Here is a 524716-nt window from a genome sequence, read left to right on the forward strand (position 1 = left end):
GAAGTAAATCAGTAATCTATTTCACAGCGTTGTCATAAGAGAAAATGAAGAATGTGTGAAACATACACAGAGACTCATAAAGGTCAGTTCTCTTCGTCCCACATACCCCCGGCCTGTGTGGAGAGTTTAAAAATTCTCCTAAAGGCACAGCGCACCACAGGGCTTTGGGGAAGCTTGGAAGTCTAACGCGTAAAAGTCAGACTCCAGAGCCAAAAAGACCTGTGAAAACTTGGCTTCTGCTCTGATTAGCTGCATAACTTCAAGTGAAGTACTACATTTCTCCAGACCTCTGTTTTCTCATATGTAAATGAGGGGAATAACATATATCTTGTGGGAGTTTGGTCCAGATGAGGTAAAATGTACGTGTATCAGACCCAGCCCAGAGGAAGCCATCTATCAAATGAAGCCCCGGTTGTCTCTCAGAGCCTGGCGGGATGGAGCGAAGGGCCGGCTCTACCCCGTGTCCTGCCCTCCTGAAAGGGACGTTCTGGTGAGCTCTGAATCATCATTATTCTCTAGTTCTCTTGAGGGAATTCCCCAATTTCTGATCTTTGGGACCCCATCCTGGACGCAAAAGCCAGCTTTTTTTCCAGAAGCAAATGCTGGCACTAGGGATTTATAATGGAAAATTTGATGTTGTCATTTATTCATAGGATCACTGGGCATGAGGCCATAAATGTGATTTAGAGGCAAGGTCTGGCTGAGATCCTCGCAGGTAATATAATTCATCATCATGGTCAGGTGGCAATGGCTCCACAGAAGTGTTCCCTTTTCTCTCAGAACCCGGAAGTCAACATCAGCTCTTCAGTGAATTCTAAGCTTCCACAGTTAGGCAGGAGGACAGCTGAAGGTTCATGCATTCTACTCTGATCTGTGTGAGCTCCAGAAGGTTACTTACCCCTCAGAGCTTCAAATCCTCTGTCTGTAGACTTCCTGCCTCCTGGTGACAATGCTCATGGAGTGGTGACCAGGTGTGTAGCATGTAGTAGGCATTAGAGGAGCAGAAGCAGTGAAAGCTGGGAGGAGCAGGTGCTGGAAGAGGAGCCATTGATGTGACTTCAGGACTAATTCCTACGAAAACCAGAGAAGAGGAGACATTCGGTCCTCGGTTCTCAGCACTTCACTACACTGCCTCCCACCCTCACCCCAGCTCAGCCTCTCAGGGCCGGCGGGCTCTCCTCCCTCCTCTCCTCACACACTCTTGTCAGAACACAGAGGCATTTCAGGGGTGGGCTTCCCATGAGTAGCACAACCGCTCTGAGAAGAATTTCAAGATGACCTTAGGGATGAGGGAGGTTCCTTCACTGTCAGCCGTGTGGTGGAGCTTCCTCATGGTGGGAAGCTCTTCATTCATTCAGTCAGTCAGTCACTCACCAAACACACGCTGAGTGTTCCCTGTGTGCTCACAGGAACCTCACACACGGCCCAGTAGGACAGACAGGTGAATGGACGTCTGCAGTATCCTTCTCTCCCTGGGGCTGAGCAAGAGTCTCCAAGTCGTACAGATCTGAATGCAAATCATGCCTCTGCCCACTAGAACTCTTGAACGCTCTCTGAGCATGTTTTCTCATCTGCTAAATGGGACAATGTTAAGATCCATCTCTCAGAGTTGCTGTGAGATTTCTGTACATGCTGGTTTATTCCACAACCCCGCCCCACCTCCACCATCCACCCACATGCACAACTCTGGAGCCCTCTAAGCCAGCCAGCCCACTGTGAACCACATGGCCAGCACCCCACAAGGACATATGCTGCCCAGTACTGCCACCTTAGTCATGGCCCGCTTCCTCCTCTGCCAGTCTCATGCTCTGCCTTCCTGCCTCTTCTCCAGAAGGCCTCAGCCTGTGCCCCTTAGCCAGTCTCCTGGCTGCAGCCTGACGATGCCCCTCCCACCTGGTGTGTGACTAGCCCCACCCTTCTTCCTCTGCTGGGACTCTCAGGTGCTCCTGGCATGTATCTGCTCCCAGCAGCTCTGAGCTCCCCCCCACAGGTCTTGGGGGCCTGTGTTCTGCCAGGTCCACTATAGCCCTCTGGAAAGAGAAACCAGAAACCAAGAGTTAAGGTCTTGTCTCTGAGGTCTTCCCATTCTGGACTGAGCCTTGAGCATGGACCCAGCTCCCCCAAGCATATAGAGAACCAGAGAAGGGAGCAGGGTATTCTGTGTGCCTCACAGAGTAGTCAGCAACCAGGATTCAGTAATTTCAGGGGCACAGAAAAGCTTGCATACCCCGAATTTCCTCCCTTACTTGCTCACTGATGCCTGAAATTACTTCACCAGAAAACAACGTGCTTTATTCCACAATTAGAAGCAAGCCTTTAAACGTAGATTTCTCTGGTCGAGAAAACGCAATGATTGCACTTATAGTGAAGTATAAATCAATGATTCTCAAAGGAATGGAGGAGTATATCACAGTCTCCCAGGGCAGAGGATTTAGGACACATGCAATTCTTAAAAAGTACATTCAATAGCATAATCTAGTTCAGACCTTCAGGAGGGTGGTTTGGTAGCATGTATTACAATATTAAATATGAATACCCTTTGACCCAGCAATTCCTCTTCTGAGTCTCTCCCTAGAGAAACCATTGTGTATGTGCAGAAAGATGTATGTACCGGAATGTTCTCTGGATCATAGTTTGTAACAATAAAAAAAATAAGAATCAATTTACATGCCCATCTGTAGAGACCTGGCTTAATACCCTGTGGTGTTTTTGTACTATGGAAAACAATGTAGCAGTTAAAGGAAAATGAGGTAAAGCCACCCATACTGACATGGAAAGACCATCAAGACATTTTATAAGTGAAAACAAGCAAGCTTCAAGACAATGCACAAAGAATAGTGGCATTCATGTAGAAAGAAAGCAAACCTACTCATTTCTACAGATAATTGTGCCAGTATGTAAATGCATAAGGAAAAATCTGGAAAGATACACGTCAGAGATAGGCATGGTTACCACCTCAAGGGTCTTGGAATTGGAGGTGGTATTTAAGAGGGACTTTAGCTTTGTCCTAATTTTATTTACAATGATAATGCATTCATGAAATACTTGCATAATTAAAGATATTTTTAGTAGTATTACATAACCTTATGTTTGGAATAAAATGTTTATAATCATAATACAAACTACAATATTAAAGTTACACAAAAATCTCTTTAGGCATGGGTAATAGGCTAAAAGAAATTTTACAAACACTGAAATGATAGCAATGTAACAGGAATATTGTGAAAATTATTAATTTTTTTTCTTTTGCCTTCCTGACTATGTAATCTTTGTTCTAGTCAGTCAGAGTCCTTCATTCATTCAGGACTCATATTTATTACAGAGAGAATGCAAAGGAAAAGAATGAGGAGATTAATAGTCCATTCCTGGCAGGCAAAATCTGATTGTGCAGCAAGGGAATACACTTGAAAGACAGCATTTGTCAGAGAGTGGAGAGTTTCCAATCCTTTCTCTCCGACTTAGTAGATCAAGCGCAAAGCCTAGAAGGTCCATCACGTGGAGTCCCCCAACAGTCCCCCACAGACAAGAGAAAACAGTCCTCGGCCACGACAGCCAGGTCACGGAGGTCGCTGCTGTGTGGGAGAAGGAGCGGAATCAAATTGCACCCCCTCCCGGCCTGGGAGATTGAAAGAAGCAGAGAGGGAGGGAGGACCCGAGCAAAGCTGAGGAGAGTTCTTCCCCAACTTCTCCTTCCAGGCGGGCTGCTCGGCCAGCAAAGGCAGCCCTGAGCACGTAAGGGGCTCTGTGCGACTCCGCACGTGGAGCTCTGAAAGGAAAGCCTGGCATGAGCTGCCCTGTAAGAGCCGGAGGCCTCGGGAGCCAAAGAACACCTTGCCCAGGACACCAACCTTTCCTAGTCTTCACGATGTAAGTCCCTCCAGCTCACCCCACTCATGGCCATCCGAGAGAGGAGCCAGGAAGGAAGAAGAAAACCAGAGAAACCTGAGATGTGGGCAATTGTATTCAAGGAGAATGAGCAAAGAGACAAATAATAGCAAGTGTTGCGAGGACGTGGAGAAATGGGAGCCCTCACGCACCGCGGTGGGATTGGAAAATGGTGCAGATGCTGTGCAAAATAGTTTGGCAGTTTCTCAAATACCAAACACAGAGTTACCATATGACATAATTCTAATCCCAGCTATATAACCAAGAGAAGTGAAAACATAGGTCTACAGAAAAACTTGTACAAGAATATTTATAGCAGCATTATTCATAATAGACAAAAAACAGAAATGTCCATCAAGTAGATGAATAAATAAAATGTGATTTATCCACACAATGGACTATTATTTGGCCATAAAAGGAAATGTAGTACTGATACATACTATAACATGGACGAACCTTGACAACATTATGCTGAGTGAAAGAAGCCAGTCACAAAAAGCTACATAATATATGATTCCGTTTTCATGGAAAGTCAGAATAGGCAAATCCATAGAGATGGAAAGTAGATTTGTGGTTACCTAGGACTGAGGGGACTGGGCAGAAACGAGGAGTGACTGCTAATGGGCACACTGTGTCTTTTGGAGGTAATGAAAATGTTCTAGAATTGATTGTGGTGATGGTTGCACAACTCTTAAATGTACTAAAAGCCATTGAATTGTACACTTAATGGGTGCATTATGTCTCAGAAAAGTAGTTGAAAATAGAAAAAGAAGTATAGGAAAAGGAGAATGAAGAAGCAGATTGTGTAGAGTCTGTTTTTGGAGCAAATTAGCTAAGGCAAACCATAAAAGACATATGAGAGACTGTGGGCATTCGTGGCTTCTACCCTTACAGTTTCACTATTCACAGGTCCGTGACATAGTAGCATTTGTCATTTTCCTGAGTCACAGATTGGAACATCGCATCCTCAAGGCTGCCTTGAGGGAGGAAGTTGCTAAGCTTGTGAACACAGCAGAGCACCAACGTCTGCTCCTCTAAAATGCTCTTCTACCTTCACTGTAACATACACAATAATTTTTATGAGTGATGAACACTTGGTTTCTTTGTGGAAAATGATACCCAAAAGAAAGCCAACTCCAAGTGCTGGCAAAGGAAATGAAGAGAAGGTGAAAAGGTCTAATCAAAAGCATATGCTTTAGGGGCCAGCCTGGTAGCGTAGTGGTTAAGTTCGGTGCACTCCACTTCAGTGGCCTGGGGTTCGCAGGTTTGGATCCTAGGCGTGGACCTACACCACTCATCAGCCATGGTGTGGCAGCATTCCACATACAAAATAGAGGAAGATCGGCACAGATGTTAGCTCAGGGCTAATATTCCTCACCACAAAAAAAAAAAAAAGTGTATGCTTTAACAGTGGTTCTTCCTTTAAGGAACAGTTTCCAAAATGACAAGGATTTGCTTTGATAGAAATAGATAAATCGAGAGAAGCAGAAACTGAGAGGCCAGGACACAGAGACATAACAAAATGAAAACGAAACAAGAAAATCATGTTCCCTGGGTCCTCCTCAAGGCCAGGCACTGTTCCTGGCACCATTCTAGGCGTGGCAGGACCCGAGGAAATCCAGGTCACCCTGCCGTCCAGGCATATGCAACCTAAGCTGTAACATAGACCCAAATATTTGAAAATGGAAACAGGAATTCGAGAGAGAATTTGGACTTCAGAAGAGCCATAGAAGAGATGCCACAGGGCAGGATATGATTAATTGCCAAATGAATCCTGCGGCTGGCTCGAGCCAGAGGAGTTCAGAGGCAGGAGAGGTTACTGCAGGGCAAGCGGAAGTCTGCACAGATAGGAGAGGCCATTTGAGCAAGACAAATGCAAGAGGCTTTAGGAAGACTGGCCTGGAAACATTTTGCCCTTTGATACTTTTTAACTGAACTTCTCTTTCCGGTTGCAGGTTCAGTTCCTTCTTGTAAACCACAGGATCTATTTTGCAGCCTGGACTCCCTAGTCCTCTGTGAGCTGGTCACCTCTTGAAGGGAGGGTGCCTGGTGGAAGGAGAGGCACTTGTATTAATTCCAGCACATGTCCCCATCAGAGTTTACTGCTGCCTCCCCACGATCATCCATCACCCTCCTGCTGAGATGCCCGGGCTAACATCCCTTTGACTTCCTGCTGTTCTCCCCGAAGTTCCCAGTGACTTGAGTCAGAACAACTGACGATACCATCAGTCTCTATGAGATCAGTAAAACCTAGCATCATTGCATGATTCCTGCTGGAAAATGCAATGAGAATTGCACAGCGGCCTTGAGAAGGCAGCACTGCTATTTGAGTCGTTAGCTGAATGGCCAGCATCACTGATCCTGGAGGAAGGCCACTTCTGTGACAAGGAGCCTCTGGCTTGCTTTGAGGCAGCCTGTTGGGGAAACCTGCAGAGAAGCAAAAGGAAAGGAATTTTACCTATGTGCCAAGTATTTGCTAGGCTCTTTATCTTCACAATAAGCCTGCAAGGTAGATAAAATTATCTTCATTCTGCTGTTAGAAAGAGATTTAGAGTAATACAATGGTTTGCACTAATTCACAAGGTGAATTTGTGTTGAGTTGGGTTATGATTCCGGGCCTGTCTGATCCCCAGAACTCTGCTCTTTCCTTTTTATTATACTGCCTTGCATCAAGCCACAGCCCATTGGACCTCATCTTCTGACTGTGCAGAAGAAATCAATAAAAATGGTCAATATTGCAACACCAGTGATTTTGTTCTGGGCCAAATGCTGTGCCAGGAACTCCACTTGCATTATTGTTAAACTTCAAAAAAGAAATCTGTTGGGGAGTGATTATTATTCCCATTTTATTGCCATGGAAACTGAGGTTGTGTTCGTGAGGCTGGGCGAGGCTTTGTTGCAGTAACATAACTCCAAAACCTCACTAGCTTAACAAAGTCAATGTTTACTCCTCAGCCATGCTAATGTCCAACATGGGTCACTGGAGGCTTTGCTCCACCCACTCACTCAAGGACCCAGGTTGATGGGGGCTTCAACTTCTTGTTGATTCACCATCTTGAATACTGGCTTCCTCATCATCAGGGCAGCAAGAGTCAGGCATAGTGAATTCACACCTATTCTTCTATGCTTTAGCACAGAAGAACTCACTCCCACCAAAATGCAAGGAAGTAGGCTGGGACACGTGCTCTTGGATATTTGGTGAGCAATAAATGCCACTGCTACAAATCCCAATTAGGTTACGAATGTTGTACTAAACCACAGAGCTGAGACTTGAAACTGGTCTACGTCTCTCCAAGTTTCATGACTTGCTGTGGGATCCAGAATCGTAACTCTTCCAAATCCATCAGAGTTGCTATGTGGAATCAGTCCTGTGATCCATCCAATTTAGGATTTAGCATCTGGAAGGAACACTTTGGGTTACAGAAAACTGTAACTGTCCTTACTGACTTTAATCACAGACTTTTGGAATGTCCCAGAGACCTCCTGATTTCTCCCAACTCTCCAGCATGACGCTCTCTCCTTTGCAGATCTATCCCAACCCCTGCGGAACTGCACTTATTTCTGGCGTGTGTTGCCTCTGCAGGCAAAAGGTTTTATGCTGCTTGTCTCTTCCTTTGTATGTTTATATATCACTACCTTCTACAAAGATTTGCTGCAGCATAACAAAAACTTCATAGAAAATAAGTTTAAAAAAATATGTGAGGGACCGGCCCCGTGGCTTAGCGGTTAAGTGCGTGCGCTCCGCTACTGGCGGCCCGGTTCGGATCCCGGGCGCGCACTGACGCACCGCTTCTCTGGCCATGCTGAGGCCGCGTCCCACATACAGCAACTAGAAGGATGTGCAACTATGACGTACAACTGTCTACTGGGGCTTTGGGGAGAAAAAGGGGAAAAAAAAGGAGGAGGATTGGCAATAGATGTTAGCTCAGGGCCGGTCTTCCTCAGCAAAAAGAGGAGGATTAGCATGGATGTTAGCTCAGGGCTGATCTCCCTCACAAAAAAAAAAAAAAAAAAGTGAGAAAATCAGGGTTGAGAAAAAATAAAGAGGAATAAGATAACGACAACGATCTTATACAAAGTGCATGCTGTTGGGTTCTAGCACTTGCTTGGGACAAGTCAAACATGTTTTCTGATCTTCCAGGCAGCCAACGAAAGGGTGAAACAAATACTACATAATCCATAAATACCAATAGGATAAAAATTCAGCCAAATATTTGAGGGAAGCTCAGCTACTCCTGGCACTCACACCTGATAGAAATCTTCCCATTGGTCCACCAAAGAGGACACAGCATGGGGTGGGGGGGGACTCTAAAGGTAATTCCAGAAAATAAGTGGCATAGCAGGAGCTCTGCATGAAAAGGGCTTGGGAACAAAAGAACATGGATTGACTGGAGTTAGAAAACCTCCTCTGAGGGCAGGAAGGATTCCCTTCCACCAGAAGAGGGAGGCATTAGGCAAAAAGAGATCAGAGAAGAAAGACGAAAACAATGGAAACCTCAAGCAAATGTAAGTAATTTCACCTCCTTTTGATGGAATGGGGTTGACTCTAGCTGCATAAGAGACTCAATTTGGAATTGAGAGGCAAAACAAGATGGCAGCCAGGGACTTCCTTGCAGAGTCCAAAAGGGCAGAAATAAAGTTGTCCCATGGAGGACTGAGCAGAAGTATCAAGAAAGTTTGGAGCCAAAATCTAAAATCCTCCCACATCAGATACTTTAGCTAGCTGACAGACACCCATCAGATGAAGAACATATCTGCTTTAGGGAAAGGAGGCTTGCAAGTTTCCTTTACCAGCCACCAAATACATGTTGCCTGTTCTTAATGAAACATATTAATAAAATTCTGTGGGGTGTGCTGGTCCTAAATCTGATGTCCTCAGGAATATTAGGGAAGAATATGTCAAAGAAAACATAATTGGAGGGTCAAGCAAGTTACATACATTATTTTTAATCCTCTTCACAACCCCACATGGTAGGTATTATTACTTTCCAGTGACTACTTCTCAAATGACTGCACTGAAGTGAGGAACATAGAATAGCTTGCCTAGTATCACACAGCTTATAAGTAGGGAATGGAGAAGTCCACCTTATCACTAGCTACTGCCATTGCCTCGGCCTTTTCATAATATAATACTGCCTCTTGACACCCAGGTAAATGGAAGAAATGAAATTGAAATAAAAAATGCATTGAAATCCCAAGTAAAGATAGAAAAGTGAACATACGCTTTCATTTCGCTCCCTCTGAAACCCCTAAAACAATAATAAATGAGTTTTTGAAGAATAAACCTGCGAAGTCAAAGAGAACAGAAGATGAAATTACTAGATCAAAATTTTGGAAACTGCGGGGCTGGCCCAGTGGTATAGTGGTTAAGTTCGTGCACTCTGCTTCAGAGGCCCAGAGTTCACAGGTTCAGATCCCAAGGCAGACCTACACCACTCGTCAAGCTATGCTGTGGCAGCAACCCACATACAAAACAGAGGAAGATTGGCACAGATGTTAGCTCAAGGCCAATCTTTCTCACCAAAAAAAAAAAAAGAAAAATTGGAAACTAGAAAACAGATGGATGAGAGGAAACTGATTTAGAAGTTCAAGAACACTGAATCCTTAGCTGGCAGTAGGGAGAGCCAAGAAGCACCCAATTACTCTGGATAACCCCTAAAAGATTCAGGAATTGGAGATGTCTCAGACCTCTGGAAGTGGGGGTAAATGTGGGACTAAAAACAGAATTAATAAAAAGTCTATATAAAAGCAAACACCCAGATCCCCTTCCAGACTCCACCACACAGCAGGGACTGCTCCCCGTCACTGAGCAGAAACCGGGACGCTTATTCTCTGGAGAGGACAAAACAGAGTCTCTGGACCAGAGACATCAAGCGTAGTCCAGGCTGGGGAAACTATTTTTAAAAGTGGTTCAAGCGCACATTTGCAAATAGAAGGTTGAGGCTCACAGAGAGCTGTCATCTCTGTGCAAACACTCTAAGCCAGAGACTGGAAAGGTCTTCTCTGGGAGAATTCCCAAAGATGCTGACATTGGAGTTTCCCCAGTGGAATAGTCCAGCCAGATTAGCCTATGTTGAGTACCCCTCACATCATCCAAACTGCCTCTCAGTCTTAGAGCCCCACTACTGATGTATGAACAATGAAGGATTACCAGACATCCAAGGAAAGCATCCAACATGAACGCCAGACACCAAAACAGAGAAAAGTAAATTGGAATAAACAAAGACCATGCAAGAGAAGATAATATCAAAACAAACTGTCATTAATATCCTCAGACAAATAAGATATTGTATCTATGAAATAAGAAAAGAGTTGCTTTTTTTTAAGTTATCATTCAGAAAACAAAAAGAGCTCTTGGAAACTAAAAATATGAAAACAGATATGAGATACTCAATAGAAGGTCTGGAATACAAAGTTAAAGAAATATCTCAAATTAGAGTAAAAAGATAGAGAGTGAGAGATGTAAAAAGTTAGGATGTTAAAATGACCACATGTCAAAGATTTATTTAACTCATGAGTTAATGAGGAAAATGACTAAGATGTTACAAATGGTTCGAGGGAGAAATCAAAGAGCAGACACATAAACAGACAACCAGGAATATTGAAATGAATGTGTTAGTAGATGCAGAGCTGGCTTCTTGGGGAAAGGGGGGACTCAGTTTGCATCTGCACCAGATAAAATTTGTTTGCCTCTCTATGGAAATGATCATTTGCTTTACTATCAGTTTTCCGATAATAACTTGCAGAGTTGTAAAATAGCTCAAAGACAATGAAGGTGGAGGCCCTTTCTAGAATCAGATAACCCAGAAGAGTGCACTAAGTAGAACACTCAATAATCTTTTTTCCTGACAGAGAGAAAAGATAAGAAAATTAGAAGACCATTCCAGGACGTCCAACATTCAAATTATAGAAATTCCAGAAAGAGAGAACTAAGAAAACAGCAGGGAGAAAATCATCAAAGAAATAATTCAAGAAAATGTCCCAGAACTAAAGGATTAAAAGGGTCCATTTTTCATACACTTATCAAAACTCATGAAACTGTTCCCTTAAAACATTTGCATTTGTCCTATGCAAATTAAACTTCAATAAAGTTGATGTTTTTTAAAAAGAAGCCTCAACTCTTACTTGTCATAGTGGATGAAATAAGACCCACACAAAGACATTCACCATGAAATTTTAAATCTCTGGATACAAAGAAAAGATTCTACAAGCTTTCATAGAATAAAAATCTCATATAAAAAAAAGATTTTAAAAAGTCAAATGGTTTCAAACTTTTCAAAAGGTAGAAGATAATAAAGGAATGCCTTCAAAATTATGAAAGTAAACTATTCCAACTTAAAATTCCATACTAAACTAAATTTTTATAAATATGTTCAAAATACCCCCCAAAAAAACTGTACCTCCCTGTATCATTTCTCGGGAGGCTGATGGAGGCTGTGTTCCACCAAATTAAGATGGTACACAGAGAGAAAAGGTTTGGGACATAGCACAGGAAAGAGGTGGGTGGAATCCCTTGGATGATGGTGCAGAGAGACTTCACAATGATGCTGTGCACCAGGTGCCAAGGGCAACCAGTGCACACCACACGGGAATGGGTGAGCAGTCCCCAAGAGATAGTCCTTCCCGAAAATAAAACTAAGATGGCTGATGCATCGGAACATATCGGGAAGAAATCGGCAAAGAGTTTTGAGGTTGAATGAAGGATAAACAGAAAACTAGGCAAACAAACCAAAAACCAGACCATTCCTAACACCAAGAGAAAACAAAAGCAACACAGGAAGATAAATGTAGTCTTAGTGTACTGCTTGATCTTTACATTTTCATAATCCTGGAAATACCGAATAAGGATGTAACCAAAGTTCTAATATAACATATTGGAAAGATGGAGGACACAAGTGTGTATGTGTTTATGTGGTGGGGTGAAAGAATCGAACTGCTATCTTCCACGAAGGAGAGTCAATAGATACTTTGAAAATTTTTTAAATCAAGAAGCAGCAATAGAAGCATGTTATTTGATGATATGGAGGTAATATAAAAAGAATTGGCTAAAAAGATCAAAAGTGCTCACATACGCAGAGGATAAAATGGAGGGCTCAGGGTCACAGGAGAGTGCTGTTTCTCTTGTGGATCTATTTGTTTCTTCAAGTTTACGTGCAGGTACAACTTGATCAACATAATTTTTTTAAGAAGAAGAAAGCATTGACAAAGCTGTTATTGTACGTTTCCACACCCAGGGAAAGTAGGATTTCCTTTTGCTGATTCCAAACATCCATCTACCGAGTTTCCAGGGGCACTCAATCTTAATATTCCAAAGTACCTTCAAGTCATAACTGGCCAAAAGCTGTCATCTCCTGAGCAGAGGCAAAGTAACCCATTCTCTGAATTTTTGCCTTTTATAACACAAGACGCAAGCCCCTTTGGGTAGGAAGAGGCCTGATGTGCCACTCAAAACATCAATATTTTATTTTTCATTCATCAATCATTCACCATCTGCCAGCAAACAGCACCTTCCTGGGGGTGTCTCCTGGTCTCCAACCAGCACCAAGACCATCAATATTTTATGGTTGGGAGATGAAGTTGCTACACAGGCACATTATCCCTGCCCAGGCAGCACACAGAGAAAGCTCTTCCCACCTCCAGGCAACCCTGGGAGCACATGGCAGGCAATACCCTCACCCGGCTCCAGCTCTCTCTGTGAGCTCCAGGATCTGAACATCGAGAGGCAACAGCGAGGATGCACTTGCAGAAAGAAATGGGGACAGCCTTTCAAGTCTGCCTCTTTCCCTCCAGCACTTTCCCTCCCCTGCTTATGGTACCCTTCAACCAGAACATCATCCCCTCCCTGACTTCAGGGCCCAGCCAGGGTGTAAATTGAAGTATTGCTTGATGTGACCTAAAATCTCATTCATCAAAAACCATTTACTGAAGAAAACAACATGCCAGGCACCCGGAGAGGAGCTGGGAACACAAGTATACACCAGATGTTGGTGCACATGCCTGTCTGCATGGCAATAACAGCAACATCTCTCATTTTCTGACCACTTGTTGTGTATCAGCCACTGCCCTGAGCATTTTATATATGCCAGCTTTAATTCTGACATCAAGTTAAAAGGTAATTAAATTGTATTTCAAGATAGTCACTCTAAGATACTTCAGTAAAGACTTTACTTATTTTTTCCTTATCAAGTGTATTGAGAAACAATTTACATGCAATAAACTGCATCCATTTAAAAAGTACAATTTTATGAGGTTTTTTTTTAATTAAAAAATACTTAATTGCTGGGGCCGGCCCCGTGGCTTGGCGGTTAAGTGCGCGCGCTCCGCTACTGGTGGCCCAGGTTCGGATCCTGGGCTCGCACCGACACACCGCTTCTCTGGCCATGCTGAGGTCACATCCCACATACAGCAACTAGAAGAATGTGCAACTATGACATACAACTACCTACTGGGGCTTTGGGGAAAAAAGAAAAAAAAAAAAAAGGAGGAGGATTGGCAATAGATGTTAGCTCAGACCCAGTCTTCCCCAGCAAAAAGAGGAGGATTAGCACGGTTGTTAGCTCAGGGCTGATCTTCCTTACAAAATAAAAAATAAAAAAAACTTAATTGCTAAAAAATGCTAACCATCATCTGAGCCTTCAGTGAGCTGTAATCTTTTTGCTGGTGGAGGGTCTTGCCTCAATATTGATGGCTGCTGACTGATTAGGGTGCTGGTTGCTGAAGACTGGGAAGGCTATGGAAATTTCTTAAAATGAGACAACAATGTAGTTCTATGAGTTTTGACAGTTGTATACACCCCTGAAACCACCACCACAATCAAGATATAGGACATTTCCATCACCTCCAAAAGATTCCTCATGCTCTTTTGTAGTCCACCCCCCCACACCTCCGTCCCCAGACAACCACTGATCTACTTTTTGTTATTAAAAATTAGCTTGTATTTTATATAAAAGGAAACATACAGAATGAACTCTTTTGTGTCTGGCTTCTTTCACTCAGTGTAATGACTTTGAGATCCATCCATGTTGTTGCATGTATTGGTAGTTCATTCTTATTTACTGTTGAGTGGTTTTCCACTGTATGGAGGGACCATGTATTGTACACCCACTCAACTGTTGATGGGCATTTGGACTGTTGCCAGTTCTTAGCTATGAGGAATAAGCTGTTGTGAACATTCATGTCCAAGTCTTTGTGTGGACATGTTTTCACTTCTCTCTGGTAAATATCTAGAAGTAGAATGGATGGGTCGTATGGTAGATATATACATGCTTTCCTTTTTAGTATTTTTTGATTATCGGACATATGATTCTTTTGAGTGACACACCAGTAACAGGCAGGTCCCAAAATGCCCAGTTTTATGTGCATTACATGACTAACAAGAAACTATGAATCATCAAAAATATAACTATGTGTCTCTGAATGTCATTAGTTGTTATAATAATGTTTATTTGCATCATCAGGGAATAAGTGACTCTATTTAAGTAAATTTTCTAAAAGCTAAAACTTACCATTTCAATCCTCTACCTTTAAATTCTTTTAAATGTTACCTCTTTCTGATAATATCAGAAATTTATTAGCATTCCTAATCCTCTAGAAATTATTTTGGAAGTTTTACAGCCTTATTGAAGTGTGTCCTGTCTCACCGTCCTGTGTCAACTGACGGCTCAGGAGCATCCTCCTGGCTGCCCAGTGCTGTCCATTTGGCCTGCCCAGGCTGCTGGCTAGTGGGAAGCTGTGTGCCCCTACACAAAGCTGCTGGGCTGGCCGTGCAGATCCATGTGCTTCTTAGAGATGTCCTACTCTGTCCTGCTCCAGACTCTCAGTTCTCTCATCTATCAATACACCTATCTAGTCTGTGCGCACGCGCGCACACACACACTCACAGAGGGGCATGTCTGCTAAGCTCTTCCTAAATCTCCAAGTGGGCTAAGAAAGCAAAGGTCTGAGGTGTGGAGCTCGGTCAAAAGAAATATCTGCACTTAGGCACCAAGGTATTTTTCAAAGGAGATTCGCAGCAGTGGTGTTTATATAACAAAGGAGGAAAAAAAGAAACAACCAAAATGGTTATGAATAGGGAAGTGGACTCGTGTGATCAATACTAAATCAGGAGTTTTGATTGAGCTATCAAGGGACAATTGATATTACATAACCAGGAAAGATTTCTGGAGGAATCGTCAAAGTAGTTATCTGAACACAACCACAGGACCCTTAGACCCCTTCCCAAACACTGAGGGTGTATAACAGGGCTGGAAGAAGGATTTTGTGAGGAGGACTTTTGGAGCAGGCCATTGAGGTCCCCGAGACTGACCCTACCCCGAGAAGGGAGTACCACCTCGTTACCCAGAGGGAAGGGGAAAGAGATGGCTCCAGAGAGAACACTCAGAGAGCTTGATGTGTGTCCCAAGAGTTTGCGAAGCACATTCTGAATCCTGCCCAAGAAATTGAGAGGGCAAAAGAAGGGGGCGAGCAGCTCAGGAGCTGGCTTAGGGAAGGTGGCCGGTGCTCCCAGAATGGGCCAGGCAAGGAAGGTACAAGGGTTTCATGTGGACCAGATACAGGCCATTCAAGAGACAAAGCCAGCCTGGAGGATCACATGAAAGGGCAGTGGGTCTCCCGCAATCCAGGTGGAAGGGACCACTGGCAACTGGGAACTGGGGGGGGCACAGCAGCCAGAGGAACCCAACACCCTGCTCCTGTCAGAGGAGCTGCGGCTGGAGGAACCCAGGTGAGCGAGTTCAGAGCCATCTCGAGACGGCACCAGTCAGTGTCGAAGATCATGCCCCTTCCCCTCCTCCCTCCCGTGTTTACCCCTGGATGAGAGGAGCAAGAAAGGAAGAAAGTGGCCACTCCCCCCAAACGCCCTTTTCCAAAGGCTGGTGGCCCCACTACACCCCTGCCATAGCCCAGAAGAGGCGGGAGACAGAGAGGATTAAAGAGTTAATATGTCAGACCACACATTCTCATTTCTGAATCAAGACTGTGTTTTGTGGCTTAAAGTGACCTACGAATTATGAGACTAGTCATGGGACCACCTGAGTATTTATCTTAGCCGTGGAGAGAAACTCACCACTGAGAACGTTTTAAGAGACAATGGAAAATAAAATGAAATTGCATTCCAATTACATTCCTCTAGTTGTGCTTGTTCAACACACTGGTTACATAAATTATCAACACCCATACTAGGGACTACTAAGCAGTGCTTAAAAAGATTGAGTACTAACATGGAAGATCTCCAAGACATATTATTATGTGGGGGGGAAAGCTAGTTGCAAAACGATACTTACAGCATAATTATGTTTATGTTAAAAAAAACTATACAAGTGCATGTGTGCACGTGTCCGTGTGTGTATATATGTGTGAGATCGAACAGGATTCTCTGTTCCCTCCATCCACTTTGCTCAATCCCATCTTCCCTCCAAATGGAAAAACGGTCTTTTAGTTCAACAACACACCAAAGTCATGTATGAAAGGCGATCAGTAGGGCAGGGGAGATTTGCCTGGCACGTAGGTGCTTTTCTCTGAAAGATGAGGATGTAACCCCCCATGCCATCCAAGGACGGAGGCAGTAATGGGTCTCCCAGCCCTGGTCATAGAGTTGGTAGCAGATGGAGCATCCTGATCGAGGAGGAGGAAATGAAGGAGAGCAGATGAAGGGACTTAGGGCATTCCTCCTAGCTGGCTGGGCTGAAAGACATCCCAACAGGAACAGCAAAGAATTTTTGCATCATCCTCTGGATTTGGATGTTAGGGATCAGCTAGCAGCAATAATGTGGTTCTTCAGGTAATAGCCTACCCTGCACCCTCCAGGCACTGGGGATAAAAATGTGACCTTCAGATGGGAGTATTTTGGCAGGATGCACTGTCCCCTGCTAACAGTGTTGGCAGTAGATTGGGGGCTGGAGGGGGCAGACAGGCCTAGGGAAGAATATGGAGGGACACTTTCCCTCTTCATTCTATGTTTGTGTTGTTTTAAGACTACAGCAAATATGTGAGCATATGTTGCTTGTGTAGATTTTATTGTACGGTAAATTTGAATCAATAAATTGGAGCCTGCAGAGTCCTTCCACGCCTCTCCTCTGGCTTTTAGGGGCTGAGTTTTACTGGCCATTCCAGTCGAGCAAGGCTTAAATTTGCAGGTATCTCTGAGTTCACAGTTGGGTCCCTTTAGGCAGACAGAGTCTGAGAGAAATCTGACTTGGCAGTAACTGGGGCGTTGCTGTGCGGTGCATTCACACCAGGGAGCATCTGTGCTGGAGGTGCCTGCAGAGAAGAAGCGGGAAGCAGAGGAGATGCCACCATCCCCACTTTGAATTGGGCACTCTCAGCACCCCTGGGCCCCACTTTCAGAATCAGACAGCATTAAAGACTCCAGGGAGGTCAAATCTCTTCCTCCCTCTGGAAAGAGACTTGCCCCTGGGATAGCTGCCCTGTCTTCCCCCAGCACTTTCACAATCAATAAGCAAATGCTGCTAAAATAGAAAGACCTTCCCTGGTGAGGGCACCATTCAGCCGTCCTGATTAATGAGGGCTCGATACATCTGGCTGCTGAATTAATTCCACAGCACTGAGAGCCAGCACTGAGTGGCAGGCCATTCAATATCTTTGATTAAATTCCATTCAAAAAGTCCTATATCTCAGAGGAACAATTGAGACTGCTCTAAATTATATTAATCTTAGAAAATCATGTATTTAGTAAAGAGTAGAATTTAAAAACCATTCAAGTCATGAGAGATCATTAGAATGAGACAGCCACTTTGGAAAACAGTCTGACAGTTCCACTGCAGTTTAAACATACAGTTACCATATGACCTGGAAATTCCACTCCTAGGTTACACACACAAAGGAAATTAAAACATATATGTGTGAATAAAAACTTGTAACCAAATGTTGATAGCAGCATTATTCATATTAGCCAAAAAGTGGAAACAACCCAAATGCCTAATAAATAATGAATGGATAAACAAAATGTGGTACATCCACACAATGGAATATTATTCAGCCGTAAAAACAGATAATGTATGATGCATGCTACAACATGGATGAACCTCGAAAACATTATGCCAAGTGAAAGAAGCCAGATGCAAAAGGCCACATATCATATGATTTCATTTATATGAAATGTCCAGAATAGGCAAATTCATAGACACACACACAAAGTGGTTGCCAGGAGATGGAGAGAGGGGAGGATTGGGGGGTGATGGCTGAAGGGTGAGGAGTTTCTTTTTAGGTGGGGAGATGCAAAAGAAGGTGTGGCATTGCTAGTTCTCAGGGTGGTTGGGGAATTTTCCAGACAAGGTGGCATTTGAGCAGAAGACTGAAGGGAGGAGCCCACACAGGCGTCTAAGGAAAGAGAAACGCAGCCGAGGGAACAGCAAGTGCTGCTCCTCAAGGGGGAGTGTGTTTCTCTGTTGCCTTCTTATTCCTCATTTTGGAGGGAAGATACTGAGGCTAAGAGAGACTACGTAATATGCCTGATCAATATGCAAATCTGACACACGCACTCAGTTACCAACTGGGGATGGTTTGGTTCCCCAAACCAAACCGAATGTCCGTCTTTGCTTCTCTCTCTCCCTTCCTTCAGTCGGTTTCCATTCCTCCAAGAAGTGTTTGCTCATCAACCCTGATAAGGAAGGAAGCAGCTTTCCCAGAGGACATCTGTGTGGAGGGCAATGAGGGAGGGGGTCTGCTGCCAGCTCTATTTCAGGGCGTCTGACCCCAAAGGCACAAAAGAAAGGCCCTGATGTAAAACGAGGCATGTGTGAGCTCCTGCTCGCTGACCCCAGGGCCCCACTGCCCACCTTGATTGGGGGCTCAGTACACGAGTGTACAGACTATGTTAGGAATCCCAGCACAAGCAAAACCAACAGATGACTAAACTGTTTAAAGAGTCTTTGTTTCACAAATCGATTCACAGCAATATGCTATTTAGCAAAATTTTCCATTACAATTCATTTTACTACAAATAAATCAATTTATATGCAACTTTTCCAGGAACATATCCTGAAACATATGAAGACCCTGAGTGTCCCAGGCCACGGGAACTTTCATTCCCAACCACATGTGTCAAAAAGAGGCGGCCTGTCTGCTTTTGAGTCTAGAGCTGAGCTCCAATCCCGCCCCAACATCTTCCAGCTCTGAGACTTCTGGGCTCCACCTTCCTCCTCTGTGAAATGAGGACTAATTCCCACTCCACAGCGCCCTCCTGAAGGCGCACATAAACAGCTAACGCTTGGAGAGGGCTCCCCTTCATCGAGGGGCAGCCATGCACAAGGCCCTGCTCAAAGCACTTGGCCTCCATTAATTCACATGGTCCCTCTCACAGCCCTACAAGCAAGCTCTGGGGATAGCCCCACTTTACAGACGAGGGGCCCTCTGACTCCTCCCCAGCCCTGTCAGCAGAGTCTGGATTAAGGGGCCTGGAGGAAAGGAGAGGAGGCAGATGGGAGCGAGGGAGTTACGAGCCAAGGAGTGACAGCAGAGCAAGGTCTTTTCAAAGCCCAAGCACTCCTTTTACCTTAAAAGTTTATGTGGGAAGAAAAGGAAAATCTATACAGACAGAAAGTAGATGAGTGGTTGCCTGGGGCTGAGAACAAGGATTAAATGTAAACAGGCACAAGGGATCTTATTGCAAGGAATGGAAAAATTCTAAAACTGGATCATGGTAATGGTTGCACAACTCAGTAAATTTACTAAAACTTATTGAATTGTATACTTAAAATGAGTGAATTTTATGGCATGTAAATTATAAAGCAAAAGTTTGCATGGGATGAAAAACAAAACGAGGGGAAGGGGGATGGCAGTTTTGAAACATGGCTGAAAATTCTTTAGACGCTTCTCCATTGAGAGATGAGGTCTATGGCCCTCCCCCTTGAATCTGGGCAGGTTTGTGACTGCGTCGACCAGTAGAGAATAGTGGAAGTGACACCAGGTGACTTCCACCTTGTTCTCTGCGACATCCCCCGGGGCTGCCGTGCTGTGAGGAGGTCCACAAGAAGGTGCTTCAGGCAACAATTCCAGCTGAGCCGGCAGCATTCAAGTCATCTCCGCCCGGGCTCGAAGTGAAGAAGCCTCCAGATGATTCCAGACCCCAGTCATTCAAGTCTTCCCAGCTGAGGTTTAAGAGATCATGGAGCAGAGACAAGCTGTCCGTGCAGGGCCCCCTTTGACTGCCTGACCTGCACTGTGTAGGCTCTTGTTTGTGGCTTACGGCTGCTAACAGGGTAGTTAACAGCAGGGCTGCAGAGGAGGCTGACCGGAGCCTGTGCAGCCAGGTCAGGATGTCGAATCCATCACGGACAGCCTAATGCAGAACTCTGCTCAGCAGCTGGCACAGCAGGCAGCCCACACCTCTTATCAGAAGTGGTTCCTTGTATACCTGCCACCCAACAACTTGTGAGCCCTCGCCGACATTAGCCATTCCCTGTGAGTCAGTGAGCATCCCCACTTCTTTCCCTACCTCAGTCTCCTTTGGCTGCAACCAGAATGAAACAGTCAACCACACAATAAAGGACCTCTTGGTCGTCACTTCCTAGCAACTGCTCTTATATACCAGGGGCTGGACAGACAGACGAATAAGTGATGATCCTCGCCTTCGAAGAGCTCACAGTCTAGTGGTAAGGACATACAGATCATCTTCGTAATTATTTACCTAATTTGTATCATTATTTTAATCTCCATCTTTCCCACTGGACTGTAAATTCCTTAAGGAACTGAGTCTCTTCTGCTTACTTAGCCCCAGGAGGCACTTGACAAATATTTACTGAGTGGTTGAGTTGAACTGCCATGTGACAATCTCTTCAACAGAGGTGCAAACGAGATCCAGAGGAAACTACGGACTAGAAGCAACCTAGGCCAATGGGAAGGTGCTCAGAGGAGAAACTAAACACCTGGAATGGGTGGAAGCTGTAGGGCTCCCTCCTGGGACCATGCGTCACTCACCTGCTCTAAGCTCCCTCTCACTGACCGGCTGCAAGCTCCCTGGGCTCCACTTCATCCTCCTCCGGGCTTTGTGACCTAGAGAAATAGACCAGACCCACCTGGACAGGGGTAGTACTAAAACTACTTGGTGCTTGCTTACACCAAGTTCAGGGAACAGAGCTACAAAACCATGAATTTATCTCCTATTTATGTTTTTAATTATAGCAAAACCACACATTTCTTACAACTGCGTAAAGAGATTTTTTTTTCTCATTCTAAAATTCCAACTGGTTCAACCTTCATGGGGACCCTCTCTGTCTAGCCCCCCAGATCTGGTGGACAAACTCAAATTTCTGAGTCTATAACCCCCAATCCTTTCCCCCTAACCAGCCACAATGTCCTGAAAGCAAAGCAGCTTCATGCTCGCAGTCTGAACTCAGATCATAGGCTTTTGGTTCTCCTCCTCCTCTTGATCATTTTCGTTTTTGTGCTGAATTTTATAGACCTTGTTGATATCAGAAATGAGGACTGCAGCTTCAGGCGAGTGCAGGAGAGAGACACACATTCCTAGTCCTGTAAGCACACACTCAGCTAAGGATGCTCCTGGGTAGCAGAGGGGAGAGGGGCCCCACATTTGAAACAGGGTGTGGAGTCAATGCTAACCAGGTCCTGTGGACCCAGTGGCAAAGATAAGAACACGCCACTCCGCCGGGCTGCACACCTCGTCTTTGGTCTTCCGGTTGGTATATCTTCCCCCTCTAATTAGACCACTGGAGACTTAGCCAATGGAAGCGAGATTTGTTCCGGCCTCCTCTCCCTCCCCAGCCGCGCCTCCAGGACTCTCGTTTGCCTTCTTAATCCCTGATCAGTCTCCCCTCCGGGCTCAGGCTGAGAAAGTATGAGCCAGGAGATACTTCCTTCCGAGGAGCAGCCCCTACTCCTGGCTCCAGAGGGAAAAGTCTTTCTTTCCTATTTTGCTGAAGTTTTTCTTTTTCCTAAATTTTTTAAAAATTTCTCTCCTAAGAGAATTTTTAAATGGAAAATTTGGTAAGTTCCGGAAAAGTTCAAGGAGCTTATGAATTCTATAATCATATATTAGACTTTCTTTTTCTTTTCTTCCGTCTCTTTGGTTTACAAATTGAGTCATTTGATGGCTTTGTTCTTCCCAGTAAACGTGTCCCTCTTCACCGCGACTGGCCTGCCCCACTCAGACCGGAAGCAGGAGATACCCCCTGGGGCTTCGGGACACACCTGGATCCACCAGACCAGCTGGCTTACCGGAACTCTCTGGGCCTCAGTTTCTTCACTGGAAGTGATGTCGATTTCAGAGGGTTTTGAGTGGATTAAACAAGATGACAAGTGCCATCCCGCTACCTAATAAATGCTCAGTGGAAGTTATCTCCTCCCCACCTCCATCCCCCACCATTTTTACAGGGCTCTAAAGCTAGAATCCATGGAAGACTGCTACTATGAAGCCAAAGCCACAAAACAGAGGTAAAAGCATTAAAGGTGCAGAATATCTGTTTGAGCTGGTGGTTATCATCTCAGGTCCCCCCCAAAACTGTTTCTGCTCCTCCTATAACCTCTGTGTCAATGTACGTGATAGACCCCATTCCCCATCCTCCACCCACCCACACCCCACACCCCACCTGGCTGCTGAGGTCGTGATCCCCAGCACAGGTCACTCTGAAGACCCCAGGCTGCCATCCTGTCAGAGGTGCTGGAGGGGAGGAAGGATGGAGGGTAAGAGGTGTGCGTGCTTCAGGTTCCAGGGAGAGGGCACCTGGCAGCGGTGAGCCTTGAAGAGAGCATCAGGGCGATTGTGGAGTTTGGGTGAGCTGGGAACATGCTCACGTATTCCCAGTTTGAGTTTTAACACGACAGTGGAAACTTGAGAGTACTAGCCAAGAAGGGGGACCAGGTGCACACGGATGCCTCAAGAAGGGGAGGATCCTTCCGGACAAGTGTTCATCTCAGAGGCACTCTCCCTGGAAATAATTTCAAAGTTCAGCTTTTTAAAAAAGTGAACATAGGAGCTTAATAATACATAATTTACGAAGGACAATTTTGCAGTATGCAGCAAAATCCTTTAAAATATGTATACACTTTGACTTGGTAATTTCACTTCCAAGAATTTATCCTAAAGATATAGGGATACCAGATGCAATGTGAGGACCTTGTTTGACTTTCGCTTCAAAGAGACTAACTAAAACGACATTTGTGAGAAAATAAAGAAAGTTTGAATTCTAGCTGGATATTTGATAATATTCAGAAATCATTATTAATTTTTTATTAACTAAAGTCCATACTTTATTCAGATTGCCTTAAGTTTTTTTTAATTTTTTATTATTTTTATTTTATTGTGGTAAGATACCCATAACATAAAATTTGCCATCTTAACCATTTCTAAGTATACAGTTCAGGGGCATTACGTACATTTACATTGTTGTGCATCCATCACTACCATCTATCCCAGAGTTCTTTTCATTCTGAAAAACAAACTCTGTACCCATTAAACACTAACTTCCCATTCCCCGTCCCCCTGACCCCTGGCAACCACCATTCTACTTTCTGTCTTTATGAACCTGACTAGTCTAGGTACCTCATATGAGTGGAATCACACAGTACTTGTGTTTTGTAACTGGCTTATTTCACTTAGCATAATGTCCTCAAGGTTCATCCATCCTGTGGCATGTATCAGAATTTCCTTTCTCTTTAATGCTGGACAATATTCTATTTAGGGTTCCTGGACCCAATTCCAATGTGTGGGAGCGGGGTTTCCCCCACACCAACAACAAGAAATGCTCTGGATACCAGCTGTGTATCGAATTGATATCGGCTCAAGACAAGGTTGACATGAGGGAAGCCATTGTAGAAGAGAAACCCTATTGTAACTTTGAATGACCTCTGACAAACTCACCCAGCTGGCTATGCACCCTCCAGGAGATCTAACTGCTCTGTAGATTTTACGACCCCTGCTTGTGCATGTACCTCCCAGCTGCAATAAGATGATAACTTTGTTCTTTTGAGTTCCTTAGGAATGTGATGACCCCTGAACAGAGAGTCTATGCTGATAGCCATCATCAATGAAAACTGAAAGATCTGCTGTGGCACTCCCAGTCTGTAACACCAGAAGATCAACATTCCTAACCCCCTCCCCTATAACCCACTGGCCTATATAACTGCTGTAAGATTTTGTGCCCCTTAAGATGGTTTTTTTCAGACATTAGTCTGCCATCTTCCCTATTGCTAGCAAACTTTAATAAAAAGTCCTTTCTTTCCTACCACTTTGCCTCTTGACTATTGGCATGTCTTGCGGCGGGCAGATGAACCCCCTTTTGGGTGGTAACACTACAATTCAACTCAATTCTGACACTATCTACCTGGAGATAGCATGAGATTCCACAGGTTAAGGGCTCATTCCTCCAATACTGTCCTCTCCCCCAACTTCAGACGCCAATTGCAAGCCCCGGTTATCGCTTGTGCTTCCAACCAATGGGCTATAGATTGATCCAACAACCCCCTCCTTGGATTTCAGATGCCAGTCACAAGTCTAGGTTGTTACCTGTACTTCTGACCAACTAGCTATAAATCAGGGGTTCCCACAACCCCCTCCCCCTTTGGATTTGATTAATTAGCTGGCAACTCACAGAACTCAGAGAAACATTTTACTTACTGAATTACCAGTTTATTATAAAAGAGTATAATTCAGAAACAGCCAGATGGGAGAGATGCATAGGGTGTGGGAGATCAAGATTTGGCCACCCTGAAATATATCTCTTTACCTTGATTGTTTTCTCTGAAGGACATTTGACCTCCCCCACTAACTGCCTAAAGCATTTGACATGGTGGCTCCTTCCTGGAACAGATCTATCATGATGGCTGTAAAGATAACATAGGGTAAATGTTACAATAGAAAAGGCACCAACAAGCCCCTCTTATCAAAAGTTCTGTCTCTCTGGCCACATTCTCTGGATGACCCTGCGAAGAGTTGCCAGACAATCATTTACATTTATAAGGGAAATCTCCATTTATAAAGATATCTCCCTCTCTGTTTTGAGAAGAGAGGGGGATGAGCTCATTTCTAGTGACTTATCAATGTAAAAGGTGAAGCCTTGGGGCTGCATAATAAACCTTACTCTTGTTTACTGTGCTTTAGTGGTAATCTCCTGTAACTGACTCCCCCCACCCCCAAAATCCTCCTTTGTCATTGGCTGAACATGATATTTAAGACGAGAATTTCTGCTATTGTGTTAAAAAACACAGTGTCCCTGCTTTCTCCCATGTATACATGTTATTAAACTTGGTATTATTTTCTCCTGCTGAGGGAGATTCTCCCTCTTCCCCTGACAAGGGCAAGGTATGGGGAAAGGGTGCGGAGCTTCCATGCACTCTCCAGGCACCCCACTCTCCCAGCACTTCCACATGTTCACCAATCTGAACCCAGTCTTTTTGGGTTTTTACAGAGACTTCATTACACAGGCATGACTGATAAATCATTAGCCATTGGTGATTGGTTCAACCTCCAGCTCCTCTCCCCTCCCTGGAGGTCAGGGCTGGAACTGAGAGTTCCAACCCTCTAATCACATGTTGGTTCCTTTGGCAACCAGCATCCATCCTCAGGCCAGGGTCCAAAGTCACTTCATTAACATAACAGAAGACACCTTTATCACTGTCATTACTTAAGAAATTTCAAGGGTTTTAGGAGCTGTGTGTCAGAAACGGGGATGATGACCAAATATATATTTCTTATTATAAATCACAATATCACATATTCCATTATAAGTATAAACCACATTATTTTTATCCATTCAACAGACTCTTGAGTTGTTTCCACCTCTTGGCAATTGTGAATAATGCTACTATGAACACGGGTGTGCAAATATCTCTTTAAGATCCTGCTTTCAATTCTTTTGAGTAAAATTATTAATTTTTATAGATTGATAATGGAATGGTGGTCATGTTACTAAAACAAGAGACAGCCCTAATCTTTTAGAGATATGTTCTGAAGTATTTATGGAAGAAATGATATGAGAGTTTAGATTTGCATTAAATCCACGAGGGGTGGGAGGGGATACAGATGAAACTCTGATAATTATTGAGGCTGGTGGTGGATAAGTGGGAGTTCCCCACCCTACTCTCTACTTTTGTGTTTGCTTTAAATTTTTCATTAAAAAACATATTTAAAAACAGATACGGTAATGGGTACAAAGATGCATATTCATAGCAAAATAAAACACAAACTAAATGTACAATAAAAGAGGTTTTTTAAATAAGTTATGATAACATTTATATGACAGAATACACAAAGCTGCCTTTTAAAAAACATTTTATTGAAGTATATGTTACTTACAGAGATAGATACTTATAAATATTATAAAATATTAAAAAGCAAGCCTCTAAAAGTTATGTGCAGTTTCTACTTTTGTTTTAAAACAAACGTATCTATAGAGGAGGCTGTAGCCAAAGTGCTCTCACAGATGACCTTGGGAGTGGGATAAGGGTAGTCTTTCCCTTTGTCTACTGGAATTTCCTAATTTTCCTTTAATGAGCATGAATCACTTGTTTAGTGAAAAACAGTTGAAAAGAAGGCATTACACCTGCATTCATGGCCACCTTGACCATTTCATCAGCTTCTCTTCCTCTCTGTGTGTGTGTCTGTGTGTGTGCGTGTGTGTGTGTGTGTGTGTGTGTGTGGTGTCTATGTTAAGGTTCCCTAATGACTACCATCTACTAAATATCAGGAAATCAATAGATGGTGTTTGGGGTGATGACTACATTCCTAACCTAAAGGATTATTCATTTATTCATAAATAATTTCATTAGGCCCTGTTAACAAATCAAAGCCACTCTCCTGAGGCTGACAGGTCAATCACTGTCTCAGTTAAGACTCCTTGGTTAGTCACATAGCCAACCTCAGAAGGACTCAAGTCCGCAGTTCTGACAGTGTGGTCCACTTTCAGAAACATTCTTTGCCTTCTCACTCTCATTCTCTCATGAGCGTACCCTGGAGTTTTCCGAGGCTACGTGAATGTGAGATTGAAACGGATTGAATATAGAAGCAGAGAGAAAAATCCAGCTATCATCCAGAAAGCCTGACATTCAAGAGATTTGTTGTTGTTGTTATTTTTCGATGAATTCATAAATTTTTTAAACATATCACGTTTAAATTCTAAATTCTAAATCCATAAGTGTAATCCACAGAAACAAAATCTCTTTGGGGTCCTCAACAATTTTTTAAAGTATAAAGGAGTCTTGAGACCAAAACTTTTTGAGAGCCACTGTCTTAAACATAAACACAATACAACAGAAATTCTTTTTTATTACTATTATTATTTTATTGAGGCCATATTGGCTTATAACATTGTGTAAATTTCAGGTGTACATTATTTGTGTGTGTGTGTGAGGATGGTAAGCCCTGAGCTAACATTCATGCCAATCCTCCTCTTTTTGCTGAGGAAGACCGGCCCTGGGCTAACATCTGTGCCCGTCTTCCTCTACTTTATATGGGACGCCGCCACAGCGTGGCCTGACAAGCGGTGCGTTGGTGCACGCCTGGGATCCGAACCTGAGCCGCCAGCAGCAGAGCGCACACACTTAACGGCTACGCCACGGGGCCGGCTCCCCTAGGTATTTTATTCTTTTTGTTGCAATTGTAAATGGGATTATATTCTTGATTTCTCTTTCTGCTTATAGAAATGCAACTGATTTTTATATGTTGATTTTGTACCCGGCAACCTCACTGTATTTGTTAATTATATCTAATGGTTTTCTGGTGGATTCTTTAGGGTTTTCTGTATATAGAATCATGCCATCTGCAAACAATGACAGTTTTACTTCTTCCTTTACAATTTGGATGCCTTTTATTTCCTTTTCTTGCCTAATTGCTCTGGCTAAAAAGTCCAGTACTATGTGGAATAAGAGAGGCGAGAGTGGGCATCCTTGTCTTGTTCCTGTTCTCAGAGGGATAGATTTCAGTTTTTCACCATTGAGTATAATGTTGGCTGTGGGTTTGCCATATATGGCCTTTATTATGTTGAGGTACTTTCCTTCTATATTCATTTTATTGAGAGTTTTTATCATAAATGGATGTTGGATCTTGTCAAATGCTTTCTCTGTGTCTACTGAGATGATCATGTGATTTTTATTCTTCATTTGGTTAATGTGGTGTATCACATTGATTGATTTCCAGATGTTGAACCATTCCTGGAATAAATCGCATTTGATTGTGGTGTATGATCCTTTTAACGTATTGTTATACTTGATTTGATAACATTTCGTTGAGGATTTTTGCATCTATGTTCATCAGTTGATATTGGCCTATGATTTTCCTGTTTTGTGTTGTCCTTGTCTGGTTTTGGAATCAGGGTAAAATGTTGGCCTCGTAAAATGAGTTAGGAAGCACCCCATCTTCTTCAATTTTTCAGAAGAGTTTGAGAAGGATAGGTATTAAATCTTCTTTCAGTGTTTGCTAGAATTCACCAGAGAGGCCGTCTGGTCCTGGAATTTTTGATTACTACAGCAGAAATTCTTAATAAGGACACAAAGTTATGCCCCAAGACACAAAGGCAGCCGGCCCCTATGGGCTGAGAACCTGGACCACAGAACTGAGAGGAGCTCAGGACCCAGACAGCCTGGTCTTGGTGTCTCCCTTTCTGGGGTCAGGGTCCTCTGGTCTCTATTTCTCTTTGAAGTCAGCCTCTCCTCCCTCCCTGCAGCCTCTCAATCCCTATTCCTCTTTTCTGTACATGATAGAAATGGCTGCCCAGGGGCCCTCCATGTCCTCTCACTCAGTTACCACAGAAACTGCCCTATTGGCCCACCTTGTCTTTGGCCCTGTGGGTGGAAGAAAGCACTTCTCAGGGAAAAAGTTCCTGTAAGCCACAGACACCCTGAGAGCTGCATATTTCAATCGTTCCACTCACTAGGTCCCATGGGGACTTTTGCTCCAGCCTCCCCTCTACCCCTCCAGTCTCTGCCAGCCTTAGACACCCCACACGGTGCTGACAGATAAGCCATCCAAGAGCTCAGGTCAGTCACATCAGTCCCTTCATCAAACACTTGAATGGTCCCCTCTCGATACCAAAATCCTAATAGTCAAGGCTCACCACAATCTGACCCCAAGAGACCACCCTAATATCAAGCCCCTTGTCCCTCTTCCCAGACCCCACATTCCAGCCACAGAGAATGGGTCTCTGCCATTTCCAGCACACCTGCTTTTTCTTCCTTCCTCCCTTGCTGCATTGCCCACCCATCACAAATGCCTTCCCTCCCTTTCTGTGTGACTAAGTCCTTCTCTCTCCCAAACCACTGCTTGAGTGCCACATCCTCCAGGAAGTATTTTCCTCCTTCTTCCCCACTCACCATCAATAGCCTCGCCCCTTCTTATCCCTTCCTGGGACACTTAGCTCTGCCTTATTGCCCTTATTAGGGCACAGCTTCCTTGAGGTCCTGTGGTATAATAAAAAATGATAAATAAATGACAAGCAATAGGATATATTGGAGTATGTGAGGAAGCCATTTGGTATAGAATTAATTTGGCCTGAACTTGTTTTTCCAAAAGGGCCTGACAAGGCTGTTGAGCATGCATTGTATATCTGCCTTAAGTATTTACTGTTACCGCACTGGGTCCGTTTTTGCCCGCTGCCTAGAAAGCCAATCACCGAGACAATGAGATTGCAGAGAGAGAGGGTTTAATCACAAGGCAGCCAAGTGAGGAAAACGGGAGAACACATCTCAAATCTGCCTCCCCGAAAATAGAGACTCAGGGGTATTTATGGGGAAGGGTGCAAGGTGGTCTGAAATGATCGAAGGTGAGGAGAGATGAGGTAATTGATGATCTGTGCAAGCGTAGTCAGGCTTCATGTTTCTTCGTAGTACACATCTTCACAGAATGGCAGCATTAGCATGCCCTGAAGGTGGAGTTCCAACCTCTTGCCATCAAAATGGCCCAGTTGATAGGTTGGTGGTCTCAATCCGCCCTGAAGTGGACAAGAGGTTCAGTTCCTGAAAGAAATAGCTCAAACACCCATTACCATGGTAACCCAGGCTCCAGGGAGATGTCATCTATAGGAATCTAGTGGGAGTCAGATAGCGTATTGCCCAAACAGCACAGTTAACAATGAGTAAGTTTACCACGCAGATTTAAGTCCTCGCCTTCCATTCTGCTAAGTTTCTAGGTAAGGCCATCCCCCCCTTCTTCTTGGTGCAGGGAAGAAGATACCTTTACAAATGGAGATTGTCTTTACAAATGTAAATGTCTCTCATAAAGGGTAACTAGAACTAAGAATGGGCTTAGCACAACCCACTCCGGTACCCGGAGATATCTATAGCAATGGCCTTTTCTGGGGGCAGGCCTCCCATCCCAAACTCCTTTGGTCAGTTGTGGGGGGGGGGGGGACGTCAAAATGTCATTCAGGCAGAGACTTTTTTTTTTTTGGTGAGGAGATCAGCCCTGTGCTAACATCTGCCAATCCTCCTCTTTTTTTTTTTTTTTTTTTTGCTGAGGAAGACTGGCCCTGGGCTAACATCTGTGCCCATCTTCCTCCACTTCATATGGGACGCTGCCACAGCATGGCTTGCCAAGCAGCGCGTTGGTGCGCACCTGGGATCTGAACCAGCGAACCCCAGGTTGCCGCAGCAGAGCGTGCGCACTTAAACGCTTGTGCCACCAGACCGGCCCCAGAGACATATTTTGAATTCGTGAATTCTAATCTGCCATAGTTACTAGATGTTTAATCATCAATGGCTGTTTGCCAGTTTCATTACTAAGTCCCAAAGACAAGAACAATGCCCTTAAAGATAAGGATGTAACTTCCCCCACATCAGCATTTCCTTAAGGATAAGCATCTCTCCCTAAACTAAGGATTGATTGCTAACCTGCTGCGCTCACCTTGTGACCATCCAGCTTGAGACCACTGACCTGCTGTGTTCACTGAATTACTGTGCTGGCAAAGCAATCTCGTGACTATTGTAAAAAGGACATTCCAATCATATGTGTTGCATGCTCTTTGACAGTATATAACCACTCTGTACACCCCCACTTCTTTGGAGTGCTCCATTCCTTTGTGAAAGGACTCTCCCAGGCTGTGTGGTCCTTGGATCTGGCTCATAATAAACTCACCCCAATTTATAGATTGGTTATGGATTATTTGCGTCGACAAAAATAAATATGTGGTTTTGGTCCCCAGTGTCTGGCACAGAGCTCCTAAAACCTTTAGAACTTACTGTCTTTTGTATGCTAATGAGATGGATCAAGGCAGGAGGGGGCCTAGATAGCTTCAGGCTGGAGGTTGGTGGCTAGAAAAACCAGCCAGTGACTAAGTTAGAACTTCCAGCCCCACCCCCACCTCTGGGGAGGAGAGAAGAGCCAGAGGTTGAATCAATCACCAACGGCCAATGATTTAATCAGCCATGCCTGCATAATGAGACTTCCCTAAAGACCCCTGAACAATGTGGTTCAGGAGCTTCCAGATTGGTGAACACATCGAGGCGCTGGGAAGGTGGCACATCCGAGAGGGACGGAAGCTCCACACATGCCCTGCATACCTTGCCATAAGCATCTCTTCCATTTGGTTGTTCCTGAGTTGTTGTTCCTTTACAATAAACCAGTAAATGTAAGTAAAGTGTTCTCCTGAGTTCTGTGCATCATTCTAGCAAATTATTGAACCTGAGGAGGGAGCTGTGGGAACTCCCACAGTTATAGCCAGTCACAAGTATGTGTGGCCCCTGGGTCTTGCAACCAGCATCTGAAATGGGGACAGTCTTTTGGGACTGAGCCTTTCCCTGTGGGGTCTGCACTAACTCTGGAAGTTAGTGTCAGAACGGAATTGAATTAAATGCCCCGTTGGTGTTGGAGAATTGCAGAAGTGGTGTGGGGAAAAAAGCATACATCTGGTGTCAGAAGTGGTGCCACGCCCCTCTGTATGCCCCAGGAACTACCCAGGGCCTGGCTCACAGTGATGGAAGCGATGTGGGGTGGAGGAGGGAGCGGCATGCCCCGGTGCTAGGAGCCAGGCACAGACTCAGCCTGGCCCGACACTGCCGGGTGCTGCAACATCAGGCCAGGCTCATCATCTCCCTGTGCCTCACCTTTACAATGAAGCATCGAGGCACATAATCCCAGAGGCCCCTTCATATCTAAAATGGGTTAGTTCCAGCCTATGATTTATGAAGAGTTGGAGCCCAGGTCATTGTTAATAATACTCCTTTCCAGGATTGTATTTGGTGAGTTGAGTGTCTACGCAAACTGACCTAAGGGAGAGAAAAAGGCTCTCGATTCATTTTTTGCAAAAATCAATTTTTGAAAAGAAATTAGTAACAGTTTTTAAAACCACACAAACTTTTTAAAGAACTGAATTCAGCTAGGGGAATTTTTTTCTCCTAAATAGGCAGAGACTCAGTCATTAAATCTCTATTGGGTTTTCTTTTTCCAGGGCAAGTTCCTCTCATTTGCTGCCCATATATTTTCAGCCTTCAAATTTGGGTATTAATTTGTCAGTCCTCCCCACTGTGGTTCCCAAGGCTTCTCAGTCCAGAATCACGTGTGGCTTTAACGAAGGCACTGTTGGGCTCTCTCTCGGATCATTAATAAAGCAGTGCAGGGAAGCAAGGTCCCGTGGCTGCCCCAGCACGACGGATGACTGCTGATCTTCACCATTGTGGCTGCTTCTCTAAGTTTCTAAACCACACGATCATACTCCCACCAGAACCAATGGAAACCATCATTTCTCAGGCTGCTTCGAGGAGAGGCTCTCCTTCCCAGCTGCATCTGTTTTCTCCGCATCTCTGCTCACCGGATCTTCCATCATTCATCTCCACTTTCCCCACAACACCCCTCCGTCCTCACTAACTTCTAATGATGTATTGCAGCCGCTAACTGGCTGGTTTGGAGAAATCCGTATGCCATCTTGTACTGACGCCCATTTTATCCTCCTTTCTTCATCTGTCGGTAAAATCCGCACCCAGGAGCCCCGCTGGCGCTCTGGGTCTCCCAGCCTTTCAGAGAGTGACTTGTTTGGCAGCATGGACCAGAGACAGCAGCTCCTAGTCCCTGCAGTGGGAGCGACACGACTGAGTGTGAGGCTGGGCAAGATGACAATGGTGGCAGATGAGCTTACACCAATCATGTTTGAATGCCACAAGCTATGGGAGAGGCTACCAGAGGACAGCAGGCTGGGGGTGTTCAGAGAGGGGGACTTCTCAGGTCTGCCCAGGTTCCCTACAGGAGATGTGCTCAGGTAGTGGCCAAGGCATTCAACTGCCCAAAGGGAGCTCCTGCCCGACTGCCAGAAGCCCAAGGTTGGAGGGAGGCTTAACAAGCCTCTTACCCAACAATGTCATCCTGAAACTCCAGCACACCTACCTTAGGTGGTCGCAAAGCCGCCAACAGCAGGCACGTCCCCTGCACCTAACACCCAGGTTGCAGGGGCCATCCTCTACTCACCACCTGCTCCACCTGTGGCACAGATTATAAGAAAATGACTAGGTATCATACACACATGCCCAGGCATATTGCGACTTGGGTTTGCACAATCTGTAACCTCCTAAATTTCAGGGCATAGGGAAGTCTGAGCACAATAGGCCTCCTCATGGCCAACGTCCCAGAGGAAAGGAGAGGGGATATCCCCATGTTCAAGGACCGGGCCTCCAACAACCCCAGGTGCACACATGTAAACACATACATACACAGGAATCACTTGCGTGCTCACACACACACACACACACACGCACACTAGAGGCAGGTCAGGTGCCCGCCTCTGCACTCTCATAGCATTAATCATCCTGTTCACTTGTCTGACATCCCTCCTCACTCCCACCATCCTCACCCCAGCTGCTATCAGCCCCTGGAGGGCAACGACATGTAATGTTCCCCCCGGCTCCCAGCCCTACACACTGCCCAGCTGCAGACAGGAGTCCCAACGATGCTGTGGTGAACTAAGGCTTGGGGGTCACTGTACGTCTTCGCCCTCCCCGCTCTCAGCGCCCTGAACATTTTCTCCCTGCGGAAGCAGGTCTCCTGTATCCCAACTGGGCTTCCTCCCGGCAGCACAAAGCTGGGTGCGCATCCTCCCATGGATCCAGCTGCGTGGGGGCAGCGTCCTGAAGGGGAAGTGCAGGCTTCAGAACAGACAGAGCTGGTTCAATCCTTAGATGAGTTGCTGATCAGCTTTCTTCTCTGTAAAATGGGGATAGTATTATGACTGCCTGTCTTCCAGGTTCTTAGGAGGAGGTGAGAACACAGCTGAACACCAGCCCAGTGTCAGGCATGTGGTGAATCCTCAATGAGCAGCATTTATAGTTGTCACTTTAATTCCCTTCTGGAATACGCAGCCTGTAGTGTCCTACTCAATTACCCAGCGCACAGTATACAATCCCATCCTCACTCCTCTGACCAGTTACTTGAGGGACAAATTGGACCTTTTCGGATGCTCTGGAGGTACATGAAGCTTACGGGTGCCAGACTCATCAAATAAAAACACAGGATACTCAGTTACATTTGAATTTCAGATAAATGGCAAATGAGTGTTTAATATAAGTATATCCCAAATAGTGCATGAGACATACTTATACTAAAAAAGGACTCATTGACTATCTGAGATTCACAGGTAGTTGGGCATCCTGTAATTTTATCTGGCAACCCTAGTGAAGCTCTCACTTGATGGGATCTGATCACTGTCAGGCCAATCATACCTTATTTTGATAGCTCTGACCTCTTCTCCATGAAGAGAGCATTTGGAAGCAACAGTAAGAGGTCTCCCAGCTCTGTGTAACTGGCTTGGGGAGGACTCTCAGTGCATGAGGGTAGAAACTAGAAGCTTTCATTTTCTCAGCACCTGCCACCCGCTGGGCTCACTCACAACCTCACCCTTGTCCCTGTGGGGGAGCAGCTCCCATGATGACATCACAGTTGGATTCCATAATTTTGTGGTCATTTTCAGTTAATTAAAGCAATCTCATTCTGGCTTTTAAGGCTCAGTCCTACTCATTTTAGAACCTCAGTCTCATTTTCAATTCAAAGCACTCCCCACCCCTCCAGCATGGGTCAAGTTCTTGGGCCTTGGAGCTGGGAGGACAGGGGCAGGGTGAAGGTGCTGACCTCACCCTCCCTTCCCAAAGTTTGTCCCTCCGGGGTTGTGTTACCCCAGCCCCTGGCCCTACAAGACGTTAACCACAACCCTGCTCAGAACAAGCCTAACATGTTATCTTTAGCTTACAGGAAACCACAAAGAGAGGAAGGAGAAGATGGCTCAGACATAGGTCAAATCCAGTTAAAACCAGTTGAAGGCAACACAGCAGTCCGACTTGACCTGACAAAGACCCGACAGCTCATTATATGCTCATTGTAATACACTACCATATTATAGAACACACCCACAGACGCCATGACAGTTTACAACTGCCATGGCAATGGCAGGATATAACCAAATAAGAAAAGAGGTGGCACCCTTGCTCCCCAGAAAAGCCTGCCCATTTCTCCAAATAACTATGAATATTCCTCCTTTTCATTCCTAGACCCCATATAATAGCTACTTAATCACCCCAGGAGTGGAGAAGTTGATTTGTGAACTTTGTTCCCACTTCTCCATTCTTTGGCCATTCAATAAAGCTTGTGCTGTTGAATGCTCAGCTTCCGTCTTGTTTCAAAGTTGGAACACCGAACAGAGGAAGAACCCCAGGAAGAAGGGCAAGAGACCCTTCCTCAGGTCTCTCCCCCGTCTGGGAGAGAGTTCAATTGGTAACAGTTGGGCTGGGAGAAAGAGGAAAGACAGATGCCCCTGCATGACCATCTTGGGAAGCTGCTGTCCTCTCCTGGGCTTGGCCTAAGGCCACTCCAGTTGGGAGGCATGGAGCCCCTTGTGAGATGTGCCCATCTTCCAACTGAACCCCAACTATGGCCTCCCTCCACATTCCTCTGATGACAAAGCCCCCGGCTGGTGCTGCATAGGTCCTGCCAGCCAAGTCCGTTCCATCTGCTCTCTGTGGGCCTGCAGGCTCCAGCTCCTGTATCTCCCTGGTACTCAAAGGGGGTGGTCGTTGCCCCCTGCCCACCAGCTCCCCACCCCAAGCTCCTATCTCAATAGTCCAGCAGCGTCAGACACTATCATGAGACATCGACTTCCCAGAAGTCGACTCTGAGATGAGGATTTGTGAGCAGGTGAATTAAGAAACGCTCCTGGAGGGAACCTGTTAGGGAGCGGGGGAAGCCAGACAGGTAAAGGGAGCAGCCAAGAAAGGGGCTAATTTCATCCTGTGGAAGCTCTAGGGCCAGCAAATTACAGCTTGGGAAGCCAAGGCCAGCCCACCACCTGTATTATGTGGCCCATGAGCTAAGAATGGTTTTTGGATTTTTAAATGTAAAATGTAAAAATCTTTAGTCTCAGTCAATTTTGTCTCTTAACCTGCAAAGCCTAAAATAGTTGCTGTCTGGCCCTTTACAGAAGTTTGCCCATTCCTGGGTGATGTGCAGTCGTTGGTTGGATCCTGGTTTGACAGACAGTATGTAAAATAAATTTGGGGAATAATTGGGAAATTTTTACTATGAACTGGTGTTAGGTGATATTAGAAAATTTGTGAGCAGTGTATGCTTAATCATTTAGGGTTGAAATATTGTAATGATTATTTACTTTAAATACTTAAAAAAAGCAGACAAGGCAAATATGATAGAAATAATAATGATGGCTAAATCTAAGTGGATGGATGGATTTCATTATACCATTCTCATTACTATATGTTTGATATTTTTATAATTAAAAATTACGAAATTAATACACATCTTCCTCTTTTTCACCATCCATTTCTAATCCATCATCTAAGTCCTGTCTAATTTACTCTCTAAATTGCTCTCAAATTTGTCCCTCTCCTTCACCCCAACTGCCATAGTTTCAGCCCAGGCCATCATCACAGACCACATAGCAGTGCAGAGCCATTTTGCAGGCGAATAAAACAACAAATAGCCCTATATGTGATTCCTTCTTTCAGCAAATAGTCGTTAGGTCCCTGTGACATGCCAGGCCCTGTGCTAGGCACCGGGGATCCCAGTCCTCAGAAATCCCCCAGTGATCACCACTTGCCACAACCACGGGTGCTCATGACCATGTCCCTGCATCATCGAGAAAGGGTTTCGTAATGCCCGGAAGACCCTGTGTAGAAAGAAGGAGCTTCTGTCTCCCACTCCTGAAAGATTTCCATGAAATTATTTTTCATTTCTTCTTTAACTTTGTTTACTGAACGTGATACACTCTCACTGCCCTGAGAGGTTGCTCTCAGAGTTCTGCCAGGGCTGAGCCCTCAAGCTTCCCTCTCCCACCGTGTCATCCCCCACCCCAGCGTAGCTCATAGTTCTACGCAGTGGTGTGCTGGTAAAGTGTTACAAACCAGCTCTCTAGAAAGGTGAGAAAAAGCCCCAGTTTGTACGTTTGCCAATTTCCATGGTGTAAATACTCCCATTTATGCCAATGTACCAATGTGTGGTCTCCGAACACAAAACTGGGGAGAGAGGCACAGTGGCCCATTACAGTCTTTCTACTACGTGGTTACAACACATGGAAATAGCCTCAAGAGCACAGACAACAGCAAAATGTAGTAAAATAACTAGAAAGTGATGAGTTCTGAGTATTTATTACCTTTTAAAAATACAGTTTGCATAACTGAAATTTATATAATTTAATTTTTAATACTGGCTGAATTTAACAACTGGCTTGCAAAAATTCCTGCAAAAGTAACAATGGGCTCTCACAAGCTGGTACGAGCCTTCTCCAGCACCCCACTGCTCCAACCAAGGGTCATCATGGGCTCAGACTGAACAGTTTGGAATGGAATTGACCTGATCCGAGCTTGTTTGAACTAAGTTATTCAAATTCAGCACCTCAGCCTCCCCATCTGAGCCAGCCTGAAGAGTAGCGAGAGCCTGGGCCACTTACCTGAGCCACCTGGGCAAGTTCCCTGACCTCTCCTTGGTCCCTCAGGGCTGTGTAAGGAACAGCTAGAGCAACACCTAGGAGGTACGCAGATACCAGCACTTCTGCTATAATGTGCTCCTAAAATATCTTAGGTCCTGCAAAATTGCACACTAAAATTTTTTCTAAAACAGGGTTTATGAGAAAAACAGGATTCAGGGCAGACAGACCACTCAAAACCTAGGAGTAGTTGTAATCAGAGCGCTAATAAAAACAATAACAGCCTAATAAAAATACCCACAGAGTTAAATTCCCAGCCTGTGTGCATGCCCGGCATCGGCAGTATCGATCCCTCGCACCCGTAAGCCTTGGGCTTGAGCTGCCTCCTTTGAGAAAGGGGTCCTTGCGAGCATTTGCATCCAGTCAAGACCAGTTGTGTCAGAATTAAAAATCTGATCCAGGGTGTAGCCCACTTTGTCCACCATTTTTTAACACAATGAGAAACGTCTTTCCAGTCTCATCGCAGCTGCACTCACAGCTTCCAGAACAGCTTAATGTTGTGGAAAGTGTAGGTTCTTGAAGCCACCAAACCAGCCATTACTTGCACTAAACGAAGTCCTTGTGCAGGATTTTCAGCTTTTTTCCTAAGGTCTTCTCGTATTGCTGAGACTTTCTCTTTCATTGTGAGAAAGCTTGCCCCATCCCACCTCCACACGGCTTCAACCCTTAACATACTGAGAAAGAACGAATAAGAGCCCACACATTTCACCAACATCGTTCCCCTATCTACCAAGCTCATGGGAATTAATTCCTATCAAGAAACAGGTGTTGAAGTAGAGCTGGCTTCAGCTGTGGCTTAGAAATAGTTAATCAGGATGAAAATCGTTTCCCTTCTCCTCAAAAGCCCCACAACTCCTACAGAGCCCTCGAGGGGAGGAGGGCTGGGGCTTCAGGAATTATGGAATTGAAGACATAGCCTTCTTTACTTAGCAAGATTCATCCCTCATTAAGCAAACCTATATTTAGGATTGCACATTCCTTCAGGGTAAACACTCTCTGCACCTGCTTGGCATAAAGAAAGAGAAATGAGTCATTCATTTCCAAGAAGGGGCCACTCCGCACCATTTACCATTTCAGACACACACACAACCTTTCAAAGCTACAGCTCTTCATGTGACCAAGAAGAGTCATAAAACCAAAACAAAAAGACCCAAACTTCAAATCCTGTTAAAAATCTTCGATGCTCTCCATAGATTTTTCCATTTGTTGACCATTTCTATTTTGTAAAACGCTCTCTCTTCATTATCAATTCAATTAAACAAATGTTTGTTGAGTAATTATTGTGTTGGGTCCTGTGCTAGAAGCTGAAAACCCAGGAAAAAGATTCTGTTTAGAAAGACTCAGATTTGTATAATCCAATTTAGGAAGATTTTCATTAGTGTTGGTTTTTTTTTTTTAACTTTGGCTACTGAATGTGGTGAGCTTCCTGGGCTGTTCTCCCAAGGACTTGGACCTGAGGTTCCCTCTCCTCACAGAGAATAGGGGAGACAAACACAGAAATGAATTACACTGCAGCTTAAGAGCAGCAACACTCAAAATACATGCAGGTAGAGAAGCAGTACAGAGAAAGGAGTAATTAACTCTCATGGTCAGGGTTCTGAGAGGTCAGGGATGCCTTCCTAGAGAAGGTGATACTTTAGATAGGTTTTGAAGGATGCATAGGAGTTTGCCAGTTGAACTGAGATTGACAGGCCATTATAAGAAAAGGGGATAGCAAGCACGGACGAGGCATCCCAAGCGCTCTAGAGAGCAGGGCTTCTCAACCTCAGCACTATTGACATTTTGGACTGGATAATTCTGTGTCACGGGGGGCTGTCCTGTGCACTGCAGGATATCTAGCAGCTTCCCTCACCTCTACCACTAGATGCCAAAAGAACTGGCCCCCAGATTGTAACAAACACAAATGTCTCCAGACATTGCCAAATGTCCCCTGGAGACAAAATCATCCCAATTTGAGAATCACCGCTTCAGACATTATTCCTGCTATGACACTGGGATACAAACTGGGGCAGGTGGATGCTGTGGGAAAGCAGAACTGATACCCTCTTCTCCTGGGCCCACAACACCCATGACTTTCCCAGCAGCTCACAGCCGGGTGAGGTTCAGTGCCCACTGCTCTGGGTGTATTTAATGGGTCAGGGAAATTGACTAAGTCGTAAGTATCAAGGGCGGGCACAGAGGCCCAGACAGGGCAAGGTACTGGGACTCCAGGGCCGCAGCTTCCTCTCTGCCCCCAGCCGTCGACATCAATCACTCAAGGAACTGCAAATGGCCCCATTTCAGAAAGACAGTTGTTTCGGGGAGCTGCCAGGAAATTCTAGAGTTGGGGCCAGAACTGAGGTGAGAGGTGCAGGTCAAGCATCCCCAGCAGCTTTTTGCTCTCTGAGTAACATGGTACCTGTGCTGGGCAGTGGCACAGCCTTCAGAAAGAGCACAGTAAGGAGAGACAGCTTCGTTATTTCAGCAGCTCATCTCCGTCTCTTGTGGGGTAACTAAGGGTCCGTTCGTGTTCCCTATCAGGGCACAGCTCTCTGCTGGGTGTTAGGAAGTAAGTGTGGCTCTAGAAAAGAAGTGAGTGGCCCTGTGCTGGCAGCAGGGAGAGGGGACAGAGGCCTCAAGATGAGCCAACTCCTGCCCTTGGGACTGAATCCTGAACCAAGCTTCCAGAGCCACAGGATTCCGGGTCCACACACCCCGAGTGACCCACTCAACTCCTTGGCCGAGTCTCCAAGGCCCTGTGCCTCCCTAGCCTTGTCTCTCACCTCAATCCTTCACACCCAAAGGTCCCCCAACTACAAAGGCCTCTTACAGATCCCAGGATGAACCACACCGCCACACCTTTGCCCACACTGTTCCCTCCACTCGAATGCCCTTCCCACTTGCATCTCTACCTGTCTGGCAGACAGCGCAGAGCTCAAAGACTCCGTCCAGAGAACCAGCTCCTCTCAGCCCCTCCCCCAGGTAGAACTGTCCCTTCCCACCACTCCCTGCAAGGTCCCTGTCAGCCTGCCATGCTTCTCCTTGTTTGCCGCCCTTCTCCTGTGGGGCCCATGAACCTTCTGAGGGCCATGGCCAGGTCCTCCTCCTTCTGACTGCAGAAGCAGGCCCAGTGCAGGGAAAAGAACAGGTGCTCACATGTTTGGTGAGTGGATGAACTCACTCCACACCCCTCACTGCACCTGCCCGACTCCAGGGGAAAACAGGAGGGGCCTGGCCCCACCTCATCTGGAGCTGGGCCTAAGTCTGTGTGTGTGTGTGCGTGTGTGCGTGTGTGTGTGTGTGTGCGTGTGTGTGTGTGTGCGTGTGTGTGTGTGGCCTCTCCCAACTTCTGCTGCATCCAGAATTCCTATTCCCTCTGGTTGTAGCCAGTGTAAGTGATTCTTTCTACCTGAGGCGTGAATGGCTAACAGCCTGCACGTTCTTGCCCCAGATAACAGAGGCATCCTCCTGGGACCTCAAGCACCTTCTCCCAGAGGAGGTGCCAGAGGTGTATGTGAAATGTGAGGTTCTCTGGACTGAAATCAAGGGACACTGGTTGCAACTTATTCTTTCCTCCCTGCTACAGGGGCTGAACAGGCTGCTTCCTGCAGCAGGCAGGACCTGGACATATGCTAATAGGCTTGGGAAGAAAAGTGCAGGTGTTTTTTCTGGGAACTTGGAGTGTTGGGGGCCTAAGTCGGCAACTGTCAAATGAATGTCGAACGCTCTTTCTAGGAGCCTATGGAAGATCAAGCAAAGATGATGCTAAAGGCTTCCAGATCCAAGAAAACATGAGACCTTCCCTTGAGAGACTGGTGAAGGGCAGGACATCTTTGAAGGATTTTCCGCGAGAAGTAGGTTCAGGTGAGGAACAATCTGCAGACACAGTGGTTTGTCTATTTTTTTTTAATAATTGACCCTGTCTCTCTACCCCCATTACAAGGAAATATGAATGAGAAGTACAGAGCTCCCGGGCGGGGCTGACATCCCTGGGAGGAGATGATGGAGATAAAGCAAAAGGTCCCATAGCAATAACCCCAGGACCTGGTGTCAGGGCACGTGTGATGAAGGTTCTGGCAGGGATTTCAAGGTGGTGCCAGGACTAGGGGACTTCAATTGTGAATTCCATTGGCTCATATTTCCAGGAGGTCAGGGACCCCACCTGTCTTATTTACCACTAGCATAGCACCTGGCACAGAGTAGGGGCTCCTTACACCTATTAGTTAAATTCATTCATAAATGCTAGGTGAGTATCCACCTATTTAATCTATAAATAAAGCCATTTCCGGCTGTGGGCAATAGGCAGGGAGAAGGATGGACGCTGTGAGCAGCTTGGAGGTGCTGGGACAACTTAAAATGAGAAGTCCCATGGAAGGGAGTCCCATGGCATGGTCCCATTCATACGGAAGGCTATTCCAGGCTTAGTGGCTTCAGACTTGGACGGATGTGAAAGTGTTGGTTAAGGATGCCTGCCTAATGCCCAGCCCCTCAAAGCCAGAACCAAGGACAAAATTCTGATGGGCAAAGAACAGGAAAAAATATTCCAAATTGAGAACAAGGGGCCCATCTCTATGTTTATACTATGACTACTTGAAAGCCAGAACACCTTTTCTGAAATTTTGATCATAGAACTGATCAAAGAACACTACCTTCTAGCATGAAACACTAAAAAATGCTGGATAAATACAATAAGCACTCTTTTCAATAGTGACAGAGCCTCTACAGAAACAATAGAACTCCCCAGAGGCCAAAAAGGAAATGCTGTGGCTGTGACAACATGGTCAGCAGGAGGGGGCAAGGGAGGGATTGTGAGCTCTCAAAACCTGGAGGGATTGGGGTCTGGTGTCTGTATGGAGTAGAGACACGAAAAAGACAAAACGTACCACCTAGAAAAAAATTTCTCACCAACTCAGGTTGACGATAAAGAAATCTTAGCTTAATCCACTTTTCCAACCACTAAAAAGAAAGGATCATCATGTAACGTGATAGAGGTGCTAATTATTGCTACAATGGCAATCATATTATACAATATATACAATATATATTATACAATTATACAATATATAAATGTATCAAATTAACATGTCATACACCCTAAATTTGCACAGTGTTATATGTCAAATATATTTCAATAAAAAAATTTTTAAAGAAATCTTAGCTTAAACTTAAGATGGACAAAAAAATAAATAAATAGATAAATAGATTAATTAAGTAAAATATCTTCCTGGGAATTAATAATCACAAACTCACCTTTGCATAGATTTGGGGCTCAAATTTATACAACCCAAGTTGTCCTGAGAGCCCGAAGATAAAAAAGTAACACAAAATTTGTTTCTGAGCTAATGATGCCCTGGGGGACTTGGCAGACACAAATGCTCTGGAGTTGGATGTATTATTGGAAGATGTAAATTAAAAACAAGTCTATTCTCTGCAAGTGGATTCATAGATTCAATGCAGTCATAATCAAAACTGTAGCAGGTGTTTTTGTGAAAATTGATAAGCTGATTCTAAAATGCATGTGGAAATGCAAAGAGTCAAAAATAACTAAAACACTTTTGAAAAAGAAGAGCAAAGCCGGAGGTCTTACACTATAGAGATGAAGACCTTTTATAAAGCCATAGCATTTAAGACAGTGCTGCATCAATACAAGTATAGACAAATAGACCAATGGGGGAGAATAGAAAGTCCCAAAACAGCCCTCTACAAATACAGTCACCCAATTTATGGCAGAGGAGGCAGACCAGTGCAGAAATGAATCTGACCCCTACCTCACACCACACCAAAAAAAGCAGTTCCAGATGGATTGCAGATCTCAGGTATGAAAGGTGAAACAACATGTCTAGGAAACATTACAAGAGAATACCTTCATGACTCTGAAGTAGCAAAGATCTTACAAGCAGGACACCAAAAGCACTAACAACCATAATGAGGAAAATTAATAAATTGGACTATGTTAAATTAAGAATTTCTGTTCAGAAGAGAACAGCTAAGCCACAAAGTAGGAGAAGATATTTGTAATATAATTATCCCTCAAAGTATTCATATCTAGAATATGTAAAGAACGCCTACAAATTAACAAGGACAGACAACCCAATAGAAAAATGGACAAGAGATTTGAACAACTACTTCACAAAAGAGGATATTCAAATGCCAGTAAACATATGAAAAACTGCTGAACTCATAGTGAACTCACTACCCAAGTGTTGGTAGAACAAGGAGCAGAAGGAAATCTCACATACTGCTGGTGGGAGTGTGAATTGCTACAGCCACTTTGGAAAGCTGGCAGTGTCTACTAAAGCTGAACATACAGATACCCTACAATGCACAATGCCACTCCTAGTGTACCCCTGCAGAAGCGTCTCATGTGTGCCACACGATACGTACATTAGTACTGCTTGTAACAGCAAAAACCAAGAAGCAATCAAATCATCGTAGAGTGGACAAATACAGTGTGATCTAGTCACACAGTGAACGCTATACAGCATGAAAATGAGAACTGTTTCTACATGCAATGGCATGGACGACCCTCCCAACAAAATGCCAAGTGAAAAGTGCCAGGCACTGAAGAGGACACACAATATAAGTCTGTGTGCCTGAAGTTCAAAAACAAGCAAAACGAATCTCTGTTGTTAGAAGCCAGAATCTTGTTTACTTCGGGGAGGCAGTGACTAGACAAGGGTATGAGGCAGATTCTGGGGAGATGATAATGTTGTATTTCTTGATTCATGTGGTGATCACACACGGATCAAGAGTTTATTTTTTGAAGATTCATTAAGCTACATACTTATAATATGTGTACTTTTTGGCATGATGTTATGCTTCAATAAAAAGTTTGCTTCAGAAAACTGTTTAAATCTTTTTGGCGAGATATGCCTTTGACCCAGTCCACACAGAATCTCCATAAACAAACATGGCAAATAAACAAAGTCTAGTGAAGATATTTGAGACTCCAAAGTTCCAAAGCACACAACGAAATTATTCACCACGTGTAAGCATTGAAAAATGCCAAAGAAACCCAGAAAAAGCAGGCTTCTGCTTCCAAGCACCTGGGATAACAGAACTATCCGATGGAGACCATGAAACGCGAGGTCAGTGGCTCTTCAAGTGTGCTCTCCAGACCGGCAGAGGAGCATCACCTGAGAACGTGGTCAGAGGTGCACATTCTCAGGCTCCACCAACCTACAGAATCAGAACCTCTGGGTGGTTTTGACAGGACTTCCAGGTGATTCCAACACACTAAAGTTTGACAACCACTACTTTTAAATCAATAAAGCTCAATTTTTGTGGAAGTATTTTTCCTTAGATTAAAAAAAAGAAAAACTTTCTCTGATTATCAAGGAATTAATATGATTGTAGTGATTTTAAAAAGTATAAAAATGTGTGATAAGGAAAATAATTATCATCCATTTTCCTACCACTCAGAAATTACCAGAAATATTTTTGAAGGTGTGTTTTTGAAAAGTGGTTATATCTTCCATCTGCCTCACCCAATCTAGCAGTGGATTATCTAGCATTTTATCCTGTTCTCTTGCTTTATGAGTGAGTCTGTCTCCCAAATAAGCCTGGAAGCTTCTAGACAGCAAGGGCTGAGTCAGCACTAAGAGAGCACTAAGTCAGCACCCAGGCTGGGGGGTCTACTGGACCGAGCTATAGTCCAACCCTCTCATTTTAAAGATGAGAGAGCAGAAGCCCCCAGAGCTGCGTGATTCACCCAGTAGATGCAGAATGACATCCAGAACCCAGATGGCCAGGGCTCTTTCCAACACATGTTCCATGTGGGGGATGCCCAGCCAATACTGCCCCTTACACAGTGTCCTGGGTGCCTGCTGAGGTCACTGGCTCTGCTCTTCTCCTGCCCCCTGGGACGTCCCAACACATCACCAGGGGGTAATGCCACCCACCAACTGGGTGATGTTCCCACCTCCATCAAGACTCAGCCCTCCTGAAAGACACCAAACCAGTGGCGTCGAGCCACACTGTTCTTTATGGTGCTTTCCAGAGTTTAAGGACAGCCGCCTGTTTCTCTCACATGAGTGTTTTCCCACTGATGGTGAAAACCGAGTGGGTAACAGAGAGCAGCCTGCAGTTATTTCATTTCATTTACAATTATGTGAAATTCAATGCTACAAGACACTAGGACAAAAAAAAAATAATAATTTTCCTTGTTTGGAAGTTGATGAATCTCTGGTTGTATAAATAAGTATTTTAACTGCTCTGGGCTTCAGTGAAAGAAAGCTATTGTTTTCCGAACGGAGCAAGCATGGAACTTACAGATGCAGCCAATGCCAGCCTGGGAGGCAGAGGCAGCCTGTCTGAGAGTGGGTGTGCATTGGCCATCAGTAAAACCATGGGTACCAGATCCTGGGAGGCTGCTTAGTGGAATTATTCAGGAAGTGTCATTGTGCATCCACTCTCTTCCTAATGGAGAGCTCATTTTTCAGCTTGGATCCCCATCAGGGATTTACTCTTCAAGCCAACTAGAAAAGAATATAACTCTTCCCAGCAACACACCGTGTTGAACATTGATCACACCCAGGAATAGAGGCGGCAGACAGAGACGCAGGGCCATAGAGCGATGTAAGAAAGTAGAAACCATTTCTAGGTTAACAGGGCAAGCCTGTCACCACCTCTGCAAACCCTCCCCTGAGCACCCACAGCCAACTGCAGCTCTCCCTCTCCTGGGATCCCCCTGGCCTGCAGGTAAATCCATCATGGCCGTTAGCTGGTTATATGGGGACAGTTGGCTTGAATATGTCCCACACTGACTGTGAGTGTCCCCATCTCTCAATCCCAGGGACCTGGCACTGCGGGAGAGAGCATGGAGTCAAAGGGACTGGGCTGAGTCCCAGCCCCATCACTCACATTCTGCAACAACTGGCAAGTTACTTCACCTTGCTGAGCCTCGGCTCCTCAGCGACAGAATGGGAATCACGCTAGTACTGCCTCGCAGGTGAAGCAAGTTAAACAAAACTGTATTTTATTATTTTTTCCCTCTTTTTTCTTTTTTCTCCCCAAAGCCCCAGTACATAGTTGTGTATCAGAGTTGTAGAGTTGTAGCTCTTCTGTGTGAGACGCCACCTCAGCATGCCTTGATGAGCGGTAAGTAGGTCCACGCCCAGGATCCGAACCAACAAACCCCAGGCCACCAAAGCCGAACGCGTGAACTTAACTGCTACGCCACTGGGCTGGCCACTAAACAAAATTGTATTTTAAAAGCATGTAGCACAATGCCTGGTCCATAGCAAGCACATAAATGCTAACAATTATTAACAGGAGTTATTAGGGGTTCAGTAAATGTTTGTTATTGCTGCTGTTGCTGCCACTACTGACTGAATAGGAGCAATTTAGAGAGCATATCTGGAAGAGCAAACTTCGCAGGAATCAATGAAGATCGCACTTAAAGAAATATTCAAGCAGCCCCAGCACCATCCCAAACAGGGACTTGGTGCAAATTAGAAAAAGGTCCCCACAAGACACTTTAAGGCCATCTGCCGAAAGACTGTTACAGTGACTCCCAGATCCTGGATCTGCAGGGCAGCCCCCGGAGGTGGCAGAGGGAAGCATAGTCTGCACATGGGAGGTGGCCCTTGGAGGGAGTTCACGGTCACGAAGCAGAGGTCAGGGCCTCAGGGAGTGGCGCTCTGGCTGGGCTGCCCACGCGGACGAGAAGCACCAGGCCCTCGGGAGCGCGTCGCTGAGCTGGGACCACGTCGCTGAGCTGGGACCACGGAGAGAGGGAGCAGTCAAGATGGCCTCTTAGCCCTGCCTAAGGATCAGTCCCCCTCTCTGTAGATTTTGTATTGTTCTATTTGGGTTATGGAATTCTGAGGGAGTAAGAAAAAAAGGTAACACAGGGGTCAGCCTGTGTATTGAGAATTTTCTTACCAAATACTTAATACATTTCTCTCCTTAGGAAAATAGAAGCAGGAAATTTCTGGTTCTGGAAAAATGGTGAAATAAGCTAACATAAAATTCTTCCACCATAAAGACACAGAAATTCTAGATAAAATAATGCTAAAAATATTTTTTTAATAAAGTCTTCTTTAATTTTTCCCATAAGTCAGATAAAATAGTAGTTAGAAACTCCACTCCCAAATGGCACTTGGGAGGAATTACAATGACGAGAGATAAGTAAGAACCCCAGGGGAACAGGATCAGGCAAGCTACGCCCTGATCTACCCAACTCTGTGTGAAAACATCTACCATGTGAGCAGATGTGGGTGGTGGGTGCCCGTTTCCTTTCTGTCCACTACACCCACGTAACAAGGCCTCTTTTTCTTTTTTTGGTGGCAAGATGTAAACAGAGCTCCATTTGGGTGAGCGAGAAAAAATGGATCTAAATAGATCATCTGCCAATTTCCCGGGCTGGTCCAGCAGTCATTCTGCAAACTGCCCACCACCCCTCCCCAATGCCATGTGCCTTTACTTTAATGAGCACTATTTCTGCCAAAACCAAAATAGACAGCCACACGAAGTGGAGTTTAAAGGCCTTCTGACCAAAAATATCTCTACCACTAGCCAATGGCAGTCTGAAATTTTACTAACAAAGATTCCCTTGTTTCAGGTTAAGCATTTAAAAGGCAAATGGCGAATGGGGGTGGGCGGTCTTTAGGAGCAGGAGGAGGAGGGAGGTCACAGGAGGGCGCTGAAGGCCAATTCTGCAGGCTTTGCCTCTTAGCCGAGGCCTGCAGTGCAGACACACCTTGGAAACCCTGGAGACTGAGAGCCAGGGAAAGGTGTGTGAAGTCAAGGCCCAGAGTCAATCAGCAAAGAGAAAATTAAGAGGATCAATAAAAGTGTTTAATGAAACATAAACAGGTCCAAGGAGGGCTTAAATAAATTCATGGTCAATCCATAGCATGTGGTTAAGCGGCATCCCTGACTCTTGGAGGTTGATGTTGTGGAAAACAACCACACCCTCCTCGCAGGCACCCCAGGAGCTCTGTCAAAGGCGGAATTCCGGCCTAGAAACTCTAGACTGACCTACAGGGACGGGAAGGGGGGCATTCTCTTGTTAATTTGTAATTGTGGGTCCAAAATGGGGGATGAGAGGCTGTCCCAAAAATATTGCAAGGCCAGCAACACTCGTCGTGGCTGGAGGAAACTGAGGACATGGATATGGGAGGAGCAGAGCCAGAAGGCCTGTCCTCACACACCAGTGATCAGACGGGACAGCCGTGCGGCACCTCACCCGTCCCAGGCAGTCCCACTGCTCCCAGCTCAGCTGCGCCCCCCACTCCCGATGAGGATGCAGGAGCATGTGGTCACCACCGAGCCACGACCCACGAGTGCCAACTCAGGCCCTCCCTCTCCCCTCACACCATTTGTCCTCTGGTGCAGGCACCCACGCTGGTGCCCAGGTTGGTATGAGGAAGGGGTGCCCCACAAGCAGGTCCACGCTGGGGAGGAGGGTATAGCCCCTCTGCTTTCACGCCTCCTCCAACTACCAAACACCTGCGTTACCCCATCCCCAGCATCTCCAGGACTCCCAGACTCTGCTCAGAGGGCAGAAACCAGGCCCCCCTCTGACTGCTTGCCTGCCTGCCTCTGACTCTCCAGCCGGGCCCCACTCTTGCCCCAGGTGGAAGGAAAAGGCTGTCCACGTCCCCCTGCCCGGCTAAAGGTCTTCTTCTAGCAAATAATCCACCCTCCCAATGGCAGCAAGCCTCAGGACCAACCGGTGCTAGATGGAAAAAGCCTTCTCTCTTCACCTAGGAGGAAACCCTAGGACCTGAGGGCACAGCGATGGGCTCTAAACATGGAGCCACAGAAAAGAAACGACTGAAGACAAGCCCATTCCATTCTCCCACACTGAACCATGGGAAAGGACACCTGCGCTTCTCCAGAGGCCTCCGGCTTCCAAGAAAGTGAGAGCTGAGTCTGCCCAGACAGAATTCTCGGAGGTTGGCTGCATAAATCTGGGGACTGGGTGAAGTTCCCACCTCCTAACACTGGAGGTTCATTCTGCCCCCTGATCTCAGTCAACACCACCCAACCCCCCCAGGGAGCTTGGCCAGGTGGGCAGGCAGAACATCCCTGGCCTGAGGGAACAGCCCTGGAGGGTCTTTCATCATAAGGCAGGAAGGAGGAAGGAGGGCAGGTGTTCCTTCTTAAAGGTAGTGGGATCCAGCTTCAATCTCCTGTTCCCCAGAATTGATGTCCCCATCGCCCCAGGCTGACCAGATCAGGAGGCAGCCTGATCCCTCTCCACACCCGCTCCACTGGGCCTTGGCTTCCACGCTAACATCGCTTTCTGGCCAACTCTGGAGACCTGGCCATTCCTCCCAACATGCTCTCTCTGGCCCAGGTCACCACATTTGTGGCCTGATTTGTCTCTCTTCTTTGAGAAGAAATCCAGAACTTAAAATATTCCAAGCCTAAGAAGGGCCTTTCAATAACTTTGTCCCCTACTTCTCTCCCTCCCGCTGACTCCCCAGTATCTGCCTCTGCACCCTTTTCCCTCCCAGGCCCCAGCTCTGGCCTCACAACGACTAGGCTCTCCAATTGTAGTCCAGGGTTGTAAGCAGCCTCAGGGACACATAAACAGCTTTTTAGGGGGGGCCGGCCCCGTGGAGTAAAGGTGAAGTGCGCGCACTCCACTGCTGGTGGCTCGGGCCCAGATCCCGGGCGCACACCGACACACCACTTGTCAGGCCATGCTGTGGCAGCGTCCCACATAAAGTGGAGGAAGATGGGCACAGATGTTAGCTCAGGACCAGTCTTCCTCAGCAAAAAGAGGAGGATTGGCATGGATGTTAGCTCAGGGCTGATCTTCCTCACACACTCACAAACATACTAAATAAATTAATTTAAAAGAAAAAAACAGCTTTTTAGGGATTCCTGACAGGAATCAAATAAAGTGCCCTATATTGAGCAGGCTCCACCCAGCTGTGCACAAATCTGAAGCTTTCTGCTCATACTAGGTGGTTAGTCATCTCGCTCTCTGAGTCCCCATCCCCCCAATAATAAAGACGGGTTGGCTGTGGGAAGACAGAAAAGGGAAGAGAATTTGGTCTTGCCTAATAAACGTTCTTTGGCCCTTCTGATAACTTCTCAGCCACCTCTGGTTGCAGCAGTGCAGTTTCAGGTAACTCTGATCACAGACAGATATGCTCATGCTCCGTGAGAATCGGCCCAAAGCCCCGTCTCAGAGCCAGGGCAGAGGGCCGCAGGGGGCCAAAGCACGGCCTGCCCTCTTTCTCCTTCCAAGAGGAGCCAGGCTGAGGGAAGCTGTCCGAGCACCAGGGGGCCCTCCTCTTTCTCAGCACTGTTTGCTTCTCCCCCTCCTTTCAGTTACACAGCCTAACGGGCTGCCGTCCCCTTACAGCGGCTCTGATCCAGGGTGCCCTGGCCAGCCGTGGGCTCCTGTTGTGGAAGATGCACGCTGCAGGGAGGGCTCCCTCTGTCCCAGCTCCCAGGCTGCCACTCTCCCTCCCCTTGGCCCTGCTGGAAGGTGCACTCCTCCACTCCCTCTGGAGCAAGGGCTTCTCTCTCTCAGGGCAGCCCCCTGGCTCCTCTCTTAGCTAACCTCCAGATACTTTATGGTGGGAGCACGGAAACGTTCCAAGTCCCTTCATGGCCCTCCCAGAACCAAGAGACGCCAGTGGAAGGCTGCCCTGCTGCCCTCCTTGGGAGGGCGAGCCACATTGCAGGCCTCCAGGCCCCACTTCCCAGGGCACCTCTGCTTGGCATCAGTCATTAGAAACAGACATCCAGCCCATGACCCCGAGTCACCCTCAGACCTCACCGGCAATTCTCTTGAGGCCTCTCTCCCGACTGGGGCAGAGTGCTCCCCCTCCACACATACACACACACACTGATCTGGCTGGAAATGGGGGCGGGGGAGGCAAACAGCCCTCCCCCACAGGGAAAGGAGGAGAAACGGATGGTTGCGGCCCCTCTAACTCTTCTGCTCAGAAGACAGGCCCTTCTTCCCCGCTGTAGTCCTCAAAGGCAAGGGCGAAGAGTGCAACCGGAAGATACTGTCCAAGAGCCCATGGGAACACTGCTGCTCTGCAAGCTGGAGGGCGGCCGGCACTGAGCGCAGCAGCAGTTCCAACACAGACGTGAGGACCCCAGGCCTCTCTCTCACAGTGACCGTGAGGACCCCGGGCCTGCCTCCCTCTCTCCCATGGTGACCGTGAGAACCCGGGGCCTCTCTCTCACAGTGACCGGGGCTCGGTGCCATGGGGCTGTGTCAAGGAAGGAAAATGGAAACTGAGATTTGGGGTCTTCATTAGATGTTGTTCCCAAGGCAGCACATTCCTGGATAAAGCGACCAAAATTCTTTGCCCCAAGAGGAGCTGCTGGGATGCAGGTGGCCAGGCACAGTGGCATCAGGAAGGGCGAGGCCGGCCCACCAGGAGGCGGCAGGGAGCCCTGCACACACGGGCTGGGGCAGGAGGGCAGCCGGCGCTGAACCACCACAGAGGCTGAAGGCCAACCGGCCACCTTCTTCCATGGCCCCCTCCTCGTGCCCTGGTCTCCTGGACTCACTGACAGAAACACCACTTACAAAGCCTCCAGGAACTTCACACCTCCTGTGGAACTGCAGGAAAGGAGCGAGTTGACTAGAACCTGCGGTCCTCACCTGCTGGGGGTCTCTGAGCCTCGGTTCCACCGTCTGTAAGATGGAGACAACAGGAGGGGACGGTCGTAGGGACAGAGGCTATCTCTCCTCAGTTAGAGAGAGGCGATCAGAAGGAAGGCCGCGGGGTCATCCACAAAACAGGACTCTCGTGGAAAGGCCGGGGACTACGCGTGGGGCAGGGCAGCCCTGTGACTGCGCAGGTCTGGGGACCGGCTGCCTCTCCACCCTCCTCCCCAGGCGCCCCTCCCGCTGGGGGTGGGGCCGGCCCCGGGGGCGTGGCCTGGGGGAGCGCGGCTGGATCCCGGTGTGTGCTGGCGGTGCTGTGCTGTAGCACGTAACGTGGGGAGTGTCTCTAATCTCCGCCTGCTTCTCGGGCTTCTATTCTCCTCGTTTCTCTCCACCAGCTGGCCTAGTCTGGGTTTCTGTTCCCTCCCTACTTCACCGTCCATCTGATCCTCACGTCCACCACAGCACTCGTTGAGGTCATGATCTCTCCCACAGACACCAGCAACCTCTCCCCCCATTTCTTTTCAAGTCCAAGCTGAGAGAATGAATCCGATTTGTCTAGCTCAGCCTCTCGTGATAGGCTGCAATCACCAGTCCATCACCGCCTTAGCGAACAGGGTTGTGGGCGGAGGTGTCCCCAGACAGGGGCGAAGGCCGAAGGGCGGTGACCAACACTTCCAGCCCTCCTGCAGGATTGTTCTTAGGTGTAAACGAGGTGGGAAAGTGGGGCTCCTAGCTCCCAGCCTGGTTCATGGCAGCGGCTCCCTTCCGCCTCACTGCCACCTCTTTCAGCAGTGGGACAGCCTTACAGTGGTCCCCGCCCTCGCTGAACAGTGGCCTCAACGCCCCCACCACTTCCCACTTGGGCCTCCTCACAGGCCACCGCTCAGCAGCACTTGCGAGCCTAAGCAGAGGCAGTTAGCGGCAGAGCTGGCAGTGTGCTGGCAGCCGCATCCTCTTTCACTCGGGAAGGATGGGTGGAGGCTTTCAGAGAAGAAAAGAGGTGAACAGAAGGAGGATGCGGCTGCCTGAGGTTGACAGCTTTGCGACTTGCCCAGCTCTGACCCCTGAAAGCCAAGCCGCCTCCAACAGGCAGAGAGCAAAGGGAGGTCTAATTGTTTCCATCTGCTATTCCCCATCGTTCCCCAAAATCTCTCTCGTGCTGGAGAATGCTTGCGAGCAATCCTGAATGTTTGCCCTTTCTCCCTGACCATGGCCAGGTGGCCAAGGGAGAAGGTCAAATGACCGAGCAGAGAGGACAGAGGCAGAAGGATATGATGGGGCAGGGAGTGGAGGCAGTACCTTAAGAAAAACTTAAGAGCACGGTTTTCTCTGGACCTTGGACCTATGGGTTTGAGCATAAACAACAGGATACCACCTCACTCATAATGAGAGCATATTGCTTGGAGCTTCTACAGCTGAATCCGGGCTTCTGATCAGGCCCACATACCGTGTGGAAGGCTCCAGCAAGTTACATAACCACGGAGCCTCTGTGCTCATCTGTAAAATGGGGATGACAGTAGAACCTAGCTCAGAGTTGACGCAAGCTCTAAATGAAGAGACATATGCACAAAACTTAGCAGAGAAACGGGCATTTACTAAATGGTCAATAAGTGACGGCCATTATCCACTTCATGGGAGGGAGACAAAGAGCTCCATCATTTCCCTGTCTCTTGACGAATCTGCGCAATGTCTGCACCACCCCACAGCATTCCAGGAACAGGGCTGGCCAGCTGGAGAAGCTGTGTGTGAGGCTGGCCTGTTTTCTCATCCTTGCGGTTAATATTCCAGGCATCTGCAAAAAGTAAGAAAAGACTTGCTTTATAGGACAGCGCTGCCCTTTTTTGCCCTTCCTTTGCCCCAAGGAAATTTCTGGTCTTTGAAAGCCAGGCTTTGTGCCCTTCTCCTATTCATTTCCTTAGTGCTGCACCCAGTTCTGGACAGCAGGCTCATCAAACATCTAAAGATTTCCATTTTCTTTATTGCTTTGCCTCTTCCTTCTCTGTTTTTCGTATTCCTCTTCTCTTTTCATCTAGCTGAAGTGAAAACTTGAGTCTTATTAACACTGCTGGCCTTCACCTTCTCCACAGAGCACCTGGGTGTCAGAATATCATAACTTGGGTGTCACTCAAACCTCCTCCCTGCATCAGGTGTCACTCACACAGCGCCAAGCAGAATCAGAAGCAGCCCAGACCTGAGCCACAGTCATGAGGGTAGACGTGCAGCAGTGGTGTGAGAGTTGGGGGACCAGCCTGACAGAGGGGGAGGAGGCAACCTGCCAGTGCCACCACCTTTGTCTAGACCCAGATCTCTCCATTGGCATCCCCGTCCTTGGGGGATGGAAGTGTTCTTTCTCTTCTTGGCAAATACACTATTCCCTGGGAGAGAAGGAGAGCAGTCTACTGTGGGCAGCATTTTCAGAACAGTGTCTGTGCCCTCCGCCACTTCTTTTTGGCCAGAAGGCGTCTCCCACCACCCTCACCACTTAGATGTGTGTAAAGGCAGCCCTCTGGCTACTGGTCTGGAGAGGACCCATCTGGATGCAGCCCCAGCCTCACCCATATGCTAAGGAGGAAGCTCTGCTCCATGCCCGGCAGTCACGGTCTTTCCAACCTCTGCAAGGCCACGTAGACCTCACTCAGGAGAGGGAAGGGAGGAAAATAAAGAAGGGAAGCGAAGAGAGGACTAAGAGATGTTCCTGGCAGCTGGCATCAACAATCTACGGGAGGTGGTGTCCGTGCAGTTCTCCACAAGCCCTGGTGGTCAGGCAGACATAGAGGAGGCTCACCCCAGCCTCCATTCACAGGTACAGAGCCCCCTTGCTGTTCCCCCCCACCCCCAGCCTCCACTCACAGGTACAGAGCCCCCTTGCTGTTTGGCTTATTCAACAGACACTTATGAGGTGCGAATACTGTGACAGTCAACACGGTGCTGTCCCACCACTGTCACCTTTGTGGCCGGCAGTGGACGTCATTACACTGGAGGACTCCCCAGCTCCGACTGTCGTCAGCAATTACCCTGGAGTGGCCAGACAGGTCCAGAGCACAGACATGGCTGGGTGGCTGAAGGCCCTTCGAGAAGATGAGAGAGGAGCCCCAGGCCTGAGTGTGAGGGTGGCCAACAGCTGGGCGAATGGGGATGCAGGATCAGAAGACAAAGGCCATGTTCCTGGGGAGACCCACAGAAGGAGTGGGGAGGCCCTGACCAAAGATGCCTGCAGGGCTGGAGACTTTGCCAAGCCTTGGTTAGGAGATCCAAAATGAAAATATATGCCACCACGACCGACCCCTACACCCAAGATGCCGGAATAAGAACGTTATGGGCTGATCTGGGGGCAGCGAAAGCCAGCAGCCCTGATGCCAGCGTCGAACGATACAGCCGGCCAGCTCTTTGACACACGAGCACAATCATTTCATTCCTTCGCTCAGTATTATTTGTTTGTTGGCTTGCTTTCGTTCCATTTCCTTTTGCAATTTTGGCTTCCTCATTAACATCATGTTCTACTAAGGATTACGTGCTTCAGAAGCTTAGGAAAAGGCCGGGAAGCTCGAGCAGGATCTGGGTTTTGAGGCTGGTCTGAAAGCCCCATAGCCTTTGCACCGGGTAGAATCATTTGTGTCTAGTGCCATCTTTTGGCCGTTTCTGAGAACTGCAACTGACAGAGCTAAAGGAATGGGCAACTTGCTTTTAATGCTGAAAAAGCCTTTTGCTTTACTTCTAGTTTAGGGAAAAGGCCATCTAACTCGGCAAAAACTCTGAGCTGGAGCTCATTTCTGAGTGAAATGATGTTTTAAAATTTTCAAGACCTTACAGTAACAGTTACTATGCCAGGAGTCAGGGCCAGGGCCTGGTGTTCTAAGAAACTCTGGAAACTCGATTCAGCAAGTAGCTCAATCCTCGTTTTAGCCAGTACCTGGATAAAATCAGTCTTATGTGTGAAAATAGCTCTCTGGTTCTCACCCATAAGAAGAGTTCAACGGTCCACCTCTCCAGGCCAACATCCTCCACAGCCCCTCACTCTCCTGGCCTTTTGCACACAGAGCAAAAATTGCATCTCCTCAAGGCGGTGCACTCCTCGTGGGTCTGATCCTGCTGTGGCTGCAGGCATGTGTAGGTGCCGGTGTTGTCTCTGGGCTTTTAGTGCCCAGATGGGGTTTCTCCTGCAAAGGTACCCCTCCCACAGGAACCATGAACTCAGACGGCCAGACCCAACAATGCCACTTCTAGGAATATATCCTCCAGAGAAATAAACAAGTGTGAAATGCTATTTGAATAAAGTTATTCATAGTAGTGTGTTTAACAGCAAAATATTGGCGATAATCTAAATGCCTCTCAATAAGAGAATATAAAACGAATTCTGGTACAATACAATGGAATACAAGGTAGCCATAAAAAAAAAAAGGAATGATGTGGAAAGATCACCAAGATATATTGTTATATGTAAAAGGTGCACGTAGTGTGCCAGCACACACACATAACGTGTGTGTATGTGTATATATAAAATGTATCCAATCGAATATTTCTAGAACAGTACAAGAAACCAATAATATTGGAAACTTTGGGGAGGGGAACTGAGTGACTGTGGATAGGAATGAGAGGAAGACTTATGTATCTTTTAATTTAAAACCAATTTATTTGAAATAAGTGTATTTACTTTTTCAAAAGTATATAAAGACAAAATGGCCTCTGTCACATTGGGCTGGCCAGGAGCTGGAAGGGAAGCATTCCATGGTGGACCATAAGCAGAAAATGAATGATACATTTTGTAGATAGATTAGCAAATTTCGTTCGTTTCTCTGTATTTTCTCCTTTTGTTATTCCAGGGCTTTTAGTAAAGTACTGTTTGAACATTCCAGACTTGTGTCAGCCATGCTGCAGGATTTACTAGCAATACCAAAAATGCTAAGATGTGAGTCCTGCCTTCAAGGAGTTCCCAGTTTCCTGAGGTCAAGAAATACTTAGAATACCTTGCAATTAATAAATTTGAGTTATCTATTGCTATGCAATAAACTACCACAAAATTTAGTGGCTTAAAACAATAATGTATCATTATCTTCTTATAGTCCACGCGTTAACTGGGATCAGCTGGTGGCTGCAGTCTGAAGGTGGCTGGAATTGGAGTCATCTGAAGGCTGAACGGGGTTGGACACTGAGGATGACTTCTTCTCTCACACCTCTGGCTCCACAGCTGGGTGCTGGCCCAGCACCTCTCTCCATGTAGCCCCTCCACATGGCTAGTTAGGCTTCCTCACAGTACGGCTGTCCTAGATGGTAAACGGCTTCTCCCAGAAGCTGCAAGGGTTCTTACGACATAACCTCAGAAGTTACGCAGAGTCTCTTCTGCTGCAGCGGTCAAAAGCAAGTCACAGGACCAGCCCAGCGTCAAGGGGAGAGGACTACAGGCGTGAATCCTGGGAAGCATGGTTCATTAGGGGCCGTCTTTGGAGAACGGCCACCACAGGCTGAGATATAGACAAGTGCAGGGTGCAGCAGGAGCCCAGAACTCGACCCTGACTGACTGACTGTCCCAGAGCTTATTCCAAACAGGAGCCTTTTCAGGCTTCTGGAAAAAAGGTGGGGTTTTTTTAGAGAGTTATTATTCAAGATTTCAAATTGAAAACCTAGAAAAATGAAGAAACCAGTCAGAAAGATTGTAAACCTTGTTTCTCATTTACTGTATTAGAAAGACACCTGGCCAAAAAAAAAACGCATCTTGGAAATAATTTTATCCAGCTCAAAACTGAGGAGCTTCTGGAATGTTAAGATGGAATCAAAGAAGCCCCCTGGGTGGCATGTGGGGGGACTTCTGGGTATCAAGGCAACCCCCTCTTCTCTCCAGAAAGCACAGATACACACACACATCTGGAAAAAGAATGGCTTTCTCAACCTGTTCCCTATCCCGATCGCCCTGGAACAAGACCACTATCCCTGCTGGGTTCGTGCTCTGTCCAGAAATGGACCCAAATAATCAACAAAGAAATCATAAGCAATCTTTAAAATACTAGTGAGATTCATCCTTAGTCTTCATTCAGATATATGTGATATAAAGAGGATAGAATATAAATAGAATAACATCTTATAGAAAAATAACATCTTTTGAACAAGATTTAGTGATATGAGGAGGTGATCATAATATGTTATTAACTGAAAAAAGAAAAGACACAAAACTATCCACAGTATTTATAAACACAGGGGAAAAAAGATGAGTAGAAAATACACTGAAAATATTAACAGTGATTCTCTTTAGTGGTACTATTATGGGAGACTTTGATTCTTTATACATTTCTATATTTCATACAATGAACAGACAGTCCTTTTATAGTCAGAAAAAAATCCATATATGCATATAGTGTGTACTTTGGTCTCTTCTCTCAAAATCCTCTTTCCCGATTCCCTTATTAGAATTTCCCTGTTGACTCCAGTTTGAACTGACAGCTTGACCAGGGGCTGCTGGGACAAGTGGGATGTCCTGAAGGCCTCCCTGGGCTGACAAGAGTCTCCTATTTGGATTCTGGCTGGTTCTTGATATTGGTATCAAGGGGCTAGTTAGAAATTTGAGCTACTTGTGAACATGTGTGTGGGGCTGGGGTGAAGGGTTAGCATGGTGAAGGGAGTTGTTAAGATGGTAGTTTGAACAAAAGACATTCGACTGCTAAGAATAGAGCTAAGGGAAGAGCAGAAGAGAACAGCAGATACATCCTCTAGCAGACTTTCCAGGTCTATCCACTCTACACTCTCTGTCAAAGCTCGTACACTGCCAACCTCCTGCGCTTCACAATGGGCATCCGTTATTGTCATCCTCAGTATCATCATCATCATCATCATCACCACACCTAGAATATTATGTACTATCTCATTTAAGCCCCCTAACAGCCTGTTGTGCAGGGATTATTAGCTCCATTTTAGAGATGAGAAAACTGAGGATCATGGAAGTAAAGAGCCTTGCCTTAGGTCAAATAGCATAGTAGTCAAAGGCACAGTCTCTGGAGCCAGAGTGACAGGTGTTTGATTCCCAGCTTTGCCACTTTCGGGCTGTGTGACCTAAGCCTCAGTCTCTTCGTATGTAAGACAGAAATGATAGTAGTACCTACCTATATTAGATTCCTACTGTTGCTAACAAATTACTGCAAATTTACCCGCTTAAAGCAACACACGTTTTTTTCTTTTGTGGTCCCGAAGGTCAGAAGTCTAACAGGAGTCCTGTGGGCTGAGATCAAGGCACCTGCAGGGCTGGTTCCTTCTGCAGGCTCTATGCCTTGCCTCTTTGACCTACTAGAGATTTCTCCTGGCCCCTGCCTCAGTCCTCAAAGCCAGCAGCAAAGCATCTTGTCTTCTCCCTAACCTCCTGCCACCCTCTTATAAAGGACCCTTGGGGTTATACAGAGCCCACCCAGATAATCCAGGATAATCTCCCTTTAATTTAACTACACCTGCAAAGTCTCTTTTGCCATGTAAAGTAACATATTCACAGGTCCCAGAGTACATGGACATCTTTAGGAGGCCATTATTCAGCCAAAGATGGTTGGTACAAGCATCATTGAGTTACTCTACAGGGAGTGCTGGAGAACACTGTCTGGCACAAAAAGTACCATATAAATGTTCACTTTTGTTATTAATAAAAGTCACACACACACTAAGTAGTCTAGCTAAGATTTGATCCCATGCGAAAGAGAAGCCCAGAATGTCATAGGAATCATAAAATAACAAAGAGTGCGAGGGGGGAATCTCAGATTGGGTAAAGTCTTGCCTGGTTCTGCAGCAGACCCAGCAGCGTCTGTCTGGACTCCGTAGTCAGGAAGTGCTCAGCATTGGCCAAGTCAGTTGGTTTTGACCTCAACCAAGAAGATAACACAGTCACAGACGGACCTGGGCTCCTCAGCTTTCATCAGGGTCCAGGTGTTTCCTCGAGGCAGAAGGGAAGTTGAGCTGTAAACAGAAACAGAATCACAAGTCCTGTCCTCAAGCTTTACCAGTGAGTTGGGGAGGTTCTCCCATGTTCTGAAAGGGCAAATAGGCTCTCATTAATTTCACTCCACACTTAGCATTTTTGATGGTTTTGACATTCTAAAAAAAAAGGAGTTGGTGCTTGAAAATATCTACTATTTGGGAGGCGGCCTAGTGAAATGGAAGGAGAGAAGAACTGGGTCGGAAGCCAGCAGGCTGGACTCCCATCCGTGCTCTGAGCCTACACCTTCCACAACCGAGGGTGGCCCTTCCCGTCTCCGGGCCTCAGTTTCCTTAGCAGTAAAATGAGGGGGCTGAGGTCCCCCCAGGTGCTGACATTAGATCACCCATTGATCCATTTCTTGTGAAATGCCTTCCCCTTTCCCCTGCTCCTCCTCTTTCTGCACCAGAACATTAACTGTTTCCTCTTCTTTTTCCCTTCCCCAAGGGAGGCTCTTTACTTTGAAAACACTCATTATTTCTAATTTGCACAATGAGTTTGGCTGGTTTGAACAGATAGTGGAAGAAGCATGGATTCAAGTTCCGGCTCTGTCATTTACTAGCTCTGTGATCTTGAGCAACTACTTAACCTCTCTGTTTCCCCAACTTTAAAATACAGATAATTCCTGCTCAGAGGAATGTTGTGAGGCTTACATAAGATACAGGCAAAGAACTTAGATTAGTGCCTCTCACAGAGCAAGTGCTTAATAAACACTGACATTAACCATTATTATTATTATTATTATATAATGTTATTATTATTCCTTTTCTTTGGTGGATCTCCTAGATCCTATTTTTTAGTGATTTTCTAAAGGCATTTTGAAAAAACCATTTCAGAAGAGAAACTCTCCCATCCTAATGCCTCTCTTCAAAGAAGGAAGGAAGGAAAGAAAAAAAGAAGAGAAGGATAAGAAGGAGGAAGAGAGAGAGGAAGAAAATTCAAATATTGCCACCAAATAGCCCAAGATCAAAGGGATTTAATGACAAGGAAAGAAAAACACCATTAAAAGCTATAAATTCTGGCTTTCAAGAAATTATATCCATTTGAAAAGGAGCATTGAACTTGTGCCTTCTTAGAAGAAAAATAAACAGATTTCTGGAGAGTTAGGAGATAATTTTACAGGAAAATTGAGTTTGTTAAATGTCAGAAAAAGTGATTAAAATATTTGACTTCATCCTGCAAATATGTCAGCAACTGGCCTGGAAGATTTTCACTCAATTTGCTGACAGTGAATTTGGCTACAATGGAAATGGGCAGAAAAAGCCCAGCCAATCAAGCAGGAGATGATGTCACCCATCTCACAGTGACCTGTCTCAGGTCCCCACTGCACACGTGCTCCGTGTCTCCTTCTCTCTCCCCCTCTCTCTCTCCCCCTCTCTCTCTCCCCCTCTCACTCCCCCTCTCTCTCCCTCCCCCCCCTTCCCACACACACAGGGCCTCTCATATGGCACCTTTCTTCCTCACAGAGAGAACAATTCTGATCAAATCCACACTGAAAATGTTTTCTCTCCAGAAGTATTTGCATTTTATGGATTTTTGTTTAATTTTAAAGCTAATATAAGTTTATTACAAACAGTTTGATAATATGAGACTAAAAAGAATAATTTTATTTTAATCACCTGCCTTCTCCAACCCAATCTCATGAGCAAAGAGGACTGAAGTAAGTATTTCAGGACTAGGAAGATACTTCTTTAGCACTGCAAAGAATATCTATTTCAACCCAATTGTTCAGTGAAAATCTAAAGCAGCATTTCCTGAAGTGTGCACCTAGACCACCGAAGCATGAGAGGCTCTACCAAAAAAGGGAAGGGGGATAAGGGGGTCCTTGCCTGCTGCACCCACTTCCCGGAGATGCATAGCGAGCACTGATATGGCTAAGACTCAGAAGCAGTGCCGTGAAAAAAAAAAAAAAGAAGAAAGAAAAAAATCACTTTTTTAATTAACCGAGCATTACCCAAAACATCCTGGAAATCCAGAATCCCATGGAACACACTTTAGGAAACACTACATTCTAGATAAAATTAGAAGCAAAACAAGACAATTATTATATAACCTTTTTCTAGACACATGAAATGGTAGCAAGAATTGGAACTTTTAGAATGGCAGAGAGGAATCACATTGTTGGCAGATGTTTTGTTTATCTAAAAATTACAAAAGAATAAGCTCTAAAACTATTAGAATTAGTAAGAATTCAGCAAAGTCACTAGGATAAAAGCTAAATATTCAAAATAAAGGATTTTCCGTAGCTCAGCAGTAACTAATTAGAAAAGCTAAGATATTTAATCACAATAATAATTTATAAAAATTATCTAGACATATTTTTAATGAAAAAAGTTAATATTTCCATTAGGAAGATGATACTGCATTTTATAAGTAATGATCAAGAAGGGAATGCTTAAACAAAGGAATCAATTATGGAGTGAATTTAAGGCAGGAGTAAAAGAAATTTTGGAACAAGTTGGCCTTTCACTTGAAAAATGTTATGCCTCTTCCTCTGGCCTCCATGGTTTCTTATGAGAAATTCTCTGTCATTTGAATCATTTTTTCTTTACAGATAATGACTCATCTCTTCAGATGCTTTCAAGATTTTTTCTTTGTCTTTAGTTTTTGATTATGATGTGTCTTGGCATAGATTTCTTTGGGTTATTCTATTTGGGATACACTCAGCTTCTGAAATGTGTAGGTTTATGTCTTTTGCCAAATTTGGGAAGTTTTCAACCATTATTTCTCCAAATTTTTTTGGCCCACACTTTCTTCTTTCCTTCTAGGACTCCAATGATACAAATGTTAGGTCTTTTGTTACTGTGCCACAGGTTCCTGAGGCTCTTTTTATTTCTTTTCAGTCTGTTTTCTCTCTGTTTTTAGATCAGGCATTTTCTGTTGTTCTATCTTCAAGCTCACTGATTCTTTCCTCTGTTGCATTCATTCTGCTATTTAGCACATACAATGAGTTTTTATTTCAGTTATTGCATTTTTCAGTTCTAAAATTTCCATTGATTCTTCTTTACAACTTCTATTTCCTTGTTAAGACTTTTTTTTTCTTTTTTTTTTTTTTTTTTGGTGAGGAAGATTAGCCCTGAGCCAACATCTGTTGCCAATCCTCCTCTTTTTGCTGAGGAAGTTTGGCCCTGGGCTAACATCCGTGCCCATCTTCCTCTACTTTATACGTGGGACACCTGCCACAACATGGCTTGATAAGCAGTGTGTAGGTCCACGCCCAGGATCCGAACCTGGGAACCCCGGGCCACCAAAGCAGAATGCACAAACTTAACCATCATGCCACTGGGCCGGCCCCAAGACTTTCTATTTTTTTATTTGTTTCAAACATGTTTGTAATTGCTTGTTGAAGCATGTTAATGGTGGCTGCTTTAGAATCTAAATTCTGTATCATCTCTGTGTTGGTGTCTGTTGATCATCTTTTCTTGTTCAAATTGAAATTTTCCTGGTTCTTGTAATGAAGAGTGATTCTAATTGTATCCTGGACATTTTGGGTATTATTCAACGAGATTCTGGATCCTACTTAATCTTCCTTTTTTGTGAACAGTCATCTTGTTTAGGTGTAGAATGCAGGTCCAAGTGGAGTGGAAGTTCCCTGCTGGCCTCACTGACCCCATCCTAGCAAAAGTAGAGCACAGACTCACACCACCTCATTGCCACCAGGCGGGGGTGGAAGCTCGCTGCCTCCAGGTAGGGCCAGCAGTCCAGCTCCTCACTTAGCCCCACCAACACCACAGTGTGGGTGTGGGGGATATCAGGGGGCAGTTTTTCCCTTTGTGTTTGGCTGGAATGTGTTGGGTACGTTTTCTCAGTCCTTTGGATAGAGTGAGCAGACTTTCCATGGGGCTTTTTCTGTTCACGCCTGTTGATGGTTCCAGGTTGCTGGCTTCTCCAGCTCCCCATCTGGGGTACGTGAGAGGCAAAATGAAAGCCCAAGGAACCCACTGCTGAGTCATTCCTCAAGTCCCAAAGTCCCTAATCAGTCTGCCTAGCCAGACTAGGGAGAAAGACACTCATCCAACAGACAGTAAAGCATCTCAGTACCGTGAGAGAGGGAAGCAAGTGCCTTGTAGGAGAGAGTGGGGGCCTCTCCATACACCGACACAGAAACAAATTCAGACACTGACATGTCCCAGGTTCCCTCCAAGACTTCTCTAAGAGGGACTATGGAGTCTCAAAATGGAAGTCAGTCAGGCTTTCCTGGGGCAAGTACAGACTCTTTGCTGACGTTTTTATTTTTTTCTTTTTTTTAACAGCTTATTGAAATGCAGTTCACGTGCCACACAATTTGCCCATTTAAAGCATAAAATCCAACAATTGATTTGAGAATATTCTCATTACCCCACAAAGAAACCTCATACCCCTTAGTTGTCCCCCTCAACCATCTCTCCCATGCCCCTCACCCCCAGGAAACCACTAACCTACTTTCTGTCTCTGTAAATTTGCCCATTTTGGACATTTTGTATAAATGGAATCACACAATATGTGGCCTTTTATGACTGACTTCTTTCCCTTAGCATAATATTTTCAAGATTCATCCATGTTGTAGCATGAATCAGTACTTCATTCCTTTATATGGCTGAAAAATATTCCACAGTATGTTTATACTACATTTCACTTATTCATTCATCAGTTGTTGGATGGATATCTAACTCTATGTTTAACGATTTAAGAAACTGTTGGACTGTTTTACAAAATGGCTACACTATTTTGAATTCCCATGAGCAATGTATGAGGGTTCCAATTTCTCCACATCCTTGCCACTTGTTGTTACCTGTCTTTTTTATTATATCCATCCTAGTGGGTGTGAAGTGGTATCTCATTGTGGTTTGATTTGTATTTCCCTAATGGCTAATGATGTTGAGCATCTTTTCATATGCTTATTGGCCATTTGCCTATCTCCTTTGAAAGAACATCATTCAGATCTTTTGCCCATTTTTAATTGGGCTATTTGTCTTTTTATTATTGAGTTGTAAGAGTTCTTTATATATTCTAGATACTAAACCCTCATCAGATATATGATTTGCAAATATTTTCTCCCATTCTGTGGGTTGCCTTTTCACTTTCTTGATGTTGTCCTTTGAAGCATAAAAGTTTTTCATTTTGATGGTATCCAGTTTATTTATTTTTTCTTTTGTTGCTTGTGCTTTTGTGTCATATCTAAGAAACCACTCACCGCCTAACCCAAGGTCATGAAGGGTTACTCTTGTGTTTACTCCTATGTTTTATTCTAAGAGTTTTATAGTTTTAGCTCTTACACTTAGATCTTTGATCCATTTTGAGTTAAATTTTGTATATGGTGTGAGGCAGGGCTCTAGCTTCATTCTTTTGCTTGTGGCTGTCCTGATGTCTTAGCATCATTTGCTGAAAACACTATTCTTTCCCCATTTAATTATCTTTGCGCCCTTGTTGAAAATCAATTAACAATTTGCCCACATTTTCAAAGCAATTTTTTTTCCTAGTTTGATCAAAAAGCCCAAACCAGGAAGAGAAAGGCTTCCTAGAGAAGAAGATGCTTGAGTTGTGACTTAAAAGATGAACAACAGATAAGTGAAGCGACATCAAGGAGAACTCACGTGGACCAAAATCCGGGAGGATCAAAGGAGTGAAGATTTGAGCTGAGATCAAGGGCTGTGTTTTAAAATATGAAGCAGCAGAAGGTCTGTAGCACACAATTCACCACCAGTTTGAAGGCAGCAGAAAAGTAATCCTCACAGAGTGTAGAAAAAAAGAAAAACAAAGAAGGAAAATGACAGAGGCTATAGCCATTTTAGATCTCCTGAGGATACCAGATGGAAGCAAATCATCAGTTTTACCATAATCTTCCCTCCTCTTCCCTTCACCTATCTTTCCAGCAATAAGTCCCTTGATCATTGCTAATCAGAGCTGCCCAGTGAGGAGTAAATAGCTCCACCTTCCAGACTGGGAACTGCCTTAGTCACCTCAACTACAAAAGAGTTCTACCAAGCCCACCTCCAGTAAAAATTAGCAGGTAGACTCCCCACAGGGTCCTTCATATTTCAAGAAGTCCCCCTGGGGCTTCCAGGTTAGATCTAATGGCTTGGTCACTTGTCACTCATGCAAATACCTTCTGAGAGGTGCAGAGCATGCTCACAGGATTAGCCTGTATACTGACCAAGCAGCCTGTGGCCAGATTCAGCATAACACCACTGTCCAAGAAATATCCATTTAACTCCAAAAACCTCTTAAAAATGAATTAAAAAATAAATTTCCTTGTGAGGTACCTCAGGGATTTTACAGAGCACACACAGCAGACCTTCATTACAGCCCCGTCAGGCATGGCACCCTCTCTCACAGGCCTCTCGCCAACACGCTGCTCTGCCCTCCACAGACCTATAACCCTTCATGCAATTTCACCTTCCTCCTGAAGTCCACGATTCCAACATGTGACCCACCCTGCCCCTGGGCAGTGGAGTGCATGTCCCATTCTGACTGCTCTTCTCACTGTGGGCAGCACCCCAGGAATTCTACTGAATAAAATCCTCCATTTCATTACATGGACAAATCTAACCCTTGTCCTTAAAAACTCAAGAGATCAACTGGAACTTGTCATGACTTTTCCAGCCACAGAAAAGCAAGCTATGAGAGCTGAAACTGTCCCTGAAGTCCCTTTTCCAAACGTGGAAATGTTCCCACCAAGAACCTTATCCCTCAATAAAATAAGCATGTACTAAGGGGCCCAAAAGGGCCTTCACCCCAAATATCCCCAGCATCAGGCTGAAATGTATGCCCCTGGAGTCACTAATGGTTAGACACAAAGGCAGGAGCTTTGATTAATGAAAGGCCATTAAAATGCATGGGCCATGGAAAATGATCGTGTAACGTAATAGGTGAACGAAAGCCAAACTTGTAACAGTGCCTGGTACATAGCAAGCACACATACAATTTACTTTCTGTAGTTTGACTTCAACTATCTGACCTACTTGTGCAGAAACAACACTACGTGGATTCTGGAGAAGGATAGTGGTGATGGTTGCACAACAATGTGAATATATTTAATGCCACTGAACTGTACATTTAAAAATGGTTAAAATTGTCAATTTTATGTTATATATATTTATCACAATTTTTTAAAACTACATGGAAAGATTATGTATAATTTTTTTTATTTTCTTTCTACTTTTCTATATTTTCTATAGAAACTATATATATATAGTCTCTACCTATATCTATATATGTACACACATATATTCTATATACAATATATAAATATATATGGCATATATGTATATATAAATTATATACATGTACTCTAATAAGCATATATTACTTTTATGGACAGCAGCATAGTATATTCAATATACTATTTTGGAATGGCATGCTCTTCAGAATTAGACAGACCTGCATTTGAACACTTGTTTCATCATCTGTTATTTTGTAGCTTTGGTTTGTAAATCTCATTTTCCTCATCTATAAAACTGGCACAATACCCACCTTGCAGATTTCTTGTGAAGGTAAACAGTAACAAATGAAAGCACCTAACAGAGCATCTAGCTCAGAGCTGAAGTTCAGCAAATGTTATTTTTTATAATGGAGAAAATAAACTTTATTTAAATTGATGAATAAACAAATGTATGGTAAACATAGATATGTTACCTGGCAATGGCTCCCATAGTCGTGTCCTATTCCTTAATTTACTTAGTGTCTGTTTATTGAGTGCTAACTATATGCCAGGCACCATGCTTGCCACATGATGGCTGGATGAATGTTTTGACACTCCTGGATGCTGAGAAGAGAACATTCAAGGCCAGGAAGATTCAGATGAGCAGGCACATTGCAACCACAAGCTCTGGGGAGGGAGAGAGAGATGTAAAAGCATCGGACCAGGGAGATGGGACACCTGAGCTGGCACCTGAGATCCTGGAGCCATCCTCAGGTGGATACCGAATTAGAACCTCATCACAGTGGGTCTTCCAGACCTTTCCTTACTGCCTCTGTAGGTGACCCTTTCCCACTGAACTAGCCAGACTCAGTCATGGTGTATTAGTGAGGGCTGCATTTAGCTGAAAGCCACCGTATTTGTCTGCTAGGGCCATAACAAATACCACAGACTGGGGGGCTTAAAGGGCAGAAATTTATTTTCTCACAGTTCTGGAGGCTGGAAGTCCAAGATCAAGGTGTTATCAGGTTTGGTTTCTTCTGAGGCCTCTCTCCTCGGCTTATAGATGGCCGCCTTCTCACTGTGTCCTCACAAGGTCTTTCCTGTGTGCATACGTCCCTCATGTCTCTTTGTGTGTCCAAATTTCCTCTTCTTACAAGGACACCACTCACATTGGATTGGGGCCCACTCAATACGACCTCATTTAACCTTCATTACCTCTTTAAAGGTCTTATCTCCAAATACAGTCATGTGCTGCATAACGACATTTCAGTCAACAATGGATGGACCACATGTATGATGGTGGTCCCATAAGATTACTATCGTATGGCCTAGGTGTGTAGTAGACTATACCATCCAGGTTTGTGTAAGTACACTCTATGACGTTCGCACAATGACAAAATTGCCTAACAATGCATTTCTCAGAACGTATCCCTGTTGTTAAGCCACATATGGCTGTACAGTCACATTGTGAGAGACTGGGGGTTAGAATTTCAATGTATGAATTTGGAGGGGACACAATTCAGCCATAACAGCACAAAAAACCTAGCTTAAAATAGTAAGTTGTTTCATGTAACAAGAAGTCTAGAATAGTTGTTCAGGACTAGAGCTCAAAGATGTGATCAAAGACTCTGTTCCTTCTATTTTCCTGGCCTCCAGCCCTAATTTGGTTTTCAACCTCAAAGTCACAAGATGGCTGCTGCACTTTCAATCCAAGCAGGAAGAAGTGGACAGCAAAGGGCCAAAGGTTATGCTAGTTAGAGCGTGTCCCTTTTCAAAGTTTTCCCAGAAGCCCACCTGGTGACTTCCACTCCCACCTTGTTGGCCAGAATGACGTCACACGGCCACCCCTAGCTGCAAGGGAGTCTTGGAAGTGAGCATATTTCACTGGGTTCATGACTTCCCTGATAAGATCAGGTTTCTATTACTAAAGGAGAAAAGGAGACGGCTGCTGTCAGCACTAGCAGTGCCTCCCACAAATAAGGTGGGGAAGATGTTATTGCTCTAACAGTGGGCACTGGAAGTCCTCGAGGAAGAGTGCCAGGTTGCTGGGAAAACATTGTGATAACTATTTTAGGAAGAAGCCAACCCCACGCTCTGGGTGTTAGCTAACATGCAGCCATTAGAGGAAGGGGGAAGCTACTCTTCACAAACAGGAGGTAGTACTTGGAGCTTCCAGAGGTAGTGAGAGGGAGGCCATGCAACCAGAAACAGACTTTGGGGAGTGAGAGAGAAAGAGAAGGAAGGTTAGTGAGATTGGATGATCAGGGGGCAAAGATGGGCAATTGAAAATTAAAAAAGGAAAAGCCTGGTGGTGGAAGGGCCAAGATGGGACTTTGGGAGAACAAAACACCCAGAGAGTAAGCAGTTGCTGTGAGGGTGCAGGGTAAACCCCTCCTCTCTCTCACAGACCTTCTGCAAGTCCACGTTGCTCTTTAACATTTTATTGCAAGGGGGTGGGAAGGCACTCTGAAGAGGCATTGAGTTTCAAGTCAGAATCAGTGATGGTTTCAGAGAGATTGCTCACAGTCAAACCCAGGAGCTCAAAGTGAGAGAGTGTGAAGCCCTGGGAACCCCAGATATGAGGCGCACATGTTGGGCTTTCATCAACCTGGGGCTGATGAAGGGCTGAGCCAAGTGGTCTGAGGGGCCGGCCATCACCCGGGCTTCATAAGGGAAGGACAGTGGCTGGAAAAGACATGCTTTCTTTCTGAGACATCCCTTCCACGGGCACCTGATGTGGGTAAGAGGAAGCCACTCTATATGGAGAGGTGGCCCCAAATCTGCCCTCTCCAGGCCACCTCTGTTTCTTTCCCAGGGGACAGTCTTCCAAGGATCTGCTCTCAGCGAACTGCCCTGGTAGGAAACGATTCCACCACTCCTCCCCCGGCTACACACTACCCTTCTCCCTCCCTGGCTCTGTATTTTATGTGGTATTTACCACCGTCTGGCACACTATACATTTTCTGTATTTATCTGTGTATTATTTATCTCCCTCACTAGAACAGAAGCTCTGTGAAGGCAGGGTTTGTGTTTGTTTTCTTCATGACCACATTCCAAGCTCTTGGCACATGGAGATGCTCAGTAAACATGTCACGTGATCAGTGACAGTAATTTCCAATACAGTATTAGCTGAAAACTGATACAGTATATACACTCTGTCCCTAAGGTATCTGCCTTTTAATACAGGAATCCAGGAGTTTGGAGTAACTTGACGACTCAAATCAATGGGGCTTTCAATGATAGAATCTCGGAAAAATTGACAGACTCATGTAGGAGATATTCCCCTCCAGTCACCCCATGGAATCAGTTATCTGTTCCCTAGAGGTAGACCCCATGGGAGACACGTGTGGGAGCTGGCAGAGCTGGGAGAGGGGGAATCGGGACCTGGGCCCAGCCTCTTCTCCTTCCAGGGCTCACTAGCCCCAGCCATAGCCCTGAGTCCACAGCCAGTGAACCTCTGCACTGTGAGTGGCTGAGACATCATTCTGGGGGAGTTTATGGTGTTATTAATATGGAAATATGCAATGGCGCTGCGGCAAGCAGCTCGCCCCTGTATTAATAACAATTATTCACAGCCCAGGAGTCAAAGGCTTTTCTGCTTGGGTGCTTATTAAAGCTGGCCCCATAAAGAATAGGAGAAAGGCAATAAATCAGCCCTGGATCCAATCATCTTGTGTCCCTGGGCGTAGGGGTCTGTACCACCAGGAAGAGGGGTGGCAACCAGAGAATCTAACCTCGGATCCTGCTCGCGGAGCAGTGCACTGGACAGACTACCCCCACAATTGTCACCTCTGTGCCACCCTGGTCCCCCACCCTGCTCCTGAAGAAAGAGGTCTAGGGGACCGGCCCGGTGGCGCAAGCGGTTAAGTGAGCGCGCTCTGCTGCGGCGGCCCGGGGTTCGCCAGTTCGGATCCCGGGCGCGCACTGACGCACCGCTTGTTGAACCATGCTGTGGCGGAGTCCCATATAAAGTGGAGGAAGATGGGCACCCATGTTAGCCCAGGGCCAGTCTTCCTCAGCAAAAAGAGGATTGGCAGATGTTAGCTCAGCGCTGGTCCTCCTCACAAAAAAAAAAAAAAAGAAGAAGGAGGTCTAGGACTAGGCCCCGTCATCTTCAGATACTCTCAGCAATCAAGGGGTGAGGAAAGACAGAGGGAAAGCCACCTCAGAAACCCTGACTCCCCCAAGTTCTGCCCTCCCCACAGTCCCGGAGAGATCTCCAACTGAGACACTCCTGTGTTATTGGAGGGAAGGCTGAATACTGATTCAGTATTCACTTCTTGTGGAAGAATGGGGGACCATTTCCTTGACTTGTCTCAGAGCTGAGGAAATGAATAACATCCATGTGGGATGCATAGTTGACAAAAATGTGTCGTGTTGATGTGTACGATTCTCATCACACCTCAAACTCCACATACGTCATCTCAACTCTTTGTGTTGTGATAATATGTTTATTATTATTTTTACTACTATTATTAAAGAAGATTCCTCTAATAGTCAGAAACTTCAAGTAAGATTACTTAGAGAATTAATCCAAACATGCCTAAACATTTCCAAATGATAGTTGACCATGACTTTCAGTTGTCTATGGCTACATAACAAACTACCCCAAAACCTAGTGCCTTATTTCTCATGATTCTGTGGGTTGCCTGGGCTTGGCTTCTTGACACAGCAACTGGATCTTAAGATGAGCCACACAGAAGCTGAAAGGCCTCTGAAGGTCTAGGCCAAGGAGTCACACTGTGTCACTCCTACCACAGTCCATTGGTCAAAATACAAGGCCAGCCCAGATTCAAGGGCAGACTTCCCCTCTTGATGGGAAGGTGGCATGTGCACACAGGGACAGATCGTTGGCACCATCTTGGCTGTCCATCTGCCACAGCTTCATTCCCTTCAACAAAGTATACTCACTTTCTCCCTGGGTGACTGTGTGCTCACCATCTAGCCTACATGGGCCTTGACTTTCTTGCTAGTAAAATGGGGATGCCGGTGTCTTGTCTGACCACAGGGAGCTGGATAGGATAGCCTTTTATTCCCTCCCAAAGCTGAGTCTGTGGCTTCCACTATCTCACAAATGCTTTCCATTAAAAATGCTTATAATTTATTCCTTGAACTTCAGAACATAAAAAAGGTGAAAACCTATCTTCCTTCTACCACCAGGCCTTAAATTTTAAACTACTTTTGTGATCTTTTACTTCCACAGTGAGGTCAGAACCAACAGACTTAGCTGAATTTGTTCCTCAGATTTCTCTTGGCCTGTATTTTTCTATCATAAAGGAAAGAAGAAAATTTGGATCAAGAGTCAAATATAAAGATCCTTTCTCAGTATTTCTGTGGGAAAGCATGAGATTGACAAGTGAGAGGGAAAATTACATCAGACCTGAGGAAAAGAGATATCAACACAGGATTGTTGAACAAAACAGACACGAGTTTGGGAGATGGTAGGGGAACAAGTGACCCTCCCAAACAATAATAAGAAGGTCATTCCTTGAAAAATGTCCTGTACTGGCCCAAGTGTACAATAAAAAAATCATATTTTTCAAAGAAAGGAAAAATTTTAAGGTATCATAAACACAGATTCTTTTATACAAAATTCCAAATATTGTTGAATAAATTTATTCATGTAGCCAACCAAAAACTCCCTGAAAATTTCACAATTTACTCACATAAATCACTAGTTTCATGCTCTTCTGCATCATCACTTGAATTTGTTTTTTTTTTTAATTTTCCTTTATCTTCACACAAAATGTCATCAAAGCAGCAAATAAATTTGATTTGTAAATACAACGTGTCTCACACCCATAACCCCGGCAGCCTGCACCCCAGCATCTCGACCTGCTGCTCTGAATACATTTCTAGAACGATACCGGGAAGAGCTCATTAGCACAGGATTCCGTGCAGACAGCAGAAGAATGAGTTATGAATACTGAACTCTCACCCCAAAACGGGAGCTACATGAATCTGAGCACCAGTGTACACAAACTGAATATATAGTAGGATCCTGATATTAATTTTCAGTTCTTCCACCTAAGGAACCAGTAAAAACCCTAAACTGGACCATCCCATCTTGTTCTTTTTCCACATCTTCTACACGAGGATGTAGCTTCCTTTAAATCAGGGCCCGTAGTGTTATTTACAGGAAATCTCTGCCAAAGTTGTAATCCAAGAAGTCACCTTACATACCAAGTACTTTATGCAATTGTAATAATGTTAAGAGTTGCTTCCTCCAACACAGCCTGCTATCCCTTTTCACATTTCCCTGGAAATGGCTTCCCACTCTCTTCTGTAGCTTCATAATCACTGTATTCTGCTCACACTCAATAGGAGAGAGAGGGAGAGTCTTAAGTTTTGTCTTTCTTGCTGACTAGTCAAAGGTGGCTTCCACATCAGGGTCTGAGGTGAAGATGCCTCTCCCTCTTGCACTGTCTCTCTCACTGTCTCTTAACCACCTTCGCCCCTGCAGCTGCCATGACACTTCTGTGTGACAGCCGCACCTTCTCCTTGAGTGAAGCTGATCAGGCCCTCACAGAACGCATTGACAGCTGTTGTCACCGGCTACACAAGCACTGAAAGTTCTAACCACAGCCTTATCTTAAAGCCAGCAGAGACCCCAAAGATCACCAGTTCCATCCCTCTCTATGTCAAGATGAGGAAACTGAGATCTGGAAAAGAGAAGTAATTTATTCATGTTTGCACAGATGGAAAAGACTAGAACTTGAGTCTCCTAACTCCTTAACAACTCACATAGGACCTACTATGGATTCCAGACTCGCCAAAGAGACTTGGCAGCGAGTAGGGACCTCCCAACTCTACTGCTCCCCTCTCAGACCCAACTTTCCGTCTTTCCCTGCCTTCTGAGTACCGCTTTGCATCCCTTCCCTGGGCACGGCTCGGGGGCATCTGGTGGAAGTGTCCACAGGCAGCACCAGCTTCACGGGAGTGTGACCTGTGCGGTCACTCAGGGTCCCCAGCTCAGAAGTGTCTAGTTTAAAGTTCTGCTACCACCATCTTTAAATTCTTAGCAGTTTCTGGACAACAGGCCCTACATTTTCATTTTGCACTGGGCCCTGGAAATTACATAGTTGGCTCCGTTCACAGTACATACCAATGAAATAGTCACCTCTGACTAGCTAGCAAGAGACACAAAACTGAAAACTCTCCCTTGCAACTTGAGTGTGGGCAGAACACAGAACGATTACAAAGCTGCAGTGACCTCGCCTGCATTTCTTTCCCAAGGAGGATGAGCAAGGAGATCAATAAAAATCATTGTTAAGCATCTCCCCTCCTTGTGCTGTGGGCTCAGGGAAACAATCTTTGCCCCTGATCCCCAGCTACCCATCAGTGAATATACAGCAAGTGCAACCTTGGGCTAATTAACTAACTTCTCTGAGCCCCTGTTCTTTCTTCTCTCCAATTATAAAAACAATAAATGCTCATTACAGAAAACTGAAAATGCAGAAAAATAGAAGGAAGATCCCCTATAACCTCATTATCTAAGTACACCACTGTTAACACTGTCGAGTTTTCTTGCCAGCCCTCTTTCTATGCCATAGTTTCACTCCTTCACATACGTAAGGAAAGCCCACCTTCTTCCCACTCCCCTCCAGAAAGAATATTGGTCATCTTTGGGAGCTTCTGCTGCCGGCGGCCTAGACAGGCAATTGAAGGAGCAGAGGAGCGGTAGCTGACTGCAGGGATGGTGAAAGAAGGTGGGCACTGCCCGTCTGCCGTGGCTCTCAGGGGGCTTGCCATCTCTGCATAGAGATGGGGCTTGGAAGAAGAACCCAGACAAGTAACCCAGCCCCAGCAGGTGACAGAGACCTTCTCTTCACCCCAACAGCACCCTGCTCTACCAGCTCCCACCGCAACAAAGACAACCGGGTAGTGGCAAGAAGACAGGGAAGGAGAAATCTTCAGTTTTGGAAGAGAGATGATCAGGAATTCAGTAGACATGGGCTGGCAGGTCATTTGTTCAAACCAGAGCCCTCCTAGATTAACAGAAAAGATGGCAGTTCCTAAGACTAGCCTCCCTCCGTGGCTAGAGGCAGGGACTTACACGGAGATGCTGGTGGGAGCAGAGTGGGGAGAAGAGAGGAAGGGGCTGCTGGTGTCCACCATCACAACTGACCCTGCAGGCTGATGACATCTGGACATACCTGATGCATAAAGGGTTATAACAGAGTATATATCATTGCATATCCTGTTTTTCATTCAACATTATATCATAAGTGATTTTCCATCTTATTATTAAATCTCATAGACATCATAATTTTCCATTATATGAATGTACCACAATCTATTTGGCACTGCAATGAACATTTTTTGTAATTAAAGATTTTTCAATATTTAGGATTATTTCCTTAGGCTATAATCCCAGGAAAAGAACAATTAGATGAAAAGTATTGCACATTTTTTTATTTTCTGTAAGGAAGATCAGCTCTGAGCTAACATCCATGCCAATCCTCCTCTTTTTTTTTTTTTTCTTGCTGAGGAAGACTGGCCCTGAGCTAACATTGGCTGATCTTCCTCCACTTTACGTGGGACGCCGCCACAGCATGGCCTGACAAGTGGTGTGCTGGTGCATGCCCAGGATCCAAACCCGGGCCACCAGCAGTGGAGCACGCACACTTAACCACTACGCCACAGGGCCAGCCCCAACTATTGCACATTTTTAAGGCACTCAATATACTGCTTTCCAAATTACACCAGTCTACAGTCCACAGCATTAGATGCGAGCCCTGAGCAAGGGGGGAATACATATAAGATGTTGACCTCTCTTGGCTGTGCAGCACCCAAATTTACTTCACACCCAGCCTGTCGGCTCAGGTGAAGCTGGCTATCATTTTTGTTGCTCACCTCCCTTTGGTTCTTGCCCGTTTTCCAAGCCTGGTTCTCTGGCTTCTCAGTCAGTTCTGTGTGTTATTCAATGGCCTTCCAAGAAATGCCCTTTTTGCTCAGGTTAGCCAGAGTCTGCTCCCGATGCTTCCAGGCAAGAACCCTGACTGAACACGCCGCGAGCAAACCTGTGCTTGTCCTTCCCCACTGCCCCTCAGAGACAAGGCAGACCTGCTCAGGGAGGCGAATGTGCACGGGGAGGTGGGAGGAGGTCATGGAGACCACTGGACATGTCCCACCACCACCCCAACCACCCCCAGCGGGAACCGAGGGTGATCTCTGCTGGGCTGGGGCCACGCGTTGGCTTTGCTGAGCAGGACCTTAAGCACGGGCGAAGGGCTGAAGCGACCCCGTCAACGGGAGGATTTGGGCAGCTGGGGAAGCAGGGGGAAGAGAGAGAGTGAAGAGACGTGGCTGAAGAGAGAGCTCAGCAGAGGCCGGGCAGGAGAAAGAGACGCTGGACTGGGAAACTGACTGTACCTGCTGTCGGAGTGTGATGGAACCCCTGTCCCCTCAAAGTCCCCTGAAACTTCTCTCTGAAGCTTCTATCCCAGTGTCCTATCTGTGATTCACATCTTAAAAGTGAGTCTCACTCTGTATACGCAGAGAAGTGTTGTTCCCACTGTCCTCGTCCCACTCCTCTGCCTCTCAGCCCTGGCCTTGCAGCCGCCATGCTCCCAAAAAGCAAAGTCCTCTCTTCAAGCGGGACACTGGTCTGCCCCTCAGAGGCCACACTCTCCCTTCACAAAGGCCCAGAGTGGCTGTGGAATTGCTTTGGGGCCAGAGCACACGGGAAGTGGGGGCCAGGGCACCGTGTCCCTGTAACAAAGGGGGTGACAGGAGGCACCCGCTCCTGCTGGCCTGCACTTTCTCTCTGGCGGCCCGCACAAGTGCTGCCTGTCCCCCTGTAGGGTTAGCCAGCGCAGCGTTTTAATTTGAATCAGATGCCAATATTTAAACTTTAGCAGCTGCTCTCAAAAATCAGGAGACCTGGCAGTTCCGGACCCACACGCCCACATGGCGACAGCCTTCTAGAGACACAGCCTGTGTGCTGCAGCTGCTCCAGACCCTCTACCCCCTGGGGGACTGGGGCCACCCCGACCTGCTCCCTCGGCCCCCTGACCTGCCTGCTGTGGGGAGGGTCAGGGTTAAATGGGACGCAGGCCCCGGGGAGATGATATACAAGGTCAGCATCTTTCTGTACTTACACTTGGTGCCATCCATTTTTTTCACCTACCTATCATCACAGAAGCAATTAGTAATGAAGGAACAGCAACCAAAAAGCAATCAGCATTATCCAACGGGAAATTTACCCATGGCCAGAGGCTGAAATACTGTTTCACTGAACCTTGGTCAGTACATCTTCTTACCTAACAGTAACAAAGAGAGGTTCCCATAGCAACTGGAGCTCGGGGCTCGGGGGCTTAATTCGGCTGGTGCTGACCATTCTGTGCTTAGAAAGCAGGAAAAAGAGAAAGGCAATGAGCAAATGTTGGCTACGCAGGTGAAAATGTTGGTTTTCTCGAGAGCTCCCTTCTGTAGCTTTGTGTTCGGCAGAGTGGACAGCTGCTTCTGACTGTGACCCCTGGACACGGCGGGGGGGTGGGGGGGTGCTAGTAAAGGCTCGCTAACCCAAAAACATGATCCCCTTCTTTTCCTCCACTGTGTGTGGGAACAGCCCTCCCTGTGCTGTTCTGAGGAGCTCTCCATGCCCACACACTATTCATTCACTCAATAAGCACTCACTGAGCACCTACTATGTGAACAAAACAGACACGGTCCCTTGTGGAGGCTAACCACAGACAGACAAGCCCGTGACCTAGGACGGCGGCTCTGAGGGAAAATGCAGGTGGCTGTGAAAGAACAGGGGTGAGCCCAATTTACAGTGGAAGGGCTAGTTCTCCGTGAGGGGGGGCGGTGACCTTGAGCCTGGAGCGTGACCAGGAGGAAGCTGGGCAATGAGCGTTCCAAGCAGAAGAACAAGTGTGAAGGCTCCGAGGTGTGTAAACATGGCACATTGTCGGAACTGAATAGCCTTTGTGATACACAGGGGACAAGGAGGACCATGGCCCGAGCTGAAGCTAGAGAGGGAGGCGGGGCCAGTTTGCATGTGGCTTTAGAGCCTGGGCAATAATTGATCCTAAGGGCAAGGGAGATGCATTACAGGATTTCACACAGAGCTGCTGTATGGAGAAGAGATTAAAAAAGATCATGACAGGTTGAGTTAAGTAGTGGCAGGCAAGGTGAAGAAAAGGGAATGATTGAGATCATTTTTTACGTAGAATTGACAAGCATCTGTGACAGGGGTAGGAGCCCAGAGAAAAGAGTACTCAAGTCTGACTCATAGTAATTAATTTTTTTAAAGTGTAAAAAGATCTTAAATATATAAAAAGATGCTCAACTAAGCTCACAATAAAGGAAATGTAAATTAAAACAACAGGGAGATATCATTTGTCACTTACCAAATAAACAAGTCTATAGACTTACCAAAACACACTGATGATAAAGCTATGGAGAAACAGAAACTCTTACACTGCTGATTGGAATGCACAATGGTACAATCCCTGTGGAGGAGGATTTGGCAATATCTAGCAAAATTACATGTGCATTTACCCTTTGCACCAGATTTCCTACTTCTATCCCAAAGCAACACCAACAAAAATGAAAAAAAGTGGGGGAGAGGAGCTGGCCCACTGGCATAGTGGTTAAGTCTGTGCACTCTGCTTCAGCGGCCAGGGTTCATGGGTTCAAATCCAGGGCACAGACCTACACACCACTTATCAAGCCATGCTGTGGCAGCAACCCACATACAAAATAGAGGAAGAGGAGCATAGATGTTAGCTCAAGGACAATCTTCCTCAAGCAAAAAGAGGAAGATTGGCAACAGATGTTAGCTCAGGGCCAATCTTCCTCATCAAAAAAAAAAAAGATATTTGCACCAAGTTATTCATCATAGCACTGTCTGTAACAGCAAAAGACTGAAAAACCCAAATATCCATCAACAGGAAATTGGTTGGATCAACTATGAGACATACAGTGGAATACTATGCAGCTGTAAAAAGGAATAAGGCCCATGTCTAATACCGATATGGAGTAATTTTAAGGATGTTGTTAAGAAAAAAACAGCAAAGTACAAAAGAGGTGAATAGTATGCTATATTTTATGTAAGAATAGGAGGGAAATTTATTTATTTATATTTGCTTATACTTTCAAAAATAAACACAGAAGTTGGGGCTGGCCTGGTGGTGTAATGATTAAATTCATGCATTCCACTTCAGCGGCCCGGGGTTCGCAGGTTCAGATCTAGGTAAGGATCTACACACTGCCAATCAAGCCATGCTGTGGCAGCTTCCCACATACAAAAAAAATAGAGGAAGATGGGCACAGATGCTAGCTCAGGGCAAATCTTCCTCAGCAAAAAAAGGAAGACTGGCAACAAATGTTAGCTCAGGACCAATCTTACTCACCAAAAAAAAAAAAGAAGAAGAAGAAGAAACATGGAAGCACAAGAAACCAAAGAAAATATAGATAAACTGGACATCATCAAAATGAAAATCTTTTGTGCTTCAAAGACAACATCGAGAACATGAAAAGACAGCCCACAAAGTGAGAGAAAATATTTATAAATCGTATATCTAATAAGGGACTTGTATCAGAATATATAAAGAACTCTTACAACTCAACAATAAAAAGACAAATAACCCAATTTTAAAATGGGCAAAGAACTTAAATAGACATTTTTCCAAGAAGAGATACAAATAGCCAATAAGCACATGAAAAGATGCTCAGCATCATCAGTCATCAAGGAAATGCAAATAAAAACCACAGTGAGATACCACTTTACACTCCTAGGATGGCTATCATTAAAAAGTTAGATAATAACAAGTGTTGGCAAGGATGTGGAGAAATAAGAACTCTCACACATTGGTGGTGGGATTGTAAAATGGCACAGCCACTTAGAAAACAGTCTGACAGTTCCTCAAAAAGTTAAACACAGAGTTACCATTTGACCCAGGAATTCCACTCCTAGGTATATCCCAAAGAGTCATAAAAACATATGCCCACACAAAAGCTTGTATACAAAGGATCATAGCAGCATTATTCATAATAGCCAAAAGGTAGAAACAGCCCAAATGTCCATCAACTGATGAATGGAAAATCATAATGTGGTATATCCATACACTGGAATATTATTCAACCATAAAAAGGAATAAGTACTGATACAAGTTACAGCATGGATGAAACATGAAAACATTACACTAATTGAAAGTAGCCACAAAGAACCACTATACGATCCCATTTCTGTGAAATGTCCAGAATGGGAAAATATATAGAGAGACCAAAAATAATAGATTAAGAGTTGCTTAGGGCTGGGAGAAAATGCGAGTTTGGAGGATGAGGGCTAAGAGGTTTCTTTTTTGTGTGTGTGTGAGGAAGATCAGCCCTGAGCTAACATCCATGCCAATCCTCCTCTTTTTTTTTTTTTTTTTGCTGAGGAAGTCTGGCCCTGGGCTAACATCTGTGCCCATCTTCCTCCACTTTATACGGGACGCCGCCACAGCATGGCCTGACAAGCAGTGCATCGGTGCACACTCGGGATCCAAACCCGGGCCGCCAGCAGCAGAGCGCATGCATTTAACCACTACGCCATGGGCCCGGCCCCAGAGGTTTCTTTTTGAAGTGATGAAAATGCTCTAAAATTGATTGTGGTGATGGTTGCAAAACTCTGTGAATAAACTAAAATCCACTGTATTATAAACTTTAAATGAGTGATTTGTATGGTAGGGGAATTATATCTCAATAAAGCTGTACAAAAAAATTAAAAGACTCATGGAAAGATAAGCCAAAACCAATGAAAAAATGATGACCTGTAGAACCAAACTCCCTGAGTTCACAGCCATTAGTGTCTCAGTCGTTTTTTCACAGTACCACTGGCCCAAAAGAAACACCTAACAGTTCTATTTATTAAATAGATAGATCCAAACAGCTAGACAGTTGTAGTTCTCAGTGTCTGACAGATTTCCCTCAAAAATTTAAAATATCCCAAGGCACCCCTGTGAGTTCACTGTGAGATGCCCTGGGGTGCCCTGGCACACAGTTTGGGAATGGGGAAAACAGCGCGGAGGAGATGGGGATAAAATTTGGACCTCTCTGAATGTACCTTGTATAAAATTAAAAGCAAAAACAAAGCCATCCTTAAATATCAAAATCAAGCTGAAACTAATGAGCCTTACAATACATCAAGTTTACAGTATAACAAGAGAAAAATTTTTCTAATGACTGTGAAACACAGCATTTTAATTGTATACCCATAGTCAATATATCCCATAGAGGAAAAAGACCCGTAAAGAAATCTTAAACCACATTCAGTAGACTTAATGACATCATTGGAATCAATATTTTGAAACTATTACAGGGAAAGAGATATGAATATAGTCATAAATAGTAGGATAAGACATCAAAATTATGGTATCATCAGGCACAAAAATGTTTAGGGTAAGGAAAGAGATACAAGCATAAAATTCAAAAAGTTAAAACTCTATAATCTAAAAATTGAATTGGAAATATCAGAATAAAGTCATGAATTATTTTTCCATTTTAAAAAGTATATATGTCCTAGCAGTGTCCACTAAAAAACCTTAGCAGCAATGATAACTCAGGAGCAAATAGCAACTCCTCGTGCCCATACTGTGGTGTCTAAATACCATTTCTCCCTAAAGGGAACTTGGAGACATGGCTGCTCCAAGTCTGCAGCAGAAAATGAACAATGAGAATGGAACATCTTATGCCTGAAAGTAAGAAAGCTATCAAACACTCCTCGGTCATGTCAAAATGTTACAGATATTATTCCACTTAGGTTAAGTTCACAAACAGGCAAAACTCACCCACTGTGAAAGAAGTCAGAATAGTAGCTAATTTTGGGGTAGAGAGAGTATTGACTGGGAATGGACAAGCAGTTTCTGGGGTTAAGGGATCAAGCTTCTGATATCTTGATCTGGAGGTGACTACACAGGCTTATACATTATCTTTTTAACAATTTTTTTAATTTTGTTTTTCCCCAAAGCCCCAGTAGATAGTTGTACGTCATAGTTGCACATCCTTCTAGTTGCTGCATGTGGGACGCGGCCTCAGCATGGCCCGACAAGCGGTGCATCAGTGCGCGCCTGGAATCCAAACCCAGGCCGCCAATAGCGGAGCGCACGCACTTAACCGCTAAGCCACAGGGCTGGCCCAACCATTTTTTTGTTGTCATAAAAAACATAAAATTTACCATTTTAACCATTTCTAAGTACACAGTTCAGCAGCGTTAAGTATATTCATATTGTTGTGGTTGCCAGGGGCCAGGGTTGGGGAGGAGACTGACAGCAAAGGGACACAGAGGAACTTTCAGGGTTGGTAGAAATGTTCTACATCTTGAAGTGGTGGTGGTCACATGATTATATTCAAAACAACAAAATGTACACTTAAAATTGGTGAATTTTATTTTGTTTAAATTATATCTCAATAAGGCTGATTTTTTTTAAGAACAAGGAGAAAAAGTGGGGAGTGCTCTAACTGGTGAATTTTGGGGGTTGCTAGAGCACCAATTCGCTATTCTGAAAACTGATAATTAAAGGGAAAGAATCAAGCAGCTCTCTGCCTTTCCTGTACAGGCTACATTTCAGGTACGACCCCTACTTGGTCCTTTTAGATTCTACTAAACATCAGACTTGAGCCAACCCTGGGCCACGCCAGGAATCAGTCTCTGGGAGGCCACCAGCAGGAACACAGCTGGCCAGCAGGGGGGCACCGGGCACTCCTCCTCCATGGACGCATCCTCGCAGAAATCCATGCAGCAGCCCTCGGTCCATCCCAGGAGGTCCTCTCCCCAGGCGACAGCTCAGTGAAGGGAAGGAGACCCTCGCAGGGCGGGTGCAGGAGCTGTGCTGGTATAGAAGCCTCGTGCCCCACAGGAACCAGTATCTCTGTGACAAGTCCATTGGCAAGCGTTTCTAGGGTCCCTACAAGAGTCCGTGCACTGAGGGCAGCTGTGGGCGACTGCACTTCCCAAAGAGGGATGTAACAGTACTCTTGTCCCACATGTTATTTTAGAAGCTTGCCACGTCAAGGGGTGAAGTCTAATTCTCCTCCCCTTGAGTCCAGGCAGGTTGCGACCCATTGGTAACCAATAGAACACGGCAGCAGCGCCGCTGTGGGACCTCCGGGCCTAGGTCAGAAAACACAGTGACATTTCCACCTTGTTTCCTGAACATCACACAGAGGCCGGAGCTTCCGGGTGAGCCGTCCGACGGCACCTGAGCTGGGACAAGCTCCGTTTGCCTTTCCCCCCTTCCTCTCTCCTGGGGTCCGGAATGCAGACATCACGGCTGAAGCAGCCATGCTGCACCCTGAGTCAGCGACCAGGTGCTGAGGATAGTGAAGCTGACAAACAAGATCTCTAGGCTCCTGACAGCTGTTTGGAAACGGCCAGCCCTGGACTGCTTACCTCTGGGCTTGACGTGTGCGGGAGAAAGGCTCCAGGTGTGTGTGAGCCACTTACTTGCAGCTTCTGTTGTATGCAGCTAAGCTAGTCCTTTCTGGTATAGATGGTATTCCACACCAGAGGAGAGAAGCACTCTGTGGGAACTGTACGAAGATTTCATTAGACAGGGTCCATGGCCCACTACACTCTTATGGGACTCCAAAGACAATCCCCAAGTAGAGCCCAAGAACCCAGGCAGGCACGAACATCATAAATGTCCTTTCTCATGGGACGAAGAGGTTATGACCACAGCTCTTAAACAAGGCATGCCAAGGTGGCTGGCCCCTTCCTGGAAGAGAGACTGTTCATCTGAACTGAGGGAAAGTGAAATTATCTGTCAGGGTCCGCGTAGAAAACAGATGGCGCATTCAACTGGATAATGCAGAACGAGTTTAATAAAAGAACTATCCACCAAGGTGTGAGCAGCTTGTAGGGAAACCACACGTGGTAGCACAGAACACAGACCACATTAGCCATCCTTAGAAAGAGCAGCTGCTGGGACTTGGAGAAAGGGGCTTGTATGGAAAGGGCTGCCAGCAGAGCTGTGACGTTTGAGGACTGCAGCCAAGCCAGGGCAACACAGCAGCAAGGCTCCAAGGGAACAGGCCCTCTCCTCACCTTCCCTCCCTCTGATCTGCTCATGCTCCCTACTGATTGAGCACGACCAAAAGCCAGAGGGCCGGCCAGAGCACCCATCAAGGAAGGACAGTGGAGAGAGACTAGGGGAAGACCCAAAGGGCAGATAAGACACCAGCACTGTGAGCAACACGTGCAGCTCCCCAGTTGAAGCTCCTTTGTTTAAGACTTGCTCACTTGCCCTGTGTTTATTTCCACAGATGTGTGTCCAGGAAACTCTCGTTATATTCCAAATAATAGAGGAAGAAAAGTATCTTTACATTTCCCCACAGCCCACAATCAATAATTGAAGAGTCCCACTTTCAAGCTAATAATATTTCCATATGATTTGGGCATTGCAATTGACAGAGGAAAAAGACAAGTAAAAGCTTCAACCACATTTAACCCTGAAATTTCCATTGCATTGTGATCAAAACAATTTTAGTATAAACGAGTTCAGAGAGGAAAAGCATCGCCTATTTGGGTAGGTTTAGAACATCCATCCGTGACCCCTCTGAGTGAACCTGCCCCGCTCTCCACACCTCCATGGCTGGAAAGGCCTGGCATGGACACCCGGTCCAACGCCAGCCATTCTGCCAGCTGGCCAGCAACCAACCAGATTCTCTCCCTCACTCACAATATAATTAACTCTGCCTCACACCATATACAAGAAATTAATTCTAGACGGTTTGAAGACCTACACGTGAAAAGCAAAATAAAGCTTCTAGAAGAAAACACAGGTGAATTGCTTCACGACCTGTGTAGGCAAATACATTTTAAACAGGGCACAAAATGCATTAACCATAAAAGGAAAGACTGATAAATTTGATTACATTAAAATTAAGGATTTATTTTCATTAAGTCACCATTAATAGAGTGTAAAGACAAGTCACAGATTATAAAAAAAGATATTTGTGACACATGTTTCTCTCAAAGGACTTATATTGAAAATATACAAAGAACTTTTACCAATTACTAAGAAAAATACAATCCAATTTTAAAAAGGACAAAAGGCTGGTACAATTTCACAAAAGAAAGGATATCAAAACAGCCAATAAATGAATGTAAAGGTGCTCAACATTACTACACATCAGGTAAATGGAAATAAAAACGCCAATGAGATACCACGACCCGCCCACCAGGATGGCTTAAAATAAAAGGCTGCCCACGCTGCGAGATGGTGAGGATGTGGAGCTCCTGGGACTCTAATATGCTGCCAGAGACAGAGTAAAACTGTACAACCCCTTCACAGAACGATATGGCAGCACCCACTCAAGCTAAACTGGCCCTTATCCTACGACCCAGAAATTCCACTCCTAGGTCTAGATCCCCCCCCAAAAAACATACAAGAATGTCTACAGTAGCTTTGTTCATAGTAACCAAGAGCTGGAAATTCAAATGCCCACCAAAAGGAGAATGGATTAAAAAATTGCAGCATATTCATGCTGTGAATAAGTACACAACAAAAAGAAAAAAAGAGAATTTCTGCCTCACACAACACCATGGCTGAATCCTACAGACATACTGAGTGAACGAAGCCAGACACAAAAGAACACATATTGTTTGATCCCATCCATATACATGAAGTTCAACAAAATAAATCTATGGGATGGAAATCAGAGCAGTGGTTCCGGAGAGGGTATGGACTGGAAAGGGACAAGAGAGAGCTCCCTGGAGAGCTGGAAGTGTTCAATATCTTGATCTGAGCATCATCACATATAAAAATTCACCTGTATACTCTGCTACACATATGTTAAATCTTAAATTTTTCAAAATAATTTAACTAGGAGAGAGTGCGTGAATCTGAAAACACATGGCAGGCCCAGGTCATAGGGGAGAAGAAAAGAGAGGAGGGCTAGGAAGCCAGCCCCAGAACAGAAAAGGGGGCATGAGGGGTCCCGAACCCTCAGGAGAGAGATGAGAGGAGACTCTAGCTTAGCCTCTGAGGGTCAAGGGTCATTACTAAGTCCCCAGCCCCAGCTCCCACAAGTCCTGACTTCATTCCATGAAATCTCAGCATTCTGACAATAACTCCCATCATTATTTGAAGTCACTGGAGTGGAACCAAAGCTTGTTATTTGCTATCCAGTCAGTAAGCTGTTTCTGAATGTAAAACCCACAGTTGGGGAAAGTCTGGGCAAGCAGATGATAGGAGTGCAAATTGGCGTGACCTTTCTGGAAGACAGTTTTGCAATATAAAGCAAAAGCCTTAAAAATGAACACACTCTAAGAATCCTAGGACAATATTTGGATATTCCCGGAGATTTGTTTAAAAAGCAAAATGGAAAAAGAAAATAACCAAAATATTCAACAATAGCATTAAACTATGGAACATTCATCCATTCTATGATTTTTTTTTTTTGTGAGGAAGATCGGCCCGGAGCTAACATGCGCTGCCAATCTTCCTCTTCTTGCTGAGGAGGATTAGCCCTAAGCTAATATCTGGGTCCATCTTCCTCTATTTTGTGTATAGGATGCCACCACAGCATGGCTTGATAAGCAGTGCATAGGTCCTCACCTCGGATCCGAACCTGCCAACCCTGGGCCACCGAAGCAGAGCACGCAAACTCAACCACTACTCCACTAGGCCGGCCCCCATTCTATGATTTTATTTTAAAACTATGTTGTAGGACATCATTAAAGCATTTTTTTTTTTTTTTTTTTTGGTGAGGAAACTCAGCCCTGAGCTAACATCCGATGCCAATCCTCCTCTTTTTAGCTGAGGAAGATTGGCCCTGAGCTAACATCCGTGCCCATCTGCCTCTACTTTATATGGGACGCCGCCACAGCATGGCTTGACAAGCGGTGCGTCGTTGCTCGCCCAGGATCCGAAGGTGTGAACCCTGGGCCGCTGAAGCGGAGAGCGCGCACTTAACCACTGTGCCACAGGGCTGGCCCCTAGAGCATTATTTATAATATGAAAAACTCGAGACACTTTAATGTCTGTGAAAGGAGTAATGATTAAATTACATAGCCACACTATGAACTATCATGCAATTTGTTTTTAAAAAAAGGAAAAAATGTGGCAAATCCATATGTTCCGACATGTTAACTGACAATGATAAAATGCTGATTGAAAAAAGGACGTTGCAAATAAATGTATAATATGAACAGATTTTGTTAAATTTTATAAATATAATGCTTACATATTTACATTTACATTTTAAATGTTATTAAAGTATACATATTTTCTAATTTTCACAATCATGAATTATTTGTATTTTTATAATGAGCGTTACTACTGATGTAATTTTTTTAACTAATGAAAAATTTTAAATAATAAAGTTGATAGAAAAGAAATGTAATGAAACCAAGATTCACAATATATCTCTAAATTAAAAGAAGCAATTTACAAAAAAGAATGTAAAGTATGATCCTATTTTTTGTAAAATTTAGACCCACACAAATATTAATAGTGGATATTTTTAATGTTGGTATTAAGGAAAAGATAAACAATCAAATGGTGAAAAGATACATTGGTAAAAGTCGGCAAATCTTTTTTTATTTATTTTTGTGTGTGTGTGAGGAAGATCATCCCTGAGCTAACATCTGTTGCCAATCCTCCTGTTTTTGCTGAGGAAGATTGGCCCTGGGCTGACATCCACGACCACTATGCCACCAGGCCAGCCTCATAAAGTAGGCAAATCTTTTAAACTGAAAATAAGCTATGCTAGTGACAATGTGGAGAGACACCATTTTCACATACAGTGGGCAGTAGTATAAACTGGGACAACTTTTCTGGAAAACAACTTGAAATTATGTATCCAGAGTCTTAAAATTACTCATACTCAGTCCAAAAATATGAGTTTTAGAAATCTCTCCTCAGGAAATAACCTCAGAGATGCAATCAAAGATTGTACATCAAGATGTTCATAACACTATTATTTGTAATAATGAAAAACTGGAAACTTTGTACAGAGTACCAATATGACTCTTTATAGAGACATAGAAAAAAATTGGAATATAAACCAAAATTTTAACAGTGGTTTCCTCTAGGTGGTAGAGATAAGATTTTTATTTTATTTTTTACTGGTTCCTATGTTTTTTTAATTTACTAATAACCTTCTACAGCTTTTTAAAGCTGTGCAAAGGATTTTTCTAAAAACAATAGACGGGGGCCGACCAGGTGGCGCAAGCGGTTAAGTGCGCACGCTCCGCTGCGGTGGCCCGGGGTTCACCGGTTCGGAACCCCAGGCGCGCACCGACGCGCCGCTTGGCAAGCCATGCTGTGGCGGCGTCCCATATAAAGTAGAGGAATATGGGCATGGATGTTAGCCCAGTGCCAGTCTTCCTCAGCAAAAAGAGGAGGATTGGCAGATGTTAGCTCAGGGCTGATCTTCCTCACAAAAAAAATAAATAAAATAAATTGTAAAAAATAAAAATAAAAACAATAAACATAAGCCAATAATCATTGTTTGATTGTTGGATGATTCCACTTAGATGAGGCACCGAGAGTAGCCAAATTCATCAAGACAGAAAGCAGAATGGTGGTTTCGAGGGGCTAGGGGGAGGGGAGAATGGGGAGTTGGTGTTTAATTAATACAGAGTTTCAGTTGGGGAGATGGAAAAGTTCTGGAGATGGATGGTGGTGATGGTTGCACAACAATGTGAATGTACTTAACGCCACAGAACTGTACACTTAAAAATGGTTAAAATGATTATGTATATTTAACCACAATGAAAAAAAGTACAAGTAATGTACAGCACAGGGAATATAGTCAACAATATTGTAATAACTTTGCATGATGACAGATGGTAACTAGTCTTATCAGGGCGATCATTTTGTAATGTCAATAAATATTGAGTCACTATGTTGTACACTTGAAACTAATACAATACTGTATGTCAACTATACTTCAATAAAAAAATTAATTAAAAAAAAAAAAGTGCAGTCCATAAGCTTTTGTACAGCTTATGCAAGCTGTTCCGTACCTTTCCAGTAAATTCCTTTTTTTTTTATGGTTTATAATTCTTGCAACTAATGGCTCTAACTAATCATAAAGAGTTACTAAATGCCCAATCTGCAGGATATACCCAGGAAGGCCACTCCAATGTGTCAAAGATGTCAATAATCTTTGAACTACAGAATTCAGTGAATTTTTCCCATCAGTTCCCCAACTAATGGGAGCAAAGACAGCTCCAAGCTGTCCAATACATATAAGCAGGATATGCATATATACAAAAGCTGTTCAACATACAGAAGCTGCTCAATACATATAAGCAGAGAGCTGAACTTCGAGACTCACCCCAATTCTTCTCTTTAAGTCTCTCCCCAACACATACACACATGACCACCTTCCCAACTCCGCCAGTGCAGCACCATGGTTCTGATCTGAATTGCATGTCCTAACCTGAATCTGCTACTCATCTTTTCTGAGGGTACAGGGTCCTTCAGCTCCTCCCTAGGGTCTCCTCTGCATCCCCTTCTCCTCCATCTTCCTACAGAGGCAACAGCCCACTATAACCGCAGGATAATATAAGAGGCTGAGAGGAAGTGGAGAGGCAAGAAATCAGGGTCCCAATAAGCCAGACTGGTGTTATACTCTGTTCTCTGTGTTACAGAAAGGCTTTTGAAATTTGAGGGGTTAGCATGTTGTTTTATCTCTTCTCCAAATACTAGAGAAGTCCACAAAGGGTAATGCTTTTTCCCTTCACTGAGATAAAATTTATGTACTTCATCCATTCTTTCGATCTAAAAATACCTATTGAGCCTCTTTTACATGCCAGGCACTAGTGCAAGAGGCTGGCATTCAGTGATAAGCAAGACACAAGCCAGCCCACGAAGAACTCAGACCTAGCAGGGAATGCAGACAAGTCCACGTGCAAGTGCAACACGATGGTAATTCAACGTCATTCAAGCTGTGATGCAGTGAAGTTTGGGGTGCCACGGTGCTGGGCGAAGGGCCTGCAGCTGAGCATGCGCTAGTTCCTTCAGCATGAAGCACTTGGCTGGTGACTGAGCTCATCATCTGCTGAGCCCCTCATCTCAAGACGGCCTTCTGCACTGCTTTCATTGCTGATATGCAGGAATTTTCATTATACATCTGAAATCACTATTTTCATTTATTCTTTACCACATTTCAAGAGTAAAATTCTTTGCTTTAGCACATAAATTCTCAACCTTAGCACTACAGACATTTAGGACTCTATAATTCTTTGTTGTAGGGACTGTCCTGTGCATTGTGGGATGTTTAGCAGCATCCCTGGCTTCTAGCCCCTGAACGCCAGCAGCACTCCCTACCCCCGCTCGTGACGACTAAAAATGTTTCCAGACATTGCCCAGCATCCCCTCAGGGACAAAATTGCTCCAGTTGAAAATCGCTGCTCTTTTGTTACTCACACATTTGAGGGGTCCTGAAGGCCTCTGAATGTTTCCCCTTTGAGTGTCGATGTGTGCTTCTCTGGAGTGGTCAGCAGAGCCTTTGGTGATTTCCAGCCTGCTGCGGCCATGCTCCAAGAAGCACAGTGAGCAGTGTTAGGGATATGCAAGGAGGACTGGGCTAGGAGCACTATTTTCAAAAGCCTCAGACACCAGCCTAAGGAGTGTACACTCAACCCCTTAAGACATAGGCATCCATTGAGTGGTTTAGAGCAGGCAAGTGATCAGAGTCAGACTTCACGACAATATCGTGGCAGCAAAGTACTGGGCAGTTTAGAGGAATGATGGTTCGGAAAACAGGAGACTAATGGGCTCCTGGAACAGGGCTGGCAACAAGTGATGGCATTCTGACCTAGGAAAGTGGTGGGTAGACTGCAAGTAGAAGAAACGCACGAGAGACATTGAGGAGATAGGCTGAAGAGTGGAGACACAAGGGAGAAAGAAGAGTCACAGCTGGCTCCCCGGTGTTCAGCCTCTTGGCTGAGAGGCAGTGGGAGGTCTGGGAAGGGCTCAGGGATAGTCAGGCTGGGCTGGGTCTGAACCACAGACCGGCAGGATGACAGCCATGTAATCCTAGCACAGTGCCTGGCATTTGGTGCTTCTCCCCACCGTGCCACTGACAGAGACAGAAATCACAATGAACAATTTGGGAAGCGAAATGGCAAAATCAGTTTTGTTTTTTATTGATAATAATTCACATACTCTAAAATTCATCCTTTTAAAGTACACAGTCCACTGTTTTTTAGTATATTCACATGGTCATACCATCACACTATCTAACTCCAGAACATTTTCATCACCTCAAGAAGAAACTCCATTGCCTATTAGCAGTCACTCCCCATTCTCCCCTCCCCCACCCCATGGCAACCACTCACCTACTTTCTGTCACTACAGATTTCCCTGTTCTGGTCTTTCTTACAAATGGAATCATATAGTATGTGGTCTTTTGTGACTGGCTTCTTTCACTTAGTATGTTTTCAAAGTTTGTCCATACTGTAGCATGTATCTGTACTTCATTCCTTTTTATTGCCAAATAATATTCCACTGTACGGATATAACACATTTTGTAATCTATTCATTAGTTGATGGATATTTGTTTCCACTCTTTAGCTATTATGAATGATGCTGCTATGAACATTTGCATGCAAGTCATTGTATAGGAATGTTTTCAACTCGCATGTATATACCTACGAGTGGAATTGCTAGGTTTTATGGTAACTCTTTTTTTTTTTTTAAACTCCTTTTTTGTGTGTGTGTGTGTGAGGAGGACTAACCCTGAGCTAACATTCGATGCCAATCCTCCCCTTTTTTTTTCTTGAGGAAGATTGGTCCTGAGCTAACATCCGTTCCCATCTTCCTCTACTTTATATGGGACGCCGCCACAGCATGGCTTGACAAGTGGTGCGTCAGTGTGTGCCCGGGATCCAAACCTGCAAAACCCCGGCCGCAGAAGCCAAGCGTGCGCACTTAACCGCTTGCGTCACCGGGCCGACCCCTATGTTTAGCTTTCTGAGGACCTGCTAGACTGTTTTCCAAAGCAGCGCAAGATCAGTTTTGAACCCATGAGGCTGAGGCGTCAGAGTGGTGATCAGAATTCAAGACCAGAGGAGGAGCTGACCAGCTTGCGACTGGATGATGGCAGAAAGAAGACAGGCAACGGAAGAAAAGTGAAACCCTGGGAAAACCCCCCCTTTCATTTGTCTGTGCCTCAACCTCCAGAGGGGTCACAGAGAATGTGTCACAAGACAGCTTGGAAAGGCAGATGACGGGATGAATGTAAAAATGCTTTGACAAAGCAGAAAGTGACAAAAAATTTTCTCTAATTTCATAAGAATATCCAATTGCAGCATGTTCGTTTCAGTAACGCCAGCTTTGTACAAAGAGGGCAACGTAAAACACACTGCTCAAGAACAGAGGAAGCTTGACTGCAGAACCTGGCACCTCCACAGAGCTCGCTGAGAACTGGAGACCCACGTATCCCTCTGCACCTTTGTGGAAGGAGCTCAGGAAAGAGAGTGGATATTCACACAGCAGTCAGCTAACGATAATACTTCTCAGAAAAAGTTAATAGTAGAATCCACAATTATCTCAACATAAAGTTTTTAAACAGCCAGTAGTATATTTAGGATAAACCACAACGCAAAAATTATACACGCATCTTTAAGATTTTTTGTAATTTCCCAATTTTCTATGATGATTATATTTCTTTTATAATTATGAAAGTAACACAAGCAAAAGAGGAAAATATATAAAATGCATCCTAAAGCAATGGTATGCACATTTACATATTCCTCAAAGTGTCTCCATACCCCTATCATACCTTTGACCGAACACCAGGCAGTATCATCTATTCCCTTCTTCCAATGTGTATAAAATATATGAGGATTAAAGGAAAAGTTCTAGAGTCAGCTCTAAAAATGCTTGTGCAAGCCTATTTCCTTTTCTTTGCTTTTCCTCAGTGAAGGTATTTCGGAAATATTCTCCTCCCCAGACTGTTTTCAGTTTAAGCAAACGTTAGAGGGGCCAGCCCCGTAGCATAGCGGTTGAGTGCGCGCACGCTCAGCTGCTGGCGGCCCGGGGTTCGGATCCCGGGCGTGCACCGACGCACCGCTTGTCAGGCCATGGTGTGACCGCATCCCACATGAAGTGGAGCAAGATGGGCACAGATGTTAGCCCAGGGCCAGTCTTCCTCAGCAAAAAGAGGAGGATTTGCATGGATGTTAGCTCAAGGTTCATCTTCCTCACCAAAAAAAAAAAAAAGCGAGCGTTAGAGCTGCTTGATGACCCAAGGCATGCCCCAGCCAATAACCCAGGTGTGGCCAGTTCTACTAAACAAGATGAGGCCACATCCTTGTCCTTAAGGGCTGGGGTTGCAGGTAAGGGGTGGCAAGGCCACACCACCTCCCGGGTAGGTCTCCTGTTGTTTCCTAGTAACGCCCACCCCCAAGACTCGTCCCAGGAAGACTGATGACCAAACTCTACTAGGCACAGCTGAAGAAGAGAACCTGGGTCCATCCCTGACCCTTTGTTCATCCTCTTGGGGACCTGAAAGTTAACTTCTGGAGGCAAAGAAAAGAAGTCAAAGTTTATCGATTTTAGTCTTTTTTAACACTGATTATGGGTCTTCATCTTAGTTGTGTCAGTTCTGGGTCTAATTAAACAGCTTCTTATTAAAGTAGAAGGGCCCAATACACTGACTCTGTCCCAAAACAAGCCCTTAATGATTAAAACAATCTTACAGTCTTCCCCCAGAAAGCAAAAACAAACACCCTGCCCTTTGTATTTTCCAACTGTCAAAAATACTCTGGCTTCACTTCAACTGTCAGGGTGAGCAAAAGGTTCATCAAGAGAAGTCTGACAACAGGGACATGGCAGAGGAAGCTGAAGGGGAGTCTTTTCTGACTTCTGAACCGGCAGGGCCAGCTGGTACATCCAGAGAGCGAGGCCAGCATGCTGTCCCTGAAACACGGCTCAAATGGATGAACGCAGAACTCTAGCCATTGCAGATGGCTGTGGGTAAATGTTAATTAATATTAAATGACACCAGATGATCATAAGTAACTGATTTAAGGGACAGGGTAAATAAGAAAAAGAATGACAGAAAGTAACTAACAAGCCCAACTCTCTTGTCTGGGGATTCTACATATTTTCATAGGTTTATCTTCCTTCAGCCAAAACCTTAAAAGTCTTTATAGTAAGTAAAGCATTTCTACAGCGACAGGAAGAAGCCATGCACACACATCCCATTTCCATGGGTCCCACTGCGACAGACCTGAACTGGAGAGGACACAGGCCTTCGGCTCCTTCCTCATCTTCTCCTCACTGTCTTCCTCCGTGGGCTCCCTTGATTGGTTAATTACTAGCACTGACGTCTCCACTTCTCTCCCATACATCTCCCTCCCTCCAAGAGCTCCTCCACAGGCACAGATCCAAATATCTGCTCTACCCAACCTATCTAAAGGACTCTCATCTCGTCTTAGGGTCCTAAATTCTAGTCCAAAAAGTACAGCCACCTGTGCCACATCTCACCTTCACAATAAACTCAACGCTTGCAAAACTGACCCTCTCGTCTTCCCCAGAAACTAACTCTAACTTTCCCATGTTACTCCTTCAGAAGCTCAGGCACCTCTGACTCCTCTCACTCTTCTTCCCTTGTCTTAGTCCATTCAGGTTAACAAAAAGACTGGGTGGCTTAAACAACAGAAATTTATTTATCACAGATCCAAGACCAGGGCGTTGACAGATTCAGTGTCTGGTGAGGGCCCACTTCCTGGCTCACAGCCAGCCATCTTCTGACTGTGTCCTCACACGGTGGAGGGGCGAGAGAGCTCTCTGGGGTCTCTTTTATAAGGGCACTAATCCCATTCATGAGGGCTCCACCCACATGATCTAATCACCTCCCACAGGCCCTACCTCCAAATACCGTCCAATTGGGGATTAGGCTTCAACATGTAAATTGTCAGGGGGACATAAACATTCAGTCCACAGCATCCCTCTGCCCTCAACTCCAATCAGTCAGCAAGTTTTCTCAATCCTTTCTTTGCAGTTTACTTCATTGGTACCACGACAGAGCCAGGATTCAAAACTACAGCTGTCTGACTCCAAAGCTGCTCCCTCCCCTCTTCAAAAAACACCTACAGTCCTCCACTGCCTATTATTCAAAGTCCAAACTCCCTAACCTCTCTATTCAGGCTTTTCTAAATCTAACAATATGACCTTACCAGATCGTCCCCCCCCATTCAAATGGACGACATCTCTATCCCCATCAAATGTCTGATACATTTCTGCTTCGGTTTCAACTATTCTGCCCAGCCAAAATGACCTTCTCCAAGTTCCATGCTTATCTAAATCCCACCTCTTTCACGAACCAGTTCAGATTATACCTCCTAAATTCCTATAGCAATCCTTCACAAGTTATCTAGCAATTAAGTACTGTTATTATGACATCTTGTCTATTATTGTCTTGAATTTTAACTCATAGTAGGGAATCCTCACAGACTGCTGATGGGAAAACAGGTTGGCAGTTTCTTAAAAAGGTAAACAAAGTTACCATTTTTTTAAAAATTACCATTTTTAAAATTACCACAGACTCCTAGGTATCTATCCAAAAGAAATGGAAACATCCATTCACACACAGACTTGCATGAGAATGTTCATAGCAGCATTATTCATAGCAGCTGAAAAGTAGAAACTTAAATCTTCATCATTTGATGAATAGTTAAAACATGGAATATCCATACAATGGATTACCACTCAGGAATAAAAAGGAACAAACTAATATGGATGAACCTTAATAACATTATGCTAAAAGACACAAGAAACCATATACTGTATGATTCCATTTATATAAAATATCCAGAAAGGGCAAATTATATTATAGAGATGGAAATAAGATTAGTGGTTGCCCGGAGCTGGGAGTGGAAACTGGGATCTTTTGGGAGATGAAAATGTTCTAAAACTGATGTATGATTGGTACACCACTTGGTAAATAAAGCCACTGAATTTTACACTGGCCATGAGTCAATTTTACATGTAAAATGTACTTCAATAAAGATACTAAAATTTTTAATTGTAGTAGGTGCTCAAATATTAGTTGAATATTTAACCTCTTACCTGTTTATAACTTTTCTCACCACCCTCTCCTCTGCAACTAGACCCTAAACATCTTGAGGGCACAGACCAAGTCTCCCACTTATTTTTAAAGCTTATTTTTAATACAAATTGCACCTAACCCAAAGGTATACATACACTGTGTTCATAACTATTTCTGGATGATACCATCAAGAGCATCAAGGAAGAAATGGTGTACGTGGATGCAGAACAGAATAAATGTATACGAATCACAGCTCCTCCCTAGTCACGAACCCGGCAAGTTAACTGCCCTCTCTAAGCCTTTTCCCAAGTCTAAAATGGGGAAAACAGTGGTAGCAACCTCATAGGGCTGTGATGAGGATGAAATGAGATGGTCTGGATACAATGTTTAGCCCAGTGCTTGGGACATGTAAGAGCTCATTGAGTGTTGGCTTAAAACACGCATACACAAACCCAACCACAAACACACATGCACCAGAGAAATCTCTTTCAAACAGGAAACAACCTTCCACAACAGAGGGGACAACTACAGATCAATCCGCCGTCTTCTTGTCATCCACCAGGCAAGAGTGGCCCTGGGATATCTATTCTCCCTCCCAAGCCCAATGAAGTTTGTGTGCGACCAGAAATACTACTAATCATTTAACAAAGGAACTAAACACTGCCCACAACATTCAGTGTTGTCTGTCTGACTCTCCATCTTCTGACTCTAATCCTACAAGGTGGGATTTCACTTCCTGGCCCCCTTGGTGTTTAGCAGGGCCACATGTCCACTTCTAACCAACAAAAGAAAGTAATGTCACTTCCACACCAGAGCACGTGTTTGTGCAAGACCCTCCACAGTTCTTTCCCTCTCCCAGAGCGATGAGCAACGGTCCAGTTGGTGTTGCTCTGTCAAGCTAGATGAGGACAACATGGAACAGATCCCCCAGCTAACCCGCAATGGACAGGGAGTGTGAGTGATAAATAAACCTTGTTCTATGCCTCTGATTTTGGGGGGTTGTTACCACGGCATAACCTAGCCTCACCTGAGTCACGAGGCTCTCAGACTGTAAAATTATTTATTTTAAATCTCTCATCCAAAAAAACCTTCTGAAGACTCATTATTTCCCTGGCTTCTGTGACAACCCCTCTCCCTGTGCCGTCAACCTAACCATTTCTCCACTTCCTCGTCCAGGACTCTACTTCCTCCACCTAACTCACTAAACCCTGCTGTTAACCAGGGTTTCGTCCCCAGCCCATTACTCTTCTCATTCTACATGCCCTCCAGGTAGATCGTACACACTCTCCTGATTTATCTACCACGTATAGGCTTAAGCTACCCAAAGCTAGCCCCAGGCTGGCTCCCAGCTTCCCTCATGCCCAAAGTCCTGCTGGACATCTCCACCCAGCTGCTCCACAGGCATGATAAACCCAACACATCCAAAAGCAAATACACCACGTGCCCAGGGGACCCCAGACATGCATTTCCACCTACAACCCCCACCTCTGTTGACAGCACTAAATCTACTTAGTCATCCACACCAGAAACCTGACAGTTAAGCTAGACTCCTCCCTCTCCCTCACCCCATCCTCATCCAACCAACCAGTCTGGTCAATTTCACCTCCCTTAAATGTCTGTTATTGTTGTTTGGGGAAAGGAGAGATTGTTTATTTTTATTTGTTTAATGCTTATTCAGTGAATACTAAGAAAAACAGGGTCGGGGAAAGTCTTATTTTGGTGTCAGGCATGATAGTTTAGTCCAGACCAAGAAACAAGCAAACTATAATTTCTGAGTACACAATTATGAAACTATGCCAGTAGCAACCTGCATATTCATCACATCTCTTTACTTGTTTAAGTCAAGGTCTCAAAATACTACCAAAGAACCTTCCTTCTTTATTAAATTCTCTTAAGCATTACTCATATTATTGTTCAAGTTTAAGACAGGATAAATCTTATGACGTATTTATGAAGTTTTCTTCTTCTTGTAAATAAATCTACAAAGAGAGCATCCATTAATTCATCACTACTTTCTTTAACCTGCTTGATTTTCTAAAATTGAAAAGTAATTCTGGTGTACTAAAACCAGAGCCAAGGTTTCTCAACATCTCCAGTTAAAATACTTGTAATCTCTCAATCAAGGTAGATCACACAAATGTTACCTGCACTTTACAGTACAGAACTCTGAGTGGTTGATGTCCTTTGATTATTTAAACTATTATACAGGACTACGCGCTTATCACCCTGGCAGCACACACTAAGTTACAAAAAGGCAAAAACAAAAACAAAACAAAACTTTTTTATTGCTTTACAATAAGCCAGCAACAAACACAACTGAATAATTATAAACATGACACTTCTCAATTCTCAAATGGTGTTTAAGACCAGAATGTGTTTCTCCACTTAAAATGCATTTGTTAAAACTGAAATCCACAACTTCCGCCAAGAACTTGAATATTCTCAAGCAGAATCAATACAAAGAAAACTATTATCAAACTTACTGCATATGTCAGATCATGTAATTAAAAGCCTTTTATGCTCAATCCAGGCAGTGTTATTTGTACACATTTTAGACGACCATCCTAGGCACTTGAAAGACCCTAACATCTTTTTTCTTTCTACGAACTCTTCTGCAGAAAGAGCTGTTAAGAAAATTGTTCTAAAAGCCAACAATGCACAGCAATTTATGCCTCATTTCTACTTCTTTCCTCATGATGGAAAATTTGGTCAGTCCTTAACTTGGCCGGCTAACAGCTCTGATGGCAATGCCAAATATCCTACTGTACCAACAGGAAGCCCAAACTGGTATTAGGCTTGAGAGGGTGATACTTCTAAATACTTCATATCATTCTGGAAACACGAGCACCCTCCTTTCAGTGAGCTCCAAAAAACTGTGGATTAAGTCACCATTGTAATAATTTCAATTCAACAGCAAAAGTTACATGGCAAGTATTCTTAATACTACCTGAAAACATGGAGGGGGAGGAGGGTGCCAACAAGATTTAAGTGACTAGCCCAAAACTGTAAGTCTAAAACCTGACTGTTGGAATAGCCATCAACAATCTGAAACTGCTTACTCTAAAAAGCCTGATTTTTTCAAAGAAGCTGATTTTTTCTTTTTAATCCAAAGTTTTCTCTTTCTTCCAGACCAAGTACAACATTGTCCTCTCAGAACACACCAGTCAGGGTCTTGCTAATTAACTTGACTGGGTGGCTTTATATTCCCAGACCAAACAGTCTAGCTGGCTGCTAGGAAAAACGTTTCATAGCTTAGAAATATATCATATGCAGTGTTAGTTGAAAATGTGTGTGAAAACAATTTTTAATTGCTACAATAGCAGAATGTTAAGGCAACATCAGAAAACAGAGGTGTTTAAAACACTAAGCCCTACTCCCCACCTGGTAAAGAGAGCCAAACGATAAGATGTTACTCAGTCCCTTATACAAAAACTCCTCAAAATAATCTGTGGAACTTGACTTTGCAATTTAATCTTTTATATTTTGATGGCAGTGAGAGAGAAATCTGCGGCTATAACTCCCTTGCAAAAAATCTCAACACCTGATTTACTCAAAAGGCTTAAAATAAGGAAGGAAAATATAAAATAAATTGTCCTTTGCTTGGCAACCACCCTTTTCAATTATCTATTTTTATACGTATCCAGGTTATACCCGGGTATGGATGGTTAATTTGGATATAGAAAACATCAAGGTTCACTTCTGGAAGAACCACAAACAAGACAATCAACTTCGCAGTCAACAGCATCAAGGTAAGCATGAAAAGGACTTGACACCAAGAGACTGACATTTACGCTTTCTGACAGAACTAAAATACACTGAATTACAGAGCAAATTCACTGAAATAACAAAGAAAAATCTGTCCTTGTAAAGGCTAGTCTTTTATTCCCCCAAAAAAGTGTTTCAATTCTGACACTTACACCACACAACCGGTTAAGAAAATAAAACGCGTGGTGTTGAGCAACGGGGGCACTCTAACTACCGTGAGAGGCAGCGCTCACCCTCACCAGCAACCGCTGAGGCCAACAGGGCCAGCGCAGGGAGAGCCTCCTATTTCTCTACACAAGCTGCTGCCGTCTCCTTATTGAAGCCCCGGATGGAGAGATCATAGACCACCTCCTCTACTTTCTTCACATCATACTTCAAGCCATCATAGCGCTTCCTCAAGGAGTCATTTTTCAGGTTGAGAAGGCGGAAACCGGAATCCAGCTCATTGATGAAGGTCGAGATGTGAAGGGGCCGGGAGTAGTCTCCCGCAGTCACACTGTTGACCGACAGCCTTGACTACCCAGGGAAAGAGAAACAGGGGCACGCATTACAACATGGCTCCTCCTTAGAACGTCCCCTAAATCACAACTAGAAGATCCTCAGGCACAAAACTTTCCCGTACTGTCCTTGATAATTACATTTTTGACTACTGCATAATATTACTTACAACTTACCTAATAACTTAAGAAATCATTGCCCTTTTGTTGGAGTCTCTATAGTCTACAATTTTTCATAAATATGAATAAGGCAATAGTGAACACCTTTATAACAGCTTTTCTCTTCCTTAGAATTATTTTTATAGGACAGTATCTCAGGGAAGAGACTAAGGGGATAAAAGCAAGAATAATTCATACAGTTATATAGTTAAATTGCTCTCTAAAACAATAATATGAATTAACAGTTACCAGGAATATACGTCTTGCCACTACTTTGAAAGAGGTATTATCATCCTTTAAAAAGTCACAAATTTACTCTGCACAGCTACCTCCTCATCTGAATTGTATTTCTCTGATGGCTAGCAAAACCCAACACATACAGTGCATAGTCAATGACTGCCTGGTAATCAATAGACGGCTTAGAAAAGAATTAGACTTTCTGAATTTCTGTACCCATTTAAAAAAACTACAGCAAAGTGGGAAGATCAAAAACCAAATGGCAAATTACTAAGCTTCTTACCAGTTCACTAGCAAGAATTAGAACTCCTGAGAGATAATCTTCTACATCCAGATGAAATCCTTTCTCTCGATCTGGCTCAACTAAAAATATATCAAAGTAAAGAGAGGTCATAAGGTGAATACAATTTAAGCCTAAGAATACTAAAAATATATACACACATACATACACACACATATATATAATTTCTTTCCAAGTAAGTGAAAAAAGGATGAATCTTTTAAAACTGTCTTTTTAATGTGTTCATACCCTTGGCAACTAGACCCCACTGTGGATTTTTTGAGCTCTTCAAGTAAAATTCAATTTTCTCTTCCATTCTTCTCTCAAAAAGTAATACCATCAAGAATGGTATCTAGCTATGTCAAAGAATATCTTTGTTTTTAAAAAATGCAGGCCTGAAGCACTTAACGAAGTAATGATATCTGCAACTGATTTTCAAACGGTTTGCACATGCATACACATCCACACACACAAAGTGAGGAGACTATGCAGTTGAGGCAAAATGTTAACAAGTGGTGAATCTAAGTCGGGTGTAAACAGGTGCTCACTGTACTATTCTTTCAACTTCTCTTTAGGCTTGAAATTTTTCAAAACCAAATTTTACAACACCCAAGTACAAAGAACAAGCCACTACATATTTTCAGTTTTTGTGTTTCCAACTAACTGGTTTTCCATTTAGTTCTTATTTAATAAACGGAAAGTACAAGCAATAGCCCCTCCCCCAAAAAATTAAGCTACCATGCCTGATTCTGCACAACACTAACAAAGACACTTACTGCCAAGAATTTCTGTAACCGCTTCTCGAGTCACTAGCGTTTCTGATTCCAAGTACACAACAAACGCTGCCAAGAAGACCAAGCGCTGCAACACAAACCTCCAGTGCTCGTGAAACCTGCACGAGTATAAGCACATTCAGGTGGAGGGACTGGGGCCTTAAAAAAGACAGGTTTACTACAATCACGTTCAAACATTTTAGAAATGGACTCCTTTCCAAATAAAATCTTATGTGAAACCCCAACATACAAAACATGTAAGAGCAATACGACATTTAGATTTAGTATAAATTTTACAAGTTCAAATTTATAACAATTACCTATTATAAGTCTAACCAATGAGAAGCATGATCCAATTTTGATGAATACAAATATTTACAATTGAAGATTACGGATGACAAGAGCAACTGTACTTCAGAAGTTTAATCAATAAAAACAATGATACTGCTGATTAAAAATAAAAACTGGCAACTGAAGACCGATGTAGAACTGCAACTGTCCATCAGCCTCAACACCTACCTTAACGCCTACGTTTTGATCTGAGTGTAGAGTGTCAGGAAAATCCCAATTCACACATATAAGAAATAACTACCATTTGCAATCACTAAACAGATGGACTTAAAAACCTCAGGAAACTGCAGTAGTTTAACTGAACTAGGAGCCTGAAAAAGGAATAGGAAATTTTAAAACCCCTAAATACTTATGTTATGCCTCTTGATTTTCATATGTAGCAAAATATTCAAAAAATTTTTCAACACAATGTGGATCAAACAAAACCTTCTGAGGACCAAATCAGCCAGAGGGCAGCCTGTATGTGACCTCCAAACTATACGGTCTCTAAAAACCCTGCCAATTCTATTGTCCTATGTCTCTATGCTTCATTTACTACCTTACAGCAGGGGTCAGCAAACTTTTCCTATGACGGTCCAGACAGTAAATATTTTAGGCTTTGTGGGTCACTTTCAGTCTGCCACATGTTCTCATTTCAGTGTTTTTTTTTTTTTTAAACAACCCTTTAGAATATAAAAGCAATTCTTAGCTTCCAGAGGCAGTGGGCTACAAGTAGTTTACTGACCCCTGCCTTAAAGAATCTTGTGAGGTTATACTATCCACTCTCCACATACACGTCCTAACTATTTATTTCCCACATACGTGTCTTAAAAGAACAACTTTTTCAGTAAGAAAACAAACCTAAGTAGAAACTGTAGGTTCTTATTTACCATATTTCATCAATATTCAGATGTAGTTTTGCCCAGTTTCATATCTGTGAAATCAGGATGCATTTTACAATCTACATGTTTCACAATTATGACTGACAACAATTTTTCTTCCCTAGTGGTACATAAAATAATGGTGTTACCCTAAAATTAATGGTGTTGTAGATTCAATGAGATATGGCACAAAATATTAGCTAAATATGCTACCTGGCAGTGAAATTCAAGCTTTGAGGTAAAACTCAACTCCCTAGATATACTGTTACCTAATCCCATAACCTTAATAGCATAAACATGGCTCGTCCAATTCTGCAAATAATCTGAATATACTAAAAAGATATTCTCGGGCCAGCCCCATGGCTTAGCGGTTAAGTGCGCGCGCTCCACTACTGGCGGCCCTGGTTCGGATCCCGGGTGCGCACCGACGCACCACTTCTCCAGCCATGCTGAGGCTGCGTCCCACATACAGCAACAAGAAGGATGTGCAACTATGACATACAACTATCTACTGGGGCTTTGGGGAAACAGAAAAAAGGAGGAGGATTGGCAATAGATGTTAGCTCAGAGCCAGTCTTCCTCAGCAAAAAGAGGAGGATTAGCATGGATGTTAGCTCAGGGCTGATCTTCCTCACACACACAAAAAAAGACCTTCATACAACTGATATTTCCTTAACTACTTTTTCATTGCAAAAATTATACACGTTCCTTAAGAAAATTTTGAAAGTAAAAGGAAGGAAAAAAATAAAATCACCAGTTTCGTCACCATTAAAATACCACCACTATTAACAGTTTGATTCTTTTTTTTTTTTTTGTGAGGAAGATCAGCCCTGAGCTAACATCCATGCCAATCCTCCTCTTTTTGCTGAGAAGACTGGCTCTGGGCTAACATCTGTGCCTATCTTCCTCCACTTTTTTTACATGGGACGCCACCACAGCATGGCCTGACAAGCAGTGCATCGATGCACGCCCAGGACCCAAACCCGGGCCGCCAGCAGCGAAGCGCGAGCACTTAACCGCTAAGCCACAGGGCCGGCCCCTGATTCTTTTTCTTTCTGCTGTTTCTTCTACAGAGGAATTTTTACCTAGTTCTAAGCAATCATTCAGTACACATAATTTTTCTCCTATTTTTTTTTTTTACTTAACATTATAAAATAATGCCACTTTTCTTACAAACCTGTAATACTGTTCAGCAGGGAACTTGGTCTTCAAAGATGTTAGATGTGTTTTTACTGTACCAAAATGTTCTCGAGCTTTCAAACACCTCTTTGGAACTGATCACAAAAAGATAAACATAATAATGAAACACTTACCAAATTTTAAATACAGTTCTTGCTTAATAATCTAGACAGCCTACTTACAAATAAATCAACTTTTTTTTTTAATTTCATGACCCAATGTAGGGTATGCATCTCTACTTTTCAACCTGGCTCTCAAAATTTTATCTCTGGTTTCCCTATTGATGAACCAAATAACAAAAAATAAGCAAAAACTTGCTGCAAGGGATTATGTTAGGAAACATGTCTGTATGCTGTCATAAATAACCTCATCCTTCAGGGGCTGTGCACCAGGTGCTATTCCTAGTCAGTCCTCAGAGGATGCCTAAAATTGGACTGCTTCTAGCTCCCATATTTGGTCAAAAAGAAGCTTTACCAATTATTTTCAATCAGTCTGACCAACTCTATATCATTGAGAGAAATGTCTTGCCTCTGACAACTGTAAATTACATGATCATAGTATTCTCTATCTCAAAATATACTCAGCTCTTTTAGTTGTGCTGGCTACATCTTACAACAGAGGTTTCATGTCTAAACTGATCATATTTGATCTCCACTTAAAGGGCTGACTGTAAACACACTGAGAACATTTTACACTGGCCATTTCATATCTACAAATGCATATTAAACCATATTCAAAGACTGAAAGGTTAGATTTAAAAAAAAAAAAGCCAAATAAAAGCTGTTAAATACACAAAAAAGCTGTGAAACTACTACAATTATCATCAGTAGAACTCCATCACAATAGAAAATATTCCTATTTAAACCACACTATGTGAAAGTGGAAAATCAACCAAAACACAGAATTCTGTAAACCTATAAAATGACCAACTCAATTCTAGAAACTTTTATGCACCATAAAGCATGAGGGACATTTTTTCATAATAAAATGATACAGACATAAAATATCATCTGGATGGAAATTAACTCTTTAAATAACATTGATACATTGGATAAAAACCTTCAAAATCAAAATGAAGAACTTACTGTCCTGAAACCCAACACCCTGATGAACCCCTTGCAGTAGAGTTAAAATCTCTCGAGCTGTTTGTTCCAAACTCTGTACAACTTTTCGGATTTCCTAAAGAATTAAAAATCAAAATATCAGATAAATTCATTACTATCACAGTCTCAAACCAAATATACTAAATACCATATTCGATCCGTATCACTTTCACATACATTCAAAACACTAACAACCTTTTACAAGGACTGAACTGGTACAGAAAACATCCAGGTTTGAATCCTGACTTTTCCACTTACTTCCTCTGTGAGACAGGAAGTCACTAAAAAGCCTCAAGAGGCCCTAAAAGGATAATCGCCACCCACCCACCCCAAATATCCCACTGGAACACTATAAACATTAAAGGAGATGAGGTATCTGAATGTAATTTATAAGGTGAAGAATGAAATGCCATATAAGGGTTGAGTATTTTTCTTTCATTCATTTTACAAATAATCACTGAGCACATGTATGTGTTAGGCACTGGGTAAATACTGAGAAACCAAGCAGACAGACAACTCCAAGACCCCTTCCTTCTTGCAGTTAAGAGTATAATGTGGGAGACAAATGTTTAAAAAGTAAGAAACGCACAGATTTTTTTAAATTGTAATGCACTACTAAAAAACATGACAGGAAAAAAAGACTATTTAGACTGTGACGTCAAGGACACGAATGTAAGATAACCTAAAAAAGAGTGGAAAGAAGCAAATTTCAGAAAATGCAAACAGTACGTACTAAACTGTTGAGGCAGGAAAGTATTTGAGGAACTAGAGGAATGAAAGGGAGGTAAACTGAACATTATACACAACGAAAGACGGCGAAAATGACAAGGATAGGTGGAAAGGAGGGACATCGGGCCACAGTAAAATCTAGATTTTTATCGTATGTAGAAGCAGCAGCCATAAGAGAGATTTAAAAAGAAGTCACACGTGCTTTTAAAACACCAACAAGGAACACGTGAAACGCGCGTTCTCTGAGTCCTGAGTGCCAACTGAGCCTTCAACCCAGTGTCTAAAAGGGACGAAAACTGAGACTCAAAAGGGGTAGGTGATGCCGAGGAGCCGAGAGCCTAACACAGGAAATCAGGACAGGACAGCAGAATCGGGATTGGCGGAAGGGACGTTCCCTAAGCTCCCACAAGAGGTGTTATCAACCGACCCCCAGAGGCTTCCCCACCGCTCGAGACTGAGCGACGGAGGAGGGCCGGGCGATGTGGCCCAGCTACGCAAGGAAAGGGAGAGGGGATGGAAGAGAGGGGGCTCGCCTCTCGGATGTCCTGCTCGGCAGCCAAAAAGCCCTGCAGCTCCACGAAGATCTCGCTCACAGACATGGCGCCGGCTTCACAACAGTGAGCCAGTGCGGCGACGGCGGCCAGCGAAGTGCGTTCCGGAGACAACCACCGCAATTACTCACAACGCCCGCGAGCACCGCTGCCGCCGCGTCCACCGGGCCCTATGCTACAGTAGTCGCTGGGGTCCTCCAAGGCCCGCGGCGCGCAGGAGGCCGGGCTGTCCGCTGCGCTGCCTGAGGCGCCGCCCGCCGCGTCTGAAGCCGGGGCGCGGGCCCGGGGGGCAGGGCAGGGGAAGTGGGCGGGGCTTCCGTCTGGGGCTCTTCGGACAGGCATCGCAAGAAACAGCCCGCGAAGAGGGTCCTCGGAGCACGTGGGCCTGAGGAAAGCGGGGGTGGGCTTGGTGCGGGTGGGAGCAAGCGCGGTTAAAAGCTTATACGAGGTGTTTGTTTTCTGCGACAGCAGATGGGGCGAAAAGTGCTTGAGTACAAATGAGTATATACAAAAAGCCGGGTGCAGAAAAATGTGGCGAGATCGCAATTTTCGTGTGAAAACGGAAAAAAAAAAATGCCTTCGTATTTGCAAAAAATACACGGGAAAATAAAAGTATGTGCGACTGTGTAAATAGGGGATGGATTGGGAGGGAAATTTTTCTCTATGTACTTTTTTTTATTTTAACGTCTTCTCTGTATGATTGTGTTACCTATCTTTAAATTATATGAATCTTTTAAGTGTGTGCGGTTGGAAATTTCTCTTACACTCAACTAACACTTCCTTCTCCCAATTCCCGTTTATTGAGGCAAGCGCTGTAACGATTTATTTGTCCTTGCCGACTTATTCCATACATCTACCCTACAAGTACAAATGTGTATGTGTGTGTAGGATGCAGTTTTCAAATGAATTCAAGTGATTACTTATATCAACTAAGTGATAATTTGTTTGCTTTGTGCTTGTGTATTCTAAAATTTTACATGAAGGATCATATTTTACTTTCATTATACTTTTGTGAAGTTGATACTATAAGTGAAGTAACTATGGTAACAGATTAATTGATTTGCCTAAAGTAATATGCAGCTAGTAAGTGGTGAAGCTGGGATCCAAAAGCTTTGTCCTAATCACTATGCTGTTATCATCTATCTAGCACAATAATATTCGCAAGGGACTTGAAATACCCTGTGTAACTTGACCCCCTCCAACCCCATGATGTGGCAGGCTAGAAAAGCTCTGTTTTAGCAAGTTGCTCAAACAACAAACACAAGATTTGGTTTGTTTGTGTACCTCTGGCATCAGGTACTATTTTGTAGCCTAAAATTTTAGACAGTAGAATCTCATAATTCACACAAAAGGATGAAAATAGCAATAGGAGCTCATTTTTATTGACTTAGTATCTGCCAAACATGTTCTTAGCACCACTTTTTGTGTATTTACTGACTTCATACAAACCCAAATTCATTTTTCAAATCCTGCAACGTGTCTCTCTATGCCAACTGAAAACAAAGATTGTGACTTTTAAAATTCTAGCAGAAATAGGAGTCTGCCAAATCACTTTTTTCTGAAAATCTAAGGTGGTCTTTAAGCATCTCCTAAGAGTATCTTTTCTCATTTGTCAAGTTAGAATTATTAATACCTCTCTCTAAAAGTTAGGAGGATTATCAATAATGTGTGCAAAAGACTACTTTCTGTCCTCCTGAATTTGACTAGTCTAGGCCCTTCATGTAAGTGGAATCAAACAATATCTGTGTTTTTGTCACTGGATTATTTCACTTAGCGTAATGACCTCAGGGTTCAGCCATTTTGTAGCACGTGACAGGATTTCCTTTTTTAAAGCTGAATAATATTCCATTTTATGTATATACCACATTTTGTTTGCCTGTTCATCCATCAGTGGACATTTGGGTTGTTTCCACCTTTTGGCTTTTGTGAATAATGCTTCTATAAACATGGGTGTACAAATATCTGCTCAAGTCACTGCTTTCAAATCTTTTGGGTATACAATCTGAAGTGGATATATGATAATATTATGTTCAATTTTTTGAGGAACCTCCATACTGTTTTATTAGCTCTTTTTTAACAGCTATTTTCATTCTATTTATCCCATAAGAATTTTAACCTAGCATAAAAATATTTATTGTTTAAAATCTTTTGATTATCCATCATAATCCCCTACAAAAATTAATACAAATTAAAATGTTTTTCATATTATTGTAAGGTTCTAGATGTTAAAATTACTTCGAGATTGTCATTCAACAGTAATATGTGGTTGATCAAAACAACAAATATAAATTTTATAAATATTGAACGAGAAAAGTGAAGTTTTAATGGAAGTAATCTCTAAATGACATGGACGGTGAGATGGATGGGGCTATGTTCTTTTTCCAATTAGTCATGTACTTGTGGATGAGTGTTCTATTTTTTTGATTGATAGATAGATAGATAGATGAGAAATTTCATTCACAGTAGTTGCCCCTGGAGGAGCCTTCCCCCCTTACTTTTTTTTTTTTTTTTAAGGCCAGATGAATCTTCTTGTATCTGGCTTTTTGTTGGTGTTTTGTCTTTTTTGTTTTTTGTGTTTTTTTTTTTTTGAGGAAGATTGGCGCTGAGCTAACATCTGTTGCCAGTCTTCCTCTTTTTTTTCTTTTTTCTTCCCAAAGCCCCCAGTACGTAGTTGTAGAGCGTAGTTGTAGGTCCTTATAGTTCTTCTATGTGGGACGCCACCTTAGCATGGCTTGATGAGCCTTGAGTAGGTCAGCACCGAGGAACCGAATCAGCAAACCCCAGGCCACTAAAGCGTAACGTGTGAAGTTAACTGCTGCGCCACTGGGCCATACCCCCACCGCCACCATCACCAATTACCCTTTAGGCAGTGTGGAGCCTAGCAAACTCACAGTGGAGAGGCCTAGCCAACATCCGCACTGCATCAATTACCAGTGGTGCCTCAGCCTCCTACTGGGCATCAGCCAGACTTCAGCACTGCCTTCATCATGTCCATTAGAGCAGCCACAACCCAGTTCCAACTTCCCCCACCCAACTCAGAGGCTCTGGCTTCCCCAACAGCTGCCCAGAGGGACTGGGTACATAATCTAAGAGTATGTGAAGTTAATGCTCCATGGGGCACTTTGACTAGTGAAAGGCAGAATGTGGTTAGGAGCCCATAGATAAATTCCTAGCCCTGCCTCTTCCTAAAAGACTGTTCTAAGAAACAGGAGCTCCTAACAGTCTCTCTAGAAATGCAGAAATGCCCCATGTAACTGAGCAACCAATCAGGTTACTTATGAGACTGTGGCCAGTGTAATAATGCACCATCTTGTATTTGCTTTCTGTCCTTTGCTACCTTATTTTTCTTGGTCCCTCACTCTCAATGACCTGGAATTCACTCGCCCACCCACCCACCCAAATAAAATGTTAGCACCTAATCTTTGTTTTAGACTTTGTCTTCTTGATAATTCAGACTAAGATATTCATAAAGGTAAGTAGAAGAGAATGGAAGGAGTTCTCTTGTACCAATTTCACTCAGTATCTTAAACTCCTTGTTGGATATTGTCCAAAAATAAAGGTGATTTATCTCCAAAATTGTTTTTAATGATTATTGGTGGACATTTCAAATAAGCTTTCCATCAATGCTTTTGAAAGCGAAGAATTAGATACCAACTTACCAAAACAACTTACAAGAAGTTGTGTTATCAGCCATTAGGTTATCCACTTTCTCAACACCTATACCAATATTTCAAATTGTTCCTTTGTCTGGTGACCTAAAAGTTTAAGCACGCAAGGGCAATGCACCAAGCAGTGCATAATAGTAAGATTTGAAGGTGTGAGAAATTTTACTTTTTTTTGTAAATTGGAAGAAAGAAAGTCTACAGCTCAGGCAAATCTGGGAGAAAATGGGACTTGTTTCATATGTGCCAAAGTCATTGGCTAAGCGGCTGTTCCTTCCCATCCCCCTCAGCCTCTTCTTGGGTGTCTGCTAGCTTCATGATGGTCATACCTTGAATCCCCAAACTAGTCTTATCCTTGTTAGTGCTGGCCTCACTGGGTGGATGACATGGGAAAGTTCCACACTTTCCTTTATGATATAATCCCTTAATTGCATTTAACTACACCAGCATGAGGCTTTATGTAACAGCTTTTGGATACTGAGAATCCATGGACAACCAGAGAAATTGCAAAACAGAAGAAAAAACTTAAAATTGCACTGTTCCCACAATCCCAAAAAAAAGCAAAAAAAAAAAAAAACAGGCAAACTATCTGTTAATCTGTAACATCTGTTTGCTTTAAACCTGCCTATGTCATTATATTTGAAGTGAGTTTCTTGCAGAGAGTATATAGTTGGGTCATGTTTTTAAGTCACTCATCAATCTCTTATCTTTTAATTGCTATATTTAGACCATTTGCATTTAATGTAATTGTTGATATGTTAGTGTTTAAGTCTCCATTTCTTTTTCTCTTTCTGTTTGTCCTCTACTTTTCATTTCTCTGTCTTATTTTTCCTACCTTCCTATGAATATTTTCTATAAATCCACTTTATTTATAGTGTTTTTAAATGTATCTCATTGCATAGCCTTTTTAGGCTGCTAAGTATTTTCTACTTTTGCTCTAAGTATTGCATTATATATACATAACTTATTGCTGTCTACTGGTGTCATCATTTTACCAATTCAGGTGAGGTATAGAAATCTTACTTCCCTATCTCTCTCTACCCTCCCTCATTTATAATATAATTGTTAAATATTTCCTCTACATACAGTTATAACCACATCAGACAGTGTTATAATTTTGCTTCAACAATCAAACAAAATTTAGAAAACTCAAGAGAAGGAAAGTCTATTGAATTTACCCTTATTTTGTATACTATCTTCTTTCTTCCTTCCTGATGTTCCTAGTTTCCTTCCTTTATCCTTTCTTTTCTGTTTAGAGAATTTTATCACATTTCTTTTAGGGTTGATCTGCTGGCAACAAATTCTCATAGTTTTCTTTCATCTGAAATGTCTTGATTCCCCATTTATTCCTGAAGTGTGTTTTCACTGGACATAGGATTCTGGGTTGACAGTTCTTTTCTTTCAGGCTTTGAAAAGTGTTGTGGCACTGCTTTCATGGTTTCTGATGTGAAGTCTTCCGTCATTCTAATTGTTTTTCCCTACAGGGAAGGTATCTTTTTTTCTCTGGCTGCTTTCAAGATTTTTTTCTTTGTCTCTAATTTTCAGGAGCTTAATTATAACGTGTCTTGTTGTGGATTTCTTTGAGTTTATTCTGTTTTGAGATTTTTTTCACCTTCTTAAATCTTCAGGTTTATGTCTCTTACCAAATTTTAGGAGTTTTTTGACATTATTCATTTAAGTACTTCTTCAGCCCTGCCTTCTTGCTCCTCTCCTTCTGGGACTTCGATGACAATAGTGTTAGATCTTTTTGTTATATTCTCACAGGTTCCTGAAGCTCTCTTCTTTTTTCTAGTCTGTTTTCTCTCTATTGTTCAGATTTGTAATTTTTATTTTTATATCTTCCAGTTCAATGATCCTTACCTCTGTTTTCTCCATTCTGCCCAACTACTCAGCTTTTTATTGTGGATATTGTGTTTTCAATTCTAAAATTTCCATTTGGTTCCTTTTATATTTTCCATTTTGTTGCTAAAACTTTCTGTTTCTTTGCTGAGACTTACTATTTCTTTTATTCATTTCAAGTGTATTCATAATTACTCATTGAAGAATTTTTATCCTAGCTGCTTCCAGTCTTTTTCAGATACTTCTAACATCTCTATCATCTTGGCATTGACTTCTATTGATTATCTTTTTCATTCAGTTGACATCTTCCTGGTACTTGGTATGACAAGTGATATTCTATTAAAACCTGAACATTTTTATATTATGTCATGAGACTCTGGATCTTATATAAACCTTCTGTTTGAACTGGCTTCTTCTAAATCTTCCCCAGGAGTGGAAGGGGGATACTGCCTTGTTACTGCCAGATGGGGGTGGAAGACTAGGTTCCCCACTTGGCCTCCATTGACACCCAAGAGTAGAGGCTCCTCATTTTTGCTGGATGGGAGTGGAAGTCCAGTCTCCCCACAGGGTCTCCACTGACACCACCATTACCAGTAACTGACACTTATTATCAGCTGACAAGGATGAGTGTCCTGGTTCCTTACTTGACCTTCTCTGACGTCATCATGGCAACAGTGTGCCTCGTTAAGCCTCCTGAGGGTAGAAGTCCAAGCTCCCCACTCAGACTCTGCTGGGATAGGCGGGGGTGGGGCCACAGTTTGTTCTGTGGTGTTTGGCTGGAGCAGAGCCATTATTGTTTAAACGTGTTCTGTCTTGCTGAGCTGCCCCTTTCTTGGTCCTTTATCTAGAGAGAACAGGATTTTGTTGGGACTGTTTTTTTGTCCACACCTGTTGGCATTTCTGGGTTGCCAGCTTCTTCAGCTAAAAGTCTGAGATAAAATAATGGTAATAAATAAAAGTCAGAGATATATTAGGTACAAAGAAAATAGACAGAAGTCACCACTGTGTCATTTTTCGAGGTGCAAAGTCCCTAGCTGGTCTGCCTCCTTCTCTCCACTTCACAGAGTCTTTTTATGTTTGTTTTATATATAATATCACAGTTTTTAGTTGCACTTAGTGGGAGGTATAGGGGAAAGTACATTCGCTCCATCTTTCCAGAAGCAGAAGTCTCCCTGGAGGCTTTTTGATAGAAAGTAACAAATGTCAAGAATTCTGAAAACCAGGTTCTGCTCCAAGCAGGGCCATAGTAGACATTTAACCAAGACAATGATGAAATTGAAGGGAATTGACAGACACTCAGCCCTCCATTCAGAAGTCACTGAACATGCAAAGTGGCAATGAAGAAAGAGTTCCTGACTTTTCAGGAGTTCAACTTGCCCTCTACTGAGGTCATTGGCTGTGTTTAATTCACAGCCCTGCTGAATGAAAGAAGGCCCTGGCATTCACCCTGCTCAAGGAATCAGTGCCTAGAAGATTTGATAATACAATTTGGGGCACTGCTATTCAGAATGAGAATCTTCAGGGATGTTAGATAGTAGATGGAGCTCTGCTTACAGTGGCAAGGGTGTTGGGCCACCTGAGCTCCTGCACAATTGTGGGACTGGTCCCTGGACCATGGGGTGCCTGGCCTTTTCCAACACAACAAATGGCTCAATCTCATTGACAGAGAGTCTGTGGATCGGCTAGGGTTTGGCTGATCTTGATTGAGCTGGGCTGGGCAGCAGTTCTACTCTTGGCATCAGCTGAACTGGACTGAGTTGAGCTGGACAACTTTGCTGTTCTCAGCAGGGCTTGCTTGTGTGACCCGGGGTCGGCTAGGTCTGGCTGTGTCCCACTTCTCTCCCTTCCTTCTCCTGGGAACAGCAGGAAAACCCAACAGTGGATTCTCTTGGCAGTTGCAGAGGCACAGGCAAACCACTAGAGAACAATTACCTAATTTGCTGTATGGAGACTAAGTTGGAGGAGCAAGAGTGGGTGGGGAGAGATCAGTTAGTGAGTTATTGCTGTACTTTCAGAGAGAAATGGTGGTGGCTTCAACTAGGGTGGTGACAGTGGATGAGTCTGGGTGCTCCCTGAGACATGTGCCTGACCAGCCTTTGAACCAGTGGAGGCCAGGGATGGAGGGGTACAAATTAGGGAAAGGCACACTCTCTGGGCAGCCCAGTCCCTCGAGCACCAGGCCTGGTGGTGGAGCAGAGCACTGGCTGCATTTCAGCCTCCTCATCCCCTGGGCCAGCAGCTTTGTGCAGGGCACAGGTGGTGCAGGCCTCCTTGTATCTGTCCTGGCACTCGGGTCAGAGCCCCCAGAGACCAGCACTCAGGAAGTGTTTGAATGCAGTGGCAAGACCCACAGAGTGTTCAGGGAACAGGATGATAGTAAAAGTCTCCAAACTGAGAAAGCCCCCCTTGCATAAGAAAAGTCAGTTAGAAAGGGAGAGACAGCAGCTCCAGCAAGGCCTTCCTGAACTTCATCCAGAAAAGGAAATATATTTTCACCAAATATCCAAGTCAGAGCAAATTTCCCATGAAAAGATAGAGATATCTGCTTTCCAAAACAGATAAGAAGATCAGCTATATGTATAAAGATCTGGACACTTGCGAAAGACAACACAAAATTCCTCCAGAAAAATTGGGGTGAATCACTGGCTATTATCAAAGCCACCTTATTTCCCTGAGGGAAAAGCTCATGATAACATTTTGAGAGCTGTGTTGACTGAGAGAAACCTCAATATTGCATATATCAGACAAAAAAATATTGACAAAGAATATAAATATTTCAAAAAATATCCTTGTGTCCCAGATGTTCCAAATGAGACATTTGGCAGGGACCCAAGGAGAGGCCCCAGAGAATCCCCTGGATGACCAGGTTCCTGAGGAAGGAGCATCCACCGAGTCTGATGGCACCAGGATCTAGGGCCCAGTGCCCCATGTGGACCAGATGCCACCAATCTGAGGTCAGAACTACAGGAGCAGGGTCCCTCCATCAGGCCACCCCCATCCTGGCACAGCAGGACCTCCACAAGAGCGAGACAGAGCAGATCCTGGTGCTCCTCACACTGGCCAACTCGAGAGACCTCTTGGTTCACCCTTCCCACCTGAATGGCCACTCGCCCAGGCTGGGGTCCTCCACGTCGTCCTCCCGTCAGAGGTCAGATGTTACGGAGAGTCCCGGGGGCAGTTCTTGAGAAGAGGACCCTCCGTCGTCTCCACTCCCTGCCATTCTAGAAAGTGAGAAAGAACCTCCCCAGAAGTCCTCTCCATCGAGGGTCTTTGCTGGCCCATCACATCCTGCCCCGGCAACAAGCACTAGATTTGGTCTTCTGTCCACACAATCCGAAAACAGAAGTGAGCCACCTCCGGTTTGATCTTCCCTTGTAGTGAGTCCACTTCTGAAGATCCAGAACCACAGCAAGGCGATTTTTCTTCTCTACTAAAGTAATTCTGATTTTTTTCTCTTTTAGTTTTGTTGCTATTAGTTAAATGACTATACCATGGCTCAAATGGAAATGTGATAAAATTCTAATTCACAGGATAATGTTTTATAACCATAGATTGTTTATATGTGAATCCTACAAGTTCATTGCTTCCATTTTATTTTATTTGTAAGTAGTGTAATTACAGTATTTTTGAAGTTGTTAACAATTTCACAATAATCCAGAAACACTGCAATCATTTTTTGTCTCCTAAAATAATTTTTTTCTCATTTGGTTTTATTGCTTTTGTTTAAGTGATTATACAACAGCTCAAATAGAAATGTCATAGGATTATAACTCTTAGGATTGTGTTTTATAAATTTACATTGTAGAAATGTTCATCTCATTAGTAAATTGTTTCCATCTTATTTATACTAGTGAAAGCATAGTATTCTTACTGCTACTTAGCAAGTCTCTTCCATTGATCCAGAAACAGCATTTTTGGGTTTCTCTTCTAGAGTAACTTTGCATTTCTCTCTTAGTTTCACTGCTCTAGTTAAGCAATTATATACTTGCTCAAACGGAAGCTCAGAAAAATTGTAATACCCAAGACTATGTTTTATAAATTCAGTTTATTTAGAAGTACATTTCCAGGGGCCAGCCCCGTGGCTTAGTGGTTAAGTGTGCGCGCTCCGCTGCTGGTGGCCCGGGGTTCGGATCCCGGGCACGCACCAATGCACCGCTTCTCTGGCCATGCTGAGGCCGCGTCCCACATACAGCAACTAGAAGGATGTGCAGCTATGACACACAACTATCTACTGGGGCTTTGGGGGGGGCGGAAATAAATAAAAATAAAACTTTAAAAAAAAAAAAAAAAGAAGTGCATTTACATTGTCATTGTTTCTGTTACCAGACACAAACACAGGTTCTTTACCCACCACAGGAGAGGGAACAAATAAAAACTGCAATGCCAGGCTTATGGCAAGGAAAGAGTTTTTACTTCTGGTGACATCAGCCAGGAGACGAGTGAGCCCTCAAATTCATCTCGTCTCCCTGAAAGATGGGAGGCAAGGGGCTTTAAGGGTTGGGAGGAATGTGGCTGCTCTAGGGAGGCGGAGCATGTGGCTTGCTGGTTGGTACCTTCCCACCAGCCTGTGTTTGGCCGTGTGAGGTTGCTTACAGGGAGGAGGAGGGTGAGATAAGGGAATCCACAGGTGGGTGTCCTTGGTTGTCTGCCTCTGTGGGGGATGGTGGATTCTGGCACCAGGAAGCCAAGGAGTTGGGGTCTGAGAAGCTTCAGCTTCTTGATAGTCTCTGGACATCAGTTTCCTCATAATAAAACTTCGAAGGACTCATCACTAGCCAAAATGTTAGCATGAGGCCACCTGGGCTCAAACGATGTGTAACTTCTATTTGCCTTGTGAAGTTCAGGGATACAAAGCTTTAAAAAACCTACACTTACATAAGAATGTAACTTAGAGCAGCAGGGAAAGGGGAAGAGTGCTTTTGGTTTTAACCCCATATATGCTGGGTTTAATGCAGGGGAACTGATATCAGTTCCGGCATCATTTCCTTTCCTTCCATTTCCAGACAGTGTGAGGGCTGGATTCAGTCGTCGCCATTTACCAACTCCCATAACACGAACAGTGGTAAAGGAGTCCTACATGAGCAGTCTTGCCACTGGGGACACGTGAAACTCAAAGTCCATTTCTATAGACCACAGGCTGAATCACTGTAGTGATAAGACCAATATGTTTACAAAATATATATTTTTAAAGCCCTCGATCACTCTCATTGTGCTTAGGTGAAATCCAAACCCCTTCTGGTCCTGCCAGACCAGACCACAAGGTCCTGCCTGGGCCCCTCCGCCTCGCCCACCACCTGTGCTCTCGGTGCTCCTGTCCAGGCACACTGAGCTCCTCCCCGCTCTGCCACACAGGTCCCTCAGCCCCAAATGCTTTTCCCTACTCTGTGTCTAACTCTTACTCAACCCCAGGTCTTAAATGTCTTGTCCTTGGAGAAACGCTCACTGACCTCTCCCTCAAAATCATTCCTCCTGTTCCTCTTTTGCATCCTACCTTTCAACTTGCCATTAATGGCACTTATTTCAACATGCAAGCATGTAACTTTTCATGTGATTATTTGTTGACTGTGCACATCCATCTACAGCTCCATTGTGTTCATTTCCTGTATCCAGTGCTTTTTGGGCAGAGGGTTGGAAGAGCTTAAGGCATTTGCAGGGACAATCTTCCTTGTGCGGTGTATTAGTCAGGTTACACCCTGACGATGATGCTCAGCAAACAACCTCCCCATCTCAGTGCTTACAGTGAACATTGATCTCCCTCTCACCGGTCTGGCTCTGCTGGGTTTGGCTGGACTCCAGTCTAAGGTCTGCTCCTTTCTCTCACCTTTGTTTCTCATTCAAGGGCCCAGGTGGAGGGAGCAGTGGCTGCCTGGGAATGTTCTTCTCGTGGTGGATGGCACATGAGAATGAGGAGAACAAAGGCTTCTTCTTAACACCTCCATCCAAAAGTGGCACAGTCTCATATCTTCCCACATTCCTCTGGTCAAAGCAAATCATATGGCTGACAGTCAGCGGGTGGGGAGCTCAGCTCCACCGACAGGAAAGCACAGCAAAGGGAAGAAAGAAGAATAAATGGTGGACAAATAATGTGACGAAAACAGTGGACTGTCCCACTCAGCGCAGGATGTTCGGTATACAGCCGGGTGCTGAATGTCAGTAGCACCTCCCAGTCAGTGTGGAAACCCCTAATGCCCCCAGCCTTTCCAAATGCTGCTAAGGGGGCAGAATCACCCCTCCCCCACCCCACTGAGAACCTTTCTCAATACCTGGCAGCCACTCAATAGATATGTGGTAAATGAATCAACTTTGCCAAGTTGCCCTCCAGTACAGTTGTAACAGTTTACACGCTGTTTTAATGTGTAAACGTCTTTTAAGCACTAACAATCTGATCAGGGAGTAAGGGAACCTCATTTAACTTTTCAATTTATATTTGAAAGATTTTTCTTATGTATATTGAAATTCCTTTTGGGAATTCTCTATGTTTTTTATACATCTTTCTATTAAAGTTTTCATCTTTCTCTTATCCATTTCTAATAAACTTTGTCACTTAAAAATTAACATTTTCTCACTTTTTTACAATTTTTAAAATAATTTTTGAAATGCAGACATTGTTAATGTGATTTTATTTGTCAAAAGGACATGCCATGTTTATTAACCCAGTTAGTCCCTTATCATAGGCTATTTTGGTTGGTTCCAATTCTTTCTATTATAAATAACATTGTGATGAAATTCTTTGTAAGCCCTTATCAGGATGTAAGATCATTTCTTTTGATAGGTCCTATTTTTAAAGTTCTTGACATATTTTGCCAAATCACTATGCAGACAGGTTGAACTAATTTCTACTCTCCTGCCCACCAGGGCCTGAAGGAGCCAACTTGACTGCACTCTCCCCAATGTGAATGTTAACACTGCAGACATTCTGGGCTAATTTAAGGGTGAAATTATACCTCATTTAATAGCATGGAAGACTATGTAATGAGTGGTGCACTTCTGCAAGGTTCCTTGGAGGGCAAGAGCGGGTGGAAACAGAATACTGCTTGGGAGTTGTATCCTGCAGTCTGAGAACAGGAGAAGGGGGTTAGGGAGTCAGAGGAAAGAGGGAGATAGGCCTCGGGCTGTGCCTCATTTGTACCCATGGGGTTTTAATTTATAGAGGTGACTGAGTGACAACCAGAGAGGCCAGTGCCATTGAAAGAAGAACTTATTACTTACATTTCTCAAGAGGACAGGGCATGCCATGCCATGCAGGGCCACAGGGGGGAAGCACCAGGTCTGGTCAGGAGGCAGAAGCAGGAGTGAAGGACAGCCTAAGTCAGAGCCTTTATTGGGTTTCTGAGGGAAAGGCAAGGCAGGGTAGGGTCATAGCTTAGGATTGGCCAGTTTGAGTAATTCTGGTGGGCTCTAGGCTGGGAATATTGGCTGGTGTGCGAGTCAGATAAGGAGGGGGCATATGAAAGGGGTGCTCCAGGGTGATCCCTTTGATGTCTCTCAGAATTGGCTAGCCCTGGGAGGGACAGTCTCTCCCCAGCCAGCAAGCTTTTTAAGGTGTCAAAACATCAAAAATACAGAGAATAAAAAACATGATTAATACAGGCTAGGAAGAGGGCACCACGATGCTACTGCAGGCCCCACGGGACCCAGGATGCCAGGACCCAACCCTGTACTGAAGGGCAGGAAAGGATCCAGGGGTGGAGGAAGTGGTTTGTGAGTCAGCACAGGGGTCTTCAGAGGGAATCGGGACCTCTGGGCACCCCTCATTCTCCACTCTCCCCAGCCCCCCTCCCCAGGGCTCCACCCAGCTTCACTCAGGTCACACTTGGGGTCTGGACTTGGGGCTGTGCATGATGTTAACCTGGCACAGAGCAGGATGTAGGCAAAGGTGACAGTCATTCACAAGGACAAAGGAAGAAAATCTTTCTCGTGGCTTCAGGACACACGGCCCTGAATGGTCTGCAGACTGAATTTTAGTTTGTCAGGTGACATTTTATTGAGGCTGCACTGAGTTTCTCCCCACTTCTTCCCCTGGAATTGCCCGTTTCAGGCCCATCTCCAAAATCTGAGCAAGGGGCAGCTGGGCAGGGCCGAGCAGGCTGACTCTGATGGCTGGGCCCACTATCCAGGGTGGCACGTTGGATGACCACACAGGGACCAGGCAGAGAGGAAAACACGGGAGGGGGAAGGTGGGCCGGGCCCACGTGTGTCCCTTCTCCTGCCAGCCCTCAGCCCCACCCCACAGAGCCCTCCCTCCTAAGGCCCAGCCCCCTGGACACAGCACACCCTGCCTCACCCTGCTGCTTGCCCAGCTCTGCTGCCCGCCCCACCTCATATCCCAGCCACCAGCCCTCACCATGCTGGGCCCCCAGCAGGTGTTCCAGCCCATAGGCGGTGATGGTGGCATCACAGGAAAGACACGTGACCATTCCATCCCAGCAGAGGGGTGGCATAGGAGGTCAGTGGGGGAAAAGGAAGGGAAAGTCCTGCAGTAAGCACATTTAATAGTCCACTCAGGGGTGTGTGGCAGTGCCTGGAGCCATTCTGGTTGTTACAATGACTGGGGTGCCACTGGCATTGAGTGCCAGGGGACAGGGTACCAGGGTGGTATGTATGGGACAGTCCAGCTCAGTGAAGAACAGTCCCTCCCAAGGTGTCAGTAGCCTCCCCACCTCCATGCAAAAAGAGAAAGGGGGGGGGGAGGGAGGGAAGAAGAGAAGGAAGGGAGGGAAGAAGGAAGAAGGAGGAAGAGAAAAGATAAGGAAGGACAAACACACACAGCCCCAGCCTGTCACCTGGCATGAAGAAGGCAAGCTGCCAGTCTGAGCATTAGTAGTGTTGCTGCTGCCACTAAGGAGTGAAGACTCCCCCAGGGAGACCTTAACAACCGTCCCAGCCAAACCCTTCTTCACGGATGAGGAGACTGAGGCCCTCCTGGAGAGAGGGCCATCTCCCCCAGGCACATCCCAGGGCGGTAACGGGTTTCTGGGCTCTCTGACCAGGATACCACATCAACTCCTGTGATCACCTACCTAGGTCCCAGAGTGACCCTTGGGCCCTGGGTGGCAGAATGAGATGTTACCCAGCAGGGCCACAGCGAACGTCAGTGGAAATCACTGTTAACTGAGAGTGACTGGCCAAGGCTCAAAGGGGAAATGAAAGCAGGTCCGGTCTGGGCTGCGGTGAGGATTCGGGGCCTGAGACTCCGTCCCCAGTTAAGGGCTGACTTCTATGGTCTGGTGAAGGGCCAAGGAGAGGGTGGCCCGGCATCCTTCTGGGAACATCCAGGAGCTCCTCTGGCACCTGGCCTTCATGGGTAGCTCCCAACAGCCAAGACAGGCCCAGGACCAGTGTCTGCCTCAGAAAACCCCTTCAGGCGGCACCCACCATGGTGCTGTATTCATTTCCTAGGGCTGCCATTACAAATCACCAAAACTGGGGGGCTTAAAACAACAGAAACTTATTCTCACAGTTCTGGAGACTAGAAATCCAAACCCAAGATGTTGGCAGGACGATTTTCTCTCCAAAGGCTCTAGGGAAGAATCCTTCTCTACCTCTTCCCAGCTTCCAATGGTTGTCAGCAATCCTTGGCGTTTCTTAGCTTGCAACTGCCTCTCTCCCATCTCTGCCTTCATCATCACTGTGGTGTTCTCCGTGTGTGTGTGTCTGTGTGTGTGTGTGTGTATCCAAATTTCCTTGTTTTTATAAGGACACTAGTTATTGGATTAGGGCCCACCCTACTCCAGCATGACCTCGCCTTAACTTGATTACATCTGCAAAGACCCTATTTCCATCACATATACCGGGATTAAGACTTGAACATCTCTTTTGGGGGAACACAATTCAACCCAGCACAGTGATCAATTGCCCGAATCCCTCCTACTACTACTCCAAGTTTGGTCCACGGAGCATCAGCCTCACCGGGGAGCTTGTTAGAAACACAGAACCTGGGGCCCCACCCCAGAGCTAGGAATCAGAACTGGCCATGTAACAAGACCCCCAGGAAATCTACATGCTCATTGTTTTGTTTTCTTTTGTTTTGCTGAGGAAGATTCACCCTGAGCTAACATCTGTTGCCAATCTTCCTCTTTTTGTATGTGAGCCAACACCACAGCAAGGCCCTTGACAGACGAGTGGTGTAGGTCTGCGCCTGGGAACCAAACCTGGGCTGCCGAAGCACAGCACACAAAACTTAACCTCTAGGCCACTGCGGCTGGCCTCTCATTCAGTTTTGAGAAACCTTGGGTCACCACCCACCTGGGGGATGTAACGGGAGGCCAGGAATTCATGGAGGTGGTTGCAAAAACTGGAAAGAGGATCTCCCAGAAGAGAACTGTCACTTTGCTGTCTTCCCTTCTCTGCTCCTCCCTACCTCTCTCTTCCCCTTAGAAGCTATGAGATATGTCAAGTTTCATCCTTGGGAAAGAGGGGAGTGTTCACACACACACACTCAAGGGAGGGGCCTTTAGGGAACCAACAGCTTGTTCTGTGTCCTCTGGAATTTGGGGGATACAGGCACCCATAAGTGACTCATAAATCAAACATCTAACTTTGACCAGCCAGGAGGCCCACCCTACAGCAATGCAAAGAGGAAAAAGCATCTCCTACAACAGAGAGGACAAAAGATGTGGCCCTTACTAAAGGATCAGGATGGGGTCAGCTTAGAAAGGCCCTTCCAATAGGAGCACCTGGACACACAGCTGACCTAAGCAGGCAGGTGGTACCACAGGCAGGCAGGCTAAGCCATGAGCAGCCAGGCGAGGGAACACCTCAAAAGTATGCCTGGAAAGAGTGAGTCAGCAACCAAGGATGCGCCCCACCTGAAGCTCCCCAACCACATGGCACCTGCCAGTCAAGGAGCCCCTTCCTGCCGCTTCCTTGCGCTCTCCCCATCTCAATCATGGAGAAGCCAAAAAAGAAACTGGGGTGCAGGGGACAAGGTGAAGCCAGAGAGACAATGTCAACTGTGACTCCTTGAGAGATTTCTCACCTGAGACAGGTCCGAGTGTGGGGAGAGGAGACACTTGCTGTCAGATTTTGAACACCCTGAAAACATTTCTATACACTGATATCTGAGGAGCTCTCCCCAAGATTTCGTCCAGGGGGGAGAAGGAACAAGTCCATGAAAAGAAGCAGTCCTGAGAAAGAATAAAATTGCTCTCTGCTTGCACTCTCCTGAAAATCCAGCTTGTTCATGAAAACGCCATTGTAAGAGAGTATTTAATAGGAGGAGGTGACCTCGGCAACAGGGTCGCAGAGGGCTTCCCTGACAGGTGACAGTTGAGCTGAGCTGGGGTGTGACTGGGGTGAGGGACGCAAAGGCAGGCAAGTGGCTCCCAGAGGAAGCACGCTGGCCCTCACTGTACAATCGCTCCCACGCCACTCTACCCTACAGTTACCATCCACTCTTCCCACAGGTACCCCTGGGCACCAGCCAAACTCAGCCCTCATTGGTTCCAGAACACCTGCCACCACCATCCCCCAGAGCAGCTCTGCTTTGACTATTGCTCTAGCCTCGTCCCCACCCCACCCCACGCCACCCCCGCTTCCTCTGCTATCCACCTTCCACCCTTACTAGAGTAGTAGTTGAAAGGTACAGCCACAGCCTTGCTTAAAACCCTCACACCCCCTGCATTTACAATAAAACCCAAGCTTTAAACCTTGACACAGAGCCCTGGAGCTCCAGCCTGCCCCCTTGCCCCTCTCCCTCACACGCTGAGCTCCAACCACAGTGGCCGACTCCTTCTTTCCAGCCGTAAGGACACTGTACACGCTGTCCCTCTTGCCTGCACGGTGGGCTTCCAGGTCTGCACAGGCTGCTCCTTCCAGCCTTCAGGTCTCAGTTCAAATGCCACCTCCTCCAGGAGGCCCTCATTGGTCACCAGTGTGCTTCCCCCCTCCACGGGGCTCTTATGTCTCCCATTACACCAATCCCACCCTCAAACGTCCTTTATCCACCCACTCCCCATCCCCCCCCACCCACCCAATCTGTATGTTACCTAAGGGCAGCAGCAGCAGGACACACAGTAGGCTCAGAAACGAGCGAGTGAAAAAAGGAAATAAAAAAGAATTAAAGAATGGTTAGCAAGACCTCAAAAGCACGGATATTGTTTGGGATTTATTTTTAAACCCCCTTTGAAATTGGCTGGCCGCAAAGCAAGCGTGAACAAACTACCGTCTGCCATTTTAGGCAGGCGGTCAGCGCGAGAGCGAGGCCAAAGGGCACCCGGCCCGCAGGGGGCGCCCGAACTCGCCCAGCCCCGCCCCCGCGCCCCGCGCGTCGCCGCGCACGTCCCGCCTCACTTCCGCTTCGGAGGAACTCAGGGCTCGGCATTTCCGGACGCGCCGCGTGGAGCTGGTCGTCTTGGGGACTTGCAGCATGGCGGTCTTTGCGGGCCCCGCCAAGACTCTCCTGTCCCTGAACCCACAGGAGGACGCCAAGTTTCAGAAGGAGGTGGCGCAGGTTCGCCGGCGCGCCACCCAGGTGAGCGGCCGCCACGGCCGGGCTGCGAGGGGAGGCGGCGGGCCGGGTCTGGGCCGCGGGGACGCGCGGGCCCGGTGCCGCGCCCTGCTGCCCCCGGGATGGCCTCGGGTGAGCGCCGACCTCGCGAGTTTGTAGGCCGAGCCCCCGAGACGGAGTGTGCGCTGACTGGGAAATGGGGGTGGGCTGTGGCCGCGGAGGTCTTAGAGTCCTCCCGTGGACTAAGGGTGAGGTGTGGGGGGACGAGAGGAGCAGGAGCCAGCTGGGACGGGCCCTCTCGGTCCACGGATTAGAGCTCCCACGCGTCCGCCTGGCCCCCGAATTCAGAGAGTTCATATGTCTGGTTGGTAGTTTGGAGACAGTATTTGCCAAGTTCCGTTTGCTGATTAGGGCCCCTGACGTCAAGTTATAGTTGTCTTGATTTTTAGCAGGAAATACACGTTTGAAAACTTAAAAGTTGTAATAGAAGGCAAGGACATGATGACAGACGCTGAAAAGTTCGTTGGCGTTGTGAAGGGTTACGGAAGTTTCGAAATTGTTTGGTTAGGTGGGTGCGAGTCAACAGCGATCCGCATACAGAGGTGAAGGGTACTTTTATGTGGAGTTCTCCGGCCTGAAGATTTAAAATAGTGTGTTCAAAGACTTGTTGATTCAACGTATAGTTATCGAGCATGAACATTGTGCGGCGTGCTGGGACACAGGCTGAGAAGACAATCCGCTGTGATGATTGTCCTCGTGGGGAGATGGACATTAAACAGCTAACTCTTTAGTTACTGTTCTGCTAAGTGGAAATAGTGGCTAGGCTCTTGGTCTCCTCTTGAGAGTTAGGGAGGTTTGCAAGTTTTGTTGCAATGTGATTTTTTTTAATTGAAAAAGTAATTATCTGTTTTTTATGTTTTCAGCGACAGGAGAAAAAAAAACTCACTCCTGGAGTAATCTATGTGGGCCACCTACCTCCAGCGCTTTACGAAACCCAGATCCGAGCATATTTCTCGCAGTTTGGCACTGTTACAAGACTTAGACTGTCCAGAAGTAAAAGGGTAAGATTTTTGTGTTGAATTTAGATTGTCTGTTTGTTTCTTTAAAAGGATGTCATCCTTGATAGTTGAGAGCATGTCCACATATTATTGTTTATCAGACTTTGCTCCAGAAAAGGGAGGTGGATGAGGTTTAGAACCTGAAACAACCACAAAAGCAAAATCAGTATTATTGTAAATGTTTACTTTATTTAAAAAAAAACGTGGGGGCTGGCCCCATGGCCTAGTGGTTAAGTTCAGCATGCTCTGCTTCAGTGGCTTGGGTTTTCGGGTTTGGATCGCAGGCACGGACCTACACCATTTGTCAGCCATGCAGTGGCCGCGACCCACATACAACATAGAGGAAGATTGGCACAGATGTGAGCTCAGGGCCAATCTTCCTCGAGAAAAAAAAGTGATTGCCCCAAATCCTCAAATTAAATTGACAATCCTAGTAAATAAATCATATTTATTTTATGGCTACTGAGCCAGGTGTACATGAACTTCAGTTTGAGGAGCGGTTCATACATCATCTTGTATTACCCTTTGGTGTAGGCACCCCGTAATAGCAAAAGTTTGTATAGTGAATAGTTAAGGATGAGGACACTGGAGCCAGACTACCTAGGTTTGAGGCCTGACTCTACAGGTTACTAGTTGTACGACCTTGGACAAATTATGTAACCTCTGCATGCATCGGTTTTCTGATTTGTAAAATATGAGTAAAAGAGCACCAACCTCCTAGGAGTATCTAGTGAAAGATTAAACACGGGGTAATGAATGTAAGGTTCTTAGAGCAATGCCTGATAACACACAGTAAACACTGTATAAATGTTATTGTTATATTATCTCTATCTCCTGATAAAAAATGGTTTATGTGGTTTGTATCAGTAAAGGAGGAGTGGCCCACTTTATTTTCTTCCTGCACACATAAACTTTAATTGGTTGTAACCATAGACCTCTCATTGTTGGAATCTCTGGGGGTTTTTTGTTTTTTTGTTTTTGTGAGGAAGATCAGCCCTAAGCTAACATCCGTGCCTATTTTCCTCCACTTTATGTGGGACGCCACCACAGCATGGCCTGACAAGCGGTGCGGAGGTGCACACCCGGCATCCAAACCTGGGCCGCCAGCAGCAGAGCGCGCATTTAACCTCTACGCCACGGGGCCGGCCCCTCTCTGGGGGTTTTTTGATACAGTTTTTCCGCATTTTCCTGCCTGAGTTATAACAAATCAAAGTTAAATTTTATATTTGATTTGGCATGTGAGGGGATAGGGTATGTGTCCATCATCTGCTAGTTGTTATAAAACCACAGGTATTAAATGTTGTCAAAGCAACACGTCAGCATTAAAGGGAATTTTAAATTTAAAGTGCCCTAGTATTTCTTCCATCCTAACGAAAATAACATATTTTCTTTGTATTCCTTCCCTTTTATTCCATTTGCTTATTTGTAGTGGTTTCTTATTAGGTGGGTGAGATATTTCAAACCTCCTGAAGTCTGCTAGAGAGTGATTTAGTGACTGTTCAGGTATCTGCCGTTCACCTTTATCAGATGTCAGCTTCATCTCAAACTTGCTCCAGATCTTTGTTCTTTAAGAAATGGATTATAGGTGAACTTGAGGTCCCTTTGTACCCTTCCCCAGTCCTCTGCACCTTCTCCCCATGCCCAGGGAATTAGTATTCATGAATTCAGTGTTTTTCATTGCTGTGTGTGTTTTTCAATTTTTACTACATACTCATGTATCAATATACATTGTACATTATTGTTTTAAATCTATATTAGTTATATATTTTATTCTGAAACTTAATTTTTTCATTCAACTGTCTGCTCTGAGCTTTATTGATACAGCTCTAGCACATTCATTGTCATTGCTGTGTCCTTTGCTTGAACATACTAAAGTTCATTTATCTGTCTTCTATTGAACATGAGGGTTTTGTGTTTTTTTTTTTTACAGTTTTTCACTGTTATACGTGAAGCCACTAAGAACATTCTTTGTGCAGGTGTAGGCAAGTTTCTCTAGAATAATATTTTTCAGACTTTTGACCCACAAGAAGAAGTAAGGTACACCACAAGCCAGCACACATATACGTGTATGTAAACATAAGTGAAATAAAAGTCATACGAGATAATACTTAACCTTTCTATTCGGTTTTTTAGAAATACCTTTCTGACCTACTAAATTGATTTTGTTTTCCTCTAAAAGGTCAGACTCTCAGTTTGAAAGATACTGCTCTACAGCTTATCCTCAGAATCACTGAGTATAAAATGGTCATGGTTTTTTTATCTGCCTTATTAGTGAGGTTAGTATCATTAGGTGTTTATTGGCCGTTGGAGTTCTCTCTTCTGTGAATTGCCTATTCATGTCTTTTGCCGTTTCTTATTATTGTCTTTTTCAAAAACTCTTTTCCTGCCTTTTGTGGGACGTTATTTTATAAATGTTTTCCCATATTGCAGTGTAGTCATTGTTCCCCCGCCTCAGCTTTGTATTTTGAAAATGTTCAATGTTGAAGTCTACAGAGAGATAGAAAGAATAGTATAATGAACATCCCTACCCCTCGCCTGGATTCACGCATTATCGACATCCTGACAAGTAGCTTCATCTTTCTCCATATCTATAAAAACATACACACTTTTTGAGCCTTTTGAAGAAAGTTGCAGTCATAATACTTTCTAAATGCTTCATCATAAATCTACCCAGAATAAGGACATTCTCTTCATAACCACAATGTAATAATCTATACAGTGTACTGTCCACCTTTACATATCCCTAATAGTTCCAGAAAAGTCTTTAGCTATTTTTTTCCCTCCCTATTCTGGAATCTGGTCGAAGTTTGTGCATTTATTTGGTTGTTAGAGCTCTTCAGCTTATCTGGGAACAGTTTCCTTGTCTGCTTGTTTTGTTTTCCTTGACATTGGCTTTTTTGGAGAGTTTGGTCCAGTTGTCTTGTAGAAAGCCTGTTCCTTGAGGAGATGCACTAAAATTTTACCATTTGCACCAGTGTTACATAGGAAAGCTGCTACCTTTCTGTTCACCCCAATTTTGACTATTTGGTGTTTCCAGCATCTTTCTGAAATTACTAGATGAAGGTTTTTTTGAGTTTTTGTTATAGTTTTTGTGCTCATGGTATGTGGTTTTAAATTACTTTTCAAAAGGTTTTTATCCGTTTACAGTGTGGTGAGTTAAGTTGGATTTCACAGTGTCTCTCTCTTCCTCTCCACCATCTTTCCCCTCTCTGTCAAGAGTTGGGATTGTAAAAGGATTTTCAAACATTTAAATTTTTATCGAAATCCTCCTGTTGCAGATAACTAATCTGAGACTCAGAGATGTGGACGTGTCCAAGTTGCTGGTTAGCGGCACACTGGTGCTAGAAATGAGCCTCCTGACTCCCACTCTCTTAAGCTGTGCACCTTTTAAGTGGTTTCTTTTTTCCAGAATCACGTCACTAGTTTTGATTCATATCCAAAAATATGTTGTTTAGTACAAGATTGTAAAATATTTCTAGTTATTGTCACTAATAATTGGACCTCCAGGGGAGGAAAAATTCTTTTTTCCATTACCCTCCTAGGTTCTCTGGCTGGGACCCTGTAAATTGGACTGATGAAAGACAGATTAACAAGAGTAAAACAAACAGAAGTATGCTTACACGTGGGAGCACTCGGGATGCATAGCTCCAAGGGTTGGGAATAACTCAAAGGGTTAGTGAGATGGGGCCGGCCCCGTGGCGTAGCGGTTAAGTGCGCGTGCTCTGCTGCTGGCGGCCCGGGTTTGGATCCCGGGCGCGCACCGATGCACCACTTGTCAGGCCATGCTGTGGCGGTGTCCCACATAAAGTGGAGGAGGATCGGCACAGGTGTTAGCTCCGGGCTGAGCTTCCTCAAAAAAAAAAAAATAAAGGGTTGGTGAGAACCTGGGCCCGTGTAACATCTTAGCAAAGGAACGGTACATTTTTAGAGAAGTGACAAGACACAGGAAAAGGGCTTTGAGTTTCTAGGGCTGCAAATTGTGGGAAGGCAAATATATGGGAAACCAATGATAGATAAAGTCTAGTGAGTTAAAGTTTGTCTTTCTGGTAGAGAGAAGAGGGAAGACACGTCAGTAAATTTATGTGCTGCTTTTAGGCAGGTAGGGGGAGGGCACAGAGCTTTTCTTATATCTGCTTCTCAAGTGCCTTCAGCTCAAAATAATCCTTATGTCAAAGTGGCAGATAAGCATGGCATGTTCTACCACCCTACAGTAACATTTATTTTTTGTTTTGTTTTTGTGTGTGTGTGTGTGACAAAGATCAGCCCTGAGCTAACATCCATGCCAATCCTCCTCTTTTTGCTGAGGAAGACCAGCCCTGAGCTAACATCTATTGCCAGTCCTCCTCCTTTTTATCCCTTTTTCTCCCCAAAGCCCCAGTAGATAGTTGTATGTCATAGCTGCACATCCTTCTAGTTGCTGTATGTGGAACGCGGCCTCAGCATGGCCAGACAAGCGGTGTGTTGGTGCGCGCCCGGGATCCGAACCTGGGCCGCCAGTAGCGGAGCGTGCGCACTTAACTGCTAAGCCACTGGGCCAGCCCCGACAGTAACATTTACTGAGTACCCGACAGATGTCGTGTGACCACCTATGGATTATTTCATATCTTCATAGCAACCCTATGAGAGTGGTTATTTTATCCCCGCTTTATAGAATGAAAAACTGAAGCCTTAACGTTGCTTACCCAAGTAAGTGTCAGAGCCGGGAGCCAAACCTGGGCAATTGGACTCCAGAACCCATACTCTTGTTACTAAGATAGGTGCAGGACCCTGGGATGCGCATTTCAGAGAACATTGGCCTCTTCCTTTGGCCCCCAGCTGTGAGGATGACCAGTCACTAGTAAACATGAAAATGAATGCAGTATTTTTTTTTTTAATAATTTTATTTATTTATTTGTTTTTCCCCCCAAAGCCCTAGTAGATAGTTGTATGTCATAGCTGCACATCCTTCTAGTTGCTGTATGTGGGGTGCGGCCTCAGCATGGCCAGGGAAGCGGTGCGTCAGTGCATGCCCGGCATCCAAACCCAGGCTGCCAGCAGCAGAGCGCGCGCACTTAACCACTAAGCCACCGGGCCGGCCCTGAATGCAGTATTTTAATGATTAGCTTGGAAACCCTGAGGAGTTAGTTTCTTTTCAGTTGTTAAATGTAAAATGGGAATTATATTACCTGCATTCTTTGTGAAGCATAATACTATCTTTTGGATGTTATTAATACATAAATATTATGCCTACCAGTGGGATCAATAACTTGAGGAAAGGACTGTGGGAACCTACCAAATTTCCTCTATATGATGGGGTGTTGCTATTGAATAAATTCCAAATGTAGTAATGTATTTAGCACATGTAATCAAAATCCCAGGAATACCTCAAAATCAGTGGCATGTTCACATTATTTTGCATCTTTTCTTTTCCCGTAACAGTCCCCACACTTTGTGAGTTGCAGTTGGAATTAAGGGTGTCATGATGTTTCGACAGTGAGGCTAATGTACATTATTTAAATTAATGGCATTTTAGAAGTTTAATGATGTGTTAGAATATAATTGTTCTACTTTTGTGGTGGATTTTACATTGCAGACTGGAAACAGCAAAGGCTATGCCTTCCTGGAGTTTGAGTCTGAAGATGTTGCCAAAATAGTTGCTGAAACAATGAACAACTACCTTTTTGGTGAAAGACTCTTGAAGTGTAAGTGCTCGTCTTACCTATAGGATTGCATAGGTGTCTGCTGCTGGTGGGTGGCTGTGGTGTGAAGGGCAGGTTACTTAGCTACCTGCATGTCCCATTTCATCTCTGGGATGATTCTCTTAAGGAATGGTGCAGGATTTAAGTGCATTTTCCAGACAGAGTCTCATTGGAATTTTAAAATCTTCTAGAGTGAGAGCTGTTTTTATGCTGAGATGGAATTGAGACAAGTTACTTTAGGAGTACATAGAGAGAGCAGCTAACCCATCCCTAATGGGATGTGGAAGGCTTCCCTGAGGAAGTATCACTTAAGTTGAAACCTGAAGATTAAATAGGAGTGAGCCAAGTAGAGAGGATAGGAGTAAAGATTGAGACCATTCCTGGCTGAGAGGACAGCAAATGCAAAACCAGAGGTGACTAACAGTATTTGCCTGTGAGAGAATGTGAGACTAGCAAGAGATGAGGGAGAAGAAATAGAAGGGATGAGAGGAGGTCAGGTTATTGAAGGTTTTACAAATCTGGAAGTTTAGAGTGTATCCCGAGGGCAGTGAGAAACCGTTAATGCTGCTCGCTAGGATAACATTAAAGATAAAAGATGACATTTCAAAGTTAAGTGACGATGGCTGCAGCTCTTCCACAAGCAAAGCCATGAGGAGTGGAGGAGTGACAACACTAAGTGAGAAATTCATCCTGCAGAAAGTAGAGCCGCCAGTGTTGCATTCCCAGAACATCCCTGTCTGGAGCTCAGTGCCCTCCGGAGGCAGAGTTCAGTTTCTGGCCTCCCTGTGCTCATGGTGGAGTATGGCCATCCCAGGTGCCAGGTCGCATGCATCTGTTCAAGCAGCTGACGAAGCCATCTGAGTCGCATCTCTCTGCTCTGTTCCTCTTGCTGTGAGAGAGGATCCCAGTAGCCTCGTTGAGGTCATGTGTTCATTCACGCATTAAAAACATGGCTCTTGGGGCCGGCCCCATGGCTTAGCGGTTAAGTGCGTGCGCTCCGCTGCTGGCGGCCCGGGTTCGGATCCCGGGTGCGCACCGACGCACCGCTTCTTCAGCCTTGCTGAGGCCGCGTCCCACATGCAACAGCTAGAAGAATGTGCAACTATGACATGCAGCTGTCTACTGGGGCTTTGGGGGAAAAAAAAAATGAAAAGCAAAGGATTGGCAATAGATGTTAGCTCAGATCCGGTCTTCCTCAAAAAAACAAAAACAAAACATGGCTCTTGCCAGGAGAAAATGGACTGAGTAGGTGATCTAAAGGTCTCAGGGGACTACATGTGTGAGATCTTTGCTGTGCTGTATCTGACTTTTGAAAGATAACCCAAGAGGTTCTGAACTCTGAGTGAGATTGGCTGCATGATTTTTTTTTTTTTGAGTGGAAGTAGTTTATTTTGGAGGTGATCGCAGGAAAAAATAGGGAATGGAGAAGTGAGACAGAGAGGGAAAGGAGGACAATAAAGGGTGTCTCAGCAGGCAAGTTACTGCATAGGCACCTAGGCTTCATCCTGCTGGGTAACACTGGGGGACAGAATTCCACCTGACAGGCAAGGGAACTGGGGTGTTGATCTACTGACTCCCCATCCATCACTGTTTGAGGGTTGATTCCAGGGGTTCTGGCTTGCCTTGCTTATGGGCCTAATGTGCTTCCATAGCCATTAGGCCCATAGAGCCCTTAAGCAGAGAGATGCAGATAAGAAGTAAGCTGCCTTAGTCCTGGAGAGATGCCCAGAGGATATGAGCTGGAAAGTGATGGCTTCTGCTCCAGCAGGTCACACGGTCTGAGTGGGATCCTGTTAGCTTCAGGAACCTGAGACTTGATGGCGCCAAGACCCTCCTTTGTACAGCTCTCGTTCTCTTAGTATCCCCAGTGCCTGGAATAGTTCTTGGCACACAGCAGGTGTTTAATCAACAGTTGCTGGCTGTCTGACTTTTCTTTGGGTACCTGCTTTCTTCTTTTAGGCTTCCCCGTGTAAATGGGAGACATGTTATCTTCATTATGATGTGGGGAGTGACACTGGGGAAATGCTAAATTAACATTAAAATCCTCTCCCTGCCACTTGTTTGAAAACATTTTTTTCAATATAGGTCATATTATACCGCCTGAAAAAGTACATGCAGAACTTTTTAGAGAGTGGCATGCTCCATTTAAAAATCCGTCATATCCAGCAGTGAAACGATATAATCAGAATCGGACACTTCTTCAAAAGCTACGGATGGAGGAGCGATTTAAAAAGAAAGAAAAATTACTCAGGAAGAGATTAGCTAAAAAAGGAATTGATTATAATTTTCCTTCATTGGTAAGTATTCCTTCATGAAATGTTTGTGTTTTTTCTTGGGGGTGGGCTTCATACCTCACTAGTTGTAACATGTTTATGATTTTATATATATATATATATGTATAAAGTATTAGCCCAGTGCTTATCCCATACCAGGTTTTGACTAAATTTGTGAAACATTGTATTGTGGGTTCTTTCTAAAAGTTTGTCCGAGCAGATCCTATTATACAGAAGAGGAAACTCCTGAAAGGGATTACCTGATTTGCAAAATTTTTGTGATGTTTTTAAATTACTGAAGTTAAACCACTATTTAACCAATTACTGTTAAAGATGTCATTACCAGAACTAAATGATGATTGGTTTATTATATGCAATCGGTAAATATCAAGACCATCCTTTTTATGTCATTCTAGTTAAAATTTTGTTTCCTGTTCTTTTAAATTGGAAATATTTGTAAAGCGTATATCAGAATTAACCAGTAAGCATCAATTCTGTGAATTAAATGAGCGGGGGTTGAAATGTAGCAAGCCTACTTACATGAAAATGAGTTAGCACAAATCTTCATCCAGTTCTTATTCCCTTGCTTGTTGAAGGAGACCTTGCTGCATCTCTCTCCCTCTTTCAGGGGAAGGAGAGCTGTATGTTTTCACCTAAAAAACAAGAATGCAGCTCATTAGGGTGTGGCTACTATAGGTGAAGATCTTATTTCTTTTCTTGACTGGGTCTTGAGATTGTTTGGGGTCTTCTATAGACCCTATCAGATTATTTCCAAAAAGCTAATCAGTTAATAAGAGATGGCATCTGTTCCCAGGTTTATTTGGTCTTTTAACCTTATCCAGAAACTAGAAGACTGAGTTACCCTCCTTTGGCCCAGTTCCTGGTTGTTAATTCTTTGCCCAAATCCTGAACACAGTCTTTAACAATATGTGTTAAAAGAGCATTATGTCTCAATCCTTGGGCCCTGGTAGAGTGGGGACAGGGAAGCTTGAAAACAGACATGTGAAAACTCCTTTTCCTGTAGCCTGTGTGTGACTTTGCAGGAGAGCAGGACTGCTTCATTCACAACCCTGAACTCAGCCAGGACAGGCCTCCTGCAAGGCCTGCCTTTTCAAAGTCTTCCTGAATTTCACGTTCCTGACTCGAGATACTACATGGCCAGCCCCGGGTTTCGGCCTCCACTTGTCTCCCCAGTTTCTGCCCATTCCTCAGGCCCCTCTTCTAGTTTTGACCTTTACTTAAGATCATTCACTGTATTTGTGCATTTTGCTTATTAAATCAAATTAAATTTACTGATAACATATATAAGAATCTAATGGTAAATTAAATGTAAATATGTGAGACTGCCAGTTTATAACTTTATGTTTCCTTAAGATTTTACATAAAAAAGAAAAAAATGCTCCAAACAGTGATCTTCGGAAATCTGCAAAGAGACAGGTAAAATTTTTTTTATTTATCATGTTATATGTCAGATATTAGAGAGAGATAAATGGGAAAATATGTTCAAGACTACTATAGCTGATAAGTATGCAAATTAATGAAGTCTTTTAAAATTTATTGAGGAAAATTTTGTTCTTTTTATGTAAGAAGAAGAAAAAAGAGGTTGTGATTACTCCTAACACTCCTGAGAAGACAGTGGATAGCCAGGTAAAACTATCTTCAATATTCTGGGAATTGGGTATTGTAATTTGAAAGAGGAAAAGCAGTTTCTGCTACTGTCACTTTGTTAAACTTCAGATTTAATCTTGTGACCTTTTGGTAAGTCCTTACTGGTGATTAAGCAGATATAGTGAGCTTAGCAAAGGTTACCATTGTGAGTTTATTGCACTTTTCACCTTTTCAGCAAAGAGGCTGACTTCATAGGGAGAAATGAGGCCACTATTTTCGTAAATGTAAGGTTTTTGATTTTCTAACTAATACCCTATAATGGAGCATATTATATTCCAATTGTGAATTTCCATACCAAGTTTGATACAGATATGCACCTTAAGTTCTTTATCAGGTGCAGTTGTATCACCAAAAGATGGAAAACAGGCCTAAAGTCACACGTTGTAGCTTGTAAAAATAGAAGGTAGGTGCTCGGGAGGGGGAATAAAGTCATTCATTCCAAATATCTTCCTGCATTTGTGTTTTGTGATCTTTTATTTGTTGAATCCAGGGCCCCACTCCAGTTTGTACACCAACGTTTTTGGAGAAACGAAAATCTGAAGTGGCTGCAATGAAGGATAATGATAAAGATGATGAAATAGTTTTCAAACAGCCCATATCCGGTGTAAAAGAAGAAACACAAGAGACTAAAACACCTGCCCGTTCAAGGAGAAAAAGACGAAGAAAAAGCAATCAGTGATTCTGAATGTATTGTGTACAGTATTTCTTCTGAAAAATGTGACTGTGTTGTGAGGGCTGATTCCTCATATTTAACTAGACAAGAATGGAATGCATTGACAAGATTTTCAGAGGAAAAACTGTCAGTTCAAGTCAGTAAGGAAAGCAGTCATTTAGGCTCGCCTGCCCTTGCTGAAATACAGGGAGTCATACCAGCTTGTGTAGCCAGGGTCCCACTGCCTCCTTGTCCTGGTCTCCTCTAGTTTTCTTTGCAGACTTTATAGCTGTCTGTAGTTACTCTGCCTGGATAGAAGGGTCACCGTTAGCTATAGGTTTATGTACTAAACTGTGGCCTTTTTTGTTACCATCAAATAAATAAAATCTTGCTTGACTGTCTAAATGGTTCTTTTTAGACAGAGCACATTTAACCTATAAAGGTACTTTAGGCTTTAACGTTAGATGGTTGAAACTGGGAGTTCAATTATATGGAGAGTGAGAAGGCAGTTGAAGTATTAATACAGATTCATTTATGTGTATGTGATCATTTTTACTAACATTAAACTAGTTTTTGGTGGGCTAGGATGGATTAGTAGCTAGCATTTTGTATCAATATCATCTGATGTGGAGTTACATTTCAAGATTCAAACAGTTACCAGCAGATAAACTTTTTTTATACTTTGTATGTAAGTGGGACTAGGGTGTCTTGAAGTAAAATAGATTTTCACCTTCTCAGCTGTTTTTAAGTTTCTGATGCCCTTGAAATGTATTTATATTCACCAACCCAGATTCATTAGAAACACCCATTGTCACCAGACAATTTTCATCTAATATTTAAATCTTTAGTATGATAAGATACTGAGCTATGTGTTCCCATACAAAATGCAAAACAGTTGGTTTTAAGTATATGCAAAGAGGAGATTTTTACCTCTAGTACCTGACACATGGAATATGTTCAATACGTATTTGTTGAATAAACTGCCTCCCTTTTTTTTGTTGTTGTTGCTGACAGAGATTCAGCCTGAGCTAACATCTGTGCCAGTCTTGCTCTGTTTTGTGTGTGGGTCACCACCCCAGCATGCCAGGAGTGGTATAGGTCGGCGCCTGGATACCAAACCCAGGCTCCCAAAGTGGAGCGCACCAAACTTAACTATACTAGGCCACTGGGGCTGGCCCTTGCCTCCCTTTTTGAACCATCTCTGAACTTTATGGATCTGGGCATCCCTCTGGTTTCCCCTTCTGGGAAAGCATCAGATAAGCTTATTTAGGCAGCCCATCATGTTTTCTTTCTCCAAAAGGCATGTGCACTAAAACACATACGTGTATATGTAGCAAGAGCTAATTTCCATTCCCAACTTGCCGCCCACCCACCCACTGCACTTAGGCATGGGACCATTCGTCGTCACTTAATGTGAAAGGAGTATTTTAATGTACCCTGGAACTGGGAGGAGGTGATTCCATCTTTGGCATATCATGGCCATGGATATTTTTTATAAGAAAAAGCCTTGAAGTTACATGGTTACAGATAATATTTTCCTGTGGACTGGATTAGGATCTTCAGAAGAAAATTCGTCAAGGTGGTATGGGTTTGATTTTCAGATTTTGTAGGGAGAAAATCAGGCTGGAATCGAGTAGAAGCCCCCTCAGCTGATAAATGTGAAATGTTTGCGGTAATACGGAGCAAATAAGTTGTAAAAGGGTACAATGAAAATTGTATGAACAGTATGACCACGACTACATAAAAATGTGTTTTTTTAAATGGGAAGATAAACAGCAAAGTACTAGAGTGGAAGCATAAGTATGTGTTGCTATTATGTATAATTAGAACAAAAAGCTGTAAAGGAAAAAAGGAATCCACAGACTGTTCAGTTGGAGCCAGACATTTCACAGGCTGCATATTTGCTATAAGACGAGGTGGCAAATGAATAAACAATTGGACACAATGCGAAGTGAGGTTTTCTTCTATTGCTAGCATTATTTGGAATACAGTGGCTGGAAATTGTAACCCTGGCTGATTGATGGTATGAGATTTGGGAAATTAGGATAGGCTGTGCTGACAGGGATTCCAGAGTCTCCCTGTGATACAGCCAAGGCTGTTTCTTGTTCAAAGACTGACGCAAGTTAGGCAACCGAAGGCAGCTATCCTTCAGACAGGGACTATGACACCGATTGGTGCTATCCTTAGCCCAAGAGTATTACATATATAAATCATCTGCACTTCCTGTAGGCAGAAATGATCATGTGGCCCGAACCTAGCTACACCATGGGTCATCCTGTGGACCACAGGGTAGGCAGCTGTCTTGCAGTCCAAGTCCAACCTGCTGCCGGTTTTGTTTTACATACGTAAGTGGTTGAAAAAATCACAAAGTATACTTCATGGCACATGAAAAGTAAATGCAAATTTCAGCGTCCATAAACAAAGGTTTATTGGGACACAGCCACATTTATTTGCATATTGCCTGTGGCTGCTTTTGTGCTACAAGAGGTTGGTTGTGATAGAGACCATATGTGGTCCTCTCATTGCTGAGTTTTGCTGCTGGGTGAACGACAGATGGCAGTGATGCAGTTCTGGCCTGACATGCTTTGCCACACGTATCGTGGTACCATGAACTTTATGTATTTTTATTACCATTGCATACTTGTCATGTCAAAAGAAGAGAAAAGTGGACTTGGAATGTCGGGCTGAAGCTCACAGTGGAGTGTGTATTGCATAGTCAAATTAGATGGGAGATCATTGTGTCTGTTTTGCAGCGACCTTCCACCTGTGCTAAAAGAACACAATGTATATGATATTACCAGACTAAGCACTCGTCACAGTATTCCCAACAGCCAGCAGAGTTAGGCTATTTTAAATGGAATATTTTAGCACATGATTTCTTGACCCCAAAAAATGAGAATGAGGCTATAACTAAGGTCTCCAAGTGGCTTATTTGTTAGCAAAGTAAGGAAAGCCCTTTACCAATGACAAGGTAATTGTGTTGGATTGCAGCAGCTGAAGAAATGTGTCCAGATAAAGGAAACTTTTTAAGACTTACTAGCCCTTCAGTGAGAACAGTTGCTTGAAGACTTCAGTATTGATATTGCAACATCAAGTCAATTTAAAAACAAGGCAAATTATTTTGAATTTTTTTCAAGAAGTCAAAGCCAAGTTTGAAGTGCTAAAGTGACCAGCTCATTCCAGTTTGCCCAGAACCTTTCTGGTTTTAACACCGGAAGTCCCACATTCCGGGAATCTCCTCAGTCCCAGGCTAATCGGGATGGCTTGTCACCCTAGAAATGACTGAAGAATTAGCCTCTATCAATAGTCTGTGTGGAGTAACTATAAGCAAAAATATTTTTAAAGTTGACAAAAAATTCAGTACAACTTGCAGTGGAATCTCCCAAGATGTGCCGCAATTGATGGTAAAAATATGTGTGGAACAGCAAAAGGCCTAGTTGAACAAATTTACACTTTGAAAATGTAAGGTGTTTAAAGTCTATTTATTCACCAGCAGGTACTTATCAGAAAAGGTGAATCTATCGTGTTACTGAACCAAAAGTGTCACTGGGGTACTTCATTTGTTCCCATGGACTGAGTCGTCATCAGTTCCGTGAATTTTTGAGAGAAATAGAAACTAAATATCCTGACCTGCCCTACCACATCACAGTTTGATGCCTTAGCAGTGGTAAAGTTTTGAGACTTTCTGAGTTCAGGGCCAAGACTGCAAATTTCTGAATGAGAAGAACCTCCCTCAACCATTATTGAACACTGAATGGCTTTGGAAATTAGCTTCTGCTGCAGACTTGATGTTTCTTAACGAATTTAAGCCAGTGAATTCAACTTAGAGTAACAAGTTAAAGCACCACTTATATTTGAGACTTTTATGTTGCTAAAGTCATTCTGATGACAACTAACGCTTGAATACAAGAAATGTCACCAACCCTGCCTTATATACTTGCTCTGCTGTCAAAAGTTAAGAAGTGAGATCCCCATAACCACACAAATTCACAGCACATATATTTTCCAACCTCAAACTACAGTTCCAGCAGTGTTTTTCAGACCTCAATACAAGTGCAAAGGAAATTTCCATACTTCAAAATCCATTTAACTCTGAGATTGCAAAGCTTCCAACTCTCTTTCAACTGAAGGTGATTAACTGCAATGTCATGAATAACATGCTAAAAGGCAAATACCAAGACAAGAAGCTAATAGAACTCTACAAATGCCTTCCCAGTGAGGAATAGACTCAATTAAAATCATATGTTTGGGGATTGATATCAGTACTTGAGAATACCAATCTGTGTGAAAAGGCGTTTCAAAAGATGAAATACATAAAATCTTATTACACATCAACATTAAAAATGAACATTTGCAAGTGACTTTTTTTTGTGTGTGTGTGAGGAAGATCAGCCCTGAGCTAACATCCATGCTGATCCTCCTCTTTTTGCTGAGGAAGACCGGCTCTGAGCTAACATCTATTGCCAATCCTCCTCCTCCTTCCCCGCCCCCCCCCAAAGCCCCAGTGGATAGTTGTACGTCATAGTTGAACGTTCTTCTAGTTGCTGCATGTGGGACGTGGCCTCAGCATGGCTGGAGAAGCGGTGCCTCGGTGCGCACCCCGGGCCGCCAGTAGCTGAGCGCGCGTACTTAACCGCTAAGCCACGGGGCCGGCCCTGCAAGTGGCTTTGATGATAAGAAACACTAAATTCACACCTACAGAATTAACTCAAAATGTATCATAGACCTAAATGTAAAACAAAAAACTTTTAGAAGAAAACATAGGAGAAAAATCCTCACGACCTGGTGTTAGGCCAAGAGTTCTAGACGTGACACCAAAAGCATGACCCATAAAAGAAAAAGTTGATAAATTGTGCTTAATCAAAACGTAGAACCTACTCTTAGGTTAAGACATTCTTAAGAGAATGAAAAGACAAGGAAGGCACAGGCTGGGTGAAAGTACTTGCAAAGAACTTTTGATCCAGAATAGACCTCCCTAAACAATCAGCCCAAATCGTCGCAGGGACCCCAGCTTCTGCCTTCTGACCAAAATGGAAAGTAATAGCGACTGTTTTCAACACTCGTGTTCCCATTAAGGAGTCAGGTGTGATTTAAGGTATGTGATGATAACGTTTGTTAAATATGTGCATGTGTTAGATATTGTTTTTAACCCTATGAAGTAGATATTAACTATTCCTATCTAAAAGATGAGGAAGAGGCCGGCCCTGTGGCATAGTGGTTAGTGTGCGCGCTCTGCTGCTGGCGGCCAGGGTTCCCATCCCGGGCGCGCACCCTTGCACTGCTTGTCAGGCCATGCTGTGACGGAGTCCCATATAAAGTGGAGGAAGATGGGCACGGATGTTAGGCCAGGGCCAGTCTTCCTCAGCAAAAAGAGGAAGATTGGCAGATGTTAGTTCAGGGCCAATCTTCCTCACAAAAAATAAATAAATTAAAAAAATAAAAGATGAGGAACCTGAAGCCCAGAGAGCTTAAATAACCTGGGCAGATAGTATGTGGTGAGCCAATTAAGCTGACTCACGCCCTTCAAGTTTCCTTCCAACAGGAAGAGTGTGAGTGCTGGACTGTCATTGGCAATGGAAAAAAGGGAAGATGCAAATCCTTGCACTGACAAGACCTAGAGACTTTTTGAATTGGAGGCAGAAATGGGGCACTGGGCAGACATGGGAGAAGGAGGCAAGTAAGAGTTACATTCTTACGTGCTCAGCTTTAAAATGCTGTAGTCCTCCCTTATCCCCAGGGGGTATGTAGTTCTGAGACCCCCAGCGGATGCCTGAAACCACGGATAGTACCAAACCCCAAACCCGACAACTGAAAGCAACATGACACTAGGTGGCAATAGATCCCAGGCACTTAAAAATTACAATCGACTCATTTCACTTAGACGTTGGCAAAAATGCGAAATTATTAAAGATTTATACCCTAATGATAACATTTTTTTAAAAAAAGACCTCCCTGAAAAGCATCATTTTGCACACATAGAGCACCAATTTCTAGACAACTGGAGGGGAGGACCTGCCACCGGGAAATGACTCGAGCAGTGGAGTGCTTAATAACGTCCTCTGGGTAACTGGCTATTGTTGAAAATATCTTTGGCAAAGGATTTCAGATCACCAACAATACAACGTCCCGATGACATGAACCAGGAACGTCTTTAGCTTATGGAATTGCATGTAGTTATGAATAAATATAACTTAGGTGAATTGTGCAATAATTACGAGTTAATAGTTTTATAGTGTGGTGTTCCCCGGTGTATATTAGAATTCGGTGGCTCTATTTAAAAAGAAAATGTCATACACGAGAACTTTGCTTTCCTACCATAATCCCTCTAAACCCAATCTTTAGCCCTGGTGTTCAGAGTATTTTCTATTTTCCATTCTCTGTGCTCATTTAGGTTTTATTTTTCGTTCATGAGGCCTCAATTATAAGCGTGAAGTAAATAAACACTGGACTTAGAATTTGGGACATTTTTCTACTTCAATTAGTAAATCTCAACATCTGAAATTGTTTTTCAAGTTATATCTAGGTGATATATTTCTGCCCTTTTTCCTCTCAAAAACAAACAGAAAGAAACATAACTGCTTGGGAAGTTAGGGCTTAACTAGGGTCAGGAGTTAATGTCCCATTGGTCCAATTAGAGAATGTTTCACATACTCATCTACAAATTTCTCCTGTTCCAGTAACCAATCTGCTTTGTAGTTAAATTGCTTACCAAGTATCTCGGTGCCTGCTCTGCTTCTATTTGTGCTAACAGAAAGAAGGAAATGAAATTGCAGTGGTATTCTAGAAGTTACTTTTCTGTGCTGATAAGTGGCCAAATTTAGAATCTCTCCCGTTATAAACAAATGCTGTCAACTCTACGATGCCCAGGAAAAGAAATTCAGACATTTAATACTTGCCAAACATAGTTTCCGTAGCAAATGTGCCGTGAGTAACACTGTTGTCCTCTGGCAGCTTCATTCACAGGTTCTTCTGTGATTTGAGTGTTCCACAGGGAAGTGCTGCAAACTTAGTTTGGGGAAAAGCAGGACTTCTGCAAGAGGAACCAAGGAGAGGATCCTAATTATCCATCCAAAAGAGAAACTATTTCGATGTGTTTTGGCAGTAAACACTGGCGATTTTTTTCTTCTGAAGGAATGTGTCAATTTTTCTTCTATTTCTGCTTTAACACTTAGCTAGATGATAAACGTGGCTTTTTTCTAATTAGCTTTTTTAAAAAAATCACTGTCAATGCAAGCCTGGTATAATAAAAAATGCAAACAAGTGGTTTAGTAAATGCAAATTGTATGACTGTTTCCTACCTTGCAAATTTGTACTGTTTGTACTGCCAGTTATCTGATTTGATGTTAATGTAGAACCAACCATATAAGGGCATAAGTTACTCATTTTCATAATTTATAATATTCTGGTGTCTTTTTCCTTTTTTTTTTAAATTTAATGTATTACATGAATAAGTAATAGATGCAAAAGTAAAAAATCCAGATGCTTCCAAAAGGTATGGAGTGAAAAACCAGTCTCTGTCCACTCGTTGCTCACTCTGACAGCCATGTCACTCAGCTAGAAGTGCACTCCCACCTCAGGGCCCTGCGGCCACTGTTTTCCCAGCTTCTCAGTCAGGAGAGGGGGCAAGGAGGCTGCCGCCTCAGAAAGCACACTCGCTGCACCATCACTGAAATAAAGACGCCCTGTTAGTTTCCCCTTTGTTATCTGTTTACTCATTTTACTGTCTGTGTCCCCACCCCATGCACACACATTTCTAAGGGCAGGAGCTTTGTCTTGTTCATAGTTATATCCCAGTGATTGAGACGATGCCCAATGATTAATCCATTCACAACATATTTGTAGGTGCCTGCCATGGGTCAGGCACCAGTGATTAGCAGAGAACAAAACCAGCAAAAGTCCCTGTCTTCATGCAGTTCACATTCTAGTATAGTGAGATAAGCAACTATCAAAGAAGGAAAAGAAATATTCAGCATGGCAGAAAGTGGTAAGTGCCGTGAAGAAAAATAAAACAAGGAAAGGGGATAGGGACTTCTAGGGGTGGAAGTGGGGCTGCCATTTTAAGTGGTGGTCAGGAAGGCCTCACTTGGAAGGTGACATTTGGGCAGAGATCCCTTAAGGAGGGGTGAGCCATGCAGAGATCTTGGAGGAAAAGCTTTCCAGGCAGAGAGAACAGCAAGTGCAAAGGCCCAGAGGTAGCAGCAGTCCTGGTTATTCCAGAAAAGGCAAGGAGATCAATGTAGCTGGAGCAGAGGTGGGAAGGAGAGAAGTGGTAGGAGACGAGGTCTTCAGCAAAGAGGGAAAGTCAAGAGATGCCAGGTGGGGCAGGACCACGAGGCCATTGTAAACTGTTGGCTTTGACTGTGAGATGGGGAGCACTGGTGGATTTACATTTTGAAAGGCTCACTGCTGCACTGAGAATAGGCTGTAAAGACACACAGGAAGAAGCTGATGCCATTGCAGTAATCCAGTGGGCGTTCACGGTGGATTGGACCAGCAACAAAGGAGGTGAGAAGTGCTCACACTTGGGGTGTATTTTGAAGGTGGCTGACAAGATTTGCTGAGGATTTTGTTACGGATGTGACAGGAAAAAAGAGCAGTCAAGTTTGACACCAAGAATTTTGACCTGAGCAACTGGAAAAACAGAGCTACGTTAACAGACATGAGGAAGAGAGTGGGAAGATGTCTGAAGGAAAGGTGGAGATCAGGGGTTACATTTTAGAAGTGGTAAGTTTGAGGTTCCCATTAGACATCTAGGTGGAGATTGAGTATGCAGCTGGGGATACAAGACTGAAGTTCAGCAGAGAGTTCTGAGCTGGAGACATACATTCAGGTTACAGCCGTGAGACTAAATGAGATCACAAAGGAGCGAGGGCCCTGGCGCGTTCTATGTGTGGAGTCAGGGCAATGAGCAGGAACCCGCAGCAGAAGGACAAATAGGTGGGAGCAAGGCCAGGGTGGAGGGGTCCTGGAAGTCAAGCAAAGAGAGTGTTATCAAGGGGAGAGAGTGATAACTGAGTCCCAAGCTGCTGGAAAGTTCACGTAAGATGCAGTGAGATGACGCCAAGGGTGGACCATCGAACTTAGCACTATGGCAGTGACCTTGCAAAAGGATATCTAAGCTTGTTTCTAGCCCTGAAATTCTAAATTATCCTTTTAGTTTATACAAGTTATCATATTTTGAATAAAACAATTAAATAAAGAAGGAAGAGTCAAATCAGGCTGACACAGCCCGTCATCAGAGGTAACTGATGCCTCCCGTATTGTGTAGAGTGAGGGCCGGGAGCACGAGCCCTCCAGCTGTTCTCCAGGCTCATGCTTCCTTCGGACATTAACTCTGCTTAGAGATTCTGGCTTTAAAATTGGAGTCGGGCTTCAAGCCCAGTTTAGCCTAGCTCCAACATCTTTCCCCTCATAACATTTTTATTTCTTTTTAGAGCAAGATGTTTTCAGCACTGAAACTTCTGGAAGTTACCAATCAGTTTCTTCATCTTTTGCTCTGCGTCAGAAAAATTTGACAGTGTCCTATGGGATGTTCTTTTTTTCCCTACAAATATTTTGGTGCTGCTGGTTGATCTGAAAAGCATCATTCTACTAATCAATAATTATATATTTGAGACATTTGAGGACGGGTTAAGACGGAGGATCCCATTGGAGGGGTTAAGACAAGAAGGACACAGGCTCATAGGAGATTGTAGTTTTGTTGTTGATTTCTAGGGAGCCTGTCTCAAACTTCTCCGGTGATGCTTAGCGTCCAAACTTGTGTAACGTAGTGATGGCTCCTATGTGAGTCCTTGGTGTGTCCTTAACCATGCATCCTTGGTCTGTCCTTGGCTCTTAGTTTTCTTGGTCTCCCTTGGTGAGTTCTGTCCGTATGCCGTGAATTTTACCACAGACATCCTTTGATGGTGTATCAAAGTTTAATGGGCAGAGTGTTTTCTTGCTGGTACGTGATGGTGGTAAAATGGTACATAAAATAATGGAGTGTCTTACAATCCACAGGTGTCTCAGATTCAATGAACTGTGATACCAGCCACCTGCAAACTGTCCATGCCGGGCACCTGCACTGCTGTAGGTGTCCCTTCCGTGTGCCCACGGCTCTCTGCTTATCTCTATCTGTTCTCTTAGCTCCCAGCACACCATTTTTTCCAATCAATGTTAGCTACTTATTATTTTCTTATTTCCTCTACTTATACAATGGAAATATTTCTCAGTAACTCATCTTCCATTTTTGGAAATGGTACTCTGTAAACCAAAGGCATTGCCTTTTATTTCTTTTCTCATTTGATGAATTTTTCCTCTCCCAAGAAATGAAATCGACATACATTACACGCAGCCCGGGCCCCTGTGGTGGTGGAGGCAAGAGGCCTGGGGAGGCAGGCAGGGATCTGGGCCCTCTTCTAGCCATGCAGGAACTCGCTGGCTTGCCATGGCCCAGCCACCTCCCCGCTCTGAGCCTGAGTGTTTGCATCAGGGAAAGAAGGCACTGAATGAGCCAGTCTCTGAGGTCTTTCTTGCCCTAACTTCCGGAGTTCTTCATTTGAGTCCACGACAAATCCTCACTGGAGAAGAGTTCTGTTTCAACCCCAGCCTGCCCTGGTGAGACCACACTGACCCGAGCACTCCGCCTCCTCTCTGGTGCAGACTGAATCCCACCTCCCATGACCACACCCCTCTGGCACCCAGGTCTCCCCAGTCACAGTCAGCATCTAACATGCAGAGAGCTGTTGAGAGCTACAAATACTGGGAACATGGAAAAGTGAGCACGAGCTGTGAGGAGCCAAGGGACACCTGGCGTAGTGACTATTTACCTGTCTGTCTCCCTAGGACTGGGTCCCGTTCACCTCTGTGCCCACCCTCACCCCCTCTTCCACACTCAGCGATCAACAGCACAGAGTATGTACCCTGGAAATGCCAAGCGAGTGAAGAGGTCATATGTGGGTGACCAACGACAGTGTAAGCAAGGGAAATGCCCCATTAGCTAATTGGGAAGGAGTAAAGCAAAGGAGGAAATTCTCTGATGCCGCTGAGAGGTTAGGGAAGACGTAAGGTTCAGAACACTGAGGCCAACATGCTGGGAAATTATTAAACAGAAAAGGACTGTGGCAGATATATGTGGTTTTTGCTTGCCCAGCCTCCTTTCCTTGTGCATCAGCCCCCGTGTCCCACAATCAGGTCACCACCTCTCCCCGCTAAGAGCCCGTGTGATTTGAATGGCGTCACTCCAGCCAGAGGTCTTGCAGATGGCCACAAGACCCATGCCGTGGGCACAAGCATGGTGCAGAATTTGAGCGTCCTCCTAGGACCCTTGCTAAAACAACTGGGAATTCGCCCTCTTTCCGCAGGGCTCTGAACTCCCAGCATACAGTCCTGCAGCTGCGGGTGGCCCTTGAGCACCCCAGGGAGCTCCAGCCTGAGAATAAAGCCAACCCAAAGGAAAGCTGAACAGAGAGCCAGAAGGAAAGAGATTCCTGACACACCTGTTTGAAGCCCTTGCGCCAGCCAGGCCCAACTTCCCCTGGACTTGTCAGGAAGGTGTGCCAATAATTTCCTTTTTTCCCCCTTAAACCAGTTTGAATCAGGTTTCTGTCACAGACAACTAAAAATGTGCCAATACAAGTGACAGGTTTTTAAAACTGGCCGACTTGAAACAACTGCAGGCTTAAAAGAGTGAATTCTTATCATAACAAACAGCACAGGGAATTAGACCATCGGAGATGAGCCCGAGGGCAGTGCTGGGGAGAAGCACGCGTCCAAAGCCATCCCGTCCCGTCCTGCCAGGCTCACGTGGCCACAGTGCAGGGGCTGCAGGGCCTGAGGAACATTCCCCTCCTCCCAGTGAACTCGGGAAATAGAAACCTCACTCTGCGTGTCCTCCCATTAGCTGGTGCTGCTGCCTTCAAACAGCGCTTCCAAGTCTCGGCAAGCTGACAGCAAGGGGTCTCAGAAGCCCATGGGGGGTGGGTGACACCTGTTCTGCTGGTAAAATGCAAGGAAGCCCATACATACTCCGGCCACCCTCAGTGTGGCCAATGGGGGAGGCACTCCCCCCCCCCCCCGTTTACATTGTAAACATGTCTTGCATAATTTAGCCTCTCTTTTTCTGGTTAAACATTACCCACAGCTGCCTGCTAGATGGAAAAAATGCCCAACAAATCACCGAGCAGGTATGTGTCAGTGAAGAATTTCCCACTAACCAGCAGGGATGTTGACCCTTCATTTTAACAGCCTGATGGGGGGAGGCCATAAAAGTCACTTGTGCAGAGGGTGTGGAGTTGCCATTAATTGTTCCCCCCAGATGCTACATGTGTCAGGAAGCGAGGGCTTTCTCTGATGTTATAACCACCTCACATTCATTCGGTGGGCAGATCCTTTAAGGAGGCAACATGGGCCCAATGGCAAAGTTTTTATTTGTTTTTCCTTCCAAAAGCCGTGTTTTCAGAGAAGATTAGAAATTTGTTCTGCTTTCCAGTGCACTGAAGCCTCCCCAGTGTTCCTCAGAAACAAAACAGACTTTCATGTCACTTTCTCTCTTTTTTTTTTTTTTGTGAGGAAGATCAGCCCTGAGCTAACATCTGCCAATCCTCCTCTTTTTGCTGAGGAAGACTGGCCCTGGGCTAACATCCATGCCCATCTTCCTCCAGTTTGTATGGGACGCTGCCACAGCAATGGCCTGACAAGCGGTGCATCAGTGCGCGCCTGGGATCCGAACCTGGGCTGCCAGCAGCAGAGCTGGAGTGCTTAACCACTACGCCGCGGGGCCGGCCCCCACGTCACTTTCTTTAGGCACTTGTTGCTGGGGAGGTTGATTTACTTAAACTACATACCAGGTCCGGAGAGAAGCTTTCAACATACTTATCGCATATATGGACCCATAAAACATATATGTGTGAATATGAGTCTTATTTTATTATTTTTTTAATGCAAAAGTATCATACAGACAACCAAACTTAGGCTTAGACCAGCTAAGCAACCAGTTTCAGGTCACAGAGCTTGTATGTAGGCAAGAGAGCAGTCCCTGAGTCTGTGGGACCGCAACCTGAGGTTCTGTCCACTTTCTGCCACCTCCAACCACATACATGAAGGAATGGCAACATCTAAGGAAGGAAGAAAGCTGTAAATTGATTTTCCCCTTCTTGGTATTCTAAAAGCACTTACCGCCTTTGTCCCCATTTAAAAAAATCAGCTTTTTTGAGATGTAATTTACATACAATAAAATTTTATTTATTTTATCTTTAAAATTTTAAGTGGACGGTTGAATGAGTTTTGACAAATGCATACACTTGTGCAACCAGCACCACAATCAAGATACAGAATATTTCCATCACTCTCAAAAGTTCCCTCGTTCCCCTTTGCCGTCAATCTCCTTCCCCCACCCCTGGCTCCAGGCAACCTCTGACCTCCTTTCTGACCCCATAGTCTGCCTGTGCTATAATGTCATGTGAATGGACTCACACAGCATGTACTCATTTTTTCTGTTTCTTTTACAGAACATAACGCATTCAAGATCGTCCATGTACCAGTGGTTTGTCCTTATCATTACTGGGTAGTGACCTGCTGGGGGAAGGAAGCACAGTTTGTCCATTCACTAGCTGAAGGGCATTTGGATTGTTTTCAGTTTTGTACTAGCATTAATAAAGCTGCTGTAAACATCCATATACAAAGCTTTGAATGAACACATGCTTTCATTTCTCTTGGGTAAACACTTAGGACTGGGATCTCTGGGTTATATGATAAATATATTTTAATTTTATAAGAATCTGCCAGACTGTTTCCAAAGCGGTTTTACCTTTCCATCAGCAATGTATGAGAGTCCTAGTTGTTCCACATCCTTACCTACTTGGTATAGTCAGTTTTTTTTAATTTTGGCCATTCTAATGGGTGTTTAGAGCTATCTCATTGTAGTTTTCATTTCTGCCCCTCGTTTTCATGGAGAACCACAGGCTGGAGGGACAGAGCTCAGGCCTCTGCACTCCTGGTCTCATCTGAAGGCCACAGCTGGGGGAGGCAAATCCCCTGGACCCAAGTCAAAACACGTGGAGAAAAGCTTACCTTTGGACAAACCCCAGGCCTGGATTTGTTTCCAAGCTTAGTTTACTAGGGAAACCCATTACCCACCTGTATTATCATCAAGAAGACTAATCTAAACATGTGGCTGCCCTGGTTTTGAAAGGAGAGGGGTGACTTAGCTCTACCCACTGGGTCACAGTGTTGACCTCAACCTCCCAGAACTCCCTGGGCATAGAACAGATATATCAGGGGTTGGCCCAATGGCATAGCAGTTAAGTTCACACATTCTGCTTCGGTGGCCCGGGGTTCACCAGTTCAGATCCTGGGCGTGGACCTACTTACTGATCATCAAGCCATGCTGAGGCGGCATCCCACATAGAGGAGATACAGCTCTACAACTATGATACACAACTATGTACTGGGGCTTTGGGGAGAAAAAAAATTAAAAAAAAAAAAAGAAAAGAACATATATCAACAGTGCATCAGGCACTATTCCAAGCCGCAGTGACCTGGTCCTGGCCCTCACAGAGCTTACTGCCCAGTGGAGGAGACAGATACTAAACAAGCAGCTATAAAAGTAACATGTGTTATGAAGGCAAGTACAGTAACCCGTGGGCACATAACAAGTGGACTTAACCCAATCCCGAGGAGCAGAAATCTGCTCAAGCATCCGAGGAGAGGAAAGAAAGAAAGTGTGCAGCGCTCTGAGGAGGAATAGCAGGATGAGTCTGATGACACAAGTGAAGTCCAACCTGGCCAGAGCCTAATAGAGAACACACAGGCCAGGCTCGCTGCAGCAGGGTGGGGCCTCAGCTTGTGTATTTTTGCCAAGGTCCCCGCGCTGTCCTGAGGCCCACCAATGTTTGAGAACCATGGCCTTACAAGAATAACACACTGGACCCTCGCCCATACCACCCCCAGCACAGCCCCTCACTGGATGGAACTCGACTCCTAACAGATCTCCTTGAATTGTCTTCACATTGTGCAGTCCTCTACCACTTCTTCAATCTTTTTGCAGACTATGGGTTTTTTTTTTCATTATTATATGCTTTTATTTTTAAAATCAGCTTTATTCAGGTATAATTTACACACAGCACAATTTACCAATTTTAAATTAAAAATTCAATGTTTCGACAAATGCATACAGTTATAAAACCACCATCACCTGAAAAAGTTCTCTCCTGCCCCTTTGCAGTCAATTCCTTTCCCCCACTCCCAGCCCTGAGCAGCCACTAATCAGCTTTTCCTTTTTGGTGAGGAAGAGCGGCCCTGAGCTAACATCTGTGCCAGTCTCCCTCTATTTTCTATGTGGGATGCTGCCACAGCATGGCTTGATGAGCGGTGCATAGGTCTGTGCCCGGGATCAGAACCTGCGAACCCCAGGCCACCGAAGCGGAGCACACAAACGCAATCACTACACCAATGGGTAGCCCCACTAATCAGCTTTTTGAAACAATAGTTTTGCCTTTTCTATAATTTCATATAAATGGAATTATACAGTATCTACTCTTCTGTATCTAGCTTCTTTCGTTTGTATAATGCTTTTGAGATTCATCTATTTTGACGTGTGTATCAGTAGTTCATTCTTTTTAATTGCTAATTGATTTTCCATTGTATGGATTACTACAATTTGTTCACCAGTTGATGGACATTTGAGTGGTTTCCGCTGTGTGTCTACTATGGATAAAACTTCTGTGAGAAACGGGTACAGGTCTGTGTGTTTTCATTTGTCTTCACTAAATCCCTGAAAGTGGGCTTCCTGGGCCACAGGGTAAGTGTATGCTTAACTGGATAAGAAACTGCCAAACTCTTTTTCCAAAGTGGCCATTTTGCATTTCCACCCAAAATGTAGGAGCATTCCAGTCCTTCCACATCCACGTCAACACTTGGTATGTCAGCCTTTCTCATGGTAGCCGTTTCAGATTGTGTTTTCGTAAAATCACTTTTCCTGCAGGAAAGAAAATGGTTGAAAGGGACAAATGACCAGTTAGGCGGTTTTTATAGTAGTCTGAGTGGGAGACAGTGAGTTCGACACCTCTGGTCTACTTTCACATCAGCAGACACGGGGGCTGCCCGAGAGGGATAGTGAAGAAGAGTTTACCTTTGAACGTGCCAAGCGCACTGAGTGCACAGGGGAAACGTGGACTTGAGCGGGGCTGGACGGCGATCGAGTCGCAGAGCTGGAAGAATAGACCTGCTCGACCCTGCTTTGGGGACTGGGGACCCCAGCAGTGCAGCGGGACGGGACAAGGCAAAGAGCGAGTTCTTGTCTCCTTGGCTGGGGTGATGAAGTAAGTCCTCACAGGAAGGGAGTAAGAAGTAGTGGTTAGTTGTCTTTTGAAATAATTCCCTGATACAACAGCACTCAATTAATTCAATATTAATCTACAAAGCGGCTGATCTTGGCAGGCACTGTGTCTCCCCTGGGGGCACAGACCCTCCCCTCAAGTTGTTCACAGATTAGTAGGTAAGTGAAAGGAACTGACTATGATTTCTAACATTATTTCTGCAGGAAACTGTTTCCCTGATGCTCTCTCAGGTCTCTTCCTGAGTGGGCCTGCATGCGAAAGGGCAGCCATACAGCCAACATGGCCGCCACTCTGTTGGACAAGGTGATGTTCAAGGCACTAACTTCGCAAGGATTAATTAACATAGTTTCTATCTTCCAGGATTCCAGCAGGACGTGCTGCTAAGGCCTCAGGCCCTGAGGGTCCCATCCTCAGCTCTGTTTCCCAGAAGTGACACGAGCCCTGTTTTCACCCCCATTTCAGTCGGCTCTGAAAGGACACCGTGGAGACTGAGTGGTTATAAAAGTATGTCAATCAACCGCACAGCTCCCCGCTCGCCAGATTTGTCAAGAGGCCAATCAGCTCTCGGCGTTCTTGTGGAGAAAAATGCTCCTTTATCAGGAGAACAGAAAGTGGAGCTTTGGCTGAAACCACTTTGCCTTCAACAGCAACTTTTTAATCCCTTTGTCTGGTGCATGAAATCAGTTCCCGGAATACAGGGGTTATTAATAACTGTGGGACCTTTTCCCGGTCTCCAGATCAATTGGCAGAAGCCTCTGGTTACTTCCTTCTGGATGCTTCTATTATTTAGAGCTGGGAAGAGGCCTCCTCCTTGAAACCCGTATGGTTTTCCCTGGCTTGGGAATTGCACAGCGCCTCCCAGCCCCTAACCCACTGAACTGAATCCGCGAGGAGGTCTTGCCCCTCTGCGCCTTCCCCAGCCGGCTCAGCGCTCCGCTGGCGTCTTTGCTTCCGCCGAGATGCTCCTGCTGTCCCCAGTGGAGTGCAGCGCGTACCTCTCCTCTCGCTGGCTCCTCACTGCCAAGTGCAGTCCCGAGAGTTGACAGGGATCCGTGGAGCCGGCCTGATTTAGAATGAGGTCACTTTGAGCTGGCTTCTCTTCTTGTGCCTGGTGGAGGCCCCAGAGTCAGCTGCTGGGCTGGTGCTAAGCAAGGCCGAGATCTTAATTTGGGGTCCTTGGGGTGGACACTTCTCCAGGAGGATGTCTGATGACAGCAGCTCACATGGCAGCAGAGTGTCATAAATGCACTTGCCCTCAGCTCTCCTCTTCCTCTTTCGCCCTTCCTGGGGTCCTAGCCATGCCCAATAGCTTTACCAGGATCTCATCTCAGGAAGCTCTGCTGCTCCTCTGCCTCTCAAGCTCCAAGTTCCACACCGCCCACCTGCCTGCTGGCCATATCGCCAGAGGTGGCGCACTGGCATCCTAAACCCAGCAGAGCATGGTGAGATGGACAGGCCTGGGTTACCTCCTGCCCCCAAGCCAGTTAGCTCACCTGCGAAGACGCTCAAACAAGAACACCTGCCTTGTGAGGATCAGTGTTGGTGAGAGCAAAGCACCTCCCACATGCAGTGCAGAGTAGGCACACACTAAGTGACCACTCAGAGCTGACCTCATCCTCCCCACAAACCTGCTCAGCCTCCTCTTCTTCCTGTCTCGGTTAATGGCATCATTGCTGTCTTAGTCACTCAGACTGATGACAAAGCAGTATTCTTGTACCTCTTTCAATAGTCTATTTTTTTCTATTGTGGTAAAATATATATAACATAAAATTTACCATTTTGCAGGGTGGCCTGGTGGCACAAGCGGTTAAGTGCGCGCACTCCGCTGCGGCAGCCTGGGGTTCGCCGGTTCAGATCCCGGGCGCGCACCGACGCGCTGCTTGGCAAGCCATGCTGTGGCTGGCCTCCCATATAAAGTGGAGGAAGATGGGCACGGATGTTGGCCCAGGGCCAGTCTTCCTCAGCAAAAAAAACAGGAGGATTGGCAGATGTTAGCACACGGCTGATCTCCTCACAAAAAAAAAAAAAAAAAATTTACCATTTTAACCATTTTTAAGTGTACATTTAAGTACATTCACATCGTTGTGCAACCATCACCACCATCCATCCCCAGAACTTCTCCATCTTCCCTTTAAACATTAACTCCCCATTCCCCCTCCCCCCAGCCCCTGGCAACACCCTTCTACTTTCTGTCTCCGTGAATTTGACTACTTTAAGTACCTCGTCTAAGTTGAATCATATGATATTTGTCTTTTCGGGTCTGGCTTATTTCATTTAGCATACTGTCCTCAAGTTTCACCTATGTTGTAGCATATGTCAGAATTTCCTTCATTTTTAAGGCTGAATAATAGTCCATTGTATGTATTTACTACATTTTAAAAAGCCACTTGTTGGTCTATTTTTTTAAAGAGGATTTTTGGAGAGGAAATTAATGCACAGAGTTTTGAAACCCACACATTACAGAAGAGTGTACAGTGAAACCTTGTCTCCTCCCAGCCTGAGGGCAGGGCGTCCCCTCAGTCCCAGCCCTCTGATTTTCCCTCAGCAAAGACCTTACAATTCACCTTCATTTCTGCACCCACTGCCCAGCCCTGGTTTCTGCCCCAACATCTTCAAGTTCTCACTGGTTTCTCCGACCCCGACTCTGCCCTCTGGAAGCCTCGTCCTCACGGGCACATGGCCTTCAAGCTTGCCCACAAGGTGGTCCCAGCTGTCCATTACTGTGCATGTCCCCTGACACCAGGGCTGCTTCCTTTCCAAAATGCCTGGAGAGACCTTCTTTCTCACAAGAGTCAGCACAAATGCCCCCTTCCTTGGAAAGTTCTCTGAACTCCTCCCACCATCCCTACCTGAATCTCTCTCCCTCCTTTGTGCTCCTACAACAGTGACCCTATTCTGACTCCACTCTGTAGCCACTTGGTTACTCTCCAATCTCTCCCAAGATAAGTAAACTCCTGGAAGGAAGAAAAGGAAGCTCATTTATCTTCGAGTGTCCCTAGGGCTAGCCCATGCCCTGCATGGAGGAAGCGCCATCAGTGCTTGTGGAATGGAGAGGAAAGTGCTTGGATGACTTCTTCACACAGGCCTGGGTGCAGAGACAGGTCTGTAGAGCCTCCGTTCCCTCAGAGTACCGGGCATAATAGTTTTTCCTCACAGGCTTGCTGAGAGGACTCCGCCAGTGTAAGTTAAATATAGTTGGTGTTTAATAAATGTGGGTCCTTCTAAATGGGAGCAGGACCGGCTGTTAGGTGCCAGGGATCTGTGACACTCACCCACCAGGACAAATGGACCCTGGTGCAGTGCTGTGCCCCCTTTCCACACAACTGGAGGAAGGGAAGCGGGTGGCTTTGGATGAGGGTGGCCATGCCTGCAGCAGGGAAGGGGGAGGAGGAGTGAGTGCCTCAGTGGTGTCTCCAGTCCCCGGTACTGCCCGGGGGACTTCCACAGGTGCAAAAGGCCCTGTGGAACTGGGTTTAGGGACAAGGTCACATGCTGAGGTCTGCACAGAAGCTGCAGTCCACCAAGCTCCACCCCTGCTTCCTCCCTCCTCACTCTTTCCCCGCCATCACCTCCAGCTCTTCCCGGGGCTGCATTGCCAGAGGATGGGGTGCAAGTGCACTTAGCTCCCGGACCCCAATGCCATAATGCTGGGTTCACTGTGGCCTCGCCTCTACATGGAAAAGTTCTTCTGGTGCTCTCTCACTTGACAGGGCACCAGAGAAGCCTCAGTTCAAAAAGGAAAGCTGCTCCTTTACCCATTTATCCATTTGTTAACAATATTTATAAAACACCTACCGAGTGTCAAGCACTATGGGGTATAACCTGCTTTTATACAGACTTACAACCACTCCCGGCATCAGTCCCAGCCAATCCCCCCGCAGTCTGTCGCCTCCTATTCCTGAGTCCGGCTGCTCTCACTCCCCCGACTGCCAGGCCCCCACCAGGTTCAGGCTTCAGCCCTCTCTGTGTAATGCTAGGTGTCTCTCCTCTCGTGCTTTTTGGCTTCCTACATTATGTGGACATCTCTGATCTATTGTCATCTTCTTTTCCCCTTTCTTTGTCTTTTGGATTTATGCCTGTTTTAATCCTTTCATTAACTTTTAGTGATACTTCCAGTAGGAAGTAAAGATAAATTCAGGTGTTCCAGCTGCCACATTTAACTAGAATTTCCTTCCAATTTAATTTTCACTTGAAATATTTTTACAGTGATTTATGGAGTTTGGATATAGTCAATTATAAAATAGTATTTGTTTACTTCAGAAATTTGGAAAAATATAAAAGTACGAAGGATATAAAGATCACTCATAATCCCAGGAATCCAGAAAAAAACACTCAACATTTTGCTGTATGTATATATATGCTTTAAAGGAAAAATAGTAGCCTCTTTTCTGCTTTCTTGAATTTGATGCTAACACTTGGAAGCTGCTGGCTCCATTGCAGGCTTTTATTGATGGGAGGCACTTGCCAAGCCTTGCTTGGACACACCAAATATTCCTTGTTCTGCTGATTTGGTCCTCTCATCTTCCACCGTCCTGCCTCACCCAGCCCCCATTTCCCTCCCTCCACCCTGCCATAGAGATGTTCATCATCAAGTCATTTGCAAGTCAAGTCGAAACCACGGTTCTCACCTGCAGTGCTCTAAGGAGGGTGATAATGGACATGGAGGGCCCCTCAGTGGCCCTGGCCCTGGCCGGTGTCTGACCCTGATGGGGGATTTCTGAGATCCTTTGGGGGGGTGGGGGTGGTTGTCCTGTCAATCAGGAGCTGTTCAATCCACCAAATGAAAATGACCCACCGCCTGAGTTAACACATTAAAGTTCTGGATTCAGAACTTGGACCAAATGGAGAAAATGTTCACACCAAAGATAAAGGAAATGCAAATTAGAAGAACAATGATGAGATCAGCCCAGTGGCAGAGCGGTTAAGGGCGTGAGCTCCTCTTCAGCTGCCTGGGGTTCGGATCCGGGGTGGAGACAGAGGCACTGCTTGTCAAGCCATGCTGTGGTGGCATCCCATATAAAGTAGAGGAAGATGGGCACGGATGTTAGCCCAGGGCCAATCTCCCTCAGCAAAAAAGAGGAGGATTGGCATCGGTTGTTAGCTCAGGGCCAGTCCTCCTCACAAAAAAAAAAAAAGAAAAACAATGAGATGCATCCTCCCATCCTCGCTCAATAAATTGTAGATATTTTCAAAAAGAGAATCACCAGTGAGATAGGGGCTCATATATTGCTGGTGGGCATACACTGGCAAAATGCTTTTGTTTTAAAGGAATTGTTTTTAATGTTTTTATTCATTTATTTTTTTTAATGCTCTTTTTTTTTCTTCTCCCCAAAGCCCCAGTACATAGTTGTATATTCTAGTTGTAAGACCTTTTAGTTCTTCTATGTGAGCCGCCACCACAGCATGGCTACTGACAGATAAGTGGTGTGGTTCTGCACCTGGGAACTGAACCCAGGATGCCCCCAGCCACAGAAGCAGAGCGCACCAAACTTTAACCACTAAGTCATCAGGGCTGGCTCAGCAAAATGCTTTTGGAAAGCAACTTTTCAATAGCATTCAGAACCTTAAAATGTCATATCTTTTGATCTAGTAATTTTAGTTCTGGGGCTCCAGCCTAAGGAAACAATTCTAAATGTAATAGAAGCTTTCTTCACCAAAATATCAATTGCATCATTATTAGTAATGTCAAAAACAGTAACAATCTAAATGCCCAACAATAGGAGAATAGTTCCATGTATTGTATTTGTGTAAAGTTTATTACAATATGACCAAATGATTGTTACTGAAATAAGTGAAAACAGCTAAACCCAATATTTAATATACAGTTTGATGATGGCTGTCAAGGCAAAAGTAATGTATATACCAAGAAAGGAAGAAAATATACCAACATTTAAATACTAGTCATCTTTGGATGAAGGGACAGAGAAGATTTTATTTTTGTCTCTACTTTTTAGTATTTTACAAATTGTCTATTAACTAGTATTATTTTTTTTTATTTTTTGTGAGGAAGATCATCCCTGAGCTAACATCCATGCCAATCCTCCTCTTTTTGCTGAGGAAGACTGGCCCTGGGCTAACATCTGTGCCCATCTTCCTCCACTTTATATGGGACGCCACCACAGCATGGCCTGACAAGCAGTGCGTCGGCGCGTGCCAGGGATTGAACCCGGGCTGCCAGCAGCGCAGCGCGTGCACTTAACTACTACACCATGGGACCAGCCCCAGTATTACTTTTATAATTAGAAATACAACAATAAATGTACTTTTTAAAGAAAAAAATAAGCCAGTTGTACTTTACATTAGTCAGTGCTACTGTATGTTCAGATCACAGATGTCTTTTTTTTTTAATTTTATTTATTTATTTTTCCCCCAAAGCCCCAGTAGATAGTTGTTTGTCATAGCTGCACATCCTTCTAGTTGCTGTATGTGGGACACGGCTCAGCATGGCTGGAGAAGCGGTGCGTCAGTGCGCGCCCGGGTCCGAACCTGGGCTGCCAGTAGCGGAGCGCGTGCACTTAACCGCTAAGCCAGGGGGCCGGCCCAACAAATCTCTTTTAGAAAAAGAATTAACCTGAGCTCATCTTGCACCATCCTTCATTACTTTACTGATGAGGGAACTGAATTTATTTTTATTTATTTATTTATTCATTTCTGAGAAAGATTCACTCTGAGCTACATCTGATGCCAATCTTCCTCTCTCTCTCTTTTTTTTCCCTCCTCAAAGCCCCAGTACATAGTTGTATATTCTAGGTGTAAGTCCTTCTAGTTCTTCTATGTGAGCCGCCACCAAAGCATGGCTACTGACAGATGAGTGGTGTGGTTCTGCACCCGGGGAACTGGGCCCTGGGCCGCCAAAGTGGAGTGTGCCGAACTTTAACCACTAGGCCGTCAGGGCTGGCTTGAGGAAACCGAATTTGAAGAGGGCAATTCTCCCTAATCCTGCCTCCTGGCCTGTCTGTCCTCCACCCCACACTGCCCCAGAGAATGAGTGAGGCACATGGGGCACCTACCTGTCACTTAATAACATCTCAGTGAGTCAAAAAGACTGAGATGAAGGTGGCTGGTTCTGGGGAGTGATGGGCATTCCACATTCTCGAGGATGGGGGAGCTGGAGTTGGGAAGATGCTGGGCATCATCTGACTAGGAGGCCCTCTGGGCTTGTCCCTGACTCCTTCCCGGGCACAGCTCAGGCCACATGGTCTGTGGTAACTGCCTGTGCTTGGCCCTCTTTCCCCACTCCAGCCTTCCTTCCACTGCTCTGTCCCATCTCAGGGCACTTGCGTTAACTGGACTGCCTACTTGGAAAACTGTCCCTTCAGTCCATAGAGCCCTCACCCAGTGGACTCCTGCTCAGCCTTCCAGCGTCCCTTCCTCTGGGAAGTCTTCCCTGACCCCCAGACTAGGGTAGGCTCTCTTGGTTCTTTTCCCCCACAGAGGAATCACCACTGTAATTAAATAACCATCTACCTATTGGGTGTTAATGTCTGTCTCCTCCTCCAGACCACAGGGATTATTTACCCAATATCTCTGGCAACAAACTGATGGCAGATAGTGAGTGCTCAAAGCGTATTAGATGAATAGATGAAGAAAGTTATTGATTCTGTCAGCTCTACCAGGGGCAGGGGCTGTGGGCTCCGTTTTCTGTCTGCTCCCTGGGACTGCTAGAAGCCATCTGCCATGGCACTGGAGGAAGCAGGTGTGGCATCACTCGCTTATTTATGCTTGCATTCGTTCAACAAATATTTATTGAGAGCCTGCGATGTGCCAAGCACTAGCCTAGGCATTTGGGATTCATATAGGCCATGAACATAACATCAAAATCCCTGCCCCCATGAGATTATATCCTATACTGAGGGAGACAGACACTGAGCGAACAAACAGGAGGCTATGCCGGAAGCTGGTCATGGGGCCAGAAGGGATTTGGGTAGGAGTGGAGGGAGGGTGCAATTTTAAATAGACTGGTTGGGAAAGGCCTTCATGAGAAGATGACAGTGAAGCAAAGACCTGCATGAGGTAAGAGAGCAAGCTATGTGGCAATCTGAGGGGAGAGCATGCCAGATAAAATACAGAACACCTGAGCAATTTTGAATTTGAGATGAATGTTGAGTACTTTTTTAGTGTAAGTGTGTCCCAAATATTGCATGGGACACATACTAAAAAATTATTCCTTGACTATCTGAAATTCAAATATTTGTATTGAATTCTTTCAGTTTTTACAATAAGAATGTATTACTATTGTAATTTGAAAAGCATCAAATAAAATTCTTTTTTTTTTTTTTTACTTTATTGAGGTAACATTGGTTTATAACATTACATAAATTTCAGGTGTACATCATTGTATTTCGATTTCTGTGTAGATTACATGTTCACCACCCAAAGACTAATTACCATCCATCACCATATGCATGTGCCTAGTCATCCCTTTTGCCCTCTTGCTTCCCTAAAATTCTAAGATAAATAAACGGGAAGCATTCTTTAAGGGATCTTTAAGCCAAATATAAAGGTAAAGCTAAGAAACTACCCCCAACCAAACACCCTCTGAAGTAACCTCTCCTCTGAGGTAACATTACTAACTTCCTGGATACAGCCCTCTTCCTCCTCCTTTTTTGCATATATACACATCTGTATGAGTTTCCACGGGCTGTTGTCAAAAAGTTCCACAGACTAGGTGGCTGAAACAACAGAAATTTATTCTCTCACAGGTTTAGAGGCTGGAAGTCCAAGATCAAGGTGCCACCAGGGCCATATGCTCTCTCTGAAGGCTGTAGGGGAGGATCCTTCCTTGCCTCTTCCAGCTTCTGGTAGCCCCAAGCATTTCTTGGCTTGTGGCAGCATAACTTGTATTTATTTCTAACTCCATCTTCATGTTATGTTCTTCCTGTGTATCTGTGTCCAAATTTCCCTCTTCTTAAAAGGACACTAGTCATTGGATTAGGGCCCACCCTAATCATCATCTTAACTTGATTACATCTGAACAAACCCTATTTCCAAATAACATCACATTCACAGGTACTAGGGATTAGGACTTCAACATATCTTTTTGGGAAACACAACTCAGCCCATAACACTTAGCTTCAGGGACTCCAAACCATTCTGGATTGTTGGAGGTCTTTTTGTAACTTAAGAATTGTTTTATGACATATATGTAGTAAAGTACACAACTACTAAGTGTACAGTTCAATGACTTCTTACATATGTATATACGTATGAAACCATTCCCCAGATCAAGTTACAGAACATTCCCAGCACCTCAGAAAGCCATGTTGTGTTCCATCCTAGTCCTTAACTGCAGTGTTTGGGAATCCCCAAGACCACCCTCACTTCTGACACCAATTGCAAGTTTGAGGGACCCTAAGACAACCCTCAGTTTCCATAACTCACTAGAAAGACTCATAGAACTCACTGAAAGTTGTTATACTCATGGTTACAGTTTATTACAGCAAAATGATATGGAGTACAACCAGCCAGAGGAAGAGGCACATGGGGTAGAGCCCAGGAGAGTTCCATGAATGGAGCTTCCAGTTGTCCTCTCCTCATGGAACTGTGGACAGCGCTAACTCCTCTCAGCAACAATGTGTGACAATATGCACCAAGTATTGCCAACCAGGGAGGCTCACCTGATCCATGGTGTCCAGAGAGTTTTTAATAGTGGCATATTCATATAGATGTGGTTGATCACCTGCATGGCTGACGTTAGCCTACGGTCTCTCTGAAGGTCAATCTGATATTGCATAGCTCAAAGCCCCCACCATAAATCACACTGTTAGACTATCCTTTGTGGTGTAGTCCAGCCCCCAGGTAAACAAAGATACTTCTACTAGGCAGGAAATTCCAAGAGTTTAGCGATCACCTTCCAGGAACTAAGGGCAAAGGCTGAACCTCTCTTTGGGTAAGGTTAGTTCTTTACTACACATTAACCTTCCCAAGGGAAACAACTATTCTGACCTTTATCTCCATAGACTAGTTTTTGAACTTCTTCTAAATGGAATCATGCAATAATCATTCTTTTGTGTCTGGCTTCTTTTGCTCAACATGATGTCTATGAGATTTGTCCTCTTTAGTCCTGTGAATATTGTATTACATGAATATACCATGAATTTCTCATCCTGATAAACATTCTATTATTTATAAATATTTGGACTGTTTCAGTTTGGAGTTATTTTGAATAAAGGTGCTATGAACATACTCATACATGTCATGTGGTAGATATAAATACCCTAATCTGGGGCTTCCAGCCTCCAGAACCATGAGAAAATAAATATCTGTTGTTTAAGCCACCTGGTCTATAGTATTTTGTTATGGTAGCCTGAGCTAAGATGAATAACATTTGTACATTATCTTCCAAATTTATATCTCAAGCGCAGACTTCTCACTTGAACTCAGACCCATAAATTCAACTGCCTACTTGATATCTTCACTTGGATAACTGACAGACATCTCAAACTCAATGTTTAAACCTAAGCAGATGATTTCTCACCAAATTGGTCCTCCCCTCATTTCCTTTCTCAGCTAATGCTTAATCCTCTTCTTCCAGTTGCTCTGGCAAAATATCAGAAGTTACCCTTGACTCCTCTCTTTCGCCAATATCCAATTTATCGGCAAAGACTAATGGCTCTACCTTCAAAATATATTTTAAAAATGTACCAGTTCTCACTCTGACCATTGCCACAACAATCACCTCTCATCTGGGTCCTGGCAACTACCCCCAGATCTGTCCCTACCCCTCCTACAGTCTATTCTCAACACAGAAAACAGATTGGTCCTGTAAAAATCTAAGTCAGGTCATAACACCTTTTGGTTCAAAACCCTCCAATGGCTTTCCATCTCATTCATGGTAAAAGGCAAGGACCTTACTATGGTTTGTAAGGCCCCAGGTCTATCTCTCTGACCCCATCATCTGCTATTTTTTTCTCTCATTTACTCCACTCCAGCCACGCTATCCCTGTGGCTATGTCTCCTTCCTCATTCCTGTTCTTATATATTTTTACGTGTGCTCTTCTTTTTCCTAATTGGGCTTATAAGAAGTTAATATATTTTATTGGTCTTTTCAGAATACTATTTGGACTTATTGACTGCTGCTTTTCCCTTCTCCTCCTCCTCCTTCTTCTTTGGTTTGTTTTTCCCTCTCTTAGTCTCAATATTTATTAATTCTTTCCTCCTTACTTCTTTTGATTGATTTTGTTGTCCTTTTTTTAGTTTCTTAATAGGATAATTAAATTATTTTACATAGGATCTTTCTTCTTTGTTGTCTTTTTTAGCAATGAAATAACTTTAACATACATTTTTCTCTGCTCTGCTTTTGATGCATCCTACAGGTTTTGTTATGAAGTATTCTCCTTTTTTATTACTTACAAGACAATTTGTAATCTCAGAGTTGATACTTTGTAGAGGAGGGAAAAAACTCTTCCTCTACACTCTTAGATTCACTACCTGGGGCCAGTAAATCAAACTGACAAAAGACAGATTAACAGGAGGAAAAAAACTAATTATGTACCTATGCACAGGAATTCACAAAGAAATGTGATTCAAGGAGGCGGTTAAAATATGGGACTTATATTCCACCTTAACAAGGAGTGATAAAGTGTGGAAAAGAGGCTAGACAAAGGAAAAGGGGTTTGGAGCTTCTGGAGATGAGTAAGTTATGAGAAGGAGACTAGAGAATGCATGGCAAATAAGGGCTGTTTAGTAAGGTTTGTTATATAGATAAGAATCATCTCAGATGCTGAGTTGCCTCCTGTCTCCAGGGTAGTTCTCTTTCTGCTGCAGGAGAGGGAGATACATTTACAAATGGAAATTTATGTTACCTTTACAAAGAGAAATTTATATCTTGCTTTTAGACAGAAAAGTGGAGAGCAGAGAGCTATTTGCCTTCAACTCAAAGCAATCCTTATGCCACATGGCATCTGATCCCCTTCATCTTCTTTGATATTATAATTATTGGGGAGTGTATTTCTTAATTTCCAAATAGTTAAAATTCTGTTTACTTTTTTTATTTTTACTATGTTAGATTATGATCAGAAAAATAAGGTTGACACTTTTTTGAATTTGTTCATTATTATTTTATTTTTTTTGACAAAGACATGATGAATTTTTGTAAATGTTCCATGGACATAAAAATTTTTCTATCTGAGGGACGTTTCTCTACATGTCTGTTGAATTATACATTAATTATTATTTACTTTCCTACATGGTTAATTAATTTTTATCTATTACGAATATTTTTAATAGTGTTTTCTTTATGTATTCAGCTCCTAAGTTGTTATTGCATATTATTTCTATTACATCATCCTCATTAATTGTGTCTTTTATCATTACATAATATCCCTCTATTCAGGTTGATGCTTTTGCCTTAATTTTTACTACTTTTGCTTTTTTAGTTTGCTTGTAATTGCTTGGTATCTTTGTCCCTTTAATTTTAATCTTTATGTATCACTTCCTTTTACCTGCATTTCTTATTATCAGCATATATGTGGGCTTGGGTTTTAACCCAATTTAACACTCTATCTTTCTTTGGGAGAATTCAGTCTTCCTTTTTTTCACCCAGATTTGATTAAATTGCTATTATTTCTTTTTTTTCCCCTTTTTACTTGGTGAGTTCTAGTATACTTTTTAAAGTTCTACTGCTTGTTAGTATCCACATTTCTCTCTGCTACCATATAAAAAACAAATAACTATTTTCACCTTTGAAATTTACCTTCCTCTACAGCTTTATTCTATCCCAAAGGAACTTGTTTAAATCAATATTTTTTCAAACAGTGAGTTCCAACCCTCTAATAGGTTGTAAAATTAATTTAGTGGGTTGTGATCACTTTGTTTTTCTTTCTTTTTTTTTGGTGGGGTGGGGGAAGATCAGCCCTGAGTTAACAATCATGCCAATCCTCCTCTTTTTGCTGAGGAAGACTGGCCCTGGGCTAACATCTGTGCCTACCTTCCTCCACTTTATATGGGGTGCTGCCACAGCATGGCCTGACAAGCGAAGCGTCAGTGTGCACCCGAGATCTGAACCCTGGGCCACCAGCAGCAGAGCACATGCACTTAACCACTATGCCACGGGGCCGGCCACCAGTGATCACTTTTAAAAGAAAAAAATAATTATAATAGTAGAAATCAGAGAACATAAAATATAGTAAGAAGTCTTGTTTCAAAAAACTGTGCCTTTGGGGCTGGGCTGGTGGCATAGCGGTTAAGTGCACATGCTCCGCTTTGGCAGCCCAGGGTTCACAGGTCTGGATCCCAGGTGTGCACCAACGCACTCCTTATTAAACCATGCTGTGAGGACGTCCCATATAAAGTGGAGGAAGATGGGTGCAGATGTTAGCTCATGGCCAATCTTCCTCAGCAAAAAGAGGAGGATTGGTAACAGATGTTAGCTCAGAGCTAATCTTCCTCAGCAAAAAGAGGAGGATTGGCATTGGATGTTAGCTCAGGGCTGATCTTCTTCACACACACACACACACACACACACACACACACAAAACAACTGTGCCTTTGACTACAGGCATACTTCGGAGATATTGCAAGTTTGGCTCTGGACCACTGTAATAAAGCACATATTGCAATAAAGTGAGTCATACAAATTTTTTGGTTTCCCAGTACACATAAAAGTTCTATTTACACTATACTGCAGACTATTAAGTGTGCAATAACATTATACCTGAAAAAACATTGTATATACCCTACTTAAAAAATACTTCATTGCTAAAAAATGCTTACCATTGTTGGGGAAGAGAGAGAATCCCCTTCCACCCTTTCCCTTAAGGTTCTTAAGGCTGGCCAAATAATTAAAAGATAGGTTAGCAGGAGAAAATAACACCAAGTTAATAACATGTATACATGGGAGAAACCAGGGAAACTGAGTTTCTCAACAAAATGGTGGAGGTTCTTATCTTAAATACTATCTTCAGCTAAAGACAAAGGAGGATGTTGGGGGTGGGAGGAGTCAGTTATGGGAGACTGCCAGAAAAGCACAGTAAACAAGAGTAAAGCTGTTATGCAGATTTAAGGCCTCACTTTCCACATCGATAAGTTTCTGGAGATGAGGTCATCTCCCCTCTTCCCAGTACAGAGAGGGAGATACATTTACAAATGGAGATTTCCCTTATAAATGCAAATGTTTGTCTGACAGGGCCACCTAGAGAATCTGGCCTGGGAGAGAAAGAATTTTTGATAAGATGGGCTTGTTGGTGCCTTTCCTATTGTAGCATCTATTTTACATTATATTACAGCCATCATATGGTAGTGGCTCCTTCCTGAAACACGCCTTCTATGTTAAATTTTTTAGACAGTTTAGGGGAGGTCAAATGTCTGTCAGAGAAAATAATCAAGGTAAAGAGACATATTTAAAGGTGGTCAATTTTGATCTCCCACACCATCATCTGAGCCTTCAGCAAATCATAATCTTTTTGCTGGTGGAGGGTCTTGTAAAAATTGCAATACCCACAAAGCACAACAAATTGAAACACAATAAAACAAGATATGCCTGTATATGTGTGGGTGTGTGTGCATGCACTTGTGTACTGGGTCATGATATAAAATGCATTTCTTAATATGAGTCTGTTGGGGAGGAAAGATTTCTCCTCTACCTTTGTACATTCTTCTGGCTGATCTAAGAATTAAATGAGATTAACAGGAGAAAATCACATTTAATTACATATGTTGGGGGCTCCATAAGACTATGAGGTCCAATTCAGGCACTTGAGGTTTATATGCTATTCTGAGCTCAAGAGAAGGGGTTAGGGGTCTGGGACTTCAAAAGGGAGGAAGACAATTCACAGGAAGGTAGGAAAAGCAAACATTTGGTAAAGAAATGTTTGCCATGTATGCAGAGACAATGAGACATCTAGAGAACTTTGGTCTCCAGGCCCTGCTGAGCTCCCCTCACCACACCTGGCCCATATTCTTTGTATTTATCTCTGGTGATGGTTCTCGTCCCAAAACACACCCTCTACCTAAATTCTTTTAGGCAGTTAATGGGGAGGTAAAAGAAAAACTTCCTCATGCCAAAGGGACACATTTTGCAGTGGCAAATTTTGCTCCCCTACAAGTCCCTACTCATGCTCATCAAGCCATGCTGTGGCAGTGTCCCATATATAAAGGAGAGGAAGATGGGCACAGATGTGAGCTCATCAACAATATTCCTCAAGCAAAAGGAGGAGGATTGGCAACAGATGTTAGCTCAGGGCCAATCTTCCTCACCAAAAAAAAAAAGTTTGAAGTCCACCAGTTTAAATGTATTTCTGTTACTTGTAAGGTGAGGAAGGACCAAGTGCTGCAGCCTAGTCTGTTCAGTGAAAATTATGAGCATGAAATTTTCTCTTTTAAAGCTCATTTTCACTTTAAAAATCAGAGAGCTGAACCTTGAGAGAAATTTAGAACAGTGATTCTCAAATTTAAGTGTGCATTAGAATCACCTGGAGAGCTTGTTAAATCACAGATTCCTGGGCCCCACCCTGAGATTCCAATTAGCAGTTCTGGCTTGAGGCCCATGAATTTGCATTTCTAAGAAGTTCCCAAGTGATGTTGATGCTGCTGGTCCTGAAATCACACTTTGAGAAGTGCTTATTTAGAGGAAGGGAAGGTAAGCTTTGATGGAGGGCATTAACGAAAGGTAAGGAGATAAGATTGGCACTGAGAGAGGACCTGCCTACAAAGTAGAGGCCTCTAGGCAGCCTGGGACCCAAGCCAGGCCACCAGGGGCCTAGTGGATTTTCACAACAGGGAAAGGAAATAAAATATAAATAACCACTGGGCCAACTGCTCAACAACAGTAGCCGTCGGCCTGTCAACAGCCAGTCCATAGGCCACTTGGGCAGGAGACAAATATGTAAATAGATGAATGCTACCAGCCATTGGTTTGAAGCCAGATGGAGGGGAATTTGTCAGCAAGATTTTCCTCTCTGTGATATCTTGCCCCACCCTCAAAATGCCCTAAGGATATTAAGATAGAAGCATTTCAGTGAGGGGAAAGGGGCCTCATAAAGGAAATAGGAAGACAGTGGAAGGGATGTCCCACAGATTAAGAAGAGATAACTGTGTATGTATGTGTGTGTAGGAGTGGGGTGTTGAGGCCGAGGGGCTCCTGAGAAGCAGGGCTGGATCCTGGGGAGTGGCTAAGCTTTGAGGAAAACGGCTGCTTGATTCTGGGCGCCCCCCTCCTCAGAGTCAGAGGGCACAGAAGCAGCACAGCCTCTGGGCTCGAAAGGAACCTTGCGTAAGGAGACCGGGCTGATTCCTAGTAATTTGTGTGAACTGATGGACAGGAGGAGAAGGGGCCTCTCACATGGGTAAAAGGAAAGTTGACACTTGCACCAGCACTTGCCTAGGAGATAACAAAACTGAACGTTGTGTTTCACCGATGTCGGTACTACTCAGTGAAAGCTGATACAGGATGGTGAACTTCGCGGGACCCCTGTATGCCAGACCCATGAAGGACCTCACCAATGTCAAATTAAAACACAGAAACCTCATTAAATTGGAGTAAGAAGGCCAAGAGGGGGAGCTCTCACGCCCTACATGGATAGTAGAGCCCTACAGGAAGAAGAAAGACTTCCTCTTCTTGACTCAGCCAATGAAAAGCCACTACACCTCTGAACTCCTTGTTTTCAACAGCCTTTCTGACTTCCTCTTCCCCTCTATAAAAGAATTCTCCCTTGCCGCTGTGGGACTTGCAAGTGGCTTGCCATGGTTGCAGACCCCAAATTGCAATTCTTTGCTGATCTTAGCCACCTGTGAGCAAACTTGTGGGCTTACTTGGTCTTGTGCAGACTGCTAGTTTTCAGACCTTACCTAGCATAACCATCTTTCTAGCCCTTAACACCTCCCAACATACACACACACACACACACACACACACACACACATTTTTTTCTCAGGGGACTACTCAGTGAGTTTCTTCACTGGTGGGTATTCTCTCATCTGGCAAGGTAACAGACTCAGCTTTGTAACCCCTCCACCTCTGCTGGTTTTCATTTTCTTTTTTGGTAGTCTGGAGGTCCCACCAAAATTGCCCTGACAAACCGCACTCACTGGGGCTAGTGCTGCTGGACTCTGAATCAAAAAGTGCCCTTTTGTGCTCAGGTTTGGTCTTATGGCATCCCATCCTGTGGATGATTCTCCCAGTGCTCACTGAGCTGTGACCACTCTGCTACCCTAGGTTCATTTTTTTTTAACTGAGGGTGTCCTAGTTACCATATCTTGTGACTTTTTTATAACTGCCGGCAGGCCTCTGTGAGACTATTTTAACTCTCAATTTTGTCAACTGAGCTTGCAGTCTTGGTGGTTTTTCAGGGGAGAAGTAACAATCATTGTCTTTTCCTGAGCTTGCTTTAAGTCTGCCTTTCGGCTGTAGAAGGAATCCCTTCTGTGGGTTCTGCGTTAAAATGGGGACTGCCATGCTTGGAACTCTTGACACCCCTCCCTCAAGGGGAGTACATCAATCCTATGATGGCAGCCTTTTGGGTGGGTCATACAATCTGTCATTATGTGTGTACCCTAGGATCATCAAGGCCAGGTAGACAGCTCTAACACTTAGTAGGAGAAATTTCATGAATCAGATTACAAGGTTTCTTAAATTCTATAGGAACTCTTGTGCTAATTGGTTTATAGAAACTTATGAGCCCTTAATTTTTTGTGTGTGTGTGTGAGGAAGATCAGCCCTGAGCTAACATCCATGCTAATCCTCTTCTTTTTGCTGAGGGAGACTGGCCCTGGGCTAACATCTTGTGCCCATCTTCCTCCACATTATATGGGATGCTGCCACAGCATGGCTTGACAAGCAGTGCCTCAATGCGCGCCTGGGATCCGAACCCAGGCCGCCAGCAGCAGAGCGCGCACGCTTAACCGCTACACCACAGGGCAGGCCCTCCTTAAATTAATTAAAAAAAAAAAAAACCTCAAGAATTTCCAAAAGAAAAAAATTAATTTCCAATGTTTTAAATGTTTTGGGTCTTTTAAGAAAACCATTCCTATTGAGACTGCAGCTCAAAAGGGAAACAAAGGTTTGGGTTAATAACCTTGGTTCTTATGTTACAAATAGAAGTTTATTACATTAGAATTCAGTGCTTTCAACAGTTGAAAGCATTAATAGTTAACAAGTGTAAAAAGAGGAAAAGTTCAAACAATATTTCTTTTATTTTTTTTTTTTTTTTTGGTGAGGAAGATTAGCCCTGAGCTAACATCTGTGCCACTCTTCCTCTATTTTGAATGTGGACGTCACCACAGCATGGCTGGGTGAGCGGTGTATAGGTCTGCACCCGGGATCAGAACCCACGAACCTGGCCGGCCCCGTGGCTTGGCGGTTAATTACGCGCGCTCCGCCGCTGGTGGCCTGCGTTCGGATCCCAGGTGCACACCAACGCACGGCTTCTCAGGCCATGCTGAGGCCATGTCCCACATACAGCAACTAGAAGGATGTGCAGCTATGACATACAACTATCTACTGGGGCTTTGGGGGAAAAATAAATAAATAAATAAAATTATGAAAAAAAAAAAAGAACCCACGAACCCTGGGACGCCGAAGCAGAGCATGTGAATTTAACCACTGTGGCACTGGGCCAGCCCTCAAACAATATTTCTAATCAAAGTTAATCTTTGGGAAATAGACTACTTTTATAAAATGTCCTCCTGATTTTATTGCAGTATAAAAACAATGTTAGCATAACATTCTAGTTTATGCAGGATTTAGTTTATTTTCTCATAGAAAGGATAATCTGAACTCTATATATTTCCTATACTGGTTTTATTTGTTTTAAGCTAACATTGTTTTCATAAATTTTTGAAAATGTAAAAAGATAAACATTTGTAGTCGAGCAAATTGAATTATATAATCGAAATATTCATGAAAAGAATAGTTTCCTGGGACTTCAGACATGCTGCAAATTATGTGAGTCTCCAGAAGTACTCTAATCAAAGTATGTAAATTCTAAAAATGTAATTTTTTCTGAAAATTTTAATTTCAATAGTGATTGCAGATTCTTTAAGGATGCTTAAATTTCTAAAATATCTTATTGACTTTGATATTTGCAAGTAATGACTAATTTTTATTAGAAAAAAATTTATAAGAAAATCAGAATTCCTAAAACAGAGAGAAAATATCACTGAATTATCAAGCTGTAGTTTTTTAATCCAATAGTTTTTACTTATATGCTTGCTTATACACAAACATATTTGTTCTTTAGAAAACTTAAATGAAAATGGCAAAATAGTGTATTAGATACATTGTTTTATAATGTTAATTACTTAAGATTTAAATTTATTGCTTAAAATATAATTGCTATTGAACATTGTATATTATATATGTATGTTTAAATGCATACAGTGGTATAATAATATCAATAATTTAAAAAACTTAGCTATGATAATGGAGAGAACTGATAGCTAAGGAAAAATGATGACCTTGGACTGTATAGTCTGCTCTCCACAGGAGGAAATAAGAAATTATTCTTGACCTGCTATACACTCTGAGAAGGTAAGAGCTTTATATTGCCTCACCTAGTGTAAACTTTCAACTCTCAAATGTCTACTGCTTTGCTTTTATGTCACATTTTATCATGCTCCTAGGTTGTTTCAAGAAGCAACATGGAATCTTCACTTCAGGAATAACTAATAAACTTAATGATTATTATTTTAACTTCTATTTATTTTAAATATTTTATTGTTGGGTGGGCCCCGTGGCCTAGTGGTTATTAAGTTCAGTGCACTCTGCTTCGGCAGCCCAGGTTCAGTTCCCAGGTGTGGACCTGCACCACTTGTCAGCAGCCATGCTGTGGCAGTGACCCACATACAAAATAGAGGAAGATTGGCACAGATGTTAGCTCAGGGTGAATCTTCCTCAGAAAAAAAAAAGTAAATATTTTATCATCACTCTGATTAATGACACAGCCAAGACAACAACTATTCCTTGTTTTTGTGACCAGTGTATTCCGATGACTCTTTTTAATATTGCTCTTTCCCAAATTTGGAGTCATGAAACTGTTAAGATGTCATTTTTGTTCGTTTGTTTGTTTTTGGTGAGGAAGATTGGCCCTGAGCTATGGTCTGTTGCCAACCTTTTCCTCTTTTTGCTGAGGAAGATTGGGCCTGAGCTAACATCCATGTGCATCCTCCTCTATTTTGTATGTGGGATGCTACCACAGCATGGCTTGATGAGCACTGAGTAGGTCCGTGCCTGGGATCCGAACCTGTGAACCCCGGGTCACCAAAGCAGAGTGCACAAACTCAACTACTATGATACTGGGCCAGCCCCCATTATCTTTTATAGCTAAAATATCTTTGATGGGGGGCCGGGCCTGTGGCATAGTGGTTAAGTTTGTGCGTTCTGCTTTGGCAGCCTAGGGTTCACTGGTTCAGATCCCAGGCACAGATCTACTCACCACTCATCAAACCATGTTGAGGCAGCATCCCACATAGAAGAACTAGAAGGACCTACAACTAGGATATACAACTATGTACTGGGGCTTTGGTGAGAAAAAAGAAAAAGAGGAAGACTGGCAACAGACACCAGGGCCAATCTTCCTCAAAAAAAAAAAAAATTAACCAGAGCCATTTAGTCATATCAACCACAGGTTGGTTTCTATTTTTCCCACTTACATTTGCCTAAAGATCCTTTCTACAAGCTACAAATCAGAGATGGGGTTTCCTGGAAGAAATATCATAAGGTCTCAAAGGACATACCAGGTAATCTTGATTATGGATAGTACAGGGAATGAAATTATAAGTTCAGCCTTGGCCCCTTAAACAACATCAGCACAGACATATGCTTGTCAGCTTGTATCAAATAGCTGATTCAGGACTCCCAGCACATTCCTCCTCTAGAGCAGAGGACTTTATGGAAGTAGACAGCTTAACCCAAGCTCTTTGGATCAAGTTCAGTCCCTATAAATAGGGCTACTGGTTTACATTTTATTTTAACTACTTGAAATCACAAAACATATTTCATTTTTAAATGACCTTTCTAATTCTGTGATAAACTTTATATGGATACCTACATTTGTTGGATTCAGTAAAGCTATAGGAACCTTAGGATATTTAACTAACTCAATTTGTCACCCCTTCCCTGGGATACCAGGAGGTCCCTTCTATTGAGGTTTTCTGCTAAAAATCCGACCAGCTCCAATTATGATAAGGTTCGTCCATGAAAATTAAATTTTGCTTCTGATGGGCTCACAACTAATAACCTCATTGGTAAAAATTACACCATCCATGATAATAGTCTTCTGTGTAGCTGTATAGAATATCACTGATGGTACCACAGCACAGGAAAGAACTATTCACACTCTTTCTCTCCACTAATCAATCAAGGAAAATATCTGTACACTTTTGTGTTGTAATATAAGACATAATGGCTCTCAGAGTATACTTGAGAAGTATACTTATACAATTTACCAAAATTACAGGTTACACCCTTCATGGCTTTGTGTATTTATGCGACAGTACTATCACTACAAAAATTAGGCCTTGGAGAGAGGAAGGGGTATGTCATCTGGGAAAGGTTCATACGCCATTAAGGAGTTTTACTACCTCTACACTGAAGGCAACTCAATGACTAGTTCTTATATCTATGTGCCTGAGATACTGATTTCCATTAACTTTGTGTGTGTGTTTCTTCCTTTGGCTTAGGATCTCTCATTTAGAATGCTGTATTTGAAACTGTCCCTAACAATGGCAATGACAGCAAGTGAAGCTGTGTGAAATGTTTCTACTATACAGTTTCAACAAGAAAACCTCATCTTGCTTGCTGCAATGGTGCTGGAAACAGACTTACCTTAGTTAATGCTGACAAAATAAGGTGGCATTTGAGCAGTGGCTAACACCTCCTTTTGCATTTGAGTAGATGCTTCACGGTAAGATAGTGGTTCCTTCATAAAAGTCAAGAATGAGTCAAGTGGTTGTCCCAGGTGGGAAAAACCAAACAATAGGAAGTTTACAGCTGACTGCCAAATAGGAGGCTGGTTAAGGGACATTCTGCAACATTGGTCATGTTCTACTTATAGCTGTTGTCAAGTGTATTTTTATCATGGTCTTAAATGATGGTGCACTGCCACTATTCTGTTCATTCACACATTAGAAGATTCTACAATAAGAGACCATAGTGACTTAAATAAATACAAAGAAATTGTGTGAGACTGTCATGTGAATCAAAGATAGTGGTATAGACCTGAAATCTGATAAATTACCTATGCTCTCTGTGGTCATCTCGACACTTTGGGATAAGGGAGGACTAAGAGGAGGAACTGTAAAAGAAAAATTTCCATGTACAGCAGCATTTGCCCAGGGATATAAAAACTGAATGTCGTATTTCATCACATGGTACCAATCAGTACCAAGCTGATAAAGGACCATGAACTTTGAGTGACCCCAACACACCAGACTCTTGCAAGACCTAACTGACCAACAGAAGGTAGGACTTGCTTCAGCCACCTATATACAGGTCTGTAGGCTCATTCGATTCTCGCCAGAGTGCTGGCATCCAATGCTTAGCATAACCACTTTTTCAGTCCTTAAAAAAACCCATTATTTTTCCTCAGGGAACTACTCAGTGAGTTTCTTCGCTGGTGTGTGTTCCCTTGTCCAGCAAGTTAATACTCTCAGCTTTGTATTCACTCTGCCTTTGGTGGTCTTTATTCTATTCATTGAAAAATACTTTGACTCTGTGTTAGACTACAGGACTTTTTTTTGTGAGGAAGATCAGCCCTGAGCTAACATCCGATGCCAATCATCCTCTTTTTTGATGAGGAAGATTGGCCATGGGCTAACATCTGTGCCCATCTTCCTCCACTTTATATGGGATGCCGCCACAGCATGGCCTGACAAGTGGAGCGTCGGTTCGCACCCGGGATCCAAACTTTCGAACCCTGGGCCACCACAGTGGAGCACGCGCACTTAACTGCTATGCCACCGGGCTGGCCCCTGAGACTACAGGACTTGTGCTCTGTGGATGAAGTGAGGAGTGCCAATAACAACTGAGGTTGAATTTCCCATTTGCCAAAGGGATAGGGGCTTGGAATCTAAAAAAAGTTTCTTGTACCTTATATACCCTATGTATTGAGTTTGTGGATTGAGATTTGATGTTTAAACACTGTGCAATATTGAAGGCTATAAAATGAAAAATAAAACCTTTCTCTTCATCCTCAACTCTTGGCAAACTTCCTAGTGAGAAATATAAGTTTCTCACGTATGGCCTTATGTGTGACCTTATGTTTTTCTTAGATGGGTTCATAGTATTCAAATATTCTAAACATTGCTTTTTTATTTAATAGTATAGCTAGAAGATCTTTCCATAGAAGCATATCCCACCAGCTTTTATCTTTATAGCTGTATAGTATTCCATTGTATAGATATAGAATAATTTAATTAACCCATCCTCAAATTTGTGGACATTCAGATTGTTTCCCTTTTTTTTTTTAACTATAAGAAACAAAGCTACTTTTCAAAAACTGAGATGAGCAAAAACTCAATAGAAAAATAGGTAAATAGAGCACAGAATAAGAAAGGCAAATGGTCTTAAACATACAAAAAGATTTTCAACCTCACTCAACCTTCATTACAGAGAAATGTAGGGTCTAGCCCCGTGGCTTAGCGGTTAAGTGTGCCCGCTCCGCTACCGCTGGCCAGGGTTGGGATCCTGGGCGCCCACCGACACACCACTTGTCCGGCCATGCTGAGGCGGCATCCCACATACAGCAACTAGAAGGATGTGCAGCTATGACATACAGCTATCTACTGGGGCTTTGGGGAGAAAAAGGAGGAGGATTGGCAATAGATGTTAGGTGAGGGCCCGTCTTCCTCAGCAAAAAGAGGAGGATTGGCATGGATGTTAGCTCAAGGCTGATCTTCCTCACACACAAAAAAAAGGAAACGTAAACGAGAGCTACAATAAGATACCGATACCACTTTTCACCCATCAGATTGACAAAAATCCAAATGCTTGACAATGCACTTTGTTAATGAGTCTGTGAAGAAACAGGCACTAGACATTGTTAGTGGGGGTATAAAATGGTGTGACCACTCGGAGTGAATTTGGCTAACAAAATTACATATGCATCTACACTTTGATTTAGCAATACCACTTCTAGGAATTTACCCTGAAGACTTACCTCCACAAATACATAACAACTTATGCACAGGGTTATCCATGGCATGATTTTTAATAGAAAATATCAGTTCAAATGCCCAGTAATAGGGAACTGATTGAATGAAATATGGTACATCCATCCAGTTGCAATCGTTTGTTCATTCTGTTGGTTTTTCTATGTTGATAATATTGTTTTTCACAAAATGACAGCTTATCTCTTTATTTCCAATCCCTATATTGCTTATTTCATTTTCTTATAGCATTGTCCAGTATCTCTAGTATAATTTTTAAGGGTAGTCATTGGTAGTAGACACTTCTTTATTTTTCATTAATCTTAAAGGGAATGCGTCTAAAGTTTCTCCATTGAATTATTATATTTTTTAATTCACTATTGGACTTAGCTAATATTTTATATTGGATATTCAGATATATGTTCACATATGACATCAGCCTAATTGATTTTTTCTTTAATAATGTCCTTGGTGGACCGCCCAGTGGCATAGTGGTTAAGTTTGCGTGCTCTGCTTCAGCAGCCTGGGGTTCATGGGTTTGGATCCCAGGCATGGACCTACACACTGCTCATCAAGCCATGCTGTGGCGGCATCCCACATACAAATTATAGGAAGATTGGCACAGATGTTAGCTCAGGGACAATTTTCCTCAAGCAAAAAGAGGAAGATTGACAACAGATGCTAGCCCAGGGCCAATCTTCTTCACCAAAATAATGATAATAATAATAATAATGTCCTTATCCAGTTTTTGGATTTAGAGTTACACTAGACTCATAAAATCAACTTGGCAGTCTTTGCTCATTTTCTATTTTCTAAAACAAACATTATGTAACGAGGTATCTGTCCTTTGAAGATTTGGGGGCCGGCCCTGTGGCTTAGCGGTTAAGTGCATGCGCTCTGCTGCTGGTGGCCCGGGATCAGATCCCGGGCGCGCACCGACGCACTGCTTGTCCGGCCACGCTGAGGCCGCGTCTCACATACAGCAACTAGAAGGATGTGCAGCTATGACATACAACTATCTACTGGGGCTTTGCTGGAAAAATAAATAAATAAATAAAATTATAAAAAAAAAGAAAATTTGGTATAACTCACCTGTAAAACTGTCTGGGCTTGTGCTTTTTTTGGGAGAAGTGTTTAATTGCAATTTCATTTTCTTTAATGCTTATTGGTCTAATTTTCTCTTTCTTCTTTCGTCAACATTAGAATTCTATACTTTTCCAGAAATTTATCCATTTTTTGGTGAGTTTTAAAATATTGGTATATATTTATTATAAAGTTATTTTACAATTTAAATCTCATTTTTATCTTCAGTTATTTCTCCTTTTCCATTTTGTTTGTCTATTTGCTTCTTCTTTTTTTTTGCTTTGTCCTTTCTTTCTTTTTTTTCTTTTTATCTTGTCAGAGTCTATCTTATTCTTTTCGAAGAACCAATTTTGGTTTTATTCATTTTCTCTGTCATTTTTGTTCTTAATTTCATTACTTTCTACACATTTCTATGTGATAGAGGGTAGACAAGGGACTTGTCTTTCTGCATTATTTGAGTCTTAAAACTACTTTCATATAATTTTACAAAAATACAATGAATTATAAAAAGAAAAAACTGATAGGGGAAACAATTGTAACAGCTTCAATGGAACACTAAAAAAATTTGAATCAATGAAATAAGAATTAGTGATGTTTTACCGCCTAACACAGTTATATTTTCTTCTTCTTGTATAATTTATACAAGCAGAGTAATAGAATTTTGAATCAATTAGCATAATATATTAACAAGTGTTTAGATCATAGGAAAAGGAAGATAACAGATGATTACTTGTTGGTAAAGGACTGGAGAATTAAAGATGGGGCTCTAGAAGAGTTTTATAGTTGTTGAAGCTTACTATTTTTGTTTCCTTTTTAAAGTTTTCATTATGAAAATTTTTAAGCACACAGAATAGTAAAATGAGCACTCATAAAACTACTACTTAGATTTAACAATTGTTAACATTTGGGCATATTTGCTTCATTTTGTTGTTGTTGTTACTGAAGTATTTTAAAGAAATTACAGGTATAATTTCTTACTTTTAAATAGTGTAGCAAGCATCTCCAAAAAAATAAATATATTTTCCCACATAACCATAATACTATTGTTCCACTTAAAAAATTTAACAGGAATTTTTTAAGATATTGCTCAATCCATATTCAGACTACTGTAATATTCTCCAAATAGCTTCTACAGTTGTTTTTTAAATCAAGATCTGATCAAGGATATGTATTACATTTAATTGTTAGGAGTGTTAAGTCTCTATCAATCTAAAACAGTGTCTCGACCTCTCAATTTTCCCCATGACGATGACTTGTGGAAGAGGTCAGAATAGTTGTCTTATGGAACGCCTGAACTTCTAGATTCACCTGGTTGTTTCCTTTTGATATCATTTATCTTGTTCCTCTCTCCCCTACGTATCCCCAAAATTGTAAGTTAGATCTAAGTCTTGATTGGTCTGACTTTAAACATATTTTTCCAAGAATCATTTCATAGGTGATGCTGTTTACTATATATTGCATCACATGGGGAGGTACACAATGTGTGGTTGTTGCCCCTACTAGCAATGCCAAGAGGGATCCGTGTGTTAGAGTGGCAACAGCGTCTATGGAACAATTATGTTTATGATGGGATAATAGTTAGACATCATGCAAATACAAAATTCTCCATCAGACTTTCAACTAACGGTTTTGGTTATCTGCTGATAATTGTCTGAATTAACTATTTCATAAGGGTTGATGAAACTCAAACTTCTTAGTCCTGTCATTTGTCCTACATTTATTTATTTATTTAAAAAAATTTTCTATTTATTTAATTTTTTTATGAGGAAGATCAGCCCTGAGCTAACATCCATGCCAATCCTCCTCTTTTGCTGAGGAAGACTGGCCCTAGGCTAACATCTGTGCCCCTCTTCCTCCACTTTATGTGGGACACCGCCACAGCATGGCCTGACAAGAGGTGCATCCGTGCGCGCCCGGGATGTGAACCCCGGGCCGCCAGCAGCAGAGCACGCGCACTTAACCTTTCTACCACGGGGCTGCCCCCATTTTATTATTATTTTTTTTATGAGGAGGAGCAGCCCTGAGCTAACATCTGTCGCCAATCCTCCTCTTTTTGGGGAGAAAGATTGGCCCTGGGCTAACATCTGTGCCCCATCTTCCTCCACTTTATGTGGGACGCCCCACAGCATGGCTTCACAAGCTGTACGTCTGCGTGCGCCCTCACCTGGGATCCAAACTGGGGCCACCGCAGTGGAGCACGAGCACTTAATCGCTCCGCCACCAGGCCGGCCCCTGTCCTACATTTATTAGCTGGTATTCTTCTCTAAAGAAGAGCTTTCCCTCATCACTTGGGAATGTTTGGTTACTCTGAAGTACATTTCTTACTGGAAAGGTAGGATAAACGCTTAATTCTTTCCATGTAATTAACAATTTCCTAATAATGGGTTGGTGGAAATCATCCCAACCTTGGCTGGTCGAGCCCCCTTCAGCATGCTCCTTGTCCTTTGACACAACTCTGCCTTTGAAAACTTCTTTGCTTTTTTTTAAAACAAGTTTCCCCAGGCCTGCCTTGTAGTACATTTCCAGCTCCAAAGTTGGAATCAGCCATTTCTCCAAGAGTCCCTGGTTCCGTTTTGTAAGGACTGATATTGAGAGGTCAGCATCTAGGTGCAGTTCATTGTTTTGACCCTCATTCTTGTGGTGCACTCATTCCATCTTCTCCAAACAAAAACAACAATAATACCTTTTGTTTGTTTAGAGTTGCCTACACAAGGTATTCTACATATATTAATGTAACCTGTTTATTGAGAAGTTTCAATTTAGTAAAACATAAACGTGAAGTGATTTTATTTCTTGTACCATCCCCACCTTCAACTGTGCTCTGAAAGCCTTCCTTTCCCATGCTTAAATGACATTTGAGGCGCATATCACATTTTCATCACTTTTAGTCAGTAGAACAATCCAGTTTAGTGTAACTCTTTATTTTTCACACCTAATTCAAAGCAATCCCCCTCCCTCTTCATAGAGTGGGCGACACGGACCTTGTGTGCAGCATGTCTGCTAATTGACTCCCTCCCACTTGTCCCACTTCTGGGTTCTAGCTCCTTGGATACTGGAGAATGAAAACAGATGGTGAAAAATGCAAATGTCTTTTGCTTTTTTTGAGGTGATTCATTTCTTTATTGAGATATAATTCACATACCATAAAACTCTCCATTTAAAAGTGTACAATTCAGCATTTTTTAGTATATTCATAAGGCTGTGCAACCATCACCACTATCTAATTCCAGAACATTTTCATCACCCCAAAAAGAAACCCAGTACCCATTAGCAGTCTCTCCTCAATGCCTCCTCACCCCCCAACCTTCCCTTCACCCCAGCCTTAGGCAACCACTAATCTACTTTCTGTCTCTTTGGATTTGCCTATTCTGGACATTACGTACAAGTGTACAATACATATGATACATGGCTTTTTATTTCTGCCTACTTTCACTTAGCGTCTTTTCAAGGTTTATTATCCATGGCAGAATAATTCCATTATTCCAATATATAATTATTGGATTCCAATATATAATTATTCCAATATATAATATATTATTCCAATATATAATAGTCCATGATAGATCACATTTTGTTTGTCCATTCATTAGCTGATGGACGTTTGGATTGTTTCCACCTCTTGGCTATCATGAATAATACTGCTGTGAACCTTACTGTACAAGGTTTTGTGTAGATGTATGCCTTAAAGCCTCCTGGACATATACCTTAGAGTGGAATTGCGGGATCACAAACTAATTCTGTGTTTACTTTTTTGACAAACTGCCAAACTGTTTTCCAAAACAGCTCCACCATTTTACATACCCAGGAACAATGTATGAGTGTTCCAATTTCTCCATATCCTCACCAACACTCGGTATTGTCTGTTGGCTTTTTTGCTTTTTAAATTATAGCCATTCTGGTGGGTGTGTGTGGTGTCTCAACGTAGTTTTGATTTCCCTAATGACTCATGATGTCGAGCATCTTTTCATGGGCTCATTGGCCATCTGTATATTTTCTTTGGAGAAATGTCTCTTCATATCCTTTGCCTATTTTTAAATTGGGTTACTTGTCTTTTCATTATTGAGTTGTAAGAATTCTTTACATATTCTGGATACTAGACCCTTATCAGATATATGATTTGCAAAAAAAATTATCTCTCATTCCTTAGATTGGCTTTTTTTCTTTCTTAATAGTGTCCTATGAAGCACAATAGTTTTAAATTTTGATGTAATTCAATTTATCTTTTTTTTTCTTTTGTTGCCTGTTTTAAGACAAGGACATGAAGATTTATTCCCATGTCTACTTTGTAGACTTTTATTTAGGTTTTATTTTAGATTTTACTTTATTTAGATTTTTATTTGGGTATTTGATCTATTTTGAGTCCTTTTTTTTTACTTTTAAAACGACTTTATGTTTTTAGAGCAGTTTTAGGTTCATATCAATTTTTTATGTATGGTGTGAAGTAGGGATACAACTTCATTCTTTTATATGTAGCTATCCAACTGCCCCACCCCATTTGTTCAAAAGACTAGTTCCTCGTTGAATTGTCTTGTCACCTTGTCAAAAATCAATTGAGCATAGATGTATGCGTTTATTTTTTGAGTCTCAATTCTATTCCATTGGTCTATATGTCTATCTTTAGGCCAGTACTACGGTGTTTTGATTACTGTAGCTTTGTAGTAAGTTTTGAAATCAGGAAGTGTGAGTCCTCCAACTTTGTTCTTTTTTTCCAAGATGGTTTTGGCTTTTCTTGGTCCTTTGCATTTCCATAAGAATTTTAGGATCGGTTTTTCAATTTCTACAAAGAGGACAGCTGAAATTTTGATAGGCTTGCACTGAATCTGTGGATCAATTTGGAGATTATCTTAACAATATTACGTCTTCTGGTCCATTTATTTAGGTCTTCCTTAATTTCTTTCAACAATGTTCAGCATACAAGTCTTCTACTTCTTTTGTTAAATCTATTTCTAAGTATTTCAGTCTTTTTGATGCTATTAACAGTGGAATTGTTTCCTTAACTTCGTTTTCAGAGCAAATGTCTTTTTACTTCACTGGGAGCAACTGTAATCCTCTGCTGGTTGCTGTTGTTTTACTTAGTAACAGTGACTGACCACAGAGGCTTTCTGTGGGCAGGCATTCAAGGCCTGGCTCTCTCATGGCACACATGTGTGAGCTCTTTGAAGGGCCCTGCAGGTCTCCAAAGAGCAGTGTTCCCTGCTACAGGATACTGATCTCCAGTTCCAGGATTTGAACTTTGCCACTGAGCTATTGCCCTAATGGCACATCCCATAGCCTCTTTCTGGGTTTTCCTCCCTGTGGTATGCATCTTTTTAGGGGGATTCAAGAGAGGTAGCTGAAATACATCTAGGTCCCATTGTGCTCACTTGATAGGTAAGTGCTTACTTTCCAGATATTATAGTTTACTATAAAGGTATAGTAATTAAGGTGGTGCATTAAGGCATAGGGATGGAAGAAAATAACCTGACAGAACCAATAGAGAATACAGAATATATGTCAAAAGTGAATAACCCACCTTTGGGAAAAGGATGGTATTTTCAACAAAAGGTTTCAAAACAATTGGTTGTCAATTTGGAAAAAAATAAAATTAGTTTCCTACCTCACACTTCACACAAAAGTAAATTCGAGGTGTATAAAAGACCTAAAGGTTGTGAAAGCTAGAGGGAAATATAGAAGAATATCTTTTTGACTTTGGAGTAGGGAAAGATTTTTTTTTTCTTGTGAGGAAGATCAGCCCTGAGCTAACATCTGATGCCAATGCTCCTCTTTTTTTGCCAAGGAACATTGGCCCTGGACTAACATCTGTGCCCATCTCCCTCTATTTTATATGGGATGCCGCCATAGCATAGCTTGATAAACAGTGTGTCAGTGCATGCCTGGGATCCAAACCTGCGAACGCCCTGGCTGCCGAAGCAGAGTGTGCACACTTAACCGCTGCGCCACCAGGCCAGCCCGAGATATCTTTTAAAAGAAGAAAGAATAAGCATAAATCAAAAAAGAAAAGATTGATAAATCTGATCATGAAAAGACACCATTATAAAAGTGAAAAATCAAACTCCAGACTGGGAGAAGATAATGGCTGTATATAACTAATGAAGGATTTACATCCTGACTAAAGAAAACTTTCTAAAAATCAATAATAAAAAGACAAGCAGCCCATCTGAAAAGTGGCCCAGGCAGAAAAGGAGATTCAAATTGCCAGTGAACACATGGAAAGATACTCAGCCCCACGAGGTCAGGGATATGCAAATTGATACCATAAGGAAATACCATTTTACACTCTTAAGATTAGTAAAAAATTAAAAACTCTGAAAATACACAATGCTAGTGTTGGACACTCACCTTCTGCTGGTTATTATATATATATGTTTTTGCTGAGGAAGATTCACCCTGAGATAACATCTATTGCCAATCTTCCTCTTTTTGTTTTTGCATGTGAGCCACCGCCACAGCACGGCCACTGACAGATGAGTGGTTGTAGGTCCGTGCCCGGGAACTGAACCCGGGCCGCCGGAGTGGAGCAGGCCAAACTTAACCACTAGGCCATCAAGGCTGGCCCTGCTGGTTATTTTTGAGATCTTTTTGTCAAGTTACAGATGTGCATACATGAAGACTTCGTAAATGTCACTAAAGAAACTCTTGTACACATGCATCAGCAGAGGGTATTATAAAAATAGCAAAGTTAAAAAAAAACAGCAAATAAAACAAAACAAAAACCCTGGAAACTCACTAGATGTCCACTAATAGGAGATTAGATAATGTTAAAACATTCATAGAGTGGAATACCATAGAGTAGTTAAAATAAATTCATTGGAGACATCCTATTTATCTATAGGATAAATCTCAAAAACGTAGTATTGAGCAAAAAAAACCCCCCAAAAAAACCCAGAGCAAGTTGCAGAAAGATATATACAATTTGATAGCATTTACACAAAACTTAAAATATGAAAACAATACTAAACATCACTAATGGATAGATTTACTGTAGGAAAAACACAACAGGTATGGAAATATAAGCACCAAATTCAGGAGGGAGGGAGGGAAATGGGGTCAGGTGGGGCTACACGAGGAGTTCATCATAGTTTCTATTCTTTTTTGTAATGCCTGAAATACTCCACTGAAAGCAAGCGAACAAAAACAAAATAACTCCTAGTGTTATGAGATAGCTCCAAATTCAATTTTCTGTAAATTCCTTTATTCAGTTCTGATTTCAGCCTACCAACCTTCCAAAAAAAGGTTGTCTGCTCTCAGCCTGGTGACGCAATCAGTTTTTAACTTGAACCTCATGACTAAGACTCTCCTTTGTCTTGGAGAAGCCAAATACTTGCTTCTAGTTAGCAAGTCCACACAGGAATTTCTTCCCACTTTATAACCAGTGTTTTTTTTTCAAAATATTCCAACCTGTTTGCCTAATTTTCAGAGAAAGGGGCATTCATGAGCTGGATACAGCATACCTTTTGGAATATGTGTTCAGAGTGTGGGTTGTCAAATTTACTTGTCAGCCAGCTTTAAGACTACTGAAATGGAGTCAGGATTATCCAGTTCTAGTTCTGAATCTGTCACTAACCAGGAGTGCAAGACCTTGCGTGAATCCCTTAACTGTTCTTTTTTTTTTTTTTCTTTTGTGAGGAAGATCAGCCCTGAGCTAAGATCCACGCTAATCCTCTTTTTGCTGAGGAAGACTGGCTCTGAGCTAACATCTATCACCAATCTTCCTCCTTTTTTCCCCCCCCCAAAGCCCCAGTAGATAGTTGTATGTCATAGTTGCACATCCTTCTAGTTGCTGTATGTGGGACGCAGCCTCACCATGGCTGGAGAAGCGGTGCGTCGGTGCGCGCCCGGGATCCGAACCTGGGCGGCCAGTAGCGGAGCGTGCGCACTTAACCGCTAAGCCACGGGGCCAGCCTCCTTAACTGTTCTGGCCTTCAGTTTTCTCACAGTCAAATAAGGGTCGTGGATTGTGATCTCTAAGGTAACTTCGTGATCTAACTTTCCATGATTCTAAGGCAGAATTTAAGGCTCTGTCAAAAAATTCCTTGGCTCTGAAATTTCTCCCTTCTATCATTTCCATCAAGCTGGTTGGATAAATACTGGTGATCTCAAATCTCTGGACAACTTTTAGGGATGCCATATTTTTCATATGCCCAAGTTGAAAGTACAAAGAGTCAAATTTACCCCACCTGCCATTAGGCAAATGTCCTGGCTGCTCATCTGGGTACGGACTAGCATTGTCTTTGTAACTTACACCAGCAGTTGTCTGGTAAATCTCTTGAAGAGGCTTGGTAGCCTCTTTGTAGCAAAATTTTCCTGCTTTCCCCTGCTTGGCACTAAGAGGAATCTATTTTCTGAGGCATCATACAATTACTTTTTGTTTATTGAGATATTGTATTATAAATGGACAAACAGGGCCCATTAATAAGAAAGGCATGATCCTGCCTTTTGAATTTATATAAATGTAAAATATTAAGTTCAGTGGGAGAAAGAACTGTCAGCTTCTAGTCAAACCTGTTAGTTTCATGAGTTGGCAACTACCAGTTGCAGTCAGGAATTGCAGGTTGAAAGCAACTAAGGTCAGTTTAATTCACGTGGTGTCTGAATTCAAAAGAAAGGAGATGGGCAAGTGGAGTTTAAACATTACACAGCTAATAGCAGGGAGTGTGCCTAATCCCAGATGACTCAAAATGCCAGCGCAGTGTGGTAAATGATATAGAGAAATGCAGTGGGGATGAGAGAAGACAGTGCTAGGGAAGTTACATAGCTAAATCATGCACGAGCAAAGGCAAATTTTGGGAACTGATAAAATCAAAATACATTTGAGGACTTTAGTTTAGTGACTGTGAATGGACTAATATTGTGTATGCTATGATTTATTTAGAAATTAGATGAAGCAATAAGAAAAACTAGAAAACATGGCATAAATATAAGTAGATTATCTGAAAAGAAGAAAAAGGACTTGAGTTACTGCAAACAGCAGAAGGCAAGAGAATTTCATCCAGGAATAGGAAACTAAATAAATAGGACTAGGTAGGAAATATGGCAAATACAAATCTTATAAACAGTTTAAAAATTTGCTGATTTCTTAATGCATCATTTGACTTTTTAAACTGTAAGCTGGCAGACTGATAGATTCCACCTCCTTTTCAAGTATTACATGATATAATTAATGCGGCAAAAACAAAAATAGAAGAAACACAATTCTGGAATTTTAGTCAAAGATTCCCACGTATGACAATCAGGCAGTACTCTGCGATTTACAATAGATAGTGGGAATCATTTTATCCTTACTGTAAGTGAACAAATACAGGCAGAAATCTGTTATTTTTACTAAAGTAGACATAGGAAGGCAGTTTCATTTGTACATTTGGATCTAGCTAATGAACTCTTTTCTCAGTTTGCTGTATGACCATGAAATGTGTGTGTGTGTATGTCATGGCCTACATGTCAAAATATGCCCATTTTTGGAAATATTATCTGTAAAACTCTAAATGAACGTTAAAATGGAAACACTTAGAATTTCTCAAAATTATCAGAATAAATAAACCCTGTACAAATAGGAACTAGTCTAAATCATTATTCTCGTTCTGAGAATTTGTCATAATGGTGAGTTTCAATGTTTTGTTTATTTGGTTTAGCTCAAGAACATTCCCTTCATTCCTCTTCAGTTTTCTTTGACCTACCCACACCTGCTAAGTGCCCCTTTTAATATTCCATCACTGTAATAACTGTATAGTCTAGTAATTTCTGTTTTCCCTACTAAACTGATTTCCTTGGGAATAAAAATTGTATCTTTTCAGCTATGCATACCCAAGGGCAGGTCAAGTTCTGGCAAAGGAGAGGCTATTAGATAATGTAGAAAATGAAAGCAAATTGCCCTCTCACTTGGTTTTGAATGTCTCTAAATGGTTCTTTGTGTTTGGTTGGGTTAATTGTGCCACTGGCACAAGAGTCCATTTGTGACTTGGCATGGACCAATGTTGCTTGAGAGACCTCACTGACGGCAGTTCAAAAGGAAATCCCCAAACTAAAACTCAGTGTGAGGTTACCCTGACATTTGCCCTTTGTCCTCAGTAGATATAACAAATGGTCTTCAAAAACCCTGAACAGGGGGGCCAGCCCTGTGGCATAGTGGTTAAGTTCGGTGTGCTCCGCTTCAGTGGCCTGGGTTCGCGAGTTCAGATCCCAGGTGCGGACATATACCACTCGTCAGCCATGCTGTGGCAGCAACCCACATACAAAATAGAGGAAGATTGGCACAGATGTTAGCTCAGGGCGAATCTTCCTCAAAAAAAAAAAAAAAAAGCCTGAACAGATCCAGGTTATGACACATCGGGCAACAGGTAATGTTTAAAGGGCTATTCCATCACTTGATTTGCATCAGAGCTGGCCACAGAACCACCTGGATTTGTCACGCTTCTCACGGTAAGAACACTGACTTTCATACTTCTTTGTTACTGAGAAGTGGGTTTTTGTAATATCAATTTCACTAGTTGTGACAACACCGGAAACTAGAACTATCCTCTCCATTAAAGATGAAGTGACCTTGGTACTTGTGACTAGACTAAGTGACTCATCTGGGTCACACAGTGACCTGACAGCTATGAGAGCACCTCTGACCCTACCAGTTCTCCAGTAACTGCCATTATGGTGTTTAAAGAGGGGCACACCAGCAGCATAACACCTTGCCAGGTGAGGAGACCCAGGAGAGGTAAGACAGACATCTGTATTGTCTCCTTCTGTGGGTGATACTTACCAGGTAAGTCAAGTAATGAGAGTAATTGTACTCCAGGGAGTTGTTACAAACATGACTTAGCAAACTAGTTTCTAATCTCCTGTTTTCATCATGTACAAAAGACACACCCTGCCTTTGCCCACAATTTTCTGTAACACACACCACTCCTCCAGCAAAGAGACTACCTATTGCCCAAGTAGTGTAAATCCAGATTCCATATGGGCTATGACACAGATGTTGATAGTATGTATTGCTGCTGTTCTTCCTGAATTTTAATTTCTGTAGGCATAACATATTCTCTTTTTCACTGAGATTATTGAAGAAGATTAAGTAAGGCTATCTAATTAGATGTAAGCACCTATTACTAAAGTATTTAGGCTAACCTAGACTGGAAGATAATGCCTAACTGAATCACAGGAAGAGAAAGAAATCTTCATACACAGAATTTAGTGACTTCTGTTTGTTAGGGCACGCTGTCAAAAATATGCTATCAAATTCTTTAAGAATGACTTTTTATTACAAAAATATGTTTGCAGAATAAAATGAAGAATACAAATGTAAGTTTAAAAAATGACCAATAATTTTACCACCCAGAGATAATCACTGGCTAATATTTTGATGTATTTGCTTCCAGAAAGTCTTCTATGCCCAAACTGCACTTTCTATGTGAACTGATACCTAGGGCAGGCATCTATCAATCAGTTGCTGAGTAAAATATAATCAGATGTAGATAACAACAGGTATGGCTGAAGATTTTAATAAAAATATCATCCTCAAAACTGTGGGAAAAATCAAGAAAACCCATAAAATCATAGTTTGTAGGCCTTTAGAGACCACCAGTGCTATCTTTTACTCTGTGGATAGGACCCTGAGAGAGAATGTGACCAGCTGAGAGCAGGTACAGCCAGAACTAGAATCTCGGAATGGAGGCTTTTGGCATAATCTCTCTGCTCTCACAATGCTTTTAACTGACTTTGTTATATACATGATTGGATGTAATGATTGATAAACATTAGCTCTGAAATGAACACACTTGGTATGAGACAGGAAGAATAATATGTCAGTAAATCCTTTCTAACCCACCTAAATCATATTTGGTAAAGATTAAGTCCACTACTTAAGTGTTTAGTCAGAGAATGTTAGAATAGCAAGAAACCTTAGAGGTCCTATATAGTTTATGCCCCCCATTCTATAGATAAGAAAACTGAGGCCCAAAGAGGAAATGTGATTTGCTAAGGATGCTCAGGTAGTTTGTGGCAGAGTCAGGAGTAGGTCCCATCTCCTGACTGCAAGGTTCTAAAAATAGTGTAGAATGTAGAGCTCATGATTATCCAAGAGAAATTCCCAAAGATCTCACATACTATAGATCAATGGGTATTCACTTGCTCTACTTTACTTATTCTGCCTTTAAATGGACTATTCCAGTTCTAATAATGAACCTAGGAAATGGTCATCAATGACTGTCAAGTTCACAAAAAGAGACAATTGGAAATTATGTGCCTCCTGATGGATGTATGAAATAGTTTTGCCAAAAAATTGAAACCCGAATCAGAATAAAGCATATGGCACTATCAAGTATCTAGTGGCTAGAAGAACATGTTAGAGACTCCCAGGAATACAAACAGAAAAATCTAGAACGTGGGAAACCTACAGGACAAATGACTCAGTTTCTTCAATAAATAAATATCAAGGAAAAATGAGATTGAGGAGGCAAATATACATATTAATAGAGACCTAAGAGACAAATAAATCAAATGCAATGTATCGGCATTGTCTGGATCCTGATTTGAACAAACTATAAAAAAAAATTATGAGAGAGGTACATTAACAGCAACCTTACAGAAATAAAAAGCATCCTAAGGGAACAGTATGAACAGTTGAATGCCAACAAATTAGATAACTTATACAAAATAGAGAAACTCCTAGAAAGGCACAAAACACTGAAACTGACTCAAGAAGAAATATAAAATCTGAATAGTATTATAACAAGGGATCAAATTATTAATAAAAGAACAAAACAAAATAAGACAAAACTACCCACAAAGAAAAGCCAAGGCCCAGATGGCTTCACTGGTGAATTCCATGAAACATTTAAAAATGAATAAATGCCAATACTTCACAAACTCTTCCAAAAAAAAATAGAAGAGGAGGGAATACTTCCCAATTCATTCTGTGTGGCCAGCATTATCCTGTTACCAAAAACAAAGATATCACAAGAAAATTAGAGACTAATATCCCTTATGAATATAGATAAAAAAGTCTTCCATAACATAATAGCAAATCAAAATTCAGCAACACATAAAAAGAATTATAACAACATGACTGAGTGGGATTCATTCCAGGAATGTAAAGTTTGTTTGATATTGGAAAATCAATCAATGTAATACACTACATTGATAGAATAAAGGACAAAAAACCACATGACCATCAAAATAGACACAGAAAATGGATTTGACAAACTCCAAAACTCTTTAATGATAATGATAAAATACTCAACAAACTAGGAATAAAAAGAACACCTTCAATCTGATAAAGGCCATATATAAAAAGCCCACAGCTAACATCATATTTAATGGTGAAAGACTGAATGCTTTCCCCTAAGATCAGGAACAAGACAAGGATGTCTACTCTTACAACTTCTATTCAACATTGTACTGGAGGTTCTAGCTGGAAAAATTAGGCAAGAAAATGAAATAAAAAGGATCCAGATTGGAAAGGAAGAAGCAAAAAGAATCTTTATTTGCAGATGACATGATTTTGTATACAGAAACTGCTAAGGAATCCACTAAAATACTAATAAATGAGTTCAGTAAGGTCGCAAGATACCAGATCAATATGCAAAAATTAATTGTATTTCTATACACTTGCAATGAACAATTTGAAAATGAAATCAAGAAAACAATTCCATTTACAATAGCATCAAAAAGAAAATATATTGGGACAGATTTAACAAATAAAGTACAGAACTTATACTATGAACTACAAAACATCATTGAAAGTAATTAAAAATGATCTAAATGAATGGAAAGACATTCCATGTTCATGAGTCAGAAGACTTAATACTGTTAAGATTTCAATACTTTCCAAATTGATCTACAGATTCAATGTAATTCATATTAAAATTATAACTGCCTTTTTTGCAGAAATGGACAAACTGATTGGAAAAGACATGTGGAAATTCAAGGAACCCTAAATAGCCAAAATAATTAGAAAAAGAAAACAAAGTTGAAGGACTCACATTTTCTGATTTCAAAAACTTACTACAAAGCTACAGTAACCAAAACTGTGTTACTAGCATAATAATGCATATACCTATCAATGGGATAGAATTTAGAGTCCAGAAATAAACCCAAACATTTATAGTCAATTGGTTTTGGACAAGGGTGTCAAGACAATTCAATGGAGAAAGAATAGGCTTTTCAAAAAATGGTGATGGGACAACTGGAGAGCTACATGCAACAGAATGAAGTTGGACCCTTACCTTGTACCATATATAAAAATCGACTCAAAATGGATCAAAGACCTAAATATAAGAGTCAAAAGTATAAGACTCTAAGCAGGAAACACAGGATTACACAGTAGTTTCATAGAAAAATACCAAAAACACAGTGACAAAAGAATAAAATAGATAAATTGGACATTAAAATTAAAAACTTTTGTGCTTTGAAGGGCATCATCAAGAAAGCGAAACGACAACCCACTGAATAGGAGAAAATATTTGCAAATCATATATCTGATAAGAGACTTAAATCCAGAATATATAAAGAACTTCTACAACTTAATAACAAAAGACTACACAATTAAAAAATGAGCAAAGGATCTGAATAGACATTTCTTTGATGAGATATACAAGATGGCCAATAAGCACATGAAAAGATGCTTGACATCATTAATCATTAGGGAAATGCAAATCAAAACCACAGTGAAATACCACTACTCATCCAATAGATAGGTATAATAAATAAGACAGATAATAAGTGTTGGTGAGGATGTGGAAGAAACTGGAACCCTCATACTCTGCTGGTGGGACTATAAAATGGCACCTTCACTATGGAAAACAGTCTGGCCATTCCCGAAAAGGTTAAGCATACATTTATCATATGATCCAGCAATTCCACTCCTAAGTGTACGTACAAGAAAAATAAAAAAGCATATGTCCACACAAAATGTTGGTAATAGAATGTTGATAGCAGCATTATTCACAATAGTCAAAAAATGCTTTGGAACAACCCAATGTCCATTAACTAATGAATGGATGAACAAAATGTGATATACACACACATAATGGAATTTATTTGACAATAAAAAGGCATGAAGTACTGTAACATGCTACAATATAGGTGAACCTTGAAAACATGATAAGTGAAAGAAGCCAGTCATATATTGTATGATTCCATTGTTATGAAATGTCCTGAATAGGAAAATCCATAGACACACAAAAAATAAATTAGTGATTGCCTAGGGCTGGTGGGTTTGAGGGATATGGGTAGTGACTACTAATGGATATAAAGTTTCTTACTAGGGGATGAAAATGTTCTAAAATGGATTATGGTGATGATTGCACAACTCTTTGAATGGACTGTCAATGCAAAATAACCAATAACTATCCCACAGATAAGAGAGATAAGGTGAGCCAGGATGAGGATTATAACCCTGGAAGGTAGTTTCCACAAAGGGAGAAAGCATTCCGGAGAAGCGTGGTTTTCAGTACAGTCTTAGACCTTTTCAGAAGAAAGAACATACATTATATTGCCTTCCCTCATATCAGCATTTCTTGAGGGATAAGCATCTCTTCCCAGAAGCTAAGGATTAATCACTAACTTGCTATGTTCACCTTGTGACCACTGACCTGCTGTGCCAGCAAAGCATCTCATGACTGTTGTAAAAGAGATATTCCTGTCACGTGTGATGTATGCTCTTTGTTCCAAGACAGTATATAACCACTCTGTATACCCACCTTCTTCGGAGTGCTTCCTTCTCTAAGGAAGTCCCCCCACCCCCAGGCTATAGTCCTCAAAGCTGGCTCATATAATAAACTCACCCCAATTTTGATTTATAGATTGATTATGGATTATTTGTGTTGACAAGAGGTACAATGTATGTTTGATAGACCATAAATGAGGCTTCCTTAGTTCAAGCTGAATCCATTTTGAAGCAGAATAGCAACTGTAGGGGAGGAAGACTATCCTCTACCCACTCTGGGTCCTTTCTGGCTGGGCTACAAATTAAATCAACATGAGACAGAATAACAGGAGAAAATCAAACCAAGTTTTATAACATGTATACTTGGGAGAGACCCAGGAAAAACAGGGTAACTCGCCAAAATGGTGGAGGTTCTCATCTTAAATACTATCTTCAGGTAAAGACAAAGGAGGATGTTGGGGGTGGGGGTTTGGGATTTCAGAGGGAAGGAATGCAATTCACACAGAAATGGAAAAGCAAATGTTTGAGAACGTGGCCCGAGAGACAGAATTTTGATAAGATGAGCTTGTTGTTGCCTTTCTTATCACATCTATTTTACATTATACTGTAGTTATCTCATGGTATTAGCTCCTTCCTGGAACAGGCCTTCTATCTTAAATTCTTTTAGGCAATTTGGGGGAAGGCCAAATGTTTTTCCTGAGTCTTCTGAGCCTTTATTGTCTTCAGCTTGAAATAATCCCCATACTAGAGTGGCACATTTTGGGGTGGCCTGCCCTGAATCCCATCACTATCAAATATACCCCAATACGTGAAAATCTTGTCAGTACTAAAGACTACTGAATTGTATAGTTTAAATGGGTGAATTGTATGGTATATGAATTATATCTCAATAAATCTGGCAGCAAAAAAATTTATGAGACAGGGAAATTTGAAGATTGACAGGGTAGATGATACTAGGAATTATTAATTTCTTAAGTGTGATAGTGGTATGGCAGGTATATTGAAGCTGGGTACCTGAGAGTTACTGTAAATATTCAATGAGAACATATTTGTTCCCAACACAGACATAGATGAAAAGAAGTTAATTTTGTTAATTTGCTGTTTTCTTGTTTAACCTGAGGGGTAACTCAAGGGTCACAAGGATTTATGAGCTTTTATGCAGAAGAAAACAATGCCTTTAAGGAGGTTCCGATCACCAGATAACCAGCCCCCAGCTACAATTGCCACAAGGAAGTCTGATTGCCCAAGGGCTTATCTGGAGTGAAAGAAACACAGATTACCCCTTTGCTTCTCTGAAACTCCACCTCCCAAGCCCTTTAGATCTATAACATCTCCTGCTTTCTTCTTTTGTTAAGGCAGATTTGAGAAAACCTATTCTCCTGCCTTCTCATTTTGGCCAATTTGAACAAATCATTCTCCATCCCCAAGCACCAATGTCTCAGTGATTGGCTTATTACACATTGGGCACATCAACTTGAGATTAAGGTTTGGTATCAGTATTTAATAAAAAGAATCTTATCTTTTAGAAATACTACAATAGTTATAGATGAAATAATTAAAAAATTATTCTCGACCCTATCTACCCCTTGAAGTATCACCCCACTTTTCTTCCCCCTTACCCTTACAACCAAATTCTTCCTCCAAATTATCTATTCTTCCTCTCTGATTCTGTTCTTACCATTCTCTTTTGAACCCATTCCAATCAGGCTTTCATCTCCACCATTATAGTCCATTAGCAATCGACTTGGTTGCTCTTCCTGGCTTCTTCTTGTTTCAGTGGTTGCTCTTTCTGTCTCCTTTGCTGGTTTCATTACCATCTCAATCTCTAATGCTACACTGCTCCAGGGCTCAGTCCTTAGATAACTCTTTCAAATTTGTCTGCACTTACTATCTAGATGATCTCATGGCTTTAAATACTAGCCACATGCTGATGGCTACCAAATTTACACATCCAGTCTGGACTCTTCTTCTTATATAACTTATAGATATAACTTACAGAAATACATTAGACTCATATTGCAGAAATATGTTAGACTCTTGATATTTCCATCCGGTAATTTAATAGGCATTTCAAACTTAACATCTCCAAAATTTAATTTATTATCTCTTCCCAGTCCCAATCTGCTCCTCCCAGTCTCATTTCAGTAAAGGGTACCTCCATTCTTCAAAATGCTCAGGCCGAAAATCTTGAAGTCTTCTTAACTCTCCTTTTTCTCACACCCTATATCAATTAATCATCAAATCCTGTGTGCCTTCCTGTCTGAATCTATCCTGATACCTCAGCCCTCCACTACTTGCACTCTTCTCAAGCCACCATTGTTTCACTCGGGAGTACTGCAATGGCTTCCTAAGTCGTCTCCCTCTTGCTCCCCTACAATCTATTCTCGAAACTCCCTACTCCTCTACAATCTGTTCTCAAAACTCCTGACTCCCCTGCAATCTACTCTCAAAACAGAAGCTAAAGTGATTCTTTAAAAATGGAAGTGGGGCCGGTCCGGTGGTGTAGCTGTTAAGTGCGCGCGTTCTGCTTTGGCGCCCGGTGTTCGCAGGTTCTGATCCCAGGCATGCACCGACGTGCTGCTCATCAAGACATGCTGTGGTGGCATCCCATATAAAGTAGAGGAAGATGGGCACGGATGTTAGGCCAGGGCCAATCTTCCTCAGCAAAAAGAGGAGGATTGGCAACAGATGTTAGCTCAGGGCTAATCTTCCTCACATACACACACAAAAATAATAACAAAAAAATAAATGAAAATGGAAGTAAAATCATGTTACTTCTCTGCTCACAACCTTCCAATGGCTTCCCATTTCACGCACTAAAAGCCAAAATCCTTACAGTGCCCTTTAAGTCTCTCCACAATTTGGCATCGTGTTACCTGTGACCTGATTTCCTACTTTTTCCCTTCCATACTCTGCTTCTGCCACTCTGGCCTCCTTTCTGTTCTTAGAATGTGGTAGGCATCCTTCTGCCTCAGAATCTTTGCACTTGCCATTCTTTCTACCTGGAACATCCTTCTCCTGGATAAAGGACATTTCTTGCTCCCCCACCTCCTTCGGATCTTTGCTCCAAGTTTGCTTCTCAGTGGGCCCCCCCCTTGTCCTATTTAAACAGAAATCTCTTTCCCTATCCTTAGCACGATTTCCCCCTCTTCTTCATTTTTTCCCACAATACTTATCCTACCTGACATATATATTTTATCTATTACTTTATTTTCTATCTCCTCTCTCCACGAACAGGGATTTTTTTTCCTGCTTTTCTAAGTGGCATATAGTTGGTACAGAGCATTTTGAGTGTGTGAATGCTGCTTATAATGCACTTATACTCTCTGCCTCATTGTTCAACTGGCTTCCTGGGAGTTTGGGAATGTATCCCTGAGGAAGATGAGACTGACTGAACAGAAACATTGTGCACTCACTCAGACTATAGTATCTATCTTTGTAAGGGAGCCCAAAGCACAGAGCAGGAATTCTGGAGTTCAGGTTTCAGTTACAGCCTTGGTACCAACCAGCCATGTGACATTGGCAAATCTTTTCCTTTCTGGCCCTCAATTTCCTCATCTGCCAAAAGGAGATCATTGCTTTAAACGATGTCACAAGATTTTCAAGAACGTAAAATAAAAGATGGAAGTATTGAGTAGGGAATGATGTATCTTATTAATGTCCCTGTTATGTACAAAGATATACTTACCTTGCATTCTACATTTTTTAAAGGCAACGAACAGACCTGGATTCAATCCCCAGGGTTCTCTTAGGCACCTTGGAAAACGCGGTTTTGCTGTGTTAAGCCCTTACACATACCAGCAATTTGACAGTGGAAGCTCTTGACGTCAGCCCATTCTTTCTCCTGTGAACGCTCTTATGTGTAAATTTTTTTTTCAATATCCTTGTCCAAACCAGTGAATAGTCTGTGCCCATGGGTGCCCAGCTCCCATGGGAGTTGTTTCCTAATCACTTCTGTGTATGTGTGCTTGGTGAGCTTCCCCTCAGCCTATCTGTAACCCAGAACCTTGCTTTTCTCACTGGTAAAATGTGGTGAATAACAATTGGGTCATGTTTATTTTGATGGATTCAATGACATATCAATAATTTATATAAAGCAGTAGTACAATGTCTGGCATATCTTAACAACTCCATAAATGTTTCATATAAAGGGAGGATGTATTGAGCTTCTACTCACAGGGTCACTTTCTAAACAGTTCTTTCACCATATTACTAACCCTAGTTGAGAATCTGAAACAGTATGGATTTCTTTTTTTTTTTTTTTAAGATTTTATTTATTTATTTTTTCCCCCCAAAGCCCCAGTAGATAGTTGTATGTCATAGCTGCACATCCTTCTAGTTGCTGTATGTGGGACGTGGCCTCAGCATGGCCGGAGACGCGGTGCGTTGGTGCGCGCCCGGGATCCGAACCAGGCCGCCAGCAGCAGAGCGCACGCACTTAACCGCTAAGGCACCGGCCGGGCCTGGATTTCTCTACTTGGTTTCAAAATCCCGGATCCTATTGAAAGCAGTCTCAAAGAGATATTTGTACACCTACGTTCATAGCAGTATTATTCACAATAGCCAAAAGGTATAAGTTACCCAAGTGTCCATAGTGGTAAATACATACAATGGAGTATTATTAAGCCTTCAAAAGGAAGGAAGTTCTGATCCATGCTACAACACAGAATAACCTTGAAGACATTATGCTAAATGAAATGTCAGTCACAAAAAGTCAAATACTGTATAATTCCACTTATATAAGGCACTTGAGTAGTCAAATTCATAGACAAGAAGTAGAACGGTGCTTGCCAGGAGCTGGGAAAAGGGAGTAACCAGAAGCCGTTTAATGGGTATAGAATTCTAGTTTTGTAAGATGAAAAGAGCTCTGGAAACGGCTGCACAGCAACGTAAATGTACTTAACTCTACTGAATTGTACACTTAAAAGTGGTTAAGATGGTAAATTTTGTTATGTGTATTTTACCACTATTAAAGTTAAAAAAAATTCCCATCCTATTTATCAAACCTTACTCTCCACTCTTCCCGTCTTCTTTTTCCCCCCATTTCAGTTAGCTGTCTTCATTGTACTTCCGGTAGTAACATCCACTCCCTTTTGAGCCTTTGCCCCATGGTGTTTCTCCCTTTTGAGCCTTTGCCCCATGGTGTTTCTCCCTTTTGAGCCTTTGCCCCAAGGTGTTTCTTCTCTGGAATGCTCTTTCGTCATTACTACCCATTTTTAAAAAGTTGCTTGTGCTTTCGCCCCAAAGATAGGTTACTTTTTCTAGATCCAACCCGGAGTCACATCCTCCATGTCATCCCTACTCCTTCAGACCACAGTCCTCTCCCTTTTCTGCACTACACAGAGGGGCTACACACGGCTTTATTCTTAATGCTTCAGCTTAGTCTCTCCACCTACACCATCTAAGCCCGCGTATCAGGGGCATTATCTTACAGCTCTCCTCCCGCATCCCTCTCCCAACACATACACCCGCCACCAGCACGGAGCTCGGCCTACAACAGTTCCCAGTGACAACTCGATGCACTGGACGTCGAGATGGAGGGAAGTCAACTCACACTCTAACAGTGACCTCCAGGAAGCAGTGTATAATCTCACACAAAAGCATTCAACATCAAATTACCGGCGAGCGCAGAGGCTTGACGCGGCAAAACTGTGCGTCCTTCAGATCCTTAAAGGCAGCCCTATAACTTGCACAGTTTTCCATCCTCCGAAACACTTTCCCAGATATCATCCGAAAGCGAGAGGGAGGACAGAAGCAGCGTTATTTGTGGAGACGCTCAAGAAAGAAACGGATTCTGGCTGGCCGTCTCAAGAATCTCCGAGGCCCAGGTGAGGGCCGCTCTGCTTCAAAAAGCGCAAAAAACCGTTAGAAGTTGTGCTTCCGGCTGAAGCGCCCGCGCCTACTCGAGAAAGGAAAGGAGAACGGACGGAAGCGGTACGGCAAGTCGCAGGGCACAATTTCCTTCAGTCAAGTCGCTCGATAGGGGCGCGACGCACGTCACCCAGAAGTGAAAGGCCGTTGTTTCCCTAAGGTATTAGAACCACCCCCCGACCGGAGGAACTTCCGGCCGGACGACTTTTACCCAGGCTTTCCTGGATCCTCCTTAGCTCTCTTCACCACACTCCATGCTTTTTGGTGCCCTATAGTCGTGGCGGCTTAGATCCGATCGTTCTTGCCTAGCCTGAGTTTTGCCGCAACTCCCCAGAAGGCACAGCTACACCCTGGCCTCCCTTCCCTGAAAGAACCTTTACTCTACGGGTCCCCATCAGGGTCATCTGACATTCTCAGAGGAGGCAAAGGCTCCTGGGATTTGCAGCTCCTGAAGCCCAGAGCAGCCAGGCTGGCGCCTGCGCAGGGCGTTACCATAGAGAGGCAGTCGCCTCTCTGGTCTCGGTTTACATTCTCTATGGTTCAGCTGGGTCGGTGGCGGTAAGGGGAGACAGGGAGACTGCACTGCGCAGGCGCTCTCGACATCTATTTTTTTTTTTTTTTTTTCTTTTTAATCTCCGCACCAAGCGCTTAACCTCATTGGGGTGGAGGAGAAGGCGGCGGCTGTCTGGTCGCAGCGGCAAGAGTAGCGAAAATATGGCTGTAAGTACCCGGTTAGGGCGAGGAGATTTAGACCCCAGCCCTCCCAGGCCCCTGCCCCCTCCCTCGCGGTGGCGGGCGCCGAGTTTGGGTGGGGGCGATGTCCAGCGCTGTCATCGGCTCTCGGGTGCACTTTGGGGGGGAGGGGGCGGCCCTTTGGTGGGAGCCGGACGAGGAGCGGGATGGGAGGGTTGTTTATCCAACCGGTAGGTCGCTGATCCCAGGCTGCTTTGCAGGGGGGAGGGCGGCTGTGAGGTCAGCCTGGCTTTGTGTCCCCTTCTCTTTTCCTCTCCCGGACCCCACCCCGGGCCCCCTCCCTGACCCGAATGTCCCGGCCGGGGAGGAGAAGCCAGTGAACCCCGAGTCGCGTTTGAAATGATCCCGGGATTGCAAGGGGAGGGGGGCGAGGGAGAGAAACCCACAACAACTAATCATGGAAGAGTGATGGGTGTGGAGAAAGATCCAGAGGGAAGGGGTGCCGGGGAGGCGGGCGGCCGGGCTCCCAGCCCGGCCAGACAAAAGCTGAGCGAGCGGCGCCGAGCCCAGCAGCCGGCCGGGCGGGATGCGGAGGGTCCCCTTGGTCCCTGGGGCCCGCAGAGAGCCGCTTTCGGAAGCTGGGAAAGCGGACAAGTGCTGAGTTAAGCCTTGTGCAGCCTCCTCAACTTGCCTTTGTTGTTCTTTGGTATTGGCAGAGACGCTCTGACGAAGATGAGTGTGTGATCTTGCACGTTAGCTTGGTTGGGTACAATGGAGCTAATCGAATTTTGCTTTCCATTTTCTGAGCCGCTCGGATGAGTATGGGGTTTTCCAGAGTCTAACTTATTACATAATGTTTTTAAAATAGTTGTGTTTATTTCTAAAATTAAAAAAAAAATAGGTGGAGCCTTAAAGCGTGTCTTGTTGCACCTGGGTGAGTTTCTCTGTCGTGGGGTTCGTTCATTAAATACTGACCGTTTGTAGAACCTGTGAGCTCTTTGAACATGATACTTTAATTTGTAGATGTGGCAGTAAGAGCTTCAGATTCTCTAGTCCTTTGGGAGGCAGTGATGCAGAAGAGGCAGAAGCGAGAAATAGTTGCATGCTGCCATGTGCCTTGCACCCTGTTCGGGTGCCACACTCCGGTATAAATTCTGGCTTTAGAAATTGTCGCTTTTATTATTTTTATTGTTATTATTTGTGACATTTACTGAGCTCTTGGTATGAGGGATCCTGGACAGTGGGCTCTTTTTGCTCATCAGGAGAGTGGGAGAAGAGTAACATTGATGCAGAGACCATATAGATAAGAAAAATAACACCACAGTGTCCCAGAGTTACTGAATATTATTTATCTCCTCCATTTGCTAAGAAAGATTTAAATTTTGGTGAGCCATTTGCTTACTCGTTTTTGTCAAATTGTGTAGTTGTACCTTTTTTAGCAATTGTTAGTCGAGTCTCAGTTTCTATAGTTCATAGTTTATCATTAACGTGTAGCACTATTTTAGATTTTTCAAAGTTTTAATTTTTAACAAGGAGTTTTCAGCCATAGCCTTATATTCTCCCAACTGAGGTTAACCAAAGTCAGAAATCCTTTGAAGAGACTGTTGATGGCGGAGGTGTCAAATGTTGTTATCTCCACGTTACAATGTAAGTGATAAATAGGGAAAAGGCCTTTGCTAACCTTACACCTTAAATTAGTGTTAGAACTGAGAACCCAGATCTCCTGATGTGTCAGGATTTTGGCCACAGACTCAACTTTATGTAAAAGAGGTAAGCATTTTTTATACTAATCGGAACAAAAAATCTGAAGCTTGGTGCAGTATGCTTCAGTAACTGCTGCGATATAATCTTGTAAGTGTAGCTCAGATGATGGGATCTTGCTTTTTATAGAGCAAGATTTCAGATCCTTAAAATAGTTTGACAGGGATGTTCAGAAATGATTGACCGGAAGAACATTAAGTTTATCGTTCACATATGTTATATTTTGTGTATTGGTTTTGGATGTAGATTTTTTGCTTCAATCTTTTGTTAATTCTATTTTCTTGGGTGGCTCAGTCACACGATTTATAAGTTGGATGAGAAAGTTTCTTGGGCCTGAAACTTAAATTTCTTTTTGGGACTCCATTTATTCTTAACAATCTTCTACTTATAAAGTTGTAGTTTTTAGATTATAACGTAATACTTTTTATTTTGTAGTACTGTTGGTAAATATTATAACCATTTAAAGGATTAGAAATATTAGACTAAGAGCTGAGTTATTAAAACTGTCAATTTTGATAACTGCAAGTCTGGTTGTCAAATAGTGGAAAAAGTAGACAGTAGCAAAAAATAGCAAATGTTTGAACACAGAATCATCTAAAAGATTTCCTAGAAAATAAAAGGATCTATTAGTTTAAAAAAAAAAAACCTGAGCAAAGAAGAAATCATTGATGATAGAGTTTTTGGTTTGTAAAATGTAATTTAAGAAAGTAAACTAACCTTTCTTTACCCACAGCAAGCAGGGCAACATCCATAAAGTTGTGTGTGTTTGACTAAGTGACCTCTAAAGGCCTTTTCTTTTTAGTACCAGAATTTACGAATTGTGTCTAGCTGAGTCTTCGTCACCTCAGGGCTTTCCTGCCTCCTTTGTGCTTAGAGCCTTACTGAATTGTGCACAAATGGTGGTATTTCTTCCATAACACCTTTGTTGACTTCCCTCTTGTTTCCTGCCCGGAAGTCTCCTCACTCCTTGCTGATTCCTTCCTCCTTGGAAGATTCACTCCTCTGTATTTACTCTTCTCTGGATCCTTGAGGGCACTGGGAGTTTATAGAACACTTTGTGGTATCCTCTGTGCTTACTCCTGGTACTTGTGTAACTAGTCGCTGTAGAATGTATCAAAGATTAAACGAATGTATCATAACTTAGAATAATAGAATTTGAGCCTTGGAAGAGCTCTTCTAGGCGCCATAGTCCAACATCCTACCTTTTGTCTACTGTATTCTGGTCATCAGTCTCAAACTGCAGACGTGCTTCTCTGTTACTGGATAGGTCTTGGTTGCTAGAAAGGTATTTTAGACTGCCCCAAAATCTACCCCACCCCTTTTACCTGTTGATCTTAGTTATACCCCCTGAAGCAACATGAATCTGTTTTTTCCTCCACATAATAGCCTTTCATTTCCTAGGACAGTCATCAGACCTTCTCTAGATTTATCGATTAATTAACTTATTAAACCCTTTCTTTAGTTGGGAACTGGTTATCCGGAGGGTACAGTTGAAAAGACATACATGGTCCCTGCACTTCAAGGGCTCACAGTCCAATAGGGGAGACAGACAGAATGTTACAAATTGATGAGGATTATGCGGGAAGTACGTAAACAGCCCTAGATCTTTTGTCGCCTTATGTTTGGTGTGATTTCACCATGCATTCTTTAGGCAGCTCAGTTTTCTTAGTGTCCTTTAAATGCAATATCTTAAATAAAACAGAATTTGATATGACCTGACCAGAGTATACAGCTGTTGTCTTAGTTTAGGAAACTGTATCAAGGATTTTCAAACTTCGTTGTACATTCTGGCTCTGCCACTTACTAGTCCTGTGACTTTGGCCCATGGGCCAGTTAAATCATCTCTTTGTATTTTAATAATTTCATCTATAAAACAAGGGTAAAGAGAGGAGAGTGTTTAAATAGTAGTACCTACTTATAGCGTTGTTGTAGGGATTAAATGAGATAATATTTGTAAAGTGCTGAGAATAGTTGACTCACATGTAGTAAGTAAGTGGATATACATGGTATTCTGACCATGTATTCATGGTAGGAGTTAATATTAATAACAATGTAGTAGTAGTAGCAGTGATCAAGTCACCAGAATCACTTGGGGACCTTGTTAAAGTACAAATGGCCTGGCCTTATTTGTTCCCATTTAGCCAGAGATTTTTGTCAGTTAAGTCTACGTGGGGCCTGGGCAGCCACAGTTTTACCAATCCTCAGACAATTCTTAAAAACCTCAAAGTTTGAGAACCTTGCACTCTGTATTAATTTTGTCAGTGATTGTATTTGCTTTTACAAATTAAAAAAATTGCCAAGTAATAGATGAATAGACTTTCCTAAAAGATTTGAGCAATGCAGATGAAGAGGGAGGCATGGATGGCTCTGAGATCCAGGCCCCTTGGGAGGCATACACACTTAACATCAGTTTGGAACATATCCTTCCAAACACTGTTACCCTTTTTTGTAGTTACATATATATGAATGTCTTCATAATGATAGTAGCCAGATTTAAGGGGAAAAACCCTTGATTTTCAAAGCACTTTTACATTCGTAATCTTATTTGCTCCCTTCAAAGTCCTGTGAGGTAGGTGGGGGCGATATCCTCATTATCCTGTCAATTTACAGGTGAGAAACCAAGACCTGCAGGTTAAAGCCTGGTGTGTGAGAGAACCAGGGTGAGAGCTGGGCTTTCTGTTTCTCAGCCTAGTGTTCTTTTCATGTCAGCTGTCTCTTAGCTGCATAGTTTTGTTGGCTTGTATTAAAGTTGTGGTTCATGGAATCTTCTGATCTTTCTGCCTTGTGAATAGCTGCCAAACCAGATTTCTTCCTGGCTTTTAGTGTGTTTATACTTGCTTTTTAAAAAACGTAAATTCAAAGTTTAATGGTTCCATATATCTGTTAAGATTTATTTTGTTGTGAAAAAAATCTAGAACTGGCCTTGTGGCCACCTGTTAGTATGGCACATTTGGGTGAGTTTATCTTCACTCGGGATAGCTGAGGCCGATGAATCCACTTTCCACCTGTCTCTGTAACTATTGTCCAGTTAACTTTCCAAGCAGAATGAGTTAAATTTATTTATAGTCATATTACAAAAATATAGCAATAATACAGAAAGTTGAGAGACCAGAGGAGGAAAACCCACATCAAACCATCCTAACATAAGCTATTATTTATTAATGTATCATCCTTTGAAGCTGTCCATAGATTGATGCTTTTTAGTAATTTTTAAGTCTTGCATGTTTTATGCATAGTTTCCATGTAATGACATAGTAGGCATCTTTTTTTTTTTTTTTTTTTGCTGAAGAAGATAGGCCCTGGGCTAACGTCTGTGCCCATCTTCCTCCATTTTGTATGTGGGATGTTGCCACAGCATGGCTTGATGAGCGGTGTTTAGGTCCGCGCCCCTGCGAACCTGTGAACCCGGGGCTGCTGAAGCGGAGTGTGCAAACTTAACCACTACAGCACTGGGCTGCCCCTGCATCATTTTAATTTTTAATAAATTTGTCATATTTGAGTTGATATGACAAGTTTTGGTGAACCAAAATCCTTGACATACAAGTATCTGTTTTTTTGATATTACATGTATTACGAGTGACTGTCTTTTGAAATATAGTTTGCTCCTTTTGTGTTCTGAGGATAAATTCAAAGAAGTGAGATTATTGGGTGACTTGATACATATTGCCTGATTGCTGACCAAAAAGTTGTACCAGTTAATAATTTTCTCAGCCATCTAAGGATGTACCAGTTTCACAAAAATTTTACCAACTTCTAGTAATATAATTTAAGTATTTTTTTGTTACTGTGAGAGGTGTAGAATGGTAGATTATTTTTCATTTCTTATTTTGTATTTATTTTAAAAAAGAATAAGCAATAACGATGGACTTTTATATGAACCAACTATAAGCAGTTTCTGTTGGATATTTACATGCAGATAATCTCTCTTCCTTCCTTAGTTTCCACTCCTGTCCTGCATTGCCAAAGCTGCTGCATTTCTGGATAGGTATGGAGGAAAACGCAGCCTTTGCTTTCTGGGGCAGATTGGTCTATTTGTCAACATCAGAATGTAACCTTATAATATTTTTGTGGCCTACCTTCAAGTGTTTCTTTAAACGGTTGTGCTCAAGGGCTCTGCCTGAAATATTTAGTAATCACAATGTCTGGTGGTGGGGGCTAGGCATCTGCTTTTTTAACAAGTGATTGTGAGGCCACTAAAGTTTGAGAACTGCCTCGAGACTACCTTCTAGCTAATTTTCTACTAGTTTCTTCATGGAGTGTGTCTTTCCTGTGGGTAGAGGCAGACTCTGTTATGAATGGTTGCTCAGACATGCTAACAGAGGCCTGTTGTATAGAAGGAATGAATTGTGTAGCCGTGCACTTCCTAATGTAGAGTAGCTGGGTTCATTCTAGGAACAATAAGCCAGTCTTTCTAAGAGTAGTTGAACTGCATAAAAACAGCTCCTTCTGTCTAGTTTTCTCGTGGTGCTGGTGGCTGTGTTTTATTTAAGTTCTGATAAGTCATGGAGTTCTCCAGACCCAAGTCATGTCCTGCTCAGTCTTTGCTTGGCCGAAGGGTGGCAAATAGACCTATCATCAAAATAGCATAGCCATCTTAGATTGAACACTCAACATTTGCCAGGTCCCAGGCTGACTGCTATAGGTATACTTTTGCCACTTCTTATGGGAACATTTAAAGGCAGGTGCTTTTTTCGTTTTATAAAGAGAGGAAGCTGAGGCTTGAAGAAGTTGAATTAATTTGTCCATGGTCACGCAGCTGCAGAGTAGCAGAGTTTGGCTCTCAGATTCTTCAGCTTCCTTTCCATTTATCTCTGGTTCAGTACAGCTTATTCCTCCTTTTTTCTTTTTTTTTTTTTTGTGAGAAAGATCAGCCCTGAGCTAACATCCATGCCAATCCTCCTCTTTTTGCTGAGGAAGACTGGCCCTGAGCTAACATCCGTCCCCATCTTCCTTCACTTTATATGGGACGCTGCCATAGCATGGCTTGACAGGCGGTGCATCGGTGCACGCCCGGGATCTGAACCCGGGCTGCCAGCAGCGGAGCGTGTGCACTTAACCACTACGGCACGGGGCCAGCCCCTTATTCCTCCTTCATGAAAGGTCAGTGGGCTACCTTGGGACAAAGTCTGCTCCCAGCATCCGGCGGCATCTGGAGATGCCTCTCCACTAGCCAGGAAGGATGTAGAGATGCAAGCTGCCCCTAGGGTTTCCATGAGAGTTAGAGCACGTGACCTACAGTCCTTTTTAGATTTGAGTCCCTCATTTGAAATCTACTCTTGGACAATCCAGGTCACGAAGAACTGATATAAACTTTTTTTTCTTTTTAATTTAATTTTTTATTGCAAAATTTATATAACATAAAATATGCCATTTTAACCATTTTTAAGTATACAATTCAGTGGCATTAATTACATTCACATTGTTGTGCAGCCATCACCACAATATGCTGCCAAATCTTTTCCATCACCCCAAACAGAAACTCTGTAACTGGGGCTGGCCCCGTGGCTTCGCGGTTAAGTGCACGCGCTCCGCTACTGGCGGCTCGGGTTTGGATCCCAGGTGTGCACCGATGCACCGCTTCTCCGGTCATGCTGAGGCCGCATCCCACATACAGCAACTAGAAAGATGTGCAGCTATGACACAGAACTATCTACTGGGGCTTTGGGGAAAAATAAAAAAGGAGGAGGATTGGCAATAGATGTTAGCTCAGAGCCGGTCTTCCTCAGCAAAAAGAGGAGGATGGGTATGGATGTTAGCTCAGGGCTGATCTTCCTCACCAAAAAAAAAAAAAAAAAAAAGAAACTCTGTAACCATTAATCCCCATTCCTCCCTCTCCCTCAGCCCCTGGTAACTTCCACTCTCTGTCTCTATAAATTTGCCTCTTCTAGATATTTCATGTAAGTGGAATCATACTTTGTCCTTTTGTGACTGGTTAATTTCACTTAGCATAGTGTTTTTAAGGTTCATTCATTTTGTAGCATGTATCAGAATGTTATTCCTTTTTAATTGCAGAATAATGTTCTATTGTATAGATATACTTAATTTGGTTTATCCATTCGTCTATTGATGGAACTTGGATTATTTTCACTTTTTGACTGTTGTGACTAATGCTGTGATGCACATTGGTTTACAGATTTCTGTTTCAGTCTCTGTTCAATCCTTTTGAGTATATACCTAGCAGCAGAATTACTGGGTCTTGTGGTAATTCTATGTTTAGCTTTTTGAGCAACTGCCAGACTTTTCCACAGTGGCTGTACCATTTTACACTCCCAACAGCAGCATATGAGGGTTTCAGTTTCTCCATATGCTTGCCAACACTTGTTATTTTCTGTATGTTTGCTTGTTTTTTAATTATAGCCATCCTTGTACGTGTGAAGTAGTATCTCATTGTGGTTTTGATTTGCTTTTCCCTAATAACTAAGGTGTTGAGCATCTTTTCATGTGCTTATTGGCCATTTGTATATCTTCTTTGGAGAAATATCTATTCAAGTCCTTTGCCCATTTTTAAATTGGGTTGTGTGTCTTTTTGTTGTTGAGTTTTAGGAGTTCTTATATATTCTGGTTATTAAACTCTTATCAGATATATGATTTGCAAATATTTTCTCTCTTTCATTCTGTAGGTTGTCTTCACTTTCTTGATAATGTCCTTTGATGCATGAAAGTTTTTAATTTTGGTGAAGTCCAGTTAATCTGTTTTTTCTTTTGCTGCTCATGCTTTTGGTGTCATGTCTGAGAATCCATTGCCAAATCCAAGGTCATGAAGATTTATTCCTATGTTTTTGTCTTAGAGTTTTATAGTTTTAGCTCTTACATTTAGGTTGTTGACCCATTTTGAGTTAATTTTTGTATCTGGTGTGAGGTAGGGATCCAACTTCATTGTTTTGTATATGGATACCCAGTTGTTTCAGCACCATTTGTTAAAGACTGATATAAGCTGTTTAATTACATCACTTAATGACGGGAATACATTCTGAGAAATGTGTTGGTAGGTGATTTTATCATTGTGCAAACATCATAGAGTGTACTTACAATAACCTAGATGGTCTAGCCTACTACACACTTAGGCTATATGGTACTAATCTTATGGGACCACCGTCGGATATGCGATCCGTGGTTGACTGAAACGTCGTTATGTGGTGCTTGACTTTACTTGTTTTCTGTATCACTCACTGGCATTTATATTTTACTTTGGGTTTTTGCTTCATCGCTTTCTCTTCTCAACCTCTACACTCTCCCACTCTGCCCACCTTTCTTCCCTTAAAACAGAATACATGGATGTTTTGCGTGTGTTACAGCTTTGCTGCTTGACATGTATAAGATATACTTAATAAATGTGAGTTCCTTTCTTTTAATTTTGTGTAGTTATTTTTAAGTGTCTTATGTTCCAAAATAGGTTACTTATAAGGACCTTCAGGGTAGGGTGTATATTATATTTCTTTGTTTCCCAGTTTCTGACCCTCTTTTGTCCCCCCACTCTAGTGCCCAGTCTGGTACCATGCAAATGATGTGCTTAACTTTTCTTTTTCTTTTTTTTTTGCTGGGGAAGATTGGCCCCTGGCTAACATCAGTGCCCGTCTTCCTCTACTTTATATGTGGGATGCCTGCCACAGCATGGCCTGATAAACAGTGCATAGGTCGGTGCCCAGGATCTGAACCTGTGAACCCTGGACTGCTGGAGCGGAGTGCACGAACTTAACCACTATGCCACTGGGCTGGCCCCGATGTGCTTAGCTTTTATTAACTGTATTGTGAAGCTAAACATAGATCTTTGGGTAATTGCAGAAAATTATCCTTAAAAGATAATGATCAGTATATTATGAAGTTTTTCAAGATTTTTAAAAAATTTTATTGAGGTCATATTGGTTTATAACATTGTGTGATTTCAGGTATACGTTATTATATATCAGTTTCTGTATAGACTGCATCGTGCTGACCACCAATAGTCTAGTTTTTACCTGTGACCGTACACATGTGCCCCTTTCGCCCACCCCCCACAACCCCCTTCCTCTCTGGTAACTACTAATCTGTTCTCTTTGTCCATGTGTTTGTTTATCTTCCACATATGAGTGAAATCACACAGTGTTTGTCTTTCTCTGGCTTATTTCGCCTAATATAATACCCTCAGGGTTCATCCATGTTGTTGCATTTTAAGTCATTTTCCCAAATGTGGAGATTGTTAGTAGTATCTAGGTCTTTTTAATGCCTTAGGAATTTTTTTTGTATGTGACGAGATATGTGGATAAACCTCAGTTAGGTTGCATAATATGGGGTTCATTTCATGGATGACTGAAAAATTTTTAACTTATTTAAGATTATGATGAGTTTTAATTTTGGAATTTTACTCATTTTAGGTGTGATTTTGTATATTTAGACCCTGCTTTTTCACTTTTGACAAATGCTCTTAGTTTTGAAAATTATTTTGAGTTTGTGCCATGAGTTTGTGTTACTTTCTTTTTTTCCCCCCCAAAGCCGCAGTAGATAACTGTATGTCATAGCTGTACATCCTTCTAACAAAAAAATTAAATTTCATTAGAAAATTCTTTTTTTGCCTTAGAAATCCCACAAGTTAACTAGCGAAGAAGTGTCTGATCTTTCTCTCTAGGTGCATGTTATCAGATTTTCCTCCATGACATTCTTTAGTGTTTAGTAGGGCCTAATGTTACTTGTGCTAAGTGATCAGACTGCCCTTGGGAGTCCATTTTGTAATCTACCGTCCAGATGTCAGTGAAGGGAAGGCTTAGCTTGAAGATTGGCCTTTGGTGTTTTGTTTTCCAGTAAGTTTTGACTCCTAAGTAGGTATTTCTTAGTATCTTGTTATATAAACATTTTTATCCTCTGAGATACTGGCTGTTCATCCGGTGCTTATTTTAGCAGATCCTTACTATTAACAGTGAAAACAAAGAAAGGAATTATTTTATTCTTTTATTTTCTAGTTCTAAGCAACATAACATCAGAGAGGCCAGAGCAAATCCAGTATTTCACATGCTTTCAAGGTAATTGTCAACCAACAAACTGATTCCACAAGAGCTTGCACTCCCTTAGTAGGAATAATGGTTTATGCCGGGGAGAGTAAGAAGGAGAGATGCTATTTTCTTTCCCTGCCCTGGCCTTACTTATGGAGAAGTTGGGCCTGGTATGTATCTGAATCTGTAACTAAATCTTTGTGTGTGTACTTCGTCTAAAAAATTTGATTCAAGAAGCATTTTTATCATTTAATATATCACCCTCCAGGCATGGGATCCCATTCTGAGGAGGGTGGCCCTTTAAAAAGAAGTGCTCTCAATGCCACATTGCTCTCTGTGGTGCTGATTTGGGCTGATGGGTGTGGTATTTTAGCCTATTGCTGATTGAGTTTACCTGTTGGTAGTGATTGGCATGCCAAGTAGATTGCCTATGGCCTGTGATTGCATTTTTCAAGTGAACATGATGGAAGAAGCTTTCCATTCTCTCATTCATTTCAGAACTTGGAGTAGATTTCTGAAATTGCCAAAGCAGCATTTGTTTGGACAAAGTAATATTTAGCTGAGTTGTATAGTAATGATTTATGGAATCATGAAAGAATGACTAAGCACTGGAAGATTAGGAACATCTCCTAATCATTTTATTGCTAGACCTCCTTTGAGGTGGGATGGCGTGACTGGAGGGGATGCAGAAAGGGTGTATATAGGTGTTAATGAGAAGTAGACCAAAAACACAGAGAGCCTTTAATGAAAACCACTGCCATTAAAATAAGAGAGTTATTCTGGGGTACATCCTGGGCAATTAGTAGAGATTGCACAAACTATATACCTTGATCAGAATCTTCATTCAACAGACTTTACTATTGTGTCCAAGGACAGAGAGAGAGGCTCTCAGCCCTGTTTCCAAAGAGCTCCATCCCTGAGAAGGAAGGCAGACAAATAAGGAGATGGTTATGATTCCTGTGTTAAGTGTGCTGCTGTGGGAAGACTCAAGAGGAAAGGGCTCCTAATCTGGGGGTGGGGGGAAATGTGTCTCCTTCCTATTTTTTCTTTTTTTTGGTGAGGAAGATCAGCCCTGAGCTAACATCTGGTGCCAATCCTCCTCTTTTTGCTGAGGAAGATTGGCTCTGGGCTAACATCCGTGCCCATCTTCCTCTACTTCATATGTAGGGTGCCTGCCACAGCATGGCTTGGTAAGCAGTGTGTAGGTCTGTGCCCGGAATCCAAACCTGCCAACCCTGGGCCGCCGAAGCGGAACACACAAACTTAACCACTACGCCACTGGGCTGGCCCCTTCTTCCTATTTTGATATGAAGGATGTAAGGCCCTGAACCAGGTACACATGCCCCTGGTTGTGTACTCTGGGGCCTGTTTGTTGCCTTCCATTTATGAGAGCTCTGTTGGCTGGAGACCTGGCTTGTGACCACAGGACAAGGAGCCTGACTTGGCCATATTAACACCATGGTCTAATTTTGTGAAGTGGCTACAGGCGAGAGCCAAGAAAAGCACGCTTGCTGAGAGAAGGCTGTTTGAAACTCTAGGTCTTGATAAATTCAAGGCTTTTTTGTTTTCAAATCTTTACTTGAGTCATCAACTGATCAGTGATTCAATTTGGAATTTTGGGGGCGGGGGTTAGACATTGTGCTTTTGGGAAACTGGTTGCTATTGAGATTGCTTCTGGATAGTGATGGCATTATTAAAATTATATAATTTCTTTTTTTTGTGAGGAAGATCAGCCCTGAGCTAACATCCATGCCAGTGCCCTCTTTTTGCTGAGGAAGACTGGCCCTGGGCTAACATGTGTGCCCATCTTCCTCCACTTTATATGGGACGCCAGCACAGCATGGCCTGACAAGTGGTGCGTTGTTGCGTGCCTGGGATCCGAACCCGGGCCGCCAGTAGCGGAGCGTGCTAACTTAACCACTACGCCATGGGGCCAGCCCCTAAAATTATGTAATTTTTTAGATACAAACTTATTACATGCATTATTGGCTGTAAAAATTTTTCTAAAGGTACGTAGGGAATATTCTTTCTTTTTTTTTGAATGTTCTGTTGTTTTATTATTTGTTATACCTTACACATACTTGATAAATATTATATCTATTCTATTTTAAACAGCTTTTTTGAGGTGGAATTGACATATAATAAACTGTACATATTGGGGCCCGCCCCGTGGCGTAGCGGTTGAGCGGGCGCCCTCCGCTGCTGGCGGCCGGTTAGTATCCCAGAGGCGCACTGACGCACCACTTGTCAGGCCATGCTGTGGCAGCATCCCATATAAAGTGGAGGAAGATGGGCACGGATGTTAGCCCAGGGCCAGTCTTCCTCAGCAAAAAGAGGATTGGGCGTGGATGTTAGCTCAGGGCTGATCTTCCTCACCAAAAAAAACAAAAAACAAACAAACAAAAAAACTACATATTTAAAGTGCACAGTTTGATAAGTTTTGACATATGTACGTACCCATGAAACCATCACTTCAGTCAAGATAATGGACATGTCCATCATCCCCACAAGTTTCCTCTTTCTGCTTTGTGATCCGTCCCTCCTGGGCTCCCCATCCCAAGGCGACCACTTCTCTGTGTTCTGTCACTAGAGAGTGGTTTGCATCTCTGAGAACTTTATGGAAATGGAATCATTTGTACTTTTTTGTCTAGCTTCTTCCACTCAGCTAAATGATTTTGAGAGTCATCCACATTGTTGCATGTATTCATTGATTTTATTGCTGAGTACGTAGGGGATATTCTTATGTCCCTTTTTATTATGAGCAAGTTTAAATTTGTTGTAGTCATATATGAAGATTCCTTTCATCTTGTTTAAATTCTCTGGAAAGGAGAAATAGAACTGCTACTTAAATGCATTAAATTTTTTTATTATAAAATATTAATTTTTTGAACAGGTAATACACATGATCTAAAATTTAAGTTTTCCTCTTATCGTATCTGCCATCCACCCAGTCCCTTTCCTGGGGACATCAATGTTATTAATTATATATGTGAAAAAAATGCGTATATAACACACATACACACTTTTCCCACCCTTTTTTGTACAGATGGTAGCCTATTACAGACTACCCTGCATCTTGCTTTTTTTTTTTTTTAACTTAATGGAAATCATTCTATGTCAGTACATTAAAGGCTTCCTCATTGTTTTTTTAAATGAAGAGTGTGGCTGAATAGTATGCCATTGTGTGGCATACCATGATTTACCTAGCCCTCTATTGAGGAACAGTTAGTTTTTCTAGTCTTTTGTGTTTATAAACTATGCCACAAAGAATACTCCTACAATAATTTATTTTGCACATGTATGAATAAATAAATTCCTGTAAGTCAACATTTTGGGTTGAAAGTTTTGTGCCTTTAAAATTTTTGCCGAGTTATCCACCTTACAGGTTTTAACAAAACCCAACCTGCAATATGAGAATCCTGTAGTTAATACACTTAAAAGTGTAATTTTGTAAAAGCATATGACCCTGTCTTGTCATGTGTCATTTTTGAATTAAAACATGGTTATAATTCAGTGATCAAAAATGAATCGAACACTTATCTTCTCATTACATGTTTGTTTTTCTGTTTTTGACTTTGCAAGAATTCTATGACTGGACACGTTTCAGAAATAAGCTTTGTTTCCTTGTAGGTGTTACTAATCCTGCTTTCTAGAGATCAATACTTGAAATGGACAATTTGCTGAATAACTGGATCTTTTTATATTTTTCGATTCTTTGTGTAGTAACTGATGATGCTTTTCAAATAACTTTCAGGTATTTATTGGATACAGTATGGTTTGACTAGAAAGAATATTAACATACTTTTAATGTTTTAAAATTTATATTCTCTTTGAATAGGTAATATGTACAGGGTTGAAGAGTTTAAAAGATACACAAAGATAGAGAGTGAAATGTAAGACTTTTTCCATCCTTTTCTCCATTCTTCTGCATCGCATTCCCAGAGACATCCACTGTTTCTTGCTTCTCAAATGATCTTCGAGATGTTCTGTGCATATATGAGCCTGTATGTGTATGTATAGGTTGCGGCGTCGTTCTGTTTTTTTTAACAGGTATTATTTCTTGTTATATAAATAGTACATTTTCATTGTAGAAAATACAGTGTTAACATTATGGTATATTTCCTTCCCATACTTTTTCTGTGCATGAAGAATTTTCTGTGCATGAAGACTACTTTTTATTTTATAAACAAAAATGATGTCATAAACATGAACATGCTGTTTTCTAGTTTGCTTTTTTTACTAAACTGATTGTGGAGATCTTTCCAGGCCAATAAGAACATATTTTTAGTATCATTCTCAGTGACTGCATGGTATGCTGTTGTTTGGATGTACTGTAATTTCTTTTCCAATTCCCTATTCTTGAACATATAGGATTATTTTCATTAAAAAAAACTTGCATGAACAGCTGCAATGAACAACTTTATATATACATTTTAGCATACTCGACCAATGATTTCCTTAGATAAATTCTTAGATTTGGACTTGTTGGATCAAAAGATGTAGTTAAATGTTATTGATAGATGTTTCCAAATTGTCTTAAATAGCTATGAATTTTATTCTCATCAGCAGCGTATTAAAATGTGTGTTTGATTATATTCAATTACATTTTTAAGTGATCTTTTTGTTTAAATGTAGGACTAGAGTGAGGGTTAGGTTTTTTGGTATTTTAAAGAAAACCATGTTTTGTTGACTAAGCATAAGTCAGTGTTGAAAAAATACTGAGGCAGTCACCACTCAGTTTGGAAACTGTGAGCATCTGTATGTACAGTTCAATATAAAAGAACATAGTTAAGGCACAGATCTTTTTTGTGCTTTTGGAATTTTTTTCCTGACTCCATAAAGTATGAATATAAAAATGTTGTTTTTAGTAATAGCAATGCTCTGTTATAATTGATCTGAGAAATATAGCAAATTTTCCCTAGCTGTTATGTGTAAGCCTAGCAAAGTACAGATTTAAAGTCTATATGTTTGAAAAGTGGTTGAATGGGGGTGGGTAGGAAGCAGTATATGAAATTGTCTTTTCAACAGTCTTTGTCATTGCTCAGCTGATGTTCCCAATTATTTTGCTCTGCCAGGTCACTTATATTGCATTGAAAGGATTTGAAGCTAAACCTAGTAAGATCTGATTTGTCAATGAATAAATGAATCTCCAAAGCCCTTATTTCAGTTCTCTGTCTTCAGCAGGCACAGGACTCCTTATTATTGAAAGCTCTGTGAGCGTGTAGGTTTTCCCAGTCCATCAGACTCTGTGTCTTCAGTGTGAATCTTGCTGGAGCAAGGAGTGGAAGCAGGGGAGATGATTTGGGGAGTGAGAGACAGGAAGGGAAGCATGTGTTGTCGTGCTAGTGCACACCTATGACAGAGCTTTGCCTGGTGGTGCCCTACATTTCACTGTTGTAGTCTCTCCTTTTTCCCTGTTTACTAAGGAGTCATCAGAAAAGTAGAGTCTTACAGGAAAGCGCCTTGATCTACTGCATTGGAATAGATTGTTCACTTGTCTCTCTCGCTCAAGTGAACCTGGAGCTCGTTGAAGGCAATGCCTGGCAGATTGGCTGCACTTGATGTATTCAGTGAACCCAGGAAGCTAGGACCAAGAGCCTATTCACATCTTGTGTATCTTTTCACTTTTTTTTTTCATTTTGGAATAATTATAGATTTACACGAAGTTGCAAAAATAGTACAGAGTTTCTGTCTAACTAGTGTTCCACCAATGGTTTCACATGTTTGGCTTCTATTCCTTTCCTGCTGCACTGCCTCTTCTTTCCTCTGCATTACCCTTTTTTCTCTCTCTCTTTTTTCCTATTCTTTTTTTTTTTTTTTTTTTTGTGAGGAGATCAGCCCTGAGCTAACATCCGCCAATCCTCCTCTTTTTTTGCTGAGGAAGACGGCCGTGGGCTAACATCTGTGCCTATCTTCCTCCACTTTATATGGGACGCCGCCACAGCATGGCTTACCAAGCAGTGCGTCGGTGCGCGCCCGGGATCCGAACCAGCGAACCCCGGGCCGCCGCAGCGGAGCGCGCGCACTTAACCGCTTGCGCCACCGGGCCGTCCCCCTTTTTTCCTATTCTTGATCATGCCTTTGGCTTGCCATCAGCATCTGTTGGAGATACTGAACCCTCTGAACTAAGATTGCTGATTACTCTTCTAGGGTTACTTGTGGGAATGCATATCGTTCTTCCTCTTCCCTTGTTCTTCATGGAGCTTTTGCTTAGTATGTGGTGCCAGGTCCTAGTTGCTCACTCTTCAGGCTCTTCTGCTCTTATTTTGGGATTATTAAGCATGGTGGATAGGTCCTTCCTTTGTGGGTCATTTTCCTAAATTATGTATATGTCTGAAGTACTCAGAGCCCTGTGTGTATTCTTGGTGAGAAGCAGAGGCTGTGACTTGGTGGAAATAGCCCTGCATTTGGAGTTAGAGGCCCAGGATCAAATCCTGATTCTGTTTCATACTTGCTGTGTGACCCTGGAAGTCACTTTGCTTCTGAATCCGTTTCCTCTTCTGTAAAATAGCCATGATAGTAACAATCATAACAGAGGTTTTGTGGGGAGAGGGGGATAAATGAAAACCAAATTTTAAACCACTACTGCATAGCTTCACTTTTTTGTATAGCTTGACTTCTTCCTTCAGTCACAGAGAAAAACGCTCCCTGCTTTTATATCCCAAGCCTTCTTATACCTTCTGTCTTCACATTAAATAACCAGTACTTAATAGGGTTTTCTTTTTTCAACTGGATGTAACCCAGCTCCCTTGGGAAATTTGGGATGGTCATGTCAGCTGTCATGCTATCAAATGACATATCAAATGCTCCTCTCTTCTTACACCCAGGTCTGGGGATTTCATGTTTCAGAAACCTCTTAGAAGATCTCTCCTGTGAGCATAGATGATCTTTTCTGCTTACGTTTTAAGCAGGTTTCACTCTTAGAAACTAAATCTTAATATGGGGCTAGAAACAGATTTTTATTTTTAAAGGGGAGACCTGATTTTTATATATATATATGGAATAAGTAGTCAGTATAAAAAAGTGGGAGATAACATTAAAAATTTAAGATTTAGATAATTGACAAATTTTTTTTTTTGTTTTTTTTTTGTGAGAAGTATCAGCCCTGAGCTAACATCCATGACAGTCCTCCTCTTTTTGCTGAGGAAGACTGGTCCTGGGCTAACATCTGTGCCTATCTTCCTCCACTTTATATGGGACGCCGCACCAGTATGGCCTGACAAGTGGTGCCTTGATGTGTGCCCGGGATCCGAACCTGCAGACCCTGGGCTGCCAGCAGCAGAATGTGCGCACTTAACTGCTACGCCTTGGGGCCAGCCCTGACAAATTTTTTCTTAAACGTGGTCTAGATGCAGACAAACTCTTTAAATCATTAAGGGACAGACATCTGTAGACACCGTAGCACCCAATAACAGTAGAATACACATTGTTCGCAAGTGCATGTGGAACATTCTTCAGGATAGATTATATGTTATGCCATAAAAGAAGACTCAATAAATTTGAAAGGATGGAAATCATACAAGATATGTTCTCTGACCACAAAGCAATGAAATTAGATATCAATAACAGAGAGAAATTTGGGAAATTCACAAATATGTGGAAATTAAACAGCACACTCCTAGGTCACCAGTGAGTAAAAGAGGAAATCACAAGGAAAATTAGAAAATATTCTGAGATGATTGAAGACAAAAATACAATATGCCACGGTGGTGGTGGTTGCACAACAGTGTGAATGTACTTAATACCACTGAACTGAACAATTAAAAGTGTTTAAAATAGTAAATCCTATGTGTCTTTTACCACAGTTAAAAAAAAAAATCTGCCCCTCATTAGTCATTCAACAATAAATGTTTATTGGGCACCTCCTATGCTCCATGCAAAAAACAAACAACATGAAACAACATACTATAACTTAGGGGCGTTAGTGAGAGCAGTGCTCCGTGGGAATTTCATGGCTATTCTATCTATACCTATACTATCCACACGATGGAATATTATTCGACCATTAAAAGGAATGCAATCCTGATACATGCAACAACATGGGTAAACCTTGAAAATAATATGCTGAGTGAAAGAAGCCAGACACGAAAGGCCACATATTTTATCACTCCATTTATATGAAATGTCCAGAAAAGGCAAATCCTTTCAGTCACAAAGTAGATTATTGGGTTTCATGGGTTTAGTGGAGGGGATTGGGGAGTGACTGCTAAAGGATATGGGGTTTCATTTGGTGTGTGTGTGGAATAATTTTCAGACATCCTTTTAATAACTCTACCCTCTCACCCCAGGGGTGGGGGTCAGCAGTGTTTACAGGTTGGGAACCAGTGCTGTGGCCTTTCCAAATTGCTTGTTTTCCTCTGAACAGGCCAGACTCTTTGTGCTTGTCCATATGTGTTTGCACATTCCTTTTACCTGGAATGTTTTTTGCATTCTTTCTGCCCCCCATTACTCCCACTCCCCAAGAAGAAATTGAACTCAATTAATGACTGCCCATGACTGTCTTTTGATTTTCGACTCAAGCAGGCTTCGTTCATTCCACAAATATTTCTCCAGTACCTTGTTGTTAACGGTCGTGGTTATAGGCATTAGGTGAACAAAATAAACAGGTCCCCACCTTCAAAGCACTGACAGTCCTGTTGGGAAAGTCAGACAGCAAATAGGGAAACAAACATACACTAGAATTACAACTTGTGATAGGTGCTTTGAAGGAAGAGAGCAGGATGCAGTGACAAGGGACCTGCTTAGAGTGGTCTTTGAAGGGCTCCCTGAGGGGGTGACATTTAAGCTGAAGTTGACGGCCAGGCCAGTGTAGGTGTAAGGAGAGTGTTTCAGGCAGAAGGGATGCAAGAGCGAAGGCCCTGAGGTGGTAGAGTTGAGAACTGTGAGGAGGCCAGAGTGTGACTGGAGGTCAGAGATGTTTGGACTGGAGACAAATTTGGGAGTCATCAGTTTATAGGCAGTTTGTAAATTCATGGGAGTGGCTGCTAATCATTTGGGGGTGAGCAAAGTGAGAAGACAGGAGGCACTGGACTGAGCCTGTCACCAGAGCTCTGGAAAGGGAGGAGAGATTGTTAAAGAAACTTGGTAGGTGCAGCCAGAGAAGTAGCAGGAAGACGCGATCATTTGTTTTCCCGGAAATGTGAAGTTTCTCTGAAGGAAGGAGTGGTTAGCTTTGGAAAGCTGCGGAGAGGTGGAGTTAGTGAAGCACAGAAAAGTATTCCTTGGATTTGCCAGCATGGGAGTTATTGGTGATCCTGATGAGAGCAGCTCCAGCTGAGCGGTGGTGGTGGGGTGGGGGAGGCCCGATCAGAGGGGCTGCAGGGACAGCAGGAAGTGCCTCAGTGTAGCTGGCTGGTGTAGACAGCTGTTAAAGAGACTTTGCTGTTAATGGTGTCATTAATGAAAGGCATGTGAGCTCCAGAGAAGGCCTTTTAAAGTTGAGTGATTTAGAGGAAGTTTATAAGCTTCTGGGAATGAGCCAGTAGAGGAGGAGAGCTTGCTGATGCTGGAGAGCAGACAACTGAAAAGTTCGAGGTCGGAGGAGGCAAAAATGAGAGTGTTTTCCTCGTTATTATAGGAGGGAGAAAGATGCAGCTCATTGTCATGATTTGGTGGTGGAAGATCTAAGTTGTCTGATATTGCCGACTTATCAACCAAGTAGGAAGTGAGAATATCAGGAGAGAGCTGCAGGAGAGGGGAGATGGGTGCCTGAGGAGAAGGTGGGAAAGTCATTTTGGAGAGAAGGGCAAGCAAACTTACAGGAGAACATGAGTTGGAATGCTGGGTGGTGTTGAAGGCCTTTTGAAGTTTGAGATTATCAATTTATTTATTTATTTTTTTGTGAGGAAGATCGGCCCTGAGCTAACATCTGCCAGTCCTCCTCTTTTTTGGCTGAGGAAGACTGGCCCTGGGCTAACATCCATGCCCATCTTCCTGTACTTTATATGGGATGCCGCCACAGCATGACTTGACAAGCGGTGTGTCGGTGTGCGCCTGGGATCCGAACCGGCGAACCCCGGGCTGCCAAAGTGGAGCGTGCGCACTTAACCGCTTGCGCCACCAGGCTGGCCCCTGAGATTATCAATTTAAAATGAAACTGGCAGGGCTGGCCCCATGGCTTAGCGGTTAAGTGTGCCCGCTCTGCTACTGGCGGCCCGGGTTCAGAACCCCGGGTGCGCACCAACACACCGCTTGTCCGGCCATGCTGAGGCTGCGTCCCACATACAGCAGCTAGAAGGATGTGCAACTATGACATGCAACTATCTCCTGGGGCTTTGGGAGAAAAAGGGAAAAAAAAGGAGGAGGATTGGCAATAGATGTTAGCTCAGGGCCGGTCTTCCTCAGCAAAAAAAAAAAAAAAAAGAGGATTGGTATGGATGTTAGCTCAGGGCTGATCTTCCTCACAAAAAAAAAAAGAAACTGGTTGGAGATGTGTGTCTGTCTTCTCTCCAGCATGACTGACTGACTGCTGCAGGCACAAGAAGGCAGCTGATTAAGAGTGTCGAGTTCATGCAAGGTTCCAGTTTACTGGGCACTGTTACAGAGACAGAGGAAGTTGAGGGTAGTTACAAACTATTAACATCTCCATGGAATTTAATCCAGACTAAAAGGAAAGTGAAATTGGCGAGGAGTTTATGGAATTGAGGAGGTTGGGACAATGTCCTTAAACAAAAGAGCTAGAAGGATGGGCAGTTGTGATTGGAAAGTGGGATAGCAGGACACTCAGGGAACTGAGAGAGAGACAGGGAGAGATTGCTGACGCCTGAGAGGGGACAACTGAAAGGGTCAAGATCTGAGGAGGCGGAAGGGAGAGGGTGTTGTCAGCCAGGTGGATGTTGAACACACTCAGGAAATTGAGAAGAGATAGGGAAAGAGACAGGGAGGCTGGAGGCTGCGTCTGCAGTGAATGAGGAGTGACCTGCGGGCTGATGGAGGAAAGCAGGGGCTGGGAGAGGGGGTGCTGTATCTGTGTAGTGTGAGTTGCAATAACACATCCTTGAAATTCCCAGTTGAATTCCCTCAGTTAGCGTTTTATCTTCCTTTCTCTGCCACCTATAACACCTTCTACAACCCTCCAGTCTAGGACTTGTGCCCCTGCACTGTTGCAGATGTTCCCATTTCTGTCTCTTCCTTCTTCCAGGCACAGCCTCCTTGAGGGCCTTGACCAAGTCGTACATTCTGTGATTTCCGGTAGTTAGCATAGTACCACACTTGTCACCTCATCGGCACCGAGTAGGTGTTTGTTCATGAAGTGAATGCATGGGTTTCACAGTGAGTGGGGCTGTGGGAGGGAGGAGAAGGAGAAGGAAAGAACAGAAGTGACAGGTAGAGTAAGAACAGAGACATATATGGTATCATAATTATAAAAATTGTTATAATGCAGAAAAGATTGTCTTATTGATAGAAACACACCACTTTTGACTTAGTGTGAATCAATTCTGCTAATTTCTGGCTTCCAAAGTGGGCTTTTAAAGTGTTATGCCTGCCTTCTGCATATTTTCAAGGGAGATTTTTGATGTGGTTATTGATTAACTGGTGCTGGTAATTTAAATTGTACTTCTTGATACTATGATATGGAGTGTTATTTTCTTAAAGCTTTCTGAGTACTCCTTCTGATTTGATTTCATGTTCTTAATCCTCTACTTCTTATATCCCACATGCTATAGCTATTAACATTTTCATATTTCAGTTATTCAGTGCCCGTGCTTTGGACCATCACTGAGGCAGTAGTATAGTGTTGTAGTATACTGGAAAGGATGCAGACCTTGGGGCCAGGTAGATCTAGTTTTCAATTACTCCCTGACAGTTATTAGCTTAAAAGCCCTGGGCAGGTTTTTTTTTTTTTCTTTAACCTAACCTTTCTGAGCTTCATTTCCTTGTCTTCAAAATGGGAATAATAATGCCTACGTATCTCACGGGTATCTGACTGTCTCAGTCTTACCACACTACTTCCCTCAACCATTCACAAGTTCCTGCCTCCCTCACTTGCTTGTTTATTCTCCCTATTAAGTGCCATAACTAATGGGTACACATCCTATCCACATTTTAAGACAAAGCTCAAACTGAATCTTGTTTATGTAGTTTTGACTTGGTCATTCCAGGCCTTCTTGATCCATCCATTCTCTGAATTACCACAGTACATATTCATACCCCTGATTTGGCAGGTGGAGCATTCCACCTGTGAAATCTACTAATTGTGCATCCTCTGTTTGTGTTGAATTCTTATATTGATGAGCTTTTTGTGAGTATGTATATCTTGTTCTCTCCAAGTGAGTTAGCATTTTCGAGTCAAGTTATAGACTATCGTTATTTCTTTTGTATCTTCTGTAGTAAGGTGTGATATATGGTAAGTTGATGAGTAAACAGAAGTAATTGAGATTAGATTGATAATGGATAAACAGAATACAAATGTATTCACCCCGTCCATTTATTCATTCTACAAATATCCGTTGAATACATATGTGTTAGGTTGAAAAATATGGCTACAATATTTTCCAGCTCCTCCTATTAATTGGTAGAATCCATTTCCTCACCCTTTTTTTTTTCCCCTGAGGAAGATTCGCCCTGAGCTAACATCTGTGCCAATCCTCCTCTATGTTTTGTATGTGGGACACCTCCACAGCGTGGTTGGTGAGTGTGGTAGGTCCATGCCTGGGATTGAACCCGAGAACCCCGGGCCGCTGAAGTGGAGCGTGTGGAGCTTTAATCACGCGGGCACGGGGCCGGGCCCCATTTCCTCACACTTTTAATCTGGGCTGGCCTTGTGACTTGCTTTGACCAATAGAAAGTGGCAGAAGTGGTTTGCAAGTTCTGGATCCTAGGCTTTGAGAGGCCTGGCAGCTTCCCTCTTTGCCATCTTGGAATGCTCCATTATATAGTGGAATGCTCCACTGTATAATGAACTGCAGGCTATTTTATTGAATGTTTAGAGGTCATGTGTGGCAAGAGGTCCAGCCAACAATTAGCATTAATGCCTCAGACATGTGAGTGATGTCATTCTGGACTCTTCAGCCCACGTCAGGCTGGCAGATGACAACCATTGCATTAATGATCCCTGGTGAGATTAGCAGAAGAACCTCCTGGCTGAGCCCAGCCAGCCCCCAGACTTAGGAGAAATATTAACTCGTTGTTTTAAGCAACTAAGTAAAAATGGTCCTACTTGTAACTTCTCTTATGGAGAAGTCTACGGTGGACTAAGAAGCTGCAGAGCTTATGATTGGTTCTGTTTTCCCCCTGGCCTCCATTGGTAAAACTTCTGTATAATGGTGTACCTAAGTGCCACAGAGTAGTCATGATACGTAAGGGGATAGAGAGAGATGATGTTTTTGAAAAATGCCCTGTCCCAGCCCTTTCCATCCTTAATCTTACTTAATGTGTTTGAAGCCAATATGCTCCCCAGTGCCACTCAGGAAGTGTTGTCTTGAGAATGCCTTAGAGGTTGGAATTCTCAACTTTATTGTTCTTTTAATTACATCAGACTGTCGTACTGTGTGTGTCTTCATTCTTGTTGAAGCTTGTATTTTTTAACTTCTTCCTGTTGGCCTGCAGCAGAGTTGGGCTGTTGTCCTGGGAAAGGTTGTTTTGTTAATTTCTACTTTGCAGGGTGCTGTTTTAAAGGAGAGTGACTATCTTGACCTTTTATTGCTTTGCCCCTATAGACCAAAATGATGTGGCAGGAAGAGGTTGAGATGCTTGGAACCTCACTACTGTAGTGGGGACAGAGAACGGTGATGTTGGGGAGTGGAAAGGCCTGTTGCATTTGGGGTTGGGTTTGAGAGGAGTTGGGGCATTTTCCAGAAATACCTGAAGTGTGTCCTTTTTCCCAGGGACTGATATAATAGCATTTAGTGAGTCCAGAGCTTTCATAGTGAGATTTTGTAAAGCAGAAAACTTAGCCTGATAAATTGAGAAAAGAAAAGGTGCTTGGCTATTCTAACCTCACCTCCGTTTTCTTCTATATCATTTTTACATTTCTCTTATTATTATTTTGGAAAATGTGTGAAGGTTGAACTTTTTTTTAAGCTTAGCAATAGTGTTACATTCTGAGTAATTTCTGATGTCACCACTGCTATGAGGTAATCCTCTGTTGACGCCTCTCTTGAATGGTGATTATAGAACTGAGGAAGGGGGTTGTGAGTAGGTGCTGCACTGGTCCATAAGCTCGCTGTGGCTGGGTGCTGAGTCCCTTTTATTCTTGTGTCCCAGTGCCTTCCAATAATGCCTTACATATAACAGGCCTGGTTTGTATTTAGCTCAGCCATAGGCCCCCTCTGTGTCCACAGGTTCCAGGGTAACTTCAGACCTCAGTTTCCTTGTCACCTTCTTCCTAGTAGAGAGCCTGGGCAGGATGTGGGGGGAAGGAAGAGATTTTTACTCCTCGTCTTCCAGGTCCTCCAAATCCTCCTCCTCCTGTTTGTTTATTTTGTGAATTTTCTGCATTTTAAAAAATATAAAGTCTTTATCTAATTCTGTTGCTATATGAACTTTTGCCTGTATTTTTATTAGTTTGCTTTTTATTTCTCTTTTTATGATTTAATTGTAAATGCTTAGAAAACTCTTCCCGGGAGTATAAGGAGAAGAACACGTATACTTACTTGTTTGGGTAGTTAAAAATATCTCTGAAAAGATGCACAGGAAACTAGTGACATTATTTGCTTTTAGGCAGGGACCCTGGGTGGCTGGGGGGCAGAAGTGGGAAGGAGGCCTTGTGCTTTTGTACCTTGTGAATTTGGAACTATGTGGTTGATATTCCCTGAATACCTATGAAAGCAGAGATGGGGAAAGTGCTCAGAAGCATGGGGAACAGGTACAAAAAAAATCCAGTTTAGTAAGAATAAATGTAAGGGGATCATCAGTTACTTTTTTTTTTAAATTAAAGAAAAAAAGAGAAGAGAGAGGACCCAGTCCGCTTTATGCCTAGGGGCTTTGAGTGTCTTTCATCCTGTGGGTTTCATACATAGGAGTTTGTGACCTACTTTGCAGTGTGCTAAGCCTTTGTTGCATAATTACCTTCAAGAAGTACATACTTATTTGTTAGAAATCTTCTACAATTCCAATTGAAGGGGAAGTTTTTATATAATATGGATTTTGAAAATCACAGTAGACAGTCTTGAATGAATGGGATTATTCCTCTCCCAGGAATGAAGACTTTGCTCTCTTGCCTGTTGCTTCCTAGCTAAGCATGAAATCTGACCTCCTTTCCTTGAGTCAGAACAGAACTAGGCCAGACTGGTAATAACAAGGCTTTGAAGGTGGGGAAAGAAAACTCACTGGCCACGTAACCTTGGGAAATTACCCTTACTCTACCTCAGTTTCTTCGTCTGTAAAATAGGGATGTTAATAACTACTTTATAGTATTGGTTGGAGAGTTAGTGATGGTATATATAAATCCTATAGCATAGAACCTGATACCTTGGGTAGATGCTTAAAAATGGTATTATCATCATCATTATTGGTTAGTGTCTATTGATTTTAGGCCCCTCGAAGGAGTAAAGGATATGAGATTCTTTCCATTGAGAATGAAAGAGATGTTTATAGGAAGGAGTGTATCAGTTATCTGTTGGTGTGTAACAAACTACTATAAGCTTAGTGGCTTAAAACAAGAATGAAATATTATTTCTATAATTCTGTGGTTTGGCTGGGTGGTTTTTCTGCTTGTCTTCTTAGACCTATTTGTTTCTGCAGTCAGATGATGACTGGAGTGGCTAAATGATCCCAAATGGCCTCACTCACGTCTGGCAGCTGCTTACTGATGGTTGTGTTGGTTCTCCTCCACATGGCCTCTCGTGTTCCAGGAGGCTGGAGCAGCTTCCTGACAGCATGACGGTCCCAGGGCCCCATTCTAAGAGGGCAGGCTCCAGTGCTTGCTGTCACATCTCACTCGCTTTTGCAGTTGTTGATTTCCCACTGGCCAAAGCAAGTCACGGGGCCAAGCCCAGAGTCGCTCTGGGAGCGAACTTAAACTCCACCTTGGTGGGGGAAGAGTAGCAAAGAATTTATGGTCATATTTTATCCACCGCAAGCCCGAACTTGTTTGATCTGCTTCTTGGGCTAATATTGGCCCAGAAAGAAAAGGTTCTGTTGGTTCTCCAGTTTTCCTATATCACTTATACCTTTTTTGTTCCAACATAGGAGCTAATTAAGGAGCTAGAGATACTTTGTTTGGGCTAAAAATTAGAATGAAGGGTAATAGCTGCTTTTATGTATTTGATCTTTCTTGTGTGAAGGAGGGACTGTTTCAGAGTGTGGAAATGACTGGAAGCAGATATCTCCTCCATTTAAGGAAGGATTGCCATATGAGAGAGTTGTCTTGAATGCCATCCTGCCCCCAACCCCCTGCGTTATTAGAAGATGGGTAATGCTGTGCCAGGGGCTTTGAAGGGGGGTTTTCCTCATTGAATGACTCTAGACTCTACTTACATGATTCCTGTTGGTATCAAAAGTCTCTGATTCTAGAACTCAAGAAAGAACGTTGTTCTTTTTATGTTGAGAATAGGGATGCAGTAGGATGATGTTACAAAGCATTACTGTGCTCAGCCTGGAAGAGTTACCTGCATGGAATTTTAATTTTATTTAATTTAGCAGTACATATTTACCTGCTGAACCCCTGAAAGCTGGGATTTACTGTTGTGTGAAGAACATTTCTATTTAGTACAGTGTCAGGGAGGTGCTGCATCTTGAAGACAGGTTTTCTGTGGGTCTTCTTAGGTTAGAATGAAAGGAAATGAGAGAAGAAGTTGAAGTAAGAAATAAATGTGTACGATTGGTCCAGCAGATTAACTGGTCAGCTTGTTCAATTTGTCTAGTGAAAACGATTTTGGTATTTTCCCTATGTCATCTGTTTTGCCCCACCCCAAACATGATTTTGAGATCGCCTGATTTTATAACAAACACCAGCCCCAAATGGCGCTATTGTCAGCTGAGAATACTGTGTCAATAACTGATGAGAATGTGAGCCTGTTTCTTTTTCTCCCTCTGTCACTCTTCCTTGTTGGAGGAAGGAGGAGGCAGGGACTACTGCTCACCCGGTTGTAAAGCTGCTGAGCAAGAAGTTCAGTGTAGGTGCTGCCTTTGACTTTGGTTAATGTTGCCAGGCTGGCCACTTTGGTCAGTGGTGTTTCTAAGGAGCCTGCCCTATTTCCAGCACTTGGTTTTTTAGAAAACTGAGGGTGAGGCAATAAGCTACTGTGTAGCTTATTGTACCTGCGGTGATTCAGACACAGAGTGGTGGTAGAGTTTTAGTGGGAAGCAAAATTTAAGCTACAAATAAATAGGCTAGCTAAAGCAAAAGATTGCTTTCCTGACTGGTTCATTTACAATCTGGAAAATTGTGAAAAATATCAACCCACCAACCATAGAGCTCATTGGCTCTTTGTTTTGGGCTTCGATGTTCTTCCTGATAAAAATAATAATTGTTATTCTGATATGGTTGCCAAGCGTTCATGGTTCTCAGCCACTTGTGATTATAAATGATTCTACAGTGTGAACTGCTTTGTTTTATGTTTAATGTTTCATAATATTTGGGTGTTATGTTATCTGTGCTGATTGTCATTCTCTTCTCTTACTTTTCAGAATGGACTGCTGAATTATGAAGTATTTCAGACCCAATAGTAGAACATCACTCTGCCACTCACTCCTTTATCTCCAACTAGTTATTTAAATTGGACTTTTAATATCCTACCAGCTGCTCTTCAGACACACATGGTGCATTGTTGCCATTCCCCGGATTGCATCTTTGAAACACAGGCTCTTAGTAACCTTCAGCAAACAAAGAGGCAACCTCCCAGATACGTTTACCGGGAGGGTGTCACCCTGACTGCCCCCTAGCTTTTGCTGCATCTGTATTTGAATTCCATCATGGAGCCGCGCATGGAGTCCTGCCTGGCACAGGTGTTGCAGAAGGATGTGGGGAAACGACTGCAGGTTGGCCAAGAACTTATAGACTATTTTTCAGACAAACAGAAGTCTGCTGACCTTGAGCATGACCAGACTATGTTAGATAAACTTGTGGATGGACTCGCTACCTCTTGGGTGAACTCTAGCAATTACAAGGTAAGCCGTGCTATAGAAGGCACTCTTATAGGTGGCCGGACTGCCTTGGTGGATCAAAATTGGTCTTTAGAAAAAAGTCCTTTGTAAGCAATCAGCATGATTCCTTGGTTTCCAGTAAGACACTCAGTCAGGTTGTGGCTTTTGGACATTTCATTCTAGAGCAAGTAGAGTTTTCTTTGATTTTTGTTGGCGATCAGAAAATCCTTATCTGTTAGCACTTTGAGAGAAGGCTAAGTGAACAGATCAAGAGAGGCTTTTATGTTGGAAAGTTTACAAGCATTTGCAGCCTTAAAGTTAAAGTGAATATTGTGTCTTGCAGTGAATGGGTCATGAGACCTTGGTGAGTGGCCCTTCATGAATCACATATGTCTTCACTAACTTTCTCTGGGGGACGGAAATGGTAATAGGATGGTGGAGCATTTTACCTTCAGGTCACTGTTTTGAAGTTGGACCAGGGACCTGGCCAGAAATAGTATGGGTTGCCAAGGACTCTTCTATGACCTGTGAGTAGGGACCTGGAGGGTATCCTTCAGGTTCTAAAGATCAAGGCTCTTCATGTGCTCTTAGTGGGTGGGAGGGGGCAGCAGGCTCCCATGACCCAAATGAATTGTGACGGTTGACCATATTACCATTCAAGGACTGAGTTTTCATGAATAAAAACTGGACAGGACTTGAAGTGCTGCAGAGGTGTAGTTCTGTCTCCTTGCCTGCCACTCCCCATACTGTCTTTTAGGTTGCCAAGAAGTGGCTCCTTTGGATCAAGGTTGACCTGGAAGGAAGAGTGGGAACTTTGTCTGACTGCTAATAGGTGCGATAGACATTGTGAAAGGGGCCTACAGAAACAGAATCTTTTGTGTTTTTTTACTGACCCAGTCTTCTGAGATTGATTTGGACTTGGAAACTGGTGTTTATAGGATTCCTTTGTTGGCTCTAGTACAGACTCTGTTTTCCAAATACATTAAACCTTGGTCTTGTCTAAGAATCAGCTGGCTTTATACTTGTTAATGATGTTACCTAAGACCCTAATATTTCACTTACAGCTAGGTATAAAACTTATCCTGTCTTTGGAAGCTGAGCTTAAAATTTTATTACATTCATCTATTTATTCACTTAGCTGAAGTTAACAAGTGCTTCTTATGTGCTCAGCCTTGGTGCTGGATGGTGGGAATGTCACAGAAATGAGAGGTGATAGAGTCTGGTCGATACATTTTTGAAGGCTGTGAAGTCACCTTGTCTGTATTTGAATCATGGCTCTGCCACTCTTTCTATGTGCATATTAGGATGCTTCTGGCTGAAATGGACTCACTTGACTTAAAAGTTACTATAAGGAGACTGAGTAATTTCCTTTAAGAATTTAAGAAGTCTGCAGTAGTTAAGGCAATGTCTAGGGAAGAAGAGTGTCTGCTGTGTCTTTTACTTGAGAGGACACTTTTCTCAGAAGCATGCCGGCAGACTTTGTTACATCACATTGGCCAGAATGGCTTTGCGTGCCCACCCCAGCATCACTGGAAAATTGACGAGTGTCCATGATTGCTTTCGACTGTCATGCTTAACCTCCTGGCCTTAAGAAGGGGTCCAGCCTCCACTGAATGAAGCATCTGGCCGTGTGAAGGAGGGGGAAATACTTGAACAAGGTCAGACTCCTGTTAGGAAGGAGGAGGTTAGGGATGGCACTGGGGTAACACGGATATTAAATGAGTAACCTACAGAGTCTGCTACACTGCTTGAGCTTTTTTAACCTCTCCAAGCTTTAGTTTCCTCATCTGTCATGTTGGGATAATTGAGTTATTATAAGCACTAAATGAGAGACTGTGTATAAAGTTATCACACACCTGCCACATAATAAACATTCAGACATTAGCAGTCGCTGTCAAGACTTGTTTCTTATCTTCAAGGAGCTCATGGTCTGGGGCTGGGCAGTGACAAATAAGCAAATGGTTACAATACAATATAGTGTGTACAATAGTAGAGAGACACAGAATTTGGTGGGAAGACAGAAGAAGAAAGTAACACTGCCTGGAGAAATCCAGAGTTTTGAAGATTGGGAAGTTTTTTCAGAATAGCATTTGCAGGGTCACAAAGGAGTGAAAGATTAAGACGACCCTTTGTGAAGTAATTTCTAAGAAAGACCGCTTGGTGCAAAGAAAAGTCAGGAAGACGAGGTTTGCTCCTCACTTGCAAGTAATCATAGACAAGTCACTTTACCTGTCCGTGCAATGCAGGTGTTTGGCTAGCTAATCTCTCAGGAGGCCTCAAGCTCTAATATCTGACATGACCTCATACAGATAGCTTTGCAGTCAGGGCCCTGACTTGTGGTGCTAATCGTACACCGTGCTGAGCACCCCCTCCACACTTGTTTATAAGCTCTCTGAGTGTGGTGACAATGTGCCTTGTGCACACCTGGAGCCCAGAGCCTGGACCATAGTAGGTGCTCAACAAGTACTGGTCATGTGAGTGAACTCAGGAGCTTAGAGAGACTGCTTAGCAAGTATTCCCAGTGGCTTTACCAAAATATGGAAACTTTTCTTTTAGGGATCTCTAACCTTTTTTTTTTTTCTTAATCATAGATCAAGATTTCTCATTCAGAGCCTGAGGTACGTTTTAGGTTTGATTTGACATGTTTTGTATATTATGGATTGAAGAGATTTGCTTCATATGAAACAAAATTTTGAAGCTTGGCTTCTTGAAATAGTTTTTTTTTTAAATTAAGGACTAACAAGAGGAGAAAACGGAAGTAATTTTGGCCTTGCAAAACAATAGTACTTGGGTGGTGGTGTTCCTTTTCTTAACAGGGAAAGTAGATGAATGCCAGCCCAGTGTCTTATTTAAAAAAAAATAGTTGGGTGGAGCTTGAATTTTTTTACATTTGAGGTTTAACATGGTGGACAAGTTTATTTGGTATTAATTACAGTTTAGTAGCTACCATTTATTGCTTACTTACTATGTGTTAGTGATTTTATCTGTCTTATCTTATTTAGTCTTCATAACACCCCTACAAGATAGATAGTGGCATCCTAATTTTATACCTGAGGTAACTGAAATTACTCAGAATTATGAGGTAATTTCTACTAGTGATTATGGAACTGGGATTTAAATATAGGTCTCTTTGATTTCCTAGCCAGTGCTCCTTTTTCTTTTCATAAGAACAGGGGTCAGCAAACTTTCTTAAAGGCCTCATAATATATACATTAGGCTTGGTGGGCTGTATGGTCTTCTTGCCAATATTCAACTAGTTTGGGCCGTTATAGTGCAAAAGCAGCCACAGACAACACGTAAATGAACAGGATGACTGTGTTCCAATAAGACTTAATTTACAGAGACAGGTGGAGGACCAGTTTGGCCCATGGACTGTGGTTGCCAGTCCCTGAACCAGAACACTGAGCACCTGCTGTGTGTACATACTTTTTGTTCAGTGGTGGGAACCATTCGTGATTCATCTGGGAGAAGAGTAAGGCTTGTAATTTGTGTATAATTTGGGAATGGGGGGAGCATTCATTTAGGTTGAAGAGAGCACAGTTTGTTTGGAGCATTTTGTGTGATATTTCTGGAAAACTTGCCGTTTTTAGCTCTCTCACTGAGACTCATATTAGGGTCAATATGTATTCTGTTAGCACCACTGATATCTGCTGTGACCTAGCTTTGGACCTTCTTGGGTAATAGAAGTCATTTTGGGGATTGAGTATTCGCTTATTTAAATAATGCCCTCACGCATCCGGAACACCACAGGGCTACACCGTGGGGGTGCTGTTCAACCCGGAAGGACTTAGTAGGTTTTCTGTATTGTCACAGTGCCCATGGGAGACACGGAAGGAGATGGGAGACTCTTCTTGTTTATGAGGCTTCTTTTCTAGATTACTCAGACATTTAAAAATAAAAATAAGAAACAAACAATCTGAATATGGCTGCCCTCATTGATCTGGTCTCCCCTTCATGTCACCCTTGATTAAAACTTGAAGAAAGAGAAATATGGTGGAGTAGATTCCTGCATATACCTCCAGCCACTTTTGTTTTTTTCCCTCCTCTCTTCTTCAGGTGAGAAGGGATGAAAGGTAAGCGTGATCTGACCTGGAGAGGCTGCCTGGAGGGAATTGAGGGAGACCTGTGCTGTGCAGCTTTCCCAGTTCATCTCGACAGCTTTTATTTGGCCAGACAATGCAGTACCATGCAGCCTCACGTATCCTCGAAGTGCAGGCGCTTGCCCTTCTAGTGGGCTCGGTGGAAAAAAACCATCCTAGGGGGACCAGGTGCTTTTTGTGACTAGAGTCCCATAGTCCTTTCTTCCCACTTCCAAAATCCCAAAAGCTCTGAAAACCTACTGTTTTTCATTTGTTATTTGACCTGAAGTGAACTGACGTGAGACTACTTACAGTCTTTATTTACTTGCTTAGGGCATGGTTTGCTGCAAAAGTATTAATATGTTTGATTGTGGTTGCTGCCCCAGATTCTGTTCTAGGGGGTATAGATATTTTTATATGTATATAAAACTGTGCACTATTTTACCTTTCTAAAACCTTAAAAATTCTGTATTCTAGAACACATCTGGCCTCCAGAGTTTTGGATAAGTGATTGTGGACCTGTGTTTAATATTGTAGAAAAATAATGATAGCCCATGGTTATGGGACATATACTGTGTACCAGAAATTGTGCTAAATATGTGTTCATTTTTAGCTTATAATTACCATATGAGGTAGATACTGTTATCCTCATTTTATAGATGAGGAGACTTATGCTCAAATAAATCAAGTAACTTGTTCAAGGCGACAGAGCTAGTAATTAAGGTTTCTGGGATTTGAACCCAGGTGTTTCTGCAACAACGGAAGTTAATTAAGCACTTATGGTGTGCCAGATACTGCACTGGGGGCTGAGTGTCCAATGGGGAAAAGACAGGCCTGGTCCCTGCCCTAACAGTGCATGGCCAGTGCCTGGCCAGTCTAGCTCTGTCTGCATCTACTGTGTGTGGATTTCATCCCTGTGCACTGCTGTCTCAAGGCCCATGCCATACTGCCTTCTATGTGAAATCTGTAGGTTCCCTGTTAACCTATTAACACCCAGGGCTTCCTTTGTCCCTGCCCTAACAGTCTTTATGGCCTGTGGTGGGGGCAGGTAAGGCAGATGAGGGTGCAATGCCCAATGTAGGATAGAAAATAACTGACTCTCAAATTGCATCATGGGAGTGTCTGTAAATGCTGTAGTGTGAAGAACAAAAGTGTCAGGTGTGCTTAGTAGGAGAGCTCTTGATGGAGAGGTAGAGTTAAGTAGGGCCATGAAGAATCAGAAGGAATGAGTTGCAAAGGGTTCAGAGAAGCCTCTATTCCTTTCTTGTTCCTTCCTTCCTTGCCAGCACTGTCTCTGTAGAGGCTGTAGAAGATTTAGTCTCTCCTTAAGCTTCTTTTCAAAGCACAGTGTTACCCTGCCCTGGATCAAGTGCTGTTTTGGGCGTGAGGGGAAGGTGTTGACAGATAGGGGAGGTTCCTCTCATTTCCCTTGCTTATCGCCAAAACCTTGGCTTTCATTAAGGTTTTTATTTTCCCTCTTGTGTCCTTGAGAGGAGAGCCAGAAAAGATTATTGGATTCAGATTAAGTGACTTCTGTTTCTTTTTCTGGCCGTCTGCTCGGTGCTGCCATCAAGTGATAAATCCTTTCGGAGGCTGTTCATTCCCAGGTTTTCCCTGCAGTGTTCTGTTGGTTGCAAGAGGTGAATTTCTCTGGGTATAGTTTAAAAAGATAGGCAGCTCTGTTTTAAGTAGAAAAGCTACAGTGAGCAGTACTAATAAGCAAAAGCAAAAAAACCTCAGGAAAAGTTATTTCAAGAAAATTTATGTGGATTGTCGCATAAAAATGGTGTCCTCTATGTAATTAATGGCATTTCTTCTGAAATACATGTTTATGTATATGCAGGGGCAGCAAAATATATTGGAAATAATTCAGATTTGAATATGAACAATCTGGGTTCCTGTCCTGGCTCTGCTACTTAGATTTTTGAGCAGGTAACTCTCCTCATTTGTAAAGTGGGTCTGATGGTATCTACTACATAGCGTTATTATGAGGATTCAGTGAGCCAATGGACATAAGGTGCCAGTAGTGCTTAGTATATAGCGTGTGGTCAGTAAAAGGAAGATGATGAAGATGTTATGTAGTTATTGGGCCAAATGATAACAAGATCTGTAGAAAGTTAACTTTTATGTGGGACTGAGGTTGCATGCCTTCTTGTGGTTCTTGTCAGCCTATGCCCTGGAACAGAGGCCTCGGGTCTTTTGTAATAAGATAAGAATCCTTGAGCTGTGCACTGTTGATAATAAAGAGCAGAGCAGCAGCTGGCTGAGAGTTCTAAGGGTGAGTTTAAAACCTGCTGGTAAAAGCCAATCCATTGATTGAGGACCCCTGTTTTAGGAGGATTTCACTTATTCTTTTTATTTTTAACACTTAAACTTCACCTTGTTTCAGAAAGCTAAAATTTAAATAAGGATACATATAATAGAAGAATTCATAAATTGAGTGTCAAAGAAAAAAGAAAAAGAAACAGCAGGGGTGAGAACATGGAGCCAACAGTGAGGCTGATGAGTACACGAAGGCTAATGTTTACTAATAGCTATCATTTATTAAGCGCTCGTGTGCCAGAAACTGTTGAGTGCTTTGCATTCAGTGCTTCGTTTCATCATGACGTAGGTACTCTGTGATAAGCCCTGGGATTATTTCCATTCCCCAGTGGGGAAACCGCCTAAGAGAAGTAAGAACTTGCCCAAGGCTGCATAACTGGAAAGTGTAAAAAGGCAGGATTTTAACCTGCAGAGTCTGACTTTAGAGCCCACATCTGAATCCATATGTAATACTACTTTCTTTATAATATTGCAACAATAGTAATAGTTTATCAAAGCATAAAGAAAAGAGTGTAAGGATATACCTCACAGTTAATGTTGATTGCTTTAGGAGACTGGGTCCTGAGTGAGAGATAAGCACCTGATTTTGTACTTTAATAAAAAACCAAAAATATTTAAGATCAATGTATTTAAAACAGTTCTTTGACTGATCCTAGTAGAATCATGACCATATATACTTTTTAAACTCTTTATTTTGGAAAATATTTAGATCAACAACAAAGTTTCAAAAAACAGTGCGAAGAATTTTCATGTTTCACCCAGACCCCTGTGTTAATACTTCACCACGTTTGCTTTATCCTTCTTGCTATGTGCGTATTATTTTCAGGTGTGAACTGTTTGAGAGTTTGTTGTAGAGACGTTGCTCCATTGCTCCTAAATACTTGTGTGTATTTCCTAATAAAAAGGACATTTACCTGTGTAATCTTTGTACGGTTATCTGAACCAGTATTAGGATTGATAGAGTACTAATACGATCTAATCTATGCATCTTATTCATGTTGTCCTACTAATGTCCTTTATAGCAAAAGAAAAAATTTTCTGGTCCATCATCCAATCCAGGATCACAGGTTGCATTTAGTTCTCATCTGTGTAGTCTCCTTCAGTCTGGAGCATTTCATCACCAGTCTTTACTTGTCTTTCTTGACTTAATACTTTTGGAGCATAGAGGCCATTTATTTTCTATAGTCTTTCAATTTGAGCTTGTTTGATGTCTCATGATTAGATTAAGATTGTGCATTTGGGTGGAATACACGGAAGTGATGTTGTGTCCTCAGTGCACGGTATCAGGAGGCACATAGGTATCTGTTTGTCCTACCTGGTGAAAGAGGTGTTTGCAGGTTGCTTTAGAAGTTGCTATTTTTTTTAGGGCCGGCCCCGTGGCTTAGCGGTTATGTGTGCGCACTCCGCTACTGGTGGCCCGGGTTCGGATCCCGGGCGCACACCGACGCACCATTTCTCCAGCCATACTGAGGCCGCGTCCCACATACAGCAACTAGAAGGATGTGCAACTATGACACACAACTATCTACTGGGGCTTTGGGGAAAAAAAAAAAACAAGAAGGAGGAGGATTCGCAATAGATGTTAGCTCAGAGCCGGTCTTCCTCAGCAAAAAGAGGAGGATTAGCATGGATGTTAGCTCAGGGCTGATCTTGCTTACAAAAAAAAAAAAAAGTTGCTATTTTTTCCTTTAATAATGAATAGTTATCTTGTGGGGAGATTCTTTGAGACTCTGTAAAATCTCTTGTTCTCATCAAACTTTCACCTACTCGTTTTAGCATCCATTGATGATTTTTGCCTAAAATAATTATTACTGTGTTGGCTGCCAAAGGGTATGTTCTGATTCCATAATTTCTTGTTATTAGTTGGCTCCATATATTTTTGAAATGTATATTTTATGTCTATTTGTATAGCAAGAGTTAAGTGTATATTTTGATAGTTATCCCAAAAGGAACTACTGTGAAGAAAGAAAAAAATGTTTAAAATTAGTCTTATTTAGGTACATTTATATTTATAAAGAATTTAAGGCAACCTAATACTTTGTGAACTTATTATAAAATAATGTGGTGCAGTTTGGTTCAGGCTCTGCCTTCCTAGCAGCCAAAGTAGAAATGGAGAGATGGTCAGCTATAAGTTTTTATGACTATCGTGAAAGGAATATAGAAAGGCAAATAATAGCAAAATGTCTTCCTAGATTTAGCAGGATATTAAAGGACACTTTGCAGGAGGGGAAGAAAGCAGAGCGTGGAACATGGATGAAACGGAAGACAGCACTGAGTGAGGTGCAGGTTATTCAGCTGCACTGTTCCTGTAGACAGAATTCACCAGCTTGAGCTTTGGACTAAGGGGGAGATTGTCCGACGGCATCTGGGGTGAAAAGAAAACCAAGAGCTGGTAGACCCCACTGAGTTATCTTTTAGCAGATTAAGTAGAGGTCTATGACAAGGACCACAGCAAAGAATCCAGAGAAATTGGATAAAAATGGCTTGAAATATAGAATGAGAGGTCAGTCAGCCTGCAGGAATTTATCTGGCTACAGCTGCTTTTTACATGGGATTTGGGTAGGGGCAAAGGTGGCTGTCGACTGTGGACCAAATGGATGGCGTTATAGATGGGGAGGAAGTGCTTTGTGCCGGGTTTGGTCACTGGTAGGAATCTGTGTTTAATTATCCTTCAAGACTTTGTGGAAGAGGTGGGCTGTAGGTCCTTTGGATGAGGGAAGAGAGATGGCTCAGCGGGCTCCACAAAAGAGCATGTTGCAGACGTCATTAATAGAGGTGATATTCTGAGATAAGCAGGCTGGTAGTACACCAGTGAGGCTGAGCAAGATTCCCAGGTAGAGGAGCCAGGATGGGTTGTAGGACCCTGGAACTGACTCATGGGGCAGTGGAGCTATTGAAGGACCCCTGGGAGAGCGCAGTACTGGAGCACCAGGTGCTAAAGATTGCCTGAGCAGTTAGGGATCTGATAAAGGTGGTGTGGGCTAGGACCAAGGGGAGGTGGGGGAGAAGCAGATTGGAGTAATGCATTAGGGACAAGGATGGAGTGGGTGTTTTTGGTATTAGTTTGGATGTATGATGAAGGACTGGGATGAATTTGAGAAGTCTTCAAGATTTCAGGCTTTAGGATACAATTTATTGGCTGTGGATAGCCATGTAAAAAAGATGGTCAGGTTCTTTTCCTGCATGATGCATTTTTTTTTTTTTTTAATTTGGAGAAGACATTTTAAGAAAAAATACCAAATAATTTTGAGGATCATGTAGAAGAATAATCATGGAGAAATGTTTGTCTTTGACTCCTTACCTTGGCTGAGAGTCCTAAGCCTTATGTACTTTGTGATTTCTATACATTTCTTGGGAGCAGTCTTTTTCAAACACATTTCTCGGCTATCTAATTGAGGTATTCTTGCAAATGCTGATTCAAAAAAAAATTTTGTTTTTATTACAGTAAAAGTGATATGTGCCTGTTGTACAAACAAGAACAAACAAAACTTCTGACAATAAAGTTAGAATGAAAAAATTGAAAATCACTCATAGTCTTTTGCCATGACAACTATTTTATTGTTTATATCCGTTGAAAAAAGATGGAAAGAATATTTATGTAAGATCGATCATACTATGCATGCTGTTTTGTCAGCTTTTTTGTTTAGGTTCAATGTATGTCATGGTCATTTTTCCAAATCAATAAATTAGATCACTTACGAGTTAGTGTAATTTTAATGTATTATTCTCTTCTGTGGGTGGTTACCCATCATTTCCTTATCCACACCTGGTTGCTAACATCTATGCGGTTTCTCATTTTTTGTCCTGAGCATCACTGCACTGACGTCTATGTATGTTTGTGCCCTTTTGTGTGTCTCAGTGCTGACAGTTCAGAGAGGTTGATTGAATTGCTGGGTCGCAGTTGGCCGATTACCCACCTGTCAGTGGTGCATGAGTGCCTCTATATATACCACTCCTGCGTGTTATCATTTCTCTTGATATTTTTCCTTTTGAATGGGCAAAAGATATCTCTGTGTTGCTAGAAGCAGTGTTGCAAAGTCTTTCTTCTACTTCTAACCTTTGAGATAAGAGTAAATCTTACGAGGATATAAAGTAAATAATTTTATTTTTGTTACTCTCATTTCCCCCTTGAATGATTGATGAAATCTCTTCTGTCTGGGGTGTATTAAATGTTAGCAGAGTAGGAGATGTCAGTAGGAGGAGGAAGTCTTGATACTTCAACAAAGCCCACTTTGAAATGGATTAAAGAAATTGAGTCTCTATCTGTTGTTACTTAATCCCATTAGCTTACTTTTTTTCTGCACAGAATGAGAATAGTATTGATTTATCTGGAGAGTCGTGAAGAAAAAAACCCATCATAGTCTACTTCTTTGGAATGTTCTTTTCCTTTTTCCAAGTGCTTTCACACCTACTGTAACCTAAATGTCAGCTCGTCTTAACTGGGCTAAGATAGAAGATGCTAAATAACACTAAGTAGATAGTAATTTTGGTTTTGTTGGGCAGTGAGGGATAGGTGTGTGATCTTATTTGATTCTTCATGTGATTCTAGCTAACCTGAACAATGTTTTTAAACAAACAGCTTTGTAAAGAAAATGATTGTTAGTAACCTTTCTGATCAAGGTCAGAAAGTCAGATGGGTTTTGTACTGAACAATAACTCAGTTCAAACCAGTTTAAGCTGAAAAAGAGCAATAATGGGGCAGATCGCTGGCCAGGGTGGTGGTGGTGATTACTGTAGAGATGACACTGGGGACTTGGATTGGGGTCGGCTCTGCTTCTGTCCGACCAGTGGCTTCGTCCTCCGACATAGGCTTCTCTTCAGTGTTGCGCTCTTGTGCACTGTGGTCCCGGCTTACATCTTGCAGCCCCATCACAAGAGGAAAGGGTCTCTCTTTTCCCAGCTTGGAGTAAAACAACCACAAACCCCCAAACAAATCCTCAAACCCTTGACCCACTCCTTGTAGCCAGGGAGATGTGGCAGTGCCAGAAAATGGTGGCCCCCACTCAGAAAACCTCATGTCAAGGGATGGAATAAGGAGGATGGGTCCTCTAAAAGAGGGTTTGGCTGGGGGCAGGTGGCCCAGGTGTGACCCCCGGGGCATTATGGACTTCACTGGAACTTGGTAGTTTAGATTGCTTGAGAGGCTACAGGGCTCCGGTGGGAAGACTGCGACGTTGGGGTCAGAGGCCCGGGTTTGTGTCACAGCGCGCCGTCTTCTTTGTGTGGGTTTAGGCACACCGTTGAGCCTCCGCTTCCTGTGGTCAGGAGTGAGCAACCTGAGGCGTGCCCATATGTTCCACAGTGCTTGGCATAGTGCTGTCTCTGTGTGGACCTCATTTCACTTCTTTTCTCTTCTGATGACCCTCTATCATTTGGGCTTTTAGCTCTGTCGTCAAGCGAGAGCTTTTTCATCTTTCCCAACCCCGTTAAACTGAAAACTAATCCTTAGTGATTATTATGCTAGTTTTTGGAATCCTAGTACCAAAATGCAAGTATTTTTATGGGTATAATGCCATTCTTTCTGTATTTTAAAAATCTGAAGTCTGAATCACTTACGTATGATGTACATAGAGAGTGATATGCTGCTTTAACATTTCAAATGTGCACTCACCTCTTGGCTGTCCTGTTAAAACCACTTCTGAGGCGCTGGCCCGGTGGCACAAGTGGTTAAGTGGGCGCGCCCGCTGCAGCGGCCGGGGGTTCGCCAGTTCGGATCCTGGGTGCGCACTGATGCACTGCTTGGCAAGCCATGCTGTGGCAGCGTCCCATATAAAGTGGAGGAAGATGGGCACGGATGTTAGCCCAGGGCCAGTCTTCCTCAGCAAAAAAGAGGAGGATTGGCAGATGTTAGCAGAGGGCTGACCTCCTCACAAAAAAAAAAAAACAACAACAAAAAAACCCACTTCTGGGTATCTTGTAACTAAAGAAATGGAAATGAAAACTGGTGAAGTTGAGTGTCTTACATTTATTCATCACTTAGATTTTTCTGAGAGCCAGTTTGGACCCTTTACTTCTGTTAGAGCTCCCAAATGGAGTAGTTTTAAAATTAGGAGGGAAGGGGAGATGTTGAGGACAATTAGGAGGAGGGTATGGTGGGGGGTTAGGGAATGGAAAGCTCCAGGCCTGATTTCCAGCCCTCCTGGATCTGGCTTGCTTCCCTGTTCACAGGGGCTGGATTCCCTGCTCTCCTCTTACCCTTCAGGTCCAGACCTGTTCTCTTAGGGCCAGGCCTTCCCTCCCCTAGGATAGCCTACCTCAGCCAGAAGCAGCCTTCTCGCCCAGTCGTGCTGCTTTGAGAGAAGTGTGTTCAGAGCAGGTGGACGAGAGCCGCTCTCTTCACAGTATGTTTTGCTTGGGGGCTAACTATGTGTTACCGAGCCAGCCCCGAGGGGCCACACGTGGTGACTGTGTTTGGGACCCTGTAGCTTCAGCGTGCAGCCCTTCATGTAAAATGAGTGAGGAGGATGTAGACTCAGGGCCCCAAAGCGCAGGTGGATGTGGCGCCCTGGAAACACGCAGACACACGGAGGACAGCTGACAACAATAGGTGGACTTCTTGTTAATGCTTATTAAGCATGGATTAGTTCAAGAAAACCTTATGTATATGTATCATTTATCATTTAGGGAGTTATATGCTGTTTTAACATTTATGCTTTAACTCTCTATGTACATCAATACATAAATGATTCAGACTTCACATTTTTAAAATACAGAAAGAATGGCTTTACATCCATAAAAACATTAGCATGTCAGTACTAGAATTCCAAGGAAAAATCTGGTATGACATGTGCCAACTATTAGTAGGGTGTTTTTATTTTTTATTTTTATCTTTTTAAAGACTTTTCTGGAAAGTAGATATTTTGTTTTATTTTTGTTTCATTTATTTATTTATTTTATTTATTTTTTTGGTGAGGAAGATTGTCTCTGAGCTAACATCTGTGTCCATCCTCCTCCATTTTATATGTGGGATGCCGCCATAACATGGTTTGATGAGCGATGTGTCGGTCTGTGCCCGGGATTTGAATCTGTGAACCCCAGGCCACCGAAGTGGAATGCGCGAACTTAACTACTACACCACCACGCCGGCCCCAGTAGAGTGTTTTTAAGGGAGAGGGAAACATTACAGGGAATGTTTAATTACTACTTTATTAAGTTTTTTATTGTTGGAAATTTTTTTATAATATAACTGGCATTTAAAAAATTTCTTTCTTTTGTAAAAATACTATAGTGCCCTCAGAAGTGTTAGTTCTCTACACAGGTCAGCTTTATTCGTATTAGATGTGCGTTTGTTTGCTTTCTGCCCAGGACTGTTATTGTTAATAAGGAGCAAGTAGAGGGATCAGGTTGGAGGTGGCAAAAGAGGAAGCCATCTAGAAGAACTTACTCTTTTTTCTATGCTCTGAAGAGACACTGTGACTGAAGGATTTATTTTTATGGACTGAGATCTTGATCCCTTTCTTTAGAGAAATTGATCTTTTTCTTTTGCCACCTCCAAAACTAGGTACATCCTGTTTAGGGCAGGGGATGCACTTCTGGAAATGGGAACACTGACAAAGGAGAGCTAATGTGCGTAGCCTCTGTGGAGCCGTGTTCTAGAATCTTTCTTTGGCAATTGCTTTCACATCCACTGAAATCATGGCCTACCTCTGGCTATTCCAGCTGTTATTTTTGGTAACTTGCTGGCAAATGCTCCCGTGCTGCAGAGATCGTTAGGAGGCCCTTGGTAATACTGGCGCTTCCACTCGTCAGTTCCTAGTGGACATTCTTCTTCCTCTCTTTTCTTCAAAGATGGCTCCAGCTCTGTAAAATTGATAGTTGAGGAAAGGGAAAAGTTAAGAGCCTGGAATCTGGGGCCAGACCACTTGGGGTAGAATCCGTGCTCCATCCCTTACTCCTCCTCTCACTAGCTGTGTGATGCTGGGTAAGTTATTTAACCTGTCTAGGCCTCAGTTTTTCATCTATAAAATGGGAACGATATTGATCTCATAGGGTTGTCATGAGGGTAAAAGAGTTCATGCATAGACAGTGCTTGATACATGGTAAGTGCTGCAGACTTGTCAGCTTTATATTTATTTTATAGCATCTAATGTGATATTCATTTTGTTAAAAAACAAAATTCAGCTGTGTAAATTTGAAGATCTAATTGGCTTTATTCAACGATTCGTGAATCAGGAAGCATTCCATCTATCAAGCAGAAAGGAACTCCAAGGAGCTTTACAAAATGGAAGGTTTTTATAGGCAGAAGGGGGAATGGGACAAGGAAGATAAAAGAGTGCATTATTTCAGGCAAGGTCACCTTCCCTTAGGGGAAGGGAGGCGGTCTTAACAGGCAGATTATCTCACTAGTGCTAATTAGAATATTTCAGACTGATTGGCTTATAATTGCAGTCTTGGGAGAGGCTGAAACTGCCGGTAAGGTTAGATGTTAAGTCTTGGTTTGCCAGTGTGGGACCTAGCTCAAGTGACTCCATTTTGGGCCTGCTGCTTCTTTTGAACAGTTTCCTTGTGATTGGTACAGCACCATTGCTGCCTGTCTTTGGTTACCTATTATGGATTTAAATTATTCCAGAACAGCCAAACAGTGGCAGAAAGAGAGGCCACAGAGAAATAAATGGTCCAGTTGCAGAGTAGCCTCATTTCAGGAGACTGTAGTTGAGGGAGCATTGGCTGTGTGTCTTTGCAGGGTAGTGGGTGAAAGTTTACTGTCCCAGGTCTCTCACTGCATTGTAATGTGTACCAAAATGGATTGTAGGGTATGTACCCTACCTTTTCTTTCTTCAAAAAAACCCACAAAACTATTTTGGAAAGAAATAAGCGGTCGTGTCTGAGTGGGGCATATCAGAATCACCTGGGAAGCAATTAACCTCTTCCCTCTGATAAAAACCACAAGTTAGGGTGTATCTGAGCCTCGGGTGGTTGGTTCTGAACCAGGCCGTTGTGAGGCAGAGGCTTCAAGTCACTGTGCACACAATTTGACTAGCTGTGTGAGTGAGCCGTGGAACTGTAAAAGGTTTTCAGCAATCGAAGAAACTGCACTCACATGAGTATAAAACTGATCCTAATGAAGAACAAGAGAATTCATAGGAGCACGAATAGGAAAGGGCTTGGATGGGGAGATACTAGCCAGCACTTGGTGGGCACACTGTGAAAGAGGAAAATGATTTTGCATGAGTGAAGTCAAAAGTGAATTAGAAGTGTTTACTTTGCATATTTTGCCAAAATGAATAAATGGTGATGGAGATTGTGGAAGAGGAACTGTCTGAACGTCGTCAAGGTAGTCACCAGATATTTGATCTCCTGCTATGTGTCAGAAATAGTAGTATGTTTTTCTGTGTATTATTCTTAAATCTTACCCCACTTCCCGGTGGTTAGTTAGCCTTGAAACTCCTCAAGGTTAAGTAATATCCTCTAGGGCACAGAGTCAGCAGTTTGACTGGAATTTGAACGGAAGTCTGTAGAATGTCAAGGCCTTTAGGTCCCTCATTCAGCCTCTGGCTGGTAGGTATAACATTGCTTTGTAATCACGTTTTTTTTTGGGGGGGGTGGGGGAAAGAGTGGCCCTGTGCTAACATCTGTTGCCAGTCTTCCTCTTTTCCTTTTTTCACCCAAAGCCCTAGTACATTGTTGTATATCATAGTTGTAGAGTTATAGCTCTTCTATGTGGGACGCTGCCTCAGCACGGCTTGATGAGTGGTGAGTAGGTCTGCGCCCAGGATCCGAACTGGCGAACCCCGGGCTGCCGAAGCAGAACATGTGAACTTAACCGCTATGCCACCAGGCCAGCCCCTGTAATCACCTTTTTTAGGGAGTGTAGTAAGAAAAATAAAAGAAGTCTTTTCTGCAGGGGTAATAGTAGTGGGTAGTGAATTTAAATTTTCAGTGGAAGGAATAAAAAAAAAGTTCAGCAGATGCTTGGAAGGACAACAGTTTCTTATTACTCTGACTGGGAGCTGGCTTGGTATCCACAGGTGAATAAGAAAAACACGATGTACGGATTTTAAGTGGACTAGCATTCTCTTCTGACAGCCAGAAGAACAGTGTTGATTACCTTAGAGCCATGTTTAGGAAGAAAACATTTATTTATTTCTTACTAAGAATAACAGGGCCTTTTGGGAGGAAGAGAAACGATTCTAGGTACTATTTAATAGTACCTGAGATCAGAAGGAAATAACTTGATATAGTGGAGCAGCAGATAAGGTAAAATAAATAAGCAATCTTATTTATTTATTTATTTTTTGTGAGGAGGACCAGCCCTGAGCTAACATCCAATGCCAGTCCTCCTCTTTTTTTGCTGAGGAAGACTGGTCCTGGGCTAACATCCATGCCCATCTTCCTCTACTTTATATGGGACGCCGCCACAGCATGGCTTAACAAGCGGTGCGTCGGTGCGCACCGGGATCCGAACCGGTGAACCCCGGGCCGCCGCAGCGGAACGTGCGCACTTAACCGCTTGCGCCACCGGGCTGGCCCCTTATTTATTTATTTTTTTTGTGAGGAAGATCAGCCCTGAGCTAACATCTGCCAATCCTCCTCTTTTTGCTGAGGAGGACTGGCCCTGGGCTAACATCTGTGCCCATCTTCCTCCGCTTTATATGGGACGCCACCACAGCATGGCTTGACAAGACAAGCGGTGCGTCGGTGCGCGTCCAGGATCTGAGCCCTGGGCTGCTGCAGCGGAGTGCACGCACTTAACCGCTAAGCCACCAGGCCAGCCCCAGCAATCTTATTTTTTAAAATGAAGGATATGCCAGGATCAAATCCGTGTTCTTTTTTGGCTGATTTTGTTTTAATATTTCATTTGGACTCTGAAAGTTTTTGGTAGAGAAATTTGTTTTATGCTAATTTTAAAAATTAATATGCTCCTGGACAAATATAAAGAATTGGAAATCTGTCCTAGTCTTTTCTTGGCTGGGTAGGTAATTGAAAATGGGCCCTGGAAGTCTTTGGTTCTGCTTTGCATCCCGCTCTGCTCTCTTGGAAGGTTGGCTGCCTGCACCATTGGGCTTGGAGCTGCAGCTGCCTTCCTTCTGAAGTGGATCCTTTGCTCTGTGGTCACCTTTGTGAGATGCTGGTCTGCCTGAGAAGACAGTCTAAAGTAAAAGTTCAAGGTCAGCTATATAAGATAGCTGTTACCAAAGTGACACACAGGCAAACCAAATGAATCTTCCCTCCTCACATTCATGGTCAGGGGAGGGATCTGATTGCAAATTTAGGATAGGAGAGAATGCTCTTTGACTGATTGAGGGCATGGCCTTTCATTTCTAAGTGTTTTAAAGAATTTATGGCCCATTGTTTGTTCATTCCAAAAACCTAACGATATGGGTGATATTTTTTCTCAGACAGGAATGCGGCTTTTGGCAGTGATTCAGCATCACAATTGCTTGAAAATAACCAAGTCCTTTGGAACCTAAATGTGTGACCTTTGTGCATGTGATGTGTGTCCATGAAAGAAATGTGTGCATGATGATTAAAAAATTGCCTGAAATTAAGAAACAGTGGCTTTCAAATTGGGAAAGTCTCAAATGCCCAGTATTAGGAGAACATAAGATATATGTGTATAAGTATTTCCATATGTTTATCCAGAATATGGTGTATTCTGTAGCTTGTGTAGTTTTATAAAGTTATCAGTGACATGAGGAAATGCTCATGGAATAATGTGAAATGAAAAAGGCAGGTGCAAAATTTATATACAGCAAGATTTCAACTAAATATAAATGTTTGAAGAATGATCTGGAAAGAGATATGTGAAAATGTTAATGGTATTAATCTATATGATGAAATTATAGATGATAGATTTTCTTTCTATGTTTCTGTATTTTCTTTCTTCTTCTTCTTCTTTTTTTTTTTTGTGAGAAAGATTAGCCCTGAGCTAACATCTGCTGCCAATCCTCCTCTTTTTTGCTGAGGAAGACTGGGCCTGGGCTAACATACGTGCCCATCTTCCTCTACTTTATGTGGGACACCACCACAGCATGGCTTGACAAGTGGTGTGTCAGTGTGCGCCCATGATCCGAACCTGGGAATCCCGGGCCACCGAAGCAGTGCGCCTGCACTTAAACGCTATGCCACTTGGCTGGCCCCTCCTGTATTTTCTGAAATGTCCACAGTAGGCATATATTGCTTTCATAAACAGAAATTTAAAAATTTCCTTCTGCTTTTGAGGAGATATTGGTCAGGATATGATAGGGATGATGTGTTATTATATTGCCCGATATATGAAGAAATAAACAGAAGTTGGATTTGTTGCAAAAAGCAGTGCCTTTGGTAGGTGCACAGTTGCATATCTGACGTTAAGGAGGATCACTGGTAACTTACAATGATTCCATAATTTTTCTCTTGGAATTATGGTAACCATAAAGTAACTTTTCATATTTAAAATATGAGTGATACCCAATCAGTATTGCAGTTAGGATCAAGAATCCACTAAGCATATTCAACTGCTTCAGCCCCACTTTTTCCCCATAAATTTTCATCTAGTTGCTCTAAAAAGATAAAAAAAAAATCTGTACAGAATCTGTTACTGCATATAGTACATGAACTGTTTTGATAAGTTTTGCCAGCTAAATGAGCATAAACATTGGTATGAATTTAGCTTTTCTTAATGACTCAAATTACTACTTTTTTTCGCTTTTTTTCCCATTTAGTTTATCTTTTTGCGGTGATTGCTAGATTTTTGTTTTGTTTTGTTTTTGCCTCAGAATTTTGAGATAGAAGATTGTGAAATATGCCATGGCCAAATGTTTAGAGTTGATTAGCAGTGCAGTCAAAGTAAGCCAAATCTGGCTGTTTGATTTGGTTTCTGCTTTATTGTAGAAGGAGGATTGATTCAAGAGGAAAATGCTTATTTATCTTCGCCAATGCATAATGGTACTTTGGAGTTGAAGCATGTTCTTTATATATTTCAAGCCTTGTAGAATGGAGATCTTTTGACTTATAAAGGAATGTATTGCATCTTCCTATCCCTTTCGCTAATAAAATAGCCTTATTAAGAATTACAATTGCATTAGTGATTGTCAGGGATTGGGGGGGATGGGGAATGACTGCTAATGGGTAACAGGATTCTTTTTGGGATGACGAAGATATTCTGAAATTAGATAGTGGTGATGGCTGCACAACCTTGTGCATATACTGAAAATTACTGAGTTATACACTTTAAAGGGATGAATTTTATGGTATGCAAATGATATCTCAGTTGTTAAAAAAAGAGCAGGAAGAGGAGAAGGGATTCCATATGTGAAGGAATCCCATCCATGTCCCACCAACCGCTTTAGTCCTCTTAATAGTAAGTTACAGAGAAGCCTAGTCCTGGGAGAATGCTGAATTTTCACAGGCACTTGACATGAGAGTAAAAAAACCCATATGATTAAGTGATCAGTCACATCTAAAATGAAAAGACAACCTAAGGACATGGATAATACTGTACTTACAAAAGATCTGTTTCAGAAGGAATGTTATAGAGATGTACTAATGAAGACTGAATTCTGTTTTAAACTTTAGAGTGAAACAAGCATGAATTAGGTGTCAACAAATAACTATATGAAGGAAGAGAAGGGAAGTGTGTGGGTTTTGGACTCACAAGAGTGAGGGTTTTTTGTTTGCTTTTGTTAAGAAGGAATTGCTTTCTTATGGTTTTCAAATGTAAAAAAAAAAAATGAAGAACGCTAACATGTTTTGAACGTCTGATTATGTGCCAGATCTTGTGATAATTGCTTTCTGTATTTTATGCCATTTAATCACCGTAAGAACCATATTTTCAAATTCATTTTAAATTTGAGAAACTAAAAGTAAAATATTCACCTCCCTCTAAAAATTATAATTGTGTGAGGGAATACCCTTATAAGAAGTTCCCAAAGAACACTGAGGAAAATAACTTGCCTGATATATTACCACCCAGAGATGCCCCCACCTTGGTGAACATCCTTCCAGGCATTTCCCTGTGCGTATATCATATTAGAATTACACTGTACATGCTGTTCTGTTGCCTGTTTATTTGTTTGTTGTTTTGTTTTATTCAATGTAAAAAGTTAATAGAATATTTGTTAAATACGGTTATTTCTATGGTGTCATGATATTCCTTTTTTTGTGTGTTATGATTTACCTAATTAGTCTCCTGTTGATCGAGATTTAGTTGTTTGCAAATTTTCGCCATTTAAACAACATTGTGATGCTTATCCATGCATAAGGGTTGTATCTTTTTTTCCAACCTTTTGTCATGGATTTTTTCAAATATACATAAAAGCGAAGAGAATAAAACAATGAATCCCTACATACCCATCATTCTGCTTCAACTATTAGCATTCTATCATTCTTGTTTTGCTGACCTCTCGCCACCTTTTCCCCACGGGACTATGTTTTTTTTTTTTGGTGAGGAAGATTGTCCCTGAGCTAACATCTGTGCCAGTCTTCCTCTATTTTGTATGTGGGACACCACCACAGCATGGCTTGATGAGCGGTGTGTAGGTCTGTGCCTGGGATCCAAACCTGTGAACCAAGGGCCGCTGAAGTGGAGCATGGGAATTTAACCACTACACCAGCACCCCCCCCCCCCAGTATTTTAAAATACGTTCCACATGTCATATCATTTTACCTGTAAGTATTTCAATATGTATCTCCAATAAATAAGGACTTAAAAACATACCCACATACCATTATCACACCCAACAAAATTACCAAAAATTCCTTAATACCATCTAATAACTAAGTTCAGTTATCCTCAGTTTGATACTGGCTGAATACAGGGTTGACATAAGGGAAGCCATATTGTAGAGGGGAAACCATATTGTGACTTGGCATGACCTCTGACTAACTCTAGATATTATGGCCCCTCCCAGCTGCTGTAAGTTGATAACTTTGTTCTTTTGAGTTCCTTAGGAGTGTGATGTGATGACCCCTGGGCAGAGCGTCTATGCTGATAGCCATCATCAATGACAACTGAAAGATCAGGGTGTAGGGAGTTGCTCTAGTCTCTGATGCATATCAATTAAAACAAAAGACTGCCAGGAACTAACCCCCCCCCCCCCACCAGAGGCCTCCCCAACTCGGAGACCAGCCCTCTCTATAACTGGCCTGTATGTAGTCTTTGTTCTGTAAGATGGTTCTTTGAGATGTTAGTCGGCCATCTTCCCCCTTGCTAGCAAGCTGTAATAAACTGCCCTTTCTTTTCTACCATCTTGCCTCTTGACGATTGGCTTTTGTTTCACGGTGAGCAGATCGTGCCCTTTGTGGGCTAACAAGTTGTTTCAAAAACATCTTTTTACAGTTGATTCGTTTGAATCTGGATCCAAATGATGTCAGTGTTACCTTTAAGTTTTTGTTAAAATTGATGAGTGTCTTCCCCACTCACTTTTTTTCATATTTGTTGAAGAAACTGTATCATTTGTCCTGTAGAATCCCACTCATTCTAAATTTAATTGGTTGCATTTTTTGTGTCGTTATGTCATCCAGCATGTTCTTCTGTTTCCAGAAAGTTGGTAGTTAGATCTGATTCTAGAGGCTTGATTAGCTTCAGTTGTTGTTGTTGTTTTTCTCGTAACTAATGCTTCTAGGTGCTGGTGTGTTCATCATCCACCTGCATCACATTAGCAGGCCCATATTATCTGGTTGTCCCACATTTGATGATACTAAGATTGATCAGTGGGTTCAGTGTCATCACCAATCCCTATGTTATATGTTTCCCATCCAACTTTTGACTTAATGGTTTTAGTAGCAATTGATGATTGTTGCCTAGACTGTTTCGTTAGATAGCAATAGGACAGTTTTCTAATTCTGTCATTTCCTTTAATTCTGTCGTTTGTTGGCTGTGATTCTTCTATAAAGAAGGATTTTGCTTCGTCAACTAGTGGCTACTCTGAAATACATTCTGTGTAGGAAAGGCAATTTGACTGCTTTATTCTTCCCTTTGATTGATCAGTTTTCAGAACATGAGTTGGTGCCTACCAGCCTCCTAAGATGACCAAAGAGGGTCTTTTTAATATTAGTATAACTAATGAATTTAAACATATTTGTTGTGTTCAACCCATTCATTACATTTGAGCATCTTCTTGATGCCCCATATCTGGCCAGTAGGAGCCCTTTCAAGTCATGTCATAAGGACACAGAGCCAATTTGAAATGGCAGTTTCCCAGTAAAAGGAATTGGGGTGCCTTAGAGAAATGGCCTAGGTAGCAATTGTCCAAGATGGGCTTTGGACATCTTGTAAGACTTGAAAGCAAGGAAGCCCATTTATCTGGTTTCACACCATATTGAAATTACCTGTTTGTGTACGGCCTCCCCACTAGATTTTGAGCTTCTGGAGGGCAGGGACTGTGTTCTGTATTTGTAGTCTCATAACCTAAATCTGTTCCTGCTGGAGGTTCTACATCCCACCCCCAACTCCCCATCATAGAACAAAACAAAAAAACTCAATTGCAAAGTGCTCTCTGGGACTTTAGAAAGCCCCCATTTTGTCTATCTTAACAACTGTAAGAGTCTCCCCAGTGTCTTCCAGTTGTTAGTGACTTTCTGAGAGTTGGCTTTTTGGTGCACTTTGGAGGCTAATCTTACTCTGGCTTTCTTTCCCATGTCCTTTAGGCAAGTACAAGTAAAAGTAATGGTGGGAATTTGACCGTGCTTAGACTATAGATTTTATAGATGAGGTGAACTATAGGCTCAAATCATACACTGGGTCATGCAGTGTGGTTAAGAAAAGTGGGCATAGTGTGTGGTTCAGCACTGTTGCATTGTTCTTTTCTGTCACTTCTCCTTTTCCCTTGCGTGAGGTAGTCAGAGTTTTATTTTTTTTATAACATTCTCTGTATTTTACAGCTCTATTTTCTTTTCCTTTCAGAGTTGAATTTCTGTTTACTTACATTAGATTCTACAAGTTTTGATCTATCATCGAATCTTATTTCTTGACCTTCAGACTAGAACAGACTCCCAGTTTATATGCCTTCAGAGCTTTCCCTCATAGCATTTTGTTTGTTGTTAGTGCTGTCCAGTGTACAGCACTTCTAGCTCGCCTGTGTAGAGCAGAGCAGAACCCTGCCCAGTCTCTTTGCGCCATCCTCTCACCTTCCGGCGCTCTATCAGACAATGCTCTGCTGCTATTCATAGGGTGTTCATAGCCAGGTTTTCCAGAAGTGGGTGGCCAGGTCCTTCTTCCTAGTCTGTCTTAGTCTGGAAACTCTGCTGAAACCAGTCCACCATGGGTAACCCTGCTGGTATTTGAAATACCAGTGGCATAGCTTTCAGCATCGCAGCAGCACACAGCCACCACATTATGACAGTCTCCAGGTGGGTGGTCTGGTTCCTTGACCAGGAAACAAACCCGGGGCAGGCGGTGAGAGCACCGAATCTTAACCGCTAGGCCACCAGGGCTGGCCTTGTAGCATTTACCGTGGCTTAATTTATATTGATGATGTGATTAATGTCTGTCTCTCTCAGACTGTGTTTACCTTTTTTTTAAAAGTAATTTTATCTGTAACGCCTTGGCACAGAGTTGTTGCTCTGTAAAATTTGTCTAATAAATGAAAAAACCCTTAACCTCTATTGCCCATGCTATTCCATGAGATTTTTTGGTAGTCAAATGAGAGTAATGTGAGTGAAAGCCAGATTGCATGTATGCCATTGCCATTATAGAGATCTGTCAGTCAGAGCTTCAGGGCTTTACCTCATCTGCTGTTCTGCTCTGAGCAGCATCCGTCATGTTTCAGTCGTAGGTGGGAATTTGCACCCTCTGGTGTTGGGCAGTGTCTTAACTGAGTCACCTTCTCCATAGCTCGTAACATGAAGCTTTTCAGGAGGCTGTGAACCTTGGTTTGTTTATCTCGATGCTGCTGAGATGATATTGCCTGGATAATATCAGTTTGGTGCATTTAATCTTCCACCTGCACATCCCCTTCCTCCTCCTCCTTTCCCTCTCCTGTCCTAGTAGGAAATTAGACTTTTCCTTTTGGTCGTTTTCCACTGAGTTGTGAACACTTGATTTTGCTCAGCTCCCCTCTGATGCGTAGACTCGGGCAGATCACTTTACCTCTGAGCTTTTGCTTCTCTCTTGGGAAAAGGGAGAGCAGTGACGATACTGGCCGTGCCTACTTACAGGACTGTATGTGAAGCTGCAGAGAGAGGAATCCTTATTCACCATTGTTCTCTTACTTTCTCCCTTTTGCTTTGTAGGCACTGATTTTAGAATCTGACACGTTTCTATGCTTTTACCTATAAGCAGTTAGCTCCAAAGCTTTCCATTTTGTTGTTAGTCTGTTGTGGAGCCAAAGTAAATAGGGTTTCACAGGATAGAGCTGCCCATTGGCTTTTTTTTTTAAAAAGAATTCCCTGTTTTAACAATTGAGATAATTATATATTCATAGAGTTGTAAGAAGTAATACAGAGAGATCCCTTGTACAAATGCCCAGTTCCCCTGAAATGGTTATGTTTTGCCAAACTATGGAACAATATCATGACCAGGATATTGACATTGATACAACCCAACAGTCTTACTCAAATTTATCCGGTTTTACAGATTTCCCTTGCTATCCAAAAGTAGAGTGTTCCTGTGAAACTTTTCGTAAGCCGAAACAGTGTAAAGCAAAGAAGCAATTACATTGGTCCCTCGGTATCTGCAGGGGATTGGTTCTAGGACCCCCTGTGTATATCGAAATGTGCTCAAGTCCCTTATATAAAATGGCATGGTATTTGCATATAACCTAAGCACATCCTCCCGTAGACTTTAAATCATCTCTAGATTGCTTATAATACCTAATACAATGTAAATGCTATGTAAATAGTTGTTATACTGTGTTGTTTAGAAAATAATGATAAGAAAAAAAGTCTGTACATGTTCAGTACAGATGCAACAATCGTAGGCTTTCTGATTTGCGGTTGGTTGAATCTGTGGATGTTGGTCCTGCGGATACAGAGGGCTGACTGTACCATTAGTTTATATGGGAAAAATTTTTGAGTGTTCCTGGATCTGAAAAATAACCTACCAAATTATACCAAATAACACATAAAACCTAAAATAACACTAACATATAGTAAAAGCAAGAATGATATGATAAAAACACAGCCTATAGAAAGTAGAAATAATGTAGTATGTACAGTGTAGTTTCACTTACTCAAATTGGGAAGACAGCACACTGGAAGGCTGAGAGGTGGTGGTGGTGATGGGGTGTCACGCTGAGTGATGGGAGGTTGGGGTGGTGGGAGGTACAGGAGACTGGGGAGTAGGAGAGAGCGGGGAGGGCCATCTGTTAACATCTCATCATCGTCTGAATCCATCAGGGAACGCAGGTCACCAACGCCTGCACCTTCTTTTGTGTCTGCCTGCCTCGATGTCAAAGGTCGAGGTTCGTCGTCTGCTGTGGCTGATGTGGAAGGCCTGAAATACGACAGTATGCTTGACTGCTTAGCCTCTATAATGGCTCGATGCAAAACAAATGCTGAATGCTATTTTCACTTTTCACCTTTTTTCGTAAAAGCAGAAATCCTCTTTGGATTTCTTTTCATTAGTGAAAACAGGTACTAATGTAGGTCTTTTGTAAAAGTGAAGTGGCATAAATCAAAATTTTGGATAGCGGGGGAAACCCATGTTTGTACTCGTTGGTGTGTGTCCATTGGCTTTTTTTTTCTTTTTAGTGAGGAAGATTAGCCCTGACCTAACGTCTGTTGCCAGTCCTCTTTTTGCTGAGGAAGATTGGCCCTCAGTTAATATCCATGCCCATCTTCCTCTACTTTATATGTGGGATGTCTGCCACAGCATGGCTTAATGAACAGTGCATAGGTCCACGCCTGGGGTCCGAGCCTGTGAACCCTGGGCCACCAAAGTGCGGCACGTGAACTTAACCACTATGCCACTGGGCTGGCCCCTGTCCATTGGCTTTTTTTTTTTTTTGAGGAAGATCAGCCCTGAGCTAACGTCCATGCTAATCCTCTTTTTGCTGGGGAAGACCGGCTCTGAGCTAACATCTGTTGCCAATCCTACTTTTTTTCCCCCCAAAGCGCCAGTAGATAGCTGTAGGTCATAGTTGCACATCCTTCTAGTTGCTGTATATGGCCGGAGAAGCGGTGCGTTGGTGCACGCCCGGGATCTGAACCTGGGCCGCCAGTAGTGGAGCGCGTGCACTTAACCACTAAGCCACGGGGCCGGCCCCTGTCCATTGGCTTTTGAACTGAAAAGTTTCCTAATCCAACATTTCAGATTTGTGGTGATAGCAAAATAGGAATAAATATCACATTTAATATGAGAACTAATTTATAGGTTAAGAAGAAATATGATATTTTTCCTTTTAGTTCTAGTGAATATAGTAATACAGACCATGATAACTTTGGGCCAAATAGTGCAATAACGTTATCTAACAGATGTTTCAAAGACTATAGAACTAATTTATTAGCATATGCGTACTTGGCATTAGAGGACACTTTATAAATGACTTTAAATATACTTTAAAACTGTTTGATAACCATATCGCATTGTCACTTTGTTTACACGTCCCTTTGTTTACCTTGGTCCTTCACTTAGAAAACTGTGTTTTCATGAGCACTGCAGAGTAATTTTAGTCCAGCTGTGGGTTAGTGGAATCTGAACTAGATTTAATATCTTTGGTTTTCCCTTTTCCTGTTTAATTGGTTGAAAGAAGGTAGTGGATGAACCTTAGATTTCCTCCTTTCCACCTTTGTTCCTGTTTAGGTTTGAGGGGTGATCAGACACCATCAGTGGAAGTCTGGGGTTAATTTCTAACTCCGCATGTCTCAAATACTCCCCCTCTCCCAACATACACAATTCAATTGTCAATAAGTTTTAATAGTATTTTTCTGAAATAATTCTTTTTGTCTTTCCCTTCCATATTTAATATGTGCCTATTTGGAAATAGCAGAAAAGCATAAAGAAAATGTCACCAATTATTTTATCTGAAGTATCTTTCAAACTTTTCTCTTTCTTTTCATTCTGGCCTCCATCTAACATAGGAATCAGACACCACTTTTCTCTTCCCTAGACTGTTGAAGTAGCTTTGCAACTGGTCTCCCTTGCACGCCGAGTAAGCTTTCTAAAACACAAATCTGTTGTGTCCATCACTGCGCAGAAGCCTTGAGTTCTCTGCTGCCTGCAAAAGAAAGCTCGAACACCTGAGTGTGATGTTCAAAGCCCTCTAATATTTTTGTCCCAAATATGCTATCCTCTGCTTTTCTTCCACCGTATTTCCTCCATACTGTAGCCACACTGAATTGGTGTCTCCTCCCCCCGCCGCCGTCCTCTTTCCTCTGTATGGATGCTCTCTTCTTGGCCTTGTCAGACTCCTTCCTGGTTGAAGGCGCAGCTTAAATGCAGTGGCTCTGGAAAGCCTGTGCTGGTTTTTCCCAGTTGAGGCTGCTGGTACAGTGGTTGGTGCTTCCACAGCCCTTAGAATACCCTTCACTTTCCCAACCACGTTTTGCCTTATATTGTGGCTATTTGCACACTTGGTTCAACTATATGATCAATATTTTTGCGGGCAACGGCTGCATTTTATTTATCTTTGTGTCTCTGAACCTCTTGCTTGCACAGTAGGACTCAACATATAGTAACTGCTTATTAAATTTAGTTACATTTAACTGTGTAATAAATATCTCCTGCTTGCCTACATTTGAGATGACTTTTTCTTTGTATTTTTTGTTTAATCTGCCTTGTCGTGAAAAAAAAATCACTGTCACAATTTCCTCTGTTATAGTTGTATCCTAATACAGTGCGGTTTTATGCGAGGGACTAGCTGTGGGATGAATTGGTAGAAATGGTCCCTGTAAGGCAGGAGGATTTCTCATGGGCCTCCAGGTCCCATGGGGGACTTTCATCTCTCGTGAGGGTGAAGTGAGGAGGGGTAGCCAGTGGGAGGGACGCCTGGGAATCAGCCAGGAGTATTCCTTGTTTCCTTCCTCTCCAGTAAATCCGGAAAATGAGTTTTGGTTGGATGAACGCCTTGGCATCCTTCCTAACCTTTGTTAGTAATTTAAGAACTTGATTTTAAATTGTGATTTGTTCCCAGAAAACTGCAAATAGAAAAATCGTGAATGTTGTATCGTATAAGATCCCAGTGAAGGAGATCTAGAAATATAAAGTGTAGTTTTGAAATTATAAAAGAAATTTGCAATATTTACCCCCCCCACCCCCCTTTTGAAGGGGGAAGCTGGGCTTCCTGATTGTACTCAAAACTATGTACCCTCTGTGGTAGAGCATGCCTGGCAGGCTGGAAGCCCCTTGGATCATTAAGAGTTCATTAGATTCTGTTTGCAGCTGTTAGAAAATGGTCAGGCATGTGGGACTCTACCATGTTACTCAGATACTCAGCATGAATAACTGTAGCCACAGAGCTATTTTTCATTTAGAGAAGGAAAACCTTTCCTAGCCAAGAGAAGATTGCCTTCATCTTTAAGAAACAGTGTCCTACTGAGTGGTACGCTAAATTCTAGTTCACATTTTGGGTGTACTTCTTTCTCCTGCCAGAGTAGTAGCCTCCAGCAATAAAAAGGAGCGACACCTTTTCCTTTGTTAACAAGACTGTGTCAACTGTCCATTTCCTCTCTGAGAGAGAGAGACTGTGTAAAGACTGACTGATGTGCTAGAGGCTTCTTGGGGGTAAATTCTTGCATTATTAGTGACTTGTAGATACTTGGATACCTTTTTTTTTTTTTGCTTTTGCCTTTAAAACTGGAACTAAAACAACTATGAGATATTCATGTTTATCTCCTTTTTACAGATGAGGAAACTGAGGCATACAGAGGCAATAGTTTGCCTGAAGTTACACAGCTAGTAAGTGGCAGAGTCTAGGTCCAGAGTCTGCACTCTTAACCACTGTGCAATATTGTCATGTCAACACAGTTTAATAACAAGATTGGCTATGGTGAGCCTCCAATGCATACAGCATTCAGAATAATCTTTTAAAATTGTAACTTGGAGTCTATCAGTTCTCAGCCTAACCCTCTCTAGTGTCTTACCATTATACTTAGGATAAAACTAAAAACTTTACCTTATAGTGTGAATGACCTTGTGCCCATGGCTTTTCTGTCTCTTCGCCTTCTTCCCACTCCTGCTGCCTTTTACTGTGCTTCAGCCTCCCTGTCCCTTCTGTCTCTAGAACATGCTTTGAGGCCTTTCTGATGGCTGGTTGGCTTTGCTCCAGATCTTGGTGTTGTGAGTTACATCATTCAGGTCTCAGCTCAAATCTCACCTTTTAAGAAGCCTTCCCTGACCCGCCTGGCTAAGCAGTCTCTACCCTCAGCCAGTCACTTGATCCCTATCTGAAAGTCCCCACACTTGAATATGTTTCTTGATGGCAGAGCCCTTACCTGTCTTGTTTAACTACAGAATCTCCATTGCCTAAAACAGTGCTTGGGACATGGTGGCCGCTCCATAAATATTTATTAAACATAATGAGGAGTTGAACAGTCATGTTTCTGGAAGGCCCATGCCTTTCCTGGAACCAGCCTTTTAGAATCATCTGGCTTAAAGGGTATATGACACCAGCTCAGGACATCTAGAGGCTACCTTATCAACTCTGTCCCTCCAGACTTTGCGACCTCCCAACCTGAAACTTGTGGAGAGAGTTTATCTCCTCCGGAGTCTGAGCAGCAAGTGAAGGTAGGAGAAGACAGCCAAGGGCCTGAATGTTACAGAAGGCCTCCTCTGATTTGTTGCTGGCCTTGTGGGATCTTGGGAAGGAACTGTTGGATTTCAGCTCAGTATAATGACTGTGTTTGTAATGATGACCCTGAAACAGGTTTAGAAAGGCTAAATTCTGGAATATTCTCTGTAATAGACAATATTCTCTGTAATTAACTAAATGGAAAGCTCAGAGATTTGGAATCAGTTCTCGGTTATCTAGGAAAACCTCTCCCTAGGTAGACACATCCTTTTCTTCAGCTGTGGGCCTATTACTTGCAGAGTGCTGGGGCATGTTCGCTCAAGTTGTGTTATGGTTGTTAAATGTTTCTGTCATTTGATCTTCCACCTGTCTAGAATACAGCATGTTCCTTATCTGAAATCAAAGGTACTTGAGTTTTCTAACAGTCATTTGTAATCAAATTAGACTGGCCCCTTGTAAGGGCTGTGAGGCTCTGAAGACCGCTTACAGCCCTGCTCCTGTCAGTGGTCACGATTGCCCCCAGGGTTCCATGAGGGAGGGAAGCTAGGACTTCCTCTGCTGGGCAGAGGCAATGCTTGAACCGATTCAGGCTGGGCTTCGTGAGCCGCCCTTCTCCCTCCCCAGTTTGGCCTTGAACCTGAGACAAGTCTACAAATCCTTCTGTTCTGTACTGGGCCTTTTTCCTTCTTGGCTTTCAGTGAAAATTTAATACTAAGCAAAGGAAGGCCTACATCTTTTTTTCTATTTTTGTTTCACTGGTGTAAAAGCATGCAAGTCTCAGAAGTTCACCAGTCCACGGAAACTTTACCAGTTTACCAACCCCATCTAAGAAGACAAAAGTAGTCATATAAAGAAAGAGACGTTGTAACTTCTTAGCCAAGATAAATCATTGAAATCTCGGTATTATGTGGGGCCTCTAAACCTGTTTTCTTTTCTTTCCTAATCCCTCTTGATAGTCCAGATTTCTCTTTGGGTTATCATAAGATGATGATAGACTAATTAGGTGAAAGATTTATTTGCCCATTTTACAGATTTTTTTTTTGAGAAGCTAAGATGTGCCAGTTGTTGAGGAGAAAAGATGATATTCCTGCTTTCAAGCAAGTGATTATAGCAGAGTAGATGTGGTTTACATACAAAGACCTGGGGTTTATGTTAGAGAGAGGCAGGCAGAGTGCTCTTTGAGTCCAGGTTTTCCTTTTGTGGGAGGAGCCTAGCAAAAGCTTCCCAGAGGTGGTGGCCCAGGAGCTGGATCTCAAAAGATAGGCAGAATTTTGGCAGGTAGCAGTGAACATTTAAGGTGAAATGGTACCTGAACAAAGCGGTGGTGGCTGGCACAGGCTGGGGAAGATTCCACGTGGACTGGGTCAGTTTGGTGAAGCCATGGGGCACTGCCCTCCCCCATTCACGTGGAAGCTCCAGGATGGCAGGACTTTGGTTCACTCTGTGAGCCAGGTGCTTAGAACAGGGCCTGGCCCACAGCAGTATTTGAATATTTGTTCAACGAGTGAAGGAAGCTGGGGATAATGAAAATAGCTCATGTTTATTGAACGGTTCTATGTACCAGGCCTGTGCTGAGCTCTTTTAGGCAAATTATTTCACTCAATCCTCACAACCATCTTGTTAGTTACTGTTGTAATTCCCCTTTAATAGGGGAAGGTGGGTGGTAGAGCTCACATCTGAAACTGGGCTATCTGGGTTCAGAACCCAGACTCTTCACCTGAACTGTGCTTCCTAGAAAGAGATTGGTGTAGGTCCTCAGAGGGCGTGAATGCCACACCAAGGCAATTAAACTGTTTTTTAAACAGGCTGTGAGGAAGCAGTGCAAGTTTTTGAGCATGCTCCTAGAGTGTTCCAAGCTGCACTTCGGAAAGTTAAAAAATTATGGTGGTGTCTAAGCTGACTCGGGGACAAATAGGAGGTTCAGTGAGGTGAGAGATAATGAGGTTGGGAGTGGATTGTTGGAACGTTGGGGGAAAGTTGGGCAATAATTTGAACATTAGGCATTGGAATGTAGATATTATTACCAAAATTAATAGTGGCATCTGAGAGTAATTTGACTTGAGCTTGTGCTTTGCACACAGTAAATCCTCAATAAAATAAACTGATTTCATTTTCTCTACCATGCCTGCTATTTTGGAACTTCGAATCACCCTGACCTAAGGAGGTCCCGTCTGCAGACATCAGAGGCATCGTGCTTGTACTTGATGCCCTTTTAGCTCTCCGTTATAGTTCCCCATGAAAACAGAGCCTTTCAGAGAAAGAGAGAGGCCCAGATCATTTCCATTAAATGTTTACATTTAATAAACTAGTACTTTAACACAAAGTATAGTGCAACATGGAACATGTTACAATGCAATATAATTGTGTTGTCTATAAAAGAATTCCAGGATTTATAAAAATGAGAATTCATTTTTATACCCCTAGTGTGTGATCTGATAACGGGCCCCAAGAAATATAAGGGCCTTTGAGGTCTGGTCAGAGGCTCTGCTGGTTTCTCTCCATTTCCCTTCTTGCACCTCCCACGCCCACCCCTCTTGTGGGAGTACCTTGAAGCAGTTGCTTCAGAGGCACCTGAATAGTTTATGGGCTGGTCTCATTAGAATTATTTGGTAGCTTGGATTAAACTAGTGAAATCTAAGAAGGGTGCTGGAGATCCATTAGGACTCAACAGCTGTCAATCTCCAAGAAGTGAAGGCCCGAAGCCCAGTGCTGACTCCTCCCACAAACTTGTTTCCGGCCTTCCCTGAAATATCCTTGTAGGAAAATCTTCACTTGTATTTTCTGGGCGTTTTCTCTTCAGAAAAGAAACAGGTCCTGGGGCTCTTGTTTAGTACCTTCCCTGTGGATGACATGAAAAACTGACCCCCAAAAGGAAAGGATTTAGAACAAGTTTTAGAATCTTCCTCCTCTTGTGTGTTGTGACTCTCAGTACTGCTGTGAACATCTAGACTAGAATGTGCAGATGCGCTGGTCGAGACTGGAGTTACTGAGCCAGAGAGCAGCCAAAGGGGGAGCAGCCCTCATGAAAGAAGGCTCTCGGCTCCCGGCTCTCGGCATGGGGCGTCAGCTGTCGCCGCAGCTCCAGGGCCCTCTGACAGCCTTTCCCAGTGGGGACGGTGTGCGTGGAAGGTCACCATGAGTCCAGTGGGGAGCAGCTTTAGGGCAGAGCTTTGGTTGGCTGTGGATGTGGAGGAGGTTCAGTTCAAAGACCATTTAAAGAGGTTTTTGCCTTTTTTTCTTTTTAATTAAAGAGCATGTACCTCCTTGTACAGGAATGCACCTGCCGCATGCGGCTGTGACAGTGCCTTCTGGAGTTTGCAACAAGGTGCCCCTGGTAGGAATAACACACAGATTACTTTGGGCAAATTTGGAATTACTAAAGAAAGTAGTCATATCAATTGTTCAGCCAACATTTACTGAGAGCCTAGTTGGTCTTGGGAATACGGAATAAAGACACAGTTCCTGCCCTGAGGGACCCATGCCTAAGGACACTGTATATCTTTTGTGCCTGAGACAGCCCCAGTTTGTGCCTGTTGTCCTGATAATTATTAATAGTACTCCCTTTTAATCTCAAAGTTCCTCAGTTTGGATGATGAATTATTTGGTTACCTTACTCATAGTCTAGTGGTGAGATGCAAGCATGTAAACACATCACAGAGTTAGCACAGAATTGAGCCTAATGTGCAAAGGGGGTCCAGCCTGGTTTTTTCACAGGTGCTCCTCCCCTGCCCTCCCCACCTGTTTACACAGCTTCTCTGCTCTTCCCTCAGCAGCCCCCTTGTCTACCTGCATTCTCCAACTTATCCCAACGTCTTAACCCTTGCATGCCTCATAGCTGCCCACAGGAGCCTCGAGCTTATTCAGGATCCAGGTACGTGAGCATTCATCTCCACTGTAGCCCCCTTAGAGCACATTCTGGCTTGCGGCTTCCTCTCTCTTCTCTTCTTCTAGAATTGTGTTTGGGGGAAAATTTCATTTACTGATGGCCACTTGAGTTCCCCCTACCTGAATTCTCTAGGCTGTTCTGGAAAGAGTCTTCTGTACTTCTATACTGTCTTTTTGATGGGCTTCAGGAGTAAACCTTGATAAAAATGTGTGCTTGGTTTTCTGTCTTCAGCTGGCATGCCTGTGGACTCTGATTTCTACTTCTCTCTACCCCTGGGAAGAAAACATAGTGCCATAGAAAGAGCTGGGCTTTGGAACCCCCAGACTTGGGTGTGAGTGCTGGTGGTAAGAGTGTTGCTAAGACGAGGGTAATCAAGCACAAGATGATATCTACGGCCCTTTCTGCCTAAAACCTTCGATAAGTCCTCGTCAGTGGTTTTGAGTTAGGGAGAAGCCCTAATTACAGAAATCAAACCACTTTCAGGTCATGATCTGAGATCGCCCAGTGCTAGGCTACAGAGAGAGTAAGTGACAGAGTCTCAGGTAGAATAGAATGTGGATCATAGTGGAGCATTTATGGAGTAGTGGATAAATGTTAGGTTTTCTCTTTCTTTTGTTTTTCATCATTGCCTTTGATCAGGTGGTGAATTCCTCATTTGAAGTAATTCCATTATAAACTTTCATTTTCATCCCTTGCTCTGTTTTATTTTCCCAAATGTGGTCCTGCCTACTTTTGAAATTTGAAATCAGAGTTGGATATAAGTAGCAGGTAGTACAGGAGAAGCTGCCTTCCCCAGAGCTGAGAATTTATTCCCAGTTCCCAGGGCCTTTTGTTTTCCAAGAGTCTGGAAATTAGAAGACATTAGAGCAGCAAAATTTATTTTGATTTCTCTATTCTGCCTTTAAGCTTTCTATGCTTGAACAAGTTGGCCTATTTTTCGTAAGTGAATTCATTAAGTGTGTAGGCATGTATAATTTTTTATTTTTTGGCAAGGCTTACCGCGATTGTGTGTTTGAAAGCATGAATGAACTTCTGGAATGCAGGAGGAGGGGCTCAGCCCACAAGAGAGGTTTCTGCTGGTTCTTCCTGCCTCCTCTTTACACTGTTACTTGGTCTCTCTGCTAAAATCACATTGCTTTTACCTACTTCTTTTTTCACTGTGATGTAGGCACTTCCAGCAGATCATCAGACAGTCATTTTACAGATGAAGGAACTGAGACCTGGAAGGGACTTTGACTCCCTTTCCAGATTCTAAAAGAACAAATTAAACAAAGGCCTGAGAGGATTCCCTGTACTCAGCCACATCATTGAAAGACAGAACTTAAAAACCTGAGCAACAACAAACCCCCAGAGGACAAAAGCCCAGCTTAAACGAAACCCGCCTGCCCTGTTTCTATGCTTGTGTTTGATCCCCTAGTGAATAATCAAAGAGTTTGGGATAGCTCCAAAGCTGAAAAGCTTCCAAATTGTATGTATCTGACTGTGTCTGGAAGAGCTGTTGAGGAGTCTACACAGTTGATGTTTTATGGAGGGAGGAAAAGGCTTCCGTCGGTGCTGGAGCGGCTCTGTTGTCTTCTAGCCGACGTGGCTTTGGAGTTGTTTGTTCTTTGCTGGATGACTAGATACGTTAGTGAAAGGCAGAAAGAATGTGGGAAAAGGGATGAGAAATGTAGTGGGGAGAGCCAAACTTATGGAATGCTTCCTGAGAGGCCCTATGCTAAGTCCTTTCCCTGAATCAGCTCCCTAGTCCTGGGAGGAACTTTATTCAGTGCAGGATAGCAAGTGGGGATGGCCCGGAAGGTAGCCCGCCTGCCCCGTTCCTGTGCTGTGTCCAGTGCTGGGCTCTGCTCTAAGGAAATGGAGAAGGCAGTTGGCTTGTCAGGCTCTTTCACTAGGGTCCCTGGTAAGAAATCCATTTTCTGTTGCAACCTGTAGGAACACATTAGTACCACCGTCAGAGGAAAAACGTTTCATCCTGGGAGAAACTCAGAGAACAGGAACACCCTATCTAACGTTAAGCCCTAACATAAATGAAACCCTGAGCCGCTTTCCTGGGAGTTGCTGATTCCCTAATGAAAACCACTCTCCCTCGGATTTTAGCATACTGGGCACCTACAGACGTATAACAACACTGTAGCTATGCCAGTCGTAGGACAAAACTGATGATTTTCCACAAGCGGGAATAGTGAACATACTAATTATAACTGTTTTTTTTTAACCCTTGAAATACCTGCATTATCTTTTATTTAGGAAGCCCAATATTTCAGAAGGCTGGACTCACTTGCCTTATCTCAACTCCAAATACTTGTCTTATTGTTTATGTTATCTCTGAGTTTTCCTTTGACTGTGATTGTACAAGATCAGTGCACTGCAAGATCCTCTTTTTAGTCACTGCATAACTTAGGATAAGGGAATGGAGGACCTTAGGATGGGGTGTATAGTGAGGGATTCTTCTTCCCAGAACATTAGTCACGAGTCTTCATCCTGATTCCTAAGTAATTAAGGAGAGATGGATCCTAAAGATCAAAGATAAGGCACCTCTTTGTTTTTCTTTACCTTTGTATTATGAAAATTTTCCAACCTGCACAAAAGTAGAGCAGATGTTATAGTGACTCCACATGCGCCCACCGTCTAGTTTCCTTGGTTGTCAGCAACTTGCTCCTTTTAGAACACCTGTCACTGAAGTGATACTCCACTGCTCAATGATGTGGAAGTAACTTTGGGGCCGAGGGATGTTCTTGGATGTGGATTTCTTTTCCATTTTGCAGCAAAACATGGACAGAAGACAATCTTCCATTCCTTCCTGGCAGGCAGCCTCTCTGGGAATTTAAATTTATTTTAAAATTTAAAATATTAAATAATTTTTTATTGTGACTTTCTTAAACTACAAAATTATATGTACCTGTTGTGAAAATTTCATAATACAAACATGGATGAAAATTTCATAATACAGCACAAGGTGAAAGGTCTATTCCCATTAATATGAACACATCTGCACACAAGCATTGTATGTAAGTTTTAAAAAAAAGATAGACTTATTGTTCTGCAGCTTGCTGTTTTTTTTTTTTTTTTTTTTTTTTAACTCGGTAGCAGGGCTTGTCAGTTTCTGCAGAAAAAGACAGCAGGAGTTTTTATAGCAAATGCATTGAATCTGTAGATCAATTTAGACAGTATTGCCATCTTAACAATATAAAGTCTTACATTCCATGGACAAAGGTCTTATTTAGGTCTTCTTGAATTTCTTTCAACGGTATTTTGTAGTTTTCGGTGTACAAGTCTTGCACTTTTTTTGGTTAGGTTTATTTTGAAGCATTTGCTTCTTTTTGGTGCTATTGTAAATGAAATTGTTTTCTTAATTTCATTTTTGGATTGTTCACTGCAAATGTATTCATTATTATTTTTAATTATGCAAATAGTACACATCCATATATAACTAATTCACCTAATTACCTATTGATGGATAATTAGTATTATTTTTAATGTTTTCCTTTTACAAAATAATGCTGTAGTGACCACTGTTGTATGTACACTGTATTATTTTGCATAATTGTGTTAATGTTTCTGAACTTGAGTCCTAGAGATGAACTTGCTGGGTCAAACTTTATACATATTAAAAATCTTATAGATAACAAATTGTGTGCCAAAATGCTGTATCAGTTACCGTTACCAAGCTTGCAAGCAGCTTATGCTAATGTCTGTTTCCCTGACTCCTCCAAAACACAGGAGATGATTAATCTTTTAAAATTTATCCCAATCTGATAGGTTATAAATGGTATATCTTTATTTTAATTTGCAATTCTTTGGACATAAATGAGATTGAGCAACTTTTTATGTTTATTGGGGTTTTATAGAATGATTTGTCTATTGGATGTGCTTTACCCATTTAAAAAGATTTGTGTTTATTTTTTTCTTAATTATTTGTAGAGTTTTTTTATGTCATGGATATAATCCTGCACCATGTATTTTACACAGATTTTTTTGCCGAGTTTGTTGTTTCTTTTTTACTTGTGTTTATTCTTATCTCCCCCCGTTAGGAATATTCTCTTCATTTATTTTTACCTTCTTTTTGCTCAGTAGCAAAATTTTTATAGTTTTCTTCATTTAAGTCTTATGCTTCACTCCTAATTACTACATGTTTTTGTTGGAGTTTTAAATTTGAGTTTTTTCCTTTAAACTTTCTTCCTGGTTCTGATTGATACAATGAAAAGGTATAGATTTTTCTGTATTTGTATAAGATTTGGCCACTTATTCTCTTGTCATTTGTAATTTCCAGTTGATTCTCTTGGATTTTCTTAATAGACAGTTATTATTTGCGAATAATGATAATAATGTCTCATTGTTTAGTTCTGTCATCTCTTGATTCTCTCTTTTCTTACTGTATTGCTAAGTCTGGTCAGATGGCAACTGGAATATCCCTGTATCCCCATCCTATTCCTGACTCTAATGGGAATGCCCCTGGTGTTTTCAGTCTGCTCTGCTGCTGTTAGTTTCTAATATGATGCTTTTGATCTTTGAAAGATATTTCCTCCAATTCTTTAGTTGCAAATAGATAATAATCATAATCATCATAAAAAGCAGAAATGAAAGTTAAAGTTTTTCTTTCTTTTTCTTCCTTACCTGGCTGTTTTATTTTGGTGCTAGGCTTTGTTATATTTTTCTTCCCTGGGATTCTCCCTCTCCTTAGTACTCCTTCTGACACCTTTATTATTCATAATTTTCCTTCTCCTATTCCCCAGAAAAATCCAAGGCAGCCTAATCTATTTATTTTACAAATATTTTGGGTGCTTGTGATAAGGATGGTGCTTAAATTTTTTTTTTCTTTTTTTAAAAAAGTCTTTATTAAGGTCTTATTTACATATCATAAAAGTCATTCATTTTCAGTGTACAGTTTAATGACTTTTCGTATATTTACAGAGTTGTGCAACTATCACCCCAATCCAATTTTAGAACACTTCCTGCACGCCAAAATCCTTTGCGTCCATTTGTGGTCACTCCTCTTTCCCACCCCAGCCTAGGAAATCACTAATCTACTTTCTTTCTCCATAGATTTGCCTTTTTTGTACATTTTGTGTTAGTGGAATCATACAACATGTGGTGTTTGACAGCTGGCTTCTCTCACTTAGCATCATGTTTTTGAGATTCATCCATGTTGTAGTGTGTATATGTACTTTGTTGCTTTTTATTCCCTAATAGTATTTCAGGAAGGCACTTAAATTTTGTGATGGACAATTACAATATTCCAGTTGTGTTAAGATTTCTGGAGATTGATTGCAAATAGCAATCAGCATACCCTAGCACCTGACACCTACTGCAGTTCCAATCAAAATAACGTTCTATCAAAACTGATTTAAAACACTGAATCGAGTTAGTTCCGTGCATTTCTGTCTGCTGCATCACACTTGGGCGGTCTTTGAGTGATCAGGCTTTGGCTCCCACATTGTAGCACATTCTCACAGTTCCTTCTCTGCCGTCCCTTCCATGGTGTGTCCCACATCTATCAGTTATAAACAAATGTTCTTACAGTCTTAATCTCCTTCCTTCCCAGTGGCTGTTTTCTTTCAGTCTGTAAAATATGCTCATGTGTCTCCCATTATAAAAAGAAACAACCACTGTCTTTCCTTTACCCAGCAAAAGCTTCAGGCTGCCCTACTAAGTTTTGCCTTCACTTTGAGTTTCCTACATTCAGTTTCCACCTAACATCCCAGCTACTCTTCATTCCACATCATTCTGGCTTCTCCTTCTATGAAATTACATATGAACTTACGAATTGCCAAGTCCAGAGTCCTTTCCATCTTGATCTTTTTTGACTTCTTACTTGATCAAGCCCCTATTTGTGAAGTTCTCTTTTTCAGTGGCTTTCGTGACACCATGTCCATTAATTCTTCTTTTCTTCTAGCAACTCTTTTTCGTCTACTTCATGGATTCCTCCTCCTCCAGCCCTTGCAAATATTGGGGTTTTCCAGGATTCCATCCTTAGTCTTCCCTCTTTGCATGCTACATGTCCTCACTGGGGAAACTCATTCACATTTATGGTTCCCAGACTTAACATCTGCCTCCTAGACTTCTCTCCTGGACTTCAGATAGCAGACATCTACCTATAGGATATTTCTGTTTTGATATCCCATAAGGCCCCAAAGCTCAACACGTCAGAAATGAGTTCAACTCCTCTTGTCACACAAACCTGCTCCCAATCCTGCATGCCCCATCTGAAACGACCATCAACTTTGTTGCTCAGCTCAGAAACCTGGAGTCTCCTCTGCCTTCGTTATGCCCAGAGTTCACCGTGCCTCTAATTTATCTTCCTCATCATTGCAAAAACAATTTTTCAAAACTGCAAATACAATTATTTCACACTCCCCTACCCTCATCCATGTCCTTCTTCCATTCCATTCTCGTCTTTCTTCCACACTTTCAATGGCTCCCCAACACCTCAGGATGAAGCTCTAAATTTTTACCATGCTCTGAACTTTGTTTCTTTCCAGACTCTGTTGTTGTTCAAATGACCTTCTATCTCTTGAGATGGTCAGGTAGACTTCCTAATTCCTAGAATAACCTCAAGTTGTCATGATACGTTATTCTTTGAGTAACATGCTAGATTTGATTTGCTACTATTTTGGATTACTGTCTCCTGTAGTTATAAGTGAAATTGGGTTACAGTTTCCTTAATTTTGCGTGTGATCCTTACCCATATTTGTAGCAGAGTTATGCTAACTTTTAGAATGAATTGGGAGTCATCTACCTCTCAGTGCCAGAATGTTTGTGAGCGGAGGTATCACTTCTTTTTTTTTTTTTTTTTAAATAATTTTATTTATTTATTTTTCCCCCAAAGCCCCAGTAGATAGTTGTATGTCATCGCTGCACATCCTTCTAGTTGCTGTATGTGGGATGCGGCCTCAGCATGGCCAGAGAAGCGGTGCGTTGGTGCTTGCCGGGGATCCGAACCCGGGCCGCCAGTAGCGGAGCGCACGCACTTGACCGCTAAGCCACGGGGCCGGCCCAGAGGTATCACTTCTAACCGTGGAAAGGAGGAATGGTTTCTTCTGGCTTGACGAAGGTGAGCATAGCCATCTCACCAATAGGGTCAGTGTTATTTTTGACCCAGTGCCGTAGTGAGGAAATAGTTCCAGAGGGGAAATGAATATACTGCAGATGGTGCTGAAACACTTTGCAGGTCACATTCCTACAGGTCTTGTGAGATTGGCTTTTGCCATTTTTATTTGTCCCTTGATTTGCCCTGCAGATACTCTTAAAAAAGTATTTTTATTGCGTTAAAATATACATAACATCACATTTACCATTTTAACCATTTATAAGTGTACCATTTAGTGGCATTAAGTATATTCACAGTGTTGTGCAATCATCACCATTATTCATGTGCGGAACTTTTTCATCATCCCAAATTGAAACTGCATCCATTAAACAGTAACTTCCCATTTCCCTCTCCCACCGACCGTGCTGGTCAGCACTGTTCTACTTTCCTACTCGAAGAATTTGTCTACTCTAGGTACCTCGTATAAGTGGAATCACGTAATATGTGTCCTTTTGTGTCTGGCTTATTTCACTTAGCATAATGTTTGTAAATACTATTGAATTTGAAACAGAGTCTGGAAAGAATTCGAAGGGGAGGACAGGGCCATGTTTACTGTGTCATTCACTGTGTCAGATAGTTTAAATAGATTGCTTTGATAATTCTCCTAGTCATCTGTAGAAAGGGGATATTAGGTATCCCATTTTACAGATAAATAAATGGACGTTGAGATGTTAACTTTCTTGAGGTCCCATAGCTAGTAAGCATAGTGGTGCCATGTTTTGAACCCCAGTTTTGTCTGGCTCCAAAGCCTGTTCTCTGTCTGCTTGGACCCCTCCCACCCCAAAATACTGAGTTTTTGAAGATTGAGATTCTGCTGGGTTTCTCTTGAGCTGTGTGGTTTGCACATCTCACCAGGTGTGGTCTGCACTTTGCCTACCTCCATCACAATGACCCTAAGGCTTTCTTCTTGAGTTCAGACAAAGGATGGCTATCACGTACTCTCTGCAGTAGTTTTGCTGATTGGCATAGTTCAGTGGATTGATTTTTTTCATAAAATGTTCTTAAGGTACCCAGGCCATGTTGAAAGCTTTGATTCACAAGATCATCCTTATGAAACTATCTGAGCAGAATGTGACAGAATTTGGCTAGCTCTGAAATTCTTCATAATTTGGAGTCTGAGGGGCTTGGGAATATATCATTTTAATTGTCACTTTTCCCCTGATTGGCAGTGAGATGCTTCCTAGGAAGTGGGGGCCTGGAGGATTTCTTTCTGTACTGTCGTCCCCTCATTTCCTGTTGAGGTGAGGTAAAACTCTTCGTGGTTGATGCTGCCTTCATCTTTTAGATTAGTGGGCTTCATGGTGGAGCAGGGCAGGCCATTGGGCGGCAATAAGAGTGTGTTATAGTTCCTCTTAAATTGGCTTTCATTTTTATTCTTTAAAAGTATTCTATTGCATATATTTTATAATTTTATAGCATATCTGTATAACAGTAGATTGTATGATTATTATTATTTTTTTTTTTGTGAGGAAGATCAGCCCTGAACTAACATCTTTTTTGCTGAGGAAGACTGGCCCTGGGCTAAGATCTGTGCCCATCTTCCTCCGCTTTATATGGGATGCTGCCACAGCATGGCTTGACAAGCGGTGCATCGGTGCACGCCCGGGATCTGAACCTGGGCTGCCAGCAGCAGAGCGCGTGCACTTAACTGCTACGCCATGGGCTGGCCCCTGTATGATTATTAATAAACATGCATGTTAGGTATTCTAATAGGGATGTGTAATCAAAAAAGTTTAGAGGACTGTGCTTTAAGCTATCAGCTGAGCAAGACAGGCACAAACAGAATTCATCATCTGAACTGATAACCAGGGAGGAGTAAGTTCCATCACATGCTCTTGAGAAAGGCAGAGGTAGAAACCTAGGGCAAGGTTCAGCAGCTGGGATTGCCAGCATTCACAGTGATCACCACTGCAGAACAGGGTGAATGAAGAACAGAGTTCAGGGCTGGCCTGGTGGCGCAAGTGGTTAAGTGCGTGCAGTCAGCTTCGGCAGCCCGGGGTTTGCAGGTTCGGGTCCTGGGTGCGCACCGACGCACCGCTTGGCAAGCCATGCTGTGGCGATGTCCCATATAAAGTAGAGGAAGATGGGCACAGATGTTAGCTCAGGGCCACTCTTCTCAAGGAAAAAAAAAAAGGGAGAGGATTGGCATCGGATGTTAGTTCAGGGCTACTGCTCCTCACAAAAGAAAAAAAAAAAAAAGAACAGAGTTCAAACCACAGAGCCTGCAGGGCCTTAGAGACCACTAGTTTTAGTTTGTAGATGGGGGCCCAGAGAGTAGAAGTGACGCCCCCACGGTCATTTGGTGGCAGAACTAGAGTCCAGGCCTCATGACCTTGTGCAGGACTTCTTACGTGGTCCCACCACTTGCATGATGCTTTAGATGCTCTAGTTTCTGCTTATTTATATTTTGACCTCACTTTTTTACCATAAAGAAGTGTAGAAGGAGTGAGTTACAGTTGTCAGAAGTTATTCATTTATTTGCAACTTAATTTTGAATTCAGGGGAAAGACACTTTTCCAAGTGAGTGATGAGGCATATCAATGAGATTCATTCATTTATTCAACAAATAAGGTTCTGGACTATAGCAATGAATAATTAAGTTAAAATTCCTTTCTCCATGGAGATTACGTTCTGCTTGGGGGAAAGAACCCATAAGCAAGTTAACTGAGTGAATTTTATAAAATATTGGAAAGTGGTAAGTGCTTTGGAGAAAAATAAAGCAGAGCAGGTGGAGGGAGTATGTGTATGTACATGCCCACAGTATTCAGTAGCGTGGTCGGAGCAGGCCTGGCTGGGCAGATGACATTTAAACAAAGACTTGAACGAGATGCTGGGACAAGCTTGGTGGATATCTTGGAGAAGAGCAGACAGAGAGCATCAGGTGCAAGGAGGGGAGCATGTTTGGAACGTTCGAGGAGCAGCCAAGAGGCCAGTGGAAGGAGAGGGGCAGTAGTGAGTTCAGAGAGGGAGTGGGGGGTCAGGTTGTGAGGGCTTGTACGCCATTGTAAAGACCTGCTCTTCCTCAAGATGGGGAGCCATTGGAGAGTTTTGAACAGAGGAGTGACATGATATGACTTACCTTTCACAAGGACATTCTGGTTGTATGGTGAGAATAATGGAAGCGGGCTACAAGTGTGTGGAAGCAAGGATACAAATAGGATAAAGTGAAAATGTCTTGATGGCAGTCATTGTATTTGTGATTGTTAATTGGAAGGCTTAATTCACGTTATTTACATTATTATCCATCTGTTTTATCCAGCCACCCTCCATCCACCTCCCCCAAATTTGCTAGTATTATGGTTGATGCTGATGATACAGAGATGAATAAGACACGGAACCTGCCTTTAGGAAATACAGTCTCTACTCTAGGCACTAGAGACACAGATGGTTTAACAAACCACAGGTCACAACCATGTCTGACTGCTGTAGGAGCAGCGTATAGTGAGTGTGCTGGAAATGTAACTTTCTGTCCCAGGCTGGTGGATGTAGGTGGGAGGGCACTGGAGTTGATGATGCTTGAATTGAGCTTTGAAAGAAGAAGAAGAGCAGACAGAAGAGGGAAAGCAAAATGTTTCAGGCAGGGGAACATATAAGGGCACAGCACATTTAGAAAAACTGTGGGTGATTAATGGGCCTCAAAGAGAATTGTTGAGGTTTATGTATACCGTGAGCTCTTCAGAGTTCTCAGGGGTGGTCTTGGGACTCTTGGTCTGCACAGGCTGTATTGCTCTCCACCCCACAACTCAGCTCCCGACCCGACCCCTTGGCCTTGCTTCCTTCTACAAAGGGCAATATTTCTGGGTGGATAAATAACAAATTACCTGCCTTTGGCAGATAGGATGAATTCCTCCATGGTCCCATCACCAGAAAGATCAGAGTTCTTTTAAGCCTAGTAACTGATTTTTGTTTTTACAGCTTTATTGAGGTGTGATTTACATACCATAAAATTTACCTGTTAAAGTGTACAATTAAATTATTTTTAGTAAATTTACAGAATTGTGCAACCATCACCACAATCCAGTTTTAGAACATTTCTTCATCACTCTAAAAAGATCCCTCGTGCCCATTTGCAGTCAATCCCTTCATCATTCCCAGCTGTAGGCAACCATTTATCTATTTTTTGTCTTCGTAGATTTGCCTTTTCTGGACATATCATATAAGTGGAATGATACAATATGTAGTCTTTTGTGTCTGATTTCTTATACTTAATATCATGTTTTCAAGGTTCATCTATATTATAGCATGTATCAGTAGTTTGTTCCTCTTTATTGAATTGCATTTAATTGTATGGATATACCACATTTTGTTTTATCTGTTCACCAGTTGATGGATATTTGGATTATTACCACTTTTTGGCTATTATGAATAATACCCACTTTTTGCTAGAAGTACAACCAGTGGGCAGGTGTTTTTCTGGGATAGGCACACGCGAGAGTGAGTTTGATTTTGTGGATGTCATTACAAACTTAGTGTTCTTGGTTTGCCCTTTTCTGAGACTAATGGATTAGTGAATATTATTTGAGCCATTTAATAGCTGAGTGACCTTGCCCAGTTGCCTGTAAAGTAGGGATATTTATAGGTGTGGTATTTGGCTCAAAGTATTGTTGTGAGGATTAAGTAAGATAATAAAGAGAATATATGCAAGGTAACAGTTCATTTCCCCATGCCTACAACCTCCACACACTCACCACTTTGCTGTCTCTGGGGAAGTGGGTGGGAATGAGAAAGGCTGTATAAGGAAGTGCCCTGCTTTGAGTAGTTTGTGGTCTTCTTGGAGAGATGCGTGGTATGCATGTAAAGGAGCTAGAAAGAAGTACAGGCCTTGGCCCAGGTGGAATGTAGAGGCTGGAAGACCTCCTGGACTGGGCTAGCTGGAAAGGTCTCTTGGAAGGATTAGGACCTGGGCGTTGGAGGAGGGGAGTAGGGAGACTCTTAGGAGACTCTGGGGGAGGGGGAAGAGTCATAAGCTTTTGCTGGCTGGCTGGGAGTTGCTGGAAGAGAGAAAGGGGTAGGTCATCTTAGAAACACATTAGGGAGAATTTTAAAAGCCCACATGGGAAACTTGGATCTTTGTTTAATCCCTCGGACAGCTCTGGATGTTTTGGTGCCTGACCTCACGTTTATGAGATGTATCTAGATGAGAGAGGTTGCAGATTTAGGGGTCTTTGGCTGGATTTGACCCACAACGTGTTTTCTTTGGGCTCCTCAGTCCTTTAAAATTCATTCAGCAAGTTGCCAGCATTTCAAATCTGGAGATCTGGCCACAGTGACCTTAGTTCTCACATGATGTCAAGTGACCAGAGCTTTAAGAGGTGTCCAGGTGCCCCTCACACGGCTGACCTCATTTCTGTCTGCTCGAGTTTGCAACCATTGGTCTAGAGCTGTGTTGTCCAACATGGTAGCCATGGGCCTCATGTGGCTATTTAAAGTGAGATTAAGTAATTGAATGTTTTAAGTAAAAATCTTTTTTTGTGTGTGAGGAAGATTGGCCCTGAGCTAACATCTGTTGCCAGTCTTCCTCTTTTTGCTTGAGGAAGATTGTCCTTGAGCTAACATCTGTGCACATCTTCCTCTATTTTATATGTGGGACGCCTGCCACAGCATGGCTTGATGTGTGGTAGGTCCGCACTCAGGATCCGAACCCATGAACCCCAGGCCACTGAAGCAGAGTGCGCGAACTTAACCACTACACCACCAGGCCGGCCCATAAGTAAAATTTAAAGTTCTATTTCCTGTTCACACTAGCCACATTTTAATTGCTTGTAGCTACATGTGGCTAGTGGCTACTGTGTTGGATAGTACCAATACAGAACATTTCTGTCATTGCTGAAAGTTGTATTATTGGACTGCTCTAGATCTTTAAACAAAGGTTGCTCACTCTGCCTCTTACTGTATTCAGACCTGCCCTCCTAGCCTCGCTTGGCCTATTGCTGTTCACGTGTAAAATGAAGTGGTGTCATGGCATGATGATCCTAAATTCCTTTCTAGCAGTAAAATTCTTGTATATGGGCAACAACAGGTAACAAGCGTATAATTTTGTTAATCCTATTAATCTAATATTAATTACTTATATTTTAACAGACTTTTGTGGCTCATAAGCTGTCTCTGGAGGCCATTCCAGAAGAGAGATATAAAAAGTCGGCTGCCCAGTGGCGTTATTATTGGGACGAGTGTCCCAGGACTCCCTCAGTGACTATGCTGAAGGACAAGTGTGGGTGAATAGTTCTCTCGACCCACATGCACGTGTGCAGTATACACAAAGTCACTGCCTTGCTCACACTTTCTTTGGTGTTTGTGTTATGCTCTTATTCTTGGAGTGGCAAGTGAGCGCGACATAGAGTGCTAATTAATTTCCTCCTTATTTAATAAGGTTGCAACTTAGAGTCTTTTCAAATAACTAGAAAATGTGTAGAAGTCAGCAGCATGTAGCCCGTGGGGCACCTAGTGCACTATGTTAAAAACAGAGCTAATAATGTGTACAGTGTGTTCTTTCTGACTCAGCAATTTTCCTTTTCAGAATTTGTCCTAAGGAGATAGATAACAGCACATGTGTGGAGTTGTGTACCCATCACAGTGTTGTTTAAAATAGTGAAAAATTCTAACCAAACCTGAATGTCAGTAGGGGTTTGGAGGATTAGTTCTGTAATTATGACACCTGAATGCAATAGGATCTCACACAGCCACTGAAAATGGGGATACAGATCTATATTTATTGATTTGCGAAGATTTCCATGGCATATTGAGTGAAAAAAACTATATATATATAACAGTATATATGTAATGAACCTGTTTATGTAAAATTCATATGCACATGTGCAGAGATGTCTTGAGGGATAGTCATCAAAATAGTAACGGTTATTTGCTGGGTGATGGGTTTTGGGCCACCTTACTTTCTTCTTTGGATTTATGCCCAGTCTGATCGTTCCTCTCTCCCCTCAGTAAGCCATGCCTTTTTTTTTTTTTTTTTTTAAGTGGTGCTCTCATAAAGAAGGGAACAGGCACTTATTGAGAGCCTACTATATTCCAAGCATTTTGTTAAAACTCTTAACCCTTGTGTGATTTCTTTAAGGTAAGTGTATTATTGTTATGATTTTATTGATGGAGCATTTGAAGCTTGGTGACTGAACAGCTCAGAGATGGTAGAACTGGGATTCACCCCAGATCTGTACTTATGAAACCCTCGTACCCTTTCCTATACTGGCCCTTGTCAGAACATCAGAGTTTGGAGCTGAGGCCGACTTTAGTGGTCATCTGGTATCAGCAGAGAAGTATTGTGACTTGCTCCAAGTCTTAAGCTAGCTAGAGAGAGATGAAAAAGACTAAGAACATGGAGTTTTGGATATTGTGATTTTGCTCTACTGGAAGTAGCCTTGATGAAGTCTGGAGGCTTGAGTTTGTTCTCAGTTTGGTTACTATCCAAACTTCATGACCTTTGTAAGTCTCTTTACTTCTTTGGTCTTTATTTTCCTCATTTGCAAAATAAGGATAATATAGTCTACATCTCAGGTTATTGTGAAATTATTCAGATTCATCCAAAAGTGCCTTAAAAACAATAAAGTAAAATGTAACTACAAAATATTATCTTTATTTTAGCCAATCCAGTCTTCCAAAGCTTAAGAAATGACCTGTTCTTCCTACCCAGCTTATCCCTTATGGACATTTTTTGGGGAAAAGGATTTAGTGTTTCTTTAATTGGTGAGCAGATGTCATGCTCTGGAAAGAGAACTGTGGTGGCTTCCATTTCGGTACTTCTACTGGTGGTTTGGAAAGTAAGTAAAAGGCAGAGACAAGGTCTCAGCCACTTGTCACAGACTTACAGGTTGAGTGGTCCAGGATCACTCCCACTTTTCTAGTTTTTAAAACTTAAGAAATTGTGAACTATATATAGAAAGTGCATAAAACACAAAGGCACAGTTTAGTGAGTTGTTAAAAGGTAACAGCTGTTTAATTGCTACTCAGGATAAGAAATAGAACATTGCCAGCACTCTCCAGAGAAACCACTCTCCTGACTTTTATGGTAATCACTTTCTTGCTTTTCTTTTTACTTTTATCATCTAAATATACACCTTAAAATTATAGCTTATGTTTACTTGTTTTTGAACTTCATATGAACGTGTGTATACTTTGTATCTGGCCTCTCCACTGGTTGTTGTGAGATTTATCTGTAGTGTTGAGTGTAGCTTTGATTCATTTATTTTCATTGTTTAATGTATTCCTTGGTATGAAAACCACAACTTATACATTGTACAGTGGATGGACATATGGATTTCTGGTTTGAGGCTATTATGAATAGTGCGGCTCTGAGCATTTTTATACATTTCACCTGTTGTACATGTGTGTGAATTTCTATTGGGCGTATTCCTAGCAGTGGCATTGCTGCATTTGTGTACCTTTAAATTTAGTAGGTAATGCCAAGATGTTTTCTGTAGTGTTGGTTGTACCAGTTTACATTCTTACCAGCATGTTTGAGTTTCCTGGTACCACATTCTTGTCAGCACTTGGTTTTGTTCATCTTTAATTTTAGCCATCCTGGGGAGTATGTAGTAGTGCCTCATAATTTTAATTTGCGTTTCTCTGATGATTAATGGAGGTTGAACAACTTTTCGTATACTTAGGACCGTTGATATCTTTTGTGAAGTGCCTATTCAAATATTTTGCCCATTTTTCTATTGGGTTGCCTCTTGATTGGTTTGTAGAAGATCTGTATAGATTCTAGAATCAAGCCCATTGTTACTTTTTTGTTTCATAAATATTTTCCTCGGATATGACTTGCCTCTTACTTTCTTATGTTTTTTTAGTATGCCAAAGTTCTTAATTTTAATTTGGTCCAATTTGTCAATATTTTCCTTTACGGTTTGTGTTTATTGTGCCCTGATATTTTCCCTGGGATCATGAAGGTATTTCCTATGTCATTTTCTAAAAGCTTTATTGTTTTTGCTTTCCACACTTTATGTATTACCAGGAATTCATTTTTGTGTGTGGTGTGATAGGAGTCAGTTTCTTTTTTCATTCCATATAGATATTCAGTTAACCAGGGGCATTTATTTAAAAGAGCGGCCCTGTCGTCACTGCTCAGTTGCACCTACTTTGTCGCAAGGAAGGTGCCCACCTGTGCATGAGTCTGTTTCTTTGCTCTGTTCTGTTGGTATATTTGTCATTCCTGAACCGACAGCACACTGCCTTCATCCCTGCTGTTCACCATAGTTCTGGGTGTCCAGTGGGGCAAGTTGTATCCCCTTGTGTCTTGCCTTTGCATTTCCATGTAGATTTTGGAATCAACTTGTGAAGTTCCTAAGAAAAAATTATAGTTGGGATTTTGAGTGGAATTTTATTGAATGTGTAGATCAATTTGGGAAAAATGAAAATTTTGCAATACTGAGTATTCCAATCTGTAGTTTCTCTCTCCATTTATTTTAGTAATTTTTATTTTTTTTAATTATTCCATAGCTTTTCGGGTAGAGATTTATTTTGGCTAGATTTAGTCCTACATGTTTATTTTCATGCAATTAAAAATGGAAACTTTTAAAATTTCCTTCTTTTCTTGTTGGTACAGATATGTAATTGATTTTTTTGTATATTGACTTTGTATTAGTCTTGCTAAACTCACTTATTAATTTTATAATACACCTGTAGATCTTCTAGATTTTTTACTTGTAGTTATATTTTTCATTAATAATGACAGTTTTGCTTCTTTGTGAGTTTTATACCTTTGGGGATTTTTTTCTTGCCAAAAAGCTTTACTTTGTACCTCAGATACAGCACTGAAAAGAAATTGTAGAGTAGATATTTTTGTCATGTCCCATATCAAAGGGAAAGCTTTCAGCATTTCATCAAGTATGATGCTTGATTTGACACTTGGATCAAAATTTGGCTGTGTCTGCCTTTGGGCTGTTGTGAATAATGCTGCTAGGAACATGGGTGTATAAGTATCTGTTGGACTCCCTGCTTTCACTTCTGTTGGGTATGTACCCAGATGTGGAATTGCTGGATCATATGGTAGTTCTGTATTTAATTTTGTGAGGAACCACCATACCATTTTCCACAGCAACTGCACCATCTTACATTTCTATTAGCAGTGCACAAGAGTTCCAATTTCTCCATATCCTCACCAACACTTGTTTATTTATTTATTTTTTATAATGGTCATCCAAAGAGGTGTCAGCTATTGCTTTTTACCTACTGTTGCTGCCCTCTCCTTTTTGAACTCCATTTATACTTACATTAGTTCTTCTCTCTATATATTTGTCTCTTACCTACTCTTTTGTAATGTTATTTATTTATTTATTTTCCCCCCAAAGCCCCAGTAGATAGTTGTATGTCATAGTTGCACATCCTTCTAGTTGCTGTATGTGGGACGCGGCCTCAGCATGGCTGGAGAAGTGGTGCGTTGGTGCACGCCTGGGATCCGAACCCGGGCCGCCAGCAGCGGAGCACGCGCACTTAACTGCTAAGCCACGGGGCCGGCCCATTACCTACTCTTTTGAATTTTCTATGCTTTTGCCTCTCTGTGCTTCATTCTAGATTTTTTCTGCAAACTTAGTTTCCTGTTTAATTCTCTCTTCATCTGTGTGCTTTTAAGCCCATCCATTGTGTACTTAGTTTTGGATATTGTATTATTTGGTTCTTTTAAAAATCTATGTCACTTTTCAAAAGTTGTCATTTCTCTCCCCCAAGTTTTAATCATGTGTTTTATCTTCTTATATGTAGTAAGAATTATTTTAACATCTGTTTCTGATTACTCTCATATGCATAGTTCTCGTTGGTCTTTGTTTCAGCTAGTTTTTCGTTTATAGTTTTCCTGTGTGCCTGGTTATCTTTGGTTGTGTTTCACACATTGTATTTGAAAATTGTTTACAGAAATAAACTGAGAACTAGACTAGTATGATGTTCTCTCCATCCAGAAATGATTTGTGTTTTTATCTGCCAGTGGCTTAGGGCACCAGCAATCTAAGATCACTTCCATCTGATGTCAGGATTGGTATTTTTCTGGGCCACCCAGATTCTTGGAAACTGGTCTGTGGTCCATCTGAAGGCTGTTTTATTTGTAGTTCACTCTCCTAAGCTGTAGCCGTTTGGATTTCAACCAAGTTGTAGGAGGTTATTGGGCCATCAGGGTTTTGGAATCCAGCCTTTGTTCTTCTAGACCCAAGTGGTTATCAAAAGGTTATCCCAGTGTATAAAATGGCCTTGGAGCAAAAGTAGACCATTTGCTGCAGGCTCATCACTCTGGATTTTAGTTTTCTTGTGTTTTGTTACCTGTTAATTGTTCTGTGCCTTCTTAGTTTCCTGTTGTTTCCAAGCAGATGTTCTTTTTATTATATCCAGCATTTTTAGTTGTTTTCAGCATGAGGGTTTGTTCAAGTTACTTAGCTATTCTTAACTTCCTTTTAAAAGCATCTTTTTAAAGTTGTAGGATAAAGGAACTGTGTTAGACCTTGAGAACTCATCTATTTCAAATTAATTCATTAGTAGTCAATAAAGTAGAGGTTTATTGATCACCTACTGTGTGCCCAGTATTGTGCTATATATTATGGAAATTTTGAGTAAATACAAGGCATAGTATTCCTTACATTCAAGGAGTTTAGCTGGGGAAACAAGCATAAACCCAGAAAATTAAATCGAATGTTGGAGGAGGTGCGCAAGGGTAATGCAGAGTTAATGGCATAGTGAAAACTCAAGGCAGTAGGTGCTGAGTGGGAGCCTGACCCACTCCCTGCCTCTGCCCCCTCTCCCAGGGCATCCTCCCCCAGGGTGGTCACCATGCTGTCTAAAACCTCCAGCTCCTGTCATCCCCCTCTACCATTACAGCTCTTCAGTGGCTCCTCCACTGTCTTCCAGATGTTCCGGTGCGTCTGAGGCCCTTCAGGAGCTGCCTGGCCTGCGACTTCCCAGCCCCCCGGCTCTCCTCATCCCTGGCGGCGGTTACACTCCTCCACCTTTGCCTGCACTCTTCCCTCTGCTTGGAAGTCTTCTCTTCCTTTGGTGTGAGGCTGGTTTTTCAAAACTGAGCCTCAGGTAGTGTCATCCTTTCTGGGAAGCCTCTGCCAGCCCAGTCCCTTGTCCTCAGGAATCACAGGCCTCTGCTGGATCGCCCATCAGTACCTGTTGTCCATGGTAATGGCAGTGACAGGGATCTGGTGGCAGTAGCCAGCATGTGTGTAGTCTGGCCCTTGCCATTCACTGAGCACTGTTGCAGGCACTTCACATACACACAACTCTGAGATGGCCGATACTGTTTTCCCCATGTTACAGGGGAGGACACAGGCACAGAGAGGCTTCACAGCTAATAAGTAGAGTGGTCTTCTGGGCAGTGACTGTATTCATTTCTCCCCTCTTCACTAGGGCAATGCAAACGTAGGAGAAGGGCCTGAGCTGTGAAGATGAACATTTGTGGGTGACCATTTCCTCCCTCGCCCACTGGGGCTGTGTCTAAGGGTTAACTAGACAACTGTGTACGAATCCCCCTGCTTCCTTCCAAAGTCCGGTTGTTTATTCTGCTGTGAAGGTGCCTAGGACTGCGTTCTGTCCTCTCCTGACGGCGTTCTTGGCCTCTCCTGTCCTGTTTCTGTGGGGCTTAGCTGCATCCGCCAACCTAGTCTTCTTGGAGAGTCTCGGGACTCCCCAGTCTGTCTTGGCGAGACTTTGTGAAACTCGACTGCCTAGGATTTAGCTAGGCCTGCTCTGGTCAGACCTACCAAGTGAACCTCCATCCTGAAAGAGTCTCAAGTCTGTGTTCCCCCCAGTTCCACATGTAGGTTAACTGACATGGGCTGTCATATCTGAAAATGCAGTAGTCCTCTTGCACCTTAGTCTTGAATGAATTATGAAGGGATGTGGTGAGAACTGAAGGCAGCACTGTTAATATTACTTTAATAACGCTCTCCACTCCAACCAGTAATGCAACCACGTCAAGTGCTTGGGATTTCATCAGAGAAAAGCCAATTCCAATTAATTGATAGGCTGTTCTTTTTAAAAAATAAACTTTAATTTTTAGAACAGTTTTGGATTTACAGAAAAATTGCGAAGATAGTGCAGAGTCCCTATGTATCCCACACCCAGTCTCCCTACTATTAACATCTAACATTAGTATGATACATTTGTTATAATTAATAAACAAATACTGATACCTTATTATTAACTGAAGTTCATAGTTTATTCAGGTTTGCTTAGTTTTTATGTCCTTCATCTGTTCCGGGATCCCAACCAGGATACCACATTACATTTAATTGTCATGTGTCGCTAGGCTCCTCTTGGCTGTGACAATTTCTTTCTTTCTTTTTTTTTAAATACACATGTATGTGTACTTTTGTTTGTTTGTTTTTTGGTGAGAAAGATCAGCCCTGAGCTAACATCCATGCTGATCCTCCTCTTTTTGCTGAGGAAAACTGGCTCTGAGCTAACATCTGTTGCCAATCCTCCTCCTTTTTTTCCCCAAAGCCCCAGGAGATAGTTGTATGTCATAGTTGCACATCCTTCTAGTTGCTGTGGCTGTGACAATTTCTGACTTGCCTTGTTTTTGATGACTGACGGTTTTGAGCAGTACTGGTCAGGTATTTTGTAGGATGACCCTCTATTGGAATTTGATGTTTTTCTCATGATTAGAGTGGGTTACAGGTTTTGAGGAGGACGATCACAGATGTAAAGTGCTATTTTAATCACATCATATCAGGCATACATACTGTCAGCATGGTTTCTGACTGTTGATGTTGACTTCCATCATCTGGCTGCGGTAGTGTTTGTCAGGTCTCTGCACTGTGGCGTTACTCCCCTCTACTGCTGTATTCGTTGGAAGGAAGTCAAAGGGTGATACCTAATCCTCTTTAGCTCATAAATAAAGTCATTATTTTAAAGTGTTTTATACCATTACATACTAAAAAAGAAACTGTCCACAAACCAATGTTCTCTTTATAAAAAACATAAAATTATTTCCTTTAATATTTTCAAGTCACCATTCCCTAGCAAGAACAGTTTATGTATTGTGCTGATTATTCGGCCAATTTGGATTCCTTCAGTTTTGAAGCAGTGGATTCAAAGCTGAATAGAAAAGGCTGCAGTTTTTGTTTTTACTCGCTGCAAAATGCAGGACAGGCAGATGCAAGGAATCATAATTATCACTGCCTGATGTAACGTTAGGATAATTATCATTGCCTGTCTTGTTCATTTGTTCTGTATGAACACAGGACGGTGTGCCTTAAACCGTATTTAGTATAGTAATATATAATAAAAATGCAAAACTGCTTTCTACTGAGAAGACTTTGTAGGGCTATGATTTTGATGATGGCTCTTAAATTATTCCACAAATGGCTTAATAGTTCATTTCATGCTTGAACGGTAGCCTATAAACCAGGTATAAAAAATACACGTGAACCATATTAAAATTTGAGATGCCCGGTTAGTGGAAATGACAAAAAGTATAGCAGTCTGGAAACATGCAAAAAGTCCCGGAAACGGCTTTTGGTGTGGTGCGCTACCTGTTGGTTAGATTGAAGCATAGCATGATAAATATACCATACCCACAACACAACGAGCATAGCTTCATCCTTAGGTACTCATTTTCACTATTATTAAAACTAAAAGGTCGTGGAAAAGAGGTTTTTGTTTTTTCCAAAAATTGCACCAAAGTAAAGCAAAGCTCTAGTTGATGCGGGTGTGTTGTTTAGGCGTTAGCAGTACTGCCCTCGCTAGGCGCTCATTGGACAGTAGCGCAACCCCAAGAAAAGGATGGTTAGGATGTGTTGCGCGTGTGGTGCAAGCAGGAAGCACCAATACCAGGTTAGGTTGTGGTGACTAATTCGCAAGTGCCGGCCTAGCAGCCTGGTAGCTGGTGTACCTATGTTGACCACAGTTCCGAAGCAAAGCACTAACTTCTTGTTTTCCGAGACTTCTGAAGGGCGCGAAGAAGCCGCTCGGCTGTACCCAGAAGGCCACGCGCCAGTCGCGAGTTCATTTGCATACGCGCTCCTCGCGGGGCGGGGCCAGCAGGAGGCCGGGCCGCGGCGCACGCTCAACTGCCGTCGGCAGGCGCCGGGGTTGTGGCCCCGCTGCGACTGTTTTTTATTTCGCTTCTCGTCAGCTGCTTTTTCCTGTTACAACTGTGAACAGCTCTTCCTGTACAGGGACAGCCCTGGTCTCGATGACTGCTTTAACCTTGCCAGTCGGCCTGCGCTCTCTGGGCTCTCGGGCCGCGTCTGGGCCAGAAATGTGGGCGCGTCCTGGGAGCTGGCGGGCGGGCGCCCTGGGCCCCGGGCCGGCCGCTGACGGCTTCCCGCTGTTTCCCGTTGCAGGTGGTTCTCCTGGGCATGGACATCCTGTCTGCGCTGGTCACCCGGCTGCAGGATCGGTTCAAGGCGCAGATCGGCACAGGTGAGCCGTGGGCGGGTGTGGGGCGGGCCCTCAGACTCTCCACCCTCCGTCCCCCAGCCTTCGCTCAGTCTCCCCAGATCCTCCACTTGGCTGTACCCAGCCCTCCCAGCCAGCCGCCCTGCTCCCCTCTCCCGCCTTTTAACCTTCCCCTCTGGTCCTCCCATCCTCCCAGCCAACCCTCCAGCCTCCTCCTCCAGTCTCCCCCTGCTGGGGCTGCACCACTCGCTGCCTTCGCTCCCAGATCCACTGGCCTCACTGCACCTGCTGGCACCCCGCCCCCCCATACCTTTTTGCTGGCTTCTTCCAACTTTCGTGTTCTAATATGAAGTACTACTGCGAATTCTTTTATTTCCTGTACAAATTAGCTATCACACTTGAGTGCCAAGCGAGTCATGTTTGTCTCTGACCCTTCCACTTTCAGAGGCATTTTCATTGAGAAATCCTGCGAATCTGATGCGGTTGTATTTTCTCCAGACGATTATCGTGGGTATTGCTGTTTTCACTTTGGTTGTAAATGTCATTACAAGTGTGTAGTAAATGATCACTCTTATTTTGAAGGGAAAACAGTATGTCAACAAAATGAAATTAAAATAACCACAGGTTTCGTAGATTTAGAGATGACTTAGTCATCTCTAAATTTCCAACCTCTGTGATTTCATAATGACAATATAAATACTAAGCCGCCTTGTGCTTGTGCAAGCATTTGCTTATAGAATTTTTCCATTTTAGTTGGTATGTGTGTATTCTTTTCTGTTAACTTTCTGGTCAATGTGCTCCTTTAGATAGGGTCGTGAAGTCTTTTCCCATTCTGTCACTGTCCATCTACAAATGAAAACCCCCCTTTTAGAAATTTGATATTTTAATAGCGTTCCATTTTCCTCTAAAATTAGCTGACTTTTTCACAGAGATCATTTGTAAAAGAAAGCTCTGTAGACTCGTAGAAGAGGCAAAGCAAGCTGACTCCTGGTATGCAGGTGCCCTTGGAGCACTGGCTGATGGCCCACACCCGGGTGTGTGGAGGAAGAGGGGAGCGCCGGACTCCCATCTGCTGTGCGTGAAACATGTTATGTACGATTAAAAACACACAGTGTAGATGCAAGATAGATTGAGCTGTAAGTGCCTCTTCCTTCTTCCCCCAAGCATATGTGCTGGAGTCCCTCTCTTCTGTAATTTTCTTTCTGTGTTTACTCTTTCCTGCTGAGCTCTTTCATTGACATCCATTCTAATAATATTTCACCAGCTTAAAAATATGTTGGGAGCTGGCTGGAGGGAGGTGGGGTAAGGAAGGAGACAAATAGTATGTCCATGCAAAGGATTTTGCCAATTCTTATGGTAACTCCTGTGGATTTTAGCAAGGTGAGTAGAACTATAGGGATTGGTGGTTTCAGAATGATGTACATCATTTAGGCCAGGATTTTATCTTCCCAGTTAATTGAAATATCCACAGTTGGTGACTGTAGACTCCCAAAATAGGTTTTCATTTGATCCGTTTGCGTTTTGGTTTCCAGTGCTGCCAAGTTTAATAGACAGACTGGGAGATGCTAAAGACTCTGTGAGGGAGCAAGACCAAACTCTGCTGCTAAAGATCATGGATCAAGCTGCTAACCCCCAGGTGAGGCAGGGGAGGCGTTCTGTGGCCAGCTGGCGTGTGTGTACTCGTATAACATAGTGGGTGACTCCGTATGAAAAGACTTCCTTTCATTTAAGCTGATGTATTTCAGATGAAAATTTTCATGGCATTTAACGTATCCCCCCAACCCCTATGTAGGATATTTAAATAATAATAAATAGCGAAGGGTGTGCTTTGAATAAATTAGTGGACTTAACGTGGGTATTGAGTGCTTGGTTTAATCCATTAGACTCTTGAGCTCATTTGCGTAACTGGGTCTCTGTATCTCTGAGGAGGTATCTATGGTGTCCGGGGAGTCAGGAGGCCTACGTGGAGCCCTTGTCCCTGTCTCCTAGTGACCTGGGCCTGCTGGGATGGACAAAGCTCTGCCTTCCAGGGTCTAGCTTCCAGGGTCTGTCCATTGTTCGGGGTTAGGGGTAGAGGTATCAGAAAAAGCCTTCTCAGGAAAGGTAAGACCTAGACTGGCCTTAAAAGATGAGGAAATGTTTGACTTGTAGGTGGGGTGGGGACAGCCGTTCCAGGCGGAGAGAGCAATATGAGTGTGATCTTTGGCAAGTCACCCACCCTCTTTCACCCTCAATTTCCTCACCCATAAATTGGGGATAGTTATATTTCCCTTTCAAGGTTGTTGGGAGAATTAAATGCAATTATATAAAGGAATATGTTTTGAAAAATTTAACTTGATATACAAATGTAAGTCACCATTTTTCACTATGCTGTTAGAGGACTAAATGGGATGGTAGAGGCTGGGACCTGTGGAGAGGTCCCACTTCTGTGGGCCCCGTATTCGATAAAAGGCTGCAGACGTCTCCTCCTGTCCTCTTTGACCTGTCCTTTGCTGTCTGCAGTACGTGTGGGACCGAATGCTGGGAGGCTTCAAGCACAAGAATTTCCGGACTCGGGAAGGCACGTGTCTCTGCCTTGTTGCCACACTCAGTGCGTAAGTCTGGGCAGGGTCTGAGGGTTTTCTTGGCCGAGTTCTTTTATTTTTAACTTTTCATTTTGGAATAACTATAGATGTCAGGATGTTGCAGAGAAATGTACTGGGGGGTGCCGTGCACCCTTTCCACCCTCCTCAGTGCTGACTTCTTGCATGTCTGTGGTGCAGTGTCGGTACCAGGAAATTGATGTTGATACAGTCCACAGAGCTTATTCAGATTCCTCCAGTTACACACATGCATTGTGTGTGTGTATGTGCAGTTCTGTGACATGCAGCTGCATGTAACTACCCCCACGATCAAGGTGCACGCCTGCACGTCACCCCAGGTGCCTTCACACTGCTCTTTTATAGCCATTCCTAACCCCTGGCATCTGCTCCTCTGTTCTCCATTGCTCTGATTTTGTTATTGTATAAATGGAGTCATACAGAATGTAACCCTTTGAGATTGGCTTTTTCCACTCAGCATAATTCTCTGGACGTTGCATGTATGTTCTTGCCTAAATGATAGTTCATTTCTTTTTATTGCTTGGTAGAATTCTATGATATAGACAGATCACAGTTTGTTTAACCATTCAGCTGTTGAAGGACATTTGAGTAATTTGTAGTTTTTGGCTGTTACAAATAAAGCTGTTATGAATAAGCTTGTGCAAGTTTCTGCAGCAGCATAAACTTTGATTTCTCTGGGGTCAGTGCCCAAGAGTGCAAGTGCTGGGTCATTTGGTGAGTTCATTTTTAGTTTGAAAAGAAACTGCCAAAGTATTTTCCAGAGTTGTCTGTACCATGTTACACATCCCAGCACTTTCATCATATCCTTGCCAGCGTTGAATGTTACCATTGGTTTTTATTGTAGCCATTTTGACGTGTGTGTGAATATCTCATTGTGGTTTAATTTGTATTCCTCTAATGACTGTTGATGTGGAACATTTTTTCATGTGATTTTTTTGTAGTAGAGGCTTTTTTAAAATTACAGATCACTTTTTATGATTATGAAAGCAATATTGTCTATGTCATAGAAAGTTTACATAAAGAAGAAAGTAATGATTACTTGTAATTCTACCACCTTCAGATAATCACTTTTTAGCTTGTGTATTTTATTCTAGCCTGTAAAGTTATATTATATTTAAAAACAAAATTTGGGTTGTGATGTTTATATTAGTTTAAATTGTTTCCCTCTTAACATGTTAGCCTTTTCAATGTCATTAAATGTGGCCATATGTATCTGAAGCTTTTAAAAAACGTTTCTAGCCTTTGGTCACAGTAGTTCCACTTTCTAAGAGTTTATCGTAAGGAAGTAATCAGGTTACCAAAGAGAGTTGTGTTCACAAAGGATGCTTGTGACAGGATTTATGATGATGAGAAGTTGTCAACAACGTAAATGTTCTCCAGCAGAGCAATGTTTGGTTGGAATCTTCTGCACCATTTTATCACAGTGTGTTCATTCAGCACTTATGAACTGAATGTTAGGTATAGCAGAGAGTCATGCACAGATGGAAAATTAAGTGAGGACCCTCAAGGGACCAGGAGTTTAGCTGAGTATACCGAGTTGGGCAAAATAGAAACCATTACATGACAAAATGGTAATGCAGAGGTAGCCATATGTGAGGCAGGCAAGGCGTCGGGGAGAGGCTGGGGCTTTGGCTTCACATCAAAGGGCTGGGGCCAGATTGGTGAGAGCCCTGATGCCAGGGAGAAGACCATCAGTGAGAAGCACTAATGGTTTTGAACTCTGTGCAAAGGAGCTATCGTGGCAAGTTTATTTGGGAACCAGAGGGGAAGAAGATGGGGAAGATGGGAAGGAGAAAGCCTAGGTGTGAGGTGATGATAGGACCTTGGGATGGAGAGGAAGGGGTGAGCGTGGGCAGAGTGGCTTCTTTCTTTTCTCTAGTTCTCACTGACAATAAAACACTCTTTTGTTTTCAGCTCTGGAGCGCATACTTTAACACTAAGCAAGATCGTGCCACATATATGTAACTTACTTGGAGATCCAAACAGCCAGGTGAGTGTATTTTAGTGAGAAAGAAAAATCATTGGTGATAGACAGTTAAGATGCATTTTGGTATTCTGTGTATACCTGATAGGTGGGTGGGACTGCATTCATCTTTATAGAACTCTGATTATTGATGAAGGTAATTAACATTAATGCCCCATAGCATTTATAAGATATCACTGGTAAATGTGGTGGCCACTCTGCCCTCTTCTCTACATAGGGCTGAGACCTCACTGGCCTTTAAAGTGATGTCATCCAGACCAGCCTCCAAGATAATATCACTCTCTGCATCTCTGCAGTCAGAAGGGAGTGGGCATGGAGGAGAATGATCAGTGCTGATTGAGGTCATACAGTGATTGCCTCTTGGGGTGGGAGGAGATTGATTGGAAAAGGCCTGAGGGAACTTTTTGGAGGTGATGGAAATGTTTCGTATTCTGCTTGGGGTGGTGGCCACACTGAAGTATGTAACTGTGGAAACTCCTGGAACTGAACCCTGTGTGCATGTTGTTTTATGTAAATTTTACCTAAATTAAATCAAAGCAAAGCGCCACTTCCTTAGTGTAAGGGCGGGAGAGGAGTTGGTGATCTGTGAGTAGTTAGCAGACCCTTCACGAAGCTTTCCCAGTCTGGGCTCCAGATATGCCAGTTCTCGTACCTCGTTCAATTCTCTTTATCATCCGGCCTCATTTTTATAATGTTAGCTCATACAAACTGATAAGAAAAACACATCATTAGATAAAGGAGCTGAAAATAGGAACAATAATTTACAAAAGAAATATATATGGGGAACAAGCATCTCCTTGTGGTCTTGATTGGTGATTGCTAAGGCCTCCAAGAGGTGGTGCCATGCTCTCCTTCCACTTCACCAGCACCCAGGCCCTCTGGTCTCAGCACCTCCCTTTCTCTCATCCTTTCTTTTTCTCATCTTTGCCCCTTATTCTAGGTGCATTTTCTCACCTTCTCTTTGCTGCTTTGTTATGCTGCTTCCCTTCCCGTCTCTACCTCTCCTCCTGCTGCCCATCCCCGTCCCCATCCCCCCTCTCCTCCTGCTGCCCATCCCCGTCCCCATCCCCCCCCTTCTCCTGCTGCTGTCCACCCCATCCCCCCTCTCCTCCTGCTGCTGCCCATCCCCATCCAACCTCTCTTCCTGCTCGCTGCCCGCCTGGTTTCTTGGGCTTTCTCCTGACACCGACTTTTTTCTTCCCACTTGTTCTCTTATCGAGTTTCCACTGAAAATTTGTGACATTGGAAATATTTTTAGATATTTTTATTTACTCAATCATACTCTATGTTCAACATTAAACATAACTTAAACTATTTTTTTAAAAGATTCTAAATTACCAAATGGATTCTTTTGCCTTTTCCCCCCCTTTTGGTCTTGTCTCCATTTTTGTTTTCTGTGGAAAAAAATCCTTTATAGAGGTCACTCTTTAAGGATATCGCTGCTACTGCCTGGTATCCTTTAGTAGAGCAGAAAAGCCAGACCGGCCGTTTGAAGTTATTTGTTCCTAATTGAAATGCTTACATTGGCCCGACAGGTGATGTCAGTGTTCATGCTGGGCCTGTGGGAGACAGAGCATCGGGGGAATGAGGTTGGTGCTCTATGGGTGGCTGTCAGGTGGAGCCAGAGTATTCCAAACTGAGCACTCTGAAAAGACTCCATATATTCGCATCTGCCTTAAGGATACATGCACAGACACACACAGACACCCACAGCCACGTCTCCCAGAAGCCTGCTGCCAGGACACTTTGCCACCTGTGCTTCTGATCTTAATCCAGTTAATCATTCTTCCTCTGGGGGTATGTATGCATGTGCGTGTGCTCCTGCCTTGATTATAATTTTTCGTCAGTCTTTTCTGCTAGTCTCTGAACCTTGAGGGTCAGGACTATAACTTGCTCCTCTTTCTTGTCCCAGGACTGCCTTCCAGTTGGGCCTAGGATTGAGTAGAATCCTCATGGCTGTTGGAATGACTTTCCCTTCTTAGCTGTTTACATCTTAGGCCAGAGAGGACACTTGTGCCAATGCTGTCACTGCAGTTGGTACCTGCTGCAGTCAGCCTGCAGCTCTCATGCGCGTGTGTGGAGAGTTCTCTCATGCCTCTGCAGGCGGCTACTGCCATTGCTGGAGTTGCATGTAGGGTGAACTCTGCCAACACTCCTGCCCTAGAGGATGCGAGTTCATTTTAATACTGGTCTGAGTGCAGAGTGATCCAGAGCAGGGGAGGCCCCTCAGAACCTTCTCGGAGTGGCTCACAGGTAGACGGAATGTGTGGGTAGGATGCTTTTGGCTCCAAGTAACTGAAAACCCAACGTGAAATGGCTCGAGCAGTAAGGAAAGTGTGTTACCCCATGTAAAGAGGAGCCTGAAGTAGGGAGGCTCCGGGGCTTCCTAGGGGCTCAGGCATGTCCCCAGAGACAGTCTCAACCATCTCAGTCCTCGAGCTCTGTTGTCTGCTGCTCTCCTCACGGGCACGGCACAGGTGCAGCCCAGTTGCATGCCTGCATGGCAGGCCGAGTAGATGGAAGCCACTGCTTCCTGGGTTGCACTCCTGTTTTCAACTTGTCCATGTTGCAAGGTTCAAACTCCTGTGGAAATAATGAGAATAACATAATGCATCCCTGGACCCATCATCCAGCTTCCACAACTCAGGAGACAAGACCACTTTAGTTTCACCTGTTTTCTCTCCCCCATCACATTATTGTGAAAAATAATCTAGATTATTTTGAGGGAAATCTTAGGCATCATTTCATTTAATTCTTAAATACTCTAAAAGATAAGGCCTTTTTTTCCCCTAAAAACATAACCTTAATACCATTATCACCTGTCCCTCAAGAATGACTAATTCTCTCATATCATTAAATACTTAGTCAGTGTTTACTTTTCCCTAAGTGTGTCATGTTTTTTAGAGTTCCCTGCATTTCTCTTTCCAAGAGTGGGGAAACATTTTCCAGACGCTTTCTTGCAGATTCCCCTTGTGTTTCATTGTTGAGAATTGCATCCCGTGCCCCTGTGTTAACGTAGTCACTGGAAAGGACCTAGGATTTTGTGATGGCCTCACACTAAGGAGACTTTACCTCCTGAGCTGAGAACAGGGTTTCCTTCTGTGAGGTGTGGATTGCAGAACAAAGCCTGTGTTTGTTGACAAGGAGGACAGGGCAGTGGCTGTAGCAAAGGCAGCTGGCAGAGACATCGTAGACAATAGGAAGTCCCTTTGGTAGATAAGAAAAGTTCCAGTTCTGCCTGAAAATCTTTGATTCATCTTTATAGCTCCTCAGCCAGCCCAGGGCAGTCAGTCAGAGGACTGCATCTGAAGGGCCTCCCACGCTGGCCACCTTCTGTCTTGCTAAGGCGTTTGACACACATCGTCTAAGCCTAAACACATCTTGCAGTGTCTGAGGACTGTTGTTGATCTGAGAGTGCTCTGAGCTGGGCCTGGACTGGGCTGTGGTGACAGTGCTCAGAAGGCAGGAGAAGGAGAGCCGCTGTTGAGGGCCTGACTGACACCTGGGAAATGGGCAGGTCGAGCTGCAGCCTGAGTCGGCAGTGGTGTGCATATGAGGCCCCATTGAGTCTGGTCAGGTCTGTGGCACCCGCTCTCCGAGGCAGGCTGGCTGCAGGCTGTGCTCCTGTTCTCAGAGGATGGGGGAGGTTTGGCTTCCCAGCAATTTACAGGTGCCCTCTCTCTCCCCAAGGTGAAGCCGTCCTTTGAGTGTTTGGCTTTGTAGGGAGCCCTCCTTCTGACACCCACATTGGAATGCAGTATGCTAAAGTGAAAAGAATGTGGGCCTGCACTCGGAGGGATGGATGTTCAGCTTCTCACTCTGCCATTTACCTGCTGTGGCCCCGGTGGGGGGCTGGCCTCCCCAGCCTTCATGCCCTCCCCTGTGTCACAGTATCAGTGGCCCTGTAAGGAAGGTCATAGGTTTAAAGACCTCAGACTCGGTAAAGCATTCAACTCAGGCCTGGCAGGTAGTGCTTCATATCTGGGGCTCTTGTCCTTTGCAGTCCTGACAGCCTGAAATGTTGGGGTTCCTTTCTGTGGTGAGCCTGGGTAGGCAGAAGCGGTGTGGGACCATGTGGCTGTGTGTAGAAGTGAACACCACATTGTCTCTTCAGCCTGAACTGAGCTGCTTTTACTGAAGTTCGCTTCTCAATAGAGTATATTACTTTGTAGTACCCAAGAAAGGAAATCTATTCTCCTGTATTTCTGGAATCAAAGGTGGTTTAGGCCCTCAAATTCTATCTGACCCTGTAGTTTTTTAAGCCTGAGGACTGATTATTTTAAAGATTAAGGATATTGGTTTAAAAGATATAGATAGTACTAGTTTCACCAGCCGTTGTGTTGAGTGCTTTGTACACACAACCTGTAGGTCACAGACTGCTGACCTGAAATCTAATTTCAGCCTCCAGGTTGGTGTATATGTGTGTCTGCAGAATGTTTTAATTTTACGTTTAGAGTTTGGGTGTTTTTACATTTGCAAGATTTGTATTTCTGACTTCTCTCAAAAGATTAGAAGATGTGGGAAAGCTGTACCTGCATTCCTCTGAGGCTGAGTAATGGTGGCCTCTTTGCCTGACCCTCTATATTCACTCTTCTGTCTCTCCCAGCGGGGTCACATGCTTGTGCCGTTTGTCATCACATACCCACCCTGCTCCACTTGCTTATCTTGTTCCCTCCCTGGGCTGTGTATGCACTTCAGTTTGGCACCTAGTAGGCACTCAAATATTTGTGGAATGAATCCATTATTTCTTTTAGTCCTCAAAATAATGTTTAGCTTATGGAGGAGGAAATTGAGACTAAAAGGGTTTAAATATTTGTTGAGGGTTACACGGCTCCTAAATGGCCACTCAGGTACTCAGGTCTTCTTTGACTCTAAAGCTAGTAATTTTTCCACTAAATCTATCAAACTCTTTATGGCCCAGACCATCTAAGTAGTGGACAGGATATTAATTGTTCTTTAAGGTGATTGTGTGATTGTCTCAACAAATGACATCACTAGACAGTAAGCAAAGGTGATGCACTTATTGCTGATGTTCAAGGCACAGTGGCATCGACTGCTTTTGTAATACATGCATGTTACTATGTAAAAATGTTTCCTAACATCATAAATTATTTCTTTTCCATTGTAAACTGATAATCTGTGTTAGTCAACTCAGGCTGCTGTAACAAAATACCATAGACCTGGTGGCTTAAACAACAAAAATTTATTTCTCCCGGTTCTGGAGGCTGGCAGTCTGAGATCAGGGGGCCAGCATGGTCAGGTTCTGGTGAGGGCTCTCTTCCTGGCTTGCAGACTGCTGCCGTCTTGCTGTGTGCTTGCAGGGCCTCTGTGTGCGTGTAGAGAATGGGTGTCTTTTCTTATAAAGACATCAGTCCTGCTGTATCAGAGCCCCACTCTTATGACCTCACTTACCCTTAATTACCTTCTTATAGACTATCTCTAAATACAGTCACATTGGGGGTTAGGTCTTTAACATATGAATTTTGGGGGGACACAGTTTAGTCCGTAGCATAAGGCTTTGGGATAGAAGATAATATGCTTTGCTTTTTATTTGCTTTTTCCCACCATAAGGGGAAAAAATTATAAGTAAAGTTACTTGTCATATAACACTGTTAAATCAAAGGGTAGCCTCAGTATTCAGAATTGTAAATTGTTATTTGTATCCCTACTTCTTTCCTCTCACCTTCAAATCTCTGTTACTTTGATTTTATTGCTTGAGACCAAATCTAAAATCATGTTGCTCCCCTAACTTTGCCTACTGAATTAAGTGCACGTTCCACTCCTCCCCACCCTCCGCACCCCCTACAGGCTGGCCTTGGTTCCATTGTATATTAAAAAAAAATTTTTCTACCCACCTTTTTATTTGCAAAATTTTAAATCTATAGAAAAACTGAAAGAGTAGCATAGTGAACACCCATATTTACCACTTAACATTTTGTTACATTTTATACCTCCGTGTGCATACACACACACAAACACAGAGAAATATACTTTTTTTTCCCTGAACTCTGAAAGTATCTTACAGACATGATGTTTTTACCCCTAGATACTTCAGTATGTATCTCCTAGTAACAAGGATGTTTTCTTTCTTTCTTTCTTTTTCTTTGTTTCTTTGTTTCTTTCCTTTTCTTTTCTTTTCTTTTCTTTCTTTCTTTCTTTCTGAGGAAGGTTGGCCCTGAGCTAACATCTATTACCAGTCTTCCTCTTTTTGCTTAGGAAGATTGGCTGTGAGCTAGTATCTGTGCCCATCTTCCTCCATTTTGTATGTGGGACACCGCCACAGCATGCCTTGATGAGCGGTGGTCGGTCTGTACCCAGGATTCGAATCTGCAAACCCCGGGCCACCACAGTGGAGCATGAAAACTTAACCACTACACCACCGGGCCAGCCCCAAGGATATTTTCTTATATAACCATATGTCATTTTCATATCCAAGAGATTTAACATTGATGCTCATAACATTTGATATTCAATCCATATTCAAATTTCTCCAAATTTTTTCCGTTTTTTTTTAAATCCATTCTGTCTCTCAAGCCTTATTTATTGCTGCTTTCTTAGTTCATTTTTTGTTTGGCCAAACAAAAATGCTTCCTTGCTCTTCCTGAAGCCTGTGCTGGCATTTCTGCTTTGCTGCCTGTGCACAGGCTCTGCCTTGTGTGGAACCTGTGTCACTCTTTCTTTCCCTGGGAAACTGCTCTCCTTCTAAACACATTTTAAGGGATTCTCTCCTCTTCTATGAAACATTTCTTTGTATCTTCTGGCGTGCTTGCTCTTTCCCCTAAACTGTGTGAGCTCTGTGTGCTCTTGTATAATGTTTGTTATGTCCTGCTTGTAGTAAATGTAGAATTTATGGGTCTTTTTTCCCATCTCCTTTTAAGGACTATGAGCTTCCTGAGTACAGGGCTCTGTGTAGCCTTTACTACCCATTTTTATTGCTAAGTGTTTGTTTAATTGACCTAAATCCAGAATGCCTTACATTGTGTTTTGATTTTAGTATAATTCATTTATTTGTAGTTTTTTCTATTTTGGAAAGACAGTCTGAAAATTCTAGTTTCCTAACATCATCTTCAAGAATGAAAAAAACTAAGGGATATGGACTTTAACATGTATATAGGGATGGGACCTAAATTTTTTCTACTCTTTGGAATTATACTCACAGAGTCAAGACTGTCAAATATGGCTTTTTCTAGTCAAATGTCTGAGAGATTGTATTCACAGTTGCAATTGGTGAATTGGTGATAAACTGGGGTGGTGTATACCCTGTTGTGTCCCAGCAGGAGGTGCTGTGGAATGACACAGAGCAGCTGTAAGATCTCTTCTTTTACATCTAGGTTCGAGATGCAGCAATAAACAGCTTAGTGGAAATTTACAGACATGTAGGAGAACGTGTGAGGGCAGATCTCAGTAAAAAAGGATTGCCACAGTCCCGGTGAGTTCAGACTTTTTTCCTTTCTTCTGCTCTTTCCCCCCTACTCTTTTTCAGTTGACATCTTGGTTTGCACTACTTATTCTGTTGTGGTAACTTGATTCGAAGAATATATGGTTAGAGGATCAGTGGCTGCAGATCTTGTCCAGATCATTGGTCAGGGGCCCCTTCCGTTCCCCTTCCTCAAAAATAAGACTCTCCCCCAGACATCTAGCCAGGTCCCATGCCACGTTCTGATTTTCGAAGCATAATTATAATCAATTGGTGTTTGAAAATCCAGCATTCTTTTGGTTCATATGGTTCTGTATCTTGTATACATACCAGCACCTAGTACAGTAGGTGCTGAGAATATATTTGTTTGAATGAATGAAGCCTTTCCAAAATGAGTCTGGATAGAAATATGTAAGTAATAATTCTGGAAAACATCTTTGAAATGGTAGTTTTCTGGTCAGTAATGTCAGTCACAATGCGTAGAAGCCAGTGCGAGGGGATCACTGTCTTATCAGATCCAAGACAACTTTAGTCCACAGGTATCTCTGTTGTAGTCAGAATTAAAAAATAACGAACAATTGAATAATAAAATAATAAAAAATAGTGTATATAATTTGAACTATGATGGAGAAATTTACACCAAATGAGTTCTAAACCTTTTGCCCCGCCCCCCCTCCCCACCGCCCCCCCCTCCCCCCCATTCCCTTAAGGGGGAAAGTAATGTGAAAATTCTGGGAAGTTAGACCCGGACTAGACTCACAGAGCAGCTTGTCTGAGCCTGTCACTGTGTCCATGGAAATGGCAGAGGCCCAGAGACGTGAAGTGACTTGAGAGATCACACAGCTGGAAAGAGTGAGAGCTAAGATTTGAAGCCCTGTTCTTCTGACTCACCTTTTAATATTCTCGACCCTGTTTCACAAGAGTTTATAGAGTATTGGGCATCTAAATATGGGATGGAATATTGAAATATACAAGAGTCACCCATCTTGATGTCTCTCAATCGGATATGACGGAAGTGGGCCCCTCACCCTAAAGTAGGGGTTCCACAAGCAGTGGAGTGGGGCTATACTTCTTTGTTATCGAGAGTCTCATCCTAGTGTTGCTCTTACCATGGCTCCTGACCCGTGTGCATGATATTTAGGTGGGAATAAAACTTTTTATTCTACTTTATACTGCTTTTCTTGTTTTTACAAAAGGTGATCTGTGGGAATAGAGTTTCCCCGTGTGTTTAAGAGTCTCAGCCTTCTAGTCTTTGAATATACGCTGAGAACGCTTGGGAGAAAGACAAAGACAGAAGTACTAAACAACCTATCAGGGAAGATTGGAGGGCACAGATGAACAGGGAGGGCAGAGGCTGGAGGGAGAGGGATATTTAATGACGACGTCACCATCACTGATGGGAAAACAGGCCTTGAGCAATGAAACCCTTTACTGCTCCAGGGATGGCCTCACCATGCTGTGTAGCTCATGGTGGCCCTAGCCATGAACAGACCATCTTACACGATGGGATTCCTGTGTGGTATTTGAAGGTTGCTATAGCAAGCTAGATCTGGGGAAATGACATGGTCAAACTGAGATCTACAGAGGTGAGTACAGCAAAGAGTTAACATAGCAGGCCCGAGACTGCCGTCCTTAGGCCTGCTTGCAAGATTGGCCCTGGGATGGTGTCTGGAAACTTAGATTTTGGGAGGGTTCCCACCACTCCCAAAGAGTGAGATAAGGGTGGCTCACTGGGCCCCAAGTGTGCAGGTGTTATACACCCCACCTGCTTTCCTTCTGGGAGTCTGGCATTTTGGTAAGTGCTACACAGAGGGTGTCTGCGTGACCAGCCCCAATACAAGCCCCAGACACTGAGACTCTAATGAGCTTTCCTGGTGGATAGAGGTCACACATGTTGTCACAACTCGTTGCTGGGGGAATTAAGCACGTCCTCTGTGACTCCATCAGAAGAGGCTCTAGGAAGCTTGTGCCTGGTTTCCTCTGGACTTCATCCCACACACCTTTTCCTTTGCTGATTTTTCTGTGTCCTTTCACTGCAATAATCATAGCTTTGAGTATGACTATATGCTAAGTCCTGTGAGTCCTCCTAGCAAATTGTTAAACCTGGGGAAGGTCTTGGGAGCCCCAACACAGAGGGTGATTTAGGTAAGGTCCCAGAGGCAGTTAATGCCTGAGCTGGCATTAGAACCTTCTCTTCCAGACTCCCAGTCATGTGTTTTTTCTACTTTCACCCTCCTTTTTTTTTTTTTTTTTTTAATATTAAAAAGAAGCTACAGCTATGGAAGAGCTTGGGCCTCCGAATAAGAATGAAGCTTTCTGCTATCTCTTGTTCTCTAAAATTCTTCCTAAAAATTCGAGACCAAATGGAGAGGGTAGTCCTAGGGAAATGGACCCACATCCTTCACAGCCATTGTTATAAAATTCTGGCAGACACAGTGCTTGGAGAACTAGGCTGTTAGTTCTTTAAAAACTGTACTCTAGTGAAAGAGGCCAAAACTTCATGTTTCTTTGCATTTATTACAAGACAGTTACCTAAGATCTAGCACTGTGAGCGTCAGAGGCTCTGGCTTTTATTTTGTGGAGGATGTGTCCAAATGGAACAAGACTTTTACAGAATCCTATCATTGTTTGGGATATTCATCATCTGCTATATGTGGCTCCAAGTGGCTGATTGGAATGCTTGAAAATTCTAGACTTCTGTTAAATTATTTATAGATGTTTTTGTTATGTGAGCATAGTAGATTTTTCAGCTTAGCAAGATTCCATAGGACTAATAAAATATTATAGAATTTGCTGAATGCTTTCTAAAACCTGGAGTTAGTCCAGGAATAAAATGTTGTCCTCTTAAGAGTTTGTTCATTGAGTGAATGCTATATTTGGGAAGAAGATTAATTATATCTCTAAGAAATACTATGATGAAAATGAATGCCTTAGTAATATTGGCTAAATGACTTAGAGTAGTAATCTGATTTGAGCAGCAGCTTTCTTTGTCCATTTCACACTTGGGAAAAGATACTTGTACATTCATCAGCTTCCCTTTGCAGGAGCTGGAAACATTCATCAGCTTCACTTTGGAGGAGCTGGAATTATGCTTTTGGGACATGTGTTTAGTTGTTGTTTATTGAAGTCTTGCCGTCTGGTGGCTAAAACCATATTGAGCCAGATAATAAAGTGGAGCTATTCACCAGAATCATCTTCATCTTAGGTCTCTCCACCCACATGGGATCTCAGCATAGTTGAGCTATGAACTTCAGTCAATATAATTTGTTGACCTTAAATACGTAAACAGTTATTTCTCTAGCAAAAATGGGTTTATTTGGGATCAGTAAAGAATTGCAATGTGGGGTCTGTAACCATGGCCAGCCATTTGCAAGTCCTGAGCAGCAAGAGAGGAGAAACTCTTTCATAGAGGTGAAGAGGGAGTTAGGAGGGCTGTTAAAAACAAAGAGTCCATTGGAGGAGACTGGGAGTTCGAAGTGTAGTGGCTTTTCATTGGCTGAGTTGTGACAGTCTCTCATTGGCTGAGCTTCTTGCCAGTCAAGAAGAGGAAGTCTTTCTTCTTCCTATTGGACTCTGCTATCCATGTAGAGTCTAGAGCTCCCCTTTCTGGCTTCCTGCCTCTATTTTAGTGAGGTTTCTGTTTATTAATTTTCACAAGTATTTGGCCATTTTACATTGTTTTAGACATATTATTTTCACAGTTCTTGCACACGGTGTGTTCAGAAAGTAAACAATTAACGTCTGGCTATTGATGGTAAGATGTCATATGGTTGTATGATATTTGTGAGGCATGCTTGACAACTAAATAAAATGTAAATAAATCACCAGTAACTCCCTGGGGCTTACGTTCGTAGACGTAAGCTTTTAGCTGCCTTTGACATTCACTGTCACTCCACTGTATATTCCAGAAAATATCTTATGGTATATTTTAGTTTGCGAACAAAGCTTTTGAAAAAAGACGGATTACTGGTGTTAAATTTCTTCTGGAGCTATCATCATTGGGAACCAGGCACCTGAAACAGCAGCTGCTTTAACTCAGAAGATAATTTAATTTATGGATAAAGCTGATACGTGTCATCTGATGTGTTGTAGCTATTTGTAAACTTACTTTGTGAACCTACAGTTTTGAATAGCTCTCATGATATTTGTTTTGCTATCTCAACCCATTTTAAAAATTTATAAGCATTGATTAGAAATTATTACTAAATGATTGTTTTGTTGAGGGATAAATTGAAACTTTATTTTTAATTTGCTTGCTGAAGTTTAAGTGTTAGAGGCCGCAAGGGAAGAGCAGATGAGAATGTGCTCTGCCATTCCCGTCTCATTTTTACGTTTAAGTTTCTGTCAGAGTCATTTATGTGAGAGAATTGACTAGATTTATAAGATACGTTGAAAAAAGGCAATCCCTTACTCCTCTTGCCATTTCCTCTTAGAGGCAAACACTATCAACTGTTTTTATTGATTCTTTTGTATCTGCTGCTCTGTCTCTAAATACTATGCATGTATTACTATTTTGTAGTTTTTTGTCACTGTAAAAATTTTACTTCACATTGTGGAGGGTGAATTTCAGCTCTTTTTCCTCTTAACCTCCCTCATGTGCACTTGTCAACTCCTCATACACCAAAGATAGTCATGTTTCAATTTTGAATAGGACATTTAGTTTATATTATGATTATGTATGCTATTCACAGCTCACTATTTGTATTCGGTGAACTATGATTAGTTTACCCCCTATCCCCCAACCTTTTGTTTTCCCTGGGTTAATAATTGTCTTATTTTCATTTGCATAGTTGTCTACATACTTATCATGTACTAGTACTGTCTGCAGACTGAGTCTGTTCCAATCTGGACTGGCTGCTTTCACTGCCCCTTACGTACTTTATCATCGTAACATCTCTCTATCATCGTCCTGAGGCTTCACTTCACCTTTCTCTGCAGGTGTGTTGGAGACCACATCTGTTCTCTTGGTTTTCTCTCATTTTGGTTGTGCATATCCTCCAATAGCTTTCTGAGAGAAGTGGAGGAGGAAAATATTTTGAGTCTGAGAATATCTTTATTCTATCTTGACAGTGAGGTTAGAAGTCATTTTCATCCAGAATGTTAAAGCTAATGCCCCATTGTCTTCCAGCTTTCATTGTTTCTACTGAGAAGTCCAAAGTCATTCTGATTCTTCATCCTGTGTAGGTAACTAACTGTTCTCTTTGTCTCCAGTGTTTGTGTGAAACTTTATGATGATGGGTCTTATATGACTACTTTCATTTCTTGTGCTATGCACTTCGAGGGACTTTCAATCTGGAACCTTATGTGGTTTGGATCTGGGCAAGTTTCTTTAAAAATAAAACTTTATATTTCTAAATACAATAGTTAAATTATTGTCACTTGGACTAGTCCTCTGATTTTCTTATTTTTTCTCATTTATAATATCTTCATAGTTTTACTCTGTCTTCTGGGAAACTTTCTCAAATTTATCTTCCAACCATTCTACTGGGTATTTGATTTTAAAAATTTTCTTGTCTTGTTCTGATTTCTAAGATCTCTTTTTTTTTTTTTCATTGTATGTTTCCTTTTTAAAGCATTCTATTTTCTTTATTTTTAAGTAAGAGCTTTCTTGAAATATTTTATATACCATAGTTTCCATATTTTCATAATTTACCATATACCTTTTAATGTGAACAATTCAGTGGTTTTCAGTATATTCACAAAGTTGTGTAGCCATCACTACTATCTAGTTTTAGAACATTCTCATTATTCCAAAAAGAAACCCTGTGTCCATTAGCAGTCACTCTCCATTCCTTCTTTCCCTCCAGCTCCTGGCAGCTACTTCTCTACTTTTTGTTTCTATGGATTTACCTATTTTGAACATTTTGTGCAAATAAAATCACACAAAAGGTAGCCTTTTGTTGCCTACGTTCTTACACTTACCATAATATTTTTAAGGTTCAACCATATAGCATGAGACATTCCTTTTTATTGCAGAATAAAACTCCATTGTGTGTATTTGTTTATCCATTCCTCTGTTGATGGACACTTGAGTTGCTTCCACCTTTTGGCTCTTGTGAATAATGCTGCTGTGAGCACGAGTGCACAAATATCTGTTCCATCCCCCGCTTTCAGTTCTTTTGGGTATATAGCCAGAAGTAGAATTGCTGGATCATATGGCAATTCTGTGTAGTTTTTTGAGGAACCACCATACTGTTTCCCAAAGCTGCTGCACCATTTTGCATTCCTACCAGCAGTGCACATCCTTGCCAGCAATTGTTATTTTCTGGTTTTTGTTTTGTTTTGTTTTTTGATAATAGCCATCTTAATGGGTATCTCATTGTAATTTTGATCCTCATAGAACTTTTATGGGACCTTTGTTGAAAATCAGTTGCCCGTTAATGTAAGGGTTTTTTTCTGTGATCTCAATTCTATTCCATTGATCTATAAGCCAGTCCTTCTACATTGTCTTGGTTAAGTAAAGTTTGTAGTAAATTTTGAAATCCAAGTTTGTTCTTCTTTTGAAGATTATTTTGGATATTCTGGGTGCCTTGTGTGTCCATATGAATTTTAAGATGGACTTGTCAATTTTTATGAAAAAGGGCAGCTGGGATTTTGGTAGGAACTGAATCTGTAATGAGTTGGGGAATATTGCTGTCTTAACAACATTATCTTCCAATCTATGAACATGGAATGTCTTTCCATTTTTTAAAGTCTTTAATTACTTTCAACAATTGCTTACTAGTTTTTAGTGAACAAGTCTTACACTTCTTTTGTTAAATTCATTCCTATGTATTTTATTCTTTTGATGCTGTTGTGATTAGAATTTTTTTTCCTAATTTCAATTTCAGATGGTTCATTGCTAATGTATAGAAGTACAATTGACTTTTTTACATTTTTATATTGATTTTGTAAAAACGTAATTTTTTTTACATTTTTACATTGACTTTTTTACATTGATTTTGAATCCTGCAAATCTTGCTGAACTCCCTAGTTCTAATGGTTTTGCTGTGGACTTCTTGGGACTTTTGTATACTAGATATGTCACCTGCCAATAGAGAGTTTAGTTCTTCCTTTCCAACCTGGATACCTTTTATTCCTCTTTCTTGCCTAAAAGCCCTGGCTAGAACTTCCAGTAGAATGTTGAATAAAGGTGGTGATAGGGGACAATGTTATCCTGTCCTGTTCTTAGGAGGAAAACTTTCAGTCATTCACCATTAATAATGATGTTAGCTGTGGCTTTTTTGTATATGACTTTGTAAGTTTGAAGAAGTTCTATTGCTAATTTGTTGAGTGTTTTTATCATGCAAGGATGTTGAATTTTGTCAAGTACTTTTTCTGCATCTATTGATGATTGTGTGACTTTTTTATTTTATTGATGTGTTGTATTACATTAATTGATTTTTAGATATTAAACCCACCTTGCATTCCTGAAATAAGTCACGCTTGGTCATGTTGTGTAACTCTTTTATATACTGCTGGATTCAGAAGGAATATTGGTCTGTACTTTTCCTTATTGTGATATCTTTTTCTGGTTTTGGTGTTATCGTAATACTAGCCTCATAGGATGAGTTGGAAAGTGTTCCCTCCTCTTCTCTATTTTTTAGGGTTATATATTTTTTTTCTTTAATTAATAGGCTTATATATTTTTTCTTTAACAGATTTACTTTTTAGAGCAGTTTTAGTTTTATAGGAAAACTGACTGCAAAGTACAGAGAGTTCCGTTATTCCTTTTCTCCCCCAACCATAGTTTCCCCTATTCTCATCTATGTTTTAAGAGTTTGTGAAGGATTGGTGCCAATTATTTTTTAAACATTGGTTAGAATTCACCAAATGTGAAGCCATCTGGGCCTCCGGCTTTGCTTTAGGGGTATGTTTTGATTACTGATTCAATCTTTCTACTTGTTATAGGTCTATTCAGATTTTGTTTCTTCTTGATTCAGTTTTGGTAGTTTGTGTCTGTCTAGGAATTTGTCCATTTTATCTAGGTTATCTAATCTTTGACGTATAGTTGTTCATAGTGTTCTCTTATAATCCTTTTTGTAGTGGCAGTAGTAATGTGCTTTCTTTCATCTTTTTTTTTGATGAGGAAGATTGGCTCTCAGCTAACATCCGTTGCCTATCTTTCTCTTTTTGCTGAGGAAGAGTAGCCCTGCATTAACCTCTGTGCCCATCTTCCACTCTTTTGTATGTGGGATACTGCCACAGCATGGCTTGACAAGAGGTGCGTAGGTCCATGCCTGGGATCCGAACTTACAAACCCCGGGCTGCCGAAGTGGAACGCAAACTTAACCACTATGCCACCGAGCCCGGACCCTCTTTCATCTTTTAATGTCAGTAATTTGAGTCTCGCTCTTTTCTTCTGGTCAGTGTAGCTAAAGGCTTGTTAAAGTTGTTGATTTTTTTCAAAGAACTAACTTTTGGCTTGTTGATTTTTCTCTATTGTTTTTCTATTCCCTATTTCGTGTATATTTGCTCTAATCTTTATTATTTCCCTCCTTTTGCTTGGTTTGATTTGCTTTTTTTTTGTTTCCCCTAGTTTTTTAAGGTAGAAGGTTAGGTTATTGATCTGTCATCTGTTTTTTTTTTTTTTTTTTTTTTGGTAAGGAGATCAGCCCTATGCTAACATCTGCCAATCCTCCTCTTTTTTTGCTGAGGAAGACTGGCCCTGGGCTAACATCCGTACCCGTCTTCCTCCACTTTATATGGGACGCTGCCACAGCATGGCTTGCCAAGCAGTGCATTGGTGCACGCCCAGGATCTGAACCGGCGAACCCTGGGCCGCCGCAGTGGAGTGCGCACACTTAACTGCCTGCGCCACCGGGCCGGCCCCCTGTCATCTCCTGTTTTAATGTAGGCCTTTACACCTATAAATTTCTCTGTAAGTACTACTTCACATGCATCCCCTAAGGTTTGGTATGTTGTATTTTCATTTTCATTCATCTCAAAAGTATTTTCTAATTTTCTTTTTGTTTTCATCTTTGACCTGTTTGTTATTAGGAGTGTTGTGTTAATTCCTACATTATTTGTGACTTTCTCATTTCTATTTGTTATTGATTTCTAATTTTATCCTATTGTGGTCATAGATCATAATTTCTATTTTCTATGGTTTTAGTCCTTTGAAATTTATTGAGGCTTGTTTTATGGCCTAGCATGTGATCTGCCCTGGAGAATGTTATATGGGCACTTGAGAAGAATCTATATTCTATAGTCCATTATTGAAGTCTCCAGTTAATACTGCTGAATTATGTCTTTCTTTCTTCCATTCTGTCACTTTTTGCTTCATACATTTTAGGCTCTGTTCTTTGGTGCATATAATTGTTCTGTCTTCCTGCTACATTGGCCCTTTTATCATTGTAAAATATCCTTTTTTCCCTGGTAGCAATTTTTGTCTTAAAGTCTATACTTTCTGATAACAGTATAGCCACTCTAGTTCTCTTTTGAGCACTGTTTGCATGAAATATCATTTTTCATCCTTTTACTTTCAACCTCTGTGTCTTTGTATCTAAAGTGGGTCTGTTGTGGATAGCATATAGTTGGGTCTTGTTTGTTTATTTGGTCTGACAATCTTTGCCTTTTTATTGGAGTGTTTAATCCATTTGTGTTTAATGTAGTACTGATTAGGTAGAATTTATTTCTACTATTTTGCTATTTGTGTTCTGTGTGTCATGACTTTTTTGTTTCTCTATTGCTCCATTACTGCCTTATTTTGTATTAAATGGATATTTTCTAGTATACCATTTTCATTTTTTTGCTGTTTCTTTTACTGTTCTTTTTTGGAATTATTTTCTTAGTGTTTGCTCTGGGGATTTCAGTTGACATCTTAACTTACAGCAGTCTAGTTCGAATTATTACCCTTAATTTCAATATTAAAAACTTCAGGGGCCTGCCTTGTGGTGTAGCGGTTAAGTTCATGCATTCCGCCTCAGCGGCCCGGGGTTTGCCAGTTCGGATCCTGAGCTTGGACCTACTCACGGCTCATCAAGCCACGCTGAGGTGGCGTGCCATATAGAAGAGCCACAACTCTACAACTATGAAACACAACTGTGTATTGGGGCTTTGGGGAGACAAAAAAAAAGAGGAACATTGGCAGCAGATGTTAGCGTGGGGCCAATCTTCCTCAAAACAAAACAAAACTTTACAGGCTGGCCTGGTGGCATAGTGGTTAAGTTCACGTGCTCCGCTTTGGTGGCCTGGGGGTTGTAGGTTCAGATCCCAGGCACGGACCTACGCACTGCTTATGAAGCCATGCTGTGGTGGGGTCCCATATACCAAATAGAGGAAGATGGGCACAGATGGTAGCTCAGGGCTGATCTTCCTCAGCAGAAACAGGAAAATTGGCAATGGATGTTAGCTGAGGGCTGATCTTTCTCACCAAAAAAAAAAAAATAAATAAAAACTTTACTTCTACATAGCTCTGTTTTCTCCCTTCCTCTCTTTTGCTATTCTTGTCATGCAAATTACATCTTTGTGCATTATAAGCTCACCAACACACACAGTTTTATAATTACTGTTTTATGCAATTTCCTTTTAAGTCGTGTGGGACAAGAAAAGAGTTAAAAACAAAAATATACATTTATACTATCTTTTATATTTACCTTTGTAGTTACTTTTACTGGTGGTGGTTTTATCTTAATGTGGGCTTGGGCTATAGCGTGATGTCCTTTCATTTCAGTCTGAAGGGCTCTGTTGTTTTTGTTTGTCTAGGAATGTCTTAAATTCTCCCTCGTTATCCCCCCACCCAAATCTGCACTTTATTATATTGGTATTATGGCTTAATGTAAATACTGAAATATCTTTGGTACAAAGAGGACTCTCTGCTTTATTTTTGAATTATAATTTTGTTGGGTATGGAATTCTTGGTTGTGATTTTTAGTCTCAGGACTTTGAATATGTCATCCCATTGCCACCTGGTCTTTGTTGTTTTTATTTTTTTTTGAGGAAGATTGGCTCTAACATCTGTTGCCAATCTTCCTCTTTTTTACCTTTTTTCTCCCCAAAGCCCCAGTACATAGTTGTACATCCTAGTTGTACGTCCTTCTAGTTGCTCTATGTGGAATACTGCCTCAGCATGGCTTGATGAGCAGTGTGTAGGTCTGCGCCCAGGATCCAGACCTGTGAACCGTGGGCCCCCAAAGCGGAGTGTGCAAACTTGACCACTACTCCACCAGGCCAGCCCCCTGCCCTTCATTGTTTTTAATGACAGATGATGAGTGGCTTTTCTGTTGTTGCTTTCAAGATTTTCTCTTTGTCTTTTCTTTTGACAGTTTTCTTATCATGTGTCTGGGTTAGGATCTCTTAAGTTTATCCTATTTGGAGTTTGTTGAACTTCTTGACTAGATTAATATTTTATATAAAATTTGGAAAGTTATTGGCCATTATTTCTTCATATATTCTTTGTCCTTTTTTCTTTCTCCTCTCCTGCCGGGATTCCCATCATGTGTATGTTGGTATGTTGGTGTTGTAACAAGATGATCCCTTAGGCTCTGTCCTTTTTTTTTCTGGTCTGTTCTTTTTTCTTCTCTGTCTCAGGGTATTGTCAGTTGACTCATCTTCAAGTTAGCTGCTTCTTTCTTCTCTCAGCTCAAATCTGTTGTTGAGCCCCTCTAGTGAGTGTTTTATTTCAGTTATTGTACTTTTCATTTCTAGAATTTCTATATGATTCTGTTTTCTATCTCATTGATATTCTCTATTTGGTGAGACATTGTTCTTATACTTTCCTTTAGTTTTTTTAGAAATAATTTCCTTTAGTTCTTTTCAATATGTTTATAATAGTTGAGTTCAAGTATTTGTCTAGTAAGTAGAATGTCTGGGCTTCCTTTAAGAATAGTCTCTGCGGCCGGCCCTGTGGCTTAGTGGTTAAGTGCGCGCGCTCTGCTACTGGCGGCCCGGGTTCGGATCCCGGGCGCGCACCAACGCACCGCTTCTCCGGCCATGCTGAGGCCGCGTCCCACGTAAGCAACTAGAAGGATGTGCAACTATGACATACAACTATCTACTGGGGCTTTGGGGGACAAAAAAAAAGGAGGAGGATTGGCAATAGATGTTAGCTCAGAGCCGGTCTTCCTCAGCAGAAAGAGGAGGATTAGCATGGATGTTAGCTCAGGGCTGATCTTCCTTACAAAAAATAAATAAATAAATAAAAGAATAGTTTCTGTTGAGCGATTTTTTTTTTTCCTTGTGTGTGGGCCATATTTTCTTGGTTCTTTACGTGTCTCATAATTTTTTGTTGAAACTGATCATTTTAAATAATATATTGTGGAACTTTGGAAATCACATTCTTCCCCCTTCCTGAGGTTTGTTGTTGTTGGTGTTTGTTGCTCGTTGCTTGTTTAGAGACTTTCCTGAATTAATTCTGTAAAGTCCGTATTTTTTTGTTGTGTGTGACTACTGAAGTCTCTGCTTGGTTAGCTTAGTGTTCAGCTAATGACTGGACAGAGATTTCCTTGAATGCCTTACCAGTGAATCTCCAAGCTTTTGCCAAAGGGCTCTCTGTGTGTGTTGGGGCATGCTTTCAGTGTTCTGGTAGGCAGTTGATACATCTCTGCCTTCCCCTTTACTGCCTGCTTGTGCAGAACCTCAAGGTCAGCCAGAGGTGAGACATCAGTGCCTGCTTGGGTCTTTCCTGGGCATGAGCACAGCCCGGGATGCGTGTATGCGTAGCCTTCTAGATTCCCAGGAATATGTCAGAGCTTTTCAAAGTTCCCTGTGAATGTCTCATTCTTCAGTTTTTTCTCGTAAGCTTTTTGGTCAGTTTCTTTGCCCCAGAGGTTATCACCATCTCAGGCAGCTGCCATGTTAAATTGTTGTTGCTGATTCTTTTTGATCATGGCCTCAGGGAAAAGAGTTGCACTGAGCATGGTCTGAATTGGGTCAAATAATGACAGACCCTGTGAGTGGGGGTTCTGGGATAGGCCAGACGTGTCACATAATGACAGTTTTCTGGGAATGGGGATTTTTATGGAGCTCCAAACTTGTTCAGCTCTTTCTAGTGGCTTTGAGGTTGATGGTTTTCTAACTACTGTGATTGTGAGGCTGTTAGTTTTCACCTGGTGAGTTAGAGATGTAAATAGGGCACTGCAAAACAATGGAAAGCTTGCTGTTTTTACCAGGATTCAGCCATTTTTCTTGAAGAATGCTGCTCGGTTTGTTGTAAGCCATTAATTTCCAGTTTTGAAAAAGTTGATTTTGCCGGATTTTGCCAATCTTTTCTTTGCTTTTTTGGAGGAGCAGGTTTTCAGAGGTCCTTATTCTGCTGTTTTGAAGGGCTTCTCCTCTGTTTGCTTTTATGATTGCAGTATTCTCTTATCTCTTTGGAAATATTTTGTTGTTAGTACTGTCAGGTCGATTCCGACTCCTAGGAACCCTGTGTACAGCATAGTGGAACCCTGCCTGGTCTTTTTGCAGTGCTCTGCTGCTATTCATAGGATTTTCATGGCCAGTTTTCCACAAGTGAGTGGCCAGGTCCTTTTTCCTAGTGTTTCTAGGCTGGGAGCTCTGCTGAAACTTGTCCACCATGGGTGACCCTGCTGGTATTTGAAATACCGGTGGCATAACTTTCAGCATCATTGCAACACGCAGCCACCACAGTGTGACAACCAGCACATGGGTGGTGTCGTTCCCTGACTGGGAAACAAACCCCGGGCTGTGGCGGTGAGAGGATGGGATCCCCCATCCTCTTCCAACCCCACCAGGGCTGGCTTTGGAAGTATTAATGATATATTTTTAAAACTTTTCTCTTCATAGTTTCTTCTTTCCTCTAAATTGGGATTTTTGGGTATATGTGTTTTATTTTGGTCTCTCCTTTTCATGTTAGAGGCTTTCCTCATATGTCCTAGAATTCTTGGTTGTCTGCTCTTATTTAAGAGCAGTGGAATAAAAAGCCAATTAGAAGCTCTGAGTGTATAGGTGGAGCTTGTTGACTGTGAGATTACTAGAATCTGCTTCTTGGCAATTATTTTAGATTTATATTTCTCCAGTATTTTGAGAACGAATAACTAGATTTAAATCTTATAGTAAAATAAATGCCAATTGGATTAAAGAGTCGAATATAAAATTTAAATTTAGAAAAACGAGGGGAAAATGCTGTTGGTTATTTGTCACACTAGTAAAGAAATCTATTTTAAATTTGAGATCTAAAGATTTAAAATAAAAAAATGAAAAAAAAATTGGTGGCTTCAGAGAGTAATCATTAGTTATGTATTTACTGTCTTTGAATGTATAATATTCACCCTTTTAGACTTGTGCAAATTGATAGGTCCCAAGAGAGGCATTTTGTATTGCTGTGTTCAGAGCTGGGAGACAAAAGCCATTCCTAAGGAATACTTTGTTAGTGTTAGACTGTCGTAAAGCCAGGTTACTGATCTCCTGAGATGGTAACCTTGATCGGAGCCATTGTATAGGCATTATTGAGCAGACAAGGAGGCAGCTAGTGAAACAGGAGAAAGAGGGAAAGGCGTTGCTTGCCTGAGGGAATTCTAAATTCAGGTGCAGGTGGCAATAATGGTAATCTTTTTAGCATTGTCACACCTAGCTGTTTGGGCCTGCCAGTTGTGGGTAATGTGGCCACACTGAGTAGATATTACTACCAATAGAAAACCTACAGATTCTTTCCCAGTTGCCATTGATAATGGTGAATACTGTCCCAAGAATGGAAGAAATACTTGTCCCTTTCCAGTAATTTCAGGAACAGCCAGACTAGAGTATACCTTGTCCCTAACTTAGAAACTTTCAGGCATGCCCACATCAGAGAGTGTGGTTGTGACACAATAAAGTGACAATTTGGTCAGGGCATGCCCCGGCAACCTGTGTAGTGATATTATTTACAGGCTTGTTAAACCATTGGAGATCTTTGTTAATAATAAAAGGGAAGGTGATGGAAACATCGTAAGAAATTGATTCTAAGACATCTTTCCAGGTCTTCAGTATCCACTGAATTTGAATGTGAGTGATAATTTTACTCATATCTGGTCCTGAGATGACAAATAGATTTTTAATTCACTGCCAACTTTGATTAATTGTTAGTGGCTGCCTGGAGCAGTTTTAAGAAAGATTCTGAGGCAACATCTGGGCTTAGATGGAAAGATAGGTCAAAAAGGTTGTTGATACCTGCCATGGAATGGGAAGGGGGAGAGGCAGTGTATCAGGCTAGTTCATCCCCTTCCTTTTACCTCTATTTGCTGATGTGTATTTTTGGCTCCCTTGTTACTTAGAATGAGGTAGAGGTAAGTAGAAGCTCTACAGTGTAGGAGCTTTGCACATTCAGCATCTTTTTAGCTCATTGCTAGGCTCAGTGAATCAAAGAATGAATGAACTGAGACCAGAGTGTGTGAAATATCTAGTTTTCCATAGTGAGAGCAGGGAAGGGATTAGGCACCAGCTCTTCCACACAGTGATGTAACTCTCCTGCATGACATAGTGCTTGGTGTTTGCAGAATACCAAAAGAATATAGTTCCCATCTCTACCCCCAAGGAGCTTGTATTCTGGTTGGGAAGAAAAGACAAACATGTTTGAAATGATTAGAGCTCTGTATGGCAGAATGGTTTGTGAGAAAGTGCTAAAATTTCTAGCCTGGTTGCTGAAATGAGTGGCATAGGTTTGAATGCAAAAGTACATTGCTTTGGAATCTCAACCTTCACACTCATTCCAGTGTATCTGTGTTTTGCTTGGGAAAGCCTCTTTTTCTACAAGGTAAGATTACCACCCCTCCACCCCCCTACTCCCCAATCCCCCTCCAGTTTTCCTCTCATTTTTGGTGTCACTAGGATGGAATATTTTGACTGGTTAAGGAGTTTTGCTTCAATTTAAATGTCAAGGTGAAAATGATCCATTAGTAGAAAATAAATGTCATGCAGATTTTTTTAAGCTGAAGATTATCCAGTCACAACGTTTGTTTCTAGAGAAATTATTTATAGCATTTTGAATTGTGTAAGGCATAGAAAATCCTCTGTATTGTAATATCAGTGCGTTTTGAAAATCTTTATCCTGAGTAATCGACAGTCTGTGCTTAGACAGAAATAGCAGAAATATACGCTTTTCATAATGTATACATTTTGTGTAGAGCAGTTAGGTTAATGCAATGCAATGCAGTCAGTCACTTTAATATAATGTCTGAGAGCATCCGCTCTGGATTCTCACTTTCATGGCAGGCATCTCTACCCTCACCAACTGTGTTATCTTAAGTAAATTATGGGGTCTTGATTTCCTCATCTATGAAATGGGCATGATAATAATTCCTTTATAACACTGTTATAAGGATTAAATGAGATCTTTCAGATAGAGCCCTTAAGTTAGTGCTTTGTCAATAGTAAATGCTTTATTATTGTTGGTTATTGTTAATGTTATTAATATAGTTACTGTTTTTATTAGATTAATTTGTATCATTGATGTTTTTTTTTGGAGTGTGACAACTTCATGTTAGTGTTTTAATATAATTGACTGTAAACAGTGATGGTTCCTTGTGTATATATATATATATATTTTTTTTTTTTTTCTTCATACAGCTTGAATGTAATTTTTACAAAATTTGATGAAGTCCAAAAATCTGGAAACATGATACAATCTGCAAATGGTGAGTAGAAAAAGCAATCATTCTGTTTTTGCTTTTTTGGTTTTATGTCAGTAATGCTTATACTCTCTCTGAACAGCTGAATTTGATATCTTGAAAAGAGTTTCTAGGTGTTAAGATTTAACCTTCATTTATCTACCTTCTCAGGCCAGAAGCTATGGAGTTATCATTGGCTTTCTTTCATAACCTACACTGAATCCATTAATCTTGTTGGCTTTAGTTTTAAAAATACATCTAGAATCTTGATTCCCATTGTAACTGCTGCTTTTCCCCTAGTGCAAGCCATCATGGTAATTTGCTTTGCTCTCGTGGTAGCCTCCCACCAATATCGTTGCTTTTACTCTCTCCCAGCACCCAAAGTCTATTTTTCACACAGCAATCAGAGTAATCCTTTTAGAATGTAACTCGGTTCAGAATCCTCCAAAGGTTTCTCATCACACAGAGACTGCAATTCAGTGGCTTACCCTGGCCCACCAGGCACTGCATGATCTGATGCTGACCACCATTCTGATGTCATCTTGTATTGTTCTTCCCAGAAGTTCTCTTGGCTCCAGTCCCAAAATGCTAATTTTGGACATTCTAAGCTTCTCCTGCTTCAGGGCATCTGTACTTATGATTCCTTTTGCTTGAAACATTTGTCCCCTGGGTGTCATGGCCCTCTTCCTCATTCCATCCAGATCTCTGCTGCAGTATCGCTTCATTACAAAGGCCATCCAGAATAGCACATCCAGTCTTCTAAGGGAACTCTCTGTGCCCTCATCCTGCTTGATTTTCCTTCTTAGTGCATATCACTATAAAATATTTTTTTGTTTATTCATGAGGGCAAGAACTTTATTTTCTTCCATTCCTTATCCTTAGTGCTTCAAAAAGTTCTGGGCATGTGGTAGGTACACAATAAATGTTGTTGAATAAATAAAGAAAATAATAACTGAGACTTGCATTGTGACCTGTTGTTTCCAGCACGTGTATATTCCTTTTCTGATACTTTGTGATGATATTTGAGGACAAGTGGGTAATTCTTGTGATTCCAGAAGGGAAAGAAAAGACAAGAGTGAATTACTGTATGAATGAAGTCATCAAAAAATCAATTGCCAACAAGAACTTTTTCTAACTCTGGATACCTTGTTGCATCATAGCTATTTCAAAATTGCCAGGGATCTTAGATCATAGCATAGCTTTCACATTTTCAATATCTTGAGACTGTAAAAAAGTTTTAGTGATTTCCCCCAAAGTGACATAGTACATAAGGGCAGAGCAGGAACAGAATCCAGGTCTTTTGACTCACTCTGCTGTGTACCTGCCATTGTTGGTAAGGAATTTGTCTTTAGATAGCATGTTTCGTATAAAATGCTTGAAGCGTTCTGAAAATGCTTTCATTAATCCCCCTGATTTCTTTTTCATATGTTTGTAAAAACGTAACAATATTAAAAGAAAAAAAGAATAATATTTACCACAATTCTGTTGTCACCAACAAATCAGTTTTCATTTTTCCATATTGTCTTATAATTCATTTTCCTATAGCTGTATAATTTGTATATAATCTTAACCATGGCATGGTTTTTGTACATTACTCCCTACTGTTGTACATACTTTATGTATATATGCTTTGAAAAATGTATCTGGTAGAGCTGGGACCAGAACTCTGGCCTTGTAGTCATGCTGCAGTGATGAGTGGGGTTGACGGTGTGCATGGGCAGGGCCGCCCAGCCAGTTGCTAGACCATGCTTTTAATTGTGTTTGTGTGTATTTGTGTAGTTTCACAGTTTAAAACTTGTTGGCACGAAGGTAGAAAGTACTGGGCAAGGAGGTAGTAGTGGTGGCAGAAAAGTGAGTTTGTGCTTCATAACCTGTATTATAACCATGAAATGGAATCTGATTATAGTGCTGGCATTGGGGAGAAGGACCACATCCATGTTGGAGGCCTTGCCTAGAAGAGTTTGTATATACTCTGAGTTTTAATGAACATGATATGTATGATTTAATCATCAAGAATACCAAAATCCTGTGGCATTGGGTGCATCAGCAACATTTTATTCTCGATGTCCAGGTGTAAATATTGCTCCCAAATTTCGTTATTTTTGTGGGATATTTGTGTGTGTGTGTCCGTGTATGTATGTATACGTGGTATAGGGGTAGGGTTGAGAATGAGAGCAGTTCTTTTAGGCATCTATGTTAAAAATAGCAGATGATAAGGAAGCCTAACTCAAAACTTACTGGAGGGCTATAATTGCAGCTTTTTTAGGGTATGTATGTAGTATTACTATTTTAATTGTTAGAGTCAAAATAGAATAATCTAAAGGCATATGTATAAAGATTTTAGAATTCCTAAGCCAAATAAGTTTGGTCTCCTTACAGTAACTTTGAGAGACCAGTAAGATGTTTAATAGCTGTCAAAAAACAAAGCACCTAATTTCTTGCTTTGGTAGAGTCATTGAACATTTAGATAGTATAGGGAAACCACAGTAGCAATGGAATAAAACCAATCCCCCTCTTCTAATTTTTTTTTGCCCAATGACTCCCAGTGTAATCATTTTTTGAACTCTTCTCGACTTCAGACCATTGACTGCTCTACTTTTTTTCAACCCATCCCCCTCTGCTTTCTCCACTTTTCTCCTTAGCTTAGATTGTGACCTTTCTGCACTTTCTTGTTAGTTCTAGGAGTTTTTGTCGATTCCCTGAAATTTTCTGCACCGATAATCATATCATCTGCAAATAGGAACAGTTTTATCTCTTTCAGATCTGTATACTTTTTATTTTTTTTTTCTTGCCTTTTTGCACTGGCTAGAACTTCTGCCAGTGTGTAAGAGTGATGAGAGTGGACATTCTTGCCTGGTTCTCAATCTTAGGTCTTTCACGACTAAGTATGATATTAACTGTAGGGTTTTTGTAGATGTTCTTTAGCAAGATGTGGTAGTTCTCAACTATTCCTATTTATTTGAGTGATCACAAATGGATGTTGGGTTTTGTTTTTTGAAATCATCAGCATATTTTAAATATTGAGATATAATTCATACTAAAAATTAACTTTTTAAAAGTGTATAATCCAGTGGTTTTTCATATATTCACAAATTGTGCAGTTATCACCACTGTTTAATTCCAGGATATTTTCATTACCCCCAAGAAAACCTGTGCCCATTAGCACTTCCTATTTCCTTTTCTTCCCAATCCCTCACAGCCTACTTTCTACAGATTTGCCTATTGTGGACATTTTATATAAGTGGAATTATACCATGTATGGCTTTTTGTGTATGGCTTCTTTCACTTAGCATAATGTTTTCAAGGTTCATCCCTTTGGTAGCATGTATCAGTACTTCATTCCTTTTTATGGCTGAATAATATTTCATTGTATAGCTATACCACATTTTGTTTATCCACTCATCATTTGGTGGACATTTGGGTTGTTTCCGCTTTTTGACTGTTGTGAAGAATGCTGCTGTGAATATTTGTGTAAAGCTTTTATGTGAACTTATGTTTTCATTTTTCATGTATATATTCCTTGCAGTGAAATTGCTGGGTCATATGGTAACTCTATGTTTAACATTTTGTTTAACTGCCACACTATTTTCCAAAGTGGCTGCACCGTTTTACGTTCTCATCAGCAGTGTATGAGAGTTACACTTTGTTCACATCCAAGTCAGTGCTTGTTATTGTCTGTCTCTGAGGATAGCCATCCTAGTGGGCGTGAAGGGGTGCCTCGTGGTTTTGATTTGCATTTCCCTAATGGCGAATGGTATTGAGCATCTTTTCGTGTGCTTACTGGCCATTTGTATACCTGTTTTGGAGAAATATCTGTTCAAGTTATTTGCCATTTTTCTAATGGAGTTAATTGTCTATTTATTGTTGTCATGAGTTCTTTATATATTATGGATTAAAAATCCCTTATTAGATAGATATGATTTGCAAATATTTTCTCCTTTTCTTTAGGTTTTCATATCACTTTCCTGATGGTATTGTCTGCAGCAGAAAAGTTTTTAATTTTGATGTAGTATAATCTGTCTTTTTTTCTTTTATTGTTTGTGCTTTTAGTCTAAGAAAACCTAAGATATAGGTTGATATCTAAGAAATCATTGCCTAATCCATGGTTACGAAAATTTACACCTATATTTTCTTCTAAGAGTTGTATAGCTTTAGGTCTTATATTTAGGTCTTTGATCCATTTGAGTTAATTTTTATATATGCAGTGAGGTAGATATCCAACTTCATTGTTCTTCGTGTGAATAGCCAGTTGGCCCAGCACCATTTGTTGGAAAGTCTGTTCTTTCCTCCATTAGACTTTCTTGGCACCCATCTCAAACATCAGTTTACCATAAATGTGTGGATTTATTTCTGGACTCTAAATTCTACCCTATTGCTCTATATGTTTAGTCTTATGCCAATACTACACAGTCTTGATTACTTGAGCTTTGTAGTATGATTTGACATTTGGAAGTTTTTTTTTTAGTTTTGTTCTTCTTTTCAAGATTGTTTTGGCTATTCTTGGTTCCTTGCATTTCCATGTGAATTATAAGATCAGCTAATGTCAATTTCTACAAAAAAGGCACCTGCAATTTTGATAGGGATTGTGTTGAATCCGTTGATAAGTTTGAGGAGTTTTGCCATGTTAATAATAATAAGTCTTCTAATGCATTAACATAGGATACCTTTCAATTTATTTAGGTCTTTAATTTCTTTCAACGATATTTTGTAGTTTTCAGTGTACAAGTCTTGCACCAGTTTTGTTAAATTCATTCCTCAGTATTTTATTCCTTTTCATGGTTTTGTAAATGGAATTGTTTTCTTGCATTTACTTTTGAATTCTTTATTGCTAGTGTATAGAAGGACAATTGAATTTTGTATTCAATCTTGTATCTGCAACCTTGCTGAACCTGTTTATTAGCTCTAATATTTTTTTTCGCCAGTGGATTCCTTAGGGTTTTCTATATATGAGAGATCATTTAATCTGTGAACAGATACTGTCTTACTTGTACCTTTCCAATCTGGATGCCTTTTAGGGTGTTGGGTTGTTTTCCAAATGCCTTTTTGGCTCAACTGATGATTGTTTTTCTTTAGCCTGATGATATTGTAAATTGTGTTGATTTATTTTTCAAATAATAAACCAGCCTTGTGTACTGGAATAAATCTTACTTGGTCGTGGTGTACAATTCTTTTTATACAATCTTGTATTTGGTTTGCTTATATATTGTTGAGGATTTTGCCATCTAAGTTCATGAGAGATATTGGCCTGCACTTGTTCTCACCCATCCCCCTTGTCTGGTCTGTTGATTTTTAAACATGCTGAGTGTCTGTCACTGAAAACACACATATGTCTATCTCTGTCCAGCCATTTTCATTTCTCTGCCTGTTTCCTCCCTTTTGCAGCAGACTTCTCCTGAGTTGTCTGTATTCCCTGTCTCAATTTCTTCACCTTCTAATCACTCATCAGACTGCTTTAGTCTTGGTTTGTTCCATCATTTCACTGATGCAGCTACCATTGCAGTCACTGATGACTTCTATACCCAATTGACATTTTCAGTCTTCACCCTGTTTGGTCTGTCACTACGTTTAACACTGTTGATCTCTTCCTCATCTTGAAACATCCTTTCTCCTTGGCTTCTCTGGCCTGACCACCTTCTGCTTTTTGGGCTGCTCCTTCTCGGTCTCCTTCATTTGCTTAATGTCTGCTTGTCGTAAAATTCTTAAAGCTTGATCCTAGGCCTTTTCCCTTCTCAGCCAGTGCTCTCTCCCTGGTTGCACTTATCCATGGCTAGAGTTTTGTTTACTAGCCAGATAATATTTTCTCATAAATGTTTGTCTCTTGCCTCAGGGTTGTAACGTATGCGCAGCAGCTGCCTGTCTGACATTTCTTCTCATATTTGAGACGTGTATCTAAATCTAGATTCATATTCTACCTCCTGCGAAAGACAAAGCACAAAACAACTGAACATAACTCCATCCTAGATCTTTTCTGTACTTCTTACGTGAACGCCTGCTCTATTATCCTTGTAGGCATGTAAATCAAAACTTAGGTGTCCTCTTTGATACCTCCATCTTATCCATTGCCCATATATCTCATCACTGGTTCCTGTGGATTTTAACTCCTACATAGTTCTCGACTCCATCTACTTTTCCCCATATCCAGCACTCTGATCCCGTCTACAATCATTCTTTGCCTGGATTATTAAAATAACCTGCTCACTTTTCTCATTGCCTCCGTTTTTGCCCCTCTAGTGTAGAACCTCGCCAAAATGAGGGCTGACCTTTTTCCTTGAATGAAAACTACCGTGAGACGAAAGAGACTGAGGCTAAAAGATTTCTTACTGTTTTCTTTTTTTCTTCACCCAGGACAATGCTAAAAAGTATTTAAATATTACCTGCACTGTCATTTTGATGTTAGCTTATGAGAGTGTCATTTTTCAGAAATCTGAGCAGGTTGGACCTCTGCTTTCTTGGAGGTGGACGCAATCTGTAGCCAAACTTTATAGACACACCTGGGTTGAGACTTCAAAGCAAGAAGGTATTCTGACTCTCTTCCGTTTTAATTTATTTGGAAAATTTCAAATGTATATTAAAGTGGAAAGAGTAGAATAATGAACCCCCATGTAGCCATCACCCAGCTTCAACAATTATCAGTACATGATCAATCTTGTTTCATCTCTATTCATCAGAAATAATGGACTATGGTGAAGAACAGTTGTAACACATTACATCATTTGAGTCAGGGCCAAGAAATGGGCATGTCCCTTTCTATATTTTTTAGTAGAAACATTAAGATGGAAAATGAGCAGCAGTTCCAGAATAGATATTCTTCTTAGGAATTTTGCAGGCGTTAACCTCCTGAAAAGATCCACATGTACTACTATCATCTTTTAAGAACAGAGGAAAACAATTACAATTTATAACTCTTATTCGTTTCAAGAGAAAGGAAAAAACATTAACATTACCACATTAATTCTGTGGTGATGACGGTGAGAGGAGGGCTTCAGTCCCATAAAGGGGTTTTGATGAAGAGTCTCTCAGAACATCTCCATGTGTGGGTGGATTCTATCTCCTGCCCTCACCACATACGTTTTTTTTTTTTTTTAAATCCTTTTATTATTTCCATTCATTGCTCTCAAGCAATGATAAGCACAAAATCCTTATCAGGCCCTACTGTGGCCATGCTGCATTTGGTGCCTGCAGCCTCCTCAGCCCCAGCTCTGTACAGCCTCATCTCTGTCTGGCCCTCCCCTAGGGCTCATCAAGTTGCCTCTGTCCTTCTTACCTTTCCTTTTTAAGATCTTGGTGCGTGATGTTTCTTTTGTCTTCTCTTTCTTAGCCAACTACTCCACATCCTTCCCTTCTCAGCCCAGCTCGATGTCCCCTCCTTCTGGAAAGCTTTCCATGACCTCCCTCTTCAGCACTTCCAGGCATGCCCTGCTTTGCTGCTTGCAGGTTTATATTCGGTGATGATTTGTCTAATGTCTGTCTCCTGTGTTGGGCTGTTAGCCTCCTGAGTACGGGGTACTGTGTCTGGGTTTGCTCCTTCTAGGACACAGACACCTCAGGCTGTCTTCTCTTCTTAGTCCTAGTGAGTCTTCTGATCTGGTTCAAAGAATCAGCTTTTCTTTTGTAATCTCTTCATAATATGGACGGTATATATGAGCACTTTGTATCTGAGGTACCTCGATTCTTTTGTTTTCTACTTTTTCCTCTGGATTCTTATGTACCAACTTCCGCAGTGTTGCATGAAAATTGGAGCTGAGGAAGAACTGAGTAAAACACCAAGAGAGAATGGCAACATGGGGCTCGTTTCCAGGTTCCTCCAATAGCCTTTGGGCAGAAGTTCTTATCAGTTGAAGGCTGCCTCATTTGATTAGCAAACGATGTATTCACAGATGTCTTTCCTAGGCTGACCCTAGAAGGTGTCTAAGTGATCTGTGTCTTTCAAATCCCCATTTGTGCAAATTCAGCAGCCTGTCCTCAGCAGAAGGACTTGACAGGTATTGGTTTAATGAATGGTAACTATGTGTGGCAACAGTGTTTATAGTTGTTCATTTTGGAGTGTGAGTGCCCACTTCCCCCCACAGGAAGTGTAGACACAGTGTCAGGGAGAAGCTTAGGACTGCTTTGAAAATATGTGTGACCATCATTTCTTCTTAGGAAAGGCTTCTTTGCTCTACCACTCTTTAGCTGTATGACTGGGCACGTTACTTAACTCCTGTGAGCCACAGTTTGCTCCTTTGTAAAATGCAGTGAACACCCTGTAGAGATGTCCTGCAGAATAAATGAGATTGTGTGTAAAACTCCTAGCACAATGTCTGGGACGTGGTTGATGCTCAAAATGATAGGTTTCTCCTCCAATTGCTCTGTTTTAGGGGTATATTTATTTTTTAAGTGAAAATATCACTTGAGAATAACTGTCATACTTATTTTTTTTAGAATTTTCAGTTATGTTGGGGTGCACATTTAAAATCTAATGTACATTATCTTTAAGAATTATGCTCTTTTAAAAAAACTGCTTTATTGAGCTAAAATTCATATACCATACAAGTGTATAATTCAGTCATTTTAGTATATTCACAGATATGTACAACTGTCACCACAGTGTGTTTTAGAACATTTTTATCACCGCAAAAGAGAAACCTGGTGTTCTTTAGCTATCACCTCTCTATCTCCCTAACTCCTCCTCACCACACCGCTATCCCAAGCAATCACTAGTCTACTTTCTCTATAAGTTTGCCTACTCTGGACATTTCGTATAAATGGAATTATACAATATGTGTTCTTTTGTGTCTGACTTCTTTCACTTAACATAATGTTTTCCAGGTTCGTCCATATTGTAGCATACATCAGTACCTCATTCCTTTTTATGGTGGTCCACTGTGTGGATGGACCACATTTTGTTTATGCATTCATCCGTTGGTGAATATTTGGACTGTTTCTACCTTTTGGGTATTGTAAATCAGGCTGCTTTGAACACTCATTTACAAGTTTTTGTTTGGACGCCTGTTATCAGTTCTTCTGAGTATATACCTAGGAGTAGAATTGCTGCATCATGTGGTAATTCTATGTTTGACTTACTGAGAACTGTCATCCTGTTTTCTACAGTGGCTTCCCCATTTTGTATTCCTACCAGCAATGTGTGAGGGTTCCAGTTTCTTCACATCCTCTCCAATAACAATAACGACAACAAATTTTCCATTTTTTAAAAAAATGATAGTTGTCCTATCTCATTGTGGTTTTGATTTGCATTTCCCTAATGACTGATATTGAACATATTTTCATGTGCTTGTTGGCCATTTCTAGATCATCTTTAGAAAAATCTTTATTCAGATCCTTTGCCCATTTTTAAATTGGTTTGTCTTGTTGTTGTTCAGCTTTAAGAGTTCTTTATACATTCTGGATACAAGACTCTTATCAGATATATTATTTGCACACATTTTTTCCCATTCTGTGGGTTGTCTTTTTACTTTCTTGACATTTAAAAGTTTTAATGAAGTCTAATTTACCTATTTTTCTCTTTTGTTTGTTTGCAGTGCTCTTTTGAGTAAGATATAAAAGCTCTGGATTTGAGCTAAGTTGAAAGAAACTATTAATGTAATAGCGGTACTCTTAGGGAAGAAATAGGCTTCATCCTGGGTTGTATTTCTTGACATGTTCAAAATTATGTTGTTCTAAGATGTGTAATTGATTATGTTTATATAAAACTCATGAACTTAATATTTTAAAAGTGTAAAAATTGTGACTAAAACAGCAATGAAAAAGCAGCTGAGTAGCAATTGGACATGAGCGTCCATTTGTAATAGAATACTTCATCTTTGTATGATTCTTTTTTGTTGCTAGGTTACCCAAAGGCCTTTCAGCTTTGAATGGCAAGAATATGGGAGTTAAAAATATGTTGTTTTATAGATGTTTCTTTTTCTTTTTTTTTCCATCTCCATGTAATTAGCAAACCCCTTGAAGCAAAAATTACAGTTTTTCCTTCCATGGATTTCACAAAGCAAATTATTTTCTGTGTCAGTTTTTTAATCATGCAGATGTGCTTAGGCTCATGGGAGAATTGGATTTTCAGCATGAAAGAGTCAGTAATTACAGACTAGTCAGTGTCCTTTATCTGCAGCCACTTAATGATCTTTAATTGGATTTGATTGAAGCAAGGCCCACGGACATTAATTTGGTTAAAAATGTGCATGCTTTTGAGTTTCTTAAGCAAAGCTAACATGTTTATGAGAAAAGAAAGAAAGTATCATGCTGGTTAAATCCATGAAAATTCCATAATAAATCTGTGGCTGAAGAAAAAAACAAAATATTTATTTGCTGACAAAACTATAGATAGCAGATAATCAAAATTATTGGCTCTTATACATCAGTGTATCTAGGGTATCGTTTTGCTGCCAAATACATCCTGTCTTATGTTTTTTTACCAAAAAATTTGAAAAATTTTAGGTATCATTTCTAAGTTGTTGGAAATGAGAAATACTTGTGCAAGTCTGAAAACAAATAGACCAATGATGAATTGTTAGGTTAAGATCTAAATTGTTGCCTGGTGTAGCTAGGACCAAGCATTCATTTAAAAGTGAATCGACTGTCTCTTCTTTATTAAGAAGCCAAGACATTATTATCTTGCATAGTCTTTAAAAACAATGATTATGTGTAAGTGGATCAGGTGCTGATAATGGGTTCCCAGCCCCTCCCCCTGCTTGTTTGTTAGACTCTGCATATTACAAGGTTTGGGATGCTGGTTCAGTATCTTAGGAAAGTGTTTCCATAGTCACGGATACAGGCATAATATGTTCCAAGGCTGGCAAGTGTGCTGTGCTGTGCTAAGGAGAAGAGCACCTAAAATAGCCTCGAAGAGACTGTTTCTGTTTCTGTTTCTAGGTTAAGTAGTTTAAGCTGGAGCTGACAGTTTACTTTATCATCTGTGTGGAAATAAGATTGCTTTTGATTTTATTCTTATAATTAAGATTTATATTAGGAATGCTCTCTTCTGTTTTTTGGGGGAGGAAAAATCAGCGAGTTGGTTAAAAAATTTTTTTAGTACCAGTTTTAAAGAAGCCTGGCCCTCTTACATGAGTAAAGTCAGATGGAGAAGGTTCACCTCTCACCCCACCCACCCTTTTTAAAAATAATCACCATTATATATAGTCTGGGCTTTTATTTTGGAATAGGGTGGCAGTTGCCATTGGTGCTGGCTCACACTGAAGTCGTGTGGGTGGAGAGTTTGCTGATGCTTAAGTTGCTGTGAGTAGGTATAGCTTACAGAGCAGTGTTCGTATTTGTACCAAGATCACTGATGGTCATGACTACTGGGAAAGGTAGGCTAGTCTAATATATTCTGTAGAGTGTTTGTAATTATTGCTGCTTAACTAAGAAATAAATACAATATTTAAGATATTTTATAGTTGCTTTGATAACTAAAAATTGTGGAGGAAAATAATTGCTATGCATATTTGCATTTAGCGGCGGAAAATTGTGAAACCTACACATGTATTAACAGGATTGTTAACCTTCGAGGACTAGAGAGAGGAAGTAGGCACAGTAAGTCGAGGTTAGCTTTTTCATCAGCCTCTTTATTTCGTGTGCTTTTAATTTTTTTCTGCTCTCTTGTGTTCACAGTATGTGGGTTATAAAATAAGTTATTTTGCAATTACAAGACATTTGTTAATAAGTATAAGCTGTCTTGAAAGGAATCTACTAGCTAGAAATTTCTAAGCTTTCCCAACAGTGGGTAGAGGAAAAACACATGTAAGTCCTGGCACTGCTGGGTTGCTGCTTTTGTCTTGAGAGTCATTGTATACAATTCTTCCTTCCCTTTTAAAGATTTGCATCTTTAAAATGCAAAAATGGGGAACTGGAAAACCACAAAAGAAGTATTGTTTAGAAAAGTCTTATTGATTAAAAAAATAGTCTTATTGACTACCCTTTGGTCTTTCCATGGAGGTTTTCCTCATGTTTTGGCAGCATTGAAATGATTTTGAGAGAACTCCACGTGAATCAGGTTTGTGTCTGCAGCGAGAGCGCAGTTGATGTGATGTGAACAGCCTGTGTCACTATCTTGTTTTCCTATGGGATGGTCTTCCTGGCAGGCTTTTCATTTGCTGTCTCTGAGGGATACTGAATCAGGTATTACACAGAGTGAATTGTGCACAATAACAAGTGTTTATTTGTCTCCACTGTGAGGATGTTCGCACACATCCAGCTCATTGCTCTGTGTTTATTTTGTAGTGGATTCTTAGTAAAGGTGTGTATATCTGTCTTCTTAAACTACATTTAAGTTTGCTGAAAATGGTCATATTGGAAGATGCGTTTCTGCTTGTTATATTTTCAAATTGAGAATTTAAAGCATGCAGTGATAGTATTCCTCTTTATTTCATTCCTCAGTATAATATTCTGTATTCAGGTTAAGTTACTGTAGGAAATCAATACCTGGGCAGGAGAGTTAAATAATTCATGTTCTGAAGTGACCTCTTTTAGAGCCCTTCATTTGAGGATTTGAGAGTGTGTTACTTATATGTAGCATTTGTCTTAAGTTGTTGTATTTTGGATTGTTTTTTAACAACAGGGCAAGATAATTATGGGAGTCAACTGTTTTATGTTAAAGGCCATGGAGAAAGCCTTGTGGGTCTGAATTTAAAATAAAGAGTCTTCTTTTGCTTCATAATTCCTTTCAAATTGCCTACCTCATTAATCACTGTTACCTGAAATGCAAGCTGAGAAGCATTGGTTAACTTTTACCCTAAGGAGCTGCAAATCTAGTAGGAAATGAGGAACGAAAGCTGCTTCTTACAGTGGTCGCATGTTTGAATCTTCCTCTGTCAACCCACGATTAGTAAGGGACCCATTACCAATCTGCAGATTATTGATACCAGCGATTCTACCACGATTGTGTGTAGAGTTAGTATTTTCAAAGCACTTTCCTGAATGTCTTTTGTTTTTGTTTTTTGATCCTCACAGCAGCCCCATGAGGAGTAGGCAGGGTAGCTTTTAAACATGGATACGGGAGGTTTCAGGTTTTCTTTTCTTTTTTTTTTTTTTTTTTTTTTTTGGTGAGGAAGATCAGCCCTGAGCTAACATCTGATGCCAATCCTCCTCATTTTGCTGAGGAAGATCGGCCCTGAGCTAACATCCATGCCCATTTTCCTCTAATTTATATGGGACACTGTCACAGCATGGCTTGACAAGCAGTGCATCGGTGCGCACCCGGGATCCGAACCTGCGAGCCCCAGGCTGCTGAAGCAGAGTGTGCTCACTTAACCACTTGTGCCACCAGGCTGGCCCCATCAGCTTTTCTTTATAGGTTGGAGGCAGGACGGAGAGCAGAGCCCTGGACTTGGCCATCTTAGACCAGCCTTCCTTTCAGCAAGCTGTGTCTCCAAGCTCAGTGCTTCCTCCCTACTGTTGTGATAAAACTTTGGCTTTGTTTGTTTCTTTGATTCTGAAACTGTGCCATTTTCAATAGTTGCCTTAGGGAATTATTAAAAAATGAAAGCGTTCAAAGAGATATTATTAAAACAGGCATTAGCATTCTATAACCAAGTTGTAGACGCTTTGAAAATGTGATGTTCCTAATCAGTTGTTTGCCCAGTTATGGGGGAGGCGGGGAGGCAATTCTGGGAGAGGAAATTATCGTACAAACATGATGAGTTTGTTTTTAAAAGCAGTTTGGTATTCCTTGTGGGGAAAGTGCAGGGGAAGATGGACAAGGGCCTTGTATGCCACCCTAAGAAGCTGAGATTTTTATTGTAGACCATTTACTTTTCAGAGTTAAATTTAAAAAATTGGGTGGGAGTTAGGGAGACTGATACAGGGTGGGCAACTTTAATTTTACCAAATATAACAACAACACGAAACCCCCCCTTATCTCTTGTTAGTTCATAAAACAAGGGACATTAACATCAATAAAAAAAATAAAAAGATTTAATTTAGAATAAAAGATAGTCCTTTAAGTCAAATAAATTTAGCTCTATGAGAAATTTACAAATTTTTCCTTATAGTTCTCAGTTTGGTACAGACTGGTGTACATCATCCAAAAAATGTCAACAGTCCTTTAAGTGGTTTTGGGGTCTGGGTGACTGGGTTGTAAGTGGATAAGTGACTTTGGGGCAGGAATGAGCGTGTGGACTTTGGAATCCCTCAAACTGAGTGTGAGTGCTGTGTCTACATGAGCAGTGTGTGACCTGGGCTGGGTGACTTATCTGTCAGCCTTGATTTCCTCGTGTTGGAGTTGGGGATAATAATTCCTGCACCACTGTGAGGAGTAAATGAGATGATGCGTGTAGATAGCTTGGCATAGGAGCTGGCCTGTAAATATCATGCTATGTGATATAGGGACACAACCCAATGTGGCAGCATTAGATGATCTAATGGAAACATTAGATGATCTAATGAAACTTGGACTTAGGTTTGAAATGATATGGTTGATGTTTTTGTTTAGATGTGGAAAGCTCTCTTAAGAGAAACAAAATGCAGAATCATATCTATAATAAGATCTCTTAAAAAGAAACTGCACCCAGTGCCCAGATCTTGGTGTTTAACACCACCAGGGCTCCGTGGGGGAAATGGCTGATTCTAGGGCTAGAGCAGAGAATATATATATGATTAGCCTCATGAACCTGTGGTATTAGAAAGTAAGAAAGTGCTCAGAAAAACAAAACAAAGCAAAAAAGCAAAACAAAACAGTGATGAGGGTATGTCAAAGGGACACAGGAGTCAACTGAAAGATTCCCAATGGCTAAAGCTGGAACAATTTGAGCAATAAAATTAAGTAGTATTGGCTTATAACCCAAAGTATAAAATAAATATTGATGGGTCCATACTGATATAATGATTGAATAAATATATAAATGAGGGAGAGGAGACAAAATCTCTCATGCAGAGTTATTCCAAATCTTTTATGTAGTTATTCCACCCTGGAGGAGGAGAGCATAACTTCCCACTGTGTGTGTGATATGCGTAGTGACTTCCTTCCAAAGAATACAGTATGGAAAGGGAGAAAAAGAGTAACTTGACAGGAGAAAACTGACAAACACCACCTCAAGCAGGTGATCAAGGTCAACATCAGCAGTCTTGATGACAGCATGTACTCTTATTATGATGAGAGAATGACATTTTACCTCTTGGGTCTTCCTCCCCCAAACCCATAAGCTCTGTCTAAACATGACAGAAAGCTCAGGCAAACCCAAATTGAAGGATATTCTGTAAACTACCCATCCAGTACTCCTTGAAACCGTCCAGGTCATCTAGACATCTAGAACAAGGGAAGTCTGTCACAACCTAGAGGAGCCTAGGGCTACTAAATGTAATGTGATATCCTGAATGGGATCCTGGAACAGATAAAGGACAGTAGGAGAAAAGTAAGGAACTCTGAGTAAACTATGGACTTTAGTTAATAATATGTATCAATATTGGTTCATTAATTATAACAATTGTACCATACTAATATTAGATACTAATAATAAGGAGACTGAGTGTGGGGTATGTGGGAACTCTCTGTACTATCTTGACAACTTTTCTGTAACTCGGATACAGTCATGCATCGCTTAAGGACGGAGATATGTTCTGAGAAAAGCGTTGTTAGGCGATTTTGTCGTTGTGCAAACATCATAGAGTGTGCTTACACAAACCTAAATGGTATAGCCTACTAGACTCCTAGGCTGTAGGGTAGTAATTTGATAGGACCACCGTTGTATATGTGTGGTCCCTCGTTGACTGAAACATCATGATGTGGTGCATGGCTGTACTATTCCAAAATAAAACCTTTATTAAAAACAAAAAACTAGGAAGTGGTAAGGGAGTTGGGAGAGAAGCTTTTTATTCTCATTTTGTTTTCTTCTGAATATTTGAATTACTTAACCATGTTTATGCATGCATTAATTCTGTTCTTTGAAAAAGGTGGCAGAGTTTATCTGGGTAGTGAGACTATGCACTTTTATTTTTTATATTTTTAATGTTCTATGTATTTAAAACATCTATTGTTATTCATTTGAAAAAACAGATTGGAGGCAAAGAGACCAATTAGGAGACTATTTTGGTACAGAAATCCACCTAAGAGATGAGGAAGACCTGAATTAGGACAGCCTTAGTGGGACTGGAGAGCGAATGGAAGTGAGAGATGATTGGAAGTGGCACTGGCCACACTTAATTATTATTTGGGTAGGTGGGTGGGGGAAGACGTGGCAGGAGATGGTAAAGGAGAAGGGAGAATTAAGAAGAATTCCATATTTTGGTGTGGCTGACTGGATGAATAGTGGTAGGACGAACTGAAGTAGGGAACATGGAGAGTGAGCAGGTTTTGAGGGTAGGGTATGATTATAGTTTTGGACACTTAGACTTAGAATTTTGTTTGTATGTAGGTTTGATTCAAGTGGGTTTGTATCTTGGAGTAGAGATGGGGCTAGTATTAGAGGATTAAGATTTATTACAACATAAGTGTTTATTTTAAATTGTCATCTTATTTCTCTCTGTCTTCTTATGCAGCTGTATGATTATTTGTCTATTTTGGGTCTTGAGAATGAAGTCATTAAAGCAAGAATGGATGATTTGAAGGATTATTGCACAAGAGGCAAATAGCTCTTGGTGCAGTCACTTTTAAGTATGAGAAAACATTCTAGGAGGAAACTTTTTCCAAATTTGGCTCTGAATTTTTCCAGCTGACTTGCTTTTGTGCCTATGTCGTGGTTGTCAAGAAGAATTGGGTCAGGATTGGTACAGTGATAATTAAAATGACATTTCCAAAAGAATGCAAGGTGTAGATCTGAGATCTGTGGGATTGGGTTCTGACATTTATTAAGTATAATGCCCTTTTAGGTCACGTTCAAAGGTAAAATAAGTACCTTGGTCAAAAGGAGAAAAGAATATTTAATCAGTGAAACGATACACTGTGAGTTTTGTTGATACGACATTCAGACATTATCTAAGGTATTGAAATAGTAGTCGTGATTCCTAGAAGTTCACTTTTAGTTTTCAGTCATCAATGTACAAATTTTATTTATAGTCCTTAAAGTTGCTTAAAACTACTCCGTTTCCCATGAAATAGTAAAACTGTACATCCAAATATGTTCACTTAAAATAAATGTTTACACTGTACCTTTTGAGTACTTTTGTGAGACATAAGTAACAATTTAAATGCCCTACTATCCTCTACTTTACTACCATGAAGAAATTTGGGGTTACTATAATTATTATTATTATTATTATTATTATTATTATTATTATTATTTTTTGTGAGGAAGATGAGCCCTGAGCTAACATCCATGCTAATCCTCCCCTTTTTGCTGAGGAAGACCGGCTCTGAGCTAACATCTATTGCCAATCCTCCTCCTTTTTTTTCCCCCAAAGCCCCAGTAGATAGCTGTAGGTCATAGTTGCACATCCTTCTAGTTGCTCTATGTGGGCCGCAGACTCAGCATGGCGGGAGAAGCGGTGCGTCGGTGCGCGCCCGGGATCCGAACCTGGGTCGCCAGTAGCGGAGCGTGAGCACTTAACCACGAAGCCATGGGGCTGGCCCATTGAGGTTGGTCTTGATGAAAGTGCAGGCCTGTGACTGATAGCTCCACCTTAGGACAGGCTCACTTCCCAGTGCCAGCTGTCCATTTCCTCTTCCTGCTGTCATTATACCTGTGTCTCTCCAGAGCCTGCTCATTGTTACCTGCTCATAAACTGTAGAGCAGCAGCCAGGACGTTTTCCATCTGAGACCCAAAGAAGAAATGAGCCTTGATCTGCCCTTGCAGAAGGCATTTGTCAGTTCTCACCTAGAGTGAACTGTAGCTCCCAGCAGTGCCTCTCAGGAACAGGTGTTGGTGGAGGTTTACTTCATGCCCTCCTTACATTTTGTTTCCCTCTCCAGGTTCTGATGGTGTTTTCCTTTCCTGGCTTCCCCCCTAGTTTCTTCCAGTTTTAGCTCCCCTTTTAAAGGATTAGTAAAACTGAAATGAATTTTTGACTTGTCTTCCTGTCTCTGCTCTGGTTCTCTCTTCTTGCTGTATCTGCACTAGGCGTGTCATGGTGGAGATAGTTTAAAATTCCAGCCTAGCTCTCTGGCAGGAAGCTCTTGGCTGAAGGAGTGGAAAGTGAATCCCTCACTGTAAAACTTGCTTGTGTTTCAGGTTCACCCCTTCTGTGGTAGAGTGGATTACTGGTGCCCAAAGGGCAGAGTAGCACTCTGTTAGCACCCTGGTAGCTTCCATTATGCCATTTTCATTTTTGTACTGTGAAACATGCCAATATTTCCAGCTAGGTTAAAATTTTTTACCCCTTGTACTCTGACAAAAGCATTTCTTAATTTTGTAAACAGGGGGGAGGAATTTTTGTTTCAGAATATGAATATTAAAGGATGTTTTTCACAGAACACTATTAAATAGGATTGGTTCTATTTAGTCCTGGTCCATTTTGACTGAACTTGGGGGGATACACATACCCAGCTTCTCATATTTTGACAGGAGGAGGAATGTAGAAACTTGGAAGAAAGACCTTTATACAACTACCCAGTTCAGACGATGTGGTTTGTACTTTTGTGCCTCTCCAGGCACCACTGAACTTTGGCTAAAATGAAAAAGCTAGTGGGAACAAATGGGCAAGAAATATAGTTTGGATTATGAGCAAAGTAAGTTTTTGTCAGTCTTCTGATCCTTGGACATGGGATGTCTCTCCATTTATTAGGTCTTTAATTTCTCTCAACAGTGTCACATTGTCTTACCTTCCTTTCGTTAAACTTATTCCTAAGTATTTTGTTTTTCTTGATGCTGTTGTTAATTGAATTATTTTCTTAATTTCATTTTTGGATTGTTCGTTGCTGATGTATTGAAATGCAATTGATGTTTTCTATATTGATCTTATATCTTCCAACCTTGCTGAACTCGTTTATTAGTTCTAATAGTCTTTTAGTGAATTCTTTAGAGCTTTCTATATACAAGATTCTGTCATCTGTGAATAGAGGTAGTTTTAGTTCTTCCTGTCTAATCTGGATTTTTTTTTTCTTTCTTTTTCTTGGCTAATTGCCTTGGCTAGAACCTTCTAGTACAATGTTGACTAGAAATGGCAAGAGTGGGCTTCTTGTCTCGTTCCTGATCTTAGGGGATGCATCTAGTCTTTCACCATTAAATATGGTGTTAATAGTGTGTTTTTTGTTAGTTCCCTTCTAATCCCTGTTTGTAGTGTTTTTAGCATGAAAGGGTTTTGTTTTGGATATTGTCGAATACTTTTACTGTGTCTATCGAGCATGTTGTTTTTGTCTTTTATTCTATTAATGTGATGCATTGAATTAATTGATTTTTGTAATTAAACCAACATTACATTCCTGGGATAAATCTTACTTGGCCATGATAATACTTTTTATATGTTGCTGGATTTGGTTTGCTAATATTTTGTTGAGGATTTTTATGTCCATGTTCATTAAGAGATATTGATGATTCCATGTCTAAGAAATTACCTTAAGTAAATAATTCTCTAAAGTAAGCAAACATCTGTTATAAGAATTAAATAAAATAATGCACAGAAAGCACTTAGGGCAGTGCTCAGCACATAGTAAGTGGCCAGTTTATGCAAATTGCATTTTTTAAGTGGCAGTCGTTTATTATCATGACTCAGATCATAGGCTCTTGAGTCGAACAGACATGGACTTGAATCCTGGCTTCATCTGCCTTCTAGTTAGCCGTGTGACTTTGGGCACATTATGTCTGGATGCGTTAAGTTTTTTCATCTTTGAGTGATAACAGCACTTCTCTCTTAGGGTTGTCAAGAGGATTTAATGAGAATATGTAAAGCACCAAACACAGGGCCTGGCACACAGTTATGCAAACAGCTAATTACAGGATGAGATGGAGTAAGAGGCACACGTATGGCCATGTAGCACAGAGAAGGGCACGATTGACTCTGGACAGAACTGGGCAGGATCTAACAGTAGACTAGTGTTTTCAAGAATACATAGGAGTGTATTGCACATATCGGGCAAGACTTGCAGACAGCAAAGCCTTGGATTTGTGAAAGATCAAGAAAGAAGAAATTCTGGGATATTTACAAAAGCAGCCAGCCTTTGGGCTTACTATCATGTCCCTGGTCAGCCTCCTTTTGGGAATGCTAATTATATTCTAGTTACTAGGCTGCCACACTTCTTACTCCCTTGGAGGGGAATTTCAGTAACAGGGAGTGGGTGAATCTGAAAGCCTGTCAGGAATATCAGCTTCTACAAAGTGACCCTGATGCAGGGAAACAATTAGCTGTCTTTGCTTTAGAAAATGAGGCGTTTCCTCCCCATTGGGCTTCCGCCAGTCAAAGCCTGCCTCTGGAGAAAAGAGAAGGAAAAGCTTTGTGGTTTAGGTTCTGGCCTTCCTGGGAGATGGACAATGGAACAGACATTTCTTAGTTTCTGTGACATTTTGATCATCCTCATAGATGAGTGTATAAATTTTCTAAATGGACAGTATAATCCGAAGCTTGTAATTCTGAATTGCAGACACCAAACTTGGAGTCTGTGTTTAGAATGATAGTTTCTCTGCCAGCCCTGTACCCAAGTCCATAGTCACAGTGGTACTTAATGGTCTTTCTGATCATTTTTGACCCACAGAATCTGTCTGTGGCTTGTTGCTTTATATCTTCCCCTGTCCAGCCTGATTGAAGTTCACTTATGAGACAGCTGGGGCTCTACTGGGGCTTCCTTAGAGATTTCAGAATCTGAGTCAATTGAGGCTGACGAAGGGACTACTTCTGCCCCACTGGTGCCAGCCCTGGTCACTCTCCAGCCTCAATCCAGCATCTTGACCACAGTTCAAGATTTGTTCAAGACAAGTTTACAGACTTGTTTAGCTTTTAGAATTCTGCTCGTTTGCTTTTGAGTCCACGGATGCCTGTTTGTGCTCTGTCCTTTTTGTTTTTTCAAAGGGTCCTGTCTTTTCTGTATTTTAAAATCTCTTTTGTACCAATAGTCCTTTTTGGCGTGTTATTTTGCTGCTGTTTTTCACTTCACTGTGCCTAACTGGGTTGCCAGGAGTTGGATGAAGATTACAGTGTCGCTCTGTGGAAATTTCATGAATCATTTTTAAATGTCTTGTTCTAGTGCTGTAAAAGGAGGAGTGGAGCTCAAGTGATTTAAAGGACTAAAGGAGGTGATGGTGGCTGGGTAGCGAAGCCTCCAATTAGCTTGTTCCAGGTGTCTACCGCAGACTGTCAAATGAGAGGAGTGACCCTCAAATGACAATCTTTGCAGTGGTGGCTGGAGATAGAATTAATTATTTCTTTGAGCTCACAGAGAACTTATCCTTCTCTAAGACCGTTTTCTATGTAACATGTTGTCATATTGTGTGAAAAATTTTAAACTGATGTAATGGCGTGAACTAGCATAGCTAAAAATACTCATTTTCACACATGTTTTTGCATAAAGCGCTAGAAAAAGAGGTTACATCCTAACATTTAGGATACAAAACCCTAAGGAAAATGGCATTTCAATGACTAGTAGAGTTCAGTGTGGATTGATTGAGTGGGGAAATACTGAAATATATTAGATCCTGGGTCAGTGAGGCTCATCATCCTGGACTGGATCCAGAGTGGATCCACTCTGTAATCACAGTCCAGTTGCAAATACAGCTTATTTGTCCAGTTAAGAAATGGCATGTTCTGCATAAGAGAATGCCCAGTTAACTGCAACTGAGTACCTTTCTGACGGCCTAACCTTCTTTATAATTTGATTTTAATTTCTGGATGTCCAAAAAGCTGGGAGACATAGGGTCAACTTATTTTTAATTAATTAATTAATTAATTAATTTGAGGAAGAATGGCCCTGAGCTAGCATCTATTGCCAATCTTCCTCTTTTTGCTTGAGAAGATTGTCCCTGAACTAACATCTGTGTCAATCGTCCTCAATTTTTTTTTTTTTTTTTTTTGTATGTGGGACGTTGCCACAGCATGGCTTGACGCGAGCAGTGTGTAGGTCCACACCTGGGATCCGAACTCAAGAATTCCGGGCTGCTGAAGCAGAGCATGCAAACTTAACCACTGCACCACCAGGCTGGCCCCCCCAAGTCAACCTATTTTCAAACAGTGTGTTAGTTTTCAAATAATAGGCTCAATTGACTTTTATCCTCTAAGCACCTTTTCAGGTGAAGTATCTCTGAATTTAAAGCAGTGTGTCTAACTGTTAATCTGGAAAATGAATATACTTTTTCCTTTTTCCCTGAATTTCCAATTCAGATAGAAAATATGCATTACTTTCTTTGTTAGCACACAGATCACATGAAAAATAATTTAGTTTTGATGGTGCAGTCACATAATTATGAGCACCTGTTGTCATGCTATTAAGCTGTATAAATGTGATTTGACCTCTGTACTGGCACTGGCCTTCTAAGCAGTTTGGGTTTGGGGGTGTATCTATACGTGTTTGCTTTTTTAGCTTCTGTTTAGCTGTCAGGCTCTCAACTGTCACTTCTTATTAACATCACTATGCTTATCTCCTGCATCCCCCTTCTTACTATTCCTATATTTAGTTGCTTCTAATCTGGTTAGAAAAAAAGATCAGTAAGCCTGCTAGATTTGTTTACAAAGGGTAAGCAAAAAGACTGAGTGGGACTCTTAGAGCTCAGTTTTTAAAACCCTAACATCGGCTGCTCAATGTCCCTTTTCCCCCTTCCCTTCCTTAAGAGGCATTTCCATACAGAAATTGGTGATGAAACACACATCTTGTGCGTGCATTCCGCCATTATGTGACATCTTCAGTAAATTTGGACAAGTTATAATTAACTTTTAAAAGTACAGGCTCTCTGAGGACAGAGTCTGTCTGAACTGCTTCCATTTTCTTCTTGCTGTCCAGTTTTTTGTGTGGCATCCCATACAGCAACGTATATCCTAAATGCCAACATATATCCTTTTGCTGGCCACCGGGTTATCTGCCTATGACATGAGAATATAAAAAAAAATGGAAAGTAAATGTCGAGTGTTTTGTTTTTGCTTTAAACAGTCAATTATCTTTCACAGAAATTAAAATGTGAGGAAGAGAGTCTTATATATATCCCCATATGTACTATCTCCAATACTTTTCATTTTGTTATGTAAATCCAAGTTTCCATTTGGTATCATTTTTCCTTTTGCCTGAAGATCTTCCTTTAACATTTCTTGGAGCGCAGGTCTGCTGGTGACAAATTTTTTTTTGTTTGTCTGAATAAGTTTTTATTTATCCTTTATTCTTAAAAGATGTTTTTGCTGAGTATAGAATTCTAGGTTAATACTTTCACCTTTTCAAGATGTCATTCCATTGTCTCTGGCACACATGGTTTCTGATGAAGCCTACTGTCGTTTTATTCCTCTGTATGTAATGTGTCTTTTTTCCCTCTGGCTGCTGCGGGGAGTGAGTGCAATTTCGTGTATTAGACTGCTTGATATTATCCTACAGGTCTCAGAGACTCTATTGTTCGTATTTAATTCCCTTTCTTTCTCTGTGGTTAATGTTGGTTAAATTTTATCACTGTGTATTTAAATGCCCTGATTTTTTCTCTAGGGTGTCTAATCTGCTTTTAATCCCATTCAATGAAATTTTCATTTCAGATACTGTGTTTTCTTAATTTCCAGAAGTTCCATTTGGTCCTTTAAACTTTTTTTCTTTTCTCTCATTATGTCTGTTTGGTCTTTTAATACTTGAGCATAGTTATACTGGTTTTAATGTTCTTATCTGCTAGTTCCGTCATTTCTGTCATTTCTTAGCTGGTTACTATTTTCTGATGTTTTTTCCCTCCTGATTAAGGGCCACATTTTCCTGCTTCTTGTCATGTTTATAAAATTTTGTTTAGATGTTGTGTATTGTGAATGTTACATTGTCGAGTGTCTGTATTTTGTTACATTTCTTTAAGGAATGTTATGCTTTGTTTGGCAAAGCAGTTTTAAGTTACTTGCAGATCTGATTAACCCCTTGAGCCCTGTCTTTAAACTCTGATGCGGCAGGCATAGTGTAGCCTTCACTCCAGAAATAGTTCAGCCCTACTACTATGGTCTGCCCTCTTGGAGGTCTCTACTGAATGCCTCAGGTGAGTCACCAAGAACATTCTACTCTGGTGCTCGAACATCTTCCTACTTTCTGTAAACTTTAGGAATTGTTCAGTTTATAACTTCCTGCTCATTTTTTGCCCTGCCTTGTGGAATTTCACTCACACATGCATGACCTAGAACTTAGTACATTTCTAGAGCTCTCTTTCTGTGTAGCTTCCTCTTTTCTAGCACTCTGCTTTGTAACTTCCGGCCACCTCAGCCTCCCTGATCTCTGATCTTCATTAGCAAGGCTGCCAGGTTCAATTCAGGTTCCGCTTTCCCGGTACTTGGTGGCCTGGACATCGTCTCCAGACAGAAAGTTGAGGTGATTGTGTAGCTCACATTGTTTGTTTCCAGTCTCTCAGGGACCACAATTCTGCACTGCATGTTGTCCTTGCACTGCCTGTGTCATCTGGAAGTGGTTGTTTTACATATTCTCTTTGGTTTCTAACTATTAACTGTAAAAGGTTAAATCTCGTCTTGCTGGTCCATCATTGCTGCAAGCAGAAATCCCAGGAATTCCAGTGAAATCGGTCCATTGAAAATAATACTCATTAACTGAATGCAATTCTAAATGGCATGGCTGCCTATGTTAGAAAGACTAAACTAAACACAATTTACGTGAATTTTTGAGTGGAGCACAGTGGCCTCCTCATTACCCGCATTCATCATTGTTTACATTTCCCATAGGCTGGAACTGTTAGTGTTCTGAGCAGAATACAGTTATTTAACATGGTTGAATAATGGCAGCGGTTCAGATGCTCTTGGAGCTCCCCAGAGGACAGACAGGCTGAGATCAGTCCTTGTCACCGCCAATGCTGGCAGTGCTCAGTGGGCGACCTCTCCTTTGGATTGTCCTTATTACCCTTTACATTAGACTAAATTTTACTTTTGGGAAGGGCCTTATTAACATGCTCTGCAGTTTAAGAATCACCTTTTCAATCCACATGGGAAGTCTGTGCTAATAGACCACTGAACATTTGAATCAATAAGAAATTGATGTGTGGGCTCCATAGCATAGCAGTTAAGTTCTCGTGTTCTGCTTCAGCAGCCCGTGGTTTGCCCGTTTGGATCCTGGGCATGGACCTACTCACTGCTCATCAAGGCATGCTGAGGCAGCGTTCCATATAGAAGAGCTACAACTCTACTACAACTATAATACAGAACTATGTACTGGAGCTTAGGGGAGAAAAAAGAAAAAAGAGAAAGATTGGCAACAGATGTTAGCACAAGGCCAACCTTCCTCAAAAAAAAAAGAAAAAGAAATTGATATGTGGATTGAAAGGACATCTGTCAAGCAGCGTAGCTTGATAAGGCAATCTGGGAAGTGTAAAGGCATGTTGAAGGAAGCTAATTTGCACAAATATATGCATTTGTAAGGAGGTGTTGTATCCTGTATATCCCCCCACCCCAATGTTAAATAAAAGAAGCTATGTAATTTGAAGTGGATTCTTGGTGAGTTGTAAGGAACATAAGCGTCCTGAGTAGATACAAGACTTGGTTGTTGATAGTTTAGCTAAGAAGTGACTAGATCAAGAAAAACAGGGTGCTATTTATATCTGTTTTTGGTCAACAATTATTTACTTCAGACTTAGTGGTAAAGATATAATGCCCTTTTTCAGAAATCATAATTATTGCCAGCTACAGATGTTAGTTTTCCTTTTTTTGTTTTTAATTACTCTTAAGTTCTTTGTTTAGCTTCCTGAATGACTCACACTTGCTATATAAGCTCTTGGTACTCTGTATAATACACCATCATAGCTTTAATTTTCCATTATCAAAATGTTGTTTATAAATATGTTGATTTTTAAAAACCCAAAGATGTTTTTTCTTTTTTCTTTTTAATTTTAAATGCAATGTAAAGAATATTGATTGGATCCGCTGCTGCTTAGAAAATTTAGAAGTTAATGAACTTATGAAAAAGTGGTCAACTTCCCTCAAAGACAATGCAACATTGAAGAAGTAGCAATTTTTTGCTTATCAAATTGGTTGAAGTGTAAAAAGGATAGTATTTAGTGTTGGCAAGACTGTGGGAAGATGGACACGTCTTTGAACTTCCAGGAAAAATATGTATTTATATGACCTTTCTGAAGATAAGTTCGGCAGTACCCATCAAACACTTTTATACTCTTTGACCTAGTAATATTACTTCTAGGGATTTTTTTTTCTTAAAATTATTATAAATTCCAACAAGAATGCAAGTGGGAAGGTGTTTGTTGCAATATTATTTCTAATGATGAGGTATTTAGAACCACCCTAAAATGTCAGTTGTGGCGTTTTCCAGTTACAAGGTACCATACAACCATTAAAATGGTTTTTATGAAGAATATTTCATCACATGGAAAAATGGACATATTTGAAATAAGCAGTATTCCAAAAGTATATATAGTCTCATCAGCTATTATTAAAAAAATGCATGAAAGAATGGTCAGAAATATGTCAAAATGTTGAAGTAACTGTTTCTAGGTGGTGGTTTTATGAGAGATTGTTTTCGTCTTTATGTTTTCTCGGTTTTCTAAAATTGGGGTGGGAGAACCTTCTTGATAACATGAAAGCAAACATAATGTTTGTAGCTGCATTCTGGACTTAACTAAGGGCTTTCTAGACCCTGGACTGGTACTTCAGATTCCAAGAGTAGGCAAACCATTTATCTCTAAGGCTAGTTGTTTCAAATTTAGGTGAAAAGGCACTTTTTTTTTTAAACAATGATTTCTGTGCTTACTCTTCAGATAAAAATTTTGATGATGAAGATTCTGTGGATGGTAATAGACCTTCCTCTGCCAGTTCTACGTCATCCAAAGCTCCACCAAGCTCCCGGAGAAACGTTGGAATGGGGACGGCCCGCCGGCTTGGATCGTCTGCTCTTGGATCCAAGTCTTCAGGTAAGACCACACTGTGTGGTGTTGTGGAGTCCGCTGTGCCAACATTTGAGACCAGCCGTGCGTCGTACTTGCCTTCGCTGTCCTTCAGAAGTGGAGTAATCCCGTTTGCAGCAGGCCTCTGCTTGCTCTTCTTCAAATTAGTGCTGTGCTGTCAGTGCTCGTAAGCTGGTAGGATGTAAGTTTGAGCTGCTGCGTTGCCACGTTTTGGTAAGGCAGCACCTGTGGAAGAACACAGTCGACACGGAGGAAAGCACAGCTTGGAGAGAGGGAGAGCACACGTGCGCCCTGATGGCGTTATTTGATTAGTGGACTCCAGCAGCGCCTGAAGCTGCGTTGGGGCCTTTTTAGCCAGTTTCTCTTTATCAAGACTGAGACTATCCAGAAGTCAGGCTGCACTTTCTGTTAGGTGTTTAAAACGTATTTTGTTCCTACAAGTAGCATTGTTCCTTGTGAGACCAGTATGGGTGTTAAATTTAAAGAAATGGTAGGCATCAACTGCCTGAATCTTTGAAAATTGATTTACAAAGATTTCTTCCCTAAATCCCTCCTCCTCCAGATCCTAATTTAGACAGTTTGAGTCCTTGTTATATACAACTTTCATTTTGCTGTCACATTTTAAATTTACAGGCAAATTTCCTACTTTTTACCTCTCAAAAATTAGCCACTGCTTTTAGAACCATGCTCACTGTTAGCATTGGGCTTTTGAGCTTGGCTGGATGAGCTAAGTTACAGCTGGATAAGGATTAGCGTTAGAATGCTGTCTCCTTCTGTTCGTCTTCCATGCCTTCTGAACTGGCCCTAGAATGTTAGTGTTTTGACTTGATCCACTTGGAGCCACTGCAGTGACTCAACCACCAGCATCTCTGTCAGTGTTAAAGGAGCCTCACTGACAGACAGAGTGACGTTCACATCAGGGATGGCAGAAGGAAAGCTGTGCTTGTTTCTTACATTTGTTGCTGTGATTCTTAGTTCTTTCTAATCTTTTTTTTTTGGTCCATTTTTTAAATTATTTTTTTGTTATTGAGCTTAAATTCATATACATAAACTTAACCACTTTAAAGGTGTAACAATTCAGTGGCATTTAGTATATTTACAATGTTGTACAACCACCACCTCTGTCTAGTTCCAAAACAGTTTCATCACTTCAAAAGAAACCCCATACACTTTAAACAGTTGCTCCCCATTTCTTCTTTCCCCCAGCCCCTGGCAATCAGCAATCTGCATTTTGTCTCCATGGATTTATATTTCATAGAAATAGAATCATACAATATGTGATCTTTTGTATCTGACTTCTTTCACTTAGCATAATGTTTTTGAGGTTCATCTGTGTTGTAGCCTGTATCAGAATTTTATTCCTTTTTATGGCTGAACAATCTTTCTAATCCTTTTTCTTGATATATTCTTTGGTGGCATCAGTTCCACAAACAAGGCTTAGAAAATTTCTGCATGATCAGACCACTTCTTTTCCTTCTCATTCCTCATCCATACCCCTTCCAAAAATCCCAACTGTGTAGATTATGCAGAGATATCAGCCCTGTCTTCCCCCTCAGCCCCGCTCTCATCCTTTTTACATTTTGTTTAACACCATAGTCATGAATTTCCTTGTTGACTCCTTCTTGTCAGATTCCTTGGGTTCAGGGACTGTAGTTGGTCTTTAGGTCCTCTTCAGTATGTGGGTGCGAGGCACAGTGCCTTACACAGAGGAGATGCTCCTGACCTATCCACTGAGGGCGATGGAGTCTTAACACTAAAGCAGATACCGAGCTCCACATCACAATGTGTTGTTGTTCTTGTCACTTTATAGTTAGCTTGTGAACACAGTGTGGGTGATCATCAAGAGTGAGGACACACACATTTACCACTACCAAAATTGTCTTTAAATCCCTATTTTATCTAGCTAGTCCATCATGACCTCAAACACCAGATAGCTTGTCTGGTGAGAATCTCTAGAAAAGCGCTCAGACTAATCAATGTAAATTGTTAATGAGGGGTATAAGGATGACCGTATACACCAATTGTGAAACCTTTATTATGAAAAAAATCTGATAAAATATCACATGATATTCATGTGTGAAGTTTATATAGCAAAAAGGAAAAACTTTCTCCCAAATGATAGCAATTAACTAAGTATACAAAGCATCTTACAACTTGATGGGGGAAACTTACTACTGATCCATAAATGAAAAATTCAAATTTATCATGAGTTCAAGGAAATGGAAATATTTTGAGACTAACATAAAGTTTAAATGGAACTGTTAAATTCTTTAGAACTTATTTGACTATTTCACTAATTTGTTATGCTAGAGCCCTAACAATAACATAATCTAATTTATTCCCTGAAGAATTAAATTTTCTGTTATATCTGTTTATTAGGAATCTTTCAAAAGATTTGTATACTATATATATATATATATATATATACACACACTATAAATATATATATTTACACTATATAATATATAATACACTATAAATCATCTAAATTCTTTAAAGATTGGACTGTCCCTCCTTAAACAAGTAATCTTTTTAAGTGACTTTAAGCTAATGTATATAATATGGTAGAATTGCTATACTTCATCTTGATATTAAAGTCAGTAATGTTTTCCAGTTCCACAACACTCTAAATTTTTATTAATCCTTTAAAAAAACTAGTTATAAATCTTTCAAAATGTAATTTTGATAGTGTATATTCAGACTCTTGCAGTGCACATTGTTTTCATTTTAAAAATTAACATTTTTTATAGCTGCAAAAGAAGGAGCTGGTGCTGTTGATGAAGAGGATTTTATTAAAGCGTTTGATGATGTACCTGTAGTGCAGGTGAGTAAGGATATTTGAGTTTGATTAAAAACAAGGATGAGCTTACTCTTCAAATTTCATTTTTCAAATATGTGGTATGTGAACTTTCTTACTAGGTAAGGTAATTTTAACTATCAAGACTACAGGAGATCTGAGGTTGCAGACTAGAAAATGTTGGAGCCTTTTATAGCTGAAATGAAGAGCAAAAGCCAAGGCCCAAGATGATCTTTCAATAAGAACTGGAGAGAAGCTGCCTGTTCTAGTAACAAGTTTGTAAGTCAGGCCACCACATAAAAGAGGGAAAAATGAGTGATTAGATTAAATGTGAGAACAAAGAAGCGTGCTTATTTAGAGGTTTTTCTTAGAAAGAAAACTTTGTAAATTTGAAGGATTTTGGTGTCTGAAAAGCTTTAAATAATGGTTTAATAAAAGCTTAGTTTGTACTATCTTAATGCTTCACTTAAGTACCGAACAGATGAAGCAAAGATTATTTGTAAGAGTTGGGGTACAGTCACGTATTTTAGCTGCTTTGCACCTCAGTGTCGTCCATTGTTGACTGGGGGCTAATAATGCTTTTCCTCAGCCTACACTGATGTCATCACGTGCTCAGGACTCCTGTAGCACTTAATGTCTGTATGAATCACTTGTTACCTTCTGCTTGGTTGCCATATGTGTATAAATCAGATAACAAGCATCTTATTAGGCTCAGGTTCATCCTAGAGTCTGACCTTCTCAGCATGCTTCATTCTTGATTGATTATTCCCCTACCTGTGTTATAAGTAAACTGTGAGGATAAATGAGAAAGTAGATTTGAAAAGTGTTTGAAGTTAAGGTATAATGTGGTGGTGTAAATAATACTAAGAGTAATAAATGACTTGTGCATCCCTGACAGCTTCCCAGTAGGCTTCTTTCTCTTTTGTACATGAAATCATCTGTTAAGTTTATAGTGAAGCTACATTTGAGGCAAGGTTATCCATACACGGACATCAAATCTAGTGGGTGTGTATTCACAATGGGGAAGAAGTTCATTCTCAGACAAATCTGTCTAGATGTTATCTCATAGGTCCTTCTGAAAAATGAGATGATTTCTTTTACTACAATTACTAAATGCTCCTGACTTCATATAAATAAGAAATAATCTTTGTGTATTCTGTAAATTTTCTTGTGTTGATTGTAAATTAATTTTGCTTACAGATTTATTCCAGCCGAGACCTTGAGGAATCCATAAACAAGATTAGGGAAATATTATCTGATGACAAGCATGATTGGGAGCAAAGAGTAAATGCTGTAAGCTGTTGACTTTATGTGATTACGTTTTCATTAGATTTATTTAAATATTCTAAATACTTTATTATGAAATTGGGGTAGAGCGCTACTGAATTTTAAGTAGTAGACATTTTAAATGTAAATTATCATATTTACACTTTAGCTTTTTAGTGGAGGACCTCACTTCTATTTCTGTTTTTAAAACATGCCAACTTACAGGCTTCTGTATACCCTGTACTTTTAACAAAGACCTAACTGGATTGTCTGCTGAGGACCTTCCCTCTCACTGTAGTAAAGATTGAATTTTCTGATTGTTGGCCAGTAAAGCAGCTTTTTAGTGGCATTTTCAGCGTGTGTCCCTCTGTTCCTTTCTTTCTTCATATCACTTGCTAAAAAGTTCTGTGCCTCTATTTTTAAAAGAGGATTAATGAAAATAAGTGGGCCTAATGTTAAAGTGAGGGTGTAGCTTATCTTGTGGAAACTACTTTACAGTGGTTGGGTGGCAAGGAGAGAGGTCGTGAAATTGCTGTTGTATTCCATTTCACATTCAGACTAGCCTTTTAGTAGTGATACAGGGGAGGATACCATAAAGACTGTAGGATTGCTTTTTCCTTTGATTCATTAAATAAATGGCAGTTGAGTGGAGTGTGGGAGAAGGTAAGCTTAGGGGAGGAGCTTTTTACAGGCTAAAATGAAGGTTTTAGTTATTTTATCATTAGCATATAGAATCTGTAAATACACTAAAATATTTCCAATTAAAAAATAGATTTTGTCGAATTATATATTAATCACGCATACTGTATTTTAAAAATTATTCTTATTTGTGATGCATAGATTTGTTCAGTATATTAGCTAATATTTAATTGGCTGAATTCTTTTTGGAAAATTATTTATATATCATTTAACTTTGATGTTATTCTCTCATATTTGATGGCTTCTATTGTTTTGTATATCTCTTAATTTTGTCTATCCCATTAGCTAAAAAAGATTAGATCTTTACTTTTGGCTGGTGCTGCTGAGTATGATAACTTCTTTCAACATTTGCGTCTTTTGGATGGAGCCTTTAAACTATCTGCTAAGGACCTGCGGTCTCAGGTAGTGCGGGAGGCTTGTATCACATTGGGGTAAGGATTGCGACGCTCCACTTTCTCACACATAAAATAGCCTCGTCACAGGGCTTCAGAGATGGTTCATTAAATGTGTCCGATGGGTCACTTTAATGCAACTTCTGACTGGTCTCCAAGACCTGTTCCAGTTACACTTCTGTTAGTACTTTTACAATATTTCTTGCCCAATTATGTAAAGTGTGACAGATTTTAAATTTTATTCAGTGACTTAGCTCTGAAGCGTCTATTTTAAACTTGTAGCAGTTATGATCACTAGTGCGGAAAATGAAATTTTATAAATTTGTTTCTCAGCTTTTTCGTTGATTTTGCTTACAGGATATAACATGATTATCAGAATTTTTGCTGGTTTGTTTCTAGAAGAGTACTGTAACTATAAAGTTAAAATTAAAGGCATGTACTGGGGTAAAATTTTATTGTAGCTAAACCTGTATCAGTGTTTGAAGCTGGAACTTCTGTGTTAGAAAGTATGTCAGAATAGCCAAGCAGCAGCGGTCACGAGGCGTTGCAGCTGTGTAAAGTTTTGGCGACAGTCCAGTATTGAAGCATGAATATTATATGTTAAAAATAAAAGGGCCAAAGAATGAAAGAGTGAGGGAGCTTTTTCATATTTATGTTTTATTAGTACATGATAATTTGTTTTTTACTATTTTAAGACTAATTAGTTAGAAATGGTTTATTAAAAAAAAAAAAAGGAACAAATTCTTTGTGCTAATGGCTATTTCCCAAGTCTTCTACGTGTACATTGGAAATATTTATACAGTATCTTACGTAGACCTTTGTCTTTTATCCCTAGATAACTTTGAATTAAGGCTCTAAAATGTTAAGAGGTTTATATGCTTCACTGTTTGCAAGAAATATAACTACAGTCCGGTACTCATTTCTTATTGTAGGCATCTGTCATCAGTTCTGGGGAATAAGTTTGACCATGGAGCTGAAGCCATTATGCCAACTATCTTTAATTTAATTCCAAATAGTGCCAAAATTATGGCCACTTCTGGTGTTGTAGCTGTTAGATTAATCATTCGGGTAAGTATGTTTTGGGGCCATACATAGAGTAAGCAAGTGGTAGATATTGGTCGTTGATAAGTAATCTTAGAGGCATTTTTTGTTAGAGTAATTATACATGGTTAGAATCATGTCGTACGTACAATATTGGCCTCCCCCGCACTTAATTATAGCGTAGAGCCTTTTACATTCCGTAATGTGAATTATGAATGTGATGTATAGTTACTGAGGTGCTGATCATTGACTGACTCATCGTTAGTTTTAAACATTCGAACATCTGCATCTGTTTCTTGTCTATACTCTGTTCTTTATGTCTCCAGACGCCACTCCTGTTCTTTCCTCCTTAATCTGTGTTAGGTATTTGTACTTGTGGTTTTGTTATTCACCTAACATTTTAATATAATTAATTGTATATAAGCACAGAAACAAAATATTCTTTTCAGTTAAGTTTTCTAAATACTTATTTATTTAAATTTAAATAATTATCTGAGTAATTTACATACAAGTTTTCAATAAAATCTAGTAGTTCACAAAGGCTTAAAATGAAAGTTCTCCGCATCACCTCCTCCCCACCTTCAAATCCCTTTTTCCCAAAGCCAACCCTTGAAACTGGGGCTGGATGATGTTAACTAAAATCTATCCAGCATATTCCTGATTATTGTGGGTTAATTACTTTGTATTTCTCATTCTTACTATTTGCACTGCCTACTTCAAATATTAAATCCAAAGCCATTTTTGGACATTTTCATTAAGAAAATATCAAAAGGGGCCGTCCCCGTGGCTTAGTGGTTAAGTGTGCGCACTCTGCTACTGGCGGCCCGGGTTTGGATGCCAGGGCGCACACCGACGCACTGCTTCTCCGGCCATGCTGAGGCTGCGTCCTACATACAGCAACTAGAAGGATGTGCAACTATGACATACAACTATCTACTGGGGCTTTGGGGAAAAAAAAAAAGGAGGAGGATTGGCAATAGATGTTAGCTCAGAGCCGGTCTTCCTCAGCAATAAGAGGATGTTTAGCATGGATGTTAGCTCAGGGCTGATCTTCCTCACACACACACAAAAAAGACAATATCAAAAGGTATTGGTCTGCTGACGCCTTTTGAACTCACTCAGCTGTCTTCTGCTCAGAGACTTTAGACTTCATGCCAATGATCCGTTTTGATTTGAGACTTATCATCCTGTTGTCTGTTTTTGCTTTGTAAATTTGTCGTGGCCTTCAGCAATGCACTTTCCTTTCCAGTGAATTTCCCAGTGAAATTCCTTTTCCTTTTTAAACTTAATTCTGAATATATATATATATATATATATATATATATATATATATATATATATGTGCTTTAGGTAAGTTAGTAAGAAAGTGGTTGTCTTTGTTTTGTTTTGTTTTTGTATTTTCGAGTGTTCACCTCTGTCTTTTGTTTTTTTTCCATAGCACACACACATCCCTAGGCTGATACCTGTCATAACAAGTAACTGTACCTCCAAGTCTGTTGCAGTTAGAAGGTAAATTTTTAAACAGTTTCCCCATTACTTATGAATTGTTTAAAAAAGCAAAACAAATTCCGAATTTCCCTCCATGGAAAGAAGTTCAAGTTTGAAATGTTTAATAATATTTAAGATTGCTTTAATAAATGCCTTTGGATTGAAGATCTAAATAGTCTAAATGATCTAAAGTCTGGAAAGTAAATTTGGACGACCTCTATTGTTTTTGTGTTTGTGTGGGTGTGAGAGAGAGAGAATGTGTGTGAGTTAATTGGTAGGGGCTTTGGAGGGAGAGAGGGGGAGGACGCCCTATACATTTTTTCCTGAGATAATCCCTCTATCATTGGTCTACCCCATGCTCTGAATGAAAGCAGTAACTACAGGTAAGAAAAAAACATTGTAACAATTAATGGCAATTATTTAATATTAACATAGATAGGAGGAGGTGTATGTTGTTTGCATCTTCTGATAATGATTTCTCGAATTCTGAATCCTGACCAGTCACCTGTTCTGCTGCACCGTTACAGGAGATACACCCAGAAAATACAACCTGGGTAGCTAGCTAGGGCTTTGTTCCCAAGTCCCTATCTTGTCTTGTGTCCTGATGAGCTGCCGTAGGCTGCAAGTGGGGAATAAGGGCTCTTTTAGCTGGCATCTGTGATTCTTGACTGTTTTCAGACTCTTTTGACAGTCTATTAAGTCTTCCCAGGAAAACGTAAATACCCGGAATAGTTTTATGTAGATTTTCAGGGGATTCATGGACACCTGAAGCCTCTCAATGGACTGTATCAGGAGCTTTGTAGGGTAAATTAATGGCAGGCCTGGGCAGCAACCTCTTGGCCCCATTCTTGTAGTTCTCTGTCTTCATCTTAGTCCAGTGAAAGGGCCCTTCACTCTAGGGCTTAGAGCCCAGTTTACCTCAGCTACCTGCTGTTTCCCTCCTTTCCCAGGGTGTCACGTTGGTCCTGCCATGTTTCCATGGGTAGGAGACCCTCCTAAGCATGAGGCAGCCCCATATCCATCTTGTTAACAGCTAGGTGGAAGGCATGAGGGAGAAAAGAAGGGGAATATTTCAACTGTGTAAAGCGAGGAAGAAAGAAATTTGCTCCTTGCACAGAAAAAGCTTAATTTCTAACTGCATGGCTCAATTGTGTATCACTGAGGAATACAGTCTGCCCTTGACCCACAGTTCAGTTTCTTGAGATTGGAGGGAAGCAATGTCAACTCCCCCTGGAGGTGAGAGTGTAAAGTCTGCAAGAGGGGTGATAGTGAACTTCAGAACCTGACAGACTTCACTTGCAGCATTACCTTTTCCCACTTTCTAATTATTTGACCTGTTAGGAATGAGTACCTCTGTGTAGAGTTGTTCTGTGGATTCACAGTCATTTAGGTAAAAAGGGTTTGACACCCAGTGAAAGCTTAATAAATGGTAACCATTATTAGAATTTGTTGCTGCTGCTGCTGCTATCATTATCACGATTTTTTAGATTCCCAAGAGAAATTCAGAATGTGTTTTTCCTTTGTAAAGCAGAGTTCCTCCAGTGAGGTGACACATATCATTGTTGTGGACCATTACAAGATATTGAGTGTTTTAGTCAGCTTGAGCTGCCATAACAAAATACCATCATACACTGGGTGCCTTAAACAACAGAAATTTATTTTCTCACAGTTCTAGAGGCTGGAAGTCTGAAGTCAGGGTGCCAGCATGGTTGAGTTCTAATGAGGGTAGCTTGCAGATGGTTGCCTTCTTGCTGTGTCTTCACATGGCAGAGAGAGCGCAAGCTCTCTGGTGTTTCTTCTTAGAAGGGCACTAATCCTATGATGAGAGCCCCACTCTCATGACCTCATGTGAACCTAATTACCTCCCGAAGGCCCCATCTCCAAATACCATCATATTGGAGGTTAGGGCTTCAACATATGAATTTTGAGGGAACACAGTTCAGTCCATAGGATTTAACAGTTTTGGCCTCTGGGACTAAATACGAGTAGCCACCTACAATCACTGTGACAATAGAAGTGCCACCCCCTTCACCAATTTCTGAACCACACGCTTAGATTGCTGTTCTTGTATTTAGTTAGTGTGAATGTCAGTCAGAACCATATGTCTTAATGCTGAAAGAAGTAATGTGGACCATCTGGCCCAGTCCCTCTGCCTTCAGGAAGGTAAAGAGGAGAACCAAAGAGGGCAATGTAACCAAGGCAGTGCAGTTTTGTTATATATTCAACCTGTACCTAGTTTTGCTTTGTAGAATTTGCAAGAGGTGGCTTGCACAATCTCCCTGCCTGTAAGAAGTTTATAATTTAGTTGGGGAGATTAAAAACAATAATACAAAGCAATATAAGAGTGAGTTACAACATGTGTTGTGGATTTAGGAATTCATAGAGGGCAGTCATTAAAGCTAGCTGATGTATGCCCAAGAAGCATCATAGACAAGTTGAAAATTGAACTGCTTTTTGAATAATGAATAGGAGTAGGTGAAGAAAAGAGACAAGAAAAATCTACACCAGGAAATGACATGAGGGAAAAGTTAAATAAACATGGCCTAGGTTAGGGCAGTGTGGGGAAAGAGACAGTGAAGAAGGGTGTGGGCATAGGTCAGTGTCTTTCCTTGGAGAAAGTTTGCTTTACAACCCCCCACACCCCCACTGTTTCCAGCCCTAGGACTGGGTTGAATAGCTCTCCTGTGTGCTACTGGCACACAGTAACTGTTTCTTGTCTGTCTGGGTTGCTGGATTGTGTCTTGGTTACCAGTGTATCTCCATCATGTAGCATAGGGTGAGAGTTTAGTAAGGATTTATTGAGTCAGTAATTATGTGGATTATGGGGTTTTGAATTGGGAGGATCATGTGAAAGAAAGTCTGGTCATTAGAAGAAGATTACCTTCTGATTTGTTTCCTTGAATGGATCCTAAGACTATTAAGATTTACTCCTACAAAGATAGCTATCCTGGACTTCAGAAAAAGGAGATTATAAAGAGGTAGGACCCAAAGTGGTGATGTAATCCAGAGGAAATGAGACTGGAATTGTTTTTATGCACAAATCAGGCCAAGAAAGATCACAAAAGTGAAAAGGCTTGAAATCAAAGGATGTTGAAAGATTGAAGAGAGGAAAATAGCTGAGTAGCTAGAGGAAATTCTGTGAAATTAATGCGAAGACCACTTTCCTGATTCTGTAATTACATTGATCTTTTGTGCATGTGTACATCCTGTATTAATGTATTGTTTGGGGAAGTATTAAAAAAACAAATGACAATGATGTGCCCTCTCAATAATGTTGCCATGAAGATCAAGTTTCTGATTTCAAGAGAACTCTTGTATCCTGTCCCTATATCTCTGTGGTTTTTCTTTTTCACCACCATAGGTGCTTAGTTATTTTCATTTGCTTTGGTTTTCAGTCAATTTTGATTCCATCTTTTATGTTCTATTTTTTGGATCGTAAAAATTAGAAGAAATGTACCAAGTGTAAAAAGTAGTGTTGGGTCACTAAAGAAGAAAAAAGCTCTTATTTTTACTAAGATACAAATTACTAAGTTACATGTTTTTTTCTTTACAATTTTCAGGCGCTGTTTTGAATTTTTAGATTTACTTTTACAAGAATGGCAGACACATTCACTGGAACGGTGAGCATCTGATTTGCTGTTTTTTCCTCTGAATTGAATCTTGAGATTTAATGCCTCAGTGAGTGGTCCCACCCACTTTCTATAAGAAATCTAAACATTTGTTTGCATGTCTACTTGTGTTATTTCTACTGATGCAAAGCACATAATATTGGCAGAAGCTTTTAGTGAATTTCATCGAGTGAAATGTTAGTGCGCCCAGAGATGTGGACAGATGTGCATGATGAGAACTACAGAGCTAGGATTCACTCTGGTGACTCTGATCCTGCGGCATGTTCCTATCAGTTCCAGTGAGGTCAGTGTTTAAAGTTGCTCTTAGTAGGCAAGGTGTAACCCTTAGGTCCTTAAAGGAATTTCACTCATTTGAGAGTTTCCTTTTTGATCCCTCTGTATCAGAAAGTCAGCAGTTTTCTCTTTATTCAGGTTGGTGTATGGTAAGTTTCGCATCATCATTATAAAAAGTAGAATTATGGTAGAATTCTTAAAGAAGCATGTCTCTATTAATTTTGAGATTCATTCTTTGCCATTTCTAGTTCCTATCAATTGTAGGTGCCTATTATTCTTTCTGAGTTAAATTTGGAGACAATAGATGATGTAGTGCCACTCAAGTTTTAATGGTATATTGTATAGTTTGTGAAGAACTTCACAGCATATTAAACATTTTGTTAGTAGTGGAATTTTAATAAATCGAGTACTCCTGGGAGTCCCATTCCATAGGCAGTGGTCAGAGATGAAACAAAGCCAAACCTCCCAGAGGTGAAATTTCATCTAAAAATACTTGAATCTAGAAGATAGTTGCACATTTTTTTAAATACTTCCTTGTTCTTTAATCCCTTCATTATTATGTCTTCATCTGGTGATAGTTTTAGAATTAGAGGTGGAAAGTGGAATGAGGGATTTAATGTGGAGACAGGTGAGCAGAACAGAAAAACATGAAGAACCCAGAAGTAGTCTCGTGTATTCATTCATCTCCTAGCTCAGTGTCTGCCACTTAGCCACGTGCTCACTAAATATTTATTGAATGAATGAAGTGATGAGGCAAAGATTTGGAATGGGCTTGTAGAATTGATAACTCAGTCTTTGTTCTATGAAATTATTCATTCCAGTCATCTCCCTTTTCTTAAAACTTTGTTGAATATTCAATGAGACACTTGGATGATTTCTTCCTAGCTGGGGTCGGACATAACTAAAGAGAATACCTATTTTATAAAATGGCTACATAATTTTATAAAATTGTTCATGTTACGTAGTGGAACTTGAAAAAACATTCTGTTTATTATACAGATGTGATGTAGGTAGTTTCTTTAGTATTAAGATTATTATCTCATTATAGTTTCCATAGAAACTAGTTTTGACCATGGAAAAATAGGGTTTTTTGTTTGGGTTCATGAAAGATTGAGCTAAATAAGTGGGCCTTAAAAAAATCAACAGTTATTAAAAAACATCACACAAGAGAGGACAGTTCTCGGGTACTTAGGTGGAGATAGGGTACTGGGACAGAATTAGAAGGTAGAAGGTCTGCAGGGTGTTCTGATTTTCTTAGCTGCATGTTAGTTGACTCACTTGGCACAAAGGCTCTAAGTTCTACATTGCCATTTTGAAGTTATTTCTCATACCTGTTTTCATCCACATAAAACCATGTATTAATGATTGTTACTGATTTCTTTTCTAAATATCTAGACACATATCAGTATTAGCCGAAACAATAAAGAAGGGAATACATGATGCCGATTCTGAAGCAAGGATAGAAGCCAGAAAGTAAGTGTTTATCGTACACCACTTTTTTTATTCACTACCTTTATTTTTCAGATGCACTGTCTACATTGCCTTATTAAAAATTCGTTCAGTTACTTGAACGTGTTTTGTTAATCATGACTTTTAAACATGACCCCAAAAGGCCATTTTGAAATACTTCTCTAGTTTTTTGTTAGGAGGTTGTTCAATGCCCAAGCCTGAAAGACTGATATTATTGGAATATAAACAAGACTGAGGTAAACAACAGAATGTTGATTTTTAAATTGATGAGAAATTATTACATGCATCAGAAAAGCACTTGTATGCATATTCAGTGTATTCTCTTACTCATTAAGCTCTGTTACAAGCCAAGTCATAAGCTAAAGTGACCTTTTTGATTTACCGTGAAAGATCACGATCACGGGGATTCTTTCCTGCGCTCAGACCTGTGCAGGCTTCGGGTGGCTGCTGGGAAGTGTGAGTCACGGTGAGGGAGGTAGATGGATATGATGCTTGGGAGTGTCACAGTGGTAGCTTGATGTTGCCATCCCACATTTGAAGCAGTTGTGCCATTAGGACTGGTCATGCTCCAGTCATGTGGCTGTGGCCCCCTCCATTCGGTACCTCCCTTAGAATAATTTTGCCACTCTGGCCATAAATAACCAGACGTTTGATGCTACGACTTACTCTCTCGGACAGCGCATTGTTTTTTTCTGTGCTTTCATAGTTGACCAACTCTTGTAATTGACACAGGTTAAAATCTGTTTTTGCTAGCCTGGAAGATTGTTTTACTTGGCTGCATTAATATATACTGATCAAGTCCTTGTTGTTGAACTGCTCTCCATTAAATTATATTTCCCTGGTTTCTGAGTTTTCTGGAGGACTTCACTATAACACTGAAGTGCTTACCACAGTCTCATCTTGGGTACTTCCTATCAAAATAAGCAACATAATTAATAGTTGCTAAAAACTACTGGGAATGGATTTCTTAATGATCTTCTTATGCTGTTTTTATCTTTGTATTGTTTTCTCCCCCTCCCCCAATTTTGTCTAGTTCTTTAGTCATAATGCAACACAGATTTCAAGTAGCTGTGAATATCTTTCCATTCCCTTTTGAACATGTTATCTAAGGCAATTTGAAATACTTCAAATCAATGAGTGTCAAATTGCATTCATAAAAGCTGCCATTAATGCGTCCCTCCTGTGTTCTAGGTATAGTTCTAGATGTTTTAGTTCCTTCTTCCCTAAGCCTTCCCAGTCTTGCAGGTTAGGCCCTTTTGTTTTCATTTTATAAATGAGACTGAGATTCAGAGAAGCTGGGTAACTCACCCAGTGTCAGAAAGCCAGTGAATTGTGAGGGCGGGATTCCTCCCAGGCCTCCTTTGCTCACACTCTCTTCCTTATACCATGCTGCTTCTAGTAGCAGGTAAACTGAGGACTCCAGTCCTTGAAGAGGTTATGTGGTGTCCTCCAGAGCTCAGTGAATCTCCATTATGGCCCACTGAGCATAACAGGAAGCTGTGTGTTCCCTAGGTGTTACTGGGGTTTCCACAGTCACTTCAGCAGAGAAGCCGAGCACTTATACCACACCTTGGAGTCCTCCTACCAGAAAGCCCTGCAGTCCCATTTGAAGAACTCGGACAGCATTGTGTCGCTGCCGCAATCCGATCGCTCGTCTTCTAGCTCTCAAGAGAGTCTGAAGTAAGGAATTCAGCTGTGCTTTTCGTTAGTGTTAAGATTTTATATTTAAAAATTTGCTGCACAACAGGGCCGGCCCCGTGGCTTAGCTGTTAAGTGCGCGTGCTCCGCTACTGGCTGCCCAGGTTCAGATCCCGGGCGCGCACCAAAGTACCGCTTCTCTGGCCATGCTGAGGCCGCGTCCCACATACAGCAGCTAGAAGGAAGTGCAGCTATGACATACAACTATCTACTGGGGCTTTGGGGGAAAAAATAAATAAATAAAAAATTACTAAAAAAAAATAGTACGAAAAAAATAAAATAAAAATTTGCTGCACAAGAACACAAATTCTAGCTGTATTTTTTACATATATGTGCCTGTTATAATTTCCCATTACTTAAGATGGATTCTGGTACTAGATAAGATACTATGGGGAATGGTAAGAAATGGGTGCCTTTGGTCTCTGCCGTGAGTAGTTTTTGGATAAATTTATATAGCAGTCCTAGAATATAGTTTTGGAGTAACACACGTGAATTTTTCATAGAGAATGTCAGTGTTAACCTGGAGACAAGTTTGGAAATGGAGGGCATTCAAAACCTAGGACTTAACGTATTATCATCTTCATTCTGTATTTCTGACTTCTGTCTTGAGTTATGACTTCTCTGTGTATCTTTAGAAGATAGTCAAGAATATAATGCTAGAGCTTTGTCTGAAATTGAGGGTTCGTAAGATTGTGGTCCGAAATCACCTGAAAAATTCTAAAAACTCTGAAATAATTCTTAGCATAATTTCCTGTTGTGAACTGTACTTGCATTAACGCAGATAAAGTACAAATTTGATAATAAACAGATGTATACCTTTATTTTCAGTCGGCCGCTCTCTGCCAAAAGAAGTCCTACTGGAAGTACCACCTCTAGAGGTAAGACTAACAGCTGTGGAGAAGGCAGTCCAGGGGAGAGCTCTGTTTCTTAACCTCAGGTGGGCTGTTCTTCTCCCAGAAGCTGCTCAGTTGCTGGAAGCCAGCGACCTGCTCTCAGGTCCCTCTCAGGTTTGCAGAGTGTGCTGCCCTGCTCTGTGCTCCCACTGTCCCCAGCAAAGCTCTGCTTTCCCAGGGGCCCATTGCCGTGAGGAAGACATTGTCAGGATGACTTCGGCAGGCAGAAATTGAGCTCTGTGACCTTTCCTCACCCACCTCCCTCCAGCGTGGGGATGCTGCCACAAATAGTGCTGCTCCTTTGCTCTGATCACTTGATGGGAGAGTGAGGACAACTTGTGATGCTTTGAGCAGCAGCAGCAGCAGCAGCTTGGTGGTGGTTAGGGGTGAGAGGGGGAGGGCGCCTGGGTAAGAGTGCACGTTTATGCCACATCGTGAGGAAACTGGCCGGGGTTTTTGTTATTTCCCTTCTCATATTAACCAGAAATCTGGTCCGTTTCTTGGAGTTTATAATCTTTGATTATAAGAAAATAGATGTGATAGGGGTGTATAGTTGTGGTCACTTTTCATTTTCTTCACCATTGGCTGGACTCTGTCTTCAGTGACCAGGAGAAACTGTTGGTCAGTGCATATGTGCTCCAACGTTTGTTAAAACTTGATATTTGTTTTCAAGAAAAGAAAATCAAGTTTTAACAATATATGTTTAAAATTTCAGTATAGTCCTTACTAACGTTTCCTCCTTCACCATTAAAGCTTCTACAGTTAGTACCAAATCTGTGTCAACGACTGGGTCCCTGCAGCGCTCTCGGAGTGACATTGACGTGAACGCGGCTGCCAGTGCCAAATCCAAAGTCTCCGCGACTTCAGGCGCTGCGCCTTTCAGCTCTGCCGCGGCCTTGCCTCCGGGGTCCTACGCATCCTTAGGTAACCAGACCCCCCACCTTTCCCCCTGGTTCTGCTGTTCAAGAGGCCACTTACCTCTGCTCAAATTTATTTATGTAGCAAATTACCAAAAACCATAATTGAGGAAATTCTCACTGTTGCAGGGCTGATATTTAAGTATAAGTAACTCTGTGCACTTAATGCTGGTTCGCAGCCAGTTTGTTGAGTGTTGCCTTTCTCTGGAGCATCATTCTTTTTAGTGACAAGTAAGTACACTGGTGCTCACATGGTGTATGGCCCTGAGCATGTCCTTCCTTCAGCTTCACTTCCCCCTTCGGGGCAGCCTAGCCAGCACCTAAGCCACCTCCCATATTGCTAAAGCTGGGTTTTCTCCCCTCCTGACATTGGGGGAAGAAGAGCCAGAAGGGTTTAGTGAGGGATTCACCAAGGTAGTCGTTGTAGTTAGATATTTCCCCATTTGAGAATGTACCCGGAGCGGGGGAGCTGGGTGGGGGAGAGGGAGAGAGGGACGACAGCAAGGAAGACCCCTAGAGGAATGTGGTGGACTTGTTCACCAGCATAACCATATTGTACAACAGTGTTGTCCTTCCATATGTTGCCTTGGGGAGGAGCATGCATTTACTCTAATGATAGCCCAAAAGATTAAAAAAAAGTTATTTTCAAAAGAACTGGTATCTGACAGAATGGTAAGTCAATTTCTCAGTTTTTTAGCAGACAACTTAACACCTACGGTATGTAAGGCTAATAGTTTATTTCATTTTATTTTTCTTAAAAGCAAAGTTGTTCCAAGCCAAAATCTGAGGACTTAGCTGGATCGGTTTTATTTTGGATTTTATAGAAATGAATATAATTTAAACTTCATGAAACATTGGGACCGAATTACTTATGTGGTTTACAAACTAATTCCAAAGTCAGTTCTCAAACTAATGTTCTAAAAATGTTTTGAGCTTGGAAGCACAGTAAGAGGACACTAAGAGAAGATTACTGGGCCTGCCACTTATTAGCTTGGTTGCTTTGAGCAGGCCACGGCTTCTTTGAGTCTGTTTTCTCCAGCCATAAATTAGTTGTAATAATAGCCACCTGACTCAGGTATATGCTAGTGATAAATGGAATTATATAAAAGTCCTTTGTAAACGATTATCCTATACAGTGAAAGAAACTGTGATGGTGATAGGAACATTATTAATTTGAAAGATTTCTATTCTGGAGCATTTGTTAAATCAGTCTTGTTTTTCTCTACGGTGAAATATCTCATACATAGATACATTTTGATTGGGAAGAAACCCAGTAAGAGCTCTCCTTTCCTACCTTTCTAATGTTAACTATTATAACATTACGTAGGAGGGTTTATGATACTATGTTGATATGTAACCATTGAGTAATGAAGAGATCAGGAAGAACTCCTCTCTCCTATGTTGAAGTAGTTCTATTATTTTAGTTCAATTTTTAAGTACTTACCTGTGTTTCAATACATTTGATCCACCTTGAGTATCTGTAATTAGTATTTGTTTCTTTGCTTGAAAATGGGAGTAAAAACCAGCTTTAGAGTACTCAGTAGTCTGTTTTTTCTGTGTGTATTTGGGATATATTAATATGGACCATCAGTGCTAGTCAAAGCACTCAGGTCTTTTGGTCTGAAGATATAGAACTGACCTTTTAGAAGCACTGATGGTAAATTTTCAGCCTAGTGTTACCTCTTCAAATAACAGGACTGGAGTATTCCCATTCTCTTACCATTTCCTGAGAACTCTACCTCTACTTTCCTTACGTCCAAAACAACAAAAAGCAAAAAACCTCCTAAAATAGAACATGATCCTACTGAGAAGTTGTTAAAATTACTACTTAGGTTGACATGTTACATCTGTGCAGAAGTATAGCGTTAAAGCTGATGATCCTTTTCCAAACTTCTAGAGTCCAGACATCTGAGGGAAGATATGGAGTCCGTAGGCCTTGACGCAGGTACCGTGCTGTACAGCTTTGCTGCTCCACGTGTAGTTGGGATAGGCATTGCTAGAGCCAGCCTCTCTGAGCTTCTTACTTGCCTCTGCCCTTTGGGTGACTCTTTAGTGTTTTAGTTCTTAGTTTTTCCCTCCCATTCTGCTAGTACTTTGTTCTAAGAAAAAGGAACTCTGAAGAGGATGAGAGTTGGCTAAAACAAAGAACAACAATCACTCTACCAACTGAGGCACTACCCTGGGTTGCCCTTTTTTGTTTTGTTTTCCAAAGGCAAAAGCACATTGTACCAAACTGATTTCAACATAAGGTGCGCTGACTTGCTTCAGACTCTGCTTTGCTGTTGAACTTGTTTCCTTCTAATTTTATTTTAAATTGTACTTTTGCTTTTTTAGTAGCTAATAACATTCTGCTTTTTAATTTTCTTAATGTTACTAACTGTTCCCTGTTATCCCTTCCCTTGTTTTTTAATTTGCTTAAAGATGGTACTGCCACTAAAGCAGAGGGTAAGCGGTGTGTTTCTGTGATTGAGTGTCTCGCTTTCACTCATCCTCTGTTCTCACCGAGTCTTGCCTGGCGCCCCCTTGTCCTCACTGAGGTCCCTGCATGAGACGTTGCACGCTGTTCCCTCCACTCTTCTTCATTCTGTTTCTCTTGGATTTTTGCCCCACCTCTACCTGAATTCTCCTCTCCTTTCTTGTTCAGTCGTCGTTCTTGTGAATTTGGGCCCTTTAGTGTGCTGTCTGTATGTGGTTTTTAATGCTGAGCCCACCCTGGGGAAGAGCGTCGACGTGACCTTGTGTGCTAGTCTTCATGGGCTGCTTGTCTCAGATTGTGTTACTCCTGAAGCACCACCTTAGCTTTTGTTTTCTTTTGTTTCCTTCTCTTTATGTTTGTGCTTTTGTGGGCCTCTCAGGATTTGCCTTTCCTGTTTTGAAAATAAATTTCAGTGTCATTTATTCAGGTTAAAGGCTGGTAAAGGTTTTCTACCAGGTAATTTATAGAAATTTTTAAAACTACTTTTCTCTCCCCTGAAGATGTTACTGAATTATATGATACTATTTTTATTTGTGTCACTGACACATACCTCATTCATTCATTTACTCTCATTCATCCACTCATCAACCATGTATTGAATGCCTTCTATGTGCCATGTTCTATACCACACACAAGGGTATAACATGGTAAAGAAATACACATATCTAAATCCACTTTGTTTCCTTTTTATGCCATTCTCAAGAAGCTCTTCCTGATTTTGCATTGTCTTTTTAATTTTAGACATAGCTAGTCCAGTCTGTACAGGTCTTTGATTAGCACATGCTAGCAAGATCATCCCTTTGCGAAGTCTCTAGATAGAAAGCGTGATGATGCTTCAAATAATTCAAATTGAGAGGAACCTCGTTTGCTTAAGATAGTGGCTTAGACCCACCAACCCTCAGGGTAATTAACAATTAGGAACTGCTAGTTTACTTTCATATATTTTTAGCCACTCTAAAAGGCTATCCTGCAAAGTGGACTGGGTTTTATCTTAATATGTGCAGTTCACAATACTTTTAATCCATGCTGCTTCCTAAGGAACTCATAAAGGGAAAATTAGGAGTGGACTTTTTTTTTTTTAAGATGAACGTAGTCCCAAGATTGGTGTTCTTCAAACTTATCTCATCATAAAAATTACCTGGATGCTGACTAAAAGAACAGAGTTCTAGGTCCTTCCCCCTGAAAATTCTGATTAAGTTTGGAAGGAGCAAGGGAACCTGAATTTTCAGCAAGCTCCACTGGTGATTCTTGGGGTTGGACAAGTTTGTAAAATGAAAAGTTTCCAAAATGAAAAACGGACTAGAAACCTATGTCATGATGAAGACCTCATTTGTGATAGTAGAAGACTGAGCCTGGGTGTGATTTTCTTCATTTTTTATTTGTTATGAGTAATTTTATATTTTTCCTTCCTAAAGAAATGATCCTAAGTATCTCCTCAGCATAGATGGAAGGGAGGTAGGGGGTGGAATACAATAATGTAAATGTAATGGAAAATGAAGACATTAGGTGGGAAATTATATTTTTTTCCAGAATGCCCTGATTTCATATGCCTATAAAACAGAATTGAAATCAGCCTGTTATTCTACCCAGCACTAGGAATTTTGAACTTTTTTTTTTTCTTTTTATCAATTTTCTTCTTACCAGTTCAGAATAAGGTCAGAAGATTGCCTACTTACTTATTGTGTGAGAGACTAAGAATAAGAATAAGAAGACTAAGAATTTTTGGAATCATTATGGGCCTTTAAAAAATGTGTTAATAAGTCGATTAAATATTTTACTGTCTAGCTCCTGAGACAAGAAGAGATAGGTACTTTCATCTTTAGGAGGCAAAGATATAATTTTGAAGCAGTAGCTGGATGCTCTAAATTCAAAATTCAGACATTACATTTGAATTCTGGCAACTTCATTATTATAGTAATTGAGAAAAATATGTAGTCTTTGGGAGTTATTTATCATACACATCAAATCGCCCTTCTAGCATTTATAACTAATCAGAAAAATATTTTTTTGTGAAGAGGCAAAGGCTCAAGTTTTGGACAAAAGTTTGGTTCCATGTTATCTTTCAGTGTGTTAAGTAATTTTTGAAATTTGGAAGAAGGAAGCATTTATGTTGTCTATTATGCTGCTCATGAGAAAGTTTATGATTAGACCTTGAAGTTGTATAGCAAATGAATATACTCTGATCTAATACTTTTTTTAAGCTACTATGTTTAGGAAATGCGTTATTCATATTTTTTCCTGAAATAAATAATTTTGAATGAAGTATGATGCTTGAATGACCTGTGGGTGCTGACAACTTACTGATAAGTTTCAGAGAATAGATAATCGTATGTTATTAAAAGCCATGTTTAACTATTGGTGATTTTAAGATTACAAAATAAAAACTATGTAGCCTTGTCTGCTCTTCAGGAAAAGAAACTTATATTTTAGTTCAGTTTTACTGGAAATAAAACATTTAGTATTGCTATATATTCATCATCCATGAACTCTGAATTTTAAGTAATTAGCTTTTTTACACAATGAAAAAAATATTTATGTCTGTATGTAGAAGTAAAAGAGTGTTAAACTTCTTTTACTATTTTTTTTAAAGAATGAGATGAAAGTTATTTTTGGAGGAGGAATGCTTGTAGGTAGGAAGATTTACAAGTAATCAGCTTCCCAAATTTTGATTCTATCAAAAATGCCATGTATGAGTAGAGGTTGGTTTAATTGTGCCCCTAGGCAGTAAGTCGTAAAACAGATAGGTATGCCAAAATGTCCCAATGTGATGAGAGTTGAGATTTACCTAGGAGACCTTTTAATTTTTATAACCTCTAAATTGAGAATTGGCTGAAATTTTGAAACATATGGGGGACAAAAGACCTTAGTGATATGAGGCTGTCTAGTGAGTTTTAAATTGTCTTAGGCTAAACTGAATATTGGAGAAACCATGCCTGCAGGTTAAACCGGGTATACAGGTTTAATTTCCCATTGTGAGGGCTTTTCTAGAAGAATGGCGATGTGATTGAAAAAATTCATCAGCAGCACTATTAAAAAGCCACGAGATATGGATATTCTTTCTTTATTCCATGAAAGTCAAGGGCTGCACTCCTCTTAGAATTCTTTGTTTTCCTCTGGGTCTGCTTTTCTTTGGGTAGACTTGTTTGTTTGTTGATGCATCTCTTGTTTCTCGCCCCGGAATTTGTTTTTTCTGTTGTAAAGTTGTCTGACATTTCTTATTTCTATTACTCATACTTATGTTATTTTCTTCTTCTTTCATATCCGTCTTCTTACTTTCTGTCTCTGTCATAACACAATATGAGTGAAAATGAATATGTCATTAACAGGTCATAATAAAGAACTGAAGCATAATTTTACTATTTGTTGCATTTATCAAGTAGACTTTGTTTTTCCTAAAGATCATGGAGTGTTTTATATCATCTGTTTAAAACATATACAGCACTTACAGTAATATCACCAAATTAATAGAATGAAGAAAAAACAAAATCTCTCCCTATAAAAGGTATATATATATATGAGTATAACACAACAGAACTGATTTTAAGGGTGCCCCAAGGACTTAATTACTAATGTGAGTCTTTAGGACAGATAGGAAAGAAGTCCTTGAGCTCATCCCAGGTGACAGGTAAGAGCTGGCATTAAGCCAGCACTGTCAAGGTGCTATATATCCATGAAAAGGTGGACTAGGAGAAACACTATGTTCAAATTGGTATGATACCTCTCTTGACTTTGTCCTGGATTGAGGAAAAAGCCAGTCTTCCCTAATTTGTAACTAAGCTCTCTTCTCACACAGATATCTTTTCAGTTTTGCTTATCTGGGGTATCTGGGAAACCCCAAGCTGATGAATTAAATTAAAGTGATCTGTGTTTGTAGCCTCTGAGGATGCCTGACAGGAACAAACCTTGAACTTATATAGAGGAAGCCACTCTCAAATCTGGTTCCTCAGAGTTCCCACAGATTAAAATATGCTAAATATGAGCTCATAGTCCAAAGTAATGTCTATAGTGAGTGAGAAGCAGCAGAGAAAAAGAAGAAAATCATAATTAATCCTTGAAGACTTAAGGATCTTTTATATAAGATAAAATAACTATATTTAAATATTTGAAAAAAATAAGAAACTTGCATTTTTAGCAATATGTAGAATTTAGTAGTCTGAGTGATCCTCACAGTTGAGAACACATCACTGATCAAATAAAAGCAGTGAACCCACACATCTCCACACCTAAGCAAAAGTGGGAGCCCTAGTAGGTGAGGGCCACAGCAGGCTTGCACCTGAGGTTTTTGGCTGAATCCCAGAGACCTTGGGCATTCGTTGTGATGAATACATAGGACGTGGAGGACAGGAAGTAAACTGGAACCCACCCAAGACCTGCGTCATCACTGGTGGACAAGAAGCTAACTCCTAAACTGAAGAGGACAAGGGGGAATTTTGCACATCTTAACCTTGATAGTAGGTGGAGGGGGAAAGTAATCTGCCCTGAGAATTTGCAAGCATAAGTTGTGCCTGCATGCAGGTTTTTGGTCATAATTTACACTGCCGTTGTGGTTTTTCAGACCACGTAGATAAATCGTTTTAAAGTAGCTGTGGATTGCTTGTGTCCACAGGACACTAGCAGAAGCGAACATAGATCCTCATTGGAAGAATTCAACTTCAATCTAGATCTTAAAGAATTCTCATAAAGTTCCAAGAAAAGTAATCATTTTTCTTAATATGTAAACAAATAAAAAGAAATTCTAGAAGGACAAACCAAGGAAGTAAGAGACTATAATGAATAACCAAGCAGGTTTTGAAAAAGAACAAATGGATCTTCTAGAAATGAAAATGTAATAAATTATTAAGATTAAAAACTCACTGGGTAAATTGAACAGCAGAATCAACGTAGCTGAAGAGAGAAGTCATGAATTTAAGATAACGAAAAAATTGTCCAGAGTATAGGGCAGAAAGTTAGAGTTGGAAAATATGATAGAGATGTTAAATCATATGGAAGATAGTGAAGAAATTTAACATTTCTAATTGGATTTTAAGAAGAGAGGATGCGGCAGAGACAATATTTGAGGAGGTAATAGTTGGGAATTCTCCAGAATTGATGAAAGACAGTAAACCACAGATTCAAAAAAACCCACTAAGTCCCAAGCAATAGAAAAAGAAATCCACATACACATCATAGTGAAATTGCAGAACACCAAAGATTAAAAAAGAAGATACTGGAAGCAGCCAGAGGGAAAAAGAGACTATCCACAAAGGAAAGCCAGAGTTTAAATGCAAATAAACTTGGGAAAATCTGAATAAGATTGATAGAGCATATCAGCGTCCATGTCCTGTTTGTGATTTTGTAGTATAGTTTTGTAAGATGTTACCATTGAGAGAAACTGGGTAGAGAGAACACAGTATCTCTCTGTGTTATATTTTACAATTGCATCTGAATCTACAATTATCTCAAAATAAAAAGTTAAAGTTGTGTTTGGGGTTTTTGTGTGTGTATGTGTGAGGAAGATTGGCCCATAGCTAACATCTCTTGCCAATCTTCCTCATTTTGCTTGAGGAACATTGTCCCTGAGCTAACATCTGTGCCAGTCTTCCTCTATTTTTGTATGTGGGATGCTGCCACAGCATGGCTTGATGAGTGGTGTGTAGATCTGTGCCATTCTTCCTCTATTTTTGTATGTGGGATGCTGCCACATCATGGCTTGATGAGCAGTGTGTAGATCTGTGCCGGGCCGCTGAAGCAGAGTGCGCAAACTCAAACCACTACGCCACCGGGCTGGCCCCTAGAAGTTGTGTTTTTAATAATTTATTATTTTAATCTATAAGACTCTTACCTTAAAGATAGTAAGGATATCTTTTAAAAAATTAGGACAAAAGAAGGAAATGAAGGGAGAGTAAAAGGAAAATGAGAAATCAAGACAGAAAAGGCATATGTATAAGATGGTAAAAATAAGCTCAAATGAGCTAAACTTTCCAGGTAAAATAGATTGTTAGACTTGATTCTTTTTAAAGATTTAGCTATGTGATATTTAAAGGGACAAGTCTAAAATATAAGGCTACAAATACAGTAAAAGACAAAGGGTGAGAAATATATAGTAAAAGCTGTTGAAGAAAATAATAGACAAAAAATAAGGCAAAACTTTACTAGAGATAAAGAAGATTGCTATATGATAATACAAAATTCAATAAATCACGAAGATGTAATTGTCCTTAATTTTTATGGTCCTAATAAAAATAGCCTCAAAATATATTAAAAAGCATTTGCAAATTCACTTTTATAGTGGGTGATACATAAAAATATAAATTTCTGAATAGGTGATACATTCATATACTTCAAAACTCAGAAAATATAAAGAGGTATACAGTTAAGTTTCCCTCCCATCCTTTTCTTTCATTTGCCTAATTATAACCTCTTTCCCCTCAAGCCCAATATATTACCACTTGTAGTTTCATTTTTATGCAGAGTTTCTATGCATATAGAAGCAATATAAAGACTGTATTTTCTCTCTTTTTTTTAAACATAAAAGGTAGCATATTTACACACAGTATTCTGCATCTTGATTATTTTCACTTAATGTCTTAAGATCCTTCTATATTAGATTAAAGAGAACCTCTTCATTCTTTATTACTGCTGTACTAGTTTCCACTGTATGGATTAACTTTGACCAGTCAGGCCCATATTGATAGACATTTGGATTGTTTCCGAAGTTTTGCTCTTACAAACAATGCTGCCACGAATAACCTTTTACATACATCATTTTGCATGGGTGCAACTATACTGATAGGATAAATTAAATTGTTGGATTAAAAAGTATATGCATTTGTAATTGTGATAGGTATTGTCAAACAATCCTCTATAGGGCTAATTTTTACTCCCAGCAGCAATGAATGAGAGTGCCTGTTTTCCTACACGCCAGAATGTTAGCAAATTCTTAGAATTTATTTTTGTGTGTGTGAGGAAGATTAGCCCTGAGCTAACATCTGTCGCCAATCCTCCTCTTTTTGCTGAGGAAGCCTTGCCCTGGGCTAACATCCGTGCCTATCTTCCTCTACTTTATATGGGACGCCGCCACAGCATGGCTTGACAAGCGGTGCATCGGGGTGCACCCGGGCTCTGAACCTGTGAACCCCAGGCTGCTGCATTGGAGTGCGCACGCCTAACCACTGTGCCACCGGGCGGGCCCGCAAATTCTTAGGATTTTGCCAGTCTGTTAGGTGATAAATGGCATTCTTAATGTCATTTAAAATTTTTTTTTTCTTATTCTGAGTGTGACTGAACACTATTTATATATATTTAAGAGCCATTTCTGTTTTCCATTAACTGTCTGTTCTTAGGTTTTGCCCATTCTTTATTGGGTTGTGGCCATAGTGTGCTGGAGCTGGCCTGAACTAGTTCATGAGAGCCAATTGTTAAATTTACAGGAATTTTGTAAGCTGGTTAACATCATATCAGTAGCCTAAATTGGCCTTGGTGGGAATATTTACATCAGGGAAATTGGAAAACACCACAGATCATCACAACCCCTGCAGCCCCCACCCCCTCCCCTGCCAATTATTATTATTATTTTTTAATTTAATTAATTTATTTTTTCCCCCAAAGACCCAGTAGATAGTTGTATGTCATAGCTGCACATCCTCCTAGTTGCTGTATGTGGGATGCAGTCTCAGCATGGCCAGAGAAGCGGTGTGTCGGTGCGCGCCTGGGATCCAAACCTGGGCCACCAGCAGCGGAGCGCACGCACTTAACCACTAAGCCACGGGGCCGGCCCTCCCCCGCCAATTATTAAACATTTACCAGCACACCGCTGGTTGTTGAACTTCTTGTTGATTCCTAGGAACCATCTATGTGTTAAGGAAATTAGGCCTTTGTGATATGAATTGCAAATAATTTTTCTGAATTTGTCATTTTCTTTAATTTGCTCATAGTTTTCTTTTTGCCATGCCAAGGTTTTTAAAAAAATTTAGTAGTCAGATTTGTCAATCTTTTCTTCTAATGGTTTTTAATTTTAAGTCATAGTTAGGATAGACTTTTCCACTACAAGTCACAAAGGAGCTCTCCCATGTTTTCTTTTAGAACTTTTATAGTTTCATAGTTCACATTTTAATCTTAGATCCATTTGTTGCTTTTCTTGGTGTAGTACTGTAAAGTATGGATCCAATTTATTTTTCCAAAGCAAAACATAAGCTAATGAGATCCAGTAATGTGTTAAAAAAAACCAACACATTATGTTGAACTACATATCAGTCCTTGTGGAATGAAGCAAAAGCAGTGCTTAGAGGGAAATGCATAGCCTTAAGTTTATATTAGAAGAGAGATTGAATTAGGAGTTTGTTTCCAACTTGTTAGAAAAAGAATAAACCCAAAGAAGAGTAGGAATGAAATAATAAAGGTAAGAGTAAAAGTTACTGAAATATCAATTAAACATTCACTAGAGAGGATTAAGAAATACCAGTTGTATGAAACTTGGATAATTCCAGTCTTACATAAACTTAGAGAATAGAAAGAGGGAATACTTCCCTCACTGGTTCTATGTGGCTTGTGTACCCTTAGTACTAGCATCAGACAAGGTACAGTACAGAATTGTGTATGTGAGTGGATACCTCATGACCATGAGGTTTAGCCCAGGTTTAATAGTTTTAAAAACTTACTGATGCAGCTTAGCACATTTAGGCAAAGAATCCTTTTATCTCAGAAGATGCAGACAAAGCGTTAAAAAATTCAACAAACATTTTTGACAGAAATTCTGAGCAATTAGGAATAGAAATGAGTTTTCTTAACCTGTTGCAATGTCATACTTTTTGTGGAATTTCAGAATTATTTTTTCAAAATGGTGGCTCATGGCAGCAAAGCCTACCCTCATGCTTCTCTCTAGTGTTGTACTCCATGTCAAAGACAGCAGAATAAAGGCAGAGAAAGGAGAGAGCAGAGATTGAAGGGAAAAAACTGTAGTCTCATTTGTAGATGATGTTCTGTTTGGATAACCCCAAATAATCTACATACAAATTAGTAGAATTAATGACAGCTTAGCAAGGTTCTTAGAGTTAAGATCAAAGTATAAAAATTAATTACATTCTTATTTGCCAATAGGTCAGAAAATACAATTTTTTTTTTTAAAGATTTTATTTATTTATTTATTTTCCCCCAAAGCCCCAGTAGATAGTTGTATGTCATAGCTGCACATCCTTCCAGTTGCTGTATGTGGGACGCGGCCTCAGCATGGCCGGAGAAGCAGTGCGTCGGTGCGCGCCCGGGATCCGAACCCGGGCTGCTAGCAGTGGAGAGCGCACACTTAACCGCTAAGCCATGGGGTCGGCCCAGAAAATACAATTTAATAAAATGTATATAATAAGGTACCTTTGAATAAGTCTATAAAAATTGAGTAAGACTTTTGGAAAAAATTATAAAGCTTTATTGAAAGACATTGAAGAAAGTGAAATAAATAAAATATTAATGAATGGAAAGGTCAATATCATAAAGCTATCTTTTTTCCCCAGAATTAACCCAAAATTCCAGAAAATACTAGTCAGGATTTCAACAGGTCTTTTTATTGTATCTTCACATGCATATGGAAGAGAGAGCAAAAGGCCTTAGGAAAAAGTGGATTGATATGCCCTACCAATTAGCAAGATTTTTTTAAAAAGCTAATCACAACATTGTGATGTTGCGCAGGTGTGGACACGTGGATTGATGGGACAGACTAGACAGCTGAGAAACAGACCCTTGCATATATATAAGTACGTAATAAAATGACGAAGATGGCTTTGTAGATCAATATGAAAAGGGTTAAGTAAATTTATGTGGACATTGGTTAGTCATATGGAAAAAATAAAATGGATCTGTCCTTTACTTTCTGCAGAAAAATCAATTCCATAAGTGACCTCGCAAATAAAATGTTGAGCAAAACAGTAATAAGTTTTGGGAGAATACATAATTAAAAACATTTAAAATATCTAAAATAATGCCACCTATTTCTTGGTTATGCACCTATGTATATATTATAAATTGTAAAGAAATGCAGGAGAATGATGAACACTGAGTTTAGGATCATCTTAAATGTTGGGGGAATGTAGAGCAAAGAAGATTTTTACTTTTTAAACTGAATGGGTATGGATGTTCATTTAAAAAATCTTTTTGTGACCTAAATATTTTATAATAAATTTAAAATAAACTTCAGTTGCTTTTTCATGTTCACTTTGCTTTAGTCACTGCCTTGGTTTAGCTCGGTGACTTCTTAGGTAAGTGAAGTGCCCTCAGTGTTAGGTTAGCCAGCCAGCCAGCCAGGTAGGTGCAGGTATCTAAACCAGTAGTGTGACCTTGGACAAATTAGTCCTCCTCTTTCTCTGTTTGCTCATCTGAAAAATGGGAATAATTGCTTTATATGTTGTTGTGAGAATTCTGAGTTTACACATACGTAGCTTAGTATAATATATGGTACAGCTCTTAATTTTAGTATAGATTCTAGAATTTGTGCATGTCTTTCCTTAAACTGCTATTAAAAGTCATTGCTTCTTTCTAGTTTTAATTTTTTGTTTTATGGAAGTGCTTTCTTTTATTGCGCCTTTCCTCCCTTTCTTGAACCTTTTTTAAACCTTAGGATTTGCTTTTCTATATTACTTTTCTGCAGGCTTTCTCAGATGATGAAGTAGAAATGGTTTTGAACAATGTAAGAAGCCAGTGGGAGTTCAAATTGGTTTGTGTTTTCCCTATTAGATTGCTATTCTGATTGAATTATGGCAAGAGAGGCATTTGTGTCCCTTTGAAACCAAAGACGCCCTGAATTTAAAAAAAGTTTAATCCCTGGTCATACTAGTCTGATCATGAGTGATTTTGCATTTCTGAATTCATTTTTATTTTCATGGTTTCATGGTTTAATAATTGGAGTTAAAAGATTGCTTTACTTACAATGGCAGATTCTTTTCATAAATGCCTACAACATTGCGTTTATTTTTAGGTCATCGTTTCTCTAGGAACTCCTAGTATTGATTCTTTTTATCTTCGTCTTTTGCAGTCTAGAAACTTATGGGCATACATGCTTTAAAACAGAAGTTTAATGCTACATATCAAAACACATTTATTCTCCAGCGTGCTGTAGCTTTTGTTGAGTCCTGAGTGAAGAAGTTTTTTTTTTTTCATATACTTTTTTTCTATAGTGTTTTTCTTAAGATGACAGCTAATATTTTCTTCTCTGTTTTTGGAAATTTGACAGATTTGTAGACAAAAAAACCACGAATTTAATCTGAAAAAAATTGTTGAAAAAAAATCCTCAAATGGATATCACCTCCTCATCTGAAAATATAATATACTAAAATAATTGAAACATAAGCACTTGATAGGTTCATGACTCACTCTCGGGTTCCTAAAGTAACTGTAGAATTTATGTGTACAGACCGTATGCATGTGTGTATGCACAGGGAGACGTGTCAGGAGCAGACATGGAGAAGAGCTTCTCCCCTGTAGGAGGCCCAGTCCTTGCCCCTTGCTCATGTGTGGGTTGTTTTCTTAAGTAGATCACACTTACTGGAGAATGTTATAGAAACACTGTTTTTGCTGTGTCCTCCAGGTCGGATCCGCACTAGACGGCAAAGCTCTGGGAGTGCCACCAACGTTGCCTCTACACCTGCCGACAGTCGAGGCCGCAGTCGCGCTAAAGTGGTTTCACAGTCCCAGCGTAAGAAGTATATTTATGCTCTCTGTTACCTCAGTTTTATTCAACAGCCCATTCTGCAGTTGAAAAATTTACGATATTTTCATTGACTTTAGGGGAAAAACACATTTCTGTGGCTCTAAGATACTGTGAGTAGTCTTAATGCCTGTTGGGTTAGCTTAGAAAACAGGAGTATTGAAGTGTACTTTTGTCTCCTATCCAGATGATTTAAATTTTGTATCATTAAGCATTAAACATTAAAATGTAGTTTCTCTCCCTCTCCTCAAGCCTCTCAGTTTGAAACATACCTGGACTATGACCCATTTTTCTATTGATAAGAAATCTGTCTGATGTAATGTCAGAGCAGTGCCTGGGGAGATTACTGCTGAGTTCTCTTTCCAGTGGTCCTGAGTAAATCCATTAAAAGCTCTGCCATGTAACCCTCTGTTCTAACATTTGCAGCCTGCTCCTCTCTTCTTACCAGTGTGGGCTCTTGCTTTGCCCAGCTGCCCTCACTTCCATTGTTGCTTCTCTGTATATGTCAAGTCACTTGGTTTGGTAGCCGCAGCTATAGATGGAATGAATGTATTCTGATTGTTCTTGGGATCCAGCCCTGGTATCTCACTTCCCAGCTACATGTGACTTTGAGTCCCCTACTCCCTCTCTGTGCATGTAGAGTAGAGCTGGGTATCAGGGTTCTCCTGGGCAAGGTGAGCATGGTGGAGGAAGACTTCCCTTCCCCAGGAGCTACACGTGTGTCCTCAGCCTGGCCCTCTTCAGCTGACGTGTTACTGCCTCCTTTGCAGCCCTCCTTTGGAGCTGTCTGGCTTGTGTAGAAAGCACTTCGTCTGCGGCCAAACCTTAAGTTCTCTCTTAATATTTAGAATGCCTTTCTCAGCTCCTTCTGAATGTAGACACTTTTCCATGTCCCTTTGATAAGTATAGTCCTCATGTTAGACAAGCTTATATCCCTTCTGAAAACAAAGTGCGAGGTCAGTCATATTGCTGCCTTCGGTGAGGCTACAGAACCCAGGCTTGTCTGACAAAGAAGCCCATACTTTTAGTGTATTACACCACACAACACAACATAGGTTGTGCAAGTGTAGCCCAGAAGCTTCTAGAACCTTAGGAACAATTTTCTGGCTCTGGTTATTCTGTTGAACGCTAGTGATGCCTGGAGTCACAAATGGATGTAATACTCTGGTCATGACCTCATAAATGTGATTCAGATCTTATTGCAAAGAAATTTTTCTTGACAAAAAAATGTTCAAGACTCAGAATATAGGTCAATATGTTGAAATTGAGTTGAATAAAAAATGTCTAACCCTGTAGCTGTGCAGTGTTATTTCCTTTCTTGCAGAGTGATGGTTGAACAGTATTTTACATTTCTTTATGTCTGCTGTTTATTGGCATTGGCCTCTGCAGGAGTCCCTGCCCCTAGCTGGATCCTCTGCTTAAGAGGTGGTGAAGATTAAAGTTCCTTCTGTAGTGGGGATGAGGGTGATGAGAGAACTTTAATTCTTCAGTCCTATAAGAATACTGCACCCTGCCTTAGGGCTCCACTTTAAAAACTCTTCACTTTTACTTTACTTACCAAATTCCACTCACAGGAAGGGAGACACCACCAGCAAATGATCAAGCCTGAATCTTAAGCATAAAAATTAAATATTTTTTTAAAGTTATTTTAGTAGGAGGTAAATGTGAGCATATTTATGTATTTTACAAATGTAGATGTACTAGCATTTATAGTCTTGGTTACTAGTAAGTAGATTTCATTAATGTTAGATTTACAGCCCTTAACAGTTGGCATATTTTAAATATTTGAGGATTAAATATTTGAAGATTAATATTTAAATATTAGAGGATGTGGCATAGGACATTCAGGTGAAACTAGTCAATTGCGGTTTCTTTCACTTCATTGATGTTTATTGAGCACTTCCTGTGTGGTAAGCACCGTTTAAGGTGGAGTAAGACACAGTCACTTTTCTTCGGTTGCTCAGAGCTTAGAGAGTACACGTGTTCGCTGAGGGCAAGGCGCCTGTCTCACCCTTCCTTGCATCTCCTGTGCCTGGTGCTGTGCCCGGCACATTGTAGGTTCGTAAGTGTTACATGAACAGATCCGAACTAAATGCTAAAATAGTATTATATGTATAAAATAAACTGAAGTACAAAAGTAGACCAGGAGGAACAAGATCTAGAGAAAACAGCTTTTTTACTAATGTGTTTGTGAACGAAGACATTTGTGTTGCATGCTGACCTTCTGTAATGTGTTATTGTCTTTTAATCCACTTTTTGCCTGTCCTTTGGTCTGCTCTCATAATCAAGGATCCAGATCTGCTAATCCTGCTGGTGGTAAGCCATTTCTCTTCTTGCTTTTTTTTTTGCATTCTCCCTCATCTCATGTTCCTTGTACAATATTAATTTCTCTCTTTATTATGAGCTTACTTAATCTTCCTGCATTGTTTCTGTATGTTCAAATTCTAGAGTTTGAAATGGATTTCTTTTCTCCTTTTACACAGCTTAATAGTTTATTTGCATGCTCAAATTTTATGGGCAAAATTAATAGGTCCTGAGACAGGTTCTTCATGGTAATGTGTACTGGTGATTTTTACAATGAATTTCACTTTAAATTATAGTTAAATCATTATAAAGTACTAATTTGTGTGAGTAGTCACCTTAGTGGTTCCTTTGAATAATGGAGATGTGTGTGTGTGTGTGTTTAATTTCCAGGAAAGTATTATTTCAAAAGTTTTTACCTTTGGGTCGGTCTATTCTGGTATTCTGGTTGTTCTATTATGGTACATAATAATGTGCACTTTTAGTTTCAGAATTTTATTGCCTTCTCTGCCTAAGGAGATGATCTAAGTAAATGATTGCCATTCAGGTATATTGGTATGATCCTTAAAATTTTGCTGTTTTCTCTGAGAGAGAATTTTGTCCCACAAGAAATGGTTATATAGGTATCTAGCCATTTAGCTGTTAATAAAAGTTACTAACCATATTATTATCATTATTATTATTATTTTTTGGTGAAGAAGATTAGCCCTGAGCTAACATCTGTTGCCAACCCTCCACTTTTTGCTGAGGAAGATTGGCTCTGGGCTAACATCCGTGCCCATCTTCTTCTACTTTATATGTGGGACATCTGTCACAGCATGGCTTGATAAGTGGTGTCTAGGTCTGCACTCAGAATTCAAACCTGCGAACCCTGGGCCGCTGAAGTGGAGCCCATGAGCTTAACCCCTATACCACCAGGACAGCCCCTATATTATTTGTTTTTAATTTCTAATTTTATTGCATATATCTCAGGAAATGTGGCCTGTATGATTTCAACTTTGGTATATTTTTGAGATTTCCTTTGAGGCTTACTACATAGTTGGTTTTTATAATATCCATGTGTGGAAAGGTGAAAAGAATGTGTATTTTGTTTGTTGAGATACACACTTGTGTGTATGTGGGAGATGTGTTTATACGTATCTATATAGTTTTGACTGCTTGCTCTGTCAATTTCTGAGAGACATATTAGTCTTTCTGAGAGGTTATTAATAATTATGACCTTTTCAGTTTCTTCTTATAGTTTTATCATTTTTATGTTTTGTATTTCAAAACTATTATTTGGAGCATAAAAGTTCACGATTATTATTATCTCTATGGACATTATGGACAATTATTCTTTTACCAATAAGAAATATATTTTGTCTTTTATTTTGTGAGGAAGGTCAGCCCTGAGCTAACATCCATGCCAATCCTCCTCTTTTAGCTGAGGGAGACTGGCCCTGGGCTAAAGTCTGTGCCCATCTTCCTCCACTTTATGTGGGACGCCGCCACAGGGTGGCCTGACAAGCGATGTGTTGGTTCAAGCCCGGGATCTGAACCCAGGCCGCCAGCAGCGGAGCGCGCACACTTAACCGCTACACCATGAGGCTGGCCCCCTTTTGTCATTTTTTAATGCTGTGTTTTATTCTATTTTGTTATTTTGTTTTAAGTATGTTGTTTGTCTCTTATAAGCAACATACAGTTGAATTTCATTTCATTTTTTTAAACCCGATCCAAGAATCTCTGTCTTTAATAGATGAATTTAATCTAGCCATTTATTATGATTACAATAGTTTGAGCTTATTCCTGTCACCCTCTTTTGTGATTTTTATTTACCAAGTTTCTAGTTATTTCATCCCCCTACCCCATTTTCTTCCATTTGTTAGATTAGTGGAGTTTTCTTGGATCCATTTCCTTGCACTAATGTTTAAGAAATTTCTCTTCTATTTATATTTCTACTATTCCAGCAGTTAATACTTAAAATTTTTAACATATCAACTCTTATAGAATAAAAAAACAAAACAATACATAAACACCTTTGTGGTTATTTGTAGAAATTTGCTGTGGAACAGGGAGGTTGTTTGTCCTTAGCCTGCTCTTTCGAATCAGAAGTTTTGCAATCATTTTAGTAGAACTCCACCAGTAATTCTTCTATATATAAATATTCTTTTATGATAATTTGATGTTCTTTTATGCTCCTACGTTTTTAAAAAATTAGTGCTACCACTAACTAAAAAGCTATTTTCATATAAAATTCTCTTAGTATCTGATTCAAATTAATGTGTAAACTGGCTTCTGAAATTACTATAATTTATTCCCTGGTTTACATCCATTATTCAGTTTTGTTTTGCTTCATTTTTAGCTGGCAGCCGGTCAAGTTCCCCAGGGAAATTGTTGGGAAGTGGTTATAGTGGCCTTGCTGGTAGTTCCTCAAGAGGCCCACCTGTGACACCTTCTTCAGAAAAACGAAGCAAGATTCCCAGGAGTCAGGGATGTAGCCGAGAAACAAGTCCAAACCGAATAGGATTAGGTAAGGATTCTTAAAGATCTTGGAACACCATTTTCTACTTGGTCATAATTTTGATTATAATCTAATGACTTTGTCTAATGTAGGAAATAGAGATCTATTTTTGAACTGAGGATGTCATTTTGCCTGTGTTAAAAAATTTCAGTTTGCACTTTTTACAGGTCATGGCATGTTCGGGTTTCAGTTATAACTGAAAACTGTGTGGGTCTTACCATTCACATTGGTGGGAATGAATTGCCTCATTGTGGGCTAAACACAAGAGTGTTTTAGAGTCATTTTGCAAAATAGTAGAATTGGGGGAATGGGCAGGATTTTTTACTTCACAATTAGAAGCAATGTTGCTTTTCATTTTTCTTTCACTGATTAGCTAGCCATTAACCATATAAATTTTCAAAAGTAATTTGTAGGGTCCGCATTTATTTTGATTTTGATCTTCTCTAACCTAATTGATGAAACTTATGGTCAAAGAATATGTATAGTTACTTTTGATATAATATTGTTTGAACACAAAAACTAGGAATAGATGAAAACCAAATACATAGTATTTATTTTTGTGTCGTATTTAGTTTCTTTGTAATAGTATGTAGAATTATATGCATTACTCTCAGCAGCTTAAAGACCTCTTTTACTCTATTAAAATCTAATTTGTACGCTACCTTTTTAATATAAAAGTTAGAAGTCTTTTGTAATATGTTATGAAAAATATATGTTCATACTCTTTCTTATATTTTTACCTGCTTTCTAAGGGTAAAAATCTATCAACGTGAAATCAAAATACTGTATTCTTTAGTCCCGTTGGCTTATCTTTCTCATATATTCATTTATCTCCACAGCTTTTACATGAATGTTTACTGTGATGTACTAAGCACTTTGTTAGACCTTTGGATTAGAAGATAAATGAAATAGATTTAGCTTCTGACTTTAAAGAGCTTGTGGTCTTAGAGGTGAAAATGTATACATTGTGATAAATTCTGTGACGGGGGACACTGGGACCATAGAAAAGGAGTGTCTTAGGGTCCTTGTCTGCCCCAATTTTCCCCGATTTTCTGCTAGAAGAGGCTTCCCAGAATAGGTCCTGTTTTGATGTAGTATAAGGTGGGATTAGGCAGGCTGGAGAGATGAGGAAAAAGGTGTTCTAGGGCAGAGAGGAGCATGAGCAGAAGCAGTCAGATGAGAGGGAGCATAATGCATTCTGGGAACCACAAGTAGTTCACTTGGCTATAGCAAAGGAAGTTTGTCAGGGTGGGGTGAGAAATGAGGGAGAGACTGGTTGAGTCCAGCTCGTCAAAGTCCTTGAAGGCTGCCTGAGCTATGAGAAGGCAGGGCCAGATGTGTAAGAAATAGAACAGATAGGATTTGGTTTGACTAACATTTCCAAAGCAAATGAGAAATGTAGTCAAGCAGTGGTTTTGTTAATTCTACATGATGCCAACTCTGTTGGCATTACCTTAGCATGGTCCCTGAGCTGATGACTTATTGGATCCAATAACAAGTAATGTGGCTACACCCGGAGAAAATGTCATGACTGGAGTATCTAAATTTCATATTTGATGCTGTAACATATCTGTGTTTGGATCTGGTTTTGTTTGGAAAATGCATTTGATTTCAAATCTAGCTGTGAGCTTTAAGCTGTCCTTTTTCCAGAGTTGATTAAATTTATAGGATGTCTCTTGGCAATCCAGCTTAGTTTCATACTTTTACAAAATCTTTTTTTTGGGGAGATTTTACATTTTATATTTATTAAAGATGCCATTTTTACCTTTTCTTGAAATTGGGAAATAAACCAACCTTGATTATCTGACGTAACTGTAAGACCTGGTATTCCTTGGTCTTGACTATGAAGTTTGTGTTGCAGATGATTGAAAAGACAGCATTTAATAAGCTTTCAAAAGAGGTACTATGAAACATCCATCAATAAGAACTAACTAGGAGCCTGTTCCCTTCCAAGGAGTTCTTATTTGAAACATTATTTTGAAGAAAGTTGTTTCCAGGTGCTTATTACAGGAATTAGTTATGTCTGAAGCTTTGAGATTAAATCTCAAATCTGATTAAAGAAGATATTTAAATTTCTGCACATTGTGAGAATACACACAGATACAAAGATATGTATATATATATATGAATAAAATATATCTTTCCACTTCTTTCTGTAGTACTGCTTAGAGATTCTATTTTATAGGATGTCAGATATATTAACGTTTTTCATTAATAGATTGTATATTACTGTGGTCATTTAGTATATGGGTATGTGTCTGAACATTTGGTTCATTGTAAAGCAACTCTAAATATAAATATCAAAAAAAAATGAGCGAGAGTTTTTTAAGAATGTTTCCTGTAGGGGCCGGCCCCATGGCGTAGTGGTAAAGTGCACACCCTCCACTGCTGGCGGCCCAGGTTCGGATCCCGGGCGCGCACCGATGCGCCACTTGTCAGGCTGTACTGTGGCGGCATCCCATATAAAGTGGAGGAAGATAGGCACAGATGTTAGCCCAGGGCCAGTCTTCTTCAGCAAAAAGAGGAGGATTGGCATGGATGTTAGCTCAGAGGTGATCTTCCTTACAAAAAAAAAGGAATATTTCCTGTAATCGCCAAACCAATTAGTAGTTTTAGTCATAGCTGAACCACGCTTGGAATTTGCACTGAGAATTAATTCCAGTTGTCTACAAATTATGTTTGGTCCAACTGTGCCTTTTCTGTTTGAAGTAATATTTCTCAACTAAATTTTTCTTTCTCATCTATGATAAAAATGATGCCAAAGCTCTTCTTTTTTAGCATTTAAGGTTTCTTAAGCAAAACAGGATATAATTTCTGTTGGGTAACCAAAAAACAAAATAAAATCCTGCTACTCTTCTTTTTTCTTGGAAATTTATTCCTTCATAAACTGTTCAACTAAATGGATATATTTGTAAATTTTTTTATTTTTGTGTTTTATTCTGTTTTTTTTTTTTAAAGAATTATTCCAATCTCAGACCCTTTTGTTTTTTGGGTTTTTTTTGTTTGTTTGTTTGAGGAAGATTGTCCCTGTGCTGACATCTGTTGCTAATCTTCCTCTTTTTTTCCTCCCCAAAGCCCCAGTACACAGTTGTGTATCATAGTTGTAGAGTTGTAGCTCTTCTATATGGGACATGGCCTCAGTATGGCTTAATGAGCGGTGAGTTCGTCCACGCCCAGGATCCGAACCAGTGAACCCTAGGCCGCTGAAGCAGAGCGCGTGAACTTAACCACTACACTACCGGGCCAGCCCCCCTTTTATTCTATTTTTAACAGATAATAAAGTCACATAAATAGCTAACATCTATAGCAACTGTTATTTCAGAAGTTTGCCTTTGGTTCTCTTCTTTTTCCACTCATCTGTTGAAAAGGCTGTAAAAAAATTTGACTTTTTGCAGCTTACAGTTTATGGATATGTGTTTAAAATGTTCTCAGATTTTCTGTTTAAAAATAATTTGAAATAATTCAAAATTAATAGTAATCAATTTCAGCTATTAAATTAGACTACTGTGTGCAAGACCAAAATAAAAAAATATCTAGACTAGAGAGACATTTCATGTCTTTAACTTCTGGTAGTTTTCCTTCTTCCTCTTATACTTTAATGTGAGTTCTGGTAGAATTCTTCCTTAAAAGGCAAAAGTCAGGATTATCCTTAAAACACTGTAAAGGTAGAGCAGAGTGTCTCATAAGAAATGAAAACCAATTAAATGGTTTTTCAGGGCTTCCTAGCATTCTACATAAGCACAATACTCCAGAGCTAATTAAGAATACTGCTTTTAGAAAGTTCCAATGGCGAGTATGTTTATATCGTCTCTTCCTTCTCTATTATACCTAGTTCTCCATAACCTAGTCTCACAAGAACGTTCAGTTTTGGTATTCAATAAAGAAACAAGTTGATTTGGTATATTGTTTTTTAGTTTTGACCACCTAATTAATTATTCTTTGTAAAAATCAGTTATTTATGTACTTACTTTAAATCCTCCTTGTAAATTGGTCTTTGGAAGTGTTTTTATAACTAAGTGGGTGTTTTACCTTTTGTGTTTTCAATTACCCAACATTTGAACTGTTGGTATCATCACTAGATATACCTTGATGAGGTTTGGGGCAACTATGGGCAGATTTTGAAAAAGCTGTGAACAGAATTCTTTTTCTGTATTCTACTACTAGCCATATATATTAAAGGAACCAGCTAGCATGAATGGGTGAATGAACTTTCTCTGGGTGAAATACTTGGAGGGTAAACCTTGTTAAGAATTATGCATATTCTTATTTCAGATCATATCTACGTATCCTTTTTCATGCTTTTTATTGTCTTCACAAAGCAGGCTAGGCCGAGGAGAGAGCAGAGATTTCCCATTGCTGTAGCATGTATATTAATTTAAGGAAGGGAGTGGGAGCTGGGTAAAAATTCAGAACTAATTAGGCAGGAACTATAAAAAAATGCTCAACAAAGCATGCCCATATGTGAAAAACTATCAGGACTGTTTTTATTACTTTCTGATTATAGAAAGTTTTAGAGTGTTTTAGAGTGAGCATTGGAATAGACAAGATTTTCGTGTATGCTATTCAGCTAGGAACTCAGAAGTACTTAGCAATTATCTTTCTCATTTTAATGATGGGGCTCTTTCTTCCTAACTTTCCTAAGGGGAGCCTGAGAGAGGCTAAGTGTCTGGACCAGTGAGTTAGCATGGAATTGGAGAGGTCATTTCATAAATTAGATGTGGAAGTGATTCTCTAAGGATAAGCGGTGTTGCTTTGTAGATTCTGGGCAACTTCGCATATATTGGTGGGGTCAGCAGCTACTTACGAGTTTTTTAAGGGTTTAATTTAGCACCTGTGCTTTTGGCCTCATTGTAAGAGCTATTTAGAATGTTGTGTAGAATTGCTGATTAGGCACTGCTACTTTGAGTGGAATCTCAGTCTTTCCATATCACTATGGCAAAATGAAGGAGAATATAGGAATTACCGTGTTTTGGAATATAGGAATATAGGAATGAAGCCGTGTTTTGACTGATACTCAGATTGTATTCCTGTGCTTGACCTTTCCTTGCTTGCCAGGGCAGACCTAAGCATTTGAACATCACTTACATAACTTTAGGGTCTAATTCAACTCCAGCACTGAGAGACCACAGTAGGAAGCTGGTTTGGTTTTTCACATCCATGTTCTTCTTTGTCAGGGAGTTGCATGATTCTGGTTTGTAAGACATTCTTGTTATAGTTTGGCCATACAATAAATCTACCTTTGCTCTGAAATAATAGGCTATGCTCAATGCAATATAGTAAACATGGCTGTTTTTACATTAGTGAATCAAGTTTATTTTTTCCAAAATTTCTGAGAAAGACATTTTTATCCCATCTAGAATTGGTAGATCCACTCAAGGTAGAAATATTTATTGTCCCCACGAGCTGTTATGTAGGTGGCTACACATATTCAGTATGCAAAGTTGTTTCTAAGTCTTTTGCCAGTACTATAGTTCTGTTTTCTCAAATTAAATTGAAAAACGAGGGCATCATGGTCTTTTTTGAGCTATATTATAGCCAAGTTATATCAGACCTTAGGTTATTCACGTGGCGCTGTCTTCTTAGTGTTTTATAATGTGAGAACAGTAAACTTATCCATAGATAATCGTAAAGTAATTAGTTGTTCTCAGGTTGGTGGAGGGATCTTTTAACACGAATATTGGGGTTATCAGTCCACATACTGTAGACTCATATGTAAGGCTGGATAAGGGAAAGCATTTGAGTAGGAACCTCAGGCAAATCTTTTTGGATTCCCATCAAAAAAGCAGGAATTAAATGTTGGGACCAATGAATAAAGTTATAGCAGCCCCAACTCTTTATATCTGTTGGTTTAGATAATTAAATATATTTGAAGAATCTGAGGCATCTACACACTTACTCAAAGTGGCCAGGTTCTCTAGCTGTGTCAGTGCTTATGAATTCTCTTTGTGAAAAAGGCCAGGCTGGGAAAAGTGAACCCTCTTCTTTTAATTAGGTAAGTTCATGGAGTTCAGTGGCAGGAACCTTTATTCTGTTTTTTTAATCCGAATTAACTTATATTTCTAAAAACTCCGTGCATATGAAAATGGCTTTGGTCTTTTATCATCTTGTTCAAGAAGTTTGCTAAAGCCAAAAGAACTGATCATTTCTAAAAGACTTTTTGATCTTATATTTTCTGATGCCAGTTTGCTTTTTGGAAAGCTTTCTTTTCATTTCTTACATTAAGGTGTTATTTCACCTTCATACTAAAACCCACAGCTTTCTGAGGCGTTGAGCAGAATCGGGTTTTAATCCAAACCCTCCCCTGTTGTTGACACGTCAGTCAGTGGGCCCTCAGCACAGATAGCTGCTCAGTCGTCAGAGCTCCCAGTACGGGCAATGCCATAATTACATTAACGGAATGTGACTGACGTTTTGTGAGTTTTTCTGTCGTCATTAAACTTGTTCACCTTCTCTGAAACCCCTCATGCTGCACACTAGCACGGAGCAGCCGTATCCCTCGACCCAGCATGAGTCAGGGGTGCAGCCGCGATACCAGCCGTGAGAGCAGCCGTGATACAAGCCCTGCTCGGGGCTTTCCTCCTCTTGGTGAGTACACGTAGGCGCTGGCTCTCGGAGCAGAGTTCCTTCCCTGCCCCGGATGCTTGTCCGAGACGCTGCTGGGTGGGATGATCTGCTTTGCCTCCTCTGCTGTCCTTGTGGTCTTTTCTTCTCTTTCCTCTTCCTTCGTTACCCTTGTTGTCCCCCTCTGCATGCTTGAGTTTTGACAATTTTCAATTTTTATATATTAGAGGAAAAAAGCACCACTTCACTCTGTACTGTTGGCGTTTTTCACTGCTTGCTACCAGGCAAGCCCATCTGTGTGGGAATTTCTAACACAAGGTGAAGCTTGGCTAAAGTTCATTGCTGCTTAAAAGTAGAGTTAATCCAAAATTTATCCTTATTCATTGAATTTCTACAATTTGTTTTTAATTTTACCAGAGATCAGGCCCAGGCCATACGTGAATCAATTCAAAGAAGGGAAAAAAGTAAAATCTTGATAACATTTAGGAAACTAAATGTGCTCAGTTTAGGGGTGATAACATTAATCTAAAAAGCAGCATGAATGAAGATATTAGCTGTGCTTTTGTTAAATGAGTCATTTCAAAGCTTTCTTTAAAGCAATCTAAAAATAGGTTTTTGATAGACTGCTTAGATGTACAGCACAATGCAAAACTTTACCATGTTCATTGTTAATTGTTCAGATATTTTCGTTCTTCCTGGGCTAAATAGACTATTTAATGTCTGTGACCTGATGCCATCCCAGGACAAAAATTACAGTATCTCGTTGCCGTGAGGTGGTAGAAGTACCATCTCGCAGATCACCAGCTAGGTGCCAGCTGGGGCTGCTCACCCCCCGCCCTCAGTTTTTTCATAGCCAGAATTTGTATTTTAACAGATTCTAGGATTCAAGAAAAACAAGACGAAAAGAAAAACATATATCCTTTATAGAATATTGTGTTTACCTATTTTTTTTAGTTTTAATAGTTCTGCTTTTCTCTAAAATGGACATATAATATACCTTTTTGCCTAATGCAAATTATTAATCCCCCAAGACATCTGTCAACACATACTTTCACGAAAAAGAACTATTTTGTATTCTTCAGTAATTGAGTTTTGGTTCTCTGGCATATTAAGTGCCGTACAGCTATATATCTCCTCCTGATAAGCACAGCAGGTAGAAATCATTCTGTGATGATTAGGCCTATGCCTGAAGTTATTATATGAACTGTAGACTGCAGCAGTCTGTTATTTTGACTCTAATTATGTAACTGGTCTTTCAAATATAAAAATGTCACTACAGAAGATGTGTGTTAGATCAAAAACATAAGGTCTTAATATTTGCCTCTCTCTCCTTCTAATGTCATCCACTTCTTCCCAGTATCGTTTTTTCCCAGTCAGTATAATAATCAAAATCTAAATACATTTCTTTATGACCCATTGTGCTTTATGAAGGTCTGAGAAAGAGCAGGTAAAAAGATGTGGAAGCTCTGCTAGATGATCCACTGGACTTAGTGAGAAGATGCCTTTGTGAGACATTCTACCTGATAAGCATGAGATCCTAAGTGGGGCAGCTTATCTAGTACACATCAGCTGTTCCACAGCAACCAGAAGCATTAGGTCAGAATTCTCAACAAATCAGGGATGGCAATGATGATTTTTTTCTGAATGAACTGGTGATTTTTCCTTTTAAGTTAAGGCTTTATATCTATGCCTCCTTGCTCACTTTTTGACCTTCCAAACAACCTATTGTATAGTGAATAATTCAATCTGTTGATTGGTTATTTTGTCTCTTAGAGACAATTCAGTGTTTTTATTTTATACATGTACTAGTATTTTTGTTACTGTCCAGGGAGGCAACCTTTGTAATCCAGCATGTGCTCTATGGACCAGGCAAGGTGTGCTGAATTCTTGAGGTCCTAACTGAACCCTGAGTAGTTGAGTGATCTAGTCTTTTTTTCTCTTTCTTTGCTGAAATGGATCTGCTTAAGTGTCTTGGTGACAACCCAGAATGTTGAAATGTATAATTGCTACTACCAAGGCAAAAGATGTGGGTACAGATACTTCTTCTTAACAAACTCTAGCATCAGCACGTGTCTTCTGTTGTGGCCAAGGCAATAATTAACATCTTTTCAGCTGAATTTTTATATCATGCCTTTTTTCCCTCCTTGGGTTAAATCTGTTCATGAAACTTTTGTCCAGCAAGAACAACAGTAGTGCTCGCATGTACCCAGCACCATTCTGAGCAGTCAGTAGGCACAATCCCTGTGGTCCCTGTTCACCCCCTGGGACAGGTATTATCATCCCTCTTTTACAGATGACAAAACAGAGACTTAGGGAGAATAACCCACTCTCTCAAGGTCACACAGCTAAGTGGTAGAGCCAGGTTTTGAATCCAGGTCTTACTTCAAAGGTTGGCTGTTTTCCCTGCCTCATTTGAAAGCAGTCCTGATAATGTGTTTTTGAATAATTCATTTGAATAACAAATAAACAGACTTTCATTTGTTCCTCCAAAGTGTATTAAATGCTTTCTGTGAGGCCTCTGTAGGCTTAGGCACAGAGGAAGAGCTTAGTGATGTTTCTGAATCCTGATTTCCAGGCTTGGGGTTGGGACCTGGGAATTCATAGATAAGTCCCAGAGGTAGTTGTCCCCAGGGGAACTTACTATGCCCTTCAGAGAATGTCAAGTTTCCTCCTTTTTCTCATTCACTTTAATAATCATTTCCCACCCCCTTATAAATTAATGACATTGTGTTAGTGCCCCTTTGAATCAACTTATATAGCCAACCTTCACTTTAAAAAAAAAAAAAAAGGAACGGAAGTAATTATGTTTCAGTGAATATATATTGGTTTTACGTTTGCATTTATTACAAAATTATTTTGGACCATTTTAATGATATGAATGTATATATATATGGTTACAGTGACAACTTTTAAGTGAAATTTAGGGCTCTAGGACTCTGTTGTAAATCAGGCTTTGACGTGAGTGAGTCCACCTTGGATTCCATTGTTGGGTGTTCACTTGACAATGTGACAAAGGACAGATTTTCTGTAGAATATTCTGTTGAAACGGAACTCCAAAGGAGAACTTTATAAAGAACTTTCAGTTCAAGTATTGCTTAAAAGCTATTTTCAGTTGAAATTATTAGGATACAATACTAATGTGCTTGTACAATAAATGTATAGTTTGCTTCAGTCCTAGAAAATATTTTTGCCAACGTCTTTATTTAAGGAAAGTGATTATTTTATAATATCTGTTTTAGAGACAGCTGATTTATTTTTATGCATCTTGAGGAATTAGGAATTTTCTTTTCCTTTTGCAAACTGTTAAAAATTTGTCCTTATTAACGAGGCACCTTTGCTATTTAATAACAGTTATATCACAGATATGTGCATTTCGTAAAGTGCCATGAGCTTAAGTAAATACAATTATATTGAAGAGTTTGAGATTTTCATATTTTATGACTAGATGTGTAAGCATTAACGTGTACAGGATACTGTACTCTAGTAGCGTGGGTGAAAGTAGCACTCCTTGGTATGACTTTGTTAAATCTATAACGGTTCTGTGGAACAATCACCATGTTCTTTTCAGAGTAATGAATAGAAGTACATTATCTTTTGGGTTTTTTCTGAGGTAAAGAAAAGCCATATATGGCATGACACTTCGGTCAATAAATTCATGTTTTGAACCAAGTCTGTATTTCATAATTATTTCTAAAATTTATGTTCTCCACATGAGAATGGAATTTAGCATATGTTTCCTCATGCAGTTGAATTAATATACTTGTTATGAATACTTGCTAATAAAATAATATTTAATTTCTAAATATAAATTGGAGCTTGCTCTTAACCATTACTGCCACCACCACACCACCAGCACCACTACTGTTACTGCCACCGTTTATTGTGTGCCTGGCACTGTTTTAAGTGCTTTATGTATGATCTCTTTTCATCTCTTAACTCCCAAGAGGTAGGTACCATCATTGGCAGCATCTTACAGGTGAGGAAACTGAGATAGAGAGGTTTAGTATTTTGCCAAGGTCCTACAGCTAGTTGGGATCAAGCCAGGATTGGCCCCCAGTTGTGTTACAGAGCCGGTGCTCAGAACCAAAGGACTGCAAATGCCTCTCCAAGGAAGGTCATTAAACTTAGTGCAACTAAATTTCCAACAGTTAAACAAGTCCAGTAATAATTAGGATATTTGTGAAACAGAACAATACAAATTTTGACTGGGGAAAATGGCATTCCAGTTATTGAGCCCCGTTCTTGTGATTCATTCTATTTCTGTTCAAATAACATTATAAACTTCTATGCTTTTGTTTTTGGTGTATGGTCACGTATGCATCACGTATTGATGAGACATCTTGTGAGCTGAGTTAATAATCCATCCTATGCTGTTCCACTTTGGGATTTAGATGGTGCTCTGTGACTCCTGATGTTCTTCGTGTTACGTATTTCCATAATGGCTGATAGAGGCTTCATGGCGTGAATATAAACCTGGAGTCTGAGCTAGTTGATGCATAAGGAACACCTTAAAGAATGCCTTTGTTGTACCTGTGTGTTGCCCAGCTATGTGAGAGCCAGCAGGCTGCTGTGGAGTTTGGGGATCAGCACTTCCTATCCATTCATATCCAGCACCATTTCTTTTCATGAGAAAACATGGCCTTGTTGGGAGCAGTCCCTGCACTTCCTTTGGACTGTGGCATTTTCTGTCTCGGTTACTTCTGTGTTAATCCTGTGGGTGTTGCCGTTCCTTTTACCTGCAGCCTCTCGACGTCATTCCAGGTCCACTAGTGCTCTCTCCACTGCTGAATCTGTTGGGCAGTCAGGTGAACAAGTGCTAACTGCATGACTTGGCTTCTTCATATGTTCTAGTTTCACACTCATTTTAACATTTGTTTTCATCAGTGTCGGCTAGCACCTGGCATGTATTCACCTCATATTTTTTTTCCCCAATGTGCTTTTATTTTTTTAAGTTGTTGAATGTTTATGGTTCTGTTAATAGGCCGTAGATGCTCTATAGCCTTTTTAACAACATCATTTCTCCAGTGTTCATATTCATGTTAAAAAAAAAATAGAAAAATGGGGAAGTGCTTCTTCCTCTTTCACTCCCTCTCCCAGGAAAACAACAACCCAAAATAGATATCTTGAAGGGTCCCTGTGGGGAGATGGGGTATGGATATCATCCAACAGAGTCTTTCATCTCCAAAGTCTTTGCTCCCAATAAAGTGTTGATTATTAGTGTTAGTCATTAATGTCAGGTTCTGATTATTTGGAGGTACTTTTTAGTTAGCAAATGTTTCAAATTATAGAATACATTATTTCATATGTATAAAAATAAATGGAAGGTCCTAAAACTTTTATGAAGAAACAAGATCACGATTCAGATAGTTGAATCAGGCCACAGATATCCTTTGCAGCCTGCGGACCCCAAACGTTCCATCTCAGCCCCGTTTTAACAACACCCAAAATCCCTTGGTTAGCCATTGGGACAAAAAGAAAGCATACAGTAATGCATTGATTTGCCCAATTTAACTGGCAGCCTTTTGATGTGCTAACAGTCCCTAATGACTACGGTTTTCTCAACTGAGTAAGGCACAACCGATTCAACCACAGACTGTTGATGGTGACAACAGTGACCAATTCACTGAGTTAGAGAGTTTCTCTGTTCTTCATCTAAATGAAGCCTCAGCTGTGCATTTTATTATGTATACTCTGATTAGTACATTCCCCTGAAGTATGGGCCAAACTGAGGGCATAGTCATATGTAACAATCTCTTGGAAAATGGAGCTTCATAATAGTATCAGAGCAGTGAGAATGGAAAACACATTTTGGTCTGGTGAAACAAAAGGCTTATAATTTTGCTTAGATCCAGACAAACATTTCCCCTAAAGATTTGAAATTCAAATTATCTATGATATATATCAAATGATCTGTGGTCACAGTGTATGGCAAAGCTGTATGCACCTGGGAAGCACAAAATAATTGCATTGTTCTTACAGTGTTAATTTTTGTGTCTGAGAAATCAGTAATATCCCTGGAGCAAGATTGCTGGCATGAGATCTACTTTTTTTAAAAATTTTTTTGGATTCTGTTTTAAGTTTATGCTGGGTAATTTTTAAATGCCTTATAACTGAATTACTTTCATTCTGTTACTCATAAATCCCCTACTATCTACCCTTTTTTAATGGAAAAAAAAGACTTGAACAAAGATCATTTATAAAACTATGTACACAATATATCTCAAATTTATACTTCTTTCATATTTCAAGTGTTACTTTATATATATACATAGCTATGATTATTTTGTGGTCTCTAGTTTATATGGCACATTAAATCACCTTTTAACATATTAATGACTAAGATGACATTCAGTATGATCAGCACATGCATTAAAAAAGGGGATAGTGTAACATACAGATTTTGTTTCTTTATAAAAATTCATGACTGTATAACTTTTTTCATTAGCAGTGTTTAAATATTTTTCTCTTTTACGGCTGTGGAAGGTGTAATGTTTTGGAACTGACCTTTTTAAAAAGCTAAACAACACTTCACTTTTAAAGTTCACCAATTTTGTAGGTGATGTCTTGTTACATATTTAAAATTTCAAATATATTATTTTATAGGAAAGATCAATTCATGTAAAACAGATGTTAGCTTTCCTTTTATTCTAAATGCTTTATTACTAGAATATGGCTAATACAGAGATTTTTCTTGTCCAAGAAGTGTCTTATTTGTTAACCAAGAGAAAGCATTTTTTGTCTTAACATATTTTTCGAAAAGTTTCGTATACATTAGCACTTTAAATAAGAAACTTTTACCAGTCGATAGTGATACACTTATGAAGTATAATTTACACTGACTTTCTCCTATGGTAGTTTTAATCTCAGCACTTCTTAAGGAAGGCTGGTCAGCTGACTTAACGGACTTTAAAAAGTTAGTCTTTATTGTCCACGATTGTTAACAAGCTTAGAATAGTTGTTTGAACAGCTAAAATTTGTTTTAAATTCTTTGGATTCTGTCCATTTTGTTTACATGTATAAAGAGTATCATTTAAAAATGTTTTGAGGGACTCAGGAAAAATTTATACTAATATTATCTGGATGATTAATGTTTTGCAGTGAAGATGCTAGCTTTTTCTCGTGATTATTAAAGAATTTTAATAAATTGATTTTTAAATATCCTTTGACACAGACATCACGATGACAAGTACGTAAAATTAATTGAGCTTAATTAAGAACAATTAAACAGTAGCGACACTAATGAAAATTTGCAGAGATCAATTTAATACATTTATTTCAAATTTTAACTTTTTAGTACACATTGCATTAGAACTCATTTATCAAACCTAAATTAGTTTAACCAAACATCAGAGCCACTTGCCTCTAGAGGGAATGCTAAATACATTACAAGACTCAACTTATAGCCCAGCTCCCTTCTATAAGAAGTTCTCCTCTCCCTACCATGTCTCAACACTTTTCAAAAATAAAATAGCATTAAAGAACCATTTTAATTGTGAGCATGCTTTGTGACACTAAAGTATGAAATGTGAGCAACTTAACGTTTGCCACTGGTAAACCAGTCAATTGTAGTTAAAACTACAAGTCAAGTATAGTTAAAACTGGCTAGAGATTTTTTCAGTGCCTCTGTCTAGTAGGTGGGAAGAGGCAGGAGCCCTTGCAAAGAATTGAGAAAATTTGAATTAAAGTGACATACCTTTTGCTTTTGTTTTTTAAAATAGACCGATTTGGGCTTGGCCAGGCAGGAAGAATCCCCGGTTCTGTAAACGCCATGCGAGTGTTGAGTACAAGTACAGATCTTGAAGCTGCTGTTGCTGATGCTTTGGTAAGAGTCACGATGTGTATAGAGTCTCTTTGAATTACTCATCCACATTTTTCTCTGTCTTAACAGGAAATTGCCTCCAAGTCAGGTTACTAAAGCATCTTTGACACTCTTTAAAACTGTGTAAATATTGGGTAAATTTATATTATTATTACTTTCTTCTTAAATTTTTATCTCTGTACATAGGTGAATATTGGCCTCACAAAAAAATATTAGCGTGAAATGTATTTCTTCTGTACTCCTCAGGATCAAGAAACTTTTGATGACATTGGGCTTCTCTGATGTCATTGGGCTTCTTTTTTTCTTTTTATCTATGTTTTTTTCCAGCATTTCCTTTTTTCCATTCTATTGCTTCTATTGCTTTGCAGGCTTTGATGGCATAGCCTAAACATATCATTATAATAGTAGGCAATACAGTTTGTGATTGGAAAATCTTGCATTTATTTCATTACCTCACTAGTTCCATGTGATTTTGTGTTTGTTTTTTTTAAAATGAGTCCTTAAGTCATTATTTAAGGAACTTTCCCACATTTTAAGATGAACTCTTTGAGCATATGAAGCACTGGTGGAATGTGTTTTTGCATCATTATAATGTAGTATCTAAAAAACAATAAATAGTGATTAGAGCTCCTTAAATTTGTGGTTATAGCAAAAAGTTCCTTGGTAGAATCAGCTTGTGGTCAAATTGCTTTTTAAAGATGCGTTTCAGCTAGTAGTAACACAGCCTCTTGCATATTCTGGCTTATGTGCTCAGCATTTAAAATAGATATTCTTTAGAACTGTCTGATCTCTGGCCTTGCTTGTGCTATTTTAAGATTTATTCTTTTCTAAGGAGAAAAGTGTTATAATACCTTTCTTTCAGACCCTGAAGTTTTAAATCCAGCCAGGGTTCGTCTCACCAAAATTTTATAGGCTGTGGCTACAGAGTTTCTAACTTTCATCCCTTCCTGTCTCTCCCTCACTTATTCTTGCTCAGTCAGATTTTTTTGACCAGCTGTGAGCAAGCGGTTTGCTGCTCTCATAATGCTTTCCTGTAAGCAGGGGCTGCCTGGCCAGCTCTATTCATCAGCCTTGTATGTAGAAGGGCTCTTTTTTCTGGCAGGTACTAGAGTTCAGGATAATTGCTCTAACTGTGGTTTTAACTTAAGTGTCACAAGCTGGGACAGAATTCTGTGAAGTTGTTTTTCTTCCAAGGTGCAGCATTTAGAATTTGTCTCTTATTCATTCAGAGACCCTAGGAAGTGCAGGTCAGAGGGGTGGGAAATGATGGATGTGCAAAACCCTTAGTTAAATGGGCCTTCCAGTTAAGACGGAGGAGTTTCTTGGTTCTTTAGAGAACTGCATAAGGGACTGTGTACAAAGTTCTAGGAGGCAGAATGGGACTCGAGAGTTGGAGCTTTGTCTTTACTTGACTTGGGCTTTTCTCTGAGCTCTAGCTCCCGTTACACTCGTGCTGTCCTTACTACTTTTTGTCCAAACTGCTTGGTCTCTCCGAGTGACCTGCTTCAGAAGAGAAAGCAAAGGAATGGTACACAATCTTTGCTTCACAGAATAGAAACCCCAGGGCAGACAGAATCTATCATAGAAATAGACAACAGAATTAATGGTGACTTTAGAGATGTACCTTAGTGATGTGTGGAGAGTTTTAGCAAAGAATTGTAGCACGTACTAGAAGGTCTTAAAAGAGGTGTTGGAGGGTTAGGAAATGCCATTGTGAAAGCATTCTTTTTTATTATTCGCTTGATATGAATCGCTTGCTAACCTGTATTTTTGGTTTGCTAAGATATGTGTTGCTGTACACTTTTGTTGCAAGAACAATCCCCACATATGCTTCTGACATAATTCTCTATGCTTTTTCCCCATCCTTCAATATTTTCCTGCCTACAGCTGTTAGGAGACTCCAGGAGCAAGGTACCAGTGCTTTAACTTTTGTTTTACACCTTTATTTTTTCTGTCACAAGTATATTTCCTTTAGAACCTAGTGAAAGCAACAAAAAATACAGACAAAACAGAAGTTTTGATCTGAATTATGATGTTGTTATATCTAGTGAAGCTTTTGTTAGTGGTGGAATCAGTCACCACTGACATTTGTTTTAGTGTTTATTTTGAATGTCAAGATCTGCTCCTTCTATTAGTGTTTCATTTTATTTATTAACCCAGATTGTGTCTACTCTTATGTCATCATTATTTCATGAATGGGTATATTTAACATTTTTCTTATTTTAGGACTCTAGTTTATGTATAAGTAAGATGATTATATAATTTATCATCCTAACAAAGATTCTTTTGAGAGTGAAAGGGGGTACTCTTAATAATTATGCTGGACAATAAGCATAAGGGAGAACTGTCCTGAGCAAGTTGTGATGTATGTACAAGCCATATTATCAGAAAATTATATTTGTATGGTTTAAGTCAATAACTATCTGTTTTTCTCTTAGAGAAATTGTATTTGATAAGTTTTATCAATTTTATATAGCTGTTGCTATGTTATTTATGGGTTTAACTTACTTAAAGTTTTATATGCAGGGTAAGAGAAATGAATGAAGCAGATAGTATAGTCTACAGGAAGCCTATTTGTGTTGTAAAACTTTAAGTCCTTAGTAAATTAAAGTGGCTCAGATAATTTAAGAATCCTTTTACGTAGGATACTCTGCCACTGACGTTTCCGTTTCAGACTTTCTTAAAGAAGCATGAATACTGAAACAAATTTACCCGTAGACCACGCTCAAGATAGCTTGCTTTTGATTGGGAAGGGGCTGGTAGACCATGCTCAAGGTAGCTTGCTTTTCATTGGGAAGGGCCTGGTAGGTGCACATACTTGCAATGTGTCAGGTGCTGAGCCAGGTTATTTAACATATCATTCCATTTAATCCTCCCAACAGGCTTGTGAGAGGTATAATTATTATCATCTCAAAGGTGAGGAAACTGAAGCAGAAAGATTAGGAGGCTTTCTGAAGTCACAGAGCCAGTCAGTGGTGGCAGCAGGGTTACAGCCCAAGTTTGTCTGCTGAAAAGTCCACACACTAGACTAGAGACCATACTCTTTCCTCTCTGCTATGGATTGCTCTGCTTATTACTTATTATACCTAACAGAAGTCTGATTTTCTGTTTTTATTTCCCTAATCTGTAAGCACAGGGAAAATGTAGTGCGTGCGCGCATGTATGTCTGTTGTGTTTCTTTTTACCTTTAACTCTTCGTTGTTGATTTTGTTTGCTATGACTCATGGTCATTTCACCTTTCCATTTCTTCCTCTCTCACCTGCATCCCTCATTGGATCTGGCAGAAGAAGCCTGTGAGGAGGAGATATGAGCCATATGGGATGTATTCTGACGATGATGCCAACAGTGATGCCTCGAGTGTTTGCTCTGAGCGCTCATATGGTTCCAGGAATGGTGGCATTCCCCATTATCTGCGGCAGACTGAGGATGTAGCAGAAGTTCTCAACCACTGTGCTAGTTCAAACTGGTCAGAAAGGAAAGAAGGGCTTCTAGGCCTGCAGAACTTACTGAAGAGCCAAAGAACACTGAGGTAAGGACAAGAGGCTAAGTTTGTGTCCCATATTATACTCATCAGGGGCTTAACTGGATTCCCTATCATTTATAGAGTCCTTGCGAAGTTCCAGGTGCTGGGGCAGGCACTAAAGGTGCTAAGACAACTCAGACCCAGACTTTGCCTTCCAGAGACTTTGAAATAGCTGGCAAATACTCTGTAATTTATTAGATTTATAAAACATTTGGTTCACATTTGTCCGGTTGATGTTATTTGAGAAGTCTTGGTACAGTTTGCAATTTAGGTGAAAAATAAAACAACGCTGCGGGTTGGTACGGGTTGTTACTCTTAGGATTATGAGTAAAATAATAATAGTCTCAGTCTAAAATTTTTAATACACATATGCGTTATATAGCTTATAAATATGCATAGTAAAGAGATACTAAAATGGATTCCTCCAGATAGTAACAATATTATCTCTAAAATTGATTATTTTTGCTTTTTCTTTACATTTCTGTATTTCGTAAATTTTCTAAACTGAGCACGTATTACACTTACCAAAAAAATGTGTATTTATATCTTATTTCATCAAATCTAAGGCACTGTTGACACATTGTTATTTTATATCCCTCTAAGAAGAAATGCTGCTTATTAAACCATGACAGTGCTAATTGTCATTAATCATAAGATGAATCTCAGAATTACAGGGAAGTTAAAATGTGAAAAAGTGGGTAACTTAGAACCCGTGAAATATGGTATATTATATTATTTGGGTAATTTTTTTAAAGATAAATTGTGAGACTGGATAAGTTTATGGTCGTAGATGGGTTCTGCAAAGCTAAGTGGGCATTGACTAATGAATCACTATGCTGTAAGTGTGGCTGTCTAGTCTCACTCCACCCTACTGTGTTAGTACCTGCCCCCTTCCCCCATTACTCCTTTGTGTTATGAAGCTGTCATGAGAAGTTTTGTCATATGCCTTCTGAAATGCAGGTAGCCTCTAACGTTCTGGTGATCTATCAAAAAACAAAATGAGGATGATTTGTTGTGATTATTTTTAAAGAATCTGTTTAATTCTGGAGGTCCCAGTTTCTTGTTCTTGTTCACCACGTTTCTGTTGAATAATCTCTAGAAATCTGTTGATTAGCATTGGGCTAATCTAGATTGCGTTGTTGATAATGTTAAAGGATCATTGAACCAACTCTGTCATCTGTATGAGGGGGGATTACTCAGGCATGATTTGGGGAGGAGGTGACATTTCTAATCAAGCCTTGAAGTAAAATGGGACTCAGTAGTACAGGTAAGGGTAAGAAAAGCAAAGGGGCGCTCATGAGAAATGAGCATTTGCTTTGTCTCAGGTGCAGTTGAAGTAGGATGTGGAATCTGCTTTCATCCTCTCAGCAGCCATGTGAGGTAGTTCTTCCCCGGTTTTACTGGTATGGATATAAAAGTATCAGGGTCCTTTGTCTATAGCAGAACTGAAGTTAAAATCTAGGTCTGTCTGAGTCCAAAACACATGCTTTTCCTAGTTTATCCCATTGCCTTTCATCTGTGGCAGGTGGAAAACAGACCTGGAATGAAATGAACAGGATTTAGCTCGTGGCTTTGCCACTTGTGCATGTATGAACTTAGGTGATCACTCTCTGAGACTGTTTGCTCATTTTAATGAGAACAAAACTATCATGGTTTTACATTCCTGTTTAATTTCATCATGAATTAAATAAGGTAATTCATTTGTGAAAAAAATTTTGTTATATAAAAATTATATAAAGCTTATGTAGTTGACTGAAATAAAAGGATTTTTAAAAGCCAAGCTATAAATAATTTGTGTTGACTTACTAAATTTTTTAAGTTCCTTTGTTTCCATTTAATTTTCTTTAGTCGAGTAGAATTGAAAAGATTATGTGAGATCTTCACCCGAATGTTTGCTGACCCTCACAGCAAGGTGAGTCTGGGAGACATGCCTCATTTACATTCCTCTCTGCATGTCTATGTGAGCTGTATAATATACTACTTAAGAATGGGAGATAGTTCCCCAAAGTGTAGATTAGACCTTGCAGATTTAACATCAATTTCAGCAGTAGTTTCTTACATCTTTTAAAAATGGAATTCTTGGAAACTTCAAATGTCCATAAAACTTTAAGTTAAATAAAGTGCATTTTAAGTAAGAGTTATTATGGAGAGAATCAGATATAGTCTTTCATTCATTCAGCAAATATTTTTGGGTACCTCCTATTAGCCAAACAGTGGGCTAGGTGCTAGAATGTAACATTGTGTTACAATGTAGTGCTGTTTTTTTTTAAGTTACAGTAGTGAAGAAAATAATCAAGTATATAATTATTTTTTTGTATCTCATGTAGAAGTTGTCTATATAGGACAAGATAGAAAAATGGAAGCATTATGTAATGGATTTATTGGAAAACCAGGTTATTTCTCCAAATAGAATTTTGCTGTCCCCAAGAACTTGATGGATGGTGGCCACTTAGCTGGTGCCCACACCTCCTGAGGCCCAAGGAGAGCCCTGAGCCTGAGGACTGCCTTTTTGACAAGGGAATCCTGCTGAGGGGAAAACACCCAGGAGTGAGGGACAAGGCCCTTTCTAGGAGTGGTACGAGAGACGGACCCTTGACGAAAGTTTACTTGGAGCCTAGATTTTAAATAAATACCATTGTTTTGGAGGAAGCCTTTAGAGGCTGTTAGATGCCTTTAAAGAAAGAAAAGGAGGGGATGACGATATCGGGAAAGTTAAAGCTTGGATTAAGGATGGAAACTAAAGTGTAGAAATTGACAGAACCTTAATCAGCATGAGCAAATCTAAAAAGCTTGACATGTAGGATTTAACTATTTTATGCTACAGTTTTCTTAGTAAAAGTAGTCTTTTCTAAATCTTATTGGGAGAAAGAAACCTGTGATGGCCAGAAAGTCCAGCTAGTTATTGTGACCTCCCTTCTTTTCCTACCCTTTCTTCCTCGTAGGAATTGTCCTTGAAGTGTCAAACATCTATCCATCCATCCATTCATTCAACATTTAGTGAATACCCTCTCTGGGCTAGGGATACAGAAAACAACAAATGACCCTTGCCTTTTGAGATGCTCACCGAAGGCGTAGGAGAATGAATTCTCCCTTTTTTTGGGCAGCAGTTCTTCTCAATATCTGTCTTGAAGTATGTCTTAAGATTCCTGTTGTGACCCTCACAGCAACCAAGAAAGGTTGAGTTTAAGGGCCACATAGATATCCAAAGATATAATTAGCAAGATTTTTCTCTAAGATAGTATTAAAAGCAGCAAGATTTAAAGAATAAGCATAAGATTCATAAGATTTATAGCATAAGGGATATTAGATGGTTTTGGACATTGATGAAATTTCTGTTACCTGTCACCTCTAGATTGCTGATTCAGAACCAGAATGTGAGGATAAAGAAGGAAATTTGTTTCCATCAGAAGTCTCTTGTACAGTGAGTTTGGAGGTCTCAGTTTAGTTCATATTCGCTAGCTGCCTCTGAGCTAATCCAGGAATCCCACAGCTGGGGCTCAGTGACTTTTTCCTGAGCTGTCTCATGGGAGACCGCTGGTGGTTAATAGTTACTGTGCTAGAACTGAGTAGGTATATGATGGCTGGGTTGTCCAGTAGAGCAAGACTCCTTAACCAGGTAGAAGACACAACGCTACTTCTCTCTCTGACATCCATTCAGGGACACTCCACTGTCTGTGGGCTCTGTCGCACCTTAGCTAGTGGTAATGATTACACAGCGGCATGACAATCATGTCAACTGTCAGTATCTTTTATTCTAAGCCATAATCTTTTATAAAGATTATTATGGCTTTTATAATACCTTTTTATAAAGATATTACTTTACAATATCTGAATTGGCTTACATCAAAATAGATGACTAAAATAAAAAGCAGTATATACATGAGTTTTTTTTCCCTCATCCTATAATAGTGTTTGTTGAATGCTAGATAATGAACAATAATAGTATAGAATTATGATGGTTAAAAGGCTTTTTTAAAGCAAAAGAAAGAAAGAAAAGCCTCTAGGGTTAAACTAGTATTTTTTAGCAAAGTTGATTTTTGTCTATACCAAATTTTAAAGGCATATCAAGGGAAGGAAAAGTATTTTATCAGTTTGTAGCCTTTTCAGGTCTTTTAAGAAACTGCATGAAAATGGTATTAATTCACTGTGGACTAACATGGAATTTGTTTTGTTGCATGACCTGATTTGCTGTGGAATTCACAACAGAGAGTAAGTTCCAATCTTTTTTTCTTTATCTATTTTCTGTAATATATTTGCCTTCTATAATATATGACCAGTTGTTAGCACTGTTAACCTAGGTTATGAGAGTCTGGGCAAAGCCAGTATGGGCAAATTTAATGTTTTGGAGACTTTGGAGGAAATTATAAATTAAATATGTGAAGTATTTGGTTTTCATTTGTGTCTAGGTTTTCAGCATGTTTTTGGAGACTCTTGTGGATTTTATAATAATTCATAAGGATGACTTGCAAGACTGGCTTTTTGTTCTTCTCACACAATTACTTAAGAAAATGGGAGCAGATTTACTTGGATCTGTGCAAGCAAAAGTTCAGAAGGCTCTAGATGTCACAAGGTAAGTGTTTAGGGGTTAGACCATTTTTTTCCAGCTTTTGAGATATAATTGACATATAACATTGTGTAAGTTTGAAGTGTACAATGTGATGATTTGATATATGTATATATTGTAAATCATCACTGCAAGGTTATTTAACACATCCTTCACCTCACATAATTACCATTTTTTTGTTGTGGTGGTGGTGAGAACATTAAGATCTATTCTCTTAGCAACTTTCAGGTGTGGAATACAGTATTGTTGTTAACTGTGGTCACCACACTGTACATTAGATCCCCAGAACTTAATCATGTTATAACTGGAATTTTGTACCCTTGGACCAACATCTTCCCATTTTCCCCCACCCCTCAGCCCCTAGCAACCACCATTCTGCTCTGTTTCTATGAGTTTGGCTTTTTTTTTTTTCAGATTCCATTTATAAGCCTGATCATATAGTATTTGTCTTTTTCTATCTGGCTTATTTCAGTTAGCAAACTGCCTTCAAGATTCATCTATGTTGTCACAAAGGGCAGGATTTCCTTCTTTTTTATGACTCAATAATATTCCATTGCATATACACACCATGTTTTATTTATACATTGATCCAACAGACACTGAAGTTGTATCCATCTTGGCTATTGCAAATAATGCTGCACTGAACATGGGGTTAGAGATCTCTTTCAGGTGATGATTTCATTTACTTTGGATATATGCCTAGAAGTGAAATTGCTGGATCATATGGGAGTTTAGTTTTAATTTTTTTTTTTTTTTTTTTTAAAGATTTTATTTATTCATTTTTTTTCCCCCCAAAGCCCCAGTAGATAGTTGTAACGTCATAGGTTCACATCCTTCTAGTTGCTGTACGTGGGACTCGGCCTCAGGTTGGTCGGAGAAGTGGTGCCTTGGGGCGTGCCCAGGATCCGAACCTGGGCCGCCAGCATCAGAGCGCGCGCACTTAACCGCTAAGCCATGGAGCCGGCCCTAGTTTTAATTTTTTGAGGAACCTCCATGCTGTTTTCTGTGGTGCCTGTACCAATTTACATTCCCACCAAAAGTGCACGAGGTTTCTCTTTTCTTCACATCCTCACCAACACTTCTCTCTTGTCTTTTTCAGAATAGCTGTTCTTGCAGGGGAGAGGTGGTGTCTCATTGTGGTTTTGATTTGCATTTCCCTGACGATTAGTGATGCTGACCACCTTTTTGTGTGCTCGTTGGCCATTTGTATGTCTGCTTTGGGAAAATGTCTGTGTATTCAGGGGCAAGACCATTTTGACGTTATAAGACTCTTGTAGGTGGTTTCTTGCCATTCTTTTCTGTTACCCATGGTTTTTGTCACCCACTCAAATATCTGCTCTCTTACTCAATTCCCACGTTCTCTTGTTAACATATTTGTTGAAATGTCCCGCAATCCATGAGATGAAATACCCATATCTTCCTTGAATTGGCATTGTTTTTGTGAATGCCTAAAATAAATGTAAAAACAAATATAAAACTTTGAAAATTGATTCTCTTCTCTTTAAAGATCATTTTAGAATATTTATTTATATTCTTCTGAAGACCTCAGTATTTTTAATACTTCAGCTTCTTATAAGTCACACAGGTTTTTCTACCCATGTGTGATGTAGGGTTCCCATTCGTTCAGAAAGTCTCTATTGGCAGTTCCTTGGCTCAGAGATTGATAACATACTTACTGTAGTTGTAACCCTTCTGGCTGTGATGAGAAAAGAAAAATTGCTGAGACTCAGAAAAGTGTAAAAAACTGACTGTGCTGTTATTATTCAGAGACCTCTTATCTATTGCTTGTACAATTGTAAGTCCTTGACATATGAGTATTAGAAATTAAGTGATCTCAGGAGACACTTTGCAGTAATGTCTTCATTGTGATTTGGTGGGAGATAGAGGGGGATGTGTCATATCAGTGAATTTTTAAAAGGATAAACAAATGACTCCTGGTCACTCAGAAAATTATCATCAGAACAGTAACTTTTATATGACCCAGTTACTACAAACTGGCATATTACTAGGTATCACAGTATTTTCAGATGGAAGGGGTTTCTTCATTTTATTAGGAAACAGAGACTTCAACTTGACTTGCCCAGGGCCACGTTCGTGTTAGGGGAAGTCTGGGAGCTTGAATCCAGGATTGCTGATCATTGCTCTGGTGTCTCTTCCTATTATTACAGGCTGGCCTGTAAGCATGCGTCTTCCTCTCTTGTAGGAGAATGTGGATAGTATCAGTGCCTTTTCTTTCCTCTCTGGCTGCCTCCAGTGACAATAGCACACCCTGCCCTGCCATCACCCCCCCATGCATGCGTCTATTAGATGTCTCTGACTTCGAAACATTCATTTGTTCCTCTACACTATAGTGCCAACTATTTTCTTTTGGTCCCTGATCCTGTAGATCTGTATAATTTGTGCTGCTATAGAATTTTATTATCCAAATAGATTTCCCTTTTGATTTTCAGTGAACTCAATGTAATATACTATATTTGCTATAAGGCTTTCAAACACCATTTCCTCCTTTGGATGATTAAGTTCACTGGAATTAGGGAACGTTTCCTATACACCAGTATACCAGTGGATTTATAAAGGTTTAGCCAGGGGTTGCCTAGAGGGGCTGGGCTGATCCAGCTGATAATAAATGAATGAAGTAGACAGGAGGGAGGGTTATCTCATGGGCTGGACAGCTGCAGTCAGTTGTGGCCATGTTGGGATGTGGGCCCAGGGGTACTAGACTTTTCAAGAAGGTCAGAAATGTGGATTAAAGCAACAGATTTGAGATTTTTTTTTTTAGTGACGCTTTGAAAGCCAAATCAAACATTTGTGAGCCAGACTTGGCTTATAGGTAGCTTCCTTAATTTAGGTGAATTTATGAAAGGCAAGATCCATTTCAGATTTTTAGGGATGGTGGGAATATCTTAACTTTGGTGATTAAGGAAAGCAGTTCCTTAATCAATCAATAAACAGTTAAGTTCTCCCTTCCTGTTAATTTTCCTGGATGCCTCTTTGCTTCAGGAATCCCCTTCTCAGTTGATTTGGTCTAAGTCTCTAAAGCATATCCTTATTCCCCTTTTCTCAGCAGCTGAGTTGTAGAGCTTCTTAAACTAATGGATTAATCAGTGAGTATTGAGGGGGTCTCAGTGATGTTTGAGAGCTCTTCCTAAGGTAGTAGACCTGATTGCGAATCTGCTTCAGTTTCCTTTGGCTATGCTTAACAACAGGACACATTTCTGGGTTAAACACACCAGTCGCTTAAATGTATATTCTCCATTCTCACCTTGCTGTAGAAGAAAGGAGAGGCATTTTGTGTGTGGTTTGTCAACTTTGTTTCTTTAGTTTTTAGCCAGAATGAGTCACTTAAATCATGTATATTGAGTGTTCTTTGCTTCCAGAAGTGGTCCTCGTAGCTTCCTGGATACAGATAGATGTGGGAGAAAAGGATGTGTTGTTGGGTCAAGTTTACTTTTTATTAGTAATTATAATGATAGTAATACCAGTACCTAGTATGCACCATGCGCTTTATATTTTTCTTGTGTTATTTCATTTAAATTTTATATCGGTCCTATGATTTTATAGATTTGATCCCTCATGCCTGTTCTTTTTACTATACTTTTATAGATAGAGAAAAGTCTCTAAGAGAGTCCAAAGAAAGCAATGCAATCACTCAGCTTCAATTGTAATAGATGTTTGCATTGCATTATCTTTCCTGTTAGTAATGAAAGGTGCATCTGCATTATCCACGTGGGCTTCATTGTGCGATTTTAAACTAATACTAGTAATTGCAGCATTTTAAGGGAGAGAGATTTTCCTAGCCAAGAGACTTCAGGGTTACTCAGTTGGATTAAAAGTATGAGATGACTATAAGAAATGGGATCAGAACAGGCAAGAAATGGAACAGGAGAGGGGCTCCTGGGGCTCCAGGCTTCTGTGTCTGTTTTGTAGCTGGATATGGGATAGGGGGTTTTTCTGACAGAGAAACCCACAGGCACACTTCTGTGGTGACTGTACAAAACAGAGATCATAAGCAGTGACCCAGCTAGGACCAAGGAGGACAACCCAGTCAGCTGTAAGCAGCCAAGTGAGGATGTAAAAATAAGATTTGGGAATTGGAAGTGTTTTTCATGTAAGCAGTATTCAGAAAGATAGCTGGAGAGAAGATGAGCAGATCCCTAGTAGGCAAGTAGGAATCTCTTCCTTAGTTTATTGCTTGGTCTTAATTTTTAAAATAGCATACTCAAAGTAAGTGTAGTATGTGTTTCGAGACTTTTAACAAGATTTCACTTTTTTCTAAATTTTCTCTATAATGTGTATTATTTTAGTATTTATATAAAATGAAAAGCACTATTTTAAAAATATGAACAGGCTTGCTTTTACATACATTAGAGTAATCTACAGCAGTGTATTTTTGGTTCTTATATGGTTTTACATTATTTTTTGTAGTAAATCTTTCTTTAAAACAGGTACTTTTTTGTTTTTTTAAATCTAGGGACTCCTTTCCATTTGATCAACAATTTAACATTTTGATGAGATTTATTGTGGATCAAACTCAGACTCCTAACCTCAAGGTTGGTAACTATTTGTCATTACAGTGCAACCTCTACAAGTCAAATGTGCTTAAAATGTACTTTTTTATACATGATACTTGGCTATTATGAATAAATCTGCTGTGAGCATTCTTGTACAACTCTTTGTAGACAGGTTTCCATTTCTCTTAGGTCAGTACCTCATAGAGAAGTTGCTGGTTTATTGGGTAGGGGTATGTTTAACTTTATTTAAACTGCTCAAATGGTTGTACCATATTATATTCCTACCAGCAATGTATGAGAGCTCCAGGTGTTCCATATCCTTACCAATATTTGTGTATTATTACTACTTTTTACAATTAATATTTAAACTAGAAAACTCTGATGTGTTGAGATAGGTATCTTATTGAGTGTTTTTTTGTTTGTTGTGTGAGGAAGATTGGCTCTGAAGTAACATCTATTGCCAATCCTCCTCTTTTTGCTTGAGGAAGTTTAGCCCTGAGCTAACATCTGTGCCCACCTTCCTCTATTTTGTACGTGGGACACCGCCACACAGGGCTTGATGAGCGGTGCATAGGTCCGCGCCCAGGATTCGAACCTGTGAACCCTGGGCTGCCAAAATGGAGCTCGTGAACTTAACCACTATGTCCCTGGGCCGGCCCGTTATTGGAATGTTTTCAATATTAACATTCTAACACGTGAAAATTAGTTGTTATATGTTCTGGAAAATCATACCTATAATAACAAGACTAAATTTGAGGGAGGATATATGTCAGTTTGAATTAGGTCATGTACATCATCTATTCTTTGAGCATTTTCTTGGGGTTTTAGGATAGGCCCAATAACTAATAACTCTTTCCTCCTGAGGTCAAAACCAATTGAGACATCAATGGAGAAGTTAGGGAAGAGTACCAGCTTGATTACTGAAAATGCTGCCTTGCAATACATGGCCTAGAATGTCTAAAAAACAAAACTAACAACAGAGTTGTACTTGCCATGTGCAGGGCCCCCCCCCCCCCCCCCCCCCCCGGTCGCTGGCAGAGCTGGAAATCCCACAGCCTCCCCCATGTGAGCTCCTCCCTGGTAAGTATCTTGCAGCACACATGAGTTGCAGAGCACACCTTCTCTGCAGGCACGATAATCTAAAAATGAAGAGGATTAAGCTGCATGGCACTCTTCCTGTTCCCAAGCTTACCTGTTGGTCATTTCATGCTTTTTTGTTCCTGATGGATGTCACTCCATGTGGAAACATAAATCCAGGAGAAAGAAGGTGTTCCCTGAGTAGTGTTTACTTTTCTCTGATCACCAGTTAAGAATTCTATTCAAAGATTCATAAAGTATACTTAATGTTTATAATTATTGGATCTTTCAGGTCAAAGTTGCAATCCTGAAGTACATTGAGTCTCTCGCTAGGCAGATGGATCCAACAGATTTTGTAAACTCTAGTGAGACAAGGCTTGCTGTTTCTAGAATTATAACCTGGACAACAGAACCAAAGAGTTCAGACGTGAGAAAGGTATGTCCAAGAGAGCTCAAGTACAGCTTTAATTACAAACTCTTCTTAGGTGTGTGTTAGAAAAAGAGATTTATTTAGAAACCTGCAAACACCCCACACAGCTACATGCAAACCTTTAGCACTCCTTTTCTGTGGAAACCAAGACTTGCTCTTGTCCCGCATCTTCTCTCTTCAGATCCACCGAGTTCCAGCCTTTGAATATCAGAACGAAAATCTGGAATCTTGTATGATGGGTTCATGGTTTTCTTAGGTGTCTGTTTTATATGTTTTTTAATGTGAAAGCACTAGTAGTTTAATGTCTCTCACAAGGACATTGGTTTTCCTTATATCAGTTCTGTGACATGTACTTGGAAGATTGAATTGCAGATTGCAGGCCACCTGGCCATAAGGTGACTCATGGTCAAGTGTGGTTGAGAGTTTGTGAAAATGTAATGAATTCTTGAATTTAAAAAGAGCAAAAAAACTTCTGATTATATACCACACTTTGAACATCGTCTCTTTGATTTGGGGAGTGAGGTGCAGAGGTGGAATTCAGATTTTTGAGACACCCTGAAACCAAGGTGTTTGTTGTTTTCTTGTTTTTTTTAATCAGCTGAAGAAAAGTATTTGCTACGTTCTTGTGAAATGGCACCTTGAGGGGCATATAACATAGTAAAGAGCACAGGATACTGTTATTCCTATTACTAGAAAGTATTCTGCCTTAGGACTATCGTGAAGATTAATTAATATATGTAAAGCATTTAATCAATTCCTGACACGTTAGAAGTACACAAGTACAAGTTATTATAGTGTTTGTTGTTTCTGTTATTCTCTTACTGTCAGTGTCATATTCTTCTACACTTGTGTTTCACATGTGGCCATTATTCCTTTATATATAAACTAGCTAGCCTTTATAAAATACTTTCAAGAGCCAGATTTCTCAGTTCTGCTTTCAGACTACAAGTACTTGATTTTGGTTATTTATGTATAATCACGAACCTCACGTTTTTCTTCTGTACTATACTCCTTCCACAGCCACCCCTACCAATGTAGTCCTTTGGCCTTGGGGCAGAGCTGATAATGTGGACCACTTGGGTCCAGGCAGGGAAAAACAAAAGGATGATTCCAAGCAATAGTTAGCAAGGTTGGTGTATTTCCAAGTGCAAATGAACACTTAGCTCCTTCTCTAATGGAGTTCAAGGAGGAGAACCAAAGAATTATCTGCAGGATTTCTTTGGAAGGGTCACAGTTTATGTAGTTCTCGCATCCACTGTATAGTAATAAACTAAGTTATCCAAGGTCAAAGGAACAAGGGCAAATCTTATTAAAGCACTCATTCAAAATTATTGTTCTCATATTAACAAATATTTTTGATTCATGATCCTTCTGCAGAATTTCTCAACATTTATCAAAAGAACATTTCACTGGCAACCTTTAATTTAACCACTAAGCCAGTTTTGGATTAGGGAGGTACACTGGGAGGTGATTGAGTGATTTGGTTGATTTGATAGTCAGAAACAGGTATTTGTGTTATAATTTTCAAAATCACACGATCAACCAAGAAATATAGAAGCCTTAAGTGCAGCTTTCTGTCTTTAGTCATAACACGTAAGTAAGCGTGTGTGTCTATGTGAGTATGTGCTTTTGTAATTGAATTTTACTTAAGTATTCCCTCTTGTGGGGCTGAAACATATTTTAGACATGCACATTACCATAATTAGGGCCTGTGTGGGAGCAACTAGCTTTGATCGTAGTGTCCACTTTCTTGGGACATGCACATTAATGCACTGAAGATACCCTTGTCTATTTAAAATAATCTTTCATTTGCAGAGTTATTAAAAGGTTATATCAGGTGCTAGGGAAATCTTGGTGATTTAAAAGCACTTTGTGATCATGAACCAAGTTCTCGGGTTGGGATCTGCTTTAATTTCTTAGAAAGAGCCCTGTAGTCAGAAATCTATGCAGTAAATTCTCATATTGGCCCCATCCTTGGAGAATATTAATTTTATGCAAACAGTACTTGGGGAGTTTGCAGACAGTGTAATTCATTCTCCATATCTATGTGATCATATTTGTAAAATCACTTTAGAAACCTTTTAAGCTGATACAACTCTGATCTGTTGAGTTTGACATTTTTTTTTTAAAGATTTTATTTATTTATTTATTTTCCCCCCCAAAGCCCCACTAGATAGTTGTATGTCATAGCTGCACATCCTTCTAGTTGCTGTATGTGGGACGCGGCCTCAGCATGGCCGGAGAAGCGGTGCGTCAGTGCGCGCCTGGGATCTGAACCCGGGCCGCCGGCAGCGGAGCGCACGCACTTAACCGCTAAGCCACGGGGCCGACCCTGACTTTGACATTTTTAATGTTTTGTTTCCCTTTCTATCTCAGTGTTTTGGGATGTTTCATTTTGGAGAGAGAGGGGTGTTTAAATATTTAAGATGTTTTGAAAGGAGGGAAGAAGCACAACCGAAACCAGAACACAAGCTAGTCACCTGTGAAGTGTGTTCACCAGGCTGAGACTGATGGGGACTGGATGGAAAAGCCCTACCAGACTGTAACTGGCCTGCTTTATTCCAGAAGGAACTTTTCTCATTTTCTATGTCTGGGAGTCCTGACTAGTGTTTTGATCAAACTATACAGAAGTACACTAGACCTTTCTTAATGCATTGTGTTTCTGTTAAGATAATGTAATGGATTAACAGTAGAAAGTGTGATCTCTATTTGACATCTGCCTCTACCACTTGTTAGCAGTGTGAGCAAGTAATTTAACCTGTGAATTCTTATTTATTATTCATAGAATGGAAATAATAACACTTGCCTGAGGCATTGTTAGGAGGACTGATTGCAATAAAGTATATAAAGACATAGATAAACATTGCTTCCTTTGCTGTTGTAGCTCCTGCTGTTATCGTTTGAAGGTGGTTTTGGTTTTGCTACTACTGTTTGTGGAACAAACTGAGAACCAAATTTTTTATGGTATTAGGAAATTTTTTCCCATCAATCAAGGGATTGTGGTAATGACAATAGAATTTTTTTTTTTTGTGAGGAAGATCAGCTGTGAGCTAACATCTGCCAATCCTCCTCTTTTTTTTTTTTTTTTTTTTGCCGAGGAAGACTGGCCCTGGGCTAACATCCGTGCCCATCTTCCTCCACTTTATATGGGATGCCGCCACAGCATGGCTTGACAAGCGGTACATTGGTGCGCGCCCGGGATCCGAACCGGCGAACCCTGGGCTGCCGCAGTGGAGCACACGCACTTAACCGCTTACGCCACCGGGCCGGCCCCGACAATAGAATTTTTAATGATATATTTATGTTTTAGGATTGAGAATCCCTGTATGTTTGCTTATTATACGTGATTCTGTAACATTTAGCACCTACTTTGTCAGGTGAAATAACAGATTTAGCCTCCAAATGTCGTTTTGAGAAATGTGGGAAATGAAGGCCTGGCAAAGAAACCTAGAAAATACAAAGATTCTGTTGCCTGGAGTAGGAAAGTATATAAATAGCCTTTAGAAGTTGAAATTTCTAATTGAAAAATTTAAAAATCTCTGATTATAGATAGGCAGCGTGGCCTAATCTAAAAGCTAAGGGTTTTTTTATCAAATAAGATTTGAATCTCAGCTTGACTATGCCTGCCTGTTGCAAGGCTCGTTTTGACCTCTTTGATCTTCCATTTTATCACATAAAGCAAGAATACTACTACTTGTAGAACGGTTATGATTATTAAGGACCTAGCAAATGATTGAAGTTTAAAACTGGTAGTTACTGTTATTTATTATTATTATTCTTAGCTTTAGATTATATTTACCTAGATGACTTCATAAAAGAAGCGAAATACAGCTTACAAATAACCATGGTTTAAGCACTTGCTGCTTCTGTCTGATCCAATCCTACACCTTTCCTGTTTGTCAGTCCCCGCTTCAGCGTAGTCGAGTAGGTGAGGATTTCCCCACTAGGTCAGCTTCAGCCTGCTCTGGGCCTGGAGAAGGAAACTTGGAAGAAAATTGTAAACAGGTAGATTTAAAACTGTGTACTGATTTGAAAAAAGACACTTCGCTGTTTGCATTTTAGATTATTAATACTGATTACCCTTGTGAAGACACTGAGATTTTGAAGAAACCTAAATTTAATATAATACTACCTGAGCGTGTGTGTATGTGCCTGTGGAAATGTGTGTGTTTTGGTATGTTTTATGATTAACTACCTTCTCAAAGAAATAGCCATGTTGAGTGCAGACCTCTACCATATTTTAATGAAATAGTGAAGGAGAAATACTAAATAAGAAATGTTTGAAGGTTTTGAAATACCTTCTCTTTGGTGATTTTCTAAGGCAGTGTTAATGACCATCTGAAGGGAGCAGTAATAGTTGTTTAATAAATTAGAAACACCTTTTCCTCCCAAATTTTAAGTTTTCCCTAATTAATACCAACACTGAAGCATTTGTCAAAGCTTTACTGTTCTCCTGCCCAGAAGAATCCTTTTCTGCTGTAAGGTACACAGCATTCAAGGCAGTCAATCCCCCTGGGAGTTCTTTTCAAGCAGGAGCAGTGAGGTTTGAAGAACCCTTTACTCTCATACCCCAAATCCTACTGTAGGGCGTGAATGGGAATCATTTCCTTTTAAGTTGCCATTTGATCTTTAAAATAAACTGCCCTAGAGTTGTCCATTAGAAAAAGTTAGCAGCAGTCTTGAGGTTTTTTCTGGCTGCTTAATGGCCCTGTCTCTTGTGGAAGGCAAGAGTTCATAGATGGGACTAGAGCAATGACACTCTCCACTTTTTGATTCATTATTGAACGTGAGCTATGCCCAGGCTTTTTAAAATGAATCTCTCCAACCCATCCCCATATTTGGAATTATTCCTTTAATGAGAGCATATTGTTGATAATGATAAATATAACCCAGTTTTCTTGCTTGCTTAGATTCTAGTATTCTGACTTCTCACTAACACAGAGGGTTGTAGATAAAATATTTTAGGACCATAACTGTCTCATTCTTTGTAAAACTTGAATGTAAAATCTTTTTAAGATAACATATTCAAATGATATTTCTATCCATTTCTGGAGCTTGGATCTCGTTAGAAAAAGATTTTGCTCTGAAAATAGCTTTAATCCAAAGGATGACTTTTGAAAACTGTATAAAATCATTTACATTTTGTATTTCTAAAAATGTGAAAATAATTTATTGACATGTATAAATTACATACTTGTACCGTGTGTCCAACTAGTTATATCTTCAAAATTTCCTGTTTGGTTTTTTAATCAAAATTCAACTTCAGGATTATTCAGAGAAGGTTCTTTAATGGGTCTGAAGTTAAAGTCTATGACACTTTCTTTTCCCATTTCTAAAAGTCACTAAAGTTAAGTAGCCATGAATTAGCACAGTGTCTAGGCCTATCATCTTGCAGCCCTCCTGTTCCTAAAAGAGCCCACTAATTTTGTAATTTGCTTCATGAAAAACCTCAAATAAGTTCATGGTATTAGATATCATGTCATTCTGAGAAACAAGATGATCTTTTAAGTAAAGACAGTGGCACATTTCGTGTAAAAATATACTATTCAAAAATATAATGTTACAGGGGGCCGGCCCGGTGGCGCAAGCGGTTAGGTGCGCGCGCTCCGCTGCGGCGGCCCGGGGTTCGCTGGTTCGGATCCCGGGCGCGCACCGACGCACTGTTTGGTAAGCCATGCTGTGGTGGCGTCCCATATAAAGTGGAGGAAGATAGGCACAGATGTTAGCCCAGGGCCGTCTTCCTCAGCAAAAAAAAAAAAAAAAAAAAAGAGGAGAATTGGCGGATGTTAGCTCAGGGCTGATCTCCTCAAAAAAAAAAAAAAATATATATATATATATATATATAATGTTACATTTTATAATTTTCAAATGCTATTTTCAGTCAACAAAAAATAAGTGCCTAAGCTTTCTTATTCAATTGGCAACATTGATTTTTCCCCCCTACTAAAACTCAAGTCTGCTTCTTTCTTTCTCTTTGAAGTGCAGTTTTTTTTGCATGCATTTTTTTCTAACATCTAATTTTTTAAAATGCACAGGTTACTTTGCATGATTTTTGGAATTTGCTTATATACAAATATACAAATCATGTTAATAGTATATTAAATTGGTGATAAAATAGATTCCTTCAGATAATGATTTATTAAGAATGTTCAATAATGAAAAGTAGAAATGTATATTTTAATACAATCAGTAAGAATGTGTTTTGTCTGTGTCATGAAAGCACACTGGCCCCTTGTGATTTAATTTGGATGGAAAGGCTACTAGTGACTATATTTGGAGATCAAAGGAAAAAAGTAAGATACTTTTGCCCAATGCTGTGCTTAATGAATGCTTTTGACATGTTGAAGACATAATTTTTGATTCTGTAAAAAGCATTCTACTGATATTTTAAAATTCATAATTCATTTTTATTTTTGGTTAAATACATTTGGGTTTTTGGATTTTTTTTCCTTTTCCAGGCACAAATAGTAGTTTTGTGTTAACTGGACATAGGATTAATTTTAACATTGTAAAAGCATTGAAATATTTTACGGTGTTTATTTGTAAAGAATTTCTCAGCGAGTATGTTTTTTGTAATATTCTATATCAGAAAAAAAAATTCAGAATAATTACTGCAATCCTAAAAATTAGACTCTTTGGAAAGATAAATGTATGCTTTTAGTCAAAAGATTTTCATAATGTGTTTTCCTTTCTTTTGACCCTTAGAAATTTGTAAGAAATGCCGGTTAGTAGTTACTAAAATTTTCTTTTGTCGTAGTTTTTCTAAATGAAAACCCTTATAACTAATTCCTCAGGCATTGTTTCTTTAAGCTCACTTGCCTGCTACTCCATTAGTGCCGCAGAAAACACATAACTTGCCGGAGGAGTCTGAGTCTCATTTGACTCCTCTTGCTTCAGCTAACTGCTTTTCCCTCCTTACTCCCACAGTAATGACAAGCACTCCTGCAGTGTGTTGTCTCAGTTCATAAAGGAAAGTAGAACGTTTTCCAAAAGACAGAATAGTAAGTTTTTAATTTGTACCATGTAAGTCTGGTTTGCTTCCCAAAGACAGTTGCTCTCCTCCATTCACAGGTATAAAAGGAGGAGTTTTTCAGATGTGTTTAAACTCTGTCTTTTTCTTGTATTTCTCAGGTACTAGGAGTGGGGTAGAGGAAAAGAGATTTCTCAAGAAAACCCAGCCCATTTAGAAACTTGTTCTTTCCAGGGTGCACTGGGAGCCCTGTCCAGCTCTGACGACTTAGAGTGTACAATCTTAAGCCTTTTAAAATTTTTTGATTGTTTCATTTACATATTTATCAGCTTTGTTCCTAGTACTAGACAACACAGGAGAAGTTATAGGAATTTACTATTACCGTGCTGTGGAAATCTGCGGCAGGGGCTTCACCGTGACACCAGGGCTTACTTCCAGATTGAGCTCGTTCGTATTTATAATTAGTGATATCATTTTCTCCAGATGCTTTTTGTTCTGGGTTTTTATGGCAAAGGTGTCCTCTTTTTATTTATTTTACTCATGCAAAATTTTTTTTTTAAAATAATTTTAATGAACATTTTGACCAAGGTGTGCTATTGTACATTACATAAATGAATCATCTTTTTCTAGGCAGCACAAATTGTGCTAATCTCTCTGTTTGAATTGAACACTCCTGAATTTACCATGTTACTTGGTGCCTTGCCAAAAACATTCCAGGATGGTGCCACCAAACTCCTGCATAACCACCTCAAGAATTCCAGTAACACCGGTGTGGTGAGTACTTTGGTCATAATTGGTGCCTCTGTGCTGATCATGACCCTGGCGTATCCCTTGTCTAGAGCTTGTTCTAATAGAAGAGCAGCTTTCTTGTTCTCTTTTAGTAGATTGTGGGCATCTCGAGGGTGGGAGCCATGTCTGATCCTGCCATATTTCCAACGAATGAACCTGATATTGAAATATGGCCTTTTTCTTTAGTTAGGTTGTTTAATCAGTTAAATTTTTACTAGTCAGTCAGTCAGTCATTGAGTTAGTTATTTTTTTCATACTGTAAAGATGCAAATGCTCAATTATGTCTGTTACTGTAGCACAAATGACATCAGTCATTCAGCTTCAGGAATGCGTATATGATACTTACCCATTTTTGGTTTATAGGCACTTAAAATTGGCCTTATAATTCTGAAAAAAGTTACCCTGACTGTGCAAATTCTGCCCATTTATTTATGTGTGGGTTAAAAGGCCAAGGGAAAAGTGAAACTCTATTCTGTAGTTAGCCCTTGAATAATTATGCTTCTTCTGCCTTCACCCCAGGGCTCTCCGAGCAATACAATTGGCCGGACTCCCTCCCGACACACCAGCAGCAGGACTAGCCCCCTGACCTCACCCACCAACTGTTCCCATGGGGGCCTGTCTCCAAGGTAATGCCATTTCAACAGAAGTGAAGAAATGAAAGCACCCGAATGTCTAGCCGATTTCTAGACCAAGCTTAATACCAAAAAGTATATTGGTGTCAGGAGACCATGGGTTCTAGGCCCCACCCAAATCTTAACTGTATTATATTGGGCAAAGTGGTTAACTTCTTTGGTGAAATGAGTGATTTGTGCTGAATGTTCTCTGAGATTCTTATAGCTCTAAACACTCTCTAGTACCTTATAGTTTTTAAAACTGAAAGTTAAATTAAGTACTTTTTCGCATAGAAACTCATCACCTATTCTGTAAGTGATAGCACCTGGAAGTGTTTAGTCGTCTCAATAAATTCTTTATAGTCAGTCACACATAGTCTGGGGCAGTTTTCCAGCCAAGTGGCCATTCCAAGCATAGTTGCTACCATTATGGGCTCACATTTGAAGCAGAATGCTGCTCTGGAAGGAGGGATTAAGAATCTGAGAACTAAAATTGGATCAGCATTTTCAGACTTTTCTTGGGACCATGTGAACATTGGCATTATAGAGTCTGAGGCAGTGACTTAAAAAGAGAAAATGCTTTGTCTCAAGATCTTTAGATAACACTTCTCCATCTGGCCAGAGCCCTTGGATGTCTCTACATGGTGGTTTTAGTGACATGTGTTGGAGTCCCCCATGGCCTCACTCAGAGTAGTGGCCCTATAGGCCAAACTTTTTAGAAAAGAGCCAATCCTGGACCTGTAAGGGTCATCTATGCTGTGTTTGTCTACAAGAAGTCCAGCTCTTTGGGATCACTAACCACAGGAATAAGGGGACGGTGTCTTAAAGGTTGCTGACACCAAGATCTTAAAATTACAAGAAAATACTGCAAGTATGCCATTTTCCTGTTAAGAGTTACTTCTTTAGTGGGAAGATGTCAGAATGTAAGTGCCTTTAAATTTAGATTTTTAAAAGATCAGGAGTCTCCCAAACTCCTTCCTCCTTACCACTGAAGTCTCTACAGTTCCTCAAGTTATCGTATAAATATTTTGGAACATAACAAATTTGTATTTTTCTCTTGGTGAAACGAAGTATTTTGTATACTTACAGTATCCTACTGTTTATTTTGCCTTATGTTTAATCCCCTAAGGGCCCCTCCTACTATATTTAGGTAGAATGAAGTATGATGTTTTGTTTCCAGATTTGGTCTGTGTTGTCATCGTTTCAGCAGGCTATTATAATCAGACAGTTGAGACGAGAAACCAATGAAAATCTATCTGATTTTCCCCAGGTGTGACCGAGGCTCAGCCAACTATTATTTTTAATGTTAACATCTGTATCTAAAGTATATGGGTTGTGTCTTAAATGCCCAGGGTCCAGTGTTGACAATAAAATCAGAGTTCTCTTGGTGGGGGAGAATTTTATGGGAAACTTGTATTCTCTGTAAATTGTTGCTTTTGTCTAGAAGTGATACTTCTACAACATTAATTGGGACATCTGTTCTTCCATAATACACGGTTCATACTTCTTACCTTTTAGTTATTTCGTTATTAGGGTGGCACATTCTTTAGTAATAAGCAAAAGATAAAACTCAAATTAAGTATTTTGTTATTGTATGTGCTTAATAGTGTGAGTAAAAGAATTGGTGGGGGCTGCCAGCATAATCTATCAGAGCTGCGAATTGGCTAGGTATTAATCTTCGTGGATCTCCAAATTATTAAAAATTTTAATTTATTTTTCCAAGTTACCATTCATTCCTAATTGACCTGATGTTAATTTTTACTGTTAGGGTTACAGGTCAGTGGAAGAAATGAGGAGATTTAGTTTTAATATTAAAAAGTTGAAGTATGGCCCAAATATTTCCTTGTCAACAAATTCTTCTTTAGGGAATTATTTAGTTATGTAGTTTTTAAAAAAATGTGCCCTCAGTCAGTGCATAACTAGCTAGGTGGCCTTAGCCAACCTGAGCTCAATAGGGGAAATGATTTTTCTCACAAGTAAAATTATCCAGAAGTAGGAAAAACTGCCTTATGTCATCATATCACTTGAAATATTCAAATAGGCTACATACTTTCTACCAGGAAAATTATTAAAAAATGAACTCTTACACTAATTAGGAGAATGGACTAGGTTATCACATTCTAAGGAGGTGATAGACAAGTTGCACTGTATCTAATCTCAGCTGTTTTTCTGAGCAATGCTCTTGAAACATTTATTTTCTGTGACCTGCCATTCTTTTGAATTATCTTGACCATATGGTGTTAGCTTTTGCTATTACAATTATTTGTTTTTAATCTAATTTTGAATATCAAAATGAACTAGTATTTTTTTTAGTCCAAAAATTCTAAACTTGGATCATGGTGGTGTTAAGGAAATATTCTGAAATGATGAACAAATCTAATTTGATTTTTTAAAAAAAGTCACTAGTGAGGAAGTCATTTTTATCAACTCAATAGTGTTAGAGAAGCCATAGCTAACAGGTTAAACCTTCTGTTAATCGTCGTTCCTGTGTAAGGGAAGAATTACTGCTTATTCCTAGCTAGTTAACAAATACTACTGGGTATTTGTGGAGGAGATTTATGACCTTGAGTTTTTCATCATTAAACACATATTTTAGCTTATTTTACCCAGTGTGATTTATGTTAAATGAAAAACAGTTGTAAGGGGCTTCAGAAATCACGTGAAGTCCATTCCTTTTCAGTTAAATAAGTATATGGCAGTCCCCACTCCGGTCTGCTGTACATTCTTGGCAAACATGTTGTAGAGCAGGATAGCACTAGATAGATAACCTCTGTTTCCCCTACCAATAAAAGGTAATTTTAGGTGGAGTTTACGTTCATCCCATCAGAGGATCCGGAGTGTCCAGAGAATCAAAGTGGGGATTAACTGGGAGACCCAGCCTCCTACAGGGAGGTGGTGGTGTACCTGCTTTATCCTCTGCCTGTTAGCAGAGCTCCAGCCTGAAGTGGTCGCCCATATTCTTCTTGTACCTCTGTCCCCAACTCAGTGTGTGACTTAGAGAAGGTCTTTGGGCCCTTCTATGCCACAGTGACCTCTCATCTCCACACTTTATTTCCTTTCAAAATGGAGCCATAACTGTCCTCAGGTGGAGACTCGCTCTGTACCTCCTGCTCTTAGAACTACACTGCATGGCAGCGACAGGCAGTGCTGCTCCGCAAGAGCGCTGTCTGTGATACCGCAGACTCCACCCTGTGGCCTCCGGTCATCTCCAGGCAGCTCAGCTCACCCCTGTCCCCATGTCTCTGGTTCTTTTGAATTGCAACAATTGTTAGGACTCTCTGTCAGAGTCTTTCCAAGCCCAGGTTACTTAGTGACATTTTCAAAGTGAAAAGGAATACCTATGTTCTCAGATGAATTTTAATTCTCGTATTAGGTGATAGGAGTAGAGGAATTAGATTTTTGGTTCCCTCCTCTCTGAGCTGGCCAGCTGAGACTTGATGCCCTAGCCCTCTCGTGGTGTTGTTATTCTTTCAGAAGAAACTTGCATGTAGTGGCCTCTGAACTCCATCTGATGGGATCCTGGTCTCGGAGCGTGTTGCCCCTTGTTCGAGTGCTTTGGTCAGAATGGCATGTTCTCTGAGTCTTTCTGCTGTAGTCCCTTTGGTCCCATTTGAATCAAGGCCCAGAATTCCTTCTTTGGTTCTTTATAAAATAATTGATTGCATTATCTGAAACTGAACATTCATGTTTTTTTGTGTGTAAGTGCTTATAATGTCCTTCCCAGTGCAGACACACACATACTCTTACACTTGGAATCTCATGTGATTTAAAAATGTAAAGGCATGTTTGAGAGGGAAAGGAATAAAGTAGTCTCATTGAGGACCAAATTGTAAAACAAAATCTGTTCTTTTTCTCTGTATGGTGAAGTATTAATTTTGCTCCAATTAGTTTTGCTAGAACTTTATCAAGGAAAGAGGAGACCGTAAGACACTTGGAATGTAGTGTCTTCTCCCCATCCTCCTCCCCTACCCTTTGCTTTTTTTTGTTTCTCTTTCTGATTTTCCTCTTCTGATCACTACAGTCGGTTATGGGGTTGGAGTGCCGATGGGTTATCGAAGCACCCACCTCCCTTTTCTCAGCCTAACTCCATTCCCACCGCTCCCTCCCACAAGACTCTCAGGCGCTCTTACTCTCCCAGGTAACACGCTACCTGTTAAACTTGTCTGAGGTGTCACAATATTATTGCATTTCCAAGGTCGTCTCAGGTCTTTTGGAAAGCCTCTCAGCTGCCTCCAGTGTGGTCCCTGCTTTGGCTTAGACTAGCAGGAGTAGAGCCTTGGTGAGAAGTGTGAGCAGGTGCGTGATCCTTGTCGAACCTCCCGAGTACAGATCCTTTTGTGTCACAAGGACAGATGACCATTTCATCAGCTGACCAAATTCATCACCACTTACTACTGCGAGCCTTTCGGCACACTGCAGTGCTCAGCCCCCAGAAGGTACTCAGGCAGTGCCGTGAAGTCAAGGCAGGCAGTAATGAGCACAGTTTCCTTAGCATTCTTTTTAGATGTAAAAGGTATTTCCACTAAGGAGCAAATGAGACCTGTTCTTTCCCAGACTGCACCTGTAGCTCTCAGTCCTGCTGTTGATTTTATGGACTGATTTCCTTCATAATGTACTGTCATGTGGTGATAGTCTGAGGACACAGATCCAGAAAGGAAGCCCTGAGAGTGCGTTCACTGGTGCATCTCAGTAAAGGTGCCCTGCCTCTAGGCAGGAGAGCCGTGGGTGTCCTCACAAGCCCCTGGATGATTGTGACAGTGCTAATGAGTCTGGAAGAAGGGGGTAGGGCTTCCTTCAGATGTTAAGACAGATGGCAACTCTGGTACAAAGTAGGATCCACATATTCCTATAGATTGAGGATCTCTTAGGTGCTTTTTATGAAGGTCCAAAGATCAGAGAACCCTTTCCCGGATAGCCTGTAGTTACATGAGCAGAGCATGATGCAGTCCAGCTGTCTTTGTGCTGTGTAAAATGGGTTTGTACCCTCTGTGGGAGGACAAGGGTAAACACAAAACAAAAAAAAAGTCTGTTACTTTTGAAGGCTTCATAGATAGCTTTTGCACAGAAGATGCACATTCCTACTTTTGTATCCTCAACATAGCAAAGCTGTACATAGTGAACAAGTCAGCTAGATGTTTTAATAACATCTTCTGAAACTCTTACAGCTCTAAAAGTAACTTCTAAAGTATACGGATAATCCTATAATGACTGTTTCTAGATATACAAGGTTAGGGCAAGGGCACACCGACAGTGAGACGGCTGCTGTCGTCAGTGTTAATAAAAACATGTCACTACACTTTATTTTTTTCTTTCTTTGTTTTTGTTTTTTGTTTTTTTAAAGGTTAGCTATGCCTCAATGTATAAGACCAGGTTATTGCCTGTCTTCCAGTATACTGACCTGTGTGCCCTAATGGGCACTAAGCTTTACCCCAAGCCAGTCTTCTCATCCAGCCCTCAAGACTGCCCTCCAGAGGACATCCCATTCCCAGAATCATCTTTCACATATGTGCACAATAATACAGCTAATGCTTAATAAACACCCGTAACTTCTGTTAACCATCAGGGAGAGTATTGACTAGAGACTTGTGCATTTAGAGAACCTATTAGTTACATAAAACTAAGAAGAAATCTATGTCTGTCTCTTTGCCAAAACCCTATTGATTTCATAACAAGACACCTTTATCCCTATTCCATACCTAGTGTCTTTTCCCTGCAAAATGACAAAGAAGAAAATCTCAGAAGACAAACCTCCTGTCTCCAGTTTTTCTTTTCTTGGAGACCTGACCTCATGCACCTCTCCACCCCACGAGCGGATCCTTCACAACAGGGCAAGTCCAGAGCTTTATTCTGCTTCTGGATTAAGTGACATGGCCTGACCTTAAGTCAGTGAATATTGACCGATTGAGCAACTCTTCCTAATCTAAAGAATCCTAAGGAAACTTCTCTGGGGTCTAATCACAATGTTTACAGATGACCAGGACCTGGCCTTTAACCTAGAGGATAATGTCTCTGAGCTAAAACAAGACAGAGTGTGGGGACAGGTGACAGACTGGGGTCGACGTAACCAAGTCTCTTCTAAGTAAAGCTGCTGTGTCCCTCTTGCTTCTCGCCTATGTACTGCTTGTTGGGACTGGGACCATGGTATCTATGATTCCCCAATGACAGCATTCATGGGAATTTCCTTTTTCCGTACGAAATAGGACTCATGGGTATTATTTGAAAAAAGACAAATGCCAAAACATGAAATAGCAAAGAAAGTATCATTATCTGTTTCCTGTTAGAGGAAAACAATGATGTCTCTCACCTGAAGCTCACAATTTTAGCTTCATACCAAGGAAATACTTCAGATCTCAAGCTAGGGAGTCTAAAAGAAGTGTCACCACAAATCGTACTTGGTTATGCACATGTGCTCCTAAATTGGAAGTCTGAGTTGGTTTATTAATTGAAAGTAAGAAGGAGGAGCATGAACTGGCAGAGTCCTTTATTATTTTATTTAAAAAAGAGGCTACTATAATGCTAAAGTTATGTGAACTTAAATGAAATATTTTAAGAAAGTTTAGATTAAGAATAATGAGATGAATTAACTGAAAACTAACATTATCTGAAGCGACATATGGAAAATAATATTGTGACATCCCTTAAAAAGCTGAACGTTCCGCCAGACTTCCTCTCATCCATCCCATCATTCTTTCACTTTTTTTTTTCCTTTTGCATGGGCTATGCTATTATTTTTGGTTGTTGTGATTAAAAGTATTTTAAGGCATCTTTTTACGTCTTGTATACATATTTTTTTGTTTGAGTCATACTCAATTTTTGTATATAAAAAATAATGTACTGGCCAGATGTATAAATGCCTTTGTTCATACATGAGCTGGTGGTGTATTCTAGAAAGGAGGGGACAGGGAGGCCCTGTGCCTCAGTCATGCGTCCTTCACATTAAAGGGATATTGCCTCATAGACGATAACCTTATGAACCTAGAAGGGGTTGAAATCTTGGGTTCTGTTCAAGCTTTTTGTTCCACCTCCTGTCAGTATATACATGGAATTTTAGCTGTAAACATGGTCTAGTTCACATTTCTTTTTGTTTGGTGCCAGAGCCAATCTTTGAGTTGGTATGTATTTTTGTGAACTTTCCAAGTACAGTTGGGGTATGTATTTTCTTTCATTCATCAGAAGAGAAGCATGGGTTCTATCTGGACCAGTTTTGCAATTTTAGGCAAATAGCTTTCATCTCTGAGAGTGAGTTCAGATCCTGTGCTCTAGCAGAACCTCCAGCCTTGGATCATTGCAGCCTCAAGCCGGTGGAGGTCTGTCTGCTCCAAGTGGGCACTGTCCTAATCTCATCTTGCTCATCTGCCCAAACCTTAAAAAAAAAAAAAGTTGAGGGAGGAGGCTTTGTAAGTATTTTTTTTTTTTTAAGTTACAGGAAACTTACCTCTTGTGAGAATGTACAGGGATTGTGTTGCCCTTAGTGAGGGTTTCCGACATTGGGTGCCTAGTTTCAGTTAATTCTCTCTCTCTCTTTTTTTTTTTTTGTGAGGAAGACTAGCCTTGAGCTAACATCCATGCCAATCCTCCTCTTTTTTGCTGAGGAAGATGGGCCCTGGGCTAACATCCGTGCCTATCTTCCTCTACTTTATATGGGATGCCGCCACAGCGTGGCTTGGCAAGTGGTGCATTGCTGCGCGCCTGGGATCCGAACCAGTGTACGCTGGGCCGCCGAAGTGGAGCTCGAGCACTTAACCGCTGTGCCACCCAGCCACCCCACAGTTAATTCTCTTTTGAAGAACAGAAAGATTGCTTTGCTTTAGTCTTTAATAATATTGAGTGCCTACGTAGATACGGCCAAGGATTCTTTGAGTGTCTCTAGCAGTCCTCAGTATAGCTCAAGACTTTCTGCAGGTTAAATTAGACCAACTCATCTGATCTTTTCTTGAAACAAGTGACATATAAGTTACAGTTTTTGACTTGCCTTTGGTTGACGATTGCTCTATGTTTTGCTTTTTTATACTGGTGTATCCACTCCCTGCTTTTCTCTGATGTTCTTAGTGAGGGACAGTGATGGTTTTTGTTCTGAGGATCTTCTGTCTGTTTCAGTGCACTTTGCAGACATCTAAAGGCCGCTTGTTGACACACTGCATTACACCTTACAAAAAAGGCTGTTTAGGATTTTTGCCTCATTTCATATTTTGCTATGCTAAATATCTAAATGGACAACAGTTGACATCACTTTTCTGTAAGGGACAAATATTTCTTGCTTTTGAAGTGCTTTTAGACATTCAGGTAGGAATGTAACTCATCTTTATAAGATCTGCTTTTATTATAAAACTCCAAATATGAGCATCTAGAAGAGTTTTTGATATTCACAGCAAGCTCCTGGGTTAGATGACAATAAGAGACTCTCAGGAGCCCATTGGCAGAGTGGATCTGACTTTGAGTCATTTTTAGTATAGGTTTTTATTTTATAAGTTTCCGATACTGGTAAATAGATTCCAGTCTCGTGAGGTCGTTTGCTTTGCTCCACTGAAATTTGTTTGTAATACTAGCTTTATTTTGAAGTGCCTGTTCTTCTTAATTTGTTTGTACATTTGAGACCAGTAACAACCGAACTCCTTTTTTCCATCTTCAGGATATGAAAGTTATTTTTCCACTTTCATTACTTCATGCATTGTCACCGGTTCTCTCTCTTTGAGTTTTTCCATTCTCGTGGTCATTGTTGTTTCCCGCTGGTTCTTACTGAGTGCTGATGTGATGTGCTTGGGACCAGATTTGACAAGGAAGGTGTGTAATTGTCCATTGGTGGTGCTCTAACAAAAGATGTCTCCTTTTCATTCCAAATCACCTAAAAAAGCAAAATTATAATTATATCTTACTCTGTAAATTATTAGATGTAATTTATGCCCACACCTCAATTTTATATTTATGCCTCAATTTAAGAAATAAAATATGTTTGATCTTTAGCATGCTGGACTATGATACAGAGAACCTGAACTCTGAAGAAATCTATAGTTCTTTGCGTGGAGTTACAGAAGCCATTGAAAAATTTAGTTTTCGAAGCCAGGAGGATCTGAATGAGCCAATTAAACGAGATGGCAAAAAGGACTGTGATATTGTAAGTATCCCCAGGCTAACAGAGAACTATATATCAATTCAGTGATGTTTCTGACCACTGTGATTACTTGGCTTCATCATTATTTTTATCTTGTAGTTCGAATAGTATTATTTGAAGAGGCCCAAGGCAATCTTACAACATTTTGAGGACCCTCAGCTGTCTTTGTGAAGAATGTTAAATACCTTTTTTCTCAGTTTGATTTCGTTTATCCTGGACATATTTTTGTTCCTGTGATGTGATAAAAGTAGTGAGCCTGAACCAAACACCTGTGTGGCTCTCTCTCTCTCAAGTCTCATGCAGAGGCAGGCAGATTAGCAGGAAATCGTGGTGCGGTGGGAGTGATCAGGGCTCAGCCCCGAGGGGACCTGCCGGGCTGGTCTTGGTGCTCAGGAAGGATCTGCAGAAGAGATGATTGAGCTGAAGCTTGAAGGTCCAGAGGGGTTTGTCAGGTCTAGTAGGAGGTTGTAGTCATAGAGGGGAACCTGTGAGAAGGCAGAGAGATGGGAGTGGGCATGGTATGATTTCTTGTTCTGCAGTGGCTGAAGGGGAGAGAGCGGGTGTGTCATGTTGTTGGGGAGGTTCAGAGAAGAGGCTGCAGAGGTTGGCTCAGGAAGGGCGCTCACACCAGGGGAATTTCCAGCCCATGTCTTGACTTTACTGTGGAGTCACTGGAGACTCTGAAGGATTTTTAACCAGGGAAGTGGCATGGTTGCAGTTACATTTTAGAAAGATTGCTGTCACTCTGAGATGGAGAATGATTCCAGAGGAAGTTCAGTTGCGTAGGGCATGACGAGAAATAGAAGAGTCAGAGTCGGAAGTCTCTAACTAGGACTGTTGAGTAGGTGCTGATGCAGTTCAATGAGATAATATCATAGAAGGAGAAAAAAGTGCACGTTAACCCCTTTGGAACCTGATGAATTCAGTTTTGAATATATGTGACTTGCAGGACCTGTGGAAATGTCCAAGCAAACATACCCATTAGGCCCTTGGATATACCAGTCTGGAGTTTAGGCCAGCGATTTGGGCTGGAGGTAGAAATTTGAGAGGCATTGACTAGCTGCTTGGTGGTAACTAAAAAAAAGTGGGTGAAATCAACCAAGTAAAGAGCAAGGACAAAATCCTAAGGAGCATCAACACTAAGGGAAAGACAGAAGAAAAGGAGTTGGAAGAAAAGCTAAAGATGATAGGAGGAAGACCAGGATGGTGTGGTGTCAGAATTTAAGGGACACTTTCAGGAAGGACATTCTAGCCAAATGGGTCATGCTGCAAAGAGATATCAAGTCAGGTACAGAGTGAAAAGACTCCGTTGGATTTTTTTTTCTATCTGCATTAAATACTCTTATTTTAACCTGAAATACATAAAGCGCACATTTATTCACCAATGTTTTGATGTGGAGCCAACATCTTTTCTTTGAGAATGGGCCCACCATTTGGATTTTCGTGTTCTTCCTCTTAAATAAATTTTACATGTAGTTACAGTTTACAGTTTCCAAATTTAGTTTCTTCCAAGAGTCCATTGGATTTTGTGAGCATAGTTCAGAGCAGAGTTGAGAGTGGAAATCAGATATAGTGGGTTGAGGAGTGACTCGAGTAACAAGCTGGGGAGAGATGAGGGGTCACTCAGGGGCTTTTCACATGGAGCTGATCTGTTCGAATGCCAATGGGGCCAGTTGAGAGAGAAATGTGGACTATGGTGGAGGGGAGTGGGTGATTGGTGGACACGGGTCCTTAAGGATGTGGGAGGGGGATGGGATTTGGGCATTGGTGGAGGGGTGGCCTTAGCCAGGAAGGAAGATGAGCAGGTTTTTGGGGGCAGGAAGTGGAGGATATTCCCACTGACAGCTCCTGCTTTCTACGCTAAGCTGTGAAGCCTGGGCACAGTTGTGAAGAGAGTGAAAAAGGTTTCCACAGCGCCTGTGGGGCATGGGGGCCTCTGATTAGGGAAACAGAAGTCCTGCCAGGAACAGTGGAGGTCCTAGGAGAGGGTGGATGCCTGAGGTATTACTTTTCCCAGTTATAAATATAATATATAGCCAACGTATGACATTTAGAAAATGCCAAAAAAGAAGGAAAAGAAATCACCATCTCTAGAGATAACCACCGTTATCATTTTGGTGTATTTTTCTATTTCTTTATCTGTAGTTGTTCATATGTATGTTTAGAGGTGTAGGTAGAGTGTTTGTTTAAATAAAAGTGATATCATTATGTGCATCCTATTTAGCATAGGATGTGAACACTTTCCCCTGTCAGTGTTCTTCTATGTGAAGTTTTATGACTGTATGATAATTTATCATATGGATATATAATAGTCATGTCCCCACTGCCCTGTTTTGGAACATTGAACTGCTTTCCAGTTTTTCTAAGTATAAAAATACAGTGATGAAAGCTGAAAGGAGTGAAGCCTCGTAGGGAGGAAGAGAGCAAGGGACCGGAAGACTGGGAGGCATGGAGTGGAAGAGCTGCCAGGCCAGGAAGTGGTGGTGAAAACGTCATGTTTCAGAGGTGCGGCTGGTCCAGCTGGAGGACTGGCCAGGAGAGGTGGGAGCATCAGAAGAGGGGAAGTAAAAATTGAAGAGTTGAGGAGGTTCAGAATTCAACATCTTGTCCACTAATTACCAAATTTTAGCTAAGAAGCTGAGGCAGATATAAAACTGCATTAAATGTGAAAGACTCAGGAGCCAGTATATCTCTTGTTATTAAGCTTGACAAGTAGACCTGGTTTAATGAGACAAAAGTCCTTAAGGGTGAATGTCTGCTATAGTAGGAAGATGATTCACAAAAGCCGAGATGAAAACATTAAACGTGTGGGAGAAAGTCCATCCTTAGGAGTAATTACAGAAACAGAACAAACATATTTGAGGGTCCATGTTACTTCTAGATTTTTCTGCTTTGTTTCAAGTAGAAATTGTAACATTTAATGCTAGAAAGGCTATTAGAAACTAGTGTAATATTGGTGGCATGGGAAATTGATACAGTTGTTTTGGAGCTTAGTAAAACTATTTAGCAAAAGTGATTTTAAGTTTCATGTCCTTTATCCAGTAATCTAACTTTTGGCAATATACGCTAAATAACAAACTCAGCAAAAGGAAAGAAGGATATTATTTACATAAAGTAGTTTATTTCAGTGTTATCTATGATAGCAAAAAAACAAAAACAGATTAAAAAAAAACCAGAAGGGGAATAGTTGAGTAAATCTTATTAAAACACACGTAGAGGGGCCGGCCCGGTGGCGCAAGCGGTTAAGTGCGCGCGCTCCGCTGCGGCGGCCCGGGGTTCGCTGGTTCGGATCCCGGGCGCGCACCGAAGTACTGCTTGGTAAGCCATGCTGTGGCGGCGTCCCATATAAAGTGGAGGAAGATAGGCACCGATGTTAGCCCAGGGCCGTCTTCCTCAGCAAAAAAAGAGGAGGATTGGCGGATGTTAGCTCAGGGCTGATCTCCTCACAAAAAAAAAAAAAAAAAACAAAAAAAAACACACGTAGAAATAGAGGTGTGATTAAACATTATGGTTACAAAGCTTTATTTACATGGGACATGCTTATGCTGTGAGGAAAGCAAAATATCTGATAATCTGTTCACAGTGATGCCCGCTCTATAAAATCTGCACGTAGAGAAAGACTGGGATAATAGGCAAAGTTAAAAAAGCAAGATTTTTTTTGTTTTTATTAAAAGTGATTAGAATTAGGATAGTTTAGCTTTATTTTTAAAATATCTGAAAGTTTTTAAACCCTTTCTCCTATTATAAATAATTTTTTTCATTGTAATAATAAATGTTTTACTTTTAGAAGAGAGTTATAAAGAGAAAAAAATTAAAATCGTCCATGAATCGTCTTCCACCTGGAGAAAAACCCCCAGTCTTATTTCGTCCATATCTATGCATGTGTTATATATTCTTTTTACATCTCAACAATTATATTAGTAGAAAATCTTTTTGGGGGGATGTTAAAAACAAAATGCATCCCAGCAATTCCACGAGGTGTATATCCAGAAGAATTGAAAGAAGGTGTTGAACAGATATTTGTGTATCAGTGTTCATAGCAGCGTTATTCACAGTAACCAAAAGGTGGAAGCAACCCAGGGGTCCACCAGATGAGTGAATAAACACAATGTGGTACAGTCATGCAGGGGAATGTTATTCAGCCATAAAAAGGAATGTAAAAACTGATGACACATATTACAGCATGAAGGGACCTGGAAAACATTATGCTAAGTGAAGTAAGCCAGACACAGAAAGACAAATATTGTATGATTCCACTTAGAATAGTCAGATTCATAGAGACAGAAAGGAGAATATAGGTTACCAGTCCTGTAAGGGTTGGGGAGTTATTCTTTAATGGGTACAAAGTTTTAGTTGGGGAAGATGAAAAAGTTTTGCCCAAAATATAACGTAGTGGTAATTGTTATGCAACACTGTGAATGTATTTAATGTCACTGAATTGTACACTTAGGAATTAAATGATTAAAATGATATATGGGAGCGGCCCCCTGGCTTAGTGGTTAAGTGCGAGCGCTCCACTACTGGCAGCCCAGGTTGCGATCCCAGGCACGCACTGACGCACTGCTTGTCCGGCCACGCTGAGGCGGCGTCCCACATACAGCAACCAGAAGGATGTGCAACTATGACATACAACTATCTACTGGGGCTTTGGGGAGAAAAAGGGAAAAAAAAAAGAAGGAGGATTGGCAATAGATGTTAGCTCAGGGCCGGTCTTCCTCAGCTAAAAGAGGAGGATTGGCATGGATGTTAGCTCAGGGCTGATCTTCCTCACAAAAAAATAAATAAATAAAAATAAAATAAAATGATATATGTATTTTACCACAATTAAAAAAAAAAACAGGGGCCGGCCTGGTGGCATAGTGGTTAAGTTCATGCGCGCCACTTTGGCAGCCCGGGGTTCACAGGTTCAGATCCCAGGCATGGACCTACGCACCACTCATCAAGCCATGCTGTGGCAGCGTCCCATATACAAACTAGAGGAAGAGCGGCACAGATGTTAGCCCAGGGCCAATCTTCCTCAGTAAAAAGAGGAGGATTGGCAACGGATGTTAGCTCAGGGCTAATCTTCCTCACAAAACAAAAAAAACAAAAAAACGCGTAAGCACAAAATGAGAGAGATGTGTCTTGTAAGCAGCACAAGTAAAAAATTTGCCATAGGAATCACCAGTGTGGTCTGGCTGCCTGGAAATGTTTCCACCATTATTATGTAGTCAGATGTCTGGCTTGAGGAAAATGATGCTTTTGCTCTGTTCCTAGCAACCAGCCCACACTTGCTTTGTTACAGTGCCACCCTGCAAAGAGAGCCAGACAGGCCATTGTGCCTCGGAAGAATGGACCCCAAGAGCAAAGAGAGTCAGAAACCAAGAGCCAGAGGACCAGAAGTGTAATTTGTTGGAGACAAGACTCAGAATATATTAGGGAAAAAAATTTCAGAAAATATTAAAGACCTGTTCTTTGATCCAGCATAAAGACGAACTCTGAGAGTCAGAAATATCCAAAGAAGAATGATCTGCCGGGGGTACCGAGTTCTCTGTTGTTAGAGATTAGTGAGCATGGTTTGGCTCACCACTTGGTGGGAATACGCACAAGGAATTCATGGGCAGTTGGACCACTTTAGATCTTGTGATGGTATTTGGGGGAGCGTCTGTCCGTTGGTGGTGTGTTGGGGCATCAGTGAGAAAACCCTTACTGTGTAATGAAAGCGACAGGCTGCATTCCTGTTGGCACATGAGATTCCTGAAGAACTGGGGGTATGAGATGCGCAGCCTTTGTTTTCAGGGACTCTTCAGAATTTCATGTGATCAGTCTCTCAAAAAATGTTTGACTAAAATTAATCACCAAATACAAAGTAAAGTAGATTTTACATATAAATGAATGAATGAATAGATGAAAAAGTAAGCAAATATGTTCATTTCCCTTTAAGGTAGTCTATGAATTAGATATTTACAAATTGAAATACTAATAACTGTCCTTTTGTTAAGTGGCCGGATTTCAAGTGAGAAATCTCTGGCTTTCCTAAAAAGAAACTGACAATGTGTTGTGCTCCAGGTGTCCCGCGATGGTGGAGTTGCCTCTCTGGCCACTGAGGGCCGGGGAGGCAGTGATGTGATGGAAGGAGGCAGAACGGCTCTGGATAACAAGACCTCCCTCCTCAACACCCAGCCTCCACGGGCCTTCCCGGGGCCGCGGGTGCGAGACTACAATCCATATCCCTATTCAGACACCATCAACACCTATGACAAGACAGCCCTGAAGGAGGCCGTGTTTGACGATGACATGGAACAGCTTCGAGATGGTTTGTCTTTCTTTGCTTGATTGTCCCCCATCCCAGAAGTGCATTCCATGGGCTTCCCCTCTTGTCAGACCAGCTCTGGGTGTACTGTTCAAGTGTAAATGGCAGTGTTAGATCTATTCTGGTTAGTTTGTTCAACAACTACTTATTGAGCTCCTACTGTGTGCTTAGGAATGGGAGGCACCACAGTGAACAGAAGCATGCACAGTCCTGCCCTCTAAAAGCTCACAGTCTAGTTGCAGAGGCAATCATGAGATAAGCAGTCACACACACAACCTAAAATTGCAGCTATGACAACTGTGAAATGAAGGAAAGCTAACTGTACCCGTCAGGGAAGGTCACTGAGGAACCGGAGCCTGAGTGGGGATGAGGAGGACGGGGGGGAGGAGTTAGCAAGGTGGGAGTGAAGGCCCAAGCACCCGCAGCCGGGTCTCAGCATCTGTAAGGGCTCTGATGTATACTTGCCCATCCAGAGCTGTGGACTTAGGATCTGGAAGTACTGCAGAAAGGCTGCCCTCTCCTCTCACACCAGCCTTTTAACCAGGTCTTCCTGGAGCTGCTTTCTGTTGGGAGAGAGAGGATCTAGCATACACTGAGCACGTGCGTTATGTGTGCCTGCTGCTGAACCAAGCGTTTTACATATATTATCTAATTGATATGGAAGAGATTATTCCCATTTCACACATTAGGAAACTGAAGTTCAGAAAGGTTAGGTTACTTTCCCCAAATATAGCCTACTTGGTATAGAAGAGAACTAGTCTATTTTTTTCCTGACTCTTGTGTTAAGCCTAGTGTCTGTTATTGAGTAACAAATATGTATTGGTGTGATGGTATTTTTATCTGGAACTTAATTATTCCTTTTTTAACTTCACTGTCATGTTCACATGTTTTGGTTTGTTTCAACTTAATAGTCACTTTTTAAAAATTATATATATCTGTTTGGTTTCCAAGCCTGTTGTTTTACTTTGTTTTTCCATTTTGAATGAAGAATTAAATGAGAACTCTAAATAGTTAACATTCACTGACGCCAACTGTGTGTCATGAAGTGTATGACTTGCGAGGGACAGGGAAGTAAATGAGACACAGTCCCTGGCCTCAACGAGCTCAGGGCCTGACGGGAAACAGTCTCATCGTGGTCGCACTAGTAAGAGTGGAGGGCCACGCTCCAGCAGACACTGGCTTCAGTGGGGGCACAAAAGAAAGAAAACTGCACCCTCTCAGTGAATCAGACAGATGGAATCCTAAGATGGAGAGAAGTCCTTCAGTTGTTTGAAAGCAGCAATAGCTTCAGGGGTTTGAAAACATAATCCTTTGGCTATTAATTGCTAATTGCTGGTGGGTAGCAGCTCAGTATATACACAAGCATCTGTTTACTGGGCGGTAGGCTAGTGTTATGGTGTTTATATTATGACTTGCACTCTCTAGGAATAGTGGACTATTTCATTTTATTGCTCATAGAATTGGTATATCATTTAACTTATCCATTTGTTGGTCTTGTTTAACACAGAATAGAGATTAGGATGTTGGTTGTTGTTTATTCACCAACTGTATGTGTTCTAAAAAGCTTAAAGAAAAAGGTGGGATAGCAGGGGAAAAATTATAATTCTTTAATATTTCAAACTTCCTTATGTGTTTGTTCTCCAATCTTAGAAGCTAAAGAAATATGCAAATACAAATTTAAGTAGTTCCTAGTGATTTGTCTTTGTTTATCTTTTCTATTTAAAGTGAATATACAGAGTTGAGATCTCTCAAAAGAACATGAAAAGAGAAAGGATATACCTTTTTGCCATATAAATCATGGTTCAAGTCCCTGCAAGAAATTATGCTAAGTGATCTTGAGAAGTTTTACAGTCTGTGAATAGACAGTCCATGAATAGTCTAAATACCCTGATTGGTATTTGTTTACTGTGTTGGCTACTAAGCTCTGGACATTCAAAAAGGCCAAGGATATTAGTCAGATGTGATAGTGAGGAGGGCCTGGAGGAAAATGTGTGTGCTTTAATGGATTTGATACTAATAGGAGACTGTCCCAAAGGTAGGCTCGACTTAGGACTATTGCAATGGCAATAGAGTTTAGAAAAAGAAGACAGTCAAGGAGGGGCTTTTGGAGGGTGTCTCCTCTTTGTCTGAAATAGATGAATGAAATAGCAGTTTCTCCTCTTTGTCTGAAACAGAAGGGAAAAAAAGATGGTAAGGCAGAGTAAAGACATTGTGTATTGGTACTCGACACCTGTTCTCACACCTCTCTCTTCACAATTAATTTGGTGAGATGACCTGCTGAGCGGGTAAAGAGTGAGGTTGGGGCAGCAAAGCAGGATGAAAGACGTGATGGGAATGATCAGGAGAGTTGCCTCTGGGAGCCTGGAGAGCAGTGGAAGGATTGTGGAGCATCACTGAGGGAACTCCTATAGCCAGACATTTCCTTATGAAGTAACCTCGGTCTTATGTGTCTCACAAGTGCCCATTGACCATTCTGACTTGGTGGCTGACCTTCTGAAAGAGTTGTCCAACCACAATGAGCGGGTGGAGGAGCGGAAAGGTGCCCTGCTGGAGCTGCTCAAGATCACCCGCGAAGACAGCCTGGGCGTCTGGGAGGAGCACTTCAAGACCATTCTGCTCTTGCTGTTGGAGACACTTGGAGACAAAGATGTGAGGAGCTTGCTTTGTGCTTCCATTTCCCCCTTCTGTGTAATGGGGGTTATTAAGTTCTTTTCTGCTTGGGTTTGGCTTCAGCCTTACTTTCTGTATTATGCTTACTGTTTACATCAAAACATTTTTCAAATATTTTCTGAGCACCAATTAGTAGCGTAATGTTTTTATCAGAGACAGGCCCATCCTAGCTTACATGCAGGTTTTTTCTGTAGTTTGTAGTAGTTGAAGGAAACTTGTTCCTGCATCAGGTTACTTTGTTTAACACAAAATTTCTTAAAACTTCATTAGCATAGAGTGTGGTTTTTTATAATGAGCTTTTTCCCTTGTGAGTTTTATTTATGTTTCATGTGTAACTAAGAAATAGAGAAGTTCATTTTTTAAAAGACTCTACTAAATACTACATTCCATGAAATTCTGTCTTGGTTCACCTCTATATATGTTCAGAGTTCCAGTAATCTTAATTGGTCAAGTGACAGGTTCTGGAAGTGTAGATTATTATTATTTTCTATTATCTTCTGTTATTGTTGTTAAAATAAAAAGCTCTCTTCACACTGTAGCATTTGAATGTGACAAACTAGGCATTTGTGCCATGCCTGGTCTATAATCGACACGTGGCCCCTGGTGGATAACTCTTAAAGGAGTGAGTAGTCTTCTCCCACCTGTGCAGCTGGTCCCTTATGTGGAGTCAGGAATAAATGTTGGGAATTGCCTGAATTAAACTCTAGAAGTAAAAATCCATCTCTCTGCACTGGGCTTTGTGTAGCCCAGCAGAAACAAAAGTACAGTAAGTGTGGTGAAGAGCTGGAAGGGCAGGACCCGACAGATTTCAAGGAAGTTCAGCAGAGCACATGGTACAGGTCATGCCCAGGGTCACGTTGATGGTGCCTTTAATGGAAGATGGGTGAGCAGAAGGCTGGTGGATGTCATAGTGACTTTTCATTGCTTTCTGATGCTTAGGAATAGTCGTTTGGCATAAAGTGAGTAAAGGCAAGAACGGTGATAAAAGATCTGTATTTTTCTTAAAACAAAGTATTGGCTACTGAAGCCCTTCCACTTCTTTGGGCTTTGTTGGATGATAAAATGATGTCACATAGAGGGCAAGATGGTGTGTAAGTGTGTGAATTGTACAGATGAGTGACAGAGAGTCAGGATGTACTTTTTGGCTCTGTTTGGTGTAAACTCCATTCTCTTTTATTGAGATTAGGAGTCTGTTTGGAATGGCTTTCCTCCAGACATATGACTCGGGCCTCAGACAACTCAAGGCCTGCACAAATCCCGCCCCCACCGTGAACTCATCACACAGCAGGTCAGGAAGACTACAGGTCTCCAGCTGCCCTTAGAGTCCACAGTTTTACAGGTTGTGTTGAAATGTTTAGATGCTTTTTACCTCTGTTTTTGTCCATTTTACAAAGAGTAATTTGCATACCTAAGCCTCAGGAAATCTGGACATGCCCAGGAGATTGATAATGAACTTAGATATATCGTCCCCATTTGATTTCATTTGGTCCTCATTTTGCTCATTCAGGAAGCCTCATCCGGTGCCCCTTAGGTCCCGGGTCCTGGGAATATTACCATAGGTGCAGCTCCTGCTTTTATGGAGCTGACCATCTAGAGAACCTCAGTGAGATCTGCTTCAAGGTGTCTGCAAGGTGCCAGGGAAACCCAGGATTGGGTGCTTGCTGGACCTGGCTGACTGGTATGTTTAGTGAAGCACTCTGTATTGTTTGCTGATGTTTTTCTTTCCTCTTGTACTCCAGCATTCCATCCGAGCACTAGCATTGAGAGTTTTACGAGAAATTCTGAGAAACCAGCCAGCAAGATTTAAAAACTACGCTGAGCTGACGATCATGAAGACTCTGGAAGCCCACAAAGACTCCCACAAGGAGGTGAGCCAGGCGTGCTGAACAGACAGGTCTGGAGGTGCAGTTAGGGTGTGGGAAGAGAGGAATGTGAATCAGTGTACAGCTTAAAAAAGAGTCCCTTCCTTTGAACTCAGCCCATGCAATGATACAGGGTGAAAATCCCATTGCTGTCATGGTGGCTGAGCAGCAGTGCACTTCAGGGGCCAGTGCCATTTATAGGTTCCCAACTCCCTTTCCATGTGTGCAGTGGACTTGACCTGTCCCTGAGGAATTTCCCATGTCCGTGGTTGCCATTCCTTTGGTCAAAAGGAGAGGTCTGCCATTTCCTTCTGACCTTCAGCATCTAGCAGTCTGGTGTGAGAAATCGAGATTGGCTCGGAGACACAGATGTACAAGTCCTAGAACCAGCGCTTTCTTGCTCCAGAACCTTGGACAAGTTATTTCACCCTCAGAACCTCAGTTTCCTTGTGTGTAAAATAGAGGTGGATGTTATCATCAAGATTCTTGTGAGAACTAAGTGAGACAACCAGTAATGGTTCCTGGCCCAGTGCTTGATGCCTGGAGAGACTACGCTGTTTTGGTCTTCCTCCCTCCCCTTCCCATTTCAGCGTGCTCCTCTCTGCAAGAGCAAGAGCACCAGAGGCGGCTATGCCACGCTCTTCGCCAGCTCTTGAACATTTAAAGTGCTAGCAAACTGTGCCTGTGGTTCTTGGCACCTCAGATGTCTGTCGGAGAGCAGGAAGGATGTGTTTCTGTGCCCTGCACAGATACTGCAGACATTGGACACTCAGTAAATCCCCTTCCAGTTGCTTATTGAATTGTTCTAGCCCCTTAGATGACCGGTCTTTTGAGTATCTAGAGGCCTACAAAGAGTGGGAAGGTAAATGGAGCTGTTATAAACAGAAACGATTTCACTAATACCCTTCCAGTAAAAGGCACTGTGGAAAACAGAACTGTATATTTAGAACTTTAGAAAACTTACTATGACAAACAATGAGTTTGATCCCAAAGTGAGACATACCCACTTGCTATTTCAATCTCTTGGCTCACGTGTGACTCTGTCGTGAGCACTCTCATGGATTAAGGGAATTGTGATTAGAGCAATTCTTATATCTGCAACAAGAGTCAGCCTAAATCGTGGTTTTTCTGTGTTCTGTGGTTATGTGGCTGCCAGTGACACAGTGACAGGTTTGACCTCCTCAAATCCCCACCATGATTGCAGACTCAGCAAAGGTGGGGGTCTCATGCTCTGTGTAGGCGTCTCTCCATCTAATAGTCCTAGCACAACACAGGTATGTAAGCGGTAGATGTGTTTTCAAACCAGTAACTTATGCTTCTGTGCTCTGGCTTGATTGTGTGATGGTGATAATCAGTTACGTTTGAACAAAATAGTTTCCATTTACAATAGCTCATTTAAAAAATGTGAGGACCAAATGAGCTAGTATAGTCAACATAATTATTCCTGGGTGAGGAAAGAGGGTCCAAGAGGCACCGTAATTTCTCAGGTGATTTATGGCAGTTACTGGCAGCACCAAGATGTTAGTCAGGTCATGTGTCTCTTTCAAGGGGCAGCTGGCCTGTGCTGATTTTTTTTTTACCATCATAGGTTCTCCTTATTAATGAAAATACATAATCAAAAAAACAAAATAAAATTGATGTTCTTTTACATATATATGATATCAGTTGTTTTCACGGGGTAGGACATACTTAGAATGTGGCATTAAGGTGAAGCTAAGCCATCTACAGCATATAGCACTTACTAACTGATGCCTTGGAGGATGTCTGTCTTTAAAGTGGGCATCCTGATCTTTTTTTTTTTTTTTTTAATAATTTTATTTATTTATTTTTCCCCCAAAGCCCCAGTAGATAGTTGTATGTCACAGTTGCACATCCTTCTAGTTGCTGTATGTGGGACGCGGCCTCAGCATGGCCGGAGAAGCGGTGCGTCAGTGCACGCCCGGGATCCGAACCCGGGCCGCCAGCAGCGGAGCGCGCGCACTTAACCGCTGAGCCATGGGGCTGGCCCCTGGGCATCCTGATCTTAAACTTTGAAATTTTGACAGTGGATCCTAAGCAGTATAAGTTAACAGAATTAAATAATTTATTTACTGTTTTATTGAGGGATCTGGTGTTTTTTTCCTGCAAAATGAGAAATTTAGAAGGGAGAGTTCTTAGGTGTGAAGTCCTTTAAATTGCCTAAGGGACAAAAGCAGAAAATATCTGCTGCTTAAAGTAAATTTAGCAGCACTCAGTTGCCATAGTGTTCCTGTGACCCAAGGGTCCCCAGCTGTTGTCACTGATGACCTGATAAAGCAGGTGGAGGAGACATTGTGTTCTGAAAGGAGTGCCTTTATTGGCAGGCCTCCGCTGCTTTGCATACTTTCAAACTCACCTTGACTTGGTGCCCTTGTAGTTTTCCTTGTGAAATTTCACTGTCACTTTGCCAGAAGCTCCTAACTTGGGCACCTGTATATTTAGGTTTTAGGTATGGTTTTCGTTTTTCTTTTCCTTTTCCTTTAAAATTCTTCTAGTCTTTCTCTTATTTTAACCAATCTGTCTTTATTCCTTGTTTTTGTTTTTTAGGGCAAATAGTTGGATGCACATAAGGTTTGTATTGGATCCGTGTTGGCATATAATAATGCACACAGTATTTCTCTAGTCATTACATTTTCTCATCATTACATTCAAACATTTATTCACACATTTCTCAGATATTTATTGGAAAGAATCCAGAATGTTTCTAGATCCGTTTACTATATTATTCATACAGAAGCAGAGTCTATTTTCTTGTGTAATTGGTACTTCCAAAACGTGTTCCCTCTGGGTGAATGCTCCTGGAACAACTTCTCATAAGAAGCTAGTTGGTTTTGTATTCACAGACAAACCCAGGCTTCAGCAGGAGATGAAGAGCGTGAGACCTGGCGGGTTGACACAAGGCTGCCCTGAGAGACCTTGGCACCAGGTGTCCTCCCGTGCCTGCTGTGGTGGTGGCCACACGATTGTGCACACTGTAGTTCTGGCTGTGGGACTACAGCGATGAAGGACAACTTCCTGAAATGCAATTTCTATAAATTAAAATTTGTCATGAAAGCTCTTAGGGAAGATGAATAAGGCAGGGCTAATGATAAGATGGCTTGTTTTATCATCCTATAAGCCAGGGTCTGTTTTCTCAGGGTCTTTTAGAAGGAGCTGTGCATGCAAAACATTTTTCTTGTACATTGGAAAAGTACCAGGCACTCAGGCATCATCCATCCTAAGCTAACATAGATGTTTTACAGTGAGCTAGATGAAGGATTTGGATACCAGTTTAGAGTTTTTATTTTAAAATTTGGTGTTTGTCAGCTTAGACATGTTTTCATATTCCCTATTTGAATTAGTAAATCTTTTTCATTATCTAACTCCTTATTTTTGTCTTTTTAGTAAATAAAATTTGCTATTGAGTTTCAGTTCCTCATTAATGAAGTTACTGTGGTTTACAGTCGTGTTGGCTTTTAGCAGACGTCTTAAAGGGCTAAGGCCTTGATAGTGACCTTTTAAAATCTTAAGCCCATTTTCTGTTTTTCAAGAAAACTCCATTAATTTTAACTCTCCTCATCTTAGAATTTGTAGTCTGTTTGTTAGGGCTGGTACAGAGTCTCTCCTTCATTGATTAAGAGAGGATTTACTAAGAGAATTGACACTATGAATGAGATTCTGGGGTCAGTGCGAGGTGTGAATCTTAAGACAGAAAACCTGGTTCTCAGTCAGGCGTCTGCTCTTCCCCAGCTGTATTGTCAGTTGTCCTCACCACTGTATAACTCTATACAAGCATGACTGTTGTGAGAATCAGAGACATACTGATGTGGAAATACGCTTTTAAAACTGTCGTATGCTTTACAAATATTGCCACACAAAACTGTTTTCAGACATCCTTATCTGTTTCAGAAACACCGTTTCTTGGTAAAAAAACATTGGTATACTAATTATTAATCATTTTATACACGTTTAATGTAAGAATAGTTATTGCTCCCAGTCATTGTGTCTTGCATATAGTACCCAAAATGTTGAAGTACTTGGTAAATGTTCTATTTAAACTTGAAAGAAGCACCAACTATTTCTTGAAGATATTCTATGATTGAGACTTTTTGAACATTAGGCTTAGCCTTTTCTGAACGGGGCCACATTAGTGAATATTCAGTTACATTTGCCTATTAAAGGAGGAAAATGTCTGCATCATTTTATGTCACTATACTGGGTCACCAGACATTTCTTGCCACACTCAGAAGTCTTGGTGTTTAAGGCATCAGAATCCATCCTCAGGTGGTTTGGCTTGTTTGGGAAAGTCTGATTCTTAGATAGGTATAAAACAATCATTGTTATGTCTCTGGAGGTTTTACTTTTAAATCATTTCTAGTTAATTTTATATTTTATGACTTTAAGGAATTAAAAAAAGCAAAGCCAGACCAAAATTACTTTAAAAGAGGACTTTTCGGGGACTAGTTTTCTGGCTTCTGCTTTCCCCCAGCCGGCACCGTGTGTCTTACACAGGCCTTTTGGCAAATATCATGGCCAGAGAGATGCAGTAGTGTGTCAGGGAGAAGGCATTTTAGTAAGCTGATGTTCTGCTTGAAATACCAATTAAACTCATGATGGACCGCGTCTTAAACAGACCCCCTGCACTCTGGAATGGCCCTTAGAAACTTCTCTGGGCACCAACCGTGTGTCACTTGGTTCTAGAGAACAATGCATTGCAGGAACCTGGAGAAATTACTTCACCTCTCTGGACCTTGGTTTTTCTTATCTGTTAGCCCAGGGGAGTGGACTCGATGATTATCTTTTCTCATCCAGCCTCAAGATAATAGAAGTGGCTGTTGAGTAACAGACCTAAACCTTCATAGATTTTAAATCTCCGGGTTTCCATGGGCCTGATCTTGGGATGTGGCCAGAAGCCCTATTTCCTTTGTAAGGTTTTGCTTTTTAACCAAAAGAAAAACCAGAAACCTATGTAGTCATTTAAAGGTTCAGAGTTCCCGAGCCAACAGTCTGACGCTAGTAGCACAAACTCTGGTAAATGTTTTATTATTTATAGGCAGGGGACAGGGGGAAGTGCTCCAGTCTTCAAGGAGCTTTCCGTTGTGGTTAAAGCAAAGCAAGCAACGTGTGGTTCAGAGTGAAGTGCACTAGGAGTTTGGAGCAGGCTAGAAGAATCAAGGAGGAGTCCCTGAGGTAGGGAGAACCTGGGACAGGCTGAGAAGGAGTTAGGGAGAGAATTCTAACAGTGAGCCAAGCCCGCATGGCCAAGGGGAGGGAGCCTGGACGTGGAAGACATGCTGGGTTCAGTCCGCTGACCCGAGACTGCCATCGTGTTCTACTTGTCGAGTGGAGGTACGTTTCCCACTTCACAGGGTGGCTGTAAAGTGCCAGGCACTGTGTCCAGTTCTGAATGGCAGCGGCGCTGCCTGCTCCCACTGTTATTCAGGGCAAGAGGAAATGGTTCCTCCTCTCTAGTGAACGGACCGTCTTAGGAACCAGATGTGACTCCTGCCCGTTAGCTCTTGTAGCTTCAGAAAAGGCATCTTATTAAGAAACAACTCATATGCAGCAAGCAGTTGAGAGGGCCATTGCTTAATGTCAGAACCTTTGAGTTTGGAGTTGGAAGACCTGGGTTCTCCTCTTGCTTTTGCCAGTTTGCTGGTTGTGATGATGGACAAGCCGCAGAAGCTCTCTGGATCTCTAAGATGCTAGTAACTAGGTGAATTGGGGAGCAGGGCTGCATTGTGCCTGCAAGGGCTGACATCAAAGTCAAGAGAGTAAGGTGGCTGACTGTTGAAAACTGAAGATAACTGTCTTTTTTGTCCTCTTCCATTGAAGAAAGTAGACGGATTCTGAATAGAATTGTTGTCAAGTTTTTTTAATATTACACAAAGCAGATATAACTGCATTTCTCTAAATACATCTAAGAAGGCTATTTAGATTCAGTTGAATTAACTTTAAAACTCCAATGAAAAACACAACTTGTGTCTTTGGGCTACTGCGATGGCTGAATCTGTCAATACCTACAGTGGAGTGGCTGACACATTGTTATCTTTAGGCTGGAAAACACCCTGAGTTTTTAGAGTTGGATGTTGGAGATGCAGAAGAGGAGCCTTCTGTGTACTGCCCAACTTCCATCTGAGGTTTCAGTAGCCTCCTAAGCCCCTCCGGAGAGGCCAGCCAGCCTAGTATCTGCAGTGTCCTCCAGGACAGGGGACACAGCCCCCTCCTGGGCTCCCAGCCCCTCTGACTCCTCAGCATTTTTCTTTGTTGGCCCTGATTCTACCCCTTGGGACAGAATAAGTCTCCCGCCTAAGAGCCATACCCCATTTGAGATAGATGGTGTTGCCCTGAATCTGCTTTCCTAGGCAGGGATATGATGGCTGTGTTGTTAGAGATCATTTCGCTGAGACTCTGCCACCTGAAATTTTTTGTGTGTGCATTTTTCAGGGGAAAACACTTGTCAAGTAGGGGTAGAAGGTAAGGTTTTGTAATCTGAAATAATGTAAAAATTATTGATTCAGATTCTCCCCTTCATTTTACTGATGAGGGAAACTGAGGCCTAGAACGTAGAAGAAATTTTCCCCGAGACCAGCTCACTAGTTGATGACAGAACTAGGTCCAAAACTCAGGTCGCCAGACTTTGAACCTGGAGCTTTTCTTCTTTCCTGCCTGTGATATCAAGCCTCGCTAATTGAGGACTCGCATGCCAGGTTCAGGTCCATGTTGGCACTCCACCTTAAATCCCTGAATTCACAGCGGTGCCAGTCTTTAAAGAAGCATTTTATTTTTATTTTTGTTTTATTTATTTATTTATTTTTATTTATCTTTTTGTGTGTGTGAGGAAGATCAGCCCTGAGCTAACATCCATGCCAATCCTCTTCTTTTTGCTGAGGAAGACCGGCCTTGAGCTAACATCCATTGCCAATCCTCCTCCTTTTTTTTTTCCCCTTTTTCTCCCCAAAGCCCCAGTAGATAGTTACATGTCATAGTTGCACATCCTTCTAGTTGCTGTATGTGGAACGCCGCCTCAGCATGGCCAGACAAGTGGTGCATCAGTACGCGCCCGGGATCTGAACCCGGGCCACCAGTAGTGGAGCGCGCGCACTTAACCACAGCAGTGCCAGTCTTTAACCAAAGACGTCATTTCCCCAGTGTGCTGGTGGTACTAAAACTCAGGGTCCGTCCTAACTGTATAAGGTCTTTCCAGCTTTTCCCAGAAGGTGGCACCAACCTTTTCCTTAGCTTCCGCACATGATTGAGGAGCTAAACTCGCTATACCCTACTGGGAAGAGTTCTTTGATTCTGGTCGTTTCTGAATATTTGCTTGCTTGCTTGCTTATTTTGTTTCTTAATTTAACCAGTTATTCTGATGTGTCTGCGGCAGAGCCAAATCAAACTTTATGAAGTTAAAACATGCAGTCCAAATTTTGACAAGTTCTGTGCTCTAAAAGAAACCTTATCTTTAAGCAAACATTCATCAGTATTCTGAGTAGTGATCTCACTTTTTAAAAAAGTTACATAAGGAAATTATGCTTTTCCTAGCCAGACACTATTATTTCACTAACTTTGAAAAGGAAGAATTGCTATGTTTCTAACCAGACTGTAGTAAAATCAGCAGAATTGAAACAATTTTGATCACTTCTGGATGATAGCCTAGAAGTCTACCTGGTCCTGCTCTCGCTCGTGAACATGCCGCCCCTCTTAAATCCTTGCCCCTTCTGGCCGCCTTGTCTGCTAAACATTATTGTCCTCCTTCCTCTCTGTTGCCCGTGTTTACTTGTGCTCTCTGTTTGCTTTCGTTTATAATCTTTGCTTCTTAGGTTACATAGAACACAGGGGCAAAACCTACAGTTCACCTTGATTCAGGCAGCTCGCCAGAAGCTGGGCACTTGGCATAGAGAGAGAAATTAAGGATACCTACCTGCCTCGCCAAAAATGGTGTCTGTCTTGGGGAACTTTCTCTAACCTGAAAAAGGAGAGGCCCTCAAACTTACCATCTTAAAGTGCAGCTTCTGGCATTTTATTTTCAGACATTTTCAGAAAACCTCCTTATGTTAGACACATTTGATTAAATGCTTCCTGCAGGTGATATCCAGAGTCCCTGGAGTTTTGTAAGAGGAAGTTGTCTTCGGGTTTGGGTTTCAGCTCAGTAGGTCTGAGACAGTCTGTTTCCCCAGCAGCTCTCTGTAGGGTAGCTCACCTTAACCTGGATAACAGTAGAGCGTGGAGAGATTGGAGGAGAGGAAGTAAACCTTGTGGTAGAGTTCTCATTGTGAACCTGGCAATTTAGTTCCTTGTCTCGTTAGTGCTCATTGCATCCCTGCGGGGCACTGGGGGGTTTTTAGTTTGCTCCTGTCAACACTGTTAAGTGGCACAGCTGGGACTTGAATCCCAGGCTGTCTCCAAAGCCTGGGTCTTTCCACCTACTGAGCTGCCTCCTGCCTCCTGGTGGGATCTTTTTTTTTTTTTCTTTTGGTGAGGAAGATTAGCCCTGAGCTAACATCTGTTGCCAATCCTCCTCTTTTGTGCTGAGGAAGATTGGCCCTGAGCTACCATCTGTGCCCATCAACCTCTATTTTAAATGTGGGACGCCTGCCATAGCATGGCTTGATAAGTGGTGCACAGGTCCGCGCCCAGGATCCGAACCTGCGAACCCTGGGCTGCTGAAGTAGAGCACACGAACTTAGCTGCTATGCCACCAGGCTGGCAGCTCGTAGTGGGATCTTAAACATCGATTCCTGTATATCAGTGTTTTCTAACTTGTATCTATGAAATGTATCTATGAAATCATCTAGTTTTTTCTGACCCTGTCATTTTTTTTCCATGTTTAAAAGTGAAGAGCCAAAGGTTCCTCAGTTGGTTGGTATTACTCAACTTTCTGGCCAGTATGTTATGATACTAATGAATAGTGGTTTCTTACAGTAGAAAGGCATTGGTTTCTGAGCACGGTCTCATGGCAGGACCAGATTAGAAAAGAGATGGACCCCCTCTTCCACTTGCCACCATATGCTTAGCTGTATGTAACTCAGCCACATGCCAGATGATTGGCCTTCCCAAGGACACTGTGGACTTACAGCAGCCTTAGGGGTGTGCAGGAACTGAGGATGAAGAAGAGCACTTCATCTTGGGTAGTTGTTTGCATGATGCAGTTCTTCTCAGAAATATGCTACTCCTCTTTAAACAACTCACTACTGGAAAAAACTAACCTGAACTAAAGTCTCTTTTCCAAAGAATAGAATAGATCTCTTGCCTTTCCAGTGTCTCACCTAGACTGGGACACTCTGGGCCTCGTACAGTTGATTTTTCCCAAGACCCAAGTTGGTCACTTGTAGATATCTTGCCTCTTCCTCATTTCCTGGGGTAGCACCTTAGTTGGAACATGTAAACGCACATCAGTGAGGCATGCCCCAGGGGTGGCTTTCCCAGTCGTGAACATTTAAAAATATATACACTGTAGGAAAATTAGTTTGACAAACATTTATCCAGCACCTAGTTTATATACGTTGGACGTTGTGCTTGGCATAGGGGATAGAAAGATGGCTGAGATGGGAGCTTGCCTTCAAGGAACTTTTAGTCTAGTGGGAGAGACAATTCCAGCAAAATGTTTAAGTGCAGTGGTCAAGGTGTGCACGTGAGGCTTCCTGGAGGTTCTCTTGAGGTGAGTGGGTGCTGAAGGATGACTTGGCCCAGCCAGTGAAGAACACGAGTGAACTACTTTCTGGAAGAGTGAAGGGAGACAAGGGCTCTGAGATTTGGCTGGCAGGGTATGTGCAGGGCGTGCCCTCAGCTGTCTTAGCAGGGCACGATGGGAAGAGGGAGGGCAAAAAATGTGACTAGACAGGCTGGCAGGAGCCAGACCTTGATGCTCTTTCTTGCCGTATTGAAAAACCTGGGCTTGGTCATCAGGTTAGCATTCTAAAGAGATTATTGGAGAGGGCAGACCCACTTGATGTTGGCACTACACTGGTAAGAGCGGTCCTCTGCACAGTCCTCTGCTCTCTGGCAGCCCTGGAGCTCCCAAGTTCAATGCCATGCCTCTTGGTAGCACCTTTCCTGCCAAACCTCACCTCTGGTATTGTTCCTCCACCAAGGCCTAGTTTATAGCCTTCATGTGTTTTGTAGCCACAATTGTTTGTTTGTTTTTTTTTTGGTATAATTTTATTTATTTATTTTTCTCCCAAAGCCCCAGCAGATAGTTGTATGTCATAGTTGCACATCCTTCTAGTTGCTGTATGTGGGACACGGCCTCAGCATGGCCGGAGAAGCGGTGCGTAGGTGCGCGCCCGGGATCCAAACCCAGGCCGCCAGCAGCGGAGTACGCACACTTAACCGCTAAGCCACGGGGCCGGCCCTAGCCACAATTGTTTGTATGTTCTCTCTCTGAATCCAAATAACTGTACAAGTAGATGTTTTTAAATTCTCATTTTAGAATTTAAAAAAATTGAGGCTCATAACAAGTATCTTACCAGAGGATTGAGCTGAAGTTTGTCTTCTGTGCTGCTCTTGAGAGACTGAACACGTGCCCATCCATTTCTGGAGGCTGCTTTTCTTGGGGTAAAAGGTTAAAGGTCATGCACGCACATCAGGGCCAAACAGCACTCTTCTTTCGGGGGACCTGTATGGAAAAAGCTGCACTCTGCAGGAGACTGAATTGGCAAGAAAAAGTCACAGTGGGCTTCTTGTAATAGTCTCATTCCCATGTCTATGTGATGTGGAGTGAGATACCATAAATATGACCGAGTTCATGCTTGCTGACAGGGCAGTCTGCTCACTTATTTTGAGGTGCCTGGCTAACCCAAATCACTTGCTTACTGTGGAGGAGGCAGAGGCAAGGTGGGCTGGCTCTGCATGGCCGAGGGCCCTTGAGCTGGAGGAATCCCCACAGAACATCAGAGAAGCCTTCTGCAGACATTCATTCTCCTTTTACCCCTCACCAACTTCCTTCCATCTAATCCTGGCCAACTACAGGAAGCTCCTCAGGTAGCAGATTCCCACCATCTGGCCCCCGCCTGCTTCCGTGGCCTCATCCCGCCACTTCTGCGTCTTTGCATCCTTATGCTGCCCCCCTGCATGGACCACCCCCACCTGGCCTGGCACCATGAGGGTGATGATAGGGGGAGTGATCTTGTTTCATAAGACACCTAGCCTTTGGGCAATGCCTTAAGGAGACAGCAGGTCCCCCTAGGGAAGGTTTAAAAGGCCCCCAACAAGAAAGAAATGTGACTTTCAGAATTCAAGAAGGTAGGGCTTCTTTAAACAGGAACTTATCTTTGGACAGATAGGAGAATGAAGTTGAGTCTATCAGTAAGAGTTCAACACCTGGTAAATGCCCAGCTCTGCTGAGTACTTCAGAGTACAAAAGAAATGTTCTAGCTCCTGCCTTTTGCATCCTATTTAGTAAGAAGAAATACACATGGGCATGTCAGCAAGGATACAAAGCAGTCTACATTGGTGCCAGAAATAGAGAAAAACTCTAGAAGTTGGGGGAAAAGAGATCATTCCGATGGTCAAGGAGGCCTGGGGAAGGGCAAAGCACGTGTGTCAGCCACGTTTGAGGGAAGTGAGTTTACAGGTTTAGCAGAGGAGAGTTTATGGAAACAGTGGGAGATAAGCAGAGATAGTAATGATTTTTATAACAATATAATAATATTAGCTAACACCCAAGGAGTACCTGCTCCCTCCCAGGGGTTAGATCCAGTTCAGGAAGACCTAAGAGAGGCTGCCTGATCGTGGAGTGCCGCATGCTAGCACCTCCCACCTTGAACCAAGGGCTGGACTGCTAACTCTCCCTGATCTGAAAAAGGCATTTTAAGTAGATTTTTATGAATACATTTTCCTTGCTGTACATGTTAATATAATGTTCTTTGCAGTCTTCCAATCTAACAAATATGAAGAAAACAAAATTACCCATAATCTTACCACCCTGAGATAATGAATGTTAACATATTGTGCATTTCCTTCCAGGTTTTTTATAGTGTTAAATGCCAGCTATTGGCGCATGAATAGCCAAAGTGGAACTTCTTAGTGAAAACCCCACTATTAGCATCAGGGCCAGTCTTAAATGTGTCAGTTTTCAAATGAGATGAATTCAGCTCTCTAGTGTTGGAAGGAGCAGACACGTGGGCCAATGAGGCACACTCCGGAAGTGAGCCCTGTTCACAGGGTAGTGTAGCCTGGACTGAACACAAGGCTGAGCTGCGTGGCATCTTGTCCCGAAGCCGTGACTGGAGAGCCCTGAGATCTGACCTTGTCCCTCCTAAAGAGAGGACCTGGGGCTCTGGGAGACAGTGCCTCAGTCAGGGCCCTAAGGTGACCTAAAGCAGCCCATGTGTCCACCCATGGCTCAAGTTGCCTTTCTGTGTCTCGTACCCTCTTTGGCTTGTATGGAATGACTTCTTAGCACACTAGTGCCCAGGACTAGAAGGTGCTTTCCAGATGGTCCTTATGCTGTTTTCATTGGTCAGTTTTTGCTTAAGTCACAAGAGCACTGGGATGATTGAGGCTTGATGTGGTAGCCTTGTCTCATTGCTGAGTTAAAGACAGAGCTGAGTTGTTTTAAATAGCATTACACAAAGCAGAGAAGAATCTGGGTGGAATGACCCATCCAGGACTGGCAGGAGGAGAAAAGTAGTAGATTTTCATTGTATTTTGTAAGAAAATGCATACCTGTTTATACCTGGTGTCTTCGTGTGTCATTTATATAGTATATGTGCTCCTGTGCCATAAAGAGTAGTAACTGTCATTTACTGAATATCAGTTATAACTTGATACCACTCATCAGATGGTCTCCCTGGGATACCCCTATTTTACAGATGGGGAAATGGGGGGTTAGCATTTGTGAGTGGCGTGACTGGGATTGCTTCTAGCTCTTTAAGCCCCAGACCTGTGTTCTTTCTTCCTCGCTGGGTTTTGCATTTAGCTTCTACCTTTATTACGGAGGGTTTTTGCGGCCCTTCTGGTGACTTCTAGAACATGTCCTTAGTGTACCCTGGAGCGTCGAGGTCTCTTCAAAGATCAGAGGCCACTCCTTTGGTCATAAGGTGGCCATTTCACACACTTCCTTAAAAGTGCAAGGTGAGGTGATAGCATGAGTACAGATTCCTGGAAAAGCAACTTTCCATGAGAGTCCTCTCAAGAAAACACTTCAGAGAGTTCTTTCTGAGCCTTCCCAACTGCTGTGCAATTAGATATTGCACATAATATCTATGGGAACATAAATATTGAAGTGATTCTGATTTTCCTTCCAGGCTTCTCTCTGGTTATTCCAGTTGTGTGTGTCCCATAGGCCATTGGAAAGCATTTATATTTCCAGGTCCTATCTTCTAGGGCAGAGACTCTCAAATTTTCGTGTATATGAGAATCTCCCAAGTGCTTATTAAAACAGCTTGCTGGGTTCCACCCCCACAGTCTCTGATTCAGCAGATCGGAGAAGTGGGACCCGAGAAGTTGCATTTCTAACAAGTTCCCAGCGCTGCTGCTGCTGCAGTGGGAGACCACACGTAGAGAGCTACTTGTCTAAGGTTTTTGCCAGAGTCCCCTATACCTGCCTTCCCGTGTCCCCATCCCCCTTTAACCAAAGCACTCTGCTTTTACTTTCCTTATCAAAATTAGTGGGAGGAAGTGATGGCTGCCATCTGGCAGTAAGTGAAGTCTCTGTCATTTGGCCTCTGAAATATTATTTGGTCTGTCTCCCCTTGTGGCATGTGGAGCTCACTCATTTGGGGGAACCCGTGTTTTCAGGTGGTGAGAGCTGCCGAGGAGGCTGCATCCACGCTGGCCAGTTCCATCCACCCAGAGCAGTGCATCAAAGTGCTCTGCCCCATCATCCAAACCGCTGACTACCCCATCAACCTTGCCGCCATCAAGATGCAGACCAAAGTCGTTGAGAGGATTGCTAAGGAGTCCTTGCTGCAGCTCCTCGCCGACATCATCCCAGGCTTGCTGCAGGTAGGCCCTTTGTGGGGGTGTGGCCCAGTGCCTGTCTACATGTGGCTGTGAGGCCGGGAACAGTGGCTACTCAACTCAGAGTGATGTGGCGACTTTTGAGGGGGCAGGTGGGAAAAACCAGATGGTGACTTGTGTTTTAGAACCTGTGAAGTTCTGTGGCTTGGACGCCTCGCAGCTTCTCTCTTGTCTCTCATCCACCCTCCCCTGAATGTAGCAGGAAGATTTCCTGGCAGCCTAGAACTGCAGATCCCAGAATGAGCTTTCTGTTTACTATAAACATATTTTGATCATTTTTGTTGTTGTTCATTCCTTCAACAAAGCCTTCTTGGAAATGTCTGGGCCCCAGCCCTGGGCAAGGTGGGCCATGGAGTACAAAATCAAATCATGGTCCTTGTTTTTACATAGCCAGCAAATATTTATTGAAACCCTTCTAAGCATCAGGCATTGAGTTAGATAGACTTTGGAACATACAGGATGTTTCCCACTGTTGTTGCACTACCTCAGGGATTTTTCAACCTGCTGTTGGACACAGGATAGCCATGCAGACCAGTATAGATGGTGGTGTCATGTGCTGAGTTACTGTGGAGAGATGCGGGTGAAGATTTCTGACGTTGGAGGTGGAGAGTGATTTCCGGGTTGGGGTGGCAGAGAGAAAGGGATCATAGAAGAGGTGATTTAGAGTTGGGCCCTGGAGAGAGAGAGCAGTTTCAATGGGGAGGGGTAGAGAGAAGTCAGCTTCACCTTTAAGAAGTGCTGCTGCTTGCTGAGCACTTGGCTTGGGAATGTAAATACATACTGCTGAGGCCTGGATTACACCAAGGCTGAAACATCCTGAGGGTTGTTTGCAGAACAGCAGGTAGTCCCATAGGGTGTGAGGCGAGGGTGACGCTGGCAGGTAGATTGAGGTCCAGTTGTAGAGGGGTGTGAATGTCAGGCTGTAGGACTGGGCAGTCCCCAGGAGTCTTGGGACAGTAGAGAGGTTTGCCCCCAAGAGTGAGTGAGGTAGTTCTCGTTTCCTTAAAGGCATTTGCACATGTGAAATTTGTCTTACCATTGGGAGAAATATAAAAGAAGCAAGTTGTTTTCCCCCCTTCATTTTGTTTTCTCATCTGTCTCTCTGACAGCATTTTTGGATGACACTGCTGTGGCAGCTCATTACACAGCAGCGCCCTCTGGAACTCACCAGCGTCCTGCTTCCCCACCCCGGGGACCGGCTTTCTCTTGACGCCACTAAGTTTTGACCTCTCTGGGGTGAAACCTCTGGGTTCAGTTGCAGAGCTAAGGTGTATCCTGGTTGTTATTGACAAATCCAAGGTTGAACTGGGAGGGCATTTGTAGAAACGTTGATGAAGTACTATGAAGCAAATCTTTGATCTCGTTTCCTTTTTGTGTTCCCCTTCTGACTCTAGGGTTATGACAACACCGAAAGTAGTGTGCGTAAGGCCAGCGTGTTTTGCTTAGTGGCAATTTATTCCGTAATCGGAGAAGAGCTGAAACCTCACCTCGCACAGCTCACGGGGAGCAAGGTATGTATAGTGTTACATGGGCTCTACCAGCTTGTCATGAATGTGCTTGTCTGCAGTCTCAACTCCAGACAGGTTTTTCTCATCATATGTGTGTTAGCTGGGCCTTATTTCTCCAAAAGCATTTTCTAAAGAGAAAAATGACCAACTACATAGTGAAGTCATTTTAAGGTGATGCTAAGATGATACAACATACTCTCTTGTAACCCCTGTTTTTGAAATGATAGAGCTTTGAGCTTCTAGTTTATTCCCCAAAGAAAGATGACTTGACTTAGAAACCAGCTTGTTTTCTCTCACAGAAACACTAAGGAAATTTACCTCCTAGCTTAACAAATTGCCAAGTCAGGACCAGGTCCCTCATGGCCATCGACAGTAGTGATAGCTGGCTCTCACCTGTGTCCCAGACACCGTTCTCTGCACTTGGCATGTGGTGACGCGTTTATTGAAGACAACAGGCCTGTGGGGTAAGGACGGTTACTCTCCATTTAACCTGCCCAAGGGCACAGTACTCTTACTCCAGAAGCCAGGCTTTTACTCACCGTGCTGCCTCTCATGTTCCTCTAAGAGTATTCTAGAATCAGAGGGAGAAAACAGAGCAAAAGGGCTATTGGCTCATTGAAGATGAGAGTGGCTAGAGTGCTTATTGGTTTACAAATAAACTCAAATCTGATTAATCTGCCAGATCAGAGCAGGGAGAAACCCCCAAGCCGTGAGAGGCAAGGTTGGGAGGCTGGCTGGGCCTTGGAGACCTCCAGCCATTTGTCCAAGAGCTACTCCAGGGACTGCGTGTGGGGCAAGTGCGTCAACATGGACTTAAAAAACACCCTGGCAGTGGTGTGGATAAAAAAGCACGAAGCTAGAAGCACCTGACCTTACTCCTTGTGAAAGAAGCAAGTGAGGTCCCAGTTCTTTTCAAATAGGGCTGTTCCTTTGACACAGCTGGTGAGCATCACAGCCTGCGCCTTGCTCCGCCAGAGTTCTGGGCTCATACCCTCAGCACTAGTGACACTTTGGGCCACTTTGTTGTGGGGGCTGTCCTGTGCATTGTAGGAAATTTCGCAGCATCCCTGACTGCCACCTGTAGGTTCCCATAGCACACCCCGCCCCTCAGTGTGACAGTCACAAAAGTCTCCACATGTGGCCAGATGACAAGCAATTGAGAACTGCTGGTCCGGAAGGAGAGCAACACTGTGCTCTTCTTGTGGACAGACATAAGCAGCGAGGTTGGACGTTGTGAGTGAGGCGGATATGGATGGATGATTTGGGGCTACTTCACCTGACTCCAGTTTCCAGTTCCTCCTTTCCTTCCCTGCTCCTACAAAGGCTTCTTTTTGATCCCTTCCCTACCCACAAACTGAAAAGTGCTGAGCCTCGAGCCACAAGCAGTGTGCTAGGCCGGGAACCCTCCTCCGTCTTTCATCAGGGACTTGTAGGTGGTTCCTGGCAGCAGTGAGGACCTAGAAGACAGTATTCACAAAGGGAATTAGATTTATAAAAGGAAAATTCATCCAAAAATAATATTAGTCAGACCTCGGTTTTGTCTGGCACTTTCTACTTTCCTGAGTAAGGAGCTGCCCCGTCATCTCATTTGACCCCTCTAATAAGGGACTGAGGAAATACAGGTGTGTTTTCATCTCTGTTCTGCAGCCCACCTGCTGCTGCCCCTCTCAGTGGTGGCCTTGCACCTAGAACCCACGTCCTGATCAGGAGCCAGGACTTCCCCTTCCTCTGGTTACGACTTAGTCAGCTCAGAGGGCTTAGGCTAGGCTTAGGGTTTTGGTAGCCCAATTCATCCAGCCATTACAATTTTTAGATGTGATAACTGGTGTGTTAATATGAACTTTGCGGACTCGTGTATACATCTCCTAAAACAAACACCACCACCACCCCCAAAAAAGATGGGTAGCTGACAGAACATGGTGCTGTCTGTCTCAATTTCCTAGACTAGAAACAGAGAATGAAGCTGTGGCTTCTGTTACTCTGCGTAACCAGGCCTATCAGAACACTCTTCCACTGCTTAAAGGAGGTTGATAAATGATATCAGGTTCTATAGAGAAAGGCCTGATGCAAGGTTAGAGAAGGAACATGTGTGGTGCTTTTGACAAGTGTCCCATTGCTGTGGCTTCAGCACTAGCTTTGGGGTCAGACAACCTGCCTTCTAATCTCTGTGCCCCACTTATAGCTGTATGACCTTGAGCAAGCTTTCTTTTCTTTTCTTCAAAAATATTTTTTTGTGGCAAAAGACACACAACACAGAGTTTACCATCTTAACCATTTTTAAGTGTGCAATTCACTAGCATTAAGTGCATTCGTATTGTCATGCAGCCATCACCACCACCCATCTCCAGAACTCTTTTCATCTTGGAAAACTGAAATTCTGCACCCAGTAAATAATAACTTCCCTTCCACCTCGTGCCTCTAGCCCCTGGAAACGACCATTCTCCTTTTTTCCTGTATGAATTTGACTACTCAGGTGCTTCATAAAAGTGGAATCATAGAATATTTGTCATTTTGTGACTGGCTTATTTCATTTAGCATAATGTCGCTGAGGTTTATCCATGTTGTAGCATGTGTCAGAATTTCTTTTCTTTTTAAGGCTGAATATTATTCCATTATATACACATACAACATTTTGCTTATCCATTTCTTGGTAATGGACACTTGAGTTGTTTTCACCTTTTGGCTATTGTGAATAACGCTGCTATGAACACGCGTGTACAAATATCTCTTTGAGCCTCTACTTTGAATTCTTTTGGGTATATCCAGGAGTGGAATTGCTGGATCACATGATAACTGCCGAACTGTTTCCTGAAGCAGCTGTGCCGTTTTACATTCCCACCAACAGTGCACAAGGGTTCCACTTTCTCCACATCCTCACCAACACTTGTTATCTTCTCTTGATAGTAGCCATCCTAACAGCTGGTGTGAGGTGGTATCTCATGGTAGTTTTGATTTACATTTCCGTAATGATTGGTGATGTTGAGCATCTTTTCATATGCTTGTTGGCCAATTGTATATCATTTTTGGAGAAATGTCTATTCAAGTCTTTTGTCCACTTTTGAATTGGGTTGTTTGTTTTTTTATTGTAATGGAGTTTTAGAAGTTCTCTATATATTCTGGATATTAATCCCTTATCTTTTTTTTTTGAGGAACATTAGCCCTGAGTTAACATCTGTTGCCAATCCTCCTCTTTTTTACTGAGGAAGATTGGCCCTAGGCTAACATAGGTGCCCATCTTCCTCTACTTTACATGGGACGCCGCCACAGCATGGCTTGATAAGCGGTGCATCGGTCCATGCCTGGGATCCAAACCTGCGAACCCCAGGGCACCAAAGTGGAGTGCGCAAATTTAACCACTACGTCACTGGGCTCGTCCTGATCCCTTGTCTTTTGATGTACAGATTTTAAAACTTTTCATGAAGTCAGTTTGTCTGTTATTGTTACTGTTGCCTGTGCTTTTGGTGTCATATGCAAGAAATCATTGCCAAATCCAGTGTTGTGAAGTTTTTGTCCTATGTTTTCATCTAAAAGTTTTATAATTTTAGCTCTTATGTGCCAGTCTCTGATCTATTTTGAGTTAATTTTTGTGTATGGTGTTAGGTAAGGGTCCAACCTCATTATTTTGCATGTGAATATTCAGTTTTCCCAGCACCATTTGTTGAAAAGACTCCTTTCTTCATTGAATGGTCTTGGCACCATTGTCAGAAATCATTTGACCACGTATATGAGGGTGTGTTTCTGGGCTCCCTGTTCTATTCCATTGGAATGTATGTCTGTCTTTATGCTAGTATCACACTGTTTTGATTACTATAGCTTTGTAGTAAATTTTGAAGTCAGAAGCATGAGTCCTCCAGCTTTCTACTTTTTCAAGATCATTTGGCTATTTGGGATCTGTTGAGATTCCATATGAATTTAGGATTGATTTTTCTTTTTCTGCAAAGAACCTCACTGGGATTGATAGAGATTTCGTTGAATCTATAGATTGCTTTGAATGGTACAGGCATACTTCATTTTATTCAACTTCACTTTATTGGGCTTTGCAGATATTGTGTTTTTTTACAAGACCCTTCACCAGCAAAAAGATTGTGACTCACTGAAAGTTCAGATTATGGTTAGCATTTTTTGGCAATGAAGTATTTTTTAATCAAGGTACGTATATTGTTTTATTAGACATAATGCTATTGCACACTAATAGACTACCATATAGTATAAACATAAATTTTTTTGTTTTTTGGTGAGGAAGATTTGCTCTGAGCTAACATCTGTTACCCATTTTCCTCTTTTCTTTTTTGTTTTTTTTTTGTTTGTTTGAAGAAGATTAGCCCTGAGCTAACATTTGTGCCAGTCTTCCTCTATTTTGTACATGGGTCGCCACCACAGCATGGCTTGACGAGCAGTGTAGGTCTGCATCTGGGATCCAACCTGGTGAACCCGGGCCACCTAAGCAGAACACGCCAAACTTCACCACTAAGCCACTGGGCCAGCCCCTAAAAAGAACTTTTATATGCACTAGAAAACCAAAAAATTTGTGTGACTTGCTTTATTGTAGTATTTGCTTTGTTGCAGTGGTCTAGAACCGAATCTGCAATATCTCTGAGGTGCGCCTTTATTGACATCTTAACAATATCGAGTCTTCCAATCCATGAACATGAGATGTCTTTTCATTGATCTGTGTCTTTAATTTCTTTCAGCAACATTTTGTAGTTATCACTGTACAAGTCTTTCACTTCCTTGGTTAAGTTAATTTCTAAGTATTTTATTCTTTTTGATGCTATTATAAATGGAATTGTTTTCTTACCTTTTCAGATTGTTTATTGTTAGTGTATAGAAATGCAAGTGATTTTTGCTCATTGATTTTTGTATTGTGCTACTTTGCTGAATTCATTTATTAGTTTCAACAGTGTTTTGTGGCATCTTTAGGATTTTCTATATATAAGATCGTATTATCTACAGACAAAGATAATTTTACTTCTTCCTTTCCAGTGTGGATGCCTTTTATTTCTTTTTCTTGCCTAATTGCTCTGGCTGGAACTTCTAGTAGTATATTTAATAGAAATGGTGAAAGCAGACATTCTTGCCTTGTTCCTAATCTTAGAAGAAAAGCTTTCAGTCTTTCACCATTGAGCTTAATGTTTGCTATTGGCTTTTCATATATAGCTTTTGATATGTTAAGGTAGTTTCCTTCTATTCCTAGTTTATTGAGTATTTTTATTATGAAAGGGTATTGAATTTTGTCGGATACTTTTTCTGCATCAATTGAGATGATTGTGTGTTTTTTTCCCTTCATTCTGTTAACGTGGTGTATTGTATTGATTTTTCATATGTTGAACCATCCTTGCATTTCAGGAATAAATTCCACTAGGTCATGGTGTGTAATCCTTTTAATATGCTGTTGAATGTGGTTTGCTAGTCTTTTCTTGAGGATGTTTTCATCAGTGTTCATAAGGGATATTTATCTGTAGTTCTCTTTTCTTGTAATGTATTTGGCTTTGGCATCAGGACAATGCTGACCTTGTAGCATGAGTTTGGAAGTGTTCCTTTTTCTTCAGTTTTCTGGAAAAGTTTGAGCAGAATTGGTGTTAGTTCTCTAAACATTTGGTAGAATTCACCAGTGAAGCTGTCTAGTCCAGGGCTTTTGTTTGTCAGGAGATTTTTGATTACTGAGTCAGTCTCTTTACCAATTATGGATCTGTTTAGATTTTCTCTTTCTTCATGATTCAGTCTTGGTAGGTTTTGTTTTTCTAGGAATTTGTCTGTTTAATCTAGGTTATCTAATATGTTGGTGTACAATTATTCATAGTATTCTTTTATAATCTTTTTGATTTCTGTAAAATCGGTAGTAATGTTCCCACATTTGTTTCTGATTTTAGTAAATTGATTTTGTTTTCTTTTTCTTAGTCAATTTAGCTAAAGGTTTGTCAATTTTGTTGATCTTTTCAAAGAACCAACTTTTGGCTTCATTGATTTTTCTCTCTTGTTTTTCTGTTTCATTTATCTCTGCTCTAATCTTTATTATTCCTTCCTTATACTAGCTTTGGGTTTAGTTTCTTCTTATTTTTCTAGTTCCTTAAGATGTAAAGTTAGGTTATTGACATGGGATCTTTCTTCTTTTTTATTATAAGCATTTACAGCTATAAGTTTTCCTTTATGCAGTGCCTGCTTTTGCTGCATTTCATAAGTTTTGGTATCTTGTGTTTTCGTTTTCACTTGTCTCAAGATTTTCTGATTTCCCTTATGATTTCTTCTTTGATACATTGGTTAAGAATGTGTTGTTCAATTTCCACAAATCTAAATTTTTCAGTTTTCTTTCTGTTACTGATTGCTAATTTCATCCAGTTGTGGTCAGAGAAGATAACTGTATGATATCTTTTTAAATCTGTTGAGACTTAATTTGTGGCCTAACATATAATCTATCCTAGAGAATGTTCCATGTGCACTTGGGTAGAGTATTCTGTATGTGTCTGTTAGATCTAGTTGGTTTATAATGTTGTTCATGTCCTCTATTTCCTTACTTATTTTTTTGGTTCTTCTATCCATTTTATTTAGAGTGGGGTAGTGAAGTCTCCAGCTATTATAGTAAAACTGTTTCTCCCTTCAGTCTGTCAATTTTTGCTTCTTATATTTTGATGGCATGTTATTAGATATGTAAATGTTTATAATTGTTATATCTTCTTGCTGTGTTGACTTTTTATTGATATGTGATGTCCTTCTTTGTCTCTTGTAATCTTTGTCGATTTAAAGTCTATTTTGTCTGATATTAGTATTGCTACCCCAGTACTCTTGGTTACTATTTGCGTGGAATGTCTTTTTCCATCCTTTCACTTTCAACCTATTTGTGCCTTGGATCTAAAGTGAGTCTCTTGTAGACAGCATATACAATAGTCCTCCCTTATCTGCAGTTTCGTTTTCTACGGTTTCAGTTACCCACGGCCAACCGTGGTCTGGAAGCAGATGATCCTCTTTCTGACGTGTTGTCAGAAGGTCGATAGTAGCCTTATGCTGCATCACAATGCCTATGTCATTCATCTCATCACGTAGGCATTTTATCATCTCACGTCTTCACAAGAAGAAGGGTGAGGATAATAAGGTATTTTGAGAGAGAGACAACACTCACATAACTTTTATTACAGTATATTGTCATAATTGTTCTATTGTATTATTAGTTACTGTTGTTAATCTCTTAACTGTGCCTAATTTATAAATTAAACTTTATCAAAGGTGTGTATGTGTAGGAAAAAACATAGTATATATGGGGTTTGGTACTATCCGCAGTTTCAGGCATGTACTGGGGGTCTTGGACTATATCCCCCACAGATAAGAGGGGGCTACTATAGTTGAATCGTGTTTTTTTTTTTAATCCATTCTGCTAATCTCTGTCTTTTGATTGGAGAGTTTAACTCATTTACATTTACGGTGACGACTGATGAGGGGAGACTTTGTCGTTTTGGTATTTGTTTTCTGTATGCCTTACAAGCTTTTTTTGTCTTTCGTTTTCTGAGTTACTGTCTTCTTTTATGTTTGTTTGCTTTTTGTACTGAAATGTTTTCATTGCCTTCTCATAGCCTGTTGTGTATATTCTGTAGCTATTTTCTTTGTGGTTTCTGTGAGGATTACATTTGACATCCTACAGATATAACACTCTGATTTGAATTTATACCAGCTTATTGAGCAAGCTTTCTGAATCCCAGCTGTTTCATTTGTAAAAGAGGAGAACCTGTTCTGCCTACCTCAGAGGACTTTTGTGAGGCTCAAATATGGTAATCAGGATAAAAAGCTCCTTGGAAACTGTCGAACATGCACACATCGTTAACTCTACTGTCATTATCTTTTCCTTGTAGTTATATTCTAGACTTGACTAGGTGGATACTTCTGTGGTTTTGAGTTGCAAATAAATATAACAATGTTTAGCAACTCATTTTTAACCAGCCATTCATAGAAATATAACTATCTTGTCTTCTAGATCATTTTTTTCTTTTGTCTTTAAAAATTCTTCGATTCAACAAGTATGTGTTAGGAAGCTGCTGTCTTCATTACACTATGGTAAGACATGTAGAAAAGCAAAACCTTGTTCTGCCCTGAGTAGCATAAAATACAGCTGGGGGGCAGGACTGCCACATGAGGAAACCTGTCCAGCAGCCCAGGAGTGACCAGCGTGCAGCTGACACAGTGGGACCGGCGCCGATTGCCGGGCCCTAGGCCCACTGGAGCAGAAGGAAAGGGAGAGACTTCTTGGAGGAAGGGGGACTAAGCTAGGCTGGCGGGCTTGGCAGAATGGGGGGAGCTGCATAGGGAGAGAAGATGGAGCAAACTGCAGGAAGGAACAGCGTGAACAACTTGGGTCGAAATAGAAGAGGGGTGTTCAGAGGACACATTTTCTGAACAAGGAGCTACAGAAGGAACATGGAAGTGTTCTCACTGCTCTTCATTTTGCAGGTGGGGAAGTTGAGGCTCAGAAAACGTTTTACCTGAGGTCACACAACCAGTTAGTGGTAGAGTTGGTTCCAGAACTGCCTGATTTGTTGAGCCTCAGGCCAGTGCTTTGTGTAATATGCCAGGGTTTCCCTTGAACCTAGTTGGCCCTGGATGGGTTTATCACACAGAGCCTCAAAGCGTTAACATCCTCGTGTACAATGATGGCACTTGCAGCATTGCACGGATTATTATAGTAAAAGGTTTGAGATTTTAAAAGGTGGGGAATGACAAACTGATGCACGTCGTAGGTTAACATGACATACTCCTCTGCAGTTGAGGAGAGTAAGACAGCGTCACAGGTGCTGGCGTAGGGAGAGCCCAGAGGTGGGCTGTGGAGTACAAGCAGCAAGCTCCAGAGTGCTCACTGCAGACCTCACTGTGGGTAAACCCACTGCACGCTGTGTGCTTCAGGCTCCACACGTCTGAGACAGAGCCTGTGGGGGCTGGGGTGGTGGGGGGCCTTCACCTCTCTTCGCAGCTCTCTGGGTGCTCTTCCTGCTCCCACGGGTTGTCAGAGGGCCCTGCTTTCTCATGCACCACACACACCACCCTGAGCTTCTCCTCCTGGGTCCCCCTGGAGACCAGCCTCTCCTCCCCTGGGCTGGCTTATAGTCATCTCAGCCTCACAGTCTGTTTAGAGCAAGGCAGGTCAAGAGCTGTGTGTAGTAAGTATTTCATAATTCCCTTAATTTCACAAGTTGTATGTTACATAGATTTCTTGGGACATTTTGCTTCTACAAATGTCTATTTTCTTTTTAATATGATCAGGCAAATTATCAGCATATTACCGTAGTGGCATTCAGCAAGTATTTAAGAACCTACAGTGTTACATGCTGTTCTACATATTTTGAGGGTCCAAGCAGACTTAAGTTAAAAACAAATGAGATCTCAGCTATGAGAGCCCTTTCATTGTAAAGCACTGTGCCCATCTGGGGTGACGTTATTTAGTGATGCAGTATCTGGCCCCCGGAAGGTCTAATCTTGCTGGAAGGAGCGAGCAAGTCCACTGCTAACTGTAGCTTGAGGCAGCATATGCTGAGTTGCACTAGGGGGAGGGAGTGCCTCAGGAGTTCCAAGGAAGGGATGATGGCATCCAGATGAGCAGATGGGGGAGGGCTTCCTGGAGGTGGCCTTGAAGCTGGGTCTCAGGTGCCACAGTGCTTCGGTGGGTTTCGGTAGGCAGAAATGGGGGTGGGGAGAGAAGGTGTGCTAGGTGAAAGGAACAGCTTCAGCTTTAGCAGAGGAGTGGAGGTTAGGGACTTGACCTCTAACCTTGGCTTAGCTGCTTTATCCCAGTGGGGTGCGGGCCCTCACCCTGCTATTCCCGCAAGCTTGGACGGCGCCGTTGGCTGCAGTCGCCCCAGAAAGGTGTGGATCTGCCCCTCGGATACCTTTTTCCAGGGATCTCTTGTGGCCCACCTGGTTAGAACAGGTTTCATCCTTTTTGTCACAACCCATTGTGCTTCCTCCCCTCCGGACTCTGACCTCCTCCCTCCTGCCGTGGCCCTGGCACTGGGCAGATGCGTTGGATGAGTAGTGGCACTCAGTAAATGTTTGTGTGATGAATTTCTCAGCTAAGGAACATGCTCTTTTCTTATTGTCACCTGGGTTTTTTCCCTGTTTTCTACTTTTTGATTGCTTTTCCTCCTGCTAATTTATTTGTATCTTCTCTTTGCAGATGAAGCTACTAAATTTATATATAAAGAGGGCCCAAACCACGAACAGCAACAGCAGCTCCTCCTCCGATGTGTCCACACACAGCTAATGGTGACGCCAGAGTCTCTTGGTAGCCCTAGAAGCAATTGGTGGTGCCTCTCCGAGACCTTTCCCACCCTCCCCCTTCATCGGCTGCCCAGTCAGTACAAGGAGGCCCGCAAATATTTATTACAATCAGTATTCTGGTCCCTTCCAGCTTTTGTGTAGAATCTTACTGGTATTGAATGTAAAGGAAGCAAGGCCTGTATCGCATCTTCTTACAAAACAAAAGGAATAAGAAAAGAAAAGAGCCATACTTAAACATGTCTTGTACAGCCTGCTGAGATCATAAAACCATGTGTGTGGATGCAGTTTTTAAAATCAGAGCTCTCTAGCCAATACTTGGTAGAAAGTAGCATTTTCTTTTCAGCTAATAACAGATTTGAGGAGGGTATGTTAATCTGTGTTTCTCTTTCATCTTACTTTCCTCTCCATGTGGCCTGTGTGGGGCAGAGCCCCACCCCTTTCACAACTGACACCGTGAAAGGGTTGTTCGTCTCTAAGTTGTGTTTTGAGACCTACTAAGAATATGAATCAAGTCTTGGCAAGAAATGGAGAAAAGCCTGAAGATGGCCTTTTAACAAATACCTGGAATTTTGCTTATGTCTAGACTGGAGGCCGACTGCCCTCACTTTTAGTTTAAAAGGGCGTCCTCCGTAATATTCTTCCAGGATAGGCTCCCAGCCCCTTCTGAACAGCTTCACTGATGCTGTCCCTACCCCAGAGCTTCCACTGGAAAGAATTCTTAAAGTTTAAATGCAAACTGAAAAATCAAGGTAAATTTATAGCATCGGTTAGTGGATGCCAAAAATGGCATATCATGAAGCATAGAGGACGTAAGAGGTGAAGTTGTTTTACTGCTGAGATCTTGGGGACACACGGGGCTTCTCTCGGGACCCTGGGACTTGGCAATTCCGCTTAGCACCATCTTTTTTCTCTCCCCTAACCTTTGCCTGAGCTGCTCAGTTCTGAAATGTTCTCAGTTAATCTGGTAAATGGCAACTCTGCCCTCTCAGTTTTGACTTCTCTGTTTAATTTGGGATTAAGATCAAAGAAAAGTCTAGAGAGACCATGTATCAGAACCATTTTTTTTTTTTAATTTTATGGATTGAAGTACTTCCTTGATCATCTATTGAAGGAGTCATTATTTAAGGAAAAAGTAATTATGATGAGTGGCAAATTGCAGAAAAACAGGATTTGAAACACAATTTTAGTCTGTTTCCTTTTCTTCAATGAGAAATTACCAGAGAAACTACCCCTTTTAAAAAATTTCTTGGAGGTTTGATTGCTCCAATAAAAGTAACTAGATTTGGAATCTGGTTAAATAAGTTTTGAGTAAAAGTCTTAAAGCCAAATGGAAACTTTTAATGCAATCATGAAGACTTCTATCGTCGCTGATTATTCTATTTTAGATCCTCTACATTGAACTGATTTTTCCATAAGGAAAATGCGTATTCTGATGTTCATTTTTAATGAAGTGTTTGCTGTTCCGATGCAGTCCCTCACAGCCGCCAGCACTGAGGAGCAGGGACTGTGGTTCTCACCGCTCGTCTTCACAGACCCCCTTCTCTGACCCTCCAGCTTTGATGGTGGAAGTTGTGAAAGACACTGTAGCAAACATAGCTCGTTTTCATTCAGAATTTATTATAGATACCTTATTTGGAAATAGGCACTGAAAATGAAGGTCCAGGAACAGTGAAGCCAGGGTGCCTTCACTGCGAGGGTGTATGTGTGTGTGTGTGTGGGTGTGTGTGTGTGTGTGGAGGGGGTATCTTGCACATGTAGGATGTACCCCACTGCTGCTGTTGAGGGAACTTTAAGAGTGTGTTTTAAGTGGTTGAATATTATTGACTTATTTTTGGCTCAAAACATAGCAGAACCAGGCCTTACTTTCATTGATAAATACCATTTGTTAATATTTCACTAAGGAGGTTTCTTTTTTACACTCTGCAAGTGAGCTGGAGCGTCTTGACGACTCTTCTGTGTTAGAAACGTGCGTTCTGGCTAGGTTATTTATGAGTTCTTTTATGCCTACTGCACTTAGAAAGACCTTTCTCCTCCAGCTCTGACTCCTAGTCCCCCTGGCCCCCCGCCTGTAGTTGGGAAGAACATTGCCGAATGTCCTCATAGTACTTGCAAAGGGCTAGCCTTGAATGTCACCTGCCCAACCTTCAATCTCCTGACTTAGATACAATCACTCACAGGTCTCTTGGCCTCAATCAGAACTGCTCCCACCGCCGAGGGGACTCGCATGCCGCCACCACCTCACAGGGAGGGGGCTGCACCACTGCCGCCCTCTCCAAGTCCTGACAGCTGCAGCTGCCTTGCCTTGCCGCCGCCTGCCTGCCAGGCCTCCTGTTCGGATGAAACAGCAGAACACAGAAGAGCAAAGCCCCCAAAACTGGGTTTGCCTCCCCTGTTTACCTGACTTTCCAGGGCCCCAAAACCCCCCATCCCCGCTGGGGCCGGATCGCCTGGCTCTCGCTTTCCTTCAAGCCGCTGCCATCCCTCTTGGGCCCCGGTGTGCCCGCAGGCTGAGGCCAAGGGGGCGGCGGGCGACCTTCTTCAAGGGCGCCGTGTGTGCCCCTCTGGCCCGGGGCCGCCGCCGGCCGCGGGGCCGCCTCTCGGGCTCACCGCTAGCTTACCGACTCCCCGAGCAGGTAGCGCAGCTGAGTTTGTCTCATGAATCTTTCTTTCCCTGCCACCCTTCATTTATCAAGCATAATATTACACATTAAAAACAGCAAATAAGAACTTTGGAGAATCCCACCAGGACTTTGCTAACAGTGATGTTTGGAAATGAAAAAAGAAATGCTCTGAAAAACATCAGCCACCAAAATAGTTTTGTTGGCACTGTTCACACGCATGGTCCCTCACACCCCCAGGTTGGGTTTTTGTTTTTTGTTTTTGGGCTTTTTCATGTTACATCCATATCTGTATTTATATGTTATTTGTTTCACCTTCAAGTGTATCATGGTAAATGTACAGGTTTTTTTTTTTGTTAATAATGTGCTAGAATTTGCTAAAAAAGAAAACAACAACAACAAAAAAAAACCCTTTTGAGTTTGCCCTAGAATAAAACAATTCAGATTCCTGCAGTGGAGCAGTCTTTTTCGTCACCATACCATCTAGATACCTTATCACATCTCCCTGACATCAGAACGTGGTGGCCGCATTTAGAAAGAATCCAAAGGGACTACATCAAGGGAGCTCTTTCTCCTCGTGATGTAAACAGCTCACACTCTAGGGGACATGTCGCAGCTGACCTGGTACCCAGGCAGTGCTGCTAGGTGGTGTGGAGTGGAGAGGTTGGGCATGGAGATGCACAGCGGGCTGCTTGAAAAAGGGGCCCCATTCCCTCATCTGAGCAGCGAGAGTGTTGGCTTCCAGGGATTCCGAGACCAGCCTGAGCTGCTAGGAGTAGGCGCTTCTCTGCTTGGACCTCAGGGAAGGGCTTGGAGGGGGCTGCCTGACAGCCGACGGGAGCATGGTCTTAGGAGGAATGGTGCACGACACTGAGGGCACCAATCCATTTCTTTGAAGTCTTTATTGAAAAAAAATTTCTTTTTTGAGTTTTCCATTGTGTTCCATGATGTATCTCAAGTATCACTACCCCCATGACTATGAGCCCCTTTTCCCCTTTGGCCCACCGCCTCCTACCCGTTGACATGTGACCTTGGAGCGCTACGGATCACAAATACATGGTTTCAAATCCCAGATTCCCCCCTTTCCCTCTTGGGCAAGTCACGACGCTTCCGGCCTCGTTCTCTCCACTTACAGATTGGCGTGAGAACTGCCTAGTGGAGGTGCTCTGAGGATCACTGAGGCAGTGTGGGTGAAGCAGCCGGCCCCTGCCCTGCCTCCTGCTGTGAAGTGGGGAGTACACGGGAGGGGCATGTCGCCCCCACACGGCTGCCCGTCCTGTCCATTATTCATTAGCAAACGTGGAAACCCCCGGGGCACGGGCCAGCTCAGGCAGGGCAGGCAGTGAGCTTTGTGCATTTGGGTCTGCGAGCCCTGGTGCCATTGCCCTTTCTCACCCTTCCGCACCCCAGGGCTGCCTTGCCACCTTTAAGAGGGTCACAGACTGTGGGTGTCGGGTGGGGAGTACAGAGGCCCACTGCGATCAGCATGGCTTTGGGGGATCTGAATGGTCTTCTCTCTAGAAAAATGCACGTTTCTACTCACACAGTTTCGCACTCAATCATAGAAGGATCCAGGACGCCCTGAAGCTCTCCAAGGTTTCCTAGATGAAAACTTAGAGACCACTTGGCTCATTCCTGGGGAGGGGAGGGGGCGGCTGTTGACAGGCAGTGTTAACATCACTGTGGAGGCTTTAGACTTTGGAAGAATTCTCATGTGTCTCCTCTTGCTGATTTTTACATCAGTCCTGAGATGCAGCTGAGGGGCGTGCTGTCATGTTTAATTTCCATGTGAGGAACCCGAGGCACGAGGAAAAGCCCCAGCTAGAGAGTAACGGAATGGAGCTGGGGCCAGACCCTAGGCCCTGCCTCTGTCTAGCCACTCCTCCCTGCCCATGCGCCTCCCCACCCTTCGCACATCTTTCCTGAAATTACAGAGCGCATCTCAGAAGCCCCTGGGAGGCTTGTGAAGCGGAAGGCTGGGCCCGGCCCCAGCACTGTTGATTCTGTAGGGCTGAGGTGGGGCCTGGAAATGGGCATTTCTAACAAGCTCTCAGGTGATGCTGATGCTGCTGGTCTGCAATCACAGTTTGAGAACCATTGTAGAGCATTTTGCTTAAAACATGACAGATGGTTTGATCCCAAGCTTTCGGACAATCCTTCAGACAAGCTGTTGGAGAAACAGCACTGGGCTTCGGGAATGTTAGCCAGACCATCGCGGACATGATGGGGTAATGGATGGTGACTAACTTAGCATCTGGACTAGGACTTTTGAAAGGGAAATGGCGTGCCATTAGCAGAGGGAAACCGGGAGTGTCTCGGGCAAATGGGACGTGTGGCCCCCCTGGGTGTAAAGCTCCTCACTCAGGAAATCTCTTCCCTGGCCTTTCCATTTCCTCCAGTGTTTATTAACTCCTACTGCGGTGGCTCCAGGCAAGAACAGACAAAGGTCATGCGAATGGGCATCTAACCCAGATTGTGTATTTAAAAAACATTAAAATGCTTCCACGCCAGTGCTCTCCTCAGACCCTGGGCCTGCTGCCAGCACTGAGGCCCAGGAGGTCGGCTCCTTCAGGCTCTGGGCCCCTCTGGAGGCGCAGAGCTCCTAGGGAAATTCCCAGCAGCTCTGGGATGCCCCTGCCTCCCTTGGTGCCCGACCAGGGACGAGAGGTGGGGCAGGAAGGGCCGCAGCCCCGGACCTGGGCCCAGGCAGCGCTGCCAACCCCAGCAATGGTTTGGGCTCTGCCTCCGCGGCCCCCTCTTCCTGGAAGGGCTGGGAAGGCTCCCCAGTTGTATCCAACACCAGCACCCGTCCGTGCCTCTTCTCTGGTCCCCTGCTTCCCCCATCTGCAGGCCTCTAGTTCCCCACTGGACATTTCCTGGTCCTTCAGCAGTGCCAGTGGCTGCCACTGAACACTGACTATATGCCCAGCTCTGTCCCAGTGCTTCATGAGTTATCTGATTTAATACTCACAACAACTCTGTGAGGTAGGTCCTTCCTGTGATAATTCCCATTTCACAGATGGGAAACAGACACAGAGAGGTTGAGTAACTTGCCTGGGGTCACAGAGCTAACAGGAGGCGGAGCTGGCATTCAAACCCAGGAAGTCAGCTCTAGACTGAACCAGAGTCTCGCCTTGTGCCTCTGTCTCTTCTCGGAGTCTCTGTTCCGTTTCCCACTACCCGACTCTTGTTAGCAAGCCCAGGTGGTCCCTTGTCACAGGCCTGCTGAGCTGTTTGACACCAAGGTCACGGTGAACGTTTATGGAACAACCCTGAGAGACTGCTCCCTGGGCGGGGCAAGAGGGGAAAAGGCCCGCTTGGGTGCAGGAAGTCTGGATCTTGAATCCAGCTCTGAGTGTTTCAGGTCTGTGACTTTAGCCAAATGAATCCAGCTTAGGGTGACCTCAGTTTCTTCCTCTGTAAAATCCTCGGGGTGAGAAATTGGGAGGAATGAGGCTTAGCACACTGTGCGTAAAATTCCTAACGGTTCTTGGAACCCTCAACAAGTATCAGCTATTATAATTCTTATTCTTATTCTTACGATTACTATTATTGAGACACCTACCCTAATTTCTGACACCCATGGCGCTCAATAAATGTTTGGACAGACAAATGAAAGAACGTCTCTGCCCCTTAAGACCTCCAGTCCAGTGGGAGAGATCAGCACGTACACCGTGAGCTTACAGGTGCTTCTCCATCCATGAGAGAGATGCTCAGACTGGAGGAAGCGGAGAGAGAAGAGTGACTGTCTGAATGTCCTTTTCTGTCCATTAACCTCCCTCCTGCACCTCCAGCTGCTCCTCAGCCCTACAGCATCTCCTCCTCGTCCTGTCCCAGCCTCAGGCCCTAGCGCCCAGCACTTCTCTGGGCACCCTCTCTACAGGGCGCTCGTCCACCCCACATCTTTCCATGCTGCTGTGTCCTGACCAGCCAAGTTTCATCTCCTGTGAGCTCCAGGTTCACACACCCACCTGCCGTCCAGACTTCTCCACGTGGATGTCTCAGGGGCTGCTCAGATGGAGCATTTCCGCAATCAGACTTTCAAGCTGGTGTCCCAAACCTGCTACTCCCCATTTTGGAAAATAGTGGCTCCACCTACCCAGGTGCTATGCCAGGCCCCTTCTCTCATCCTCCACTCCCGCCTTCAGCCCACCCCGGAGGCCTGTGACTCCCACCTCCAAAGTGCATCTTGAAGCCTCCGCCTCTTGCCCCTCTTGGCCCCACCTGGCCCAGGCCCCCTCTTTCCTCACCTGCCTGATGCCCTCCTGCCCCTCCCCTTCTTGCCTTCAACTCTCCCTCCTGAAGGTGAACGGACGGTGGCTTTTTTTTAAAAAAAAGCTCATCCTCTGTCGTCCCTTTGCTTCACACCTGGCAATGGTTTCATGCGCACACGGGTAAGACTCCAAAATCTTGACCATGGCCTGCAACTCCCGCCACCCTAACCCTGCTGTCCTCTTCCACCCCTTTTTGTGTCCCTGTGGCCCAGTCACTGTTTCCCTGGCTCTGGGCCTTTGCATTTCTGTTCCCTCTGCCTGGCCCACTCCCCTCACCCCTCACACACGCACACACACGCACATGCACACACCTATACACGCGCTTCCCTTGGCTGACTTCTATAGGTATTTTAGGTCTCAGCTTTGTTTTTTTTTTTTGTGAGGAAGATCAGCCCTGAGCTAACATCCATGCTAATCCTCCTCTTTTTGCTGAGGAAGACCGGCTCTGAGCTAACGTCCGTTGCCAATCCTCCTCCATTTTTTTTTTCCCAAAGCCCCAGTAGATAGTTGTATGTCATAGTTGCACATCCTTCTAGTTGCTGTATGTGGGACGCGGCCTCAGCATGGCTGGAGAAGCGGTGCGTTGGTGTGCTCCCGGGATCCGAACCCGGGCTGCCAGTAGCGGAGCGCGTGCACTTAACCGCTAAGCCACGGGCCGGCCCATAGGTCTCAGCTTAAATGCCAGGTCATTGCTTCTTTGGAGAAGAATCTAAGTGAGGCCTTTTACTTTTCATTCCTAACACACATCACACATTTTACATCTGTTTGTGCGAATATTTATCTGATTTCCCTATATCTGTGGGTGAGAACTGGGCCTGTGCCGTCTACCTCTGTGTTCCTAAGACTCAGCCCTTGTGCCTGGCCCATGATGGATGCTGAGTGAACGAATGAGTGACTAGTTTGCAGTTCCCCAAGTAGGACGTGACCTCAAGGGCATGCCTCATGATCGCGACTATTTTCCATTTATTCAGGAGCCCTGCCATGGCACATAAGAACACAGCTGCTACCGCTACCCCTCCCGGGTTCAAATCCCAGCTCTTGTGTGACCTTGGGCAAGGTTTCTAACCTCTTCTCTTCTGAATGGGCAGAGTACCAATGACAATAGTACCTACCTCACAGGATATGTGTAAATCACTTAAAAATTAATAGTGCCCTGGGCACTCTTGGCGTATTAGCTGCTACTTTTATTCAGGGGTCAATTAAACCAATCCAGTGGGGGACAGAGCTTGGCCTTTGCAGTTGGGCCTAGGTTCCAATGCTGTCTTCTTCATTTCCATGTAGTCTCAAGTGAGTCTTTTGGCTTCTATTAGCCCTAAAATTCCGAGGCAGCATGACCAATGTGGAAAACAGTTTGACATTCTCTTGTAAAGTTGAAGATTCCTATGCCTTACAACCCACCAATCCCACTCGTGGGGCGTGCCCTAGACAAACCCAGGCGTGAGTGTTCCAGAAGACACGCACAAGGGTGTTCGAGGCAGTGTGATTCCTAAAGCCAAAACAAGACAGCCCAAAGGGGCCCTGCGAGGAGGATTGGTAACGACTTGATGCTGTATTCACATAATGGGATTCGATACAGAAGTGAGAATGAATGAACTATGGCTGCACTTAGCAACACCGGTAAATCTCAGAAATACCATTTTGAGGGAAAAGAGAAAGTCACAGAATGATGCATCGAGTTTCTTTTCACATTTTTTTTTTTTCGTTGAGGAAGATTCATCCTGAGCTAACATCCACCACCAATCTTCCTCTTTTTGTTTGTGGGTCACCGCCACAGGATGGCCACTGACAGATGAATGGTGTAGGTCTGCGCCCCGGAACCAAACCCAGGCTGCCAAGGCAGAGCGCACCCAACTTAACCACTAGGCCACCAGGGCTGGCCCTCTTATCTTTTTCTAAAGGTGAAAATAACCCAAACTAAATAACCACGTATCTTTTAGAGACAGATATGTTGTGGTAAAACTCTACAAAACAGTAACAATTGAAACAAGATCAGTAAAATAGTTCTTAGCAAGATTCTATTGTGCACAAAAGAACAGTTTGTGAACTGGAGTTTTCAAACCCAAAACTGAGATGAAGCTCAGAGGCATGACGTTACGGGATGGCTCGTGAAGTGAAAATGAGGAAGTTGTTGAACCTTGACAATGACCATACACTGGGGTTTGGTTGGCAGGAGATTGGTTAAAAGTGATTTATACCATTTTAGGAAGATGGCTTATGTTTCTTTTATGATTATCAGAGGCATTTACAAGAAACAACCTAAGTCAGTTCATTCATAGTCATGAAATAAGCTAAATTTAGTTTTGCTTACATGGCTTAAATGGTTTTGTCTGCTCAGGGCATTTTAGAGTTTGGTCTCCATTTTGTGTTTTTCTTTAACACAGAGGAACAGGACAAGGAGGAGCAGGCTCACGATGATGATCTTCTGGCTCGTAATTTGGGTGGTGAGTTCACGGGTGTTTGTTTTAGTTTTTATAGCTCGTAACTAACATATGTTGTATATGTTTTATTTTGTATTATCAAATATGTTCATAATTTAAAAACAAAAAAATGTGTGAGAATCCTAAGTTATAAGATGATTTAGATGAATCTCCTATTCTTTGGATTATCATAGACATAGAAACCCCCAAATTTTAAATTCTTGAGGGAAATTTGCAGATCCCTGAGAATACACCTGTAAACCACCTTTCAAGGAAGGCCATACTGCATGAAACCGTCCAATGTCCTAACAGGCCTGTATCTGATGAAAGGCCCTGAATATAGGACCCTCTATGGGACATGCTTTCTCTCTGCACATGGCAGTGGGGGAGGGGTGACCATAGAAGGTCTCCTCTTCCCAGCACCAATTTCTCACAGCCCATGGCCCCTAAGCATCAGGGAGACTTCATCTCGTTCGGCTCCTGTTCCTGTGCACTCACTCTCTCCCACCCGGCTATACCTCCTAATCAAGGCCAAAAGGAGAAATGGTTCTGAAGTTTTCCAAATGGTTATTGATCACAGAGGGTCCTGCTTTTTCAGCCAAGTCTGAGGGTCCCTTATACTCTGTGTGAGACATTCTCCAAGAGGATGGGAAAGAGAACCTGAGAGAGACACACCCAGGGAGAGAAGTGCACAGGGAGATGGCCGCTCTCAGAAACATCAGGTTGCAGAGGAGAGGTGTTGAATCTGAGAAGGACTGGTGTGCTTAACACCTTTTCCAACCCCTCTAGCATTCCTTCCTCTACTGCTGAGCCGAACTCCCTTGGTGCTGGGTTCCATGTATGGCTATGTTCTGCCAAGAAGACGCACCTCGCAAGATGGGAAGCAGCTTTTGTTGAGGATGGACACAATGGTAGTGATGTTTTGTTCTTGGCGGGCAGCTGAGGTGCAGGTTCTAGCTGGTCCCCAGTGTCATAGCTACCAAACAGCAGGTGGACCACCAAGGTTTGTTCCCTTATCTTGGAAGGAATTTTCCCTGTCTGCCGTTGATCCTGGCTGAGTGGCACCCAACCTGGTCCCCTGGATCTCCTAAAGATAATGTCCACTACCTAACTATCTGTAAGAAATCCCCTTCTGCTTAAACTAACTGGAGGGGACTCCATCATTTGTAATGGAGGACCCTGAGTGACAGAGAGTCAGACAACTCAAACATTCAACTGAAGATAAAACAGCTAAATAAATCATGGCTCAGCCTTTTGATGAAATACTGTCCAGCTATGCAAAAGTGTATGTCCAAAAATTTTTTAACGACATGGGAGAATGCTCACAAATAATGTCAAGTGGAAAATAAAAAGATAGGGAGGAGTTCCTCTTCTGATAATGGTACACTAGATAATTTGGGGTAAACCCTTCCGCAGAAGGTAACCAAAAGAGCTGGACAAAATATTTTGGAAATTTGATTGAAGGCATCAGAGAGTTAACAAGGTAGTGAAAAATTACTAGGAATTACCAGGAATTCACAGGAAAAGATGGAAATCTGAAGAGATGAGCCTAGCATTTAGGGCAACTTGTGTCCTGGGGGTGTTTGCTGATCAGAAGAGAAAACTAAGACAATTAGGATGTGGAGCAAGGCTTTTGACAGCCTCATCCCCTTAGGTAGATAACATGATCCAAATTGCTAATGCCCCAAGTCCCTGGCAGAAACAAACCTAAGTCTTCTCTGGAGGAAGATAAGATTATCCAGGCCACAAAAATATTTATACAATTTTTCAGCACAGTGTTCAGCACACAATAAATAGTAACCTGCCACATGAAGGGGCAAGATAACATGAAAAAAGACCAACAGAAAAAACAGACAATAAATAAATATCTACAAGGGCTCCAACTATTGGAGTTATCAAACGCAGACTTTAAAATAACTTTATTAACATGTTCAAAGAGATAAAAGACAAGATTGAGAATTTCTACAGAGGATTGGAAACTTTTTAAAATATGCCATATCATTTTTAAAAAAACGATATGGTATAATAAAAACATAATTTCTAGAATTGAAAAATACAGTAACTGCAATTAAGAACTCTAGGGACAAGTTTAATAACAGATTAGACATAGCTGAAAAGATGATTAGTGAACTGGAAGACAGGCCAGAAGACAATATCAAAATGAAGCACAGAGAAACAAAAGGACAAAAAATACAGAAGCAATGGTGAGAAGCATAGAAGTTCTAAGAAGATGTAAAATCCATGTAATGGGAATCCCAGAGTGGAGGAGAATGTGAAAAGATAATGGCTAAGAATTTTTCAAAATGATGCAAGACATCACACTGCAGATTACAAAGTGCAATGAACGCCAGTAAGCAAGGCTGGGATGAAGGTGCACTTGCATGACCTGAGACTGAGTGTATCCTTAAATTTTGTGCCCTAAGCAACTGATTGCCTCACTTGAGTCCTGATCCTGCCAGTAAGGGTAAGTAAAATATTCAAATGTAGGTACATCATAATAAAATTTCATAAAAACAAGACAAAAAGAAAATTTTGAAAGAAGCTAGAGAAAAACAAAGATTATTTTCAAAGAGGCAACGATGAGACTGTCAGCTGACTTCACAGCAGAAACAACAGAAAACAGAAGATAATGGAATTTTATACCAACAAACACATCCTGTCAGACAGAAGATGAAATAAATAAAATTTCAGACAAACAAAAACAATAAAATTCTTCATGAGCAGACCTGCATAAAAAAATATTAAAGGGATTTCTCCAGGTAGAAAGAAATGATCCCAAATATTAGGTTGCTGTTGCAGGAAGGCATGAAGGTCAATTGAAATGGTAACTACAAAGGCAAATCTACATGATTCTGACTGTGTAAAAAAAAACAATAATAATAACGTCCCATGGAGTTTAAAATGCATGTGAAGTTAAAATTCATGACAACAATGGCGTAGAAATAAAAAGGGAGCAAGCCAAAGGAGGTTCTGAGGAAGAAAATAGAAGTACTGATGAACATTAGGTTTTGAAAAGTCAAGAATGTATTTTGAAACTCTTGGGAAAACTTAAAAATAAAGTTAAAGCAGGGTGTAATTTTCAAGCTAATAAAAGAGGGAAAAGAGTATAATAAAAAACAATCAATCCAAAAGAAGGCAAAAAGAATAGAAAAAGAAAAAAAGCAGATGGGGCAAATAGAAAGCACATAGTAAGATGTCAGATTGAAGCCAACACCTGGCCGATTACATTAAACACAAACGGGCAGAATACACCAACGGGATGAGAAAAATGTTTAGACTGGATTTTTGAAAAAGCCACAGCTCTATGCTGTTTCCAAGAGGCACATCTGAACATAAGTATATAGGTAAGTTGAAAGCAGGTTGAGAAAGGATATACCAGGCAAGCACAATATTTAAAAATATGTTTCTAAATAACCCAACGGACAAGGAAGAAATTACAGTGGAAATTAGAAAATATTTTGAACTGAATGGTAATGAAAATATCACATATCAAAATTTGTGGAATGCAACTAAAATGCCAAGCTGAGAGGAAAATTTTAACCTTGGATGCATATGTTGGATAAAAGAAAAAGCTGAAAATTTATAACTTAACCTTTTATCTCAAGAAGTTAGAAAAAGAATAGCAACATAAACGCAACATAGAAGGGAAATAATAAAATGCAGAAATCAATTAAATAAGAAACATGTAATAGGGACGATTAATAAAGAGAAAAGCTGATTACTCGGAAAGACATACAATTAACAGCACCTCAAAATCAATAAACCTTTGGCAAGATTAATTGAGGAAAAAAGGAAAAGCCACAGATTATCAATATCAGGAGTGAAAAGAGGAACCTCATCAGAGGTCCTATAGATGCAAAAACGTGATGAGGAGCAGTGGAAAACACAAGCAAAAGAAGACATCTGGATCTCCACCTGACTCCACACGCAAAAATTAACTCAGATGGATCAAAGAACTAAATCTAAGAGCTAAAACTATAAAACTCTTAAAAGAAAACATGTTAAACCTTCATTACCTTTTATTAGGCAATATGACAACAAAAGCCCAAGCAACAAAAGAAAAAAAAAGACAAATTGGACTTCACCAAAATCGAAAACTTTTACTTTTTTGAGCTTCAAAAAACATCATCAAGAAAGTGAAAAAACCACCCATAGACTGGGAGAAAAATATTTGCAAATCATGTATCTGATAAGGGACTTACATCCAGAACATGGAAAGAACTCTTACAACTCAGCAATAAAAGACAAATAACTCAATTGAAAAATGGGCAAAGGATCTGAATAGATATTTTAAAATTTAAAAAACTATATATATATATATAAATATATAAATATAAATGACCAACAAGTACATAAAAAATGATTGACATTAGGGCCAGCCCTGTGGCCTAGGGGTCGGGTTCGGCGTGCTCTGCTTTGGTGGCCCGGGTGCAGTTCCTGGGTCCAGACATACACCACTTATCGGCAGCTATTTTGTGGCGGCGACCCACATATAAAATAGAGGAAAATTGGCAAATAGAGGAAAATTGGCACAGGTGTTAGCTCAGGGCGTATCTTCCTGGGAAAAAAAAAGACTGACATTAAAAAAATGCAAATCAAAACTACAGTAAGATATCTCTTAGCACCCACTAGAATGGCTGGAGTCAAAAAGGCAGACTAACAATTTTGGCAAAGATGTGGAGAAATTTGAACCCTCATACATTGCTGAAAGGAATGTAAAGTGGTGCAGCCACTTTGGGAAAGTCTGGCAGTGCATAGTTACCATATGTCCCAGCAATTTCAAACTTAGATATTTACCCAAGAGAACTGAAAATATATGTCCACACAAAAACTTAGAAAAGAATGTTTAGGGGCCGGCCCCCTGGCGTAGTGGTTAAGTGCACGTGCTCCACTGCTAGCGGCCGAGTTCAGATCCGAGCGCCCACCGAGGCACTGCTTGTCAGGCCATGCTGTGGCGGCGTCCCATATAAAGTGGAGCAAGATAGGCACAGATGTTAGCCCAGGGCCAGTCTTCCTCAGCAAAAAGAGGAGAACTGGCATGGATGTTAGCTCAGGGCTGATCTTCCTCACAAAAAGAAAAGAAAAGAAAAGAAAAGAAAAGAAAAGAATGTTTATAGCAACATTATTCATAATAGTCCAAAAGTGGAAACACGAATGTCCATCAGCTGATAAATAGGTAAACTAAATGTAGTATATCCATACAATGAAATAGTATTTGGCCGTTAAAAGGAATGATGGACTGATACATACTACAACATGGATGAACCTTGAAAACATTACGCTAAGTGAAAGAAGCCAGTCACAAAAGGCTTCATATTGTATGATTCCATTTGTATGAAATGCCCAAAATAGGCAAGTCTGTAGAAAATAGATTAGTAGTTGCCAAGGGCTGAGGGGAGGAGGGAATGGGAGTGACTGCTGATGGATATGGAGTTTCTTTTCAGGATAATTAAAATATTCTAGAACTGGATAGTGGTGATGATTGTGCAACTTTGTGGATACACTAAAAACCACTGTATTGTACACTTAAAAAATAAAAAGGATGAGTATATACAATGTAACAATAACAGGCTAAAATGTAGACAAAAATACAACAGTCCAAAACTGATCCAAAAAACAAAAAAGAAACCGTTAGTAGTTTTGTAACTATTAAAGAAATTGAATACATAATTTTAAAGCTTCACACAAAGAAAGCGCCATGCCCAGATGGCTGCACTTGTGCCTTTTACCAAACACTTAAGGAAGAAAAGAATGTCAATCCCACACAAGCTCCTCCAGAGAATAGAATCAGAGGAACAGGGCCGGCCCGTGGCTTAGCGGTTAAGCGCGAGCGCTCCGCTACTGGCAGCCTGGGTTCCAATTGCGGCGCACACTCACAAACCGCTTCTCCGGCCATGCTGATGCGGCGGCCCACGGACAGCAGCTAGAAGGATGTGCACCTATGACCTACAACTATCTACTGGGGCTTTGGGGGAAAAAAAAAGAAGGATTGGCAATAGATGTTAGCTCAGAGCCGGTCTTCCTTAGCAAAAAACGAGGAGGATTAGCATGGATGTTAGCTCAGGGCTGATCTTCCTCACAAAAAAAAAAAAACAAAAAAAGAATAAGAGGAACACTAGCTGATCATGTCAGCGTCACCTTGATACCAAACCTGATAAGGCATTATGAGAAAGGAAAATTACAGGCCAATCTCACTCATTGACATAGATGCAAAAATCCTAGACAAAATATTAGCAAACTGAGTCTTTTTTTTTTTTTTTTGTGAGGAAGGTCAGCCCTGAGCTAACATCCTTGCTAATCTTCCTCTTTTTGCTGAGGAAGACCAGCTCTGAGCTAACATCTATTGCCAATCCTCCTCCTTTTTTTTTTTCCCCAAAGCCCCAGTAGATAGTTGTATGTCATAGCTGCACATCCTTCTAGTTGCTGTATGTGGGACGTGGCCTCAGCATGGCTGGAGATGCGGTGCGTCAGTGCGCGCCCGGGGTCCGAACCTGGGCCGCCAGTAGTGGAGCGCGCGCACTTAACCGCTAAGCCACGGGCCGGCCCTAGCAAACTGAATCTTGTAATATATGGTGATCAAATAGTGTTTACTCCAAGGTTGGTTTAACATTAGAAAATTAAGATGAAGGGCCGGCCCCGTGGTATAGCGGTTAAGTGCGCGAGCTCCTCTGCTGGCGGCCCGGGTTTGGATCTGGGCGTGCACCAGATGCACTGCTGGTCAGGCCATGCTGTGGCGGCGTCCCATATAAAGTGGAGGAAGATGGGCACAGATGTTAGCCCAGGGCCAGTCTTCCTCCCCCCAAAAAAAGAGGAGGATGGGCATGGATGTTAGCTCAGAGCTGATCTTCCTCACACACACACACAAAAAAATTAGAAAGAAAATTAAATAATGAATTTCATGACATGAACAGAGTATAGAGGAAAAATCATGATCATCTAAGTAGTTATAGAAACAGTATTTCATAAAATTCAACACTCATTCATGATTTTAAACATACTTTTAGAAAACTCAGAATAGAAGGAAACTTTCTTAATCTGATAAAATTTGCTTATAAAAAACCTAGAGCAAATATCATACTTCATGATGTTGAAAACTTTCTCTTTGAGAGCTGGAAACAAGGCAAAGATGCACGTTATTGCTACCTCTGTTGAATGTCATACTGCAGGTCCCAGCCAGGGTAGAAGGGCAAGAAAAAGAGACATTAAAGTTATAAGGATTGGAAAAGAAGAAATCAAACTGTCATAATTTGTGGATGAAATGCCTATATATATAAGTATGAAATCCAAAGAATTTACAGATAGATTATCACACTTAATGATGAGTTCAGCAAATTTGCTGGATAAAATTCAGTAATATAATAAACTTTATTTCTATATGTTGGCAACAAACAAAAAATGAAAATTTTAAATAGATACTGTTTACAATAGAATAAAAATTTTGAATATCTAAAAAAAACTCTGACCCCCAAAAAATGAGTAAAACTTCTCTGAAGAAAACTATAAGAACATTCTTAAGAGAAAATGAATATTTAACTGAATGGAGAGATATGTTCATCAGAAGATATAGTATTGTAAAGTTGTCACTTCTCCCCCAAATGATCTATATATTTAATGCAATTCTAATAAAAATTCCAACAGGTGTTTTTATGCATCCTGAAAAACTGATTTTAAACTGTATATGGAAATACAAAGGAACAAAAATAGCCAAGACACTCTTAAAGAAGAAGAAAAACAGGTGGAAGGATTTGTTCTACCAGAAACAAGAATTTTTCCAAAGCTCACAATAATTAACATAGTGTGGGGGCCAGCCCCGTGGCTTAGCGGTTAAGTGCATGCGCTCCGCTGCTGGCGTCCTGGGTTCGGATCCCGGGAGTGCACCGACGCACCGCTTCTCCGGCCATGCTGAGGCCATGTCCCACATACAGCAACTAGAAGGATGTGCAGCTGTGACATATAACTATCTACTGGGGCTTTGGAGTAAAAAGTAAATAAATAAAATTATAAAAGAAATGAAAAAAAAGATAATGTGGTATTCTGCAGTAATAGACAAACAGATGAAGAATAGGCCCATGCATATTCAGACATTTGATTTACAACAAAGGTAGCACTGCAGAGCAGTGGGAAAAGGAAAATATTTTCAATAAGTAGACTGGGTCAATTAGATATAAATGTGGGAAAAAAAGAAGACAAACTTGACCCCCACCTCACCCCATGAACAAAAATTAATTCCGGGGCGGGGGGGGGGTGCGGGTTGTAGGCCTAAAGGTGAAAGGAAAAAAATAAATCTTTGAGAAGATAATTTAAAATATCTTTATGACCTCAAGGTAGGGAAGATTTCTTAAATAGGACACAAAGAGCAGTTATCATAAAGGAACGGATTGATAAATTGATTCATTAAAAGTAATAACTTCTAGTCATCAAAAGAATCATTAACAGAGTCTACTACTCAGCCATAAAAAAAGACAAAATCATCCCATTTGCAACAACGTGGATGGACCTGGAGGGTATTATGTTAAGTGAAATAAGCCAGAAAGAGATCATTAGAGATCACAGGACATTTTCCTCACCGTTAACATACCACAGCTTTATCAAGGGAACTCAACTCTGAACTAATTTCCAAGAAGGAAGAAAAGGAACAAAAGGCATAAATTCTGTCCTCAAAGAGTTTAAGTCTTACTGAGAAGAGAGAAGAACATTTAGGGAAATAATTGTCATCTTCCCACCAGAAGAAAATGAAAATCCAGTTCCTAAAGGAAAACCCTCCTGTTTTGAAGGAGTTGGCTTCACTGTAGAACCCACACAGACACAAACACACACACACACACACACATAACAGTAGTTTCATTTTTTTAAAACTAAACTATCGGAATGGAAACCAATGGTAAGGGATGTGAGTGAGTGTGTAAGGGGACACTCTTATGCCCTGCTTGTGAGAGTGTAAACTGGTACAGCATCTCTAAAGGACAATTCAGCTTTATGAATGAAAAGTCTTGAAGTGCGAAGCCCTTTGACTCAGGTATTCTACTTCTAGATCTATCCCCTAACAAAATCATAGGACAAGTGTACAACGATGCATATACAAGAATGTAATTTAAAATGTAACTGGGGTCTAAATTATGATATGCCCATACTATATGTGGCTATTGTAATTTAGGTTCCAGATAAATAGTTAGTGATATGAGAAAATACTTATGATATATTAAATGACAAAAGCCATTTGAAAAAAAGATTATGTATAATATCAACCCACATTTATTTTGTATATGTTCATATATGAAATAAACATGTTAAAACATTACCGTGCTTACTGTAAGAGTTTTCTGTTGCCACATTTCAAATTACCATATATGAGCAGCTCAGAACAGCACAAATGTATTATTTCAGTTTCTGTGGTCAGGAGTCCAGTCTCAGGTTACCTAAGTCCTCTGTTCAGGGTCTCATAAAGCTAAATTCAAGATGTCAACTGGGTGCATTCCTTTCTGGAGCTCAGGTCCTCTTCCAAGCTCATATGGTTGTTGGCAGAGTTTAATTCCTTGTGGTTGTAGGACTAACATCCCTGCTTTCTTCTGGCCATCGGTCGGGAGCTGCTCTCAGCCCTAGGGGTTGCTCTTTCCTGCAACTGTTTCCTTGCCCCATGATCCTCCTGACAACACAGCAGTTTCCTTCTTCAAGGTCAACAGGAAAGCATCTGCTGCAGCTTCAAATCTCTCTGATTCCCTCTGTTTCCAACTTCTAGTCCCAGATTTAAAGGGGTCATGTGATTGGCTCATGTCTACCCACACTCGTGGGTAGAAACCGTGGGGGCCTTGTTAAATTCCGCTTACCCCACTTACCCTGAGTGGTAAGATTAGGGGGTGACATTTATTAACTTATTTTACGTTTCATTAACTAATTTACATTTTATAAAATATTAACTTATTTTACATTGCCATTTAAAAATAACATTACCTTATTTTATATTTATAATTTTACATTTTGATATTTACTAACTTATTAACACATTACTAAATGTTTTGCAGTAAACATACCTTTTTTCATCAGAAAAATTATTTTAAAAATTTGCTTACTTGCTCCTCAGTACATTGAGGAAAAAGGGAAGCTCTAGCTTGGGAAGGGTGATCCAGACATCTGTCACCGACACTTCCAGTCTGGCTCCCAAAGTCCCTCAGTTGTCACCATCCTACCAATGACTGTGGCCCAGTTTCCCAGTGACATTATGAATGACATGGGCCCTGGGGGACGTCCTGGAATAACCTCCCCAACATTGGGTCTAGGGTAAGTCACATTCCTTGAACTTCATTAATGAATGTTTGGGTCTCAAACCCTTTGGATGTTTGGGACTCCAGATTTTGCAATCTTTTATTGCGATCCAGCATCTGATACAGGTTTTACACATGGCAGGCATGCAGTATGTGTTTTAAGTAGTCATTTGCATGTTCATTCAACCATTTGTCATTCATTCAGTCAACCATGGTGATCATCAAGCCTGTGACAAGCCCTCAGTGGTTGAGTGAATGACCACATCTGGGTCCCACCTCATTTCCCTGTAGTCCAGCTAGTACTAGAATTGGTACTTTCCTCAAGGCAGTCTGCAGAGAAATGAGCCAAAGGAAAAAGAAGTGAAAGAATTCCTCAGGGAGACAAGTATAGATACCAAGTCCAAAGAATGGGGGACAAGCTATACACAGAGTAGAGGCCACACACAGAGGCCAGCAGGATTGCAGAGTGGGTCAGGAGAGACGTGGAAAGGGTTCTTGGCCACTACTTAGCAGATCTGGGGGTCTGCAACTCCTTATGAGAGGCCTTTTTACAAGGTAAAAGGCTGGCATGAAGCAAGATGGGGATAGACAGCATGGTGAGCCCCCTAGGGGAGTGCATAGGCCCCAGGAAACAACTTTAGCAAGAAAGGTTATAAGGGATAAAGAAAAGCATTACATAATGATGAAGGGGTCAGTTCTTCAAGAAGGCATAACTATCCTTAACACACATGAGTGTGTTAAGCCTTACAACAGAGTGTCAAACTATGTAAGGCAAAAACTAATAGAATTGCAAAGAGAAATAGATGAATCCACTATCATAGTTGGAGACTTCAACACTCCTCTATCAGAAATGGACAGATCCAGCAGGCAGAAAATCCGTAAGGACATCATTGAACTCAACAACACCATCAATCAACTGGATATGATTGACATCTATGGACTACTTCATCTAATAACAGCAGAATACACATTCTTCTCAAGCTTACATGGGACATTCAGCAAGATAGACCACATTCTGGGCCATAAAACACACCTCAAAAATTTTATAAGAGTAGAAATCTTACAATGTCTATGCTTAGACCACAATAGAATTAACCTATAAATCAATAATAGAAAAATAAATGGAAAATATCAAAATACGTGGAGATTAAACAATATACTTTTAAATAATACATGGGTCAAAGAAGAAACATCAAAAGAAATTTTAAAATATTTTGAACTAAATGAAAATGAAAACACAACTTATCAAAATTTGTGGGGTGCAGTGAAAGCAGTGCTTAGAGGGAAATTTATAGCACTGAACACATATATTAGAGAAGAAGAAAGATCTAAAATCAATAATCCAAGTTTCTACCTCAGGAAACTAGAAAAAGAAGAGTAAATTAAATCCAAAGAAAGAAGAAGAAAAGATGAGAATTAGAGGAGAAATCAATAAAATTGAAAACAGGAAATCAGTAGAGAGAATCAGTGAAACCAAAAGCTGTTTCTTTGAAAAGATCAATAAAACTGATAAACCTCTAGCCAGGCTAAAACTAAGAAAAAAAGGGAGAGGACACAAATTGCTAATTTCAGAAATGAAAGAGGGGCATCACTAGAATCCTATGGACATTATAATAAAGGAATACTATTAACAAATCTATGCCCACAATTTTGATAATTAGAGGAATCGGACCAATTCCTTGAAAGACACAATTTGCCAAAACTCACACAAGAAGAAATAGACAATCTGAATATGCCTATATCTATTAAAGAAATTGAATGAGTACTTAATAACTTTCTAAAACAGAAAGCATCAGGCCCAGATGGATTTACTGGTGAATTCTACTAAACAAGGGAGAATTTATACCAATTATCTACAATCTTTTTTTTTTTTTTGTAAGGAAGATCAGCCCTGAGCTAACATCCACACTAATCCTCCTCTTTTTGCTGAGGAAGACTGGCCCTGGGCTAACATCTGTGCCCATCTTCCTCCACTTTATATGGGAGGCCGCCACACCATGGCCTGACAAGTGGTGCATCGGTGTGTACCCGGGATCCGAACCTGGGCCGCCAGCAGTGGAGTGCATGCACTTAACCCCTATGCCATGGGGCCGGCCCCTACAATCTTTTTCAGAGGATAGAAGTAGAGGGAATGCTTCCTAACTCTTTCTATGAGGCCAGCATTACCCTAACAGCAAAACCACACAAAGACATTACAAGAAAAGAAAACTACAGACCAATATCTCTCATGACTATAGATGCAAAAATCCTCAACAAGATATTAACAAATTGAATCAAACAATGTGTAAAAAGAATTATACACCATGACCAAGTGAGATTTATCCCAAATATGCCAGACTGGCTCAACATTCTAAAATCAATTGATGTAATCTATCACATCAACAGGCTAAAAAAGAAAAATCACATGATCATATCAACAGATACAGAAAAGCATTTGACAAAATCCAACACCTATTCATGATAAAAACTCAGTAAACTAGGAGTAGAGGGGAACTTCCTCGACTTGATAACAAATATCTGCAAAAAACCTACAGCTAACATCATACTTAATGGTGAGAAACTTACAGCTTTCCCACTAAGATCAGGAACAAAGCAAGGATGTCCCCGCTCACCACTCCTTTTCAATATTGTACTGGAAGTTCTAGATAATTCAATTAGTCAAGAAAAGGGAATAAAAGTTATACAGATTGGGAAGGAAGAAATGAAACTATCTGTTCACAGATGACACAATCATCTATGTAAAATATCTGAAAGATTTGACAAAAAGCTCCTGGAACTAATAAGTGATTATAGCAAGGTTGCAGGATACAAGGTTAATATACAAAAGTCAATCACTTTCCTGTATGCCAGCAAGGAAGAAGTGGAATTTTAAATTAAAAACAATACCATTTACATTAGCACCCCCAAAAATGAAATACTGAGGTATAAATCTAACAATATATATACAAGATTTATGTGAGAAAAACTACAAAACTCTGATGAAAGAAATCAAAGAAGAACTAAATAAATGGAGAGAGAGTCCATGTTCCTGGATAGGAAGACTCAATATTGTCAAGGTGTCAATTCTTCCTAACCTGGTGTATAGATTCAATGCAATCCCAATCCAAATTCCAGCAAATTATTTTGTGGACATCGACAAACCGATTCTAAAGTTTGTATGGAGAGGCAAAAGACCCAGAATAGCCAACACAATGTTGAAGAAGAAGAACAAAGTTGGAGGGCTGACACCACCTGACTTCAAGACTTAACTATAAAGCCACAATAATCAGGACAGTGTGGTATTGGTGAAAGAATAGACTAATAGATGAATGGAACAGAATAGAGAGCCCAGAAATAGATCCACATACAATCAACTGATCTTTGATAAAGGAGCCAGGACAGTACAATGGAACAAAGATAGTCTTTTCAACAAATGGTGCTGGAATATCCACATTGGACATCCACATGCAAAAAACTGAATCTAGACACAGACCTTACACTCTTCCCCAAAATTAACTCAGAATGGATCACAGACCTAAATGTAAAATGCAAAAGTGTAAAACTCTTAGAAGATAAGATAGGAGAAAACCTAGATGAATTTGGATAAGGTGATGACTTTTTAGATACAATACCAAAGGCATGATCCATGAAAGAAATAATCAATAAGCTGGACTTCATGAAAATTAAAAACTTCTGCCTTGTGAAAGACAATGTCAAGAGAAGGAGAAGACAGGCCACTGACTGGGAGAAAATATTTGCAAAAGACACATCTGATAAAGGACCTTTATCCAAAACATATAAAGAACCCATAAAACTCAACAGTAAGACAACAAACTGATTAAAAAGTAGGCCAAAAGCTTTAACAGATAGCTCATCAAAGAAGATCTATGAATGGCAAATAATCATAGGAAAAGATGCTACACATCACATGTCATCAGGGAAATGCAAGTTAAAACAACGAGATGCCACTACACACCTATTAGAATGTCCAAAATCCAGAACACTGACAACATCAAATGCTAACAATGATGTGGAGCAACAGGAACTCTCATTCATTCATTTGGGAATGCAAAATGGTTCAGCCGCTTTGGAAGACAGTTTGGTAGTTTCTTAGAAAATTAAACATACTCTTGCCATATGATTCAGCAATCACACTCCTTGGTTTTACTCAAATGAGTTTAAAACTTATGTCCACACAAAAACCCACACATGGATGTTTATAGCAGTTTTGTTCATAATTGTCAAAACTTGGAAGCAACCTAGACAAATAAATGGATAGATAACCTGTGATACCGCTAGACAATGGAATTTTATTCAACACTAAAAAGAAATGAGCTATCAAGCCATGAAAAGACATGGAGGAAATTTAAATGCATATTACTAAGTGAAAGAAAGCAATCTGAAAAGTCTACATACTGTATGATTCCAATGATATGACATTCTGGAAAAGGCAAAACTATGGAGACAGTAAAAAAATCAGTGGTTGCCAAGGGCTAGGAGGAAGGGAGGGATGAAGAGGTGGAGCACAGAAGATTTTTAGGGCCGTGAAAATACTCTGTATAATAATATAATGGTGATATATGTCATTATACATTTGTCAAAACCCATAGAATGTACAACACCACGAGTGACCAGAAGGTATACTGTGGACTTTGAGTGATAATGATGTGTCACTGTAGGTTCATGGATTGTAACAAGTGTAGCACTTGGGTACCGGGATTGGGGAAGCTGTGCGTGCCGGGGGGGGCGGGGGATATATACAAGGTATTTATACTTTCTGCTTAATTTTGCTGTGAACCTAAAACTGCTCTAAAAAAATAGTCTTGATAGAAATTAAAAAAAAACCAACAGCTTTATGTTCGCACATGCTGCATGTGACAGAAGCAAAAAATAACAGCTTATATAAGGTAGAGTTGATGCCCGTCTCGTGTAAAAGTCCTGCCCCTTGTGGCTCAGTGCTGGAGTGGGGGCTGCACAGTCATCTGAAACGAGATCGCTTCCAGTGTTCTGCTGCACAACCCCTAGGGTCTGGACATCCTCCCTCATCCAAGATGGAGTGCTAGCCAACAATCCATGTTCCAAGCAGAGCATGGAGGAAAGAGAGAAGGAGAGGTGCCCCAGCATATAAGGGCATGTTCCAGTAATGACACATGTCACTTCTCCTCACATCCCATTAGCCAGAACTCAGTCACGTGGATTCACCTAGTCACAGGGGGAATGTATTCTCTCTTCTGGACAACATGTGTCCAGCTAAATATTGGAGTTCATGGTAGAAGAAGGGGACAAGAGACATCGGAGGCAGTTAGCAATCTTAGTTACCACACATGGGTCAGCTTTCCTTTCTCTGGGCTACCTTCCAGTTAAAGGGAAAAAAGAGTTTCCCAAGTTCCTGCATCTCAAGTATGATTTGCTCCTGGCCCTGTGTCTCTAATTTGCTCTAGAAAAATGAAACATAAAGATTTTTCTATAAAAGGCATTGACATCTCCCACCCAAATAATGCAGAATGCTTTTAAAAATTGAAAACTCAGGGGCCGGCCGGGTGGCATAGTGGTTAAGTTCCCATGCTCTGCTTCAGCACCCTGGGATTTGCAGGTTCAGATCCTGGGCACGGACCTATGCACCGCACATCAAGCCATGCTGTGGCGGTATCCACGTACGAAATAAAGATGGGCACTGGTGTTAGCTCAGGGCTAATCTTCCTCAAGAAAAAGAGGAAGATTGGCAATGGATGTTAGCTCAGGGCCAAACTTCCTCAACAACAACAACAAAAAATTGAAAACACAAAAATAAGATGATTAAATTTTGCTAAATTATTGGGCAATCCTTAAAAAAGTCTCAAAAACCCTTGGTATTTCCTGAGTGATAAGAGCGCCTTTTGTTACTCATATCAAGTCTCTTTCCTCCACACCTGAGTTTATGCTAATGAGGTGACTCAAGGTGGGCCCTAGATGGTTTCAAAAGAGGGGCTGGCTACATCAGAGAGATCAAAGGTCAAGCATGTTGTTAGAGGGTTGAGACTTTCAGCCTCAACCCCGCAGCCTCTGAGGGGCTCAACACTGAGCTTAATTACAGAGCCAACAACATAAAAACACCCAGTAAAACCCTGGACACCAAAAGCTCAAGGAGCTTCCTAGTTGGTGAACACATTGATGTGCTGGGAGGGTGACACGCCCTGATCCACAGGGAGAGGGCATGCAAGCTCTGCATTGGGGACCCTCCCAGACCTTGCCCCATGTGTCTCTTCCATTTGGCTGTTCCTGAGCTGCATCCTTTATAATAAGACTGTAACATAAGTATAGTGCTCTCAGTGAGTTTCAGTGAGCGGTTCTAGTGAATTTTTGAAGCTGAGGGGGTCATAGGAACCCCCAAATTTATAAATAGTCAGAAGTGCAAGTGGCCCCTGAGACTCACAGTTGACACCTGAAGTGGGAGCTTCTGAAGTGCAGAACTTGGCCCTTAACCTGTGGGGTCTGTGCTAACTCGGGTAGTTAGAGTCAGAATTAAATTAAGCTGTAGGCTGCCTGGTTGGCGTCAGAGCAGGATTAAAGTTTCGTGATGAAATGCAAACATACTTGTTCTCATCCCTAAGTTGTGTTTTTTAAGTATGTTCACAAAATCTTTGATATGCCTCCCTTTAAGAGATGGAGCCTAATCTCTCCCCCCTTGGGTGTGACTGACTTAGTGACTCACTTCTAATGAACAGAATAAAGTGAAAGTGACTGTGACTTCTGAGACTAGGTCATAAAAAGCACTGGGACTTCCTCCTCATTTTCTCCTGGATCACTGACTGTAGGGGGAGCTGGCTGCCAGGTTGAGAGGACACTCAGATGGCCCTGTGGAGAGGCCCACGTGGTGAGGCCTCCAGCCAACAGCCACATGAATGCGCCATCTTGGAAGCAGCTCCTCCAGCTCCAGTCAGCTCTTCAGATGACCACAGCTGCATTGACAACTCAACTACAACATCATAAGAGAACCTGAGCCAGAACCACTCAGCTCTGTGTGTGAGATAAAACACGTTTGTCATTTTAATCTGGTAAATTTTGGAGCAATTTCTCATGCAGCAACAGGTAACTTACATACCCTATAACATGAATGCAATGTGGATTTCTTCTAAAAATTTTCTGGTTCTTCTGTAGTGGTGGTATGGCATGGTGGCTAAGAGCACAGGCTTCAAAGATACACACAGCTCACCAAACACTGGTGAGACCACTGAGTAGCTGTGCCTCTTTGGGCAAGTGCCCAAATTTTCAGAGCTTCTGTTTTCTCATTTGCAAAATGGAAATGTGATTTCTCAGCAGAGTGTGGGGCTCTGAGCAGGAGCCTCAATAATGGAGTTGTATTATTATTATTTCACTGTCATCTCTGTTTACACAACTCTTAAATACAAAGAGATTTGTTTCCCTCCCGACCTGTCCCCATTTGGATCTATTTCCACCAGGCTCTGGCCTCTGCTTCCAGGTTACAGCTCTTCTGCTCTTTGGACCTGGTGTCTGTGTTTGTTCTAGAAAGGAGTTGGGGGTTTGGTAGCATCTATGTGACTGGAGCCTGCTTCCCTGTGGCCAGATGGAGTCTGCAGGTTGCAGCTCTGGCAGGGCCATCAGCAGCCTCACCTGGGACCACCACGCTCCTTGGCCGTGCCATCTCTCCTGCCAGTGTCCACTCTCACCTTTGCTTCCTGGGCGCCATCTTCAGTTGGCCCCTGAGCATCGTGCTATGCTGGCCACTGGGCAGGCACCAGGTACCAGAGATAGGTCAAACTCTCCCGACCTCTGGGAGGAGAGGAGCATGGGTATGTCTGTGACATGATAATGAAGCATTAGGAATGTAAGGCCAGAGGGGCCCAGGGACTGTGGGAGCCCAGAGGAGGGAGCTCCATCCAGCCTGAGGGTGAGGAGGGGAAGGGAGGCAAGGATGGAAGGTTCCTCAGAAGTATTACTTGGACTGAATTTTGAAACACATGCAGAGCACTCTAGACAGAGGGAACAGCACCTGGTAAGGCCAGCAGTGCGAGAGAGAAGGAAAGTTCTGGGTAAGGGAAACGCGTTGGTGGAAGGTGGGTGTGGGGAGTGGGGAGAGGAGTGATGATCTCTCTCCTTCCCTCACATCTGACCCCAAAGCAGACACTCTGCCATATATCCAAAGTCTTATTCTTATTCTCACCCCAAAAGATTCTTTACCTAATGAGGTGATCTCAAACCTCATTTCTGAGGGATCTGAGCTCTTAGTGATCCTATGTGTGTTGGATTACTTTCATCTTCCATTAATTTTAGCGGTGAACATAGCCATACAAGGAACAGTTCCTGAAGATTTCTTTTTGCCCTTGTGTAGCAGTAACAATATCTCCTCTTGAAAATTAGGGTCAATCACACTAGTCAACATTATAACTCCTTTTGTCTTGTTTGTTCAGTGGCGTGAGGAGCCCCAAATGGCCAGGTGAAGGTCTCAATTTATAGTTTACTTTAATTTAACTTACTTCTTTTTTAAACAATTATTTTATTGAGATCACATTGGTTTATAACATTGTGTAAATTTCAGGTGTACATTATTATATATCAGTTTCTGTATAGACTGCATCCTATTTACCACCAATAGCCTAGTTTCCATCTGTCACCGTACAAACATGCCCCTTCACCCCTTTCACCCTCTCTCTACCCCTTCCCCTCTGGTAACCACCAACCTGTTCTCCTTATCTATGTGTTTGTTTGTTTATCTTCCACATGTGAGTGAAATCATATGGTTTCTGTCTTTCTCTGTCTGACTTATTTCGCTCAGCATAATACCCTCAAGGTCCATCCATGTTGTCACAAGTGGCACAATTTTGTCTTTTTTATGGCTAAGTAGTTTTCCATTGTGTGTATGTATATATGTATATATATATATATACTGCATCTTCTTTATCCATTCATCCATTGATGGGCACTTGGGTTGCTTCCAAGTCTTGGCTGTTGTAAATAATGCTGTGTTGAACATAGGGGTGCATATACCTTTTTGGATTAATGTTTTCGTGTTCTTTGGATAAATACCAAAAGTGAAACAGCTGGATCATATGGCATTTCTATATTTAATTTTTTGAGAAATCTCCATACTGTTTTCCATAGCGGCTGCACCAGTTTGCATTCCCACCAGCAATGTATGAGGGTTCCCTTTTCTCCACATCCTCTCCAACACTTGTTATTTCTTGTCTTTTTAATAATAGCCATTCTGATGGGTGTGAGGTGATGTCTTATTGTAGTTTTAATTTGCATTATCCTAATAATTTGTCATGTTGAATGTCTTTTCACGTGCCTGCTGGTCATCTGTATATCTTCTTTGGAAAAATGTTTGTTCATATCCTCTTCCCATTTTTTGATCGGCTTGTTCATTTTTTGTTGTTGAGTTGTATGCGTTCTCTCTATATTTTGGAAATTAACCTGTATCGGATATATGATTTACAAATATTTTCCCCCAACATCATACTCAATGGTGAAAAACTGAAAGCTGTTCCTCTAAGAACAGGAACAAGACAGAATGCCCATTCTCAACACCCTTATTCAACAAAGTATTGAAAGTTCTAGCCAGAACAATTAGGCAAGAAAAAGAAATAAAACACATCCAAATTGAAAGGGAAGAAGTAGTTACTGTCACTATTTGTGGATGACATGATTCTGTATGTACAAAACTCTAAAGAATCCACCAAAAAACTATTAGAAATAATTAACAAATAGAGTAAAGTTGCAGGGTACAAAATCAACATACAAAAATCAGTTGCATTTCTATACACTCATAACAAACTAGCAGAAAGAGAAATCAAGAATACAATCCCATTTACAATTACAACAAAAAGAATAAAATACCTAGGAATAAATTTAACCAAGAGGTGAAAGACGCTGAAAACTATAAATTGAAGAAAACATAAGGAAATGGAAAGATATTCCATGCTCATGGATTGGAAGAATAAACATAGTTAAAATGTCCATATTACCTAAAGCAATCTGCAGATTCAATGCAATCCAATCAGAATCCCAACGACATTTTTCATGGAAATAGAACAAAAAAGACCTCGAATAGCCAAAGCAATCCTGAGAAAAAAGAACAGAGCTGGAGATACCACACTCTCTGAATTCAAAATACAAATTAATTCTTTTAGTAGATGCATTCATTCCTTGAGTTGCCAAGACTACTTAAATAATAGAGACCAATGATGGATGGTAATTAGTCTTTGGGTGGTGAACATGATGTAGTCTACACAGAAATCAAAATAAAATAATGTACACCTGAAATTTATATAATGTTGTAAACCAATGTTACCTCAATAAAAAAAAAATGATAGAGCCCCAAATTGTGGGGATATAAAAACAAATGTCTTGTGAGTTGGTCATTAGTGTATCGTGAGGGAGGTGGTTAGTCCTCCAACCCCTGGACCCCTGTATTCTGATAAGAGGAAGAAACAGGACCACATACTGATAACTGATACAGGACATATACTGTATTGTGTAGAATAGGAACTCAAATCTGTGAGGTGATGTCTCTTATCTGGTGCTGTAACTGAGTCTTTATAGGCCACTCCACTGTTCTATAGGACCAGCTGCTTTGGAGTGATCAGGTACATGGTAAAGCCCGTGAATCCTATGCGTATTATTAGCCCATTATCTTACTCTTCTTTATGCTGTGAAATAAATTTCTTGGTCAGTAGCAGCATTGAGTGACAGAGGCATCCAGTAAGTCTGTAGATGGTGCTGCCAGCAGAAACGTGGCAGATAGGGAAGGAAAATCTATTTGCAGAATTAGTGTCTACCCCAATATAGAAAAATCATTGCCACCTCCAAGATGGAGGGGGCCCAATGCAATCAACCTCCATCATGTGGCAGATTGGTCCCTCATGATATGGTGCCATACTGGGGGCACTTGGTAGTAATAGTAGCCAAACCGGTCTCGGAGTGATCAATTCCATGCTATTGAGCCAATATATAACCTCCATCCCTGCCACTGTTCCACTTTGTCAATGAGTAAGTTCCAGTTGGGGAAGGAGATTGATTATTAAAAACGCCTTCTGCAATAGGTGGCCTTCTGGGGCCTTCACATGAGACACACATATCTGCACATTCTGGGCCCATTCTACCTCTTTCTTTAACCTCCTCATTATCTGTCTTTCAGTCTTGTTACTTGAAACTTCCTGACCACTGACATTAGCTGCCACCCACAAATCAAGAGAGATCCACACCTCACATCTCCTTCCAGGCCACGAGCATCATGTGATGATGTACTGCTGGGAGTTCTATGTTTTGGGAGGATTTCCCATTTCCACTGACCGTCAGCACACTACTGAGCAAGGCTGTAGCTCCACAGAGGTCTATCTTCAGCTGGCTGCAGCACAGTGTCAGAGCCATCTGAACACTCAGCTTCAGTGCTTTCCTCTTCAGTCAACTGGTCTTAGCGGGAGTTGAGGGAGCAAGGGTGGTGGAGTAAGCACACTGGGTCAGGGAGCCACCTGCTAGTGCAGTATACTTGTGCCTCCAGGACTTGGATGAGCCTGATCCCATCCATTGCTGGTGGTGTGATCAGACACCCTCCGGATCATCTTGGGCAGCTCAGTTTCATGGTCATAGTCATCTGGCATCCCATAGATATTCACTCTCAACCAGAGCAGAAGCTGTTTCTCAAGAGAATAGTTACTCCGAGTGCAGAAGAAGCTTTGGCCTTGCTCCAGATTTGCCACAGACGCACTGAGCCCTACTGAATCCACTGACTCCTAAGGGCCAGGGACCAGTTGGATGTCCAGGCGGATGGTGAGATGATCCAGGCCCCTGGGTTCTAAATTATGGCCCAGAACTGGAGGGTTGACGTATTTCTGAGGCACGATGCTAAAGGTATGTTCAGGTCCTTGTCAGGTACAAATAAACACCTTCTGGGTGTTTTTGGGGTCATGAAAATGTTCTGTAATTAGATAACGCACAACTTTGAAAATAGACTAAAAACCACTGAATTTTGTACTCTAAAAGATTGAATTTTATGGTGTGTGAATTATATATCAATTTAAAAGAAAACTGCTTCTGGAGTTCCCTGTTTCTTTGCCAGATCAGTAGCTGAACACCAGTACCAGGATCTGTGGTGATTTGTTCCAGTAAAGAGAGGACACACAGAAGAGCTGCATCTGAAGTCGCCCCCTTATTAATCTTTCCAGTCCCCAGGAAGCAGCTATCTTGTCCACAGGCTAAACATGGGAACTACTTGAGGCTATGATAGCGGTTACCACTGTGCACCTTTGGTGGTGGTATCAATCTTTGAAGATGTACAATGCGATGTAGCTTTTAATGAATTATTTTCACAGGTTGGAAGACCTCCGAGGTTTCCAGTTAGCTCTTCCTACTAGGAGAGCACTCACTCTCTGGGTCAAAGAGCCCCTGCGGGGAGTCTGAGAGTTATGAAGGGGCAGTCACTACAGGATTCATTTACAGACCCACTGGTCACATGAGATGCCCTTGGGCCCAAACTCCACTTATCACCTGATGCTCATAAACCCCCATTTGACCAATGGACAACAGTAACATTTTTTGTTTCTAGAAATTTGCACGAGCTCAGAAGATGTGTCCAATGCACAATTTCTCTGGTGAATGGCCAGAAGTACCTTAAGGAAGGAAGGCCAGGAGGACTGAGAGCTCATCCTCAAGAGTTCCAGCCTTCCCTGCACTCAAGGCGACTCTCTCGGGTCTGGGAATTGGGTGGGGGACAAGGATTCTGTGTTGTGGTGTCTCCGGTTGCTTCCCTATTCTCAATGCTTAGAGCTTTTCAGTTGCATAGATCAGGTAGGAGTGTAGTGGGCTGCCCTGTCTAGTTCAGTCCGAGACCCCATGCTCAGGGAGCCGGCCCTCTGACGGCTATCAGGCCTTACCTCTGGAGGAGGTGCTGTGTGAGCTCTGCCACCCAGGATCCCTTCATCCTGCTGAAAATACGGATCCCTTTTCAGTCACCCACTTCACTACAGGCTTTTCAATGACTCTGGCACTTGCTCACAGCTGTGTTTCCCAACACCCAGGTGAAGAGGATACATTCTGGCCCTCTTAGGGGATCAAGTTAGGGGAAGGGAAAGGGAAAGGGGTCATAAATGATAACTTCACTCCCAGAGTTCTCTGTCCCTAAGTATTTGGAGTCCTTTTTCTACATTTTGCCAAAGAATCTCCATATCCTGACTTCATTAGCCTAGGCCACTGCTACGTCCATTTTCGATAAAAACCAAGTAAACAGAATCACTCTCATCTATTCCAGCTGCCACACTGAATCTAGACCCCATTCATTTATTTCACAAATATTTACTGAGAACCTACTGTGTGCCAGGCACTCTCTATCTGCTGGGGATTTGGCAGTGAACAAAACAGAAGAAACGTTTCCCCTTCCTGGATCTTACAGCTTAGTGAGGAGACAGCCTATAAACTGACGAACAAGTAGAATGTACAGCATGACAAATAGCAGTAAGTGCTATGGAGAGAAATGAGGCTGGGAAGGGGCTTAGGGAGTGCTGGGTGGGGTGGGGGGGGTAGTGGTCAGAGACAGTCTCACTGGTAGTTGACATCTAAACAGAGACTGCAAGGAGTGAAGAGACGTGGACGTCGGAGGGAAGAGCATCCTAGCAAAGAGAAAGCCAGCGGCAAAGGTCTGAGGCAGGAGTGGAGCTGAGGTGTTGGAGGAATAGCAAGAACACCAGCGAGGCCTGAGCAGAGTGAGTTGGAGAGGGGTAGGCGACACCACAGGGCAGCGTGGAGCAGACTCTGTAGGGCTGTGTAGGTCACGGTGAGGATTCTGTCTTTCCCTCTGAGATGAGAAGTTGTGGCAGAGGTTGCTTGCTGTTTGCCCAACAGTTTGCTTTTCCTCCTGGATGCGCGTAGCTGGGCTACGGTTTTTAAAGCTTTCCTTGCCATTTGGTGTGGCCGCGTGCCTCAGTTGTCAGTGGAATGAGTGGAAGTGACTTTGCCACTTCAGGTTTGGCCTATGGAAATCTTCCACGTGATTCTCCGTACCCTTTCTTCCCCCGTCCGCTGGCTGGCTGTTGACCCCCCGGGAGGTCTTGGAGAGCGTGTGTCGAGGGTGGGGGAGCCTCTGTTTTCATGCTGCGTGGAACAGCACAGCTGTTTGCTTTGCTCGAGTGAGAAATAAACTTCTACTCTGTGAAGCCACTGAATGTTTCGGGTTGTGTGTTAAAGTCACTGGCCAGTTCTAACCAACACAGAGATGGTTGGCAGGTCGGGTAGAGGAGTGGCATGATCTGACCTACATTTTCAAAAGGCCACTTGGACTGTGTAGAGGAGACTGTAGGGGGGGATGTGGAAGCCGGAGCCCCACAAAGGGGCTCCTGCACGAGTCCAGGTAAGAGACGACATTGGCTTGGATGGTGATGAGGGAAGGAGGCACGGTGCAGGGGTGGTCAGGTTCTCGACATAGCTTTGCGGTACATCATACAGGTTTTGCTGATGTGGTTTTGTGATGAAAAGAGAGAAAAAGAAGAGTTCAGGATGATTCAGATTTTTTGGCCTGAGTTCTCAGAAGGATGGATGAGGCAATTACTGAGATGGGGAGGACTACAGGAGGGGCAGGTTTAGGGAATATGATCAAGAGTTTAGTTTGGAAATTCCAAAATCTATAGTAAGTACACCGATTTTCAAAATTCACTCAGGTCTAAAATTTTGTTCCTCTCACCCTCATCGAGAACCCTCAGAATTCACTCCTATGCATACTCCTTGACGTGGGTTTTTTTCTTTCTTTCTTTCTTTTTTTTTTGGTGAGGAAGATTGGCCCTGAGCTAACATCTGTGCCCATCTTCCTTTATTTTGTATGTGGGTTGCTGCCACAGCATGGTTTGACGAGTGGTGTATGTCTGCGCCCAGGATCCCAACTCGTGAACCCGGGCTGCCGAAGCGGAACACACCGAACCTAACCAATAGGCCCTGGGCCGGCTTTGAGGTGTTTTTTTTTTTTTCTGATATAAAATATCAAAATTTTACCATTATTGCAATGTGTAAGCTTCTCCTCCCAGGTTTTACTTTGTAAGGATCATCCTAAGATCGGCTGAGATTTGATTCTACTTACAGATCTGAAGGAAATCCAGCCAGGTAAGAGAGGAGCATGAAGAGAATTGTCACACCCTTGCAAGGGTCTTCAAACAACGCAGGGCCAGCCTCATCCTAGGGGAAGGAAGGGAGGAAGACCCTTAGGGTTTCAAGAGTACAGGATACTTTGAGTCCTTGAATCCTCCTAAGTGTCCCTTTCCAATACCTGAGGCCCCGCTTTCCCCCATCAGTGCCCTGTCAAAAAAGAAACCTAGGGACCAGCCCAGTGGCGGAGCGGTTAAGTGCGTGCGCTTTGCTTATGCGGCCCAAGGGTTCGCAGGTTTGGATCCCGGGCGTGCACCAATGCACCGCTTGTCAAGCCGTGCTGTGGCGGCATCCCATATAAAGTGGAGAAAGATGGGCACAGATGTTAGCCCAGGGCCAATCTTCCTTGGCAAAAAGAGGAAGATTGACATCAAATGTTAGCTCAGGGCTAATCTTCCTCACACACAAAAAAAATAGAAACCTAGGAAGGCTGAAAATTCAACCTATGTGTGATTTAGCAACCTATAGAATCAGGTCTGATCCTGTGTTCTAGTTAAAAGACATAGATTCTCAGTGGTTCTCTACTGGAGGTGGCTTGGAAATATGTGTAGTATTTTTTATTGTCAAAAATCATTGTAGAATTTTGGAAAACAGTTTGGCAGTTTTTTATAAAGTTGAACATGAGATTACCATATGACCCAGCAATTGCAGTTTTGGACATTTATCTCTGAGAAACAAAAGCTTATGTCGACACAAAAATCTGTATAGTAAACTGTGGTATATCCACACCGTGGAATACTACTCAACAATCAAAAGGAATACATTATTAATATAGGCAATAACTTGGATGAATTTCCAGGAAATTATGCTGAGTGAAAAAAGCCAATCCCAAAAGATTACATACTGTATGATTCTATTTATATAACATTTGGAAATGACAAAATTTGAGAAATAGAGAACTGATTAGTGGTTGGCAGGAGTTAGAGATGTGGAGATGGGAGAGGGAGGAAGGTGGATATAGTCGTAAAAGAGCAACACAAGGGAACCTTGTGATGATAGAAACGTTCAGTATCTTGACTGAACTGGTGAGTACATGAACCTACACAGGTGATACAATTGCATAGAGCTGAATACACACAAACAAATGAGTACAAGTAAGACTGGGGAAATTTGGATATGATTGGTAGATTGTATCGATGTCAATATCCTGGATGTGATCTTGTACCATAGTTTTGTAACATGTTACCATTGGGGGGAAATGGTTAAAAAGTACATGATATTTCTCTCTATTACTTGCATGTCAATCTACAATTATCTCGATAAATTTTTTAATTAAAAAGTGATTAGTACCTTATACCATATACTAAGATTAACTCAAAATAGATTAAAGATCTAAATGGAAGACACAAAACTATCAAACTCCTAGAAGAAAATATAAGGGAAAACTTCATGACATTGCATTTGGTGATGATTTCTTGGCTATGACACCGAAGTCATGAGCAATGAAAGAAAAAATAGACAAGTAGAACTATATCAAACTTGAAGACTTCTGTGCATCAAAGGACACAGTCACCAGACTCAAAAGGCAACCTATAGAATGGGAGAAAATACTTTCAAATCACATATCTGATAAGGGGTTAATATCCAAAATATATAAGGAACTCCAACCCAATAGCAGAAAAACAAACAATTTGATTGAAAAATGCGCAAAGGACTTGAAGAGACATTTCTCCAAAGATGATATACAAATGGCCAATAAGCATATGAAAAGATGCTCAACATCATTCCTCATTAGGGAAATGTAAATAAAAATCACAAGGAAATATCACCTCACACCTATTAGGATGACTACTATTGAAAAAAAAAAAGCAAGAAACTAACAAGTGTTGGCAAGGATGTGGAGAATTTGTAACCCTTGTACATTGTGGTAGGAATTCTGGTAAAATGGTGCAGCCACTGTGGGAAACAGTATGGCAGTTCTTCAAAAATTAAAAATAGAATTACCATATGGTCCAGCAATTCTACTTCTGGGTTTATGTCCAAAGGACAGGATCTTGAAAAGATATTTGCTCACCTATGTTTATAGCAGCATTATTCACGATAGCCAAGAGGTGGAAGCAGCCCAAATGTCCACTGATGGTAAGTGAATAAACAAAATGTGGTACATACATGCAATGGAATATTATTCAGCCTTAAAAAGGAGAGAAATTCTGACAAGTGCCAGAATATTGATGATTCCTGAAGACACTATGCTAAGTGAAATAAGCCGGATACAAAAAGACAAATAATGTATGATTCCACTTATATGAGGTACCTAGAGTAGCCAAATTCATCGAGACAGAAAGTAGAATGGTGGTTGCCGGTGACTAAGGGAAGGGGGCAATAGGGAATTGTTTACTGGGTATAGAGTTTCAGTTTTTCAAGATGAAAAAGTTCTGCTGATCTGTTGCACAACACTGTGAATACAGTTAACATTACTGAAATGTACCCTTAAAAATGGTTAAGATGGTAAATATTATGTTATGTATTTCTTATTAAAAATAAAATAAATTATTTTTTAAAAAGTGATGGGGGGCTGGCCCCGTGGCTTAGCGGTTAAGTGCGCACGCTCCGCTGCTGGCGGCCTGGGTGCGGATCCCGGGTGTGCACCGACCCACTGCTTCTCCGGCCATGCTGAGGCTGCGTCCCACATACAGCAACTGGAGGGATGTGCAGCTATGACATACAGCTATCTACTGGGGCTGAAAATATGAAACCCTGGGCTTGACATTATCTTTCTTACATTTTCTAATACGATTTTAATACCATCCTTGTGTTTTCAGCCACTATCGTAATGGTATATCAGAGGAGACACTCAATTTTCCAAAGCCAAGCTTACAATAGACATTTTAGTCCAGATAATCATAGGTAATAGTTTCTCCTCCAACATTTTATTTGAAAATTTTTTCAACGGTAATGAGAAAGGTGACAGAATTATACAATGAGCATCCTTATACTCCCCATCTGGATTCTTCAGTGAACGTTGTATTCCAGTTGTATCTATCCATGTACCCATCCATCAGTCCACTTTATTTTTTATTATTTTTTTTTTTTGTGAGGAGATCAGCCCTGAGCTAACATCTGCCAATCCTCCTCTTTTTTTTCCTGAGGAAGACGGCCCTGGGCTAACATCGGTGCCTATCTTCCTCCACTTTATATGGGACGCCGCCACAGCATGGCTTACCAAGCAGTGCGTCGGTGCGCGCCCGGGATCCGAACCAGCGAACCCCGGGCCGCCGCAGCGGAGCGCGCACACTTAACCGCTTGCGCCACCGGGCCGGCCCCAGTCCACTTTATTTTTAAATGAATTTCAAAGTCAGTCACCAATAAACACCTCATCATGAGCACTAATAATTATAATTCAATATTTGCTTATGTTTTCATGGCAAAATTTAAGTACAGTAAAATGTACAACTCTTAAGTGTACCATTCAATGAGTTTTGACAAAGGCATGTGCCTGTGTAACTCAAATTCTTTCAAAATAAATTAAATTACCATCACCCCGGAAAGTTCCCTCATGCCTTTTCCCAAGAATCCCTATCCTTACTTCCCAAAGGCAACCCCTGTTCTGATTTTTTTTCCCACCATGGATAGTTTAGCCTGTTCTAGAACTTCATATAAATGGAATCATACAGTGTCTACTCTTTTGTAGCTGACTGATTTCACTCAGCATGTTTTTGAGATTCATTTATGTTGTTGCATGTGTTAGCAGTCCATTCCTTTTTTATTGCCAAACAGTATTCCATTGTATGAGAGTTCCAGTTGTTCCACATTCTCACCAGCATTTGGTATAGTCAGTCTTTTTAGTTCAGCCATTTGAGCGGGTATGTAGAGGTAGCTCACTGTGGGTTTCATATGCATTTCCCGAATTACTAATGATACTAAGCACATTTTCGTGTGATTATTGACTCAGCCGTTAGTATAACTCCTTTGCGAAGTATATGTTCAAATTTTTTGCCTGTTTCTTATTGTTGTTCGTCTTTTTATTATTGGGTTTTTGAAGAAGTTCTTTATGTATCCTGGTCAACAGTCCTTTGTTAGATATATGTCTTGTGAACACTTTTCCCAATATGTGGCCCATTCATTTTATTAACAGTGTCTTTTCATCATCAGAAGTTTCTAATAATTTCTTTTATGGTTATTGCTTTCTAGGTCCTGTCTAAGAAATCTTTGCCTACCTCCAAGTTACAAAAATTGTCTCCTATGTTTTCTTCTAAAAGCTCTATAGTTTTAGTTTGAATGTTTAGGCCTATAATCCATTTTAAATTAATTTTTACATATTTTATGCATGATGTGAGGCAGGGGTTAAGGTTCACTTTTTTCCGTGTGGAATACAGTTGTTCCAGTAACATTTATTGAAAAGAATTTTCTTTCCCCATTGGGTTACTTTGGCATTTGTTGAAAATCAAGTGACTGAGTGAGTGTGGGTCTGTGTAGGGCTCTCTATTATGTTTGACTGGTCTATTTGTTGATCGTCATGCCTGTACCTCACTGACCTGATTACTAAAGCGTTATGGTGAATCTTGCAGTCAGGTGGTGTGAGGTCCGTAAACTTTGTTTGTCTTTTTCAAGACTGCTTTAGATATGTGGGGTCCTTCCCATTTTCATACAGATTTTAGAATCAGTTTTTCAATTTCTAGTAAATAAAAAGCCTAGTGAGATTATGACTGAGACTACATTGGATATATAGATAAATTTAGAGAGAACTGCCATTTTAACAATATTGAGTCTTCCCATAATGAAACTGGTATGTCTCTCCATTGACCCAGGTCTTGCACATCTTTGGTTAAATTTTCTCCTAAGTATTTATAATTTTTGATGATATAAATGGAATTTATTTTAATTTAAATTTCTGGTTGTTTGCACACTGACTTGTGTTATCTTGCTAAATTAACTTTGAAATTCTTGTAATTGTTTTGCAGAGTTCTGTGTAAGGATTTTCTATGTAAACAACCATGTTGTTTGAGAATAAAGATAATTTTGATTCTTCCTTTCTGATCTATGTGCCTTTTTTTTTCTTTTTTTTTGTGAGGAAGATTAGCGCTGAACTAACATCTGTTGCCAATCCTCCTATTTTTGCTGAGGAAGATTGGCCTTGGGCTAACATCTGTGCCCATCTTCCTCTACTTTATATTTGGGATGCCTGCCATAACATGGCTTGATAAGCGGTGTGTTTGTCCGCGCTCAGGACCCGAACCTGTGAGCCCTGGGCTGCAGAAGTGGAGCGCACACACTTAACCACTACGCCACTGGGCTGGCCCCAATGTGCCTTTTATTTCTTTTCCTGCCTTGTTACCCTGGCTAGTGCCTCTAATACAATGTTTAATACAAGTAGTGAGAATGGACATTCTTGCCTTATTCCTGATATTAGGGGTTTATACCAAGATAAACTAGATGCTGAGCCGTAAAACAAATCTCAATAAAATTTTAAAAAAGGACTGAAGTCATGCAGGATATGTCTTCTTACCACAATAGAACTACATAAAAATAAATAATAATAATATAATACCACTTCACCTAAAATGCAGGAACTTTGAAACCACATAGATACATTTACTCTGCCCATCCTTTATGCTGTAGTTGACGTATGTATTATATCTAAAATGTTATAAACCCAATGCACAATGTTATGATTTTTGCTTTAAACAATCAAATTAACTAAGAAGAAAACTATTCCATTATATTTACCCATATATTTTTTATTTTTGGTGCTCTTCTTTCCTTCCTGAATATTCTATCTGGTATTATTTCCCTTTAGCCTGAAGAACATCTTTTGCATTTTTTGTAGTGCAGGTCTGCTACCAATGAATTGTCTTAGCTTCTATTTATATAAAAATATCTTTGTTTTGCCATCATTGTTGAAGAATATTTTCTCTGAATAAAGAATTCTGTATTTTTTCAGCACTTTAACGATGTCAGTTCCACTGTCTTTGGCTTCCATTGTTGTTGATGAGAGTGTAGCCACACATTTTATCATTGACTTTCTTTATATAATATATGATTTTTCTCTGGCTGCTTTCAGAGTCTTTGCTTTATCTTGGGTTTTCACCCATTTGACAATAACATGCCTTGTTGCAGATTTTTGGTATTTATTCTGTGTGGGTTTGCTGACCTTCTTGAATCTGTAAATGTGTGTCCTTCACCAACTTTGAAAGACTGTTGGCCCTTGTTTCTTCAAATATTTTTACTACACCATTTTATTTCTCTTCTCTTTCTGGGCCCCCATATACAAAGATGTTAGGATTTTTAATATGTTTATATGTCCCTGAGATTGTGTTCATTTTATTTTCAATTTTTTTCTCCCTTACTTCATGTTGGATCCATTCTGTTGATCTCTCTTCAAGTTCACTGATGCTTCTGACATTTACAATGAAGTGTTAAGTAAATCAAGTTAGGTTTTATTTCAGATGTTATATTTTTCAATTTAGAATTTTCAATAGGTTCTTTTTTACAGTTTTTGTTTCTCTGCTTAAGTTTTAAAGTTTAACGTAGTCCCATTTGTCTATTTTTGGTGTCATATTCAAGAAATCACTGCCAAATCCAAGGTCATGACACTTTTCTCCTATGTTTTCTTAGAAGGGTTTTATAGTTTTACATTTAAGTCTTTGATTCATTTTGAGTTAATTTTTATATAGGCATAAGGTAAGGATCCAACTTTATTCTTTTGCATGTGGATATCCAGTTTTCCCAACACCACTTCTTGATAAGACAGTCCTTTTCTCATTGGATGATCTTGGCACCCTTGCCAGAAATCATTTAATTTTGTAACATACAAGGGTCTATCTGTGGTCTCTCTATTCAGTTCCATTGTTCTATATGTCTATCTTTATGCCAGTACTAGTTTTGTAGTAAGTTTCACAATTGGGAAGTGTGACTCCTCCCACTTTCTTCTTTTTAAAGATTGTTTTGGCTTTTCAGAGTCCCTTGAGATTCTATGTGAATTTTAGAAGGAATTTTTCTATTTCTGCAAAAAACATTGGGTAGGATTGACATCTTAATAAAGTCTTACAATCTATTGTAAGATCATCTTGGGTAGGATTGACATCTTAATAAAGTCTTACAATCTATTAACATGAGATATCTTTCTATTTATTTGTGTCTTCTTTGATTTCTTTCAGCAATATTTTGTAGTTTTCGGTATAAAATCTTTCATCTCCTTGGTTAAGTTAATTTCTAAGTATTTTATTCTTTTTGATTCTATTGTAAATTGAATTGTTTCCTTAATTTCCTGTCTGGATTGTTCATTGCTAGTGTATAGAAATGAACTGATTTTTTAAAACATTTAAATGGGTTTATTCAAATTACCTTTAAAAATTATTCATCCAAGATAATCCATGTCAAAAAATGGAAATAGGGGCCGGCCCAGTGGCACAGCAGTTAAGTGCACACGCTCCGCTTTGGCGGCCCGGGGTTCGCAGGTTCGGATCCCGGGCGTGCACCAATGCACTGCTTGTCTAGCCATGCTGTGGCAGCGTCCCACATAAAGTAGAGGAAGATGGGCACAGATGTTAGCCCAGGGCCAGTCTTCCTCAGCAAAAAAAGAGGAGGATTGGCAACGGATGTTAGCTCAGGGCTAATCTTGCTCTCACACACACACAAAAAAATGGAAATAAAGATGTAGTTAGAAGGTAAAATAAAGGAGAGGTATTCTTCCTGGCATTAAAAAGTACCAGATTGCAAGGAGGCACATAATATTGAGGGATAGTTGGGAAAAGTCATGAAGGGAAGTCGTTAGCAGCAGATAAAACATTTCAACAAATTCTTGGAAGAAAGAAATAAGACAGGATGGTATTAATGAAAGAAAAGAAGTATAGGAAATCTTGCTTGGAATATACCCTTCACAAAAACTGCAAGAATCTTTGGAACTGATCTACTTAAACCACGCATAGGAGAGTTTCTGGCAATAATGTTAAGAATTTCTAGTAATGGTGATAATGAGAAATTGGATGAAAACAAGAATAACAATTGAAAACTGGTCTATACAGAAAGTGTTCCCATCTTCAAACTTCTCCATCTCTATATGCAGAAAAACAGTAGCTCTCTTAAGTTCAGGAAACACACATACACCAACATAATAAAAATGACACGCACACACACACCTGTTTTTTACATCACATATAACATGATATTTCCCCAAACTAATCAAACAAAAACCAAAATGCATAACTTGGATTTTTCTCCAAATAAATTGATTGAATTACATAGCGATATCCGTAGATTTACAGTAGAGTGTAGTTGTCATAGACTCTAACTTTCCTTTCTTTCGATATTTTGGGGGAACTACAGTGTAATAGTTAGCTCTTTACTTATGTTACCTACAGCAGCATTTGCTAATTGAATCTTACGTACATGGTTGCCAGTCAGCCTTCCAAGTTCACATTGAAACAATACAAACAACAACAGTAACAAAAGAAGTTTAGAGTTAAAAGTCATTCCATTTTGAGTCATTTGAGGAAAAGTCTAGAGAATGTTGGTATGTGGGACAGGAAATTGTTGGTTTTGTTTTGTTTTCATTTTAAACTGTTGTATAATACTTCTTGGCTATGTGTTAAATGTTTATATAATTTTCTGCAGAGTAAATTAGTATACTTTATATTCGCTTTCTTGCATAGATTTTTTTCTAACTCATCTTTAATTTTTTAAAATAGTTTTTCCTTGTATTGTTTTAATGCATCCTTATGTTATTTTAAAACCTCCAAAAAAACAATTCTAACATATAGAACCCTCAGAACAAAATTACTTGAGAAGCAAACTGATTTTTGCATGTTGATTCTATTTCTTGCAACTATATTGAGTTTGTTTATTAGTTCCAGCAGGTCTTTGTGTAGAATCCTTAGGATTTTCTACATATAAGGTCATGTCATCTGTGAATGGAGATACTTTTACTTATTCCATTCCAATTTGAAGACCTTTTACTTCTTTTTTGTTGCCTAATTCCTCTGGCTAAGATTTCCAGCACCATGTGGAAGAGGAGTGGTGACAGCAGGCATCCTTGTCTTATTCCTGGTCTTAGAGGAATGCGCTATCAGTCTTTTACCCTTGAGGATGAAGTTGGCTGTGCTTTTTTTCATATGTTGAGATAGTTTCATTGTATTCCTAGTTTGTAGAGTGTTTTTGTTATGAAATGGTGTTGAATTTTGGCAAATGCCTTTTCTGTGTCATTTGAGATGATCATATATTATTTTTGTCCTTCATCAGATTAATGTGGTGTATAATATTGATTGATATTCATATGCTGAACCATCCTTGCATTCCAGGAATAAATCCCACTTTGGTCATGTTGGATAATATGCTGTTGAATTTGGTTTGCCAGTATTTTGTTGAGGATTTTTGCATTGATATTCATAAGGGATATTGGTCTTTTTTTTCTTGTAATGTCCTTGTCTGGCTTTGGTATTATGGTGATATTGACCTCATAGAACGAGTTAGGAACTGTTTCCTCCTCTTTAGTTTTTTGGAGGAGTTTGAGAAGGATTAGTATTAGTTCTCCTCTAAGTGTTTGGTAGTATTTAACAGTGAAGCAATCTGGTTCTGGGCTTTTCTTTGTTGGCAAGTGTTCTATTACTGATTCAATCTCCTTACAAATTATAAATCTGTTCAGATTTTCTACTTCTTCATGATTCAGTCTAGGGAGGTTGTATGTTTCTAGAAATTTGTCCATTTCATTTAGGTTTCTGTAAAATGTCTCCTCTTTCATTTCTGGTTTTAGTTATTTGACTCTTCTCTCTTTTTCTCTTGTCAATCTAGCTAAAAGTTTGTCAATTTTGTTGGTCTTTTTGAAGACCGACTCTTGGTTCCATTGATTTTCTCTTTTGTTCCTCTATTCTCTATTTTATCTCTACTGTAGTCTTTAGTATTTCCTTCCTTCTTCCTGCTTTAGGTTTATTTTGTTCTTTTTTTATTTCCTTAAGATGTAAAATTAGGTTGTCGATTTGAGGTCTTCTTTCTTTTTTAAATGTAAGCATTTACAGATTTCCCTCTGAGCACTGCTTTTGCTGCATCCAACAAGTTTTGGTATGTTGTGTTTTCATTTTCCTTTGTCTCAAGACATTTTTTTTTTTGTGAGGAAGATCGGCCCTGAGATAACATCTGCCAATCCTCCTCTTTTTGCTGAGGAAGACTGGCTCTGGGCTAACATCTATGCCCATCTTCCTCCACTTTATATGGGACGCCACCACAGCATGGCTTGACAAGTGGTGCATGGGTGAGCGCCTAGGATCCGAACCGGCGAACCCTGGGCCGCCGCAGCGGAGCATGCGTACTTAACCACTTGCGCCACCGGGCTGGCCCTCAAGACATTTTTCAGTCTCCCTTTTAATTTCTTCTTTACTCATTGGTTGTCGAAGAGTGTATTGTTTAATTTCAAATATTTGTGAATTTTCTGGTTTTCCTTCTGCTATTGATTTCTAGTTTCATTTCGCTGTGATCAAAAAAGATGCTTTGTAAGATTTCAATCTTTTAAATTTATCAAGATTTGTTTTGTGGCCTGACATATTGTCTATCTTGGAGAATATTCTATGTGCACTCAAGAAAATTGTGTATTGTGCTGTTGTTGGGTGGATGTTCTGTATATTTCTATTACGTCCAATTAGTCTAAAGTGATGTTCAAGTCCTCTATTTCCTTATTTATCTTCTGTCTGGCTGTTCTATTCATTATTGAAAGTGGAACTTTGAACTCTCCTACTGTTATTTTAGAGCTATTTTTCCCTTCAATTCTGTCAATGTTGGCTTCATACATTTAGGAGCTCTAATGTTTGGTACATGTATGTTATATCTTTTTGCTGTATTGTCCCTTTTAAAATATATAATGCCCTTCTTTGTCTCTTGTAAACTTTTTTGATTTAAAGTATATCTTGTCTAACAGTAGTATAGTAACCCTTCTCTCTTTTGGTCACTATTTGCAAGGAATATCTTTGTCTATCTTTTCACTTTCAACGTATGCATGTCTTAAATTTAAAGTGAGTCTGTTATAGACAGCATATAGATTCTGTTTGTTTTTCAGCTTTATTGAGGTATAATTGACAAGTATAATTGTAAGATATTTAAAGTGTGCATCATGGTGATTTTATATATGTATACATTGTGAAAGGATTCCTCCCATCTAGTTAATTAACACATCCATCACTTCACATATTATACTCTCTTAGCAAATTTAAATTATACAATACAGTGTTATCAACTATAGTCACCATGTTTTTCAGTAGATCTTCAGAACTTATTCATCTTATAGCTGACACTATTTTTTTCAAATCATTTTGCCAATCTGTATTTTCTGATTGATGAGTTGAATCCATTTACATTTAAAGTAATTACTCATAGGAAAGAACTTACCATTGCTTTTTTGTTATTTGTTTTCTGTATGCTTTATAGCTTTTTTGTCCATCATTTCCTCTATTACAGCCTTCCTTTGTATTTAGTAGATTTTTTTGATATTTGATTCCCTTCTCATTTGTTTTTGTGTATAGTCTATAGATATTTTCTTTGTGGTTACCATGGGGATTGCATATAACATTCTAAAGTTATAACAATTTATTTTAAACTGATACAATGTCACTTCGATCACAAACAAAAATTTTACTCCTTTACAGGTCTGTTTCTTCCACTTTATGTCACAGATTACATCTTTATATATTGTGTACCCATTAACATAGATTTATAGTTATTTTTATGCTTTTGTCTTTTAAATCTGTAGAAGAATAAAAAGTAGAGTTCCAAACTAAAATTATAAGAGTGATATCGGAATCATGACAGCGTGAGCTTCCCTCTTAGACTCTCCCCCCCAAGATACAACAAAAAGGACATTCAATACCAACAGAGGACATTCACACAACACAAAAGACATCTGAGAGACCCACGCAGCCTTACATCTGAAGGTGGATGTGCTGGAACCCCCAGAGGAAGTGGGAGGAGGTAAGGAGAGCTCCCCTCCTTCCCCGGTGACAGTGACTCTGAGGCCAGGTCTGTGAGGTTCTCTGGGGGGGGGAGGGGCAGTCGTCCATGGGAAAACCATCCCTCTCCAAGTTCTCGCACAGCCTGTGGGAAATTCCCATATGGAGGGGACTGAACCGTTGTAGGGGTGCCTTCATCAAGCTAGCACCCCAGGAGAGCAGATAGTGAGGGAAGAGTGAGAAGCTCCCAGGATTGGCTAGGCAAAAGAAAGGGTCCCTATCCCCGCCTGGAGCACCAGCACAGCCAGTTGGTCAGAGAGGCTGCAGATTGTGGTGGGCTCAGAATACACAGCTCTTGACCCCCACCCAGTGGCAGCAGGTGGAAGTTGCAACCAGATATTTTCAGAATGAGGAAAAATAAGTCCACGCCCTCAAGCAGTATGCAAAAATATATTAAATCTCCAGACTAGAAGGAAAATGACAAACACCCAGAAATCAATCCTGAAGGCACAGAAATTTATAACCTAAGTGACAGGGAATTCAAAATAGCTATGATAAAAAAACACAATGAACTAAAAGAAAATACAGATAGACAATTCATTGAAATCAGGAACTTCTTCACAAACGAGATTGAAACTATAAAGAAAAACCAATCAGAAATGTTGGAGATGAAAAACACAATGGAGGAGATAAAGAAAAATCTGGAATCTTTAAAGAACAGAGCTGCCAATATGGAGGAAAGAATTAGCCATATTGAGGAAAGGAATGCAGAAATGTTCCAGATGGAGGAGGAGAGAAAACTAAGACTAAAAAGAAATGAAGAAATTCTCTGAGAAGTAGCTGACTCAATTAAGAAGTGCAACATGAGGATTATAGGTATTTCTGAGGGAGAAGCAAGGGAAAAAGGAGCAGAAAGCTTGTTCAAAGAAATAATAACTGAGAACTTCCCAAACCTGGGGAAGGAGCTGGAAATACAAGTGAATAAAATCAATAGATCTCCTAAATATATCAACATGAAAAGACCTTTTCCAAGGCATATAGTAGTCAAGCTGGCAGAAGTCAATGATAAAGGAAAAATATTAAGGGCAGCAAGACACACAAAAAATAATGTATTAAGGAATTCCTATCAGGATCTCAGCCGATTTCTCAGCAAAAATTTTACAGGCTAGGAGAGAGTGGAATGATATATTCAAAATTCTGAAAGACAAATTAAAATTATAGTACTACTGGTTTTCATATTTGTCCATTTATTTACCTTTACCGGAGAACTTTATATTTTCATATGACTTCAAGTTACTGTCTGGCATCCTTTCAATTCAACTTGATTCAAAGGTTTCCCCTTCAGCACTTTTTGTAGGGCAGGTCTAGCATCAGTGAACTCCTTCAGCTTTTGTTTATCTGGAAATGTCTTAACTTCTCTCTCATTTTTGAAGGACAGCTTTGCTGGATGTAGAATTCTCCATTGACACTTTTTCTTCCAGCAGTTTAAATATATCATCCCATTGCCTTTTGACTGCAAGGTATCTGCTGGGAAATCTGTTCATAATCTTATTGAGGACACCCTATACATGAGGAGTTGTTTTTCTCTTGCTGGTTTGAAGATTCCCTTTCTGTCTTTGACTTTGACAGTTTGATTATAATGTGTCTCAGTGTGAGTCTCTTTAGGTTTATCTTAGTTGGAGTTTGTTGAGCTTCTTGAATTTGTATACACATGTCTTTATTCAAATATGGGAAGTTTTTGGACATTATTTCTTCAAATAATCTCTCTGCCCCCTTTTCTCTCTCTTCTCATTCTAGAACTTCTATAATGTGTATATTGCTCTGGTTGATGATGTCACCATAAGTCTTTTAGGGTCTGTTCACTTTTTTTTTTTAATTTTATTTATTTATTTATTTTTTCCCCCAAAGCCCCAGTAGATAGTTGTATGTCATAGTTGCACATCCTTCTAGTTGCTGTATGTGGAACATGGCCTCAGCATGGCCAGAGAAGCAGTGCCTCGGTGTGCGCCCGGGATCCGAACCTGGGCCACCAGCAGCAGAGCGCGCGCACTTAACTGCTAAACCACGGGGCCAGCCCTCTGTTCACTTTTCTTTATGTTTTTTTCTTTCTGCTCCTAAGACTTGACAATTTCAAATGACTTGTTTTATAGTTTGCTCATTCTTTTCTTCTGCCTGTTAAAGTCTGCTATTGAACCCCTCTAGTGAATTTTTCAATTCAGTTATTGTATTTTTCAGCCCCAGAATTTCTGTTTGGTTCTTTTTTATAAGATATCTCTCCTTATTGATATTCTCATTTTATTCATATATCATTTTCCTGCTTTCCTTCAGTTTTCTGTGTTTTTTTTTCACTCTTTGAGCACATTTAAAACAGTTGTTTTAAAGTCTTTGAGTAGCAAGTCTGATGCTTGTGTTGCTTCAGGGACAGTATCTGGTGATTTATTTTATTCCTTTGAATGGGTCATATTTTCCTGTTTCTTTGTATGCCTTGTGATCTTTTGTTGAAAATTGGGCGTTTGAAAAAAACAGCCTCTTCTCCCAGTCTTTGCAGACAGGCTTTGAGCAAGGGAAGACCCTCACCAATCAGCCTGGCATGAAGGCTTATGGTCTTCTCAGGTCTTTTCTGGGCATGTGTCTTCCCCAGGCATGTGTGTGTGCTTTTTTCCAATCCTCCCATCTACACAGCTGCTTTTAAATGTCTTGATTTCCCTACGAGTCTCACTCTGCTTTCTCTCAAGGCCTTAGCTGTTTTATTGTATTCCTCAATCAGTAATCTCTTGTCTCAGGGATCTGCAGGTCTGTAGTCACCTTGTGGTTTTCATAAGCTGCTCCAGCTGCTCCCTATGGCTTCCTCTAGCCTGAGATCCAAGCTGTGCTGCTTTTGGCCATCTGAGCTCCAAGTTAGACAACACAGAGACCAATCCCTCAGGCAGCCCCAGAACAAGTTAGAACGTTACAAATTTGGTTGGTTTTGTTCTCTCTGGTTTGTGGAAGGGAACTGGCAACCGGGCCACCACTTCCCCCAAAGCGTGCCACACCAGGTAGGGCTTGGGGGAAGGGTGAATAAAAACACCGTGAAATTTTCTACTGTTTTAAATGTTGTTTTTCCCTCAGTTGGGCATTCCCTTGTTTGCTGTAGATCTTGACTGATTTCCAGAGTCCCTGTAAGTTATTTTATCCAGTCTCTAGTTATTTATTTAATATTTCCATGGAGAACAAGGGCCTGGAGTTTCCTAGCCCACTGTCTTGCTGCTGTCTGTGCTGCATCCACACGTTTTGTTATGCTGTATTTTTGTTTTCATTCATCTCAGAGTATTTTCTACTTTCCTTTGTGACTTTTGCTTTGACCCACTCTTCATTTGACCCATTTCGGCATGTGTTGTTTAATTTCCACATTCTGGTGGATTTTTTAAATTTCCTTCTTTTATCGATTTGTAACAATTTCATTGTGGTGAGAGAACATACTTTCTATGATTTCCATCTTTTTAAATTTATTGAGGTTTGTTTTATGGCCTAGCATGTGCTCTATCCTGGAGAATGTTCCACGTATGCTTGAAAGAACGTATATTCTGCTCTTGTTGGGTGGAGTGTTCGATAGATGTCTTCTAGGTCTGGTTGGTTTATAGTGTCGTTAAAGTCTTCCATCTGCCTAGTTCTATCCATTATTGAAAGAGGGGTTGAAGTCTCCGACTATTATTACTGGATTATCTATTTCTTGGCTCCTTGATTCACCATAAAATTCTTCAGTATTTTCTTGCTTCTGTCATTAACGCATTGCTTCTGTATTAGTTGGCTCAGGCTATCATAACAAAATACCACAGCCTGGGTGGCTTAAACAACAGAAATGTATTTTCTCACAGGTCTGAGACTGGCAGGGTTCAGTTTCTGGAGAGAGCTCTCTTCCTGGCTTGTGGATGGCTGCTTGTCTCCACATGGTCTTTCCTCTGAGTGTGTGTAGAGAGTGGGGGGCCTCTCTGGTGTCTCTTCCTGTAAGACACTAATCTTATCAGATCAAGGCCCCACTCTGGTGACCTCATTTAACCTTAATTACTTCCCTACTCCAGACAGAGCCACACTGGAGGTTAGGGCTTCAACCTGTTGATTTTGAGGGAACACAAACATTTAGTGCATAATGACTTCTATCCTCAAGGGTGCCTCATGATCACAAGATATCTTCTGCTGTTCCAGTATTCACTTCCATGACCTAGGCAACAGAAAGCAGACAGGGGCAAGGGCAGAAGGGCATTTGCTAGCTGAGTAAGATTTCTTTTTAAGATTTCCTTGGGCTGGCCCTGGTGGCCTACTGGTTAAGTTCGGTGTGCTCCACTTCAGTGGCCCAGGTTCAGTTCCTGGGTGTGAACCTACACTGCTCGTCTGTCAGTGGCCATGTGTGGTGGCAGCTCACATATGAAAAGAGGAAGATGGGCAGCAGATGTTAGCTCAGAGCGAATCTTGCTCAGCAAAAACAAAAAGATTTCCGTTAAGTGCCACTTAAATTTCACGGGCCAGAATCTTGTCACATGGTTACCCCATTTGTTAGGAAGGCTGCTAAATGTAATTTTTGTTGTTGTTGCTGAGCACACTGTTCCCCTAACAAAATTAGGGTTTGATTAATAAGGAAGAAAGAGGATGTTTATATTGGTGGGCAACTAGCAGTTTCCATCTCAACCTCCTCCTTGGGCTGCCTGCCACCCATCTCATGCTCTTCCCATCCGTAGAACACATCTACCGTGCCCCACATCTACTCCGGTGATTGTATCCAGCTCAAAGTCCCGGCCCCCTGTATGGTGTATCGTCCTCTCCATCAGGGGCAGGTGAGGCTTATCAGGGACGTATAAACTGAAACACAAGTAATCTTCCCCAAATACACAATGGTGGAGGAAGAATGGGGTGTCCACTGCAAAAACTCGTTCAGAAAAGAAACAGTGGGGAATGCATGGCGATCGCTGACCCAGAACATGACCAGATCCTGAAGACTTGCTGCCCGGGCAGTGGAGTGAGTGCCTGCCTGGTCAACCCACCAGGCAGTCCCGGTTCTGTCCTCTGTGGGGAGCTTCTGGATCCACTCTCTGTGGCCACAGCTGGTGTGGACACTGAGGAGATGCCCCTCCCAGAAACCATAATTAGGACTTCAGCAGCCTACTTCTTGTTGACACGAGATCAGGGTCCGGGCCTTGTGGCCAGCCTTTTATTTTCTAATTTTTGGTAATATAGTAACTCAGTCTACTTGTGGTGTATAGTCCTCCCGTCAAATCTGTGTGTGAGTACCATAGCCCAATAACTTGCCTCCCCACGGCTTTTTGTTTTGTTTTTATTTTGAAATGTATCACACATAAAAGAGTGCATATAATATACATGGACATTTAAAAACTAAAACAAACCGCCATTTCCCCCCAGTGGCACTGACAATCCTGATTTTTGTACATATTGACGTATCTTTTTACAATATGTTGTTTCGTTTTGCCTGTTTTTGCAGTCTTTATAAACAGAAAAAAATCTTTTGCAACTCGAGTTGTTCAACATTATGTTTCTGAGATGTAACCATGTTGATGTATGTGGCTGTTTTAATTTCATTTTCACTGCTCCATGTAGTTCTGTGTTAAGAAATTTGTTAATCCCAAATTTGTTAGTCCACTCTACAGTCGAAGATGGCTACTGCTCCTACTTTTTATGAACACCGTTGCCTCAGAGATTTTTTTGCAACTGACCCCCGGTGCACAAGTTCAAGAGCTTCTGCGGGGAGTGAACTCAGGAGCGGAATTGCTGGGTCTGGGATGTGCGCATGTTTAACCGTTCCCTGCTGGACTGCTGTCTACGGTGGCTTCCCGATTTACACCACCACTGCTGCTCCACATCCTGCCCCACTCCTGACGTTCTCTGACTTCAAAATTTTTGCCAGGCTGTGAAATTTTATCTCATGGCCTAAATTTGTATTTTCCTGGTTGCTAACTAGGTTAAACAATATTTTATATCTTTACGGGCCATTTGTGTTTTTTCTTCTGGGCAATGCCTCTTCAGTTCTTTTGCCCGTTATTTGATTGAATGGTTTGTCTTGTTCTCATTGGCTTATGGAAATTCTTAATATATTCTGAACACTAACCCCATGACAATTATACTTAATGAAATGACTTTTTTTCTTTATTTTAGTCTGAAAATTTGGGGGTCTGTAACTGTTGACCTCTATGCTGACTCAGCCCTGCCCCCTTGGCCACCCCCCTTGGCCATCCTCCTCTGCCCATGCCTTGAGGTCATTTGAAACAATAGGTTCAGATGGGAAGGCAATACTCTTAATCTGATTTTCATGGTGGGCTTGCTGTCGTCTTTTGGAAGGAAACTCTCACTGGAGGGAGACTGAAAAGGCGTGGAGGCCATTTCTCTTATTCTCTGCTAAGGCTGCTTTATCACATTCATTTCACAGCATGGGGACCATAAGGGACGGGAGCAGCTTTTTTTGTGTGTGAGGAAGATCAGCCTTGAGCTAACATCCATGCCAATCCTCCTCTTTTTGCTGAGGAAGACTGGCCCTGGGCTAACATCTGTGCCCATCTTCCTCCACTTTATATGGGATGCCGCCACAGCGTGGCCTGAGAAGTGGTGCCTCGGTGCGCGCCTGGGATCTGAACCCAGGCTGCCAGCAGTGGAGCGCGCGCACTTAACCGCTACGCTGCAGAGCCGGCCCCAGGACGGGAGCAGCTTAATTCTTCAACTCTGCAAGGCTCCAAATGACAGGACCCTCAATCAATTCAGAATTCAGGCTATGGCAGAGTGGTATTTCCTTCCTTCTCTAACTTGCTCTTACCTCGGTTTTCTCTTTCATATAGGACTTGGCTCAGAGCAGCAGAGTGAGCTGAGCCAACATGTGCCAACATTCTGCCCCTTTTTCCACCATGTGCCCTAACCTACTGCCTTGCTTGGCACGGAGTCCAATTTCCAAAGCACCACAGGCAACAATTTGACCAAGTGTTTCACTACCACATAACTAAAGATTCAACTTCCCAGCTTGCCACATCGTTGCCTTTACAGCCCCAAACCCAACACTCTCTGTTCAGCCTATTCTAAAACTTTAGATTCTGTAACTTGCAGCCTTTATTCTGACGTACCAAATCAGGACCAATTAATATTAATTAAGATCTGATGCACAATCCAGAGCTGAAATGGCGTCTTCATGGTGTCTTCAGGGTTTCAGGCTCCCTTTGTATATCTGCTCAGACAATGTTGAAGCCGGGTACCTGAGGGTTACTGTAAATATTCAATAAGACTACCTTTCCACCTTGTTATGAAAAGAAGTTAATCTTGTCAATTTGCTATTTTCCACTTTAACCTGAGGGGTAACAAGGGTCACAAAGATTTATGAGCTTGTTTTACAGAAGAAAGAGAATGCCTTCACAGATCACCAGATAACCAGCCCCCAGCTGCCATTGACACCCAGAAGTCAGATTGCCAGGGGCTTATTGGGAGTGAAAGAAACACGGTTTACCCCTTTGTTTCTCCAGAACTCCTCCTGCCACACCCCTTAGCCTCCTGCCACACCCCTTGGCTCTATAAAATACCCTACTTTCTTCTCTTATTAACGCGGATTTGAGAGAACCCATGCTCCTGCCGCCTCCTCTTGGCCGGCTCGAATAAACCATTCTCCATCTCCAATGTCTCAGTGTTTGGCTTACTGTGCATCAGGCACATGAACTTGAGATTAAGAGGTTTGGTATCAATGTTAGAATAGGCATTTAGCCTTCACAAGATGGCTGCCTGAGCTCCAGCCTTTACATCTGCCTTCAAGGCAGAAGGGAGGAGGAAAAGGCAAGAGCAAAATGAGACTGATCAACTGATTCAACTCTCCCTCCCATCTTTCTTTGTTATAAAATATATTTATATAAGCATTTGGGCACATTTAGGTGAGAAAGATGATACTCAGATTTCACTACTAGGTTCAACAGGATATAACGTTGAAGAATGCTATATCCAGTGTGGGCTAGGCAGTGGCACATTGAGACAAGTGTTGGACAAGGAACACTTCCGCTGCAAAGAAATTTATAATGATAATTTAAAACTTCTCAGGCAGGAGTATTCTAATTTAAAACACTAAGAAATAGGACAACAAGGAAAATAAAATTAACCTCTGAGGGTACCGAAAGGGATGTAGGGCAAACAAGAGGACAATTAGCATCCATTGAGTTATAAATATGTTTTCTGTAAGACAAACATTAATTTTTTTCCCAACTTTATTGAGGAATGATTGAAAAATATAACTGTATATATTTAAAGTGTACAACATGATGATTTGATATACATACACATTGTGGAATGATTACCAAGGTCAAAATAATTAACACATCCATCACCTCACCTAGTTAAGGACATTAATTATTATTCAATGACAAATCTTACAAAACAAAATAAAACCCAAATCAGTGGTCAGGTAATTCAAAATTTACCTGCAGACAAGGTAAGGCAATAAATGCAGCGTCTAGTCTGTCAAATGTTTCCTGCACTAACATTATCTACAGAAGCACTATGCCAATTGGTACCCAGTGATGCCTTCTACAGCTGAGAGGGTTCAGGCACAATGACTCCAAGTACAAACGTGTACAGAGCCGAAAGAGCACTCTCCGTTGCCTGTGGGGCTGCCCATACATAGCAAGAGACCTAAGCTTCCATATCTTTGTTCCTTGTCATAATTCCAATATGCATTTCAGGGTGTGATTTTGTTTTTGAAGATGCTTCCCTTGAATATGGGCCCTATGGTTACAACTAATAATATAAAATGAAACTCTAGCTTTGAGAAGCTGACCCACACCACCCCATCTGAGGGACATCACCTTCTGGGACGCACTCGGTCAGCTCACTTTGTGAGGAATTTCCCCCAAAGCTCCACCCACCAACTTCTACTTACATCTCATTGCCAGAATTTAGTCATGTGGTTAGCCCCTCTCTTTGAGGAGCCTGGGAAATGTAGTTTTTTAGATGGGCACAAATTGTTAAGCCCCAACAAAATCGGGGTTTTGTTAACAAAAAAGGAGAGAAAAGATATCTTAGGTGGGCAATTCTAGCTAGTTGGGGCAGAAAGGAATTCGTCTCCTGCAGAATAGTTAGAAAGCTGAGGGGCTGGCCCCGTGGCATAGCGGTTAAGTGTGCACGCTCTGCTGCTGGCGGCCCGGGGTTCAGATCCCAGGCACGCACCAATGCATTGCTGGTCAGGCCACGCTGTGGCGGCGTCCCATATAAAATGGAGGAAGATGGGCACAGATGTTAGTGCAGGGCCAGTCTTCCTCAGCAAAAAGAGGAAGATTGGCCTGGATGTTAGCTCAGGGCTGATCTTCCTCACAAAACAACAACAAAAAAATAGAACGCTGAAGAAGCAAGTCTAGGCAATGCTCCCAGAAACAATGCAAGTTAACTGGTCTGATTAACCTCAGAAACACTTTTTCTGCTGCCACGCATGACAGTGAAGTGGGTGACCTCTGCCTGGCCCGTTTCTTCATGTCACTTCCACATCAGAGCCTTCGATGGGTAGGTGCAGCTTATGGGTGGAAACTAGGTCACAGATCTGCAAAGCATGCTGGGAAATGTAGTAAAAACATTCAGCCTCAAGAAGGTGGGATTCACGGTTGTAGTGGCATATTTCATTGATTCTAAGACATGCAATTTTTTCACATTTTCATGTCCCTAAAATCAGGATGCTTTTGACAGCTCTTGGCCATTTGGCAGTTTTGTGACAGGTTGACATTGCCTGCATGTATATGAAACTTCCTTATAAAGGAGAGAAAGCATCTCCATCAAAAGGGTGCAGGTGGAGTATCAGCAGCTTAGAAGAAAATTCTGGAGCCAGCAGTGTGACCTCTACTCATAGATGCTGCACCGCCAATGCTCCTGATGCCCCAAAGAATAGCACAGAGTGCAGAATCCTCAGCACAAGACAACTGAGTTAAAAGGGATCCAGAATTGTACATAAAATATGATCTAGAAATAAGTCAATAAGCTGATCTATTTTGCTTATGTTTTCCTTTTTCCCTTGTATGCACAAGACAGACAGATGCTTCAATAAATATAAATGAGATCTTCCAGTGAGAACAAAATGCAAACTCTAAGGGATAAGAAAATATTGTGTAATAGTTTAATTACCAGCGTTTTCTCTCATTGGTTCATAAGGGTGCACCTTACAATTGATGGCATCTTAGATTTGAGGAAATATGCTCTCAAAGCATGGGGAAGGGTACATAAGATTCTAGGCAACCACAACAAGTGTGTGCTGCACTCGTGGATAGGGCAATGAGGAACTGCTTCCCTGCTCCCGGCCTCTTGAGGCCACACAGGAGAAGCAGAGGAACTGCTGGTGAGTGTGGGGCCCTGGACGTGTGGGGGGTGTGTCTGGTTCCGCTGGGTTAGCATCTGGACTCCCAGGCCACACTGGGCAGGGCAGGGAGATGCCCAATGGACCAAGACTGACTCCAGAGTGTGCCCAAGGAACAGCGGAAGTATGGCTCCCCGGGAGCACCCGGGTCCTGCAGAATTGGGTCCTGCAGGTGGTGAGACAAGAGGGCAGTCACTGCTGGTGTGGAATCTGCTCTTTCCTGGGGCTGGGCAGGCTGTGGGCCCTCCTATGCCCAGTGACTCCTTGATTCCTCACAATTCCACACCCCACCGTGGGGCTGTGAGTCTGCTTGCACATTCGTCTCCCCATATCAAACCCACAGCCCTGTGAGGAGGGGGACTGTGACTGTGCAGTTGTGTGACAGTAGAACTCAACAAACACTTGCTAAATGAATGAATTAATAAGCTAACAGATAACAGGGATGGGATGAGGACAGTGGGACTTAGAGAGGCCATTTGCCCCAGGTCTCATGAATGGCTGAGGGCCTTTCCAGTATCCCTTGTGCGTCTCCCACCTCCTATCTTGAATTGGGGCGAGGGAGCCAGGCCTTTATATTCCATATCGACCATATTGGATGTGGGCTGCCCCAGGGAAGGGACATGACAGCTGAGGGAAAGTCCCGGAAAGGGGCTCAGCTATACAGTGTCAGCAGCCAGCATTCTCAGGTGTGGGGAAGGGGTGGGGACCAGTGCCTGGTCCTAAAAGGGACATCTGGACGGCACACCACAGCATCCACTACACCCACAGAAGTCGTCAGCTCGAGATGAGAAAGAAATCGTTCTTGGAGGGGGTGTGTGCGTCCACGAAGAGCTGAGCTAGCTCTGCTCTCGTTAGGGGCATGGGTTGTGTTTCTCCAATACCCAACTGTGCTTGGCAGGCAGCAGACACTCAACTCATGCTTGCTGCGTTGGACGGAACCCAGGGGAGGAGCAAGTGTGAGCTGAGCATGCCCGTGTGTTTGATGCTGTGCCCTGCACATCATACACAGTATCTCACTTAACCCTCAGAACCGTCCTGGGAAGTAGGTCCCCTTTCACACAGAAGGAAGCCAAGGATGGTGAGGTTCAGACGCTAATCAAGGCCCCCCAGCTGAATGGTAACAAAGGTAGGATTAGAAGCCGGCTTGTCTTACTCCAAAGCCCAAACTCTTCTTGGTGGGCCTGGTCTTCACTGGACCCTGGGCTTGAGGGGCTGTGAGGCTGTCCTGAGCTGATGTCTGTGGAGCTTAGAGTGGAGGAGAGGGGTGCCTCGCCTGCTCTGTTGAGTCTAGAGAAGGCTTCCTGGAGGAGGTGACACTGAGCTGAGCCTCATGAAAGTTTGCTAGGCAAATGGGGGCTGAGGAGTAGGGCACTGAGGGGCAGCTGTTCTAGGAAGCAGGAACAGTAGGGAGGCAAAGAGCTGAGGCATAGAACACAGGCCCCTGATAGCCCGTATGGCTCCAGGTGGACACATCCCATGGGCACATGGGTTGATGAACAGATGGTGTCTCTTCCCCTGGGTGGCGGCAGCCCGGGGCCACGAACATGGTTTGGCAAGAGGAGCATGGGCTGGATTTCAGCTCCTCTAGTCCCCCTTGGCCTGTGCTGCAGGCAGTGCACAAACTATGCAACCACTTTCTGCAGCCCTGGTGAAATGCACGATGTGTGCGTTATTCACGAGGTTTGGCCAAAGGACAGGGAACCGTCCATTCCATCCTAAGCTCTAGCTCAGGGATGGCCAATGCCACGCTGATCAAGTTCTTAACGTTTCCTCTCTGAGTATTCTCCATTCCCTTCCAGTTGATTCCCACTCTAACCCCCTACACCCATATTTGTGTGTTTTGGTCTGTATCTTTTATGTCAGAGCCCTTTGTCACATGCTGGGTGAGCCATGATTTTCTGCTCATATTAAGAGGGACCAAACAGCTGATTGGTAGCTCAGAATGTATGGGAGGGGCTTGTTGACTGACTGTGACTGTAAGGTGATCTGACTTGGCTCTTTCATTGGAGAGCCCCCAATGTCAAATTCTTCAAGAAAATTCTTCCAATATCCTGCTTAGAGAGTGCAGGCTGGACAGCTGGCATTCTGGGAATGGAACTGGATGGGGGTGGGCTCAGGGGAGGGAGAGGGCTGGGCTGTCAGCATTCATTGTATAAACATTCATTTCATTTCCATTTTCAGCATGGTACCCCTGCCCCTATGTATTCCTGTTGGCCCTAGTGGTGGCCATGAGAATATGCCTGCAGACCTCAAAGTGAGAGACAGTTCTCCAATCCCACCTGGTTCTCGCTGAGGACACTCTTCCGTGGTCTCCTCGCAGCCCCGCACGGAGTGTGGCAGGGATGCCGCAGCAGGCTGTTCCCAGGAGATGCACTACCAACCCCCCTCAGAGCACAGGGCAGTCCTGGATGCTTCCCCTCAACCTCCTTCCCTCTCTCCTCCACGTGGTCAGACCCGCATCACAGTCTGCCGACCCTCCTGGCCTCCTGGGCTCCTCATGTTCCCGCACACAGGCAGTTCCCTAATAAAATCCTTACACTCTTGGCATCTGCTTCCTGGAGGACCTGGACTAAAATCCCCAGTTCAGGAGTCCCCGGTGTACCCTGGGCATGGAGAGGGATGGGGGAGATAAAGCTTTAGCTTTCTTGGTAGATTTCAACTGATCCTCCTTTCCATCCTTTCCCCAGGGGAACAACAGTGCTGGGTTCCCAGGCTTTGGAGGTTCTGACATGATAATCAGGTTGCTCCGTGGTTTTGTCCATTGCCAGCTCTGCTTCTCTCTCTCTCTGCAAAGCCTCTTTTCCCTTACCCATCTGCTTTCCAGACTCCAAACCTTTGTGGCTGTGGTCTCTTCCCATTCTATTTGCCTTTATTCATTTACATCCTAAAAAAAGAAGTCTTCACTTCATCGTGGAGGGTTTGGGGAAGATGCATCCTGGTCCATCCTCTTTCTGGGCAGGGTTGGGATGAATGAGTAGGAGGAAGAGAACTCGTCAGGCAGGGCAGGAGACTTGTGTGTATAAAGGCAGGGAGCCAGCCTTTCTAGAGAGGGAGGATAAGAAAGTTCTCTGAGTCTGAATCCTGCTTCCTTCTCTTAGGCATCAAGGCTCTGCAGCCTTGTCCAACTTCTCCTGCCTTCCTGGGGAGACGTCCCCGAGTCGGGCCCCAGCGGCTGCTGTCCCTTCAGCCCGGCACAGTGGACAGGGCATGGGCTCTCGAGCCAGATGGGGCTGGGCCCCATCCTGGCTCCGCTACCCTCCAGCTGTGCAAGTGTAGACAAGTGGCTGAATCTCAGAGCCCCAGTTTTCCCATCAGTGTAATGACATCTACCTCCCAGGACGTTGAGAGAGTTAAATGGGGCAATGAGCAGGAAGCTTCAATGCCTCAGCTGTGCCCCTGGGGAGGGGCTCTGCAGTCTCACTCACGGCTTACCCCAATTTCTCTGGAGCAGCAGCCTTTTGGGGAAGAGCTGCTGCCTGTGGCCTCCCTGTAGAGGCTGGCTTGTAGCTGGGGAGGTTTGCAGAAGGAGGCGTAAAGCAGATAACAGGGCTCTTGTTTGGCCCCTGGAGGGAAGGCACTGTGCCAAAGCGCATGTGGCCCCACCGCCCAGGGCCGTTCGCTGTCACTGCTGGGCGGGGAGTAGGGTAGTCCTCATCAGAATGAGGATACTTGACGGTCCAAAAGACTAATGGGAGAATCTAGGTGGAGAGGGGAGAGTTGGCAGAGGGCAGTAGCGGGGTCTTTGGAGTGGGAGGGACTGGGGTTCAAATCCCAGCTCCTCCACTTGTTGGTTATGTGCCCCTGGGCAGGTTGCCTGACCTCTCGGGCCTCCAGAGCCTCATCTGTAAAATGGGCAAGTCAGCTGTCTCATCGGGCCATTGTGAGAACTAGCGGAGCTAGTACCCATACGTCTCACGCAGCTAGGAGCACGCTCAGGGCTGGATGTACAGTAGTTATCTGTTGGAATATGTGATAAATGCCAATGACGCAGGTGATTTTGCTTTAAGGAAACCAAACCCCCCAAGCCCAAATGTATCAATCTGACTATTTGAACTCTGAAGGAAGTTTTTTTTAAAGAATCTTTTTATTTTGGAATAATTTTAGACTCATGGAAAAGTTGCCAATATAACACAGAGAATTCCCAGGTACCCTTCACCCAGTTTCCTCCACTGCTAACATCTTAGGTTACTGTGTACATTTGTCAAAGCTAAGAAACTGAGACTGGTATGGTGCTATTAAGTAAACTCCAGACTTTACCTGAATTGGAAGGAGCATCTTTGAGAAGTCACTCTTTTCTCTTGAGACAGCGAGTAAAGTTCTTGACAGAAACTGGCATCATGGTGACAATATGGGCAATTGACCGATGGGATTCAAGGAATAAAAACACGATTTAGCCAAGTTTGCAGGGTAGCAGGGTGTGATGAAGAGACAACCGGAAGTCAGGAGACCTCAGTTCGTGCTTGAGTCTGCCATTTACTCTGTGTCCGGGCAAGTTCCCTTACCCTGGTGCCTCTGTTTCTTCATCTGTAAAATGGGAATAATAGTCCTTGCCTGGTGCCCCTGGTGAGGAATGGCAGATACTAGTCTCCCCCTCACATCCATTCTTCCATCTTCTCCAGTAAGAAACACTGATTTTTAGCTGAGCACATGCCACACCAATAAGGACTACATTTCCCAGTTTCCCATACAGCAAGGTGAGGCCAGGTGACTAGGTTCTAATCAATGGGAAGTAAGCAGAAGTGGTGTGTAACATCTTCCTTGAAGAGAGAAGGTGTGCCCTTATTCTGCCCTTCCTCTTTGTGGCTGGCAAGGATACTGTCATAATGGCTGGAGCTCCAGTAGCCATTTTGTGCCATGACCTTGTAAATAGAAGGTACACGTGGCAAAGAAACAAGGTATAAGAAGGCTGGTTCCTGACACTGTAGAATGCCATGCACTAATTACCTCTAGATCAGAGTTTCTCAACTTGAGCCCTATTGACATTTCGTGCCAGATAATTCTTTGTTGTAGGGGGCTGTCCTGTGCATTTTAGGATGTTTAGTAGCACCCCTGGCCTCTACCCACTAGACGCACCCCACTCCCCAAATTGTGACAACCAAAAAGGTCTCTAGAGATTGCCATATGTCCTCTGGGGGGCAAAGTCACCTCTGGATGAGAACCACTGCTCTAGGCCAGTTCTGTCCAACAGGAATACAATGCAAGCCACATATTTAAATTTAAAATTTCTAGTAGTCACATTAAAAAAACTAAAAATAAATAGGTGAAATTAATTTTGATAATATAGTGTATTTAACTCAAAATATTCAAAATATTATCATTTGTCACGTAATCAGTATAAAAATTACTGACGGACTACATTACATTCTTTTTTCACATAGAGTCTTTGGAATTGGTGTGTACTTTACATTTACAACACATCTCAATTAAGACCAGACATATTTCAAGTGCTCAATGGCCACATGTGATTCACAGGTACTTACTGGCTGGTGCTAACTCTAGACTTTTAGAGCTTGAGGGAGAAATAAGCCTCTACCTGATTTAAGCCATTTTAATTTTGGGTTTTTGGTTACTTGCAGCAGAATGTAGTCCTAACTAGCCCATGGGGTTTTTGAACATTCGAGAAGTAATTAAAAATTAGACTGGTATACATCTCAACAACAAAAAAACTAACAACCCAACTAAAAAATGGGCAAAAGACCGGAACAGATGTTTCTCCAAAGAAGATATACAGACGGCCAATAGGCACATGAAAAGATGTTCAACATCATTAACTATCAGGGAAATGCAAATCAAAACTACAATGAGATATCACCTCACTCCCATCAGAATGGCTATAATTAACATGACAGGAAACAAGTGTTGGAGAGGATGTGGAGAGAAGGGAACTCTCATACTGGTGGGAGTGCAAACTGGTGCAGCCACTATAGAAAACAGTAGGAGATTCCTCAAAAAATCAAGGATAGAACTACCATATGATCCAGCTATTCCACTGCTGGGTATTTATCCAAAGAACTTGAAAACACCAATGCGTAAAGATACATGTACCCCTGTGTTCATTGCAGCGTTATTCACCACACCAAGACTTGGAAGCAATCTAAGTGCCCATCAAGGGACGAATGGATAAAGATGTGGTATATATACACAATGGAATACTACTCAGCCATAAGAAACGATGAAATCCAGCCATTTGTGACAACATGGATGGACATTGAGGGTATTATGCTAAGCGAAATAAGTCAGAGGGAGAAACTCAAATACCGTATGATCTCACTCATAAGTAGAAGATCAAAACAACAACAAACAAACACATAGAGACAGAGATTGGATTGGTGGTTACCAAAGGGGAAGGGGGAGGGAGGAGGGTGAAAGGGATGATTAGGCACATGTGTGTGGTGATGGGTTGTAATTAGTATTTGGGTGGTGAACATGATGTAATCTACGCAGAAATAGAAGTACAATGACGTACACCTGAAATTTATACAATGTTATAAACCAGTGTTACTGCAATAAAAAAAAATTAGACTGGTGATGTGCAGCTGAAAAGCTCAGTCTTTAGGGAGGGTGGCAGAGAGTGCCATGCAGGCTCACGCATTGTCCCCCTTAGTCCTCCCAACAGCTCCAAGAGCAGGCATCGCCTTCATCCCACAGATGAAGACTCAGCTCGGGGAGTGTGGTGGGTGCTGCCATGCCCAGCCAAGGTGTCCCCTCCTGGGCCGAGGCCCTCAGGGGGGCACTGGCAGTTGATAGCACTGACTTGGGCCCTCTCCAGGACTCGCCCCTGCTCTGACTCGCTTTGCCCAAAGTCACGTCCCCTCCCCAGGGGAAACCTGCCTCTGACCGTGACTGGTCAGTGTGAGGATACAAAGGCCTGACTCCTCTGCCCAAATTCTAGACAACTCTGTGGCCCATCCTGGCCCCAGAGCTTTTACAGGATCCACTGAGGTCTTACAGCTTAACTCGCCTCTCTCCCCAATCCTTCTCTCCCTCACTCCTCGACAGCTGCCGACCCCAAGAGCACGCCTCAATAAATGTCCATTGCACTATCGGCAACAGACAGGTTAAGTGACTTGCCAAAGGCGACACGGCCAGTCCACTCCCCGGAAGTCAGAGGTCACTTGGCCCCTTCTTACTCTAGCGGGCTGTCCCATGGCTCCCCCTTAATTGTATTCCTGGAGAACCACACTCTTTCTCCCTCTGCACCTTGGCACACACTGTTCCTCATCTGGCATTGTGTTTCAGGTCAGTCAAATTGAATGAGCAGCTCATAAGTAGCCTCTCTGTGATGACCCTGTGCCAGGTGCAGGGGACGCATTTCGGAGGAGGACATGGCCCCTGCCTAGAAGATTCCAGAGCCTGGTGGGGACACAGACTCCAGGAAGATCAGTGCCTTCCCAGTAGGGCTGTCAGCTCCTGAGAGTCTCAGAGACCCCAGCCGCCCCCAGCTGTCTGGTGCAGGTTGGGTGTGGTCAAGGTTGGGCCAGAATCTTTTGCACAGCTGCCCCACCCATGCCCTGGCCTAGCCTGGGTGTGGAGGGGCTGTACCAAAACAGAGGACTGAGTATGGAGGTCCAGAGTCAGATGGCCTGGATTCAAATCTTGAATCTCAGCCACCTCGCCTTGGGCAAGTCACCCCAGCATTCAGAGCCTCTGTTTTCCCTCCTGGGGAATCACACTGAACCCTGCAGGGGTGCAGTGGGGACAGAATGCATTAATTATATCAACGCTGGTGCGGAGCTGGGGCTCAGCAGATGGGCGCTTCCTGCCTATCTCCTGCCCTTCGGCACCAGTCAGGGTCTGAGGTACTGTAGAGGGCCTGGCAGGCCAGAGACCAGGTCTGGGAGGGCTCCCTCCTGCCAGCCCTGGGCCCACCCCATTTCTCCACCTGGGCAGTGTGCACAGCAGCGAGGGCCGCCCGGCCTCCAGCCTGAGAACACTGCACACTCTGTGTTTTGGCAACTCACTGTCTGCCAAGCCTGTTAGGGTAACGGGGTCTCTGGGAAAGGCTCTCCCCAGGAGCAAATCCTTGCACACCAGGGGCCTCGTGGGGGCCTGGGCTACTCCTTGGGTGCAGACACACATCTGATCACAGCACACTTGCCCAGTCTTGTGCCAAGACAGGAATGCGGTGCCTTAGGAAGGAATGGTAGCCAAAGAGCACAGGCCCTAACTCTCACTTCTGGCCTCAAAACCCAGCTGTGGCATTCAGCCTCCTGAGCCTCAGTTTCTTCATCTGTAAGATGGGTGATGTGCCTACTTCATAGCACTGGGAGATCCCAGTGTATGGCACCAGGGCTGGCACAGAGAAAAAGTCAATTTCCACCGAAAGTGGATTGTGGATATTTACAAAATAAAAAAAGGGACTGGTATGCCGTCTCCTGCACATCTGTCTTCTCCTCACTGGACTGGAAGCCACTGGGGTCCAGATGGGGCCTGACTGCGCCCTGCAACACGATGAGTCACAGCAGGGATGTGCATTCTAGTTCACACGGCATGACGGCCATGCAGTCTCTGTGGGCATTCCCAGATCCTACCCTTAAGAGAGTCAAAATCCAGGAGAGGAGAGAAGGCGTGAAGTCACCTCGAATGTACAGAGTCGGTCACTCCTGAGAGGGTACACTCACTGGCCCTAAGTTTCATCACAACCCTGACACTCAGCCTTATTAATCCCATTTTACCAACAGCAAAACCGAGGTTCCAAGGGCCCAGTATATCATCTCTCTGTTGGTATCCAGGGCATTCCACAACTTAGTGGCTTAAAACCACAACCATTTATTTGCTCCCACATCTGCATTTTGCACATGGCTCCGTGGGACAGCTCATTTCTGTTCCACATGGTCTGTTAAAGCAGAGCCATTGGTGCGTCCAAGACAGCCTCCGCTGGTGGCCAGAACGACTGGGGCCGGTGGGCCTTGCTCTCCAACAGGGCAGCTATACTCTCTGCACAGGGGAGGCAGAAGCTGCCTGGCCTCCCACGGCCAGCCTGAACCAGGACAGCATCATTTCCACTGCATTCTATGGTCAAGGCAAGTCCCAGGGCCATCTTAACGGGAGAAGCAGCACGCGGTCAATTCACCCCACCCAGGGTCACACACCCCGACAGAGCCAGGTGGGCAACCCAGGTCTGAGCCATTGTAATTTCTTTCACACGTTTGGTGCTCTTCCTCCAGGCTTTTGCACATGCTGTGTGCTCAGCTGGAGACCCTCCTCCATGCCCCGCTTCACAGATTGGCCTAGCGTCCACCCACCCATCTGTGAGGAGACGTCACTGTCCCCGGGAGACTTTCCAGAGCTCCAAAGTCCTCCTTCGTATTCCCAGAGCAGCCTCTACTTCCTTGACCACACTGCCCTGTGATCGGGGCTAACCCGCTGGCCTCTCCAGTTAGAACGCCAACTTGCACCCTGGCACCCAGGGCCACAGCTGGCACGTGGCAGGTGCTCTGGGGGTGTCTGTCCAGTGGGGGAATCCGGTAAAGGACACGCTCTTTCCATACCACCCCAGAGCGCCTCTCATTTAAAT

At 41.7% G+C, this 524716-nt stretch overlaps 3 protein-coding genes and 1 non-coding gene across 6 annotated transcripts; 2 read left to right on the top strand and 2 right to left on the bottom strand.

Moving 5' to 3' along the window:
* Window positions 1–98666: 98666 nt before the first annotated feature.
* TSN (translin) lies at window positions 98667–107055 on the bottom strand. Of its 2 annotated transcripts, XM_058548785.1 has the most exons (6): window positions 106868–107050; window positions 105588–105681; window positions 104501–104597; window positions 102116–102231; window positions 101343–101422; window positions 98667–100682 (listed from the first exon to the last, which is right to left on the bottom strand). In XM_058548785.1, the coding sequence occupies exons 1-6, from the start codon at window positions 106931–106933 to the stop codon at window positions 100449–100451; spliced, it is 687 nt and encodes a 228-aa protein (XP_058404768.1). In that variant the 5' UTR covers window positions 106934–107050; the 3' UTR covers window positions 98667–100448. The 2 variants fall into 2 exon arrangements, with proteins under 2 accessions (XP_058404768.1, XP_058404769.1); XM_058548786.1 differs by lacking the exon at window positions 101343–101422 and having other exon boundaries at window positions 100609–100682; window positions 106868–107055.
* Window positions 107056–124709: 17654 nt separating this feature from the next.
* On the top strand, window positions 124710–137176 carry NIFK (nucleolar protein interacting with the FHA domain of MKI67). 2 transcript variants are annotated; one of them, XM_058548787.1, is made up of 7 exons: window positions 124710–124858; window positions 125758–125895; window positions 131465–131573; window positions 133656–133867; window positions 135218–135280; window positions 135431–135490; window positions 136002–137176. In XM_058548787.1, the coding sequence occupies exons 1-7, from the start codon at window positions 124754–124756 to the stop codon at window positions 136188–136190; spliced, it is 876 nt and encodes a 291-aa protein (XP_058404770.1). In that variant the 5' UTR covers window positions 124710–124753; the 3' UTR covers window positions 136191–137176. The 2 variants fall into 2 exon arrangements, with proteins under 2 accessions (XP_058404770.1, XP_058404771.1); XM_058548788.1 differs by having other exon boundaries at window positions 135434–135490.
* A 63244-nt stretch (window positions 137177–200420) lies between these two features.
* On the top strand, window positions 200421–460910 carry CLASP1 (cytoplasmic linker associated protein 1). The gene is made up of 40 exons (XM_058548789.1): window positions 200421–201626; window positions 228152–228631; window positions 284857–284935; window positions 286444–286547; window positions 287414–287505; window positions 289426–289501; window positions 296827–296924; window positions 313395–313462; window positions 340154–340306; window positions 343051–343124; window positions 344298–344390; window positions 345348–345493; window positions 346387–346522; window positions 347934–348004; window positions 351544–351603; window positions 353281–353358; window positions 354868–355035; window positions 355882–355931; window positions 356700–356870; window positions 370888–370995; window positions 373297–373323; window positions 375650–375817; window positions 382286–382393; window positions 390088–390191; window positions 393473–393717; window positions 395560–395623; window positions 397918–397920; window positions 398118–398281; window positions 402747–402825; window positions 404156–404299; window positions 411894–412037; window positions 412572–412678; window positions 416685–416801; window positions 421625–421775; window positions 427821–428067; window positions 430523–430713; window positions 432474–432602; window positions 446334–446540; window positions 447950–448066; window positions 458214–460910. The coding sequence occupies exons 2-40, from the start codon at window positions 228437–228439 to the stop codon at window positions 458298–458300; spliced, it is 4623 nt and encodes a 1540-aa protein (XP_058404772.1). The 5' UTR covers window positions 200421–201626; window positions 228152–228436; the 3' UTR covers window positions 458301–460910.
* Window positions 284173–284298, bottom strand: LOC131411099 (U4atac minor spliceosomal RNA). The gene has a single exon (XR_009221491.1). It is a non-coding gene; the product is annotated as a U4atac minor spliceosomal RNA (small nuclear RNA).
* Window positions 460911–524716: the final 63806 nt, after the last annotated feature.

Source organism: Diceros bicornis, chromosome 10, assembly GCF_020826845.1.
Source record: "Diceros bicornis minor isolate mBicDic1 chromosome 10, mDicBic1.mat.cur, whole genome shotgun sequence".
NCBI classification, from domain to species: domain Eukaryota; kingdom Metazoa; phylum Chordata; class Mammalia; order Perissodactyla; family Rhinocerotidae; genus Diceros; species Diceros bicornis.

Coding starts and splice junctions, on each gene's coding strand:
- TSN (XM_058548785.1), bottom strand. CDS start 106,933: ATGTCTGTGAGCGAGATCTTCGTGGAGCTGCAGGGCTTTTTGGCTGCC. Junction 105,682..106,867: donor CCGAGCAGGACATCCGAGAG/GCGAGCCCCCTC, acceptor TTAATTCTTTAG/GAAATCCGAAAAGTTGTACA. Junction 100,683..101,342: donor TAATTCTTGCTAGTGAACTG/GTAAGAAGCTTA, acceptor TTCCCTGGGTAG/TCAAGGCTGTCGGTCAACAG.
- NIFK (XM_058548787.1), top strand. CDS start 124,754: ATGGCGGTCTTTGCGGGCCCCGCCAAGACTCTCCTGTCCCTGAACCCA. Junction 124,859..125,757: donor TTCGCCGGCGCGCCACCCAG/GTGAGCGGCCGC, acceptor TTATGTTTTCAG/CGACAGGAGAAAAAAAAACT. Junction 133,868..135,217: donor ATTATAATTTTCCTTCATTG/GTAAGTATTCCT, acceptor TGTTTCCTTAAG/ATTTTACATAAAAAAGAAAA.
- CLASP1 (XM_058548789.1), top strand. CDS start 228,437: ATGGAGCCGCGCATGGAGTCCTGCCTGGCACAGGTGTTGCAGAAGGAT. Junction 398,282..402,746: donor AAGGCTCTAGATGTCACAAG/GTAAGTGTTTAG, acceptor TTTTAAATCTAG/GGACTCCTTTCCATTTGATC. Junction 416,802..421,624: donor AGGCGCTCTTACTCTCCCAG/GTAACACGCTAC, acceptor TTTGATCTTTAG/CATGCTGGACTATGATACAG.